At 43.5% G+C, this 576716-nt stretch overlaps 2 protein-coding genes and 1 long non-coding RNA gene across 11 annotated transcripts; all 3 read left to right on the top strand.

The window, feature by feature from the left end:
- Positions 1–16045: 16045 nt before the first annotated feature.
- Positions 16046–125513, top strand: XPO1 (exportin 1). 5 transcript variants are annotated; one of them, XM_077486079.1, is made up of 25 exons: positions 16046–16538; positions 65111–65242; positions 66820–66918; positions 75228–75300; positions 75470–75531; positions 75612–75656; positions 83985–84166; positions 86816–86864; positions 90801–90920; positions 91003–91131; positions 91437–91595; positions 93085–93282; positions 95323–95461; positions 95965–96146; positions 97124–97280; positions 98898–99061; positions 99275–99409; positions 105257–105440; positions 105555–105661; positions 107236–107430; positions 109161–109329; positions 116674–116808; positions 118392–118551; positions 120048–120144; positions 124428–125513. In XM_077486079.1, the coding sequence occupies exons 2-25, from the start codon at positions 65117–65119 to the stop codon at positions 124572–124574; spliced, it is 3213 nt and encodes a 1070-aa protein (XP_077342205.1). In that variant the 5' UTR covers positions 16046–16538; positions 65111–65116; the 3' UTR covers positions 124575–125513. The 5 variants fall into 5 exon arrangements, with proteins under 5 accessions (XP_077342205.1, XP_077342202.1, XP_077342203.1 ...); XM_077486076.1 differs by having other exon boundaries at positions 66817–66918; XM_077486077.1 differs by lacking the exon at positions 16046–16538 and adding an exon at positions 16897–16915 and having other exon boundaries at positions 66817–66918.
- Positions 125514–168424: 42911 nt separating this feature from the next.
- On the top strand, positions 168425–175806 carry LOC143987396 (uncharacterized). The gene is made up of 2 exons (XR_013276641.1): positions 168425–168908; positions 174071–175806. It is a non-coding gene; the product is annotated as an uncharacterized LOC143987396 (long non-coding RNA).
- Positions 175807–241721: 65915 nt separating this feature from the next.
- USP34 (ubiquitin specific peptidase 34) lies at positions 241722–546996 on the top strand. Of its 5 annotated transcripts, XM_077486075.1 has the most exons (80): positions 241723–242082; positions 293206–293293; positions 295480–295927; positions 305312–305362; positions 312164–312313; positions 312664–312731; positions 317748–317940; positions 318607–318668; positions 321824–321905; positions 321993–322085; positions 324354–324479; positions 326474–326603; positions 326753–326883; positions 336633–336924; positions 337024–337264; positions 339411–339625; positions 341458–341573; positions 341656–341783; positions 344832–344921; positions 349979–350074; positions 351145–351227; positions 351622–351776; positions 351885–351998; positions 352227–352326; positions 352414–352573; positions 356919–357045; positions 357122–357269; positions 370829–370929; positions 381879–382088; positions 392621–392746; positions 393350–393472; positions 400655–400738; positions 401761–401847; positions 405415–405615; positions 410362–410444; positions 416095–416135; positions 419814–419938; positions 429882–430034; positions 431466–431570; positions 432427–432482; positions 435094–435214; positions 435285–435468; positions 439773–439936; positions 447319–447384; positions 457489–457635; positions 457721–457777; positions 462493–462570; positions 463824–463918; positions 466033–466205; positions 466579–466732; positions 470123–470201; positions 473960–474013; positions 474106–474201; positions 478881–478945; positions 479072–479147; positions 480114–480161; positions 488203–488268; positions 489241–489321; positions 491606–491691; positions 495097–495265; positions 495350–495424; positions 496015–496166; positions 497956–498004; positions 498181–498285; positions 501169–501213; positions 504490–504594; positions 504686–504833; positions 507963–508597; positions 511755–511912; positions 514772–514850; positions 516611–516737; positions 517270–517377; positions 520601–520705; positions 524557–524681; positions 531759–531882; positions 532961–533040; positions 533736–533876; positions 533963–534106; positions 544161–544320; positions 545714–546996. In XM_077486075.1, exons 1-80 carry the CDS (start codon positions 242040–242042, stop codon positions 546322–546324), a joined length of 10560 nt encoding a protein of 3519 aa, XP_077342201.1. In that variant the 5' UTR covers positions 241723–242039; the 3' UTR covers positions 546325–546996. The 5 variants fall into 5 exon arrangements, with proteins under 5 accessions (XP_077342199.1, XP_077342198.1, XP_077342200.1 ...); XM_077486073.1 differs by having other exon boundaries at positions 241722–242082; positions 336633–337264; positions 357122–357257; XM_077486072.1 differs by having other exon boundaries at positions 241722–242082; positions 336633–337264; positions 435097–435214.
- The last annotated feature ends 29720 nt before the right edge of the window (positions 546997–576716 follow it).

Genomic DNA, 576716 nt, shown 5'->3' with positions numbered 1-576716 from the left:
CTTGATCTGTGAATGCTGCGCTGTATACTCCTGACCTGTAAGCGCTGCGCTATATACTCCTGACCTGTGAACGCTGCGCTGTATACTCCTGATCTGGATAAGTTCATATTTTTTTTTTTTATTTATTAAAAAAGTTTATTCAAAATATTTGAAAATACAAGCAGTGATCAGGCACATTAGGCAACAAGTTCGTAAATCAGGGATAACCAAACATGCGGAACCATATAAATATCAGGAGATTAAACCAAGCTAGGTCACATATTACAAATAAAATGGTTATTGATACTGGTGGATTGTGGCATAGAGATGAACATATCTTTAGCAGGATGGGGGAGGAAAAAAGGGGGGGAGAAAGTATATCCTGCGGGGGGAGAAGAGGAACAAATGATGGGATGGGGGGGGGGAACGAAAGGGGGCAGATGAAAATCAGAGTATAGCATCTTGATCAAGCTGAGGAGCCCCAGGTGTTTATCCAGCCCGCCCAGACCTTGTCAGATTTTTTGGGACAGTTCTGGTTAAGGTATGTGATCTTGTACAGAAGCAAAACAGAGTTCAGGACAGAGCGCCATGTATATATTGTGGGTGGTAGGGCATCCTTCCAATGAAAAACTTAGTTGGACTTACCGTTGACGGTATTTCCAAGAGCCTTTCAGGACAACCCTGGAGAGAGTGCAGCTCCGCCCCTTTTTACAGGAAACACTTGCAGACCTTTAAATCCCTCCTCTTCCACCATGGCTTCAGTTATTGTGGCCTCCGGCATACTGTAAAACAAAGCACAGAAAAAAAACACAAACCATGATAGATACTTATACCAATTCTAAGCTAGAAAAAGAAAAAAGGGAGGGAAACTAGTGGTTGTCCTGAAAGGCTCTTAGAAATACCGTCACCGGTAAGTCTAACTAAGTCTTTCTCAAATTGCCTTTCAGGACAACCATGAAGAGGATAACCGAGAAGCTTACCCTGGGGTGGGACTACTGCCTGCAGTACCTTCCTGCCGAAGGCCTGATCCGCAGCTGACAATAAGTCCAACCTGTAGTGTCGGAGAAAGGTCGAATAGCTTGACCACGTGGCCGCCTTGCAAATCTGATGAGACGTAGCACCAGCCCTTTCGGCCCAGGATACTGCTGTTGCTCTCTTGGAATGAGCCATGATCCCTGCGGGAGGTATTTCTCCTTTAGCTCCGTGGGCCTCTGTAATTGCCCCTCTGAGCCACCTACCCAGAGTGCTTTTAGAGGCTTTTTCTCCCTTACGAGGGCCTGAAAAGATTATGAAGAGGGCGTTTGACTTTCTGAATTCCTTAGTGACCGACAAGAATTGAAGAAGGCACCTCCTTATGTCCAAGATATGGAAAGCTTCCTCACCTGCATTAGCAGGAGCCGAGGAGAACATAGGCAACACTATTTGTTGAGAACAGTGAAAGTTTGAGGAGACTTTGGGAAGGAACACTGGGTCTGTTTGGAGAACTACCCGGTCTGGAAAGATTTTTAGAAAAGGCTGCGACTGCCAAGGCCTGAAGTTCACCGATTTGCCTTGCCGTCGTAATGGCCAGCAAAAAGATTGTCTTTAAAACTAAATTTTTCAAACAAGCATCTTGTAAGGGTTCAAACGGAACCCACTGTGAGACCAAAACTTTTGATGGACACTGGCCTATTTAGTGACAATGCCCTAAAAAAATCTTGAAATTAGAGTTTCTCTAGATAGAGTCTTTTCAAAGTAAGCTGAAAGAGCCGGCACCTGAGTTTTTAAGGTGCTGGCTGCCAGTGCTTTCTCCATTCCGTCATGAAGAAATTCGAGGACCGAAATTACAATAGGAACAATAGGAATTACGTTTCTTCCACACCTTCTGGTATATGGCCCTAGTCACCTCTTTTCTGCTGGATAGTAGGGTTTTTACTAACTTGTCGGATAAACCTTTAGCCTTTAGAATATCTTCCTCAGAAGCAAAGCAGATAGGTGTAGACGGTCTGCCTCTGGATGAACCACTGATCTTTGTGTTAGAAGGTCCTCCCTGAATGGTAGTTTCCATGGAGGCTCTGTGGCCAGGTTTAGTAGTGTTGCAAACCAAGGCCTTTTTGGCCAGAATGGCATGATTAGGATCAAACTGGTCCCCTCCTCCCTGAACTTTCTTAAGACCATCGGAATTAAAGGGAAGGGGGGGAAAGGCATAAAACAGGTGGTAGTGCCATGGATGCGCTAGAGCATCTATGCCTAAGGCCTGGTCTTCCCCGTGAAGACAAAAGAATCTGTGGACCTTGGCGTTCTGTTGACTGGCAAATAGGTCTACTTGAGGGAACCCCCACCTTCTGCTAACCATCTGAAAAACCTCCTGATTCAAGCACCACCCTGCTTCTGTCAGACTTCTGCTGAGCAGATCGGCTAACAGATTTTGGGAGCCCTTCAGGTGAATTGCCGACAGGGAGGCTACATTCTGTTCTGCCCAACAGAAAAGTTGATTGGCTAGATCCATAAGACCCCTGCTCCTGGTTCCCCCCTGCTTTAGGACATATGCCACCGCAGTCATATTGTCTGAGAGGATCTGGACATGATGTCCCTTCACTAAATAGTGAAAAGCTAGGAGGGCTAGGAAAATGGCCCTGAGCTCTCGCCAGTTTGACGATCTCTGGGACTCCACCTTGGACCACGTCCCCTGGGCTGTTAGTCCATCCAGATGGGCTCCCCAACCCCAGGCACTTGCATCTGTTGTTAGACGTTTGTCTACCGGAAACACCCAAGGGAGGCCTCTCGTTAGATTGGCTGAATCCCTCCACCACCACAGAGCTCGTCTCACCTTTGAGGTAAGCTTGATCTTTTTCTCCAACGAAACCTGATGAGACCAAGTTTGTAGGATCCACAACTGAAGTGGCCTGGAGTGGAACCTGGCCGACTGTACCACTGGGATCGAGGCCGTGAGAAGCCCTAACACTGCCATGGCTGAGCGGACTGAAACCGCATAATTCGTTTGAATCTGCTTTACCGCCGTCTGGACTTTTTCCAACTTTGCCTACAGTAAGAAGACCTTTTGCAGGACAGAATTGATAATATAGCCCAGAAAAGTCACTTCCTGACTCGGATCTAGGCTCGACTTCTCCAAGTTGAGGAGCCAACCTAAGTCTCTGAGGTGTACCTGAGCTACTTGCAGATTTGTTAACAGATGCTCCCTGGAGTCCGCAAAAAACAACAGGTCGTCTAAATACGGAATCACAGGAATCCCTCTCAACCTCAGAGGCTCCAGAGCTTCCGCCATGATCTTTGTAAAGATCCTGGGGGAAGACGAGAGCCCACAAGGCAGGGCCCTGAATTGAAGGTGCCAGATCGATGTCCCCAGGTTGACTGCCAACCGAAGGAAACGTTGGGAGGCCTGGGCAATCGGGACATGTAGATAAGCATCCCTCAGGTCTAGGGATGCCATGAAGCAGTTTGGGGTTAACAGCTTCGTTGTCGAATAGATTGTGTCCATGCGAAAATGTTTGTAGCGGATTGACCTGTTCAAGACCTTTTAGATTCAGAATCAACTGATATTTTCCTGAGGGTTTTTTCACCAGGAAGATGTGGGAGTAAAAACCTTGCTCTTCCTGATGTCTCAGGACCTGGACAACTACCTCCTGCTGGATCAGATACTGTAACAGGTTTGTCCTTGCTGAGGCTTTGTCCGGGTCTTTTGGAAGGGCTGTAACATAAAACCTGTTTGGAGGGGGCTCCAGGAACTCCAAACTGTAACCCTGGGCAATAATATTCCTCATAAACTGGCTCGAAGATGTTTTGCTCCACTGCAGGAGGAAGGCAGACAACCTCCCTTCTACTGGAACTGGACTGTCATTGCTTTTCGGTGGCGGATCTAAAAAGAACCCCTCCTCTACCCTTACCCTTTTGGGGGACCCAAAGGCTTTACTGTCCTCCCTACCCTTTCGGGCTGCTGAACAGCACAAACATTTTTCCTAGCTGCCTGCTTCTTTTTGGCAGGGAAAGCCTTCTTTTTGTCCGCTGTTCTATCCAGAATGGTTTCTAGATCTGGACCGAAAAGAAGATCCCCCGAGAAGGGTAAGCCACACAGCCTAATCTTAGAGGCTGTATCGCCCAACCAAGTTTTTAGCCAGACAGCCCGCCTAGCGGAATTTACTAGGGCTGAAGACCTGGCTGCCATCTTAATAGACTCGGCTGAATTGTCGGCCATGTACTTTACAGCCTTCAAGATCAACGGAAAAGACTCCAGAAGATCCTTCCAGGATGTTCCTGCCTCAATGTGACTTTTTAGCTTTTCCAACAAGCACTAAAGATTTCTTGCCACCACTGTGGATGCCATAGCTGGTTTGAGGCTAGCTGATGCGGAATCTCATGCCTTTTTCAAGAGGGATTCCGTCCTTTTGTCCATTGCATCCTTGAGAACCCCCATGTCCTCAAAGGCTAAATCTGTACAGCGTGCTACCTGCAAAAAAGCGGCATCGAGCCGTGGCTTTTTTGTTCCAAACTTCTGAATCTTTATCATCAAGGGGAAACAGTCTTTTCAAGGTTTTGGAAAGGAAAGGACCTCTTTCCGGATCCTTCCACTCCTTTTTGACTGTATCTGACAATACCCTATGGACTGGAAAAACCCTAGACTTGGTGTCATCCAGGCCCTGGTACATCTTGTCATGAATTGACAACTGGACCTTCTCTTCTTGGATATCAAACGTTGTGTAAATTGCTTTCAGAAGGTCGTCCACTTCCTCCAAGGACAACTTATACTTGGAACTACGGCTGCCATCTTCCTCTTCCACCTCATCTTCTGAATCCCTGAGGGAAGGAAGAGTGCTTGCCCCCTCGTCCCCCGAGTCTAAATCCTCCTCATATTTGGAGGTAGATGCCCTGGGACTTAGTGGTGGTTGCTGACTACTGCCTGGACCTGCTGGACTCTGGACCAGCAGTGTCTTAACGGAGCTCAGGGAACTTGCAAGCTCCCGAACAGAGGAAAAAATATCCCTGTACTGTTGGGAGGATTCCTCCTCACCCAGCTCCTTGATACATGATCTGCATAAGGCCTTTTGCCAAGATTCACGCAGTGGATTCTTGTATGAAGGGCATTTCTTCTGGCTTGGGGAGTTTGAACGTTTCGGTTTCCCCAAGACAGTTTCCTAAAAGACAGATGGATGATGGCTTACTACCACTGTAACAACCGAATAACGCCATCCATGGTGCTCCCCACAATCACCAGCACATAGAAGAAAACCAGCCCTCAAAGCCACCACCAATAGACTACAGATCCAAGAAAAGTTACCTTAGAGAACTGTAGTCGCAGGCTCCCCAAAGGGAGGTAGCATAAACAAGAATGAGGAAAAGAATAAAGAGCACCGCTGTGCCCCTCTTACCTGGGCCTGACCGGTGCCTGCCTCCACCGTCGCTGACGATCCCTCCATCATGCAGAGGGCAGCGGGGGACTGAAACCAAAAGCCAAATTTTTAAGCTTCCCGGGTCTGACATCACTACGCTACCTGGAAGCAGAAACACCGGCATAAGGACCCGCCCCTGCGTTCCAAACGACCGGAACCACTCGTCGTTCCGCCCGAACAGGAAGCCGTGTCACTGGCCACCGCGTCACCCACTCGCCAGGGAGAACGCCCGGAAGCCTACCAGCGCAAGCATGTGAAAAACAAAATCGGAGCTCCGGACGTTCGGACGCCTCGACCTCCTTACGGCCACTGCTCCCCTGAACTGGAAAAGGCTGGGGGCTCCGGAGCGCCCTCCGATCGTACTGGGAGAGAGCTATGATGGTCGTACGTTACAACACCTCACCAGAGTTAAGGCCTTTCAACTCGACCCTGGAGAGAACGCAGCCCTATGATTTCCGCAAGTCCTTCCACCATGGCGGAGGAAACACAATAACTGAAGCCATGGTGGAAGAGGAGGGATTTAAAGGTCTGCAAGTGTTTCCTGTAAAAAGGGGCGGAGCTGCGCTCTCTCCAGGGTTGTCATGAAAGGCGATTTGAGAAAATATCTCCCTCCGTGCATAGAAGGTTGCATACCTCAAAAATAACCTAGTATAGTGGCCTATAGTGTGCTCATCAAAGACATTTAGTAGCATGATTTTGGGATCCGACCCAAGGGTTAGATTAGTGATCCGATTTAGAGCAGCAAGGACTGCTGGCCAATATGCATCGAGCTGAGGACAGGACCAAACCATGTGTAAAAAAGAAGCAGCCTGTGTACCACATCTGGGGCAGGGGACTGGGACTCCAGTATTATACTGTTAATCTCTTCTGGGTAAAGTAGGCCCTATGCAGGAATTGAAGCTTTGTACTGCCATAGGCCTGACTAAACTTGTGCACCCCCTAATTTAAATATGACCAATCCCTTCCTGTCAAGGCCACGCCCCTTTCTGTTTAAAACCCACACAGTCATCTCTCAACCACGCCCCTTCCTCTTTTAGGCTCCACCTCTTCCTCTCTGTACATTAAAAGTGGGTACCAAGTGCCTACTTGTAAGCTCTTAGAGGGCAGGGACCAATGTGAATGTACAATGCAGGCCTCAAAATTTCAAGTTATGAGCCACTAGCCAGGACTTAAGAGTTACTCACCACCAGTTGCCCCACCCAACCCCTAAACATGCTCTCATAAATTATCTTGTGAGACGACACTGTAAGGCCCCTTTCACACAGGGTCGATACGTTTTGACGGAAACACCGCTAGCTGAGTGGGGATCGATTCATTGATCCCCACTGAGCAGGCAGATGACAGGTCTGTCTCCACTCACTGTGCTGGGACGGACCAGTCAGAACCCCGCTGTTTTCTATGGGGAGATCAGATGTCATCTGGTGTGGTATAACATGGTGTCACCCCACCCCAGTCTCCGGGATCAGTAATGCTGATCCAGACCCAGCGAAACAGCACCAGTGATCCCTCCGGCTGGATGTTCTCTCACCTTGTGTTGTGTAGTGCTCTCTCTGGTGGTGATGGGCGGCGGGGCGCTCTCTCTGGTGGTGATGGGCGGCGGGGCGCTCTCTCTGGTGGTGATGGGCGGCGGGGCGCTCTCTCTGGTGGTGATGGGCGGCGGGGCGCTCTCTCTGGTGGTGATGGGCGGCGGGACGCTCTCTCTGGTGGTGATGGGCGGCGGGACGCTCTCTCTGGTGGTGATGGGCGGCGGGACGCTCTCTCTGGTGGTGATGGGCGGCGGGACGCTCTCTCTGGTGGTGATGGACGGCGGGACGCTCTCTCTGGTGGTGATGGGCGGCGGGACGCTCTCTCTGGTGGTGATGGGCGGCGGGACGCTCTCTCTGGTGGTGATGGGCGGCGGGACGCTCTCTCTGGTGGTGATGGGCAGCGCGGTGCTCTCTCTGGTGGTGAGGGGCAGCGAGGCGTTCTCCAGTGGTGCTGGGCAGCGTGGCGTACTCTCTGGTGGTGCTGGGCAGTGTGGCATTCTCTCTGGCTTCCCCCAGCACAGTCCTCTATTTCGTTTTCCGGTCTACTGTAACTGGCTGCTACAGTGTAGCAATAACTCCCTCAGCTTGTTCCCGAGATCTCTCTCTCTCTTCCCCCAGCAGGGTGCATGCTGGGGGGGTGTAACTGCCCCCCCCTGAAGAACAATGGAGCTGCCAAACTTTTGGGACTACATGTCCTATGATGCTCCCCTAGTCTCTTTTTATTGGCCTCCATTGTGGGCAGGAAGCTGGGTGGGGAATCTGAAAAGAGCCCTCTCTCTTATCCTGTGCAGCTGACAGGAAAAGAGGGGGGTGAGGGGGAAACCAGGCAGCCTGCCCCCCCTGTCACAGTGCCAGTACCTGTCTTCAGCTGAGAAGCAGCACGCTGTCACCACTTCACAGGTGCACTCCCTCATAGCGACGCCACTGCCTGGGGTTCCCCATGTCCTCCTCGCTCTCCTCCTCTGGACACAGACTGACCCTGCCCCAGTAAGGAGTTTTTAAATGTCTAATTATGCCAGTGGAGGTTAGGCGGACAATTAAGCTCTGCCTTCGTCAGTTGCATAGCCAGTCACCGGCCACTCTATGGGGGGCACTAGTCCGTCCCCTCCACCTGGCCAAGTACACTCCATACACTCATACTGCCCATAACTGTCGTGCTACAGCAAAGTATATGTACAGGAGGCGACTGTGCGAGGCGGGAGAACGCCACTCGTTCACGTCCTTGGGGGCGCACAGTGCGGCGATCGGGTTGAGGCTTGTCCCTCGGACAAAGCCCAACACCGATCAGGGTAAAGAGCCAATGAAATGGCTCTTTACCAGTGACCGGCTGTGTCCAATCACAGCCGGTCACAAATGTAAACAAACCGTAGTGTAATAGCTGTTGCTGGGCTCTTCTCCTCACACACCGATCCAGTGTGAGGAGGAGAGTGAGCTAACAGTGAGTGGCCAGATTCCCCCCCCCCCCCCCAATAAAGAGTACCTGCCAGCAGTTCCCGTCAGAGTACCTGCCAGCAGTACCCGTCAGAGTACCTGCCATCAGTACCCGTCAGAGTACCTGCCATCAGTACCAGTCAGAGTACCTGCCAGCAGTACCAGTCAGAGTACCTGCCAGCAGTACCAGTCAGAGTACCTGCCAGCAGTACCAGTCAGAGTACCTGCCAGCAGTACCAGTCAGAGTACCTGCCAGCAGTACCCGTATGAGTACCTGCCAGCAGTACCTGCCATCAGTACCCATCAGAGTACCTGCCATCAGTACCTGTCTGAGCTCATCAGAGTACCTGTCCACCCATCCCATCAGAGTACCTGTCATCTCATATGAGTACCTGTCCCGTGAGCCCATCAGAGTACCTGTCTGTAGCCAATTACTACCAAGGTGCAGCCCATTAGTCCCCGACATTCAGCCCATTAGTCCCTGATGTGCAGCCCATCAGTGTCACCCGTCATACAGCCATGTCCAGAGAGGTATATATGCCAGAAGAGACATACCAAATACTGAGTCTGACTGATGAGAGCAACGGGGAGCTCTCAACGCCCAGTTACAGTTCTGATTCAAATTCTGGTTCAGAATATGAACCCGTCGAAAGAAGCACATTAGGATCTGACTCAGAGGAGGAAGTAGTCCATGCAAAAAGATGACGGTCTGAACACCAGGCAGCTATCAGCAGTGTCAACGGCGCTAGACCCCAGGAGGAAAGGCCCAGTACAAGCGCTGCTAGACCCCAGGAGGAAAGTCCCAGAATTGCATGCCAAAGAATTAGGGCCCAAACCCAGCTACCAGATGCCTTGGCAAACCCATTGTGGCTGTCTTCTAGCACAGGGTCAGCCACGATCCCCCCTTTCACAGCACACAGTCAGGTGTGCAGGGCCACACTGAAGGTTTTTCCCAAATTGATTTTTTTATATTTATTTTTCCCTGCCAAATTAGTTCAAGGCATTGTGGAGCAAACCAATCTTTTTTCCCCAACAATTTATTGAAAACATCCCCAGCTCAAGTTATGCTTGACCTTTTGAATGGAGACCCCTAACAGTGGCAGAGCTTAAATTGTTTTTAGGCCTAACGCTGAAATATGGGGCTTACAAAAAAAAAAATGAAGTGCATAAATATCGGACAACCAACCCTATCCACCATATACCAATTTTTTTCTCTGTTATGTCCAGGTCCCCATATGAAATTATAATGTGCTTCTTGCATTTCAGCGATAACTCACAATGTCCCCCTCGAAATACCCCAAACTTTGATAAATGATATAAAATTTGCCCCCTAATTGATTTTTTCAGCTCCTGCCACGAGTTTCTATCATACATGGGAATAAGTGGGAAAATTGTTTGGGAGTTGGCATTCCCACTCCTCCAAAAGGGGTATAACATTTATATGGACAACTACTATACCAGTTTGCCCCTTTTCTGCCACCTATACCTAAAAAAAACTTTGGCCTGCGGTACAGCAAGGAAAAACAGAAAGGGCTTCCCACAGAGTTTAGTCATCACAAGGCTACAAAGGGGTGAATTGGCAAGCTTGAGGAACGAGGACATGTTGGCTGTGAAGTGGAGGGATAGGAAAGATGTGTAGATCATGTCCAACATCCATGATGACACCTCGGTGGTACTTTGCAGAAGACGCTGTCCCGTTCGAAAGCCTTCCTGTATCTTTGAGTACAATAAATGTATGGGGGAGGGGTGGATTTAAATGATCAAATGTTGCAGCCCCATCTTTCAACACGATAATCCCTTCTGGTAGAAAAAAAATCACAATTTACTTTTTTCATTTGGCCATGTATAATTCTTTCATAATCTACCAAAAATGGACGGAAACACTCACCACCTTCATAAACTTTATTGAAGACATTGTCACTGCCCTGATCTATCAGCAAGTATCCCCCCCAGAAAGCATTCGCTCCGATTGTGTCAGCAGACTACATGAGCGCCATTTTCCTGACCATATTCCACCATAAGGATCTTGAAGACGGCAAAAAAATGTTGAGTGTGCACCAAAAGAGGAGTTAGGAAAGAAACCAGTTTCCATTGTCCCCAATGTTCCTCCCAACCTAGCCTTTGCATTGGAGAATGCTTCAAACACTATCACACGGATGTAAATTATTAGCCCATATTTCTAATAGACTGCCATTTCCCCCATTTACCATGTCCTGAATCTTTCCCTGGTGCCTCAACCAACCATATAATTTTCTTCCATGTAAACTGACCCTGGCCCGTTTCTCGACTATGTCTCTGCCTGCTGTCTGCATTGTTTATCCGTCACCATATTTCTGCCTTTCATGTGAACTGACCCTGGTCTGTATCGACTATGCCTCTGCCTGCCGTCTGCATTGTTTATCCGCCATGTTTCTGCCTTTCTCGTGAACTGACCCTGGACTGTATCGACTATGCCTCTGCCTACCGTCTGTTTCTGCCTTTTACCTGCACTGACCTTGGCCTGTTGACCATGTTTTTGCCTGCCCCTTGCACTGATCTTTCACCCTGCTACACAGGGGTCTCACATATGTGAGGGGCTCCAGAATAGCGTTCTAAGTTGAGAAAACCCCTGTCCCCATTCTTTCCTGACTGATGCCCTAAGTTTGATGGGTCCTGCCTGCTCCCTGGACAAATACTTTGGCTGTACTGACCAAATCTCTGCCTGCTGCATGTACTAACTACGGACAGTATTCCTGCCTGCTGCATGGGCAATCCTTTTGCTGCTGCTGACCACATCCCTGCCTGTTATCTGGACCAATGTTTTGGCTGTGCTGACAACATCTCAAACTGTACTGACTATGGACGGTATTCCTGCCTGTTGCATGTTTTGCTGTCACTGTCCACGTTCCTGCCTGCTGCCTGGACCGATGTTCTCCTCAGGACCACTGCACTACTAAAACCGCAGGTACTATTTTCTTTACCCTTTCCTCAGCAGAATGTATTTTGGTTTGTAATTGGTATGTACAGTACATGCTATGGGGGTTATTTACTAAAGGAAAATCCACTTTGCACTGCAAGTGCACTTGGTAGTAAAGTAGCTGTAGATCCGAGGGGGACATGCGAGGAATATAAAAAACAGCATTTTAGCTTGTACAGGATTGGATGATAAAATCAGCAGAGCTTCCACTGATTTCGGATCTACCCCTTAGATTTGCCTTTCTTAAATAACCCCCTATGTGTTAGAAATATGAAGGACCTTCAACAATGTGATAGGTTGGCAGGAATTTATGTGTGCAATATATGCTCCTAGAACAAATGTATTTTGGGGTGTCCTTTTTGCTATGTACATGATGTGTGTTGAAAAGATCTTATAAATGGACAACATTGTGTAAAAAAAAAAAAAAATGCGATTTCATTTTTTTCCCACATATTCCAAAAACTTCTGGAAAAAAATTAACCATTCAAAAGACTCATTATACCTCATAGATTATACGCTGGGGTATTAGCTTTCCAAAATGGGGTCATTTTGTGGGTGTCTCCATTGTCCTGGTGCTCCAGGGTCTTCAAAAGTGTAATAGGTGGTTGAGAAATTAGATGTGTCTTTTATGCTTGTAGAACGCCTGACAGTTCTACTCCAATGTTGGGCCTCTGTATGAGGCCAGGCTGTGTAAAAGTCTCATACATGTGGTATCGTCACACTTGGGAGGAGTAGCAGAATGTATTTTGGGGTGTCAGTTTTGCTATGTACATGCTATGTATTAGAAATAACTTATAAATGGACAACTTTGTATAAAACAAAAAAATGCGTTTTCATTTTTTTCCCCATATATTTCAAAAACTTCTGCAAAAAAATGAACCATTGAAAAAACTCATTATGCCTCAGATTATACGCTGGGGTGTTAGCTTTCCAAAATGGGGTCATTTTCTGGGCGTTACCATTGACCTGGTGCTCCAGGGCTTTCAAAAGCGTGATAGGTTGTAATCAAATGAGATGTGCAATTTATGCTTGTAGAACGCCTGACGGTGCTACTTGGATGTTGGACCTCTGTTTGTGGCCAGGCTGTGTAAAAGTCTCACACATGTGGTATCACTATACTCAGGAGGAGTAGCAGGATGTATTTTGGGGTGTCATTGTAAGTACGCATGTGCCGTGTGAGAGAAATCATTTGTTATTATGACAATTGTGTGTAAAAATAATAAATATTTCGAAGAATTGTGGGGAAAAAAAAAAGACAACTTCAAAAAACTCACCATGCCTCTCACTAAATACCTTGGAATGTCTGCTTCCCAAAAAGGGGTAATTTGGGGGGGGGGGGGTATTTGTACTTTACTGGCTTGTTAGGGTCTCAAGAAATGAGATAGGCCTTCAGTACATCAGGTGTGATAATTTTTCAGTGATTTGCACCATAGCTTGTAGACTAACTTTCACAGAGACCAAATAATATTCACTAATTTGGGTTATTTTTTTACTAAAGATTTGTAGCAGTATACATTTCGGCCCAAATTTATGAAGAACAATTACTTATTTGCAAAATTTTACAATAGAAACTTAAAAAAAAGTTTTTTTTTTTTTTCAAAAATGTCTCTTTTTTCGCTTTTATATTGCAAAAAATAAAAAACCCAACGGTGATTAAATACCACCATAAGAAAGCTTTGTTTGTCAAAAAAAAAAATGATACAAATTTTGTTTGGGTACAGTGTACTATGACTGAGTAACTGTCAAAGTGTGAGAGTACTGAAAGCTAAAAATTGGTCTGGGAAGGAAGGGTGTATAAAAGGCCTGTATTGAAGTGGTTAAAATGACCAGGCCATTTTATGCGATATGGCACTGCATCGATTTAACTGACAATTGGTGGTCGTGCGATGCTGTATCCAAACAAAATTGACGTCATTTTTTTCATCCAAAAATAGAGCTTTGTTTTGGTGGTATTTGATCACCTCTGCGTTTTTTATTTTTGGTACAAAAAATAAATAAAAAATTGCAATAAGTGTATATCGATTGGTTTGTGCAAAATGTATCGCGTCTACAAACTATGAGATAGATTTAGGGACTTTTTTTTATAGTTTTTTACTGGTAATAGCGGCAATCTGCAATTTTTAGCAAGACTGCGACGGATAAATCTGACCCCAAATGACACTTTTTGGGGACCAGTGGCATTGATCAGTGCTATAAAAATGCACAAGAATTTTAAAATTACACTGGCAGCGAAGGGGTTAAGACTAGGGGGTGATCAAGGGGTTAAGTGTGTTCCCTCAACGTGTTATAACTGTAGAGGGGATGGGCTGACAAACATGACAGAGATCACTGTTACCAATGACTGAGAACATAAGATTTCTGTCATGTCACTAGGGAGAACAGGGAAATGCCTTGTTTACATATGAATATTTGTGTCACTTTTATGGATTTTCTATCACGTTTTCAACTATCTTCTGCACTGTAGTACAGCATTTCCTCATGTTATTTGGTTTTGCTCATGTAGTGATTGATATATGCAAATTAATTGAAACATGGTTCTCTTAGTGATTGATATATTCTATTTGTTATTTTTGCACTTTATAGGTATTGCTAACACCTATATATAACCCATAGCACCAGTGCTGCACTTTATTTTTCTATTACAAGGGATGTTTACATCCCTTGTAATATGGATAAAAGTGATCAAAAAAATTAAGGTAAAGTGTAAAAATAAAAATATTTTAAAAGAAAAAAATTCCAATAACCAGTTGTCCCACCGGGAGCCAGTTCCTTCTACACTAGGCAGAAAAAAAACAGCTGCTGGATGCAGTGTTAGGGGGTTATAGGCAGTAGGACCGCCCCCTGGGTGGTACTGTGCAGTTTTGCTGTTTTTAACATGTTCTGCCTAGACCTCTCCTAAAGGGGCGATATAACCCTAAGGTCAAGATGAAGATGCTGTGTCCATCAATGAACGAAAGAGAAATATATATATATTTTTTTTAACGCTTCAGCCTCCGAAAATTTTACTCCCTTCCTAACCAGAGTACTTTTTACAATTTGGCACTGTGTCACTTTAACTGACAATTGTGTGGTCCTGCAAAGTTGTACCCAAACACAATTTGAATCCTTTTTTTCCAGAAATAGAGTTTTCTTTTGATGGTATTTGAACACTTCTGCAGTTTTTATTATTTGCGCTATAAACAAAAGAACAGCAACAATTTAGGAAGAAAAAAATAAAAATTAAAAAAATTAAAAAGTAATCAAAAAATTAAAGGGTGTCGCCACAAACGTTAGAACAATCATTTTAGGAAAAATTAGCCCGAGTCCAACTGCAGCTTCAGACAACTAAATTTGAAAAATAATAGCGTCTGCCCATTAGGAGCAGGGCGCTACACACATAATAATACAAATTATTAGACAACGTAATCAAAAACACAGAAATTTGCTCAGTTGCAGAATCGTCGCTGTCATTACTTTCAGTGTTTGATGACGAATTTCCCCACAAATCACTCTCTCAATTCTGCGAGTGATTCTAATTTATTATCGCTGTTTTCTAGCTGGTCTACCACTTTTGATGTAAAGGGAGTTTTGGTTGCTATGGACAATCTCCAGTTTCCAGGTAGAAAGAACAGTTTTTATAATATAAAACTGCATGCAGGACACTGGACAGACCACTAGGGACAAAAGGGATGTGAAATAATTTCATACAGCAATGTAATCTGTAAGATTACACTGTACTGTATGTATTGTGCGTTTCACTTTTTGAATTTGGCGCCGTTCTCAGTCCCCGTGCGTTGCAACGCTAGCAGGGAACGGAGCCTGGCTCTGTGACGAATCAAGCAGAGGATGAACCGCTCACACTGCGGGGGGGACATCGCAGGATGCAGGGGATAAGGCGAGTAAGCTTTTCCTGGATCCTGTGTCTGGCTCGGGGTTACCGCTAATGGTTTTAAAATTCTACTCCGAGCCAGACTCGAGAATACCGCGCTATGGGTTTGATTTAGCAAAGGCACAAAGAGGGTTATTTAGGAAAGGAAAATCCACTTTGCACTGAAATTGCACTTGGAAGTGCAGTCGCCTTAACCCAAAGGGGACTTGCAAGGAAAACATAAAACAGCATTTTAGCTTGCACATGATTGGATGATAAAAGCAGAGCTTCCCCTCATTTCAGACTTGCAGCAACTACACTTTCAAGCGCACTTGGAGTGCAAAGTGGATTTGCCTTTCGGAAATAACCCCCAAAAACTGTTCCCATTCATTTGTAATGCCTAAACTAACACAAAAAAAATACATTTGCTTTATGCTGCAATTACAACGCGAATGCACGTCTATATAATACACACTGAGGGTGTGTGTGAGCTCAGCTAGAAGTTCCTCTGAGCAGGAACCTACACCCACCACACCAGGTGCACAGGCCCACATGGCTGGGAGAAGAAGTCGCCTCACAGGTCTCAGGCTCCTCACTATCACAGGGCGCCAAAACCTTCAGTAACACAGAGCGAGCAAGTGGCGGGGAAAGGTTCTGTTTCCACGGCAATCAAACCTTGCCCCATGACTGGCATCTCCCTCCAGCCAATCAGCGCCCCGCAGCCCCATCCAGTACGTCATCCCTCTGCTTCTTCTGTAGTCGCTTCGCGGCAATGAGCTCAAATAAGAAAAAAAAAATTAGAAAAACAGGGGGAGAGTGGGCGTGAACCTTGAGCGCATTGACAAGCGTCCCCCGCGACCAACCATTTTAGAGTAGGACTAGGCGCCCGGCCAATGAGCGCCGGCGGGAGGCGGAGTTACACGGGTTTCCAAACGCTCGGCGGCGCCATGGGCTTGAGAACTAAACGGAGATGGAATGTCCCAGTCTGAACCGGTTTCAACCGGTTGCGAGTGTGTGGCAGTAGAGTAGAAGAAGCGCCTCTTTCAGCTTGCCCGCCCGCTCTGCCGCGCCTCCACCACGGCGAGTAACTTGAAAACATTGTCCGCCACCCGGGAAGCCTCCCCTACAATGTGCTGAGGGCCCCCGGAGACATCATTATTATTATTACTGGCCATTCATTACTATAGTGAGTGTGTGTGAGAGGCCGGCCTAGGCCCACAGACTGTCCCCTTCCCATTCATTGGAGTACCAGAGAGGACTTCATCCTTCTCCTCACCAATAAACCCGCCACACCATCATCGCCACCACTACACAGACCGAGGGGGCCCACACCCGCCCACCGGGATTTCTATGTGAAGCTCCGTGCTGGATTACTCTCATTGGATCGTTGTGAGGAAGAGGCAGCTCCGTTCTCGGTAAGTCACTGATTCCTGCCAGGCCTTGTCTGGACACACTGCGGCCTTCATGTCCCCGGGGCGGACATGTGCTCCCCTCCTCCACCCTCACGGCTGGACTGAGCAGAAGGCCCAGGCCTTGTTGTCCCTAGCAACCCCTCAGCGAGGAACCCTCCTGACTGGCAACCCCTTAGAAGGAGGAAAGGCCTTTTTGCCCCTGGCAACCCCTTAGAAGGTCTTGTTGCCCCTGGCAACCCCTCAGGAGGTGAAATCCACCTGATTGGATGGAGGGTGACGGGGCGGGCGCTGTTACCCAGGGCAACCCCTCAGAATGAGGAATCGTCTTGAGCGATTAGAGAGCGGCAGTTGGGGGTTCCCTAGAAGAGGACTGTTCCATGGTAAGGGGTGTAGCTCGCCCTTCTCGTGTGTACGTGACTGTGTATTGGAGGGGGTGTGTACCACACTTGGAAGGGGGGGGGGGTGTCTCCACGTGTGATCAGGACATGGAAGGGGGACAGTTATCAGGACATGTGCGCCTTCTATGTTCCTATACTGTGATGCTCTAAGGACGAGAAGCGCCCCTCTGCTTCTGTCTGGGCCCAGTAGGCCTCAGGCTTTTAGGGGACTTTCCTACAGCCCCGCCGAGCGGGCTCACACTCTGCGTAGAGCTTCGCCCGTGTTTTGGCGAGTGGCTGGCGGAGTGGAAATTTCCAGAAATGTTACAGCGTGTGTGAGGAGAGCTCCGCGAGAGGCGTCACGTGCTGGGGAGGGAGGGGCCGGGAGAGGCTGCTGCGTGACGGAGCCAGGCACACCGTGCTACCTGCGGGGATCGGGGAGATGCTCGCTTTACTAATGTTGCTGCCAATGTTTTGCTTCACCTAAAGTGACGACAAACCACAAAAAACACACTTCTTACGTTCAGCTCACCAAGTCATTTACACTAAGGCCTTAGTTTACCAGTAGCAGTGTACATGACGTTTAGGAACAGTGGGGCATTTTTCATTTCAACTACTCTGTTACCTGCCCATGTATCTGCCATTAATGCCTCGTTTCCACTGAGCGGTTTGGGTCAGTACAGTACGCTATTTTGAGCGTTTCCATTATGAAAGCGGCTCATACAACCAAAGCATACCGTACCATTCATGGTCCTGCTTCAGATGTGGGTCCATAGAAAATGGTACGGTTAGGGCGGAGCTACTGGCATCACATAATACATTCCACTGATTGGCGGACAGAAAAAACTTCAATGTTTATGTCAAAGGCATTTTTTTTTCTGTACCCCGTATGGTCCCTGGCGGTCCGACTTGCAGTGAAAATGCTCACCTGAATAGGCTGGACCATTCTAACCCTTGCGGACTGTACCGACCCGAACCATTCCGCTCAGTGCAAATGAGGCATTATAGTCATTTCTAGGCAGTTGCGTTTAGAGGCTTTTCTTGGAACCGAAAAAATACTGTGCAGCATTTCAGTCGCTAAAAGTGGTAACTCGTCTTTTAGCTGTGTTTTTGTTTACAGGAATTTTTAATTTTTTTGGCTATTTTGGGGGGTGGGGATTTATGTATTATTATTATTATTATTATTATTAATATTAATATATACTTTTTTTTTTTTTCCCCCCAAACGTGGCTGAACGGCCGTTTTTTGGATGCCCATTTCTAGCTGTCAAGTTAAATCGTTCAGGAGAGGTTGCACAACGTCTCGCGTACATGAAGCCTGAAACGTACCTGCGGTGAATTACGTCTTGGCGCGTTTTATGCGTGTTTATGCACTTTTTTTTATTCCTTTTTCAAAGGCATGTTTCCGCTGACTTGGTGTGGGAAGCCTTGTATTTTGACAGGTTTACATGCGTTCTGGTGAGATATTATTATGCAAACATATTGCTATGGAACGCAGAGAAACAGCGTTCTGAGGTGAATATGACACAGAAAACTTGTTTATCCCCTTCCCGCCGAGCGTACTCGGCTTTCGGGGGGTATACCGGGATGATGTCCGCACCTGCAGGCATCATCCCAGTATACCCCCCGCTCGATCGGGAGCACTGATTCACAATCTGATGCCTCCGGCTGCTGGGGAGGAACTGGAATGATGCCATAATCGGTGTCATTCCAGTCTCCTAATAGTAAACACGGAAATGACGTCACTTCCCGTTTACTCGGCTGCCAATGGCGCCGGTTTTTTAAAAAAAAATACAGTATTCAGAATCGCCGTTTTCCTGTTCGATTAATCGATTTTTTTTTAATCGATTAATCGACTAATTTCGATTAATTATAATGTACATACGGTTTTTACATTTTTTTTTTATTAAACTTTAAGAAAAACGTAGAAAGTTAGTTTAACTTTAACTGTAATGTCCACATCTCCCCCCATGCTGTACTGTCCACATCTCCCCCCATGCTGTATTGTCCACATCTCCCCCCATGCTGTATTGTCCACATCTCCCCCCCCCCATAAAGTACTGCCCACTTCTCCCCCCATAAAGTACTGCCCACTTCTCCCCCCATAAAGTACTGCCCACATCTCCTCACATCTCCCCCATACCTTAATATTCATGATTGTCTGCTCTGTCTGGAATAGACAGTAGGCAGACCCGTCCATCCTCAGAGTAGACACAAGCAGGCGGGCGATGATGACGTCAGCGCGCGCGTCTAGGCCGCCGCCGGGTGGACCAAGATGGCCGCGGCTTCGGAGCTAGGCCGAAGCCGCGGCCTTTCCTATGGGCGAGACCGCGGAACTGACTCCGCGGATCGTCCTCGATTAAAATTATTTTGATCGATCAAAGAAATTAACGATTAATCGAACAATTAATCGTTAATTTCCGCAGCCCTAATATATATATATATATATATATATATATATATATATATATATATATATATATATATATATATATATATATATATATATATATATATATATATATATATATATGCATGTGTGTGAATGGGCCCTTAAAGTGGTTGTAAACCCTTACACACTACCTTTACCTACAGGTAAGCCTATAATAAGACTTGCCTGTAGGTACCGTGAATGTCTCCTAAACATGCATCGTTTAGGAGATCTTCACTGTATCAGCACATGTGCACTGAAGAAATGGCTCACTCGTGCCACCTCTTCAGCTGCTGTGCCATTATTAGTGGCTCCTGTAACCTCGGTTCCGGCCAATCACAGGGCCGGAGCCCGTTATACCTGGAAATAACTCCAGGGGACAGGTCGCTTTATTAAGTTAGCCGCTCTGACTTTTAATAAACTAAAAAATATGTGGAACTCTGCTTTAAAGTGGTTCTTCTAAAGTTTGGACATCCCTGTAAATTTGTGTCCCCCCCCCCCCCCTCCATGCTTATCTGGGCCCCATTTGGATCCAGTGCTGTACCCGTCTACAGCAGCTCTCTCCACAGGTTACAGAGGCAGCAGGAGGTGTGCCTTCATAGGAAGCATCTTCCTTTGGCACATCCGGGAGAAGAGCCAGCAGGGGACCACAGAAGAGAAGGACCGAGGCTGCTCTGTGTAAAACCTTTGCACAGTGCAGGTAAGTGTAGCATTTAGGGGTGCAACGGATCGTCACCGATCCGTGATCCGAACAGGTCAACCCACTCGGATCGGCACATGCCGCGATCCGCAGAGCGCTTCGCGGTCTCGGCCTTAGGAAAGGCCGCAGCTTCGGCCTAGCTCCGAAGCGGCGGCCATCTTTCTACACCCAGGCTGTTTACACTGATCGCTCCGACGGAGCAATCACTTGTAAACAAACCGGTGTCATGTCATGATGCCGGTTCCTCTCTCCCCTCTCTGTACTAACCTGTATAGTGGAGGGGAGAGGTCCTGAGATGGAAGCAGCCATCCCTCCATACTCTGCAGTACCCAGCAATACCCTGCTAATGCTCTAGCGATACCCTGCCTGCCAATACTCTGCCATACTCAGCCGTGCCCAGCCATACTCAGCCAATATTACAGCGGGGGAGATTGTGGATATTACAGTGGGGGACTATATGGTGGTGGAATTTTCACAGGTTTTTGCAAATTAAATTATTTGCTGATCCGAAAAATGATCCGATCCGTGACTCTGATCCGAGGAATGATCCGATCTGTGAGTGTTTTGATCCGTTGCACCCCTAGTAGCGTTTATTATTTTATTAAAACAAAATTAAACCTTGCAGTCACTTTAAAGTCAGACAATTGGGTCCTGCTAGATCACTTTAGGCTGGCCCCTTTTGCAGGTAGAGTTATGTACAATATTAAAAATAAGCATCTATGCTGTTTAAAATCCAGTTATACACGGTCTCAACTTGATCTGCACATGCTCAGTTGAGCTCTATATTTAGGCATCGCTGAATTTGTAGAGGCCGATCTGGTGACAGCCATTTGTCCTTTTCACATGGGTGATTCCATCAGGTCCATCTGTCAGTTTTTCAGACGGACCTGAAAAACATAGGAAAACATTGTTCAAACCACACATGTGAGGTATCGCCGCGAACGTTAGAGCGAGAGCAATAATTCTAGTCCTAGACCTCTTCTGTAACCCAAAACATGTAACCAGTAAAAAAAATGTAAAGCATCGCCTATCGGGATTTTTAAATACCAACGTTTGGCGCCATTCCATGAGTGAGTGCAATTTTGAGGCATGACATGTTGGGTATCTATTTACTCGGCGTAGCTTCCTCTTTCACATTATGCAAAAAGAATTGGGCTAACTTTACTGTTGTGTGGTGTTTTTTTTTTTATTTATTTTTATTTTTTTTTTTAGCATGAAACTGTTTTTTTGCTGAGAAAAACGTGTTCGAAAAATTGCTCCGCAAGTACCGTGCGAGATAAAAAGTTGCAACGACCGCCATTGTATTCTCTAGGGCAGTGATGGCGAACCTTGGCACCCCAGATGTTTTGGAACTACATTTCCCATGATGCTCCACTACACTGCAGAGTACATGAGCATCATGGGAAATGTAGTTCCGAAACATCTGGGGTGCCAAGGTTCGCCATCACTGCTCTAGGGTCTTTGCTAAAAAAAACATATATAATGTTTGGGGGTTCTATGTAGTTTTCTAGCAAAAAAATTATGAATTTTACATGTAGGAGCGAAATGTCAGAATTGGCCTGGATGCGAAGTGGTTAATATCGGCTACAAATACTGTAGCTGCTGACTTTTAACCACTTGCTGACTGCCTAACATTCTTGTTCTGAAGGGATAAGATAGAGATTGGTGTTCCAATCTGTGTTTTTACCAAAAATATGTAGCGGAATACATATTGGCCTAAATTGAAGAAATTAGATTTTGCCGCCATTTTTAGCAGCGCTTTCAAGTCCTTAAAAGGGTTCAAGCTGCCTGTAAAACGCTCCTGCAGCTATGCTTTTCTGGTGGATCGGCGCTGGCAGGAGTTGTGTTCATCTCTCCTACAGCGCTGCAAAGAAGCTGCTTGCAGGACTTTTTGTGACGCCCTGCCAGCACAGTGCCCCAGTGTGAAAGCACTCTGGCTTTCACACTGGGATTGCAGCTGAGGCTTTTTTCAGGAGCTTTACAGGTGCTATTTTTAGTGCTAAAGCGCCTGGAAAAACTCCTCCAGTGTGAAAGGGGCCTTACAGGTTGAAGCGGATCTGATGTCTGCTATGGTGGCTGGTTGGAAGAGTGGCATTTTCTTATTTATGCTGTGTTTTGGATGGCCTCCTTGGCAGCCTTTACACCTCTACCCTAGTATCTCAGGAGCTCAGTTTCTGGCTTTGAGTGGCATTCCAATCTTGGTATTTCGGTCCCTGTGATTTCCTGGTGTTCTTCAGCTAGCTTCCCAAAGTGTATGTGCAAGACTTACTGGTGTTCCACGGTGCTCCCGCAGTCTCCTGGGACTTGTAATTTGTCCCAGGAGGTTGCTGGAGGGGGGGATACCAGTAGAAATGGGTACCTGCTCCCAGAGGGAAAAAAACTGATGAATTTCACTTTATAAAGAAAGCTAATGCAGCCATCACATCTTTAGGGCCTGTTTACACCTTGTGCTACAAGAGGTCTTCTGCACCTATCTCTGCAAGGGCAGAAAGAAAATGTGTTTTCTATGTGCCCTATTCAAACCACAACACTGAAACGTGAGGGTTCCCCCCCCCCCCCCCTATATTAAGGATTACCTGTAGCTACCCAGGTTCTCCTAAACCTGTCCCCTGCATGTGCCGATGTCATCGGCACTCGTGCACTGGAGAAAACTGAAGCAATGGCACCTATGTGCCGTTGCTGCAGTCTCCATGCCATTACTGGCGACTCCCATGCGCCGGAGTGATGTCATCGTGGCTCCGGCCAATCACAGCTGGAGCCGCGATACCCAGATGTAACTCCGGGACGACATGTTGACGACCGGAGGGGGAGATGAGGACCACTGCGAGGGCTTCGATCTGAGGTAAGTAATGCACAATGAGCTAGTGTGCTATGCATACTAGCTCGTTATGCCTTTTTCTTGCAGGGTTTATTTTTTTTTTTTATTTTTTTTGAAGAGGGCTTGCTTCCTCTTCAAACAAAACAACCTCCACATTTTGGTGTGAACAGGGCACATAGAAAACAATATTTTTTTTCTGTCTTGCAGAGACTCGTGTTGAAAAAAGGTTTTAGAAAAACACAAGTCTCTGCACGTGGTGTGAAAGCCCAAAATATGCAAGTCAAATTTGCACAGCTTGAGCTCAGTGAGGTTGGATGAAGAGCGTTTGTGAACAGCAGTTTTCAGCTCTTTCCACAGATTCTCAATTGGATTCAGGTCTGGACTTTGACTTGGCCATTCTAACACCTGGATACGTTTATTTGTGACCCATTCCTTTGTAGATTTTGCTGTATGTTTGGGATCATTGTCTTGTTGGAAGATAAATCTCCGTCCCAGTTTCAGGTCTTTTGCAGACTCCAACAGGTTTTCATCCAGAATGGTCCTGTATTTGGCTGCATCCATCTTCCCCTCAATTTTAACCATCTTCCCTGTCCCTGCTGAAGAAAAGCAGGCCCAAACCATGATGCTGCCACCACCATGTTTGACAGTGGGGATGGTGTGTTGAGGGTGATGAGCTGTGTTGCTTTTACGCCAAACATATCGTTTTACATTGTGGGCAAAAAGTTCGATTTTGGTTTCATCTGACCAGAGCACCTTCTTCCACATGTTTGGTGTGTCTCCCAGGTGGCTTGTGGCAAACTTTAGACGAGACTTTTTATGGATATCTTTGAGAAAGGGCTTTCTTCTTGCTACTCTTCCATTAAGGCCAGATTTGTGCAGTGTACGACTGATTGTTGTCCTATGGACAGACTCTCCTACCTCAGCTGTAGTTCTCTGCAGTTCATCCAGAGTGATCATGGGCCTCTTGGTTGCATCTCTGATCAGTCTTCTCCTTGTCTGAGCTGGAAGTTTAGAGGGACGGCCAGGTCTTGGTAGATTTGCAGTGGTCTGATACTCCTTCCATTTCAAAATGATCGCTTGCACAGTGCTCCTTGGGATGTTTAAAGCTTGGGAAATCTTTTTGTATCCAAATCCGGCTTTAAACTTTTCCGCAACAGTATTACGGACCTGCCTGGTGTGTTCCTTGGTCTTCATGATGCTCTCTGCGCTTTCAACAGAACCCTGAGACTATCACAGAGCAGGTGCATTTATACAGAGACTTGATTCTATTTATCACCATCAGTCATTTAGGACAACATTGGATCATTCAGAGATCCTCGCTGAACTTCTGGAGTGAGTTTGCTGCACTGAAAGTAAAGGGGCCGAATAATTTTGCACGCACCACTTTTCAGTTTATTTGCTAAAAGAGTTTAAATTATCCAATAGATTTCGTTCCACTTCACAATTGTGTCCCACTTGTTGGTGATTCTTCACAAAAAATTTAAATTTTATATCTTTGTTTTGAAGCCTGAAATGTGACAAAAGGTTGAAAAGTTTCATGGGGGCCGAATACTTTCGCAAGGAACTGTACACACACACACCCTCGTTCTGTCAGGAGCAGTTTTGGGTGCCTGGCAGACATCGTGCCTGCCGGGCACGCGCATTGGTTTCGCGGACACGTGGGCATACGTTCCTGCTATAGCGTCTTAACCACTTCAATACAGGGCACTTTCGCCCCCTTCCTTCCCAGCCCAATTTTCAGCTTTCATCGCTCTATCGCTTTCAGTGACAATAACGCGGTCATGCTACACTGTACTCAAATGAAATTTTTATCATTTTGTTCGCACAAATAGAGCTTTATTTTGGTGTTATTTATTCACGACTATTTTTTGCGATATAAGCGGAAATTTGGAAAAAAACAATGTTTTCTTTTTTCCATTTTAAAAGAAATCCAATAAAATCAAATTTTGTCATACATTTAAGCCAAAATGTATTCTGCTACATGCTTTTGGTAAAAAAAATTCCGTTAAGTGTATAATAATTGGTTTGTGTGATCACGGACATATGTACGCAAATGATCATGTGCAGGTGATCACCTACATATGTGTGCAGATAATCATTGGGACATGTGATTTTTAGTGGGACATATGTGGGGGACATGTTTTTATTATTAGGGACATGTGTTTTTTATCATTTGGGGACATGTGTGGGGACTGTGTTTACACTGTGTTGTGTTTACACTAGACTGATGATGAGTGAGTAAAAAGCTGTAAAAAACAGCTCATACTCACTGATCATCAGCCGGCTGCAGCGTTCTACTCTGCTCTCCTCAGCGATGACTTCCGTGTGAGGAGAGCCGATTGCCTAGCAACCAGCTGTTTGTTTACATCACGGCCGTGATTGGACACGGCCGTCATGTGATCAGGAGGGCCAATCACAGAGCCCTCCTGCCGATCTGAGATGTGCCGTGTCTGGGTGACACGAGCACATCGGGATCGCGCCGCTGCGCGGGCACGCGCAATCCCGCTCCTTCTTCTGAAGGACGTTCCTGAACGTCCTATCCGAAGTAGACGGCTCCCACCCGGCCGTATATATGCATTGGCCGGGTGGGAAGTGGTTAAAGAGCTGACTTGCAGCTATGGCGATTTGCGCAGCTGTGCCAACCTGCCGCAGTATAACAAAGACAAATTGGCAGTTACAGGGTTGAAACAAACCATTTAATACTGACGGGTGCTTGCAATGATTGGTGGAACAGTGGTATAGTGGTTAGCAGTAAGAAGGGTCGCTGGTTTGAATTCCAACCACGACACTACCTGCCTGGAGTTTGTGTGTTCTCCCTGTGCCTGCTTGCGTTTCCTCCCACACTCCAAAGACATGCAGGTAGGTTAATTGGCTTCTGTCCAAAATTGTCCCTAGTATGTGAATGGGGACCTTGGATTGTGGGCTCCTTGAGGATAGGGACTGATGTGAGTGTGTGCAATGTACATGGATAGGGACAATTGTAGACACTCGCTCAGGTTGAACTGGATGGACTGCTCTTTATTCAACCTTACGAACTAAGAAACTATGTAGCTTTTATTAATGTAAAATCTTTATCCCAAAAGGCGGGAAAAACTGTTTGCTGTAACTGCTTATAAAGTGTTAGCTGGAGTTCAGCTTCATTTTGTTAGTCAAGTCCAACTAAAGCACCCCCCTCCATTTTTCATTTTCATTCAAATCTGACACGATTCATACCCATACATTTGAGGTGGGTGAGGGAATCATCCTTGGGGAGCTATTGCAGTGGGAGACTTCCCTGCTGTCCGAATACACTGATCAGCCTTCAAGTTTATAGCCTGCGGCGCATGTTTACTGTGAATATCTGAGATGGTAGTTATAGGTTGTAAAGAGGTTGATCGGTAGAATGACTTCTGACTTCTTACAATCACAGATTGTAATTTGGCCAGTCCCTGCTCAACAGTCCGAATTTCAGTCCATTAGTGGCTGCCTTAAAATCTGCTAGCCTAAAGCCAGCCATAGACTTTGAATCTCGGCCGGTTCAGCAGGAACCGACTGAGATTCGAACCGTGTATAGGCAGGCTGAATGTATCCAGTCTGTCGGAATTTACATGCAATTTTTTTTTACTAGCAGCGGTTATAGCTAATAGCAATCACTGTGTTCTCTCAGCTGGGATGGCTTCCCCTGGCAAGAGATTCCACTGGCTCTGTGGGAGGGATTCCCCCATCAATGCACCCTTTGTGGTTGTCAGCTAGTTTTCAATAAACTACCATGGCGCTGTAGAGCACCGTGGTAGTTCATTCTCTCTTCCTGTCTCTGTATCAGCTTGCCTGTACGGGGAAGCAGATACTCTGGAGACCTGCATGGCACCAGCAATCTACTGATTGCTGGTGCAATGCTTTTAACCACTTCCCACCCGGCCAATGCATATATACGGCCGGGTGGGAGCCGTCTACTCCTGATAGGACGTTCCTGAACGTCATTCAGAAGTAGCGGGATCGCGCAGCGGCGCGATCCCGATGTGCTCGTGTCACCCGGACACGGCACATCTGAGATCGGCAGGAGGGCTCTGTGATTGGCCCTCCTGATCACATGACGGCCGTGTCCAATCACGGCCGTCATGTGATGTACACAAACAGCCGGTTGCTAGGCAATCGGCTCTCCTCTCCTCACACGGAAGTAACCGCTGAGGAGAGGAGAGCAGAACGCTGCAGCCGGCTGATGATCAGTGAGTATGAGCTGCTTTTTACAGCTTTTTACTCACTGATCATCAGTCTAGTGTCAACACACAACACACCACACAGTACAAACACAGTCCCCACATATGTCCCCAAACCACACATGTCCCCAAATAATAAAAACACATGTCCTTAATAATAAAAACATGTCCCCCACATATGTCCCACTAAAATCACATGTCCCAATGATTATCTGCACACATATGTACGTGATCACCTGCACACATATGTACATGATCATTTGCGTACATATGTCCGTGATCACACAAACCAATTATTATACAGTTAACGGATTTTTTTTTACCAAAAACATGTAGCAGAATACATTTTGGCTTAAATTTATGACAAAATTAGATTTTATTGGATTTCTTTTCACATAGAAAAAAGAAAATATTGTTTTTTTTCCAAATTTCCGCTTTTTTTGCGCTTATATCGCAAAAAATAAAAAACGGAGTCGTGAATAAATAACACCAAAATAAAACTATTTGTGCGAACAAAATGATAATTTCATTTGGGTACAGTGTAGCATGACCGCGCAATTGTCACTGAAAGCGCGAGAGCGATGAAAGCTGAAAATTGGGCTGGGAAGGAAGGGGGTGAAAGTGCCCTGTATTGTAGTGGTTAAAGACCCCAAAAAAATTTTTTTTTTTAACTTGCAAAAAAAGTGCATTTTTTTTTTTTTTTTTTCTAAGAAGTGAACTTATCCCTTTAAAGCGGAGCTCCACCCAACAGTGGAATAAAAATAAAAAGTAGTGATGCGCTATACTTTTAAGATAAAATAGAATTGTGTAATAACCAAAAAAATTTCACTCTAACTTCCAGTCAACAAATATCATCATAATGGTGAAAAATATAAAATGAAATAACTGTAAGAGAGCCAATATCTCAAAACCAGGTGTTGGTGAATAAACTCACAATCATAAGGAAAAGGAACAGCACTAAGTGATTCAAAAGGCAATATGCAAAATAAAAATAAAAAACATGAATATATATAAAATATTGCAATGCATATAATACACACAATAGTGGACTAAAATGCTTATAAATAAAATGAATATCAAATAGTGAAGGGTGTCCCCTTGACTTACTGCTGTAAGGTAACCGCATATAAGTGTGACTTTAAGGGGTCCTTGGCGACCGTCTTAATGCAGAATGGTTGCCCCAGGCTCTTGTTACGGATATCTTGCCTATAATCAGTATGAGCGTTCCCCTTTAAATGGTGGTCTTTGATAACTCCAGGATGGGAGGGTCTCATCAATAGGTCATATGTAGAGCTTTAAGCACAGGAAGAATGCCCCATAGTGTAGTATCTCAAAACAATGTTTATTCAATAAAAATGGCAAAAGGCAGGTACTCGCATAAAGATGTATAAGCAACAAGTATTGTAAAAACGAGTAGGGAGCTCGATGGCGTCACTTCCGGTATCACAGTGCCCGACGCGTGTTTGTCACGGTCGCGTGACTTCATCAGGAGCCTATGACCTCCTCCCCTGGATGTCAAAGCCACTTTGTTGCCCATTATATGTTTAGCCTTCTCTGCTCAGTTTGCTTTGCTGCAAAGTTTGTCACAACATTGCTTAGTGCTGAGAGAGAAAAAGAAACAATATGTATAATTTGGTTCTTTAGCGCAAAGGGATGAACTTCAAGAGGAACTGCAGTCTGCTCAGATATATTGTAATAAAAACATCTTTCCATTCTGAAGCTTGCCTCCAACACCTTTACATAATATTTTATATATACTGTTTCTCTACTTGCCAAATATGCTGCAGAAATCTCCCTCCACTGGGTCTGGCTGCAACCATTTTAATTTTGGGTTGCTGAAGCTGCTGCCTGTTTACTTCCTGGAATTGCACACTCGGAGGCACACCTCCAGCTCTGCAGCTCTCATTTGCCCTCTTCCTGGCAAACTCACGTGAGTGAGAGCTGTGCATTATGTCAAAAGCCAAGGCGCGCTCCCGATGGCAGGGCGGCATTGAATATTGGACGTACCTGTACGCCAATATGCCTGCCCGTGCCATTCTGTCGACGTACATCGTCGTGCGCTGGTCGGGAAGTGGTTAATGTTTTAGCTGAACCGTTATCTTTAGATGTTTCTTGTGGATTGCTAATATAACTACAAGATTATTCATAGTTTGTATACACTATTAGCACTACACTATTTTTATATCCGTCTATAGCTGATTTTGTACTTTATTTTTTATTTATTTCTTTTTTTTATGTGAAAGATGTTACACCGAGAATCGTGATCTTTATTCTAAGTATAAAAAAAAATTACCATTTTTATCTAGACAGTGTAGTGCTGTGTGTGTGTGTGTGTGTGTATCTAATTCACGTCAGTCCATGCCCTCAAGTAGCTTATAGTCGAAGGTCCCTAACTCACATTCATACATGTACATACTAGGGCCAATTGACCTACCAGGATGCCTTCTTTTTGAGTGTGGGGGGAAACTGAAGTGCCCACAGGAAACCCACGTAGGCACAGGGAGAATGTGGTTGGGATTTGAGGCGATGACCCTAGTGCTGCTAGGCGTAAGTGCTAACCACTTAGCAACTGTATGTGTAAACTGTTTGGTATGTAGTAATCTGTAGCAGCCATTCAGAAAATAAAAGCGGTTCATTTCGTTGTAAGTTTCTGAGGGTTTGTGTGTTTGTTTTTTTTTTTTTGGTTGCTATCTCTTATCATCATGGTAATTTCTTTATCAAGCCTATGTAATTTTAATGTATAAACACTGTCACTTGGAAGTCTATCAAAATTATTTTTAACCTTCAAGCCCTTCTCCTGTAATTTATTAGGATCAAGCACAAATTGGGTTTTCATGATATGCAGAATCTGTTAACAGCAACCAGTAAGCACCTCCCTGCATGTTTCTTTGTTTACATAATATAATGGCTAATCTCAGTGGTTGCCACAGGTGGCATCACTGTCAGTTCTTGCAGATATGGGTGCCATTGATGGTTTTTCACAGTGGCCAGGATAGATGGAGAGATAACTTGGAGCATGCATTTCACTATAATGTCCTAGACTGGAAACTTTTTTTACATGTCCTGTTAAGAAGTAGGGATGAGCTCGGGTGTGTTCGCGAGTCCACGTGCTTGTGCCTACCAGGAAGCTGACACTCCGCAGTGTTAATCACAGGCAGGTGAGACCTATCCCTATCTACAGCTGTACAGATCGGGAAAGGTCCCACTGCCTGTGATTAGCGTGCAGAGTGTTGGCTTCCTGGCGGGCATTGTGAGCACGCCTGAGCTCATCCTTTAAAGCGGGAGTCCACCGGGACTCCGCGTTTTTTTTTATTTTAAAAGCCAGCAGCTACAAATACTGCAGCTGCTGACTTTTAAAATAGTGACACTTACCCGCCCAGTGCGCCCGCGATGTCGGCACCCAAAGCCGATCGCTAGGTCGTCTGTCGGGTCCTGCCGCCGCCATCTTGGGTATGGGAATCAGGAAATTGAGCCTTTCGGCTTCATTTCCCGGTTCCCTACTGCGCATGCGCGAGCCGCGTGGCGCAATCCGGACGGTCCCCGCTGCCTCTGGGAACTGTGTGTTTCCCAGCAGGCAGCGGGGCAGTTGCGGAAAGGGGCGTAATCTACGCCCCTTTCCGCAGACAGCTATCCCGGAAGTGGGTGCAGTTACCTGGATTATCCAGGTAACTGCACCCCCCTCCCCCCTGAAAGGTGCCAATTGTGGCGCCGGAGGGGGGGGGGGATTCCGATGAGCGGAGGTCCATTTTAGGGTGGACCTCCGCTTTAAGGAGGAAAGGATTACTTGTGTACATTTAACTATGTAGGAACCGGAAGATTTTCACCCTTAATGACCAGGCCATTTTTTGTGATGCGACATTGCATCACTTTAACTGACAATTGAGCGAAGACATATCCAAACAAAATTGATACACAAATAGAGTTTTCTTTTGGTGGTATTTGATCACCTCTGCAGTTTATTTTTTGCGCTATAAATAAAACAATGTGACAATTTTGAAGAACAATATTTTTTGCTATAAAATCCCTCCCAAAAAATGTAACCAAATTTCTTCATCAGTTTAGGCAAATGTATTCTAGATATGTGGCGGACAGATCAGACGCCTAACTGACATTTTTGACACTTTTTTTTTTTTTTTGGAACCGGTGACCTTATTACAGTAATCAGTGATAAAAATATGCTCTGTTTGTTCTGACACTGGCCTCGAAGGGGTTAACACTAGGGGCGATCAAATGTTAAATGTGTTCCCTCAATGTGTTTACTAACTGTATGGGGGCTGTGTGACTGGGGAAATGCACAGGTCCATCTTCCTTCAAAGCAGAAAGACAGGATCTGTGTGATCTCTCCTGTCCAAATGGAGATTTGCTTTGTTTACACATGCAGAGCCCCGGTCTGTCACTGCAGGGAACGATCGTGGGTGGCTGGCGAACATAGAGTCCACCCCACCTGCTGATTGTGCACCCACTGGCCAGCGGCAGAGCCAATGTACAATGGCAGCGTTTCACGGGAAGCAGCCACTTTGCCGCACTACAGCGGCTGGCGCTTAAGTGGTTAAAGTCTACAGGAAAGTGTATTAATGGTGCAGGCTGTCCCCTCCTGCTGCGTAGTAGTAGCATCGGTTATTACAAGCAAGTTGACTTCTGCTCTAAAAAAAAAAAAAAAAAAAATCGATATCGGGGTGATGCCTGTAGCTGCAGGCATCACCTGGTACCACCCCTTCAGCAAAATTATGAACAGGTACGTAATTTTGCGTTAAGTGGTTAATGTTGGGAGTAGGTACCTGGATTTGACAGGTACCTACTGGCACTTCTGTGCAAATCACTTAGACGATCTGAGCAGAAATGTCCTGCCTCTTCCTTGCCTGCAGCCTCTAGGGGCATGTCACAGGTCCGGGAAGGTTTGGAACCACTCTCAAAGTGGGGCTTACACTTGTGATTGTTTGGCTGTACTTCTGTGGATCACAGGAGTACAGTTTGTTTTGTAGTTGTGTGACCAGTTTTCAGCTGATAGCGGGCTAAACCCAGCTGTCAGCTGACGTCCCAGACCCGGTCCAGGCTTGGGAAAGATCACGACCATATGGTCGGGAGCTGCCCACATTTCAGAACCGTCACCCGGATCAGCCTCCAGTGAGACATTGAGAGCCTGAGCTGGCCGCTCCCACCTGGCGCTCCAGTGAACCGGTCCTACATCCACCTAGGTAAGTATGAATCTGAAAAACCCAAATCCTATACTTCTCTTTTAAAAGTAAGCAGGTACGTTATTTGTATTTTTTTTTTTTTCCTCCTACAGCCTCAAGGTCGTTTTTAAATGCAATATAGATCAGCCTGCCTCAGCTTTCTGGTGGGGCACTACCTCTAGTTATGGTCAGTAGATAGGATCTGCGTGTGTTCAGGGCAATTAATTAGTGCCTATCACTTATAAATCTCACTAGCCGCAGCCATAACCGGGCAGTAGTTTCAGCCAGTATTTGTTGTACTGGTAACCATTCTGCCCATGTGTATGTTGGTCTGTCGAACGTGCATGCTGGAGAACCAGCAGCTGACCTTCTCACGATCAGTGCTTTCAGCCAATGGCAGAGAACACTGATGGGGGGATGTTTGGGGGGGGGGGGGGTGGTACCGTCCCAGGACACAACAACTCAGCAGGGGAGATAGCTGGACTAATCTTGCATGGTTAGTACAGCGTCTCCCGACTGGAGCTGTCATGTGGGGTGTTTATTTTTTTTATTTTTTTATTTTTTCCTCCTCTTCCAGGCAGTAGGAAAGTGGATAATAGGTGGTGGTTCTGGATAATGCAGTCCTGTGGCTCACCCTGCTTACTAAGACAGCAGTGGCGGTTGACCACACAGACTCCTATTGCCGTCACATGGAATTGGGGAGAGAGAGACCTCAGCCCTGTATAAATTCCATGTCAGGAACTTGCACAAAATTTCTGTCTATCTCTTCCAGTGATAATGTAGTGGGGGGGGGGGGGGGGGGAAGGTAAAGATTAACAGCTCCTAAAAAGGATGCTACTAAGGTAACTTGTTGCTTTTCCCTTTCAGGGCAGGGTACATGTTCACTCTATGTGGTGGACACACCCAAAGAATAACAAAAGGCAAACCTTTTCAGTTTGGAGAGACATTTAGTACCTGTCAGTTTTTATTGCTGTCTGTGCCCCTTTTTGTGAGATTCGCCCTCTTTGTCCTGTGTACTCTTATTGAACGTGAAAGTAAAAGAAAATCCCATGTTTTGGGTTGATGCTAGAACAGTACTAAAGTGGAAATCTTCCAACAGTGGGGAATGAACAATAAAAAACTTAAAGTGGAACGCCAGCCTAAAATTAGAATGATAAACATTATTTTGGTAATGTCACCAGTTCTTTAAAATCACCTGATCATTCTGCCCAATCTCAGTTAAGCAAGTAAATTCTGGTGTTAGGCTGAGAGTGTCATTCATACTGAGACTGCCTGAAAAATATCAGCACACAGCAGTTTTCCATTCTCACTTTCCCCCCTGCCCTCACTTCAGCTCCTTTGATGTTCTGCTTACCTCATGTAAAGAAGGGGCAGAAAACATAGATCAGTCCGTACAGCCCCCTCCCTTTAAAACAAGTCATCCTTAACCTCTATAGATGCTTTTAATGTAAAAATATTCTCGATATCCCAACAAATATTCCACAGTCTGGTCAGTAAATTCTAAGGGCCAGTTCACATCTGTGCAGTGCTCTTTTTGCTGCCTTGTGTTTTAGGTTGGTTACCATTGAATTCTGTAGAATGTGTGATTTGATAAAAGTAAATCAAAGATGCCAAATGCAGAGCTAACACATTGCACATAAAATGTACACATGTGAACAGGGCCTACACACAACATAAAGTAATAGGAAAAGAACTAAGATTTCAAAAACTGTGATGTGAAATCTAATTTCTGTCAATTGCTGACAAATACAGATAATGAAAATGTTATTGTGCTTTTACTGCTTGTTCAGAATATTTTAATACATTACCACTTGCCAACCGCCACACGCCGATGTACGTCCCTACTTTGGGAATGGATATCGTTATGTCTGCAGCTAGCCGCCATAACCCTAGTATCCCTGTGTTCGTCCGGTGGACAGCTATAGGATAAAAGTGGTCTCTGTGGCGGATTCACCGCAATATCACTTTTATCGGTGGCGGGACAGGGCCCTCCGCCGCTTACCAGAGCCGTAGGCAGCAGCGGAGGCGATTGCATCTGTTCTCCTGTCAGGTATGGCCCCTGCCCGTCTCCATACCATAGGAGGGCGGAAGCGACATCAAAATATCACTTCTGCCAATACTTCTTAAAGGCACATTCTTTTTTTTTTTTACTTTTTAAAATTACAAAATTTAGCATTTAAGTCCAAGTATAAGATCTAAGGTCTTTGACCCCAGATTTCATAATTAACCACTAGCTTACTGGGCACTTAAACCCCCCTCCTGCCCAAACCAATTTTCAGCTTTCAGCGCTGATGCACTTTGAATGACAATTGTGCGGCCATACAACACTGTACCCAAAGGAAATTTTTATCATTTTTTTTCCCCCCACAAATAGAGCTTTCTTTTGTTATTTAATTGCAGCTGGGTGTTTTATTTTTTGCTAAACAAAAAAAGATGCAAAAAAAAAAATAAAAAATAAATCATGTTTAATAGTTTGTTATAAGATTTTGCAAACAGGTAATTTTTCTCCTTCATTGAAATGCGCTGAAGATGGGCACTGGTGGGTGGCACTGGTGGGCAAAGATGGGCACTGGTGGGGGGCACTTTTATTAATAACTGGCAGGTGGGCACTGATAAGTTGGCCGTGATCGGGACTGATGTCCCGATCACGGCCGCCTGTGATCGGCTTTTTTTTCCTCTCCTTGCGCTGTCAGCGCGCGGAGTAAAAAAATTGCCGATTACCAGCTCTGCTTTGTCACATGATCAGCTGTCATCGGCTGACAGCTGATCACGTGGTAAGGGGTCGGGATCGGCCCCCCTTGCTCGGATCCGTGATCAGGCGAGTCTCATACTTGCCGATCACAGAGCACGCCGCACGCGCCCCTCAGGGGGCGTGCAGGCAGCTCGTGCACGGGACGACGTCTATAGACATAGTCCCGGCAAAGCAGGTCCGCGCTGTAGCCGTCATTTGGCTATAGCGCGGATCTCTAGTGGTTAAGAGGTCCTGTTATGCTTTTTTGTATTACAAGGGATGTTTACATTCCTTGTAATAGGAATAAAAGTGATGCTTTTTTTGTTAAAATTAAAGGTAAAATAAAAAAAATTCACATTCTTAACGCACCCGGTCCCACCGAGCTCACTTGCAGAAGCGAACACATACGTGAGTAGCACCCATGTATGAAAATGGTGAGGTATTGCCATGATCGATAGAGCGAGAGCAATAATTCTAGCCCTAGACCTCCTCTGTAACGCAAAACATGCAACTGGTAGAATTTTTTTTTTTTTTTAAGGATAAGTGTCTCCATTCCACGAGCGGGCACAATTTTAAAGCGTGACATGTTTGGTATCAATTTACTTGGCGTAACATTATTTTTCACAATATTAATAAAATTGGGCTAACTGTTGTTTTTTTTTTTTTTTTATTTTTTTTTTATTAAAAAAAGTGTGTTTTTTCAAAAGTTCATCTCAAAAGTTCCAACAAGCAAACTGTTAGAAAAGTTTTAAATGTTTATTGTGTGACTATTAGAAAAACGATAACACTGAGACTTATTTATTTATTTTTTTAAATGACCGCTGAGCACGTTTTAACTTGTATAGTTTTGTTTTAATTAACTCCATAGTAAGTTGTAGTATGATTACGTTTAACTATAGATAGTAGCATAAGATTGTAAAGGAAACCCTGATTAGCCAAAATAAAGTACCATTGTGTACCAGGCACGCTATCTGTTTCCTCAGACTATAGAAGTGTAGAGGCTGTATTATTGTAGGTATTAGAAGGGGGAATATACATTCCTTTGTATGAGTCTTGCTGGATTTTTGGCCTGTAAGCTTCATCCTCTTGTGTGTCACATCAGAAATAAATTTTCTGTTTCTCAATACATCTGGAGTTTGACTGATCACACGAGAGGATTCCTAACACAAACTCCCATTCATTTAAATGGCCCCTGTTCACATTTGAGCGTTTTGTTGCCCGAAGCTCAAAAAGGTACATGAGCTTCTTTTTAGGCGGATTACAGACGTTTTTCTGCTTTTTACATTGGTGACCTTTTTGACCTGTGCAAAATTGCGTGGCTTTCCACCTGAAAACGATGTGCTCAGGTGTGAATGCAGCCTAAGCCTTGGAAACACAGGCTGAAAATTGGCCGGTTCAGCAGGTAGAACCATCTGTTCAAACCATCCTGCTGAAAAGTCAGAATTCGATCAGTGCACGGTGGGGGGGGGGGGTCCACCTGTCAGAATACACAGCGGGAGTGATCCACTGGTTGGTTGAAAAATCTTTGTTCCCTGCCTTGATGTGCATGATCTAGGCACAGAGATACTTTTAAGGCCTTATGCACACTGGATGTTTTGGAAAAAGCGCATGTGTGCGAAAAATGTGAGCCATGGTAGTCACGGCAACCCAGAGTTTGTGGTCCACCATGACAGACTCGTATCCTGTTTACCTTTTACTTTCGATGCAACGCCTACATCATCCTGTGTGCCCGGCTCCAGCCAGCTCATATTGGCTCTCCTGGGTCCATCCCACAGCGGTGGAGGTCACACCATACCGCCTGCAGCATAGCAGGGTTTGTACCCGCGATCAGCTATAGAGCTGACAGCTGTCCACAAGGGTCCTCCACTATTTTGGTTCATCTTGGACTCCGGCTGAGTCTGACTACTGGCCAAAGATGGAAGCTGATTGGTTGATGTTAATCCCACTCCACCTGGATGTCACAGTACCGTTCCTATTCTTTTACATTAGTATCTACATTGACTCTATGCTTTTAAGATTGCCTCTGCAACCCCTGCAAGTTTTTATCATTGTTTATTCACCAGAAGTGCAACAAATAAATTAACTTATTACTTGGCTTAGGCTCGGTTCACACAGGGGCAACACGACTTTTGGACGCGACTTACAACACTACTTTAAGTCTCCCCAGGCCAGGCGACTTGCCGTGGCCAATCAGAGAATGAGCTCTCAGGCTCGGTTCATACAGGGGCGACTTGTCCAGACGACTTAGCCGCCTGACAAGTTGCGCTCCGTTCTGTACTATGGAACCATTCTAATAGGAGCGACTCAAGCCGCTCCGACTTGGAAAAAAGGTTCCTGTACTATTTTTGGGGGCGACTTCAGGCGACTTGCATTGACTTCTATACAGAAGTCGTTTTGCAAGTCGCCGCTGAAGTCGTGTGCAGGTCGCGTCTGAGTTGCGCTGCAAGTCGTGCCGCCCCTGTGTGAACTGAGCCTCAGGTGGGAACTCCTTTTGAGAGCTGATAATTCTCTGAGAGTCGCCTCCGTATAGACGGAGTTCCGACTTGGAGGCGACCTCCATGGAAATCAATGGGTACCAGTCGCCTACAAGTCGGATTGAAGTAGTACAGGAACCTTTTCTGAAGTTGGAGCGACTTCGGTAGTGTGCATTTAAGACAGCTCTCATTCACTTACATTGATTTCTACATGTTGTGCGACCTGAGGTGACTTGGGGCAACTTGAAGTCGGATCTGAGTCGCCCCTATGTGAACCAGCACTTAGACCCCTTTCACACTGGGGCGTTTTTCATGCGCTTTCGCGTTAAAAAATACGCCTGAAAGAAGCCGCAACTGCAATCCCAATGTAAAAGCCCGAGTGCTTTCACTCCGAGATCCCTTTCATACTGGGGCGTTTTTCAGGCGCTTCAGCGTTAAAAAAAAGCGCCTGAAAGAAGCTGCAACTGCAATCCCAATGTAAAAGCCCGAGTGCTTTCACACCAAGGCGCTGCGCTGGCAGGGCGTCAAAGTCCTGCAAGCAGCTTCTTTGCAGCGCTTTTGGAGCGGTGAATACAACGCTCCTAAAGCGCCCCTTCCCATTGAAATCAATGGGAAGCGCCTGAAAAACGCTATTGGCAGCAGCGTTTTGTGGGAGCTTTTAACCCTTTATTTGGCCACTAGCAGGAGTTAAAAGCGCCCCAATAACGCTCGAAAAACGCTGGTAAAGCGCTGCTAGTTTAAGCGGCGCTTTACGAGCGTTTTTCGGGCGCTGACATTGTGAAAGGGTTCTTAAAGCACTTGGGCTTTCACATTGGGACTGCAGATGAGGCTTCTTTCAAGCGCTTTACATGTGCTTTTTTTTAACGCTAAAACGCCTGAAAAACGCCCCAGTGTGAAAGGGGTCTTAAGGTTTGCAAGTTTTTATGCTTCACAAGTAGAGCGCTGCTTTTTTGTTTCTTGTTACCCATTCCTTCAAGTGGTTGGTGGCCGCACTGGGTCCTAGGTCATTTTATATTTTCCAGGATTTGTATATGCATGTACATGACTGACAGCTTTTAACGCTCAAGAAACTCGGTGTTTGCTATAAAGTGGTCGGAGGGAAGGTTCAGAATGGCAAATATTTTTTTATTTATTTATTTTTTATTACAAATTGTGAGCAGACTACAGTTCCTCTTTAAAGACTTATCCTTTTTTGACACTCGTGTACAAGTTAAAATCTTTATCCTTTTTTTTTTTCTTGCTAGAGAATTACTTAGAACCCCCAAATAGATAATTTAGCAGAGACCCTATAGAATAAAATGGCGGTCGTTGCAATATTTTATGTGACACTGTATTTGTGCAGCGGTCTTTCAAACGCAATTTTTTGGGAAAAATATACTTCAATGAATAAAAAATAGTAAATTTAGCCAAATTTTTTTGTATAGTGTGAAAGATGATGTTGCGCCACAAGAATTGTGAGAATCGGCCAGTAACATAATGAGGTTAAAAAAAACTAAAATGAGCCCTTTATAACATAAAAAGAGCAAATCGCTACTGTAAATAGTACTTTCACTGTTCTACAGTAAAAAATGAACCCCTTTATAGTAGTGATTATCTGCTTTTTTTTTTTTTTTTTTTTTTTTTTCTACTATAAAGGGCTAATTTTAGTGGTGTGTTTTTTTTTTTTTTTTTATTAACCCCATTATGTTACTAAACGTCTTATGCCTTGTACACACGGTCGGACATTCCGACAACAAAATCCGTCTGCTTTATTTTTTCCCCGATGGATTTTGTCCTAAACTGGTGTTTGCATACACACGGTCGGACAAAGTTGTCGGAAAATTTGATCGTTTGGAACGTGATGACGTTTGTTGCGACGGGACTTTTCCGTCTGAATTTCCGACTGTGTGTGCAGGACATTATACCTGGTTCACATCTATGTGTTTATTGGTGCTTTTTTTCAGAAATGCACTACAGTTCATTTACATGGTTTCCTATAGGACACGTTCACATGTAAAAGGGTCAGGGAATTTTAACGCAAAATGGTGCTTTATTTGGTTCAATATACTTCAATGGAGAAGCTGCAGAAAAGCATGTAATGCGTTTTTTGCACCAATTTGTGTGTTTATTTTTTTTAATTTTTTTTTTATCTGCCCAAAAAAATACAAATTGCAGTAAAATCACGTGTGCAAAAATCAAAACATACCGCAAAAATCACTGCAGAAACGGATCAAAAGCAAAATGCATAGGTGTGTACCGAGCCTTATGCTGGTCACACAGATCCATTTTCAGACGAGAATATTCAGACGAAAAATCTTTGTATATTCGCTGAATGAAAGAATTTTGTCTGTTTAAAAACAAGTGAAAATTTCATTCTGTTTTTAAAATGAATGTAATTTTATGAACGAAAACCACATCCACTGTCTGAAAAATCCTTTTGACTAAGAAGTTTTCTTTTATTTCAAAAATTTTCCCGTCGCTGTGGTTGAAAATGAACGTCCATTTGACCTACTTTATTGTTTTGATTTAACAACCTTTAAAAATAAAAAATTATGTATATATGTGTGTGTGTGTGTATATATATATATATATATATATATATATATATATATATATATATATATATAATGTATATTATATTAATATATTATTTTTTTTTTTAAGTGCAAAAAATAAGAAACCCACTGGTGATCAAATACTGTACCACCAGAAAGCTCTGCTGGAAAAAAATTGCATAAATGTTATTTTGGGTACAGCGTTGCAAAACATGTCCTGGTCATGAAGGGTGGGAATAAATCTTCCAGAGGTCAAGTGGTTCAATTTGTAAAGGTAGACATTGTAATAATAAAAAAAAAAATAATCATACTTTGCCTGCGCTGCGCAATGCTATTGCATAGAGCAGATCCAATCCTCCTCTATTTGGGTCCCCTGCCGGCACTCCTGGCTCCTCCCCCCTCAATTGAGTGCCCCGTAGCAAGCCACTTGCTATAAGGGCACTCGTGCAGGCTAGCTCCTGAGCCACACGCCCCACCCCCCTGCTCACTCACTCGCTGGCTGGGATTGAGAGCAGGCTCCCGCTGCTCTGACTGAGCCAGTGAGATGAGGGAGAGCAGCGATGCTGCTTTCTTGCACAGTGCTGGATCAACATCGGGGTCGGGTAAGTATGGGGGGGAGGGGCTGCACATAGATTATAATTTTTCTTAATTTTTTGCTTGATGCATAGACTGCCTTAAGATCAAAAAATATTTTACCTTTACATAGGGGTGCACTGAATGGGACATTTTGGTGCTGAAAATTAGTTTAAAAAAATATACTGTATTTATTGGCGTATAACACTCACTTTTTCACCAGGAAAATCAGATGCAAATAGTATGTGCGTGTTATACGCCAATACTTACATTTTAGCTGCCTCAGAGGGGACAGGGAGGGGGGCTGGACGAGTGACGTCAGATTACATACAGCGAGAATCTCCTGTTTACTTGGCGGCCTCTGTAATAGGAAGTCAATAGATGGCAATGGCAAGGCTGCTGCATTGATGGCAATGGCGAGGCTGCAGTGATGTGGACTAATGAGGCTGCATTGATGGCACTTGTGAGGCTGCAGGTGGGCATTGATCAGGCTGCATTGATGGCAATGATGAGGCTGCATATGGGCACTGACCCTTATTTTGCTTCAAAGTTCCTTATTTAAAATTTTATTTTTTTCCTCAAACTTCCCTCTTAAAATTAATGTGCGTGTTATATGCCGATAAATATGGTACATTTTTATATATAATTGTATTTTGACTCTTTAATGAATATCATCAATTTAAATTAATATGAATTTATTGTTGGCCATTATTGGCAACTTTTTAGTGTAAGAAAGATCAAGAAAAATGTAGTCTGCCGTCTCTAACCATCTCTTGTATCATGTCTGCGGTCTCTTAAATACACTGCTAATAGTATTAGCAAAATGTTATGTTCGGTGCACCTCTAGCAGACCTGATACAAAGGGAACAATGTAGCATGACACGGCAATCTCCTGCTGTGTCATGGAGCTCGATTTTGAATTTCCCAGCTGCAGTAACCATGTCCCACCTCCTGTGATCATGTGACACTGAGTCAATGTCCCGGCATTGAATCAGTGTGCCGTCTATCATGGGAGGCAGGACATTGTTACTACGGCCGTCTGGACAATTCAGGTCCATGACACCTGGAGATCTTGACTATGAGAGAAGGGAGGGGAGGACCGGGGCGTGCCAGGATGACGGCCCTGTCCCCTTTTCAGCTCCATTATCGGCACCTTTTCTTCTTTCGGCTGCATGCTGCACTGTTTTCAACCAATATGTTTGGGTGGCCGAAATTTCGGTGCACCACTACCTTTTTAGAACCTTTTTAACAATTTATTGCTCTTGCTCTAAAATGAGGAGCATGTTTCGGATATAGGTACACACTAGCCACTAAAGCACAAGGGTTTGGTTTAGTCAGCTTGCCTTGCTGCATGAATGCATGTTAACCACTTCAATACCAGGCACTTAAACACCTTCCTGCCCAGACCAATTTTGAGCTTTCAGCGCTGTCGCACTTTGAATGACAATTGTGCGGTCAAGCTACACTGTACCCAAATGAAATATTTTTTTTTTTATCATTTTTTTCCCCCACAAATAGAGCTTTCTTTTGGTGGTATTTGATCACCTCTACGTTATTTTTTGCTAAACAAATTAAAAAAAAATACTGAAAATTTTGAATTTTTATTTTTTTTGTTTTAGTTTCAAAACTTTGTAAATAAGTTGTCTCCTTCACTGATGGGGTTACACTGATGGGCAATGATAAGGCGGCACTGATGAAGTGGCACTGGGCGACACGGATGGGCACGGATAGATAGCACAAATTGGCACTGATAGCTGGTACGTATGGGCGGTACGAATAGGTGGCACATATTGGCACTGATAGCTGGCACGGATGGGCACTGATAGGCGGCATTGTATTATAATATACTGTACTAATGGATGCCAATCAGTGCCAAACAATAATGCATGCCAGTAATGCCCATTGTGGGCACTGACTGGAATCCTTGGTGGTCTAGGGTGGCATACCTTGTCCTGGGCATCCCTGGTGGCGTCCCTGGCGGTCCAGTGTGGGCATTCCCGGGGGGGGGTGCTGTGCTGATAATCGATCAGCACAGACCCCCCCCCCCTGTCAGAGGAGAAGCCGATCGGCTCTCCTCTACTTGCGTCTGCGCGAGTGAGGAAAGGCCAATCACCGGCTCTTCCTATTTACACTGTGATTGGACACGGCTGATCACGTGGAAAAGAGTCTCCGTTGGAGACTCTTTACCGAGATCATAATTGCAGGGTGTCAGACTGACACCCCGCAACAACGATCGCCGCGATGCGTGCCCCCGGGGGTGCGCAGCGGCTCAAAATCCTGATCACATCATGAGGTCCGGTCAGGATTTTGAAACCACTATGCCGCCATGTATCTGCTATAGGGCGGGCGGCAAGTGGTTAAACTGTTCCCTGTTTGTGCGGTAAAGCTGGACACACTGTTCAAATGTCAGACTCGCAGATCATTGCTGCCTGCGCTAAATGCGTGGAATTTTTTTTCCGACTGGGTGTTTGCACAGAAATCGGTCGACCGACTACATTGGCCTCATGTGGATTGAAATTTGACCAGGCTCTGCTGAACTGATCCACGTATGGCTAGGCCACCTTGGTTACATCCAAAATATGGGTGTAACATGGTAATAACTGAGCACACATCCCCATGCACCCTTTTGAGTCCCTGTCGTTAGTGGGCCAGGGATCTTCTCCCCGCTCCCGCTGTACAATTGAAGAAAAAAAATGGAGTCTTGTGAATGGGAGAACTACCATCAGCCACTTATTATTAGGGCACTGATGAGCAATCTAGGTAGTTCATTGATCCTTCCTGTCATTCAGTTAACTATCTTCCCTTACGCATTATGGGCAACTACACTGATAACCCCCTTCTGATTATGGGTGTATTGCTTTACAGGCTCCAAAAAAGAGATTTACTTTCATAACAAATTGCGTTTTTGTTTTTTTTTTTTTGTTTTTTTTTACCACCTCAATACAGGGCACTTGCACCCTTTCTAGCCCAGACCAAGTTCCAACTTTCAGCACGCTCACAGTTTGAAGGACAATTAGTCACAAATTGATCACATCTGATCAGATCTTCAGTACAACAGGTGTATCTCATTTCATGAGACACCAAGGCCCCTTTCACACTGGGGCGGTGCGGGTGTAGGTGGTAAAGCACCGCTATTTTACAGTCGTCTTAGCGGCGGTATGCGGCCGCTAGCAGGGCGGATTTAACCCCCGCTAGCGGCCGAAAAAGGGTTAAAACCACCGCTTTGCTGGCGGTATAGCCGCGCTGCCCCATTGATTGAATACACTGCTCCAAAGATGCGGCTAGCAGGACTTTTTTCACCGTCCCTGCCAGCGCACAGATCGGGCGACCAAAAGGGGCCGGTTTTTTCAGGCGCTATTTTTAGCGCTGTAGCGCCTGAAAACCGCCTCAGTGTGAAAGGGGCCTAACAAGTCAGCAAAGTACAAATAACCCCTTTTTCGAAAGTAGACCTTCCAAGGTATTAACTAAGTAGCATGGTGAGTTTTTTTAAGTTGGCATTACTTTTCCCACAATTCATTGCAAAATGAAGGTTATTTCTCACACACAGCATATGCATACAACAATTTATACCCCACAATACATTCTGCTACTTTTCCTGAGTATGGTGATACCACATGTGTGAGACTTTTTCACAGCCTGGCCACATACAAACAAGACCAACATTGAAGTAGATATCAATCTATATCTCCTTTTTAAGATTGCCACCATAGTGCAGTGAACTTGCTGCAAACCCTTTTCTTCTTCAGGCTGAGACCTATAAATGATGCTGTGAGTGCAAGGATGGCACTGTATTCATTTTTAAATTTAAATTGCACAACTCTCACACAAGGTCTGAAGTCCTCTGTATTAATAGTTACCAAAAGTTCAAATCAACACCCTGTCTTATGGACTACTACAGACCTTAGCAGTTATGATATATCCACATAATTTGCAAGGAGATATCTACTGTTACCCTCCACACTTTACACTTCGTGCCCCCAGGTACAATCATTACTTCCCTCTTTCGACTCTAGCACTATAGACGAGGTTGCTAAACTACTTACTGGATCCTGTTACCTTGCAAATGCTACGTTCACCCTCCGGCTCTATGCTACATTCTAACCCACATCTTCGATCTCTCTCTCTCTTCTGGCATCTTCCCCAACGCTATAAAACATGCACCTGTCAGACCCTTACTTAAAAAGCCCTCACTGGACCCATCCAATCCTAACAACCTACGCCCCATCTCCTTGCTCCCCTTCTTATCCAAACTCCTTGAACGTCTGGTCTACAATCGCCTGAGCGTCCACCTCGCTGATAATGACCTTGATCCCCTTCGGTCTGGATTTCGTCCTCCACAGGAACTGCTCTCCTAAAACGAACAATCGACACTATTCTGTACTCCTGGACCTCTCTGCTGCCTTTGATACGGTTGACCACCCTCTCCTCAAAAAAACGCCATGGCTTTGGTCTCAGTGACTGTACTCTTCCTCCTCTCCTCTTCCTTTCTCTGTCGGTGTCCCCCAAGGTTCTCTTCTTGGACCTTTTTCCTATTTTCAATCTACGCCTCCCATGGCTTCCAATGCCACCTCTATACCGAAGATACCCAAATCTGTTTCTCTACCCCTCAGCTAACTCCCTCTGTCGTCTCACGTATTGCTAATTTACTATCCGATATCAGTCATTTTCTCCATCAGCTCACCCCCCACAGTTATTACTTTTTTTTTTTTTCCCCACTGACCCTCCTTTCTAGATTGTAAGCTATAATGAGCAAGACCCTCTGATCCCTTCTGTATTGATTTGTATTGTAAGTGTACTGTCTGTCCTCGTGTTGTAAAGTGCTGTGCAAACTGTTAGCGCTATATGAATCCTGTGTAAATAATAATATGCTGGAGAAAATCGCCCATAAAGTCTGGTTTATTGAAACAACTTTTAAAATCACATAACATTGTATATTAAAACATTTTGGGTGGTTGGATGTCTGGTATCGGAGACAAGGTCTGACATATGCCTCTTGCATGCCAAGATTTGGCAACTAAACTCTTATCTACCATGGTTTGATGTTCAGCAGGGACCAGACAAATATTGATCCATATATGGACAGGCTAGTTGTACCGATCAGCCTGTTGCTATTTTTCTGCTCGATGAATGGCCTGGGCTATAGCTGGCATCTCTGATCAGTGTGTTCTGATAGCGGGCAAGCCTCGCTGCTGTCAGAATATGATGACTTGGCTGGGAGAACATGGTATGTGTGGATGGGGGATCTATTACCATAACACCCCCCCCCCCCCCCCTTTTTTTTTTTTTTTTTTTCCTTTTTCTTTCTTATTTATTTTTTTTTTTTTTCCCTTGTTCAACCCTTTGGTTGAATGGAGAAAAAGATGACTAATGTATGGGCTGCTTAAAGTGGTTGTAAACCCTTACCAACACACTTTGACCTACAGGTAAGCCTAGATTAAGGCTTACCTGTAGGTCTAAGAAATATCTCCTAAACCTACATGGTTTAGGAGATACTTGCCGAAAGACGGGCACTGCTGTCTACGGCACATGCGCCGTAGACAGAGGTGCACGGCAATATGCCGCAAATGCGCATGCGCGGGAGTGACGTCACCGCGGCTCCGAGGAATGACAGCGCCGGAGCAGCGAGACCCACCAAGAAGATGGGGGCTCCGGACTACAGGGGACAGCGGTGACTTCGCTGGCTCCTGTGTCAGGTAAGTGACACATAATGGACTACTATGCGATGCATAGTAGTCCATTATGCTTTACCTTTGCAGGGAATCCAAGAGGAAGTAAACCCATTAGGGTTTACTTCCTCTTTAAGCCCTGACTGTTCTTTCACTACCATTATCAATGATGTAATTTTGTACCTAATGGGTAATCAACAGAAAAAAAATTGATATTGGATCCATACACGGGGTATAACCAATTGAAATTGGCACTGGTTCCTTTTTTTTTTTTTTTTATATATTTTTTTTCAATACAACTCAGATCTGTGCATGTATTGCAGAAAACACACTGATTAGACCCTGTGCCTAGGGATATGCAACTAGTCTCCTACAGGTGTGGAAAAGGAAATAATATTGCATCGTCGAGCTGCATTTAGCAAGCACATTGATGCTCTGTACTTCTCGACCCCCCTCATGATTTACCCTAATTGTGGCCCAAGGGTACCGGAGGAGGTTTTGCTACTAGTCTATGGAGAAGCAGTAACCCATAATCTATGTCCAAAATGCCATAAACCATTCGGTGCTCCAGGAAAAAGCTCATGGGAATTAAAGGTCCAAAAGAACCCTAATATTAATGATGACCAGGTGAAGACCAAAGACAGCTGTAGATGCTACCAGCTGCAGTTTACTCTGGCAGGTCTGGCTCTACTGCATGCAAATTTACGGATTCAGTAATTCTGATGTCATTTGTTTCTAAGCGTGTTACCCTTTTGCTCTCTGGGCTGCCCACAGTCAACATAGATGTATGTGGTTGTAGTGAGGTCCCATTCACTTGCATGTGTTGCATTTGGCAGTAGTATTGGTTGCCAGATGTGACCTGTTATACATTTTGCCACCCCGCATTTGCGGAAGTGTGTAACATGACTATTGGACATGTTAACTTGCAGATTGTTGGTTAAACTGCAGCCCAACCGCCTATTATGGCCACCCATGTAAACAAGCTATAGAAGCAGCTATCAAAAACATATGTTTGACAGTGTTTTTTATAAACACTGTTTACTCGGTTCACACTACTGTATATTTTATTTTTTCCCCACGATTTTCAGTTTGATTATATAGTGGGACTTGCCTGCATTTTTTGCATATTCTGAGTGTCCTACTCATTCATCCACCTAGAGTTTCTTAAACTGTAGACTTAAACTGGGGTGTCTCTTGTTCCGGTATGCCTGTAAAGTAGCGCATTTTTCCTGTGTTTAGAACAGTACCGCAGCGAAATGACATTTCTAAAGGAAAAATTGTCATTCAAAACTGATCAGGCATGTAATGAATTGTCGGGTATCGGCAATATAGATGCACACCCCCTCTTTTAGGGTCTGGTATGAATATTAAGGGGAACACCTGTGGCATCAGAGGGGGCCGGTCATTCAGTGGCCCCACCCTCAGCTATAATATAACAGCTGTCATCCAGAAGAAGCGTCACTTGATGGGAGCATGAAGGTGGAACTGTTGGGGCTTTTTTATTTATTTTTTTTCTTGTCCCAAGCTGTCTCTTGTAGGACTCATGCCCTTTTTTTCAATGAGTTTTACCTATATTGCCGAGACCCAATAATTCATTACAGCTGCAATCCATTTTACATTCCTTTTTTTACTTTAGAGATGTCATTTTGCTGTGGTACTTTTCTAAACATGGGGGAAAATATGCCACTTTACAAGCATACTATAGACACCCCCCAGGCATAATATTTAACTGGTTGCCGCCCCCCCACCTTCAAATGACGGGGCGGTTTGGCTCTTGTTCTGGGACGCCGGCGTATGGCAACGCCCGCTCTCAATAGGGCGCGCGGTGATCGCGGCCACGCCCTGCTGACATGGCGTAACCCTGATCTGTGGAAAGAGCCGTGTCCGCGGCTCTTTAAATATGTGATCGGCTGTGTCCAATCAAGTTCTGGTAATCTGCGCTCCTCACCTCACACTGACAGTGTGTGGCATGGAGGGCCCATCAGTGGCGTCTCCACACAGGGGGGCATTTAGGAATGTAATCAGGGATCATCAGTGCCCTGGTTTCAATAGTAAAAAAATGGTGTCATAAATTGTTGCCCACCAGTGGCAGCAATCAGTGCCCACCAGTGCCACCAATGAGTGCCCATGAGTGATGCCAGTCAGTGCTGGCGATCACTGCTGTCATTCAATGCCTATGTGCTGCCTATCCGTGCCTCATTAGTGCCACCTAATCAATGCCCACCAATTCAGCATATTAGTGCTGCCTCATCAGCGCACATCAGTGAAGGCAAACAATTAGTTCCAAAATTTTTTTTGGGTACAGTGTAGCATGACTGCGCAATTGTCATTCAAAGTGTGACAGGGCTGAAAGCTGAAAATGGCTTAGGTAGGAAGGGGGTGTAAGTGCACGGTAGGCAAGTGGTTAAAGGAACATTTTCATTTTTGTTTCACTTTGAGCAATAGTCCCAGCACATACACACCATAGATGCATGCTGGAAGAGTGACACGGCCTGCGATTGGCAGAGCCTCTTTCAGCACTTATATCAGTATGAACAAAGTATAAGTTATTGTCTTTTAACCTAAACTCTACCTACACTTAGTTGCAAAAAATAAATATTTGCTCTGAAATATAGATTTGTATGAGGCTTTAATACACTTTCTTGTGATCTTAATTCTCTATTCTGAAAGCCTTTTTAATTTTCTGTATCTGGTGCAGCGCCAATCAATGCTGTGCAGAGTACTAGAAACTCCTTCCTCCAGAAAATTCCCTGAGAACTGGAGTGACCTGTAAAAAGCAATGATTAGATGGGTGATTTGTGAAAACTGGCAAGATCTTTATACATCAATAGAAGGGATGATGACCATTAAACATTGTACATTGCATAGAGCAGGTTATAACGTGTGTGTGTGTGTGTGTGTATTGGCACCTTCTTCCCGTCCCAACACGCACAGTGTAAATAGGAAGAGCCGGTGAACAGCTTTTCCTCACTCGCGTCTGTCAGACGTGAGTAGAGGAGAGCCGATTGGCTGCTCCTCTGACAGGGTGGGTCTGTGCTGATCGATTATCAGCACAGCCCCCCCCCCCCCCCCCCCAGGATGCCCACACTGGACCACCAGGAGATGCCCAGCACCAGGTATGCCCCCTAGACCACCAGGGATGCCAGCCAGTGCCCATAATGAATGCCAATCAGTGCCCATAATGGGCATCACTGGCTTGCATTATTGTTTGGCACTGATTGGCATCCATCCCTACAAAACTTTAATGCTGCCTATCAGTGCCACCTATCCATGACACACCGTGCCACCTATCAGTGTCTGTGTCACTTCATTGGTGCCACCTCATCAGTGCCCATCAGTGAAGGCGAAAACTTACTTATTTACAAAGTTTTGTAACTGAAACAAAAAAACATGTTTGTTTTTTTTTCAAGATTTTAGTTTTTTTTTATTTAGCAGAAAATGAAAATCCTACAGGCAATCAAATACCACCAAAAGAAAGCTCTATTTGTGGGAACAAAATTATAAAAATTTAGTTTGGGTACAGTGTAGCATGACCGCGCATTTGTCATTCAAAGTGCGACAGCTCTGAAAGTTCAAAATTGGTCTGGGCAGGAAGGTGTATAAGTGCCCTGTATTGAAGTGGTTAAAGTGGAGGGCCACCCTGAAAACCAGAAATGCCTGTTGCTAGGCACTTTATCCTAATCTTCCTCTTCCTCCTCCGTGGAGATCTTCTGTCTTCTGTCTTCGTCGCGGCGTCTTCTGGGTAATGGGTCGCGCTGTGTTCTGGGAACTGTGTGTTCCAGAACACAGCGCGTCCCATTCAGAAAGCGCTGCGGGACTCGCGCATGCGCAGTAGTTCCGGGACTCGCGCATGCGCAGTAGGAAACGGGCAGTGAAGCCGTAAGGCTCCGCTGCCTGTTTCCCTTACAGGGAATGGCGGCGCCGAGAGCCGAGGGACGGCTCGGCCTCGGGCGGCCGACATCGCGGGCGCCCTGGACAGGTAAGTGATTTTATTAAGTCAGCAGCTGCAGTGTTTGCAGCTGCTGCCTTTTTTTTTTTTTTTTTTTTTTTTTAAACTGACCCTCCTCTTTAAGTAAAAAATAAATAATTAAGCTTTACAGCCCCTAGTGGTATCATCATAGCTAGGCAATAATGCTGCTTTAAAATTTCCCCCCTAGTTTACATTACTTGGCCTTTATCCGTTTCTAATGTGAAAATTGCACTTGCTTGTATCCAGGCATAGAAATATATCTGTCAGTTACGCCTGGGTTCTAGTTATGGATGTATTCCATTCTCTGGCTTTTCTTTTCCAAGTGGCACCAGACTAGCAGGTCAGGATATTGTAGGCTAGAATGAGGAATTGAAGTAGTGAACTGTCAAGTTTTTGATTTCAAAGCTTAAAGAGGAGCTCTAGGCTCTGTCAGAAACAATTAAGTCAGCAGCTACAAATACTGGAGATTCTGACTGTTAACATTAGGATGCTCACCTTTCCACGAATCCAGCGATGTCTTCACCCGAACCATTTTTTTTCAATTGGCTCTTGGGCACTGCCTTTGCCATTTCGGGTAAGGGAAATTAGCAGGGAAGCTTTGCGACTTCACAGCTGGTTCTCTACTGCGCATGCGCAAAACTGGCTGCGCTTTCTGGATGGCCTGGAGGGGGCCAAAATTCCCGATGACTTTTCCATGGCGACGTCACCTGAAACTGGGAGCGGGTACCTGTCGAAACAAAGTACCTCCTCAGGAGGCAAATAACTATAAATTGTGAGTGTAAACTTTTTAAAGTGAACAGTAACTGCTAAATTAATTTTTCTATTTCAAATCTTGGTTTGAATTCTTTTAATCTCCATTGGTATTTGTTTTTGTTTTTTGTTTTTTTCTTTCTCTACTAACTTTTCAAAGCATTGATCTATATTGTATTGGAAGGCCACCTCAACCTGTAAAGTGAAAATCTGGAATTTAAACAGTAATTATTTTTTTGATCTGTAAATGCCGGTTGGTGTTTTTCTTTGCTTAAATTGTAAGCTCTACTGTAGTGACTGAGTTGTTTGTTTTAAGGTTATATTTAGCACATGAATATCTGAAAAGTATGCATGTATCATATCTTCCACTTAAAGTTACAGGCATCACTTTCAGCTTGTTTTTTGGCCTGCTGCATATGTTGCAAGATGTTAAAATGCAACCTAAGCTGTACCTCTCGGCTTCTAAAATATTTTTACAATATATTGCAGCAAAAGTTACCTGCTTATCAAAAAAAAATGGCTATATGTATGTAGACAAGCCTGCTTAAAATCTGTAGCCAGCAGCATTGGCTTGATATGGCAGTAAAGCCATTTGGAACATGTACAGTATTATATTTTATAAAAAGGATGCTGCTTGCAGAATGTTTAACAACTTAACACTCGAGGGCATCCGTGACCGCCGGGTCCACAGGTCCCGGCGCATCACGGTAAACGGCCGCTCATCGCGGCCGTTTTCCACGTGTTCGCTCCGTCAAATGACGGAGTGATCACTTGTAAACAAACCGGCGTCATGTTATGATGCCGGTTCCTCCCTCCCCCTCTCTGTACCGATCGGTACAGCGGAGGCGGAAGAGATCGGTGTCGGCAGCGCTGTGGGCTGCATCTGCAGTGCCCACATCGCTGCTCACCGAAATTTAACCCCTCAATTCCCTGTCATTACTCTGCAGTACCAGCAAATGCTCTGCAACACCCGCCAATGCTCTGCAACACCCTGCCATAAATTGCCATACTCGGAGATACCCTGCAATACCCAGCCATAGACATCCCTCCCGCCGCCCTCCGGTGCTTCTACCGATTTGCCAATACGATCAAAGCCAGAATCTTTTTTTTTTTTTTTTTTTTTTTTTTTTCAGGCTTTCCAGCCTAGAGGTGAGATGTGGGGTCTTATTGACCCCATATCTCACTGTAAAGAGGACCTGTCATGCCATATTATTAAAAGGGATGTTTACATTCCTTGTAATAGGAATAAAAGTGATCAAAAAATGTATTTTTGGGGAAAAAAAATGTCAAACTAAAATAAAGTAAAATGAACAATAAAAAAAAAAAGCGCCCCTGTCCCCATGTGCTCGCATGCAGAAGCGAACACATACGCAAGTCCCGCCCACATATGAAAACTGTTCAAACCACACATGTGAGGTATCGCTGCGAACGTTAGAGCAATAATTCTAGCCCTAGACCTTCTCTGTAACTCAAAACATAACCAGTAAAAAAAAATTTGTGTCGCCTATTAAGTAGCAACGTTTGGGCGCCATTCCACGAGCGTGTGCAATTTTGAAGAGTGACATGTTGGGTATCTATTTACTCAGTGTAACTTCATCTTTCACATTATGCAAAAATTGGGCTAACTTTACTGTGGGTTTTTTTTTTTTTTTTTTTTTTTTTTTTTAAGCACAAAACTATTTTCCCAAAAAAAAGCACTCGAAAAATCGCTGCTCAAATACCGTGCGAGATAAAAAGTTGCAACGACCACCATTGTATTCTCCAGGGTGTTTACTAAAAAAACATATATAATGTTTTGGGGTTCTATGTAATTTTCTAGCAAATAAATGATGATTTTTACATGTAGGAGAGAAATGTCAGAATTGTCCTGGGTGCTCCAGAACGCCTGATGGCGCTCCCTGCATGTTGGGCCTCTGTATGTGGCCACACTGTGTAAAAGTCTCACACATGTGGTATCGCCATACTCAGGAGTAATAGCAGAATGTGTTCTGGGGTGTAATTTGTGGTATGCATATGCTGTGTGTGAGAAATAAACTGATAATATGACAATTTTGTGAGAAAAAAAACAAGGAAAAAAAAATCTTGATTTTGCAAAGAATTGTGGGAAAAAATGACAACTTCAAAAAACCATCATGCCTCTTACTAAATACCTTGGAATGTCTTCTTTCCAAAAAGGGGTCATTTGGGGGGTATTTGTACTTTTCTGGCATGTTGGGGTCAAAAGAATTGAAATAGGCCTTCAGTACTTCAGGTGTGATCAATTTTCAGATATTGGCACCATAGCTTGTGGACTCTATAACTTTCACAAAGACCAAATAATATCCACCAATTTATACTTATTTTTACCAAAGATATGTAGTAGTATAAATTTTGACCAAAATTTATGAAGAAAAAATTACTAATCTGCTAAATTTTATAACAGAAACAAAAAATTTTTGCTGAATTTTCGGTATTTTTTCTTTTATAGCACAAAAAATAAAAAACTCAGCGGTGATTAAATACCACCAAAAGAAAGCTCTATTTGTGTGGAAAAAAAGACAAAAATTTCATAAAGGTCCAGTGTTGCATGACTGAGTAATTGTCATTCAAAATGTGAGAGCACCGAAAGCTGAAAATTGGTCTGGTTATTAAGGATGTTTAAGTGCCCAGTGGTTAATACTGTAGCAAATTATTAACATAATGCACAAATTGCTGGTACAGAGGAAAAGAATGGTATTGAACCTGGAAACCAATCAGATTTAAAATGTAGCTAAAGCCAAAACTTGTTTTGCATAAAGGAACATGTGGAAAGAGGTGGGTGACCCGTTATCCGAGAAGTTCTGGGTATGTACCCATGGGAATCAAAGAAATTGCCAACATTTAATGACTTCAGATGTTTTACAGGCCTGGCAGCATCAACTGGGTCCTGTTAGACAAATATACAAGCTTCTGTGTTATGGACTAAAGCCGTGTACACTGCAAGATTTTTGTTTAACCCAACAGGTTGAATGGAGAAAAAAACTGACATATCGCTGTACCAACACAAGCAATATTTGTGTGGTGATCTTCCTGCTGTGCTGTTGTATCCTGATAAGGGAATAAGGGAATCTCCCCCCACACTTTTTTTATTTTATTTTTTATTTTTTCACTTTTCCCACCAGAATACACTGATCAGCACTTAAAGCCAGTGGTTGCAAGCCCTGATTGATTTCAGACATGTCTCTTCGAGAAAATGCAGTCATTAGACTGGCTTCTGTCGGACAGACTGCAGTATGCACTGACCAAAAATAGGCCAGTTCATGACAGGGTGGATTTGGTTTAAGTCAGTGGTAAAAAGGCTTGATTTCAATCGCCTCACTTTAAATCATAATTTTTATCAACTGTCATCTGTCCCGCAGCAGCTCATCCTCTGACCTGCTATGACTCGCTGACAGTCCCATTCACATTAATGGGACGGCTGGGGATGTGGCAATGACGGAACAAGGGGAGGGAAGCGAAGGCAGCAGACAAGTGGATGCCCGCTAACAGGCGCTACCATGGTGGTTCTGAAATGACAAGTGCTTTTTACATGTAAGGACTCCTAGTTGGTAGTTAGAATCTTTATTTGCAAACAAATTGAAGGTTTCCTCTTTAGAATAAGCGACCAGTTTAGTAAACATCGGAACCGATTCAGTCATACGGTTTGCAGTGTACATAGACTTGCAAAACAATTGGGTAAAGGGTTATTCCTGAACTTTGTATTGTGTGAATGCATTAATGAAGTGCATGTTATCTCTGCTTGCAAAGCTTGGATTTATTGAGTGAGTTTACCAAAAAAAAGTAAATATATTGCAGGATATACAGCTTCATGCTACATAACTAAGCTCCATTTCATGCTGAAGAAACTAAATTATTAATGTAATAGAAAACTATCTTTTTTTTACTCCAAAAGCATTTTTATTCAAATTTGATATATAAAAAAAGTGGAGAACAGCCTAGCCGTCACTGCACAAGAGGGGACCTAAAAGATTATCCACATGGACCATACCTTATTAAATTTACCTGGGCATCGTTTGCTTTCATATGTAGTCTGTACAAGGGCAACACTGAGTTAAACCATTTCTGCTAAGAGCCGTGAGTGGAGGGCTCCACCAACTTCCATTTTAACAGTATTTTCCAATCTAGCGTAGTACAGGGAGAAGGACAAACACAGTTTGCTATATCTATCCCCTTCTACATCTTCCATATGGCTCAGTAATAGAACCTGAGGATCCAGCTTTACCCTTGTCCCACATATCACAAAATATGAAGGCTACAGCCGTCCAATACAGTCAGTGTTTGGGACAGGACCAAACCATATGCCAGAAAGTGCCTATATCTTGGTTGCATCTTTGGCAAGTCGGGTCATGTTGAGGGTAAATGTGGGCCAGTTTCTGTGGGGTATAATGAGCCCTGGGGAGGAACTTAAGTTGTACAAATCTGTCTTTATCTGCAATCATGGAAGGAATAAATGTGGAAAGGCATTCCTCCCATTCTTCCTCACCTAGAGACGGAATAACTGCCCTCCACTTATCCCATGATCTAGTCAGTTTGGTGGCGCAAGCAACCGTCGGGTATAAGTAGAGGGGCTTCCCCGTCCTGCTGGAGGTCAGGAGGCGCTCAATAGTGATAGTGTCAAACGTTCAGTAAATTGAGCCCCAAAAGCATGTCGCAACTGCCAGTGTATGAACTCAAGAGACGGGTATTGACTAGTGTCCACCCAACCAGCTAGCCCTAAGTAAGATGGACCCGCAGCTGTGAGCCTGTCTATCTCCGAGTCAGGAACTAGATTAGTCGCCTAGCGTGACAGCGTTATGTGAAGCAAACTCTGCCATTTTAGTCATTTGATTCAATGACAATAAGGAATTCTGTGGCAAATATAGACCAACAAAATGCCAGGATACATTCCTTAACCTGGACTAAATTATGACATATGTACCATCTGGGTCCAGAAGCCCGAAGGGGGAGTGTCTTCAGTAGGGGTACAACGGATCAAAAAACTCACGGATTGGATCGTTCCTCAGATCAGAGTCACGGATCGGATAATTTTTCGGATCAGCAAATAATAATTTAATTTGCAAAAGCCTGTGAAAATTCCTCCACCATATAGTCCCCACTGTAATATCCACAATCTCCCCCGCTGTAATATTGGCTGGGTATGGCTGGACATCGCAAAAGAGTTTTGGGGTATCGCAAGAGTATTAGTAGGGTATGGAGGGATGGCTGCTTCCATCTCAGGATCTATCCCCTTCACTGTACAAGTTAGTACAGAGAGGGGAGAGAGGAACCGGCGTCATGACATGACGCCGGTTTGTTTACAAGTGATCGCTCCGTCGGAGCGATCAGTGTAAACAGCCTGGGTGTAGAAAGATGGCCGCCGCTTCGGAGCTAGGCCGAAGCCGCGCCCTTTACTAAGGCCGAGACCGCGGAGCGCTCCGCGGATCGCGGCATGTGCCGATCCGAGCGGGTTGACCCGTTCGAATCACGGATCGGTGACGATCCATTGCACCCCTAGTCTTGAGCACCAGTACACTGACCCCCTCTGGCAATGCTGGAGTGGTAATGGTATCCCACCCAAGATTTTTTTGAGGGTGAGAATCTTGCTGCCCACCAGGTGTTTTCTGCAGTATACATATGTGCGGATTATAAGACTTAATAAATTGGAACACCCAAGGATTGTTTGGTGGGTGAGTTTGGACCCCTGGTGTTCCATGGTAGAATATTAACCACTTGCAGACCGGACCATTTTGCTGGTCAAAGACCAGACCACTTTTTGCGATTCGGCACTGCGTCGCTTTAACTGACAATTGCGCGGTCGTGCGACGTGGCTCCCAAACAAAATTGACGTCCTTTTTTTCCCACAAATAGAGCTTTCTTTTGGTCGTATTTGATCACCCCTGCGGTTTTTATTTTTTGCGCTATAAACAAAGATAGAGTGACAATTTTGAAAAAAACGCATTATTTTTTACTTTTTGTTATAATAAATATCCCCCAAAAATATATTAAAAAACATTTTTTTTCCCTCAGTTTAGGCCGATACGTATTCTTCTACATATTTTTGGTAAAAAAAATTGCAATAAGCGATTGATTGGTTTGCGTAAAAGTTATAGCGTTTACAAAATAGGGAAAGTTTTATAGCATTTTTATTAATTTTTTTTTTTTTACTAGTAATGGTAGCGATCAGCGATTTTTTTTTTTTTTTTTTTTTTTTTTTTTTTTTTTTATTGTGACTGCAACATTGTGGGGGACCCATCGGACACATTTTTGACACATTTTTGGGACCATTGTCATTTATACAGTAATCACTGCTATATAAATGCAGTGATTCCTGTGTAAATGACACTGGCAGTGAAGGGGTTAACCAGTGGGTGGCAGTGTAGGGGTTAAGTGTTCCTAGGGGCGTGTTTTAACTGTTGGGGGCTGGGCTTTCTTTTAGTGAACACTGATCTCTGCTCCAATCACATGGAGCAGAGATCAGCGTCACTAGTTGCTAGGCAGAATGGACAAATGCTGTTTACACGGCATTTCCTCCATTCGGCCGCTCCGTGAGACGATCGCGGGGATGCCCGCGACAAACGAGTCCGCGGGTCCCGCGACCGGACTCACGGGGGTCCCGACCAGCGCGGGAGCGCGGCATTGAATATTGGACGTACCTGTACGCCAATATGCCTGCCCGTGCCATTCTGTCGACGTACATCGTCGTGCGCTGGTCGGGAAGTGGTTAAGAGAAGACATGGAATCTATGAAAAACCCAAGGAGATTAGGAGTGATGTTATGGCCCCTGGACCAAGCCTCCGAACCCGGGAAGAACATAAAAGTCTGTGTAATGCTGAAACGTCATATGAGGGGGGAAAAAAAAAGAAAATTTTGAGTTGCACTAAACCAGTGAAACAAATAAATGAATTAGGGACCTCCCCAATAGAACCGAGCCACGCTGGCCAAGAATTAAGGGCAACGTGAGTCTAAATAAACACTGGAGAGGCACACATGGTAAATAATCAAAACGAAGTACCTAAGACCTACTACACACAGAAAATCATGTATACATAATCGTAACAACCAATGACAGGAATATACACAAATAAAATATACATATGTATATGAAATGTGAAAAAGTAATATCTCTTTAACTACAATCCAAAAGTGAATAATATGCACCCATGCGTGACAACGTGAAAGTTAAAGTCCATCCAAAGAAAATTCTTAAAAATGTGAGCCGTATCCAATCCACCACCACTGTGCAAAGATTCACTTCTTACTGGAAGTCTATGACCCCCCCCCGCCCCTTTACAGAGGATCACAGAGCATATGATGATATTGCAATCTCCCAGACCCTCAGACCATACCGCTGGTTAGCATAATCTCCACAACATGAGGAATTAACCGATGCTCTCTAAATTCTCACACCGATCAAGGCTCATAGATGGATGTAGATTTGCATGAAAGAATATAAAAGCTCCAATAGTGTAAAACCTTAGATGTATTGAGGTAAATAAAATAACATATTGCACTTAAGGCTTTTGACATCAATGTGTTTAAGTCCAGTGCGCCGGAGACACACAAACAGGCCCATCCTTCCTGGATCCTACAACCACAAATGCAAGGTGACGTCAGCGTGTCGCTCCACCCTTGCTTAATGTCCAAGTATAACCGTACATAACTAAAAGCAATCCTTAAACATAAACGGGTGAGCTCCTGTAGGGCCATAACTTGTCCCCCTTAAAGTGAGAGGAGGGTCTCCATCCCGAAACCAAAATCAGCACGGCGGCCTCAAAGGGGGGGTGCAAGCGGTGAGCTTAGCCCCTCCGGAAAGTATCTGGGGGAATTCAGACCAGCTGACCAGTTCTCGGCTCTGTGGCTTCAGCTGGGACATTAAATGAGCCGAGGGGGGCACGTATCAATCAGGGGAAAGGAGTAATCTCTGGAATCCTCCTCGGTGGACATTAAAGAATACGTGTTCTAAGGCGCGACATGCATCTTGGTGCTATCCAGCGCTTGGTAAGGAAGAGAGAGTCACAGTTCAACTCTCCTGATGTCAGGGGCACATTCTTATGTTGCTGCAATATGTGTAACTCCGCACAACAGGTGCAACATTTGCCCTCGGACACCCTTCCCTAGAGTCCCCTTAGGTTTGTTACTGTGTTCCCCTTGTTCAGGAGTGAGAAACGCAAAGCAGATTAAAGGGGAGGCCCAAGTGTTTAGGAGCAGATTGGTTACCCTGCCAGGGCGCCCGGGGGTGAGTCTCAGTAGACTAAGCATGGGCCTCCAGCCTCAACAGGTGGTAGTTGGTAAGGCCCCAGAGCCTGGATGCAACAGGAATCAAAAGGGCATCAAAGTGGCACATAACACATTGAAGTAGAACTTGGATCCACGGGTTAGGGACTCCAGCCCATACCGAGGCGTGTTAAAGAACCGGGTTGATTCCTAGTTTCATAGTTAGTAAGGTTGAATAAAGACACCAGTCCATCCAGTGAGTGTCTACAATTGTCCATATCCCTGTACATTGCACACTCACATTGGTCCCTACCCTCAAGGAGCCCACAATCCAAGGTCCTCATTCATATACTGGGGCCAATTTTGGACAGAAGTCAATTAACCTATCTGCATGTCTTTGGCGCGTGGGAGGAAACCGGAGTACCCGGAGGAAACCCACGCAGGCACAGGGAGAACATGCAAACTCCAGGCAGGTAGTGTCGTGGTTGGGATTCGAACCAGCGACCCTTTTTACTGCTAGGTGAGAGTGCTACCCACTACACTGTGCTGCCCGATTCCTCATCTTGAACTCTCAGGCGCACTGGAAACACGCTATAGCGGATACTTCGCGTTCTCAGTGCCGCCTTCATCTGTTCTAAAGGTTTCCGGAGCTTCTGTGTCTCCACAGAGTAGTTGGGGAATATCAATAGTTTATTCTGGTAGCTTAGGTCCCCAAGAGCCTGGGAGGCATGGAGGATTTCATCTCTATCCCGGAAATTCAGTACTCGAAGTATGAAGGTCCTTGGCGGGTTTCCTGGTGGCCCTGATTTAAGTGGGACACGGTGCGCTCTCTCCGCCGCGTAGTGGGGGAGCAGGCATGCGTCGAGTAGGAGGGAATGCAGCATGTCCTCCACAAAGTTGGATGGTTCCCCCTCCGCTCCTTCAGCCAGACCCATGATGCAAAGTTGTTCCTCCTATTCCTGTTCGAGGCTTCAGCCCTGTAGTCAAGGGCCTTGACTTTGGTTTGAGTACTGCAGAGTGTTCCCTCACCTCATCCTCCGTGGTACTGACCTTCTGCTCTGTCTTCGTCACTCTAGACCGTAGTTTGTTCATCTCCTCCTGTCGCAGGTGGCGTACGTCCAGCTGGACAGCCTTAATTTTAGTCGTTAGTGTGGACTGACGTGGCTATGGCCATTACTTCTGCCAGCCAGGGTGGCTAGAGTTCAGCTGACTCCATAGGGGCCATTTTGGGAGGCCTTCTGGGAGCTGTTTGGCGCGTTTTCACTTGGGCAGAGGAGAGAGACGACGGGGGGCTCCTTTGTAATCTTTAGGAAACTAAGCTTCTTTCCCCTACTGGCAGAGGCGCCCTGATGATCTGCGCCTCGTCCCGGTGTTGCAGGCATGATAATTAGGATATTGCACTCTCAGGATCCAGGCATTAGCCAGAAGCCCAGCGGAGCTCGAGCAGAAAGCAACCTCTCGCGTCGCCATCATGGACATGCCCCCCTAAAAGGTATGTTTACGTTCCTTGTAATAGGAATAAAAATGACTCTACTTTCAAAACATTCCCCCCACCCCCCTTATTTTTACACTTTTAAAAAAAAAAAAATTTAATTTTTTTATGTGCCCCGTCCCGCCGAGCTTGCGTGCGAAAGCTAACGCATACGTGAGTAGCGGCCGCAAAATGAAACTGAGGCAATACCTCACGTGTGGTTTGAACACCAATCTGAAGAGCAAGAGCAATCATTCTAGCCCTAGACCTCCCCTGTAACTCAAAACATGAAACCTGTAAACTTTTGCATATGGAGCTTTTTAAGGGTAAAAGTTTGTTGCCATTCTACGAGCAGGCGGAACTTTGAAGCTTGACATGTTGGGTATCAATTTACTCAACATAACATTGTCTTTCATGATATAAAACAAATTGGGCTAACTTTACTGTTGTCTTAATTTTTTATTTTTTTCAAAAAAGAGCACTGTGCAAATACGGTGTGACAAAGTATTGCAACGACTGCCATTTTATTCTCTAGGGCAGTGGTTCTCAACCTAGGGGTCGAATTATTATGATTTGCCAGGGGTCACCGAATCCTGGGCTTTTCCTGAAGCCCGCACTGCTCTCCCAGCCTTTTTGCGGCTGCCCATCAGGGCTGTCCCTGGAGCCTGTTGCCACCCAGGTGAGGAATGTGAAGTGGGAGGGGCTGGAGAAGACGTTATTTCCCGATTTCGGCATAGATGTCACTGCTGCGAAACACCACAAAGTCAGACACTGAGTAACACTACCTGTGATTATAGTTGCCATTAAAATTCCCCACTACATTTCTCAGATTAGCAGATTGCCTTAATCAAGAGCGCCTATGTTGACTGATCAGAACTCCCCCCGGCACTGCCACTGATCCCATTCCCCCCCCACCAAGGAGTAAGAGAAGGAATACAAATATAGAATACATGAAAGGAAAAGAGGGGAAGAAAAAAATGGAGAGAGAATAAGAGAACAAAGAAGGCTAGAGAGAGAGATTAGGGGGGGGGGGGGGCGGGGAGACAATAAATTAGGATAGAGAGATAAAAGGGAAAGAAAGGAGAACAAAGAGTGGTACATCCTAAAATGTACCATAATGGGTTTTAATATTGTAAGAGTGGAAGAGACTTAAGGAGCAAAAAATGTCCGTTGACTAGGGGTGCAAATTACTGGTCTTGCCTTGGGTGCAGACAACCCAGGCTATGAAAATAATTTTGCTATCAAGGGTCCCCACAACTTGGGGAAATTTATCAAGGGGTCATGGCACTAGAAAGGTTGAGAACCACTGCTCCTAAGGTGTTAAAAAAAAAAAAAAAAAAAAAAAAAGTGTGTGTTGGGGGTTCTAAGTAATTTTTCTAACAAAAAAATATTTTTTTAACTTGTCAACGAGTCTGAAAAATAGGCCCAGTCTTAAAGTGGTTAAAGAAAACATTGTTTTTTGTTTGTTTTTTTATCCATGCTGGTTCCTGATGATTTTTGGACAGTGTGTACCCGGCTCAACGGGACAAAGTTTTGCAGCATCTATCTTTCCTGCCTGCCTACCAATTAGTCCGTTTTGGCAGGACCGATGGTTACCAGAAGAACCTCAAGCTCTTGCTTAAACTCGCCTGAATGTATAAAGGCAGCAACTTATCCCCTCACTCCCTCTCCCTTTTTTAGATGCTTCAGAACGAGATTTTGTAATGGTGGTACATTTTTAAATGTCTAAAACCCCAGGCTTCTGTGTGTCTCCTAGTGAACATAAATCTAAAACCCAGGGTGTGAGCGAATGCTCGCAGAGTGTTAGACCTATGGCTCTTGACCAAGTGGCCTAGAGCCAAAAGTCCTATGTGGCACAGACGTGCATAGTTGATGATGTGTAATAATGTGATGGATTGCACAGTTGATGGGAAACTGGTAATTTGCATGTCTGCACAGATGTGGTGGCAGATTAATCTGCCCTACTCTGCTTGCGCAGGTTTGGTATTACCAGGACACTGCTAGGCCAATGCGACTAGTACTGCAATACTATAACTACGACTACTGGCCAATGCAACAGCACCCTTTACTGCTTACAATTGTACCATACAAAAACCAACCATTGACTGCTGTGATGAATAATCTCCAAAACAATCTTTGCCAAGTTGCTTGAATCTTAGGACCAGGCTATGAACGGGGCCTTGACTTCGCTGTAAACTGACATGAAATGGTATTTAATCCCTCACTATTAACTTTTTTTTTTTTATTAGGTCACCTTTTGGTCTCAAAGTATTTTCTTATAATAATGAAGTGTAAAATGAAAACCCTAATTCTGCCAAAAGTCTCAAAGGCAGGGTGTGAGGGTTTGTTTGTTTTTTTTTTTGTGTGTTTTTAGATATGGTTTAAAGTAGAGCTATAGGCAAAACACTTTTTTTTTTTATTTATTTTTTTTGTTTGTTTGTTTGGTCATCTGAGTATTATTGGGGATATTTTTTTTCCCCCTCCTGTCCCATAGCTTTAACAGGAAGTGGGTGGAAATTCCTGCAAATTAAGGCAATCTCTTGGGTGCTCAACCCCCAGGTCACCAGAACTGGTGTCCCCATTGGAAGATCTGTTCTGGGTACAACTCAAAATTTGGGATTTTCTTTTACTTTCAGCGATAACCTTACACAGGACAAAGAGAGGGTGACCCTCTTTAATGGGGACACAAAACGGCAATAAAATCCTGAACTTGAACCCGTGTTCTAATCCACGTATCCAAAACGAAAGTTTTGCCTTTGGGTATACTTTAAGCAGGAGTGGTCTGGGCACCTATATAGTAGAGCTGCACAATTGTTAAAAAAAAAATCGAGATATCGATTTAACCCCCCCACAATCTTAATCCGGCATTTCCACAATTCATGTAACAAGTGCAATTCTGTGCTCAGAACTGTCAAACTTTGCTGGCTTTTTTTATTTATTAATAAAAAGAAACCTTGTATCCTCTGGTTCTTTTAGATCAAAGGGATGAACTTCAGCCTGTAAATTAGGTCAGTGTAACCACTTAAAGCGGGAGTCCGCCGTGTTTTATTTATTTTTTTTTATTTTTTTTTAAAGCCAGCAGCTACAAATACTGCTGCTGACTTTTAAAATAATGACACTTACCCGCCCATCGCGCCCGTGATGTCGGCACCCGAAGCCGATCTCTCGATCGTCTCTCGGGTGCTGCCGCCGCCATCTTGGGTATGGGAATCAGGAAGTGGAGCCTTGCGGCTTCATTTCCCGGTTCCCTACTGCGCGAGTCGCGCTGCGCACTAAGGATGGTCCCCGCTGTCTCTGGGATCCGTGTGTTTCACAGGAGACAGCGGGGGACCTTCGGAAAGGGGCATAGCTTCTGCAGAATCTACGCCGGAAGTGGGTGCAGATGCCTGTACTGTACAGGTACCTGCACCCCCCTCCCCCCTGAAAGGTGCCAATTGTGGCGCCGGAGGGGGGGGGGGTTCCAATGATCGGAAGTTCCACTTTAGGGTGGAGCTCCGCTTTAAAGTGTAAATAAAGATGCCGACAAGCAGTGTATTAAGGGTAGAAGACCTTATTGGTCTCTAAGGCTGTAAATGCATAATTCTGTCTGTCGGCTGTCATTTTCATTGAGCCACACATGCTCAGTGAACATTTATGGCCCCAATACATGCCACGTTGATTTGACTCCCTTGACCTCATTGTGTCCTGGCCTAGTATGGCATAACCCACTTGGCCTAAAAAAAACAAATGTTATAGTGGACTTTACTTCCGCTTTAAAGACTAAGAGCACTTTCACACTGGAGTGGGTGTTGGCAGTAAAGCGCTGCTATTTTTCAGCGGTGCTTTTCGGCTGATAGTGGGGTGCTTTTAACCCTCGCTAACGGCCGGAAAAGGTGCTTCGATGGCACTGCCCATTGATTTCACTGGATATGGGCACTGCAGGAGTGGTGTATTTACTGCACCTACAGCGTCTCAAAGATGCTGCTTGCAGGACTTTTTTGAGCAACCTGCCAGTGCACCGCTCCAGTACAAAAAGCACTCGGGTTCTCACACTGGAGTGAGAGGAGAGGCGCTTTGCAGGCAATATTTTGCTTACAAGTAAAAATCAAGGTAAACTTGTTGCTTGCAAATTAAAATCCAGTATTTTTTGCTAGAACCCACCAACATACGAAAATATACACAAATATATTTATTTCCAAAACTGTTCTTTTTGGCTAAGTGCATCCTTAATTTTTTTTGTTTAGGTTTCGGCATCAAATGTACAAACACAAGGCGGTTAATTTATTGAAGGGGTGCTCTTTATTCATGTATCATAGGGTAATCGTACCATTTGTACAAATTTTGAACAGTGTAGATGTGTTCCTTTTGTTGTCATATCAAAAGTATTCTAAATGTAATGTGGCGCCGTCTGGCCTTATCTGTATTTGAGTGATTTTGTTTTGTTGCCTCAGTGTGAAACCTAAAATTTTAATCCTAATATTTTTGATTTTCTATAATTAAAAAATGTGTTGTATTTTCAGTAATCTATGCCAGCAATTATGACCATGTTAGCAGACCATGCAGCTCGACAGCTGCTGGATTTCAGCCAGAAGCTGGACATCAACCTTTTGGACAATGTTGTGAATTGCTTATACCACGGAGAAGGCGCTCAGGTAGTTATTCTTTGTTTATTCATTAGTCTGTTTTTATGTAACTTGTACAATGTATACTTTTTCTGCTTTTAGCTATAAACCAGTTATCAACATAGAGGCTGACTCTCTCGCAGATGTACTGTGGACATTGATGGAAACATTTACCTTCACTTGTCTTGTGTTAACTGCAGGGAGCAGTCTTGGCAACACTGCTCCTGTAATTTTGCATTGGCTGTGTCTGTAAACTTTAGAGAAGTGGGTGCAGTTTGTCTTAGGCTGGCCCAGAATTATATACTGTGCCTTGTCTACAGTGTGTGAACAGGGCCAGTAACAGGTTACAGAGCAGCTTTGCAAAAGGCTCTAAATGGTGTGTTTTTACCAAAGATACTGCTAGCCTGTCCTTGTTTGCAAGGTAGCATGCAGGTACTTGGCATAGACTTATTGTCTTCTTTTGTTTCTACAGATATCCTTTAACTCAATTTAACTTATTACCACTGCCATAAATATTAAGGCATGGGTTGAAAGAGGTTGTAAATAAGCACATGGCTTCGAGAACAACCATGAGATTATTTTTACATTTTAGAGCCCAATCCTCTCATAGTAAACATGATTCAGGCAGCTATGACGCCACTTGAAGTTAAAAAAATAAAAATAAAAAAATAGACCCTTATTAGGATTTAATTGAAAAGAAAAAAAAAACTCCAGGTCCGGTCCTTGCTCATTCATAGAACACTTTGTATTCCATGAACCATTCACCGAATAGATTACTAACCTAGGTGGTAGCACCGCCTTCATCATGACATGCAGGTGATGGAAAATGGTTAATGTAAAAGGTAACGCAGTTGAGCAAATATGTATGCACAATTTGTAACTTGCAATTTCAGAGTGTTTGCCTTAAATTCTTCAGATGGCCCTCTCTGTGGGGTTTCATTGATGTTTGCAGCCAGTGTTGATGGGAATTAATGTCATTAGAAGATAAGACTGTCCTAGTTGGCAGTCAAGATTTTAGTGTTTTTCCATGAACCAAAATCAAACTATTGGTTTTACAGTAATGTGCCCTATAATCTCAGATATCCAGACTCTAAGCACTGGTTTATAGCACACCAGTGCGATTTCTCATGCAGTTTGACAGTTCAAAACCGCATGACAAGCTGCACTCCATCTGCAGCAACTTTGAAAAAAGGTCCCTGTATGTTGTAATCTGTGACTAAATGTTTCAACACGTATTGTTGTTTTGTGGCTGTAACATGATTATCTTTTTTTCAAAATTAATAAAAATGTATTGAAAGTTAAAAAAAGGTCCCTGTACTATTCTGCAATTTCATTGGAACTTGTATTTGCTTTTGTTAAATGAAGCCACACATCAAGGCCACCCTGGGGTGAGCCAGGGCTAATTTCTGTATTAAGGGGTGTGTTTTGTTTTTTGTTTTTGTTTTTCCCCTCCATGGATTGGCCAACCCACATATTAATTTATACAATTTTTGAAGGGCCTTGAAAGGTAAAACAATTTAGCAGTTTATATTTTATAGTCCTGACAAATTTGTGTGTGACTTGTATATCTTTTTTTTTTTTTTTTCTTTTTCTTTTTCTTGCAGCAGAGAATGGCACAGGAAGTACTGACCCATTTAAAAGAGCATCCTGATGCCTGGACAAGAGTTGACACAATTCTTGAGTTCTCGCAGAATATGAACACCAAAGTAAGCACACATGTTCACCTCCACTCACCTCACACCTCTTGCCCCCACCCACCTTATTCTTGTTCTATAAACTTTGAGGAAAGTATCCCGTTTGCCCATTTTTGTGGTGTGTTTTTTATTTTTTTATTTTTTATTTTTCTTTATTTTTTTTTAATAAAGAATAGTTTCCCTTGCTGCGTCTATTGAAAAAAATTCAAACAGATCTATTTTTAATTTTAGGATAAATTGATAAAACAAAGTCGATTAAGTTGCATGTTGATATTTGTCACTCCTAGAACTTCAGATTCTTAATTGGTGTTTAGGTAAAGTGCAGAAAAGGGAAGTGTATTTTTAGTTACACTAAGCTAGAAGCTAGAAGTTTATCATACATGCTGAATGGGGTAGATGTTTGGAGCTTCCTCCTATAAAGATCTGTAAAGTGAGAGCTTTATAATCAAGCACTTTTCAGAAAGGCTGTGAGCTAGTGTATACCTTGTCTGCTGGGTAGAGACCCCAAATATTATACTATATTTATAAGAACAGAACTTTTTGTACTAAATATACGTTTTTACTGTTGAAAGTTCAATTTTCCTTTTTTAAATGTGTAATTTGGCTGTCCCTGTTGCTTTGTTAACATGTGAGTTTTTTACCTGTTAAAATTGTTAAATTGGAACCTAGGTATGCACTTTGAGTTTGCTTTGGCTAATTAGATATCTTGTTGACATCAATTACTCAATATGGAACTGTGAAACCTTTAATGCACAGGTGTCTGTCTCCCTTTTAGTCTTGTACAGATGTCTATTTAGCACTGATTTTGAGTTTTAGATAATGTCTCAGCTAATGTATAATTCGACTTGCTGTGACTGATAGATGCTTTAAGACTGGACACTTAGGAATTCTGGTCCCAGCTTTACCAAACTTCCTCAAAGTGCTCACATTAGTAACAGCATTTGCTTGCTTGGTCATTTATTTGCTTATAAATACTGACAGTTATTACTAATGTTTAAGTTGATTTATCATCAACAGTACTTTTAAAAACTCAGTATTGTCTTGTGAAAAATTGACATGATTAGCGGAACAGAAAGAGAAAGCAACAGGTAAAGAACTCTTCAATTTACATAATCTGCAAATGATTTGGTGCTAAAATTTCTGCACTATTACATTTGGCTTATATGCATTTTTAAATATTTTTTTTTTTTTTAAGCTGTTAACGCTTCCTGATATTAATCATAATGTTCCATTATGTTGATTGCTTGTAATAGGAAGAAAAGGGGTGTCTTCCTGTGCAACTGACACAGCTAGGCTTTGACGGCAGGCCTCCACAAGGTCTACCCTTTTCATTCCCTTTAACTGAATTCTGTTCATCAATTGTATTTGTTTCATGGGTGGGTGTTGGGTGGCTATGGGGTGGGCTTAAGTAAATATTTTTTTTTATTAATATTGAGGGTACATAGGCACTTCTGCCACAGGGATCATTGACAATGATTTTGTTTTTGTAAATATATTCCATATTTGTTGTTGCAAGAGTTCATAATTTGTATGCAATCCTAGATATTGAATAGTGCCATGTCTTATCTCTTGACGATTTTTGATATCTTTGACAAAAGTTAAGACCGTATTGGCAAGTCACATGCTTTTTGCTTCACGGTTTGTCAACACTACAAACATCATACAACAGCAGATTTAACTTTTTTTTTAAATCGCTTGACCAGCTGATGATCCCTTTGGTCGAAGCTATATTGATCGACTTTGTTATATAACAACTAACCTTTGTAGTAAAAACTTTTATTCTGGGTCAAACTGCATAAATATATAGTCTGTAAATTTTACCTTTCAGGTATTGGTGTAGTATAATATTATTTTTTTTTTGGTATCATGTAAGATGGGCAACTAACTTAGGTTGCCTAAATAGTCATATGAACACCAGTGTTCTGCAGGAATCAATTGTTATTGGAAGTAAGCATTTTTTTTTTTTTTTTTTTATATTATAAAAGTGTAATTAACTTGTTGCACATATACTTTTTTTTTTTTTTTTTTTTTTTTGTGTGTCCTCTCTAAACAATTAAGTGGACCTTGTTATTTTAATGCAAATGAAATGGCATATATATATATATATATATATATATATATATATATATATATATATATATATATATATATATATATATATATATATATATATATATATATATATATAAAATTTGTGGCTTATGAGCACAGTTTTATAAATACTGCTAGAGCTTTATTCTTCCAGTATTTTATAGTGCAGACTTTTCAACTGTGTTGGCAGAAAAAGGGGGGGGGGGTCAGAAATAATGGAACTTGAGGTGCATACTCCTGGCCTGTTAGGATCCTTAAAGTGAAACTTTTTTGTTTCCATATTAAAAAAAAAAAAAAAAAAAAACTAGCCCAGTATTCAAGTATGTGAAGCCTCTGTGTACTGATCTATACAGTGGAGGTGAGAGATCAGATGGCAGCAACGCTGTGGACTAGATCTGTAGTGCCACCAGCACTGCTCAGTGACAATTGCAGTCACAGCCATCCCTTTTGTCAGTAGGAGAAATACATGGATCTTCCCATTGATGAGCTGTGCAAGGATAAGTGTCAGCACAAGTCTTGCCCTTTGAGGACAGGCAGGCTGTGCTCCCAACACAGCTACAAACATGATCACATCTGGGATGGATGTGCTTCTGTGCCTAGTGTGGTCTGTTTGAAATGGATACGTAGGAAGACTGGCAGAATCGTCAGGTATTGCAATGAGATCAGGATACTTTTTAACCACTTCAGCCCAGGAATCTTTTACCCCTTTCTGACCAGAGCACTTTTTACAATTTGGCAGCCATGTGACGCTGTACCCAAAGTTTGCTTTTTTTCCTACAAATAGAGATTTCTTTTGGTGGTATTTGATCACCTCTGCAAGTTTTTTATTTTAACAAAAAAGTGGCAATTTTGAAAAAAAAAACGTATTTTTTTATTTACTTTTTGCTATAATCTCCCCCAAATTAAAAAATAAAATGTCTTCATTGATTTAGGCCAATATTTATTGTACATCTTATTAAAAATAGCAATAAGTGTATATTGATTGGTTTGTGCAAAAATTATAGCATCTACAAGCTATGGAAAGAATATTTATGGCATTTGTTTTACTTTTTTTTTTTTTTTACCAGTAATGATGATCTGTGATTTGTAGCGGTATTACGACGGACAGATAGGACACTTTTTTTTTTTTTTTTTTTTTTAACGCACATTTTTGGGACCAGTGACACTTTTTTTACAGCCATCCGTGCTATAAATATGCACTGATTACTGTGTAAATGTCACTGGCAGGGAAGGAGTTAACACTAGGGGGATTAAGTGGTTAGATGTGTTCTAACTGTATGGGGAGGAGACCTATCATTGTTTCTGCTTGGTAGGAACAAAACATCTCTTCTGTCAGAACAGGGATTTGTGTGTTTACACACACAATTCCCTGTGCTGGCTCTCGCGCATGCGATGGCCGGCGGCGATCGCTAGCCGCAGGCATCGGGTCTCCCACCGCGCAGGGAACCACATATGGGGTTTCACCTAGGAGGGCCATTTTGCCGCAGTATATCTGCGTGAGCCAGCTGGGAACCGGTTAACACAAGTACATTGTACAACATGCACATCAGGAACATGAGATGATGCAGTAACATACAAATTATAAAAAAAATAAAAAATAAATAAAAAGCTAGTATAATACTAGTCTCCCCCTAGCACTTTCTACCACAGGTAGTTTGCTTAGAGCAGTTGAATGACAGACCGCTTCTTTCAATACAGGCTATCAGACACAGCACTTGGGCCTGTGTCACCACGTCAGCCTGGAGTTGACAGTATAATACTGCAAAAAGCCATGCTGATGCCAGAACATCAGTGGAGTATAAGCAACGCCGGCCCCAGAAGATTTTTCCCCTTAAAGCGGAGGTCCACCCTAAAATGGACCTCCGCTCATCGGAATCCCCCCCCCCCCTCCGGCGCCACAATTGGCACCTTTCAGGGGGGAGGGGGGGGTGCAGTTACCTGGATAATCCAGGTAACTGCACCCACTTCCGGGATGGCTGTCTGCGGAAAGGGGTGTAGATTACGCCCCTTTCCGCAACTGCCCGCCCCTTTGCGCAAGTGCCCCGCTGCCTGCTGGGAAACATACAGTTCCCAGAGGCAGCGGGGACCGTCCGGATTGCGCTGCGCGGCTCACGCATGCGCAGTAGGGAACCGGGAAATGAAGCCGAAAGGCTCCATTTCCTGATTCCCATACCCAAGATGGCGGCGGCAGGACCCGACAGACGACCTAGCGATCGGCTTCGGGTGCCGACATCGCGGGCGCGCTGGACAGGTAAGTGTCACTATTTTAAAAGTCAGCAGCTGCAGTATTTGTAGCGGCAGGCTTTTAAAATAAAAAAAAAATGCGGAGTCCCGGTGGACTCCCGCTTTAATGACCAGGCCATTTTTTGCGATACGGCACTGCATCGCTTTAACTGACAATTGCACGTTCGTGTGACGCTGTACCCAAACACAATGTATTCCCTTCCCCCCTATTTTGTACTTTTTTGCTATAATAAATATCCCCTAAAAGAAAATGTCTTCATCAGTTTAGGCCGATATATATTCTACATATTTTTGGTAAGAAAAATCGCAATAAGCATTTTTACGTGTAATGGCGCAAATCTGAGGTTTTTCTCGTGACTGAGACATTGCATCAGACAAATCAGACACACTTGACAATTTTTGTTGGACTGTTGACATTTTATACAGTGATCAGTGCTATGAATAGCCACTGATTACTGTATAAATGTCACTGGCAAGGAAGGGGTTAACTGTATTCTCTAGGTGTTTTCTAACTGGGGGGAATGTGGCTGACTAGAAGGCGAGAGATTGTTTTTCCTACTTAGTAGGAACACACGATCTCTCTCCTCTCCCCTGACAGAACCGGGATTTGTGTGTTTACACACGCAGATCCCGGTTCTCGATCCACGCGAATCTGCTCCGGGGACACTGCAGGCGCAAGCCTGCTACAGTGTCTTAAAGAGCCGACGTACAGCTATGATGGCTCACACATGGGAGCCAACCTGAAACAGTATAGCGGCGGCTGGTCTGGAAGGGATTAAAGACTGCCTACTACTACCACCACAGAAAAGAATACCCTGGAATGTCATGTGGCTGGCCAGAAGAAGGCTAGCTTTAAAGTGGGAATAAAGGAAAAACCTACTCTCAGCCACATTCTAAGCCTGATCTATCTAGCCCTAAAAAAAAAAAATGGGTATATATACCTGTTCTGCAGCTTCTCCGGTCGTGTCTCCGGTGCCCTCTGTGTGCAGGAGAAACCAGACAACGGCTGTGAATTGACGTCACCCATAGTGTTGCTATGGGGCTTCCGTTGTCAGCTGCCTCTCCTACTCACACTTGCACGCATGACTTCCCCCCCCCCCCCAACACTGCGCCCCATATGACAGTACTGAATCATTCCCAAAAAAACAGTGCTGTCACATGAGTGCCTATCTACCTGTGTACACGGTGACTTGAAAGGCCCATAGTTGACATCTTGGCAATTGGATGGGCAAAGTACATGTTAACTTTTTTCAGTGATGAGTTTTCAGCATACACTCTTGCATAAGCCCACTGAGGTGACTAGCCTTGGGTGATATACAGTGATGAAGGAAATCCTCCTATACAAGGTGTACCTGTTTATTTGCAGTCTTCTCTCCTCCACAGCCTTCTACATACATAGTTTAGCTATGGCAGGGGTGTGGATCTGATATCACACATTTTACATACATAGCTGTGTATAATCTGGGACCCGAGTGAAGCAAAAGGATACACCCCCCTCTACAAAGTCTCATTGGGAAAGCAAGCACATCTGAGGCTGTTAATCACCCGCTGTCTGCTAGGGGTGCTCCAAGGATTAGCTGGTGTCTAAATATCTGTCTGAATTGACCCATGCAGATAGCCGAGGAAGGACTGCACAGACAGGATCCACACTAAGTGCTATGGACTGAAGCAAATAAATGCTACATTAGGATTTACAACCACTTTTAACACCTGTCCTGAGAGCCCAAGTCTGCCATTGCCTGTTATGCACAACCAGAGAAAACGTGAAGGCCCATATTTACTTACTGCAGTTTTGTTCCAATTTGATCATGTAAGTTCAGAGTGACTGCATGACAGCCAGGCAACTTGCACTTACAAATGGTCAGTAATTTCTCACAGCAGGTCTCCACTTGGCATTTGGTAGGTGTTTTATAACCCCATAAGTGTTTGTTTGTTTTTTTCCCTATTGTATAGCTGGTCGTGGTGCATATTTGAGTTTAGGGGGTCTAGTTATTTCACACAGCTTGCATTGCATTAAAACTTTACAGTGTGTGTTGCCCCAAATATTACATAAGCTCGCTTGTTTGGTTTTGACTTTTGTAAATGTAGCCTACTTGTTGGGTGTGTGTGTTTTTTTTTTTTTTCCCCAATTTGTTAGAAATAACAAGGAATACAGCTTTTCCCTTTCTGTCTTTTTTTTATTTTTTTGTTTTTGCATTCAGACCCCCACAAAACACAGAAGCAGCCTCATGCTGATGTGGTCAGGTTGTGTCTCTGCCTCCTCCTTTGGAGATGCAGGATGCTGTGTTAAAATGCAGTGTGTGTTTCTCATGCAGTCAGTTCATCTGTCGCATCCAGCCCTGTTTTATTATTATTTATTTTTTATTTTATTTGATAGGGGTACCCAGTAGGAGCCTCACTGTCAAAACAGGCAGTGGCAGTTTTTTGAGAAAACTAAAGATTTTGCTAAACAATGAAAACTTTTAGTGGGTTTCCCAAAGTATGGTAGTTCACTGTGATTTCTAAGCTTAATGTCATTTGGGATTGAAAGCTGCAGGGGTTGCCAAATGAACGGTTGCAGTGACCGTTTCAAGGTTTTTTCTACTAGGCCTAGTTCACACTGGCTTGTCGGCATAAAATGTGTAAAATTCGCTGCTTTTTCCTGCATCTGAGGTGCTGCGGGTGAGGGGTGTTCAGCCAGCCATAGAGGGGAACAGCTTTACACCCCTGTACTCCGGTGTTCATGCTTTGTGCATTGGTGTTTATGCCTGCATGTGTGGTATATTTTATGAACATAGACGTTTGAGAAATACTTCAGATGCGCAGAAACATTAGTGTTGCATGATTACAGGGGTGTAGAGCCCAGCTGTACATAGGGCATCTCATATTTAACATGAATAACCAATTTAAACCTCATTCACACAGACATAAACTCCATTTATTAGCATTTTTTATTTACTGAGCTGAATGCGGCAGCGTTTGACTGTAGACTTTCACAGGTGCTTAAACATCCACTGTGTTCAAATCTGTAACAAAAAATCTGCCTCTGAGAATATGCATTCTGATATTTGGGGGGGGGGGGGAGGCAATATTTAAAAAAAAAAAAAATGGCCTAAAAGCCGTTGTCACTTAACCCAGGAACTTTTGTTCCAGGAGGCATTGGTAACATTTTTACATCCATGTAAATGTAACCTTAGTTTAGGTTTACATTACTGTGGCTGCGAGAATGGTTGATTATATATCGCATGCGTGCACACCAAAAATTCTGCTTAAAGGAAAACGCACATGGCAGCAGCCCATTCAAATTAATAGACTGCTGTGCCTGCGTAAATTTAATGTGGTGCACAGAAACCACATTTAATGTGAACCTAAGACTAGGTCCAATATCTCCTTCTCTTTTTTTTTTTTTTTTTTTTTTTTTTTTTTTTTTTTAGATGTTTGTGTGCTTGTTCATATTAAAATACCTGAAAGGTAAATATTAAAGATAAAATGCAGTCTTTTGACAGAGTATAAAAGTTACTTTAAAGTTAGTTTAAATATTATGTATACTATGGGCTTGGTGAAGGGGAGGGTTGGAATTTTAGTTCTATGGGATACCTTGCTGAATTTGTAGATTCACACCAGAAATGTTGCCAATGGCAGCATTTGTTCTTGAGACAAATAGTTATATATTTTTTTTTATTTAGCTGATGCTACACTAGCACCTGTTTCTGCATTTATAAATACTCGTTTGTTGTATGTGACTCTCTCTCTCTCTTTCAATAGCATAGCTTATGCAATGCTTTCTTCCTGGTGTGAGCATGATCAAATGTCAGGGATACTAGTGTATAGTAAGAACAGTAATTGTGCATGAAAACTCACGGGATTGTAGCTGAATTATATGTTTAGTAAATCTGTCTTAAATGTATATGTGTGAATGAGCTGATTGTGTGAATATTGTGAGTGCTTTACTGATTGGTATATTTGTAACCCTAAAATACTTACTTGGTTCTCTTCTCCAATTTTAGTACTATGGTCTGCAGATATTGGAAAATGTAATAAAAACAAGATGGAAAATTCTTCCTCGGAATCAATGTGAAGGTAATTTCTTGTTTTCCGTTTGACGGTTTATGGGACTAGCAGATGTGTGTTCATTCAGAATGCATTAACAATTGTTTTTATATATTTATTTTTAATTTTTTTTTGTCATATTTTTTGTATTTTGTAACACTTTCTTGATCTCACATCTTTCATCTAATTTCAATTATAGGTATAAAGAAATATGTTGTTGGACTGATCATCAAGACTTCTTCAGATGCAACATGTGTAGAGGTAAGTACCACGTTTTAGTTTTCAATATTGCAGTGTAACGGTTACAAGTGTCAAAAGTAATATGATTGCTTCTCTTTCAGAAAGAAAACGTGTACATTGGGAAGCTAAACATGATTCTTGTCCAAGTATGTGAGATTTAATAAATTACAAATGTATGTTTATCACTTGTGTAGAAATACCGGTAGACCAATTTGCAATCTACTATTTTGAAGCTAACTAGTGTGTGTGTGTTTTTTTTGTTTTTTTGCACATTTTCAGTACTGATTTTTTTTTCATCAGATTACTTGTTCTAGAATATTTTTACGAGAATCTCCTATCTTCTATTGTACAGGACACAGACTTAATATTTATAGACCCTGGGTTATAGGCTGGTACCTTCAGGTGATTGGATACTGGCAAAGCTTTTGATGAGATGCTCTCTGGGTATCCTCCTTTTTATAACCCTTCAAACTACGTGATTCTTCAGGTTTTTGCTAGTATCCGAAGGTGATGAACCTCTTCTCCCTTACAGAGAAATCACTTTTGGCTTAATTATTAACTTCAGATTCTTAATTCAACCCTTCACTGTTTTCTAATACAGCAATAGAGGCAGCATGTTCTGATTGGCGTAACCTTAGTAAAACCTTGGCAGCTGTCTCTGGACCCAACACTGGGGAAAGGCCTGTAATGTTGCTTTAGGCCCTGGATACTGCTTGGGAGCTAACCTTGGCAATTAGTGCAAATTGGGTAGTTGGCCATAGGGTACTCTGCAGGGCTGTGGAGACCGTTTTGGGGACATGCGCACTGTTGGGCAAAGCCTGAACACTATATAGGAACCAGCGACATGAACAGAAGACAGGGTCACCCTGTTTTACTGGACCATTTCAGAAGTCCCATAAGTATATGACTTAATATCTGTTACTTGCCTTTACACTTACAGTATGTGTATCCTGAATAGCATATATTTTTATATTAAAGCAGGAAGCTGGGAATGTGTTTGAAACATTTTTACTTTTACAGTGTTAAACTCTTCAAACTTTGTGCTAAAATGCCACCATTCAGAGCTTAGTCTCAGATGGATGTCTAGGTGTTGTATAACACCACAGGTCTCAATTTACCACCACTTCATCATGAGCCTTTTTTATAAGGTACTTGGACCCTTCCTCCTGCCAATTTGCTAGGAGGATTTTGCTACAGGAGTGTAGACACCAAGGGTTCTGCATACTCCTTCAGGGATGATTCTCCCATTTACGTGCCATACTTTGTGTGTACCCCACATGGAATACCCTCATTAATATCAGCAGTGGAAACCAGGTGCAAGGGAACCACTTCAAAACTCAGTCAAAACGTCACTCTGCAATAGGCTTTCAAAACACTTTTTTAAAAAGGGGGAAATTTGCGCTAGTAGTAACAAACAGGTGCCAGCATCAGCAATAAGACTATTTGCAATAGAGTATAAAAAAAACAAGAAAGATGCAGCGCTAAATGAGTGAACCCCAGAAAACTATCCGGGGATAAAAAAAAAAAACAGACTATGAAGTGCTGTGTAAAATACTGAATGCATATACAATCCGTGAGTGATCTAAAAGTAAAACATTCAAAAAGACACAAATCTGTGTGCCGTGATCAATGCATATATATTCAAGGAGCAATCCTGGTGAAATATAAGCAATTAAAAATGGTGTGATACCCATAATGAAATGTGTGGACCTGTAACAGCCAAAGAATTTCCACAAATAATGACTTCTATGTGAAAAACAATCTAAAAAATGAATATATAGCAGCATGAAAGTCACTCAAATGGCATAAACGTGATCTCAGGGTATTAGAAATTCATGAGAAGCAGCAATGCAACTGGATCAAACAGGGTGATGTGCGCACACGACACCTGGGGATCTGCCTCCAACACCAGGGGAAAGGGTTGGGTACTCTTACCCGAAGCTGTGGACCCACATGCCAGCGGCAGAGAGTCAAACAGACATGGATGGTATTCAGGAACTCTTATCACCAACCTGGACTCCTTCTTTTTTTAGATGAACTGGCATGCGCATACACCTGCGTTCATCAAGCCGAAGAGGACATGAAGACCCGGACCTCAATGGCGATGTTCCTGGTATGTGTGGTACTCCTTACATCAGGAAAGCAGCATGGATCATATGAAAAAAGGCAGCCTCCACATAGTGCAGAGGAATGCAACATTTAAAAATTTATTGAAGTAAAAAAAAAAGTCACAAATGGTGGTCACGGAACAGCGCGGTGTGCAGAGTTTGAGTAGGCTATATACCAGACATGTTTTTGTAAAAAGGTACTAAAACTGGGGCATAAACCTGTTGATAGAGAGAGATATATATATATATATATATATATATATATATATATATATATATATATATATATATATATATATATATATATATATATATATATATATATATATATATATATATATATATATATATATATAATCTCTATCTATCTAATTTTTTATTTTTTTTCTTCTGTACATCAGAAAATCACATGTCTCATGATTGAAAGGGAAAATCTGTCTGCAACTCCCTCCTGGTCTATCTTGTCTATCAGGGCAGCTCAGCATGGAAATCGCGTTGCCATCTTATTGCGTCATCACGCAGTGTGTATACAAACCCCCACCTGCGTTCCAAGCCTCTTTGGTTCACCTATGCAGACCAATAGCGCACAGCTGACTGACGCTCGATGGCTAGCTAACTCCCGCCCATTAAAGAAGCTCAGTGGTGTTGTGATAGAATTTTGCGATCTGTAATTGGCTACAAGCATAACCTAGCCACTAGGGCCAACTCGATGGTAATCCAATCAGCGGCTGCTCCAAAGTCACATGGTCAGTCTCGTGACCGGGAAACATAATCTGCGCTGTTTCCCCATGTATCTAGGCAACAGAGGCCAGTGACTCGCACTAATACACAAACATGCCTAGCCGTTCACATGGCAAGCTTCACCGCTTGAGGAGCACAGACAACATGCTCATAATGGCAACTAATGTGCACAAAAAATTATGTACTTAAACTGCAGTATTTGGGTATTGGGGACTATCTATATGAACTGCTAAAATCACTATTTAACTATAAGACGTACACAATAATCGGAGACCCTTCTAAAATGTGCAGACACAAAAATGAACTGCTGATGACACAAAACGTAATTACTTAATGGACACAACCATGTTGGGTGAATAAAACCATGGAGAAAGTCTACTAGCAACGATCCTGAAACCTGAAGCTCCAATATAGTATGGCCATTGCTATTAATATGAGGTTGGAAAATAAGGAAACTGACCAGTAATATACCTCAAACTGCAGTATGATGCAGTTTAATACTGTTGGTCTACAAGATATAAAAAATATGTGAAAGACTAACCAAATAGAAAAACCATACCTAGGCTTTATTGATGGACATTGACATCCTGGTCAATATTCATCCCGTTAGGGAAGTAACATCTGAGTTGGTGTATCCAGAACATCTATAATTGTAAAACGCCCCTCACACAGGATTCACTTCTCCAATGAGGGACGAATTTGTCAATGACCTGCAATTTGGTGCCTGGAGGATAGATATTGTGATGGTGGAGGTAATGCCTGTACTGTGGTTAATGTAATCTTTCTTAATGCTAGCAATGTGCTCATTCACCCTAACGGAAAAGGATCTAATAGTCCGTCCTACATATTTCTTTTCGCATGGGCACGTGCTGTGGGTAGACAATGTATCGGGTGGTAAAGTGCTTCATCTGGTAAATCGCAGAAGTAGTAGTGGACTCAAAAGTCTCAGACTTTCTCATCCCGCAGAGATTATGTACACAGACATTACATTTACAACATGGTTAATACCCCTTGAGATTGTAGGAAAAGAGAGGTCGAGTTTGGGGGGGGGGGGGGGGCGGGGAGATCTATTGCATTCGGAGCAATCTGACTCCTTTAAAGATGGAGCTCCTCTATACACCACTCCTGCTCTATCTGGGAGAGCAGGACCCAGCAGTGGATCATTTTTTAAGTACTCTCCAATAATAACTGAAAAGTTTTTCGTTTGTTTGTACAGAGAATTCAGTGATAAAGGACATTTAAACTTGGTGTCGGGTGCACATTTGGGTGTTTTCAGTAGTCAACATGCACCTATCAATCAACTGGACCCTAAGAATAACTATCCGAAGGTGTCCCTTCTCGACAAATCTAGGCTTCAGGGTCCGGGCCTGTTGCTGGAAATCAGATTAGTGTAGTTGACTACACAGAACTGATTTTGGCCATGAACTGTGGTGTCAGCTGTCGACCGACATGTAACCATTCCCAGACAGTAGGTTTGAAAAAAGTCTTGGTGATGGTCTATAATGGAAATTTCCAAGTCGAAAGTAGATTGAAGTGTCACTGGTCTCGTAACTCAACATAATACCGCTCTTATTGTCATTAAGGGTGGCCAAAAAATCTGCAAGGACTATTCAGTTTAATCCTTCCAGTAAACTGATGGTGTCACCAGTATCTTTAAGGTAGGAATGAATCAAGCTCACCAATGGTTGTAAATGAAAATCGATATACAGCCCTATACGTGAAGTCACAGAGTTAATATAGCCGATGATGGGTTGGCCAGGCGGTTGGTTATCGTTCTTATGAACTTTAGGGAGGTAGTACATAATGGATATATGTGGAGCCAAAGGTACCAAGTAATCCCTGTCCTTTTTATCAAGGATCCCTAATTGAAATCTTCTATTAATGCTACCAGTATCTTTTTAAACTTTGGGTTCCTTGGACATCAATCTATAGGTATCCAAATCACTAAGGATTTTAGTCATTTCTGTATAATAATCGAGGTGACTAGGCCTCCGCCTTTATTGGCCAGCCGGGTAATCAAGTCTTTGCACTCGCATAAAGATTTAAGATCAATTTTAATATTAGGATTTTCATTTAGTCTTATTTGGTAATGAGCCCAAATCCTTCAAGGCTAAGTCTCGAAAGACCTTAATCGAAGGTGCTGTGGAACATGGAGGATTGAAAAGAGAGGGGTTTGATAGGCCGGAATGAACTACCCCATTACTCCTCGTCATTACACTTTGTGGTCTTGAAGGTTTAGCAATAAAATGTCCTTGTACATTTAATTTGCATGTCGTAAATGTAATGTCTGTGTACATAATCTCTGTGGGAGGAAAAAGTGTAACTTTTGAGTCCACTACTACTTCTGCGATTTACCAGATGAAGCACTTTACCACCTGTGTCACCCGTTACATTGTCTACCTCATCACGTGCCCATGCAAAAAGCAATATGTAGAACAGACTATCAGATCCTTTTCAGTAGGGGGGAATGAGCACATTGCTCGCATTAAAAAAGGTTGCATTAACCACAGTGTATCTAGGCATTACCTTCACCATCACAATAAAAAATCTTTTAGGCACCAAATTCCAGGGCAATGACAAATTCGTCCCTCATTGGAGAGATGAATGCTGTGTGAGTGACATGTCAAATGGACGTTCTGGATACACCAACTCAGATGTTACTCCCCTCATGGGATGAATATTGATTGGGATGTCAATGCCTTTTATCAATAAAACCTAGGTATGGTTTTTCTATTTGGTTAGTATTTCACATATTTTTATATCTTGTAGACCAACAGTTTTCAACTGTATCATATTGCAGTTTGAGGTATATTACTGGTCAGTTTCCTTATTTTCCTACCCTATATATTAAAAGCAATGACCATACTTGATTGGGGGTACAGGATCGTAGTAGAGTCCCATGGTTTTATTCACCTAACATTGTTGTTGTGTCCATTGAGTAATTACGTTTTAGGTCATCAGCAGGTCACATTTTTATTTGTGTCTGCACATTTAGACGGGTCTCTGATTATAGTGTACTTCTTATACTTTCCTTTTTAAAATGGTGTGGTGTTTTTTTTATTTTAGCAGTTCATTTAGTTAATACCTAATACTGCAGGTCAAGTACATATTTTATGTGCACACTAGTTGCCATTATGAGCATGTTGTCTGCGCTCCTCAAGCGCTGATGTTTTCCATGTGAACGGGTAGGCATGTTTGTCTATTAGTGGGAGTCGCTGGCCTCTGTTGCCTAGCTACATGGGGAACTAGCACAGATTAAGTTTCCTGGTCACATGACTGTGACTTTGGAGCAGCCGCTGATTGGATTACCATCGTGTTGGCCCTAGTGGCTAGGTTATGCTTGGGGCCAATTACGGACCACACAATTCTATCACATGACACCACTGAGGTTCCTTAATGGGTGGCGGCAATGTGATGTGGTTTTCATGCTGAGCTCCCCTGATAGGCCAGCTGGATCAGAGGGAGTTGTGTGTATTTTAATATATTATACCCCTCTCTCCCTCCCTGCTCAAACTCTGCACACCATGCTTATTTTTACGTGTTTTGTGATCACCAGTTGTATGCATCATAAGCGATGTTTGTACCTTATTTTTTATTTTTTTTTCCCTCCTTCAATAAATTTTTAAATGTTGGATTCATCCGCACCTTCATGTGGAGGCTGCCTTTTTTTCATATGATCCACGCTGTTTCTCTTATGTAAGGAGTACCGCACATGCCATGTCCATCGCTATTGAGGTCCGGGTCTTCATGTCATCTTCGGGTTGATGTACACAGGTGTATGCACATGCCAGTCCATCTAAAGATGTCTGGGTTGGTGATCGAGTTCCTGAATAACGTCCATGTCTGTTTGACTCTCCACCGCTGGGTCAGCTTCGGGTAAGAGTACCCAACCCTTTCCCTGGTGTCGTGTGCAAACATCTCCTCCAGTTTTATTGCTGCTCCTCCTGAATTTCTAATACCCTGAGTTCGTGTTTATTTAATTTGAGTGACTTTCGCGTTGCTATATATTTTTTTTAGATTTTTCACATAAACATTATTTGTGGAATTTCTTTGGCTGTTACCGGTCCACATATGTAGTTTTGGGTATCGCACAATTTTTAATTGCTTATATATCACCAGGGTCACGCCTTGAATATATATGCGTTTTTTTTTTTTTTTTTTCCATGTTTTACAACATCGTTGTTTTTACTTTCAGCACACTCACTGATTGTATATTCACTCAGCACTTTAGACAGCACTTCATATTCTGGTTTTTATCTCCGGATAGTTTTCTGGGGTTCACTCATATATTTAGCACTGCATCTTTCTTGTTTCAAAACACTCAAACCGTTCAGAATTACGATGCCTACCTTGCACTGTTCTCTGCAATCCATTCTCACAACAAGTGACCTACCCGACTAAAGTAGAGTTTTCACTAATGTCACAATTTCTCAAATAACTGATATCTTTAATACCTGGAGTCTGTTAGACGAGGCCTCTGAAGATTTCTTACCTCTCAGATGCCTATATGTTCACTTCTGCTGTGTGCAAAAACACTGGAATTGTTGCACTTGATTCTCCTCCATGCAACTTTTTCGATACGAAGAAGCCTGCTAAGTCTAAAAAGACCTTCCTCTGCAGTCTGTCTTAAACATCTTACTGTACCCATTGAAGATGTTCCTTCATTCAAAGATTCTGTGACATTCTCAAAGGCTCTTTACTCTTGCAGGCCCAGTCAGCTGCAATTTGTTTGTCAAACCACAGATAAATGACTAGGGCAATGAACAACAGGATCCTGTCTTACAAAGCTGTGCTTTGGCAGAGCACTTGGGGAAAAAAAAAATTATATATATATTTATATTTATATTTAATTTTTTTTTTTTTTTTTTTTTTTTTTTTTTTTTTTTTTGTGTGGATGTCCTAGAACAAGACATGACCCAAATTTTCCAAATGGCTTTGAGTTCTGTCCAAATGCACAAAGTATTAATATTGATGTTGGTCAGTGACGTTTTTTTTTTTTTTTTTTTTTTTTTTAACCTTGATGCATTAAGGTGAAAAAAAATTAGGGTTTACAACCCTTTTTAAACGTTTCAATTTGTATGCAATCAGGCAGACCATTGCACTACATGGTTTTGGTAAATCTGAAGACAGCAATCTGCAGAAAATCTAATCGTGTGTATGGGGTCTTGTTGTTTTGTGTTGTGTGTTTGTGTTTTATTATTTTTTATTTTTTGCCCATAAAAAAAATGCAGAGGTGATCCAATACCACCAAAGGAAAGCTCTATTTGTGGGGAAAAAGGGACATGCATTGTATTTTGGGTACAGTGTCAGGCAATTGTCAGTTAAAGCAACACAGTGCTGTATCGCAAATATTGGCCTGGTCAGGAAGTGGGTAAAAACTTCCGGAGCTAAAGTGGTTGACTGAACATGCTAAGGCTAGAAGCTGGTTATAATGCACAGATGCTACAGCTTTTGTCTGTTCCAGTTTCACAAAATCCCCCCCCCCCCCCCCCCCCCGATGCCCCATAGCTAATTATTTGGGTTAATTGACACTAACAACTGTTGGTTGATGCAAGAAAAAAATAAGTCCTGTTTCTCAAGGCAAACGTATAACTGTTTTTGGTACCAAATTATTTGTTTTTCCAGATACTGAAGCAAGAATGGCCCAAACACTGGCCTACATTCATCAGTGACATTGTAGGAGCCAGTAAAACTAGTGAGAGCCTTTGTCAGAATAACATGGTGATTCTAAAACTTTTAAGTGAAGAAGTTTTTGACTTTTCTACTGGACAAATCACACAAGTGAAAGCCAAACACCTGAAAGACAGGTATGCATATAATGAACATGTTGTCCCTATACTGGAATAAATGGCGTCTTTCTTGACAGGATTTATTTTTTACTTTTTCCTTCTAAATTCTTATTTTCGGTAAAGCCTACCCCAGGGACTATTCTAACCACGTGCCTTATCACACCTACTATTTCGTCATGGACAGAAAAGTTAGAACAAAAGCAAACGTGAAATTTTGTGTGACACTCACCCTTCAAGAGCAGAAGGACATCACTGGAAGACAAGAGCTCAGGAAGACCTTCAACAAGCTCAACCCCTGAAAATGTCGAAACCATTTGGAATCTTGTGCATGATTGTCTGAGAACAACCGTGTGTGCCACTCAACATGCCGAATCATGTCAAATGTCGCTGTGGCAGCTTTGCCCAGTTTTATGCAGGATGTCACTTTTGCTCTTTATGCTAACTTGCTGTCCATGATGAAATGGCTGATGTGGTAATGCACGTGGGCAGAATAGCACCAGTTGCACAGCTCCTGATGTACACAGGACAATGTCTTTTGGCTCCCTGTAACTGTGTGTGCAGCCTTGTTGCCATCTGTTGGCGTGTTACAAAACTAGTCTCCACTTTTTGATACCACCTTGTATTGTGCTCACAAAATGATACTGCTCAGGTCACAAACAAACAAAAACCAAGTTCCTAATATTTACCTTCGAGTGAATTTTGTGTGTAATAAAAATAAATAAAATAAACATACAATAAATCTTCTGTGTTCAAAATGTGATGTCAAAACACCCAGTGTTCTTCACCTCTTCAGTTAAATGACTTGCCGCTTTACAAAAAGACCAAACAAAAATTTGCTTTTAGAAAGTGTCCTACACTATACAATCCAATTTGAATTCTGTTGTATTACTATACAATCTTGAACATCCAAAGATGAATTAATGGATCCACTCCCTTCACTAATGGACTTTCAAACCAGTCATGGTTCTCACTTTGAGACCACTTGCCAACATGTCAAAGACAGGAAAGCTTCATTGTGTAAAACAATTCACTATTTTGATATAGAAAAAAAAAACGAAGTGCACTCACGTTGCCCTGTGTCATGCCGACACAAATTGGGTATGTACGTATACAAGTAAAGCTGCTGGCTCCAACCGCAAACACAGGCTGCAAGTAAAGGCGGAAACATCCCGGAGTGACTCTATTCAACATGTTTCGATGTGTCATCAGAGGCAGCTCAGTTTTTTTTTTTTAATTATTATTTATTTATTTATTTTTTTGACATTGTTACATAATGTAAATTTGTATAACTTTCTTGTTTTAACTATTTAACACTTAATATTTAAAGCATGGTCTCATGCACAATTATTTTGCACACTCCTGAGAAATCTTACCAATACAGTAAAAAGTGGTCAGTAGTCCAAAAATTTTTTTTTTATGGCGACCCCCTATCTGTGTAGTTATTTGCAATTGCGTGATGGCTGAAGGAGGTCATGGTCACAAACTTGAAGGACTTTCCCCACTCAAAAGCCTATCACTGACAAGTTGGAATGGAGCTAAACCTGCAGTACCCAGGCAGTTATTTCAAATGTTTTGTAACTTTGGTAGGACCCAACCAAAATGTACATGATTTTGCAGGTAAAAACAAATATATCATTTTTTTTTTCCTTTTTTTTTTTTTAAACCTTGGAGCCTGCGAAGCAGATTGCGGGTGCTATGATGGGCATCTGCAGACACTCCTGGCAGCTGTCTGCCCATGCCTCCATACTGGCAGATAGCTTTTCAGCTGCAGGAAGTGTCCACTATGAAGGCACTGTTGAGAATGACAGCAATGGGACCTGTAGATCATTCTCAGATCGTTGACTGACATGGCTGTGCTGGTGGAGCCCTGCATAGCTCTGCTGTTTTTAAATTGTAACAGTGGGTGCGAGGAGAGGGTTTCCCACCCGCTGTCACAATGGAGAATTGGGGGGGGGGGGGGGGGTGAGCAGGGCTGCTGAATTAGTAACATGTTACACAGTGTATATGGGTGTAACATCTTGCTAAAGGTGAACTTATCCTTTTAACTTTGATAAACTGTAGGTGTACTTTTTTTGATGTTGAATATTATGTACATTCATTAGAGAATAAATAACTGCTTATCAATTTTATTTGTTTTTGTTCAAGTATAGCCCCTTTTCTGGAGGCACTGTTCACATGCATCATATTGAAAAAGTCAACAATTTCTATGGGTTATACTCCTTTCACATGACCTGTTATCTTCCGCTACAATATACTGTATATATTTTTTTTAAAACTAATTGCCATCCATAGGTCCTGAGCATGGTCTAATTTTTTTTCAGTGGACTTTTACTTAGTGGTCTGGGCATCTGTTGAGCCAACCGATTGCTTTTACTACACTGTGAAGTGACCACGCTAGGCCCTGGTATTTGGCTACTCTGGCCTCCACAATGTTCTTCTGCAAGCCCAAGCAGAGACGGTTCCAGGAAGGGTTGTGTAGTTTGCTGCTTTTTTTTTTTTTATTTTATTTATTTTTTATTACTATGATTATTTCAGCAGGTATGGGACACTGCCTTTTTTTTTTTTTTTTTTTTTTTTTTTTTTATTCCACATGCTGAAGTTGACCTCTGTAAATGCTGTGTAAGTTTTGCCATACAAATGGTCTGTTTTTTTTTGTTTTTTTTGCAGCATGTGTAACGAGTTCTCAAAGATATTTCAGCTCTGTCAATTTGTCATGGTAAGTATACATATGAAGTGTGTGTGTGAGTATGTATATGTATATATATGTATATGTATATATATGTATATATATGTGTATATATATATATATATATATATATATATATATATATATATATATATATATATATATATATATATATATATATATATATATATATATATATATACATATACATATGTGTGTGTGTGTGTGTATGTATGACACAAAAACATTTTTCACTCATGGTTGGTGTTTGGCTGAAGCCATTTATTATTCAACTGTGTTTACTCTTTTTTTAAATCATGGCAGCAGAAACTATCCAAATGACCCTGATCAAAAGTTTATGTACCCCCTTTAACATCAATGACAACTTGAAGTCATTTGTGCATCAGGCTCTTTATCTTAGATGGTAAAGCTGCCCATTCCATGAGCTGCATGTTTTGCGCTCTCCCCAGAGTGGCTCAATGATATTGAGTCCAGGAGACTGAGATGGCCACTCCAGAACCTTTTCACTTTATTCTGCTGTAGCCATTGGCAAGTCAACTTGGCCTTGTGTTTTGTATCTTTGTCATGTTGGTATGTCCAAGTACGTCCCATGCGCAGCTTCCTGGCTGACTAATGCAAATGTTCCTCCAGTATTTTTTGATAACCTACTAAATTTATCTTGCCAATAATTTTGTCCAAATTTCCTGTGCCTTTTTGTAGCTCATACATCCCCCAAAACATCAGTAATCCACCCAAATGTAGCGTTTACGGTTGTGGCCAAAAAGCTTAATTTTGGTTCAGCAGGAACCCGCAGAGATTTCAACCATTAACAGGCAGGCTGAATGTACCAAGCTGATCAATTGTAACTTGGGGACAGCCAGCCTGCTCTATGCTGCTATAGCTGCTAGCGATAATCACGGTTTTCTCCCGCCGGGAGCAGACAATTGCTCGTCAGAAGGGATTCCCCTGTCAGCACTGTCTGTGTCCATGGAGGAATCTGAGTTTTACAAGGATGTACAGGACAAATGGCTGCAAATAAGCAAGGTACAAACTATATGTAGGAGGCTTGTGTATCGCCTGTGACTAGTCTCTCTTCACTGGATATATGTAAAGTTTACAACCACTTTAAGGGTCTCTCTCATATCTGTGATAAAACGTCTCTCGTGCAAATAAGAGATCTTCCAAGAGTGCATTTCCTTCTTATATAAACACTTTGTCCCTGTGGATGTGCTCTTGACTTGTATGATGAGCATACACACCTCCTCTGAGCAGCCTGTCAGCTGCTGCTCGCTAGATACAGAGCTCCTTATGCAAAATAAGAGTCTATAGTGTGCTCCATTTTGAAAATGTATTAACCCCCCTGACGGTATTCCCGAGTCTGGCTCGGGGTGGAATTTTTATACCAAGAGCGGTAACCCCGAGCCAGACTCGGGACTGCATCGCTGGATCCAGGAGGACGCTTACTTACCTTCTCCCTCGGATCCAGCGTTGTCTCCCCGCTGTAAGAGCGAGCCGTGTCTCGCTCGATCTATCACGGAGCTGATCTCCGTGCCCTGCGAATTTTGCGACGCACGGGGACGGAGATCGGCGCAAAATTCAAAAAGTGAAACAGACAGTATACATACAGTATAATGTAATCTTACAGATTACATTGCTGTATGTAATAATTTCACATCCCCTTTGTCCCTAGTGGTCTGCCCAGTGCTCTGCATGCAGTTTTATATAATAAAAACTGTTCTTTATGCCTGGAAACTGGAGATTGTCCATAGCAACCAAACTGTCATTTTACATCAAAAATGGTTTTAGACCAGCTAGAAAACAGCGATAATAAATTAGAATCACTCGCAGAATTGAGCGATAGCGATTTGTGGGGACATCCGTCATCAAATACTGAAAAGTAATGACAGCAACAATTCTGCAACTGAGCAAATTTCGGTGTTTTTGATTTGATTACATTATTGAATAATTTTTGTTATTGTTATTTTATTATTTGGTACAATTATTTATAGTTATTATATTATAATTTATGATTTCATTTTTTCAAACTTTATTATACCCGGGATGTCTGCTAGTAGACTCTGGTTTGGACAGATTTAAGAGAGTTATTCCTAAGAATTACAGGACTACAATATAAAACGCCAAATTTTCATGTAAAATAATGGTACCGCTTTTAGCACCTAAAATCCGAAATAATCGTACCGCCAGGGAGGTTAAAAGAATGCCAAAACACATAAACAGGGAATCGATAAGCTTTTTATATAAGTCTGCAGAATGGCGGTTTCCTCAGAACAGTGGACTTGTTGGGCCCCACCCAGCAGAATGACAGCGGACACCTTCATTGGACGGGAATTCCTCCGAGTTATGTTTTTGAATCGCTTATGAGACACTTTTACATAACGTGGAACATCCACTCATTTATCTCGTCCTCCAAACCTCTCCCGCCCCCACGAAAGTTGCCAAATGTATCCTGTTCCCACTTCCGAGAGCTGCAGCTATTGACATCACCACTCGGCTCCCTCTTCTCCCCTGTTGTTGGGCCAGTAGGAGAGAGGAGCGAAGCCTTGAGCATGCGCACTAGGGTTACTGGCGTGAAGCCGTAAGGCTACACTGCTGGGTTTTAACCCACAATGGTGATGGCGGCACCCATCAGCTGTGGTGCCAACATTGTGGACTCCAGGACAGTTAAAGCGGGAGTCCACCGGGACTCCGCGTGTTTTTTTTTTTTTTTAAAGCCAGCAGCTACAAATACTGCAGCTGCTGACTTTTAAAATAGTGACACTTGCCCGCGATGTCGGCACCCGAAGCCGATCTCTAGATCGACACTCGAGTGCTGCCACCGCCATCTTGGGTATGGGAATCAGGAAATGGAGCCTTTCGGCTTCATTTCCCGGTTCCCTACTGCGCATGCGCGAGCCGCGCTGCGCAATGAGGACGGTCCCCGCTGCCTCTGGGATCTGTGTGTTTCCCAGCAGGCAGCAGGGCACTTGCGGGAAGGGGCGGGCACTTGCGGAAAGGGGCGTAAGTTACGCCCCTTTCCGCAGAGAGCTATCCCGGAAGTGGGTGCAGTTACCTGGATTATCCAGGTAACTGCACCCCCCCTCCCCCCTGAAAGGTGCCGATTGTGGCACCGGAGGGGGGGAGGGTTCCGATGAGCAGAAGGTCCACTTTAGGGTGGACCTCCGCTTTAAGTGTCCTAATATTAAAAGCTAGCAGCTGCAGTATGTGTAGCTGCTGGCCTTTAATTTTTGCAGCAGTGGGCGGACCTCCGCTTTAAGGCGGATGGCACTGGGGGAAGTTTTACACAGTTAAGACTGTGGACAAGCACTTTTTTATTTTTTTTTTGTTTTCCTTCTGTATTGGATTGCACTAGATATTAACTTTTTTTTTTTTTTTTTTTTTATCTTTTTGTTTGCATAACTGTTCATAGATTTTTCACACACACAGTGGTATTGCACAGAGTGAGTTTTGTTGCACTTTGATATAGTGGTCTGTTTATTAAGAGTGCTGCACTAAAATATTTGAAATCTACGCACCTGCAAATGCATGTAAGCACACACATGTAATTGCACACTGAACGCTTGGGATGTGGTGTTTGCAAGCCCTTAGGCGTCACAGGCTTGATATCATTATGAGAACTGCAAAACCTACATTTTGTCTTTGCCTTTTAGTTACAATTTTTTATCTTTTGTAAACATTTCTTGAATAGTGCTGTGCTTGACTGTATTTACTTGTCTAGTTATGTCCTATGATGGATAAACGGACAGACAAATGCTAGAACATTTTGTTTCCTTATTTTAAGAAGTAACTGCTCATTAGTACTTGTTTTTTTTTTTTTTTTTTTTTGTTTTTTTTATATTTATTTTCATCTTCTGCACGTTTTCTATTTCGTTAGTTTGAATGACATTTACGAAATTAGAAATATTTTTATTCTTGAATTTTAAAATGTTTTTCGTAACCTTTACAAAGGAAAACTCCCAAAATGCTCCACTTGTCCATGCAACTTTGGAAACCCTTCTCAGATTTCTTAACTGGATTCCATTGGGATATATATTTGAGACCAAACTGATAAGCACATTAATTTATAAGGTATGTTGCTTTGCTGGAAGTGTGTGTTTTCACTATTGGTGGCAAAATAAATAAATTTAATGTGTTTTTCATTTCTTTCCAGTTCTTAAATGTTCCAATGTTCCGAAATGTGTCTTTAAAATGTCTCACTGAAATAGCTGGAGTTAGTGTCAGCCAGTACGAGGAGCAGTTTGTAACACTTTTCACTTTGACAATGATGCAACTAAAGCAGGTAAGCCACGAAATTATGTGTGTATGTAAAATAAATGGGGGGGAAAAAATATATACATTTACTCATCCCAAAAACACTCAAGTGATTAACTCTGACCTAGAAAATGGTCTGCAGAACTAGGTCTTTTTATTATTGACTATATTTATGTAATTGAAGTACAACATGGCTAAATATTCCAGATCCCAAAAAAATCCTGCCTACTTAGTGGTTCTAAAATGTTGGTAGCTGCCACTAGAAACTGACTTCAATGAATTGCCATTTCTGTTAGATATATAAACGCAATTGAGACTTTATTTTCTGTACAGATGCTGCCTCTGAACACAAATATTCGCCTTGCATATGCCAATGGAAAAGATGATGAGCAGAACTTTATTCAGAACCTCAGCTTGTTCCTATGTACTTTTCTTAAAGAACATGGACAACTTATAGAAAAGAGGCTGAACTTGAGAGAAACTCTTATGGAGGTGAGTTTGTTTAATCTAACAATAAAAGGTGTATATGCCATCAAAGCCAATGTATGTAGGGTATGTTGAATATGTTTGTATATGAAGATTGAACGCAAATTGTAAATTTAGTAGGAATGTTGGCATGAAGGTCCCAAAAATTGTAGTTATTTAGCGCTTTAAAAATATAATTGTGCAGTCTATATGCTTACCCTAGTGTTTCTGCAGTTGCTTGATTTATGCCATTTTACTCCCTATAGTCTACCTATCCAATATAAAATAACCCTTCAGTGGAGATGAATGTAATCAATGAGAGAGAGAGAGAGAGAGAGAGAGAGACTCTTATGATTTGGTGACGGTGTGTGCGCAGTTATCAGGATAGCAACTATTGGACTTTCAGTAATCCCTTAAATCCGTGGTTCTCAACTCCTATCCTCGACCCACTAACAGGCCAGATTTTAAGTATTACCTTGGGGAGATGCAGACAAGAATACTGCAATCACTGTGCAGCAAATGATATCGCATGTGATGTATTTCAGTTATCTTGCAAACCTGGCCTGTTGGGTCCTGAGGACAGGAGTTGAGAACCACTGCCTTAAAGCCTTTTAAGGGAAGCCTTTTAAGGGAAGCCTTTTCTCAATGAAAATGGAGGATATGCAGATAAGGAGGTCTGACTTTATTGGTTTTGTAAACTTGTCTCAGGTCAATTACTCAGTTTCAAAGCCAGAGGTCATTTTCAAATAGCCAGCAGTCCCCTTATTTCTGTCTGGATATGGTCACTTAAAGTAGACCTGGTACCAGGCTATGGACAATCAAATATTTTATATATTCTTAGAAATATACTGTAAAGCAAGTCCTTTTTGATGGTGCTAGCTGCAGGTACTGCAAAGTAATCAAAATTGACACAAAAAGCAGGAAAGTTGTTTTGATATGCTGCTCTCCCCACTGGATGTGATTAGAAGACTGTCCAGGTCAATGCTGGAAGCAGAGCACATTAAGCTAAGCTGATGAAATAAGAGTGTTTTCTGCTATTAACTTTCAGTCAAATGAATGCAGTGCCTTGAGCCCTTCTGTATATTAAGCATTGGTTAATATTTAGGGCCTGTTCATCTTTGTCTGTTTTGGTGAAGCAACATTTTACATGAAAATGCACATCAAGTGGAAATCCTATTCTTTCCCTTGTTGCTTGTTCACGTTCATGCACTGCAGTATCGTGTGACTGACAGAGAAATGTTAAGAAGCCAATTCACACCTATACATGCATGCAGTGCCATGCGCACTGCAAGCACAAGGAACAATGTAAATCCAGTAGAACACTGGCCAGGGTATGGGCATTCAAAATGTGTGACTTGGGTAAATAGATGTTGTTCTTAAGTTATGTCCTGCTATAATAAAAACCAAGTTGGGACTAGTCCTGTTCAAGGATAAATAGAAAGTTATTTGGTAGTTTTAGTTATCACTTTAAATGGCAAACCCTTTTCATCATTTTAATGCTTTACTTCCAATCCAGGCTCTACACTACATGTTGCTGGTATCTGAAGTAGAAGAAACAGAAATATTCAAAATCTGCCTTGAGTATTGGAATCATTTGGCGGCAGAGTTATACAGAGAGAGCCCCTTTTCCACATCGGCATCCCCACTTCTTTCTGGCAGTCAACATTTTGATGTTCCCCCCAGAAGGCAGCTCTATTTGCCAGTTCTCTCAAAGGTAGTGTTTTATATGTGATTGCAGTCTTTTGATATTTTAATTCTGTTAATTGCAACATTAATAAATGAGTGTCTCTTTGGTAAATGTGCAGCCCTGCTGTACTAAGCTCTTAACATTTCCATTGTTAATTGCCCAAATCCACTTTCTATTGTCCTTTTGAGGGGCGCAGCTTATCTTCGGGTTATACTGCCTACATTTTGTTAGCTTTTTTTTTCTATGATCTACGTTAGTTGAGATCCTTTACTATACTGCTGCTTTAAGTGGTTTCTACATAGCACGTATCCTGGTGCTACCACCAGTTTTCACCATGAAAAGCATTGAGGTCGATTGACCAGTCGCTGATGTCTTCTGGCTTGGGTTCTGCATTCTCATTTGCCATCCAGCGTAGCAGAAAATCCATCCTGCTGCTTATACTGCTTTACTAGGATCCTGTGCAAATCCAGTCCTTAGTCTGTTCCAACTGACCACCTACTGTGGCATGGTCCTGTTTGGTTGCCTGCCCCTAATTGGCACTGGATGCCCTGGATTACGAGTCCCTGACGTTTCGCCTTGCACTCTGCCTTGCACTCTGCCTTGCACTCTGCCTTGCACTCTGCCTTGCACTCTGCCTTGCACTCTGCCTTGCACTCTGCCTTGCACTCTGCCTTGCACTCTGCCTTGCACTCTGCCTTACCCTGGTCCTTTGGCTATGTTTACGCTAGTTTGAAAATCAAACTTTTCCATGAGTTTTATTTATTTATTTATTTTTTGAAGGTCCACAAACACCTTTCAAAATTGTGTGCATTGCAGCACCCAGTGTTATTCATATGATTGTGTTAGAGTTGTGTCAGGAAATTGACGCAACGTGTTGTCTGGCTTTGCCGCTCCCCTACTGCTGATGTCATTGTAAACCTGCCACCGATGACCCTATGGCAAGTACAACACGTTTTGGAGGTGCGTTTTAGAAAGCTTCGTTAGCTGAGGTGAAAATACAAAAATTCATACCATAAAAAAAGTCAGCGCAGACTGGGCGTCTGGCAAGCCTTTTTTTAATGTAATGCAAATGTTAGTGCAACTTATTGCATTAGGTGCACTAATGGGTGCTCAAATTTATTTGTAGATTTAAATGAGCCCTTAAATTGTAAAGCCTTGGGCATTTATTTCCATGTATAACGGAAGATTATTTATTCTCGTTGGACCTGTTTTGTCCTAGGTTGCCTCTTGGAACTTATTCTTTCTTGAAGTTACCCCCATTTTACTGTTAACATAGGGTTGTGTATAATTTTCTCCTTACATGGGGCTTTGTTCTGCCTGTTTTGTGATTTCCGGTAAAGCAGCTTCTTGCTGGTACAAGTTTGGGTTTCCCTTCCATGTTGTCATCTCCCCCCTCTGGCAGTGACATTTTCTATCCTTGTCTTGAGCATGAGGTTGATGCTCTGCGGCCTTCCTTTGGCTTGGCATCAACTGGTTGAGATTCAGGTATGGTCCTTCATGTGGTTTCAGGGCTGCATGCAGTCTCTAATTTATTTTGGCCCGAGATGCATCTAAAAGTTTAAATAGTGGTCCATTGGGTTATCTGTAAAATGGCCATTATGACCAACTGTCTCAAACTTAAAAGTACCCCTTCCTACTCTGCATTTCAAAATGTTGATTGTGCATAACCGTGCCTTGCGTTAATGCAACCCATAAGTCGTAGCTTAAATGCCTTTTGTCTTTCATATAATTTTGTATGCTATTAAAGTAAACCTAAATTGTCGCCTAGACTGCATTACTAACTTTGGTGAACTACAGACTGTTTTCTTGCAAATACCTGTAGTTTTCTTTAAATCAGATTGGGCATCCCACAATACCGGAATAACCTCCTTATTCTAGACAAGTCTTATCCCATCTCTGATCCCCACACCTGTCTTTTATCTGTCAACCCCTAAAGGCTGCGTTGGTCGTAATTTCTGCTACTTGAAAGTTACATTACTGGGAACAGGGCTTAGGGGAAAAGTGATCTTTAAAGAAAACTTGTTTAACTAGATTTTATATGAAGATGGGTAACATGTTCTTTTGCAGGTGCGTTTATTGATGGTTAGTCGAATGGCAAAACCAGAAGAAGTTTTGGTTGTAGAGAATGATCAGGGTGAAGTGGTTCGTGAATTTATGAAGGACACGGATTCCATCAATCTGTACAAAAACATGAGGGAAACTTTGGGTAAGGATTTCTTCTGCTTTGTATGTAAATTTTTGTTGGAAATTTGCTTGTTTTAAGTTCAGATTAAGCTTCATGGTATACTGTTGATCACAAATGTCTCAAAATCCTATGGCAGTTTTTGGTTGCTGGGGGCCACCTCCTAAAATATTGGTTGTCATGCTGATCCACACATTTTTTGTATGAGTTGCACAAGATTTCTGATACTTACTCTTCTGACCTGCATACTTGTGTAGCTTGGGGTGGGGGGGGGGGGGTATTGAAGCCATAACTGTAAAGCAGGTCAGCATAGTGTATATAGTGTTCTCATCATTTTTGTTATTTAATTTTTTGCATTTATAGTTATCTTTCAAAACCCCTATAATCAACTTAACCGATATTTATTTACCTACTCTCTCATGTACAATGCTTTTTGGACTTGGCTACCATGTGGTTCTAATTTTTTAATGTCCGGCAATTTTATTTTTCCTTACTGGTTAACATATTTTTTTTTTTTTTTTTTTTAGTTTACCTCACTCATTTGGATTATGCAGACACAGAAAGAATTATGACTGAGAAACTGCACAACCAAGTAAATGGGACAGAGTGGTCATGGAAAAATCTGAATACTTTATGTTGGGCTATTGGTTCAATCAGTGGAGCCATGCATGAAGAAGATGAGAAGAGGTTTCTGGTTACAGTTATCAAAGTGAGTGTGCTTGTTAAAATATTTAATTATGCTTGCTTTTTTTTTTCTTAGGTTTTTTTCTTTTATTAAGGTGATAATCACATGGAGTGTATAATACCCTGCTTGAGTTGATCATTTTGTGTTTTTTCCTTTAATTTTACAGTGGAAATTGGTGAATTTCAAATGTGAACCTAAAAGCTATGGTAATAGGTGGTTGGGATGGTTTAATTTGAAAAAGGGCTGAAAATGTGCTTGCCATGTGACTAGAATCATTGTCTGTCTTATGATCTCTGATGTTGAGGATCAGCCAATGTGTGCTTCTATTCCTCCATTTCAGTAGCAATCATATCATTAAATGCCTATATTTTTGGTCATGTGATTGGCAATGGCGAGCAGTCTAAATATATTTACAAGATCACATAAGAGTGAAAGTGATGTCCATTTTTGTGTTTCGATAACTTGTGCAGTTTGGCATCTGAAAACTGCATACCTAAATATATAGATAATGGGTATACAGAAAAAGTGGTATTTAAACAGCAGAGAATACTTCGGATGTACCGTAGCAGCAGAAACTAACTCACAAGTATAAGCAGAAGGCCCAGCAGGCATGATGGAGATGTTTCACAGCAGGAGAAGAATCTTGGTGTTAAGATTTACAAAAGCCCTACCTGGGTGAGGGCTGGGTAAAATAGCTTGAGGGGAGTATGTAAGGAGGATAAGAGCAATGCTTGGCTGTGGATATTGTAGATGAGTGCCAGGTTAAGACTAGAATGCAGTGTGGGCAAATGTGGGGACAATTGATCAGAAACACAGGAATGAGCCAAGGAAGGAATTGGAAAGGGAGAGGAAATATTGGGAGGGAATTGGAGGAGGGAATGTACAGGCAGCTGATGTCCTTGGATGTATTTCATTTTTTTTTCACTTTTAAATACTTCTTTACAAGGCTGTTGCTCCGTGTGGCACATTTAAATGTTGTTGGATTATAACTTTCATTTCAGGATCTTCTTGGTCTGTGTGAGCAAAAACGTGGCAAAGACAACAAAGCTATCATTGCATCCAACATCATGTACATTGTGGGGCAGTATCCAAGGTTTCTGAGAGCCCACTGGAAATTTCTGAAGACTGTTGTAAACAAACTATTTGAATTCATGCATGGTAATTTATTTATTTATATTTCTTCCATATTCTGAAATATTCATTTTTTTATTCAACTGTTGCAGTTGACTATTAAGTTGTATTCACACTCCTTGAATGCATGTTTGTCAGACAAGCTGATATTTGGCTTGCATATAGAAACTATATGGCAGCTTTAAAGCATCTGGATCGCTTCAATGCACCCCATCTAAAAGGGCTCCCCCCCCCAGCATGGCTAGTATCACCAGGTAGAAAGGAGGGAGACGTTCATTTGTCACTCTTTACTAGCTAGTAAGAACCTGGAAACTGTTTAATGCGATACATTTTCCAGGCCACAATAGCTGGGGAAGAAGCCAATGCAGCATGTGCTGTGCTCCATTAGCCTCAGTGGTGTATTTGGAAGACCTCAGGGGTCCCCCAAAGCCTCCATGTATCTGCTGATGTTTTGAGATGTCCCTGTTCCCACTGATTAGTGTCAAGTATATCTTGGTGATTCATAAGCCAACAGTTTGTTGTATCCTTGGTTTTTGTTTTTTTCTTTTGTGCGTGTTTTGTACAAATTATTTATAAACTTTCAATAAAAAGTAAAAAAAAAAAGGGCCCCCATGTATGCACATATATGTGCATTAACGCACACATCCTGGGTGCCTATATATAAAAAGTAGATGGTACTATACAAGTTGTATATCGCCATACATGCTGAAGCAAGAAATAGTTTGAGGGCTGTCATTTGTAATAAAAATTTAGATGACCTTTGAACGGTTGCCTATGGAAAATTTGAGGTACCAAAGTTTTGGCGCTGCTTCACGGCACAAGCAATTTTAAAGCTTGTTAAATTGGGTATTTTCAGTGGATATAAAAAATCTACACACTACTACTCGCTTTCGGTGAAAAAATAAAATAATCCGACAAAGGTAAAATATTTCAGAATTTTTTTTTTTTGCAGTTTTTTTTGAGTGCTGTCAAAATCAAAAGGTGCTTCAAAGTTTTAGTTTAAGGGTGTGCACACTTATGCAACCATTATTTATTTTATTTTTACTTCTCTTAAACCTAAAATATTTCAGTTTTTTGTTCAACTGAGTTGTACAGTTTATAGGTCACATTAAAGGGGGAAACATTTCTGAATTTTTTTTACAACACAGAAATCTGCCATTTTTAACAGGGTTGTGTATAATTATTTATTTTTAATACCCACTGTATTTACTCAACACAAACCTTTTTCTCTTCTTTTTAATACCACCACTTTATTCTCCAGGGACACCGCTTCTAGAAAATGTATATCGTTTATGCCTAATCCTCTGGCCTAAAGCAATTGTATCTTTGGCTGGCCATACACTGAAATTTGTCACGTTCAGCAAGAAAGGACTGGGCAAATTTTCAATGTGTGTGGCAGTCCCCGTTTTTATAAAAGTCAAAGGGATGTGTTTATTTTTATTGATCATTGGCTGGAGCGACTGATCAGTGTATTCTGCTAGCTGCAAAACCTGCTGTCAGAATACAAAGTATCTGTGGGCGCATTTTCCTCCACCTGTGGATAGAGAATACAGCTTTTTTTTTTTTTTTTTTTTAATACATGTGCAAAAACTGCCCTGGCAGCAAAATGGTTAAAAAGTGCTTTATAACTTTATGCAATTTCAGAGACCCACGATGGCGTGCAGGATATGGCATGCGATACATTTATTAAGATAGCTCAGAAATGCCGCAGACATTTTGTTCAAGTTCAAGTTGGGGAAGTAATGCCATTTATTGATGAGATCCTAAACAACATCAATACCATAATCTGTGATCTTCAGCCTCAGCAGGTAAACTGTTTTATTTCAAAATGCTGAAGTTTGGGCGCTGGTGGCGCAAATCAAGCATTGCTCTTTACTGTAGTATAATTGTCATTCAGTGAACTTGGGCTAGCCTTGATGTTTAAAACCTTTTTGGTGAGGTGATCATTGTATGTCTTTGTGGCATGTGCAGGTTTTTAGTGTAGAATGCTAACGCTACTTCCAACATGTGTTCTGGTTTAGGTTCATACATTCTATGAAGCTGTGGGTTATATGATTGGCGCTCAGACAGATCAACCTGTACAGGAGCATTTGATAGAAAAATATATGCTTCTTCCTAACCAAGTGTGGGACAGTATTATTCAGCAAGCCACCAAGGTGAGTGATAGCCAAGTTGTTTTCAGGGAGAGGGTGTAAATGTGAAAACGTTTGAGTGCTTTTTTTTTTTTTTCTTTCCAATTTTCATACAGAGAAAATAGCAAAGATTTCGGGACAATATAGAGTGATGACATTGCCCACACAATGACAATGCAAAGTAAAACAGAATGTAACATGGTAAAAAATTATCGACCCAGCAGAAGCCATGTACATTTGAACATTACATGGCAAACTATCACACTGTGTAACACAGAATAACTTTGTGTATAGAGTGTTCTAAGGGGAAAGTGGGAGTGGTGTAAATGTATACTGGTGCCCAGTCTGTATTGTTATCAATACATATTTCTTACCGTACATTACGTGGAACACAGAGCCATAGTAGTGGGCTTATAGGCCACCTTTAGGTGATGGACACTCTCTCGGGCCCTAAGAAAAAAAGTGCACTCCCTATAGAACCCCTCCCACTACTGGGAGTATCTCAGTTTTTTCGCCAGTGTCTAAGGTGTTGGTCACGAGTAAAGATGTGCTGTGCTTCACTGGAGAAATCCTTGCTGGGGCTAGCCATGCTGACCAGATCCATTCAAAGTGTCTCTTCTGGCCAAATTGAATGGTACCCGGGCCTAGTATCTATAGAAGCACATTTTTTGCCTGTGAATGCTCCTTTTTAGAGAGCTGGACCCTGGGATCCAGTACTTTTTTTGTAGTAAGGCAATAAAATTTTACTGGCAGGGTGCTGTTGCAGGTCCAGGATTGTGGGTTTCCTCTAGGATCCCCTGCTCCTGAAGGTTTAACGGAACCCACCTTGAAGGGTGGAGATTGGGTCTGCTTTTTTACTACAGAAAACCCTTGCAGCGGGAAAGGTAAGTGGAGTTTTCTAAGAATTTTTAATTTTCTTATGAATGTCTCCTTTAACATAAAATGTTGTCATGCCTATGTGTCCCCACTGGGGGCTGTATTGAGCACTCACCGCCTCATGCTGGAAACAGTGCTGTACCAGAGCGGAAATCCTTCCTCTTCCTCCAGCCGAACAGCAGGTCCTCAGGCAAGCTTGAGGGGGGGGGGGGGTTTCTCCCCGCTTATTGCCCCCCTATGCAAGACAGTACGCACGGTCAGCGGCTTGTAAACCCTGGGACGTTTGACCCTGGGGCTGCCCCTGAGGGCTTTCTCTTGAGCCTGACGGTGGAGGCTGTCAAGACTGTCTGATGCTCCTGGCACGGGAGGAGATGCATGTTTAAAGGAAAAACATTTAAACTTCTTCTGTACTGGTAAAATAACTTTTCTCATTAGAATTTTTTGTTTATTCCAGGGATAGAAAATTGGCAGATGGACTACTTGAGTTGCCAACAATTGTTTCTGGGAGAATGGTCCCTTCACCCCAACATCTTTCTGTCGATGTGTCAGATGGGGTGTTCCGGACATGGATCTGTTCTCGTCCAGATTAAATAACAAGGTCCACAACTTTGTGTCAAGGACAAGGGATCCGCTGGCATGCGGAACAGACGCCCTGGTCTTTCCATGGGATCAGTTTTCACTGATCCCATGGAAAGGGCTGTATCTGCCATATCCTCTGCCAGAAGGGTATCGGAATTGGCGGCTCTTTCTTGTAAAGAGCCATATTTGATCATGGATAAGGGGGTATTGCAGCTTCCTTCAGTTCTGCTGCTTCCGCGCCTTCTTCGCAGGAAGGAGTTGATTCTGGTGGCTCAGAAGATCTTTGTTTGCCGAGGTCCTAAAGATGGCAGTAGGGAATCCTTGGACCCTGCCGCTGTGGCCAGACCTTCTCGGGCAAAGTCCGGTATTCCATCCTACCTTACAAACGCTAAATTTAACAGTTTGGCTAGTGAAACCCACATTCTAAAGGACCGTGGGTTATCTCCTTCAGTAGCGTCTACTTTAATGCTAGGAAGCCGGCCTCCAGAGTCATATACTATAGAGTCTGGAAGGCATATGTCTCCTGGTGTGAATCCCGGGGTTGGCACCTCAGAAAGTATGTCATAGGTAGGATCCTTGAATTCCTGCAGATGGCACTGGAAATTAAGCTGGCACTGAGTACTATCAAGGGTCAGGTCTCCGCCTTATCAGTATTGTTTCAACAGCCTCCTGCTTCTCACTCTCTGGTTCGTAACTTTATTCAGGAGGTAACGCGCCTGTCGAGACTAAATTCAAATCCTAAGGGTTCAGGGGTGTCCTAATCAGTTTTACAGAAACAGCCTTTTGAGCCTATACAGGATATTCCCTTGGTTCTTTTGACAAGAAGGATAATCTTTTTGGTTGCCGTATCCTCTGCCAGAAGGGTATCAGAATTGGCGGCTCTTTCTTGTAAAGAGCCATATTTGATCATGGATAAGGTGGTATTGCAGCCTCATCCTAAATTCCTACCAAAGGTAGTGACAAGATTTCATTTAAACCAGGATATTCTGCCTTCTTTTCCCAGAACCTCGATCTAGGTAAGAGAAGTCACCAAATTCCTTTGATGTAGTGAGAACGGTCAAGGTATATTTAAAGGAGACCGCTCAGATTCACAAAACAAATGTTTTGTTTTGTATTGCGAGAAGGTCCTAAAAGAGGACGGGCAGCATCAACATCTGCTATTTCCAAATGGATTTGTCAAGTGATTGTTCAAGCTTATGGTCTAAAAAGGGAAATTTCCTTGTTTTCATGTTAAAGCGCACTCCACCAGGGCTGTTAGTGCTTCTTGGGCAGTGCATCACCAGGCCTCCATGGCTCAGATCTGCAAGGCCGCAACTTGGTCTTCAGTCCATACATTTACCAGATTCTATCAAATCGGTGTAAAATGTCATGAGGATATTATCTTTGGGCACAGTGTGCTGCAGTACGAATCCTCAAGTATCTCAATGTCCTACTTTTTGTTGCATTTCCCTCCCTTCAGTTGCCATTGGTATGGGACATCCCACATAGTAACTGCTATGGCTCTGTGTCCCTTGATGTGCAATAAGAAAATTGGATTTTTATAACCGCTTACCTGTAAAATCCTTTTCTTTGAAGTACATTATGGGACACAGAGGTCCCTCCCTTCTTTGGTATACACGTGTATTGCTTGGCTACAAAACTGAGGTACTCCCAGTAGTGGGAGGGGTTATATAGGGAGTGTACTTTTTGTCTTGGGGCATGCCAGTGTCCTGAAGGTGGCCTATAACCCAACATAGTAACTACTATGGCTCTGTGTCCCGTGATGTACTTCAAAGAAAAGGATTTTAAAGGTAAGCTGTTATAAAAATTCTATTTGTTATAACATTTTAATGTAATATTTAACCATGTGCCATCAAATAGGCCTGGACTTCAGGTTGTTAAATCTACTGCTGCCGGGGACTTGGAATCATTTTTTCAGCCTATCTGGAAAAGTCATCCAGGGGACTTGTGCTTGGTTGGCTACAGTGGAAGGCAGGGGAAACTTTAGAGGTCTAATAAACTGCTGATGTGTCCATAAAGAGAACATTGCATACCTGAGGAAGGTTTCCTGCGCACCTCTGAAATGTTGCTCTCCTTAAAAGAACGAGATCATTCTTCACTAAAACCTTTGTATGATATTAAAGATCGTAAAGTGCTAACAAATATGTACACAGACATGCATCTGACCCCAGACGTCTCTGCACTGAGAACCGAGCCATGGAACACTGCCAATAGCTCGGTTCTCTCGGCTCCCTGAGTAGAGAGCTGCTGACTGTCAATCAGCAGCTCCGCTCCACGCTCTGGGGAGGGAGAGGAGCAGCCGTCTCAGCGGCTCGCTGAGAGAGCCATCAGTCCAGGCATCTGGCGGATCCAGAATTCCAGAGTTGGGATGACACTGCCTGGACTGATCTGTGATCTCAGCAGAGAGCGGACTTCAGACCGCTCTCGGCTGAAAACTGGGTCACAGGAGTGGCAAACGAGTTTAGGCTGGACTTTTATAATTCCTAACTGCTGTGATTCTTATAGTTGGCCTATAGATAGCTCACAGCTAACGTATGATTTCTGGGCCAGTCACAGCACCCTGTACCATGTGAAAGCTGTGGGCCACTCACAGCACACAGCAGTAGTTATGCATGTAACCCATTCATGATGGTTCAAAACATTGCAGTTATAAAAAAAAAGTTTTAAAAATTATAGAAAAAGTGAGTTTTAATTTTCCAAAAAATTTACAATTTCAAAGAATGCCCCTCACTAAATATGTCAGACTGTCCACTTTCCAAAAAGGGGTCATTTGGGGGTTATTTGTACTGTCCTGGAATTTTAGGCTGTCAGTACATCAGGATCGATCAATTTTCAAATAGAACAAGGGGCTGTTTAGTTGTATATTAAAGCAGAGGTCCACCCTAAAGTGGACCTTCCGCTCATTGGAATCCTCCCCCCCTCCGTCGCCACAATTGCCACCTTTCAGGGGGGAGGGGGGTGCAGGTACCTGTACAGTACAGGTATCTGCACCCACTTCCGGCATAGCTATCTGCGTTTGGGGTTGTATGTAACTTTCTAGCAAAAAAATTATGATTTTACATGTAGGAGAGAAATGTCACAATTGGCCTGGGTGGTAAGTAGTTAAAGTTGTGCATGTCAATGGAATGGAAACAAACCACGGTACACTTAATTATCCATAGGTGACACTTTCAAATCTGTACAGGTTACCAGTGTAGAGTTACACAGGAGGGTCTGGTGCTAGAATTTCTCACTCTGACATTTACGGCAATGCCTCTCATTGGAGCGATTTTAATTTTTATCCACTTTATTGCTATCACAAGGGATAAACATTTCTGTAAGCAACATCCCCTGCCTGTAAAAGTCATCAAGCAACTGTGTAGCCATTTGGATCACGTTTCCTAGATGGGGAATCACTGGCAGAAAAGAATAGTACAAGGATCGTGGTTGTAGCTGCAACCATGATCCTGGTATACCCACTTCAATATTAGGCGCTGTGTGTGTGTGTGTGTATATATATGCGGAGGTGGTTAACAAGTACTGAGAAGAAACTCCTGTTTCTGATCAGTGTGGATATCGCAGCTTATAGCAGCTCTACTAGAAAAATCAGGCTATTAAACAGAAAGTGCCAGCTGTTCCATGCATGAGAGTACAGCGGGGAAGGAGTTTTGAAAGTACATGGTATATTCTAGTCCTAACTAGGTAAAGCTGGACTCCAGACATGACAATTTTTTCTTTAAAAATATATATTCCTTGAGTTGTAACCAAAGGCAAAACTTCTTTTTTTGGATAGGGTGGAGAGGGAATACAACACCTCTCGGTTTTTACTGCTGTCTATATCCTCGTTAGGGTGATTTACCTTCTATAATCTTCCTTTTTACCATCAACAAAAGTAAAAGAAAATTAAAATTTTTGGGTGACATCGGATAAGTAATAAAAGGCAAAGAAGCTTCCAATGGGGACACTAGTTCTGGTGACCTTGGTGTCACACTGCATTTCTTTCACTTTGGAGGGATTTCCTTTCACTTCCGGTCCCATTGCCAAAACAGGAAGTGAAAGGAAATCTCCTCAATGGGACACATGGTAAAAGAACAAACGGGTTTACAACCTTCCTTTTTTATTCTATCCAAAATGAAGCAAAAGTTTTTTTGCCTTTTTTAGTTACTGTTAACAGCCTCAAAAATATAAACCTACTTTGTATGCACCAAATACTTTTGCAAACCCGTTTATTACCTTGAAAAAGTAGTAGTGACACCATCACTGGACTGCACAATAGTCTGTGGGGAGCAGGACTGTGGGAGGTACCTAGCGGATCCACACACTACAGAGTGAACGCAGGCTCATGTTTAAGGCTGCTGCTTCAGTTTACATGGTCATTGTGAAAAATTTGGAAACTATTGTGTTGATGCTTTTGCCAACTTTTATTTTTTCCCCCAGAATGTTGACATATTGAAAGACCCAGAAACAGTCAAACAACTTGGAAGCATATTAAAAACAAATGTAAGAGCATGTAAAGCTGTTGGACACCCCTTTGTTATTCAGCTTGGAAGAATTTATTTAGATATGTTAAACGTGTACAAGTGCCTAAGTGAAAATATTTCTGCAGCTATTCAGGCAAATGGTAAGCGGTCACTGTGTGTTTTTTTTTTTTTTTTCCTCCCCTTTTAACTTCCCGTTATACAAATTTGCCATTATATTATCGTATATTAAAGGAGTACCTGTTTGATTCTTTCAGGGGAGATGGTTACAAAGCAACCTCTGATACGCAGCATGAGAACAGTTAAAAAGGAAACCTTAAAGCTAATATCAGGTTGGGTTAGCAGATCGAATGACCCACAGATGGTAAGTATTTATTTTTTATTGTGCCTGCATGTTTGCTGGCCGCATTAAAAGGGTTGTAACCCTTACATATGGGAAGTGACTAGCCTTGGGTGATACAGAGATGAAACGAGTCCTCCTACATAAGTTGTGCCTGTTTATCTGCGGTCTTTATACAACTTGCCTGAGTTTCCAGAGATCGGGGAGCTGAATTTACATTCTGCAGTGCTTAGTGAGAGCTGATTTGGGGGGGGGGGGGGGGGTGTACACACAGCTGAGGCTGTTAAATCATAGGCTGCGTACTGGAGCTTCCTCCTCTGTCAAAGTTTTTCTCTTGTCAGGAAAACTTGTCAGAAGGGACTAATCCTGATAGCAGAGGAACGGGGCAACTGACAGGAATGACACTTGGTGCTCTCGATTGAGACAGGTACACACTGTAGAGGGATATGCTTTGTTTATATTTCATGTCTGAGTTTTACAACCACTTTCATTTGTAATAGGCCCTTAAAGAGGAGCTGCACCTAAAAAAAAAATATTAAAAGCCAGCAGCTACTAATATTGCAGCTGCTGACTTTTAATAAAATCACACTTACCTGTCCCAGGTTCCAGCGATGTCGGCGGCAGATGACGAGCGATCGCTCGTCTCGCTGCTGCCACCGCCGCCATCCTCTGTCAGGGAATCGGGAAGTGAAACATGACGGCTTCACTGCCCGGTTCCCTACTGCGCATGCGCGAGTCGCGCTGCGCGTCTCTTATGGTCCCCCGCTGTGTCTCTGGGAACTGTGTGTTTCCCAGAACACAACGGGGGGGGGCGGAGCGTCTGCGGGGGTCTGCGGCGGTCTGGCCGGAAGTGGGTGCAGTTACCTGGATTATCCAGGTAACTGCACCCCCCTCCCCCCTGAAAGGTGCCGATTGTGGCACCGGAGGGGGGGAGGGATAAGATTAGCGGAACTTCCCCTTTAGGGTGAAGAACCGCTTTAAAGGATAAGTTGACCTTTAGTAACATGTTACGCCCATATTTAGGGAGTAACATGTTACTAACTGAGCAGCCCCTGCCTCCTCCGGTGTACCTATTGTGCCAGCAGACCAGGCAGCCACTGTCGCAATAAAAAAAAAAAAAAAAAAGTGGCCTAGTTCTTTAAATAGAACTTCAACTACCCACAGCCATTGGTGATGTCACCAGGGTGCTGATTAGCTCTCTTGATAGTTCATTGATCCCTCCTGTCATTCAGGAACTGCCTGCCATAAGAGGTATGGCAGACAGTTACACTAACGGTCTGCAGGAGCCTGGCATATATTTTTACCTGTAAAAATATGTGCATTTTATTTTTTTAAAAGAGTGAACTTCTCCTTTTAATGCACATCAACGCAGTTAACATACCTGCTTCTTTAATGTACCAGGACACTTAGGTGTAAAATCGTGTACGTGGTGGGAGTGTGGGAGGGGGGGGGTTGGGGGTTAGCTGGATTTGTAACATGCTTGGGAAAGTGTGAATGGGCTTTAAATGTCAGTTTCATGGTTAAACATTTTGCTGTTCATAAAAGATTATTCAAGTTGTCTGTTCTCTGACTTGGTCATTTGCTTGTTCTGTTTTTAGGTTGCAGAGAACTTTGTCCCTCCTTTGCTGGATGCAGTTCTGATTGATTATCAAAGAAATGTGCCAGCTGCCAGGGAGCCTGAAGTACTCAGCACAATGGCTACTATTGTAAACAAGCTAGGAGGCCATATTACAGCAGAAATACCTCAAATATTTGATGCTGTGTTTGAATGCACGTTAAACATGATAAATAAGGTATGTTCTGTTTCTTTAGGTAAACTAATGTACATAATGATCCATGTAGACACTTCACAATAAACAATTTTATGCATTTTCCACTCAACGTCAAAATGTTTTGTAATTTTACAGTGCATTGCAGCAGATAATCATGGTCCCCCCCAGTTATCATGTACCCTTCCACAAAAAGCTATTGACATTTGGTATTTACAATTTAAAATCCCATTTTTATATATATGTAATTGGAGAATAAAATGACGATTGTTGCAATATTTTGTGTCACACGGTATTTGTGCAGCGGTGTTTTAAATGCAACTGTTTGGGGAAAGCTGCACTTTCATGCATTTAAAAAAAAAAAAAAAGAAACGGTAAAGTTAGCCAAATTTTTTTTTTATATATATTTATATATAATGTGAAAGATGTTACGCCGAGTAAATATATACCAATGTCACGTTTTATAATTGCAAGCACTCATGGAATGGCGACAAACTACGGTACCTAAATATCTCCATCGCTTAAATTTTTTTTTTTACGGTTACCAGGTTGGAGTTAAAGGAGGTCTAGTGCTAGAATTATTGCTCTTGCTTTGACTATCGCGGCAATACCTCACATGTGTGATATGAACGCAGTTTACATAAGTGGACGCGACTTTCGTATGAATTTTCTTTGCTGCGTGAGCTCGCAGGAGAGCTTTAAAAAAAGTTATTTTTTATTTTTATATTTGTGTTTTAAAAACTAAAAACTGATCATTTTTATTGCTGTCACAAGGCATGTAAACATCCCTTGTGACAGTAATAGGTGGTGATAGATACTCTTTATAGAGGGGATCGGGGTCTAAAAGACCTCCCAATCCCTCCTTTGCACTTCAAAGTATTCATCGCCAAAAACTGTATAGAATATTGTATTTTTTTTTTTTTAATCCGGCGCCATTGGTGGCCAAGTAAACTGGAAGTGACATCTCTTCCATGTTTACTTTCAGGAGACAGGAACAAAGCCGTTTATGGCTTCGTTCCAGTCTGTGGCTAGACGCCGGATTGTGTATCGGATCTCCCGGTGGGACGAGAAGCCCAGTCAGAGTGGCGGGAGGGTGGGATGTCCCCTCCTGCTCCTCCGAGATAACAATCGAGTGGCTTTTAGCCGCATCAGTTATTCCTGGAAAGTCGATCGCCCACTCTCAAACGTTACCGGGATGATGCCTGCAGCTGCAGGCATCATCCTGGCATAACGCCCGAAAGCTCAGGCTGCAAATATGCATACGCTCTGCGCGAAGGGGTTAAATCATGCAGATTAACATAGATCAGCCTTCGCAAATGGCTATTACACACATGGTTTTTAAGTACACTGGCTTTGGTCTGCACTAATCGCTAGGTAAGGTGTATCTCTGCAATGCCAAATATGATTTCATGTTGTACCCTTTAAGTTGCACATATACCTGTACCCACAGGAAGAAACAAAGGAAAAACTAGACCATGGTGTTTTGAGCTTTTCTGTGCAATAGGATGAGCTTTGCTCTGACTGGCAAGCATTGGAACAACATATAAAGGCATAGCCATTAACACCTATGTCTGTTAACCCATGTGAAATATTTGGTAAACTAAAAGGTGCATGCTGCTGGCCGTGAAACTGGAAGCATGGATTAACACCTTGGCGATGGTTTTCATAGTGAGGAATTATGATCTACAACTTTACAGTTGAGGAGGAGGTAAAATTAAAGCTAATCTACAGCATCCTTATTTTATTTTGTACAGGACTTTGAAGAGTACCCAGACCACAGGACAAACTTCTTTTTGCTTTTACAAGCTGTAAATTCTCACTGCTTCCCTGCTTTCCTGGCCATACCTCCGGCACAGTTTAAGTTGGTTTTGGACTCTATAATTTGGGCTTTCAAACACACCATGCGAAATGTTGCAGATACAGGTAGGAAAATATACCAGTTGTCATATAATATGCCTACATGTTTATAATGCCTCACTAAGGGCAGTATATACAGTTGTGGTCATAAGTTTACATACCCTGGCAGAATTTATTTCTTGGCCATTTTTCAGAGAATATGAATAACACAAAAATCATTTTTCACTCATGGCTAGTGTTTGGCTGAAGCCATTTATTATCACCTGTGTTTCCTCCTTTTAAATAACAAACTACCCAAATGACCCTGTTCAAAAGTTTACATTCCCTGGTGATTTTGGCCTGATAACACGCACACAAGTTGGCACAAATGGGTTTGAATGGCTATTAAAGGTAACCGTCCTCGGCTGTGATATGTTTGCTTGTAATTGGTGTGTGTGTATAAAAGGTAAATGAGTTTCTGGACTCCTGACAGACCCTTGCATCTTTCATCCAGGGCTGTACTGACGTTTCTGGATTCTGAGTCATGGGGAAAGCAAAAGAATTGTCAAAGTATCTGCAAGAAAAGTTAGTTGAACTGTATAAAACAGGAAATGGATATAAATTGATATCCAAGAAATTGAGAATGCCAATCGGCAGTTTTCAAATGCTCATCAAGAAGCAGAAAACTAGGGATTCTGTTGAAACCAAACCACGGTCGGGTTGACCCACTAAAATTTCAGCCACAACTGCCAGGAAAACTGTTAGGGATGCAAAGAAAAACCACAAACTTCAGGTGAAATACAGGACTCTGAAAACGTGTGGTCTGGCTGTTTCAAGATGCACAATATGGAGGCACTTGATGGGCTGCATGGTTGAGTTGCCAGAAGAAAGCCATTACTACGCAAATGCCACAAAGTATCCCACTTACAATATGCCAAACAGCACAGACAAGCCTCAAACCTGGCACAAAGTCATTTAGAGTGATGAGACAAAAATGTAGCTTTTTGGCCATAACCATAAACTGTACATTTGGAGAGGAGTCAACAAGTCCTATGATGAAAGGTACACCATTCCTACTGTGAAACACTGAGGTGGATCGCTGATGTTTTGGGGATGTTTGAGCTACAAAGGCACAGGAAATTTTGGTCAAAATTGATGGCAAGATGAATGCAGAATGTTCTCAAAAAATACTGGAGGAACATTTACATTCATCAGCCAGGAAGTTGCACATGGGACATACTTGGACATTCCAACATGACAATGCTCCAAAACACAAGGCCAAGTCGACCTGTCATGGCTACAGCAGAATAAAGTGATGGTTCTGGAGTGGCCATCTCAGTCTCCTAACCTCAATATCATTGAGCCACTCTGGGGAGATCTCAAACGTGCAGTTCATGCAAGACAGCCCAAGAATTTACAGGAACTGGAGGCTTTTTGCCAGGAGTAATGAGCAGCTTTACCATCTGAGAAGATAGTCTCATCCACAAATACCACAAAATACTTCAAGCTGTCATTGATGTTAAAAGGGGCAATACACAGTATTAAGAACTGGGGTATGTAAACTTTTATTCAGGGTCATTTGGATAGTTTCTGTTGTCATTATTTAACCACTTAAGCCCCGGACCATTTTGCTGGCCAAAGACCAGAGCACTTTTTGCGATTCGGCACTGCGTCGCTTTAACTGACAAGTGCGACGTGGCTCCCAAACTAGATTTTTTTCCCCCCACAAGTAGAGCTTTCTTTTGGTGGTATTTTATCACCTCCTGCGGTTTGTTTTTTGCGCTATAAACAAAAATAGAGCAACAATTTTGAAAAAAAGCATTATTTGTTTACTTTTTGCTATAATAATCACCAAAAATATTCTGCAGTTAGGCCGATATGCATTCTTGTACATATTTTTGGTTTGAAAAAAAAAATCGCAATAAGCATTTGATTTGCGCAAAAGTTATAGCGTCTACAAAATAGGGGTTCGTTTTATGGCTTTTTTTTTTTAAACTAGTTATGGCAGTGATCTGCGTATTTATTTATTTTTTATCGAGACTGCGACATTGCAGCAGACACATCAGACAATTTTGGGACCATTGACATTAATACAGGGATCAATTTTAAAAAATCTGCATTGATTACTGTAAGAAATGTCACTGGCAGGGAAGGGGTTAACCACTAGGGGGAGGGGTTAGGTGTGTCCTGGGGAGTGTTTCTAACTGTTAGTGGGTTTGGCTACGAATGAGACTGATCGGGAGCTATGATCAGTGACAGTGTCACTAGGCAGAACGGAGAGATGCTTGTTTTCTATTCTTCAGCTCCGTGAGACAATCGCGGGTATCCCCGCGGTGATAGTCTGCGGGACCCGCGATCCTACTCACGAAGCTGCCGGCAGCGCCCACGTGACCACACTGCGGCAAATTCAAAGGGATGTACCTGTATGCCCATTTGCCCAGCCGTGCCATTCTGCCGATGTGTATATATACATGCGTACGTCGGCAAGTGGTTAAAAAGAGTAAACACAGTTGATAACAAATGGCTTCAGCCAAACACCAACCATGAGTGAAAAATGTTTGTGTTATTCATATTCTCTGAAAAATGGCCAAGAAATCATAAATTCTGCCAGGGTATGTAAACTTATGAGCACAACTGTATGTGGGATCAGCCTAGTCGCTCTTTTTATTTTTATTTTTTTTTCTGGAATAGAACTTAAAGTGAAGATTTGCATTGTTAGAAATATTGTGCCTATGCAGAATTCTGAAAATGTAACTTGCTTGTGAAAGTTTACGGGCATGCCTTTGCCTATTGTGATGGATGAGAACTATAAATTAGTTCTTGGTTATCTGCTGCTATTCCTAATTAAAAGTATAAATGTGCATGCACATTAGAAGTAAACACTCTGAGATATGTTCAGCTCAGGCTACTTCTAAATACTGATTTATTCGTGGGTGGTGTTAATATTTTATACAGAAATATACGTCATTACTATGTCAGTCTAATTGGTACATCTTATTGGTTACAATTCAAAAAAATGAAGAAACTTGATGCTTGAAGCTTGGTTGAAGCTGGTTCTGTTATCTCGAATGCATTCTTCTGCACGCGTGGGATGTAGGGTGTAGACGCCATCTTGGCTCCGCAGAACAGGGTCAATCTGTATACTATATAATAAGTAAGGAGCATAGGAACATGTATACACATAAGCAAATAGACATTTTCTGATTATCATTATGTACATTGGATTCCTCAACAGTCCCCCCTAAAATGGCTATTTTCTTCTGTCCCTCATCTAAAGGTCCTACTCACCTGGCCCATTCTCCTCAGCAACTCTTTTTAAGCTGTATATAGAGTTAGGCAGCAACTAGTTCACTACCCCCCTCGATACAGCTGGAGAAGGGCAATCAGGTGCTATCTATCCCTATAACCCCTAGAGGATTGTGAGATTATGGACAGGGAGTGACTGTAGAGGAGTGAAGGGTTTGTCATTCTCCATCATAAGAGGGTCCTCTTCTTGGTGGAGAAATGTAGGTGTGCTGTTGTCTACAGCCTTGCTCATTAACTTCTTTACGAAAGGTAGAATACAGCATACAATCGGGGCTAAAAGAACCAGGATTATTAGTACCGTTACCCCTATCTGGGCGAGCACCTTCTGCCACCCACTCATCCAGCTAAAATATTGATCCCATGGGTCTGTAATACCGGAGTTCTTCTTCAATTCCAATGACAGATCCTCTAATTTCTTAATAGCTAAAGTTACTTTACCATTTGGGCCGGTATTATCAGGAATGTAGGTGCAACAGGTTCCCGTTTTTTCTATCATTTTACAGACACCTCCTTTCTCAGCTAACACCATGTCTAAGGCCATCCGGTTCTGGAATGTCATGTAGGAAGTGGGGGCTAACTGGTCAGCAATTCCCTGGAGGGCATCTTTAGTGTAATTCACAAATCTTTGTTGGTTGTAGTATATGTAATTGATCCAATCTACATTCTTGTTCACAGTTATTATGGGGATCAAAGACTCAAAACCAGCTTTTACCTGATCCCTGGCTTTGAATTCATCAGGGACCCCCCTTGGAACTCCTATAGCATCTATGTACACATGAGGGTCAAAGCTTCCGGAGAGAGCTGCTCGCTTCCGCCTCTGACTGTGTGCTGGGTCAGTGTGTGTATCAGGAGTATCTTCTGCTAGGATATGAAGGGGCATAATGACCTTTGCAAGGGCACATTCACCTGTCCAGGTTCCCTCCAATCTGGTCCTGATTTTTAGGTCCCCACAAATCCAATACACATCACCAAGTGACTGGATTTGGTTCTGTGTTATCTTCCCCGGGACCTCACTGTAGGTAGAGCAGTATCCTTTGGTGAAATTACCCAAGAACCTTCCCTTACCCTGGTAATTAGAGTAACAGGTGTAATTCCCGGGATATATGGTGATGCCCTCTCCAGGCTTCGGGGTTTTGGTAACTATAGGATACTCCTTTTTCCACATTTCACACGCAGAGTGATTGGTGGAGGTATTGGTGAACAGGCTAAGGAAACATTCCTCACTGTCTTGTGGGATCTGGAGAGGGACTGTCCCCAAATGTGGCCTAGCACTACCACAAACATAGCAATTGCTTCTGTTATGTTGGTTTGCACTGAATCTCATCCACTCAAGCCACAGATTAGTGTCAGAGAACCCAGTTTCAGCTGCCATTGTCTCTTCAAAGGTTGGGTTTGCCATCGCTATCATGTCTTTTATAGCAATGGTGGAAGGTTTGAGGGGATTCGTTATTGATTTTGATACGTTATACATGTCTTTTAGGTAAAACTTTGCTATAGGAACACCTTTTGATGGGTACCTGCCCAACCAGTAAAGTCCTGCATCACCAGGGGTGGGATTCTCAATGTTTAAAACGAGTCTCTCTCCGTCATCACTACACCCTGACTTCCATATAGACATACGTTTAATGAGGGGTTTGCCCATGTGATCTTTCTTTTTTAAAGCGCTCTGTGGTTGATACCCCCAGCCTGCTCCAGTACTCCACCCCACTGATTCCCAATAATCACAGTTTTGCCCCCAAAAATCATCCGTTATACATATGTATATCTGATCTGAGCTGATCGCCATGCAAGCCCGCTTTGCCCAACCTGTTCCATACCTGTTGCAATATCTGGGTATTATACTACAGAAATCAAAAGTAAACGCAACCACTTGTGTGTTGGATGAATTGTACCAAAATGTGGTGATGCCATTCATTTTTGTGATGGCTGCCTGTTGAGTACCTGTTTTGGTTATAACTATCTGCTGAGCTTTAATTAAACTTATTAGGAAAAGGATATACAACACGGTCATTGTGGTGCAGGCAGAGTCTTATCTTCAGGAGATGGGGCTTTCTTGCAGTGAGAGGCGTGTATCCAGGTGCTTTTCCCTTCTAGCTTGACTGATGTAGCTGTGGTCAGCAGCACCTGAAATGGTCCATCATTTCTTGGATCAAGTGAGTTTTTCCTTGAGAATTTCTTTACTAACACCCAGTCTCCTGGCTGAAGACTGTGCGTCCCCGAGTCTGCCTCTGGATCTGGAATGGAGGAAAATACTCGAGAATGGATATTGGTTAATTCCCTGGACAAACGTGTGACATAGCTAGTTAACACATCAGATTGCAACTGTAACTGTTGTGGAAAATAACAACCAAGTCTAGGGGCTGATCCAAACAAAATTTCATAAGGGGATAGGGCATGTTTCCCCCGGGGTGTGTGTCTGACACTGAACAGGGCAATGGGCAAACTGTCTGGCCAACTCATGTTAGTCTCTTGGGCCATCTTTAACATCCTGTTTTTTAGTGTACCATTCATCCTTTCTACCTTCCCACTGCTTTGAGGGTGGTAAGGGGTATGTAGAGCCAACTGAACCCCCAGTGCTGCCCATATCTCTTTTGTAAGGGTTGCTGTGAAAGCTGGGCCCTGATCGCTCTCTATCACCTCTGGGACCCCAAATCGACATACTATCTCATTCAGCAGTTTCTTAGCCGTGGTCTTGGCTGTCATGTTTGTAACGGCATAGGCTTCTGGCCAGCAAGAGAACATGTCCACCACTACTAAAGCGTATTCATATCGACCACTTCTTGGCATCTGTATATGATCAATCTGTATCCTCTGGAATGGATAGAGGGGTTTTGCCAAATGCTTCTGTGGTGTCCTTTCCGTTCTCCCCGGATTGCATTTTGCACATACTGCACAGGAAGCACAGTAATTTCTGGCTAAGATGGTTATCCCTGGGGCCCAGTAATATTTACTAATCAGTGAATTCATTAAATTCTTAGAGAGATGCGCAGGTCCATGCGCCCATTGGACAACAAGTTTTCCCTCTCATCGAATACAGATCTCCATCGTGGGCCGCTCATTTGTTAATCCATCCCAACTTTTCTTCTGTGTGAGCAGCACCTTGCATAGAGGTTAGGTATTGTTTATCAGATGGCACATGCACTGCCAAAGGCATTTGGGCTGGCGATTCATTTTCCTCTTTGGCCACTTCAGCCGTTTTTTGTTGGCTTTTCGCTGCTTGTTTAGCAGTTATATCTGCCAAGTGATTCCCTCTGGCTTCTTGAGAATTCAGTTTGCCGTGCGCTTTAACCTTCAAGACAGCCACTTGGTCGGGCAGGAGTAGTGCATCCATTAACTCCTTGATGGCTGGACCGTGTTTCAACGGTGTTCCGGCCGCTGTCCGAAATCCTCTGGCCCTCCAGATGATACCGAAGTCATGAGCCACTCCAAGGGCGTACCTCGAGTCTGTATAGATGTAGGGCACATTAACTGCTAGTCTCAAAGCTTGACCATTACTGTTCTGCTCACTGTTGTTCCTGCCGGACGATCTGACATTAGGAAGCAGTTCTCTCTTTGTTAAGATGGCTGCTGCCACACAGGACACATTGTAAAGCAAGACCTGATAAGTAGTAAATCATGGAGAAAGATCAGCTGCAGGACTCCACAGGCTAGTTCTTTTGCCTCTTTTAGAGTCCAGTTCTTGTTATTTGGAGCCCTCCGTAAAATTTTATTTAATTTATAGGTATCTGTTCTTTCCATTGGAATAGCAATACAAACAGTAGTTTTTGGCAAACCAATATAAGCTTATTTGATAAATCTTTCATGTGTTGAGTGCTGCCTGTCTGGTGGCCATCTCTTTCCAACACCTTGTCTTTGTAGTTGTGAAGTCGGGCTCTGTGAATTCTGTGACACAGGAGTGCCTATCAACAGGGTATAATGAATGTGTCACAAATTTTCAGGAAGTAAATGTGTGGGGAGATTTACAAAGTAAGTTTACAGACTTCAAGGTTGTTCAGAGTTAGAGTAGGCTAGAAATAATTGAACAATAAATGTGGACATTAATCTGATTTTACTTTTTAATCGTAGATATACTTTAAATGTTGTGGCCAACTTCTTTCTTTTACAATGAATGTGTGTCTATTTCAGGATTACAGATTCTTTATACTTTATTACAAAACGTTGCTCAAGAAGAAGCTGCAGCGCAGAGTTTCTATCAAACCTACTTCTGTGACGTTCTTCAGCACATCTTTTCTGTAGTGACGGATACTTCACACACTGCTGGTATGTGAGGAATTGTAAACTTAAGTAATTACTATTCATGGACTTGGTTCAAAAAAACAGTTGTAAATAATAACTAAACAGAATATTAACCTCCCTGGCGGTATTAGTTCTGGTTTTAGGTGCTGAAAGCGGTACAATTATTTTTCATGGAAATTTGGTGTTTTATATTGTAGTCCTGTAATTCTTAGGAATAACTCTTAAATCTGTTCAAACCAGAGTCTAGCAGACATCCCGGGTATGATAAAGTTTATAATATAATAATAATAAAAATTATTCAATAATGTAATCAAATCCAAAAACACTGAAATTTGCTCATTTGCAGAATTGTCGCTGTCATTAGATTTAGTGTTTGACGAATTTCCCCACAAATCGCTATTGCTCAATTCTGCAAGTGATTCTAATTTATTATTGCTGTTTTCTAGTTGGTCTAAAATCACTTTTTGACATAAAGGGACACTTTTTGGTTGCTATGGGCAATCTCCAAATTCCAGGCACAAAAAAAACAGTATTTATAATATAAAAGTGCATGCAGGGCACTGCACAGACCACTAGGGACAAAGGGGGTGTGTAATTTTTTTATACAGTGCTGTAATCTGTAAGATTACAGTACTGTGTGTGTTTTTACTTTTTTGAATTTGGCATCGATCTCCGCTCCCGTGCGCCGTAACGTCGCAGGGAAAGGAGCTCGGCAGCACTCGGGCACTGTGTGAATCGAACGGAGGACAGCTCGATCACACAGCGTGGAGGACATCGCTGGATCCAGGGGATAAGGTAAGTAGCTTCTCCCTGTGTCCTCCCTGTATCCAGCGATGCGATTCCGAGTCTGGCTCTGAGTTACCGCTCGTGGTACTGAAATCCCAGCCCGAGCCAGACTCGGGATTATCGCTAGGGAGGTTAAGCTTGTTAAGGTTAAAGGTGCTACCACTAATGAACACCTCTCCATTGCATTGTTACTAAAAGAACATGTCTCAAACCTGGGCAACAGAAACGAAGTGTATTTTCTGCGAGGATCGAGTATAAGGTCGCTCTTCTTTCACACCAATGCATATATGGACATGCTACATTTTATGTTAAGGAACTTTTGAGATTACAAAGTCTATCTCGTTCCCTTCGTTCAACCCAATTAAATCTTCTCCAAATTCCAAAAACTAGATTGACAATGGGAGATGGGGCTTTTTGTGCTGCTGCCCCACGATTGTGGAATGCTCTGCCTGATGGTTTGAGGGTCCCTCAATCTACTGATTAGTTTTAAAAAGGGATTAAAGACTTTTCTTTTTAATGTTTTAATTGATGTTAGTTGTATATTTTAATAGTAACTATGTAGCACTTTGCGATCTTCTGATGGAAAGTGTATTATTATTTTGGGAAAATGCATAAGCAGAAGGTTGCCACAAGTCAAAATCCTCGGATCCAAGTGTTTAAGCAGCTGAAATTCTATATACACCTTGCCTTTCCCTGTAGTTGAGTTCAGTTCTTGATCCTGAGATTATCCTACTCTGGTTAGGTATATTTTGCCAGTAAAAAAAATGAATGCATTTGCACACTGAGCACTTTATTCTAATTCTTATTTTATTCCCCTGCAGGGTTAACAATGCATGCGTCAATTCTGGCTTACATGTTTAACTTGGTAGAAGAAGGAAAAATAAGCGTACCGCTGAATCCTGCTGTTCCACCCAATAATCAGATATTTATTCAAGACTATGTAGCTAATCTATTAAAGTCAGCGTTTCCTCATCTGCAGGAGTGAGTAAATGAGCCAATGTGATTTTGTCTGTATGTATGTATGTATGTATGTATGTATATGTGTATATATATATATATATATATATTATTTATTTTTATTTTTTGGTTTATTTGTAAAGAAGCAGTTGAAAATGAGCATCTTTGGGATCCTGAATATCCACTAGTTTCTATTATATAGTTGTCTTCCCCTATTTTAGTGTGTCGCTGTGTTAGGACCTAAAAGTCAGTTTAGTATCAGGCTTTTAAGACCCCCCCCCCCCCCCCCCCCCCCCATGAAGACTAACCTGTCCTCGGTCTGAGGTTAGCACTGATAAACATACTCTCTTGTCAAGTCTGCTGAGGGAGGGTAAAATGAAGACAATCTTTTTAGATTTTTTTTTTTAATGTAACCAATGGAATATTGCAGTGTTCACTCATAAGGCCCATACACACGATCAGACTTTTTGACAACAAACATGCAAATTAGCTGTTTTGGAGCAACATCCGACCGTGTGTACGCTCCATCGGACAAACTTTTTTGGTTTTCAACGGACTTTTGTTGGCTGTGCGAACAGACAAACTTTTTGACAACATAAGTCCGATGGAGCAAAATCTGATCGTGTGTACAGAAAACCATAGGACTTTTGTACAAAGTACAAACACGCATTCTCAGAACCAATGCAAAAGAGCAGACAATACAGAAGTTGACCAAAGGTGGCGGTAAAGAGCAGAAAAACCACGTGATTTGGTGAAAGTTGGCTGAAAAAGTCCTGCTGTGTGTATGCAATACAAGTTCAGGGCCGACGCCCTTTGTATAAACTTTCCCTTGGATTTTTGTACAAAGTCCTATCGTGTGTATGAGCCTTTAGAAGTGCGCTAAGGGAGAAGATGGGATGACCCCCAAATGTCAATAAGTGATGAATGGTGGCCATGAGTGCAATTTGAAATGCTTTACAACGTCCAATTAAACTTGCCTCTGTGAAAAGGTCTTCGCCATCCACAGTGCTGTGGAAGCAGTAAGCAACTGAAGGAATCTGTGTACTTTCATACTTGACGATTTCAGGCAAGGGATTCTGTAATAATGAAAGTAAAACATCACCATTGCTGGTAGGTCTCCTGATCTGAGGCTGTGAGTATACTGGGCAGAGTTAAATATTTTGGTGGCATTAAGGTTGCATAATTGTTAGGTTGAAGCCCCATGGAAAGTTAAATGTAATAAAAACAATACCCCTTAGTATTACTGCGGTGCCACTTACTAGATGAAGCTGATACTGGCAACTTGCACAGGTCCTATAGAAGAACCATTATTCATCATGGTTGGGCTTACACTCATGTAAGGTGGATGGCGAGTCTCACCTTTTGCTTATGAGGAGATATCTCCCAATACTGATATAGAAAACTTCAAAAACAAATGGGAAGTTTCCCATAAATGTTTCCTTTTTAAATGTATGTCTTAAAGTCTGTAATTATCTGTTATTTTGCTGTTCATAAACTTTTTTATTTTTTATTTTTTTCAGTGCCCAAGTTAAACTTTTTGTGACCGGTCTCTTCAGTTTAAATCAGGATATTCCTGCTTTTAAAGAACACCTTAGGGATTTCCTTGTACAGATTAAGGTAAATATATTGCCTGGTTTGATGCCCAGCCAAAAGTACATTCAGTTTCCATTACAATTTAAAGTCTACTCATACTATATGAAAAAACATTTAACTGAGCATATGAATTAAATAGCGTTATCCTGACCTGGTGTGTGTGTTTGTGGGATTATACAGAATCTGGAAGCTCCCTTTAACAATGATGCCCCCTATCTTACTGTCATTGGCTTTCAGAAGCAGTAGAGAGCTGTTAATTTTAGGCTTGGATGATCTCTTAACTTGGCACTGTCAGCTTCCTTCTGGATGGCCATGCATGTGTGCCATAGGAGTGTGTTCATTATGGACAGCAGCACAGGGCTGACAAAGTGGATTTAATGAGTTGATGTCAGTTGCTGCAAGAAATAGTTGGCAGCTAGAAACTGTCAGTTAAAGGCTAAATTTATGTTTAGCTAGTTGAGGACCAAGCCTATTTTTCAGACTTCGTGTTTACAAGTTAAAAAATTTTTTTGCTAGAAAATTACTTGGAAACCCTATATATATATATATATATATATATTATGATATGATTTTCTTTTTTCAGACACCCTAGAGAATAAAATGGCAGTTGTTGCAATATTTTGTCACACTGTTAATGCGCAGCGGTCTTGCAAGTGCAATTTGTTTTTGAACAAATACACTTTTTTGCATTAAATAATGCATAAGTAAAGTTAGCCCATTTTTTTAATTTTTTATTATTATGTGAAAGATGTTACGCTGATTAAATTGATGCCCAGCATGTCACACTTCAAAATTGCGCCCGTTTGTGGAATGGCAACTAACTTTGACCCTTAAAAAGCTCCATAGGCAACTTTAAAAAATTTCTACAGGTTACCAGTTTTGAGATGCATAGGTCTAGTGCCATAATTAGAGCAAGAGCAATAAAGAGCTCAGCAGGGCATGACACTTTTACTTTTTTTTTTTTTTTTTTCGTCTCACTTTTTAACCACTTACAGACCGGACCATTTTGCTGGTACCAGACCACTTTTTGCGGTTCGGCACTGCGTCGCTTTAACTGACAATTGCGCAGTCGTGCGACGTGGCTCCCAAACAAAATCAACGTCCTTTTTTTCCCACAAATAGAGCTTTCTTTTGGTGGTATTTGATCACCTCTGCGGTTTTTATTTTTTGCGCTATAAACAAAAATAGAGCGACAATTTTGAAAAAAAAAACATTATTTTTTACTTTTTGTTATAATAAATATCTCCCAAAAATATATAAAAAACATTTTTTCCCCTCAGTTTAGGCCGATACGTATTCTTCTACATATTTTTGGTAAAAATCGCAATAAGTGAATGGTTTGCGCAAAAGTTATAGCGTTTACAAAATAGGGATAGTTTTATGGCTTTTTTATTAATTTTTTATTTTTTTACTAGTAAAAAAATCGATCAGCGATTTTTTTTTTTTTTTTTTTTTTTTTTTATTTTTTTATTGTGACTGCGACATTATGGCGGACACATCGGACATTTTTGACAAATTTTTGGGACCATTGTCAGTTATACAGCAATCACTGCTATACAGTGGTGTGAAAAAGTGTTTGCCCCCTTCCTCATTTCCTGTTCCTTTGCATGTTTGTCACACTTAAGTGTTTCGGAACATCAAACCAATTTAAACAATAGTCAAGGACAACACAAGTAAACACAAAATGCAATTTGTAAATGAAGGTGTTTATTATTAAAGGTGAAAAAAAAATCCAAACCATCATGGCCCTGTGTGAAAAAGTGATTGCCCCCCTTGTTAAAACATACTATAACTGTGGTTGTCCACACCTGAGTTCAATTTCTCTACCCACACCCAGGCCTGATTATTGCCACACCTGTTCACAATCAAGGCATCACTTAAATAGGAGCTGCTTGGCACAGTAAGGTCCACCAGAAGATCCTTAAAAGCTACACATCATGCCGAGACCCAAAGAAATTCAGGAACAATTGAGAAAGAGAAAGTAATTGAGATCTATCAGTCTGGAAAGGGTTATAAAGCCATTTCCAAAGCTTTGGGAATCCAGCGAACCACAGTGAGAGCCATTATCCACAAATGGCGAAGACATGGAACAGTGGTGAACCTTCCCAGGAGTGGCCGGCCGCCCAAAATTACCCCAAGATCGCAGCGACGACTCATCCAAGAGGTCACAAAAGACCCCACAACAACGTCCAAGGAACTGCAGGCCTCACTTGCCTCAGTTAAGGTCAGCGTTCGTGCCTCCACCATCAGGAAAAGACTGGGCAAAAATGGCCTGCATGGCAGAGTTCCAAGGAGAAAACCACTGCTGAGCAAAAAGAACATCAAAGCTCGTCTCCATTTCTCCACAACACATCTTGATGATCCCCAAGACTTTTGGGACAACATTCTGTGGACCGATGAGACAAAAGTGGAACTCTTTGGAAGGTGTGTGTCCAAGTATATCTGGCGTAGAAGGAACACTGCATTTCATAAAAAGAACATTATACCAACAGTAAAATATGGTGGTGGTAGTGTGATGGTCTGGGGCTGTTTTGCTGCTTCAGGACCTGGAAGACTTGCCGTGATAAAAGGAACTATGAATTCTGCTGTCTACCAAGAGATCCTGAAGGAGAATGTCCGACCATCTGTTCGTGTACTCAAGCTGAAACGAACTTGTGTTCTGCAGCAGGACAATGATCCTAAACACACCAGCAAGTCCACCGAATGGCTGAAGAAAAACAAAATGAAGACTTTGGAGTGGCCTAGCCAAAGTCCTGACCTGAATCCTATTGAGATGTTGTGGTATGACCTTAAAAAGGCCGTTCATGCTCGAAAACCCTCTAATGTAACTGAATTAGGACAATTCTGCAAAGATGAGTGGGCCAAAATTCCTCCAGGACGCTGTAAAAGCCTCATTGCACGTTATCGCAAACGCTTGGTTGCAGTTGTTGCTGCTAAGGTTGGCCCAACCAGTTATTAGGTTTAGGGGGCAATCACTTTTTCACACAGGGCCATGATGGTTTGGATTTTTTTTCACCTTTAATAATAAACACCTTCATTTACAAATTGCATTTTGTGTTTACTTGTGTTGTCCTTGACTATTGTTTAAATTGGTTTGATGTTCCGAAACACTTAAGTGTGACAAACATGCAAAGGAACAGGAAATGAGGAAGGGGGCAAACACTTTTTCACACCACTGTATAAATGCAGTGATTCCTGTGTAAATGACACTGGCAGTGAAGGGGTTAACCAGTGGGTGGCAGTTTAGGGGTTAAGTGTTCCTAGGGGTGTGTTACTAACTGTGGGGGGTTGGGCTTTCATTTAGTGAACACTGATCTCTGCTCCAATCACATGGAGCAGAGATCAGGGTCACTAGTTGCTAGGCAGAATGGAGAAATGCTGTTTACAACGGCACTTCTCCATTTAGCCGTCCCGTGAGATGATCGCCGGTATGCCCGCGGCAATAGAGTCCGCAGGACCTGCGACCGGAGTCACGGGGGTCCCAACCGGCGCGATGGCAGGGCGGCATTGAAAATTGGACGTACCTGTACGCCAATATGCCTGCCCGTGCCATTCTGCCGACGTAAATCGGCGTGCGCTGGTCGGGAACCGGTTAAAATAAATAAATTTGGGTCACTTTTTTATTCCTTTTTACAAGGATTGTAAACATCCCTTGTAATTGAAAAAAAAGCATGACAGGACCTCTTAAGTGTGAGATCTGGGGGTCCAAAAGACCTCAGATTTACACTTAAATGCAATTTAAAAAACTTTTTTTTTTTTTTGCTAAAATAAAAAATATTCCCCTTTTAAGACCATTGAGCGAAAATGACGTTTGATGCCCCTGATAAAAGTAATCTAGTTGCAAATCCGCCATGGAGTCCCTTTTATCTGAAAGAAGACCATCCGCTGTTGAAGAGGGTACCGGGGTTATTTTGATGGCAGGTAGTCTGCAAATGGTTACAGAAAAAGAGATGATGCGTGCATTGATTCTTTTTTACCTACAGGAGCCTGAAAAGTATTGCGCCTGGATTGTGGGCGCAATGTCAGGCTCCTGCACCCTCCAGATTTCTGCCCATATCTCCATAAGGCTTTCAGTTAGAAAGCTGAAGGAAGAGCGAATAAAGTACAAGTGTGCTAATCAGTCAATGGTTCATTGATGTAAGTAGGGAAATGCTTAGAACTTCTCCCAACCTTTTTTGTCTGCTTTCTCTGGTTAAAGTTGTCCTCTAGTACAATTCTGACTAAAGATTGACTTTAAGATTTTAAAGATTTTACTTTAAGGTCATTTTCCATTATGGTTAATCTATTGCCTCTGCTTCCAATTGCAGGAGTTTGCTGGTGAAGACACTTCAGACTTGTTTCTGGAAGAAAGGGAAACAGCCCTTCGGCAAGCCCAGGAAGAAAAACACAAGCTTCAGATGTCCGTTCCTGGCATACTTAATCCACATGAGATTCCTGAAGAAATGTGTGATTAGTTTTTAGAAACCAAGTTAATGTTCCTTTCCCTCCTCCCACTGAACATCAACTTTGTTCAGGAAAACATCACTTTGATTATCGTTGACCAAAATGATGCCAATTTGTAAATTATAATGACACCTAGTGGCCCTTTTTTCTTATTATGCGTTTTTGTATAAGAAATTTTCTGTGAAATATCCTTCCATTGTTTAAAGCTTTTGGTCATCTTTAGGTTTGCATGACATTTAAAATTTAGTTTTTTTTTTTTTTTTTTTTTGGTTCCTCAGCCCCCCCCCCCCCCCAGTTAAATACGCCCACCATTTTGTTTTGTGGGGACAAGCAACTTCAAATTTACAATTTACATCATCAAATGTTTTGCCGCAAATTTCTTTCTCCCTATCTAGAAATGTCATATTTTCATTCTTTTATAAGTTTAGCCTTCCTTCTAGTGGATCTTGCAGACTAGAAGGAATTGGAATGACAAATTGACTAATGAAGACAAATCCGTCAGGGCTGCATTCTCTGAACAATGAGCAGGTTTATTTTGGGTTGAGGTGAGCTGAACAACATACAGACTGCAGGTTGGATAAACTTTTGCAGCAAGATCATGTGCATATCATCCCATTGTAAAGCAACTTCAGAAAGTATGGGAACACAGTACAGTTAGTTATTTTTACACTTTTTTGTTTTTGTTTTGTGTGTGTGCTGTCGCTTTGTCGACAACAGCTTTTTGTTTTCCTCAATGAGGAGCGTTGCTCATTTGTGAGCCTTCATTAACGAGAAGTGAAATGGTTAAAAATATTTATCCTGTTAGAATAGGCTTGCATCTTTTTAACAACTCATAAAATTCTGGCTTTTGAGATGACTTGTACTAATTTACATTGTTTACCATGCTGTAGTGCTTTAAGAACACTACTACTTAAAAGAAAAAAAAGCAAAATAAACTTGGTTTACATTTATTTTTGTCTGTTTTATGTCATTTATACCCATAGTCCCTACATACAGCGGGTAAAATAAGTATTGAACATGTCACCATTTTTCTAGGTGAATATATTTCTAAAGGTCTATTGACATAAATTTTTCACCATATGCCAGTAACAACACATGCAATCCATACATACAAAGAAACCAGTTCAGAAATGAAGGTCTGTGTCATAAAATGGAATGACACAGGGAAAAAGTATTGAATGAATGAAATGAAAGGGAGGTGCAAGAAGGCATGGAAAGCTTAGACACCAGCTGAAATCTATCATTAATTGGCACTCCTGCTCAGTGCAAATTAATATCCGCTGGTTCAGTCTTAACTGATGGCCTATAAAAAGGTGTCTCATTACCAAGGTGGCGCACAAACGTCTCATGATGGGTAAAAGCAAAAGGCCCTCTCAAAACTTTAATGTTGCAAAACATACTGATAGCATTGGTTACAGAAGGTTTTCTAAACTTCTGAATGTTCCATTGAGTACTGATGGGGCCCATAATCCAGAAGTGGAAAGAACATAATTTAACCAAAAAACGTCCACGACCAGGTGCTCCTCGTAATATTTCTGACAGGAGTGTAAAGAATTATCAAAAGAGTTGTCTAAGAGTCAAGGAACCTTGTGGAGAGCTTCAGAAAGACCTGGCATTAGCAGGTACAGTTGTTTCAAAGAAAGCAATAACTAATGCACTCAACTGCCATGGCCTTTATGCACATTTGCCACGCAAGACTCCACTGCTCAAGAAAACGCATGTTTAAGATCGCTTAAAGTTTGCTGCACAACATTTAGACAATACTGGGAGCATATAGTCTGCACAGATGAGACCAAAATTAAACTGTTTGGATGCCATAATACACAACATGTTTGGCGGTCAAATGGCAACGCACATCACCCCAAAAACGCCATACCAACAGTGAAGTTTGGAGGTGGGAACATCATGGTGTGGGTCTGTTTTTCTTAATACGGTACTGGCAAACTTCATGTCATTTGAAGGAAGGATGAATGGAATAATGTACCAAGACATTCTTGATAAATCTCCTGCTATCTAAGATGATGAAGATGAAACGAGGCTGGACATTTCAATAACACAATGATCCTAAACACAAAGCCATGGAAACTCTCAATTGGTTTCAAAGAGAAAATAAAGCTACTAGAATGGCCCAGCCAGTCACCTGACTTGAATCCAATAGAAAATGTATGGAAAGAACTAAAGATCAGAGGTCCATGGAATCTTCAAGATTTGACGATTGTAAGAATGCTCAAAATTCACACCTGAGCAATGCATGTGACTAGTCTTTCCATACAGGAGGTGTCTTGAAGCTGTCATTACCAACAAAAGATTTTGTACAAAGTATTACATTTCAGTTAGGGTGTTCAATTCCATTTTTTTCACAGAACTTAATTTCTGAATGTATTTTGGTTTCTTTGTATGGATTGCATGGCTTGTTATCGACATGTGAAAATTTCATGTCAATAGCACCCTTTTAGAAAAAGATTTACCTTGAAAAAAGGTGATGTGTTCATTACTTATTTTACTCGCTGTATTAGACATCAACCAGACACCTCAGGTTTTTACAAAGTAAAAACACCAGCTGCTATTTGCGATGAATATTACTTGGTCTTTACAGATGTTCACAAAATGGTTTCAGGTTGGTTTTCTATGAAGCGAGAGAGAAGAATGCGGACCAACTCAATCTATAGGGCCTATAATCCTCAGAATTCTGAGAAGTCTAGGCAAATATTCTTTAGGAAAATGCTTACGTTTGATGTATGCACTATTTTGGAAGCTTTAAAATAGTTTTCAATTCAGCTAGTATAGTTGGTGAATATCTGCCTTGATACATATTATGGCATATGCCCGATGAGATTTTGAAATCAAGTGTGCAGTACAATTTGAGCGCCAGCTCTGTCATCTGCTGGGCTGCAGAAATATGCATGTATTTTTACAGTTGTAAATGTAGACTTGCCGTTGTGATGGCTTGATGAGCATACCTTTACAGATCCTTCGGTAGCTTTCTGTGTCGGTTTGTCTGGGTAAAGCTGCTTTTTAACAATTTTCTGTATTTATTGACAGAATTTAAAGTGGAACCGTAGTCAGAAACTTAAGTCCTGCTAGATCACGTCAATCTGGCCCCTTTTTGCAGTTATCGCTGTTGTAAAATTTTTTAAAAAGTACCTAAAATGTTTAAAAGCCAGTAATGCACTCTCGCCCTGCTGTGCACATGCTCAGTTGTCTATTTTTAGGCACAGATGAATTTGTAGAGGCCGATCTGCTGATGACCCTCAAGCAGAATTGAACCCTCCAATCTTTACTGCCAAGGAACCTGCTTCAGTTTGATCTGCAACTGCCATGGTGCTGCGCATGTGATCAGTTATAACACCAGCCATTTGATGGTTTGATAGTTTGGTTGAGGACACAAGCAAATGGGACAAATCCTGTCATTTCAAGATTCTAATTTGTTTTTTAAAACTGTTAGCTTGTTGGGTTTAGTTTCACTTTGATTTATTGCTGTTCAGGGCCTCTGGGCTTCAGAAAAATAGCAGCCTCCGGCAAGAAGAAACAGGAGCAATGATGGAGGCAATTTACAGCACACACTAAATTTGATAGCTGCATGATTAATGTGAAATAACGTTTTTATTTTGTTTTTTTTTTTATCGAGTTGTTATGGATCAAGTTCCACTTTTTAGGTTTTTACCGCCAACTTAATTTTATTACATTTTGCACAGTGTGAGGAAAGGGTCACAACCTTTCTGGGGTTTTTATTGCTGTCATGTGTTGCAGAGGTTTGCTCAATTTTTTTTTTAGCCCAGACCTATTTTAACCCTTTCACTGCCAGAGCTGTTTTTGGTCCTTTGGTTTTTTTTTTGGTTTTTTTTTTGCGCTCATGCTTACAAGAATTTTAGGCCTGAAGATCACATAAACCCTCAAACATTTTATATATTTTCTGTAAGCAGACACACTAAAGAATAAAATATTGGTAGGTCAATTTATGTGTCACGATGTTGCCACAATTTCAGTAAAAAATATATTAAAGTTAATTTTTAGGGCACACAAATTGCCATGTTTTTTGATACGATCTAACATGAGGTTGCACCGAGTAAATGGATACCCAACATGTTGAACCTTAAATTCATGTGAGCCCATGAAGTGTCGACAAACTTCATTACCCTATTTTTTTCTCCATAGGCGACACTTTAAATGCCCCCTATAGGTCATCATTTTAGTGTTAAAGGAGGTCTGGTGCTAGAAATATTGCTCTCAGACAGACATGCACAGTGATATGCAACATGTGTATTAGGAGTTTTCCTGTGTAAGCGCTCCCCAATGCATGTGGATTCTATGTGCTTGTGTGTAAATTTTTTTCTGAATGGGATAAGTCCCCTGTGATGATTTTTTTTAGTAACCGTTTGTTCCTAATGGGACACCCCAGATGTCTCCAACTGTGCTCCACTGAATGTAATGCAATGCAGATCGCATTGCATTACATTCTTTCCCAGGTATGCTGGTCAGGGACAACGCGAAGTGGACCTGGAAAGTGATGTCAAACACGTCGCTTTCCGGGTCAGTAACCAGGAGGGGAGGAGAGTAGATGTGTGTCCGCTCTGCTCCCTCCCCTCCCCTCTACTCGGCGGCACCCGCTATGTTGGTCTCTGGCCAGCAGCTGGGGAAGCAGAGTCTGGGATACATGGCAGGGGTGCCGTTACCGCGGGGGCTTGTGGAAGTAATCGAGCTTCCATCTGACCGGCAGGAATCTGCTTGTCAGATTTACACATAGTCCTGTTGGCTATAGCCACCAAGAATGTGTGTAAAACCCCCTGCTGTCAGGTTTGTACGATGTACTGATCTGGCAGAGAAAAGCGTTAGTCAGAATCTGTCTTTTACTGTTTAAATCGGTTGTATGCCCAAAAAAAAACCTGTAAGGCAAAGGCATAATGAGCTAGTATGCACTGCGTACTAGCTCATTATGAAATACTTGCCTTAGAACAAAGCTCCCACAGGGCTGCCCAGTCACCGCTGAGGGAGGCGACATGTTCCCTCATAGTTTCTTCCAGATTCGCGACTCCAGCGATGTGAGTGGCCGGAGCCACGATGATGTCACTTGCACACGTGAGCAGGAGCCCTCCGTTCCAGCACCATATGTTGGACCTTCACTGCACATGGGCTGTTGACAACAGTGGCTGCATGCAAGGTGAATATCTCCTAAACCGTGCAGGTTTAGGAGATAATCATTTTACCTACAGGTAAGCCTTATTATATGCTTACCTGTAGGTAAAAATGACCAAGCAGACAATACAACCGCTTTAAGGGTCCCAGTGGGAAGACTTCCCCTTTTTTCCAGCCCTACTGACAATCTTGTTAAACCCAGACAGGTTGTAATGAAAATATAATTAAAACAATCTCGTGGCAGAACCCTGAATACTAGGTAATGAAAAAAATGGGCTATTCCTTTAAATATATTCTGCCCTCAGGATATGCATTTATCCACCATGAACAATAATTGCTAATTAACCAAAAGGATGCTATATGACCAATTAATCACAAAAAAAGTGCAAAATGAAAATGAAAGTTCAAACGGGTCACGTGCAAATCACAAAACGCAAACAAAAAGAATGCAATAATGCACTATTATCCACTTGACCTCTGGAAGGTTTACCCCCCCCCCCCCTTTTCATGGCCAGGCCATTTTTTGCTATACAGCACTGCTTTACTTTGACAATTGCACAATCATGCAACGCTGTAGCCAAATTTATTTTTTTTCCCCCGACAAAAAAAAAAAACACTTTTGTTTGGTGGTACATCCTAATTGCCATTTAATCCTGCCCAGTCACACCTACAGGAAGAATCCAAACCTCCCAAGTCCCACCTCACAGATCCCAGCATTGTTCAAGAAGGAACAATGTTCTGAAAGCTAGCTGTGCTGCTGCTGGGAAGGATTGAATGGATCACCATTGGATTTCAATCCTGCCCAGTTATATATGCCGATCAGTGTGAATAGGGAGAATCCTGCTCTCTGAAGTGATTCATTTTCAATGAAGGAAATGCCTTCATAATAACCTCCCATAGCCATTCCTCTGTGCTGCAGGACAGGAATGAGAAAGCAGGAGGTATGACACAATTACACCATTCACCACCCACATGAAGGCCCGGAAACACCCATAGTAACCCTAGGACCCACCTGCATCAACTCCCTGAATTGGTACAAGTGACTCCCATGGCCCACCCTGAAGCTACAGAGGCTCAAAGGATCATGGGACATAGTATCAGGACTGGAAAAGGAAGGAAACGGGACATCAGAGAGATGGGGCTGCGATTCATTCACATACAAAATGCATGTATTTAGTGGAGGAAAAGCTGGAGGAGTTCTTAAACTCTTATGCAGGCCATACATGGTCGAATTTCGAATGAATTTTCTTTTCAAAATCAGAAAATTCTTTTTTTTTGTGATCCGATGATGCCACCATTGATTTTCGAAATTCGGCCGACCAAGCCTTCAATTTCACCTCATGTTGCTACAGAAAAGAATTTTCTTGGCTGGGAATCTTCTTTTCTCTCCGTAAATTTTCTTTTATCTCCGTAAATGTTATTTTCTTACATTTCTCGCACGATCCCATCATTGATTAGAAAATTGTTCGTTTTTCAAAAAATTTCCAACATGTCCGATTCCTCAAATTTTATTTCCGCACGAAAATCGTCTGTTGCTGCAGCCCACTAATGGTGCGAAATTCATACCAAAATTCTTAGATACGATTTTCGAAAGAAAATTCTTTCGAAATTCGAACAGTGTATGGCTGGCATAAGGCAGTCACACCTGAGCAGAGTGACTTTCAGACGTTTTTTATTTGAGTGTTTTTAGAAGTGTATTTTCAAGTGTTTTAGAAGCTTATTACAGCATTTTACAGATTCATGTGTTTTTGTTTAGCCAATAGAAAGCACAATAGTGAGGAGATTAGGGGTAGAGAGCTGCTGTTTGAGTAGAAAACCATCAATAAAACACTCCTATCACACATTTTCAGGCATTCCCATTGAAGTCTATGGGATCCAATCATTTGCTTCAGGCAAAAGAAAGCTCAGACGTGAAAAGGGGCCAATGGGATATGGCTTGTTGACTGTCGCTCAGGTGTGTTAATTTAAAAAATAAAAATAAAGTTTCTAATAGGAGCTTTAAGTGTTTTTAAAAACTACTTGTAGACCCAGCTCTTGCTGCCTTCTGCCTTGCTCATTTGTGTGCATGGTCTAGAACAAGTTATGACAAATTTCCAGAATTGCTCTGATTTCCATTCACATGCACAGAATCTTGTAACTCGAGGCCTGGTCAGTTGCAGTTGCCTACAAAAGAGGCCTCACTTTGATGCCTTTTGAAGGGGAATGTCTGTCTGGTGAGGCACTTGACAAATTCGTCACAGGAGGTATAGTAGTTATTCTACAGCAGAAAGTTCCAAAACCTCCATTCTCAGGGGCTTTTATCTCCAGAAACATCATCTCAATGTTCTACCCATACTCCCCCAAAGTCCTGTTCCTAAGGAAGGAGTGCCATCACTGCTCAGTTGGGGATGTCTCTTAGAGTTTGCCTGTCTCTGGATTACAGACATCTGGGTTCAATTGGAGTTTCTAAGGGGTACAAAATGGTTAAAAACTCCACCCCCTTCACTGCTTCTCTCAAATCAATCAAAAGTCTGCCTAGGGACAGTCAGATTTACAGAATGCCCTGAACAAGCTCTTGTCCCACGGAGCAGCTTTTCCACTGTAACAGGGATCTCTAACTCCTAGGGTGCAGACCGGTGCCAGTCTGTGGGCAGAGCAAGGTGGCACAACCTGCATTGTCACGTTCTGAGCATCAGAGGGCACCTGCTCCCCTTCTCCTAGCACCATTACTCCCTTCTCTTAGCACCGCTACTCGCTTCCCTCTCTATGGTCACAAGGGGTGGGAGGTGAGCTGGTGACAGGATCTCATAGCACTGGTTAGACCCAGGCCAAGGTGACAGGCTACAAACACAAACCCCCCCACAGTTAATGAGCTGCATTTATTTGTTGAGGTACACTGGATTTAAATACTTTTCAGTTTTACAGCTGCATATAGGAGGCTTTGGACATTGGCTAAAAAAAAGGTGATCAGTCCAGTATAACCCCCTCCCACACCTAGCATGCTTCCATTTTTGCTGGTGAGTGTAGATGTCTTCTCTACCAGGGGAAGTTTAGCTTTCCATGTGGAAACTCTGGGGTCTTTCTGTGTAAAGCGCTCTTATTTGGGAATGAACTTTCTCCCGTGGGCCAGCGAGACTGTACCTCACTGGATATTCCACCAGTACATCTCTATACTGTGTGGTCTAGTTACAAGATGCATGAAAAGTATATAAATTGAAATCCCTGAAAAAGAATCCACTTGTGTGATCATGTACATTTAAGAGGTCCTTAAGAAGCGGTCATTTATGCAAAACACAATGTCCCTAGTTCCTCATCTTGACAAAACAGCTATACATGTTTGTAGTGGATAATGTTTTGCTGGTATGCAATCCATCACAATTTGACATGTGTTTTTAATATTTTGTTAAAAATAAAGATTTTGTACATATGTTTTCTTACATAAGTGTATTTTGTGTGATCACTGGAGTTTTTTTTTTTTTTTTTTTAATCCTACTACCTACCTTTTGTTGCAATATATTTACTATAGGGATGATACCCTCCACTGGCAAATCTTTCTAGCTGATCACTTCCCCTATATATACCCAACAAACACACAAAGAAAACCTCTTGGTCTTCTAAAGAAGCAGACCCCACCCACACTAGAATCTTGGCGTTTCCCGGCTTATTACAGAAGCTGGCAACAGTGGCCATGGTTGCCACAATATAAGCAAAGTCCCTGGGATCTTCTAGCCTTTTCTCCAGAGGATAAATGGGTAGCGCCAATTTGCATGGACTCGTCTTCCCGTAGAGGTTGAGAGGACCCAGAAAGCTCTGATGAAGAAATAGAAATACTAGGGGGCAAAGAAACAACCCTCCTTAGCACCTCTTTCCCGTAAAACACTTGTCTATGCAGATGGTCACTTGCGTGGCTTCATTTAACAACTTTGGTTCAGGGCAGTGTACTAAAGAGTCTTTGAAGTCTGATAAGCCTAACCTGAATTGGCTTCTTAGAACCGAGTCAGATGCCCAGTGGCAGAAATCAGAAGAGTATTGTTCAGAGGTGTGTTTACCCTGATGCAATGACCTAAGGTTAGCTTCTGCGTGAGCATGGTCAGGATCATCATAGAGTAAACCTAGGTCCTAGCTTCATCTGAGCCTCGGGCTGGGTCATCTGCAGGGAGACTAAAAGCCCAAGACTGCGGGTGGCCCAGCAACCATATAATCCGGTTAATCCACTGTCCTTCAGAACCAGAAGAGTGTGGCTTCAGCTTAAACTATAGGCAAAACGTTTTCTTTCTTTCATTGACGGACACAGCTCCTTTAATTCTTGACTTTAGGGTTATCATGCCACCTTCGGGAGAGGACTAGGCAGAACATGTAAAAGACTGCACAGCACCGCCCAGGGGGCTGTCCCTCTAGCTATAGTTTTTTCTGTCTAGTGTAGAAGGACCGGGCTCCCTGAGGGAATCATTGGTCCTGGGAATTTTTTCTGCAATTTTGATCCTGTGATCTAAAATCAACAGCCGGGCTGGGTGACAGGCTGGATAATATAGATCCTTGTAGTCTCCCCAGCCTAGCCATCATGCGTGAGCAGACCCTAGCTACGCGCTGGGTCGGCCACCACATGCCCCTACTGCTCCAGGCGTGGCCGGTGAGCTATATGCTCCGGGGCACACATATGACTGGGCTACTGCTGTCTGTCAGTGTGCCATGGCCAACAGCCACCCGTACTGCTCGGGGGAGGGGTCTGTGGTGGAATGCATCCAGCAATCCCGACGGGGGGGGGGGTAAATAGGGCTCTCCCTGTCTCGGCAGGATGGCGCAGCTGGGCATTCCCTGGGAGGTTGACTAGGTGGTCTCTCTCTCCCTATCCCTCATTCCCTCCTCCTGCTGGGGCCCCTATGTGACTGGGCATGAGGTGTGCTTGTATGTACCTGGCTGTGGGGCTGCGTTGCCTTCAGGGTCCGCTCTTTCCCTGCTTTTTTCCTTCACTGTGAGGTGCCATCGCATGGGCCACGACCATTTTCCTGTAGCCTTATGCAGTGTATATGCTGTCAGCCATTTTCTAGAAGGTTCAGTGGCCATTTTCTTGGTGATTTTTTTTTGCTGGGGTGGCCATTTTCTTGTAACCTCAGCGTGGTTTACCTCTAGTGCTGGTGTCTGTGTACCTCAGAACAGCGCGTTTTTTACACTGGGCACTTGTCTTGTGGTGGGGGCTCTCAGTCTGTGAGCAGCTAGGAGGGTGGGATATTGTGTACCTTGCCTTAAGTCCCTGAGTTGTGGCAGGCGAGTGAGGATCAGCATGGCGTCAGAAGATGCATCAGAAAATGTTACCGCATGAAGGTTTGCCCCCGCCCGACTTTTGGGTGGGGGGTCGCCTTCGGGAGTTTGCAGCTGGGTGGACATTCCTACTGTCCAACCAATGGGTTTGTGAACTGGTTTCAACGGGATACAAGAGTTTTTCTTGTCCACCAAACAGATTTTTATTTTATTACATCAGGGGACACAGAGCCATAGTACTTACTATGTGGGTTATAGGGCCACTGATAGGTGATGGGCACTGGCACGCCCTAAGGCAAGAAGTGTACTCCCTATATAACCCCTCACACTACTGGGAGGGGTTATATCGTTTTTTTTGCCACTGTCTAAGGTGTTGGTCACAAGCAAAGATGTGCTGCGCTCCACTGGATCAGTTCTGATGTCTTTTTATGGGCTAAATGAATGGTACCCGGGCCTCGTGTCCGAAGAAACAAGGTTTTGCATGCAAACGCTTCTCTTTTAAAGAGCTGGACCCTGGGATGCAGTACTTTTTGGTAGTAAGGCAATAAAGTTTTTACTGGCAGGATACTGTCGCAGGTCACCTGAGGTTCCCTTGTTCCTGAAGGTTTCGGAGCCCACGTGAAGGGTGAAGATTGGGTTTACCTCAGATAAAACTGCTGCGAGGAAAGGTAAGGGAGATTTTCTCAGGAATTTCTCCTATGTATAATGCTGTCATGCCTATGTGTCACCACTGGGGACTGTGTTGAGCACTCACCAACCTGATGCTGGAAACGGCGCAGAAGCCTTCATTTCTCCTCTCCGGCCACAAGCAGATCCTCCGGTATGAAAGGGGGGTCTGGTTCTCCTGTGCCCCCAATGTTGGTTTTTTCTCCCCTTCGGGGGATTGATATGCCAGAGCAGTTTACTTTTTTTTTAAATGGAGTCAAACCGTGCCAGCTGCTCAGCTGAGGATTTAGGAATTTGTTAAAGCAGTGTGTGTGTGTGAAGCTGCTGCCTGGCTGTGGAGGGACAGAGCAGGGGGATGGCTTGTTTCAGTTGGTGACACAGGCATTTCCCTTTGACACATTGTACTTTATCAGGCTAGGATTAATAGCATCTAATGGCGCTGGACTGTAGCCTAACAGTGTACATTCTTTTGCTGGTAGTGCCTCTGCTTTATGCTTCAGGCTATGAGTGGTAATGGGACCAGGAACTCCTCTAAGGGTTCTAAAAGGGGTCAATGGTTTCACAATAAACTAAATCCATTTCCAAAAGAATTTCATCCTTCTCTGAGAGGGATGCGGCTGATCAGATGGAGCCGTCAGGGGGAACTGTTGTTGCAGCTGTGCTAGACACTTCAGTCCCTGTATATATCACACAAGAGGTTTTTTTCTTCTACCATTTGTAATTTAGAAAGAAGATTGATGTTATGATATCTCCCCATAGTGGGGCTAAACATAGCAGATTCCCATCTAGTGTGCAGGACCCTCGTATTGAGGTGCAGAAGGCTGTGGATCAGGTAGATCTTCCCAAATATTTGTAAGATACTTATTTATCCTCTTCCGAGGATCCTAATATAGAAGGAGTAGCAATGCAAGACAGGTTGCTTGTGCACTCCCTTACTAAATTAGTTCAACCTTTTTGCTGCCTGCAGCGCTGGCTCTTGAGGAACCCACCACTAATTTGGGTTCATTATAACCTCCCCCATCTGGGGATATTTTTTCCTATTCATGCATGGCTTATATATTCTGAATGGGAACATCTGGATAAACAGTATTATCCACCTAAGAAATTCTCCACACTTTATCCTATGGAAAGGATTTCTATAAGAAATAGGGGGTTCCAGCAATTGATGCCGCAATCGCCTCAGTGAGCAAGAATCCATCATGTCCGGTGGATAATGCGCTGATGTTAAAGGATCCAACAGATAAAAAGTTGGAACTTCTTTCTAAAAGCAATACGTCTTTAGCAAGTTCAGTAGCGCAGCCGTTTCTTGCTGCAATTGGTGTATCTCAGTCCATCAAGGAACAGTTTACGGAGATACTTAAGATTCTGCCTGATCAGCAGGCCCAACAATGGGCCTGGCGTATTAGACGCACTATGTTTCACAGTAGATGCTATGAAAGATTCTACCATTTAAGTCTCACGGCTTATGCTTGGACTAGTGCATTCTTGCAGAGTTTTATATCTGAAAGATTGGTCAGCCGAAGCACCCTGTAAAAAGCTCCTAGCCAGTTTCCCCTTTTTTTTATGGTGAACGCCTATTTGAAGACGATCTGGATAAAATGCATCTAAAGGATCTCTAATGGGAAAGCTCTCTTTTACCAGTAAAGAAGAAGTTCAAATATTTATCCTTTAACCATTTCAGCCTCGGACCAATAAACACCTTAAGGACCAGGGGTCTTTTTACAATTTCGCACTGCGCTGCTTTAACTGGTAATTGCGCAGTCATGCAATATTGTACCCAAACAAAATTTGCGTCCTTTTCTTCCCACAAATAGAGCTTTCTTTTGATGGTATTTGATTGCCTCTGCGATTTTTATTTTTTGCGATATAAATGGAAAAAGAGCGAAAATTTTGAAAAAAAATGATATTTTCTTCTTTTTGTTATAAGAAAAATCGAATAAACTAAATTTTAGTCATACATTGAGGGCAAAATTTATTCAGCCACATGTCTTTAGTAAAAAAAATGTCAATAAGCGTATATTTTTTGGTTTGCGCAAAAGTTATAGCGTCTACAAACTAGAGTACATTTTCTGGAATTTACACAGCTTTTAATTTATGACTGCCTATCTCATTTCTTGAGGTGCTAAAATGGCAGGGCAGTACAAACCCCCCCCAAATGACCCCATTTTGGAAAGTAGACACCCCAAGGAAACTGCTGATGGGTATGTTGAGCCCATTGAATATTTATTTTTTTTGTCCTAAGGGATTGAATAATGACAAAAAAAAAAAAATGTACAAAAAGTTGTCACTAAATGATATATTGCTCACACATGCCATGGTTATATGTGGAATTGCACCCCAAAATATATTCCGCTACTTCTCCCGAGTACGGGGATACCACATGTGTGGGACTTTTTGGGAGTCTAGTCGCGCACGGCATCCCGAAAACCAATCACCACCTTCAGGATTTCTAAGGGTGCAAATTTTTGATTTCACCCCTCACTACCTATCACAGTTTCGAAGGCCATAAAAAGCCAAAATAGCACAAAACCCCCCAAAATGACCCCATTTTGGAAAGTAGACACCCCAAGCTATTTACTGAGAGGCATGTTGAGTCCATGGAATATTTTATATTTTGCCACAAGTTGCAGGAATATTACAAACTTTTTTTTTTTTTTTGCACAAAGTTGTCACTAAATGATATATTGCTCACACATGCTATGGGCATATGTGAAATGACACCCCAAAATACATTCTGCTGCTTCTCCTGAGTACAGGGATACCACATGTGTGGGACTTTTTGGGAGCCTAGCCGCGTACGGGACCCCGAAATCCAAGCACCGCCTTCAGGATTTCTAAGGGCATAATTTTTTTATTTTACTCCTCACTACCTATCACTACCTATCACAGTTTTGACGGCCATAAAATGCCAAGATGGCACAAAACCCCCCCAAATGACCCCATTTTGGAAAGTAGACACCCCAAGCTATTGGCCGAGGGCCATCTTGAGACTATTGAATATTTTTTTTTTGTCCCAAGGGATTGAATAATGACAAAAAAAAAAAAAAAAAATTTTTTTTACAAAAAGTTGTCACTAAATGATATATTGCTCACACATGCCATGGTTATATGTGGAATTGCACCCCAAAATATATTCAGCTACTTCTCCCGAGTATGGGGATACCAGATGTGTGGGACTTTTTGGGAGTCTAGTTGCGTACGGCACCCCGAAAACCAATCACCACCTTCAGGATTTCTAAGGGTGCAAATTTTTGATTTCACCCCTCACTACCTATCACAGTTTCGAAGGCCATAAAATGCCAAAATAGCACAAAACCCCCCCAAATTACCCCATTTTGGAAAGTAGACACCCCAAGCTATTTACTGAGAGTCATGTTGTCTGAACGAAAAAAAAGAGATTGATCGGTGGGTATGCCCACCATTAGATACCTCCCTTCATCCACCCACTTCTAATGATGGACATACATGCACCATTTATATATGCCGAAGCATGGGGGCATCCTCCCGCAAAAAAGAGTGTGCCGCGTACATACGTTCAAACTTTTCCATGGGCAAGCCCCCTGTCGGAATTTTGACCGTATGTACGCGGCATTAGGAGCAAAATCGCTCCTCCACCCCTTATGCCCCCATGCTTCGGCATATATGCTCTTTTTTAACTGTGGTGGTGAAATCACCTCCTACAGCACTGGAGTCACGGCTTTATGTATCGTGGGAGCAAACGCTGTTGCTGTCAAGATAAATAAATCCACGCTGCAGCTGAATGGCGTACCTGCTAAGCAAATTATGGTTAACGTTAAAACAAAGTAACATCACAGGAAAACCTGACCATACCATACCTGCAAAGCAAATGCCAAAAAAAACTGTAAAAAATAAAACATTTTTTAACACAACCTGTGCCTAAAATATATATATGCCGAAGCATGGGGGCATCCTCCCGCAAAAAAGTTATGCCGCGAACATACGTTCAAACTTTTCCACGGGCAAGCCCTCCGTCGGAATTTTGACCGTATGTACGCGGCATTAGGAGCAAAATCGCTCCTCCACCCCTTATGCCCCCATGCTTCGGCATATATGCTCTTTTTTTAACTGTGGTGGTGAAATCACCGCCTACAGCACTGGAGTCACGGCTTTATGTATCGTGGGAGCAAACGCTGTTGCTGTCAAGATAAATAAATCCGCGCTGCAGCTGAATGGCGTACCTGCTAAGCAAATTATGGTTAACGTTAAAACAAAGTAACATCCCAGTAAAACCTTACCATACCATACCTGCAAAGCAATTGCCAAAAAAAACAGTAAAAAATAAAACATTTTTTAACACAACCTGTGCCTAAAATATATATATGCCGAAGCATGGGGGCATCCTCCCGCAAAAAAGTTATGCTGCGTACATACGTTCAAACTTTTCCACGGGCAAGCCCTCCGTCGGAATTTTGACCGTATGTACGCGGCATTAGGAGCAAAATCGCTCCTCCACCCCTTATGCCCCCATGCTTCGGCATATATGCTCTTTTTTAACTGTGGTGGTGAAATCACCTCCTACAGCACTGGAGTCGCGGCTTTATGTATCGTGGGAGCAAACGCTGTTGCTGTCAAGATAAATAAATCCACGCTGCAGCTGAATGGCGTACCTGAAAACATGAAAAATGGTTAACAATAACACAGTAAACCGTAAAGTTTAAAAAATTTGAGAGAAGAGAGAGAGAGAACAATAAAACGACAACTATTTTTGGTTTTTATATTTTATATTTTTTTTGGTTTTTTTATTTTACTTTTTTTTTTTTTTTTATACACTTTTTTTTGAACTGTAAACTGTAACTGTAACGGTTCGGGTCTCTCAAAATGCGATGGCATCTTGGGAGACCCTGTGTAAGTGTGCCTAGCCTGTGAAATGCTGTACCCTACGCTAATACTTCACTAGTGTGTGGTAGCGTTCAAAACACTCACCCTGACAAAGACCAGGATTGCCAGGACAGCGTGGACAATAAGAACGGGTGTCACGCCTATATCCGCGCTTGCTACAGACACGACATCTTTTTTTGGGGGGCTCGTTGGGTAGGGGTACTCGGGAGGACATAAGAATAATGCCTCTCATGCAGCCGGCTTACTGCATTTGGTTGGGAATGGTGAGGTACAGGACCCTCTGGATACAGAAGCTCTGTGACAACCTCTCTTTGGAAGAAAAGAAAGGTTAATGTCCCGTCTGAAGTTTTGTATAGCACAAAAGCATTCAGCAAAGCCAATTGGAATAAGTAAGCAGACACTTTTTTGTACCAGCGTCTGGTCTTACGGGAAGTTAGATACGGCGCCAACATCTGGTCATTGAGGTCCACCCCTCCCATATTTTTGTTATATTCGTGGACACAGAGGGGTTTCTCCACAATACCAGTCACCGTAGAAATTTGGACCGTCGTGTCTGCATGAAGGGAGGTAAGAACGAAAACATTCTTATTATGCCTCCACTTCATAGCGAGCAAATTATTACACCGATAGCAGGCTCTCTCCCCCAGCCTAAGACGGGAATCTACAAGCCGCTGGGGAAAGCCCCGGCAATTAGGTCGCACGGTGCCACATGCTCCAATCTGATGATCAAATAAATGACTAAACAGTGGCACGCTGGTGTAATAGTTGTCCACGTACAAGTGGTACCCCTTTCCGAATAAGGGTGACACCAATTTCCACACTATCTTGCCAGCGCTTCCTATGTAATCAGGGCAGTTCTCCGGCTCTACGTAACTATCTTTACCCTCATAAACCATAAAGCTCCATGCATAGCCTGTGGCCCTGTCACAGCACTTATAGAGCTTGACCCCGTATCTGGTACGCTTGTTGGGAATGTACTGTTTGAATGACAAGCGACCAGTAAACTTAACCAGGGACTCATCAACGCAGACAACTTTTTGGGGAGTAAACAAGTCTGCAAAACGTTGGTTGAAGTGGTTTATGAGGGGCCGAATTTTGTAGAGCCGATCGTATTCAGGGTCTCCACGTGGACGACAAAGTTCATTGTCACTGAAGTGCAAGAACCGCAAGATCTGCTCGTATCGTTTCCTGGACATGGAGTTAGAGAACACGGGCATGTGGTCAGCCGGATGCGTGGACCAATAAGCCCGCATCCGCATGAATTTATGTGTGCCCATGTTGAGGGAAAGGCCCAGAAACGTCTTAAATTCGGAAACCGTAACTGGTTTCCAATCTCTGGCAAGAGACGGCAACTGGGGATTAGCGGCGATGTGTTGACCAGCATATAAATTGGTTTGGTCCACAATAGATCTATAGAGATCTTCCGTGAGATACAGAGAATAAAAATCGAGTGGCGTAAAATCATCTGTATCCACCTGAATACCGGGTTGGGCAGTGAATGGGGGAAGTACGGGTTCTGCAGAAGTGGTGGGCACCCAATTAGGATAGGCGAATTCTGCAGGAAGGGCACTATGGGTACGACGGGCCTGTCTTTGTCTTCTTTTTGGTGGCAGCGGGACACTACTTGTGCTTGCCACCTCGCCAGCTTGAACTGCACTTATGGGACTCGCCACGTCACCACGTGATACTGCAGTGCTGGATGTACGTCCAGGGTGTACTAGGCCGCTGGTGCTTGCCAGTTCACCAAAAGGATGAGCGGCGCTAGTACTGGCTCTATACTCCATACGAGGGACTTGCGGTTCCTGCACCTCAACAACATCCTGCAGCTGAATGGCGTACCTGCTAAGCAAATTATGGTTAACGTTAAAACAAAGTAACATCCCAGTAAAACCTTACCATACCATACCTGCAAAGCAATTGCCAAAAAAAACAGTAAAAAATAAAACATTTTTTAACACAACCTGTGCCTAAAATATATATATGCCGAAGCATGGGGGCATCCTCCCGCAAAAAAGTTATGCTGCGTACATACGTTCAAACTTTTCCACGGGCAAGCCCTCCGTCGGAATTTTGACCGTATGTACGCGGCATTAGGAGCAAAATCGCTCCTCCACCCCTTATGCCCCCATGCTTCGGCATATATGCTCTTTTTTAACTGTGGTGGTGAAATCACCTCCTACAGCACTGGAGTCGCGGCTTTATGTATCGTGGGAGCAAACGCTGTTGCTGTCAAGATAAATAAATCCACGCTGCAGCTGAATGGCGTACCTGAAAACATGAAAAATGGTTAACAATAACACAGTAAACCGTAAAGTTTAAAAAATTTGAGAGAAGAGAGAGAGAGAGAGAACAATAAAACGACAACTATTTTTGGTTTTTATATTTTATATTTTTTTTGGTTTTTTTATTTTACTTTTTTTTTTTTTTTTATACACTTTTTTTTGAACTGTAAACTGTAACTGTAACGGTTCGGGTCTCTCAAAATGCGATGGCATCTTGGGAGACCCTGTGTAAGTGTGCCTAGCCTGTGAAATGCTGTACCCTACGCTAATACTTCACTAGTGTGTGGTAGCGTTCAAAACACTCACCCTGACAAAGACCAGGATTGCCAGGACAGCGTGGACAATAAGAACGGGTGTCACGCCTATATCCGCGCTTGCTACAGACACGACATCTTTTTTTGGGGGGCTCGTTGGGTAGGGGTACTCGGGAGGACATAAGAATAATGCCTCTCATGCAGCCGGCTTACTGCATTTGGTTGGGAATGGTGAGGTACAGGACCCTCTGGATACAGAAGCTCTGTGACAACCTCTCTTTGGAAGAAAAGAAAGGTTAATGTCCCGTCTGAAGTTTTGTATAGCACAAAAGCATTCAGCAAAGCCAATTGAAATAAGTAAGCAGACACTTTTTTGTACCAGCGTCTGGTCTTACGGGAAGTTAGATACGGCGCCAACATCTGGTCATTGAGGTCCACCCCTCCCATATTTTTGTTATATTCGTGGACACAGAGGGGTTTCTCCACAATACCAGTCACCGTAGAAATTTGGACCGTCGTGTCTGCATGAAGGGAGGTAAGAACGAAAACATTCTTATTATGCCTCCACTTCATAGCGAGCAAATTATTACACCGATAGCAGGCTCTCTCCCCCAGCCTAAGACGGGAATCTACAAGCCGCTGGGGAAAGCCCCGGCGATTAGGTCGCACGGTGCCACATGCTCCAATCTGATGATCAAATAAATGACTAAACAGTGGCACGCTGGTGTAATAGTTGTCCACGTACAAGTGGTACCCCTTTCCGAATAAGGGTGACACCAATTTCCACACTATCTTGCCAGCGCTTCCTATGTAATCAGGGCAGTTCTCCGGCTCTACGTAACTATCTTTACCCTCATAAACCATAAAGCTCCATGCATAGCCTGTGGCCCTGTCACAGCACTTATAGAGCTTGACCCCGTATCTGGTACGCTTGTTGGGAATGTACTGTTTGAATGACAAGCGACCAGTAAACTTAACCAGGGACTCATCAACGCAGACAACTTTTTGGGGAGTAAACAAGTCTGCAAAACGTTGGTTGAAGTGGTTTATGAGGGGCCGAATTTTGTAGAGCCGATCGTATTCAGGGTCTCCACGTGGACGACAAAGTTCATTGTCACTGAAGTGCAAGAACCGCAAGATCTGCTCGTATCGTTTCCTGGACATGGAGTTAGAGAACACGGGCATGTGGTCAGCCGGATGCGTGGACCAATAAGCCCGCATCCGCATGAATTTATGTGTGCCCATGTTGAGGGAAAGGCCCAGAAACGTCTTAAATTCGGAAACCGTAACTGGTTTCCAATCTCTGGCAAGAGACGGCAACTGGGGATTAGCGGCGATGTGTTGACCAGCATATAAATTGGTTTGGTCCACAATAGATCTATAGAGATCTTCCGTGAGATACAGAGAATAAAAATCGAGTGGCGTAAAATCATCTGTATCCACCTGAATACCGAGTTGGGCAGTGAATGGGGGAAGTACGGGTTCTGCAGAAGTGGTGGGCACCCAATTAGGATAGGCGAATTCTGCAGGAAGGGCACTATGGGTACGACGGGCCTGTCTTTGTCTTCTTTTTGGTGGCAGCGGGACACTACTTGTGCTTGCCACCTCGCCAGCTTGAACTGCACTTATGGGACTCGCCACGTCACCACGTGATACTGCAGTGCTGGATGTACGTCCAGGGTGTACTAGGCCGCTGGTGCTTGCCAGTTCACCAAAAGGATGAGCGGCGCTAGTACTGGCTCTATACTCCATACGAGGGACTTGCGGTTCCTGCACCTCAACAACATCAGAAAATTGGGGTCGGGTACGCCTGACGTTAGCAGGGACCTCTTCTTCGTCGTCAGAGCTATCTGACATGGAGGCGCTGTCCTCTACAGGTTCGTATTCTGAGCCTGAATCTGACAGATCAGTGTCTTCCTCTTCACTATCTGTCATGCTCAGAAACGTGTAGGCCTCTTCACTAGTGTACCTTCGCTTTGCCATTTTGGGCTCTAAATTTAGGGGTACAGTAGTGAGACTCACAGGTAAAAAAAGCACCTAGCCTGTCAGCGACTGTATAAAAACGCTACAAAAAAAACTGTTAGCGATCGCAGGGATCAGGCCTGACTCTGCGAACGCTGCAGTTATGTGTGTTGTGTTTTGTAAGTGACAGTGATCGATCGATACTGCACTTGGGTGGGCTGGGCTGGGCTGGGCTGGGCTGGGCAGAGGGGCAAAACGCAGGTGCTAGCAGGTATCTGGATTGATCCTGCTAACAATGCGTTTTTTTAGAACCCTAAATTGCTGGGCACGCTAGTATAGATCTGATCAGATCAGATATTGATCTGTTCGGATACTATACCACTAAGGGAGGTGTATGCTTTGCGCGTGGGTGTTAGCGGTGCTGGCACTAACCTAGCACTGCCTGGGGCGACGCAGACCCTTTCTGACCCTAAAACCAAATTTATATCACCCGCCAGGTGATCAGGGGGTTAAACCTTTATTAGGTAATAAATGGCGGGTGCCCTGATGCTATAAAAAGCGAGCTACCTAACCAGCGTCACCCGTAACACTTATACGGTGATCACTGGTGAAAGGGTTAACTAAGGGCAATCAGGGGTTAAAACCTTTATTGGGTATTTATATGGGGGTACCTAAATAACTAACTGGCTAACCAGCGTCACCAGTGACACTTATGCAGCGATCGCTGGTGAAAGGGTTAACTCTAGGGGCAATCAACCTTTATTAGGTTATATATCGGGGTACCTAACGCTATAAAAACCTGGCGTTGAACCTAAAAAAAAACTAGCTTCCTAGCGGGACCAGTGACACTATTGCAGCGATCAGAAAAACGATCGCTTAGTGACACTGGTAAAAGAGGGTGAAAGGGTTAACTGGGAGGGCAATCAAGGGGTTAAACCTTTATTAGGGGGGGTAGGGGGCTACCCTGGACCTAAAGGGGCCTAACACTAGCTGCCCTGACACTTTTTACAGTCACAACTGACACTAAATGTAGTGATCAATAAATAAATGAACACTGCATTAGTGACACTGTGACTGGGGGGGGGGGCGGGGGGCCGATCGGGGGGTGACTGGGGTGAAATGTGTGCCTATGTGTACCTATGTGTCAGTGGACTGTTGGTGCACTTACTTGAACGTCTTCACTCCTCGCTGTCCGGTTCAAAAAGACCGCCACGAGGAGTGTGACATCACTTCCTCCTCCTGTGTTTACATTTTCACAGGGGAGGAAGTTCGTCACTGGCCAGGAGCGATCGAGAGGGGATGGCCAGAAACCAACGGCCATCCCCTCATCGCGGATCGCTCCGGCACCGAAAGGGACCGCCGTATCTAGCGGGAGGGGGTCTGATCGGACCCCCCACCCGCTAGAAGGCAGGCACGTACATCTACGTGATTGTGCCTGCCTGTGCCATTGTGTTGACGTACATTGGCAATACGGCGGTCCTGAAGTGGTTAAACTTGCTGCCTCTCCCGTGCCAGGGGCATCAGCCCTCTAGGCAGTCTCAACAGCCTCAACCGTCAGGTTCAAGGGAAAGACCCCAAGGGCAGCACCAGGGTCAGATAAGATCTTGGAGCAGAAAGTCCACAAAGCAGGATGCTAAAGCCTCCTCATGAAGGGGCGCTCCTGCTCGCTCGGGTGGGGGGAAAGGCTCCTGCATTTCTCAAAAGATCTGGCAGAAACAATGTCAAGACAGATGGGTGGCTTCTGCAGTTTTCTCTAGGTTACAGCTAGAGTTCCGAGTGTAATGCCCCGTACACACGAGAGGACTTATGTCCAACAGACTTCCAAAGGAGTTCCGCCAGAGTTCCGACAGAGTTCTGACAGACTTTTCGGCCGAACGGACTTGGCCACACACGATCACACTAAACTCCGACGGATTCGAACGTGATGACGTACGACTGGACTCGAATAAGGAAGTTCATAGCCAGTAGCCAATAGCTGCCCTAGCGTCGGTTTTAGTCCGTCGGAGTAGCATACACACGAGCGGAGTTTTCGAAGGGGACCGGGTCCGGCGGAGTTCCGTCGGGAAAATTTGAAGCATGCTTCATTTCTAAAGTCCGTCAGACTTTGGCGAATCAAAAGTCCGTTGCAGCCCACACACGATCAGATAGTCTGACGGACTCGGTCCTTCGGACTTTGGATGTTGAAAAGTCCGCTCGTGTGTACGGGGCATAAGAAGTCTTTCTGGCTCTGGATCATCTATTATCCCAGTCGGTGATATCGGAGGTTCCCTTAGTGGAACAGGGCACAGGTTTTGATTCAAACCTTTCACAGTTCCAGAACCAAACGGAGATGTAAGACCCATTCTAGATCTCAAAGATCTGAATCAGCACTTAAACATCCGATCCTTTCGCCTTGGAGTCAATCCGATCGGTTGTGTCCATCCTGCAAGGAGGGGGGTTTTTGGCTTCAATCGATATCAAAGATGCATATCTCCACGTGCCAATATTTCCCGCTCACCAGAAATTTCTGCGCTTTGAAATATAAAATCATTTTCACTTGTGCCATTCGGTTTAGCCACAGCACCACGGGTGTTCTGAAAGATTCTGGCACCTCCTTTAGCCAGATTAAAGAGGAGCTGCACCTAAAAAAAAAAATTACAAGCCAGCAGCTACTAATATTGCAGCTGCTGACTTTTAATAAAATCACACTTACCTGTCCCAGGTTCCAGCGATGTCGGCGGCAGATGGCGAGCGACCGCTCGTCTCGCTGCTGCCACCACCGCCATCCTCTGTCAGGGAATCGGGAAGTGAAGCATGACAGCTTCACTGCCCGGTTCCCTACTGCGCATGCGCGAGTCGCGCTGCGCGTCTCTTATGGTCCCCCGCTGTGTCTCTGGGAACTGTGTGTTTCCCAGAACACAACGGGGGGGCGGAGCGTCTGCGGGGGTCTGCGGCGGTCTGGCCGGAAGTGGGTGCAGTTACCTGGATTATCTAGGTAACCACCCCCCTCCCCCCTGAAAGGTGCCGATTGTGGCACCGGAGGGGGGGAGGGATAAGATTAGCGGAACTTCCCCTTTAGGGTGAAGAACCGCTTTAAGGGCTCAAGGCATAACAGTCCTAGCCTATTTAGACTATCTACCTTTAAATAGATTATTCAGTCTCGGGTCTAAACCAGAGTCTGATCACAGCTGTAAACTACCTGGAATCTCTGGGTTGGATACTCAACTTAGATAAATCCTCCTTGAAACATCAATGAGATTACAGTACTTGGGGCTGGTTATAGATACCGTATAGAAGAAGGTATTTTTACCCCAGACAAGAATCAGTTCCATTGTCGGACTAATTCAACTTATCAAAACAAAAAAAAATCCTTACATTCGGCTGTGCATGAGATTGTTAGGGGAAATGGTGGCCTCCTTCGAGGCTGTCCCTTACGCGCAGTTTTCACTCAAGACTGCTTCAAAACACCATCCTGTCGGTCTGGAATAAAAAGATTCAGGCCTTGTTTTTTTCCAATACGCTTAGCTCCCGACGTAAGTCAGAGCCTAATTTGGTTGTTCTCCAGCAAAAGGGAAAATCTTTTCTACCTGTATCCTGGAAAGTGTTAACGGATGCCAGCCTTCTAGGCTGGGGAGCAGCCCTGGAAGAAGATTCTGTCCAGGGGAGATAGGCAAGGTCCTCTTAACCTGGACCATCAACATTTTGGAAGATTCGGGCAGTACGTCTGGCCCTAGAATCTTGGACGGTCAAACTACTGGACTGTCCTGTCAGGGCCACGGCTGTGGCTTACATCAATCACCAGGGGGGCACGAGAAGTCGTGCAGCCCAATAAGAGGTGAATAATGTTCTAGCTTGGGCAGAACACAGCATTCCTTGCCTATTGGCAATTTCTTTCCAGGAATAGAGAATTGACCTATTTGAGTCGCCAGCAATTATTTCCGGGAGAATGGTCTCTTCACCCCATCTTCCTGATCTGAATCTTGATGGGGTATTCCGGACATGGACCTTTTCGCGTCCAGATTCAACAACAAAGTCGACAACTTTGTGTCGAGAACAAGGGATCCGCTAGCAGGCAGAACGGATGTATTAGTCTTCCCATGGGATCAGTTTTCACTGATCTATGTGTTTCCTCCAGTTCTGCTACTTTTGTGCCTTCTCCGCAGGATCAAGCAGGAATGAAGGAGGTTTTTTTTTTGGTGGGTCCCAGAAGATCTTGATTTATCAAGATCATAAAGATGGCAGTAGGACTCTGCCATTATAGCCAGACCTTCTCGCACAAGGTCTGGTATTTCATCCTACCTTACGGACGAAAAATTGAATAGGTTTGACTGTTGAATCTCACTTTATAAAGGATCATGGGTGATCTCCTTTGGTAGTGTCTACTTTGATTAATGCCAGGAAGCCAGCTTCCATAATCATTTACTATAGAGTCTGGAAGGCATATGTTTCTTGGTGTGGATCCATGGGTTGGCACCACATGAAGTATGTCATAGGCAGGATGCCTGACTTCCTGCAAATGGGAGCTGAAAAGAGGCTGGCCTCGACTATCAAAAGTCAGATCCCAGCTTTGTCAGTGTTTTTTTCAATGGCCTCTTGCTTTCCACTCTTGGTGTGTAGCTTATTCACGGGGTAACACTGATTAATCCCCCTATCAAGGCATCTCTAAATCCTTGGGATTTAAAATTGGTCTTATCGGCTTTGCAGAATCAGCCATTGAGCCTTTACGAGAAATTCCCTTGGTTCTTTTTGACAAGAAAGATAATCTTTCTGGTTGCCATTTCTGCTAGAAGAGTATCGGAACTAGCAGCTCTGTCTTGTAAAGAGCCATATTTGATCATGCATAAGGATGAGGTGGTTTTTGTCCTCACCCTGAATTTACAGGATTTTACAGGTAAGCTGTTTTAAAAATCCAGTTTTTTCTGTACAAACTCAAACATCTACAATATAAATCTAAAAATGCTTGAAGATTTAGCTCTCCTGTGATTCACTGAACTAATATTTAGTTGTATAACCACTGTTTCTGAGAATTGTTTCTTATCTGTGTTGCATGGAGTCGACCAACTTCTGGCACCTGTATTCCAGCCCAGGACGATTGCACTACATTCCACAATTTCTCAGCATTTCTTGGTTTCACCTAAGAAACAGCATTTTTTAATGTCACCCCACAAGTTTTCTATTAGATTAAGGTCTGGGAATTGGGCTGCCCACTCCATAACGTTATTTTTGCTGATTTGAAACCAAGATGCTGCTCGCTTAATAGCGTGTTTGGGGTTGTTGTCTTATTGAAACACCCATTTCAAGGGCATTTCCTCTTCGGCATAAGGCAACATGACCTCTTCAAGTATTTTGATGTGTTCAAACTGATCCATGATCACTTGTATACTATAAATTAACAGATTTATTTTTTATTTTTTTAGAACATAAGAAAAATTCTGCAGCACACCACAGTGAACAGTTGGCATGGCCAGATGTAGCCCAACAGTTAGAGGAAATTAAAAAGGGCCTGATAAACAGAATCTGTGCCTAGTTTCTATATTCACTGGACAGATATGCCACATTCCTTGTTGTCATAAAAGACCCCTTATTACCATTCAGTCTCACAGACACACATAGACCTTGAGACAAAAGAGTATTTTTTAAAAGTAAACGTTTCCATTACATATGCTTTTCTGCACACAAAAAATATCACTTCGTCTGACTGAGCTTACCTTAAAGAAAAACTTCATTAAAATCAACAACTGTTGAGACAATGATAACTTTGGTCAGAATGTAAAGTACAAAAACAAAATAATACTATATATAGTATTCAGCAGTCTCCTACTATCAAATCAGACTCCTCAAATTTTTCCTTACATCAAAGTAGCCCCTTAAATAAGAGTCCCCAGCATTCCCCATACAGCAAAGACCCCTTAAATAATAATGTCCAGTGTCCCCCATTGCATCAGAATCCCCCCTAACATCAGAGTCTTCTTACAACAAAGTACCTCCAATGTAGTTACATTAGAATCCCATTGTAAACAGGGCAGAAGGTGGGAGGCAGAGCAGGACTGAAGGAGGAAGTTCCATCCATCTTCTCTGAATGCTGAGACCTGGAGCAAGCATGCTATTGGTTGTAGTGGGGGAAGTGGAACCTGTGCTGGAGACTACAGGGAGGCAGCCAACGTATTTCCACAGATAGTTTCCCCTTCCATGGAATTAATGGATGGGAGAAATCAGGGTTTTTTTTTTACAAACTAAAGAAATATGTAAACTTGGCAATCCTGGTGACAGCTGACTAATGCCACGTACACACAATCGGAAATTCGGCCAGCAAAAGACCGATGAGAGCTTTTCATCAGAAAATGTGACCGTGTGTAGGCTCCATTGGACTTTTGCTGGCGGAATTTCAGCCAGCAAAAGATTGAGAGCGTGTTCTCAATTTTTCAGACGGAAAAAGCTTTGATCGAAAAATTCCAATCGTCTGTAGCAATTCTGATGTGCAAAATTCCTATGAATGCTCAGAAGCATTGAACTTCATTTTGTCGGCTTGTCATAGTGTTGTACGTCACCGCATTCTCGACTGTCAGAATTTGGTGTGACCGTGTGTAGGCAACGCCAGCTTTAGCGAAATTCCATCTGAAAAACCATCCAAGGCTTTTCCAACGAGAATTACGGTCGTGTGTACGCAGGTAGGTTGAATTTTCCCTTGCTTTGGAGATATTCTTTTACTTCCTGATGTGTCTACAGAAAAGAAAGTGAAGGGAAATCTCCCTGATCAGAGACATACAACAAAAGGAAAAAACAACTGACCATGGTCTTAACCTTTCCCTACTGTATTCAAAGCTTAAAAAAAATGTAGTCCACTCAGCGGGCATCACTTTTTTTGCGCCAGCAAGCTTGGTAACAAAACATAAATTTCCGGAAAAGGCATATCGAAACAAACAGTGAAAAAGGAAATTTAGTAGCTGTAGCTGTCCCGGTTGTCTGTTTGGCTCTACCTCCTAAATTAGGCATATCTATTTTTAAAAAATACCTGTTTTCCAGACTAGGAAAAATCTTTACCTGTATTGGTGGCCATGGAGCCCACCCACACTCTTACTGACTAGAGCTCAAAAGACAGGGAGGCAGATTCCTATCAACTCTGTGGTCCACAAAAGAGTCACAATTTTGGCTGTAAATACAGACTATCAAAGCTCACCCCTCAAGACAATTGCAGCTGTTTGTCACACCTGTATTTTATATCTAGATTTTTATAAGAACAATTTGATGGCAGTTTACATGCTGCACATTAAAATGCAGCTGTCATTTCATACCACGAAATAACTTTTCTGTACACTGAAACTTTTAACAGTAGTCAATGTACAAATGCTACATATGGCATACTTGCTCCCTTCCCACTTGCTTCCTGTTAAACTACTGTTTTCCATGTGGCCCTACCACAGATCAGCAGTTATAATAGAGTAGCTAAGCAGATCTAATATTATCACTGCTTGACACTGCATTGATTTTTTTAAGTCATGAATGGAAACCTGTTTCTTTTCAAAGGTTCCTAAAGAGAAACTGTGCCTGTACAACACAATCCACACTGGGAATCAATAGGTTTCTAAAGGACTTCGACTTCAAAAGCAAGTGAGCATTTTCCATGCACTGGTAACCTCAGCGTTACTAATAAGTGCCTGAATGTCATTAGAATGACAGCTGACATTTACTCTGTTTATACTTTCTTTTAACATAAAACATTTCTGGGATATACTGGTAAGGATGGACTATTTAATATTTATTAGAATCCCTTCCTCTTCTTAGTTCCAATCCCTCATTTCCATCCACCGTTCCTCTTTTTCTCTCTCTGGGTCTATATTTCTGATGTAGCTAGGTCTGGAGTATTGAAGTATGGAGATCAAGGTGCCTTATTATGCACTTCTTTTTGCTGAGAAACTGAAGCTAAGCTGCACCACTCCCTCCAGCCAGCAGGGGGAGAGCAAAAGCCAAGCAAGCCCATAGACCTTAATGCCACGCACTGGGAACCTTGGGAGGTGTAGTACACACTGATAGCGATGTAAAGGAGCAGCTGACTTTTGGGGCCACAAAGGAGTGCAAGAGGAATCTAAATGGAATCGCCCAGGAAAAGCTGCTCTCTTGGTGCCATCAGAGAGAGTACAACCAGCTACAATCCCATGGCAAAAAGACAGAAAGTCCTCTCCTATATAACCCCTCCCATACAGAATGTGTCTCCATTTTTTCACCAGTGTCTGAAGGTGATAATCACTCTCTGCACAATGTTGCCAAGTTCTCAACAGTTCAGACTGTACTGTTACCTAAGGGTCTTCTTTTTAATTAAATCATTTTTGTATTGTTTTTATATATATATATATATATATATATATATATATATATATATATAAACAAAATAAAAAAACACACAAAACATAACCATCGCATATTCCCACCCAATAACAACACATACAAAAATAGGAAAAACCTTCTATACTGTATCTGCGCTCGACGGACTATATTTCAATCATTATTCAGAACCCTACATCACATTATTACACCTAAATGGTACTTATATTTGTATGCAATTATTCCCCTCCAAAAATCAAACTCATTGTCAACTTTTCTCTGTATCGTAATAATACTCAACTGACTGTCCAGACAAGTTGGAGACTAACTACCAGTACCAGATTTTCACAAATTTTTGTAGGAGTTCTCCTATGTTTATATGTTTTATAATTCCCCTCATCTTAGATTAAGATGAATTACTTTACTCCATTGATATATTGTTGGTGAATAGTTTGATAACCATAAGTTTACTTTCCATATACATAGTTCTCAGCCACATGCATTTCAACTGGCAAAGTATCTTCCGTTATAATCCCTAGCAATGAAATTTTTGGATCAAACTAAACCCGTGTAGAGCAAGGTAATTTAAAGTATCAAATACACACTCCCAATAGCGATTAAGTTTGGGACATCGCCACAACATATGTATTAATGTACCTATGCCAGTAGTACTACTTGGGCAATTTGACATAGTTGCTTTACCCCAGGAATACAGCTTTAAAGGAGTATAATGGGCTCTATGAATGATAAATAACTGAGTCAAGCACTCTGAGGAGGATAAGGATAGCTCACATAAAATTTTCAGCGCTTGCCCCTACTCCTCATTGCTAAGCGTTTCTAAATCTCGACACCACCGCCCAAAACTGTCCTCTTGTGAATTGGGTTTAGATATTGTTTGTAACAAAGAATATATACTTCCTATGAGTCCCTGTTTAAAGGGTCTTATGCCGCGTACAAACTGACTTTTCGGCAGAGGTCCGATGGACTTTCTGAACGAGCTGACCTGCGTACACACGAACGGACTTTCAAAATGAACGGACTTGGCCCTCTGTTCATTTTGAACGTGACTCCAGGTACGACGGGACTAGAAAGGGAAGTCAATCTCGCAGCTTTCATCGGTAAGACTGACACTTTGCAAGCCCCGTCGCCTGGTATAGATTTTAAAGTGGAAGTAAACCCATTGATTTAAACAGTTTTAAAAAAAGTCATGCCGAGAATGCTAACTGCACATTGGCTGTGCTCTCAGCCAAACTATCAAACCATCCAATGGCTGGTGTCATAACGAATCACATGTGCAGCACCATAGCAGTTGAATATTAAACAGAGGCAAAGATGGCAGCTTCCTTGGCTGAAAACGACAGGGGAGTTTACTTCCACTTTAAGGGGAAACCCCTATGCTGAAAAAACGGTGTGGGGTCCCCCCCGAAATCCATACCAGATCCTTATCCGAGCACACAGCCCGGCCGGTCAGGAAAGGGAGTGGGGACAAGTGAGTGCCCCCCCTCCTGAACCATACCAGGCCGCATGCCATCAACATGGGGGAGAGTGCTTTGGGGAAGGGGGGGTGCCCTGCGGCCCCCCACCCCAAAGCACTTGTCCCATGTTAATGAGGACAAAGGCTTCTTCCCAACAACCCTGGCCGTTGGTTGTCGGGGTCTGCGGCCGGGGTCTTATCGGAATCCAGGAGCCCCCTTTAATAAGGGGGCCCCCCACCCTATGTGAATGAGTATGGGGTACAGCGTACCCCTACCCATTCACCTGGGGGATAAATTGTCAATTGTCTTCCGACTTCTCTGCACTTTCCAGTTCTTCTCGTCAGGCTCCTCCACTGTCTTCTGCTCTTTTGCCGCTCTTTTGCTAGCGGTGGCCCAGCTTTCTCCTTTGTCATCGCTGTCTTCTTCTGTTCTTCTGATGTTGACACAACGCTCTCTCCCGCTCTAATGGTGTGGACACTGTGCGCGGTGACTTATATAGGTCTTTCCTTGGCTCTGCAAAGCATGCCGTAGTTGTAAGCATTGAAAAAAAAATTTGTGATAGTGATATTTTTCTGCCAATTTATCAAATGATTGCAAAACATCATTATCAAAAAGTTGTGTGAGAAGCAGAATACCTGCCTTTTTCCATAAATCCAAATTCAGGTAATTGGGAATTAATGTCCTCTAACACCTTCCTGGATCTGGTGACAGAGGAGGTTTGCGTATTAAAAACCTTGACATCCGACGATTCGTTGGGGAGCTGTAGATAACTCCAGACGCACAGGGAGATCGGATAACCACTCTATCTTTTTCTACGGTGACCGAGAGGAGAAGTAGGACATACGACGGTTTCCGGGAACCTTTCGATCTAGGCTGGTTACCTTTGAACGATCCGCATATTTTAGTAGCACACCGGAACGGATTACACGCTAAAGAATCCTGCAGAGGGCTGTCTGCTCTCGCTAACGACTCCGCCGATTTGGAGTCCACCCATTGCGGTAAGAGTCAAACCTTTTTCAGTTTTGGATTTGATAGTGGCAAAGCCAGGAAGATCACACTGAATTCGCAAAAAGGATTGGCTTCCCTATTCATTGGTTTCTCTTTGGAATTAAGAGTCCCTGATTACAAAGACTCCTTTTTTCTTGATTGAACTTTATACAGGATGTTTTTTGATTTGTAATTTTTTTAGTGATTTGTATTAGGTTTCTCACTTTTATTTTCACGTATTCTTAGCGCAACTTTATATATAATTTTTTCTGAATTGATCCATATTTTGATATTAGATGGTTTTTAGTTGCAGCTTTTAGGTTTACCCCAAGCGCGATATTTTTGTTTTGTTTGTTTTCACAATAATTGGGAATTATTCCATATGGCCATATATTGTGTATATCCTTCATAACAAATATCTTGTTGAACAGTGGTCCAAATCCTATGTAGTAAATAAAATGTAGGATATCTACGTTTACTATAAAAATTATGAACTACTATTAACTGCACTGGTGGATCTATTGGCAGTTGAGAAAATATAATTTGATGTATAATATCCTCACAGTCTATAGCATTCCATCCATATAATTGCTGGAGTTGTGATGCCAGATAATTCAACCTGGCATCAGGAACAGCCAAGCCTCCTTCATCCTTAGGCAACTGCAACGTTTCCAGTCTAATTCGGGGTTCTTTATATCTCCAGATAAGGTCTCTAATAGGGATGAGCCGAACACCCCCCGGTTCGTTTCGCACCAGAACTTTCGAACGGACCCCAAATTCGTACGAACTTTAGAACCCCATTGAAGTCTATGGGACTCGAACGTTCGAAATTAAAAGTGCTCATTTTAATGGCTAATATGCAAGATACTGTCCTAAAAAGGGTTTGGGGACCTGGCTCCTGCCCCAGGGGACATGGGTCAATGCCTAAAATGTTTTTAAAAATGGCAGTTTTGGCGGGAGCACTGATTTTAATGACGATTAAAGTGAAAAAAAAGTGAAATATTCCTTTAAATATGGTGCCTGGGGGGTGCCCCTTTGGGTCTTGTACGCATATTAAGGGGAACCCAGTACCCATATTAAAAAAAGGAAATGCGTGTGGCCCCCAGGCCCTATATACTCAGAACAGCAGTATACAGGCGGTGCAAACAAGACAGGGACTGTGTAGGTTTGTTGTGTTAAGTTGAATCTGTTTGTAATTTTCAACTGGTATATTTTTAAAGTGTAGCTCCAGTCAAAAAAACAATTTTTAAGCTTTTTGGAAAACATAGGGAAGGGTTATCACCCCTGTATAATTTGTTTTGTCGTCCATCTTTTTTCATCTCACTTGCTGTTGTCTCCTTCCGTTTGCAAGTAGGAGATGTTTGTAAGTTGGATGTTTGAAAGTAGGGGCCTGCCCTATATGCTCTGCAGAAATGGCGGAACAAGGTGTTGGTTTTGCCACAACATTGTAAGCCCTCAAAGTGACTCTTGGGCGCTGGAGCGCCCTGCTGTGAACGATTATATCAAGAATTGTAATTACATGCCATTGTTGAACAGTGGTAGAAAAATTGACCTTTGGTGGTTGTGGTGCTGGTGCCACAACACTATAAGTCCTCACAGTTACTCTGGGTGGGCACAGGAACGGACCCTCCTGTGAAATATTATATCAAGAATTGTAATTACATGTCCCTGTTAAACAGGGGCAGACAAATTGGGCCTTAGGCACTGGTGCTGGTGCCAGGACACTGCAACCTCTCCCATATATTCTAGTTTTATTGCAGGAATTAGCCCTGCTGCAAAGCATTGCATCAAAAATTTTAATTAAACGCCCCTGTTAAACAGGGGCAGAAAAATTGGACCTTAGGCACTGGTGCTGGTGCCACAACACTGCAACCTCTCCCATATACTCTATTTTTATTGCAGGAATTAGCCATGTTGCAAAGCATTGCATCAAAAATTGTAATTAAACGCCCCTGTTAAACAGGGGCAGAAAAATTGGGCTGATGGCATCACCCAGAACCAGAAATGTTCTTCCAACATATCAGCGGAGGAGGAAGAGGATAGACAATCAACATAACAGGACAGTCACTCAGCATCAGCATAGGCAGTCTTGAAGGGATGTGATATTTCAAAAAAAATTATTCGGTTACATCAGCTTCAGGTGCTTGGTAGCTGTGGGTGATCCAAGACTGATTCATCTTGATGAAGGTCAGTCAATCAACTGATTCGGTGGACAGGTGCACCCTGTGATCGGTAACAAAGCCACCAGCAGCACTGAAGGTGCGTTCTGAAAGAACGCTGGATGCAGGACGGGCCAGTAGCTCAATTGCATACTGTGCAAGCTCTGGCCAGTGATCCATCCTCAAGACCCAGTAAGCCAGAGGATTTTCGGTGGGAAAGGTGTCCAAGTCTGACCTTGCCCCTAGGTGTTCCTGCACCATGTAAATCAGACGCTGGCGATGGTTGCTGGAACCGATCATACCTTGGGGCTGCGGACTAAAAAATTGTCTGAAAGCATCAGTCAGACGGCCACCTTCTCCACCGCTCCTTCTGACCGATGCCTCAGCAACACGTTGTCCAGGACCAGGAGTTTGTAACCTCCCAGTCTCTGGGAACGCGTTGCACAGACCTTTCTGCAAGGCCTCCCGGAGATGTCTCATCCTCTGCTGCCTCTGCGATTGCAAGATAAGGTCGGCAACCTTACCCTTGTACCGTGGATCAAGGAGAGTGGCCAACCAGTAATGGTCCCTCTCCTTGATCCGAAGAATACGAGGATCCTTCCGCAGGCTTTGCAGGATCAGGGAGGCCATGCAGCGTAGGTTAGCTGAGGCATTCGGTCCGGAGTCCTCTGGGTCACTAAGGACAACATGATCCGCAGCTACCTCCTCCCAGCCACGTACAAGTCCACGTGTTTCTTGGGACTGTAAATCATCCCTACAAGATTGCTGCTGCTGATGCTGAGTGCCAGCCTCCACCTCCATGCTGACACAATCATCCTCCTCTTCCTCCTCCTCATCCTCTTCCTGTGTGATGGGTGGCACAGCAGGAACACTGTCTGGATAAAGGGGGCCTTGAGAGGCAAGGAAGTCCTCCTCTTCCTGCCTCTGTTCTGCCTCAAGTGCCCTGTCCATTATTCCACGCAGCGTATGCTCCAAGAGGTGGACAAGGGGTAAAGTGTCACTGATGCATGCACTGTCACTGCTCACCATCCTTGTGGCCTCCTCAAACGGTGACAGGACAGTGCATGCATCCCTGATCATGCCCCACTGGCATGGTGAGAAAAAACTGAGCTCCCCTGACCCTGTCCCGGTGCCGTAGTCGCACAGGTACTCATTGATGGCCCTCTGATGCATGTGCAGCCGCTGCAGCATGGCCAACGTTGAGTTCCACCTGGTGGGCATGTCACATATAAGGCGGTTCTTGGGGCAGGTTCAACTCCTTTTGGAGCTCAGCCAGCCGTGCACATGCATTAAATGATCGGCGGAAATGCACACAGACTTTCCTGGCCTGCTTCAGGACATCCTGTAAGCCCGGGTACCTGCCCAAGAACCGCTGCACCACCAGGTTAAGGACGTGAGCTACACAGGGCACATGGGTCAGTTGTCCCTGTCGGAGGGCGGAGAGGAGGTTGGTGCCATTGTCGCAAACCACCATTCCTGGCTTAAGCTGGCGTGGCGTCAACCACCTCTCGGCTTGCCCCTGCAGAGCTGACAAAACATCCGCCCCAGTGTGGCTCCTGTCCCCCAAACAAACCAGCGCAAGCACGGCATGGCATCGTTTTGCCTGCATACTTGCGTAGCCCCTGGAACGCCTACGGAGCACCGCTGGTTCTGAGGACAGAGCACTGGAAGAGGCCATGGAGGAAGAAGAAGAGGAGGGGGTGGAGGAGAGAGGTGTGTCACAACCAATAGTAGCATTTTGGAGGCGTGGTGGCGGAACAACCTCCAACACTACTGCACCTTGTCCTTCCCAGCTGCCAGAAGAGTGACCCAATGGGCCGTGAAAGACAGGTAACGTCCCTGTCCATGCCTGCTGGACCATGAGTCAGCGGTAATATGCACCTTACCGCTGACCGCCCTGTCCAGCGAGGCAAGGACATTGTCTTCCACATGCCGGGAGAGAGCCGGAATCGCCTTCCGTGAGAAAAAGTGGCGTTTGGGGACCTGCCACTGAGGAACCGTACATTGTACAAACTCACGGAAGGGGGCCGAGTCTACCAACTGAAAAGACAGCAGTTGAAGTGCTAGCAATTTAGCCAAGCTAGCATTCAACCACTGGGCATGTGGATGGCTGGGAGTGAACTTCTTTCGCAGGTCCAGCAGCTGGGGCAGGGACATTTGCCTGCTATAATCGGACGTGGGTGTACTGCTAGCAGAGTGCCCGGAAGCACTTGGCTGTGACACACCTAATTCTACACCTTCATTCCTCTCAGAGCAGGTTTCAGAGAGGACTGAAGGTCTAGTGGGGTTGGAGATGCCAGCTGATGAGGAGCAAGGAGAGGTCCGCTTTTTTCTTTGGTGTGGGTCTTTGAGGTACGCTTGCCAACGAGCTGCATGGCAGGTCAACATATGTCTGGTCAAGCATGTGGTGCCCAAGCGGCTGATGTTTTGGCCACGGGAGATACGCTTGAGACATATGTTGCAAAAAGCAGCGGTGCGATCTGTTGCACTCGTCTCAAAAAAGGCCCACACCAAAGAACTTTTAGAATAACGTGCAGAGGCAGCGCCCTGCACAGGCGGAGCTCTGCGGTGTGATTCAGTCGGTGTGCTGCCCCTAAGCTGGCCCCCGGAGGGCATCCTGCCTCGTTGGATATGTGCCTCCTCCTCCTCCTCCTCCTTTCTCCTACCAGGCACCCACGTGGAGTCAGTGCCCTCATCATCCCCTCCCTCTTCATCGCTGTAGCAAACCTGGCAATATGCTGCAGCTTGTGGAACATGACTGCCAGATTGCTGTCCTTCTTGAGCATCCCCTCTCTCTGCATTCACGCTACTGCCTTCCTCTAGCTGAGTGTCATCATCAGAGCCTACAAAACACTGGGCATCCTCCTGGAGCATGTACCCAACACTGTGCTCAAAGAGTTCAGGAGACTCCTCAGGAGGACGTGGTGGGTCTAGGGAAGGAGTCACTGATGATGACATTGAGAGGAGGGAAGACGATGCGTTGGCAGCTGCTTTGCTAGTACCCTGAGACTGGGTGAGAGAGGATGAGGAGGATGAAGAGGGCTTGGTCATCCACTCTGCCAAGTCGTTGGCATGTTGCGGTTGAACATGTCCAGCTGCCGAAAAGAAGGACAAGCGTGTCCCATGGCCACGTGCTGATGACAATGCACCGCGTCCACAACCAGCACTGTTGTCTCTAGACACAGAGCCTGCTTGCCCTCTTTTATCGGCTCGCGCCTGTCTGCCTCTCCTTGCTGGCCTTCCAGACATGGTAATGGCCTGAAGGGAGTTGGGTAAAACAGCAGTTGGGTAGTGTATATTGTGCTGGAGGCACACAACACCCACTAACTCCTGCAGATGCCTTTATTATAGAACACCAGGGATAAAGGGGTATACTGTAATGGAGTCACACAACACCCACTAAGCCCTGCAGATGGCTCTATTAGAGAACAGCAATAAAGGGTAGATACAGGTGTATATTGTGCTGGAGGCACACAACACCCACTAACTCCTGCAGATGCCTTTATTATAGAACACCAGAGATAAAGGGGTATACTGTAATGGAGTCACACAACACCCACTAAGCCCTGCAGATGGCTCTATTAGAGAACAGCAATAAAGGGTAGATACAGGTGTATATTGTGCTGGAGGCACAAAACACCCACTAACTCCTGCAGATGCCTTTATTATAGAACACCAGAGTTAAAGGGGTATATACAGATGTATACTGTGCTGTGCTGGAGGCACACACAACTTCCAATAACTCCTGCAGATGGCTCAAATAGAGAAGAGCTATGTAGGTGGCTATAGCGGTGTGTACTGGGTACAGAGCACGCAGACAGCACGCACAAGCTCCTAACACTACTGACTGCAAGCTCTATTATAAAAGATAGATCACTAGCTATATAGGTGAGGTGAATATAGTGGTGTATACTGCGGTCAGGGCACACAGACAACAACCACTACAGAAGAGCAAGATCGAAAATCGGCCGATAACAATCTGTGTATACTGTGTTGAAGGTACACAGAACACCCACTAACTGCTTCAGACGCCAACACACTACACAAGGCCGCCGCGCTGGCGGCCTTATATAGTGTGGGACGTGTACTACACAGCCTGAGCTATGATTGGCCACAGGCATCCTGCCTTTGGCCAATCATGGCTCTCCTCGCTGCTGGCGCTGTGATTGGCCAAGCATGCGGGGTCACAGTGCATGCTTGGTCAATCATGAGCCAGCAATGCACTGCGATGACGCAGTGCATTGTGGGCCGTGAGCGCCACACGAATTTGGCGCGAACGGCCCATAATGTTTGGAATTCGCCGAACGGGCGAACAGCTGATGTTCGAGTCAAACGTATGTTCGACTCGAACACGAAGCTCATCCCTAGTCTCTAAACAAGTTATTTATTTGTTTAAAAAATTTCCGTGGAAGCCATACAGGACAATTATGTAAAAAATATAGTATTTGTGGCATCCATATCATCTTTATCAAATTATACCTATTATCGTTAAAGGCAACTTACCCACTTGCCCAAATTGCTTAAATAATGGGGCTAAATTCCTCTCCACATATGAAATCACTTGTCATGTGACTTGTACACATAGATATTTAAATGTACAAAGGTAAAATAACTGATTTACCTATTTATTTATTGTAAACTTGAAAAAGAGCCATATGCATTAATCAAGGTCATCACTGCCTCTAAAGATGACAAGGTATCTCCCAAAAATAACAGTGTATCGTCAGCATAAAAAACAATCTTATCCTCTCCTAAAGATCTACTCACCCAATAATATTCAATGATTGACAGATAGAAGCAGCCAAAGGTTCAAAGGCTAAAGCAAAAAGCAAAGGTAATTATGAACATTCCTGTCTTGTTCCTCGTTGCAGTGAAAAAGGTGCTGATATACCCATTTACTTGTACCCGTGCCACTGGGGCAGCGCAAAGGAGTTGTATCCATCTTTTAAACTAGGATCCAAAACCAAACTTTTCTAGACTATTTACTTTTGCCAATCTAGTGGCTAACACTTGCCAATAGCTTCACATCCAAAGTAAGTAATGAAATTGGGTGATGATTCAGGGTTATTAGGAGTTTTTTCAGGTTTTAACAAAAATATAATTGCTTCATTCGTAGAAGATGGGAGATAGCCACATTCCAATGCTGTATTAAATACCTCCAATAATTCAGGCAATAAATCAGTTCCATAAACCTTATAGACCTCCCACGGTAACCCATCTACACCTGGGGCTTTATTACCTAAGTGCCTAAACGTAAACAGTGGAAATAAAGTGGTCTTGCAGCTCTCTCACTGACTCCTGGGACTGGCAATCTGTTCTCAACTTTACTCTTATGTCCCCTCAACTGATGTATGGCATTCTGTAGCTATGAGCCTGGTGGAGGCTCAAGTCTTCCAGCGGCAATGAGTAAATTAGCTATGATCTGGGCTAGGCTGCTGCATTTCTTGCACTCCTGCTGAAGAATGGTGCTGAACCTGACTGGCTCATCCTCCCTGCAGAGCAGGACCTGTGGATGCATCTCCCAGAACTCCCAAGACTTACACTAAAACAAGCTGGTACTCACTGCCTATTCACTGTCTACAGGTTTTCAAAGGATATAGCACTTTCACCAAGTGAACCACTGTTACTATTACTACACCCCATTCTTTTCTTTTAGTATTCAGTTGTTTCTATATGGTCTGGGCCAATCCAGTCAGTCTAGCTTAGCCACCATCAGTATACAGTAGCAGTATAGCCTATTCATTAGTAGTTGAAATCTATCCTCTGCTCATGGCTGTACTCCTGGTGGCATTGTTATTGTTTTTTTAACATAAAGTTTATTTATTTTGAAGAAAAAACACGAAAGAAAAAAAAAAACAGCAGTACAATCTCAGCAATCTTCAGTTAGCAAAGTATAGCAGAGTAGATATACAGTTCAGGTTTCCATCTTACATACAGAGGGATTAATCGATTCGGTATATTGCAATACACCATAATAGCAGTGCAAAGGGACTTAACCACCACTACATCTGAGCCTGTGATTTTGCAGGTTAGTTAAGTACCATACCTCTCTATCGCTGTAGAGGGCACTTTGTAAAACCTTTGTAAGATAGCATAGTCATGGGCATAGTAATTACCTATAACGTTAGCAAGGGGGTATATCATGTGGTTGTAACCCCCTACCAGTCAGGATTGATATTCTTAGGTAGATGCCCATGAAGAGCGATCAGAGTGAGACCGGGAGTGTTCCATCCCTAGAGTCCAGTATCACGCCGAGTGGGCTCCTCTCTCATCAGGGCTCAGTCAACCTGGACCTGCCATTCTTTGACCCACATTGCCCAGATTTTCTCAAATTTCTTGGGACAGTTATGTCCTACGTAGGTTAGCTTGTACAGTGGCAGAGCTGCATCCACCAGGGCCCTCCATTGGTGCACTGTAGGCGGGGCAGGATCCTTCCATTTTAGAAGGATCGCTTTCCACACATAGAATGCTGTGTAGAATACAAATTGTTTTTTGGCTTGTGTAGTCTCTAAGTTGTCCACTATACCCAGTAGTAGTGGCAATGGGTCACAGGGGACCCGGAGTTTGCCAATGGCATTAATGTCAGCCACGACCCCCCTCCAAAATAGTTGGATATATTGACATACCATGTAACATGAAAACACCTAGGGCAGAGGGCACTCCTATGGGGATATATTCTAGTCAGGCGTTCTGGTGAATAGTAGACACTGTGGAGGAATCTGAGTCGGGTGTACCTATCCCTTGCCGAGATCATGAGGGGGAGGTACTGCTGGATGCCCTTCTCCCAATCATCACCCCCCAAGGCAGGTATGTCCGCCTGCCACTTGTCAAACAGCCGGGAGACAGCAGATGTATCCATGCTGACAAACTCCGCACACAGGGCAGAGAGAGGTTTCAGATCCCCAGCCCCAGCCAACATATGTTCAATCTTATTAGCTTCTAGGCTAATAGGCTGGGGAAACTGAGTACTGTAGGCATGGTGCAACTGTATGTACCTGAAGAACATAAAGATGGGCAAGTTTCGTTCCTCCTTTAAGTCGTTAAATGTCCGCAGTTTACTCGGGGAGACTATATCCGCCAACGTTACGATACCATACCGGGCCCAAATCACTGGGTCCGGGATGGATCCAAAATGTGGCAGTCTCAGGTGCCCCCAGAGTGGAGTGTGTGGTGACCAAGTGTAGGGTTACTCTATCTTAGCCCTCACCGTATCCCATACCTAACGTGGTTCGCATGGACGGAGTAATGTCATTGCTAGAGCGAGGTCCCCTATGGATCAAGTTCCTGAGTTCAGAATAGGAACCCAGCAGTGCCGCTTCCAATGTGGCTGCGGGGTTCACAGGTTCGTTAGAGAGCCACCATCGGACTGTCACAAGTACTGCAGCTCAGTAGTATTTAATAAAACATGGCATCGCCAGGCCACCCAGAGAGATGGGAAGTTGAAGCGTGGTTTGTGCTATTCTGGGTGTGCTCCCACTCCAAACAAAGGAAGTCAGTATGCTATTCAATTTTCGGGAGAACGAAAGTGGGATGGAGATCGGGGACTGCCTAAATAGTTTCATAGTTAGTTTCATAGTTTCATAGTTAGTAAGGTTGAATAAAGACACCAGTCCATCCAGTTCAACCTGAGTGAGTGTCTACAATTGTCCCTACCCCTGTACATTGCACACTCACATCGGTCTCTACCCTCAAGGAGCCCACTATCCTAGGTCCCAATTCCTATACTAGGGCCAATTTTTGGACAGAAGCCAATTAACCTACCTGCATGTCTTTGGATTGTGGGAAGAAACCGGAGCACCCGGAGGAAACCCACGCAGGCACAGGGAGAACAAGCAAACTCCAGGCAGGTAGTGTCGTGGTTGGGATTTGAACCAGCGACCCTTCTTACTGCTAGGTGAGAGTGCTAACCACTACACCACTGTGCTGCCCTAGGTATGGAAATTTGGGGAGTACCGTCATTTTAATAAGGTTAACCCTACCAACCGGGGTAAGGGGTAGGGGCCTCCAGACGGAGCATTTCCTAGTCAGGGAGGATAGCACAGGCTCAAGATTTAAAGGGGTGAATTGGGAAATTAACTACCCCCAGGTATTTAAATGTAGATACTATTTGTAACGGGGTGTCTACCGGTAGTTGGTCTCCAGAGGGGTGTAGCGCAAAGAGGACCGACTTCCCCCAATTAATACAGATGCCCGAGTACCTGCCAAAAGAAATTATAAGTGAAAGAGCCTCCTGAAGAGAAGAGTTGACATTTCTGAGATACAGGAGGGTATCGTCGGCATATAGGGAAACTTTTTCCTCCACCGATCCCATGGAAATCCTGCAGACCGCAGGAGCAGCTCATAGCAGGATCGCCATGGGCTCTATAGCCAGCGCAAAGAGCGCAGAGGAGAGTGGGCAGCCCTGTCTTGTTCCCCTCTGGAGACAAAAAGAGGACGAGAGAGTTGACCCTGTGCGTATTTTCGCTCTTGGGGACTTGTATAAAGCTTTTACCCAGGTAATGAATTTAGGACCAAATCCAAAACGGCGCAAGACCCCTCATAGATATTCCCACTCTACAGAGTCGAATGCTTTCTCTGCATCTAGGGAGGCCACTGCATCCGTCAGGGTCAAGTGTCTTGCAGAACCCAGAACTGTGTACAGCCTCCCCAGGTTTATGTCAGTGCTCTTCCCTGGCCTGAAGCCAGATTGGTCCTCGTGTACCAGGGTGAGTATGACCGTGTTCAATCTCCGCGCCAGTACCTTAGTGAGGACCTTTGCGTCGGCATTGAGCAGGGATATAGGCCGATAAGAGGTACACAGCTCGGGGTCCTTGCCTGGTTTGGGTATAACGACAATGACCGCTTCCGCTCACTGTCTTTCAGGGTTTGGACAATCATAGCTTGCACTTTGGGTGTCAGTTGTTCCGCATACTGCTTGTAGAATTTGGGGGGGATCCCATCTACACCTGGTGTCTTGCCCGCCTGCAAATCACTGAGGGCCTGCTGGACCTCCTCCACTGTTATAGAATCATCAAGAGCCTCACGAGCCTCATCTGAAAGGGTGGGGAAGGTAATCTAATCCAGGAATAAATTAAATTCTGCCCCAGAGTAATCCATTTTGGAGGAGTAGAGACATTTATAGTAGGAGGCAGATCGCGTATTTATGGTCAGGGGGTCAGTCAACACTGTGCCATCCGTATCATGGATTCGGGCTATAGACGAGGTCGGCTGCTGCTAACCATGCCAGGAGTCTGCCAGTCCTGCCCCCCTGTTCAAAAATCTGCTGCGTTTGTGCTAGATGCTGTTTGTTTGCCGTAGACACCCTAAGGAGCATTACCTCATAGTAGGCCGCCTGCATATCCAGGTATGTGATTGAGTTCTGGGTTATCACATATCTAGATTCTAGTTCTTGAGCCTTAGCCTCGGCCTCAGCCAACGTGACTGTGGCATTGTGTCTGGCTTTAGCGATAGAGGTCTGGTAAGCGCCCCTGACAGGCTTTAAATGCGTCCCATGTATGATGAGCAGCCGCCGTGCCTGTATTCGTTCGCCAAAAGTCATTAATGTGTGTAGACATTTCTGCCTCTACCAGTGGATCTGAGATCCAATAGCGGGACAGAAGCCACAGTCTGTCTGATGGGGGTGTCTGAGTTTGTAGACTACACAGCATGGGGGCATGATCTGAAATCCCCCTCTGTAAGACAGCCACTTCACGGACCCTGGAGAGCATCCCCCCACTCATATAGACTCATATAGACCAAGTCTATACGTGACATAGCATGATGTGAGCTCGAATGGCAATTGAAGACCCTGTCCGTCGGGTGTCTCCACCGCCAAACATCAGTCAAGCCATATAGAGACTGCGACAGAAGAGAGTCCACACCAGTCCCCATAGACAATCTGTCCAAAGAGGGGTTCGGGGTCATATTAAAGTCCCCTGCTATAACCAAATTATCCGTGAGGTACCTAGAAATAATGGGGATCAAACATTTCAAGAGAGCCACCGTAGCAGGTGGCGGTATATACAAACCAACAAGAACCATTTCTATAGTGTCAATTATCACACGCAGAACCACATACCTGCCCTCCGGGTCCAGTTTAAGGTCAAGTAATTCATATGCCAGAGATTTATGGATTAATATACTGACTCCACGGGTGTGGCAGGAGTGCGTGGCATGGTAATAGTGACCAACCCATGTTTTTTTTCAGGCCGAGCACCCTGCCCCCAACCAAATGTGTCTCCTGTAGGATGCACACATGTGGATTGAACTTCTTAAGGTATGTAAACACTAGGGAACGTTTTATTTTATCATTAAGTCCCCGGACATTCCACGAGAGCAACCTCATATGGGCCACCTGTGAAGCTGCATTAAGGGAACGCAGGGGGAGTGAGACATAAAGGAACCCGGAGAGAGGCACTTTTGTGGCGTATTGCATAGGCCAGTATTCCTAAGGCCTGGAGAACCGTTATCAAAATTTTTGACTGAACCTGATACGACTGCACAGAGAATCTACCACAACACAAATAATAAATCAAAAACAAAAAGGTAACAGCAAACCCCCCTGAAGGGATATTTAGCTTAACCGCTTTCATTCTTTAAGAAATTTAGTTTCCATTTTGTGTCTCTCTCTAACATCCACCTCACAAAATGTATGCTCAAGTTTTGCTAGTCTAGTTTCGTTTCCCATGTTACTGTTATCTTATTTAGTTGTTTCGTTTCTTGGAAAGCACATGATTTTGAGGAATTGCTAGTTTCACTTTTATTGTAGGCTGTACTTGTATATGATTGGATAATCTGTATGACACGTTCAAAGGGTGGTACTTTCTGAAAGCCCCCTTTAAATATTCACACCAAAGAATAAAGATTAGATTTGCTCGGAGAGACTTTGTTGTTTTGTGTCATTGTCTCAATGGGCTAATCTCCCAGGCCTGTGTGGGGATTGAACGTCACACTATGACAGACATGAAGGGGTTAAGAAATCACCTTTAGACAATCTACATTTCCTTCAGTTTGGGGGCTCGTCCGAGGTCGATTATAATATATGTCTATATGGTGAGTTGAATTGATATATGTATCTCTCACTGTGACATTATTCAGAAATCGTTCTTTGAACCTGTAATTTATGTAGAAGTTGTTTTCAGACCTCGTTGATAAGTTTAACTGCTCTGAGAAGCAGTAAAAAAAGCTGTTCTGAGTTAACAGTGATAAAGCCTTGGGTGGGCTTTAATGGACTCTGAGAAGTTCATTTAATAAGACTGCTTTAAGAAGCAGCACCTGTTCCCGTGTGAACAGGTAGAGAAGCCTTGGGTGGGCTTTAATGGACTCCGAGAAGTTAATTTAATAAGACTGCTTTAAGAAGCAGCACTTGTTCCCGTGTGAACAAGGAGAAAGCTCTGGGGGGGCTTTCACGGACTCTGAGAAGTTCGTAGGAAAATGATTTATACAGTACTGTAATTATAAGAAAAAGTCTGCTAAAGTGTGACGGACAAAACCCTTCTCTTTGCTTATCTTCCTATCGCCTGTAGAAGTTTATAAGATGATCTGTTAACTGTTTGTGTGGAATTTGTCAGCATTGTAAGGTAAGACGACGCTTTCCACTGCACTGTGTTATAAGGGTACGTAAATAAAAGGCGACAGACGCATCTTGCGGTGAACTCCCGGCTCCTTTTTGTGATTGATGGAAGTTCCCCAACCGAAACGTAGAGCTACAGTATCCGGTGATGTATTTATGTTTTCTCTTAATGATTTACATATGAATGCTTTGACTCTAATTTATAAGATAGTGAGCATAGTAGCAGTGTTAATAACACTCTCTTAAGGTAATACATGAATTGGCATAGTCGGTAGTATACTCTGAGGCTAACTGTTGATGAAAACATGCTATTTGAATAATTCTTTTTGCTACTGACATCTCTTGCACAGGGGAAGCCAGGTGCAAAATTTGAATATTTGGCTTTTTGCCAACAGGGTTCAAGTGCTAATATCTCACTGACCGTAATAGATAGTGAGGAATTGTTTGCGGCATTGGTACTACAGCAATTGAAAGTACCGTTTGAACCCATTGGCACGCTGCCAAAAATTTGAAATACAAATAAAAATTGTTTGGTTATAAAAATAAGAAAAGTAATAATGCACAAAGCTTGCTTGTGATCAGGGGAACCTCTGGCAATAAGGAGTGCTTGTTGGAATTTTGCCAAAAAATAAATAAATAAATAAATAAGAAAGTAAAGGAAATAAAAGTCAGAATGTTTAGAAAGAAAAATAAGGATGAAAATAAACATGCTGTGGAGATTCCCAGCTGGACCGACGCTCCCTATAGCATCCTAGCTAAACATTGTCCACGATGGGTTTAACCCTTTCATGACTAAGCCTATTTTTGGAATTTGGTGTTTACAAGTTAAAATCCATATTTTTTGCTAGAAAATTACTTGGAACCCCCAAACATTATATATATTTTTTTAGCAGAGACTCTAGAGAATAAAACGGCGATTGTTGCAATATTTTATGTCACACGGTATTTGCGCAGTGGTGTTTTAAACGCAACTTTTTGGGAAAAGGGACACTTTCATGAATAAATAAAAAAATAAAACAGTAAAATTAGCCCAATTTTTTTGCGTAATGTGAAAGATAATGTTACGCCGAGTAAATAGATACCAAACATGTCACACTTTATAATTGCGCGCACTTGTAGATTGACGACAAAGTACGGTACCTAAAAATCTCAATAGGCGACGCTTTAAAATTTTTTTACGGTTACCAGGTTAGCGTTACAGAGGAGGTCTAGTGCTAGAATTATTGCTCTCGCTCTGACGATCGCGGCGATACCTCACATGTGTGATTTGAACACCGTTTACATACGCGGGCGCGACTTCCGTATGCGTTTTCTTTGCTTTGCGAGCTCGCGTGGACGGCGGGCGCTGTAAAAAAATTTTTTAAATTTTTTTATTTCTTTTATTTATTTTAAAATGACTAAATTGTTTTAAAAAAAAAAAAAAATTGATCACTTTTATTGCTGTCACAAGGAATGTAAACATCCCTTGTGACAGTAATAGGTGGTGACAGGTCCTCTTTATGGAGGGATCGGGGGTCTAAAAGACCCCCCACCCCTCCTTTACACTTCAATGTATTCAGATCGCCGAAAACGGCGATTCTGAATACCGGATATTTTTTTTTTAAACCGGCGGCATTGGCAGCCGAGTAAACGGGAAGTGACGTCATGACGTCGCTTCTGTGTTTACGATGAGGAGACTGGAACGAAGCCGATTATGGCTTCGTTCCAGTTCCTCCGCAGCAGCCGGAGGCGTCAGATTGCGAATCGGTGCTCCCGATCGAGCGGGAGCACCGGTAACAGCGGCGAGAGGCGGCGGGAGGGGGGGACGTCCCCTCCCGCTCCTCCAGCATAACAGCCGAGCGGCTTTTAGCCGCATCGGTTGTTATGCCTGGATAGCCAATCGCCTGCTGCAAAAAACGGTACCAGGATGTTGCCTGCATATGCGGGCATCATCCCGGTATAACCCCCGGAAGCCGAGTACGCATATCTGCGTACGCTCGGCGGGAAAGGGTTAACAGAGACATGAGATGGTGGATTTAAGGGTTAAATCAATGTTTTCTATGCATGTACCATGCACCCCCCTCCTCCCCCTTACATTCCACAACCAGATAAGAGTTTCATGAAAGACTTCATTACATGAGGACACACAGTAAATATCAGAGTGGGCTACAAGCACAATAACTGATTTCTGACAGCGAAGGATGCTGCAGGATGTTTTGACATCCTTAAGCAAACACCAGTGCAGATACATTATCAAAATGGTTTCTCAGGAAATAAAAGGGGTAACTTTTATAAAAGGGAGGGGGCAAGGACAAAGAGGGGGTTACACACAGAGACAACCAAGAGGGAAATTGTCTCGCCCTACATTAACATTAACCCAGTAAGAAGGCAAATGGTGACTATAGGTTTGTACAAGACCTAAGGGCCATCAATAGCCTAATGGTACTGATTGCCCCAATAGTGCCTGATGTGTCATCAATACTGCCATACCACAGGATGCAGAGTATTTTACTGTGATTGATTTATTGAATGCTTTTTTTATTTCCGTCCCTATGGATGAGGAGACACAGCCAATCTTTGCTTTCTAACTAACATGGTGTAGAATGCCCCAGGACTATGTAGACTCCTCTGCAGTCTATTCCATTGTCCTCCAAACTACTCTCAGAGCTTGGATACCAGGACACTGTTCATCCCTGCTGCAGTATGTGACTCCTCATCTGCAGTTCTACTCGGTGGCCGCCCTGGAGGATGGGAGGGATCTTTTGAAATGTTTTTTTGAAAGTGGTCACAAAGTGTCAAAGAAATTATTGCAATGGTGTCAGGAAATGGTTGCATATCTTGGTTGTGTACTCTCAAAAGGAGAAAGGAAAGTCAATCACAAAAGAGCTATGGTTCTTGTGGGTCTGCCCTGCCCACTTACTAAGAAAGACATGCTTACCTTTCTTGGTATGATTGGTTACTGCCGCCAATGAATACCTGACTGTTCCTACTATGACAATCTCCTTAGACAAGCCATAGGTTCAGACATGCCAGACTGTATAAAATGGTCAGATGAAATGTGCAATGCTTTTGTGTATTCGAAAAATGCTATGTAATGGCTCCAGGGCTCGGCCTCCCTAATTATGGAAAAAAAATGTTTTATTTGTTTGCAAGGGAAAATTGTAAGACTTTGTCAGGTGTCCTCGCTCAGGAGCATGGAGGCAAGTTGCGCCCTATTGTTTTTTTTCCCTCAAAGATGGTTCCGGCGCAGGTTCAGGGCATGCCTGTGTGTCTCAGAGCTCTCGCGTCATGCGTGATGATGGTTCAGATGACCACTTCTTTCACTCTGGGGCACGACACCACACTTCACACCACCCACAATGTATCAATCCTATTGAAAAATGTACATACACTACATGTCTGCTCAGAGGTTGAGCGGCTATGAGGTGATCCTGGTGTCTAATCCAAAATTGCACATCAAATATGCTTCTCCCACTGCAGGACCAGCACCAATCTTAAATGCCCTTTAGAATTAAAAGGAGAGCAGGATGAGGTTGTGCCACAACATGATTGCATAAACCTCATTCACCAAGACACATCACCCAGGTCTGATTTATCTTTCACAGCACTGCAGAGCACACACAGGCCAACAAACAGATAGCCAAGGGAAATGCTCTGGCTGGTTTAGCTGCTAAACAAGCTGATATTTCACAAAATGCACAGATCTAAATGCCCATGCTAGCCCCAGAATTGCCCTTCTATGATCAGGTTCTTTCAGATTTGCAGGGATGTGCAGAAGAAGCTGATCTCAGGGATTGGGACAAAATAAGTGTGCAGAAAGATCCAAAGACTGGACTTCTCTGCAAAGAGGGGAAGCCATGTATACCGTATACCAGTAGCTAGTGCATCACTTTATTTCCCAGTACCATGGAATAGGTCACAGAGGCTGGAAGGCCACTTGTGAACTATTGGAGAAATATTTTTATTTTTCAGAACTTTCCTGAAGGATTAAAGATAATGTATCAAGATGCATCACATGTATCAGGAGCAACCCACACAAGGCCAAACACTCCTTTTACACATTTGCAGATTGACTTCACACACATGCCCAAACTAGGCAAAAGACAGAAATATCTTTTGGTAATTGTGAACATTTTCTCAAGATGAGTTGAACTTTTTGTAACCACAAAAGAAGATGCACAAACAGTAGTGAGGATCCTCATTCAGGAAATCATTCCTCGATGGGGATGCCCACTTCAAATAAACTCAGACAATGGACCTACATTTGTATCAAGGGTCTGCCAGGACTTGGTAAAAACTCTCAAGATAGAATGGAAGTTTCACATTCCCTACCACCCTCAAAGCTCAGGGATAATAGAAAGAATGAACAGAACAATTAAAAAAAGACAAAATAAGAAAGGCCACAGGAGGAACCTTTGCCAACTGGAAGAAGGTCCTCACAGCAGTCCTGGCAGAAATAAGAATGACCCCTTCCAAGACAATAGGGTATTCACCTTTTGAAGTTTTGATGGGTCTAACTTTCCCCACCCCATGGGCCAGAGCACCTTTAATGATGGAAAAGGTAGATTTAGATTTAATACAGGAAGAATATGTAAGGAAATTGGTTGAAACATTTGATACAGTTGAGAGAAATGTTGCTCGCACCTCTCCTTTTTCTTCACAGGAAGCTACTCACCTCTTTAAGGTGGGACACACCGTGGTGGCCCAACAGCTGAACAGAAGTAAGAAGCAAGAGTATCCCTTTGGACCTCCTACCACAGTGGTTGCAGTGACCAGAACAGCCATCCCAGTGGAAAATTGCCAGTCCTCGATCCATGCCAACAGAGTGAAAAAGGTTGCCAAAAGCCCCAAGAGCTGGAAGGAGATCTTGGATACAGGAGACCCTCAAGCCGAAGTCCAAGCAGAGGAAGGAGGAGTTCCTGGGAAAGCAGGTCCGGCCAGAGAAGATGACCTCGCTTATTTCACCACAGACTTCTGGCAAGGCATTTTGCCTCCTGATTCTGATCTCTCTGACAGTGTTCCTACCCACCTGAAGATTTGGGTGCAATTAAAAGTATCTGTGGGAACACACACACATACACACAAGAGAACATTACAGTGACACAAGTTAGAATCAAGAGAGAGACTGGAGATAGTTTTACTGATAAGATGCTTTTGCTAAAATTTAAGTATGCTTATGCTCGGGAAAAAAATCAGGGTATGAAGAATGTAGGATATGTAACAAATTACATCCTAGCACTGCCTGAATTCCCCTTTTGTCTGTACCTTTAAATATTTCCTCCTTTCTCAACGAGACTCCTACTGTCCTATATTCCTGACTAACATATCCACTCTGTACATAAACAACTTTGTTACCTTTCCAATAGCAGGTAGAAGTCATTCCCCGGATTGGTGTTTTATTTTAGGGAATGAGACACAGACTAGCCCTTCTTTCTGCAGCAGGTCAATATTTAACATCAAGATGTGGGAATGCCTGCTCACTGTTTCAAGTATCTGACCCAGGGCTAAACTGTACTTTGCATAACTTTTCTTCTTTCCCTAAAAATGTAGGTCAAATATTGCAACAATTTATCGCAACACAGGACAAGTACACTCATGAGATTGTCGTTAAGAGACCTTTTGCACTAGGACAAAGTATTTATGTATGTTGTGGGAAAGTGTGTTATCCCTGGGTGCCCCTTCATGTTGAGGGATGGTGTTACCTTGCATACTTGGTACTTGTCATGGGAGTGGTAGGGGATGATAAAAGGGGACATCCCTTAGAGGTCAGCTCCAGCAGGAAGCTAGGGACATTGCTAAAACATGGAGCCCATTTGCCAATGCAGGATTTGGGCTTGGAGGTATATTTTAATGGTTAAAACACATTGTCCTTGTTATTGTTATGATATTTATCCTTGCTCTGATTCTTTACCTCTGCTTTAAGTGTTGCACTTGCATAGTTGCACGCCTTCAATCTCCCGATAAGGTTCTATCCTACATGACATACATGAAGAGTCATCAGGCAATCAATGCCACAATCCCAAAGTAGTATTAAGACACAACATAGAATGTAGAGATCATCGTATATGATCTAAGAGGGGATTGAAGGGATATTTAGCTTAACCGCTTTCATTCTTTAAGAAATTTAGTTTCCATTTTGTGTCTCTCTCTAACATCCACCTCACAAAATGTATGCTCAAGTTTTGCTAGTCTAGTTTTGTTTCCCATGTTACTGTTATCTTATTTAGTTGTTTCGTTTCTTGGAAAGCACATGATTTTGAGGAATTGCTAGTTTCACTTTTATTGTAGGCTGTACTTGTATATGATTGGATAATCTGTATGACACGTTCAAAGGGTGGTACTTTCTGAAAGCCCCCTTTAAATATTCACACCAAAGAATAAAGATTAGATTTGCTCGGAGAGACTTTGTTGTTTTGTGTCATTGTCTCAATGGGCTAATCTCCCAGGCCTGTGTGGGGATTGAACGTCACACTATGACAGACATGAAGGGGTTAAGAAATCACCTTTAGACAATCTACATTTCCTTCACCCCCCACCCCGCACTACCATCGGGGAACTAGGAGTGCTCATTCCCTTAATCAAAAAAACAGAAAGAAAAACTCAGCTCAATCAGAGCACTTAAGGCAGATCTCCTTCAGAAGCTAGGAGAAGCAGGTGGCGACCCAGGGGGGAGCACCGAGGCAGTTCTCGTTCAGTCAGTATGGGCCTCAGGCTACCGCCCCTTACCCAGGCAGAAAAACAGGAACCGGCTATAATGTATAGCTGAAAATGTAAGAAGACAGTTTGCTTGGCATAACGCCAAGGGCACGGACTTAAGGAGTTTCAAGTTGATAATCAAGGGCGGGGTAATCATGTCATTCTACCCTCCTCGTGGTGTACCTATGCTCCATACCTCCCGCCATCACTCCCCCAGTCCCCCTCAACACACCCCCAGACCCCAACAGTCTCCGGCACCTATCCCAAGGATCCTAGTCCCTTAGCCCGTGTGGTAATTGTGCCAAAGAGGGAAGGGAGAGGAAGGGGCCATGTCTCCTACCAGTCCAGCAGAGCAGGCAAGATACTGCAGTAGTTCATGGCTCAGTCCGTTAACGTAGTGGGGATAGGGGCTTCATGTGGGAAGAGGGTTTGTGGAGGCCAGGGTGTCCGGCCCAAAGCATGGGGCCCGCATGATGGCAAGGAGGAGTGTGGTGAGTATTATCTTCGGTAGTTCTGAGGGGGGGGAAGAGGAAGTCAAAACACAGGCCAGAAAAATAAGGGGTGAAATGGAAGAGAGGAAAGTCCCCCAAATCAGCAGCATCCAGCCACTGAGATGCTTCCTCCATTGAGGTAAAGTAGAGTGTGGATTTTCCGTTGATCACTCTGAGGCGGGCAGGGAATAACATACTGTACTTGATAGTTTTCGAGCGAAGCTGCGCCTTGATCTGGTCGAACGTTCTGCGGAGCCGCTGGGTTTCGTTCGAATAGTCAGGAAAGATCATAATTCGCGTGATGTCAATCCGGAGTTCATTCAACTTCCTGGCCTCCTGCAGTACAAAGTCCCGGTCCCCGAAAGTTGAGCAGGCGGAGGATAAACGTGCGAGGGGGAACTTCCGGTGGACCCTGCATCGGAGGCATCCTGTGGGCCCTCTCCACCGTGAAGTGGGGGGAGAACATGGCGTCGGGCAGAAGGGTGCAAAGCGTGTGTTCTATGAAGGCCACCGGGTCCTGACCCTCCGCTCCCTCCGGCAGGCCAACCACCCTCGGGTTGTTCTTTCTACTCCTATTTTCGCCGTCCTCTGCCCTTGATTCCAGCGCCTTCACTCGTACCTGTAGGGTATGCAGGGAGGCACAATGGTCTCGACGGGATCTACAGTGTCCCCCATGCGGTGTTCGGCCTCGTGGAGGTGGTCCCAGACCTTGTCCATGTCGCAGCACAGCAAGCCGAAATCTGACTGGAGGGAGTCTATTTTTGCAGTAAGGGTGGTTTTACACCCAGAGGTGGCCTGCATTAGGGCCTGGAAATGATCCTCTTCCACCGTGGCAGGGTCCGATGCCAGAGTCTGAGTCGCCATGTGCGAGCCGGCGGGAGCGGCTTTCTGCCGTTGCTGCTGTGGCAGGGAGGCCCTCGGGATGGAGGAAGTCTTCCGTCCATTCCCCGTTTTTCCCCTGCACATACCCGGTGAGTGTACAGCGATACCAGGGAGCTAGTTGTGGAAATAGGTTGGGATTAAACGGGTAAAAGTCTCCGGTAGGAGCGGAGCTCTGGCAGCACGCGTCTGCCTAGGTCGCCAGCTTAACCATGCCCCCGGCATTGTTATTGTTTATGCTGATATGGAAGTCAACTCCAAATGCTGGTTATATTTTGCTATTGATCTTCTGCATGTCCATTAATGCTACTACTATGTGCAATCTATTTTGTGTTCACCCAGCTATCTATTGACATAAGTTACAACAGGAGGACCCATTCTAATCAGCGGCTCCTACTAGGATAGTGCTAAACTGAGATATCTGTGCTTGAGTTCTTGTGTCTACCTACATACCTGTTCTGGCCATTATTACATTTTTTTTATTTTTAATATATTATTTTATATATTTTACTGAATACAACAGGGGTTTCTGGAAACATGAAAAGGTGGGCAGAAACCCAGAAACTGCAGGTGGATAGGATTAGATAGGCAGGAGGAGCACAAAGATCATTCAAAAATGCTCTAAGCCCCAGGGGCTGATATAGCCTACCAAGCATTTCTTTTGTTAAATATCACTTGGGTGACCAGAAGCTGTAATATGGTTAGAACTAGCATCAACAATTGTCAACAAATAATATAGCAACGGGAAGCAGATAATTTGATGTTCAATAAAAATAATTGTATTGTTGTGTGGTTTATGCTAATTTTCTTATTAAATTAAAATTCCCAACTATTTAGGATTGTAGCTTGTTGTACTCTCTCTGTGCCACAGAGTGGCTCTATAGCACAGCCTGTGCAAGATGCTCCTAACATTATAGACATTTTAAAAATATTGTAGCGCAGACTCATTACATTGAAAGAAAAGCAGACACTATCAGAAAAAAACACACTCGTGCGGTGTTGAATTCACAAACTTAATTTTACCCGGTTTGGCTTACTCATGAAAAACTGATATGAAAAATATAATTTCAATGAAAACTATGGTTTACTTTTACAGTATATTGCATTGTATGCAACTTGCAGGTTCTCTTCCCTGAGCCTACCATCAATATCCACCTATGCCACCATATGCAGGGCCATCTTTTCGCATGGGCATGCTGGGCAGTTGCCCGGGGGCCCCACTTGCCTGGGGGGGGCCCACCTGCCCAGCGACCCCAGCCAAGCATCATTCAGATGCAGTGGCGTACTAACTGGGGGTGGGGGGGTGGTCCGCCCTGGTGCCACACACTGGGGGGTATAATGCAGGGCCCCCGTCCTCCCCTGTAAGATACAGTGACAATGGGCAGACTTGGTAGCGTAGCGGCGATGTTACAGCCTACAGCGCAGGGAGATCCCAGCTCAGGTGAACTGATCCATGGGGAATAAATATAGGGATGTCGGCTAGGCTGCACTTCTCACAATGCTGTGCATTCTACATTACATTCTAATGGGCCAGCAAGTACAACTCCCCCCCCCCTCCACAGAAATATAAGAGGCTGCATCGGCTCTGCCCCCTCCTTCCCCTCTGTTCCTGTGTCCGTCCATGCTCTGTGCAGCCTGTGTGCTGCTTCCAAAAGGAATTTGGGGGGAACATTTAAACAAGTAGCTACAGAAGCCACCGACTGAATCAGTATGAGTATCCTGGAAAAATCCAGGTGAGTTAGCAGCACTGTCACTGTGTCCAGACTCTGCCCTCTCTCTCTCTCCCAAATCTCTTTCACTCCTCCTCTTTCCTCTGTTGTCCTCCTGCAGAATCTTTCATTAACTCTATCCAAAGTGTTTTCTTTTAACCAGCCCATGCTAATAGTTGGCCTCATCATGTTCCTTTAGCCAGAGTTTTCACTACTGCGATCATAGACATTGCCTGAGATTCGCACCGCATTGCTGTGCAAATCAAATGCGATGTCTGGGAGATGCAAATTCAGCCATACAAAGTGTATGGCTGAAATCGTATTTGCACCAAAACAGTGCAGGACCCTTTTTTTGGTCCGCACTGGAATCGGATCGGATGGGTTTTCACACCTATGCAATCCAATTCCTGCACCATTTGACAGTTTGCACTGCGATCTGCAAACCAACCTGGGGGTGTCATTAACTTTACATTGACCCCCGTAGCAGTTTGCAAAGGGCAGTGTGAACCGCCAGCAAGCGACATGCAATGCAGGAATCCACACTAGAATCGCGCTGATTTCTGCATCGCATATATGTGAACCAGGACTCAAATGGATTCACACTGATGCACTGTGGTTCAGTTGCAGTGCTGGTGTATACACAGTTTTCCTGCATTTACCTCTATTTCACTACAGTCCCGCAGAATTCTATTCAAAGTAGTGACAAAGAGATATTGGAGATGCAGAGGTATTCAGGGGGCACAGTGGGGGGTTTTTACATTTTAAAGTTGGGGGGGTGTCAAATATAGGATCCGCCCGGGTACCAAATGCTGTAGGTACGCCCCTGTTCAGATGTCACAAAGTTTGCTGCCACATTGTGCCAGTGCTGTGCAGGCGGTGTCCTATCATATAAGGTCCTCCATCCGATAGTGTCCGCTGCGTACTGCGCATGCGCAGTACACAGCAACACAGATTCCGAAAATTGCAGAGGATGAACGGCGCCTGCGCCGTGAGTCCAGGTTCTATCCCCCCGATCCAAGTGGACATAGAGTAGGAATATAAAAGAGCCGAGCGCAAGGAGGCCGAGCCCGAAGCGTAGCGAGCGAGGGGCCCTCTAATATTCACAACCCTGTGTCCGCTTGGATGGTGGGGCTACCACCTCCACTCACGGCGCAGGCGCCGTTCAGCTTTGGTGATTTTCCGAAGCTTCGTCTGCTCCGTACTGCGCATGCACAGTACGGCGCGGACTCTATATGATGGCCGGACACTATATGGCAGAACAGCGGCTCCCTCACAGAGACAGAGTGCCGCACGATCAGTCCTGATATCAGTCAGCGTAGCGAGCGAGCGAGGGGCCCTCTAATATTCACAACCCTGTGTCCGCTTGGATGGTGGGGCTACCACCTCCACTCACGGCGCAGGCGCCGTTCAGCTTTGGTGATTTTCCGAAGCTTCGTCTGCTCCGTACTGCGCATGCACAGTACGGCGCGGACTCTATATGATGGCCGGACACTATATGGCAGAACAGCGGCTCCCTCACAGAGACAGAGTGCCGCACGACCAGTCCTGATATCAGTCAGCGACTCAGCGGCGGGCAGTGTGAGTCAACTGTCACTGTGAAGAAAGGAGCCGATGCTTTCTTTCTGTGTAGTTCCAGCTCTTCACAGGCGGAGTGATATGAAATGCACTCTGCATGTGACAGATACAGGAAGCATCGGCTCTGCTCTCTACTGCAGCCGCATGCTTCCTGTCACACTTCAGCATCTCAGAGGAGCCAGGCAGCAGTACCCACGCCAGCATTAATACCCACCAGGCAGCACCAGAGTGTATACATTTATATATATTTATTTATTTATTTTTTTAGTCGCATGATTTAGTGGTGAAAGTTACTAGTGCCCGGGCCCCCCCAAAGTTTTGACAGTAATATCTTATGTGTCTCCCTTATATATCAAACTTAGAGTAGTTTGAGGAAGTGTAAGAAAGGTGAGGAAAAATAAACTTTATTACGTGTTGGTGAAAATAACTTTTAGTGCAGAAATTAAACGTAATGTTTTGAGTGGAGCACAGAAGAGCAAAAAGGCTGCAGAGGAGAAAGAGAAAATGTGCAAACTTCCAAAACTAACATCTTGGCTCAATCCAGATGTTTGAAGTACCAATAAATATAGCCTTATTGATAATTTGCATTTTTATTCCCATGCGTGATTGTGTAGGCAGGGCCCCGGTGCACTGTATTGCCCGGGGGCCTTTAACTGGTTGCCGACCGCCGGCTGTCAAATGACGGCCAGGCGGTGCAGCTCTTGTGGCAGGAGGGCGTTATATGACGTCCTCCCATTTAAACAGGGAATGCGCGCGATCGTGCGCGCGCATCCCTGTTCCTTTGGTGGCGGCGTGTCACGGAGACACCGCTCACCACCAAGGGGGGTGAACAACCATTGGGTATGGCTGTTTACCAAGTGTATGGCCGTGATGAAGTCACGGCGCATCAGAGACGGTTCCACTCCACTGTACACGGTGCGCTGCGCATGCACGTCGGTGGCTGCATGTTCCCGGGAGCACTGCTCGTCAACGATGCTGGCAAACAGGCATTGGCCGGCTGTTTACCCACGTGATCGGCTGTGATCCTTTCACAGCCGATCACTAAGCCCTTGTACACACGGTCGGAGATTCCGACAACCAAATCCGTCGGATTCTGTCCAACGGATCTTGTCCGAAACTGTTGCATACACACAGTCGGACAAAGTTGTCGGAAAATCCGATCTTTCAGAACATGATGACGTAATTTCGTTACGATGGGACTACGTTCAGGCTAGTAGCCAATAGCTTTGATATAGGAATTTGATCTGAGCATGCGTGGCACTTTGTCCGATCGGAAATTCTCTACACATGATCGGAGTATGTCCGATCGGAGCATTTTGTCGGAAAATATTTCCGGCAAGTTGGAAAATTTGGTCCGACGAATATTCTGACGGAAACAGTCCGATGCAGACCACACACAGTCGGAATATCCGACAAAATGCTCCGATCGGACACATTCCGTCGGAATCTCCGATCGTGTGTACAAGGGCTAAATGTAAACAAACCGCGTTAATGAGATGTTATCGGGTTCTCCTCCTCACACACCGATCGTGTGTGAGAAGGAGATTGCGGTAACATCTCGTTACTGCTTAAAGTACACACCAATCACACTGATTGCCCCTCCCCAATAAAGAGTACCTGTCACCACCCATCATAGTACCTGTCACAGTCCATCAGAGCACCAGTCACAGTCTATCTCTGTACCCGAGTACCTGTCACAGTCCATCTGAGTACCTGTCACAATCCATATGAGTACCTGAGTACCTGTCACAGTCCATATGAGTTCCTGATTACCTATCACTGCCCTTCAGCGTACCCGAATACCAGTCACCAGGCCATCTGAGTACCCGAGTACCTGTCACAGTTCATCTGAGTACCTGTCAAAGTCCGTATAAGTAGCTGAATACCTGTCGCAGTTCATCTGAGTACCCGATTACCTGTCACAGTACATATGAGTACCTGAGTACCTATCACTGCCCTTCAGCGTACCCGAATACCAGTCACCAGGCCATCAGAGTACCTGTCACTAGGCCATCACAGTACCCGAGTACCTGTCACCAGGCCATCAGAGTACCCGAGTACCTGTCACCAAGCCATCAGAGTACCTGAGTACCTGTCACCAGCCCATCAGAGTACCCGAGTACCTATCTGCAGCCCATCAGAGTACCCAAGTACCTATTTGCAGCCCATGCCTCATAGAATATACGTTGGGGTGTTTTCTTTCCAAAATGGGGTAATTTTTTGGGTAACTCCACTGTCCTGGTGCTCCAGGACCTTCAAAAGTGTGATAGGTAGGAATGAAATGAGATGTGTAATTTATGCTCGTAGAACACCTGAAGGTACTACTTCAATGCTGGGCCTCTCTATGTGACCAGGCTGTGTAAAAGTCTAACACATGTGGTATCGCCATACTTGAGAAGAGTAGCAGAATGTGTTTTGGGGTGTAATTTTTGCTATAGACATGTTATGTGTTAGAAATATCTTATAAATGGACAACTTTGTGTAAAAAAAAAAGCGTTTTCATTTTTTCCACATTTTCCAAAAACTTTGAAAGACTCATTATGCCTCATAGATTATACTTTGGAGTTTTTGCTTTCCAAAATGGGGTAATTTTGTGGGCAATTCCATTGTCCTTGTGCTCCAGGGCCTTCAAAATTGTAATAGGTGGTTGTGAAATGAGATGTGTAATTTATGCTCGTAGAACGCCTGAAGGTGCTACTTCAATGTTGGTTCTCTGTATGTGGCCAGGCTGTGTAAAAGTCTCACACATGTGGTATCGCCATACTCGGTAAGAGTAGCAGAATGTATTTTGGGGTGTAATTTGTTGTAGCATATGCTGTGTGTGAGAAATAACCTGATAATATGACAACTTTGTAAAAAAAAAAAAAAAAAAAATCTTCATTTTGAAAAGAAATGTGGGAAAAAATTATAACTTAAAAAAACTCACCATGCTACTTACTTAATACCTTGGAATGTCTACTTTCTAAAAAAGGGTCATTTGGGGGGTATTTGTACTTTCCTGACTTGTTAGTGCCGGTTCACACAGGAGCTACTTGTCAGGCGACTTAGCCGCCTGACAAGTCGCACTCCGTTCTGTACTATGGAACCGTTCTAATAGGAGCGACTCAAGTCGCTCCGACTTAGAAAAAGGTTCCTGTACTATTTTTGGGGCGACTTGCATTGACTTCTATACAGAAGTCGTTTTGCAAGTCGCTGCTGAAGTCGTGTGCAGGTCGCGTCTGTGAGTCGCGCTGCAAGTCGTGTCGCCCCTGTGTGAACCGGCACTAGGTGTCTCAAGAAATGAGATACACCTGATGTACTGAAGGCCTGATCAGATGTGATACATTTTCAGTGATTGGCTCCATAGTTTGTAGACTCTATAACTTTCACAAAGACCAAATAATATACACTAAGGCCACGTACACACGCGCGGACTGTTCGCCCAACTTTGTCCGCTGAACAGTGTTTGGGCGGACAGTCCGCTCGTGTGTGGGCTTTCAGCGGACAGTTTCAGCGGACAGTTTGACGAACAAGGTTTTTCGGAAATTCCGTAAAACTGTCCGCTGAAACCTTGTTTGAGCGAACAGTCCGCCCGTGTGTAGGCTTGTTCGTCAAACTAAGTTCCGCGCATGCTCAGAAAGGATTTACACGCCGAAAGTTATAATGCAGTGTATAGGACGTCGTATTTTTCGTCCCGTCGTACGTGCCGTTCACGTCATCGCGCACGGTTTCAGCAAACTGTTCGTTCGTCGTGTGTGGCCATGTCCGTCCATGCTAATTTTGAGCGGACTGTTTGCCGAAACTGTTTGACGGACAAAGTTGGGCGAACAGTCCCCGCGTGTGTACGCGGCCTTAGGCTGGATTCACGCATATGGCATTTTTAGTGCTTTTTGCATTTTGCAGATTTGCACTACAGAACATGTTGCATAGGAAACCATGTTAAATGGACTGTAGTGCAAATCTGCAAAATGAAAAAAGCACTAAAAATGCATAGGTGTGAATCCAGCCTAATTTGGGTTATTTTTACCAAAGATATGTAGCAGTATAAATTTTGGCCAAAATTTATGAAGAGAAATTACTAATTAGCAAATTTTTATGACAGAAACAAAGAAAAAGGCATTTTTTTCACAAAATGTAAGATTTTTTAATTATAGCATAAAAAATAAAAAAAACACTAGTGATTAACCACTTCAGGACCGCCGTATTGCCAATGTACGTCAGCACAATGGCACAGGCAGGCACAATCACGTAGATGTACGTGATTGCCTTCCAGCGGGTGGGGGGTCCCATCGGACCCCCTCCCGTTGGATACGACGGTCCGGCTCGCTCCAGGAGCGCTCCGTGATGAGGGGATGGCCGTTGGTTTTCGGCCACCCCCTCTGGATCGCTCCTGGCCAATGAGAAGCTTCCTCCCACTGTGTATTGTTTACACAGGAAGGAGGAAGTGATGTCATTCTCCTCGGGGCGGTCTTTTTGACCGGACTACGAGGAGAAGACTAATAGTAAGTGTGCACCAACACTACACTGACATGTAGGTACACACAGGCACACAAACCCCCCCCCGATCCCCCCCCCGATCGCCCCCCGATCCCCCCCCGCCCCCCCTCCCCCCCCAGTCACAGTGTCACTGATTGCATTGATCATTTCTTTACTGATCAATGCATTCAGTGTCAGTTGTGACAGTAAAAACTGTCAGGACAGTTAGTGTTAGGTCCAGGGTAGCCCCCTATCACCCCCCAATAAAGATTTAACCCCCTGATTGCCCCTGATTGCCCCTGTCGCTAGGTAGCTAGTTATTTTTTTAGGTTCACCGCCAGGTTTTTATAGCGCTAGGTACCCCGATATACTACCCAATAATGGTTTTAACCCCCTGATTGCCGCTAGTTAACCCTTTCACCCCCTTTTGCCAGTGTCACTAAGCGATCATTTTTCTGATCGCTGCATGTGTCGCTAGGTAGCTAGTTATTTTTTTAGGTTCACCGCCAGGTTTTTATATCGCTAGGTACCCCGATATACTACCCAATAATGTTTTTAACCCCCTGATTGCCGCTAGTTAACCCTTTCACCCCCTTTTGCCAGTGTCACTAAGCGATCATTTTTCTGATCGCTGCATGTGTCGCTAGGTAGCTAGTTATTTTTTTAGGTTCACCGCCAGGTTTTTATAGCGCTAGGTACCCCGATATACTACCCAATAATGGTTTTAACCCCCTGATTGCCGCTAGTTAACCCTTTCACCCCCTTTTGCCAGTGTCACTAAGCGATCATTTTTCTGATCGCTGCATCAGTGTCGCTAGTGTCGCTAGGTAGCTAGTTATTTTTTTAGGTTCACCGCCAGGTTTTTATAGCGCTAGGTACCCCGATATACTACCCAATAATGGTTTTAACCCCCTGATTGCCGCTAGTTAACCCTTTCACCCCCTTTTGCCAGTGTCACTAAGCAATCATTTTTCTGATCGCTGCATCAGTGTCGCTAGTGTCGCTAGGTAGCTAGTTATTTTTTTAGGTTCACCGCCAGGTTTTTATAGCGCTAGGTACCCCGATATACTACCCAATAATGGTTTTAACCCCCTGATTGCTGCTAGTTAACCCTTTCACCCCCTTTCACCAGCGATCACAGTATAAGTGTCACTGGTGACGCTGGTTAGCCAGTTAGTTATTTAGGTTCCCCGTCAGGTTTTTATATAGCGCCAGGGACCCCCATATACTACCTAATAAAAATTTGAACCCCCTGATTGCTCCTAGTTAACCCTTTCACCACTGATCACCGTATAAGTGTTACGGGTGACTCTGGTTAGTTTGTTTTTTATAGCATCAGGGCACCCACCATTTATTACCCAATAAAGGTTTAACCCCCTGATCACCCGGCGGGTGATATCAATTAGGTTTTAGGGTCAGGGTCTGCGTCGCCCCAGGCAGCGCTAGGTTAGTGCCAGTACCGCTAACATCCACACGCAAAGCATAAACCTCCCGTAGTGGTATAGAATCTGAACAGATCAATATCTGATCTGATCAGATCTATACTAGCGTCCCCAGCAGTTTAGGGTTCCAAAAAAATGCATTGTTAGCGGGATCAGCCCAGATACCTGCTAGCACCTGCGTTTTTCCCCTCTACCCAGCCCACCCAAGTGCAGTATCGATCGATCACTGTCACTTACAAAACACTAAACACATAACTGCAGCGATCGCAGAGTCAGGCCTGATCCCTGCGATCGCTAACAGTTTTTTTGGAAGCATTTTATATTTAAATCCGGAAGGCAGTGCTTGGTTTTCGGGGTCCCGTACGTGGCTAGGCTCCCAAAAAGTCCCCCACATGTGGTATCCCCGTACTCGGGACAAGCAGCAGAATTTATTTTGGGGTGCAATTTGACTTATGCCCATAGCATGTGTGAGCAATATATCATTTAGTGACAACTTTGTGCAAAAAAAAAAAGTTTGTAATATTCCCGCAACTTGTGGCAAAATATAAAATATTCCATGGACTCAACATGCCTCTCAGTAAATAGCTTGAGGTGTCTACTTTCCAAAATTGGGTCATTTTGGGGGGTTTTGTGCTATTTTGGCATTTTATGGCCTTCGAAATTGTGATAGGTAGTGAGGAGTGAAATCAAAAATTTGCACCCTTAGAAATCCTGAAGGTGGTGATTGGTTTTCGGGGTGCCATGCTCGACTAGACTCCCAAAAAGTCCCACACATGTGGTATCCCCATACTCGGGAGAAGTAGCGGAATATATTTTGGGGTGCAATTCCACATATAACCATGGCATGTGTGAGCAATATATCATTTAGTGACAACTTTTTGTAAACATTTTTTATTTTTTTTATTTTTGTCATTATTCAATTCCTTAGGACAAAAAAAATAAATATTCAATGGGCTCAACATACCCATCAGCAATTTCCTTGGGGTGTCTACTTTCCAAAATGGGGTCATTTGGGGGGAGTTTGCTCTGCCCTGCCCTGCCCTGCCATTTTAGCACCTCAAGAAATGAGATAGGCAGTCATAAATTAAAAGCTGTGTAAATTCCAGAAAATGTACTCTATTGTAGACGCTATAACTTTTGCGCAAACCAAAAAATATACGCTTATTGACATTTTTTTTACTAAAGACATGTGGCTGAATACATTTTGCCCTCAATGTATGACTAAAATTTAGTTTATTCGATTTTTCTTATAACAAAAAGAAGAAAATATCTTTTTTTTTTTAAATTTTCGCTCTTTTTCCATTTATATCGCAAAAAATAAAAATCGCAGAGGCAATCAAATACCATCAAAAGAAAGCTCTATTTGTGGGAAGAAAAGGACGCAAATTTCTTTTGGGTGCAATATTGCATGACCGCGCAATTACCAGTTAAAGCAGCACAGTGCGAAATTGGAAAAAGACCTCTGGTCCTTAAGGTGTTTATTGGTCCGGGGCTGAAGTGGTTAAATTTACCACAGAGGATATAATGGTCAGATTTGCTAAGATAAGAGGATTTGCAGAATAACTCTGGGGGGAGAATTGTATATAAATGATCAAGTACCTCATATTTGTAGAATTCAATATCATTAATGAGATCCATAATAGTAATAGTAATGCAAAAAAAAAAAAAGAGGCGGGGGGGGGGGGGGGTGATGTTCACCAAAAATCACTGTATAACATAAATGAATTAATACATTAAGAAATCAATAAATTGATAAATCACTATAATTAACATTAGTAGTAGATGAAACTGAAGGAGTTAATCAATAAAAACAATAAAAATAAAAATGAAAGTAAAAAACACCAGTACAATCAGCTGCCAGTACAGACTTCAATAAAAGCCTATGATAAGAAACAACACAAAATACTAGCGCTTGAAAGCCTCTGGTGTGCATTTATCAGTTCAGTCTGTATAGTTCATTAGAAGTAATTAAAAAGAAGTTTTTATCAAAGAAAGATTATTTAGAAACAGTACTTGGGCTTTGGCGGGGATCAAGATGTGAAGCGGCGGGGAGGCCTAGTGAGCCATGGAATAGAATGTTATGGATAGGGTCTGTCATATCAACTCCTCCCCAGCCCCCAAGATGCTGAAGCTGTGAGGCCAGGAAATAGAGTCTCATGTTAGGTGCTGCCAGCCCACCCTGGTCCTTGCTATACTGCAGTGTGGATAGTTTACTTCTGGCGATCTTTTTTTTTTTTCCAAAGGAGGCTTCTAAATATGGTGTTGATGCGTGTGAATCATCTGCGTGGGATCCATTGTGGGGAGTTATGCAATAATAGCTGAGGCACCCACAGCATCTTTATAAGATTGGCTCTACTGGTGATAGAAATGGGTAGCTTACACCAGGTGCTGCATTTGATTTGCATCTTAGCGATAATACAGAGCAAGTTCAGGGTTAGGTATTTGGAGGCATCCAGAGTAACCTGTACGTATTTAAAGGAGGAGACAACCTGGAGAAACTGGGCGCACTCTGGCAATGATGCTGGGAGCTCATCCAAGGGTAGGAGGGCTGACTTGCTCCAATTCATGGAGAAGCCAGAAAAGGTGCCAAACTGTGTGATTAGAGACATCACGTTCTGTAGTGAGATGGAAATGTCTCCCAAATATAAGAGAGTATCGTCCGCATATATTGATATTTTATCTACTACAGGGCCTCTCACGAATCCGGATATCAATGGTGATGCTCTCACCGTCTCCACCAACGGTTCCAGGGCTAAAGCGAACAACAGGGGCAACAATGGGCACCCCTGCCTCATGCCTCTATAAAGGTACAAAGGGACAGAGAGATCACCATTAATTCGCAGGCTGGCGGTAGGGTTTGTGTAGAGTAACTGAACCCATCTAATGACGTTTTTCCCCAGACCAAACTTCTCCAGGACTTCCCATAAATATGGCCACTCGACGCTGTCAAAAGCCTTGGCAGCGTTGAGGGATATCACTGCCCTATTATGCAGGTTGTCCACTGAGATTTGCAGATTGAGAAACAAACCTCTTATGTTTAGTGCCTTGATCTGGAGGGAATAAACCCTGATTGATCACGGTGAATGAGCTTTTGAATAACAAATGCTAGAAGAATGGCCAGCACTCTGGTCAGAAGTTTCACGTCTGTCGTTAGCAGGGAGATGGGCCTATATGAGTCCGGGAGGAGGGGATCTTTGCCTGGCTTAAGTATCAAAATTATAGTGGCCTCCGACATGGATGGGGGCAATTGACCTAGTTCTAGGGCCTCTGTTAAAGTCTGCTTTAGTTGTGGTAGCATAGTGTCAGCATATTTTTTGTATACCTCCGTCGGCAGCCCATCCACTCCCGAGGACTTACCAGGAGGCAGAAAAGCCAGGTCCTCTGATATTTCATTGGTTGTAAGAGGGGCATTTAACATGTCCCTGTCAGACCGCTCAAGGCATGGCAAATTGCAACCCGACAGGAAGTCCCAGATATCAGTGGGAGCAGAGGAGACCTTTTTAATTTTTTTTTATTTGAAAAAAAAGAAAACATATAAAAACAACAGGAACAGTGGTACATTCTCATCGAATCACAGATGCAGTACAAGCAGAAGCACAAGTAGCATGATATTACAGTCAAGAGCATTATTCCCATTTCTACGGGCCCCACCTCCCTGGGACCTGAGCAAGTGAGACTAGCAGTCAGGGGTTGTCACTGGTTTAATGTGCCGGTCTCATGGAAACATACATACTTTATCTGCAGAGGGCGAGGGGAGGGGGGCTCCCCACCCTCATTACCATCTTCCAGTATAGCTGGTCATTCATTGCCTGACTGCAAACCTATTCTAATGACAACTTCCTCCCCTCAACCCACACACACAACCAGTCCATATTTTCTCAAATTTTTTAGGGCAGTTGCGGCCAGCGTAGGTCAGTTTATATAGTGGTAGAGCTGCATCCACCAGAGAACGCCATTGCTGCACAGATGGGGGGGCTGGGTCCTTCCACTTCATAAGTATCGCCTTTCTGGCATAAAAGGCTGTGTAAAACACAAATTATTTTTTGGTCTGTGTGGTGTCAAGTATGTCCACTATGCCCAAGAGCAGAGGTATTGGGTTGCACTGGATCTGTAGCCTGCCGATCGAGTTAATATCTTTAAGCACCCCTCTCCAAAAGGACTGGATGTGCCGGCAGGACCAGGTCACATGTATGAATGAGCCTACCTCCATATTGCACTTGGGACATAGCAGGTTACTGGTGGGGTAGATCTTAGCTAGACGTTCTGGGGTGTAGTATGCCCGGTGTAGGAACTTAAGTTGGATAAACCTGTCCCTCGCCGAGATCATGAGTGGAAGGCATTGCTGAATCCCCTCCTCCCAATCATCACCAGTGAGGGCCGGGACATCTGCCTGCCACCTAGAGAACAACTGGGTCACTCTTGAGGTGTCCAGCCCAGCCAAGTCAGAGTATAGAGCCGACACCCGTCATCCTCAGGGCGGAGCGCGAAGAGGACTGATTTCCCCCAATTGATTTGGATACCCGAGTAGTTAGCAAAGACATTTGTAATCGAGAGGGCCTCTTTTAGTAAAATCGTTGTGTCTGTAAGGTACACTAGGGTGTCGTCCGCATATAGTGAAATTTTTTCTTCCACAGGGCCAATGGAGATGCCTCGGACCAATGAGGATGAACATAATAAAATTGCCATCGGTTCTATCGCCAGCGCAAAGAGGGCCAGCGAAAGCGGGCATCCCTGTCTGGTACCTCTATGAAGGGTAAATGCCGATGACAGGACCAAACCCGTGCGCACCCTCGCCCTGGGGGATGTATAGAGGGTCTGGACCCAGGAGACAAATCTAGGGCCAAAGCCAAAACGCAGCAGGACCTCGCAAAGATATAACCATTCAACTGAATCAAATGCTTTTTCAGCATCGAGGGAGGCCACTGCGTCAGACCCGGCCAGACAGTACCCAGAACTGTGAACAACCTCCGAAGATTAATATCCGTACCCTTGCCCGGCATGAACCCCATTTGGTCTTCATGTACCAGGGTTTGTATGACCATATTTAGCCATTTGGCCAACATTTTAGTGAGGATCTTGGCATCAGCGTTGAGCAGGGAGATAGGGCGGTAGGAAGCACACAGCTCGGGGTCCTTCCCCGGTTTTGGTATAACAACAATGACCGCCTCCGCCATCGAGGCCGGTAGGGTTTTTTCTTTAAGGGACTTAACTATTGTTTGATGCAATTTGGGCGTAAACTGGTCACTATATTTTTTATAGAATTCTAGTGGGATACCATCTACCCCCGGGGTTTTCCCAGCCTGCATGTCACCCACAGCCTGTTGGACTTCTTCAAGCGTTATATTACCGTCAAGTTGATCACATGCAATGTCCGTGAGGGTAGGAAAGGTGACCTTGTCTAAAAAGGAGGTAAGCTCGTCTGATGTGTATCCGGCCCTGAATGTGTACAGTTCCCTATAATAGAAGGCGAAACGGGCATTAATAGCCGAGGGTTCCACAAGGGGTCCACAAGAACGGTCCCGTCTGCGTCCCTTATCCTAGCAATGGAAGTAGTCAGTTGTTGCTCCTTGGCCAACCAGGCCAGAAGCCTCCCGTTCTTCTCCCCCTGCTCAACAATATGCTGGGTTTGTGCTAGCTGTCGTTTCTTTGCCTTCGTCACTCTAAGGAGCATCACCTCTCGGTATGCAGATTGCATATCCAGGTAGGTGATCGGGTTACGAGAAAGAACATATTGTGCCTCCAGAGTTTGCGCTTTAGCCTCAGCCTCCTCCATAGTGATTGAAGCATCCCTCCTAGCTCGGGAGATAGAGGACTGGTAGCACCCCTGATGTAGGTCTTAAATGCGTCCCATGCGTTCCCCACAGAAGCAGTCCCCCCGTTGGTCAGCCAGAATTCAGTAGTATGTTTAGGTATTTCCATTTCAATCACGGGGTCAGCGATCCAGTAGCGTGAGAGTCGCCACAGTCTCTTGGAGGGAGGTGTCTGGGTCCTAAAACTACTCATCACCGGAGCGTGGCCTGATATGCCCCTAGGTAGTACATTCACTTCTTGCACCCGTGAAAGCAGACCCCTGCTGACATAGATCAAGTCTATGCGTGACATGGCACTGTATGATGAAGAATGGCAGGTGTAGACCCTATCCGTCGGGTGTTTCCACCGCCAGACGTCTGTCAGGCCATAGAGGGATGCCCATTGTGACAGGGGAGAATCTACGGCGGTTCCCTGGGACAGTCTGTTCAAAGATGGGTTCGGCGTCATGTTGAAATCCCCTGCGATAACAAGATTATTGGTGGGATAAGTCGATAGGAGTGGAGTCAGGCATTTTAAAAGAGCTACCGTTGCCGGTGGCGGTATATAATAACCATTTCAATAGTATCGATAACCACATGTAGTAGTACGTACCTACCCTCCGGTTCCACCTTAACCTCCAGCAGCTCGTATGCAAGAGTTTTATGTATCAAGACACTCACTCCCCTGGCATAACAGGAGTGGGTTGCATGGTAATAATGTCCCACCCACGGTTTTTTTATGCCCTGTACTTTGCCGCCCACCAGATGGGTTTCTTGTAGTATGCAAACGTGGGAAGAGTGTAGGTATGCACTAACGAGCGTTTCACCCTATCGTTGAGTCCCCGGACGTTCCAGGAGAGCAACCTCACTTGCGCCATACAAAGTACCACATATCTTGAACGTCAGGGGAACCCAACCTCGGGAAGGACCCCAGCAGACCCGGAGAGAGGCACCGTAAAGGTGTCATGTACATTTCCGCTATAGCACTATTAAATGTCCACAATCTGGGATCAACCAGAAGCAGAGTAAACCATCTGAGAAAGCCACTGTAAAAAAAACAATCAAAAGACAGAAAAAAAAAAAAAGAGAAAAAACAAGAACATTATATTAACAGTACCTGTATAGAGCCCCCACCCTGCACAACCATTGAGGAACTCGGAGTGCCCATTCCCTTAACCATAGTTTGTAGGAGATTCTCCTATGGGGACAAGTAGAAGAACCTAGTGACCATGGGGCGCCGCAACCGGGCGAAGTAGTCAGTTCAATCCCCGTGCAACCGCCCATAACCTGAATGTTCATAAACAAAAACTGTAATTGGGGATGCAATGAGGAGGATTCTCTTAGCCTGAGCTAAGGGCACATACTTGTTAAGTTCAACGTTGCAACAGAAGAACCATATAACCTAAATCAGTACCAGCTCTGTTCCCTCTGAGGAGACCCCCCTCAGAGGACTCAACTATTCCTCCGGCTCCCCGTGTCTCGGTGGTACACAGCTGGGTGTCATCGTCTCCGATAGCAAAGGGGTTGTCCCAGGATCTCAGGGACATTCTGAACAATGAGGATATCCAAACCATACACGGCGGGGCTAGTGCATCAGAGGCTCGAGTTCGCTGGGTCCCAATTCCGGGGGAGCTGCACACTAAAAGGGAGGAGGTGCCCCCTATCCTCCGGGAGGGGGGGAAAGATATGTCACACAACCGGGTAGGGTTTCATTTCCCTGTATATCCATCGGGGGGGGGGGAGGAGCAGGTGGGGGCCCTGGCAGAGTTCCGTGTTCCTCAGAAATTCCTTCAGTAAATCATGAATAGTATAGTCTACCCGGGTGCAATGTCATAAGAGGGAGAGAGGGACAGGGTAAGAGATCATGGCCCTGTAGGCTCCCCCTGGCTGAACACCAACATGAGGTCCCCAAGTGTGTGTAGGTCATAAACAGGGTGCTGGCTGGTAATAAATTGATAGCATGTCAGTAGAAGGTGTACATCAAGAAGGCGTCTTTACCTGGCTCCAGGAAGGGTGTCTAGCCAATTCGAGGCATCCTCCAGAGATGTAAAATAGCGGGTGGTTTCTCCATCCACCACCCGAAGGTGGGCAAGGAACAGCATGCTGTATTTCAGCCCCTTGGCGCGGAGCTGGGCCTTAACGTGGTCGAAGGTTCTGCAGAGCCTCTGCGTATCAATTGAGTAATCCGGGAATAGCATAATCTTTGCGTTCTCGTAGTGGAGTTCGGCCACCTTCCTCGCCTCGCGGAGCGCCAGGTCTCGGTCCCCGAAATTTAGCAGGCATAAGATAAATGTTCGGGGGCGGGGCTCCCGACTGGCCACATACTGGGGGCATCCTGTGGGCCCGCTCCACTGCATAGTGGGGGGAGAAGACAGTGCCTGGGAGCAGGGTACGCAGGAGATGTTCAGTAAAAGCTACAGTGTCCTGACCCTCAGCCCCTTCTGGCAGGCCTACCACTCTCAGATTGTTCCTCCAGCTCCTATTTTCACTGTCCTCTGCTCGGGACTCCAGAGCTTTCACACGCACCTGTAGAGTGTGTAGTGTGGTGCAATGGTCTCTAATGGAGTCTTCCGTGTCCCCCACATGCCGCTCTGCTTCACCCAGTCTGTCCCGGATCTTGTCCATATCACGGCGCATCAGGCCGAAGTCCATTTGCAACAGGTCTATTTTCGCTGTTAGGGCAGTCTTGCATCCCAAAATTGCCTGCATTAGCACCTGGAAGCAGTCCTCCTCCACCGTGGCTGGTTCTGGCGGTGGCGTCTGGGTCGCCATGTGCGCGCCGGCAGGAGGGGCCCTCGTCTGCTGTATTGGAGAGACCTTAGAAGCGGAGGTACTCTTCCGTCCGGAGCCGGACTTGCCTCTTCTCATGCCCGGTGGTTCCGGGAGATCCGTTGCCAGTGATGGTAGGTTCTACACCTCCGAATACCCTCTTATTTCAGAGAAATTGTACAGGCAGGAGCGGAGCTCTGGTTACTCGCGTCTGCTCAGGCCGCCAGCTTGACCACGCCCCCAGCAGAGGAGACCTTAGAGCAGTATACAGCTACATAGAACACTTGAAATGTCTTGATAACCTCCGTATGAGCAGTCACCACCTGGCTGGAGGCCTCTTAGACTGCCGCTATGAAGGAGGGCCCTCAAGAGGACTTTGCCATCATGCTCAACATATATCTGGTGTTCTCCCCTTCCTCATAGTATTTTTGTTGCAAGAAAAAACGCTTGTTTTCTGCTTTTGACGTTGTCATATGATTAGCCAACTTTTGTGCCTCCAACCATCTCCTTTCAGTATGTTCAGTCAGGTTTGCAATGAACCCTGACTCCGTCTCTCTTAGTTCCTGCAGGACAGAAATCTCCCAGGTCTTGGTCTTTATGGAGGAGATTAGGCCTTAAGAGTGTCCCAGCACATGCCCGAGGACGCTGTATTTTTATTAATGGAAACTTACTAAAGTTACTGGGTCTGGTGTGGGAAACAAGGAGAGCCAAAATGGATTTACTTTCCAGTGATTCTTTTTGTTGGGGCCAGTGGTATTTATCTTGGCCCAGTATGAAGAGTAGTCAGAGCCCCTCCTCAGTTCATACTGAGCATCAGCAATATACGATAACATTTCCTTTACAAAGACCAAGGTTGATTCTGGAGAGGCCCCTGTGTAATGCAGAGTGGGAGGAAGAAGTCTTAGTTTGGTTTTTTTTTTTAGGCGCCAGACATCATGCAGTCCCATCTCCTCTAGTAGATGAGTGAATCGTGTCGGGCTGCCCATCTTTGATTGATCGGGGCGGCTAGCATAAGTTTGTCTTGCTGGGAGTTTAAGTAATTATTAAAATTGCCCACAATAAGAGCTGGGACAGGGTGGTGGGCCAAAAAGTCTGCCAAAATGTTAAGGACTTCTGCGGAGAAGGTAGGAGGTATGTACACATTCGCTAATATACATTCCAAGCCCTCCAAGTTGCACCTGAGAAAAATATAGCTACCTTTGTCATCTATCACTGAAAGTGTTCAAGTAAAGGGGATCCCCTGGGGCATTAGTATACTCACTCCTTGGGAAAACGAGGAATATGCAGAGTGAAACTGTTGGCTGAACATACGAGCCGAGAATTGTATGGATTGTCAGTATGCATATGCGTTTCTTGTAGACAAAGTATGGAGGACCATAGGCGCTTAGCCACATGCATCACAGACAACCGTTTCATTTCGCTACCCAGACCCCTCACATTCCAGCTAAGCACTACATGAAAACTAGCCATGTCAGATTATTGTAAAATGTCCGAGCGACAAGTAAAAGTTGGAGGAGGGTGTAGTCTCCACCACATGAGTTTTATGTGCGTCATACCAATTTATGCACAAAGGGAAAAGAAAAAATATCCTTTGAGCATGTTGGAGCTCAGTTTTTGTTGCGGGATCACCAAGGAACAGTGGGATCACCCCTCTGGGGTTCTGTGTGGGGTCTTTGTCCATGGAGAGAAGCATCAAATAGGTCAACAGGACCTTTGCAAAAAACATTGAGAAGAATTTTCATCCCCGAGGGACTTTCAAGGAATCATGAGTGTGGGGGAACATGTCTCTTGGCGTGTCTTTTGTGCGCCCCATGGGCCTAAGTGGCACACCGGGCTAGGTGAGGTTGATGGCATCATCTTCTGTCATCTTTTAGGACATCCACCTTGCCAAGAATGAAGCAACGGTGGGGAACGGTATATGGTGTCGGGGTTTGCGTTCGATGTACCATGATCTTATGTTCCTCATACAGCCCGTCTGCGATTTGCTGCCCCTCCCAGATGAAGTGTTCCTCTCTGTCCAGCCACTGCGCCACCAATTGTGGCCTGTCTCAAAGAATTGTACCTGGTCTCTGGTCACTACGCAGAGGCGGGAGGGGTACAGCATAGAATACTGTACGTTGAGGGTCCTTAATTGTTTCTTTACATCATTGAATTGGCCCTCTGCTTCTGCCCTTCTGTGGAGAAGTCAGGAAAGAGTGAGATTTTGGAGTTGGCCATTTTTAGGGTATCTCCCAGATTCCTGGCTTTTGAGAGTATAACATCTCTGTCTTTGTAATTGAGTAGCTTGAATAAGAAAGTGCGAGGCAGGTTGCCCTGTGGTAATGGTCTCATGGGTACTCTATGGGCTCTTTCACCACAAAACATGGGAGAAAAGCATCTTTCCCATATATCTGGAGAAGCCACTGTAAATTGTACCGGGTTTTTTCCTTCGGTCTTTTCAGGAATGCCATTGTTTCTCCTCATCCTGTTTTCCATGTCATCTATGCGGGCAGCCTGCTTGTCTACCCGCCATTGTATTGTAGTGCATTTCCCATTGTACAGGGACCCACTCATCCTCCAGTGTGCTCAATCTGCCCTCTAATGCTGTGGTGCGCTCCCGCAATTTTTGCATATCTTGCCTAACAAAGGACAGCTCAGTTTTGACTCCCTTAGTTTATGATGTCAGGGCTGCTATAGAGGTGTTGCAGGAAAGCACTGTGGCCATAATGTCTCTGAGAGTGGGCTCTGGACTATCCTGGTCAGTGGCATGGGCTGATAGTTCATCTCGCACACATACTGGGGTACTTAAACTGTCCCACGAAAGGGTCCTCCAGTGGTACGGTATCATCTGCCTCATTGCTGGTGTCACCTGAGGGTGGTCCCTGGGTGCCGTTGTGGCAAACAGCTTCATGGCTGCAGCCTTATAAGTCTCCTTTGCTGCACGAGGCGGCCCGCCACCATCTTGGCCAGCTTGGTCAGAAGCGGAGCAGGACGCTGATCCCCGCTTGGACATGGTGCCCAGTGGAACTGAGGATACCGCCGTGTAGCCGGGAACGACGGCTATCTATTCCGGTAACCGGGGAGGCGGAACGAGCAGGATCGAGCACCATTTGCATGATAAATGTTAGGATGTTCAGCGGAGCAGCACGTCCTTGCTGCCTGTTACATCCACTGCTAAGCCACGCCCCCTAATGCAGCCTGATTAATGTCCTCAATGGAGCCTAAATAATGTCCTCAATGCAGCCTGATTAATGTCCTAAATGCAGCCTGATCAATGTCCTCAATGCAGACTGATCAATGTCCTCAATGCAGACTGATCAATGTCCATCTACAACCCATCAATGCCATTTTTTTAGCCTCATTTGCAGCCTCACCATCTCTCATAAAAGCAGCCTGAACATCCGAAAATCACTGAGCCATCATCTCTTCTACACTAGGCTCTCCCGTCTCACGCACACACAGTCCCGCCTCCGCCATCGGCATTGGACCAGCTCCTGTGATAGGCAGAGCACTGGTCCAATGCCAGTGGTGGAGGCAGGACTCTGTGTGTGTGATGTGAGAGCCGAGTGGAGAGGAGATGACGGCTTGGTGAATTTCGGTGGTGCTCATTCCCCTCTGAGGTACGCTGTTGGCGTATAACACGCACCCCTGATTTGCCTCCTATTTTCAGGGGGGAAAAGAAAAAAAATGCGTGTTATATGCTGATTAATACGGTATGTTGTTGGACCATCTGCAGGGAGAGGGAAGGGTTGCCCAGTCCAACTTCATAGCTACAGTACATTTAAAGTGGAAGTTCAGCCAAAAACAAACCAACTCTAAATCTACTGGTAGCCACATTCTAACACTAATCTATCTAACCCTGTAAAGCAAACATCACTATACATACTTTTTCTGCAGCCTATCCGGTTCCGGTCTCCAGCGGTGGATGCTGTATAGAAGAGACAGCCCACAGGTGGGAAATGCCTGGGAAGTGACATCACCCATAGACTTACTATGGGGCTTCCATTGTCGGATGCCTCTCCTGCACACGCCTACACAGAGAACCCGCCGTTGATAGCCCAGCGCCAGCTGCAGAAAAGGTATATATATATATATATATATATATATATATATATATATATATATATATATATAGCGATTTTTACTTTACAGGGTTAGATAGATTCACTTAATCTATGTTCCACTATCACAGGAGCTTCCACAAAGCTCTTATTTACAATGCTTGCATATCAGAAAACATAAAGAAAAAAAAACACACATTCTTCCCCATTAACCTTGTGTCATGGTGTGGTTTGTTGTACCCCTTTGCTTTCTTTACCCACATTTTGTTACTTTCTTTCTACATTTCTTTATCTTTCTTTTTTCCATATTCCGGTTATTTAATCCTTCGATAACTCACAGACCATTGTAGGTTCTTCTATCCAACTTGACCAGACTCTTTCATATTTTTCTTGCTATTCTCTATTGCAGTATGTTTCTCTATACAAAGGCAGGTTATCATTTACTAAATGCTTCCAAAAAGCTATTGAGGGAGCCTCTGTTTTTTTCCAGTTCAATATTATTGCTTTTCTTGCATAGAAAAGCAATAGACTTATGCCCCCGTACACACGTTCGGAAATAACTCCAGCAAAAGTCCGATGTGAGCTTCTGGTCAGAAATTCTGACCGTGGCTCCATCGACTTTTTGCCAGCAAAAGATTGAGAGAAGGTTCTCTATTTTTCCAACGGAAAAAGTTCCGATCAGAAATTCAGATCTTCTGTAGCAATTCCGACGTGCAAGATTCCTACGCATGCTTGGAAACGTAATTTTCTTGGCTCGTCGTAGTACATTATCGCGTTCTTGACCGTCGAAAGTTCAGAGAGCTTTTGTGTGACCGTGTCTATGCAAGCCAAGCTTGAGCGGAATTCCGTCAGAAAAACCATCCAAGATTTTTTTCGACAGAAATTCCGATTGTGTGTACGGGGAATTATTTGTGTTCTCTTTGCTATAGTAGCAGCAATTATATTCCCCATCAAACCCAAAAGGCAGGTTCCTGCATCCTGTTCCAAAACAACTGACGTCACTATAGCAGTTACATTTATGACCCTTGTCCAAAATGTAACAATATTGGGGAAGGACCAGAATATATGGATAAAATCTTCTGGAATATTCCCACATCTCCAACAATTCTGAGAATTCAATGAGCTTATTCTATGTAATTGATATGGTTTATAGTACGTTCTGTGTGTTATTCTAAATTGTACGAGTTTATCTCAACGAGAGACCAATGTCTGAAAGGGGAATCCCCATATCTCCTCCCAATTCTCCTTCTTTAGTTCCGGAAATCTCTTGCCCAACATGTTCGAAGTTTACTCATACAGTATCTGTCAGTGATACTCCTATTAAATGGGTGTATAGTACTGAAATAGGTTTCTCTTCCATTGTCCTTCAAATTATCTGCTCCATCCCAGATTCCTCTAATTGTGGAAAACCTTGAGGAAACTGGGCAGAAAGAGCATGTGCAAGTTGCATATATCTGAAGTAGATTCCTGGAATATTCCAGTATTCTCTCTATCCTGCTAAGGGTATCACTCTTTCTCCCTGCACTACCTGAGATAGCTTTTTAACCTTAAATCTGGTCCAGGCTCCTGGATCTTGGATGGAGTTTAGATGAGGCAGCTGAGGATTCCTCTAGAGCGGGGTATTTGGAGCTAGAATTACCTTGTACTGTTTTTCCCACACTAAACTTGCTCTCCATGCTTTTATAATTGTTGCCATTGAGGGCATCAGATCATATGGAGATTTCAAGCCTCGAAACAGCAATGCCTGCAATGCTTCCGTGGAATGTAACACCGCTGCCTCCAACATTATAGCAGGATTATATATCTGAATTTAACCATCCACCTGCCGTTACCAGCTGTGCTGCCAGATAATATTTATGAAAATCTGGGAAGACCAGTCCCCCTTGTGCCAACGGTCGCATAAGTGTAGTTAATTTGGTTCTAGGTAGCTTATTTCTCCATGACGATGAAGAAAAAGTAAATGAAAAGTGTGGTCCCTTGCACTACCAAGTGAATAAAAAAAAAAAAAAAAAAAAAAAAAAAAATATATATATATATATATATATATATATATATATATATAAAATAAATTTAATGAAACTGCTGCTAGACCTGTAGTGTACACAGTGCACATAGATAAATGTAAGTATAAAGTGATCAGCGCAACTTCTATAATAAATGTTCAAAATTTGCAAAACCTATAAACAGTGACTTGCTAATTGTCACAAACAAAATTGCATAATAATCTAAAGTCCATAAACTCTTCCAAGTGTTGATAAAAACAATCACTCCAATTGTATTTCCTTGCAAACAAAATTCCCGTGACTTCACACAATTGCTTAGTGCTCTCAGAACTCTCACCTTTATGTGGTGTTAAATCAGCCTTAACCAGTTACGGACTGCTCGCTGCAGTTTTACGTCGGCTGTTTGAAGGAGGATATCATTGTTATGGCTGTCGCTAGCTGCCATAACCCCTGTAATCCTCTTCTTCAGCGGGAGGTCCGCTACAAGATAAAAGTGGTCTCTGTGGCGGATTCGCCATGAGATCACTTTTATCGGTGGCCCCCCTCCCACTGCGATCTGGTGCCCTCCGCCACTTACCGGAGCCATCGACAATGATGGAAGCGGCCGCGTGTTGTCTCCTGTCAGGTATGGAGACGAGCGAGGGGAAGATGGCCATCTCCGTACAATTGCTGGGCGGAAGCAACGTTAAATGGCACTTCTGCCCACAGCTCTTTAGTGCCGGTTCACACTTGTGCGATGCGATTGTGATGCACATTTTTCATTCCGTGTTTGGTTATTACCAGCACGATTGTATTGCGAATTCAATGTGAATTTAATGCACTTAGAATGTCAATTAGGCACAGGTGCATTTTGTGCTCAGGCCAATCGAAAAGACATGATAAAAATGGGTGTGAACATCCTGTGCTCTTCCCTCTTTTCTTTTGTGAGGAGAGTATTGTCGTTGAGAAGTGTGGTTTCTTTGTGAATAGTGTGAGGATTTAGATTTTTGGTCATTATGTTTCATCATATGCCGCTGATCATGGCAGCAGTTGTTAGTGCTACTGCTGCAGTCCTGATGGACAAAGCCAGGAGGAAAAGGAGCAGGAGGAGGAAGAGACTGATGAGTACAAGAAAATATTGGGTCCATCCAATTATTCAAAATAGGGAAGAGAGAGGCCAGTTCAGGATCCTCTACAATGATCTCAGGCAGCATGAGGAGAAGTTCTTCAACTATTCCTGGATGTCAGTAAATAAGTTAGTACCTGTACCCCTCTTCCTTCTCCTCCTCCCATCTATCACTGACATGTATTCCACTGACCACCAAATAAGGGCATGCATCCCACTGACCACCAATGTAAGGACATGCATCGCACTGACCACCGATCCCACTGACCACCAATGTAAGGGCATGCATCCCACTGACCACCAATCCCACTAACCAACAATTAAGGGCATGCATCCCACTGACCACCAATGTAAGGGTATGCATACCACTGACCACCAATGTAAGGGCATGCATCCCACTGACCACCGATCCCACTTTCTATCTTTTTTCTCCTTTTACTAGAACTCTTGCCTCTTACCATTCAATTAGATTTTGTGTATGGGCTTTAGCCTGTCACTTACATTTTTGTGGTTTTATTTCTTTCGGAATAGTGTGGAGGCAGCGGAAAGGTTGCTTATTACATTATGATAAATATCATAGATATACTTTGTGAAATGTTATGCTGTGCACCATAGTAAGCTATAGTAAGGAATGCAAATAATGCAGACAGATAGCACAACAAATTTGTCTTCCAAAAACGTATTTTTTATTTTTTTTAACTTGTAATTAGTTTGTGATTACATACTTTGCATGAAATATTGTGAAAACAATCTAACTTCCTCTGACTCTAACTCCCTCTGACTTTACAACTCCCTCTGACTCTCCAACTCCCTCTGACTCTCTAACTCCCTCTGACTTTCCAACTTCCTCTGACTGTCTAGCTTTAACTTAACTGAACATTAATTCTAACTTACAAAACTTTAGTAACTGAAACTCTACCTCTCCACCTCATCCTCCCTATCATCTCCCACTTTCTCACCCTCCCTCCCTTGCATCTTCATCTTCACTTTCCCCCAATCTTTTTCTCTACATCTCTATTTCCCTGAGCCATTAAAAATATGATAGAATTTTTCAATAAAATGCTATTCAAAATGACAAAAAATTATTTAACAAAAATATAACGCAAACAAAGAAAGTATGGATTTTCAACATGAAGTTGGTAGCGGCATTATCAGGTAGTCCTCTACAAATTAAAAAAACTTGGTGAACTGTGTTCATCAGGCTTGTTGTAGTGTTGCTGTTGAACAGCTCGGTGGCGTTAGCTGCAAGGCTTCACCTTGTGTTGAGGGATATTACTTCAATGGCAGAGGTGGGGATATCTCGGTATCTGTAGGTACACTTGGGGGCCCATATTGTCGATAGGGTGTAGACATGTTTGAGGCAACTTTTAGCAATTGATTCCGATATGGATAATGACTTGGCATTATCAGTTTGTGCTGTTCCATTGGTCTTGCTACAGGTGGAATTTGATTAGGCATGGACGGTATTTGCTCGTAGAGCTGTGGTGGTCTGTTTTGTGTTGGGACATGGTAAGATGAGTCAAGTGGTCTCATATCCATTTGTCTGGTAATATCCGTGGTTCTACTTGGGTGTGAAATTACTGAGGCAACTGGTGAAGAAATGGGATATGGGATTCGTGATCTGGGGGTCTCATACATGTTAGAGGATTCTGCAAAACTAGAGGGATAAGGGTTTGGTGCAGTATTTGAGGCAGAAGAAATGTGAGTAAATATTTGGTTTCTAGGACTCTCGTGCATTGGCACAAAAACATGGCGTGGCACAGTGAAGGAATGGATGCAATTTTGCACTGCAATCCGTATATTAAAGTAATGGTCTGGCAAGACCTCTTTGAGAAGAGGCTCCAAACTAATGGCAAACATAGTGTGAGGGCATCGCTGGGCATTGATTTGTTCAGTGATCCCTGACACTATGTGTAGTAATTTATTGGTTTGGTCTTCAACCTGTTCTGTTGCCCTGCTGCTTTCCTTCCTGTGGGAAGTAGATGCTTGCCTTTGCCTTCTGCTGGAAGGTGTAGAAAAGTCAGTATCCTCATTATCCGGCTCCTGAGCAGAGGACTCATGTACCTCGATCAGCTCACCCTGGATCTCCATTGATTAATTCTCCTGATTTATGCAAGCAAATGATACTCCTTCATCATAGTCAACACTATCATATAAATGTACTCACCGAGGCCAAGATGCCGAGAGTGGTCGCTGTTGCGACTCGGCGCAGACCACCCCTGAAGGTGGCACAGAGGGTGGTTGCACCAAGAGGCACAAGCTACCAGTAGGACAGTCACTTGCTAGTAGATCAGCAGGTAGCTTGAGCAGAGCTGAAAGGTGATGTCCCGTGAGAAGGTCCAGAAGCAATGGTGGCAAGTCCATAAGGCAAAGGCAGAATCCAGGAGGCAGACCAGGGGTCAAACACAGTCCAGATCAGAAGACAACAAGTACCAGGATGCTGAGATAGAAGGGTAATCCAAAGACAAGCCAGGGGTCGAACACAGGAGATACCAGGTAAGTCCTGATGCAGGCTGAGGGTCAAACACGTTCAGAAAGCAGGAGTCCAAGGTCAAGCCAGAGGTCGGGTCAGGGGAAGATCAGCGAGGTCGATGAGGCAATCCGGGTCACAACGGGTAATACAGATCACAAGAGCAGACATGGTAATCACAGGAAGCTGAAGACGAACCAGCAGTGCGTTTGGATGACCTCACTTCCTTTATAGGTCAGCGAGGGGTCACACCCTGTGTGTGTGCTCGCGCGCTTTAGTGCATTCCTATTGCGCACAACTGTGTGCCAGAGCACCTTACCCGTGCACATATTATGATAAGAGCATGCTCCTCCTCCCCCCTCCTCCCAACTTGCTTCTGTACTGCAAAACCAAAAATTTAAATTGGAACTCAGTTATGAAATAAAAAGTAAAGCTGATAGGGGGAGAAGTAAAGGTTAGGGGTAGTACAGGTTCATTAGATAGAGATGGTAGAGTGATCAATTCATGTATGATAACTTATTTCCTCAATTCTAGAACTGGCTTAAAAAAATCCATCTGTCAAAGGCATAGGGACGCTTTGGGGGGGGGGGGGGGGGACCAGACCCACTCCTTGCTTCACGCTGCAGTCTCTGGTGTGTCCTTCTGTAATAAAAAAAAACATAACTAATTAATTTTCTTTTTTTTCAGGTACCTATAAACTGGAAATGCATTTGCCAGCTTACACTAAGAAATCAAATTGGGAAAATCTACGGTGAGCACAATTGTGCGGGACACCTGTATCGTCACCTGGGAAGACCTAAGAGATGTGGTCATGAGAAAACCAAATAAAGAGGAATGGAACACGAAAGCTGAGTTGTTTTGGGAGCGCTGCAGCTTCCCTGTGTCGGTGCCATAGACGGCAAGCACATCAGAATTGTGAGGCCAGTCAGTAGTGGGACAACATTTTTTAATTATAAAAAATATTTTTCTTTCGTTCTTCTGGCAGTGGCTGATGCAAACTGTTCTTTCACCTACATAGACATTGGTTCTTATGGGAGCAGTTCTGACTCCAGGATTTAACTAACGACCACTCCCTGGAACATATGAACCCTCTCTCAATTTAAGATTTGTCTGTGATGAGGCTTTCGCTCTTTCAGAAAAAATTCTCAGGCCATGTGCTAACCAGTCCCTGTCTGTGGAGAAAAGGGTCTTTAATTAATCGGCTAGCAAGAGCAAGAAGAGCTGTGGAGTGTACTTTCGGAATCCTGGCAAACAAGTGCGATTACGTAGATTATTATTATTATTATACACGATTTATATACAGTTTACGCAGCGCTTTACAATGTATAGGGGGGGACAACACAATTACAGTACAATACAAAAGGTACAGGAAGGCCCTGCTCGTAGAGCTTACATTCTAAAGGGAGGGGATGGTGGTACAAAAGGTAATAGCTGCAGAGAATGATTTGATGGGGGTGGCTCAGGGACAGTTAGGCGGGTGTTTGATAGGCTTCCTTGAATAAATGAGTTTTCAGTGGTGATATTATTACCACATTGCTGCCTGACCACTTTTGTTTGTTTTGTGTTTACAAGATGGACTTGACATATTACTGTCTTTTTCCAAACCAACAAAATGGCCACTTGGTTATTGTGGACACTGTCTTCAACAAAATAGCCGCCAATCAACTTCCTGTTACCGCATATAAATATGATCATTTTCAATGATCAATCCGGTTCCCTGATGAAGTCACGTGACGTAACGCGTGGGGCATGGCCGGAAATACAGAGGGGACCGGAAGTGACGTAAGAGGTGTCTGAAACACTGTTGTTGCACTTTAAATGCACTTTTATAACTTTGTCTATGTAAGAATCCTTTTGGATTTTGAATAAATCTTTAGTTGTTTTACATTTTGCACTATGGGAGGCATTTATTTTATTCTCACATGACATCTGGAACTCTGAATGACCTGGAAATTGGGAGTTTGGAAGTGAAAGCCGCCACCACCACAAGATACCTTAAGGCTGATTTAACATCACATAGAGGTGAGAGTTCTGTGAACACTAAGCAATTGTGTGAAGTCACAGGAATTTTGTTTGCAAGGAAATACAATTGGAGTCACAATGTCACGAGGATCCTGCCAGCAGTGGTCAGTCCGGACCTTCCGCCGCGCATCCGCGGGTGCGCGCCTGCGGGTGCGCGCCTGCGGGTGCGCGCGTGTGTGCACCTGTTGGCGCCAGGCGGGCTATTTAACTCAGTTGGTAACATCCAGTTCTTGCTGTCTGATCTACAGTGTGCGAGTACCCTGATTCTGAGAACCTGCCTTCTGTGACCTGTTGACCCGGCTTGTTTACCTACTACTTCTGATATCTGCCTGCATCTGACCCCGGCCTGTCTGACTTCCCCTCTGCTTGATCCTTTGGTACTTCTGCTGCCTGCCCGTTTACCGACCCGGCTCGTCCGACCATTCACCTGCTTGATCCTTGGTACCTCCGCTGACTGCCTGACCTCCGACCCGGCTTGTCTGACTGCTCTGCTTCCAGTCTCCTGTTCCGGTACCGTCTGCTGCTCTACCTCCAGTAGTGGTTCCAGCACCTACCTGAAGTCCTGCCTCTGCCAGAGTTCCTGCATTGGTGTCCTGGTTCAGCCTCTCCGCCTGCCGCTCTGCTTCAGCTTCCTGCACCTGCCTGCTGATCCTGTCCCTTTCCGGTTCCAGCCATCCCCTGATCCAGCTGTTGATCCTGCCAGGCACTCGTGCCACTCTCGACTCTTGTGTTACCTGTATACACTACCAGGGCCCTTGAGTCAGAGCCACAAGAGAGGTCTCCTCCTGCAAGTCGGGCTCTACCACCAGGTACGTGACAGTATCAGACAGCCATGACCGAGCCCGCGCAGGGAGCCTCTCCCATGCACAAACTTTGTTTACATCTGGCTGGCCTCACCCAGGCTGTTAAGAGTCTCCAGGAGGGATACACTCGTTTGGAGGAAAAGGTCCAAGCTCTCACTTCACCCACAACCACTCAGGGGCCTCTTCCATCCGCTTCCGCCTCCAGCACCTCTTCTCCGACAGTGGTAATGTTGCCTCCCGAAACCAGGGTTCCCACGCCTGAAAAGTTTTCTGGAGAACGAAGTAAATTCAGAGCATTCCGGAACTCTTGTGAACTGTACTTTGCCCTACAACCTCGCACCTTCTCACTTGAGGCCACCAAGGTGGGATTTGTGGTGTCCTTGCTCCTGGGAGATCCTCAAGCTTGGGCTCATCGTTTGCTTGAACAGAAAGCAGAGGTCCTAACTACCCTGACCACCTTCTTTGATACGATGGCACAGCTCTATGAGGACCCTCAACTCTCCGCCACGGCCAAAGCCGCCCTGCATACCCTTCAACAGGGGCGCAGGGCCGTAGAGGACTATGTCGCTGAGTTCCGCCGTTGGAGTACAGATACGGACTGGAATGATGCGGCCCTTCATTACCAGTTTCGTATGGGGCTCTCAGACCCACTGAAAGATGAACTGGCTCGTGTGGGAGTCCCACAAACCCTGGATGCCCTGATTAATCTGGCCATTCAAATTGATCGACGGCTGAGGGAGCGAAGAGCTGAAAGAGGTGCTGGGTCTACTCATCCCTCCTGGATGCTGCCTCGGGTACCTAACTATTCTCATCCGGCTCCCACTCTTAGTCCTGTTCCGGCACCTGATACTTCCGAACCTAGGCAGCTCGGAGTCCTTCGCCCTACTCCCACGATGGAGGAACGCCAACGTCGTCGGGTCAACAACTTGTGCCTTTACTGCGGGGAACCTGGGCACTATGTCAGAAACTGTCCTGCCAAGCTCCGTAAGTGCATGTCTGTCTCGTTTGGCTCTACTACTGCTTGGCTTAAGACCTCTTCTCACCTCGCCCTTTCTGTCTCGTTGCAGCTCCCAGGAAGGACTTTTTTTTTTTGCAAATATAAGTTTTATTCAGAATTTTCACACATATAGGGTAGAGTCCCCAAACAAGAAAGTACAACATAGACAGTGAAGGACGCAGCCTCCCGAGTGTGCATCTCAATAACAGAAAGTACAATTACCAGCCTTGCATTACATTGTAAATAGTGAGTGGACCCCACATGTATCACTCCCTCGGCCGATTTCGGTGGGAGGGCCAAAGACATACCAAGGCCGATTAACATCTCCAGGCCCGGGCCCCCAGACAGAGGTCAAGGCCATTGTGAGCAGGCAATAGGTTGCAATCATAGGAAAAGGTATAAAGTGAGCGCACAAACAGGAGAAAGAGGGGGGGACAAGAGATGTGGGAAGAGGAGTGGGATAGGATAGGGAAGCAGCGAGGAGAGAGGAGGGGGGGTTTGAGGAAAGAGGGGAGTAAGGGAAGGAGGGACAGGGAATAGATTAGGAAAGAGGAACGGAGGCGATTTAGAGTTCCCCCCATGGACGCCTGTTGACTGGCACATCTCCACTTAACGCTCAAAAAGGTTTCTGCCTTCTGTCGAGTACACAAACGCATTCCAAAGAGACCAGGTCTTTCGGTAAACTTCCTGCCTATCTTGGGCAGTCATGATCAAATCCTCCATTTTGTTAATATCTTCCACCCTCCGTAGCCACATTGCCACGGAGGGGGGAGTTTGTTGCTTCCAGAGCAGAGGGATACAAGATTTGGCCGCATTGGTGAGATGGCGCAGTATTGACCGCGTATATATCTTAGAGGGCAGATCCGATACATGTAAGAGGAAGAACGCTGGGTCATTCGGGATCTGCCACTCCGTGAATTTTTGGGCTATGTTTCGGACAGCTGTCCAAAAGTCAGAGAGCTTGGGGCAGGACCAAAAAACATGCAGGATCGTACCTCCTGTCTCCCCACAGCGCCAGCAACATGCAGACGCGTCCGGGAAGATACGGTGAAGGCGGCTGGGAGTCAGGTACCATCTCGTGAGGATTTTATAATTCAGCTCCTGTGTTTTGGTGCATATTGAGGATTTCAGGGCGAACCTCAGAACCCTTGCAATTTGCGCGGGTGTGAAGGTGCGATCCAGATCCCCCTCCCATTTCGCGAGACTAGAGATACGGTGCGTTTGTGGTGGGGTATTCAATAATACATACATTTTAGAGAGAAGTTGGGAGATGGGTTCCGTGCCAGATAAGTATTCCTCAAACACGGTCAGCGGTCTGGAATAAGCCGTAGGATTCGGGATGGACTGTAGAAAGTGATGTAGACGCGTGGCGTTCCAGAAATCCAGACCATAGAGACCCCTGTGGTCCATAAGGTCACCAATAGAGACCCAGCCGTCACGTGCTACAAACTGAGGGGCCCTAGTAAGGTTGGAGTCCCGTAGCCGCCTAAACTGCGTGGTCGGTAGACCCGGCAGGAAGCTAGGGTTACCAAGGATCGGTGTCAGTGGCGACGCCGCGGTCGTCAGGGAGTACCGCAACGCCACCTTCTCACTCTGGTAAAGAGTGTTGCCTATAAGGGGGTGAGCTTTCACCTCCCTCGGCAACGCGGCCCTGCACCAGAGAGCAGACTGCAATGGAGCCGGACATTGGTGTTGCTCAATTTGGACCCATAATTTGGTGGTGAGGTTGCGACCCCAATCAATCACTCTACTCAAATGGGAGGCGCTGTAATACTGCCCGACGTCCGGTAACGCCACACCTCCGCATCGTTTCGGGAGGGACAGTTGGGAACGCGGTATCCGAGGCTGCTTCTGTGCCCAGACAAAACGGGTAAACAGGGCCTGTACCTGTCTAAAATATGCAGGGGGGATTTTGATCGGTAAAGTCTGAAACAGATATAAAAATTTAGGCAAAATGCACATTTTCAGTAAATTACATCTACCGAACCAGGAATGTGTCCCCTTGTGCCAAGAGTCCAAAAGCAGCCGCGTCTTAGTAAGTAAGGGGGGGAAATTGCATGCGTACAGGTCCGAAAGGTCTGGAGGAATGCTAGTGCCTAGGTAAGTCAGGGCGGTCGTCGTCCACTTGAAATGGAAGCTGGATCGCAAAGTGGGAAGTAATCGTGGCGGTACCAGTATCCCCATGGCTTCTGATTTGGTGAAGTTAATCTTTAGGTTAGACAACGTCCTGTACACCTCAAACTCCTTGAACAGATTTGGTAAGGAAATGCTGGGGTTAGTCAATGTGAAAAGCATATCGTCGGCATAAGCCGAAAGTTTATGTTGCGCGTCTCCCACAACTACCCCCTGTATGTCTGGGTTCAGTCTCACCGTGGCTAAAAAGGGTTCTAAAGATAATGCGAACAGGAGAGGAGATAGTGGGCAACCTTGGCGCATCCCATTGGTTATCGGTAAGGGAGTTGACAGTGTCCCATTGATTTTAACCTGCGCTGTCGGCCTGGAATAAACCCCAGATATACGTGCAATCATCCGGTCCCCCAAGCCCACGTGTCGGAGTACAGCAAACAGGAATGGCCAGCTCACGCGGTCAAAGGCCTTTTCAGCATCTGTGTTCAACAGGACACACGGTGATCCAGCTGTTCTCACCACATGAATCAGATTAAGCACCTTCGTGGTACTGTCTCGGGCCTCACGGGAGGGAATGAAGCCGACCTGATCCAAATGGACCAATTGCTGGAGATGGCTTGCCAGCCTAGTGGCCAAGATCTTGGTGTAAATTTTTAGATCTACATTTAGGAGAGAAAACTACCGCAGGATGCCGGGTCCTTCCCTTCTTTATGAATCACTGAGATGTGAGCAGCTAAGGAATCTCTAGTGAACTCCCCTCCCACCCCTATGGTGTTGAAGAGCGCAAGCATGGGCTGCCCCAGTAGGTCTAATAGTCGTTTATAGTATTGCAGCGTATAGCCGTCCTGTCACGGAGCCTTCCCCGGCTTCATCGTCCCTATAGCGTTATGGATTTCCGTCATGGTAATGGGGGATTCCAGTTCCTCCCTCACCGCCAGGGACAAAGAGGGCATTTGGGACCTCTCTAGATAGTCGGTCAAGGCCGTCGAAGGTGGGGGGTGTGTCTGTAGATTGTACAGGCCCGAGTAAAAATTCCTGAACTCACGGGTAATATGCATGGGTAAGTGGACCTTCCGTCCCCCCGGCGCCACGATATGGGGAATATAAGTCAGAAGTCTGCGTTCCCTAACCAGTCTCACCAGTCGCTTCCCACACTTGTCGCCCGCCTCGTAAGTCATCCTGCGGCAAGATTGTATGGCAGCTTTAGCTCTATAATGAAGTATATCCGTAATCTGCTTCCTGATGGTCAGTAGGTCATTTTCAGAGGATTGTGAGGGGGCGTGTTTGTGTCTGGCCTCTATAACGTGTAGCTGTGCTAAAAGCTGGTCCAACTGTTTGGTGCGTTCTCGTTTTATCCGTGTCCCGTGTTTTATGAGAACCCCGTGCACTACTGTTTTGTGGGCCTCCCACAAAACACCCGGAGCACAGTCTGGGAGGTCATTTTCCTGAAAATAACAACGCAATGTTTTGGTGACATCCTCCAAAACTTCCGGGGTTTGTAAGAGACTTTTGTTCAATCGCCAAAATCTAGTCATCAGGGAGGAAGCGTCAGACAGTCTGTAAGTAAGGAAAATCGGCGCATGGTCCGACCATGTCCTGTCACCTATGCAAGAGCATTCAACCGCATGCAATTGGGAGTGGGGTATCAGAAAGTAATCAATTCTGGTATAAAGCTTGTGCATGGGGGAGTAAAACGTGTAATCTCGTTCGCCCGAATGTTGGAGCCTCCAGATATCTATGAGTTGTGAGTTATGTAGCGTCTTTGCAATGTGTTTAAGCTGTGCAACCGGCATGGAGGTCTGACCAGACGAAGTGTCTACAGACGGGACCAGTGGGGTATTAAAGTCACCCCCTAGCAACAACTGCCCAACTTTAAATTCCTGCAATTTTTCCATGGTCCTCTCTAGAAAAGTGGCTTGGAGTTCGTTAGGGGCGTATACAGCCGCCAAGGTTACCTGTACGTGGCCAAGAAGCCCCTTGAGGAACACATATTGGCCTGAGGGGTCTAACAGGGACCCCTGGCACCGCCACGGGAGTTTACCAGAGAGGAGTATGGAGACCCCTTTGGATTTAGCTAGCGGGTTGGTCGAATGATACGTCCACGGGTAGTGTCTATTGCGTAGGTATGGCAGTGCAGTCGGTTTAAAATGTGTCTCTTGGATAAAGGCAATATCAGCATGTAATCTTCTTAGATCAGCTAAAAGAATGTAACGCTTTTCAGGCGAATTAAGGCCCTTTGCGTTAAGTGATAGAACTTTCACATGTGATACCGACATGATCAAATCGGGGGGATCACCAAATCGGAGAGAAGGGGAGTAAGGAGAAAAAAAAAAGTCGGGGGGGGAACACCGGGGCGGGCAGACGGGGTCGATAGGAAGGGAGGGAGGGTTCAGGAGGGATCAGAGCGGGGTGAGGGTGGGGATGGGGGAGGGGCAGGGAGGGGGGGGAGGGGGAAGGTATCAGAAGAAGGGGTGTGGTGAGAAAAAGCAGATAGAGAGAAAGGAGAGATGGAGACAAGAAAATCTGAAGACAGATGCTGGTAGAGAAAGAGAGAGGAAAAAAGAGGGGAGAATTGAGAGGAGGAGGGAAAAAGAAGAACATATAATTTCCCCGGGGGAACAAACCGTACCCCCCCCCGGTGAAATATGCCAGCCTAATGGTGGGGACGAGACTGACAGGGAACCAGGTAGCCAGCTCCACAGGCCCGCCTCCCACCTCTGGTAGATCACAAATGCACTATGCAGAACACCTCAAAACTTTAAGACAGAAATATAGAAAATAAATAACCAAACCAAAAATCAACAGTGCAAGTAAATCTCACAGATAGAGCAGAAGAACATAATACTGAGCAGCAACCCAGGGAAGGCGGTCAGCAGGTCGTACCGTAGCTGGGTAGGGCAACCAGAGGCCCACCCGGGCACATACAACATGCCGCACCCCCGAGTTCCGCCACCCCCCGTCCCCGGACACCCCCCACCCACCAAGAACAGCGTGTGCCGCCCGCCGTGATATCCAACCCGATGCGTCCTCCCCAAGCCATGGAGAATTTCCAAAAAACAACCCACCTCCCTCCTCACGGAGAACATTGCAAGCAGGTCCCATAGCCAGTCAGCAGACATAAGGGCTAGCATACATCCGATCGCCTGAGCCCCGAGTACCGGTCGTGCGAAGACAGTTCCCGTCCGGTCGGGTCACATGGGCGGCCTGGTCGGCGTAACACCCCAGCAGCGTTCGTTTACAAAGTTTAGGCCTTCCCGCCATAGGGCATAGAAGAACCTTTGGACATCACAGTGGGGAGCTAGTCCGCACGTAGAGGAGTGCTGTCAGAGCAGTGGAGTCCAGCAAGCAGTCCTACCCTGTACCAACCCAGAGCCAGTTAAAAGTAATGTTCCCTAACGAAGGGTCGTTAGTAAGAGGGATCAGCACATCGTAGGTGGCACAGAAGTGGCGACTCATGACCCAACTTGCGACCCGGTGTGGAAAGACGAGCCGTCGCACGAAGAACATCCTCCCAGGTAGGTAGTCAATGGGGCGGCTCCACCAACGGCTCCACGGTGAGGAGGGGAGGCCAGGGAAGCAGCTGAAAGGGAGCTAGGGTGGGGGGGTCATCCGCAAAGGCCATAACCGCAACGTAGAACAGCGGTATACCGCACAGGACAGAAGCGGCGGCGATGACAACGGTGTTGGCCAGAGAAGGGGGGGGGCAGCGGACCAGGGATCAAAAAGAAAAAGATACCTTAGAGCTCGCGGGAGTCCTCCCCCGAGGGTGCCCTGGGTCTGCGGCGTTGTCGCTGTTGTCTGGGCGGCAAGTCACTCCGTCGCCCCCGGGTCGGGTCTTGTCCTTGCGGACGAGGCAGAGACGCTAGCCAGTTCGGGACAACGATGGGCTCCACGTCCAGGAAACCGAACAAAGCAGGTAGTGAGTCCATAGCACGAAGAGTGAAGGCCCTCTGGTCCTTGCGGAACGTAACCGAGAGCGGGTAGCCCCAGCGATATGTAGCACCACAACGGCGTGCAAGGTCCAGCAGGGGCTTCAGTAAAGCACGCCGCTGGAGGGTGGCACGGGAGATGTCCGGGAGGATCTTCACCTCTGCGCCGTCAAATTCCAAGGCAGGGGCCTCCCAGGACTTCCGCAGAACCTCCTCTTTGAGGCCATAATGATGCAGCCGACAAACTACGTCCCGGGGCCTAGTCAAATCTGCGGACCTGGGGCCCAGAGCGCGGTGCACTCGGTCAAACTCCAGTCGAGATGGCAGTTCCACTCCCGGGATACTGCGGAAGATTGCAGCAACAGTGTCCGCCAGATCCTCTGCTCCCGTCGCTTCAGGCAGCCCCCGCAGCCGCAGATTGTTTCTGCGGCTGCGGTCTTCCATCTCTTCCAACCTTAATTGCTGCGTGAGGAGCATGTCCATATGAGCTTCTTGTGAGGCCTCCATTGCTTCCATCCGTAGCTCCAGGGCCGATAGAGAATGCTCGCCGCCAGCAACCCTATTCGCCAGGTCTTTCACTTCCCCCCTGACGTGAGCCAACTCCTTGCGGTGAGTCTCTTCCACCCTATCTATCAAGGCGGTAATGTCTGCTCTCGTGGGGAGAGCCTGTAGCAGCAGGCGGAGGTCCGCATCAACCAGCTGCGCCGAACGGGGGGTCTCCATAGTGTCCCGGGCCACACCGTGGGTCGCCAGGGGTGTCCCCATTTGCGGAGCAGGCAGGGAAGCCTGAGAGGTCTCCGAGTCAAGGTCCGGCGAGGAGCAGGTAGCCCGGTCAGCGTCCGCGTGGGCGCGCTCCACCGCCATATTGGGGCCTGAGGAGCGGTGCTGAGAGGTATGAAAAAGTCTCCCAATATCACCCGAAAGCGATGCAGGAGTCGGTGGTCAGGTAGATCTGCCGTGTTTTTGTGAGGTCTTCTTCTTTGAGGTGGGCATAGTGCGGTTCAGCTGTATTATTATCCGTTAAGGTGAGAGACGGCCGGGAGCTCAGGCGTTGCACGTCTCTACCCTTCCATGCCCAGGCCACGCCCCCCTCCCCAGGAAGGACTTTGCAGGTCCCCGCTATCATTGACTCGGGGGCTTGTAGCTGTTTCATGGACTCTTCTTTTGCCAGTAAACACCAAATCCCTTTGCTGTACAAGGCTCAAGGACTCTATCCACCTGGCCGATGGCTCAACAATAAAATCTGGACCAGTTACGCAAGAGACTACCCCCCTTTCAGTTTCTGTCTCTAATGTAATTCTCTCTCCTTATTGCCAGCAGTACTGTCTTCTGAAGAACCCTGGCGAATCATCTGCTTTACTATGTCTGGACTCTGATTCTGAACTTCGCCAAGCAGTTCCTGAAGTATATCATGACTACCTAGATGTCTTCAGTAAGAAGGGGGCGGAAACTCTGCCTCCCCATCGGGCATATGACTGCCCCATTGAACTCCTTCCCAGAGCCGAGGTTCCCTTTGGTGTGATCTTTCCACTGACCGAACTGGAACAGGAGACTCTGAAAATTTACATAGACGAAAACCTTAAGAAAGGCTTCATTCGACCCTCCACTTCCCCAGCGGGTGTGGGCATCTTCTTTGTGGAAAAGAAAGACCATACCCTCCGGCCCTGCGTTGACTACAGAGAGTTAAATAAAATAACAGTAAAGAATCGATACCCGCTTCCTCTGGTACCAGAATTGTTTCAGAGACTGGGAACTGCCTCTACCTTCACTAAGCTGGATCTCAGAGGGGCCTACAATCTGGTTGGTATCAGAAGTGGGGATGAGTGGAAGACAGCCTTTTGTACCCGCTTTGGGCATTTTGAATACCTGGTGATGCCCTTTGGATTGTGCAATGCTCCCGCTACCTTCAGTATTTCATTAATGATGTCTTCCGGGACTATTTAGACTTGTTTGTCATTTTCTACCTAGACGATATCCTCATTTTTTCCCCTTCTCTGGACTCTCACCGCAAACATGTTAAATGTGTCCTGGACCGGCTCCGACAACAGGGGCTGTACGCCAAGGCTGAAAAATGTGCTTTTGAACAAGAAAGTATCTAATTTCTGGGCCTAGTTATTTCTGTAGAAGGAATAAGGATGGATCCACAAAAGATTTCTGCAATTATTGACTGGCCAGCTCCCATTGACAAGAAAGGGGTCCAACGTTTTGTTGGCTTCACCAATTTTTACAGGAAATTTATCAAGGGGTTCTCCGCTATCATCTGCCCAATCACGCAACTAACCAAGCAAGGGGTGCATTTTCATTGGTCCTCAGAAGCTCAAGCCTCCTTCGAGTCCCTCAAGAGACTGTTTACCTCCGCGGATGTCTTAAAACATCCCGATTCTTCTCTACCATTTGTCCTGGAGGTAGACGCCTCAGAAATCGCCGTTGGAGCTGTCCTCTCCCAACGACAAGGTACCAAAGCTTCTTCCAGTTGCCTTCTTTTCCCGAAAGCTGTCCCCCGCAGAGAGGAATTATGACGTAGGTGATCGGGAATTACTGGCCATAAAATCTGCCCTGGAAGAATGGCGATACCTGTTAGAAGGAGCCGCTCATCCTATCCTGATCTACACAGATCACAAGAACCTGGAATACCTGAAGTCTGCAAAGAGGCTGAGACCGTGACAAGCCAGGTGGGCCCTGTTTTTTTCCAGGTTCTCATTCCATGTTACTTACCGGGCCGGCTCCAAGAACACGAAACCCGATGACATCTCTAGGATGTTTCACAAATCCGAAGAAACTTCGCCCCCTGACACTATCCTGGCCCCAGGGAACTTCCTCCTACTACAGGAAGATCTGCTCTCGCGGTTGAAACAAGCTTCCATGGGGTCAGCACCCACCGTTGGAACAGAGTTACAGGTCAGGGATGGACTGTTTTGGTACGGAGGCAAAATCTTTGTACCTGAAGGCTTACGGGTGGCCATTCTCGAACTTTGCCATGACCATGCACTAGCAGGGCACTTTGGTGTCTACAAGACTGCTGATCTTGTCCAGCGTACTTTCTGGTGGCCCCAAGTACTTAAGGACTGTAGGAGTTACGTGGAGTCCTGCACCACCTGTGCTCGGAACAAAACCCGTAGGTCCAGAGCCTGGGGATTACTGAAACCTCTGCCCATTCCAGATAGGCCTTGGAAGATGTTGTCTATGGACTTCATTGTCGACCTACCCCCTGCAGCTGGGCATACTGCCATCTTTGTGGTGGTAGATCGGCTGTCTAAAATGGCCCATTTCATTCCAATGAAGGGTACCCCCTCTGCTTCCGAGACTGCCCAGATGTTTATCGGGGAAATAATTTGACTTCATGGAATCCCGACGAATATAGTTTCTGACCGTGGAGTGCAATTTACCTCACGGTTTTGGAAAGCGCTGTGTAAAGTCCTGGGAATTACGCTATCATTCTCCACCGCTTACCATCCTCAGACGAATGGTCAGACCAAGAGGATCAATCAGACCCTCGAGCAATACCTGCGTTGTTTTTCATCCTTTTCTCAAGATGACTGGGTTCACTGCTTCCTTTGGCCGAATTTGCTTATAACAATTCCATGCATTCTGCTACCAAGCAAAGTCAGTTTTTTGCTAATTATGGTTTTCATCCAGCTTTCCTTCCTAATTCCATTCCTGAATGTTCTGTGCCAGCAGTCTTGGAAACCATAAATTTTTTCTCCTCGAACAACCAATTATTACAGAAGACCATGGCAAGATCCCAGGAGCAGAATAAGGAAGTGTTCGACAGGAAGAAGCGGGGTGAATTGTTGCTCGAACCGGGTGACCGTGTATGGTTGTCCTCTGCAAACCTTAGATTGTCTTGTCCTTCCAGGAAATTGGGCCCCAAATTCCTGGGCCCTTTCCCTGTAAAGAGAATTAACGAGGTGGCTTATGAGCTGGAGCTCCCGGATTCACTCAAAATCCATCCTATTTTTCATGTCTCCCTGTTGAAACCCTTTGTCCCCAATCCTTTTCCTGACTGGAATGTGAATCCTCCGGACCCTGTAATAGTGGATGGGGAGGAAGAATTTGAAGTTGAAGCTGGATTGTAGGAAAAGGAATAATCATGGCCCGGAGGAGAATTCTTGGGAGCCTGTGGAGAATATCCATGCAAAGACTTTAATCCAAGCTTTCAGGAGATTGCACCCTGAAAGATGGGCCCGGTTGGGCATCCGGAGGCTGCCCCTTGAGGGGGGCAATGCCACGCGGATCCTGCCAGCAGTAGTCAGTCCGGACCTTCCGCCACGCGTCCGCGACTGCGTGCACCTGTTGGCGCCAGGCGGGCTATTTAACTCAGTTGGTCACATCCAGTTCTTGCTGTCTGATCTACAGCGTGCGAGTACCCTGATTCTGAGAACCTGCCTTCTGTGACCTGTTGACCCGGCTTGTTTACCTACTACTCCTGCTATCCGCCTGCATCTGACCCCGGCCTGTCTGACTTCCCCTCTGCTTGATCCTTCGGTACTTCTGCTGCCTGCCCGTTTACCGACCCGGCTCGTCCGACCATCCACCTGCTTGATCCTTGGTACCTCCGCTGACTGCCTGACCTCCGACCTGGCTTGTCTGACTGCTCTGCTTCCAGCCTCCTGTTCCGGTGCCGTCTGCTGCTCTACCTCCAGTAGTGGTTCCAGCACCTACCTGAAGTCCTGCTTCTGCCAGAGTTCCTGCATTGGTGTCCTGGTCCAGCCTCTCCGCCTGCCGCTCTGCTTCAGCTTCCTGCACCTGCCTGCTGATCCTGTCCCTTTCCGGTTCCAGCCATCCCCTGATCCAGCTGTTGATCCTGCCAAGCACTCGTGCCACTCTTAACGCTTGTGTTACCTGTATACACTACCAGGGCCCTTGAGTCGGAGCCGCAAGAGAGGTCTCCTCCTGCAAGTCGGGCTCTACCACCAGGTACGTGACACACTGTTTCATGGACACTTTGAAGAATTTTATGGACTTTAGACATCACTGTTTATAGGTTTTGCAAATTTTGAACATTCTTATAGAAGTTGCATTGATCACTTTATACTTATGACCACCTCGCGCCCGCCCTATAGCCGAATGACGTGCGCGCATCGCGGAAGTTCTGTGTTCGCCGTGTCCCCCGGGGACAGGCAAACACAGATCGCTGTAAACGGCCAATCACAGCGGCCGTTTACAGCGTGATCAGTGTGTCCAATGGGAGATGATCTCATATGTAAACATATGAGATCATCTCTCAGCACCGCTCTCCCTCCTCACACAGACAGTGTGAGAGGGGAGAGATGAACGGCTGCAGCGGCCTGCCTCGAGTAAAAAAAAAATAAAAAAAAGTAAAAAATAAATAAAAAGCAAAAAAAAAAAAAGTAAAAAAAAAAAAAGTGCCATCCTCCCCCAGCAGTGCCATCCTCCCCCAGCAGTGCCATCCGCCCCAGTGCTACCTGCCCCCAGTGCCATCCACCCCAGTGCTACCTGCCCCCAGTGCTACCTGCCCCCAGTGCCACCTGCCCCCAGTGCCACCTGTTGTCAGTGCCATCTGTCCCCAGTGCCATCTGTCATCAGTGACACGTATAAGTGCCATCTGTCATCAGTGCCACGTGTCATCAGTGCCACATAGTGCCATCTGTCATCAGTGCCACGTATTAGTGCCATCTGTCATCAGTGCCACGTATCAGTGCAATTTGTCATCAGTGCCACCTGTCAGTGTCACGTGCCATCTGTTGTCAGTGTCACGTGTCATCAATGCCACTTATCAGTGCCATCTGTCATCAGTGTCACACGTCATCGGTGCCATGTATTAGTGCCATCTGTCATCGGTGGCACGTATTAGTGCCATCTGTCATCAGTGCCACGTATTTTTAGTGCCACATATTAGTGCCATCTGTCATCAGTGCCACGTGTCATCAGTGCCACGTATAAGTGTCATCATTGCCACGTATCCGTGCCATCTGTCATCAGTGTCACGTGTCATTGTCCTGGTGCTTCAAAAGTGTAATAAATAGTCAACAAGTTAGATGTGTAATTTATGTTCCTAGAACACATGATGGCGCTACCTGCATGTTGGGCCTCTCTATGTGGCCAGGCTGTGAAAAAGTCCCACACATGTGGTATTGTAATACTCAGGAGGAGTAGCAGAATTTTTTGGGGGGTGTCATTTGTGGTATACACATGCCACGTGAGAGAAATAACCTATTACAGTGACAATTTTGTGGAGAAAAAAAAATGAAAAATCTTAATTTTGCAAAGAATTGTGGGAAAAAAATGACAACATCAAAAAGCTCACTATGCCTCTTACTAAATACCTTGGAATGTCTACTTTCCAAAAAGGGGTCATTTGGGGGGTATTTGTACTTTCCTGACTTGTTCGGGTCACAAGAAGCGAGATAGTCCACCAGTACATCAGATGTGATCAATTTTGTGCGATTCGCACCACACCTTGTAGACTCTCTAACTTTCACAAAGACTTAATAATATCCACTAATTTGGGTTATTTTTACCAAAGATATGTAGCAGTATAAATTGTGGCCAAAATTTATGAAGAAAAATTAATAATTTGCATAATTCTGTCACAGAAACAAAGAAATATGCATTTTTTTTCAAAATTTTCGGCCTTTTTTCATTTATAGCGCAAAAAATAAAAACCCCAGAGGTGATCAAATACCACCAAAAGAAAGCTCTATTTGTGGGAAAAAAAGGACAAAAAATTTATTTGGGTACAGTGTTGAATGACTGAGTAATTGTCATTCAAATTGTGAGAGCACCGAAAGCTGAAAATTGGTCTGGGCAGGAAGGGTGTTTAAGTGCCCAGTAAGCAAGTGGATAATGAAGAAAAAATGCTATTTAATTGTGTTAAAAAACTATTTTGGTTTCCACTGTGGTGAATTTCTGACTAAATATAGAAATTTAGGAAGAATCTTCATCTTTATTACATTTATATAACACGACAGAGATAGGGGTAACGTCTCCCATATTTTTAGCTTTTTCTTCACTTCCTGTACTGCTGGGTTTAGGTTAAACATAAAAAATCCCTAACATGTCATGTAATCTCTATACCAAGACATTTAAATACTGTTATCCACCGGAGTGGCATAGTGGGCGAGGCCTTATCTATTGCACCTTGATTGACGGCAAACAGTAGGGATTTACCTCAGTTTACCTTAAGCCCTGTATATCACGAATATGTGTTTAGCAAATCTAAGGCCCCTGCAACGATGGCCCAGCGTCACCCAAAAAGAGCAACATATCGCCCGCATATAGGGATACCCTCTCCTCCAGCCCCCCCTATTTGTAATCCCCAAATATCTGGGGAGGTCCAAAGGGCCTCTGCCACTGGCTTGATTGCTATAGCAAAAAGGGCCGCAGAAAGGGGGTAGCCCTGCCACGTTCCACTATATAGCTGGAAAAAGGTTGACAATCTTCCCCCCCAGACTAACCACTGACATAGGATTGTAGTATAATGTTTGAATCCAATTAATAAACACAAATGGAAATGCCATTCTTCTGAGTATTTCCTATAAAAAAGGCCATTCAATAGTATCGAAGGCATTTTCTATATCCAGAGAGGACACCGTTCTAGACCCCTCATTAATCACTTGCTGACTGCCGAACGTAGATATACGTCGGCACAATGGCAGCGGTGGGCAAATGGGCATACCTGTATGTCCCCTTTAAATGGAGGGGCTAATGGGCGCACACCTGCCACTTACAGTGTGACCGTGCAAACTCGTTGTCCGCCGGTCTCCCGGCGATCGTGTCACGGAGCCGCAGAACGGGGAAGTGCCTATGTAAACAAGCCATTTCCCCTGCCTTGTGAGATAACAGAGATCACTGCTCCCTGTCATCGGAAGCAGTGATCGCTGTCATTTGAGTGGAAGCCCATCCCCCCAGTTAGAATCACACCCTAGGACACACTTAACCCCTTCATCGCCCCTAGTGGTTAACTCCATTCCCTGCCAGTGTCACTTACACAGTAATCAGTGCATTTTTATAGCACTGATCGTTGTATAAATGACAACGGTCCCAAAATAGTGTCAAAAGTGTCCAATGTGTCCACATTATGTCGCAGTCCCGATAAAAAAAAAAAGAAGCAGATTGCCGCCATTAGTAATAATACATTTATAATAAAAATGCCATAAAACTATCCCCTATTTTGTAGACACTATAACCTTTGTGCAAACCAATCAATATATGCTTATTGCGATTTTTGTTTACCGAAATATGTAGAAGAATTCATAATCGGCCTAAACTGAGGAAAAAAAATTAGCTTTTTTATATATTTTTGGGGGATATTTATCATAGCAAAAAGTAAAAAATATTGCGATTTTTTTCAAAATTTTTGCTCTTTTTTTGTTTATAGCACAAAAAATAAAAACTGCAGAGGTGATCAAATACCACCAAAAGAAAGCTCTATTTGTGGGAAAAAAGGATGTTAATTTTGATAAAGGTTGTACTCTCAATGTCAGTATTTTAAAGTACATATTCAATAATGCTATTGGCCTGTATGAAGCACATAATTTTGGAACTTTAATTTCCTTAGGTATAAGAGCTATATGTGCCTGTCTCATTGACTTGGGAAGAGCCCCTTTCAGTAACCCATTAGTAAATACTTCCGCTAATTTTAGGGCTAAAAAAAAAAATCCCATACTTTATATAGAATTTGATAGGAATTCCATCATGGCCTGGAGCCTTTCCCTTCGGAACGGTATGTATAATCTACTGGATCTCCTCCTTTATGATGGGTCCAACCAAACCTCTCTCTCCCTATCCGACAGCCACCCGAGGGCTATCAGATCTAAAAGGTCAGACATCTCCCTCGGGTGGAGGTCGGAGGAGAGAGAGAGAGAAAGCATACAGGGAGCCGTAGTACCTCCTAAAATTCTCCAGAATGTCTTCTGAATTAGATTCTGTTACTCCTTCTGGGGTCCTAATTTCAGATATGAGTGTAGCTGAATGTTCCTGTTGTGCCAACATTGCCAAGAATCTCCCACTTCTATCCCCTTGTTCAAAAAAAATCTGTCTATTTTTATACAAATCTAACCTAGTTATTTCTACCATATGTAGATGCAGGTCCCTTTGAGCAGCCATCATTGTATCAAAGTTTGTCATATTGGAGTCCAGACTATACTTTTTCTTTTGTAGTTCTATCTGCATTTGTGATACCTGTATGGTGACCTTCTGTTTCTTTTTAACTGCCACAATAGCTGAAATATATTGCTCCTGCACATATGCTTAAAAGCATCCCATACCATATCTGAAGAAGATGATTGAGCATTATTTTCCCAGCATTCAGCTTAATAATATTAATGGCATTTTTCTGCTATTTCCAGATAAAGGACCCACGGGAGGGCCAATCTCCATAATGATGCATTTTTCAAAGAAGGAGTACGTATTGATAAGAATAAAGGAGAGTGATCTGAAAGACTACTTGGTAAATATGTAGCTTACACAATGTCTGCTAACAATGCCAGATCTGCAAAGGCTAAATCTATTCAAGATGACGTTTTGTAGGAAGAGGAATAACAAGAATATACAATTTTTTCCGGATTTCTCCATCTCCAGATTTCTATTACTTATGTCACCTGTGCCCAATTATATAACTCTGCTGAATATTGCTTTGGGGGGGAGAGAGGTCTTGGTCTATCTAGATTTGGAGATTGAATAGAATTCAAATCTCCAATAAACAGAAATTTTGCTGGATAATGTTGGATGTTTTTCTCTAATATTACATTTAATATTCTGGAAAATGTAATAGGAAAAAGGGGGTGGAATATAAATTGCTGCTATAACTTACCTTTGTTGTCCTAGCGTATATACTATAACATTTACCCTGTACATCCATAAATACCTTCTCAACTAAACCAGGAAAAGATTTATTTATTGAAAACTGACACCCCTCTCGTGTAGGAGTAGTAAGTGGCATGGTATGCCTTATAGATCCTCGCTATGTGGACGGGCTGTGGAAAAGTCCCACACATGTGGTATCGCCATACTCAGGAGGAGTAGCAGAATATATTTTGGGGTGTAATTGCAAGTTTATCTATGCCATATGTGAGAAATAATTTGTTAATATGATAATTTTGTGGGAAAAAAAAAATCTAAAATAATCTTAATTTTCCAAACTATTGTGGGAAAAAAATGGTAACTTCAAAAAAACTCACTATGTCTTTTACTAAATACCTTGGTTTGTCATCTTTACAAAAAGGGGTCATTTGGGGGGCATTTTAGGGCCTCAAGAATTGAGATCGTCATTACATCAGGATTGATAAATTTTAGTTGATATGTATCCTAGCTTGTTGACTCTATAAAACTTTCACACAAACGTATCATACACTTATCAGATTTTTATTTTTTTTACCAAAGTAGCAGAATACATTCTGGTCTAAATTTATGAAAAAATTGGATTTCTTTTAAAACAGAAAGCATAAAATGTTTTTTTTTTCTCAAAATGTTCACTCGCATAAAAAAAAAGAAGAAAAAGACTGGTGAATAAATACCACCAAAGAAAAGCTCTATTTGTGTGAACAAAATGATAAAAATGTCATTTGGGTACAGTGTAGAATGACTGATCAATTCTCATTGAAAGTGCAAGAGGTGTTTTAGGTAGGATAAAAAAAAAAGCAAAATGGGCAGGATTGATTTTGGGCCTCTTGTACAACATTGCTGGATCGAGATGTGCTCAGATAAGTGTTAGGGGGGCTGCTGCTCACATAAGGTTTTTTGTCCTAATGCATTAAGATAAAAAAAAAAAACACAACTCCTGCCTTTACAAAACCACTTTAAATAGGCTCTGTAAGAAAAGAAAAGAATGCAAGCACCTCTGAGTGCAGACTGTTAAAATTTATATTGGTAAAATCACATAGTAAACTCACATTTGAGATTTAAATGACAAACACATCTGCGGTGATTCTCCCAGTGAAGCATCCACAGCACTAGTCGGCAAAGGGAGCCGTCCTGGCCACTCTGTGTGCTCTTGTGGCCGGCAAGATGGGGGTGTAATGGAGGAGAGCTGGAACAGAGAGCTGGAACTCTCCTTGAACCGCAGCGCTGGTCAGGGTGACGTCACTGGTTTGCTCGCGACTAAGGATGAGCTCCGGCGTGTTTGTACATCCCACGTGCAGAGCCCGCCAGGAAATCGGCACTGCGCTGTGCTAATCACAGGCAGTGAGACATTTTCCGATCTCTGCAGCCGTGCATGGGGAAAATGTCTCACTGCCTGTGATTAGCGCAAAACTGCCAATATTTATTTAAAACGTGCACTGTCCGCAAACACACAGCTGATCCCACAGCAAACTGCACAGTCTGATGTCACATGCAGTCTACACTAGCCCCGTTCCGATCGTATGGTCTATCAGATCAATCCGATTAACAGGCATGTACCGGAGTCGGTTCTCCGTTCATACGTGGGCTCCTCCTATTCCTCTGCTGTATTATTTGGTGAGTTTAACCCCTTAGGGGGACGTGTGGAAGCACTGTGTGGAGGATTTTGGTGTGGAGTGCACTTATTATCTATTAATATCCATATAACTCACCTTCTATTGCCTTCTCACGGACTTATTCGATCTATCAGCACATGCGTTATAAGCATATTAATGTTGTAGCAGCTGAAAGGTTATGTTAAGCATCCATCTTAATATTCACAAACTTCCATTTTACAATATGTACAGTTTGAACACCCCTTTAACTTCTCAGATAACTGTCTCAACATGAGATTCTTCTAACTCCTTTGTTCTCACACACTTATCTAAAACTTTCACACATTTTCTCAGCATTCCTTTAGCTACTGAAGAAATCATGTACTGTCTCTTATCTTTTTCTTTTATTAATTTAGCTAGCTTATAACAAAGAACAATAGCATTTTGTCTTGACCAGCTGTAATCGTCTTGATGTCTACTGCGCATGTCTTATTCTGTGTGACGCGAAATTTACTATATCAATCGCTTTGTAATAACTCAATACAATTAGTTCTTGAAGGACGTCATGGTGTGTGTGTGGTTTTATTTGTCCTTCGAGAATTGATTCCAGAGTGCTCTGAATTTATACAATACATTGGATCTAAGGTCTGAGAGGTTGAAGGGACCACCCTAGACACAGGATTAACCCTTTCAGCACTGGGGGCTCGTCCGGGATGGATGTTTATTTACCCTTAACGGACTTGGAAAGCTACTTTTAACGGCTCGGTAAGTGAATTCTATTCTTATTGAGTGAAATTGACTTGCCAGGGTCCAGGTGTGTGACTTGGCTACCATCCCACAGAGATTGCTGTTGGGTTATAGAACCTCTCATAAGTATAGATAAGTTGACCGGTCATGACCTTAGGGGTCATATAGTGTTTTGGGGACACTTGAAAAGGTCTTGGTGACCTTAGAAGAAAAGGTTTTGGTGACCTTAGAAAAATTTACAGAGTACTCTAGAGTTTTAGTTCTGTTCGGGACAGAACTGGTGACTGATGATCAATGTATTGTGTAAACTTTGTGTATGATTGTATAACTGCTTTTGCTTTAAAAGTATCATGCCAAATGAATTGCGCTGAGTGTGTATATGTGAACTGCTATTTTGTTTCAAGAACCAAAAGGCATACTTGGTGAGTAGTATTCCTGGAGGTTATAAAGTTACAATTTGGGTAAAGCTATTTTGTGAAAGGTAAACAGATTAATGTACATTGCAAAGTAAATTTTTATAGAAGATTTAAATTTGTCTGAAACAAAACAGCAGCTCCATGAGCAAGATTGTGCGTTTATTGTATCTGAAATACTCTTGAACTTGTTCCAAATTTATTCTGTTACAGACTTGAAGTGATAGTAGCTGTATTAGTATAAAAAAGTATCACGGACAGTACTGATATTTTTTTGTTAAAGGAATCGAAGTTGAGTTATTGTCTGATTCACACCGTTGTCTGATTGTCTGCACCACTAGGTGGCAGTCAAGCACAGTAAATTGTTTTGCTTTCATGGGAAAATGGAATGTACATCGCTGCCTAGTTAACCCTTGGGTGGATCATATGGCAGGATGGACAGAAAGCCGGTTTGGGCATTGTGCCAATTTTGGATCCTTTATTGATCCAGACTTTCCTGAGTAATCTCAAACCTCATTTAGTGGTCCCAGTCAAACAAATGATTACTGAATGGTCAACACTTTCTAGAACTAACTTTGGTAAAGCTCTTTCACAGAAAGATGCAGCAGGTTGTTTTGATATACCAAAGCCGTCGCCTGTCTCCACACAACATTTCCAAGGGAATATGAAGGGGAACTTTAGAGGCAGAGGAAATTTTGGAGGCAGAGGAAGTTTTAGAAGCAGATTTAAAGGCAGAAATGGAAGAGGGATGAGTCGCTCTAGAAACAATGGATGTTTCAATTGCGGTGCTGAGGATCACTGGGTGAGTCAGTGTCCTCACCCCACCGCTATTCAGACTCCCGATTCCAGCTCTGTCCCTAACCAGACAACAACCACAGGCATCCATCCAACAATGTCCAACATTTCCAATCAAATGGGGAAATCAACAATGATGGGGCCCGGAGGGTAGTGTCCCAGCTTTTCCTTTTGTCTCAGATGATTTCACTGACAGTCCAATGGTTGCTATTTCAATAAATGGGAGACTCCTCTCCTATCTCGTCGATAGCGGGGCCACTAGGAGTACTATTTGTGAAGATCATTTCAGAGGCAAGTGGGAACCAGCAGAACCCTCTTTGGGAATTAATGGGATACTGACAAAAACATATAGGACCCCACCCCTACCAATAGAAGATGATGAAGGGTACACCATATGCACACATTCTTTTAGGATAATACCAAGGTGTCCTGTAAAGTTGTTGGGAAGAGACTTGTTTGGGACACTAGGAATCACAATTAGAACCAACTCAGTAGGAGGTCTAGACATTTCCTCAGATAAAATCACTATAGTAGCATGCAAACCAGGTTTATTGATGCTGTCACAACAAAATAGTGAAGAAGATTTTGAGGATATAGACCCCCAGGTCTGGTCTACATCAGATCTGGATTTCATGCACATCATACAAGGCCACTCTCAAAGAAGGTGCATTTCCTATCTATCACAAACAGTATCCACTCTCTAAAGAAAAGATGGATGGCATAGTGCCAATGGTGAAAAAGTTTCTGCAGGATGGAATCCTGGAGGAAATTATTTCTCCATACAACATACCTGTTAACCCTGTAAAGAAGCCGGATGGCTCCTTCAGATTTGTACAGGACTTGAGGGCCATAAATGACCTCATAGTCCCAATAGCACCCATTGTACCTGATGTTCCATCTCTACTGTCCTCCATTCCAGCAACAGCCAAATGTTTTAACACAATGTTCACGAAATAATTCAATTATCTACCTAATATATATCGCAATAGTAGGTAAAGTGCAAAATAGGCAAAAAAATTAAGCAAAAAAATTCATTAACGGATATGTTGAGAAGACATAGTGGTTTAAACACTTGTGCAAATAACAAAATAAATTAACCACTTCCCGACCAGCGCACGACGATGTACGTCGACAGAATGGCACGGGCAGGCATATTGGCGTACAGGTACGTCCAATATTCGATGCCGCCCTGCCATCGGGAGCGCGCCGCCGGCGGCGCGCTCCTGCGCTGGTCGGGACCCCCGTGAGTCCGGTCGCGGGACCCGCGGACTCGATCGCCGCGGGCATCCCCGCGATCGTCTCACGGAGAGGCCGAATGGAGGAAATGCTGTATAAACAACATTTTTCCATTCTGCCTAGCAACTAGTGACGCTGATCTCTGCTCCATGTGATTGGAGCAGAGATCAGTGTAAACTAAATGAAAGCCCAACCCCCCCACAGTTAGTAACACACCCCTAGGAACACTTAACCCCTACACTGCCACCCACTGGTTAACCCTTTCACTGCCAGTGTCATTTACACAGGAATCACTGCATTTATATAGCAGTGATTACTGTATAAATGACAATGGTCCCAAAAATGTGTCAAAAATGTCCGATGGGTCCCCGACAATGTCGCAGTCACAATAAAAATCGCAGATCGCCGCCATTACTAGTAAAAAAAAAAATAATAAAAAATTATTAATAAAAATGCTATAAAACTATCCCTATTTTGTAAACGCTATAACTTTTGCGCAAACCAATCAATAATCGCTTATTGCGATTTTTTTTACCAAAAATATGTAGAAGAATACGTATCGGCCTAAATTGAGGGAAAAAAATGTTTTTTTATATATTTTTGGGGGAAATTTATTATAACAAAAAGTAAAAAATAATGCGTTTTTTTCAAAATTGTCGCTCTATTTTTGTTTATAGCGCAAAAAATAAAAACCGCAGGGGTGATCAAATACCACCAAAAGAAAGCTCTATTTATGGGAAAAAAAGGACGTCAATTTTGTTTGGGAGCCACGTCGCACGACCGCGCAATTGTCAGTTAAAGCGACGCAGCGCCGAATCGCAAAAAGTGGTCTGGTCTTTGACCAGCAAATTGGTCCGGTCTGAAAGTGGTTAAGCAATTTCTAGGTGATATAAATATTATCAAAAAACTTTTTTGATAATATTTATATCACCTAGAAATTGCTTAATTTATTTTGTTATTTGCACAAGTGTTTAAACCACTATGTCTTCTCAACATATCCGTTAATGAATTTTTTTGCTTAATTTTTTTGCCTATTTTGCACTTTACCTACTATTGCGATATATATTAGGTAGATAATTGAATTATTTCGTGAACATTGTATTAACATATCACAAAAACACATTATATAGGAGCGCAACACCACCCCCCTTCTTCACACTCTGCACAAATTTGGACACGAGTTTGGTCCATACGGTATATGCAGCACCTGTTATTCAAATACATTACAAATCCATTTTAGCACAGGAGTACCCACTTTGCACAGCCAAATGTTTTACTGTAATTGATTTAAAGAATGCTTTTTTCTCTGTCCTTGTAGACAAGGAGACAAGGCCACTCTTTGCTTTTACTGTGTCGATTGACCAACACAATCGCCAGTTTACCTGGTGTAGAATGCCCCAGGGATATATAGACTCACCTGTGGTCTATTCTATAGTACTCCAAGCCACCCTCAGGCCTTGGACTGCCCCTCATGGTTCTGTACTGTTGCAATATGTTGATGATCTTTTGATTTGTAGTTCTTCAGAGGAGGACTGCCGAGCTGATAGCCTATCCTTATTGAAATGGTTACATACGTGTGGTCACAAAGTGTCCAAGAAAAAATTACAATGGTGTAAACAGGAGGTTGAGTACCTAGGGTTTGTGCTGTCTCTGGGAGTTAGGAAAGTCAGTCACAAAAGAACTGTTGCTATAGTGGGTCTGCCCCGCCCACTTACCAAGAAAGACCTGCTAACCTTTCTTGGAATGATTGGTTACTGCCGCCAATGGATACCTAAATGTTCTATGACCATATATTGAGACAAGCAACCCTCTCTGAAATGTCTGACATTGTAAAATGGTCTGATGAAATGTTAAATGCTTTTACCATGTTGAAAAGTGCAATGGTTACCAGCCCGAGCCTCGGCCTCCCTGATTTTAGCAAAATGTTTCACTTGTTTGCTAGGGAAAATTGCAGAACCATAGCAGGAGTACTGGCCCAGGAACATGGTGGGAGACTGCGCCCTGTAGCTTTTTTCTCAAAGGTGGTTCCAGTACAGGTGCAAGGCATGGCTGCTTGTCTCAGAGTGTTGGCTTCTTGTTCTATGGTTGTAGAGTTGGCAGCACCATTTACCTTGGGCCATAACACTACTTTACACACCTCACACAACGTTACCACACTCCTCAAAACTTTACATACTCAGCATATGTCAGCACAAAGATTGAGTGGGTATGAAGTCATCCTCCTGTCCAATCCAAACCTGAAAATAAAAAGTTCAAACATAAACTCTGGCCCAGCTCCAATTTTGAATGCCTTATTAGGTCTTAAAGGAGAACAGGATGACTTACCACCACCTCATGACTGTACACAATCAATACATCAGGACACTTCACCTAGAGCAGATATGCTTTCAGTACCAATTCCTACTGCACAAACAGTTTTTGTTGATGGCTCTTGCAGCAGACCAAGTGATAATGTCTATCATGCAGGATATGCTGTTGTCCAACTGCCGGATACTGTCCTCGAGGCCAATCCAATACCCTATCAGTCTGCACAAGCTGCTGATATGATAGCATTAACCCGTGCATGCCAGCTGTTTGCAGGAAAAGAGGTAAACATTTATACCGATTCCAGGTATGCTCAAGGTGTGGTCTGGGACCATGGTGTAATATGGCTTCGCAGAGGATATGTGGCAGCAGATGGAAGGAGCATCTCACACTCTGACCTAGTCACAGCATTACTAGATGCAATTCAGTTGCCTTCAAAACTAGCTATCATGCACTGTAAGGCACATACAGGCCAAATGACTGATATAGCCAAAGGTAATGCACTAGCTGACAGAATAGCTAAAGAAGCTGCATCTACACAAAAGGCAGACATTCAAATGCCCATGCTAACACCTCAGCCATGTTCCCTGAAAGAGACACATTGGCTCACGGAACTGCAGGCTTTTGCCACCCCTGATGATATTGCGCAGTGGAACTGTGATGGGATGGTACATAAGGATCCTAAAACAGGATTAATCTGTAAAGCCGTGTATTCCTGTTGCTAGCGCCCCCCCCTGTTCATTGCACAATACCATGGACTGGGTCACAAGGGATGGCAGGCCACATGTGAACTTCTAGATGCAGATTTTTTCATTGCAGGATTACCTAATCTAGTCAAAGCTTTTGTAAGGAGATGTGTCACTTGCATTAGGAACAATCCAACCATCCCAAAGAAATCAAAGCATGAACATCTTGAGTACCCAACAACACCGTTTACCCATTTACAGATAGACTTTACACATATGCCCAAAGAAGGAAAGAAACAACAATATCTTTTGGCTATAGTGGACATGATGTCGCAGTGGCCAGAAATTTTTGTCACCAACAATTAAAACGCACAAACTGTAGTGAAGATCCTCACACAGGAAATTATTCCTAGATGGGGATGTCCATTGCAAATAAATTCAGACAATGGCCCAGCTTTCACAGCTAAAATCTGCCAAGATCTTGTAAAAGTACTAAAAATAGACTGGAAATTTCACCTCCCCTACCATCCACAGAGTTCAGGAATTGTAGAGAGAATGAATAGAACAATTAAAGACAGGATAAGGAAAGCTACGGGTGGGAATTTTGGCAAGTGGAAAAAAGTTCTCCCAGCTGTATTAGCTGACATCAGAATGACCCCTCACAGTGTGACGGGTTATTCCCCCTTTGAGGTACTCATGGGTAGGCCATTCCCCACACCGTGGGCTAATCATCCCTTGATGGTAGAGAAAGGTGATTTGGAACAAATCCAGGAGGAATATGTAAAAAAACTGATTGAAACTCTTGATATTGTTGAAAGAAGAGTTACTCGCACCTCTCCTTCTTCTTCACAGGTACCAACCGACCCGTTCCAGGTCGGTGATCAAGTTGTGGTCCAGAGGCTTCAGAAAGGTCGAAAGCCGCAAGAGGTTCCATTCGGACCAGTGACCAAAGTGGTAGCCGTCACCAGGACCACCATCCTTACAGAGGAAAGTCCTACTTGGATCCATGCCAGCAGAGTAAAGAAGGTTGATCTAAGCCCAGGAATTGAAGAAAGGCTGAAAAGAGGTGAAGCAGGTGTTTTATGTCCACAGACATAAAGGACAGTGATGTCACTCATTTCACCACAGACTTCTGGGAAGGCCTTTTGCCTTCTGGTGATGTTTCTACTTCTGATCTTTGTCCCAGTGTGGATAATAACTAACTGTATCTTTCATCCTGAAGACTTAGGTGCCTTGAAACTCATATGTGGTAAAAGCGAAATACACACCAACCATACTGATTTTCACCTCAGAAATCGCAGTAAAAGAGATGTCTCTAATGAATTGATCAAAGAAACAAGTTTTTTCTGGAAAAATGTTACTGTTAAAATTTAAATATGCTTATGCTAGAAAGTCAGGATATGAAAAATGCTGGATTTGTAGTAAGTTGCACCCAGAAACTGCTAAGATCCCACTTTTAGCTGTCCCTCTAAACCTCAAGTCATTATTGGAAAATACTCTAATCTTAAGTATTAAGAATGTCTCAGAAGGGTACCACAATCAGAGTATTATGTTTTACACTTTAGGAAGGACCCTTGAACCCGAGTGGTGTGTTCAGTTAGGCAATACATCCAACGGAATAGGTATGTGTTCCAAGTCTGTATTTAACATTTCAAAGGGTATTCCCTTCCACACCAGTAAAATTATCATAGGTCATATGTGTAGTTACAAAAATCAATCCCTTAACACCACCATTAGTGAACTTACTACATACAGGAACACAACCTCTGGGATACTTGTGAGTAAACTTGTTAGTGCTGCATTTGAGGCTGGAACTGAGCCCCAACGTAGTTCTCTAAGAAGTTTTTCATTGGGAAACAATACATAGGTATGCTGTGCTAAAATTTGTTACCCATGTTACCCACTCGCAGGAGTGAAAGGATGGTGTTATTTAGCACAGTTGGTACTAGTCATGTCAGCCCTAGGCCAGAATCAGGAACATCGCATACAAGTGACTTCAAGTCCAGTACATAGGTTAACTTATAAATACAAGAGAGAAAACCCACCTATGTTTTCTACTTCAGATAAGTCATGGACATGGTTTCCATCCTGGACAGGATGGGGCATAACCATGATGGACAAATTAAATAACTACACTAGTCTAATAAATGGTGTTATGGAAAAAAACTCCCAAGACATAGGACTACTCAATGTCGAGCTCAAAGCAATTAGAAGACAACTAGAGTTACACGAATTGGCTATTGAAAGCATGAGTGCAGCTCTGACAGGTTTATGCGAAATGACCCAAGATTATGAATGTTGTACATGGTTTCACAATACCAGCCTGGAAATCCCAGACTACTATGATGTTATTAATCAACACCGAACACAGGTAAATGAATTAATGAAACAAGCAAGGGACATAGGTAATTATGGATGGAACCCCTTTTCTAGTTTGGGTTTAGGTGGAATGTTTTCATGGTTAAGGGACATAGTGATTATGATTATCAAAGTACTATTGATAGGATTGATAGGCTACCTGATTTTCAAGCTTATTCTACTTTGTATTAGCAAATGTACTACACCAGACCAACCTTCTCACGCATATACACAATATCTGCAGCTTTATGTAAATAAATATAACAAACGTAGCAAGAACCGTAGATTTCAGGAGGCTGCAGATATGTAGAAAGTCATTCCATGACTTAAGAGGGGGTTGAAAGGTTATGTTAAGCATCCATCTTGTTTCTGTCAGCCATCTTAATATTCACAAACTTCCATTTTACAATATGTACACCCCTTTAACTTCTCAGATAACTGTCTCAACATGAGATTCTTCTAACTCATTTGTTCTCACACACTTATCTAAAACTTTCACACATTTTCTCAGCATTCCTTTAGCTACTGAAGAAATCATGTACTGTCTCTATTATTTCTCTTTTATTAATTTAGATAGCTTAGAACAAAGAACAATAGCATTTTGTCTTGACCAGCTGTAATCGTCTTGATGTCTACTGCGCATGTCTTATTCTGTGTGACGCGAAATTTACTATATCAATCGCTTTGTAATAACTCAATACAATTAGTTCTTGAAGGACGCCATGGTGTGTGTGTGGTTTTATTTGTCCTTCGAGAATTGATTCCAGAGTACTCTGAATTTATACAATACATTGGATCTAAGGTCTGAGAGGTTGAAGGGACCACCCTAGACACAGGATTAACCTTTTCAGCAGCATTATTTGGAGTATATGGGAATATATACAGTTTTACTATGTATATGTATGTCAATGTGTTATGTTGACTGAAGCGCTGCTTAGATTATTGAAATTTGATTATCTTTTTATAAGTTAAAAACGTTTTTAGAATCATTTACATGTACTTACTATAAAACTTCATCCACCATGGCAAATGGCAACTAGTGAAACTATACCCACACAACAAAACAGCAGTGCGTGAAAAAAACAACAAGAGTGATCCCCAAGACCGCAGCGAATGCGTAAGTAATGCAAACAGTGCACTAACGTAATAGTACTGCGTTTTTATCCAAAACCAGGAAAAAGCATGGATTGCATAGTCAATTGCAACTACAGGGCTGCCTGCAAAACTTTGCGGCCAAAACAGGCATCAGCCGATGCACTGACATCTACCTTGTAGAACTTGGTAAATGTATGGACAGACGACCAAGTCGCCGATTTACACACCTGAGCGACAGATGCTTGGTGTCGGAAAGCCCAAGACGTTCCTATTGCCCTTGTGGAGTGGGCAGTGACCAGAAAGGGGGGCACCTGCCCCTTCAAGGCGTAGGCTTGTACTACAATCTGTCTGATCCACATGGAAATGGTGGCCGACGAGACCGCCAAGCCTTTCTTTGGACTGGCCACCGAAACAAACAGTGAGTGTGACTTCCGAAAGGGAGCCGTGGCAGACAAATACACCTTCAGAGCACTAATCACATCTAGAGTGTGAAGGGCCACCTCCTTAGGGTGCTTCGGCTTAGGACACAGAGAAGGTAATATAATATCCTCATTGATATGAAAAGCCAAGACCACTTTCGGTAGAAAGGACGGTTGCGGACGCAATACCACCTTATCCCTGTGGATAACCAGATAGGGTGACTTGCAGGACAAGGCCACCAGTTCTAAACCCTCCTGGCCAATGTGATGGCCACTAGGAAGACCACTTTCTGGGAAAGAGTCAACAAGGGAATGTCCCTGATATTTTCAAACAGCGGTCTTTGAATCGCCAACACCAGGTTTAAATCCCAGGGGGGTAACGGTGGACACACCGGAGGGACTACGCTTCGTACCCACTGGACAAAGGTACTCACTAAGGAGTGCGATGCCAGGGGTCATTGAAAAAAGACAGCTAAGGCTGAAATTTGTCCTTTGATGGTGCTTAATGCCAATCTCTGGTCAACTCCTTGCTGGAAAAACAGCAGGATCCTGGATATGGCATAGGAGCATGGATGCCATCCTTTCTCCTCACACATGGAGATGTAGGCCTTCCAGGTACGATGGTATATCTTCAGAGAAGAAGATTTCCGTGCCCTCAACATAGTTGGAATCACCGAGTCTGACAGACCCCTCAACACCTGGCTCTCAATAGCCATGCCGATAAAGCCAGCGATGGTAAAGCAGGATAGAGAATTGAACCTTGAGATAGGAGGTCCTCTCGTACCGGTAGTTGCCAGGAAGCATCTGCCACCAGACGCACCAGGTCTGCATACCAAGGACGCTGAGACCAATCTGGGGCAACCAGTATTACTGGGATCCCCTTGGCTTCCACTCTGCGAAGCAGACATGGCAACAATTTCAGTGGAGGAAAGGTGTAGATCAGCTGGTACTGATCCCACGGAGCCACCAGCGCGTCTGCCCACGGATCTCTTGTCCTGGACACGAATCTTGGCACCTTCCGATTGAGACGGGAGGCCAGTAGATCCACATCTGGTGTGCCCCACTTCAGGCTCAGCAGCCTGAACATCTCCGGATGCAATGGCCATTCTCCTGGGTCCAGCATCTGTAGACTCAAATAGTCCGCCTGCCAGTTCTCCACTCCCGGGATGTAAATGGCAGACAGGGCCGGTATGTGTCGCTCTGCCCACCGAAGTATGTGAGCGACCTCACGTGCAGCGGCTGAGCTTCTTGTTCCCCCTTGGTGATTTACGTACGCCACAGCCATGGCTTGTCTGACTGTATCCTGATCGGATGCCCTTGAAGTCTCATCGACCATGTGTGGAGACACAGCCTGATCGCTCTCCATTCGAGCAGATTGATCGGCAACTTGGTTTCTTCCGTCCACCAGAGGCCCTGAGCCGACTGAACCCCCATCACTCCACCCCAGCCGGATAGACTGGCGTCTGTTGTGATCACTGTCCATTTCTGAGGAAGGAATGATTTTCCAGCCTGAATCACCAGGGAACTCAACCACCAGATCAGTGAGTCCCTGACTGCCTGGCTCAGTCTATCTAGGGACAACTGAGATTTGTCCCATTTTGACAAGATCTCCTTCTGCAGAACTCTGGTGTGGAACTGGGCGTAAGGTACCGCCTTAAAGGAGGCCACCATGAGTCCCAGTACTCGCATGCAAAACCGGAGCGACGACCACTTGCGGTTCATCAGCAGTTTGACCGCGGATCTGAGAGTCTGCAATTTGTCTGAAGGGAGAAAAACTCTCGCTTCCCTGGAGTCCAACAGCAAACCTAGGTACTCCAGACGCTGGGTCGGCACAAGCACCGACTTCTTTAGGTTCAACAGCCACCCAAATTCTTGCAGAGTCTGCATGGTGATCGCCACATCCTCCTCTAATTCTGAGGCGGAAGATGCTCTCAGGAGGAGATCGTCTAGGTATGCCACGATCGCGATCCCACGTTGTCGCTGTAACACCAAAACTGGAGCCAGTGTCTTGGGAAAGACTTGGGGGGCTGATGCCAGACCAAAGGGATGAGCCACAAATTGGTAATGGGCTTCCCTGACTGCAAAATGCAGAAACTTTTGATGCCAAAGGCATATGGGTATGTGCAGGTACGCATCCTGGACGTCTAAGGATGCCAGGGAGTCCCCTTGATGGAGCGCAGCAACTACTGAGCGAACTGATTCCATTCTGAACCTCTGCACTTTTACAAAGTGATTGAGGGCTTTTAAGTCCAAGATTGGACGTACCCCTTCCTTCTTGGGAACCACAAACAGATTTGAGTAGAATCCCTGGAAGCGTTCGCAGGCTTATTAGGCTTGCGGTTCAAGGGACGTTTTTGACCGTCCCTGGGCGTCCTGTCGGGCTGGGGACGTTTTGTCCAACCCACGGTTGGACGAAAAAAACGTTTGTGAGCGGAAAAAGAGGGTCCTTGCATACGGAGTGGCTCCTTAGCTTTCCTGGCCTGTGTGAGCAGTGTACTCTTACCACCTGTGGCATTTTTAATAATGTCATCTAGCGAGGCTCCAAAGAGCCGGGTGCCAAGGAAAGGAAGATCCGTCAGGGCTTTTTTAGATGCCTGGTCAGCCGACAAGCATTTTAGCCAAATTAGGTACCTCAGCACCACAGCTGACACCGAAGCCCTGGATAACAGGGGGAGAGTATCCAGGGCCGAATCACAGACATACTTAAGGCCTTGCACTAGTTGGTCTGCTAGTTCCAAGCCTGTTGCTCTCTTAATTCGTAATGCAAAAGTTTTCCCACTCATTCAGTATCTGTGACACAAGTGCGGATGCCAGTACAGGTCGCATGGCTGACCCCACAACCATAAACAAGGAACGAGCCACCGCCTCGGCCTTCCTGTCCGTGGGATCCTTGAATGCAGTCCCCTCAACCGGGATCGTGGTTACTTTATTTAACCTGGATACTGGGGGGTCCATGACCGGATGAGCAGACCATTTCTTGAGAAGGCTTTCCTCAAAGGCGTAATGCACCGCCATATATTTGGGGACCGGAAAGGTCCGTTGCGGGCGACCCCATTCCTTGTAAATGAACTTGTCAAAATAAGTCAGATACGGGAATACCTTAGGTGACCGTGCTGGCTTGCGGGACCCAAAAGGGACTGGTATATCAGCAGAGGGATCTGCTGGCTCCTGAATCTTCAGGGTATCACACACAGCTGTGATAAGTGCTCCAACAAGTGCTTTATTGTGCGCGGACTTGGACTCATCCTCACTGTCCAAACGGTCCTGGTCAGCGTCATCTGACAAGACAGAGCAGGGGTCACCGGCTTCAGCAGGACCCGAGTCTGCGCCAGAGCTCTCCCCAGAGGACGGGGGGGGGGGGGGGGGGGGCAGGGGGCCGCTTTTTAGCACCTTCCTTCCCACGCACCACCTCCATCTTGGCAACAAACGAATTGAGGACCACCGTCAGGGTGTCCATGGGGACTGCGCCATCTGCAGGTGACCCGGTTGCAATTGCATGGATTTCAGGGGAAGAAACACCAATTTCTGAAGCCATACTGACCCTACCCTGTCTGCCACCCAAAGGGGACTTAGGACAGTAACAGTCCCACCCTCCTTGCTACCGCTGACTGAGGGGTTCTAACCCACGGACTCACCGCCCTGAGGAGTTCCGCGCTGTATACAGCAGTGCCTGTAGACCCCTAGCGCTCCCAGATGCAGAGGAACCAAAACTGTGTTGGTGGCAGTCTGACAGAACGATCGGTGAATGATCGCTGAGCTATCTGAAAAACGTGTTCATACTACACAGAGGGCTGTCTCAGTGCTCAGTAATGACAAACAGGAAGCTGAGGGCACATGAAGCTGCTGCTAGAGCACAAAAATGTGGTCCGGCTTTAAGAAAATGGCCACCAGTGTCTTGAATAGGGAATCACCAGGAAAATGGCCACTTGAAGTCCAGAAGCATGCTGTCCTTTGCCCACACTGAAAATGGCTGCCAGCCAGCACTATGAGAGACAGAAACAAACATGTGGCCTAGACACAGCGCTACACCGACACACAGACAAACCTCACAGGCACCTCCCGGGAGTTTAAGCACTTAGGATCCAGGCACCACCAGTCAGCCAGAACCCAGGTGAGAGCCCAGGGGCACACACACACCGCTCAGTTTCAATGCACAGCCCCCCCCCCCCCGTGAAGGGGTGAAGGAGGGGAGATAGGGACAGGGGGAGAGAAGAGAGGGGGCGAGGGGGCCCCCAAATCGACCTCCCAGGGAATGCCCAGCTGCTCAACCCTGCCGAGACAGGGAGAGCTGTACTTACTAGTCCTGAAGAGCTGGAAGACATTCCATTGTAACTTTCCAACTCCTGATCAGTACAGGGAAGGTTACTGGCCCAGCATACTGTGACGCAGACATCAGTAGCCCGGTCATATGTATGCCCCGAAGCATAAAATCTCACCAACCACCTCTGGAGCAGAGGTATGTCATGGCCTGCCGAGCTGTAGCTGCGACCTGCACACGCTCGATGGCTGGACTGGGGAGACTACAAGGATAAGTGAACCAGCCTGTCACCCAGCCGGCTGTTGATAGATCACAGGGTCGTTCATCTTGCGCAAAAAGCCAGGCTTCTGCATCAAAAAAACATGGACCTTTGGGCCCGCAGGGTTCCTAGGTCTATCTCCTTCACTAGGCAAAATAAAACTGAGGCTGCTGGTGCAGAGTGTGGGGGATTGTAGCCTAATGGACCGCCCCCTGGGTGGAACTAAGAGTTCTGAAGTGTTGTATTACAACTTTGCCTAGTATCTCCTAGTGATAGGGCTAACAACCCATTTTGTTACAGAGAGGAGCCGTGTGGTCGTTGAATACAAGAGAAAAAACGATCACCGAGCTTTTGTTTTGATCATGTGATCAGTTGTCATTGGCTGACAACTGATCACATGGTAAGGGGCCAGGACCGACCCCTTACTCGGATCAGTGATCACCCAAGTCTCATTGACTCTGTGATCACAGGGCACACGCAGAGAGCGTGCACAGGGTTATGACAGCCTCCTGGGAATTCAGGTACGCGCTGTGGCCATCATTTCACCATAGCGCGTATGTCAAATGGTTAAATAGGCTCTGCCTGACCCAATATGGCTGCCAGAACCACATGGGACAACAGCACCCAACTGGATAGCTTTCCAGTGACCCAGGAAACCATAGAGATACCAGGTTCCTCCTGACTTCCTCTCCAACTGCAGAGCGCTACTTACAGCGGGAAAAATAAACTGCACCTGCAGTTTGTCCCTTTAGTTGCACTTGTTGAGAATAATTTGCAGTCCTCTATATAATTCTGCTCCAAACAAAGGTCAGAAATGTTCTACAAATAGATATTTAACCTCCAGCATATACAGGGAGCAGTTTGCCATGTCCCAGCTGCTCTTCAAGGGATATACAAGCCAAGAGAACTCCTCTCATCCCTGCTGCTCTCTGTTGCCAGGGTCACGTCATGGAAGAGCCACTCCCACCTTCAGAACCGCCAGTCAGCCCTCGTCATGTGACACGTCAGATGAGCGGAGGGGGCGTGACCACACCGCCGAGCACCCGAAGCGCTCCCGGAAACAGCCGAGGCGAAGCGAGCATCCCCAACCAAAATGGCGGCGGCTGTGGTGATGAAGATGGTTCGGTGGAGGCAGTGAAGGAATCTGAGTGTGGCCGCCACAGTCTCTTCGGGGGGAATAGTCACCTCTGTCGGTCGCACTGTCTCCTTGCTTCGTCCGGCCGCCTCCGGAGCGCCCCCGTCTTCTCTCCTCCTTCCCATACACGTCTCCGGGCCTTGTAGGCTGCACAGGCACCGCATTCACCAGCTGACGGGGCCGTGGGGCAGCGCCATCTCCATGCTCAGGACGCGGCTCCTTCCTGAACGATGTGTGAGATCTGCGCCGACCTGGTGGAGGTGTTAAATGAGAGTAAGTGTGGGGGAGGGGAAGGGGGCAGAGGGCTGGGATGGGGAGGCCTGTCCGCTCTGCTGATGATGATGGAAGGATGAAGGGGGGGGGTGGGGGGACCCGAGACCGGCCTCTGCAGGCCTCAGCTGTCATGTGACCTCCACATGTCCTGAATGACAGGTCCTCTTCACTACTCATCCTGGGTGGACTGCTGATCTCCTGACACTGGTGGGATCTGTGGATTTCTGGTTGGAATTTTAATGTGGATTTCTCCTCCTGCTTGGTGTCTCTTCAGCCTGGCAGCCATTCCTTGGCAGTTTTTTGGTCATACTTCTCTTCTGGGTGACGGCAATGCATTTGCTCCGCTGTGACCCAGAATCCGCTGACAGTTGGCTGTAGGCCGCTGTCATCTGATGTCACACAGCTGCTCCGGACTCTGAAAGGATTTGTCGGGATTCTCCCAGCTGCCTGACAGCTGGCACCGCCTCTTAGTGCGTGGCTGAGAACCAGCTGTGCCCACTCCCTCTATTGCTTGGCACCCCAGTGAGTGCTGGAGGGGCAGAGCAAGAGCACTGATTAACAAGCCAGCTGACCGAGAACTGAGTGATCAGCGGTCATGTGATTGTTCAGTTGTCATTGTTAGAGCCAACGTGGGACAGTTGCAGCTTTGAAGAAGTCCACCCTAAGGCCCCTGTCACATTGGGGTGGGAGGTGCGTTGGCGGTAAAGCACCGCTATTTTTAGCGTCGCTTTACCATTGGATTTGCAGTACTGTTCGGCCACTACCATCCTGCTAGCGCGCCAGCTCCAGTGTGAAAGCACACAGGGCTTTCACACTGGAGAGACAGCAATGGCCGTTATAGGCCGGTTTGCAGGTGCTGTTTTTAGCGCAATAGCGACTGCAAAACGACCCAGTGTGAAAGGGGTCTTAGGGCTAGTTTACACTTGCTTCAGACAGGCTTTGTTAAAGCTCTCCGAATGCCAGGCGAAGCTCCTGCCGCTAAATAAAATGGTTAGCTTACAGTCCTGTTTACACCTTGCTTTTGCTTGGGGCTTCAAGCAAGTTTTGTCATAGAATTCTATGGAGGCTTTGAAGCACCACTAAAGCTACATGTGGTATCATTTTTGAAGCAAAGCAAGGTGTAAACAAGACTGTAAGCTAACCATTTTATTTCTTGATGGGGCTTTGAGTAGCATTCAGAGACCTTTGACCGATGCACGCAGATATACACCTGCACAATGGCAGCGGTGGGCAAATGGGCGTACCAGTACGTCACCTTAAATTGGTGGGCACGTGCCCGGGACTCGATGTCCACTGGGGAGATGCCTATGCAAACAAGCCATTTCCCCATTCTGCCTAGTCACATGACAGGATCTACTGCTCCCAGTGATCGCTGTCATGTCAGTGGTAGCCCCCCCCCCCCCCACAGTTAGAATCACTCCCTAGGAGACACTTAACCCCTTCATCGCCACCTAGTGTTTAACCCCTTCCCTGCCGGTGTCATTTACACAGTAATCAGTGCATGTTTATAGCACTGATCGCTGTATAAATGACACCGGTCCCAAAATAATGTCAAGTTTCCGATGTGTCTGCTATAATGTCACAGTCCTGATAAAAATCGCAGATCGCCGCCATTACTAATAATAATATAAAAAAATAAATAATAAAAATGCTATAAAACTATCCCCTATTTTGTAGACGCTATCTTTTTTGCGCAAACCAATCAATATACGCTTATTGCGATATTTTTTTTCCAATAATATGTAGATGTATACATATCAGCCTAAGCCGAGGAAGAAAATGTGTGTTTTTTTTTTTTTTTTTTTTTTTTAAACATATTTTTGGTGGATATTTATTATAGCAAAAAGTAAAAGAAATCACTTTTTTTTTTTTTTTTTGTTTATAGCACAAAAATGTTAAAACCACAGAGGTGATCAAATACCACCAAAAGAGCTCTATTTGTGGGGGGAAAAAAGACGTCAATTTTGTTTTGGCGTAACATCGCACGGCCACTCAATTGTCAGTTAAAGCAACGCAGTGCCGAATCATAAAGTGCTCTGGTCAGGAAGGGGGTAAAATCTTCCAGGCTGAAGTGGTTAACGAACAGTGTCTGAAGCAAGTTTTGAAACAAGTGTAAGCAAGCCGTTAATGTGTGTTCAAGCCGACGCAAGTGTAATTGAGCCCTAACACTAATATCTATAAATCTACAGACATGCACGATCTAATGCTAACCTAACACCGTATAGAAGAAATCGGTATATATATCTTTTTTTGAAACCTATCCGACCCAATCCCATGCTGAGCTTTCAGCTGCGGCTTCACTGTGTAGGCGAGTGCAGAGGATGCAGCCGACAATGGAAGCTCCATATTAAGTCTATGGGTGATGTCACTCCATATTCATTTCACGGCCGTTGTCAGCTGTGTCCTTTGCAGAGCTTCCATCACTGGAGACCGGCCCGGATCGGCTTCAAAAAAATCTGTGTATACTGATTTTTTTTACAAGGCTAGAAAGGTTAGTGTTAGATCGTGGATGTCTGTAGACATAGAGATTTTAGTGTTAAGGTGGACTTTAAAGCGGCTGGTGGAAAAAACAAACCCTTCTAATGCAATGGCATCACATACTAGCACATTTAAGCTTACCTTAGAATGAAGCCCTCCAGCGGCGCACTGACATCTTCACCCATTGTTTCTTTTGGGTTTGCATGCTCCAGACACACACACGTGTGTGTGTGTGTGTGTGTGTGTGTGTGTGTGTGTGTGTGGACCCCTTGGTTCAGGCACGAAGCTCTGAAGGTCCAGCAAGGTATCCAGGACCTTCAGAGCTCATAGGCAGTTGATGCCACTGGCTGCATGCAGGTTGAATGTTTCTTAAACGGTGCATGTAGGTAAAAATCACACAGCGGGCTTTACTACAGCTTTAAAGGAGAAGTGTTAGAATCAAATCTATAAATGCCTCCCTGCTGTAGCATCAGCCTGGTTCTAACACCTAGAACTGAATAGTCACATGACCACTGATCGCTAAGTTATTGGTTAACTTGGAGAGGAGAGCGATGACTTAGTCGCTGCTCCCTGGTCTGTCCCTTCAGCGCTCACTGGAGCCCGCCCCTTCTCCTGCTTGGTGCCCCAGTGAGTGCTGGAGGGGCAGAGCGAGAGCAGTGAATAACAAGTCCTCACTCTCCAAGCTGACCAAGAACTGCGTGATTAGTTGTCATTAGCACCAATGTCAGACAGCTGCACCTTTTTAAAGGACAAGTGTGGGGAATTGAAAGAGAACAAAAATCTATACTTGCCTCAGCTGCAGCATCGGCCTGATTATGGAACTTTCTCCCGCTGGCTCTATCGCCGAGAACTGAACATTCTCGTGACCACTGATCACTCAGTTGTTGGTTAAAGTGGTAGTAAAGTTTCACACACATAAAATTATCAGTGAGTACAGTACAAATAGATGTCACTATACCTCTTCGATTTGCTTGTAATCTGTGCCGTTCTATTTATTGACGCCGCCCATGCATGCACATATTCTCCCAGATGTACGGCATTCTCTTTTGTGCCGGGAGTCCATTTATTAAGTATGCTGTTTCCATCATTTCCTCTCTGCTGCGCTGCACCAAGATACCCCGAGAATATAGTCCCATTAGAAGTTCTTCATACCCCATGTGACCTTAAATGTCAAACAGGTCTGCTATGATAGGTGTGACATGGTTGCCATAGTAATCCCAGAGCTAGAACGCGGCTTGGCTAAGAAAGCATTGTTCATGCACCAGATTACAGCTAGGAATAGAGGAAAGGGCGGTAATAAATTACAATGCGGACTCATCATACTTAAAATGGAGCTGGCTTATCCTGGGAAGCATGGATTTTAAAACTGCTGGAAAAAGTACGAAACATGTAAATGGAGGTTATTATAATGCAGAATATGTTGTAATAATAATCATTTTTTTTTTTTTAATCGTGTATGAGGGGCAGAGTTTACTACTCATTTAGCTTGAAGAGGAGAGTGACGAGTGTCAGTCACTGTTCTCTGGTCTGTACCTCCAGCGCTCACTGGAGCACAAGGTAGAAGAGGGGGCTGACTGAGCCAGCTCAGTCGATAGCTTGCTGTCCGCTGACTCTGGATCACTGGAGAGCACAAGTAAGTGCACTCTTGTGACCCACAAGAGAAGTTGTATGGCCTAAAAAGCTCTCGCCATAGTTCTCTTGTAAGTATACTTAAACCTTAAAGGGGAACTTTATCCAGAACAACTTAATCAAAAAATGTTCTTTAGCCAGGAACATACATTCCACATTAATAATTATGCTCCCAAAATGAGTGCATGCTATAAATTGCCTCCAGCATTGCGGCTGTTTTCTTTTTGCTAGAGGATGCCATTTTGCTGAAGCCCAGAGCCCCTGAACAGCAGTAAATCTCAAAGGGGAAGTAAACCCATCAATTTAACAGTTTAAAAAGTGACATTCCTGGAATACTGGAGTTGCCAACTGTCACATTTGTCTGTGTCTTCAACCAAACTGTCAAATGGCTGGTGTCCTAACTGATCAAACATGCGCACTATGGCAGTTGCATTTCAAACAAAAGCAGCTTCCTTGGATGTAAAGGATTGGAGGGTTTAATTCCACTTTAAGGCAGTCAGCAGATCGGCCTCTACAAATTCGCCCTTGCTTAAAAATAGAGAGCAACTAAGCATGTGCAGAGACGGGTGAAACAGTGTATTACTGGATTTTAAACTATATAGACACTTATTTAGAATTTTTTACATAGCTATAAATACTATTTGTTCCAGAAACAAACATGCTTGTAATCCAAAGCACATGTATATCAAAGCAAATCTCCCCATAAGAAATAACGGAAACCCAAATTATTTGTTCCACAGCCATTTATGGGTCCTTCAGTTTATAGTCCATATAAAAAGATTATAGCAATGTGTTGTGTAACTGTAAAATGTCCATCCACAAAATTAGTTTTAGAAGCAAAATCTAGCAGGAGCTACAGAGTATAAAAGAGCAGAGAGTCCTCCGCACCGCTGGCTTGCACCGCTGTCAGTCTGCAATCATGACCAGGCAGACTACCATGCACTAGAGCGATTTGAAAATGTGGCTTGAACCACTGATGGAGCACAGCATGGCATCGATGCTGAGGGCGGTCTATATGGACAGCTTAATCCCGGATGCCTGCATACTTGGATGTGCCTGTTTTTAATCATCAACCATGTGAGTTGTAGTACTTTAAATGTAACAATATTGCTACACTTGGAGGCGCCTCTTTTCTTTTATACACAGTTGTGATATGACGTTACTGGTATATTAAGTCAAAATGTATTAAATTTATCTGGTCTTGCAAAACGCTCTCAAACCAAGGTTTTACTGTACTTGCAAGTGGGCTGAAGTCATCTAGCAGGACTTAATTTTCGGACTAAACTTCCACTTTAAAGAGGAACTCCACTTTCCATGTTGGCCTTCCTTACTCCTTACCTGCTCAGCAATGTTCAGCTCAATCTGCTGTTTAGATGACATAGCTCACATCCTGGGCCGCCATCTTGGCCTTCCTAACCAATGGGAGATGGCTGCCTTTTCCGAGCTTAGGCAGCCAGCTCCCAAACGATGGGCCTGCTCTATGACTGTGTTTTTATGTGTTCTCCGAGCAGTTTGCTGGACCAGAGTCGTTCTCATCTAAGGAGGGTGGGGACGGAAGGGAAAAAAGTGAAAAAAAAAATAACTTCCCCCCCCCCCCCCCCGCTTCTGATTTTTGAAAGAGAACAACCTCCTTTTTGGGAGTAATGGTCCGCATTAAACGAGAAGTTTTGGGTTCCAAATAAAACAAACATGTCCTCACCCCCTACTGTAGCATTGATCTGTTACTGTCCCCCTCCAGCTCTAAGCCCTTCCAGTGCTCTCTGAAGTGTTGGGTTTGAGAGGGGGCTTATGCATCTGGCTCCGACTTTCAGCTGCTCACTGAGAGCCTTAGGCAGCTGGGTGGATCCCGATAATATGGTTGGGATCCTTCCAGAACCTCTGTGGCATTAGACTGGCCATACATCTATAGATTATCTGCAGATTTTCTATAGCCAGATGGAAAAAGCGGAACAGATTCCTCAATCTACGCTGAACTGTGTGGATGGAAGAATCTCACACTTTTTCCATCTGACCATAGAAAATCTGCAGATAATCTATAGGTGTGTGGCCAGTTTTAGACCTCTGACTCTGGGTACCAGGAGAGCAAAAAAGTAATTGCACTTCTGTGACCCAGAAGAGAAGTATGGCCAAAAAAAGCTTTCCCCTTATTTCTTTCTCACAATAGGCCTCTATGATTTGCCTCCTTTTTTGATCTGTTTAACCACTTGAGATCCGCGCTATAGCCAAATGACGGCTACAGCGCGGATCTATTGACGTAGTCCCGTGCACGAGCGGCCTGCGCGCCCCCTGAGGGGCGCGCGCGGCGCGCTCCTGTGATCGGTAAATCGACGAGACTCGCCTGATCACCGATCCTTGCAAGGGGTCGATCCCGACCCCTTATCACGTGATCAGCTGTCAGCCAATGACAGCTGATCATGTGATATAACGGAGCCGATAATCGGCTATTATTCCTCCTCGCGCTGACAGCGCGAGGAGAAAAAAAAAGCCGATCACCGGCGGCCGTGATCGGGACATCAGTCCCGATCACGGCCAGCCCTGCCAGTGCCCACCTGCCCCCTGCTTTGCCTGCCTGAATAAAAAATGTGTCCCCCCCCCCCCCAGCAGTGCCACCCAGCAGTGCCCACAGTGCCACTCAGCAGTGCCCACAGTCTGCCCACAGTGCCACTCAGCAGTGCCCACAGTCTGCCTCAACAAAGGTGCTGCACCCCAGTGCCACATATCAGTGCCCAGCAGTGCCACCTATCAGTGCCCATCAGTCCCATCTATCAGTGGTACTTATCAGTGCCCCTTAGTGCCAGCCATCCGTGCCACCTTATCTGTGCCCGTCTTTGCCCATCAGTGCCCACCAGTGCAGCCTATCAGTGCCCACCAGTGCAGCCTATCAGTGCCGCCTTATCAGTGCACTTCAATGAAGGAGAAAAATGACCTGTTTGCAAAATTTTATAACAAACTATTAAACGTGATTTTTTTATTTATTTTTTGCATCTTTTTTTGTTTGTTTAGCAAAAAATAAAACTCCCAGCTGTGATTAAATAACACCAAAAGAAAGCTCTATTTGTGGGAAAAAAATGATAAAAATTTCATTTGGGTACAGTGTTGTATGCCCGCGCAATTGTCATTCAAAGTGCATCAGCATTGAAAGCTGAAAATTGGTCTGGGACTGAGGGGGGTTTAAGTGCCCAGTAAGCAAGTGGTTAAAGGATAAGTTCACTTTTGGAACATGCTGCACATTCCACCCGTTTTTTAGGGTACAACATGTTCCAGCACCCCTGCAGATATCGCCTCCCAATTCTCCTCGTGACAGCAGGTCAGGGGTCTTGAAAACCCTGTGGCCATACGGGGCCCACAAATATTGTCAGCCATTGCGATGGCCTGTAGTTTCCAATGAGCTGCAAGGGTACTGGTGATCGCCCTCATAGTTTGTTGATTCTGCCTGCTCTCAGGTAACTGCCTGTATGAGGTAAGTGCAGACAGCTATGGAGAGTTTGTAGGAGCTGGACATTGCAGTTAATAGATGTGATACTCTGCAGGCTCCTAGGAATTTTTTTTTAATAAATATACTTTATTTAATTTTTTCCTGCAAAAAAAGTGCATTTATTTATTTAATTTTTTTTAAAGTGGCCATACAGTCTGATTGTACAATAGGACACTAACATACCAAAACTATATAACATGAGGACACACCTAATTTATCTAATCAGACAGGCCCTTGGACTGCTTGACTAAAGGAGATTGTATAGTGTGTGGTGTGCTTAGAGTGGTACTAAACCCATCAATTTATAGGTTTCCCAAAACCGTTAAACTCAAAGCATGCCTTGAAATTAACTGTTAGAGCTACTAGTGTGCTTATGTTAGCTCTTGACCAAACTATCAAACCATCGAATGACTGGTGTTACAGCTGGTCACATGAACAGCGCCAAAATGACCGGTTCCTTTAACCACTTCCCGCCCAGCCTATAACAAAATGATGGCAGGGCAGGGGTTTAATTGTTCTGACTGGACGTCATATGATGTCCTTCAGAACAAAGCATGCAGCATGGCGATCAGTGGTGCTGGACATACCACATCTCCGAACACGGTAAAGAGCCTATGACGTAGGCTCTTTACCATATGATCAGCTGTGTCTGATCACCGTGTAAATAGGAAGTGCTGTTTATTGTCATTCCTCACACTGATGGGGTGTGATCAGAGGAGAGCCGATAAGCAGCTTTCCTCACAGAGATCTGCACCTATAATCAGAGCAATAATTATCAGTGTAGCCCCACTAGTGATGCCTATCAGTGCTGCATAGTAATGCCTCAAATGAAGTAGAAAAATTACTTATTTACAAAATTTTCTAAGAAGAACTTTTTTTAAACTTTGTCTTTTTTTACGTTTTTAGCAAAAAATAAAGAAAAACAGTGGTGAATAAATACCACCAAAAGAAAGCTGTATTTGTCTTACAAAAATATTTACATATTTTGTTTGGGTACAGCATTGCATGACCGCGCAATTGACATTCAAAGTATGATGGTGCTGAAAATTGGCCTGCGCAGGAAGGGGGTAAAAGGGCCGGTTGTTAAAGTGGAACTTTAGTCAGAAAATTGGGTCCTGCTAGATGACTTCGGGCTGGCCCCTTTTGCAGGTATAGCTATGTAAAACATTAAAAATAAGTGTCTTTACTGTGTAAAATCCAGTAATGCACTATTTCACCCTGCTCTGCACATGCTCAGTTGCTCTCTATTTTAAGGGCATTGTGCTGAATTTGTGTGTGATCGATTTGATGACAGCCTTAAGACCCCTTTCACACCACACCGCCCATAGCATGGGCGGTAAAACGCCACTATTTTTAATGGCGTTTTACTGCCAGGTTTGCGGCGCATTACCCCTGCTAGCGGTCGAGAGGGTTAAAACCGCCGGCAATACGCCGCAATAGCGGCGTTTTGCCAACAGTATTACAGCGCTGCCCCATTGATTTCAATGGGGAGCAGCGCTGGAGGAGTGGTAAACACACTACACACTTTCACACTACAATGGTGCAGCTTTTTTAGGGCGGATTGCAGGCGCTATTTCTAACGCTATAGCGCCTGCAAAACGCCCTGCTGTGAAAGGGGTCTACAGTGGAATTAAACCCTCCTATCCTTTACAGCCAAGGAAGCTGATTCTCTTTGATCTGTAACTGCCATGGTGCTGCACTTGTGATCAGTTATGATACCAGCCATTTGACAGTTTGGTTGAAGACACAAGAAAATGTGACAGTTGGCAATCCTGGCATTCCAGGAATTTGAAGCTGTTAAATCGATGGGTTTAGTTCTGCTTTATGATTCACTGCTATTCAGGGGCTCTGAACTCAGAACAAAATGGCAGCCTCCAGCAAGAAGAAATGGGAGCAATGCTGGATGCAATTTACAGCACACAAGTTGTTTTGAGTAAAGTTCCGCTTTACCTTCAAACGTTTGGAGGGTTTACTTTACTTCCTCTTTGCTTACCTTGTTTGTTGCTTCATCTTCTTCAAAACATTGCATATCTCCTAATTAAAGCGAAACTAAACCCTCCTATTTTTTACAGCCAAGAAGGCTGCCACCTTAGGCTCTACAGGCAGTCCCAAGTTGCATGCATCCGACATACATGTGACTCGCACAAATGGAGGGAGACAACAGGAAGTGAGAGGAAATCTACTCCTAGGAAGGGAAATTCACTCCTGTAAGGAGATATCATGGGGAAAAAGGTGTCTACAGTGAAGCTTTATCCCCAATCCTTGTTTCTACGACAACCTAGCATGGAAAAGGACTTGGGGGTCCTAGTAGATGATTGGCTCAGAAGTGGCATGCAATGCCAAGCTGCTGCTAACAAAGCAAACAGAATATTGGCATGCATTAAAAAGGAATTAACTCCAGAGATAAAGTAATAATTCTCCCACGCTCCAAGACTCTGGTCCGGCCTCACCTGGAGTATGCTGTCCATTTCTGGGCACCAGTCTTCAGGAAGGATGTACTGGAAATGGAGCGAGTACAAAGAAGGGCAGTAAAGCTAATAAGGGGTCTGCAGGATATTGGTTATAAAAAAAAAAAAAGGTTGCGAGCACTGAAATTATTCTCTCTGGAGAAGAGACACTTGAGAGGGGATATGATTTCAATTTACAAATACCATACTGGTGACCCCACAATCTGGATAAAACTTTTCCACGGAAGGGAGTTTAACAAGACTCGTGGCCACTCATTAAAATTAGAAGAAAAGAGGTTTAACCTTAAACCAAGTAGAGCAGGGGTCTTCAAACTATGGCCCTCCAGATGTTCAGGAACTACAATTCCCATCATGCCTAGTCATGTCTGTGAATGTCAGAGTCTTACAATGCCTCATGGGATGTGTAGTTCCACAACAGCTGGAGGGCCGTAGTTTGAGGATCCTTGAAGTAGAGGGTTCTTTACTGTAAGAGCGGCAAGGATGTGGATTCAGCGAGGAGCATCGATTAGTTTTTTTTAACTAATTACATAAGCACCTAAACGACCACAACATACAGGGATACACACATAATCACACACATAGGTTGGACATGATGGACTTCAACCTCACCTATTATATAACCCAAAATGTTCAAAATCCAGTTGTCGCAGGGACAGAAAGTGAGGTGAAATCTTCTGAACAGAGACACAGACAGCAAAACAAACGTTACAGGGGTGTTAACCCAGGGCTTGACAAATTTGCTTATAGGAGCCAGCTAAAAAGGTTAGGAGACCGTTTTTTAATCAGCTGCCCAGCACCCAGAACTGCATGTCCGGGACATCGGGCAATAAGAATTGCTCACGCCTGGTGCCAGATAAAAGACAGAAAAATAAAAACCTTTTATTTTTTTGTTATTTTGTACATTTTTTTTTTTTTTTTTTTTTTCTCCTTCACTTGTGTGATCTGGCTGCACTGATGGGCATTGATGAGGTGATACTAATAGGCAGTACTGATGGGCACTCATAGATGCCCATATTTTACTTTTTGCTATAAAACACATCCAATAAATTAAATAATAAAAAAAAAAATCTAATTTCTTCATCAGTTTGGGCCAATATGTATTCTGCTACATATTTTTGGTAAACAAAAAAAAAAAATCCCAGTAAGGTTATTTTTGATTGGTTTGCATAACAGTAATGGTGTCTACAAAATATGGGCTATATTTATGGCATTTTTACTTGTAATGGCAGCCATTGGCTCGCACTGCTGTCAATCAAATCCAGTGATGCGGCGCCAGGGGCCGGGTTCAACAAAGCTACATAAAGACTGGAAGACACTGGAGCAGAATCAGAAATATAGGTGCTCCAGGCCGCCCAGGTGGAGTCAAATTTTTTTTTTTCAAGTACCCTCACAGATAACCAGCCACTTCCCCTGCCTCCGTAATCTCCTGCACCTTCTCAACCCATTCGTGTGAGGCTCTTTGCAGCACTGAGAAGGTGAGGGAGAGCACTACGTTTATAGCAAGAAATAGGGGCAACATGAAGCAGGAAGTGGTTTGGTGAAGTGGTAGTTGATTACTATAGTTAGATGATTACTTTTAAGAATTCCACTCCCCTGTCCCAGGATCCAGCGCTGTCCTCACTCTGCCAGTTTCTTCACCTGGCTTCAGGTGTGGGCAGCTGACTGTGACCACTTGCAGCTCCACAGCTGACTGCTCAATGCGCAAGCCGAATGGTATAGCAACTAGCGATGCACCGAAATTTCGGCCTCCGAAACATATCTGCCGAAAATGCCCTTTTCGGCAATTTGCCGAAAGAGAAAAACGGCCGATAATGGAGCCGAAAATGGGGCGTGGCCTGGGTGGGGGCGCGGCTCCGCCCCCGGTGACGCCCATCATGGGGGGGTGCATAGTGCAGGAGAGCCGCCTCTGCCGCCTGTTTGATAACAGCACCGGGAACATCACAGCTTTCATTTCAATAGCTGTGTGTTCCCGGCCGCGCGCCGTCACACACGGCCCCTCCCCCTTGTCCGGGCACTTAGATAGACAGATCATCCGCAGGATTGGATGTTCCCGGCGCTGTGATCAAACAGGCGGCGGAGGCGGCTCTCTTCCCTGCCCAGGCTGTCTGCAAAATGGCACACAGGCTGGCTGCAAAATGGCACACACTGGCTGCAATGGGGCACAGGCACACTGGCTGCAATGGGGGATGCCTCCTGTACCACGTCCTCTGTCTCTGACCATCTTCTGTACCATGTCCCCAGTCTGACCATCTCCTGTACCATGTCCCCAGTCTGACCATCTCCTGTACCACGTCCCCAGTCTCTGACCATCTCCTGTACCACGTCCCCAGTCTCTGACCATCTCCTGTACCACGTCCCCAGTCTCTGACCATCTCCTGTACCACGTCCCCAGTCTCTGACCATCTCCTGTACCACGTCCCCAGTCTCTGACCATCTCCTGTACCACGTCCCCAGTCTCTGACCATCTCCTGTACCACGTCCCCAGTCTCTGACCATCTCCTGTACCACGTCCCCAGTCTCTGACCATCTCCTGTACCACGTCCCCAGTCTCTGACCATCTCCTGTACCACGTCCCCAGTCTCTGACCATCTCCTGTACCACGTCCCCAGTCTCTGACCATCTCCTGTACCACGTCCCCAGTCTCTGACCATCTCCTGTACCACGTCCCCAGTCTCTGACCATCTCCTGTACCACGTCCCCAGTCTCTGACCATCTCCTGTACCACGTCCCCAGTCTCTGACCATCTCCTGTACCACGTCCCCAGTCTCTGACCATCTCCTGTACCACGTCCCCAGTCTCTGACCATCTCCTGTACCACGTCCCCAGTCTCTGACCATCTCCTGTACCACGTCCCCAGTCTCTGACCATCTCCTGTACCACGTCCCCAGTCTCTGACCATCTCCTGTACCACGTCCCCAGTCTCTGACCATCTCCTGTACCACGTCCCCAGTCTCTGACCATCTCCTGTACCACGTCCCCAGTCTCTGACCATCTCCTGTACCACGTCCCCAGTCTCTGACCATCTCCTGTACCACGTCCCCAGTCTCTGACCATCTCCTGTACCACGTCCCCAGTCTCTGACCATCTCCTGTACCACGTCCCCAGTCTCTGACCATCTCCTGTACCACGTCCCCAGTCTCTGACCATCTCCTGTACCACGTCCCCAGTCTCTGACCATCTCCTGTACCACGTCCCCAGTCTCTGACCATCTCCTGTACCACGTCCGCAGTCTCTGACCATCTCCTGTACCACGTCCGCAGTCTCTGACCATCTCCTGTACCACGTCCGCAGTCTCTGACCATCTCCTGTACCACGTCCGCAGTCTCTGACCATCTCCTGTACCACGTCCGCAGTCTCTGACCACCTCCTGTACCACGTCCCCAGTCTCTGACCACCTCCTGTATAAAAATATTTTTTAAAAACAGTCATTTTCGGTATCGGTGCTGTTTCGGTATCGGTTTCGGTTTTCGGCCTAGTGTATTTTTCATTTTCGGTATCGGTTTCGGCACCAAAAAACCCATTCGGTGCATCCCTAATAGCAACTGTCTGGGACCTGTGGCGTGCCCCTGAAGGCTGTGGGGGAAGGAGGGGGGAATCAAGTAGGCACCCCCAACCCCCCCCAAAAAAAGTGCTCAATGTGAAGGGGGAGGGGGGGGGGTTTAGAGAAGGAAGAGCCAAACTTCCCCTTTTGAGTAAAATTCCGCTTAAGTCTGCCGACAAGACTTGTAGTTTATTCATTCACAGCTCCCTCCCAATTACCACACTTGTGCACAGTGTAGATGACTGTACTCCTGTTCCATTGCAGTGGTGGCAGATGGGACTTGTCTCATTCACAGATCTGGTGTGAATGGGCACTTAATACAGGTTCTTTTGATATTTAATTTTCAAGATTCAGGCTTTATGTTTTAATAATAATATTATTTGTCTTTTTATTTTATTTTTATTTTTATTTTTTTTTTAAAGCGGATGTAAACCCTCTCCTATACCCAGTGAACTGAATAGCCTCAGATGATGCAGAAATACAACTCATCTCCCTACATACATTTTACTTGTATATCTGCTGTCTTTCCCTTTCTACACTCTTTCAAAAGTGCAGATCCTGTTACAAATCTTATTTCTTCATTCAGCAGTGGGTGTGGAGTCTGGGCATACGCTGTATGAAAGCTGATTGGAGGGAAGGCACCCCCCCTCCCCCCCCCCCCCACATAGGCAAAGGAAGAAACACGCAGAGCTGTACTATTAATAGGCCATCTATCTGCTTATCTATCTCTAAGCTTGCTCCCTGACACAAATTTTCAGCTACTGTTATCTCCTGTGTCGGTGAACTTGTCAGACGCGACTCTGCTGATACCAGAGGAACAGAGCAGCAGAAAGACATTTGACTTAGAGCTTAGGAGAGAGATGAGTAAACATTACACATATATGTACCTAGGTCAGATTACACGAATGGGGTTTACAGCCACTTAAGCCCCGGACCAATTGTCAGCCTAAGGACCAGAGGTCTTTTTACAATTTGGCACTGCACTGCTTTAACTGGTAATTGCGCGGTCATGCAATGTTGTACCCAAACGAAATTTGCGTCCTTTTCTTCTCACAAATAGAGCTTTCTTTTGACGGTATTTTATTGCCTCTGCGATTTTTATTTTTTACGATATAAATGGAGAAAAAGACTGAAAATTTTGAAAAAAAAAAAGATTTTCTACTTTTTGTTATAAGAAAAATCGAATAAACTCAATTTTAGTCATACATTTAGGCCAAAATGTATTCAGCCACATGTCTTTTAGTAAAAAAAAGTCAATAAGCGTATATTTATTGGTTTGCGCAAAAGTTATAGCGTCTACAAACTAGAGTACATTTTCTGGAATTTACACAGCTTTTAATTTATGACTGCCTATCTCATTTCTTGAGGTGCTAAAATAGCAGGGAAGTACAAAACCCCCCCAAATGACCCCATTTTGGAAAGTAGACACCCCAAGGAAATTGCTAAGAGGCATGTTGAGCCTATTGAATATTTTTTTTTTTTGTCCCAAGTGATTGAATAATGCCAAAAAAAAAGTTTACAAAAAGTTGTCACTAAATGATATATTGCTCACACATGCCATAGTTATAAGTGGATTTGCACCCCAAAATATATTCTGCTTCTCCTGAGTACGGGGATACCACATGTGTGGGACTTTTTGGGAGTCTAGCTGCGTACGGCACCCCGAAAACCAATCACTGCCTTCAGGATTTCTAAGGGTGCAAATTTTTTATTTCACTCCTCACTACCTGTAAGTTTCGAAGGCCATAAAGTACCAAAATAACACAACCCCCCCCCCCCAAATGACCCCATTTTGGAAAGTAGACACCCCAAGCTATTTACTGAGAGGCATGTTAAGTCCATGGAATATTTTATATTTTGCCACAAGTTGCGGGAATATTACAAACTTATTTTTTTGCAAAGTTGTCACTAAATTATATATTGCTCACACATGCTATGGGCATATGTGAAATTATACCCCAAAATACATTCTGCTGCTTCTCCTGAGTACGGGAATATCACATGTGGGGGACTTTTTGGGAGCCTAGCCACGTACGGGACACCGAAAACCAAGCATCGCCTTCAGGATTTAAATATAAAACGCTACCAAAAAAAACTGTTAGGATCAGGCCTGACTCTGTGAACGCTGCAGTTATGTGTTTAGTGTTTTGTAAGTGGCAGTGATCGATCTATACTGCACTCGGGTGGGCCAGGCGGAGGGGCAAAACGCAGGTGCTAGCAGGTATCTGGGCTGATCCCGCTAACGATGCGTTTTTTTTGGAACCCTAAACTGCTGGGGACGCTAGTATAGATCTGATCAGATATTGATCTGTTTAGATACTATACCACTGCGGGAGGTGTATGCTTTGCGCGTAGGTGTTAGCGGTACTGGCACTACCCTAGCGCTGCCTGGGGCGACGCAGACCCTGACCCTAAAACCTAATTGATATCACCTGCCGGACCAGCGTCAGCCGTAACACTTATACGGTGATCACTGGTGAAAGGGTTAACTCTAGGGGCAGTCGGGGTTAAAACCTTTATTAGGTAGTATATGGGGTACCTAACGCTATAAAAACCTGGCGGTGAACCTAAAGAATAACTAGCTACCTAGCGGCACTAGTGACACTAATGCAGTGATCAGAAAAACGATTGCTTAGTGATATTGGCAAAAGGGGGGTGAAAGGGTTACCTGGGGGGCAATCGGGGGGGGGGGGGGGGTAGGGGGCTACCCTGGACCTAACACTAATTGCCCTGACAGTTTTTACAGTTACAACTGACACTAAATGCAGTGATCAGTAAATAAATGATCACTGCAATCAGTGACACTGACTGAGAGGGGGGGGGCACAGGGGGGATTGGGGGGGTGATCAGGGGGTGACTGGGGGTTAAAGTGTGCCTATATGTACCTACATGTCAGTGTAGTGTTGGTGCACTTACTACGATGTCTTCTCTCCTCGCGGTCCAGCGGTCAAAAGACCGCCCCGAGGAGAGTGACATCACTTCCTCCTGCCTGTGTTTACACTACACAGGCAGGGGAAGCTTCTCATTCGCCAGGAGCGATTGAGAGGGGATGGCCAGAAACCAACGGCCATCCCCTCATCCCGGATCGCTCCTGAAGCGAAACGGACCGCGGCAGCCATCGGGAGGGGGTCCGATCGGACCCCCACCCGCTGGAAGGCAGGCACGTACGGGTACGTGATTGTGCCTGTCCGTGCCATTGTGCCGACGTATAATTACATGCGGCGGTCCTTAAGTGGTTAAGAAAACTCTTTATTAATTTTTAACTATGGCAGAGTACAAGCCCGTCTTTAATATTGATTGGGCCCTAGGCAAACACTTTTTTTGGGGCCCCCCCAAAGCCCCGCACTCTGAGACATACAATAAATAGCAGCTAGACTCAAAATCAATTCACTGCAGCAGATCAGGCAGCAATTGGTTGCTAGAGGTTACAGCACACATTATGACTCGGTGATTAGTTGCTAGAGCTTACAGCACATAATTTCTGCTTGCTGATTGGTTGCTAGAGGTTACTGCACATTAATAGTGCTCACTGGTTGCTAGAGGTTACTGCACATCCTTACCGCTCACAAATTGGTTGCTAGAGGCTACTGCACAGCATTACCCCTCACCTATTGGCTGCTAGAGGTTACTGCACATCATTATTATTGCTCACTACTTGGTTGCTAGAAATTACAAGAGATCATAACTGTTCACTGATTTGTTGCTGAAGTTTACTTGCGCATCATTACCACTCACTGGTGCTAGAGGTTACTGCACATCATTACAGCTCACTGCTTGGTTGCTAGAGGTCACAGTGATGAGGGGTGTGCTATGTACAAAGTGCAGGGTTGTGGGCTGAGGGGTGCTCTGTGCTCAAAATGTAGGGCAGAGGGGTGCGCGTAGTGCCGGGCTGAGGGGTGCACTGTGACCGAGTGCAGGGGTGCGTGGAGTGCACTGTCTACATCCCCCCCCCCCCACAGTACAAAGCTCTCTTCCCCCAGTTCCTTTCCCACCACTTGGAAAATATCACAGAGCTGCAGAGTACTCACGGTGTGCCCATGCAGACTGCCAGTCAGGAGGACGCTGTGCAGCTTCCCCGCCCCTCACTCCTCTGCTCTCTATACATATTGATCTCTGAGGGGTTTGAGCGGCCGCGGGGAGAGGAGTGCTGTCACTTGTAAATATAGACATCGCTTTTGTATTTACAAGTGACGGAACTGAGCAGCGCCGGAGGTGGCTGAACTCCGGCTAAAACAAAACCCTGGCGGACACCGCAGGATTGGGGCTACTTGGGGCGGGGGGGGGGCCTAGGCAGCTGCCCCTTTTGCCCCGCAGTAGAGACGGCCCTGGCAGAGTAAACAAGCAGGCTTTTTAGTTTAGTTGTAATTGGTGTTTTTAAACAATTATTGTTGTTTTTTTTTTTTTTTTTTTTAAATAACGAACATGTTCTACTTACCTGCTCTGTGCAGTTGTTTTCCATAAGACACAGAGAGCATGCTCGGCTCCGCCCCCCATTCTCGCCTCCCTGGCTGTGATTAACGGAAGACAATTGCTGCTGCATCTCAGCCAATGAGGGAGAGACCTGGGAATGCTGCTGCTCTTGTGCACATTGCTGAATTGAAATTGGACTCGGGTAAGTATGGGGGGAGGGGGGGACTGAGGGGTGAGCTGCACATTCTATGTATGTAGGTAAAACATCTTCAACCTTTTAGAGCCACTTTAGCGGTTGCACCTATGTATATAAACAGTCTATTGTTTAAAGATTCTATTCCATACTTCATCTGTTGTCCCTTTGATAAAGGGGAGTAAAAATTACAGTGCACCTGTCTGGCTAAACACCTTTACCTTTGGAGGTAACATTGTAAGTGTATTGTTTCCAGCTATCCTATTGCTTATATATATATATATATATATATATATATATATATATATATATATATATATATATATATATATATATATATATATATATATATATTATAAGAATTTTTTGCAAATACCCAAAAGTTTGAATAAAGTGGGACAGGTGTTGCATATACAGTAAACATCTTGAATAGTTGGGTGTTTGACCTTTTTGTTAATTTGTAGAAAATGTGTTTTACAGATGCATCCCATCTGGTTTGATCACTGTACTAGTTCCAGAAATGTTTAAAGGGGACCTTATACTAAAATTCAAGGGTGATTTAAACTGGAACTGAACTCAAAATTTGCTGAGTTTATAAAGCACCTCCTAGAAATGTTAATTTTGCCTAAGCAGTATTTTGAACATGTACCCCTTCTTTTTTTTTTTTTTTTTTTTTTTTTTATGTCTTGCGTTCCTCTTGAAAGATAACACTATAGTACTCTGCCTCATAGCTATATATCTACAATTTGACATCAAGTGACTTCAGGAGATTTGGTGTTGTCACTACTGTGCTTCTTGCCTGAGGATCTAACCTAAGGAAGTGAAGCCCTGTCTCCACCAAACTGGCTGCCTCCACACAGTAATAAGTAAGTCAGTAATGTGGAAAGGCAAATGCAAAAAAACGTGTACATATACTTGCCTTGCACTCAGCTTCTGCATAGCAGAGCATGAGGTCAGGATCGCTTCTACGAGATCCCAAGGGTTGCTGAATATTCCCCATTTTGTGCAAAAACACCCAACACAGCATAGTATTTCCCTTTGGGATACTCTGCATTCACCAGGCTCTCGCATGAAGGATCGATATGCCACAAACCTCTAAGCGCTGTGAGTGAAAGCTGACCGTAAAATTGGTAAATGTATTTACCTTACTAAGGTTTTTTTTTCCACTTCAACCACTTGCAGACCGCAATAGATATATATGTTGCAGTTTTGCAAGTGGTTTACCGGAATTACGGCTGAAGATATCTGCTATAACCCCAATATCATCTTTTGCAGCCGGTGGCCAGCTTTCTCAAACCAGTGTCCTAGCGGCTCATGGTTTCCGAAGCGTTGGGAGAAGACATCCCACTCCCCCCCCCCAAAATACTCTCTGATCTTGGAGGACCAGAGTGATGTCATGATGTCACATCCAGTGTAGGATATATAGATTATGGATGGAGTGTGTGTGTGTGTGTGTGTGTGTGTGTGTATATGTGTATATATAATATTTTACACACACTCCTAGACTGGATGTCTATCTCTATCTGAAATAAAAAAAAAAAAAAAAAAAAAAAATTATATATATTCTATATCTATCTCTGAAAGAGCTAAACATGCTTTTTCAAAAATGTATTATTATGCTTTTTTTCATGGGGTGGTCATAATGTTTTATGACCACAACATGATCAGCCAAATAATTTATGACCACCCCATGATCAGCCAAATTATTTGCCTGATTATGGCGTGGTCATAATGTTTTGCCTGATTATGGCGTGGTCATAATGTTTTTCCTGATTATGGCGTGGTCATAATGTTTTTCCTGATTATGGCGTGGTCATAATGTTTTGCCTGATTATGGCGTGGTCATAATGTTTTGCCTGATTATGGCGTGGTCATAATGTTTTGCCTGATTATGGCGTGGTCATAATGTTTTGCCTGATTATGGCGTGGTCATAATGTTTTGCCTGATTATGGCGTGGTCATAATGTTTTGCCTGATTATGGCGTGGTCATAATGTTTTGCCTGATTATGGCGTGGTCATAATGTTTTTCCTGATTATGGCGTGGTCATAATGTTTTTCCTGATTATGGCGTGGTCTTAATGTTTTGCCTGATTATGGCGTGGTCTTAATGTTTTGCCTGATTATGGCGTGGTCTTAATGTTTTGCCTGATTATGGCGTGGTCTTAATGTTTTGCCTGATTATGGCGTGGTCTTAATGTTTTGCCTGACTATGGCGTGGTCTTAATGTTTTGCCTGACTATGGCGTGGTCTTAATGTTTTGCCTGACTATGGCGTGGTCTTAATGTTTTGCCTGACTATGGCGTGGTCTTAATGTTTTGCCTGACTATGGCGTGGTCTTAATGTTTTGCCTGACTATGGCGTGGTCTTAATGTTTTGCCTGACTATGGCGTGGTCTTAATGTTTTGCCTGACTATGGCGTGGTCTTAATGTTTTGCCTGACTATGGCGTGGTCTTAATGTTTTGCCTGACTATGGCGTGGTCTTAATGTTTTGCCTGACTATGGCGTGGTCTTAATGTTTTGCCTCACTATGGCGTGGTCTTAATGTTTTGCCTCACTATGGCGTGGTCTTAATGTTTTGCCTCACTATGGCGTGGTCTTAATGTTTTGCCTCACTATGGCGTGGTCTTAATGTTTTGCCTCACTATGGCGTGGTCTTAATGTTTTGCCTGATTATGGCGTGGTCTTAATGTTTTGCCTGATTATGGCGTGGTCTTAATGTTTTGCCTGATTATGGCGTGGTCTTAATGTTTTGCCTGATTATGGCGTGGTCTTAATGTTTTGCCTGATTATGGCGTGGTCTTAATGTTTTGCCTGATTATGGCGTGGTCTTAATGTTTTGCCTGATTATGGCGTGGTCTTAATGTTTTGCCTGATTATGGCGTGGTCTTAATGTTTTGCCTGATTATGGCGTGGTCTTAATGTTTTGCCTGATCATGATGTTGTCGGCTTTTGTCACCTCCCACTCTAGTTTTGAATATTTTGCCATTCATTGGGATCAATTTTGCCACAGAAACGACTATTTCGCGAACAATCTGCACGTTTTGGTATATTACTGTCTATGTAGTGTAAAAGCTGTGGAGGAGTTGCGGTGGTAAATTTGGCTATAATAAGAAAATTATATATATATATAACGGTAAGTATTTTTGCTATGCAAGAATACTTAAGAAAAAAAAAGCCAATACTAGTAATCATGTTTCATTGATCTGACTGTGATAAATAAGGATAAAATTTGATAATTTTTACAAGGGCGTGTTTAGGGGCAGAATTAAGGGTGGGCAGGGTAGGGGTTGGGTGGGGCAACTGGTGAATAATTTTTAAGGCTTGGCTAGTAGCTCAAAAACACACTCAAAAGTAGTTTTTGAGTAGACCAGTCAGTTTCACAACTCTTTAAGTAGTGAGTCGCTTTGCTTCGTGAATAACCAGTTTTCCTCTTGAGTTCCATGATTTGTGGCCATTGTGTAAGCTAAAGAGCGAAAGCATATATATATAGTACTTGTAGGCTTTATGTGTGGGGGAGATTTTTTTTTTTTTTTTTTTTTTTTTTTTTTTTTTCTTTGACCTATTGGTAGTGTTGTAATACAAGGAAAAAAGCTTTGGCTGTTAATGTCAATTGTTTAGGCCGGGACTTGACAAACTTTGAATTTAGAAGCCAGCTAAAAAAGTTAAAGAGCCATTATTTTATTTTTATTTTTTTTAACCAACAAAGCTTACGGGTAGAATGTGTAACATGTTCCTGAAGGTGAACTTCTCCTTTTAACCCTTTCACAGCCAGAGCCCCCCCCCCCCCCTTTTTTTTTTTTTTTGTAACAAGTTCTCTTTTTTTGAGACCTGCCGGGTCTCCCCTGTGCTTCACTGAATGTAATGCAATGCAGATCGCTTTTGCATTTGGCTGGGGAAACTGTCAACACAGACTCGGAAGTGATGTCACACATCACTGCTTGGTCAGCAACAAGAAGGGGGGAGAGCGGACATGTGTCCGTCTACTCTGTGGCACCCACTGTCCCGGGCTCGCAGATGGGCAAGCAAAGCTCAGGATGCATAGCGGAGGGGGGATGGGGGGGCATGGGGGGTGTGTGTCTGGGGGAGGGCAGCCCAGGTGCCAGGATGCTGCCTTGGTGACCTGGAGTTTGCCCTGGTTTAGGTTGAATTATGGTTTTGGACAGTAAGACTTGTATCCACTCTGACTTTATTTAATTTATTTTTTTTCTCCTTTTTCGGTCTACCTCTCTTATAAGCGTTACTATTTTTTGTTTATTTAGGGTCATATTTTAGTGACACTTCATTTACCTTTTACTATTGTGTCTTGATGGTATCATTATTGCCCATATTTTTAATCCTTTTTCTAAGTGATTGCCCGATCACCTCTTTATAATTGCTAAAATCTTCGTCCTGTGACATGGTTATTGTCACGTTATACTTGCAATTTCAATGTGAATTTCCATTTTTTTTCTTCTGTATTCTCCTCTGAAAATGTCAATAAATATATATTCAACCTAAAATGTGAGTGGTTGTTTAGGTAATGTACTGTTTACTCACCAGAGGACTTTAGAGCCCCAAACTTGCTGACTTATTTTCCAGCTGAAGAAACAAAGCTTAGCAGGTTGCTTTGGGGGCTTTAGGTCATTGTTTGCATGAAGTGATTATATAATGCAGCGTGTGGGAGATTGATTTGGTTAAGGAATGCAAACTTTGAAGCTAAGTAGTCTGATTATATTCTTCATGCTGAATTAGTGAACCAAAGGAAAAGCTGTTTAATAACTGCAAGAACGCTAGCAATCAAAGGCAAACATAAGTGTAGGTAGTTGTAGAAACTCTTCCAGGAGCTGAAGAGTGCTTTTTTGATGTTGGGGGTCTTCTGCATACTTTGCTTTTATCTAGGCGACAGATGCCTTATGCAGACCTTTTAGATCTGCTGTAAAGGCTTAAAGTTTCACTAAATGAACATCCTAAAAAAAATGCATGCTTTTCATAATCACTCAGTTACTATGGGATTTATTCTCTGCGCTCTGCAAAAAAAGCTGGTTGATCCTGCTGCTCTCTATCTCCACCTTCTGCCCATGTCCCCAATACAGCTAGGGATTTTGCAGAACAGTGTTGGCATCTAGTGCACATGCTCAGTTTTCAGTAAGTTTCTTTACTGTGCATTTCCTCCCTATCTAAGCATCTTATGTGACTATAAAGCCACATGTGTGGGCGTATAGGCAGTGGTAAATGACAGCCCACTCTCTCCTGCCTTCCTTCTCCATGCCCACTAACTAGCAAAACACAATGGGGGTGGGATATTACATGTAGATTGACGGAGGCATCACCTCCCTCTTATTCTTAGACACAGGCTGGAGGGGTGTGACACAGCCTGTGACTGGCAGAAATCTGCTCACATCATGTTATTACCAAAAAAAAAATAGATTTGATTTCAAATTATATTGGTATGACCATTTTAAAATGGTTATATTGATCTTTATTATTTTTTACTTTGTATACCAAATGCTGTGGCGTGTGTGTGGTTTTTGTTTTATTTTTTATCATGTGACCAGCAGCAGAGGACTAGAAGAACCTCCTGCTTATGTTTCCCTGCAGACAGGTGGAAAAGATCTGAGTCCTGTGACCGCTGTTTATCTGTTAGGAAGAAGGTACTTGATGTGTGTGGGTTTGTTATTTTTTTATTTATTTATTTTTAATTAAAATTGCAGTGCAATCATCCACATACAGAAGTAGAAGGGACTGTGTGTGTGTGTGTTTTTAGTATCACTTTTTTAAGGTGGCCATATGTGGATTGAAATTTGGCAGTTCACCAGGGACCGGCCAAACGTTGATCCATGTTTGGGCACTGAACAAAAGTTATTTACCGGTTTACTTCTATTTAGTCAACATTTTGGAACATTTCTGTTCGTTCAGTGCTGCAGGCTATAGCACTGATCAGTGTATTCTGACAGCCTGTGCGAATTGGAGCCTCAGTTTCACGTTCTTAGCTGACAGGAGTGGCACCCGGTGTGGTCTTCTGCTGCTGTAGCCCATATGCTTCAAGGTTCGATGTGTTGTGCATTCAGAGATGGTATTCTGCATACCTTGGTTGTAACACGTGGTTATTTAAATTACTGTTGCCTTTCTGTCATCTCAAACCAGTCTGACCATTCAACTGACATCAACATGGCATTTTCGTTCTCGCACAACTGCCACTCACAGGTTATTTTTCTCTTTTTCGGACCATTCTTTGTAAACCCTAGAGATGGTTTTGCGTGAAAATCCCAGTAGATCAGCAGTTTCTGAAATGCTCAGATCAGCCCGTCTGGCACCAAAAATCATGCCACGTTCAAAGTCTTTTAAAGTGGAGCTCCACCCCTTTGGCACCTTTTTCGAGGGGGAGCGGATACCTGTCAAACCCCAGGTACCCGCTCCCAATTCCAGGTAAGATTGCAGCGATCTACAAAACTTCCGGCCCCTCCTCCCCCTGCTGCCTTCTGGGACGCACAGGTCCCAGAAGATAGCTGGACCACTCAAAGTGCAGCGCCACTTGTGCATGCACACTAGAAAATGGGCTGCGAAGCTGCAAGGCTTCACTTCTTGTTTTGCATTGTGAAGGTGCCTGCACCCGGAGCCGAGGGATAGGTCGGCTTGGGGTGCCAACATCGCGGGCTCCCTGGACAGGCAGGTGTCCTTTAGAGCTGCAACTAACGATTAGTTTGTCTGTCGACTAATCTATTGATTTTTTTTTTCGATCAGTCATCGACTATACGATTATTTATTTTTTTTTTTTATTAATCTAGTGTTTTTTATTTATTTTTTTGATTAGCTAATTAATCCTTTGGATAACCTTACAAAAAATAAGTACATAAAAAAAAAAGTAAGATAAAAGAATATAACTAGTACATACATATATAGAGTATATATAAGTATGTACTTGTACTTTATATTCTTTTATTTTTTTTTTTAAGTGTGTGTGTGTGTGTGTATATGTATGTATATGTGTGTGTGTATGTATATATATATATATATATATATATATATATAACATTTTTTAATCTTAGCTTTATATTTTCTGTTCAGAAGTTCATGAATGTTTGTTTTTTACAATGTTTTCTTTTTTTTTTTTAAGGGGGAGTGTGTGTGTGTGTTTTATTTTTTTTTATCCGCCCTGTTGGGTGGGCTATGGGGAGATATCAGGTAGGGATGCACCGAAATTTCGGCCACCGAAACATATCGGCCGTAATTGCCCTTTTCGGCAATTTGCCGAAAGAGAAAAACGGCTGATAATGGAGCCGAAATGGGGCGTGGCCTGGATGGTGGGTGTGGTTCCGCCCCTGGTGATGGGGGTGTTCTATAGGGCAGGAGAGCCACCTCCGCCGCTTGTTTGATCACAGCGCCAGGAACATCACAGCTTTCATTTCAATAGCTGTGTGTTCCCGGCCGCGCCGTCACACACAGCCCCTCCCCATTGTCTGGGCACTTTGATAGACAGATCACCCGCAGGATTGGACGGATGATCTGTCTATCAAAGTACCCGGACAAGGGGGAGGGGCTGTGTGTGACGGCGCGGCCGGGAACACACAGCTATTGAAATGAAAGCTGTGATGTTCCCGGCGCTGTGATCAAACAAGCGGCGGAGGTGGCTCTCCTCTCTTCCCTGCACAGGCTGGCTGCAATATGGGGGACACTCTGGCTGCAATGGGGGACACCTCCTGTACCACGTCCTCTGTCTCTGACCATCTCCTGTACCACGTCCCCAGTCTCTGACCATCTCCTGTACCACGTCCCCAGTCTCTGACCATCTCCTGTATAAAAAAATTTTTTTTTTTAAATGTGTTTCGATATCGGTTTTGGTTTTCGGCCTAGTGTATTTTTCATTTCGGTATCGGTTTCGGCACCAAAAAACCCATTCGGTGCACCACTAATAGCAGGGGTCTTAACAGACCTCTGACATCTCCCATTTGAGACAGGGAAAGGGACTGGGGACAGAGATTCCCCAGTCCTTTTCTCTGCAGCCTCTGCTGCACTGATAATGAATGGAGAGAAGACATCTGCTTCTCTCCATTCATTAACTGAGACATCGTAATCGCAGGCGGTTACAATGTTTCAGTTATGTGAATGGACAGTCTGTGGTCACTGACTCTGTCCATTCTGAAAAACGAAGGAGCCGGGTTTACCGGCTAAGACCTCCGCTCTCCATCTTGAGATACCGAAGGGGATGGCAGCACGGAGGGGGAGAAGAGGGGGACGGCAGCACAGAGGGGGACAGATGCACGGAGGGGGAGAAGAGAGTGGGAGATACGGAGCACTGTGACGCATGAACGCCCTGCACGCACGTCGCTGTATTTTTGTAGTCAACGTAATCGATTACGTCAACTCGTTGTGGCAGCTCTATTGTCCTTTTTATAATACAAGTCAGCAGCTACAGTATTTCTAGCTGCTGCCTGACAACCCTATGCCTAAATGCATTTAGGTGCTGCCATGTGCTTGGCTGATTAGCAATTTGTGTTACCAAGCAATTGAACAGTGTATCTAAAGTGGGCGTTGAGTGTATAGTTATAATTTGATAGGGATGCTTTTAAGGTGGATGCTTCTAGGTTCACCGTTTTTGTTCACGTTCTCACTTTCTGGACAAACTTTAGGTCATGACACGGAAGGGGTTGACCAGCTGAGGGTAGATGATGCAAGGTGTGTGCTGATGAGATCAGCTGGTCAACTCCTTCCAGGGTCATGACCTAAAGTTTGTCCAGAAAGTAAGGCAAAAGTAGTGGATACGTTTTTGAACTTCCATGAAGGAAGTGAGGTAAGCGCGTGTAGAATAAATGGAAAGCTGTTTTATTTTTGCAAAAGCAGTACATTAATACTATATTGATACATAGGGGAGGTGGAACTTGGAAAAAAAAGGTGAACTTGGTCTTTAAGGTTTTTTTTTATTGGGTTTATTAACACTTTAAGAACAATAATGAATTTGCTAGGCGTCACCCGAAGCTATTAGTAGGCCTGTTTTATACATTGTCGTGGTACCTGGTCTGTTTCCTGTGACATCGGCAGAGAGTGGACTTCAGCCCGTTCTCTGCTGAAAATGGGTCACAGGAGTGCAAAATGAATTGCACTCCTGTGACCTATAGGAGAAGCCCAGACAAATGAGCTTTGGCTGGACTTCTCCTTTAAAGATAAACTGTTAAATGTATTGCATTCTAAAATCGATATCATCTGTGGGAAAAGCTACACATGATATTTCAGAACAAAGTCTGTGGACAGAGTAGCTAAGAGACAATACATTTGAGATAAACAGTTAAAGCCGCTTCCATTGTGTTTTATGTTCAGTTGGTTCCTATGAATTGTGTTGTGATTTATTGCTATTATTATTAGAGTCCACTCTGAAGTGATTTTTAGATGAATGTGAAGTCATGTGAGGTAAGTCACTGATGGGGTTCTTAAATCTCTTGAGGGCTTTACCTACTATGGAACTCCTGGTTCTGTTCCCGCTGGTGTGTGTGTGTGTGTGTGTGTGCGTGTGTTTGTTTTTTTTGTTTTTCCTCTCTCTAGTTTCAAACCGATTAAATATCCCTAAAGGAGAGATTTCCTCATTGTTTCCATAGCAACTGATCATGTCTGGGAGTGCAAGGATGAAGAACTTGCCGCTGGAGTCCCTGATAGTCATAGGAAACTGGTGATTTAAGGTCTGGTTCAACACTGATGCAATTTCAGATGCGACTTGGGTCGCACTGACTCACATGACAATGGAAGTAACATTGCTTCCAATGATGCAGTGCATCTGCATTGCAAGTTTGGGGAAGGGTCCTTTAATACTCTACAATTTTGTTGTCTATAGCCTTCAATGGAAACGCATCAAAAGCTCATCTAGATGTGTTTTTGTGTACAATTTATGCTGATTGTTAGGATGTCAGAGGATGCTGGTTCATAACGAAGTTGACAGCAGGGAAAGGGAATGGCAGGAAAGCGGAAGGACAAGCAAAAAATTCCAAATCCTTCTTCTTCTTTTTTTTTTTTTTTTTTTTTTTTTTTAAATCTTGGCTCTTTTATTTACATTTCTGCTTTTAGCCTCTCCATGTACAAGAACTTGAATTATGAGGTTTAGTTGTGCTGACCTTGTAGACCTGTAGGATGTCTACAGTATTGCTGGTGTTCACAAACTACCTGCTGAGGGACGACAGCAAGCAACAAACAGCATCAAATGAGACGTGGTTGATCTTCACAGTTCACCAAAACACTACTAGCATTTATTTGGATAGAGCAAACCTGTAAGTTATTCCTCTGTAGACATGTAAGGTTTACCTGAGCCTCTAAAACAGTAGAGGATCTGTTTTTTTGGGAACGAATATTTAAAATACATAATCCTCTCTATGTATTAATGTAATGTGCCCTGTGTCTACGCCTTATAAAAAATAATGCTGCAATATACCTGTTTCAGAGCTCTTATCGGCAGTCACGTGATCCGTCCTCTCTCGGCCTAACAGCTGCAGTGGGCAGGACCAAGGATCCTCTGCTGACGTCAGCCAGAAGGGGAGGAGGAGAGAGGCGGCCCCGCCTGCTGCAGCTGTCATGCGATAGAGGAAAGATGGTGGATCAAGTGACAGCTGATCAGCGGTTTGGAAAGGAAAGATAGCTGCATTATTTTTATAAGGCATAGTCGCAAGGCACATTACATATCCTCTCTATGTATTAGTTATTTTAACCATAATTTGAGCAGCAGGAAGGAGGGGCTGGGGAGCAGAGCAGCAAGGACGCAGAGATGACAGGAAGTTGGAAGGAAGACAGAGGAGAAAGATGGCAGGCTGCGGATGACGGAGGCTCAGCAGCCATTATTCACCATGGTTAGTTTACAGGGGGGAGGGTATAGGTGATAGAGGGGCCCCAATGACGCGGCACAAGCACTGTGCTGTATAACATGCTTTAAGGGAACAGGATTGATTTATCTCCAAGGGGCTTCCAGGACAGCCCATGAGACCTAGGGCTCTTCCTACCAGGACGGTCAATGCGTTACCCCCACCGGATAAAAGGGCGGTCCTCCAGGCCCCATGTCAGTTATTAGTGTTTCCTCTGGATGGAGGGTAACATGTTCCTGGAACCTGGTCCCCTAGGTCTCATGAGCAGGGGCTCTAATGGCTATTTGGGGTATATCACTAACCTTTCACCTCTGCCAGAAGCAGCATCTCTGCTGGGGAAGTTGGCAGTGCTGCTATCCCCTGCTCTCAGTGCCTGGAGAGGGCCAAGACCAGGGTGATGTTAAGTCCCATAGCGGGTGGTATCCTCTCCCCGCTGATAGCGTGGCTTGTATATGCAGGGAAAAGAGGAAGCCGCAGCGCTCAAGGGGGCGGATTTACTGCGCTTCAAGCTGGCCCACAGAAAGTATCCAGTGAGGGTCGCTTCCGGGGCATATAACCTCATCAGGTACCGGGGAAGCCGGTTCCAGTCTCCATAAATGGCGCGAACAGGGGACGCTGGCTGCTGGTGTTTGGTCGTTTACAGCCTCTGCTGCTTCTCACTATTCAGAGGGGCAGGATGGATCCTTCTGCAGTACCTGCACAGGCAGTGGATGTGGTCTCCAACACCATCACCTCACAGGTAAGCCTGGAGTGTTTTGTCACCCTCTTGCTATACTTGTGAGTGTCCCTGCCCTCCCCCCTGTAGAAATGGCTGTAAGGGGACGCATTTTCCTCCCTCCTGCTTGAGGTGTTACAGAGTGTTGGGCGGCTTAATGTTACATTATGGGTCACTTATTTTGTCTTGCAGACCATGACCCAGGACAGGGCCCAAGCGTAGCCACCAAAAAGGAAATGTGCGTTTTGCAGAAGCAAATTGAACTCCTCATGGAGCAAAGCACTTTGCCACACCTGTATAGGCTCCTGTCAGAAAATTCTGACTTCTGTTAGAGATGAACTTAAGTCTACCTTCAGTCGGTAGCTCTCCACAGCAGAGTGCAAAGAGTGAAGACTCTTAGGCTGAAGCCAGATCTACCCGTTCTTCTCTTGAAGAATCAGGGTCAGATACAGGGCCCAGAGATAGAGAATCCACAAGGGGCGTGAGGTTTAAGTTATCGTTAGAAGATGTTGATTACTTATTAAAGGCTATCTATACAATACCTGAGATGGAAGAGGTACAATTATCTAAACATGATCTTATGTACAAAGGTTTGCATAAAAAAAAAAAAAAGTATAGTTTATTTTTCCAGTGCATAGTTTCCTTCTTGCTACTATCAAACTGGAGTGGGAAAATCCAGAGAAAACCTTTCTTTTCTGGTAATCTAAAAAGATTTCCATTTGAGGACACAGTGCAGTCGTGGAACAAAAATCCTAAGTTAGGTGCATCTCTTTCAAAAGTCTCAAAAAAACTCAGACCTAGCATTCGACGATATGGGCATGCTTAGGGACCCGTTGGACAAATGAGGGGATATCCTTCCCCACAGAGCCTGGGATTCAGCAGCTGGGAATCTTTAACCAGCTCTAGCCTCCACATGTGTAGCCAGAAATTCGGAGGTATGGTTAACACGAATACAAACACATTTGTTTGCAGGTACCTCTAGAGACCAGATTGTGAAATCCTTCCCTCTCCTCTTTTGTGCAGTGGGATTTTTAGCTGACTCTTCCGCAGAATCTGTAAGAATGTCATCCAGGACTTTGGCCTTCGTGAATTCAGCCAGATGAAGCCTATGGCTTAAAACCAGGGCAGGTGATGCAGCCTCAAAGTTGCGCCTATGTGGGCTTCCTTTAACAGGTGACCATCTTTTTGGCCCAGGTCTGTAAGAGGTACTGTAACACACGGGCGATAGAAAAAAAGGCCTTTCCAGAAAAAAAAAAAAAAAAGCTGACAGGTGTTTTCTTGTGTGTGTTTTTTTTTTTTTTCATTGCCAAAGTAGGCAGCAAGGTCCTAGAGAAACGGACAATAGGCCCAAAAAACATTACAGGGCAGAGGTAGAGGGGGCCTCTTCTTTAATCCTCCAACAACCTGCCAAGCCACAGTGATTCGTGTCTCCCAGTGGGAGGAAGACTTGAGGGCCTTTCTCCCACATTGGGCAACAGTCACCAAGTCCATTCATCCTGGGCCTAGTGGCCAATGGGTACAGGCCGGAATTTCCTTGCCAACCACCAGAGCGATTATTGGTCACCTCTCACCAAAATTGGCAAAAAGAGTGGGCTTGGGTCTTTTGGGTCTGTTATATCAAAAAGTCCTGATTCCTGTTCCCCGGTCAGATCAGGGCAAGGGGTTTTATGCTCATATATTTGTCATCAGAAAGCTGTCAGGAAAGGATCGGCTTATCCTGAACCTTCGGTCTCGAAACCGTTCAATCAGATACAACCACTTTCGTATGGAGACAGTAATCAAAAACCTGTTTTAACCAAACATGGCAACTTTGGATTTGAGGGATGCTTATCTGCACATCCCTATCCATCCTGCATTCCAAAGATTTTTGACACTAGCCGTTCAGTCTGCCCTCGGCCCCACGCATTTTTACAAAAGTGTTCGGGGGAGGCACTGGCTCTGCTAAGGTTAAAGTCGATAGCTATTATCCCTTACCTGGCTGACCTAGTGGTGGCAGAGTCATATCAAAAGTTATTAGTGGATCTCCAGACTGTCCAGGACTTCCTTCAGTCCCTAGGCTGGTTAATAAACAAAGAGAAGTCCTCCTTAATTCCGGCCCAGAAGGTGACACATCTGGGGTACGGCTTTTGCTCAGTAGAGCAAAAAGTTTTTCTCCCACAGGAGAAGGTCTCAAAAATGATGCAAACAATCAGTTGGTCTCGCTGAGAGAGGTTTCAAGAGCAGTGGGTCTGATGACCTTGTATTTTCCTGCAGTGCCATGGGCAAGATTTCAACGCCCACTACAGCTGTTTCTACTAAGGAACTGGGATGGAGACACAAGTTCCCTGGAATCAAGGGTCTTATTACCTGCCAGGGTAAAAAGAAGCTTGTGGTGGTGGAGGACAAAGCTGCACCTAACGAGGTTTACCATGGTCCATTCCTATATGCCAAAGGATCACTTTAGATGCGAGTTCCTGGGGATGGGATGCCCACCTCAGCAACACAGTGGCACAGAAACAATGGTCCTTGAGGGAAGCAAGAGCTTCACCGAATCAGAGAGAGCTTCTAGAGGTTCAGAGAGCCTTGCAGACATTTCAGACGGAAATCAGGGGTCACAATCTCCAGATACTATCGGACAATATTGAGACGGTTGCATACCTCAACAAACCGTGAGGTACGAGGAGTCGGATACTTCAATCTATTGCCCAGGAGATTTTATCATGAGCAGAAGGGAATCAAATCTCAATTACAGGGGTGCACCTAAAGGGGACACAAAACTGTGTGGCATATTATCTCAGCTGCTACCGGGTAGATTGAGACAATTGGTCCCTTCATCCCGAAGTCTTTGCGGATCACACTGACAGATGGAGATGTCCAGAAGGGGACCTGTTCGCAAATCAGATCAATCACAAGACAGAAGTTCTTTTCTCTGAACGCAGGAGATCAATTATTGGGGATCGATGCTCTGGAGAGTCCGTGGCCATTCGGTCTCTGTTACGCCTTCCTGCCGATCAGACTTATTCCAGAAGTCCTCCGGAAGTTTCTTCTAGAAGAAACGGATCTTGTCCTAATTGCCCCTTTCTCGCCCAAGAGGCTATGGTTTTCCCTGCTACAGACTCTGGTCTTGGAGCCTCCACTGAGTCTTCCGAAGAGAGAAGACTAAAGGCCCATACACACGATCAGACTTTTTGACAACAAACATGCAAATGAGCTGTTTTGGAGCAACATCCGACCGTGTGTACGCTCCATCGGACAAACTTTTTTGGTTTTCATCGGACTTTTGTTGGCTGTGCGAACGGACAAACTTTCTGGCAACAAAAGTCCGATGGAGCAAAGTCTGATCGTGTGTACAGAAAACCATAGGACTTTTGTACAAAGTACAAACAGGCATGCTCAGAACCAATGCAAAAGATCACACAACAATACAGAAGTTGACCAAAGGTGGTGGTAAAGAGCAGAAAAACCACGTGATTTGGTGAAAGTTGGCTGAAAAAGTCCTGCCGTGTGTATGCAATACAAGTTCAGGGATCCAAGGGAAAGTTTGTACAAAGTCCTATCGTGTGTATGAGGCTTTACTATCGCAGGGTCCAGTGTCACACCCACAGGTGGTTTCCTTAAGCTTGATGGCTTGGTATCTGAAGAAAAGATACTAAGCGCCCAGGGGTTCTCTGACAAAGTAGTCAAATTGTAAAAAAAACAGTCACATATTCCAAGGTTTGGAAAACCTTTAACTCACGGTTATCTGAAAATCAAAGATTAACTCATGATGTTCCTTCAATTTTGGAATTTTTTTCAAGAGGGTGTCGACAAAGGTCTTTCAGTTAGTACCTTAAAGGTACAGGCGGCAGCTATCAGTGTTTTCCTCCAGTTTAATCTCCTGGAAAATCCCACTATAGCTAGATTTTTCAAATCAATTTCTAGGGTCAGGCCAGTAATGGTGTGAAGTTGCCCAACCCTGGGACCTGTCCCTGGTTCTTCAGACTCTGGTAGAATTTCCTTTTGAGCCCCTAGAGGATATTTCAGTTAAGTTGCAATTTTTTCTTGGTGCTATTACCTCAGCTCGTAGGGTAAGTGTGTTACAGGCCCTATCAGTGTGGGAACCTTTCCTCATGATTTTTGAGGATCAAGTTGTTTTGAGAACTGGCCAGTACAATCCACAGATTTCAGGACATTGTACTGCCAATCTTTTGTACCTTGCCACAGGGCGACCAAGAAAGAAAGTTTAGTTTTTTTTAGACATGAGAAGGATTCTCCTCGTGTATCTTGAGGTCACCAAGACCTTTAGAAAAACGGATGCCTTTTTTGTCCTCTTTTTGGGAACACACAAGGGGAAAAAGTGCATCTAAAGCCGTATTGGCTAGATGGATAAAGCAAGCTATCTCTGAAACTGAAATTGGGGAAGTTCCTCCACCTTTTTGTTACTGCGCAGACAACAAGAGCCTTGTCTGTCTTGTGGCTGAGGGCTGGCGCCTCACCGGAACATTTGTAAGGCTGTCACTGTCCAGTTAGTCGACCTTCATTAAACATTATCGCCTGAATCTCCTATCTGCTCAGCAGGCGTTTGGTCGTAAGGTCCTTCAGGCAGTTGTCCCTCCCTAGACTGGTAAGTTCTGGCTCACTGTTCTGGAAGACGCTTGGAGAAAAGCTGAGTTAGACTTGCCGGTTTACTCCTTTTCTTGAGTCTTCAAGCTGGATTCCCACCCATTTTTTGTCTGGTAGTTATGTGTACTATGCATATGTTTTACAGGGACATGCTACAGTTCTCGAAGACTGACATGGGGCCTGGAGGTCCTCCCTTTTTATCCGGTGGGGGTAACGTGTTTCCTGTCCTGGTAGGAGGAGCCATAGGTTTCATGGGCTGTCCTGGAAGACTCTCAGAAAAGGCGTTGCCGGCAAGTCTAACTCTGCTTTTTTTTCTTTAACCAGGCAAGGCAAAACTTTGGATAGAGGATGGCAGTGCTATCGCTCCTGTCACAAAGCCATTAAAGGAAGTGAGGAAATCTCTCTAAAGTGAGGGAAATCCCTGGTAGTCACCAGAGCTAGTATTATGGAAAGTTCCCCCCTCTATTTACTGTTCTGGTGACCACACCGTTTTGGCTTTACTTTTACTTTTGATAATGGTCACCAGAATGGAAAGGGGGATCATTTCTGAGGACACAGACGGCAATACAAACCTATGTTCTAATCCCTCTCAACCCTAATTACATTTGGTTATACTTAAATCTGTGTACAATTAAACGTGCATTCATTATTTTGTCTCTATTGTTGAGATTGTATTCGTTTTGTGTCCCTGTCCCTGCGACTATTTAGGAAGTGAGGAAAATCTCTGCACTGGGGTGATGAATAGGTCTTTAATGGCATATAGGCATGTAAAACACTATTACATGTTGTATTTTATTATTCCTTTATATTGGCAACTCCTGACTTTCTTTAAAAGAGAAATAAGGGTCTATTTGTTTTTTTGTTTGTTTGTTTTTAGAAATCATACTTGCCTAGGTGTATACAACATCGGACCCCTGCTGGCTCTAAGACTGCTGATCGCTCGGTTCTCAGAGAGCTGGTAACTGTCAGTCACAGGTTTTCTGTGCTGCCCCCCTCCCCATGTGTTTATTGGAGCACTGGGTGGGAGGGGCTGGCTCTGGCTCTTAGAGACTCACTGAGAAGCTGAGCCGGATGCTGGTCCAGGCATTTGGAGGAATCCCGACCATATGGTCACCATGTTTCCCCTGCCTTGACCTGCTCTGCGACACCTGCTGTCTGCTGAATATGGGTCACAGAAGTGCGGAACGAACTGCGCTCCTATGATCCAGCTTTGGCTGTACTTCTCCTTTTAAGTGTTGAGAGTATTTGGCGTAAAAGGGGACACGCTTTGCAACTGTTTACTCTTGAGGGCAACTCTAAATCTATATAAATCTATATAATCCAAAATAACGTTGTATCCTGGTAACCAAATTGCATAGATGGCTGCACATATAAGGAAGCAACATTACTGCTTTAAAAATGTGTATATTCCATCAAACATGCATATTTGGAATACTGTTGTGGGATGCTAAAGACATGCTTGGTTTTGGTCGCATAAATTCGGGCATTTAGCAGGCGTTCCTGACTTTAGGTAACAAAAGGCGCTGGTGTCATGCTATCCCTAACCACTTTCAGACCGGACCAATTTGCTGGTCAAAGACCAGACCACTTTTTGCGATTCGGCACTGCGTCGCTTTAATTGACAATTGCGCGGTCGTGCGACGTGGCTCCCAAACAAAATTGACGTCCTTTTTTTCCCACAAATAGAGCTTTCTTTTGGTGGTATTTGATCACCCCTGTGGTTTTTATTTTTTGCGCTATAAACAAAAATAGAGCGACAATTTTGAAAAAAACACATTATTTTTTACTTTTTGTTATAATAAATATCCCCCAAAAATATATAAAAAAACATTTTTTTCCCTCAGTTTAGGCCGATACGTATTCTTCTACATATTTTTGGTAAAAAAAATCGCAATAAGCGATTATTGATTGGTTTGCGCAAAAGTTATAGCGTTTACAAAATAGGGATAGTTTTATAGCATTTTTATTAATAATTTTTTTTTTTTCTACTAATGGCGGCGATCTGCGATTTTTATTGTGACTGCGACATTGTCGGGGACCCATCGGACATTTTTGACACATTTTTGGGACCATTGTCATTTATACAGTAATCACTGCTATATAAATGCAGTGATTCCTGTGTAAATGACAGTGGCAGTGAAAGGGTTAACCAGTGGGTGGCAGTGTAGGGGTTAAGTGTTCCTAGGGGTGTGTTACTAACTGTGGGGGGGTTGGGCTTTCATTTAGTGTACACTGATCTCTGCTCCAATCACATGGAGCAGAGATCAGCGTCACTAGTTGCTAGGCAGAATGGAAAAATGTTGTTTACACAGCATTTCCTCCATTCGGCCGCTCCGTGAGACGATCGCGGGGATGCCCGCGGCGATCGAGTCCGCGAGTCCCGCGACCGGACTCACGGGGGTCCCGACCAGCGCGGGAGAGCGCCGCCGGCGGTACGCTCCCGATGGCAGGGCGGCATCGAATATTGGACGTACCTGTACGCCAATATGCCTGCCCGTGCCATTCTGTCGACGTACATCGTCTTGCGCTGGTCGAGAAGTGGTTAATTGTCATCTAGCTGGTCTCTGTTTCAGGGCTGCATTTGAAAAGTCGCAGGTACCAGATGTGCTTCTGAAACTAGCACCTCTGTGAACGCGGCTCTGGGACACTCGGCGCCAAAAGGTCTTTGTTCAATCTAAAACACGTACATAAATTTGCCCCTATCCAGGAAGTGTGCATTTGAGGTTAATTAGAAGGCACACTTTGCTACTCTTACTTTTGCATAGCAACCAGCCTCCTTTACTATGACTCTGCCATGAAGATGTTATTACTGTATGCTGTGCCCGTCAATAGATTGATAAAAGTGTTAATAACATGCAACTCTGTACATTTAATTTTTTGACAAATTTTATAAGAAGGATGGGTAAGATGATCTGTTTTACAATTTTCATTGCCACTCCGTTCTTCCTGTACAGGCTTTTCTATTGGAAAATATTGAAATGGCTACATGGCTTCCTCTAATTTTCTAAGATCAGTGAGAATTCACTTTGCCAAGTTAATGATTTCTAAGAATGTATGCACTTTTAAAAATGTGCTAACTTAGAAGTTTAAAGAGGTGTAAGTCACCTTATGGACTTATCTCTTTTATTTACAATTTACACCTTTTACAGAGTGCTAGGAGTATAGCTATTGAAAACCAAGGTGTGTGTGTGTGTGCTGCTCAGGCTGTATGGGAATTAAGTCCTGTGCACACCGCTTTAAGTGCTGGTCGGGAAGGGAGCTTGTCTCGGGTCCAGGCAATGGTAGGGTGTGATGGGTGACCCGGGAGCCTCAAGTCGAAGCCTCCTGTGTGATAGTGAATGGCAGGCCACACTTCCAACGCATTTCACTGCGCTCCAGGCTTCTATAAGCTCATTATAGACTCATTACACACTGAGTGATATATTTCAAGCATTTATTTCTTTTAATTTAATAATTATGGCTTACAGCTAGTGAAAACCCCAAATTCAGGATCTCAGAAAATTATTACATAAGACCATTAAAAAAAAAAGGGATTTTTCATACAGAAATGTTGGCATACTGAAAAGTATCTCCATGTACACTATAGTATGCACTCAATGCTTGGTCGGGGCTCCTTTTTGCAGGAATTTCTGTATGAATGCAGTGTGGCATGGAGGCCATCGGCCTGTGGCACTGCTGAGGTGTTATGGAAGCCCAGGTTGCTTTGATAGCAGCCTTCAGCTCGTCTGCATTGTTGGGTCTGGTGTCCTCTTCCTCTTGACAGTACCCCACAGATTCTTAGGTCAGGCGAGTGTGCTGGCCAATCGAGTACAGCGATATCATGATCATTAAACCAGGTATTGGCACTTTTCGCAGTGTGGGCAGGTGCCAAGTCCTGCTGGAAAATTAAATCAGCTGGTCAGCGGAGGGAAGCATGAAGAGCTCTAGAATTTCCTGGTAGAGGGCTGCACTTTAGGACTTGATAAAACAGTGGACCAACGCCAGCAGGTGACATGGCGCAACAAATCGACTGTGGAAACTTCACACAGGACCTCATGCAACTTGGATTCTGTGCCTCAACACTCTTCTTCCATACTCTGGGACCTTGATTTCAAAATGAAATGCAAAATTTACTTTCATCTGAAAAGGACTTCGGACCACGGAGCAACAGTCCAATCCTTTTTGGCTAGACACAAGGAAAGCAACAGTTATAGCCCACGTCTTGGATATGTCTGTGTGTGGTGGCCCTCAAAGCACTAACACTAGCCGTAGTCCACGTCTTGTGAATCTCCCAAATTCTTGAATGGCCTTTGCTTCACAATCCTCAAGGCTGCGGTTCTCCCTGTTGCTTGTGCACCTTTTAACATTACTGTGATGCACAGCTTTGTGGCCATGGCACATGTAAAGACCCTTCCAGCTGTAGGTTAGGTTTTAGGTAGTCAGTCAGGACTGGTAAAACAGAAGAAAAGATTGATCGCACACTTCAAGCATAAAGATGCTGTAGAGATTTCTTTATGGTCATGAGCCAGACAAGATTGCAATGATGATCAGTTGACCTGTTTCACACAAAGAACCATGCTTGTTCACATCTTCTGTCTTTTTGCAGTGGTAACAAAACCAGCAATAAACAGGACGCAAACTCTAATGCGGTAATAAACTGATATTAGCACCCAGGGTTTTGCCAAAATGTACAAATGTGCACAGCATACACAAAGTACTGATACTTTGGATCATCATAGCACTATAACCACTTCAAGATCACATTATGAGAATATATGTTGTGGCTTTGAAGTGATTTACCAGGGCAGAAGCCATCAGCCATAACCCCATATTTTTTATATATTTTTTCAGCTGGCAAGCCTCTTTCTCATAAAAGCGTTTCGAGACACTGATTAGTGGCTTTTAGAAGCAGAGGGAGGGGTCGCCCATACAACGACCCACCCACCACACATCAGTGTTTCTCAAGCTTATAGTTCTTACTGGTGGGCCTAGAAAATGATACGATTGTTCACGTGGCTGGCCACATAGGTGAGACCAGATCTTCTCTACCCACCTCTGATCTAGGAGGGCTGGAGAGACATCATGGAATCGCTTCTGGTCTACGGCAGAATTTATTTATTTTTGTGTCTGATACTTTTTAAATGTAGAGAAGAGATTCTGGGTCTCCCGAGATCTCTTTATAAAGAGGACCAGTCATCACTTATTTCTGTCGCAAGGGATGTTTACATTCCTTGTGAGAGGAATAAAAGTAATTAAAAAAAAATTAAAGGGAGAACATAAGAATATAAAAAAAAAAATGCTTTACATGCCCCCTATCCCTCTGCTCGCATGCAGAAGCGAATGCATACATAAATCGCGCACGCGTATGTAAATGATGTTCGCACCACAGAAATGAGCCATCGCTGTGAACGTTCTACTGCTAGACCTCCTCTGTAACTCAAAACTGGCAACCTGTAAAAAAAATGTACTGCATCGCCTATAGAGATTAAGTACTGTAGTTTGTTGTCATTCTATGAGCCTGCACAATTTTAAAGCGTGACATATTTGATATCTATTTACTTGGTGTAACATTTTATATTTTACCAATAAATTTTATTTACATATTTTTTTTTTTTTTTTTGCATTAACTGCTTGCTGACCAGCGCGCACCGATGTACGGTGGCAGAATGGAGCTGGTAGGCAAAATCGAGTACAGCTACATCCCCTTTAAGAAGCGGTGTCTCCATAACCGTGACGGTGGGTCCCGCGGACCCGATGTCCACAAGGTGCCCGCAAACATGTCACAGAGAGTAAGAACGGGGAGATGCTTTTGGAAACTAAGCATTTCCCCATTCTGCATAGTGACAGGACAGAGATCACAGCTCTCTGTCATCAAGAGCAGTGATCACTGTCCTGTGTGTGAAAGCCCAGCCCCCTAACGGTAAGAATCACTCCCTAGAACACCCTTAACCCCTTTACTGCCCCCTAGTGGTTAACCCCTTCACTGCCAGTGTCAATTACACAGTAATCAATGCATTTTTATAGCATCGATCACTGTATAAATGACAATGGCCCCAAATGGTGTCTAAAATGTCCGATGTGTCTGTGATAAGGCAGTCCCGATAAAAATCGCAGATCACCGCATTACTAAAAAAATAAAATAAAAAATGCCGTAAAACTATCCCCTATTTTGTGCAAACCAATCAATATACGCTTATTTCGTGTGTTTTTTATTTATTTACTTATGTATTCTGCATATTTTTGAAAAAACAAAATAGGCCTAAACGGAGGAAAAATATATATATTTTATATATTTTTGGTGGATATTTTATTATAGCAAAAATTAAAACATATTGCGTTATTTTTCAAAATTTACGCTTTTTTTTTTTTTTTTTGCTGGCACACAAAATAAAAACCGCAGCGGCGATCAAATACCACCAAAAGAAAGCTCTATTTGTGGGGGGAAAAAGGACATAATTTTTGTTTGTTTTGGGTACAACGTTGCATGACCGCGCAGTTGTCAGTTAAAGCGACGCAGTGCCGAATCGCAAAAAGTGCTCTGCTCTGGAAGGGGGTAAAATCTTCCAGGGCTAAGTGGTTAAGATTCATTTAACCACTTCAGCCCCGGAAGATTTGGCTACTCAATGACCAGGCCATTTTTTTGAGATACGGCACTGTGTTGCTTTAACTGACAGTTACATGGTCGTGCGATGTTGTACCCAAACAAAATTGATGTCCTTTTTTTATTTTTTTTCAATCCCCCACAAATAGAGCTTTCTTTTGGTGGAATTTGATAATCCTCTGCATTTTTTTTTTTTTTGTTTATAGCAAAAAACAAAACAATATTTTGAACTTTTTGCTGTAATAAATATCCCCAATTATTATTTTTATATTTATTTATTTTTTCCTCAGCTTAGGTCGATTATGTGTTCTTCTACATATTTTTGATAATAAAAATCACAATAGGCGTATATTGATTGGTTTGTGCAAAAGTTTTATAGGGGAAAGGGATAAGAGATATAAATATAGTAGGGCTAAAAGGTATTTAGTCACCCACCAATTGTGCAAGTTCTCCCACTTAAAAAGATGAGGCCTGTAATTTGTCATCATAGGTAGATCTATCGGCCGATATTTGGAGTTTTTTCATTAATCGGCATCGGCCGATTGTGCTGATAAAAAGGCCAATTATATCTTCAGCGCGACTTGCATTGACTATTACAGAAGTCATTTGTAAGTTGCCTGAGTCTTCAGAGAAGCGACTTATTTCCTTACTGGGCAGTCTGCCAAGAAAAGAGCAAAGAGCTACAATGTTTACACTTATGAATGAACTAAACTGTGTGTAGAGTTCTCAGTTTAACCATTTAAAGACTAAATCTTTTCTGACACTTGTTGCTTACAAGTAAAAATCCTGTTTTTTCTGCTCGAAAATCACTTAGAACCCCCAAAAATGATATAATATATATTTTTTAGAAGAGACCGTAGGGAATAAAATGGCGGTTGTTGCAATATTTTATGTAACACGGTATTTGCGCAGCGGTCTTTCAAATGCAATTTTTTTTGGAAAAAAGAAACTAATTTTTTTTTTTTTTTTAAACAGTAGTTAGCCCTTTTTTTTTTTTCATCCTAAAGTTTTGATTACCTGTTTTTGTGTATTTAATATATAGTTTGTTTTTTGTGTTTTTTTTTATCTAAATTATACATACAAGTGAACTGATTGGAGGTTTGTTTTGTTTAATGTTTAAATGTAAGAAATTTTCTGTATCACTTAATACTTAAGGCTGCTTTCACACTGGAGCGGGCAGGCATTGACGGTAAAACGCTGCTAGTTTTAGCGGCGCTTTACCGTCATTTTAGCTGTGGTATTCGGTTGCTAGCAGGGCACTTATAATCCAGCTAGTGGCCGAGGAAGGGGTTAAATGTGCCCGAGAAGCGCCGCTGCCAAATCGCATTGCAGGCGCTTCGGCAGCGGAGCCCATTCATTTCAATTGGCAGGAGTGGTGGAGGAGCGGTATACACCACTCCAAAGATGCTGCTTGCAGGACTTTTTTTTTTTTTTTTTTTTTAAGGTCCTGCCAGCGCATCTCCTCAGTGTGAAAGCACTCGGGGCTTCCACACAGACTGCAGGGGAGCCGTTTTGCAGGCACTTTACAGGTGCTATTTTTAGCCCAAAAGCGCCCGAAAAACGCCCCAGTGTGAAAGGTGTCTAACTGTTAGATTTTATGAGAGGGGGGGGGGGGGGGCGGCCTAACATATCGGCATTGTCCAGAGAAAAACCCATATCGGTGGACCTCCTCCTACTTAGGAGGGTCTAAGTGAAAGTAGATGGGATAGGGTGAGGGGGGTGTTAGGGTGGGTAGATAGAGGGGAGAATATAGAAGAAAAGAGAGCAAAGGTGGTGAATGTAAGATCAGTCCAAGAAAGAGGATATTGGACAGTGTAAACTTTCTCTCCAATTAATAAGTGCAAATCTGCAAAAAAAGCACACCCTGGTTCTCACCAGGGGAGATGCTTTGACCTTATGCGGTAGAGGTTAGAGTAGACCGAGAGAGGCCCTCCCAGCCCAATCCAGCACCCCCAGTTTGATAACATGAATTCGATGTCTGCTCTAAAACATATGAGTATAGAACATGAGGGAAAACAAAAAGGTGGCATTATACCTGTAATAAAATTTCCGTGATGCGCATACCCCTAGACAGTTCTGTGAGCATTGAAAAAGGTGGTGGTATTGTTGCCCATCCATATAATTCTGAGTCTGTGTCCTCACCACTGGATGCCCAGGGACCGCAGCAACCGGTGTCCCCCCGGCATTCAGTAAAGAGCGAAGGAGAAACCTCAGTGGGTCGAATACCCGCCTGTTCCGCTGCTGGATGTGTATGGTCTCCGGTCACAGTCCCCGAGGTTTGGCCCAACATCAGCTCGAGGATTGTATCAATCTCTATGTTCTCCTAATGGGTGGGACCACAGAACAATAGTCACTCCCTCCCAGACAAACATACTCCCCCCTGCAATCCCGATGAGTCTAGTAAAGGGTTGAGAGGATCTGCAGTACCCACAAGTGTGCCCCCGGGGTGTATACAGCATAGCAGCCGTGTGGTTAGTGCCTCTGTAGACCCTAGTATGCCAATTGCTATTCACCTAAAGTGTTTAGAAGTGTTTCTAAAAATGGCCAAAAACGAAAAACACCTATTACTGAAATGCGGCTAAACGCGGTTTACTGCCTTTACATGTGTTTGGCGTCTAAACTTATTTTTTTTTGCCTTTAAAAAAAATAAATAAAAGCCTATAAACGCAACTGCCTTAAACCACAGTAAACAAACCTGTGTACATGTACACGTAAGATAACATTGAATGAGTTCAGGTTGAAAAAAGTGTCCAACTGCCTCTGAACGTCCGTTTAGCAGCAGCAGTGTACATAGGGCCTTAAGAGAAAGTCAGTAGTTGCACCTTGCATGATTTTCTCACAAAAAGTTTTCTTTTAAATTGTGCTTATGCATGACTGCTGCACAATGAATAAATTGAATGTTTTAGGTTTCTGCATTCATTTTCCATTTCAATCTCTTGCCATTGTGGCTTTCTACACGGCTCGTGGAAAAAAAAAAAAAATCAAATGTTGCTTTTCTGCTTTATGGCAAATGGGGCATTCCGAAATCTGTATGTTGTGTTTTGTATTTCCACAGTAGAGAGTTGGAGCTTAGCATTGCATTCAAGGCAAAAAAGTAGTACGAACACATTATATAGTCTAATGCCGCGTACACACGAGCGGACTGTATGGCATACTTCGTCATACAATCCGATGGACAGTCTGTCGTACTTTCGACTGAACGAACTTGACCACACACGGATGCACAAACAGTCCGTCGAAAGCTTGCGCGATGACGTGTACAGCACGTACGACGGGACTAGAAATAGGAAGTCCAAGACACAGCAAAGTACCCTTCCGCCGTGTAAATCCTTTCTGGGCATGCACCATTCTTAGTCCGAACTAGCCTACTCACGAGCGGATTGTCCGCTGAAACCAAAGTACGACGGACAGAATTTCGAAAAATCCGAAATTCTTAGTACGCCGGACTGCACGCTGAAAAAGCCAGCTGAAGCCCACACACGAGCGGATTGTCCGCTGAAATGTGTTTCGACGGACTAAGTACGCCATACAGTCCGCTCGTGTGTACGCGGCATAAGGCAGGGCTTGACAAATTTGCTTGGAATCTAGGAGCCAGCTAAAAAAGTTAGCCAGGTCCGTAATGGCGATCCGGACCTGTCTCTGGCCTGATATGGAGACGAGTGAGGGGAAGATAGCCAGCCGACCCCCCCCCACCTGTCTCCAAGTCATTGCCCATAGCTCTTAGATAGACATTTTATTAATTTTTATTTCTTTTTTCAAATGACAATTTTTTTATTTTATTTTTTTATTGCATTTTAGTGTAAATATGAGATCTGAGGTCTCTCTGACCCCAGATCTCATATTTAAGAGGACCTATCATGCTTTTTTCTATTACAAGGGATTTTTACATTCCTTGTAATAGGAATAAAAGTGACACTTTTTTTTTTTTTTTTTTAAAGAACAGTGAAAAAATAAAAGTTAAAATAAGAAAATGTTTTTTTTTTTATTTAAACGCGGCCTGTCCCGCCAAGCTTGCGTGCAGAAGCAAACGCATACGTGAGTAGCGCCCGCATATGAAAGCGGTGTTCAAACCACACATGCGAGGTATCGCCATGATCAGTAGAGCGAGAGCAATAATTCTAGCCCTAGACCTCCTCTGTAACTCAAAACATGCAACCTGTAGAATTTTTTTTTTTTAAACGTCGCCTATGGAGATTTTAAAGGGTAAAAGTTTGTCGCCATTCCATGAGCGGGCGCAATTTTGAAGCGTGACATGTTGGGTATCAATTTACTTGGCGTAACATTACTGTTACGCCGAGTAAATTGATACTGTTACTAACTTTACTGTTGTCTTATTTTTTCATTATTTTTCCCCAAAAAAGTGTGCTTGTAAGTCCGCTGCGCATATACGGTGTGACAGACAGTATTGCAACGACCACCATTTTATTCTCAAGGGTGTTAGAATAAAAAATATAAAGTTTAGGGGTTCTAAGTAAAGGGAAGGAGATGGGCGGGCAGTGAAAACAGGCAGGGGAAGCTCCATTAGCATTGTTGTCATACTAACGGCCACCACAAGAGGGTGCCAGATTCCAGAAGGAAGCATAAGACCGCATAAGACCGCAGAAGCCCTCAAAGCCGTGGCCTCAATCACTGGACGGCGGCGGCGCGGCCCGACGTGATCAGGCTTGTGCACGGAGATGGGATACCACAACTATGTTGCCCCAGGTCGCTAATTCTAGTCGCAAATGCATCCTGGCACCCGGGATTTGTCGAGCCCTGGTCTAAGGCCCCATTCACACCTCAGTGTTTTGTAGATTGAAGCTCCAAATTGTATTGGAGAAAAAAAATCTATTTCTCTAATGGAATTGGTTCACATCTCCACTCAAAATCTCTTGAGGCTCAAAGTTCTGGAGCCTTTTTTTTTTTTTTTTCCCCCTAGTGCAGATTTGCGTTATTTATTTATATATTTTTTTCCTTTTAGAAGTAGAAACATGTTTGTGTGATTTTCTGCTCAAATGTAACAAAAAATCTAATGAATAAATTGTAAAATACACAAACAAGCCAAAATCATTTATAAATAAAATTAAATATGTAATAAAAATCACCCCTAACCATAAATATATTAAGTAGTTATAATAATAAACACACAAACCCGAGCAAAAAAAAAAAAATAATAAAAAATGTATAGTGGAAGGCTTCTAAAAAGCCTGATTGGCATAAAGTTTATGCTCATGCGTGTAGTTCCTTAGCTTTGTAGCAGGTGGCCTTTATTGTTCGCAAAAGGTAGACATTCAGAAAAACATAAGACAGCTGCTTTAGCTGGCCCATTATAGAGACGGCCCGTTGGTCCACTTTCATTCTTCATGCAGTCACTCTGTGGCAGCTGCATACAGCCTCATAAATCAGCAGGAACAGTTGTACAGTGGAAATCAATCACAGGCCTGTTATCTTGTGGCATATTTATGGAGCTGCTTGTGCCATTTAGGACAGGAGATCAGCAGTCTTCAGTAATGTTTCGGGCAATGCAAACCTTGTTCCCTTAGGTGAAATGGATGTAATGTTTTTGTTCCATTTTTTTTTTTTTTTTTTTTTTTTTTTTTTTTATGGAAAGTACCGTACATGATGTAAATGAATTTGCAGCTTAAAAAATATGCACAATCATTTTGTGTTTTTTAGAAAACCATTCTGAAAGTAGAATGTTGTAGTGAATGATTATAACAGGTTAAAGCATTGTGAGATCTGTTTAGTACCAACTACTGATTCTAAAAGGAAAATGGGTTTTGGCTATAGCATGCAAGTACTGTAAGGTCTCCTTTTTACATTAGTTTGCAAAAATTGAATTTGCATACATTTTAATATAAATGGGGAAGAAGGATTTGATGCAGATAAAATTAAATAATATTAAAATACTGTCACGCTATGGCTGATCTGTATACCGCGGTCACATGATAACCTGCAGAGTTTGTCCAGAGCTGTGTCTTCAAGTAGAAGGAGATTTCCACTATAGCCTGTATACATGCCCACTTGTGTGATGTCAATATCATGTGACCTGGCTAGCTCTGAGAACAAAGAAATGTTATCTCCAGCAATAGACTAAACTGAGCATGTGAAGAACTACCCTCGCTACCCTTGCCAAGAGAGACAGTGCAGGAGGGAAGGATCTGTCCATATAGGATCAAAGAGCCCTTTTACACAATGCAGAGGATTAAAGAGGAAGTAAACCCTGATGGATTTACTTCCTCTTTCATTCCCTGCAAAGGTAAAGCATAATGGACTACTATGCATCGCATAGTAGTCCATTATGTGTCACTTACCTGACACAGGAGCCAGCGATGTCACCGCTGTCCCCTGTAGTCCGGCGCATCCATCTTCTCGGTGGGGTCTCGCAGCTCCGCCACTGTCATACGGCGAAGCCACGATGACGTCACTCCCGCGCATGCGCACGGGAGCCGACGCGCGGCAACTTCGTCATTGACAATGCCGCGCTCAGTGCGACTGCGCGCCGCTGTCTACGGCGCATGCACCCTAGACAGCGGTGCCTGTCTTCGGGCAAATATCTCCTAAACCGTATAGGTTTAGGAGATATTTCTTGGACCTACAGGTAAGCCTTAATCTAGACTTACCTGTAGGCCAAAGTGGTTTATAAGGGTTTACAACCACTTTAACCCCTCCACAGTAGAACAAGCATGCTTTTCTGCATATACAGACAGATTTTACTGTTGTGGGTTTAGTAGCACTTGAAAGAGTAACCAGTCTCTGCTCTGAAAATATAGTTCTGTTGTGTGCAGAGTAAATTATAAGTGGGAGTGACTTTGTTAAAGTGTTACTTAATCCAGGACCCTGCATTTGCTATATCTGGTCTTCTACAGTACGTAGAACATGGAAATGCAATTATTTTAGTAAATATAGACTACTAAATACTTTTTTTCTCATCAGCAGTATATAGCAGTCTTGTGACTTCTATCAGTGTCTGGTTAAAGCTTGTAGGAGGAGTTTTTACTTTTTATTTTTTTATTTTTTTCCTGCATATCCGTACTGGAACTTTAAGGGCAACTCCTTCTCCTGTTTTCTCTTTATATCTGGAAAAGGTTAAAATACCATTCGGATCATTGTCTGTGTAATTGCTGGAAATACTGCCAGTAAGGGCCCTGGATAGAAGGTGGTTGAAATGTGGGGTGGTAAAAACTTAGATTTTCCAAAGAAAATAGATTGAGTAAGCAAAAATTGAAGATTATGCAGAAGAATTACACTATGCTCATTTAGAATAGATCTAACGGTGTGCCTTTTTCATGATAAATGTTTACATATAAAGATTCCGCATCCAAAGAAACCAAAATAGTCTCAGGAGGGATAAAAATCATATAGCATCTGAAGTAAATGTATCGCAAATATATGAAGGCAACAGGCATGAAGATGGTAATAAAAGCCTAATGAAGGTTGTAACTCCTTACCAACTTCACCCCTGATCTAAATGAAGTATAGCCAAAAAAAAATGTTGGCTGTCCTTCTATGGATCATGGGAGTGCAATTTGTTCTGCACTCCCGTGGCCTATTTTCAGCTGACAGCGGGCTGACCTCACAGAGCCGGTCCAGGCTCTGAAAAGATCCAGACTATAAGGCCAGAATCCTCCCAGATGTCTGGACCAACAGCTGGATCAGCCTCTCAGCCACTGAATGCCTAAGCCAGCTACATCCACCCTCTTCACAGCCCAGCATTCCAATTGGCTCTAGAGTTGCCAGCTCTCTGCAGACAGTGAACTGAATGATCAACGTTTCATTGCTCAGTTCCTGATCTTCTAGACCTCCTCTGCCATAGCTTTATTTCTGCCTGCCTTCATCACAGATAGCTTCCACCTCTACCGTCTTCTCAAATCCAAACCATGGACACACCTTACTATGCTTCCAGTCACAATTGCCTCTAGATCTGTCTGGTTATCCAGCTAAGATCAGCTGCCACAGATTAGAGCTGCACAACTAATCATTAAAAAATCATGATCTCGATTCAACCCCCCTGCCAAATTTTTTAAATTAAACCATTGTAACCAACTCTTCCATCTTGGATCAAAGGGATAAACTTCTGTGTGAAAAAAAAACAAAACAGGCAGTCTACCAAGTTTTTAAACAATGTGTAAATGCAGGAAGTTTAACCACTTAAAGCGGGAGTCCACCGGGACTCCGCGTTTTTTTTTTTTTTTTTTAAAAGCCAGCAGCTACAAATACTGAAGCTGCTGACTTTTAAATAGTGACACTTACCTGTCCAGCGCGCCCGCGATGTCGGCACCCGAAGCCGATCGCTCGCTCGTCTGGCGGGTCCTGCCGCCGCCATCTTGGGTATGGGAATCAGGAAATGGAGCCTTTCGGCTTCATTTCCCGGTTCCCTACTGCGCATGCGCGAGCCGCGCGGCGCAATCCGGACGGTCCCCGCTGCCTCTGGGAGCTGTGTGTTTCCCAGCAGGCAGCGGGGCACTCGCTGAAGGGGACGGGCGCTTGCGGAAAGGGGCGTAACGTACGCCCCTTTCCGCAGAGAGCTAGCCCGGAAGTGGGTGCAGTTACCTGGATTATCCGGGTAACTGCACCCCCCTCCCCCCTGAAAGGTGCCGATTGTGGCGCCGGAGGGGGGGGGGGATTCCGATGAGCGGAGGTCCATTTTAGGGTGGACCTCCGCTTTAAAGTCTAAATCTTTTTCTGACACTTGTTTCTTGAGTTGAAATCAATATTTTTTGCTAGAAAATTACTTGTAACCCCCAAATGTGTGTGTGTGTGTGTGTGTGTGTGTGTATATATATATATATATATATATATATATATATATATATATATATATATATATATATATATTATATGTGTGTGTGTGTGTGTGTGTGTGTGTGTGTGTGTGTGTGTGTGTGTGTGTGTGTGTGTACACGTACATCTTCTCCCCTCCATGACCAGCCCATATTGAGCTACCTTTGTCTCCTTTCTCAGTGGTATGCAGTCAGCTGCCACTCCTGGTTCTTTTCAAAGTCAGCTCTAAGGCCCCTTTCACACTGGGGCGCTTCGTAGGCGATACAGCGCTAAAAATAGTGCCTGCAAAGTGCCCTGAAACAGCCGCAGCTGTTTCTCCGGTGTGCTTGCAGGACGGTCAAAAAAGTCCTGCAAGCCGCATCTTCGGAGCGGTGTATTTACCGCTCCTAAAGTGCCCTTTCCGATAGAAAACAATGGGGCAGCGCTGCAAAGCGCCGCTGCAGTGGCGCTTTGCGGGTGGTTTTAACCCTTTTTGTACCTCAAGCGGGGGTTAAAACTGCCCTGCTAAGGGCCACATAGTGCCGCTTTACCGCCAGCAACGCCCCAGTGTGAAACTAGCTGAACTCTGCCTCCAATGTTTTCCCCAAGATGGGCTTCTTTCCTGCCAGGTTAAGAAAAATCCTTTGTTACTTTTTTTTCTTTTGCTTCCTCCACAATCAAAAGCCGCATTGCTTTCTACTTAAAGGCATTATAATCCACCTTACCTGCACCTTGTGTTTACCTGCATATAAGGTGCATTGATTGGATAGTTTCATGATGTCATTTGTTGCTCTGTATGGACAGCCTATAGTAGAATTTATCTTCACATTCCTTTGTCAGCAATTTGTGTTCAAACATGAGGCATGCATCATGCCACTGCACATCATCATAATGCATGACCTCTATAATCTAAGAACTGACAATTCTTTTTAACAGTATAAACTGTTTAGTTTTCTGTTATATTTTTTATTAATAAAAAAAAAAAAAAAAAAAAAAAAAAAGTTTGTACCACATATGTATAGTATACAACTGAGTCATATGGAAATTACCTAGTTCTCATCCTGGCCTGGGCTCAGCTGCTGTTCAGCACTCTACCCCACCAGTCTGATCAGCTGCCCTTCTTCTTTTCTCATGGTCTATAATCGCCTCCCAGTCTGCCTCTCCTCCCAGTTGTTCATGGTCTGCTTGAGACTCCAGGCCTCAATAAGCTTATTTGCATTACCCCCCAAAGTGCCAACCATCCCATTGCTTTACAGCAAGAGGTGTTTAGGAACTATTCATGCTGCAAAAAAATCTATATACTTGTTTTACAACTGTAGGATACAGGGCAAGTCTATCTGATTTCTAGATCTTTCTATTTATTTTTTAGTCTGTGTTAAAGATTCATTCATTCATAGCTGAATATTGTTGCTGTAGTTTGTTAATGCATAATATGCAAGATTATTTGAATAATGTGCCTTTCTCCCCCCCCCCCCTTCTCTTTTCTTCTTTGTAGTATCTGACACTGACAACAGCGATGAATTGCAGCTCAGAAAAGAACATGCACTTAAGATATTCGCTTATATTAATTCCTGGACACAAAGGTAAGTATTTTTCATATTTCAGTTAATTTAATTTTGTCTTTTATTTTATTTTTTTTGCTTGAATTTTCTACTTTCACCAATACCCTATCAGAAAACTGTTAAAGCAGAGTTCTGCCAGAATTTATTTTTAAGTCAGCAGCTACAAATACTGCAGCTGCTGACTTTTAAAATAAAGACACTTACCTGTCCTGGATACCCGCAAAGTCGTCACCTGAAGCCAACCTGTCCCTCGGCTCCGGGTGCTGGCGCCAGCATCTTTAGTAAGGAAATCGGGAAGTGAAGCCTTGCGGCTTCACAGCCTGTTTCCTTACTGGGCATGTGCGAATCACTCTGCACATTCTGAATGGTCCCTGCTGTCTTCTGGGACCTTTGTCTCCCAGAAGACATGGAGGGGACGGAGGAGGGGTCGGACATGGCGTAGTTTGCCACGGATTCTGCATCACTCTTTTGCTGGAAGTGGGAGCAAAATACCTGTATTAGACAGGTATTTGCCCCCCCCCCCCCCCCCCACAGGGGCTAGATGTGACATTAGATGGTTGGTTTGTTATGTTTTAATTCAGCCAGGCTGGGCAAGGGGGGGGGTAATACTGAGGTGGATGGAGGAATCCACCCCACCAGGACATAGTATTCTGACAGCAGAGGGTCCCACTGTCAGAATACACTGATCAGCATCTGCAGCTCCTAGTCAACAAGTTTTCCAGCTTTCCATTCTACAGAAGTCTATCTAGTGGTCGGCTTCTGTTGAATTGGGATGGCTACACCTGGATCGAAATTCAATTGGTCCTTTCTGAACAGGCTGAATTTTAATCCATCCATGACCAGTTTTACTGGTGCATGTATAAGCAACCCTGCGGCTGCAAGGGAAGTATAGAGCTGCTTGTGCCTTTTCAGTGCAGGGTAGCTTAATATGTTTACATATAATAGAAAGATTTTTGAATCGGACAGGTATTATGGCGCAAAATTTTCAAAAGCCACTTCATCAGTATTTCCTGGAAAACTAAAAATGACATGGGTACACAGTGTCATGTGTCCTAGTTTCTGTGTTCATTATCAACTTGCATATACATACTAAATGATGGTATTGCTTGCTTTTTTTTACTTGTAATTTTTCCTGTAGATAAATGTTTCTTAACTCCAATCCTCAAGTACCCCTAGCAGGTCATGCTTTCAGGATTTCCCTCAGATGAAATGGCTCTGGTAATTACTAAAGGCCCGTACACACGATACGAAAATCTGAAGTAAAATTTCGTCCAACCGATCTGCCGATTTTTCTGATCATTAGTATGATGCTTTCAACAGCCTATTCCAAATTTTCAGACGACAAAAACTGCATGTGCAGGCTATAAAATTTTTGTCGTACATGAATACAATGTCCGATTTATTTTTTTATTTTAATTAGTACAGTTTTTGTCTGAAAATAATCATAAGAGCAAGACTACACATGCTCAGAAACGAAAGAACACCTAATAATTCAACACATTGCATCACTTCTGAAGTCGTATGATTTTTATGTTGAGTAACCTCTTCACTTTCGATATGAGACTAGCATGCAACAAAAATCGGAGGAAAATTTGTCCGATAATCTGATCGTGAGTTTAGGGCTTTAGGCAGTGAAACTGATCAAACTGACCCGTGCAAAATAATAGAAGGCCTACATGACCTGTTGGGGGTACTTGAGGACAGGATTTGAGAAACCTTGCTGTAGATACTCTTATATGCACAGTTTTTGTACCTGTGTTTGTCGCTTTTCACATCTTTTTCCAACCAGATATCTCCCTGAGCTTTCCCAGGAATTAGGTGTACCTTCCTCCCAATTTGGTGGCGCTAGTCTTGTATAAGCTCATCCAGTATTTATCCTATCAGCTAGGATCATCATGTTATTAGTGTCATTGGTGCATAGTGATGGCATAGTCTAAACCAGGGATATGCAATTAGCGGACCTCCAGCTCTTGTAAAACTACAAGTCCCATCATGCCTCTGCCTCTGGGTGTGATGCTTATGGCTGTCAGTCTTGCTATGCCTCATGGGACTTGTAGTTCTGCTGGAGGTCCGCTAATTGCATATCCCTGGTCTAAACATTTGGTTTAGTGCCTTCGTCGTGTAAGAAGATGCTTTTTCTTGCAGGTGGTGTTTGATTATTATTTTTTGCTTGTATTTATGTTGACTTCTCTTTTTCTGTCCTACAGACAGTGTCTATGCTGCTTTAAGGAGTATAAACATTTGGAGATCTTTAACCAAGTGGTATGTTCCCTTATTAATGTGGTGATTGGCCAAGTCCAAGCCCTGAGGGACCAGCTTTTAAAAATTTGCACTACTAGCCCTGATTCAAACTGGCAGGATGAGGCCAACCCATCCGATGAGCTGCTGAATGTGGAGAAAGAGACTCAGGAGGAGGAGGGAGAAGAGGAAGAAGGGGAGGAGAGGCGTTCGGAACCATGTAAAGCCCCTGACAAACAGTTAGAGAGTGGAAGAACTTGCAATGTAACCGAAGAAGACTCTCTAAAAAGCACTGATCTGTATAGTTTATGGAGTACTGAAGAAAAAGAAAAACTGTTGTTGTGTGTTGCAAAAATCTTTCAAATACAATTCCCTCTTTACACGGCCTACAAGCATAACACGCATCCAACGATAGAGGTATTTCCAATTACTGTTTCTCATTGCTGATATTTAAGAGTGGGTGGTCCAAATAAATACTTGTTTTGGCTTCTTGCTTATCCTGGTACTTGCTTTGTATATCCATTGATTAAGCCTAGAGTGTATTAATGTCAATAGGGCAGACTTCACCTCCAGAGTGATTTATTTATTTATTTTTTGTGTATGTCTCGTTACACTAGATGTGAATAAACATTTGTCTTCTGTGATATTCCAACATACAACCCCAATTCAAAAAAGTTGGTGCGCTGTATAAAATCTACATAAAAACAGAATACAATGATTTGCAAATCTCAAACTTCTACTTATTTCACAGTGGAAAATAGAAAATGTATCAAATGTTTAAACTGAGAAAATGTATAATTTTAAGGGAACAAAAAGGTTATTTTGCAATTGATGGCAGAAATACATTTTAAAATCAAGTTGAGGCAGGATGACAAAAAGCGGGCAAAGTGGTACTAACAAGGACGAGCTGGAAGAACATTTTACAACTAATTAGGTTAATTGGAAACAGGTCAGTAACCTATAATTGGGTATTAAAAGAGCTTCTTAGAGTCCAAGTGTCTTAGAAGTAAAAATGGGCTTGTTATCGGCACTCTTTTCTAAAGTCTGCATCTCTGATGTTATGGTGGGGTGCAATCATGGAATGGGCAGCTTGCACATCTGAAAAGGCAACATCGATGCTGAAAGATATATATTCAGGTTTTAGAGCAGCATAGGCTCCCATCCAGATGCCTTTTTCAGGGAAGGCCTTACTTATTTCAGCAGGACAATGCTAAACTGCATCTATGACAACAGCAATGCTTCATAGTAAAGGAGTCCTATATCAGGAAGAACGGTACAACATTCCTCCCCCAAAACGCCAGTAACTGGTCTTTTTTTGAGACATGTTGCTACCATCATCAATCTCCCAATAAGCTTTCTTAATAAAGAGAAAAAAAAACTGTTCATTTTCTCAGTTTAAACATTTAGATTTTTTTCTATTATAAACTATGGGGTTTATTTACTAAAGGCAAATTCACTTTGCACTGCAAGTGCACTTGGAAGTAAAGTTACTATAGATCCGAAGGGAATATGCAAGGAAAATAAACAGCATTTTAGCTTGCACATGATTGGATGATAAAATCAGCAGAGCTTCCACTCATTTCAGATCTACCCCTTAGATTTAGAGCTACTGCACTTTCAAGTGCACTTGCAGTGCAAAGTGGATTTACCATTCGTAAATAACCCCCTATGGGTTAATGAGATTTACAAAGCTTTGCATTCTGTTTTTATGTAGATTTTGCAGTGTCCCACCTTTTTTGGAATTTGGGTTGTACTTCCATCTGGGTCATGACTAGTTTGTTAGATAGTTTATAGTTTGTAGTACTCTATTCTATGTTTGCTGAATGTAGCTATCATTTTAAAGTGCTTCTCTGGTCAAGATTATTTTTCTTAGTTTTGTAAAGAACATGGAACAGTTAAAACCCCAGTATAGTAAGGCCTCTTTAACACGAACGATCTGTTCAGGTCCGCTTGTGTGGTTTTTTTTTTTTTTTTTTGGCGGACCTGAACGGATGCTCCATAGACCTCTCATGTCACCGATGTGAGCGGTGACATGTCCGCAGACATCCGCTCCGATCCGAAAAAGTGTGACGGAGGAATAACCTACTTTTCCATCTGTGATCGGGTGACGACGGACTCTGTGGTCCGTCGTCATCCGATCTCCCATAGGGGAGAGCAGAGTTCTGACAGGTCCGTCCCTGCGCAGTGTGCAGAGACAGACCTGTCATCTTCCTGCTCAGTGGGTATCGATGGATCGATCCCCACTGAGCAAGCGGATGTCCACTGGGCGGATCATCACGGATCTGTCCCGTGTGAAAGAGGCCTAAGGTTTATACCATGTATGTCCAAACTGTGTAGCTGTGCCTTTTTGTTTTGTCCTAGTGATTTTCATTGGACAGTAAGTAGTTTGAAATTTATAATTTTTCAGTTGTCACCAAAACAGATGAAAGGAAATCTTTCAATGTGGAGTGTGTTCCATTTACAACTAGGAGGGGGAAGGTCCCTTATTTTTATAAGATTTCTGCTTTACTGTTGTATTTCAGGGACAGGAAGTCACACCAGCAAACATAAAATGGCATAGGGTTTTACTATGCCTTACTCTATCCTAAACTAAAGAACAAACATATTTTCAGGTAAAGATAGATGCTTAAACATGCTCCCTTCCCCAACCAATTTCTAATTACCATACCCTGTAAAATGAAGATGCATATATACTTACCTCTTCTCCCAGTGCTCCACTCATGTCACTAGCTCTCTCCAGCAGCCGGCTTCAGAGGAAAGGAGAGATCTGACAATGGCTATAATGCCTGGGTGGTGCTGTCTCCCATAGGCTTACTTTGGGGTATCTTTTGGTGGCTGTCCCTCCTCACCCCTGAAGCTGCTGCTGGTAGCCAATTACGTGATTGAAATGGAGCACCCTGAGAATAGGTTAGTAGAAGCATCTTTCTTTCACAAGTTAGAATAGCATTGTTGGTTATAGCCTGCAATTCCACTTAAATGAGAATGACACTAAGGATCTATTTAGAAATCATTTGCCCAGCTTTCATCTAGGGTTTTACACACTTACAGTAATGGGGGAGGGGGGGGGGAGTGAATTTCGAAACCGATCCCTCATTTTTTGGCAGAATTAATATATCAAGGCAACCCTAGTCATCCAAAAAAAAGTGCTAAAAGCAGAAAAATGCATAATGATTTGAGCTATGACAAGGGCCAAATTGTAATGGCTAGACTGGGTTAGACTCCAAAATTGCAGCTCTTTTTTTCGACTTTATATTCTTTATTGAGTATTATAGAGTTACAGGTACAATTAACATAGTACGTCGAACAGCGACGTCAATACATAACATATACAGTGGTTTCAATGTTTAGCACTGTTACACGTATACATCAGTAGGTAGTGTAATTCAAAAATTTATATAAAAAAGAAAAAAAAGGAAGAAAGTGAAAAAAGAAAAACAAGGTAAGTAGTATGTCCCGAGAAATCGTAAACTGAATTCCCACCGGTGTAGCACCCCGTGGGGGGTCATTAGTGCCACACCGATGGGAGACCCGCCCTAGACGTCATTAGACTTAAGTGCCATTGCATTGGAGAGATATTAGTAAGGGGGGTAATCCAAGGAACAAGTAGAGGATAGTATCTAGTACTGCTCGGTCAAGAATTCAAGACTAGGTCTAAAAGTTAACATCATGGAGTACTGGTCACAGCTGAGTTCCACTTCACCCAGGTTTGCCAATTAGCAGCGGTTTTAGAAGACCGACCACTGCCCATTGACAACCCAGACTCGTAGCTATAATGTAGAGCCACTATATCTGACACTTGCGCTACAGTGAGAGGAGTGTCCAATCTCCAGTGTCTGGTGATATTGAGCCTGGCAGCAAGTAGTACATGCGCGGTGACACATCTCATGTTGTGAGGAAGTTGATCAATGGTCAAATTGAGTATAGCCAATGCAGGGGTCTGGGGCACAGTGCAATTAGAAATTGAGTAAATGAGATGGAAAACATCATCCCAATATTGTTTTAGATGAGGGCAAGCCCATAGGATGTGGAATAGGTTTCCGGTTTCCGATTTGCATCGCCAACAGATATTGGTGGATTGGGGATCGAAGGACGCTAATCTAGTTGGGGTAAGGTAATACCTTAATGAAATTTTTTGCATGAGTTCCCATAATGCTGCGCACTTTGTATACTTGTAGGTAACATTTATTGCCAACTGCCACTGGTCGTCTGTATACGAGTGTGCTAAGTCTGTCTCCCATTTATGATGGGGAGCCAGTTTAAGGAAGGTGTTTTTGTGCTGTAGTAGGTTATAAAAGTGAGTTATGCCCTTAATATTTGAAGTCGTATTATTGAGAAACTTCCAAGTCTTGGGGGGGAATTGTATACAGCGGGGAGGGCGTATTAGATAAGCAGTGACCGATGCGCAGGTAAGTAAAGTATTTTGAGCTGGGAAGATTATATTCAGTTTGTAGTTGGGAGAAGGGTTTGAGATGATGGTTTTGGTACAAGTGTTGGAGAGGATGAATACCTTTTGAAGGACCAGAGTGAAGTCGGTAAGTCAGGTGTTAAATGAGTAAGCGTTTCTAAAGGAATACTAAAGTTGGGGGAAGGTGCTTCGGGAAGTCTGTTAACTAGTCTACGCCATGCCAGGGCCGACGCCTTCATAGTCGGGGATATGTAGGTCGGGATGCTAGTACCTAGAGGTATACTGAGCAGCCAGTATTTTAAATCAGCGCTGAACGTTTGTCGTTCTATCTGGGCCCAAGGAGTGAATGGTTGTGGGCAGATCCAGTGAGGAAGTTGGGCTAATATGGCTGCTGAGTGGTAGTCTTTGAAGTCTATGGAGCCTATTCCGCCCACTGTTTTGTGTTTGATGAGATGTGAGTGTGCACACCACGGTTTTTTTTCCCCTTCCAGAGGTATTTATTGTATATTGTTTGTAAGGAACGGAAGAATGTAATAGGGAGCGGGATAGGAAGTGTGCGGAAGAAATAGAGGATTTGGGGGAGGCAGATCATTTTGAATGCGGCGAGTTTTCCAGTCCATGAAAGTTCATGATTTGCTCATTTCTGTGATGTCTGTTGGATGTTGTGTAAGAGTGTGGGGAAATTGACCGCGTAGAGATGTTTTAGGGATCTCGGTAATTGGATGCCAAGATATGGGATGTGAGTAGTTGCCCATTGAAAGGGATATTGTATTTGCAGGAGATTTTTCGTGGTGGCGTCAATATTGATATCAAGTATAAGGGATTTGGACTCATTTACTTTGTAAAGTGAGACCGAACTAAACCATTTAAGTAGTCTTTGAACCTCAGCCAGGGAAGAAGTCGGGTTTGTAAGACTCAGGATGACATCATCTGCGAACAAGCAAATTTTATGGGAGATTGGGCCAATTGTTGTTCCAGTTATAGTAGATAGAGATCTTACATGCTCAGCCAGGGGTTCCATAACTAAGTTGAAAATAAGGGATGAAAGGGGGCAGCCCTGGCGGGTACCATTGGTGATGGGAAATGGACAGGATGGCATTCCTACCGTGAAGACTTGTGCTTCCGGATTGGTGTATAGTGCCATGATGGCATTCAATATATGTCCTGTAAAACCAAATTTTTTTCAAGACTGAGGTGAGGTAGGGCCAGTGAACTCTATCGAACGCCTTCTCTGCATCCAAAGAGAGAAGCAGAGAAGGCGTTCCTGTTGATTGTGCTTGGTGGATTAAGTTGAGCATTCTTCTGGTGGCATCGGGGGCTTGTCTCCCTTTGGTGAAACCTGTCTGATCCTGGTGAATGAGTTTGGGCATGATGTGAATTAATCTGCGGGCTATAGTTTTGGCGTATATTTTCAGATCTTGATTTAGTAGTGAGATTGGACGGAAGTTTTGGGGGACATTCGGTTCTTTCCCTGGCTTAGGTATAGTTATCACAAATGCTTTTAAGTATTCTTTATTAAAAGTAGAAGAGGAGGCAACGTTAAAAAGTTCAGTCAAATGGGGGACTAGAATTGGAGCAAATTGTTTAAAGTATTCTCCAGTGAGTCCGTCTGGGCCTGGAGATTTGCCATTTGGCAGTGTTTTAATAGTATCCAAAATTTCTTGTTCGGAGAACGGGGCGTTGAGTTCGGTTAATTGTTCGGCAGTCAATGTGGGGAGGTCTAGATTTTGAAGGAAATTGTCGATATTGGTTTGCGAAGGTTGTGGGGTAGAGGGGTCTCGTGCAAGGTTATACAGGTCGCTATAGTAGGAACTAAAGGCATCAGCAATGTCCTGGGGGTCGCTAAGGTTAGTTTTGGTATGGGGGTGAGTCAGATGGGTAATTTTGGTCTTAAGACGTCTTCCCTTTATGCGTTGCGCTAGTTTCTTGCCTGCCTTATTAGAGGTTGAGTACGTGGTTGCTTTCACTTTCCTCAGGAGGTGTTCATAAGAGTGGAGCAAAAAGGTCCTAAGTTCCTGACGTAGGGACAATAATTGGTCTGTCAATATGTAGCTAGGGTCGGATTTATGTTTCAGTTCTAATGCAGAAATTTGGGCTGTTAATTCGTCAAAACGTTGCGTCCTCTTTTTTTTGTGTGGAGAGAACCCAATTTTATGAGTACCCCTCTCACGTATGCTTTATGGGCACTCCACACCACACCTGGGTCAGACACGGTGCCCTTGTTGAACTGGAAGTAATCAGTGATATGGGTCAAGATTTCTGCTGTGTATTGATCGTTTTGGAGGAGGTAGTTGTTGGCTCTCCATAGATGAGCAGTGGGGGTGGAATGGGAAGTAGCAATAGAAATAGAGGTGGTGTGGATTGCGGAATCTACAATTTTTTGCAAGGTCCACTTATCAGATAGGAATAGATCTATTCTCGAGTAAGAACGGTGTCTAGCGGAGAAAAATGTAAAGTCCCGTTCAGAGCCATGATGGCAACGCCAGATATCGTAAAGGTCTTGGTTGGAAATTAAGTCTCTTAGAGGTGATCCGAGCCTAGTAGCAGTAGACGTGGAATCCATCAGTGGATCTGGAGTCAAGTTGAAGTCACCGCACATTATGAATTGATGTTTTTGGGCAGGTTTTGCGATTCGGAGTACCTTGTGGAGGAATCTCAGTTGGAGGGAATTAGGGGCGTAAACATTAAGGAACGTATAGGTTGTTCGATTGATGTTACAGGTGAGGATGAGGTATCTGCCCTCTGGGTCCGATGTGGCATTTAGAAGTTGGAAGTCAACAGTGTGTTTGACAGCAATCATAACTCCTCTAGATTTGGTGGTATGAGTGGCATGGAAGACATGGGGGAATAAGTGGTTTTTGCAGAGTGGGGTATCCACTGGCAGTAGGTGGGTCTCTTGTACGCAAATGATGTCACTACGGAGGTCAGAGGCAGTTCTCCACAGTGAGTGGCGTTTGGCCGGATGGTTTAAACCGTTGGCGTTTAGAGACACAATGGTGAGTGACATCATGTGTAGGAGATGGTGAACAATTAGTGGAATAGTGTAGTGGGATCACTCACGGTTAGGTGAACTCTGTATTGATCGAAAGCTGTAGGGATCCAGGCACAAAATTGCAGCTCTTGTGAGCTGTTCCTGGTCTGCAGTGGTCAGGACCTACAAAGAATGGTCCAAGGAAGGGAAACTGGCAATGGAGTCTAAAGCGGCAGGGCTCATTGACGTATGTAGGGAACAAAGGCTGGCATGTGTGATCTGATCCAATAGAAGGGGCTATTGTAGCTCGAGTTGCTGAAAAAGTTATTGCTGGTTCTGATCTATTTCTATTGTGTCAACACAGTGCATTGCAGTTTATGTATGGACCGTGCATAGCTGTAGACCGGTCAGGGTGCCCATGCTGATGTGTGTAAGACAGCAAAAAGTGCCTACAGTAGGCATATGAGTATCATAACTGGAACACTGAGCAGTGGGAGAAGGTATAGCGCCAATCCTATTTCCCCCCCCCCTCCCTACTTCATTTTATTCCTTCCCTTACTGGGTAGGAATTTAAATAGGGGCTGCTCTTACCCAAACCACTATCCATAGCGCGACCTACAAACCCCCTTACTTTTAGTGGGAGAAGGTAACATGGTGTGATGAGTTTAATTTTCATTTGCATCATGTGAATGGTTGGGTGTCTATGCGTTTAGCTGGGATTAGATTGCACCAGGGGAAGAAAACCAAGCTAGTGGAGGCCTAAAGGATCTGCTACTGATGGCTTGATACCATATACCAAAGTAAACCTTCAGCGATCTAGTGGAGTCCATGCCTCGACGGGTCAGGGCTGTTTTGATCTTTTATTCTATAGCAATATGGTTCAATCCTCAGAAATATCCTCCATCCAAAGAAAGGCCAATTCTTTTTAAAGCGGAGGTCCACCCTAAAATGGACCTCCGCTCATCGGAATCCCCCCCCCCTCCGGCGCCACAATTGGCACCTTTCAGGGGGGAGGGGGGTGCAGTTACCTGGATAATCCAGGTAACTGCACCCACTTCCGGGATAGCTGTCTGCGGAAAGGGGCGTAGATTACGCCCCTTTCCGCAACTGCCCGCCCCTTTGCGCAAGTGCCCCGCTGCCTGCTGGGAAACACACAGTTCCCAGAGGCAGCGGGGACCGTCCGGATTGCGCCACGCGGCTCGCGCATGCGCAGTAGAAGCCGAAAGGCTCCATTTCCTGATTCCCATACCCAAGATGGCGGCGGCAGCACCCGAGTGTCGATCTAGAGATCGGCTTCGGGTGCCGACATCGCGGGCGCGCTGGACAGGTAAGTGTCACCATTTTAAAAGTCAGCAGCTGCAGTATTTGTAGCTGCTGACTTTAAAAAAAAAAAAAAAACGCGGAGTCCCGGCGGACTCCCGCTTTAACATGCATTTTTTTTTTGGAAACATGAGTGCCTCCATCAATGTATTAAAGCTTTTCTGTCAGCATGATGTGGTAAGAAGGGTTGAACATAGACAAAATATTTTTTGATAATCTGGCTCAGGGCTGCATGTCTCTTACGCTGTGAGGAAATTGGTGAAAGTTTTTTGATCGTTAATGTTGGGTAATTTTAATGCCTCATTTCATCCTGCTTTTCCCAGAATAATTCTTTAAGGGCTTTGTTATGGTACTTTTTTTGGCATCTGAACAGCCTTTTTTTTTTTTTCCCCTCATACAAGCCAATCTGAAATGTACCTGAAATTGTACTGCATTTGGCCCACTTGTGAGTTTAAAACATGTACATAATCCCTAAAGTTGGCCTTTAGAGATAAATAAAATGTTATATGACAGATTTTCAACAGTCATATGGTGTACTTTAGTAAAAGCTGTGTGAGATATGGGCATTGTGTTTATTTTTGTCTCTCCAATTTTCTTTATAAAAGTTGTGCTTTTAGGGCCCCCACTGGTACGATGTCTGACATCGGATGTGATTTGCACTGCACAGCAAATCGCATGCGATCTCTGTTCGATGCGATTTCAGCCATACGGATAGTATGTCTGAATTCGCATTGCATTTGGACCAAACTCGCCCAGGACCCATTTTTTGGTCCGCAGCAGAATCGGATCGCATGGGTGTTCACCCATGTGGTCGGATTCCTGTCCAAATTTGCAGTTTGCAAATTGATACGGGGGTGTGCTAAACTTTTAATTAATACTCCCAGCAGTTTGCATAGGGCAGTGTGAACTGCTGCCGGGAGACATGTGATGTGGGAACCCACAGGGGATTTGCAGGGTTTCAGCATCGCTGCAGTGTGAACCGAGGCTTAGGTCTTTTAAATTATGAAATATAAAATGTCTTCCAATCATGTCAGTAAAAGTAGTATTAACAAACATGTTTTTCACATCACTTCTGACGTGTTTTTTTTTTCTCTTGCTCTCCCAGGATATTTCAGCTCAAGAAAGCAATCTCTTAGGAGCCTTTTGTGACATGAATGTAAGTGAAAAGCTGAAGACCTTTTTATAGATGTATGAAGTCTGTGTTTAAGTGATTTTCAATACTACAGATTTGTTTTAAAAAATTCTCTATCCATATGTCATATTAAACTTTTTGTTTTTTTCACCTTAGCATGTTCAACATGGAAATCTAAACATCACACCACATGCAGTCCAGTTTTTTTCTGCATCAAAAAACACATGGATAGTAGGTTATATGGTTTTCAATGGCCTATTTCACACCAGTGCAGTCAGTTTCAGTGCATTACAGTTCTTGAGAAAGACCTTATAATTCGTTTTAGAAAGCACTTGGCAGCATGGGTCAAAGAACCACATGTCTTTTGTTCCATAGGAGACAGAACAGTAAATTAAAAAAATGTGATGATGGAACTTCTTTTAGTCACTGTGAAGCTAGAGAGGGACAGAGTTTGTCATTTGATTATATAAAAGAGACCTGAAATTATGAAAATTTAAATTAAGACTTTTGGTATGCATTCTTTAGGTGTTATGTATAAACATTTAGGTGCAGCAGGGTAGCATGAAGAGGGAAACTGCGGTTGAACTTTATGAAAATTACCAGGGCTTTGTTGATTTTTCTGTTTTTTCCTTCTTTACGTTTTTTTTTTTGAGTGACAGATACACTTTTTTTAAATATTTTCATTCTCTGCTTTGCATCCTTTACCTGTCTGATCTTGGCCTATTGTTTTTTTGTTTGCTTTTTATAATATGAAATTGATAAAGCTATATTTTATATTTATATCCCCTCTCTACTGATCCCTCCACTGGCTTCCACTCAACCAATGAATTAACCACTTATCCTTAGGTGGACGTCATATGAAGTCCTGGACTTTGAGTGGTGTTATCTGAATGATGCCTGTAGCACCCATTTACATGTTTTAAAAACGTTTTTTTTGCTAGAAAATTACTTGGAACCCCACAAACATTATATATACACCCTAGAGAATAAAATGGCGGTCATTGCAATACTTTTTTTCACACCGTACTTGCACAGCGGTCTTACAAGTGCACTTTTTTTTTTACCACCACCTCTGCCTCTTACTGATCCCATCCCCCACCACCACTAATCTCATCCCTACCCTATCCCCCCCATCACCTCTGTTGTAGAAGTGATGGTGGGTGGGTAGGGATGGGATCAGTAAGCAGCAGAGGTGGTGGAAGACTTGGGATGGATCGATTGCACTGCAATTCAAATCATCAGTCACTTACTTGAATGCCTCCAGGGATACCTTTCTTCATGGGGAGAGAGAGAGACCCTCCCCTTCACTCTGTGTCAGCTGACTTCATTTTTCAGTGTCCGACCCACCTTCCTACATTCTCTCTCTGGATAGATGGGATGGGGTGGTCCAGACAGTCTCTCTGTCTCAGCCTCTTCTCAGCTCAGCGGGCGAAAGCCCCCCTCACCGCTGCGGAACGAACGGCCAGACAGCGCGGCCACAGCGGGGCTTCCAGGGCGGTATTTGTAATTGAGGTAACGCTGTCCAAGTAATGGGAACTGAGTTACCATGAGGGGAAGAGTAATCAGATTACTCGTTACCCTCTAAAGTAACTGCATTACGTAACTCCATTTATTTTAACTCAGTTACTCACATCACTGCCTATGGGCGCTTTGTCTGCGGTCCTGTAGACATTTGTTGCCAGGGTGGAAGCTGAGTGCGGTCGCAAGGGGGGGTAAAAAATGCCCCCTGTTCCCTTCTAGGGAGAGCTCTGATTCAGACTCTGGTCCCACGGTGACTGGCGGCCCCTGTTCTGACGTGTTAGAGGATGCGGACCAGGACTGTTCGGACAGTGCGGATGACTTTGGGTCTGGGTTAGCGCAGGAAAAAGCGCTAGTAGGAGCACTTATCACTGCGGTGCAGGATACCCTGAAGATACAGGATGCAGCAGGAACCTCTGCTGAGGTGGCGGTCCGTTTTGGGTCCCGCAAACCGGTCCGTATTCCTAAGGTGTTTCCATATTTGACTTATTTTTATAAGTTCATCTACAAGGAATGGGTAAGTCCGCAGCGGGTATTTTCAGTCCCAAGAAGAATGGCACTGCGTTACCCCTTTGAGGAGAGTCTCCTAAAAAAAAAAAAAAAAAAAAAAATGGACATCTCCTCCGGTCGTTGACCCCCGGTAGCCAGGTTAAATAAAGTAACCACAATTCCGGTAGAAGGGACTCCTTCCTTTAAGGACCCTGCCAATAAGCGGGCCGAGTCAGTGGTCCGGTCCATGTTTACAGTAGTGGGGGTCAGCGTTACGACCTGTGCTGGCCACGGCCTTGGTGTCGCAGATGCTTACTGAATGGGCAAAGTTGTTGCACCGTGAATTGGAGAAGCAACAGTCGTCCCCCCGTCCCCCCGGGTCTGCGTAGAGCTGGCAGACCAGTTGGTGCATGGCCTTAACTATGTCTGTGATGTGGCCCTGGATATGGTCCCCCTGCTCTCTAGAGCATCAGTATCAGCAGTGGTGCTACGGCGCCTGATTTAACTGAAATGCTGGTCTGCAGACCAGGCATCTAAAAAAGCACTGGCGGATTTGCCCTTCCAAGGTGAGAGGCTTTTTGAAGCTTAGCTGGATGACATTTATTAAAAATGTTACCGGTGGGAAGAGCACATTGCTCCCCACAGTCTAGGCCTGGAAGGGTAAAGAGCCATGCCTCTTTTTCTGCTCAAATGGCTTTTTCACCCGCCCGGGCCGGCAGGTAAGCATTCCCAGTCCGACAAGGCGCCTACTGAAGGACAAAAGCGTCCCTGGTTTCGCAAGCCAAACAAGTCTGCAAGCAAAAATGTTAGTGCATGAAGGTTTGCCCTCGCCCAACTTCTCGGGTGGGGGGTCGCCTTCGGGAGTTTGCAGCTCGGTGGACCGCTCTACTGTCCGACCAATGGGTCTGCGAACTGGTTTCATCAGGATCCAAGATAGTTTCTTTCTCGTCTACCAAACAGATTTTTCCCTTCCACCTACCTCCGTACCTACTTTTGGCTCGTCGGGAAGCCCTGTTCGGGGCAGTACAGGACCTGCTACTGCATGGGGTGATAGTACCTGTACCAACGCTGGAAAGGTTTCAGCTCCAATCTGTTTGTAGTCCCCAAAAAGGAAGAGGTACGTCCAATCCTGGACTTGAAGCCCCTCAACAGCTTTGTGAAAGTGCAAAGATTCAGGATGGAATTAATTCACTCCGTGGTCGCTGCACTCTATCAGGGGGAATTCCTAGCATCCCTGGATATCCAAGATGCGTACTTGCATGTACCCATATGCCTCAGGCATCGAGGTTTCTGCGATTTGCATTTGGAGAAGAGCACTAACAGCTTGTGGCTCTCCCTTTTGGTCTGGCGTTCTGAGTCTTTACCAAAGTGTTGGCTCCAATTCTGGCGCTGTTAAGGCAACGTGGGATCACAATCGTGGGTTACCTAGATGACCTCCTTCTGAGAGCAGCTTCCGCCTCAGAATCAAGGGAGGATGTAGAGATCACCATGCAGACTCTCTGGGAGTTTGGTTGGGTGCTGAACCTAAAGAAGTCGGTGTTAGTGCCAACTCAACGCCTGGAGTACCTGGGCTTACTGGACCCCTCCAGAAGCAAGCGTTTTTGCTCCCTTCAGACAAGCTGCAGACTCTTCAAGCTGCGGTGAAGTTGTTGGTGTACCGCAGGTGGTCGTTGATACGCTTCTGCATGCGAGTTCTGGGCCTCATGTTAGCCACTTTCGAGGCGGTACCGTATGCTCAGTTTCACACAGGAGTCTTGCAGAAGGAGATTTTGTCAAAATGGAACAAATCTTCATTAACCCTGGATTGTCAAATTTGGGTGAGCCAGTTAGTCAGGGATTCCCTTCTCTGGTGGCTGAGGTCTCCGGCCCTTCGGTCTGGGAGATCGTTCCTTCCTCTCCATTGGATGGTGGTCACAATGGACGCCAGCCTGACCGGTTGGGGGGAGTTTTGGGCGTACAGTCAGCCCAGGGCCTCTGGTCGCGGGAAGAATCCCAACTGCCGATCAATGTGCTCGAGCTTCGGGCGGTGCCTATCCACATGGTCGAGGAGGCGACATGGTGTCTGGTCAGGATCCAGCCGAGCAGTGGCATATGTCAACCATCAAGGAGGAATGAGGAGCACGGCCGCAGCACAGGAGGTTGCTTACATCCTCCAGTGGCCAGAGCGGCATGTGCTGGGCGTAGAAAACTGGCAGGCAGACTACCTATGTCATCAGATGCTGGACCCAGGGGAATGGTCCTTGCATCCAGATGTCTTCCGGCTCCTTTGCCTAAGATGGGGCATACCAGATGTGGACCCCTTGGCCTCTCAGTTCAGTCGGAAGGTGCAGAGGTTTGTGTCCAGGACAAGAGACCCCTGGGCGGACGCGTCAGATGTTAGTGTCTCCATGGGGGTATCATCGGCTGATTTATGCTCCCCTTCACTCAAACTTCTACCATGTCTGCTGCAAGGAGGCTGAGGGGATTCCGGTGATTCTGATTGCCCCAGATTGGCCTTGACGTCCTTGTTACACCGACCTAGTACGACTGGTGGCGGATGGCAATGCGGGAAGACCTTCTATCACAAAGTCCGATACTTTATCCTTCTTTACCGTCGCTGGTTTTAACGGCATGGCTGTTGAAAACCAGGTACTAATGGACCAAGGTCTGACAGGCTCGGTAATTTCCACTATGCTGAGGGCACGGAAGTCATCTTCTCAAAGCATTTACCATTGTACGTGGAAGGCTTACATCTCCATATGTGAGGAGATGGGGTGGCGCCCGCACATACTCAGTTTCCAGGACACTGCTGTTTTTGCAGCGAGGAGTGGCTCAGAAACTTGCCTTAAGCCACATCAATAGGTAGATGTCAGCTTTTGGCTGTCTTTTTCCAACGTCCCTTGGTGACTCACTCATTGGTGAGTACTTTGGTGCTAGGGGTTCGAAGCGTAGTCCCTCCGGTTCGACCACTGCTACCTCCATGAGATATGAATCTGGTGCTACTAGCGCTCCAGAAACCACCCTTTGAAAACATTAGGGAGATTCCCTTGTTAACTCTCTCAGAAAGTTGTCTTTCTAGTGGCTATTACATCTGCCAGGAGGGTTTCTGAGTTGGGGGCCTTATCATGCAAGTCTCTCTACCTGGTCAGTCACAAGGATAAGGCAGTGCTACGTCCGCAGCCCTCTTTCCTTCCGAAGGTGGTTTCAGCATTCCATATAAATGAGGGCATCGTGTAACCATCCTTTGTCCTAAGCCGACACACCCAAAAGAGGTTGCCTTACATTGCCTGGACGTGGTCCTGGCTCTATGGGTATATTTGTTTGCTATGGCTCCCTTCCGGAAGTCAGACTCTGTTTGTCTTGGTGGCTGGTCCGAAAAAAGGTCTGGCGGTCTCGTCATCCACCATTTCTCGGCGGTTCAGACAGATTGGGGTTCAAGCCTATGCCTTAAAGGGGCGGGTGCCCCTTTTTTCCTGTCACGTCTCCACCAGGGCAATTGGAACCTCCTGGGCTTTCTAACATCAAGCGTCTGTCTCCCAGGTGTGTAAGGCAGTGACTTGGTCATCAGGTCAACTTTCTAGAATTTACTAAGTGTGAACTAAGTGCCTCTTCGGATGCTTTCTTTGGCCGCAGGGCTTTGCAGCTGGCTGTGTAAGGTTGCAATTTATACTTTCTTTAAGTTACAAGTTTGTTGTAAACGCATCTTTTGATGCATAAGTTGGCCGCTGGTTTTTTATGGCGACCGTTTAAGTTGGCAACTCCTCTGTTGAGGTGTTCCTTTTGTTGTGGGTGAAGTTATGTTTTGCTCTTTCCACCCCTCGTTTTTTTGACACTGCTTGGGGACATCCCTAAGGTCAAGAATTAAAGGAGCTTTGTCTGTCAATGAACGAAAGAAAATTAGATTTTTGTATTCACCGTAAAATTATTTTCTCTGAAGTTCATTGAAGGTCACAGCACCCACTACTACTGCATTATTGCTCCGTTTTCCAATGCATTTCCACAGGGAGGTGTGTGTTCTTGTCCCTTTTTTTTTTTTTCTGACCAAAAGTGCAGCCAGCAAGCTTTTTAACACCACAACGGAAGGGCAATTGACCATTGTGAAGACCTGCATAGAATTTTTAAAGGGATGCATTTTTCTCAAGCTCGTCTTGCACTAAAGGTGCTGATAATGGGCGGAAACTCGTGTTCATTTAAATTCATGATATGAATTCAAAAATTTACTATAATAAAATTTTTATATATAAAAATATATATTTTTTGAAGAAGCCATAGGTTTTGGCCAAGTGCATCTTAAGTTTTTAGTTTCAGCAGCTAAATTTTCATTCGGTGCACCTACTTTATAGTGTGTGTGTGTATATGTGTGTGTGTGTGTGTGTGTGTGTGTGTGTGTGTGTGTGTGTGTGTGTGTGTGTGTGTGTATGTATGTATGTATGTATATGTATGTGTATATATATATATATATATATATATATATATATATATATATATATATATATATATATATATATATATATATATATATATATATATATATATATATATATATATATATATATATATATATATATTCTCACTAAAAGTGGGCTTGGCCTTTAAGTTGTTACATTCGGTAACAGACTTGTCTCGGCATGTGGGATTTATTTTTAAATAGAAAAAAAATAAAAATGACTATCCATACAAATGAGTGAAGTTTTAATTTTATTAGTAACTACTGGGGTGTGATTAACAGACTGCATTTTTCTCTAAAATGGATACTGCTGCATTGAGCACATAAACACAACATGTGTTTTATGTTTTCTATTTTTTATTTTTTATGAATTTATGCCTTTGTCCTTGTAGGATGTGGAAGTCCCCTTGCACCTTCTCCGTTACGTGTGTCTATTCTGTGGGAAAAACGGCCTTTCTCTTATGAAGGATTGTTTTGAGTATGGAACCCCCGAGACCCTGCCCTTTCTGATAGCTCATGCATTCATCACTGTTGTGTCCAACGTAAGTTACCCTTCTAATGTGTTTGAAACATTGGAAATCAAAGTTGCCCATGTATTGCAGAATGAGTTTTGTGACTGCTTGTATTTCGCAGAGTTCTTACTCTTACTGAGTGCTAAACGTTTTCTTTGTAATAAAGCAAAATTGTTGTGCCCAAGCTTACATTAAATGCAACATTTTATCATTATTGTAGGCTGAGGGTTTCATGGTTTTGTAACTGGATATGTAGGCTTTTGTGTGTATGCCATGTGCTAGACATTAGTCAGCTTGGGAAAATATACGCGCACATGAAAAGGGAAACTACATGGTAATTATGTGTTTTTTTATTTTATTTTTTCCCCCCCCCTTTGTAGATCAGAATATGGCTGCACATCCCTGCTGTTATGCAGCATATTATACCATTTAGAACCTATGTTATAAGGTAAGATTATGTTATGCATATCTCAATTTATTTTTAAAAGTCTCACTGTATTGTTCTAGTGAATGGCAAACCCTTCCAGTCTCCGCTCTAATTTGCAACAGGTTAAGGCCCCTTTCCCACGGGGTGGATTCCACTCCAATCAGCAGTGGATCTTTGAGCTGATCCCCTGCTGATAGGCGCAGAGTGGGACGGATGTCACATCTCTTCCCACTCAGTTTCTGCGTATGCGGACTGATCCTGCTATGCTCTGTGGGCCCTGTGTGTAAACAGACTCCGCTGTCCCTTTTTACATCAGGCTGATCTGCTCCGCTAGAACCAAAAAGTAAGCTTCTCTCTTTGCCTTTTTAAAAAAATTTTTCTTTATAGCTGACCTCAGTAGACATGAAGGTAGGCATTTTTAAATGGACACTAGCTAATTTACACCTGTCTGTCCATAGAGCTGCATGGACCTTTCCGAGCAGGTCTGCCTGAACAATGACGGGGGGCCTGATCCACTTTCACACAGAAGTGACGGCCGCACTACCAGTAAAACGCCGCTTTTCGGCTGCTAGTGGGGTGCTTTTAACCCCTGCCAGTGGCCAATAAAGGGTTAAAAGTGCCCGCAAAGCGCCGCTACCAAAGCGTTGGGCATTGATTTCAATGGCAGGGGCGATTTAGGAGCCGTGTATGCACTGCTTCCGCACCGCCCCAAAGATGCTGCTTGCAGGACTTTCTCATTGGTTCATTGACACACAGCCTTCTTTATTCATAATGATAGGGCAGAACAAAAAAACACTTGGCCACTTCCATGGGCCGTCCTCAGTCAGTATATAACCCCCTCCCTGCGCTAGGTATTCAGTTTTTTTTTTCTGCCTAGTCAGGACTTAGTTCCCTGCTGGGATCGCTAGTCCTTTGGAATTTGTCTTATTTTTTTTTTCTTTTACTGGATATTTTTCCGGTGAGATCTCCAATCAGCTGCTGGGCGATCTCCTGGACACTTGGTCCAGGGTCACCCCAGTCTGGCCAGCGAGCGCGTGCAGACCACAGCTACGCGCTAGGGCGTCCGCAGCATAGTCCCACTGGGCAGGGGCTGACCCTGCGAGTTAGACATCTTGCGACGTCTCATAAGACCGGGTCTCGGCCTGTGTTGCAGCATTCCTCATGGCCAACAGCCCCCCCCAATTTTGTGGCGAGGGGATCTGTCCAAGACCATTACCTACGCATTTCACTGGAGAGGTAAGTAGTCCCCTCCTCTCCTTCCCTGGAGAGATGTGTGATGTGGGTACTCCTTGGGGTGATCGATCTTCTCCACCCCACTCTTTCCCGAGTGAAGCCCAGGCTTCCGGCCTAGGGAATTTTTGGGACACACCCCCCCCCCCCTTTTTTTTTTTCACCCTCAGGTTTGCATTGTGGGGGCTTCTGGTGTTTAGGCCTGGGAGGTGGGTGATCCAGGGATCCTGTTGACTAATTTAGGCTGGTTGTCGAACTTGTTACATCTGTGCAAGAACCTTTCAAGATGGGGGATGCAGCAGTGGCTGCAGGGGAGGGACAGTACCCTCTTTGATAAACCATCTTGCATGACAGTCGTTCCCTTCTCTCTCTTACTTTGACAAAATTTGTTCATGTAGACTGGAAATGTCCAATGTGCCTTTTGCGTTTCCAAAAATGCTGGCTGTAAGGTACCCCTTTGTTCAGAGGGCGACCCCCTTTGTCTCTAGGCTGCTAGACGAATCTCTGGCCTCTAAGGGCCCAGCTGGCATACCTTAAGGGGGAGCAGAATTCCCCTGCCGTTGCTGCTTGGGGACCTATTGGGTAGGCGTTGCTGTTTGTCCGCTATGCCTCTTGGCCGCAGTTCCCCTGGTTGCTGAGTCTGTTGCTTCAGTGGTGCTTGGACATGTATTTTGGGGGGGCTACTTCTGAATGGCTTGATGTCGTGCCTTGAGTTTGTCTGGTTATAAGATAGTTTTCCGGCTGTGTTCCTCCAAACAGTTTGTTGCTTCCAATGGACGTCTGTCACCAGACTGCTTGCTGTTCTCCGCGAGGGGCTGCTGCAGAGTGTGATTGTCCCGGTTCCCGTGCTGGGAACAGTGTCAGAGGTTTTATTTAAACCTGTGCACAGTCTAAAAGATGGAGGACATGGTACATCTAATTCTGGACCTCAAGGCCCTGTCCTGCCTTGTGTGGGTACAGGAGTTCAGGATGGAGTCCATCCCCACATCGGCGGCACTCCATCATCGGGTGTCTCTGACTTCTACGACATCATGAATGCTTAAGCATTCTTTTATGTACCTGACTCCAGCACTGCCTTTGTCTGCTGGGGGTGCAGAGCATTATCTGTGTGTGGTGTGGTCCTTTGATCTGGCCACCACTCCTTGGGTGTTCATGAGGTGTTGGGCCTGGATCTGGCATGGTTAATTCAGTGGGGGTTGACGGTCCTGGGCTGCCTGGGCAATTTTCTGTGCCGAATTCTCTATTACCCCAAGGGTCAACGTAGTTCCTATACAGACTTTCTCTGATTTCAGTTAGATCTGAGCCTGACCGGGTTTTAGCTCTGGCCATTGTGTTTCTCCCCCTGGACAGACTCCAGAAGTGGCATGCAGAATTTTTTCATTTACTATCCGGCAGGTGGGCTCTTCTGCAGATTTACATGTGGGTGTTGGGTCTGATGGTATCTACCCTTTTTTTGAGGCAAGGTCATTTGCACAGTTCCATGTAGGCTCCCTTTGGGGAGATCCTGCAATAATGGGACAAATCATCCAGGTCTCTGAACAATTCAGAGGTTCCCTAGTCTGAGGCTTTGTTCTCTGGTTCTTCAGTGGGGAAGATCCTTTCTCCCCTTGTATTGAACAGGGTGACCACCAATACCAGTCTGTCCAGGTGAGGAGACGTAATGGGACTGAGCTCAGCTGGGAGTCATTGGACATTGGCGGAATCCGGACTACTGTGTAATATCCCAGAACTTCAATTGATCAGACTAGGTCTGGATCACAGACGGGCCAAAAAGGTTATGGCGACCCTGGCTGTTGCCAGTATTCTCCGGTGGGCAGAATGTCTAGTTCCCGCCCTTTACGACAAACGCATTCCAGGAGTGTGAAACAACAATTGAATATCAATTGCAAAAACAGGAGTGGAATGCTGTCAGGCGGATACCTCAGTTGGCTAGGGTTGGGCCATGGGGTGGGCCATGTTTCATCAGATTTGTCTTTGTTTTTTAGGTGGCTCCATTTCTGACCTCGGTTTACAGAGGGATGAGCAGGAATAGGCCTTTAGTACCATAGAGGGCCAGGTGTCGGCCTGAGCGGTCGTCTTCAACGTTGCCTGGTCTCACACTCTCTGGTGCGTGCCCTTTTGTTCAAGGGGTCAGACGTCTGTTTCCACCGGGGCGGTTTCTTCCACCGCCGTGGGATCTGAACTTTGTATTTTTGGTTCTCCAAAGGCCTCTATCTTTCTCTCAATATTCGGGAGGTTCCACTGCTTACTCTGGCTCAGAAGGTGGCCTATTGGTGGCTATCACCTCTACTCGCAGGGTGTCGTGAATGGTGGCGTTATCTTGCCAATCACCTTACCCAGGTTAAGGTGGTGCTTCGTCCTTTTTTACGTAGTTCAGTCCTTGGATTTCCATTTGAATAAGGACATTGGGTTGGCTTCTTGTGTCCCTGTTCAGCACATCCCAAGGAATTGGCTTTTTCTGGCCTGAATGTGTTTTGGGGGATTCGGATGTATTTGCCAGCCACTGATTCTGTTGGTCTGGATGGATCGGACAGGTGATGTCTCTGGGCTATCCTGTCAGGGATAAGTTTCCTCCTTTCCCGATTATGGCGCATTCTTCTCGGGCACTTGGTCGTCATTTCACAAGTTCTACGAAGTGGCTGGTTTGGCATCTGCGGATGCCTCTTTTGACCAAGTTTTTTTGCAGGCTGCTGTTTAGAGGGACTATTCCCTCTTCAAGGGGTATCGTCCAGGTTGGGTTCACCCAGCTTGTCCTGGGTGAAGTTCCTGTTACCATGTTGGCCCTTGTATTAGCCTTGGGATTTTTGTTTTCCCACCCCTCATGTTGGCACTGCTTTGGGACGTCCCTATCGTTATGAATAAAGAAGGCTGTGTCAATGAACGAATAAGAAAATAGTATTTTTTACTTACCATGAAATCTGTTTCTCTGAGTTCATTGACAGACACAGCACCCACCCCTCTATGGAGTTGTTTTTTTATACGTCTATTACTGCTTGCTACTAAACTGAATACCTAGAGCAGGGAGGGGGTTATATACTGACTGAGGTTGGCCCATGGGAGTAGCCAAGTGTTTTGTTTTTTTGTTCAGCCTAGTCCTACTCCTGCGGAGGCGATATAACCCTATCGCTATGAATAAAGAAGGCTGTGTCTGTCAATGAACTCAGAGAAATGGACTTTACAGTAAGTAAATACATTTTTTTTTTTTCCTGTCCTGCAAGCGCACCACCCCAGTGTGAAAGCACTTGGGCTTTCACACTGGGGCTGCAGAAGAAACAGTTTACAGTCGCTTTTCAGGTGCAGTGTGAAAGTGGCCTGAGTTTGTCTTTTGACACTATAGCTAGATCCAGTTCAAATCGGTACGTAGGGCTAAAACATGCTAACTATAGAAATGTAGGCTAGCACTTCGTGTCCGTTCCTCTGATACAGCTACTTTGTGACTGCCTTTGACTTTGGATTTAAGGAGCAAGATAAAAAATTGTTGGCTGTACATTGACTGCATCCATCGAGATGTAGTCACTGCTCGAATATGTAGCAGCTGTGGGTCCTGTTGGCAGGGGGTGAACAAGAGAAATTTGTAGGTGTATTGCTGACATAAGGAATAAACTCTCAAATGGAGACTAGGAAAGCAATAAAAGTTCCACTACTTTTAGGAATGAGTTTAGAACCTCCCTTATTTTCATTGGCCATGTGCTACATCAGAGTATATTGACACAAGTGGCAGTCAAGCCACAGGATGAAGGGCCTTTCCTAGACTGATATGGTGTTTTAGTTTACAGATGCTATCTAATTCTATTTGCTATTTTCCAGGTATTTGTGTAAGCTGTCTGACCAGGAGCTGCGTCAGAGTGCGGCTAGGAACATGGCTGACCTCATGTGGAGCACTGTGAAAGAGCCTCTGGACACAGCTTTGTGCTTTGACAAAGAGAGCCTTGACTTGGCTTTCAAATATTTTATGTCACCCACACTAACAATGAGGCTTGCTGGCCTGAGTCAGATAACGGTAGGTGTTTGCCATATCGCTATGGTAACCTCTTAGTAAAAACAGATCTGGTGTTTATTTTTATTGATTAGACAGGATTAAAAAAAAAAAATACTTTTAAAATCCTTTTAAAGTTCAGTTAAGAGGCCTATGTACGTTCTGTGTGTTTTTTATTTTTTATTTTTTTTTAAGTTTCCCCCACCCCAGATTTATAAAATATACATACTATAGAAATGGATTCTAATATGGCAAGGCTCAGGTGCCCATGACACCTCATCGGAGGAAATCTGTGATTTCAGACTGGTTACCTTAAGACATTGAACTTGCTTTTTCCTTTTTTGCATATAGTTCAAGTAATTTATTTTTTATTTAGACCTGATCTCTAGAGAACTGCCTGTATTTTCTGTAGCAATTTATCAGCTTTTCACTTATATGCATCTTGGGAACCTTGGCAACCAATCTGATAGCTTCCTCTTACCTTTTATGTATGATATAGATAGATCTTCTTTCTGATACTTCATGATCCAGTTTTAACATCTAGGTTTTGTTAAGTTAATATGCTGTGTACTCTTGCAAATAATTTTCATCTCTTTCTTTAGATAGTGTGTAAGCTGCTTCTTTTTGTTTTCCTTTTCTTTTAATTTAATGGTGTGTTTTTTTTTTTTTTTTTGTTTTTTCTTTATATAGAACCAACTTCATACTTTTAATGATGTCTGCAACAACGAGTCCTTGGTATCTGACACAGAGACGTGAGTCCATTTCTTTTTCAGTACTTTGGACTATGTGCTTTGAGTTTTTAAGAATTGCAAGGTTATCTAATATGCATTTGTTTCCTAATTACAGAAATAATTAAAGTTTTTTTTTAATATCAAGTTTCTTCTTCCAAAAAGTTTATTAAACGTTTTCTGTCATGCTATTTACCTTACTCCCCAGTAAACTTAAAGTGATTAAAACCTCAGATATGAAATATGAACAAAGCATATCTTAGTGTACTTGTCTCAATTAAGAGCAAGTGTCATTCCTGTCTGTTGCTTCATTTCTCTGTCAGCATGAATCGCTTCCAATGAGGTTTCCTGATGCCAAAAGAAAAATTGTGACAGGAAGAACATCCCAGCTGATTGACAGCCTCAGCTCTGTTCCTGTGTGCTGTGTGAAAGGGGGGTGGGGGGGGGGGGGGGGTGGGTGGTTGTCTTTCTTCCAATCAGCGGTCAGAACTCTCCTCACTGAGCTCTGCAGAATGTAGTTTCAGCTCTCTGCCCCCCTCTTATTTTATTTTTTTCTTTAACACTCCAGACTAGTTTAAAATCCAGCACTTTGAACATACAGTATGTAAAGAATGAGGGCTGCTGATAGGTACAACTTTATGTAGGAGTATTGGTTTCATCTGTGTATTACCTGAGGCCGGTCGCTTTACCGGGTATATGTAAGGGTTTGCATCCACTTTAACCACTTCCCGCCCGCCTTATAGAAAAATGACCAGGAACCAGTGCAGCTGTTCTGGGACACGGCATGACCCCGATCTCGACAAAGAGCCGCGGCTTTTTATCCATGTGATCGGCTGTGTTCAATCATAGCCAATCGCATATAAACCAAGAAGTGCTGTTTATCGGCTCTCCTCGCCTCATACTGACAGTGTTGGGTGAGGAGAGCCTGTCAGCGACGACATCTCACAGATAAGATGTGTAAAGGTAATCAGAGCACTGATCATCAGTGCCCTCATTACAGTACACCATCAACAGTGCCCATCAGTGATGCCACTTAGTGATGCCACTTTATGCTCATCAATTACACAGGTCTGTGCCTGTCAGTGACACCAGTCTGTGTCCATCCATTATGCCAATCAGTGCCTGCACATTCATGCCTCCTAATCGAGAAAAACATATTTTTTGGGGGATTTTTTTATTTTTGGTCTTTTTTTTAAATTTTATAGCAAAAACAAAACAACCCTGCGGTGATTAAATACCACCAAAATAAAGCTCTATTTGTGTGAATAAAATGATATTTATTTGGGTACAGTGTTGCATGACTGCGCAATTGTCATTCAAAGTGCGAAAGCGCTAAAAATTTGCCTGGCAGGAAGGGGGTGAAAGCTTCATGTATTGAAGTGTTTAAGGTACATAAATTTTTTCTTTGTTAATGTTTTAAAAATCTTGTCTTTAGTGTTGATCACGAGACTCGGAGCACCTTCATATACATGACAATAGGGTTATGCTGCCACCTTCAGGTGATTGGACATTGGCAAAAAAAGACAAAAAAACTCCTAGGCTTGGCTCCTCCCAGCTAGGCAAAGTTACTACTAATGTACTAGTGTCTTAGGGGATGGTTATGTCAGTGCAGTCTCAACACAAAAAAGTAGCTAACTTATTGGTTCCATCTGGGTTAGGAGACCAGCTTTTTCTTAGATCTTATCTATGCTCAGAGGAATGGTACCCAGACCCCGTTCTGGACACGCGAGAATGGCCTGTTACATTGCTGGTCAGCACTGAACGCTGCAGAACAACAGTAGCTTGGGCAATGATATATTGCCTTTCATACCGGTAGGGTGCAATACAGGTTCAAGGCAATGATCCTTAGCTGAAGAGTCAGTTGCCTTAAGGCCCTTGTGACATTACCCACTGTGGTGGCTGAGGATTACACCCACTAAGGGGTTCTGCAGCAGGCCTGATTGGTGCTCTTGAGTGGGCCCTGCTAATACCCTCTTATGGTGACTCCCTTACTCCACCCCTACCTGGGTGGAAAAGGAATTTTCTGGCCATTTTCATTTTACTATTACCATACTGATACATTTTTTTTTTTTTATATATTTTTTTTTCAGTGTCGTGTTTTTATTTTTTTGTTTTTGTTTTTTGCTAACTGTTAACCCTCCTGGGCCACCTCAAGCACTACATAGTTGTGGCAGATTTCAGAAGGCTCTGGGTGCCAAAGCAGGAGGCAGAGTGTTAATTTCTGCCCCATGCATTCACTCAGGATGGATTAGGTTGCCAGCACAGTGTGATTGGTGATGTCACGGTTGGGGGTTGCCATTTTGGACCACCGCATCCTAATGGTAGTACGGGCTCTCGTGGGACTACTAGTGGCTTCAGCAATGTGCTTTCAGTGGCACTACAGGTTGCAGCAGTAGCGGTGCCTTTTGGGTTAGAGGTGGCAGCAGAGCGATTGCTGGTGAGACTACAGCTTGCAGCAGAGTCTTCCTTGTGTGACTTCGGGTTGCAGCAGACCAATTGCTGGTGGGGCTACAGGTTGCAACAGAGCTTTCCTTGTGGGGCTACAGGTCGCAGCAGAGCATTTCTTGTGGGACTACAGGACACAGCAGTGCCTTCCTTGTGGTCTCATTTATGGCAGGATGTGGGAGGTGAGGGATCCCAAATAACTTCAGGTAGTGAGGAACCTGGATGCACCCTTTCCTGTAAATGTATCCCCTCAGGATCAATATTTTTGATGCGTATCTGACTCCCTTTACCTGTTTGGTATCACTGCTACTTCTGGGACACCTGCCACCAGTTCCTTGATAAGTGGGGAATTCTCATCTATTATCGCTGGGGTACAGTAGTACTTTTCAGGATACGGTAGTTGTCAGCTTGGACTGCTTTGTATGCAGGCTGGGCTCACCCTGGCAAAGTATTTGCAAGTGTTCATTCACCTGATATATATATATAAAAAATAAAACTGACTCCTGACTCTTCAAGGATGATTGTATCCCTCATTTTGGAAAATTGGTATTAGTTTAGTTAATTCATTTCTCTTGGACTGATTTATGAAGCTAGGAGCAAAAGCCGAATGCAGCAAGGGGATTCGGCTGTGTATGACAGCTGCAGTTATATGTTTGCTTTATTTGTCTTAAATCGGCCCCTTGTTTGCCTGAGACAATGCCAGGAACAATTATTAATCTGTTGTCTTGTTTCAGTTCTATAGCAAAGGAGCTGGCAGATTGGCTCATCAGCAATAATGTGGTGGAGCATATTTTTGGACCAAACCTACACATTGAGGTTGGCATATTGATTTGTTGTATTGCATTTATTTTCACTCGTACTTCAAATTAATATATAAGCACTTTTTGTTTTTTTGTTTTCTAGATCATCAAACAGTGCCAAGTTATCCTAAACTTTCTGGCTGCAGAAGGCCGGCTGAGCACTCAGCACATTGACTGTATTTGGGTAGCTGCACAGGTATGTTTTTCCTCTTTTCGCTTTTTTTTTTGTCCTTTTAAGGGACACAGATGATGCTTGAACACCTGGGTTATTTCTGCCTACAGGAGGTTTGCACACTGGAAACATTTAAACCAGCCTCTGAAGCATATCGGACAAACAGTTTTTATTGCTATCCTGTGTTTGGACTAATTTTCCTCACCTCTGCTTAATGTTTTTTTAATACCGCAGTGAAGTTACTTGATATGCCATGGATGTTTTTTTCCTTAAGTAATTTCGATCAACACTTAAAGAGGTTGTAAACCTCCTGAGGAAAAAAAACAACAACCTGCAAGACAAAGGCATAATAAGCTAGTATGCATCGAATACCAACTCATTATAAAATGCTTACCTTGGAATGAAGCCCTGCTGAGTTAGTCTAACAGCAACTATCCAGATCTGTGTTTCCTCAGGTTTGGAGGAGTTGTAGATTTCAGTCTAACTTTGAATGGGATTTTTGAGCACTGGACCCTGCAATGAGCTTTCTGGGACCAGAGCAACAGCACAGATTCTGGTATTAACCAGTCCCTGAAGACTCCCACTGTGAGTAAGGTCTACGGCTGAAGTATGTTGGTATTTACTAGCCTAGGAGGGGGCAATCAAAAAAGGTGGAATAAATCAATGCAACACAACCACCAGATAGCACAGAACAAGTGGGGTAAAACAAATGAGTTGCACACGAACATCTCCAACAGCACACCCCCGTGCTCTCATCTGAAGCAACCAACGCGTAACAACCTATATCACATGTCTACATGCCCCACTACATATAAATCAAAGTAGAGGCACTAGACATAAAGGTTTCTTCTGGGGTGAACTACAGGGGATTGGTACTAGTAAATGCGCCCTCTCCCGCCCTTCCTGTCCAGGTTCCTCTTCTGCTACCAGGGCCCCTTGTGTGCCCCAACACCACAGCACTGCCGACTACCCCCTCCTCTTCCTCACGCTGGCTGCTGCATTGGATTGTTTCAGGATGAAGAGTGGCGAATGAACACAGTGAATAATGGGTACTGATCACTGACTGTGTTCACAACTGAAGGATATTAAATTGTTTGCTATGCTTCAGTTTGTGAATGAACATGAAGCACTGTACAGAGCTATTCCTTTTCATTTATTCTGTGCAGCTGAGGCTGCAGAAATAAAGATTGAGGATTGTATCTGCAATCACTTTCTCTGTCTCAAGTGAGACACCTGGAGTCTGTGCAGGGACCTGTGATTTATAGCAGCGGCCCTGTCCACAGCCACTCCTTTTGGTTACCTTATGACAAGAAATTCGACTTGTTTGACAGCTTTAGTATTTTGTAAATCCTAAATATTAGTCTTTGCCTAAATATTAGTTTTTGCTAGGAAAAAAAAAAAAAAAAAAAAAAAAAAAAAATATATATATATATATATATATATATATATATATATATATATATATATATATATATATATATATATATATATATATATATATATATCTCCTCCCAGTAAAGCTGTTGCCAGTGTCCAGCCAATTGAAAGTAGTGGCCTATAACCTAGGGTCTATGAATATTCAGTCGGTGTCCTGTACTGTACTTCAACATAGGAAAGGCAACTTTTTATACTTGCCATAAAATCATCTTCCCAAAGTTCATTGAGGGGCACAGGTCTTGCCCCTGCATTTTTAGACCTTGTAACCTGCTTTCTCACAAAACTGTGGCTTGACTGTTGGAGGTGGGGTTATACAGGGGCTGGCTTAGGCTACTTTCGCACTGGGGCGCTCAGCGCGCTGGCGGTAAAGCAGCGCTATACCATCGTTTTGGCATCGCTTTACAGGCGGGTTTGGAGCGATGCCCCCTTGTGTTCAATGGGAAGGGGCGCTTTAGGAGCGGTAAATACACCGCTCCTACAGTGCTCCAAAGATGCGGCTTGCAGGACTTTTTTGACCGTCCTGCAAGCGCACCGCTCCAGTGTGAAAGCCCTCAGGGCTTTCACATTGGAGTGCACTGAGCAGCGCTTTGCAGGTGCTATTTTTAGTGTGAAAGGGGCCTTAATGTTTTTGTTTGCCAGAGTCAAAACCTCCTGTAGGCAGCAGTATAACCCACATGGTCCAAGAATTACTACATTCCGCTATCCATCGATGGACTTTATAAAATTTTACACTAAGTAAAAAAAAAAGTTTTATTTTATAGAATATTAAAAGATGTACATGTGTTTTATGCATATTTGAAATATTCTATCATCTGCCTGTCTTAAAATGCTGACACTGTCTTTCCCGTATTACAGTTAAAACATTGTAGTCGCTATATCCATGATCTGTTTCCCTCACTGATTAAAAACTTGGATCCTGTGCCTCTGAGACATCTTCTAAATTTAGTATCAGGCCTACATCCCAGTGCACATACAGAACAGGTAAGTGGAGATGGAAAGCGGGTTTTATTCCCAAGCGGGTCCTGGCTTATGCCCATGGAGGCCAACTCCTCCAAAACATTGTTTCTTTTAGATCCTATGACACTTGTAATTGCTGATTTAGTTGGGCACGTCTAGTGAAATTGGGCATTTCTGGTGAATTTTTTTGCTGCAGTCCCTGGGGATATAGGAGTCCAGAAATCTTGGGGAAAAATGTGACTACGCCAGTTATGAGTATGGGTCAATTTCATTTATTTTTTTAAAGCGCAAGTTTCACTGAAATGGTTATTTTGGTTTGATTTTTGTAATTCAGCTTTTAATCTTCACTTTTAAACTTGTTTGTGGTTTTATTTATTTTTTTGTTTACATTAATAAAAAGATTTGGGGTCTGTTTTAAAAGAACATTGGACAAGGGTAACAAGCATTTGCCCATCAACTAATATGACCAAGTATTCTCAGATCACTGTGCATTGCCTAAAGAGATTTTAAAACGTATTTCGTTCTGGAAGTATTGGAGAGAAAATGCATATAGAATACTATTTATTCTGTTTACGTGGCATGAACGTTAAGGCATATAAACTAAATTATTTTTTTTTTCCTTTTAAGATTTGGATAAATTGGGGGATGGTTGGAACCCCTGATGTTGTGACTTTGTATCTTTTGCAGTTTTTTTTTTTGTTTAGAGCTAGAGGAAGCAAATTTTACTAGACGAGATGAAGCAGTGTTCATTTTACTCAATCAATACGGTTACTTTTCTAGTATATGATAGGGTAAAACTTTTGTCCACATTGAATACCCAATTTATAATAGTTTTCCAAGTGATTTGTTAAGGCTCTATTCACACCTGAGTGTATTGCTTTACTGGCGTGTTTTGAGCATTTTTTTTTTAAACGCTTTTTACAAGCGTTTTAAAGCTTCAGGGGTTTTCATTTAGCCAATAGAGAACACTAGGGGGAGGAGAGGGAGAGGAAATTAGGGTCGTAGAGCTGCTATTTGAGCAGCAAACGCTCAAGTCAGGCATTTTTATTATGGGGCCAAAAGAGCTTTGTACACTACCAAAAAAGCTCATGTACTTTTTTGAGCTTCCGGCATTTTTGCTTCAGACGAAAGAATATTTAGATGTGAACAGGGGCCATTGAAATGAATGGGATTGGCTTGTTGAGAGTTTTAGAGCTACAAACTTGAGGTCTGGTTCACACTGGTACGACTGTCGATCCAGCTTTGCCCTGCTACTTCGGGCCATCATCAATCAGACTTCCATCCGACTTTAATGAACAGGATCTGATTTTGGGATGGTTTAACCAATCAAAACAATCCCGGCGTGACATAAATTCCTTTTCCTGCTGCTGTAATCCATGTTGGATGTTACAAGTTGGATAGTTAAGATGGTGATCCAAGTTGGATACGACTTCAATTATATTCAATTAGCTAAACTCAGACCAAAGTGGTGCATGAACCTTTTCCAAAGTCAGACCGAAACAAATCGGTATGACACATATGTCATACCTGTGTGAACCGGGCCTCAAGCAGAAAATCACACCGGTATGAATGGGGCCTAAGTGAACAGCCCCTCTGCTTTATTATATCAGTTTTAGCTTCTGTTAAAATTTTTTACCTTGGCCTTCTTGGTTTACACTGGTGTCAGGCAGTGCTTTCTAGACCATGGTTCAACCTGTTTTCCTCTGTACTCTGAAAGTTTCTCCTTGCTTGCGGTCTTCCTGTGTAAAGTATTGGACCCACAGCCTTTTTGTAATTCAAGGCTGGAGTATGGAGAGGGACTGTCTGTCTATCTTTTTGTTCTGTGTTCCAATTGCATTTTCAAATGCAATTGAAAAGGCTTAGTTAGATTGCCTAGTGAATTGCTTCCTTTTTAATACTAGTTCAGGTCTTTGGCATGCATAGAACTGGAATCCTCCGTGTAGTTTGGGCAGTGCTTAAGTGTTTTTTGATCATGAGCCACTAGTATTGTGCTAAAAGGAAGTTGTTTCTTTTTATAGACCTTGTATTTGGCTTCAATGTTGATTAAAGCCCTGTGGAACAATGCACTAGCAGCCAAGGCCCAGCTTTCTAAACAGAGCTCCTTTGCATCATTACTGAATACTAATCTACCAATGGGCAACAAGAAAGGTGAGTCCATAGAAACTGCCCCAATTTCTTTCTTTATTTTTGCAAGCTTTTAGTCCGTAGATAATGATATTATATGCATGATTGTATCAGTTGAGTAACGTTCAGATATCTACAAATAAAATAATGAACCTTGACAAAAATGTTTTTAGGTTCACCAGCAGGTAGCCCTCAGAGCAGCGACAACAGTGACACTCACCACAGTGGCGGAAGTGACATAGAAATGGATGAACAAATGTTAAACCGATCTAAGCATGTACAACAGCGACTCTCAGATACAGAGGTACTAGATCATTTTAATATTGCTTTTATTTACATTTGAATGGACTTTCATATCAGTTTCCATTTCGCTATTATATTTGCACATAATGTCAGCCATTCTTGATCACTACATATGCTAGCTCAGCATTCTGCTTAGTAGTGATGCATAGTGAAGGTGATTCTCTGCTACACACTCTTTATTTTACCAGACTGGTTCTGTCTGGTTGAAAATAATACACTCTGAAGACTTCAAAAACATGGTACACACCCACATTGTTCCTGGTAGCCATAGACCATTTGATCTAGGCTGCCCTGGCATTGGGTCACATAAGGAAGTCTTTCACCTTCAGGGTATACTGCTGCCTTCAGGAGAATTAGACACTAGCAAATTGTCAGTCCAGGATAATCCCTCCTGCTAACATGCCTCATATTTCAAGGAGGATGGATGTCTTTCCTTCCGCTTTGCTTTTCTTCAATCGCAGAGCCGTCTGTGTCTTACCCAGTTTATCTCTGGTGACTCGATGAGATCAAAATTTTGGTTCCCGTTCTAAGGAACCACTTTGGCTCCTTGGAGGAAATACCATTCTCATTCACAGTTTTATACAACTATAATTGTGCTGCACTGCTAACATGTACGTAAAATAACTTTGTACAATGAGCAATACGCCCATAGTGCAGTGGCTTCTTTAGTGTTCAGACACTTGATATAATGTATACATTCATAATTTCCACAAAAATATCAAAAAGTCCCAACAAAAAGTTGCATCGCTCTCCCACGTCTCGTCCTCATGGATAGGGAGGAATAGGAAATCACGTGGGACAGTGATGCAACACGTTGGATGGAAGCCGGGTGACATAATTTCTGGTCCAGGACTGGAAGTAGCGTTGTTTACACTGTGTGTGTGTGTGTGTGTTGTAAAGGACTACAAGACTTAAAGCGGGGTTCCACCCTAAAGTGGAACAACTTCTCATCAGAACCCTCCCCTCATCCGGTGTCACATTTGACACCTTTCAGGGGGGAGGGGGGTGCAGATACCTGTCTAAGACAGGTATTTGCACCCACTTCCAGGCATAGACTCTCACGGGAGTCTATGCCTCTTCCTGTCATGGCGTGCTGTCTGCTGGAACACACACGGGTCCCAGAGACAGCGCGGACCATTCCTATTGCGCTGTGTGACTCGCACAAAGCACAGTAGGAAACCGGGAAGTGAAGCCGCAATGCTTCACTTCCTGATTCCCTCACCTAGAATGGCAGCAGCTGAGCGGCTGCCGACATCGCTGGATCCTGGGACAGGTGAGTGTCCATTTATTAAAAGTCAGCAGCTGCAGTATTTGTAGCTGCTGGCTTTTAATTTTTTTTTTTACAGTGAAATCCCTCTTCAATGTGAGTGCGCTTTTTGATAATTTTTATCTTTTAGTAAATATATTGCATTATGGATCGATGTGGTGTTTTTTTTTTTTTTTTGAGTATTGGTTACCATTTATTTAAAGAGACCAGTGGCACAGCATACAGGAGCCTAGTGTACTGAGGAGAGGTGGAGGGAACATTTATTCAAACAAACAAGTTATTACCTGTATGTTGTGTATCGGTCCATCTCCTAAAGTGAGTGAGCAATCTGTGGTATTGGTAGCACTGGTATGTATGAGAAGTAATCCACGGGCAACTTTATACCAATTTTGGGACTTTTTGATAATTTTAGTGGCACTTATGAATGTTTGTTATATTAAGAGTCTGAACACTAAATATTTTGCATTATTATTTGGCAATATTGCTTATTATACGCAGTTTGCTGACTTGTAGGTCAACAGTGCAAGCACTATTTGCATTACTTACCATTGTGATTTATATGTGGAAACACATACTGGTGTTTACAGCAGCTTGTCACTTATTTATGATTTAATTTACATATTTGAATCTTCATCTAAAGTTAATTTGTGACAGCACATCGGAGTTATTTTTGACTTCCATAGTCTTCAAGAATACTATACTGGCTATATAATGGTTTCTTGAACATTTGTTATCAGACATTAGTTTCCCTACGCTAGGCTACCATCTGGACTTTTTTTTTAGAGGAAGTTGTGGCCTCATTTGGTACCAGTTTCGGGTGTACCTTCCTTCAGACAACACTTTAGCAATTCTTCATGTTGCAGTTGTTTGCAGTGTTGTCCGTTCTTCAGTTGGCTTGCATTTAGACATCTTAAAGGTGAAGAATTGTGTCCCTCAGCGGATGAGAAAGACAATAGGATTTTTGTACTCTCTGTAAAATTCTTCATTTGGAGTCCATTGAGGGTCCACAGGTCCCACCCCTCTCTGTTTGTTCATGGTTTTGGTACTACTTTGCTACAAAACTGAGAAATGCTGGTAGTATTTTCTTTTGTTTGTGTCCGGGCAGTGTAACCCAAAGGTGAGAGACTTTCTACATCCCTCAATGGGCTCCAAGAAAGGGTATTTTATAGTGAGGACAAAAATCCTATATTCTAATCACAGGCAAAGTATTCATAGACACTGGGTTATAGGCTTGTACCTTCAGGTGATTGGGCACTGGCAAAGCTTTCAAAGACATGCCTTTCTGGGTGTCTCCCCTATTATGCTATCCAATCTGTAAATCCTTTATTTTACTTTTAAAATTTTTAGTGTCTTATTGTAATGGACCTCTCATTCTTGGCTTAAATCATTCTTGGATTAAAAGTAGTTGAAAACATCAGATATGAAAAGTGTGGAAATCATATCCCACTATAGTGTCTACTAACCTGAATCCAAAGTGCCAAGTATGGCTCCTCTCTGCTCTCTTTTATCTGCATGAGTAATTTCTTACCATTTTCTCTTGACCTAACAGCCTTCCCAGAGGCAGCCCACCTCCCTCCAGCCCACAGCAGGTGATTTATAGCCTTAGCTGTGTGTATTTTTGGGGGTGTGTCTCTTGCCTTCAATTGCCTGTCCAATATTAGGGAGCACTGTACTCTGCGCTGAGAGGAAAAAATAATTTGATATGTGTGTGTGTTTTTTTTTATATTGAGCTACAGAGCAAATGGCGGCAGATAAACAGGTGCAACTTGTATAGGAGGATTTGTTTCATCTTTGTATTTCTCTATCTCTTGCGGCTAGTCACTTCGAAGGGGGGTTTATGTAAGGATTTACAACCACTTTAACCATTTGTATACTTTTATTTTATTTATCACTGATATTAAATTTTTTCAATCAACTCCTCACTGCCTTCTAATACCACAAATAGAAGCAGTGCAGCTGAATCGGCACTACCTCGGTTAACCTTGGGAGCTGAACCCATGCCTCTCATCACACTGCGTGGACAGTTAATGTTGCTTCAGGCACTGGATCTTACATGGGTGCTTACCTTGGTACTTGGTGCAACTCGTATTTAGCCGCAGGGTGCTATACAGTTCTAGGGTCATGGTCCATTGCTATAAATTCCAGACCCTTAAGACCCTTTTGGAGATATGCTCACTATGATATCCGAACCCTGGACTTTACATACAGTCCAACAATGTGGACTGATTTCGCAGGGTTACCATCTGGGCAGTCGAAACAATATCATGCACTCCATAGCTCTGGTGCCCTAACGCCTCTGTAGTCTAGATGGCGGATAGGAGTAGGAGGCCTGGCGCAAAAAAAAAAAATTGCCATGGCCTTTACTGTTCAGCCAGAGCCTACTGGAGCTCAAAAAAATGGGGAGAGAGCACATGGAGACAAGAAAGGAAGAGGAAAGGAGGGAATTGGGGACCCCAGGGGTTTTAGACGGAACCACTTAAAACCACACAGTTCTATAAATCGGGAGGTCATTTGAGAAGGTGGGAACTAGTCTATCCAGGGTTGCCAAGTCCATTGGAATTTGTCATACTTGTCCTAGAGGATTGCCGTCAATCTTTCGTTAATGGGCATGCCATGAGCCTAGTTTTTAACCTCTTTGCAGCGAAGAAGTGGCGTTTTCCAGGACTGCGCTATGGTATGCTTCATCGCCTATATCGCCAAAAGCAGTGATTGAACTGTAGGTCAAACGTTCCTTGTTTTGTTTTGCCTTCTGTATCTCTGAGTAAAAATATGCCCCTTCTGACACAGAAACACTTTACCACATCTCACACGTCGGAAACTGGGTTTCCATACAAATCTGAGGGCTGAGACATCCTCTTCAACTTGGCACGTGTCTTGCAGCAGCAGAGGCTGTGATTTTCTGCCTTTGCCATCAACTTAAAGGTTGACAGAAATCCAATTCCAGAATTCCTGCCTATAGGGTTACAGTGCACAGGTACTTGAGGACGTCTCATCGCTCCGGTTTCTATGGAAACCTAATTGCAGAGTTGCTAGGCTGTGTACAGCAGCTTCTGCTTCGGAATTGAAAGTGTTTTTTGTTTTTATAAAAATAGACTGGAGGGAGAATTTTCCATGATTTAAATATGCAGGTTTCCTTTTAACTGCTAGTATACTAGAGTTTGGTATCAGGCCTTTCAAAAGCATTCACCCCCTTGGCTTTTTACCTATTTTGTTTCATTACAGCCTTTAGTTCAATGTTTTATCTGAATTATGTATGATGGATCAGAACACAATAGTCTAAGTTGGAGAAGTAAAATTAGAAAAAATCTATAAAACTATTTTTTAGAAATAAAAAAAAAAACGGATAATTGGCATGTGTGTATGTATTCTCCCCCTTTGTTATGAAGCCCATAAAAAGCTCTGATGCAACCAATTACCTTCAGAAGTCACATAACTAGTGAAATGATGTCCACCTGTGTGTAATCTAAGTGTCACATGATCTGTCATTACATATACACCTTTTTAAAAGGCATGTGGGAGACTCCCAAAATGTATGGCAGCAGGTACTCTGGTCTCATGAGACTTAAATTCAACTTTTGGCCATCAAAGAAAACGCTATGTCTGGTGCAACCCATCACCTCACCCAAAGAACACAATCCCCACAGGGAAACATGGTGGTGGCAGCAGCATGCTGTGGGGATATTTCTTGTTCAGCAGTTGGGACTGGGAAACTGGTCAGAGTTGAGGGAACGATGGCTGGTGCTAAATACAGGGATAATCTTGAGCAAAACCTGTACCACTCTGTGTGAGATTTGAGGCTATGACGGAGGTTCACCTTCCAGCAGGACAATGACCCCAAACATGCTGCTAAAGCAACACTTGAATGGTTTATGGTAGTCAAAGCCCAGACCTCCATCCAATAGAAAATCTGTGGTCAGACTTAATGATTGCTGTTCACAAACGCAAACCATCCAACTTGAAGGAGCTGGAGCAGTTTTACAAGGAGGAATGGGCAGAAATCCCAGTGGTAAGATGTGGCAAACTCATAGAGACTTATGCAAAGCGACTTGGAATAGCTGCAAAAGGTGGCTCTACAAAGTATTGACTTTAGTGGGGTGAATAGTTATGCACTTTGACTTTTTCTGTTATTTTGTCCTATTTATTGTTTGCTTCACAATAAAAAAAAAAATTCTTCCAAGTTGTGGGCATGTTCTGTAAATTATGCAAATCCTCAAACAATCCATGTTAATTCCAGGTTGTGAGGCAACAAAACGCGAAAAAATGACAAGGGGGGGTTGAATACTTTTGCAAGGCACTGTATATTTTAGCATCCTGTGCCCAATAGTGGCCTGTGTTTTTTTTGAAGCAAATCCTAAACATACCCCCTTCGTATTAACCACATGCTGACCGGGGCAAAGCCAAAAGACTGCTACAGCGCGGTCTGCTTATTCTGGGTGGACGTCCTCACAGAATCTTGCTCCCGCGCACCCGGGAACATCCGTGACATGTAACAGCCATTTACCAAGTGATCGCTCCATCAAATGACGCCGGTTCCTCCCTCCCCTCTGCGTACCGATCTGTAAAGTGTGAGGGTAGAGGGGGAGAGAGCGGATGGCATCAGTGCTGTGGGCTGGATGTGTAGTGCCCACAGCACTGCTCTGTGACAATTGCAGTCACATACATGCTCAGCCATCCCTCCATACTCTTCCGTACTCTTCCGTACTCTTCCGTACTCTTCCGTACTCTTCCGTACCCAGCCGTGCTCTGCCCTACTCTGCCTCTGTATGTGGCCAGGCTGTGGAAGTCTCACATGTGGTATCGCCATACTCAGGAGTAGGAGAATCTATTTTGGGGTGTCATTTTTGGTATGTAGATGCTGTATGTTAGAAATATTGTATAAATGAACAACTTTGTGTTAAATACGTTTTAACCACTTCCTGCCCGCCGGCCGTCATATGACGTCCTTGACTTTGTGCGGGGATAGCCTGTAGCTGCCGACATCATTCAGATATCCTCTTTTTCAGCTGGCGATTCCCTACACCAGGCATGTCCAAAGTCCGGCCCGCGGGCCAATCGCGGTCCGGTTTTGAACGGCCCGCCTGATTATTTAAACATATATATCTTTTGTGGCCCCCGGCGATCTCCTAGCGCCGGGGCCACAAAAGATATATAGTCCGACTGCCTCGGAGGGAGGAGGCGGGACGAGTGCCGTGCACACAGGAGGAGAATTTCCTGTTTACACGGCAGCTGGTGGTTGCATTCCTGGCAATGGTGGCAGCATTCCTGGCAATGGTGGCTGCATTCCTGGCAATGGTGGCTGCATTCCTGGCAATGGCGGGTGAATCCCTGGCAATGGTGGGTGAATCCCTGGCAATGGTGGCTGCATTCCTGGCAATGGTGGGTGAAATTCCCGGCAATGGTGGCAGCATTCCTGGCAATGGTGGGTGAAATTCCCGGCAATGGTGGGTGAATCCCTGGCAATGGTGGCAGCATTCCTGGCAATGGTGGCAGCATTCCTGGCAATGGTGGCAGCATTCCTGGCAATGGTGGCAGCATTCCTGGTAATGGTGGCTGCATTCCCGGTAATGGTGGCTGCATTCCCGGCAATGGTGAGTGAATTCCCGGCAATGGTGAGTGAATTCCCGGCAATGGTGAGTGAATTCCCGGCAATGGTGAGTGAATTCCCGGCAATGGTGAGTGAATTCCCGGCAATGGTGAGTGAATTCCCGGCAATGGTGGGTGCATTCCCGGCAATGGTGGCAGCGTTCCCGGCAATGGCGAGTGAATTCCTGGCAATGGTGGCAGCATTCCCGGCAATGGCGAGTGAATTCCCGGCAATGGCGAGTGAATTCCCGGCAATGTTGGCAGCATTCCTGGCAATGGTGGCTGCATTCCTGGCAATGGTGGCTGCATTCCTGGCAATGGTGGCTGAATCCCTGGCAATGGTGGCTGAATCCCTGGCAATGGTGGCTGCATTCCTGGCAATGGTGGCTGCATTCCTGGCAATGGTGGCTGCATTCCTGGCAATGGTGGCTGAATCCCTGGCAATGGTGGTTGCATTCCTGGCAATGGTGGTTGCATTCCTGGCAATGGTGGCTGCATTCCTGGCAATGGCGGGTGAATCCCTGGCAATGGTGGCTGCATTCCTGGCAATGGTGGCTGCATTCCTGGCAATGGTGGCTGCATTCCTGGCAATGGTGGCTGCATTCCTGGCAATGGTGGCTGCATTCCTGGCAATGGCGGGTGAATCCCTGGCAATGGTGGGAGCATTCCCGGCAATGTTGGCAGCATTCCCGGCAATGTTGGCAGCATTCCCGGCAATGTTGGCAGCATTCCCGGCAATGTTGGCAGCATTCCCGGCAATGTTGGCAGCATTCCCGGCAATGTTGGCAGCATTCCCGGCAATGTTGGCAGCATTCCCGGCAATGTTGGCAGCATTCCCGGCAATGTTGGCAGCATTCCCGGCAATGGTGGGTGCATTCCTGGCAATGGTGGGTGCATTCCTGGCAATGGTGGCAGCATTCCTGGTAATGGTGAGTGCATCCCTGGCAATGGTGGGTGCAACCCTGGCAATGGTGGGCACTGCATTCCTAGCAATGGTGGGTCTGCAGATGGACACTGACCCTTATTTTGCTTCACAGTTCTTTATTTAAAATTGTAAGTTTTTTTTTCCCTGAAGCTTCCCTGAAGTGATGGTGCGTGTTATACGCCAATAAATATGCTGTATCCAAATAATACACTTGAGTTCAAACATTCACCACACGCAGCCACAAAGGCAAGAGAATTCTTGTGGGGAAGTGTATTAGTGCTCAGACGAACACACTTAGAGCGAATTTTAATGGTTCAAAGAATGTCAGGCAAAATGGTCGGCCCTCGTGCATGTTCACTTCATCAAATCTGGCCCTCTTTGTAAAAAGTTTGGACATTCCTGCCCTACACCATAAGAATGATAATATCGGCTGTTCCACCGGTTGATCGTTCTTACGGGAGGCGAGAGGAGACGTCCCTCCTGCCGCCTTCCGGTGCTTCTACAGACTCACCGCTATGATCGAAGCCATGATAATTTATTTTTTTTTTTTTTAAGCGCAAAATGTCCCCCCCCCCCCCCCCCAAAAAAAAAAATGAGTTCGAAAAATTGCTACGCAAATACTGTGAGAGATAAAGTTGCAACCACCTCCATTGTATTCTCTAGGGTCTTTGCTATAAAATATATATAATGTTTTGGGTTTCTATGTAGTTTTCTAGCAAATGATTATTTTTACATGGAGAGAAGTGTCAGAGTTGGCCTGGGTGCTCCCTGCATGTTGGCCACGCTGTGTAAAAGTCTCACACATGTGGTAGCGCCATACTTGTGAGGTATAGCAGAATGTGTTTTGGGGTGTAATGGTGGTATGCATATGCTTTGTGAAAAATAATCTGCTAATATGACAATTATGTGAAAAAAATCTTGATTTTTGCAAAGTATTGTGGGAAAAAATGACAACTTCAAAAAAGGTATGCCTTTTTCTAAATACCTTGGAATGTCTTCTTTCCAAAAAGGGGTCATTTGGGGGGTATTTGTACTTTTCTGGGATGTTAGGGTCTCAAGAAATGAGATAGGCCTTCAATTGTGATCAATTTTCAGATATTGTCACCATAGCTTGTGGACTCTCTTAACTTTCACAAAGACCAAATAATATCCACCAATTTGTACTTCTTTTTCCCAAAGATATGTAGCAGTATACATTTTGGCCAAATTGTATGAAAAATTACTAATTTGCTTAATTTTATAACAGAAACTAAGAAAAAAATCTTTTTTTTTTTTTTTTTTTTTTTTTTACAGAATTTTCAGTCTTTTTTTTTTCTTTTATAGCGCAAAAAATAAACCCAACGGTGATTAAATACCACCAAAAGAACGCTCTATTTGTGTGAGAAAAAGGACAAAAATTTCATATGGGTACAGTGTTTTATGACTGAGTAATTGTCATTCAAAATGTGAGAGCACCGAAAGCTGAAAATTGGTCTGGTTAAGAAGGGGGTTTAAGTGCCCAGTGGTCAAGTGGTTAAAGGAAAATTTACTCTTACAATAAAATGTTACCCTGCTAGCCAGTTAACAAAACAAATGTATCATAGATTTATGATATTCTGATTGTGTTTGTGTATTTATAATATAGTCATTCTTGTATTTGAAGTGCTTCTGGGGTTACTAAAAGTCTGAAGTAAGCTTTCTACATCACCATTCTTGGTATTACCTAGGACAATGATGGCGAACCTTGGCACCCCAGATGTTTTGGAACTACATTTCCCATGATGCTCTGGCACTCTGCAGTATAGTGGCACATAATGGGCAATGTAGTTCCAAAACATCAGGGTTGCCAAGGTTAGCCATCAATGACCTAGGAGTTTTCCCTATTAGAACTTCCCACCCTACCCTTGTAGGGTCCCCAGAGCCACCTAAGGCCACATTCTGAAATGTCTCCCGTTTTTGGCACAGTTCCTGACACATTTGTTTCTTATCTATTCAGGAATCTATGCAAGGGAGTTCAGATGAAACCGCAAACAGTGGTGAAGATGCCAGCAGTGGACCAGGGAGTAGCAGTGGGCACAGTGATGGCTCAAGCAATGAGGTCAATTCCAGTCATGCCAGTCAGTCTGCAGGCAGCCCGGGCAGCGAGGTTCACTCAGAGGACATAGCAGATATGGAAGCCTTAAAAGAGGAGGAGGAAGAGGAGGAGGAAGAGGAGGAGCATTCTCACAACCCTTCAAAAAGCAGCAGAGCAGTTGACCTACAGAAGAGAAAATTGGAGTCTCAAGCGGGTATTTGTTTGGGGGATCCCCAGGGGACAGCGGATATAGGTGCAACAAGCAATGGCACATGCAAGGACCTGGTTTTTAATTCAGAGTCTGTTCAACCAGGTGATAGCCGCATTCGAATCTTGGATGCCTGCTCCCATTCCGAAGAGCCTGAGCACGACATGACTGGGGAGATGAGTGGTGGCCACATGCAAAGCTCGCACGACACCTGCATCACCCGTAGTGGAGACTTCTTGGGAGAGGCTATCGGGAATGAGCTGTTCAACTGCAGACGGTTTATTGGTCCTCAGCATCACCATCACCACCACCACCATCACCACCATCACCACCACCACCATGAAGGGTATGTAGTTCTATGATTTTTCTAATAATTAAAACTTCTTTCTGTGCAATCCAAATCAGGCAGATCTTTGAGGCACATAATTTGCAATTTAATTTGTATCTTAGTTATGGTTATTGGTTACTGTTTACATAAGTATCTGTTTTATTATGACAATTATATTGGATTGACAGGCAGATTTATCGTTAACTGCATTATTATTTATTTTATTTTTTTATCTAACTTTTGCTTTGATAGTTTCAAACATATTACCAAGACAGGCATACACAAATCTCTCCTGAAAAAAATGTGATTTTTCAAATTAAGCTTGCAAAGATTATAATGCTGAATTTTGTGATCATTTAACAGAACATTTCTCTCAGTTCTTTCACAAGCATTGTAATAAATGGGGCCAGTTCAGACTTTCAGGATTCATTCAAATAGACATATAGACCCATATACCCATTAAGAGAGCTGTATTTACTTCTCAAAGAGGTACAGGTGGTCCATATAGCCAGGCTATTAAAATCAATGGTAGGTGGACAGCTGTTCAGATCTTTAAACAATACATAGATATACGTTGCAGTTTGCAAGTGATTTACCAGAATTATGGCTGAGATCAGCCATAACCCCGGTATTGTTTTTCTCAGCCGACGGCTGATCGCCATTTTATTCCCTGGGGTCTCTGTAAAAAAAAAAAAAAAAAAAAATCTATCTGTATATTATGGGGGCTATAAGTAATTTTCTAGCAAGATACTGTTTTAACCACTACAGCCCCAGAAGGATTTGCCCCCTTAATGACCAGTCCTTTTTGTGATACGGCACTGTGCCGCTTTACCTGACATATGCGACGTTTGTACCCATCACCTTTTGATCGCCTCTGCAGCTTTTATTTTTTGCACTATAAACAAAAGAAGACCAACAACAATTTAAAAAAAAAAAAAAAAAAAAAAAAAACCTTTTTTACTTTTTTTTTTCTATAATACATATCCCCCCCCCCCCCCCCCCCCCACCGCCAAAAAAATATATATTTTATTAGTTTAGGCCAATATGTATTCTTCTACTTTGTTAAAAAAAAAAAAAATCACAATAAGCCTATATTGATTGGTTTGCGCAAAAGTTATAGTGGCTACAAAATGGGGAATAGATTTATGGTACTTTTATACAAGTATATAATATATAGTCATAGCTGCAATCTGCAATTTTTAGCAGGATTGCCCCTAAAAAAAAAAAAAAACAGATTTGATGCTTTTTTGGGACCAATGACATTTATACTTATCAGAGCTAAAAAATAGCCACTGATTACTAAATATCATTGGCAAGGAAGGGGTTGAACTGTTTCCTGGGTGTGTTCTAACTGTAGGGGGATGGGCTACCTAGCACATGACACGGATCGCTGTTCCCAATGACTGGTAACAGAAGATCTCTGACATGTCACTGGGCAGAACTGGGACTTAAATTGGGGTTTAAATTTCCATATTCTGCTCTGTACACCGCAATCACTGGGCACGCTCCTGCGATGTGTGCCTGCTAGCCTCCTTGCACAGAGTGACGTACACCGGCGGTTTGAGCCGACCTGATGCAGTATAGTGACGGCGACGACTAGGAGAGCACTCACTAGTGCCTTTGCAGCCAATTCAGGATTCAAGCCAATAGATGTAGTTCATTCATTCACAGAACTCTGTGAATAAATGACTTGGCCGTTTGGGAGCAGAGCCTGTTTTTAAATTCGGATAGCTCATGCGGGAAAATGATCCTGTTGCCACAGGGAGGAGGGGAGCAGGAGGAGAGGAGACAGGAGTTGGAATATATTGCATGTGCCATCCGAACTACAGGTGGAACACCTAGCTTGTTCCAAAGGTGTTCCTTTTAAATGTATCCCTGAATGTTGGGCATCGGTCCAGCATGGATATATACTAAGGGGTGCAAGTGAAAATCCACTCTGTTTTTGATTTGCGTAGTGGCATGTAGCTGTGCAAAGCACCTGTGCTCCTTGGGTGGATAAACATGGCCTTCTGTAAATATGTAGGGTTCCATACACCCATGTGAATGAAGCCTTCTACTTGGTTATGTACTTATTGGCTTGCTTGAACAGAGCATTGTTATTACTGTTAGAGCTGCCCAAATGACCTTATCAAGTAATCATTATGCCCTCTCTCATTTTTTCCAGGCACATGGTAGATGACATGTTGAGTGCGGATGATGTGAGTTGTAGTAGCTCACAAGTAAGTGCAAAGTCTGAGAAAAACATGGCAGACTTTGATGGTGAGGAGTCTGGTTGTGAGGAAGAACTTGTACAGATTAATTCCCATGCTGAGCTGACCTCACACCTTCAGCAGCACCTACCCAATTTGGCTTCTATTTACCATGAGCATCTGAGTCAAGGTAAGAGTTCTGTACTGCATCACTAGTGTAGTGTTTATATTGTATCATTACACATGCATGCAATGTTTAAAGCAGAAAAGCTGCTAAATACAGAGATGAAATACATGTATGGTAGCTGTTTTATGTGCCGAAAGATATGTATTTCTATCCAACTTTTCCTTAGCTTTTCACAGCCCAATCACACATCACAATCAGGTGGTTGAGAAAGTGTTCTCCCCTCCTCCATTGGCAGCCTTCTGACTGGACAGTGAAGGAGCAGCAACAAACTGATAAGGGTTATACCTTTGCTTGTTCTTCTCTCACCTCCTATCTGCATGCTGATTGTCACACACTTGCATGAAGCACCCCTGATTGGTTTCCAGTCCCCCTCCACCAAATTCCTGTGCGAGTGGTGTAGTATAGGGAACTGCTAGTTAAATTTGTTATTTACAGTTTTATGCAAGTTTAAAGGGTCACTAAACGCAATTGAATTTTTTTTTTTTTAAATAAACATTGTATATCCCCAAACCTTCTCTTCTTGAATTCCCTTGTCAGCAATCTTGGCTAGAGATGCACTGAAATTTCGGCAGTTGAAACAGATCGGGTGGAAATGTTTTTGGCACTTTGCTGATCGTGGTACCTAAAACGCGCAATTTTGTGTTGATTTGGGTTTTTCATGGGTCATGTGAATATATATATATATATATATATATATATATATATATATATATATATATATATATATATATATAATTTTTGTTTTTTTTTAAACTGTCATTTTCAATTTTGGTTTTTCGCAAAGTGCATCCTACATTTTCAGTACCAAAATTTCCATTCGGTGCACCTCCTGGCTCTTCCCCTTCTGTGTTCCCCCTAGCAAGCCGCTTGCTTTTGGGGCACATGAGTGCTTGTTTCCCAGCTGTGTGTATCTGTGGAGCTGTGCTCCACAGACACGCACAGTGGGGCTTGGCCCTGCCCCCCCCCCTTTCTTCATTACAGCATTTGATTGACTGTAGAGATGTGCTCAGGCGTGTTTTGAGATCCTAGTCCCAACCCACCTGCCCAATCCCGCTAGGAAGCCGACACGGCACACCGCTAATCGCAGGCAGCGAGACCTTTCCTGGTCCGCAGCTGCACAGATCGGGGAAATGTCTCGTTGCCTATGATTAGCAGTGTTGGCTTCCTGGCTAGAACCTGGCAGGTGGGTTGGGACTAGGATCCTAAAGGCATGAGCCCATCTCTAATTCACAGAAGGCAGTAGCCCAAATCCCTGCGAGAAGAGATGCAGCCATGCACAGTGCTGGATTTGAGAAAATATTTTTTTTTTTTTTTTTTTTTTTTTAAATGTTGCATGGTATTTGTGCAACCAAATATCTATAATCAATTTTAGAGCACACAGACACTATATAATGCTCTTAATTTTATGATAAAATATAAAATGGGGTGGCATTGAGTATATACAGGGCTAGATATGTGCTTTAGTTGGTATACATCTTTTGAAAGGCTCAAATTTTTATATATTTTTTATATATATATATATATATATATATATATATATATATATATATATATAAAAAAAATGTAAACTGCTGCACCATCTTTAATGTGCTTCCCTTATATTAACTTTAGTTTCCTATTAATATGTTTAAAAATCCTCAGGTAATAAACTATTTTTCATAATGCCTGCTGCAGTTTTGCAGGGAAAGTAACTGTACACAACATTCTCCAATTTTAAAGTAAAATGTAGTAATGCTGTGCTGTTTGTATAGATTTTTTTTTTTTTTTTTTCTTTTTAATTTGGTATTTTCTGACAACATATTTTTATTTTATTTTTTCTCCTATTGGTTGTTCAGGCCCCTCTGTGCATAAACACCAGTACAACAGTAATGCGGTGATGGACATCAACTTGGACAATGTTTGCAAGAAGGGAAATACTCTCCTTTGGGATCTTGTTCAAGATGAGGATGCTGTGAGTTCATGTGATAGAAGCAGTCAGGGAGCCCTGAACGCTCAAACATGGCATGTAACCAGCATCTCTTTGTATTCTGTAGGTTCACCTGTCTGAGGGTTTAATTAATGAAGCAGAAAAGCTTCTTTGTTCCTTGGTTTGCTGGTTTACGGACAGGCAGATTAGAATGCGTTTCATTGAAGGCTGCTTGGAAAACCTTGCTAATAACAGGTAGGTGAAACGTAAATATTTCACATTCATGGAGGTTACCCTAAATTTAAACGCGAAAATAAAGGCATAATTGATCTCTGTGGAATAAGTTGTACAATGTATCTACAACATAAACTTATGCTACTCTGATTTTAAGTAAAATGCTTGACCTTTGATTTCATTTTCTTTGAGGCTAGGTGAAAGATGTACACCTTTAGGAGTGCACTGCAAGGTAGTGGACCCTATGGCTGACTGCTGCGGATGGGAGTCAAGGTGGTAAGGAAGGCAGGGCCTCTGGAACACCAAGACGGATCCCACCGGGGGTTAGAGCGTAACATTCCCTAGGGCGCGGAGTCTAAGAGCCAGCAGGTGTTCACCAGAGCCTCTAGTGGTGAGGATGGACTGGGCTGCAACTGGCTCCAGGTCGTGACCCCCAGGGTCCCCCAGCTCACGCCCACAGTAGGCAACAGGAGGATAGGGATAGTAAGGGAATAAGCCAAGGTCAGGGCCACAAGCAGAAAAGGACAACAGAGTTCACGCCAAAGGTTCAAGGTCGCAGGCAAACATGGATAGTCGGGGACACGCCAAAAGGTCAGAGTCACGAGCAGTAAAGAATAGTTGAGAACACGCCAAGGTCGGTAACAGAAACAAATGTAGAGCACATGGCAGGCAGGTAACAGGAAGCCAAACACACAAAGGTTGATCAGCAGGGTTGGCCTGCAGTGCAAAAGTTAATATAGAGTTCTCTGATAGGAGCTAGGGTGGAGCCATGCTAGAGGAGGGATTATAAAAGCAGTCAGGTGAGAGTCGGCTGGTCTCTAGAGATGAACACATGGAGACAGGTAAGTTGCATAACCATGACATGTCTTATTGGAAGATTTCCCCTCCATTCCTGTTCTGGGGACTACCTCAAATTTAGGGTTTGGTTTTTTTCTTTCACTTTCGGTGATTATGGTAAACACGACCGAGAGAGTGAATCTACCTAACTGGGACACAGCAATGAAAACCTGACAGGCATTCTAATCACAAACTCAAATCAAAAAAGAAATCTTGCCTTTTTAGTTCTACTTTAACCTTGGTTTAAGTCGATGCCTGCAGGAGGATTGAACAGGGGCATGTATAAAAGTTGCAGGACAGCTCAAGATTATTCCATCCTACCACCAGCATGCTGAAATGGGGTCCATACCTTAAGAAATTTGGTGTGGGAGTAATACATTTTTTTATCTTGAATCAAAGTTCTCAACATTGCTGGTCTCTGAGTTGCAACTGTCCAACATGGCCTATCCTCAGATTGGCCTTTAGAGTGCCGCTACCTGACCCTGCTGCACTGGGCATTGTGGCACCAGCCTGGATATGACATTTGGGCATAACATGCTCTCCAAGACCCCAGGTACTTACCTAATTTACTGCAGAGCGGTTTGCATTGCCTCATAGCTTGCCTGGTCTCCTAAGGCTTGTTCTTGGAGTAGATGCAGATGTTGTACTCTGACATGATAGACTCCTGGCAGATGTGCTGTTGGCTCTGTGAGATTGTTTGGATCATCTTTTTCAAGGACGGATTTACCGTCCTATAAAGAAAGTTAGCTGCTCTGACCGTGACACCCCTATTATTAAATCAGATGTAAATAATAAGTAAATTAATGTACAATCAATCAAATGTGAAATACCACCAACAGTGTACAAATAAAGGTTATATCATGAGCGATAATAAATGCAATAAATCAAATATAAGTCCAAGTGATAAAATAAGTGGTTGTGATAGATTCATGCAATCTTCCGTCACCAATATGTGTTGACCACCATAAAGAATGCATGCTTACCAGAGGCAAACATCAACCAGCTTGCAATCAAAACACAACCCGATAGGGTCCCAATTGAAGATCCCGTATGGTAATTCACGTATGTTATTTCAAAAGGCAGCAGGTCAGGAACACAGTGTAAACCTGGTAAATTATTTTAATAAATATGGATAAAAGCACTTACAAAACACAAGAAAACTACATATATGCCGGCTGGCAAGCGATCGCCCGTTCCCTCAGGATTCCAACGTGATCACATCAGCATGTCCTAGCCACCCGATGCGTGTTTTGTCATAGGATGACGTCTGGGGATTTACCATCCTGCCTCAGTCTCTGTCTAATCACCACTCATTACCCGCCACTAATCATTAGTGGGTCATATCCATATTAGTTTTTAACCCCAATGACAAGAAAATTTGAAGGAGCAGGGTGGACATTTTTTCCTAAAACGACTGAAAACCACACTGGTAGAAATTAAAGTCATTCATTCTGATATCAAATGTTAAAAGTACAGAAAATCTTTCGACGACATTCGAATGTTCTGAGAATTTTTGTACAAATTTTCCTAAGACTTTTACGAACAGTTTTTGCATTCAAAATTTTACCCATCTATGTCCCGCTTAATATGTTCTAAGCAGACCGTAGATGCAGTACGTGAGTAAGTGCCTTCATACAAGGATAGGGAGTTTGTTTACTAGCCACATCACCAGGTGAAAATTCAAGGCAAAAACCTGAAAGAAAAAAAACAAACAAATGTAGCTACTACATCCAAGGACTGGTAAGCTGCAATAGTTTTGGTCTTGGGTCCAGAAGTATGTTTTAATGGTCATCCTGCCACAACTGATATTTTAGTAATGGGTGATTGCTGGGAGAGTCCTATACTGGCTGTGCTTAAGTCCCAGTGACTCCGGCTGCAAAATCCTCACTGCTGAGTTCTTGAGCCTGCCTCCTCTCATAATGTATTCTTCGTCTTGATTTTTTAGTCCTCCAGAATGTAAAGTGACTGAGACTACCTATAATTGTCTGGGTACGCAATGCTAGAAACTCAACTGATCAAATACACAGGGTCCCCAAAACCATTTATGAAACTGGTGCTCAGCTAATAATAAAATTCAGTTTTCATTGAACTGGCTGGCTGTTTTAATTGACCTTTTAAGTAGCGTAACAATTTGAGTTATGTCTGTCCTGCATATCTTAATACTTCATACATAGATATGTGAGCTACGAATCCACCAGTAAATTATTTTTTTCTCCTTTTTGTCATTTTTAGGTCTGTTGTTGTGTCTCTAAGACTTTTACCTAAATTATTTGGCACCTTTCAGCAGTTCGGGAGCAGTTATGACACCCACTGGATCACAATGTAGGTTTATTTAAAAAAAATAAAATAAAAATGCTATTTTAGTAGATCTGTAGTGTATATGAACTACACATTTTATCAGTTCATTAAAGTGGTAGTCAAAACCTTAATGTGATTTTTTACCTGCAGGAAAGCTTATAATAAAACTTACACTGTTTAGAAGATATTCCTGTGAGCTGTAGCTAATGACATCACTGGCGCATTCGCTCTGAAGGAATGGCATACCCGTGCCATTCCTTCAGAGTGGCGTGCCACGGACAGGACTCCGGCACCCATGACTGGGAGGGAACGTCATCGTGGCATGGCCATTCAATTGGCCACAGCCCACCAACCTGGAAGCAAGACCAGGTGAAAGCCTCTGCAGCGGTGACATAGAGCTGCTGGAGGGCTTAATTTTAATTTAAGTATTTCATAATGTGCTGGTATGCCATGCAGACTATCACATTATGCTCTTAACTTGCAGGAGAATGTTTTTTTTTTTTTTTTTTGTCACCCAGACTTTACTACCCCTATTTACATTTTTTTTAAAACTTGTATGGTTAAGGCCCAAATCCAGGTTGAAAAATATTTTTCTCGTTCGTTCATTAATAGACACAGCGCTCTGTTATTCAGAACCATAGGGTTATATCTCCCCCTAAGGAAGTAGGACACTAGGCAGAAAAAAGACTTGGCTACGCCTATGGGCAGTCCTAGGTGGTATACACACCCCTCTCTGTTATAGTCCTTCAGTTTTGTTTTTTCCTGCCTAGTCAGGAGTAAGGACCTATTTCCCTGTCGGGATCTCTGGTCCTGGCAATTTTTTGTTTGCTTTTTAAACTTTTTTTTTTTTTATCTTCGAATTTTTTTTTTTCTCTTTTTCCTGAGATCTGCAATCAATTTCCAAACTTGGTGACGGGCTGGATAATCTAGATACAGTAGTCCCCCCCCCCCCCCCCCCCCCAGTCTGGCCAGCGAACGGATTGTGCAGACTGCAGCTACGCCCTAGGTTTGCTGTGACATAGCCTGGATGGGGGCTGGCCCTACAAGTTGAATTTCTCGCGAGGTTGCATACGCCCGGGTCTCGGCCTGTATCGCAGTGTTTCTCCACCCCACTTCGGTGGGAAGGAGGATCTGTCTGGGAGCGTTACCTATGTGCTTCTCTGGATCGGTGAGTAAAGGGCCCCCTCCTCTCCTTCCCTGGAGTGGTGTGGGGCACGGGTACTGGTCGGTCCCTCTGGGGTTCTCCTCCGCCCCCCCTTCCTCAGGTGAGGCCCAGGTCTCTGGCCTAGGGGATTCGGACACTCTGTCCACACCCAGCCCCCCCCCCCCCCTCCAGGGTTGACACCATGGGGGAGGGGGGTACACTGTGGCACCTGCTGGATGGTTGGGCCTGGGAGTGTGTGACCCTTGCGGCGGCCCTCCACTAATTTAGGCCGTGGCTTTGCGGTCTACCAGACGGGCTACATGTTGGGCGGCCCTACAGTGGGCGGCGGAGGCCACTGCTTTCTGTTGCGGGCATCTGCCCTCCATTCCTCAGCTTCATCCCTGGCCAGTGTTTCTTCTTTTGTATAAACTCCAGAAGTTGCATGCTGCGCTTCAGGTACTGTTGTCTCGCAGGTGGGCCTCCCTGCGGTCCTGCATGTGGGTGTTGGGCCTGATGGTATCTACCTTCAAGGCGGTTCTATTTGCACAGTTCCATACAAGCTCCCTTCGCAGGAGACCCTGGCGTAATGGGACAAGTGCCCGAGGTCTCTGGGCTATCAGATTTGGCTGAGCCAGGAAACCAGGGGGTCTCTGGTCTGGTGGCTTCGCTCTCTGGTATTTTGGCATCCTTTCTCCCCTTGTATTGGACAGTGGTCACCACCACTGCCAGTCTGTCTGGGTGGGGAACTGTCCTGGGTTCTGCTCAGGGTTGTTGGGCACTGGAGGTCCAGACTGCTGATCAATATCCTGGGACTTCAAGCGATCAAACTATGTATGGATGATGAACGGATCAACTTCGGGGGCTCCTGGTACGAATCTAGTCGGACAATGCCATGGTGGTGACCTGCTCTAGTCGCTGGTTTTTGAAGGCCTGGCTGTTCTGAGCCAGGTGCTGAATTTACGATGCTGCTGAGGGCTAGGAAGTCTTCCTCTAGGAAGATTTACCACCGGACGTGGATAGCATACATACAGTTCCTGGTGTGAGGTGCTTGGCATTTACCTTCGCTCTTTCTCCGTGGCTCAGATTTTGACCTTCCCTCACGGGGTGTTTGAACAGGCCTTAAGTACAATAAAGGGCCAGGTGTCGGCCTTGGAGGTTTTCTTCGGTGTCCCCTGGCCTCGCACTCCCTAGCGTTTACTCTTAATCAAGGGGTTCAACATCTGCCTCCACCAGCGTGGTCTCTTTACCGCCGTGGGATCTGCTCTTGGTGCGTTCGGTTCTACAGAAGTCTGTCTTTGAAAATATTCATAAGGTTCTTCTGCTTACTCTGTCCCAGAAGGTGTTTTTTTTTTTTTTTGGTGGCCATTGCCTCTGCTTGCGTTTTGGAACTGTAGGAGTTATCTTGTCATACATCTTACCTGGTGATCCACAAAGATGTGGTTCTTCACCCTTGTCTATGGTTCCCTCCTGATTTCCTTTTGACTAGGATATTGTGTTATCTTCCCTGTGTCCCAGGTCAAACTATCCTAACGGATATTTACCTTGCAGGTCCTGGATTTGTTTGAGCGATTTGGGTGTATTTGGCAGCCACAGGGTCTTTTCAGAGATCAGACTCACTGTTTGTGATCACAGACAGGCCAAAAAAGGGGCTGTCTGCTTCTTCTGCAAACTTTTGTAGATGGACCAGACAGACGATGACTCTGGCCTATTCTATCAGGGGTTGGGTTCCTTCTTTCCCTGTTGAGGCATATTCTGCTTGGCCACTTACTGTTTCTTGGGCCTTCCATCATTAGGCGTTGGCTGTGCAAGTTTGCAAGGCGGCCACTTGGTCGTCTGTGTACATTTTCACTAAATTCTACAAAGTGGATGTACTGGCATCTGAGAATGCTTCTTTTGGCTGCAAGGTTTTGCGGGCTGCTGTTAGAAGGTCTCTTTCCTCTTGAGGGTGTATTGTTCAGGTTGGGCTTCGGTTGCTTTGTGTTGAGCTCCTGTTACCTGGTTGATTCTTGTTAGCCCTGGGATTCTTATTGCCCACCCCTCATGTTTGGCACTGCTTTGGGACGTCCTTAGGTTTCTGAATAATGAAGCGCTGTATCTGTCAATGAACTAGAGAAAATTTACATCCTTTTTTTCCCACAAATAGAGCTTTCATTTGGGGGTATTTGATCACCTCTGCAGTTTTTATTTTTTGTGCTATAAATATATTATGGATAATTTGGGAAAAAAAACGCATTATTTTTTACTTTTTGCTATAATAAATATGCCCAAAAAATAAATAAAAAACAGTTTGTTTTATGGTGTTTTTATTTTTTATTTTATGAGTAATGGCGGTGATCAGCGATTTTTATCATGACTGCTACATTTTGGCGGACACGTCAGACAATTTTGACACGTTTTTGGGACCATTGGCATTAATACAGCGATCAGTGTGATTAAAATTGCATTGATTACTGTAAAAATGTCACTGGCAGTGAAGGGGTTAACACTAGGGGGCAATGAAGGGGTTAATGTGTGTCCTGGTACATGTTCTAACTGAAGTGGGAGGCGACTGTGCAGGGAAACTAACAGATCGCTGTTCATATTCTGTATGAACAGACAATCTGTCGGATCACTCCTCAGAGAATCGGAAACTGTGTGTTTACACGCACAGCTCCCGGTTCTCCATGTGCCCCGAGTGATCGCAGGAGACCGCCGGGCACTCACATCAGCTCGGGCGCGCGTGCAAGCGCCCCCCTAGTGACCGTTTGTTACTGACTTAACATAAAAGCGATTCGTGCAGTCGAGCTATGATGCTGCAGTAAAACTGTGACGGCTGGTCCGCTAGCGGTTAGTTATTGTATGTCTGCATCATTGTATATTTTACGGAACTCCAGCTACATAATATTCATCTGCTTATGATATGGCTAGTACCACTTCAAGAGTTTGTCAGTGCAGATCAACTCTGGAAGAAGTGGTTTTTGGATGTTGCACTTTCCATAAGAAAATAAATTCCCTTGAGGCGGAAAGCATTGCCAGTAGTGTCCAATGTTTTTAGCTGCTAAAGTTTTCAAAGGTAATTCTGGATAGCATTCGTTGACTAAATTTCCAGTGCTGACCCTTTTCACTTGCTTATCCGATAAGGGCAGTTGCAAGAGTAAATTGTAATTCATGCTTCACTTTTTTTTTTTTTTTTTTTTTTTTTTTTATTTGCACGATTGTGTACTTAGATACCCATGTCATTTCACAGAGCGATCCCCAGTTTAGAAATCTGCAGATGCAGTTTTCTCAGGAGTTTTAAGAGGTGGGGGGTTGCGACACTGCTCTCATGCCTCCTACATGGGATTTTTTTTTTTTTTTTTTTGTACAGTTTGTCCCGTTTCCTCATCCTGGGTTACTGCAGCTGTGGCCAGGTTCTTTCAATTGTGGTTATGCTACAGCTTATGGCTGTGTAGTCCTTCAGTTGAATGTTAACAGAATAGAATAATATGTTATTGCACAAAATACTGAAATTATAGGGTTTGGGCCAATAAATAATTTTCTTCTAAAATGATTACTAAAGAAATGGGGAAAACACGATAGTGCTACTTTAAAGTGATTCTGAAGGTTAATCCTCTTTGCTGCGCTGTGAGTCAATGAGGGGAGAGAGACTCGGGAGAGCCGCTGCTCTCCTGCACATCGCTGGATAGAGATGGGGGGCTGGGAGAGGGGTAGCTGCACCCTGAAGGTTTTTTTTTTTTTTTTTTCCTTTTTGTGCTTTGTCTTTATTCTATAATGCATGAAGGTAAAAAACCTGCCTTTAGAACCACTTGAAAGTTGATCAAACAAAGACATACACATAAGTTGCTAACAAATACACTACTAAATATTTTCATTTTTGTTTTTTAATGTTTCCATGGAAATGTTTCCTTTTTTTTACAGTGTAATGTTTTATGTATAAACCTTATAACTCTCTCTTTAGGTGGGCAGAGAAGGAACTCAACATGATGAAGCTTTTTTTTGATAATCTGGTGCACTATATCCAATCCATTCGTGATGGGAGGCACAAACATGTTTTGTAAGTGTATATAGAAAATTTGCTGATCTGATAATATACTGTGCAAAATGCAGTTTAAAGTTACACTAAAAAATACAATTTTCAAAAGTATTCCATGCTCATCCTTTGCTTAATGGGACCTGTAATCTATTTTTCATAAAATAGTTTTTCTGCCTCCTTATAACATCCTCCTGTGAGTTCCTGAACCTCTCCTCTCCCCTCACTTCCATTTATTTGGAACAAGTAGTGCATTGTCCTTGTAGTCATGTGCACTGCTCTACACATTACAAGTCCCATAGTCTTTAGACCATCTTGGGAGAGGGTAAGAGAGGTGGCTACTTTCCTACATACAGTGGGACTGTTAAGACCAAATGTCACCACCCTCTGACAGGAAGTCAGATCACAGCAACAAAAATGGAACTTGGAGGGGGCTGAGAGCATTATATGGTACTTTTAAGAATCCATACTTGAATGTTACACTTTTTATTTTTATTTTTTTAAGTAGAGTTTTCTTTTAAGTTGCCGTCATGCTTTTTTTGTGGATTTATTGTTTTACAGTCCTTTTCTATATGCTGTTTAATGCCTAGCTCAAATTTGGTTGGGAAAACTTTTTTTTATTCTTGCCTTACATGACAAGGATTTTGGTTAAATGTAGCCTGCATTCACACTTGGGCAGGGCATAATCCCAGTATTTTGAAGCTTTTTTTTTTATTTTATTTTTTTCTCCCAGGTGTTTTTGCATATGTACTAAGCTTCGGGAGTTTATCCCTGGCAAGGGGAAGGAGAGCAGTTCTGTAGGAGGAGAGGCATGCTTCTGGTGTAAAAACACGCCAAGATGTTCACATTAAAGTTTAATGGACCTAAAAAAACAAAAAAATAACTGTTTTCTTTTTTTTTTTTTTTTGTTGATCGTAGGGAGACTTAAAATACAAATGGGATCAGGGACAATTAGAATAGGATTCTGGGTAGTCAAGCATAGGCAGACCAGCTGAAAATTCAAGTATAAATGAAAGCCTATTGCATGTTCTTACCTTACATAGCAAATAGGCCCAAACTATTTTTTTACTATTCTATTTGTCATACTGTTACAGGTACAGCCACAGTGCTGAGGTTCAAGTACGGCTTCAGTTTTTGACGTGCGTTTTCTCAACACTGGGATCACCAGACCATTTCCGTATGTATTTTAAATTACAATGTTTATATTGGATTCTATAGCTTGTGTATGCCCAATAATTGTCATAACTATTGACGTCAGGACAGACGGTAGGGGTAGACTCAAATTTTGCGGTTGTCACTGAAACAGTTATGGGGGATGTCTTCAAATAGGGACACCTGATCCAGGGCAACTGTTAAGGTGAATTACCCCTTCCTTTATGGAAATATCTACCACCCTTTGTGACATTTGTAGCTCAGGAAGAGGGGGAGGGGGAAGGAATCTCCACACTGTGGGCACACTTGAAAAGCTTGGCTAAGGTTCTAATTCTTCCCTGTGCTGAAGTTCTAATTTAATGTAACTGTTAGCCAATTAGAGATTGTGTTTGCTTGCTTCACATTTTTTTTCTTTATAGGGTTAAGTTTGGAGCAGGTAGACATCTTGTGGCACTGCCTTGTAGAAGACCTGGAGTGCTATGATGATGCATTACACTGGTTTTTAAATCAGGTGCGCAGCAAGGACCAGCACGCTATGGGAATGGAGACCTATAAACATCTATTTCTGGAAAAGGTAATTCAACTGTAGATGGGTCGTTTCCTTTGTGTAAAACAATGCTAGTGTTGTCTTGAAATATATAATGTGTATGTAATTATTTTTTTTTTTTTTTATTATATGTAGATGCCCCAGCTAAAACCTGAAACAATCAGCATGACAGGACTGAACCTTTTTCAACACCTTTGTAATCTTGCTCGCCTAGCAACCAGCGCTTATGATGGGGGCTCAAATTCTGAGGTGAGATTTGATTACAATTTATGGTAAGGCTGGGCAAATCCAAGAGATTGGGCCAGAACACCAAGAAAAATGATACCAAGAAAAAAGGTTCTCTAGAAACTTCTGAATTCTATGCTATATTGGCTATTGTACATTTATGGAAGTACTGCACTGCTATTCTGTTCACTCTGAGCTAGTTGACGCACTATCCATTAATAAACGTGTTTTTTTTTTTTTTTTATCATTCAGTTGTGTGGCATGGATCAGTTTTGGGGCATTGCACTGAGAGCCCACAGTGGAGATGTAAGCCGTGCTGCTATCCAGTATATCAACTCCTATTATATCAATGGTGAGAATTATATTTTAATTGTTGCAAGAGATCGTTTTCAGATTGTATCTAGTAAGTGTTTGTTTTACATTTAAGTTTATTTTTCAGGAAAAACTGGGCTAGAAAAAGAGAACGAGTTCATTAGTAAGTGCATGGAAAGCCTTATGATTGCTTCTAGTAACCTTGAACAGGATGCACAGTCAAGCCTCACCATCATTGAAAGAGGCCTGTTGATGCTAAAAACACATCTTGAAGCTTTCAGGAGACGGTAAGCTATAGTTTTTATTTTGCTTTACAGTTCATATACATTTACATATGTGGTAGTTTATTCTATCTTGTATCTGCTTAGAGAATAATCCAACCTACTTTGTTTTCATATATACTGTATATACTAATGCTAAATCACTTAAATCAATTTTTTCAGCATTTTTTTCTTCATTGTGCATGTGAAAAAGATGAGATAAAGGGAAACTATGCTTTAAACATTTATGTATGTACCTTAAGTATTCGTTTTAGATACTTTGTATATATTTCAATTGTACAGGACACAGGCTTGATATTCATAGACCCAGGGTTACAAGCTGATACTTTCGGGTGATGATTTGAACAGTGGCAAAGCTTTTGAGGGCACGCCTCCTGGGCATCCCTCAATAACCCTACATGGGTTGCTTCTCAGTTTTTTTTGCCCTAAGGTGATGGACTTCTCCCTTACAGAATAATATATTTTGCTTCACTAGTTTCTTATTTTACTTCAGCTTTTCACTGTCTTCTAACACAATGATGGTGCGCATCGGGATCAGTGCAAGCTTTGTAAAACCTTGGGAGCCATACCTGGACTCCACACCTTGAGGACAGCCTGTAATGGTGTTTTTGGGCACTTACCTTGGTGCAATGCATGGAGTTGGCTGCAGGGTGCTATACAGGTCCAATGCCGTGGTCCATCGCTATAGAACAGAGACCCTAAAGGACCCCTTTGTGTGAGAAGGGGTGAAAGGGTTCACCCACCATGACAAGAAAAACTTAGACTCTATATAGGGATCAGCAACATTGACAGGTAAGACAGGAGCATGATGTTTCTTTAAGGTGACTTTCACACTAAGGTGCTTTACAGGCGTTTTAGTGCTAAAAATAGTGCCTGTAAAGCGCCTCTCCTTTCACTCCAGTTTAAAAATCTGAGTGCTTTTACACTGGAGTGGTGGTTGCAAGCAGCATCTTTGGGGCGCTTTAGGAGTGGCATATACACCACTCCTAAAGCACCCCCCGGCCCGTTGAAATCAACGGGCAGCGCCGCCGAAGCACTTCAGCACGGGCACTATTAACCCCTTCATCGGTCGCTAGTGGGGGTTAAAAGCAACTTATCAGCTGAAACACGCCGCTAAGACGACCATAAAGCAGCGCTAAAAATAGCAGTGCTTTACTGCCACCACCCCCACCACCTCAGTGTGAAAGTGCCCTTACTGTTGTTATAGTCCCACAGCAAGTATAAAACATAATATCCCCATTAACTGAAGTACACTATGTATCCAAAATAGTATCCGTTTTATATGTAAAACTGTCAGGAAATGTTTGGAAATTATTCACTTATTCAGTGGTAAACTTTTCAGATTGTGAAGCCACAAGTACCTCATCACCGGGTTACAGCGTACTCCCTTCACAGACTGCTTTTACCCCTTTTCCGCATCCCACCCTGCGAGTACCCCACAAGGGAATATCCTCGCAACACCTGGTTTATGCCATTGTTACAAGTTTCTGCAGCATGCACATGTTGGTGAAGGAAATAGTTTGTTTTGGCCAGCTGGGCCCAGTCAAACTATTTAAAGTGTAGTAAAAATTCAAACTCAGGTAGTCTACCGTCTATACAAACGCTTCACACCAAATATGCACCAGCCACCTTATACAAATCCGTTTACTAAACATTTAGGCCCCATGTTTCAAGAGGTCTAACGGCACTTTAGAATGATAGATCCTGCCAGGATGGAGGGATAGATGGCTTCCGTCTCCCTCTCTCCCAGTTGGATGTGCCTCCAAGCCTGCCACACTTCAGAATGGCATGCCCCACATAGTGACTGGATCACTTCACATAAACTTGTCTCAGCGCCATTACGCCCCAGTTCACACTGGAGTGATTTCTCATGCGATTTGACAGGTCAAATCGCATGACAAGTAGCATCCTATTGCCAGCAATGGCAATGTTCAAATTGATGCAACGCCGACTTTGCAGTGCCGTATCAATTTGAAAAAGCACATGCAGTACTTTTGGCAATTTCGGGTGCAACTTCAATAGATATCTGTGCATGAAGCTGCACAGATGTCTTCAGTGTCGCACCCGAAGGCACACTGAGATGCAGCTTTTGAAATCGCACGATTTCAAAGAAAGAAGCAACTAAATCCCATAGTGCAGTACAGTTAATAACTAATTTATTAAAATGTATGGATACTCACAAGCAAAACAATATCAAAGAACTCTGCCCTTCATCTGACGGGAGATCTTCCAGGGGCAACAGAATAGCAGTGATTTACCACAATGACATCCTGTAGCTAGAGAACCAAACCTCCCTTTTTCCCATCTCTTCTTGGGCCACCCCAGCCCCTTACCCTGTTGTGGATTTAGTTCCTCAACAGACCTGTGTGTCTGCCTGTAAGGATCCTGGCCTGATCATTCTACATCCCCATCAGATGCCTGAGAAGAATGTTTCTACCCTTCCTAGGTAGGGGGGTACATTCATTGGCAGATTTTCTCCAGAGCAGCATTCTGAATTCCCAGATCAGGTGGTTCCTTCTACATTGGGTCAGCTCTCCTTGTTCTGGCACTGCTGAACACCATCTAGATACTGCTGTGTCTTTAACATCTAGAAGCAATAGGAGTATTCGATGCATCAGGAGAAGTAGTCTGGATTCAATTGTCCATACTGATTCCCTTCAATTGTCCATGCTAGCTAGCTGGACATGAGAAGTTCGGAAACCAAAGTGCATCTCAGATGAAGCATGTTGAAGGATGGTCCACAGTTAAGTACAGGGAATGCCTTCAGGACTCGATGAGACCTGTCCACCTGGGGTTAAGTCCCTCTTCTTGGCTGCTCTGCAGATTCATGAAGAAAACATTCCTGGCACTGGAGTCTGGACTCTGCTTCGGATTTACAAATACAGACAAAGATTCTTAGCTGTTCTAAGACGAGACTTATTTCCATTGTTCCACACATACAAGTACTTGGTTCTGGGGAGTCTGAAGAATTCTTAGCTCTGTGATGCCTATATCTAGGATAGACAGGATTCTTCCTCTATACTCTCTAGCCTATCTTTGCTGAGGTATTCCCATGCACATTACCTCTTTAGTTATGTCAACTTTGTTGAATCTAATCCTGGTTTCTCTGCTGGACTGCTGGTCATTTTAACACCCTTCACAGGTGAATCTGGCCTTGGTGAGGCGGTTGTCTGTTCCAATATATCTTGAGGTATGGAGTTCTAGTGTCTTTAAAGTAGGGGGTCAGATAAATAGAGGGTACACGACCTTTAAACTAATAGGAGGAAAGTTCAAAACTAATCTTAGAAAATATTGCTTTACTGAAAGGTTGATTCATGGAATAGACTTCCAGTAGAGGTAATGAGTCAGTCAACACAGTAAGTTGCTTCAAACATGCTTGTGACAAACACAGATCTATGTTAACAAAAAAAATAAAAATAAATGTTTCTATGTAATATATTTATCTAGTGTTGACCGAGTTTGCCCACCTCTTAATCTGGATTAGTATTGATAGTTGTAATGCATTATTTATATATATATATATATATATATATATATATATATATATATATATATATATATATATATATATATATATATATATATATATATATATATATATATATCTCTATATCCACTAAATATGGAACGGTTTCCTTTGGCTGTTTGCAAATCATATCCGTATAACTCATATGCATTATTTATCTTGATGCAGAATATATTCAAGTTATTGGAAGCACAAGCATATGGATATGGTACAGATGTGTGTCCTCTTATACATAGTCTGCTTTTTCTGTGTGCATATACCTATATATTTCATATGGATAAATTATATTTTATTTCAAGCACCTAATTATACAATGTCAGTTGGAAGCGAGTGGTTTATTGAGGCATGTTGGGATATGTAAGGACACTATATAAAGATAGTCTATATACCCATATACCCAGTGTGGGAGACTTGGCTCTGTTAAAGAGGGTGTTCTCTTGAAACATTTAACGCGGCATACTAGACTGAGGCTAAGCTCTTGTCTGCATTGAAGCACAGACTGGTGTACTGGGTAGAGGAGAGATCCTGGGCTGGCCTAATTTTGTTTTCTTTTTGGTTTGTCAGTATTCTATCCTCCTGTAGGCAACCATATACTGAATACAGAAAATTACTTCCTGTGTCACTCAATGTATTCCAAGAAAAAGATTTTACATTGAGTACAAAAATCCTATTTTTACAGTGCTCTTGGATTTTATTGTAAACGGAAGGGATGTTGGTCACTAGAAAGCTGGACAAAAAGAAACTTGCTTTCCCTTTGTTTGCTGTTACCTTGGGTTGGCATTTCCAGTATGTTATTGTAACCACCCCATTTTGTTTCTCACCTAGGTTTGCCTACCATCTAAGGCAATGGCAGATTGAAGGAACTGGTATCAGCAGCCACCTGAAAGCACTGAATGACAAGCAGTCATTGCCTCTTAGAATTGTTTGCCAACCTGCGGGACTTCCTGATAAGGTCCGAGTACTACCACCTCTATTATACAGAATGTATTTGTGTTTTTGCATAGCTAATTTTTTTTGTCCCTTGTTAGATGACCATAGAAATGTATCCAAGTGACCAGGTAGCTGACCTGCGGGCAGAAGTCACTCACTGGTATGAAAATTTACAGAAAGATCAGCTAAATCAGCAGCCTCAGCTTCAAGAGTTTGGACAGAGCAGCCGTAAAGGTGATTTTCCTGGTGAGGAATGATAATGCTATTCTTTCTGTGTTTTAGTGTAGGTTGCTGTTTGAGATATTGAGCTTGCACTATGAAAAACTACCGCAAAAATTCACATTTGATTCAAGCCAATGATATTTTGAGACAAAATTTCTACTGTTTTGTTACTGGACATATTTAATTAATAGCATGCTATACAAACTGCATACTGAAGTGCTGTGACACATTGCACTTTTTAGAAAATAAAAACTTGTGCTTGTTAGAAGCTTATCAGAATTTTGCCCTGTATGCTCAAAAACAGTTGCCCCAGAGTCTGCCACTACTGTCATATTCTAGTTACTATAGGTATAGGGAAACGTGGCACACTTCATACCCTCAATAATGCAGTGCTCAGTCAAATGGTGGATGCGCCAAAGATGCTAAAGTGATTTTAAATGATCATTGTTAAACAACATTCAGTTTAAAATGGAAATGAAAGGCAAAACATTTGTGTACAGATATAAAATATATAGATAACCTTTTCCTTTTTTTGATCACATTCCCTATGTTCTCAGCTACATAAGAACTGGGGGAGAAGCAAGGATATACACAGAGCTTCCCAGTGAAAGGTGTGGGGGGAGGGGTTTGAGAATGTGTCAGGACAGGACTGATCATTGGAGGAGAGCAGGCGGAGTCCCCAGCGTAGCTAGAGAACTGACCACGCTGTGTTCTCCTGCTTAGTGTGGTCTGTTTTTAATAGAAAACCAGAGTGACTGGAAGGAACACCAGGAAGCAATACAAAGAACAGGCTACTTTTTCATACAAGTACATGGTACAGCAGGCATATATCAGGAATATTGGTAGTAGTTGCCAGCAACCTTTTAGGGGCAGCTGCAGGGAACAGAAGGAAAAAAATGTATTTTAAAATTTATATTTGGTGTTGTTGCTAGTCTAACCTATTTATGTACATTGTTACTTTGTGTCACTGACAGCTGTGTATCTATTTAATTGTTTAGTGCCTGCTTTGCAGTAAAGCTACTATATGTTCCACATCGTTATTTAATGTAAACAGTATATTGATAAAACTGATTACCGTGAGTGAGCAACTTTTGGCTTAAAGTGATTCTCAAGGCAGAAGGTTTTCTCCAAGCGTCTTCCAGGACAGCCAATGAGACCTTGGGCTCCTCCTACCAGGAAAGGAAACGCATTACCCCCACCAGATAAAAGGGCGGTTCTCCAGGCCCCATATCAATTATTAGTGTTTCCTCCGGACAGAGGGTAACATGTTCCTGGAACCTGGACCCCTAGGTCTCATGAGCAGGGGCTCTAATGGCTGTTTGGGGTGTATCACTGACCTTTCTCCTCTGCCAGAAGCAGCATCTCCACTAGGGAAGTTGGTTGTGTGGCTGTCCCCTGTTCTCAGTGCCTGGAGAGGACCAGGACCATGCTGATGTTGGGCCCCATAGCGCTGGCTTGTATGTTCAGGGGAAAGAGGAAGCCGTGGCGTTCGAGGGGGGCTACTGCGCTACAAGCTGGCCCACAGGAAGTATCCAGCGAGGGGCACTTCTGGGGCATATGAAGTCATCCTCGGGCGCCAAAGTTGCTGGTTCCGGTCTCCATAAACTGCGTGAACAGGGGATGCTGGCTGCTGGCGTTTGAATGGTGAAGAAGCAGCAGAGGCTGTGGACTACCAGAGGGGCAGGATGGATCCTTCTGCAGTACCCGCACAGGCAGTGGATGCGCAAACAAATTGAGCTACTCATGCAGCAAAGCAGTTTGCCGCACCTGTAAAGAAGGGCTGGTAAAGGATGACCTGGTAGCCTCCTGTCAGAAAATGCTGACTTCTGTTAGGGATGAGATTGCGTCTACCTTTAGCTCATTTAAAACTCTCTTAATTGAAAAGCTTCAGGCTCCCACAGAGGGTCCGTCTCCAATTAGGGCCTCAGTCGGTAGTGCTCCACAACAGATTGTGGCGAAGGAAGACTCTGAGGCTGAAGCCAGTTTTACCCGTTCTTCTCTGGAAGAATCAGGGTCGGATATAGGGCCCAGGGATAGAGAATCCACAAGGGGCTCAGTTACCTTCAGAAGATATTGATGACTTAATAAAAGGCTATCTATACAACACTTGAGTTGGAAGAGGAGAGGGTACAATTGTCTAAACATGATCTTATGTACAAGGGTTTGCATAAGAAAAAGTCTAGAGTTTTTCCAGTGCATAGTTCCCTTGGAGCGGGAAAATCCAGAGAGAGAACCTTTTCTTTTCTAGTAACCTAAAAAGGAGGTTTCCATTTGAAACCGCGCAGCCGTGGAACAAAAATCCTAAGTTAAGACGCATGTCTTTCAAAGGTTTAAAAAAAAAAAAAACTCAGACCTAGCGTTTGACGATATGGGCATGCTTGGGGACCGATGGATAAAAGAGGGGATATCCTTAGTGAATTTCGGCCAGAACCTGGTCAGGTGATGCTGCCTCAAAGTTGCGCCTATGTGGGCTTCCCTTAACAGGTGATTATTTTTTTGGCCCAGGACTGCAGGAGGCTCTGGAACGCACAGCCGATAGAAACAAGGATTTTCCAGAGAAAAAGAAAAAGCTGACAGCTAGAAGTTTTTTTTTTTTTTTTTTTTTTTTTTGTGGCCAAAGTAGGCAGCAGAGTCCTAGAGAAAAGGACAATGGGCCTAAAAAACATTGGACAGGGCACAAAGGCAGGGGTAGAGGGGGCGTCTTCTTTAATCCTCCTCAACAACCCGCCAAGCCACAGTGACTCGTGTCTCCCAGTGGGAGGAAGATTGAAGGCCTTTCTCCCACAATGGGCAGCAGTCACCTAAAATCCTTTCATCCTAGACATAGGGATCAATGGGTACAGGCTGGAATTTTCTCGCCAACCACCAGAGCGATTATTGGTCACCTTCCCTCCCCAAGATTGGGGAAACAGCGAGGGCTCTGGGTCTCCAAATTGGAGACTTGTTAGATCAAAAAGTACTGATCCCTGGTCAGATCAGGGCAAGGTTTTATTCCTATTTGTCATCCGAAAGCCACCAGGAAAGTATCGGCTTACCCTGAACCTTCGGTCTCTAAACCGTTCAATCAGATACAAGCACTTTCGTATGGAGATGATCACAATCAAAAACCTGCTTTACCCAAACTGCTTCATGGCCACTTTGGATTTGAGGGATGCTTATCTGCACATCCCTATCCATCCTTACAAAGATTGAGGCTAGCAGTCAAGATGGGAACAGAGATTCAGCACTTTCATTTTCGAGCCCATTTGGTCTGTCCTCAACCACATGCATTTTTACAAAAGTGTTGGGAGAGGCGCTGGCTCCACTAAGGTTAAAGGCGATAACTATTATCCCTTACCTGGACGACCTCCTAATAGTGGTAGTCATGCCAGAAGTTATTAGTGGATCTCCAGACTGTACCAGTCTTCCTTCATTCCCTAGACTGGTTAATAAACAAAGAAAAGTCTTCCTTAATTTCAGCCCAGAAAGTGACATATCTGTGGTACGACGTTTGCTCAGTAGACCAAACAGTTTTTCTCCCGCTGGAGAAGGTCTCAAAAATGATGCAAACAATGTCAGCCTTACAGACTAATCAGCTGGTCCAGCTTAGAGAGGTTTCAAGAGCAGTGGGTCTGATGACCTTGTGCTTTCCCACAGTGCCATGGGCAAGATTTCATCAATGCCCATTACAGCCTTTGCTACTAAGGATCTTGGACGGAGACGTAAGTTTCCTGGAATCGAGGGTCTTTTTACCCTGGTGGGTAAAAAGAAGCTTTTGGTGGTGGAGGACAAAGCTGCACCTAAAAGAGGTCTTTCATTGTCCATTCCTATATCCCAAAGGATCACTACAGATGCGAGTTCCTGGGGATGGGGAGCCCACCTCAGCAGCACAGTAGCACAGGGAGAATGGTCCTCGAGGGAAACAAGAGCTTCATTGAATCAGAGCTAGCAGTTCAGAGAGCCTTGCAGACATTACAGACGGAAATAATTATTCTGACTGTTGCCTACCTCAACAAATAGGGAGGTACGAGGAGTTGGATACTTTTCCAAATCTATTGCCTAGGAGATTTTATCATGGGCAGAAGGGGGGAATCTAGCCTCAATTACAGCAGTGCACCTGAAGGGGACACAAAACTGTCTCGCAGATTATCTCAGCTGCTACCGGGTAGAGCGAGACAATTGGTCCCTTCATTCCGAAGTCTTTGCGGATCTCACCAACAGATGGGGTTGTCCAGAAGTGGACCTGTTTGCAAATCGGAACAATCACAAGACAGAGAAGTTTTTATCTGAACCCAGCAGATCAATCATTGGGGATTGATGCTCTGGTGAATCCGTAGCCATTCGGCCTCGGTTGCGCCTTCCCGCCGATCAAACTTATTCCGGAAGTCCTCAAAGTTTCTTCTAGAAGAAACAGATCTTATCCTAATTGCCCCTTTCTGGCCCAAGAGGCCATGGTTTTCCCTGCTACAGACTCTGGTCTTGGAGTCTCCACTGAGTCTTCTGAAGAAAGAAGACTTCCTATCACAAGGTCCAGTGTCACGCCCACAGGTGGTTTCCTTAAGCTTGACGGCTTGGTATCTGAAGAAAAGATACTGAGTGCCCAAGGGTTCTCTGACAAAGTAGTCAATACTCTGGTAAATTGCAGAAAACCAATCACTAGATCCATATATTCCAAGGTTTGCAAAAAAACCTTGGAAAAAATGTAACTTGCGGTTATCTGAAAATCAAAGATTAACTCATGATGTTCCTTCAATTTTGGATTTTTTTCAAGAGGGTGTCGACAAAGGTCTTTCAGTTAATACCTTAAAGGTACAGGCGGCAGCTATCCGTGTTTTCCTCCAGTTTAATCTGGAAAATCCCACTATAGCTAGATTTTTCAAATCAATTTCTAGGGCTAGGCCAGTATTGATGAGAACTTGTCCAACTTGGGACCTGTTCCTGGTGCTTCAAGCTCTGGTTGAATTTCCTTTTGAGCCCCTAGAGCAGTGATGGCAAACCTTGGCACTCCAGATGTTTTGGAACTACATTTCCCATGATGCTCTACTACACTGCAGAGTGCATAAGCATCATGGGAAATGTAGTTCCAAAACATCTGGGGTGCCACGGTTCGCCATCACTGCCCTAGAGGATATTTCAGTTAAGTTACTTAGATTAAAAACAATTTTTCTTGTAGCAATCACCTCAGCTCGTAGGGTAAGTGAGTTACAGGCCCTATCAGTGAGGGAACCTTTCCTCACGGTTTTTGAGGATCGAGTTGTTTTGAGAACTGATCCAGGTTTTTTGCCTAAGGTGGCTAGTACATTCCACAGATCTCAGGACAAACCTTTTGTAGGTTCGCCACAGAGCAACCAAGAAAGGAAAGTTTCGTTTTTAGACGTGAGAAGCATTCTCCTTGTCTATCTTGAGGTCACAAAGACCTTTAGAAAAACATGCCTTGTTTGTTCAGGAACACACAAGGGAAAACGTGCATCTAAAGCCACATTGGCTAGATGGATAAAGCAAGCTATCTCTGAAACTTACAAAATTAGAGAAGTACCTCCACCTTTTGTTGCTACACACTCAACAAGAGCCTTGTCTGCGTCTTGTGCTGCCACATGGAACTAATTTTCAGGGCTGCCACATGGTCCAGTTATTCGACCTTCATTAACCACTTGCTTACTGGGCACTTAAACCCCCCTCAGTCCCAGACCAATTTTCAGCTTTCAGCGCTGATGCACTTTGAATGACAATTGCGCGGGCATACAACACTGTACCCAAATGAAATTTTTATCATTTTTTTTCCCACAAATAGAGCTTTCTTTTGGTGGTATTTAGTTACAGCTCGGAGTTTTATTTTTTGCTAAACAAACAAAAAAAGATGCAAAAAAAAAAAAAAAAAATCATGTTTTAATAGTTTGTTATACAATTTTGCAAACGGGTCATTTTTCTCCTTCATTGAAGTGCGCTGATTAGGCGGCACTGATGGCTGCATTGGTGGGCACTGATGGGCTGCATTGGTGGGCACTGATGGGCTGCATTGGTGGGCACTGATGGGCTGCATTGGTGGGCACTGATGGGCTGCATTGGTGGGCACTGATGGGCTGCATTGGTGGGCACTGATAGGCTGCACTGGTGGGCACTGATAGGCATAGTTAAGGTGGCACTAATAGGCACAGATAAGGCGGCACTGATGGGCAAAGATGGGCACAGATAAGATGGCATGTATGGGTGGCACAGATAAGTGGCACGGATGGGCACTGATAGGTACCACTGATAGATGGGACTGATGGGCACTGATAGGTGGCTCTGATAGGTGGCACTGCTGGGCACTGATGGGCGGCACTGATGGGCGGCACTGCTGGGCGGCACTGGGGTGCAGCACCTTTAAGGAAGATTGTGGCACTGCTGGGTGGCACTGTGGGTGGCGCTGTGGGCACTATGGGCACTGCTGGGTGGCACTGATGGGGGGCACTTACTTTCATTCAGGATGGCACTGCGGTGGGCAGGTGGGCACTGGCAGGAGGCACGTGGTCAGCTGTATTGCTGGCCGTGATCGGCTTTTTTTTTCTCTCCTCGCGCTGTCAGCGCGAGGAGGAATAATAACCGATTACCGGCTCCGTTCTGTCACATGATCAGCTGTCATTGGCTGACAGCTGATCACGTGATAAGGGGTCGGGATCGACCCCTTGCACGGATCGATGATCAGGCGAGTCTCGTTGACTCGCCGATCACAGAGCGCGCCACGCGCGCCCCTCGGGGCGCGCAGGCCGCTCGTAACCGGGACGACGTCAATAGACGTAGTCCCGGAAAAGTAGATCCGCGCTAATGCCGTCATTTGGCAATAGCGCGGATCTCAAGTGGTTAAACATTGTCGCCTGGATCTCCTATCTGCTCTGGAGCAGGCATTTGGTCATAAGGTCCTTCAGGCAATTGTCCCTCCCTAGACTGGTAAGTTCTGGCTCATCGTCTCATGGGCTGCACTGGAAGACGCTTGGAGAAAAGCTGAGTTCTATGCATGAAGATAAGAAAAATCTTCATTGTGCAGCAGTCCCCTAATGCCTAACTGAGCTCCATCTCGATCCAGCGATGTGCAAGAGTGGCTCGGCCATCCAGAACTCTCCCCTCAATTGGCTGAGACACAGTAGTGACGTTATTGGCTACCACTGCTGTCGATCAAAGTCAGTTAGCCAATCTGGGGAGAGAGGAGGTGGGTCTGAATAGAGGCTCCATGTCTGAATGGACACGCAGAGCTGCGGCTCAGCTTGGGATGCTTGCTGTGGGGGCACTCGACAAGAGGGAGGGGCCTGGAGGGGCCCGAGAAGGATCTAGGCTGCTCTGTGCAAATCCGCTGCACAGAGCTCCCTTCCTGCGCAGGCCAGTTTTCAGCGCTCTTACTTTGAGTGTCAATTGCGTGGTTATGCAACACTGTACCCATATGACATTTTTTTCACACAAATAGAGCTTTCTTTTGGTGGTATTTAATCCCCACTGGATTTTTTTTTTTTTTGCTAAACCAACAAAAAATTCAGAATATTTTGAAAACATTTTTCATATTTTGTTATAAAATTTTTCAAACGGGTACATTTTCTCCTTCACTGATGGGCGGCACTGATAGGTGACATGGAGAGCTAGCACTGATGGGAACGATAAGATGGCACTGGTGGGCAGCACTGATAATTGACACTGATGAGGCACTCCCGGCATTTTAAGCCAGTGCTGTAGCTGTCTTTTGGCCACAACTTTGCTAGGCTCTGACACCCCACCCCCTCCTCAGAGGATTTGACTGACAGTAGCAGGAGTGAAGTAGAATAGTAAAGTATCGAACCAGGCAGAACTTCAGCAATGCAGGTTTATTAACAGCTGATAACGTACGGGTTTATGTTCAAAGTAGTACAACATACAGGTCTAATTTATACAGTTTCTTACAATGGAGGCATATTGGATATAGGTATTCTTATTCCCTAACCAAATTGAAACAATTATGAATTGTTCTCACCTTGAACCAGAATGCGTCTTTTCTGCCAATTTTTTGGGGATCAGTCGATCGACCAGTGGTCCGGCCCCCCTCACAGAGTTCTGGGTTCCAGGTTGACCAAGTTTGTGAGGGAAATTCACCTGAGACCACACTCTGGAACAAGTTAAGAAGTCTTCTCTGACTCGTACGAGGAGACAAGTTAAGGACAGATATTTGCTCATTGGTTCTGACCTCTATGACCCTTGCAATAGGGCAGCATACACAGAGTTTAGCCTTATGAGCTCCTATCTGACTTGTCTAACAATTGTAGAGCTTGCATTTATATACACTTTTGCAAGCCTATTATTATTTTACAGGATTTATATAGCGCCAACAGTTTACACAGCACTTTACAACATTAGGGCACACATTACAATACAATTCAAGACAGGGGGAATCAGAGGGCCCTGCTCGTTAGAGCTTACAATCTAGGAGGGAGGGTCAAGTTATACAGAAGGGTAATAGCTGTGGGAGATGCGCTAATGAAGAAAATAGTGCAGTTGTTAGCTGGAGGCAGTACACAGCGCACACAGATTCCGAAAATAGCCGAAGATGAACAGCGCCTGCGCCGTGAGTCCAGGTTCTAGCCCCACCATCCAAGTGGACATAGAGTAGGAATATAAAAGAGCCGAGCCCGAAGCGCGGCAAGCCCGTGAGGGGGCCCTCTAATTTTCACAGCCCTATGTCCGCTTGGATGGTGGGGCTACCACCTCGACTCACGGCGTAGGCGGTGTTCATCTTCTGAGATTTTCCGAAGCTTCTTCTGCTCCGTACTGCGCTAGCGCTGCGCAGTACGGGGCGGACACTAAATGATGGCCAGACTGAATATGCCAGAACACCTGCTCCCAAGATTTCAAAGCAGCATCTCAGTATTTTTAACATGGAGGAACCCTTGAAACAAATTTCAGATCTTAGGGAACCTCTGCCACTTGTTACTATACCCCCAGCTTACAGCACATTAGCATGGTGGTCAGAAGGAAGAACATGCCCCTTACTGATCACTTGGTAACTTACCTGAGAAGCAGAAATTTACAGGGAACACTTAGAAACCTCAGGAGGAAACCTAGTTGGGGAAACCCTAATCCAAAGGAAGCCTAATGGTACTGCTTCAATTAGACAGATTTCCTGTTTGTTCTTTCCATTGGACCTCTTATGGGGCTTTTTGTTTCAAAACCCAGTGTATAAGGGATTTGATTACAAGAGTTCAAAAACAAATACCCCCTACTGCGCGGTTTAGTGCCTACTTCACCAGATCAGTTGGAGTATCCTGTGCCTTTAAGCGCCAAGCCTCTGTCTCCCAACAGGCCACCCGGCCTTCTGTTCCTACCTTTTCAAATATTTTACCAGGTGAATGTCTACTGTTCTGAGGATGCAGCTTTTGACTTCAAGGTGGCACTTTATTACCCCTTTTTTTTTTTCAGTCAAGGCACCCTTTGAAACATATGTTCAGTCTCAAGAGCTCATTCACACGTGAGGTTAGGGGGCAGTAAAGCAATGTAGTTGATGTGTGGTTTTTTTTTTTACAACTCCCAAACTATTCTCCCTTTACCTGCAAAGGCAGAAGCCAGGGTTGTACACTTGCTGCGATGCTTTGCAGCTGTGGCAGGAATTATACCAAAGTCAAATCTTCTGTTTTCTAGTACCTTAACCACTTCCCGACCGCCGCACGACGATGTACGTCGACAGAATGGCACGGGCAGGCATATGGGCGTACATGTACGTCCCTGCCTTCCCGCGGGTCGGGGGCCCGATCGGGCCCCCGCCCGGTGCCCGCGGCGGTCGGTATTCGTTCGGGAGCGATCCCGGACGAGGGGACGGCCATTCATTCATGGCCACCCCCTCGCGATCGCACGATCGACGAATAGAAAGTTTTCGTGACATCACTTCCTCTCCTGTAATGTAAACACAGGAGAGGAAGTGATGTAATCTCTCCTCCGTGTCAGTATTTTTCGTTCCGACACCGAGGAGAGAGGATCGGTGAGTTGCACCAACACGACACTACACAGTAGAACATGCCAGGCACACTCACACCCCCCCGATCACCCCCCCAATTACCCCTGCCCCCCAGTCACAGTGACACCAATGTCCATTTTTTTTTTTTTTTTTGCATTGGTGTCATTTGTGACTGTAATAACTGTTAGGGCAGTTAGGGTTAGCCCCCTTTAGTTCTAATGTACCCCCCTAACCCCCCAATAAAGGTTTAACCCCGTGATCACCCCCCATCGCCAGTGTCACTAAGGCTGGGTTCACATTGCAGCGGTTTATGAGAACGAATGTGATTTGCACCGCACTGCAGTGCAAATCACATCCGATCTCTGTGCGATTCGAGTTCAGCCATTCGCCGCACCCGCCGCAAATTCGCACGGGACCCTTTTTTTGGTCCGCAATAGAATCGGATCGCATGGGTGTTCACACCATGCGATCCGAGTTTGCAGATCGCACTGCGATATGCGAACTGATCTGGGGGTGTCATTAACATTTCACTGACACTCCCAGCAGTTCGCATAGGGCAGTGTGAACTGCCGCCGGGAGGCATGCGATGCGGGAACCCGCCGCGGATTCGTGGCGTTCCCGCATCACTCCAGTGTGAACCCAGCCTAATAAGCGATCATTTTTCTGATCGCTGTATTAGTGTCACAGGTGACGCTAGTTAGGCAGGTAGGTATTTAGGTTCGCCGCAGCTTTTTATAGTGCCAGGGACCCCCATATACTACCGCATAAAGCCCCCTGATTGCCCCCTAGTTAACCCTTTCACCAGTGATCACCATATAACTGTTACAGGTGACGCTGGTTGGTTAGTTATTTTTTTATAGTTTCAGGGCACCCGCCATTTATTACCTAATAAAGGTTTAACCCCCTGATCACCCAGCGGGTGTCATTTGTGACTGTAATAACTGTTAGGGCAGTTAGGGTTAGCCCCCTTTAGTTCTAAGGTACCCCCCTAACCCCCCCAATAAAGGTTTAACCCCGTGATCACCCCCCGTCGCCAGTGTCACTAAGGCTGGGTTCACATTGCAGCAGTTTATGAGAACGGATGTGATTCGCACCGCACTGCAGTGCAAATCACATCCAATCTCTGTGCGATTCGAGTTCAGCCATACAGATAGTATGGCTGAATTCGTGTCGCACCCGCCGCAAACTCGCACGGGACCCTTTTTTTGGTCCGCAGCAGAATCGGATCGCATGGGTGTTCACACCATGCGATCTGAGTTTGCAGATCGCACTGCGATATGCGAACTGATCTGGGGGTGTCATTAACATTTCACTGACACTCCCAGCAGTTCGCATAGGGCAGTGTGAACTGCCGCCGGGAGGCATGTGATGCGGGAACCCGCCGCGCATTCGTGGCGTTCCCACATCGCTCCAGTGTGAACCCAGCCTAATAAGCGATCATTTTTCTGATCGCTGTATTAGTGTCACAGGTGACGCTAGTTAGGCAGGTAGGTATTTAGGTTCGCCGCAGCTTTTTATAGCGCCAGGGACCCCCATATACTACCGCATAAAGCCCCCTGATTGCCCCCTAGTTAACCCTTTCACCAGTGATCACCATATAACTGTTACAGGTGACGCTGGTTGGTTAGTTATTTTTTTATAGTTTCAGGGCACCCGCCATTTATTACCTAGTCTCACTAGTGTACCCCTAAATTTAGGGGTGTCTACTTTCCAAAATGGGGTCATTTGGGGGGGGGGGGTTTGTGCCATCTTGGCATTTTATGGCCTTCAAAACTGTAACGCCCTTAGAAAGCCTGAAGGCGGTGCTTGGTTTTCGGGGCCCCGTACGCGGCTAGGCTCCCAAAAAGTCCCACATATGTGGTATCCCCGTACTCAGGAGAAGCAGCAGAATTTATTTTGGGGTGTAATTTCACATATGCCCATAGCATGCGTGAGCAATATATCATTTAGTGACAACTTTGTGAAAAAAAAAAAAAAAAGTTTGTAATTTTCCCGCAACTTGTGGCAAAATATAAAATATTCCATGGACTCAACATGCCTCTCAGCAAATAGCTTGGGGTGTCTACTTTCTAAAATGGGGTCATTTGTGGGGGTTTTGTGCCATCTTGGCATTTTATGGCCTTCCAAACTGTAATAGGTAGTGAGGAGTGAAGTCAAATATTTACGCCCTTAGAAAACCTGAAGGCGGTTCTTGGTTTTCGGGGCCCCGTACGCGGCTAGGCTCCCAAAAAATCCCACATATGTGGTATCCCCGTACTCAGGAGAAGCAGCAGAATTTATTTTGGGGTGTCATTTCACATATGCCCATAGCATGTGTGAGCAATATATCATTTAGTGACAACTTTGTGTAAAAAAAAAAAAAAAAAAAAAAAAAAAAATTTCTTGTCATTATTCAATCGCTTGAGGCAAAAAAATAAAATATTCAATGGGCTCAACATGCCACTTATCAATTTCCTTAGGGGGTCTACTTTCCAAAATGGGGTCATTTGGGGGGGTTTTGTACTGCCCTGCCATTTTAGCACCTCAAGAAATGAGATAGGCAGTCGTAAACTAAAAGCTGCGTAAATTCCAGAAAACGTACCTTAGTTTGTAGATGTGACAACTTTTGCGCAAACCAATAAATATACAATTATTGACTTTTTTTTTACCAAAGACATGTGGCTGAATACATTTTGGCCTAAATGTATGACTAAAATTGAGTTTATTGGATTTTTCTAATAACAAAAAGTAGAAAATATCATTTTTTTCAAAATTTGCGGTCTTTTTACGTTTATATCGCAAAAAATAAAAATCGCAGAGGCAATCAAATACCATCAAAAGAAAGCTCTATTTGTGGGAAGAAAAGGACGCAAATTTTGTTTGGGTACAACATTGCATGACCGCGCAATTACCAGTTAAAGCAGCGCAGTGCCAAATTGTAAAAAGACCTCTGGTCATTTACCAGCAAAATGGTCCGGTCTGAAAGTGGTTAAAGGGAGCATATAGTAATTGTAATAAACAAAAATATGTATGACTGTCTAAATATAAATACATTTGTATGGTGTTTATTCATTTTTAAGTTTGTTTCAATTGAAAAGCATTGCTACAGTGGACTTTAAAGGTGCCCATTCACACTATTGCTCTGCAGTAGCATACATTTAATATGTATAGGTACTATGCAGGGCTTTTTATTCTAAAGGCACCCCAACACAACTTGCCAATGCATGCATGTTTCGATTCCCTGCCAAAAATGTTACATGCATCTATTTTCTAAGGCAGCCCAGTTACATAAATCAATTCAAGTTAACACCAAATGGGCCCTTAATGTTTGCATTCAATAACAAAAGGAAGTGCAAAATCGTAAAAAGCAAGTCCCATCACCTCAAGTGGTTAATCATTATTACAGGTTTGGTAATTAACATTGCACTTGTGCCTGAGGACCATTCTGTTTGAGGACTAGATATTTTTATATTCTGAAAGAAGTCATTCAATATACAGTAGGTAGGACAGAAAATGAGGCCCCCTGTCCCTATAATAGCAGACCGTATGGTTCTATCCAATTACTGCAGGTTTTGCATCACCAAATGTTGATTTATTTATGTATGTATTACATGCTGTGAAAACTTTGATAAATGGCTTGCTAGTGCAGAAAGTTAGATGGATTTGTTTTTCCCCAAAGGTGGTCTTATGGGTCCTGTTCGAATGATTTCATCTGGTCATGAGTTGACAACGGATTACGATGAAAAAACTCTTCATGAACTCGGATTTAAGGACATGCAGGTATTATTATGTAATTGACTTGACTTGCTATTTTCAGGGCCGTCTTTAAGGCAGGGCAAAAGGGGCAACTGCCCTGGGCCCTGTCATTGTTGTGGGGCCCAAAGCAGCTGCCTCATACTTGCCAACTATCCCAGTTTACATTCCCTTTAAGTTTTACTCCTGTGCTGCTACTAATGCTGCCCAGCTCTGCCCTATTGTTGTGTACAGATGACTCACCTGCAGACCTGTGTTTACATGTAAATACTGGCATTCATATGTAAATAGCAGTGACATGCATATGTAAATAGCTGAGGCCAACTACATTGATATGTAAATAAAGGCAGCATTCATAGGTATATCATGCCCCCCCGCAGTGAGGAGAAGATGTACTGTAACCTATAGCAACCAGTGAGCAGTATTACTGTACAGCAATCTTTAGCAGCCAATCAACAAGCAGAAATGTGCTGTAACTTCTAACAACTAATCAGTGAGCCCTAAGGAGTGCTGTAACCTCTAGCAACCAGTCAGTGAGCAGTAATGATATGCTGTAACCTCTGGCAACCAATCACAATCGCTGCCTGATCTGATACAGTAAACTGATTTTAAGTCTAGCTGATATTTATTGTATGTCTCAGAGAAGGTGGAGAGCGAAATTGCATGGGGGGAGGGGGGCCCTAAGAAAATTTTTGCCCAGGGTCCAATCAATATTAAAGACGGCCCTGGCTATTTTTCTTTATTTGATTCAATTTTTCTAACCGTTTAAACTTCTGTCTCTTATTCCTTATGAATAGCTGTTGGCATCATACTTGCTAAATAAATTTATTCCTTTGTTCAGAGTTGTAACTACAAAGTTACAGGCAGGTTTCAGATATTTTTTCTTCCAGGTTCTAGGATAACAGAACGGTTTTGTGCCAATATCTTTAGTCTTTAAGCCCACTACAGTTGCAAATGATTTTTCAAAATAAAACCAACTTCACTGCCATTGTCACCAACACATTCAGGAAACAAAACCTGAACTTAGTTGCAATACATTTTTGACTGTCGTCCTCAACCCTTGCAGGTGTCCTCCTTTTTTTTTTTTTTTTCTTCAGTGGTTAAAGTGGAGCTCCAGTCTCCTGTGCAATCATTAGGCCAGCAGCTACACAAATTGTAGCTGCTGACTTTTAATAGCCACTCATCTGTCCATTGATCCAGCTGTTCTCCCCTCCTGTCGTCTGTCCCTGGCATGTTAACTGTGGGCACCCAGCTGTGACAGCAGCTCCACAGCTGGGTGCCACTGCGCATGCGTGAGTGGCACTGCGCCTTGTGTATGGTTCCGTAGCCTTCTGGGACCTGTCACTTGTCCCAGAAGACTGCAGAAGGAGGAGAACTTCCGGGTTTGATCGCCTAGGCGATCGGAGCGCAAGTAGGAGCCTGGGTACCTGTGAAGATCGGGTACCGCTCCCCAAAAGTGCAATTTCTTCACCAGGAGCAGAGAAGGAAGCCTCAGAGCAGAACTTCTCCTTTTGGGTGCAGCTCTGCTTTTAAAAGCTTACCAGACTTTTAGTTGTAACTGAAGGGAAATGGAATAGAGGAAAATGAAAAAGCTGATTTATTGTATCTAGAGCAGTTCTCAAACTTTGTACGAATTTATGTTAATATAGATATATATTATATATATTTCACAAAAGTGAGTACACCCCTCACATTTTTGTATGTCTAAACCTTTGGCAACAAAAGTGAGTACACCCCTAAGTGAAAATGTCCAAATTGGGCCCAAAGTGTCAATATTTTGTTTGGCCATCATTATTTTCCAGCACTGCCTTAACCCTCCTGGGCATGGAGTTCACCAACGCTTCACAGGTTGCCACTGGAGTCCTTTTCCACTCCTCCACGATAACGTTGTGGAGCTGGTGGATGTTGGAGATCTTGCGCTCCTCCACCTTCCGCTTGAGGATGCCCCACAGATGCTATAGGGTTTAGGTCTGGAGACATGCTTGGCCAGTCCATGACCTTTACCCTCATCTTCTTTAGCAAGGCAGTGGTCATCTTGGAGGTGTGTTTGGGGTTGTTACCATGTTGGAATACTGCCCTGCGGCCCAGTCTCTGAAGGGAGGGGATCATGCTCTGCTTCAGTATGTCACAGGACATGTTGGCATTCATGGTTCCCTCAATGAACTGTAGCGCCCCAGACCATGACACTCCCACCACCATGCTTAACTGTAGGCAAGACGCACTTGTCTTTGTACTCCTCACCTGGTAGCGGCCACACACGCTTGACATCTGAACCAAATAAGTTTATCTTGGTCTTATCAGATCACAGGACATGGTTCCAGTAATCCATGTTCTTAGTCTGCTTGTCTTCAGCAAGCTGTTTGCAGGCTTTCTTGTGCATTATCTTTAGAAGAGGCTTCCTTCTGGGATGACAGCCATGCAGACCAGTTTGATGCAGTGTGCGGTGTATGGTCTGAGCACTGACAGGATGACCCCTTCAACCTCTGCAGCAATGCTGGCAGCACTCATATGTCTGCTTCCCAAAGACAACCTCTGGATATGATGCTGAACAAGTGCACTCCACTTCTTTGGTCGACCATGACGGGTCCTGTTGAACCGCTGTATGGTCTTGGCCACCATGCCGCAGCTTAGTTTCAGGGTCTTGGCAGTCTTCTTTAGCCTAGGCCATCTTTATGTAGAGCAACAATTCTTTTTTCAGAGCCTTAGTTCTTTGCCATGAGGTGTCATGTTGAACTTCCAGTGACCGTTATGAGAGAGTAAGAGCGATAACTCCACATTTAAGACACCTGCTCCCCATTCACACCTGAGACCTTTTAACACTAACAAGTCACATGACACCAGGGCCACAGGGCATTTTCACTTAGTGGTGTACTCACTTTTGTTGCCAGTGGTTTAGACATGGCTATGTGTTGAGTTATTTTGAGGGGACAGCAAATTTACACTGTTATACAAGCTGTACACTCACTACTTTATATTGTGGCAAAGTGTCATATGTGTGTGTGTGTATGTATGCATGTGTGTGTATATTTTATATATAATATGTGTGTGTTGTAATTTGCCTCCACCATTGTTTCTTCTTGCTGGAGGTCATCATTTTGCTGAAGCTCAGAGCCCCTGAACAACAGTAAATCATAAAGCGTAATGAAACCCATCGATTTTAACCACTTGCTTACTGGGCACTTAAACCCCCCCTCAGTCCCAGACCAATTTTCAGCTTTCAGCGCTGATGCTCTTTGAATGACAATTGCGCGGACATACAACACTGTACCCAAATGAAATTTTTATCATTTTTTTTCCCACAAATAGAGCTTTCTTTTGGTGGTATTTAGTTACAGCTCGGAGTTTTATTTTTTGCTAAACAAACAAAAAAAATGCAAAAAAATAAAAAAAATAAATCATGTTTTAATAGTTTGTTCTAAAATTTTGCAAACGGGTCATTTTTCTCCTTCATTGAAGTGCGCTGATTAGGTGGCACTGATAGGCTGCATTGGTGGGCACTGATGGGGGCTGCATTGGTGGGCACTGATGGGGGCTGCATTGGTGGGCACTGATGGGGGCTGCATTGGTGGGCACTGATGGGCTGCATTGGTGGGCACTGATGGGCTGCATTGGTGGGCACTGATGGGCTGCATTGGTGGGCACTGATGGGCTGCATTGGTGGGCACTGATGGGCTGCATTGGTGGGCACTGATGGGCTGCATTGGTGGGCACTGATGGGCTGCACTGGTGGGCACTGATGGGCTGCACTGGTGGGCACTGATGGGCTGCACTGGTGGGCACTGATGGGCTGCACTGGTGGGCACTGATGGGCTGCACTGGTGGGCACTGATGGGCTGCACTGGTGGGCACTGATGGGCTGCACTGGTGGGCACTGATGGGCTGCACTGGTGGGCACTGATGGGCTGCACTGGTGGGCACTGATGGGCATAGTTAAGGCGGCACCGATGGGTGGCACCGATGGGTGGCACGGATGGGTACCAATGATAGATGGGACTGATAGGTGGCTCTGATGGGCGGCACTGCTGGGCACTGATGGGCGGCACTGGGGTGCAGCACCTTTGAGGCAGATTGTGGGCACTGTGGGTGGCACTGTGGGTGGCACTGTGGGTGGCACTGTGGGTGGCACTGTGGGTGGCACTGTGGGCGCCACTGACGGGGGGCACTAACTTTTATTAAATTGGCACTGCAGGGGGCAGGTGAGCGCTTGCATTTCTGGCCGTGATCGGGACTAATGTCCCGATCACGGCCGCCGGTGATCGGCTTTTTTTTTTTCTCCTCGCGCTGTCAGCGCGAGGAGGAATAATAGCCGATTGCCGGCTCCGTTCTATCACATGATCAGCTGTCATTGACTGACAGCTGATCACGTGATAAGGGGTCGGGATCGACCCCTTGCACGGATCTGTGATCAGGCGAGTCTCATGGACTCGCCGATCACAGGGCGCGCGCAGGCCGCTCGTACACGGGACGACGTCAATAGACGTAGTCCCGGAAATGTAGGTCCGCGCTAATGCCGTCATTTGGCAATAGCGCGGTACCGAAGTGGTTAAAGTGGAACTTTAGTCAGAGAATTAAGTCCTGCTAGATCACTTCTTCAGGCTGGCCTCTTCTGAAAGTATAGCTATGTGCACATTTAAAAAAAAATGCCTATACTGTTTATAATCCAGTAATACACTATCTCACCCTGCTCTGCATGTTCTCAGTAGCTCTCCAGTTTTAGGCATTGCTGAATTTGTAGAGGCCGATCTGCTGACAGCCTTAAAGCAGAATTAAAACTACCAAGGAATATTCAGTACAACAAATACTCTTGCACATAAATGTGTTAGCCCCACAGTTCAAAGTTCAGGATGCTGCCCTCAAGGATAGGGCTATCCTAGCAATCAAACAAAAAAACAGAAAAGAGAGGGCGCACCGGCCTTGTGCATTATACTTTAACAAGTTTATTTAAAAGAACACACAAAACTACTCACAAAGGTAGATGAAAAACGCTTAAAATAGTCTTTGACTTGTGACAGTCTGTCTGCTGATAGCAGTCTCCAGATCCTACAAAGAGGACATCAAACCGTTGCTGGCTGACGTGTTTCAAAAGTTACACCTTCTTCAGGGCCGTGGTGCTGCACATGTGATCAGTTATGACACCAGCCTTTTGATGGTTTGACAGTTTGGTTTAGGAAACAAGCAAATATGACCGTCATTAATCCCGCTATTACAGGAATGTAACTTTTTTTGAAACCGATGGGTTTAGTTTTGCAGTATGATTTACTTCAGCTCAGGGGCTCTGGACTTGAGCAACATGGCATCTACCAGGAAGGAAGAAATCGGAGCAATGCTAGAGGCAATTTGTAGGACACCCTCATTTTTGGTAGCCTAATTATTAATGTGGAGTGTATGTTCTTTGCTAAAGAACATTGTTTTTTTTATCAGGTTGTTATGGGTAAAGTTCCACTTTAACGGTTTCAAATAACAGTTACATTCCTAGAATACTAGTGTCCTGAACCAAACTGTGAAACCATCAAATGGCTGCTGTCATAATTGATCACATGTGCAGCACCATGACAGTTTCAGATCAAACAGTAGCTAAGATGGCAGCTTCCTTGGCTGTTAAGGACAGGAGGATTTAGTTCTGCTTTAACCACTTAAGGACTAGAGGATTTCCCCCTTAATGACCAGGCCATTTTTTGTGATACGGCACGGTCGTGCGATGCTGTATCCAAACAAAATTGGCGTCTTTTTTTTTTTTTTTTTTTTTTTTAACCACAAATAGAGCTTTCTTTTGGTGGTATTTGATCACCTCCGCATTTAATTTTTTGCGCTATAAACAAAAAAGTCAATTGTTTGAAGAAAAAAAATACATTTTTATGTAGCACTAACCCCCGAAGGAGCTGCTGGTTTGATTGGGCTTACCGTTACCTTCACCTCAATTTGCGTGTTTCGGGATTTCCATGGTAGATGGCCCAGAAACTTTAGAGATTGACAACAGATCTGCTTAAAGGGATTTTTATTTACAAAAACGTAGTTAACCAACAGTCTCTCAGTATAGGATCAGAGGGTTAGGAGAAAAAAGTCCAGGTACTTTTAGTGTCGGTCAATAATAAAGAACTTGCTTACTTTGGCTGAATCCAGAGAATTGTCATTCACAGCTGGATGTTCACGCTAGTTGGAGAGTCCCTCTCTCCCAAGGCCTAGCAGCCAACAGGGTGCTTAAATCAGGAACAAGTCTCTGCCACAGACTGTTGTAGAGCATGAACAAGGAAACCTGAATACTTGTAGAACACTTGTGTGGTACCTGTATCTTTGAGCCAGTTCGGCGGTACCTCAGCCTCACCAGGCTCTTGCTTAGAAGCCAGCCCGTGCCTGGCCTTCTTCTGAAGAGTCCTCCCATGGATAGCTACGAAGTTGCTGGGCCTCTCCACAACCGGAGACGGCACCGGATCACCTCCGAATCCTTTCCTTAGTTTCCTTGCCTCGGGCTAGCCAGCCCCGAGACATAAAATCAGGTGGATCCACACCCCAGGCCATAGCCTTCCTGAGGGCTGGTCAGGAGGACCAGGACCATGGAGTAAGAACATACTTCTCGACCGTACTGGGCTGGCTCAGAGAGAAAGTAACATTAAAGCACCCAACCAGACTGTGTTTCCATGCCTGCCAGAAGAGACCGTGCCCCCTATGGCCAGGCTGAACACCCTATAGTCCAGTCAGACTGATGCTGAGGTCAAAATTTTAGAATTATACCCAAACTAAACTGCAGTTCAGGTGTAACATTAAGTTTCAAAAACCTAGCGCGTGCTCTTCAGGAGCCGGCGCTACATTTACTTTTTGCTATAATAAATATCCCAAAGAAAAAATTAATTTCTTCATCAGTTTAGGCCAATGCGTACTCTTCTACATCTTTTTTGGTTTAAAAAAAAAAAAAAAATTGCAATAAGCGTATATTGATTGGTTTCTGCAAAAGTTATAGCTACAAAATGTATGGCTTTTTTTTTTTTTCTACTAGTAATGACGGGGATCAGTGATGTATATATATTTTTGGACTGCGACATTCCGGCGGACAGATCTTACACTTGACGCCTTTTTGGGACCATTGATATTTATACAGCTATCGGAGCTAAAAATAGCCACTGATTACTGTATAAATGTCACTGCCAGGGAATGGGTGAACACTAGGGGCCAATCAAGGGGTTAAGTGTGTTCCCTGGGATTTGTTGCTAACTGTATGTGGGCTGGGCTAACTGGAGGAGGAAAGAGATCGCTTTTTCCTACTAAATAGAAACAGATCTGGCTCTCCTTCCCTGACAGAATGATCTGTTTACACCGACAGATCCCTGTTCTGCTGGTCTCTGGAGCGATCGTGGGTGGCCGGCGGACACGGAGTCCGCCGGACCTGCTGGTTGGCTCCCCCCATTCGTGAATCCACAGCAGGCGGTCCATACCTAGGTAAAGTCAGCAGTTCAACCTCTACAAATTTGGCTGTGCCTAAAAATGGAGAGCAACTGAGGATGTGCAGAGCCGGATGAAACTGTGTATTGCTGGGTTTTTCACAGCATAGGCACTTATTTCTAATGTTTTACATAGCTATACCTGCAAAAGCAGTCAGCTTAACCCTTTTCATGACTAAGCCTATTTTTGACATTGGTGTCCATATTTTTTGCCAGAAAATTACTTAGAACCCCCAAACATCATACATATTTTTCTAGCAGAGAATCTAGAGAATAAAATGGAGATTGTTGCAATATTTTGTGCAGCGGTGTTTTAAACGCAACTTTTTGGGAAAAGGGACACTTTCATGAATTAAAAAAAATCAAATAAACGGTAAAGTTAGCCCAATTTTTTTGTGATGTTACGCCAAGTAAATAGATACCAAACATGTCACGCTTTATAATTGCACGCACTCGTGGAATGACGACAAACTAGTACCTAAAAATCTCCATAGGCGAAGCTTTTAAATTTTTTTTTTTTTTTTTTTTACGGTTGCCAGGTTAGAGTTACAGAGGAGGTCTAGTGTTCGAATTATTGCTCTCGCTCTGACGATCGCGGCGATACCTCACGTGTGATTTGAACACAGTTTACATATGCGGGCGCGATTTCCGTATGCCTTTTTGTTTGCTGCGCGAGCTCGCAGCGACGGGGGCGCTTTAAAAAAAAAATTCTGATTTATTTTAAAATTAAGAAAAAAAAAATGTGATCACTTTTATTGCTGTCACAAGGAATGTAAACATCCCTTGTGACAGTAATAGGTGGTGACAGGTACTCCTTTATGGAGGGATCGGGGGTCTAAAAGACCTGCAATCCCTCCTTTGCACTTCAAAGTATTCAGATCGCCATTTTCGGCGATTCTGAATACTGTATATTTTTTTAAAACCGGCGCCATTGGCAGCCGAGTAAATGGGAAGTGACGCCATGATGTCGCTTCCGTGTTTACGATCAGGACCCTGGGCGCCGGAGGCATCGGACTGTCGATCGAGGCTCCTGATGGAACAGGAGCCCCGGTAAGCTGGAAAGCCGATCACCAGCTCTAAAAAACGGTACCGGGATGATGCCTGCAGCTGCAGGCATCATCCCGGTATAACCCCCGAAAGCCGAGTACGCACATCTGCGTTCACTTGGCGGCAAAGGGTTAAAGTGATCTAGCAGAACTTAATTTTCTGACTAAAGTTCAACTTTAACCACTTTCCGACCACTGCATGCTGATATACGTCAGCACAATGGCAGCGGTGGGCAAATAGGCGTATCTGTACGCCCCCTTTAAGAGGCGGGCATAGCAGGCTGATGCGCCCGCCACGTATGGTGTGACTGTGCCCGCGGAACCAGCGAACTCTGTCTGCCGGTCTCCCGGCGATCGTGTCACTGAGCCTCAGAACAGGGAAAAGTAAATTTAAACAAGGCATTGCCCCGTTCTGCCTTGTGATATGACAAAGATCACTGCTCCCTGTCTCCCCCCCAGTTAGAATCACTCTCCTTAGACACACTTAACCCCTTCATTGACCCCTAGTGGTTAACCCCCTCACTGATCGCTGTATAAATGACAATGGTCCCAAAATGGGGTCAAAAGTGTCCGATGTGCCTGCCATTATGTCGCAGTCCCAATAAAAAATCAGATTGCCGCCATTACTAATAAAAAATAAAAATGCAATAAAACTATCCCATATTTTGTAGACGCTATAACTTTTTCGCAAACCAATCAATATACACTTATTGTGACTTTTTTTTTTTTTCTCCAAAAAATACGCAGAATACATATCAGACTAAACTAAGGAAAACATTTTTTTTATGTTTTTGAGGGATATTTATTATAGCAAAAAGTAAAAAAATATTGCGTTTTTCAAAATTGTCGCTTTTTTTTATTTTTTTATAGCACAAAAAATAAAAACCGCAGAGGTGATCAAATGCCACCAAAATAAATCTCTATTTGTGGGGGGGGGGGGGAAATAGATACATTTTGTTTGGGTGCAACATCGCATGACCGCGCAATTGTCAGTTAAAACTACGCAGTCCCGAATCGCAAAAAGTGCTCTAGTCAGGAAGGGGGTAAAATCTTCCGGGGCTGAAGCGGTTAAAGTGGTTCTAAACACTAAAGGTTTTTTTACCTTCATCACTTGCTCAACCGCCCCATGTACATATATGTCGGCAGAATGGCACAGCTGGGCAAATGGGCATACCTGTACGTCCCTTTGAATTTGCCGCCGTGTGGTCACGTGCGTGCCGCCAACTGCGAGCTCCATGAGTAGGATCGCGGCAATAAAAATGCCAGAAAACAAATCCCTTTTTTGTAGACGCTATAACTTGCGCAAACCAATCAGTAACCACTTATTGCAATTTTTTTTTCTAAAAATATGTTTAATAGGTATTGGCCTAAACTGAGGAAAGCGTTTTATTTTTTATTTTAATTTTTTATGTTTTTTGGGGATATTATAGCAAAAAGTAAATAATAATGCGTCTTGTCAAAATTGTCGCTCTATTTTTGTTTATAGCGCAAAAAATAACCGCAGAGGCGATCAAATACCAAAATAATTCTCTATTTTTGGGGGTGGGGAAAAAAGGACGTCAATTTTGTTTGGGAGCCACTCCGCACGACCACACAATTGTTAAAGCGATGCAGTGCCGAATTGCAAAAGGTGCTCTGGTCTTTGGCCAGCCAAATGGTCCAGGGCTGAAGTGGTTAATGAGTTCTCTGCATTAAAGTAATAAAAAAAAATTCACTGCCTGTTACCCCCACAACCCCTTACCAACACACTTACCTGAGACCTCTATCGATCCAGTGCTGTGTCCAGCTACAGACCTTCTGCCCCTCTTCCTAATCTCACAAATTTTGCTGACAGCAGTGGTAGCCATTGGTTCCTGCTGCTGTCAATCAAATCCAGTAAGGAGGGAATGAGGGTAGGGCTGAGCCATGCTGTGTCTCTCGGAGTGTGCCCCCATAGCAAGCAGGCTGCTATGGTGTCGTGCGCAAAAGACATGGAGTGGAGAGCGCCGGGGGGACTTCAGAAGAGGAGGTAAGGGGCTGCTTACCATTAAGAGCTGGTAAGTATAAACCTCCTTTTTGTAGTAAAAAGGTTTTTGTCTTTACAATCCCTTTAGTAAAGAGAGAAATTTCTCGTATCCCGATTGGCTTGATTGATAGCAGCACAGCCATTGGCTTCCGCTGCTGTCAAATTAAATCCAATGACGCAGTGTCTGGGGGGCTGGGCCGAGTCCTGCATTCTGTGTGAATGGACACAGATGTAGGACTTGGGAGCGTGCTTCTGCAACGTGGACACTCGATGCAGGGAGGAGCCAGGAGTGCTGCTGAGGCACCCCAGAAGCGGTAGATTGGGTCCACTCTGTTCAAAACTAACTGCAGAGTGAAGGTAGGCATGATGTTTAAAAAAAACTAAAAATAAAAAAAGGTTTAAAACACCTTTAAATTGTACACAATCATTTATCATTTTTTCTAAATCATAAATTGTAATTCAAATTAACTGATACTTGTATGTTATGTTCAGATGGTGTTTGTATCATTGGGTGCCCCACGGCGGGAAAGAAAAGGGGAAGGAGTGCAGCTTCCAGCATCGTGTCTGCCTCCCCCACAGAAAGAAAACATTCCCATGCTGCTTCTTCTACAAGAACCTCACCTCACCACTCTCTTCGACTTGCTGGAAATGTTAGCTTCATTTAAGCCTCCATCAGGAGAAATGAACTTAGAAGATGTTGAGGTAATTTTTTATTTTTATTTTTTTTTTTTTTTTATCTGCATAGTGAAACTTAAGGCCTCTTGCATATTCCAGCTTGAAAAAGCTCAGTACAGCTTTTGTTTTTTTACTGAGCTAAAATAAGGGCCATTAATTGTAATGTGCCTATGCACACAGGCGTGTAAACAATCGCATGTGTGAATTTGCGTGAAAATTGCACAAACGCATATGCGGGAAAAGGTGTGAAAATGTGTGCAAATATATATATAAAAGTGTAAAAAAGTAGATGCTCAAACAGGAATATCGTGTGCAAGAATGCCTTAAGCTGGGTAGACTTGTTAGGTTTTTTTTTTTTTTTTTTTTTCTCTTGCTGATTGAAGGAAAAAAAATGGATTCCTGCATCCACACAAGCCTACTGTGGGGACTCGCCATTGTCAGTATACACTGATTGGTGTTGGAAGCTTCCCAGCAGGCCAGTTGACTGAAAATCCTTTAAAACCACTTGCATTCCTTTCCTACATGTAAAAATCATAATTTTTTTGCTACAAAATTACTCAGAACCCCCAAACATTGTATATATTTTCTCTTTCGTTCATTGACGCACACAGCATCTTTAAGCTTGACCTTAGGTATATAAATTAATAAGAATGCGGCGCTACCTAAAAGTACTAAAACTTATAAATGAATAATAATCCCAAAATCAATATAAATCAAATAATATCGACTAAATGAAACATGGATATAATAAGAAATGAATCCATATAGATAATCCAAATAAAGATACGTGTGCACGCAATAAATGTGCAACAATTAGTGAATAAAAGTCTGTGAAAAATTATCAATCCAGTGATTAAATAGAAATAATTTGCATAAGTAATCCAAATATAAACAAGCGTATAAAAAATATATATATATATATATATAAAAATATATAAAGTGAAAAATCCGTGAAAAAACAAATGTAGTGACTATTTAGATAATCAATATACACACGTGATTGTCCATAAATAAAGTGCACTGATGACTGATGAATTGCAAAAAATATACAAATAAAGTTCATGCAAAAAAGTGTGAAGAATCAATTCCCAAGAGTGGCAAATCACTGCAAACTTCAGTGCTTAATGGGTGCACCAACTATTTTCCCCAGCCTCTCACCTCCAATAGCTGGTAAACAGGCACTGTGTAAAAGGATAACTGCTGGCTTCTTAATCTTTCAGTCACACTGCTCCACCGCTGTTTGTATTTCACTGTAAGGTTATATATTATATGCCCTCCTAATAGCTCCAGGAAATCCAAGCCATATAAAGTGGAAAAACACAGAGGGCTTTCATGTGTAGTATCTTCGCTTTTTTATTGAAATAAACAGGTAAAATCCACACTTACATTCACAAATACAGCAGAGTGTGCAGCAATCGCGGACTTCCGGTTTCGGCCGTAAACCGGAAGTGATAGGTCCGACACCAAATTCCTTCCCTGACGCGTTGCGTTACAGAACGTAACTTTTTCAAAGGGCCTTGACCCTTTGAAAAAGTTACGTTCTGTAACGCAACGCGTCAGGGAAGGAATTTGGTGTCGGACCTATCACTTCCGGTTTACGGCCGAAACCGGAAGTCCGCGATTGCTGCACACTCTGCTGTATTTGTGAATGTAAGTGTGGATTTTACCTGTTTATTTCAATAAAAAAGCGAAGATACTACACATGAAAGCCCTCTGTGTTTTTCCACTTTATATGGCTTGGATTTCCTGGAGCTATTAGGAGGGCATATAATATATAACCTTACAGTGAAATACAAACAGCGGTGGAGCAGTGTGACTGAAAGATTAAGAAGCCAGCAGTTATCCTTTTACACAGTGCCTGTTTACCAGCTATTGGAGGTGAGAGGCTGGGGAAAATAGTTGGTGCACCCATTAAGCACTGAAGTTTGCAGTGATTTGCCACTCTTGGGAATTGATTCTTCACACTTTTTTGCATGAACTTTATTTGTATATTTTTTGCAATTCATCAGTCATCAGTGCACTTTATTTATGGACAATCACGTGTGTATATTGATTATCTAAATAGTCACTACATTTGTTTTTTCACGGATTTTTCACTTTATATATTTTTATATATTTTTATATATATATATATATATTTTTTATACGCTTGTTTATATTTGGATTACTTATGCAAATTATTTCTATTTAATCACTGGATTGATAATTTTTCACAGACTTTTATTCACTAATTGTTGCACATTTATTGCGTGCACACGTATCTTTATTTGGATTATCTATATGGATTCATTTCTTATTATATCCATGTTTCATTTAGTCGATATTATTTGATTTATATTGATTTTGGGATTATTATTCATTTATAAGTTTTAGTACTTTTAGGTAGCGCCGCATTCTTATTAATTTATATACCTATTTTTTAGTGCAGAGATCACTGTTTTTATGCTGGCTGCTTCCTATGCGCATCAATTTTGTATTTATTTAAATATTTTAAAAAATTTTTAAAAAAATTTTTTATGACATATTAGGTGGAGCGCACTAGTTTACTCTTTACAAGCTTGACCTTAGGGTTATATCGCCACCTTCATGAAGACTAGGCAGAACATCTAAAAACAGCGGTCCTACTGGCTATAACCCCTCACTCTGCTTCCAGCAGCTCAGTTTTTTTCTGCCTAGTGTAGAAGGACCTGGCTCCCAGTGGGGACCATTGGTCCTGGGAATTTTTTTTTTTTTTTTTTTTCTGCTTTGATTCCTGTGATCTACAATCAACAGCTGGCTGGGTGACAGGCTGCATAATATAGATCCTGATGGTCTCCCCAGCCATCAAGCGTGAGCAAACCTTAGCTATGCGCTGGGTTGGCCACGACATGCCCCGTCTGATCCAGGGGCGGCCGCTGAGTTATATGCTCCAGGGTACACATAACCGGGCTACTGCTGTCCGTGTCAGTGTGCCGTAGCTGACAGCCAACCCCTACTGCTCGGGTGATGGGTCTGTCCGTGGAATGCGGCCAGCAGTCCCTGCAGGGGGGGTAAGGTATGGTTCCACCCATCTTGGCAGGATGGTGCAGCTGGGCATTCCCTGGGATGTCGATTAGGGGGTATCTCCCTCTCTTCTCTCCCTCTCTTCTCTCCCTCTCTTCTCTCCCTCTCTTCTCTCCCTCTCTTCTCTCCCTCTCTTCTCTCCCTCTCTTCTCTCCCTCTCTCCTCTCCCTCTCTCCTCTCCCTCTCTCCTCTCCCTCTCTCCTCTCCCTCTCTCCTCTCCCTCTCTCCTCTCCCTCTCTCCTCTCCCTCTCTCCTCTCCCTCTCTCCTCTCCCTCTCTCCTCTCCCTCTCTTCTCTCCCTCCTCCCCATGCTATGGGCCAAAGTTTTTTACTCGGCATAAAGGTGCGGTGCATTTCCCTTTTTGGGGGTCCTCTGGGGGGAGCTCGGGGTCCTGGCAAGGGGCTGTGCTGGACGGTTGGTGCTCCGCTCTTCTTTTTCCCTGTTTTTTAGGCAATGGTGGGGTATATGTGTGTATGCCATGTGGGCTGGCTGCCGCGTGAACTGTGTCCATTTTTCTGTAGCCACAGCCAGTTTTTCTTAATCGCCCATTGCACAGAACGCCTCGTGGCTGGCACAGGGGAGAGCAGACGACGGCATCACCTGATTCCGGTGGAATGTGCCCGGTCCATGTTTACAGTGGTGGGGTCAGCATTGCGGCCAGTGTTAGCCAAGGCCCTGGTGTCACAGATGCTTTTTGAATGGGCTAAATTGTTACACTATGAGTTGGAGAAGCAAAAGGTTACCCCGGTCTGCGTGGAACTGTCAGACCAGTTGGTGCATGGCCTGAAGTATGTCTGTGATGCGGTCTTAGATATGGCCCCTTTGCTTTCTAGAGAGTGATAGTACCTGTGCCGACGCTGGAAAGGTTTCATGGATTCTACTCTAATCTGTTTGTAGTCCCAAAGGAGGAAGGGGTCCATCCGGTCCTGGATCTAAAGGCCCTCAACGGCTTTGTGAAAGTACAAAGGTTCAGGATGGAATCATTGCACTCCAGGGGGATTTCCTGGCATCCTTGGACATCAAGGACGCATACTTGCATGTCCCCATATGCATCAGGCATCAGAGGTTTCTGTGATTTGCAGTCGGGGACAAGTACCACCAATTTGTAGCTCTTCCTTTTGGCCTAGCATCGGGACCTAGGGTCTTCACCAAGGTGCTATCCCTGATTCTGGCATTGCGAAGAGAATGAGGGATCTAAATCGTGGGTTACCTGGACGACCGCCTTCTGAGAGCAGCTTCCGCCTCAGAATTAATTAAGGTTGCGGCGATCACCATACAGACTCTGAGAGTTTGGTTGGGTACTGAACCTCCAGAAGTCTGTGTTGGTGCCGACTCAACGTCTGGAGTACCTGGGCTTGAATCTGGACTCCTCAGAGGCGCGAGTCTTTCTCCTTTCAGATAAGCTGCAGACGCTTCAAGCTGCGGTGAAGTTGTTGGTGTCCTGCAGGGGGTCATCGCTGTGTTTTTGCATGCGAATCCTGGGTCTCATCGTAGCCACTTTTGAGGCGGTACCGTATGCTCAATTCCACACTCGAGTCTTGCAGAAAGAGATCCTGTCCAAATGTCTGTCGTCTCTGGATTGTCAAATTTGGGTGAGCCAGCTAGTCGGGGATTTCCTCCGGGAAAGTCATTCCTTCCTCCTTATTGGACGGTGATCACAACGATGCCAACCTGACTGCCTGGGGGGGAGTTTGGGGCATACAGTCGGCCCAGGATTGCTGGGCACAAGAAGAATCCCGCCTGCCGATCAATGTGCTGGATCTTCGGGCTATCAGGCAGTGCCTCTCCACATGGTCACAGAGGTTCCCGAGGCATCCGGTCAGGATCCAGTCGGACAATGCCACAGCGGGGGTGTATATCAACCATCAAGGAGGGACAAGGAACTCGGTTGTAGCATTGGAGGTCATTCAGATCCTGCAGTCGGTATAGCGGCGCTGTTGGCCGTATACATTCTGGGCATAGAAAACTGGCAGGCAGACTACCCAACTCTTCAGATGCTGGACCAGGGGGAATGGTCACTGCATCCGGATGTATTTTGGCTCCTTTGCCTATGGTGGGGCACACCAGATGTGGATCTCTTGGCCTCTCGACTCAATCTGAAGGTACAGAGGTTTGTGGCCAGGTCAAAAGATCCCTGGGCGGACGCGGCAGACACGTTGGCTCCATGGGGGCATTATCGGCTGATTTATGCCCCCCCCCCCCCCCCCCCCACTCGAACTTCTACCACAGAGTGGAGGCCCAGGGGATCCTGGTGGTTCTGATTACATTAAGCACCATTAAGGGGCAGGTATCCGTTTTGGCTGTCTTTTTTTCAGCGACCTTTGGCGACTCCTTCATTGGTGAGTATGTTTGTTCAGGGGGTTAGACATGTGGCCCCTCCAACTTGACCACCGATGCCTGCGTGGAATTTGAATCTGGTGCTCTCTGTGCTTCAGAAACCGTCGTTTGAAAACATTAGGGAGATCCCCTTATTGACACTCTCTCAGAAAGTAGTCTTTCTAGTGGTTATTACATCTGCCAGAAGGGTTTCTGAGTTGGTGGCTTTGTTATGCAAGCCCTGCTTACTTGATCCTCCACAAGGATAAGGCAGGGCTGCGTCCGCAGCCTTAATTTCTTCCGAAGGTTGTTTCGGCCTTTCATCTAAATGAGGACATTGCACTTCCATCCCTATGTCCTCAGCTGTCACATCCCAAAGAGGTTGCTTTGCATTCCTTGGACGTGGTCCGGGCTCGGTGGGTGTATGTCTGCTACGGCTCCTTTCCGGAGGTCAGACTCGCTGTTTATATCAGTGGCTGGTCCGAAGAAGGGCCTGGTGGTCTTGTCGGCCACCATTTCTTGGTGGATCAGACAGATCGTGGTTCAGGCTTATGCCTTAAGGGGGTGGGTGCCCTCCTTTCCTGTCACGACACATTCAACCAGGGCAATCTGTGCCTCCTGGACTTTCCAATATCAAGCGTCCGTTTTTCCAGGTGTGTAACGCAGCAACCTGGTCGTCCGTTCACACTTTCACTAAGTTTTACAATTTTTTTGTGAGCGCATCTTCAGGTGCTTGCTTCGGCCGCAGGATTTTGCAGGTTTTAAGGTTGCAACTCCTCCACTGAGGAGTTCTGGTTGTTATGGGTGGAGTTTTTATTTTCTTGCTGTTTCCACCCCTCCTCTTTGTTTAAAAAAAAAACTGTTTGGGGACGTCCCTAAGGTCAGGATTAAAGGTGCTGTGTCCGTCAATGAACGAAAGAGAAAATAGGATTTTTGTACTCGCCGTAAAATCCTTTTCTCTGAAGTTCGTTGACGGACACAGCACCCACCTCTCCTATCAATTGTTTGTGCTGCTTTTTGACGAAACTGTGAGTGAGGGGTTATAGCCAGTAGGCTATAGTAGGTTGTAGCCAATAGCCAGTTATTGCCAGTAGGACCACCCCTGTGCAGTTTTTCTGTTCTGCCTTGTCCTCTCCTGAAGGTGGCAATATAACCCTAAGGTCAAGATTAAAGCGGTAGTAAACCCGCACATTTTTTTTTTTTTTTTTTTTTTTTTTTTAAACCTGCAAAGCAAAAGGCATAATGAGCTAGTATGCACCGCATACTAGCTCATTATGAAATACTTACCTTAGAACGAGGCCCCGACATCTGGCCCGATCCACGCCGAGGGAGCTGACATGCTCCCTCTGCGTTTCTTCCGGGTATCGCGGCTCCGGCGCTGTGAGTGGCCGGAGCCGCAATATCGTCACTCCCGCGCGCATGCGCGCGGGAGATTTCATTCCGGCCGGCCGGCCACTGCCGGATTTTCAGGCCGAGAAGCCCCTTGTGCGCATGCGCCGCTGCAGTCAGCGGCGCATACCGAGGGGAATATCTCCTAAACCGTACAGGTTTAGGAGATATTTTTTTTACCTACAGGTAAGCCTTATTATAGGCTTTCCTGTAGGTAAAAGTTAAAAAACTGAGTATACAACCACTTTAAAGGTTCTGTGTCTGTCAATGAACTTCAGAGAATAGGATTTTACGGTCAATACAAAAATCCTTTTTTTTTTATCCTAGTTTTTTTTTTTTGGGGGGGGGAAACTAAAAACATTTTCATGAATAAGGTAAAGTTAGCACGGTTTTTAATAATGTGATAGATGATACACCGAGTAAATACCTCACATGTCACGTTTTAAAATTGCGCACACTTGTGGTATGGCACCAAACTTCAGTACTTAATCTCCATAGGCGACGCTTAAAATTTTTTTTATAAGTTACATGTTTAGTGTTAGAGGGGGTCTAACACTCGCGGTCATACCTCATGTGTGTAGTTTGAACGATGTTTACATATGGGGGCACGACTTGTGTATGCGTTTCCTTCTGCATGCGGGGATGGGGGTGCTTTCATTTCTTTTTGTTTACTTTATTTAAATGTTTTTATTTTAACACTTTCCTTTTAAAAAATAAAAATAAAAATTTTAATCACTTTTGCTCCTATTACAAGGAATGTAAATATTCCTTGTATTAGGAATAGTCCTCCTTACGGAGAGACTTGGGTTTAGAAGACCTCGCATCTCTCGTTCAGGCAGGGAAGGCTGAGATGAAAAAATAAAATAAAAACTAAGGCTCTTGGGCTTTCCTGCCAAGTCTTCTAGCTTCGTTTACTTCCACCAGCCTGGATGTGATGTCCTAACGTCGCGCCCGGGCCTCAGAGTCCTAAAGATTGGCGGTGACCATCTTTCCCTCAGAAATCTCTATGGCTAACTTCTGCCAGTGGTGGATTCCTTCTCCAGCTCACCGATCAAACGGAGACCTGGGAGTGGCACCGGAGGGCGGCGGCCTGTAAGAAAGATCAAGGGGCTGAACAGCCGCTATGATTGTCCTTATGGTGAAGGGAATCGCTGGCTGAAAAATACAATGGAAGGAGAGTCAATTGCATATGCCGCTATGCTTGAAATTTCTGTATATTTTTCTAAATTTCTGACAGTAAATAGGGCTAAAAGGATGGCTGACTATAAACTGCTCCAGGGACTGGCATTAAAGTAGACCTGCGTATGCACTGGGACTATAGTCTATTTCTAAAGCCAAACTTTATTCACCCTACCTGTCTTTGTAATCGTATTCCAATCCTAACACATTTTGAACAGGCTTATGGTGTGCTATGTCAAAAGCCATATAGAAACAAAATATCTAGGGGTGCACCGAATGGGTTTTTTGGTGCCGAAACCGATACCGAAAATGAAAAATACACTAGGCCGAAAACCGAAACCGATACCGAAACAGCACCGATACCGAAAATGACTGTTTTTAAAAAATATTTTCATACATCAGATGGTCAGAGACTGAGGACATATTACAGGAGATGGTCAGAGACTGCGGGCATGGTACAGGAGCTGGTCAGAGACTGCAGGCATGGTACAGGAGATGGTCAGAGACTGCAGGCATGGTACAGGAGATGGTCAGAGACTGCAGGCATGATACAGGAGCTGGTCAGAGACTGCAGACATGGTACAGGAGATGGTCATAGACTGCAGGCATGGTACAGGAGCTGGTCAGAGACTGCAGGCATGGTACAGGAGCTGGTCAGAGACTGCAGGCATGGTACAGGGGGTGATCAGAGACTGCGGACATGGTACAGGAGATGGTCAGAGACTGCAGACATGGTACAGGAGATGGTCAGAGACTGCAGACATGGTACAGGAGATGGTCAGAGACTGCAGACATGGTACAGGAGATGGTCAGAGACTGCAGACATGGTACAGGAGCTGGTCAGAGACTGCAGACCTGGTACAGGAGCTGGTCAGAGACTGCAGACCTGGTACAGGAGCTGGTCAGAGACTGCAGACCTGGTACAGGAGCTGGTCAGAGACTGCAGACCTGGTACAGGAGCTGGTCAGAGACTGCAGACCTGGTACAGGAGCTGGTCAGAGACTGCAGACCTGGTACAGGAGCTGGTCAGAGACTGCAGACCTGGTACAGGAGCTGGTCAGAGACTGCAGACCTGGTACAGGAGCTGGTCAGAGACTGCAGACCTGGTACAGGAGCTGGTCAGAGACTGCAGGCATGGTACAGGAGCTAGTCAGAGACTGCAGGCATGGTACAGGAGATGGTCAGAGATTGCGGACATGCTACAGGAGATCAATGCAGCCTCACTGTGCCAGCAGCCTACCAGTGCCCGCCATGTAGCCTGCCTGTGCCTCACCAGTGCATATAAACATACACATATAAAAACGCGTGCACACACACACACACACATATAAAACATACAACACACATATAACACATACATGCGCACATACACACTTAACACACATACATATAAACATGCACACACAACACACATACATATAAACATGCACACACAACATACATACATATAAACATGCACATACATACATACATATAAACATACATACATGCATACATATAAACATGCACATACATACATACATATAAACATGCACATACATACATACATATAAACATGCACATACATACATATAAACATGCACATACATACATATAAACGTGCACATACATATACATATATATATATATATATATATATAATATATATATATATATATATATATATATATATATATATATATATATATACATACATACATACATACATACATACATACATACATACATACATACATACATACATACATATAACACACACACATATAACACACACAACACACAGGCATACAAACATATATAGACAGTCTTTTTTTTAAATTGGCAGCTGCAGCTCTTCATTAATCTCCATGCTGGGTACTGCACTCTAGGGGGAGGCAGAGAGCACAGCACACGCTGCTAGACGCCTCTGCTTTGGTTTCACTTTCACAGTGAACATCGTGCCCAGCTCCTGCACAGCCGATTTACACATCGGCTGAGGAGACATATGCAGCCACCGCTGTGGAGAGGGGGACTTTAGAGCGAGACCCCACAGGCTGACTGCAGCATAGGTGAGGAGGGAGGGGAGCAGGAGAGCTAAAGATAGGACACCCCCGTGATGGGCGGCACCGGGGGCGGGGCCAAGCCCCGCAAGCCCCGCCCCATTTTCGGCACCAGTATCGGCGGAAATTCTCTTTCGGCTTTTTGCCGAAAGGGCCATTTTCGGCCGATATGTTTCGGCGGCCGAAATTTCGGTGCATCCCTAAAAATATCCATGGCAAATTTCAAAGATTGTCTAATGTTTTGAGAAATGTTTTTGCTTAAATCAATGGCAAGGGGAATGCAGAGGCCAACATGTCCTCCCTCACTCTGCTTTCCTTTTGCCATTGCTTGTCTTAGGAAAGTGCTCATAGTTGAGACTAGCTGCAGCTATGAATCGGCCATCTCCTTCATAGCTATTAGATCAGCTGTGTCAGGGGAGGAGAGGGCAGGTTGGACCTCGATATTGGAGTTAGTAAAACCATGAGACGAAGTTCTACATGTACTTTGTTGCATAGGGGAAAGAACTGTGAAAAGATATATCTTTACCTATGTTAAGTTGAATATTTATATTATTGCCAAATGTTTTGATAGAATCAATGGTCTTTTGATTACAGAGCGCTAGGTGTGAGGAGCTGCATCTTCATGCAGAGAACCTATCTAGACGTGTATGGGAGCTCTTGATGTTACTGCCCACGTGTCCCAATATGCTGCAGGCATTCCAGAATGTGTCTGAGGAGCAGGTGAGTAGAGTGGCACTCGGCAAGTTCAATTCTTATTTCTGCGGCTGTGCACTGCAAAGTAACAAGTGTTTGCCCACAAGCTGGATGTACAAGTTCTAAGTATGAACTTCAAACAGATATTCTAAAAACAGCTTATGCAGTATCTAAATTTTTTTTTTTGTCTAGATTTTGGCATCTAGTATTCCCCTGCCCACTCAGACTGGGTGAGGAAAACACTTTGACCCAATCTGGGCCATTCTGACAAGTAATCGGCTGGCAGTAGGAGGGAGTCGTGGTATAATCTAAGGACTGTGCTGCCTGTTCTTCATTGCCTAGTCATCAGACAGGGTGTGATTTTTGACCAAGATGTACTGATAAGGTCAAGGACCTGGCAGTGTTTGAACCTTGACAGCCAGGATCATGAAACTGGCTGAACAGTATTACAATGAAAATGGCTGAATAGTAATACAAGTTCTTTCGAAGTAAGAACAGAGTCTATATGCATTTTCAAAGGTGTATGCAACTGCTTTGTTCTAGGGTTCAGCTTCAAAGTTTTTAATTTTGGGTATCACGATTTCTTTTTTTCTATTTCCCTTATTTTAATCACATTTCTTCTCTGTAAAGGGAAATGATGGACCATGTTGGAAGGACTTGCTTCGCATAAAAAGTGCCCACAAACTTCTCTACGCTCTTGAAATTATTGAAGCTTTAGGCAAGCCTAACAGAAGGATAAGAAGAGAGTCTACTGTAAGTTATTTTGTTGTTTTTTTGTGTGTGTAAATTTTGCCTATTAAAATTGAAAGGAATTATGTTAATCTTAAAGAACACATGGGCAGAGCGTTCATACAACATGGTTTATAGGTATGTACCTTCAGGTGAAGGACACTGGCAAAGCTTTAGAAGTCACTCCGAGTGCCTTCACTATAATCCTAATTCATTACAGGACAGTCTACACCTGGGTTACCACGTACTCTTTACAGACACGCTTCCCCAATATTCTGCATTCTATTCCGTGAGTACCCTACAGAGGAGTAGCCTCCCTTTTAGCTATGATGGAGACCAGGAGAAAAGGGTGTCGGTGCAGAAGAACATTCACTTTGCCCAAGTCTTTGACAGCATTCAACCTCAGAGTAACAATGCGTCCCTTGCACTGGAGAAAGAACTGGCTTAAACACCCGTTTCTTCATCTGGTTTTAGCTGTATTTAACACACAAAAGGGTCTATTTGACCAAAGCAAAATTCTCTGCATCTTTGTCCATCAAACACTTCTGCACTGGAAGACCCTCCGGTCCAGGGCACGTCCCTGGTTTCATCAGCTTTAATGCTAGTTAAATTCCTCTAAAGAGATTTGGGACCCCCCAAATAAGTGGAGACACATCAGGGTTATTATTAGTTTTAAGGTTTTTGTTTGGATATCTTTTTTTGGGGAAAACCATGGTGAGGGTTAGCAGACGATTGGAAAGAAACAATACTCTTGCAGTCTATATGAATGCAAGGTTGTGTTATAAAAGAATTTTAAAAGGATTTTAATTAGATTTTATGTTTTGTTTTTTTAGGAAGGGGCTGTAAATGTATACCATGTGTATGTAACAATTTTTTTTTTTCTTCAATAAGGTTTGGATTTAAAGGGGTACAGGTGTTTGGTTTGTTCTTAAGTTGAATCTGGTTGTTTAACCACTTGCTTACTGGGCACTTAAACCCCTCTCCTTCCTGTCCAGACCAATTTTCAGCTCTGTCGCAATTTGAATGACAATTGCGCAGTCATACAACACTGTACCCAAATGAAATTTTTATCTTCTTTTTTTCCCACAAATAGAGCTTTATTTTGGTGGTATTTGATCACCTCTGCGGTTTTTATTTTTTGTTAAAAAAAAATGTAAAAAGACTGAATATAAAAAAAAAAAAATATATATATATATATATATATATATATAATTTTTTTTTGTTACACATTTTTCTCCTTCATTTATGTATGCTGATGAGGCGGCAGTGATAGGTAGCAGTGATGGGTGGCAATAGTGGGCACTGATAGGCAGCACTGCTAGGTGTCATTGATTGTCATCACTGGTGGGCATTTATGGGGGGCACTGGCAGGGGGTAGTAGTGTGCACAGAAAAGGCATAATTGCCTCTTCCTCTTCGGAACCGATGTCCCTTGCAGAGGAGCCGGTGATCGGCTTTTTTTTTTCTCACGCTGTTGATTACTGAGCTTTTGTTTACATCATGTGATCAGCTGACAGCTGATCACATGGTAAGGGGCCGGGACCGGCCCCTTACTCGGATCGGTGATCACCCAAGTCTCAGTGATCATAGCACACTCCGCGAAGGGAGAGTGCATAGGGGAGGCTGTCATATGATGGCCTTCCGGAAATTCAGGTCCGCGATGTGGCCATCATTTGGCTATAGCTTGGACGTCAAATGGTTAAGTTGTTTTTATTCATTTTTAGAATAGACAAACATTTATTACATAATCAAAAATCTCAACATACAAAAATACATAACTAGAATAGAATTGGGGAAGGAAAGAGGGATGGGAAAGGGTGTACGGAATTGGGGTGGACCTAGGGTGGGAGCCTTTGTGCAGCCACTCCCAAATGAAATATTTTATAACACGTGGCTAAAAGGATTGGGATGTGTGTGGGGTTTTTTTTTTTTTTTTTATAAGACAACACAAAACTATAAGGTTGAAATGGGGTATGGGAGATTTTTATATAATGTTTCGCCCCTAGCAATCACCCCTTAAATAAAGTAATTAAACACACAAGTAGGGGGAGAAGGAAGGGAAGAAAGGGAAAAGTTTACCCCCTCTTGCTCTCAAAAATTGACTAGATGGAAGGGTGAACCCCAGAATTGTATGTCCACACTTGGGAGAGGGACTTACCTTAGGAAAGTCATGTATCATATTTGTGATTTGTGAATGTTATGTAACTAGTGGAATCTGTTTGTCGGAACAGATACATTTTTTTTTTTTTAAGTGTAGCTCCAGCCAAAAAAAAAAATTAAGCTTTTTGGATAGCATAGGGAAGGGTTAACACCCCTGTAATGTTTGTTTTGCTGTCTGTGCCCCTGTGCAGAAGATTTCACCTCCCTTTCTGTCCCAATTAAAATTTGGGTTGTTGTGGAAACAAGGCTTGGTTATAAAGCCTCAGTGAAGACACCTTTTTCTCGTAATAACTCTTATGCCTTGTATACACGACCGGACTTTTCACCGGACTAGGTCCGACAGTCTTCCTGATGGACTTTCGGCGGAGTTCCGGTGGACTTTCTGAATGAACGGGCTTGGACACACAATCACACCAAAGTCCGACGGATTTGAGCATGTTGATGTATGACCGAACTAGAATAAGAAAGTTCATAGCCAATAGCTGCCCTAGCATCTGTTTTTGTCCGTCGGATTAGCATACACACGAACTGATTTCTCGGTCCGCCGGGAAAATTTAAAACATGTTCTATTTCTAAAGTCCCCCTGATTTTTGGCAAGCAAAGGTCCGATGGAGCCCACACACGATCAAATTGTCCGACGGACTCGTTCAGTCGGACCTTTGCTGTCAAAAAGTCCAGTCGTGTGTACGCGGCATTACAGGAGTAAATTTCCCTTCCTAGGGGTAGATTTCCTCTCACTTCCTGTTGTCTCCCTCAGTTTTGTAAGTAGGAGTAGTTTGTCAGATGTTTGTAACTAGGGGATCGCTTGTAATCCAACTGGGAATATGCTTTAGCGCTCTGTAGGGGAGAGTAGAGGTCCCTGTGGAGTTGTTTAGGATTAGGGTTTAGGGGGACATTGAAATCACCCCCTAGTCTAGAACGACCAAACCTGATTGGAAACAAGACGAGAGACAACACCTTTTAGAAAAGGGGGACCTGCTTCACATTTGGCCAATAAATGTTGGCTAACATGATTGGTCTACCTCTTGGCATACCTTTCTGGTCTGCAAGTTAATCGGAAAGGACAAATGAGGTCTATTTAGAGAACAAAATGGAAGCTCCTCGAGTTTTTGAGGTTGCAAACTTGCGCAAATCTTATTAGAGAAGTTTTCCCTCCTGGGAAAAAAAAAGAAATCTGACAAAGCAGACCTAAGGGTACAAATCTAGCCTTGAATGCCTTGATTATTCCCTGGTCTCCATTCAGACTAATTTAGGTCTTCCCTACAGTGCGAATCCTACTTCGTCTGAGCACAAACCTCATTGGGAATTTAGCTGCATAAATTTTGACCTACAACCTACATTTATGAAGACATTTTTGATTTTATTGGCTATGTTTATAATTAAGTAGACAATATAGTGGTTTTGTTTTCAAATGATATAAAATATACATTTAAAAAAACAGTGGTGATCAAATACCACACAAAGAAAGCTCTATTTGTTTGAAAAAAATGTATATAAATTTTATTTGGGTACAGTGTTGCATGACCGCACAATTGCCAGTAAAGTAGCACAGTGCTGAATAGGAAAAAAATGCCCTGTTCATGAAGCGTATAAAACCTTCCAGAGGAAAACTGACTAGAATTGCATCAAACTGGCCCAGAGGAACCTGGTATACAGACATATTCTAACTTCTTGTAGACATCCCCTGGTCTCTTTACCAGCAGGTCAAATCTACTATCTCAAGGCCCTCTATTGCATCCTGCTTCTCAGTCTGACTTTAACAGCATAGTTGTTGAAACCCAGGTGGTAAAGGATAGGTTTTAGAGCCTGTGATTCCTACCTTGCTAAAAGCAAGAAAAGCTTCCTTCCAGGGACATATCGCACCTGGAAATCTTTTTTGCCTGGTATAAACGCAGGCACTTCAAGCCCAAAAATTACTCTGTACCTCACATTCTGGCCTTCCTACAAGCAGGTCTTGACCAGAAATTGGCCTCAAGTACTCATAAATGTCAGATATCAGCCTTATCCATTCTTTTTTTTTTTTTTTTAAGGCTTCTGGCTTCACTGTCCATTGCAACAACCTCTCTTAACCACTTTCAGACCGGACCAATTTGCTGGTCAAAGACCAGACCACTTTTTGCGATTCGGCACTGCGTCGCTTTAACTGACAATTGCGCGGTCGTGCGATGTGGCTCCCAAACAAAATTGACGTCCTTTTTTTCCCACAAATAGAGCTTTCTTTTGGTGGTATTTGATCACCCCTGCGGTTTTTATTTTTTGCGCTATAAACAAAAATAGAGCGACAATTTTGAAAAAAACGCATTATTTTTTACTTTTTGTTATAATAAATATCCCCCAAAAATATATAAAAAAACATTTTTTTCCCTCCGTTTAGGCCGATGCGTATTCTTCTACATATTTTTGGTAAAAAAAATCGCAATAAGCGATTATTGATTGGTTTGCGCAAAAGTTATAGCGTTTACAAAATAGGGATAGTTTTATAGCATTTTTATTAATAATTTTTTATTATTATTTTTTTTACTAGTAATGGCGGCGATCTGCGATTTTTATTGTGACTGCGACATTGTGGGGGACCCATCGGACATTTTTGACACATTTTTGGGACCATTGTCATTTATACAGTAATCACTGCTATATAAATGCAGTGATTCCTGTGTAAATGACACTGGCAGTGAAAGGGTTAACCAGTGGGTGGCAGTGTAGGGGTTAAGTGTTCCTAGAGGTGTGTTACTAACTGTGGGGGGGGTTGGGCTTTCATTTAGTGTACACTGATCTCTGCTCCAATCACATGGAGCAGAGATCAGCGTCACTAGTTGCTAGGCAGAATGGAAAAATGTTGTTTACACAGCATTTCCTCCATTTGGCCGCTCTGTGAGACGATCGCGGGGATGCCCGCGGCGATCGAGTCCGCGGGTCCCGCGACCGGACTCACGGGGGACCCGACCAGCGCGGGAGCGCGCCGCCAGCGGCGCGCTCCCGACGGCAGGGCGGCATCGAATATTGGACGTACCTGTACGCCAATATGCCTGCCCGTGCCATTCTGTCGACGTACATCGTCGTGCGCTGGTCGGGAAGTGGTTAAAGGTGTATCTTGTATTAAGCCCCTCTTCCCAGCACTCTGTGCTCCCTTGGGATCGTAATTTGTTTCTCTTTGCCCTGCTAAACCAGCCTTTGATCAGATATATCTGCCTAGAGCAAGGGTCTCCAAACTTGCTAAACACAGGGCCGGTTTATGATCTTTAGATTTTAGAGGGACCAGAGTGGCCAGTGGAAATAAAAAATGGGCCAGTGGGAGTAAAAAAAATACATTGTGCCTGTAGTCAGTAGGAGGAATAGTGCCCCCACCGTTGGTATCAGTGTGAGGACTAGTGCCCCCATCATTGGTATCGGTGGAAGGAATAGTGCCCCAATCATTGGTATCAATGGGAGATATAGTGCCCCCATCATTGGTATCTGTGGGAGGAATAGTGCCCCATCATTGGTATCAATGGGAGGAATTATGCCCCATTGCTCGTGTCGGTGGGAGGAATAGTGTCTCATCATTGGTGTCTGTGAAAAGTTTGGAGACCACTGGCCTAGAGAATCTCTTATGCAAAGTAGCTTTTTTTTGTCACTATGGCATCTTCTAGACTAGTTTAATAATGTCAGCCCATTTCCTGTAAAGAGCCTTTCCTCATTCTTCACAGTGAAAAGACAGTCTTGCGCACAAGGCCCTCCTTTCTCCTTAAATTTTTCTCAGCATTACACCTCTATAAGGACATTCTCACCCATTCTTATGTTCTGTTTCTAAGCATCCTAAGGAATTATCTCTCTAGTGCGTGGACAAAGCCATAGAGTATACCTCAAGGCTACTGCTCTAATCAGATGGACAGATTTCCTATTTGTCCAGTTCTCTGGACCCCTCAAGAGACTCCCTGCTTCGTGTCACATGAAGAATATGAAATCTGTTTGTAAGAGCTACTTTCTGAATGAGAAATTGCCTCCTGTGCTTTTTCCACCTCAGTGCTTTTTCCACCAGATGCTATTCATAGCTTAGGGAAGTCCCATGGTGTATGAATACCCTGCCTGTGTCCTGTACTGTACAATTAAAATTAACGGAATTTTGGCTTCCCTGTAAACTTTGTATCTTGGAGGACAGTACAGGCCGCAGCCCTCTATCCCTTGGTTTACTCTCTATTGCTTGCTGCAAAACTGAGAACTCATGGAGTGGGGGAGTGTTCTCTAAAGCTTTGCCAGTGTCCCTTCAACTGAAAGAATATTCCTTTAACCCATTAGGTATGAATACTCTGCCTGTGTCCTGTACTTTACTACCAAGATATGGACTTTTTCCTTTTATTTTTTACTTGGTGATCCCGCAAGTAACAGAAGGGGCGGGGGGGGGGGGGGGGGTCTCTACTTCATTGTAGGAGCATAGGTGACACCTTTGAACAACATTGTCAATTTAGGGAGAGGGTAATGTTAGATGCACTAGCAAATTAAGCGCTGGCTCACACTAATGTGATGTAGGAAACGCACAAGATTTGCTGCATTTTATCGCATTGCACTGCTTAGTAATCGCACGGCATCCATGCAATCTGCTCCGAGTGTCCATGTCAGATTAAGGACACCTGAAACAGATTGCAAAATGCCATGCGATTGCCAGAATTGCATTGCATAGGTGTGAACATCCATGCAATGCAATTTAAGTGCAGAAAAAAAAGGGTCCTGCACCATTTTGGTGTGGATGCAATGCGGTTTGAGCGATACAAAGTTTGAAAGCAAGTCTGCTTGGGGCTCCCCTGCAGTAAACAGTTTGCTCTGGGGGGACACTCGGCAGGAAGATGAAGCCGGGAGCATCTACAGGGGACCCATGAAGAGGAGGATCAGGGCTGCTCTGTGCAAAACCACAGCACAGAACAAGTATAACATGTTTGTTATTTAAAAATAAAAACTTGACTTTAATATCACTTTAAGCTGGGAAGTTCTGCAAACATATATAAAAAAAAGATTAAAGATTGATTTCTTCAGCTCAAAGGTAAAATACATGTTAATGTATATCTTCTTACAGGGTAGTTACAGTGATTTGTATCCAGATTCTGATGATTCCAGTGAAGATCAGATTGAAAACAGTAAAAACACATGGAGCTGCAAGGTATTATATTTATATTCTTTTGGATACACAGTGACTGCGGGTGGGATGTAAGCCCGGCATCTAATAAGCTGGACACCCAAAAATAACAGCTGCTTCTTTGTGTTGCATTTACCATGGCACCCAGTATATGCTCTACAGTTTAAGCTTTGTCTCAGGTGTTAAATTACAGTGTTTATTGGCGTATAACACTCGCTTTTTTACCCTGAATCTAGAGGGTAAACCGTGCCTGTGTGTTATACGCCGATGTCTGTTTTTTTATTTGTTTGTTTTTTTAGCAATGGGGTGGGGATGTTTTGGTCTGCCCCCGGGTGCCACCCATTGAGAGGGTGTCAGGCTCGCAGCCCCGCCTCTCCTGGCCGTGGGATAGCGCTGCCAGTATACTTTAAAGTTCAGAAAATATTACTGACATGGCTTTGTTATATACCACTCCTGCTTCTGTTTAACTATCAATGTAAATCTAAGCCTCTAAATCCCCCAATTAACGCCGCTGTCCTCCTCCTGCTCCGTCTCCTCCTCGAGTGTAGCTTTTGATTGGAGGAGAACATTTACGTGACTGTCAATGAAAGAGAGCAGAGCAGTCACATGACCTGGTCCGGGATTAATGGAGCTATTTAGAAGCTTCGATTTACAATGAGTGACACAGGAGTAGCACATGAGAAAGGGCTGACAGTGATGTTTCCTCAATTTTAGAGTATGCGGGCAGCGCTTTTTTTTTTTTTTTTATTTATTTTTTTATAACTTCCTCTTAAAGTTAGGGTGCATGTTATACGCTGATTAAATACGGTGGCATTATATTAACTGTTTACTTTTTCACATCTGTGAATTGCTTACAACTTTTGGAAGTCTCTTCAGTCCATGTTGTAAATGCCATTTGTCTGTTATCCTTGACATGAATCCATAAGTCATTGAAAAACAGGATGCATTCTGTGTTGCTCAGTATTACAGTAGAGAAATTACCTGCATAGTAGAGCCTTTATCCTTGACATGTTGGTCTGATCAGTTAATATGGCATTTATTTTTAGTTCGTAGCTTCTGGCGGTCTTCAGCAACTGATTGAAATCTTTAACTCTGGAATTTTGGAGCCCAAAGAGCATGAATCTTGGACTGTGGTGAGTTGATGTTGTTTTCGGTATTTCCATTAGATAGTGATGTAATTTGCAATTTCTGCAATGCAAACAAGATAGTACTCTCTGAATCTTAATTTGTATTTAAACCTGAGAACAAATATTTATTACCGGTCATTGGATGTGGTGTCTACATTAGTTTTCTTTTTTTCTTTCCTAGCTTTATTTTCCCATCATTTTTTTGGGTGATCGCCCACAAACTCTAGGTCCCAGATGTCTGGATCTGCCTTAATGAATGGCAGCTGCAGAATTTTCTAAAAACAAGATACAGGCGCCTCTCAGTGTAGACTGTTAAGCATTTAATAATAGAGTAAAGGAATAAAACTCACATGGAGGACATCCGTAATTTGCATGTATAGTAACCTGGTGCAGGGCAACTCCATTGGTCCACACTGAGAGCCGTTTCACGCCACTCGTGGACCGGTCCAGCCATGAGTACATTGACGGTGTATCGTCTACCTAATACAAAGACACTGCAACTTAAAAGGACTATATGATGGAGCCTGCATTGTTATAAAGGCATCTCTGCTTGCTACTATCTACATGTTTGTTACAAGATTTTATAAGGCTAGGATGATCAGGGCCAAAGAGCAGCCATGCCTGGACCTAAGGCATATTGGATTTCAATTTTGCATATTTTACTGTTGTTGACAGGGCATAAAGGGCCTTGACCTATGAAGTCCTCTTCTAAAGCCCATTTGCAAATAGCAGAGCGCTTCTATTTTCCTTGGAAAGGGTATCAACGCTTTGAGCTTGTCAAATGAAAGCAATATAGACTCAAATGACCAAATTCTGGCAAGATGGATGAGCTGTATTCCCTGGCGGACATTGTTTCAATTGCACAGAGCCTGCCTGGTCTTTGTGGATGAGATGACCCAGAAAGAATTTTATTCTAACATCCAGAACCTTCACCATGATCTTTACATCTGTAATCAGGAGTGAAATTGTACGGTTAGACTAATGCCAGCCATAAACGGATTGAAATTCAGTATGTTAAGCAGGAACCAGATACATTTCAATCTGTCTGTGGGCAGGCTGGTTGCAGTATAGCTGCCAGTAGTGATCATTGTGTTCTGTTGGTGGAGAATGCTCTGCACCTGCAGAACACAGCGCTAATTGAGGGGTTTCTCCAACACTAACTGTATTGATGTTGGAATCAAGTAATTTTTCTTTCCTTTAACCTGTGGAAATCATGACAATGTTGGCTTGGAAAGAGTCCAGAGTGGTAGTAGTCGCCTTTCTTGAGATGATTAAAGCTGTAAAGTGTGGCATAAGAATTTCTTGTAAAATCAGGCAGTATAGCCATCAGGGCCTGGACTTTTGCCAGATTCGAGATTTTTTTTTTTTTACTGGAGTTCCTTCACTGTAATATCAGCATTCAGGGAGAGGTTTTTGTTTTGAGATAGTGGGCTGTCAGATATTTCAAATGGACTCTTCCACTTCTTCTGTGGGGAAGGGGCCAGGGAATGAACAAAGCTTGGAGAGGTGGTATTTGAATTCGGCTAGGGTGTTGATTCAGTTACTGGTAAATACGTGATGTCTGGTTCTAAAGGCTGTGGAATTTGGTTGTGGTGTGCTGTAGCGCAAATGTTTAACTTGCATGGTGCCAGGCTTCTTACTATAAAGCATTTTTTTTTCGCTTGGTGTAACTGCCTCCCTCTGAAAGACACAAGTTTAGCCCATTTTTAAGTTGGTCAAGATGAGGACACATGCATGAAGTGGAGTCGGCCTTCTGGTTTTGAGCGATCTGTTCAAGCTCCGATTCTGGTTCCTTCTTTCATTGGTCCCTCTGGCATTGTCGGCAGGAAGCAATCTGTATCACGTGGCCTCTCTCGACTGTTATGTATGTGTCCCAGACTGTGGTGTGGGAGGAAACTTGTCTTCAGTTGAAAATATTCCACCGTAACCATCTGAAGCTTATCCAAAGCTTCCATGTGGGAAAGTATGGAAGAGGAGTTCAAGGTTCAGAAGGAAGGTTTAGATCTTTATAAGAGGGAACGACAGTGAAGTATGACTGGGTCATAATCTGCCCAGGGTACTGAAGGGATAGCTCTGGTATTAAACTGTGATGGAGGATGGATCCATATGTGATTGATAGAGGTATAGAGGTTGCTCCCTCCAAACATCCACCAAGCCAGCCTGAGTGAACAAATAATTGTAGCATATGAAATCAGGGTTAGCAAAGGTAGGGATCCAGAGGATTTATCCATCTTGGGATGTGTAGAGTTAGAGCCTCCACATAGAAATACTGTGCCTCAACCATGTGAGACAAGTAGTTCCAGGAGATGTGAGATAATAATCAAATAGTTTTAATGCCACTTTAGGAAACAAATGTAGCCACCACTTCTAAAGACTGGTAATATGCAATATATTCTGCCTTTGGTTCTTCGGTTTAGTTGTACTTTAACCACTTCAATACCATGCACTCATCCCCCCCTTCCTGCCCAAGCCAATTTTCAGCTTTAAGACCCCTTTCACACCACAATGCTCATAGCGTCAGCGGTAAAATGCCGCTATTTTTAGCGGCGTTTTACCGCCGAGAAAGGGTTAAAACCGCCAGCAATATGCCGAAATAGCGGCGTTTTGCGTGCGGTATTACAGCGCTGCCCCATTGATTTCAATGGGGAGCAGTGGTGGAGGTGCGGTAAACGCACCGCTCCTTCACCGCTCCAAAGAAGCTGCTGGCAGGACTTTTCCCTGATGTCCTGCCAGCGCTGTGAAAGCCCTCGGGCTTTCACACTACAGACAATGGTACAGCTTTTTTAGGGCGGATTGCAGGCGCTATTTCTAATGCTATAGCGCCTGCAAAACGCCCTGGTGTGAAAGGGGTCTAAGAGCTGTCGCTTTTTAAATGACAATTGCGCGGTCATGCTACACTGTACCCGAACTATAATTTTGTTCCCACAAATAGCGCTTACTTTTGGTGGTATTTGATCACTAATGGGGTTTTTATTTTTTGGTAAACAAAAAAAAGTCAGAAAACTTGGAAAAAAAGTATTTGTTTCAGTTATAAAATTTTGTAAATAAGTACGTTTTCTCCTTCACTGATGGGCACTCATAGGTGACACTGATGGGCATTCATAGGTGGCACTAGCAAGCATTACTGATGGGCACCGTGTGGCATCATATATGGGCACTGATTAGCATACTTTTTGGGCACAGCTTGGCACCTCTGGTAGTCATCAGTGGTGGCCATCCCTGGTGGTCCTGGGTGGGTATCCTGGGGGGGCGGCGCTTCCTGTTAACACTGTGATCAGCTGTGATTGGATACAGCTGATCATGTGGTAAAGAGTCTCTATCAGATACTCTTCCTAAAATCTGTGTTGCGCTGTCATTTGATGTCCAGTCCCGATAATGGAACCACCGACCCGGCCGTCATTTTGCTATAGGCTGGGCGGGAATTGGTTAAAAATAGCTCTGGTTTTAATGTAAGCATCGTGTCATTTCAAAATTGAGAGCTGTTAAAAGGAATGAAGAAAGCTTATCATATGTTGATAAAGTAAAAAAAACAACCTGTTTAGTCTAATCAAATTTTGCTGTTTGCCTCCACAGTGGCAGCTGGACTGCTTAGCATGTTTATTAAAGTTGATCTGTCAGTTTGCTGTGGACCCGGCTGATCTGGATCTGGCATATCACGATGTCTTTGCTTGGTCGGGATTAGCAGAGAGCCACAGGAAAAGAGCTTGGCCTGGAAAATCAAGAAAGTCTGGTGCAGATCATTCAAAAGGCCTCCATATACCTCGTTTAACAGAGGTAAATTTACATGCATTCTGTTCTTGATTTAGGAAGATTTTAGTCAGGGTGATTGCATGATTTCTGAAGAACAGATACAGTGCCTTAAAGTATTCATACCCCTCGTAATTTTCCACATTTTGTCATGTTACAACCAGAAACGTAAATGTATCTTATTGGGATTTTATGTGATAGACCAACACAAAGTGGCACATACTTGTGAAGTGGAAGAAAAATGCAAAATTGTTTTAAAATTTTTTTTTTTTTACAAATCTGTGAAAAGTGTGGCGTGCATTTGTATTCAGCCCCCCTGAGTCAATACTTTCTAGAACCACCTTTCCCTGCAATTACAGCTGCAAGTCTTTTTGGGGATGTCTCTACCAGCTTTGCACAACTAGAGAGTGAAATTTTTGTCCATTCTTCTTTGCAAAATGGCTCAAGTTCTGCAGATTGGAAGGAGAGTGTCTGTGAACAGCAAGTCTTGTCACAGATTCTCAATTGGATTTAGGTCTGGACTTTGACTGGGCCATTCTTACACATGGATATGCTTTGATCTAAACTATTTCCTTGTAGCTCTGGCTGTATGTTTAGGGTCGTTGTCCTGCTGCTGGAAGGTGAGCCTCTGCCCCAGTCTCAAGTCTTTTGCAGAGGTTTTCTTCTAAGATTGCCCTGTATTTGACGCCATGCATCTTACCATCAACTCCGACCAGCTTCTCTGCCGAAGCAAGGCATCCCCACAACATGATCCTGCCACCACCATGTTTCATGGTGGAGATGGTGTGTTCAGGGTGATGTGCAGTGTTAGTTTTTTTTTTTTACCACACATAGTGTTTTTCTTTTAGACCAAAAAGTTAAAATTTTTGGTCTCATCTGACCAGAGCACCTTCTTCCACATGTTTGTGTCCCTCACATGGCTTCTCACAAACTGCAAATGGAGCTAGTTATGGCTTTCTTTCAACAATGGCTTTCTTCTTGCCACTCTTCCATAAAGGCCAGATCTGTGAAGTGTTTGACTAATAGTTGTCCTGTGGATCTCTGCAGCTCCTCCAGAGTTACTATGGGCCTCTTGGCTGCTCCTCGGATTATGCTCTCCTTGCTGGACCTGTCCGTTTAGGTGGATGGCCACGTCTTGGTAGGTTTGCATTTATGCCATACTCATTCCTTTTTCGAATGATTGATTGAACAGTGCTCCGTGAGATGTTCAAAGCTTGGGATATTTTTCTATAACCTAACCCTGCTTTAAGCTTCTCCGCAACTTTATCTCTGACCTGTCTGGTGTATTCCTTGACCTTCATGATGCTGTTTGTTCACTAATGATCTCTAACAAACCTGAGGGCTTCACAGAACAGCTGTATTTATACTAAGAATAAATTACACCTAGGTGGACTCTATTTACTAATTTGGTGACTTCTGAAGGAAATTCGTTCCACTAGATTTTAGTTAGGGATATCGGAGTAAAGGAGGCTGAATACAAATGCATGCCACACGTTTCACAGAATTAGTTGTAAAAAAAAAAAAAAAAAAAATTGAAAGCCATTTATCATTTTCTTTCCACTTTACAACTGTGTGCCACTTTGGGTTGGTCTATCACGTAGCATCCCAATAAAATACATTTGTTTTTGGTTGTAACATGCAAAATGTTGAAAATTTCCAGGTGTATAAATACTTCAAGACACTGTATATGTAGCTAATGGCAACGCCATACAGTGTAATGTAAAGCAACGTACACACTATAAGAAAATTTGGTGAACATTTTCGTCAGAGGAACAATCGTATGATTTTCTGATAGTGTGCACACAACTTTCGACAGCCGATTCTGACCTTCCAAACAAATTTCCAAAGGGAGAAACTCCAAAAATGTTCTCATATGGGAACCAAAAGAACAATTTTTTTATTTTTAATGTGTACCGTTTTCATACGATTTTGGGATGAGAAAAATCAGAAACCAAAGACTGCGCATGATCAGAAACCACAAAAAAACTTGCTGTGAAACAACAAGGAAAATTGGTTGAACGTTCGGCTGATTTTATTAGTGTTTACCCCATTTAACAGAACTGCAGTTGGCATTTCTGATCTTACCAGGTTCATGACCGACTGCTCTGAACACTTATGGTGCTAAAAGCAAGATAGAAATGCGGCATTAAGATCCAGAATTTTTTGTGTGGGGGTGTAGGCTAAAACCGAAGATGGGTATTTTACACAAGAGATGCTTTTTTTTTTTTTTCCCTTTCAATGTGATAATATTATTACATCGTTACCAAAGCATCTTCTGTTTTACAGTGCCATGCAATGCTTGTGCCCTACTCCCTCTGGCAACTATAGGTTCTATTTTGGATAGAGCAAGTGAGGGTTATAACCCCTCTGATATCTTTTTTTTCCATCTGTGTCCTATTGTGGAGCTTTCCCTTCGCTTCCTGTCCCATAGCCAAACAGGAAGTGTGAGGAAATCCCTGCAAATTGCACACTTGGAGACCCCCAGGTCACCATTGGAAGACTTCCACTATATTACTTTTCTGGGAACAACCCAAAATTTGGTATTTTCTTTTACTTTCACTTTCAATGATAATGGTAAACAAAACAAATAGAGGATGAATCTCCTTAACAGAAGAACAGACAGCAATAAAAACTGACAGGCGTTCTAATGCCTCTCTGCTCTATCCAAATTTCTTAGTTGTACCTTTTTAGTTATACTTTAATTGCATTCTATGCAATAAGAAAAAAAACAGCTGGGTGCAGCTCCACCCCAGCCCCCTCTTATACTCAACTGAGCCCCATCTAGATCCAGCAATGTGCATGAGAGCAGCGGCTGTCCCGGGTCTCTCTCTGGTCATTGGCTGACACAGCATTGGGAGCCATTGGCTCCTGCTGCTGTCAATCAAATCCAGTGAGCCAATGGGGAGAGAACAGGGGACAGGGCCAAGCCACGCTATAAGTATGAATGGAAAATGTCCATTCACAGGAGTGCAGCCTAGGTGCAAACCTGCTCGAGTGCCCCTATATGCTATTGGGGACATTTGGCGAGGGGGGGAGCTGGTGGGGGGGGGATGCAAAACTAAGAGGATCGGGGCTGCTCTGTGCAAAACCATTGAACAGAGCAGTTAGTATAACCTGTTGTGTTTTTTTTTTTTTTTTGTTCAATTAATACCTTTTTAGAATCCCTTTAACCTAAAAATGAACACAATACCAAAAAATTGGATGAGCAAGTATGTAAAATGTGACACATGGTAGCACATATTACTTTAAAGCAGGGTTCCCATTTAAAAAAATAAATAAAAAATACTGCAGCTGCTGACTTTTAATAATCGGACACTTGCCTGTCCCAGGGTCCAGCGATGCGGGGGATCGAAGCCCCACTCGTCTCCCCCTCCGTTCGGCGGTGCCGTGATTGGCCGCGCCATCATCTGGGACCTGTCACGTGTCCCAGATGATTGACAAGAGGGAGAGGGCAGAGCTGAGCCCTTCCTTGCTCCGAGGGGAAGTGACGTCAAGATCCCAGGCACTGAAGGAGGCAGACTATGAGCAATAGCAACTACTAGCAACAGCCATTTAGAGGTGAATAAAAAAAAAAAAAAAAAAAATGTTTTTAAGGCACATTCATGATTTTTTTTTTTTTTTTTTTTTTGGGGGCGGGGTAGAACACCACTTTAAAAAGCCTATTCAGTGCAAAGTAACACTGTGTCCTGGGAGTCCACCAATAGAGTCCAATATATGACTGATCGTGTGGTTGTGCCTGAGCATTGTCCTAACGATCGATTGCCTAGTTATCCATACAACCAGTCCTGATCTGTACCTAATGTGTTGCAGGTTGTTGACCCACTAAAGCCTAGTACACCTGATCAGAATATTGTATAAAAAATGCTTTCGAAGTGATCGTACGATAATCTGATCATTCGTGATAATTCACCTTTTGTCCAAAATTATCCAAAGGAACAAATGTGAAAATGTTTCTCGTACGATACCAGATTGTACAATTTCTGTTAAATTCAGTACCGTTTTCGCCCAAAAATACAATACAAATACATTTTCAAACTTTTATTCTGTCGTACGAGAATTTTCGTACTTTAGTAACTTCTTCGATATGTACACTAGCATGCATTAGAAAAAACGATAATCTCATTGTGTGTACTAGGCTTTAGTGAATAATTGTTGCTATCCATTGTACTCCAGTCATTGACCTTGCAATCCTTCAGGCCTTCTTTTTTTTTTCTCTCAGAGCTTTTAATCTGTCGGTTTTGATGGAGGAGTGTAGGGCACATTAAAGCACATCATTGTTCATGGTCTCCACTTTTTTGAGAAACATATTAATTTCCTCTGGGAGCCTACATGTTTCAGCTCCACACAAAGAGCTGTCTGTTGCCTGCAGAGTGAATCTGGATGTGGGGGTTTTTCGTTCACCAATGATGTACAGAACACCTCCAGGTTGCTATATTACATTGAAGTTTCCAGTGTGTACAGCACTGCAGATTGAAAAGAAAAGTCAATTTTAAGAACACCTAAAATATGGCTTTTTTTATCAATTATATATGCTATATTTTCTTATTTGATGTTTATTTTCCCACAAAAGTGGAATTGGCCTTTAAAGCTAGAGGACTAATACAAACTTAGCAGCTTCTAAAGGAAGTTGGCAAAAGCAGCACAGGTACTTTTGGTTCCCATTTAGTCAGCTGTTCAATTTTGATTTCCCCTTTTAAGTTTAGTGTTTTTATTTATTTTTTACATTAATTAGCATCTTATCTTATTTTATTTTTTTTGTTGTCTCTCTAATAGGTTTTTTTAGTTCTGGTACAAGGAACATGTATGATTCAGAGGTTGATGTCTGTTGCTTATACCTATGACAATTTAGCCCAAAGGTGAGTTATCAGTTTGCACCCTACATTCACTGTGGGATATAGCATACACCTGTGTGGGTAAAAGTCTTGCTGTATATGTTATACTGAGCAATTAGATCCATACCCCATCCCTTTTTTCTGTGTCTTTGCTGTCTTTGCTCTTGCAGCAAACCCCTGATGAAGGATGCCAAGTCCACCCACTGGCAACTTTTACTGCTCCTACACCCTCATGGGACAAGCAACTTGATATCCCAGGAAGCTGTGGGAGCAGGAACAGGTCAATTTCGCTTAGGTGAGAATAGCAGCCCAGGGGCAAGTCTAGATTAAAACATATGTTTTTAAAAAGTTAAACATGGGGGGGAAAAAAGAAAACCTCTTATGTATGGACACACAGGTTAACGTGGAGGGAGATTTAGAAAAAAAGCTCAAACGCCTGTAAAAGCAGCTTTTTTAGATCAAGTGTGTACGAGTCCTTAACCAGTTCTGGACCGCCGCACGCCGATATATACGTCCTGACTATGAAGGGGGATATCGTTGTTATGGCAGCAATGCTCTCTGCTGCTTACCCGAGCCGTCGGCAGCTGCGATCGGATGCTTTCACTAGCTGGGCATGGAGATGAGTGAGGAGAAGATGGCCCCCACCCGTCTCCATGACATTGCAGGGCGGAAGCGTCATCAAAACGTCACTTCCGCCCATAGCTCTTAAAGGGCCATTTAAAAAAAAAATAATTTAAATGACAATTTGTGAGTTTTTTTTTTTTTGACCCCAGATCTCATATTTAAGAGGTTCTGTAATGCTTTTTTTCTATTACAAGGTATGGTTACATTCCTTGTAATAGGAATAAAAGTGAATATTTTTTTTTAAAACAGTGTAAAAGTGAAGCGTGCAGAAGCGAATGCATACGTGAGTTGCGCCTGCATATGAAAATTCAAAAACCGCACATGTGTGGCTTCGCTGCGATCGGTAGAGCGAGTGCAATAATTCTATCCCTAGATCTCTGTATTTCAAAACGCACATCCTGTAAAAAAAATGTAAACGCTGCCTATTGAGATTTTTAAGTGTAAAAGTTTGTCTCCATTCCACGAGCGGGCGCGATTTTAAAGCGTGACATGTTGGGTATCAATTTACTCGGCCTAATATTATCTTTTGCAATATAAAAAAAAAATTGGACTAACTTTACTGCTGCCTTATTTTTTTTATTTCATAAAAGTGTATTTTTTCCAAACAAAGTATTGCAATAAACGCAATTTTATTCTAGGGTGTTAGAAATAATGATAATGTTTGGGGGTTCCTAGTAATTTTCTAGCAAAATAAACTGTTTTTAACTTGTAAACAACACATCTAAAAAAGAGGTTCGGTCCTTAAGTGATTAAAGCAACAAAAACAAAAATAATTGGGTTTAACTTGAAGCTTAACTAAAGACAAAACTATTTTATTGGTTTTAAATAGCGTGGAGAGGGTACAGAACACCTGTCTGTATTTTTATTGTGGTCTGTGTTCCCATTTGGAGAATTACCTATTTTTTCTTTTCACCTTTCTCACTGATAATGAAAGAAAATCCCATTAGAACAAGAATAAAGAGGACATTTTCCAATGGGGGCAAGGTATTTTGGATATGGGACAGGAAGTGAAAGGAATACTCCCTAATGAGACACAGAGGACAACAAAAAACAGGAGTTATAACCATCCCATAAGTTATCCAAAATGGGGGGGGCGAAATTGGCCTTTTTTAAATTCTACTTTAAAAAGGAAAACAATTTTTTTTGTCTTTGTTGCTTTAAGGACTCATACACAGGGCCACTGATAGGGCAGTACAATTTCATGGGCCCCATCAGGTTACCAGAGGGGCCCAGGAGGTGAAAGCAGAAGAGGGACTTTTTTTTCAATTTTTGGGTGCAGGGATACAATTGCATGCTGTTCTCAGTATACCTGCACAAACTAAAGTTCTTCCTGCTCACTGTGTGCCTCTCCGGCGGATGGATATTACTGTTATATGGCTCCCTTCATCCAGTAAGTGCTGCAGCCTGAGGGACTTATCACTGAGGGCTGAGACAGACAGCAGCAGGAGTAATCTGGACAATGGCAGTGGTGCACAGGCAAGCAGTCCCCTGCACATATACAGACACTAACAGGTCACACTATTGTAGAATGTGCAGTCCCCAGACTCTGTGTGCTCATGGTTATTATCATTGTGATGATCAGGGCACAGCAGGTACTGTATGGCTCTGTCAGTGTAACATGCTGTTGGGTGCTGACTTTCCTGATATATGGCTGTACTGTGTGTTAGACTAACTCAGCACAGCCATAACAACGTCAGCACCACACAGTCATGTTACACTGACAGAGCCATACATCATGAGCACATAGTGAGATACTACTTTTACACATGTGATGGGGGAAGGGACAGTAAAAACACACAGCCAAGCTGCATTTTTACCACCCCCAAACCGCACCCCTTTGATAACCTTTCACCCAAGCTTTGCAATTAGGTCCTTTTTCATGCAGACCTGATTGAAAGCTCCATGTAGGTTTACAGGTATGAACTGACTTGTGTGCATTTAGATCCACCTTCCTCCGTGTCCATTCAGGTAGGAAAAAAAAAAAATTGGAAAAGAATATCCTTTTCTATTTTTCCAGACCTAAATGTGACAGATCAGAGGTAGCCTGATGTAAATGGATACAAGTCGGTGGTGTATGGGGACACAAACTGAAAGGGCACAGATGTCAAAACACTGACATCTCTCCCATTCAGATGCAGTTATGAATGGTGAGGCGCTATAAATGTTACATGTTCCAGCTCCTGCCTCCAGACACCCCCCCCCCCCCCCACCCACCCTGACAGCGTGGAGGCAGGGGCGGAACGAGGGGTGGGGTTGTGGGAGGAGCCAGGGTGGGTTGTGGGCGGGGTCAAGGGGGCCCCGTCAGGTAGGCTGTATGGGGCCCCATGATTTCTAACAGCGGCCCTGCTCATACACACTTGATCTAAAAATGCTGCGTTTGAGGTTTTTTTTTTTTTTTGCCTCTAAACCTCCCTCCATGTTTTTCTGTGTGTCCATACATACTATAGGCTTTTAGAATGCCTTGAAAAAGTATTTATACCCCATGAAATTTTCCATATTTTGTCATGTTACAACCCAAAACGTTAATTTATTTTATTGGGATTTTATGTGATAGACCAACACAAAGTGGCACATAATTGTGAAGTGAAAGAAAAATGATAAATGGTTTTTGTATTTGTATTCAGTCCCTCAGTCAGTCTACAATGTAGAACCATCTTTCGCTGCAATTACAGCTGCAAGTCTCCTTCTCCCTGCTGAATAAGAGCATCCCCACATGATGCTGCCACCACCATGTTTCACAGTGGGGATGGTTTTATTTTCCTTCCACTTGACAATTATGTGCCACTTTGTTGGTCTATCACAAAAAATCACAATAAAATATATTTACGTTTTTGGTTGTAACATGACACAATGTGTAAAATTTCAAGGGGTATGAAATACTGTTTCAAGGCACTGTATAGGATTTTAGAGGTTGAAAAAAGATATCACTTGTACATTCAAGAGAGGAGTTTTTGAGCATAGAAAATGACTGATGCATCTAAACGTGGGAAAACATGCATAACACTAGCTGCTTATAGCGTTTTTTCATTTTAATGACCAGAATAAATGAATATTCTGACCAATGAAATCAATGAATGCCCAAGCACTCAACATGCCTAAATGTGGTTAGAAAAAAACACAGTTTAGGAGTGTTTGCTTTTCAGATGAAAAGTAGCTGAAAAAAAATAAGAGCCCCAGTGTGCACGAGGCCCTTAGAGAGATTTCCTTTAACTTTCTGTCCCAGGAACAACCTTTTTTTCAGACTGAAAATAGAGGAGTCTCCCCAGCTGCCGTAAAACCTGATGGGAGTTCTAATTTTTCCCCACTCCAACCCAAAAAATCCAAAAATGTTTTGGTGATAGATTAACTTTAATAGATAACAGCAGCAATGTATTTTTAATAGGACAGGATCCTGCTTTCTTTTGTTTCTCATTATAGTTGGTGATAGTTGTCTAGGACTATTGCAGATCAGAGGTGCATCACATTTAAAACTTGGTATACAAACGCTTCATTCAGACAAAGTGACTTTTATAGTTTAGAGCATTTTGAAAATTCTAATTTCCTCCTTCTACTTTCCTGATCTGCTCTACATGGCCACCTGCTCTGCCAGCTCAGCATAAACAGCAATTCCCTTTTTAATAAGTTATTACTCTTCTGTAAACAATAGCTTTATTACAGATAGAAGCTAATCTGTATTATTTAATTCAGGGGTCAGCATCCAGTAGATCGCGGCAAGATGACTGGTAGCTCACGGTCTCTGCATGATGACCCACCAATCCAGAACATAAAACAGTGCAAGGCAGAGGGACTACTTGTAAAGTTGGAGCTGTAGTAAGGAGCAAGAGCCGCATAAGTCGATGCTGCCTCTATAATCCTGGCTTCTGCCCCATGTGGAGTGATGCCAACTACACTGCATCTCTTTTCCTGGCTAATGGTCTCCAGATTGGTGCCAGCAGCAGGAAAGAAGAGATCTTTAGGTCAGTGTGAAATAATAGAAAAATAATGGAAGAGAGGGCGCACCAGCCATTATCCCAAGTAAATTTATTTTGTATAAAAAAGATAAAAACTATCTAACAAGCATGTGGAAATCGATACGCATAAACTGGCTTCCATCCCTTGGCTATACAGTCCTGGAACCAGCACTCTCCAGATCATGGGGGAGAACATGTAGGGGTCCCTACTGTTTAACATGTTTTCAACCAGCTTGAGGCTCTGAGGAAGGTGTTTTATCTTCAAAACGCATTAGCCAGCAGGGACACCTTAGCTGCAGTGGCCAGGGTGTACACATTTTGCAGCAAAAGTTATATGCCCCGTCATGGTTGGTGAGTGTAGCACCAGCCAAGCATGACCCATTTAAGTAAATGAGGCCGCTCTGCAGATGCCATGCAACCTTGTGCAGTACAGCAGACAAGGGGTTAAAGCAGGCAGCCTTTTGTTGCTTCCTTGCCACCTGTTTAACCCCTTAAAGTGGGGTGCTTGCAGAGTGGCCCTGTTTATTTGTATCACCCACCAAAAGCAACAGGGGGTTTAATTCCTGTTGCAGCATGTTGTACACCTTTTGACTGCTGCTTCAGCAGCTAAAGGGGTTGGGGATTAGGGGCGGTAAATCCATAAATCAACCCCAGGGTTTTACAACCCCCCAAACTTTGTGTGAATGAACCCTAAGGGTACCACTGCCGAATGCAACTAAAGGCTCATTCACAAGTGCAGCAGGCACAGCTGCTCCTCTGAAAAGTGATCCAAGTGTGTTTGACAGGTGGTGAAGAGGCAATATGTTGCCTCCTCACCACCTGATTTAAACCGATGATTGCCATGCAATGCAGATGATTGTGAAGAGGTAGGACGAAAATTAGAGGTTTAAATTGGATGTGAGGAGGCAACACTGTGCCCGGTGATCTTTGACTTCTCCCATGTTCAGGTAGCTCTCCACCTCTTTAAGATTGCCTACCCCTGATCTAATGTCATTTGCAGCTAGCCACTTCATGCCTTCAGTATTTTGTTTATGCCCTAAATGCTAAATTTTAACATAAAAATGTACCTTGCATGTTAAGATGTTGTGTCATTATTACAGGGTACTGAAAGCTCAATCTGATCATAGGTCAAGGGATGAAGGTAAATGTTTTCTCTGATAAATATTTATCCCTTTTTGTTTTATTGCTTCTGCTTACATCATGATTTGTGCTGAACTGCTAGCATTCTTAGTTTTGCATTTGTGGCATTATATTTTCTAAAAGGTTTTAAACAGATTTAATTCTGATTAAAGCTGTTCTTCACCCTCCAAAACTTCCCTCCTTTGGACCTCTTCGTGAATAGAAAGATTTTTATTCGTCTTATCATCTTTATATTAAAAAAGTAATCTGGACCCACCCTCTTTGCACGTCAGTTTGGAGGAAAAATGGGCTATGGACTTTTTAGGCACAGATTACAACAACTGAATAATTAAAAAATTATTTTATTTATAAAAATATTTTACAAAACAAAGCAATAATCAGTACATAAAAAAATCATCAGATATCCACACCAATTATTCCTCAATTGTGTTTACCACTAAAATAATATAATATAGATCCTCTGTATTAGTGGAGCAGCCACATAATTATCCAATATATGGAATAAAAAAATGATCCAAGCATAGTGGAACATCAATGAGGGTTGAGTGGTGATGTTATGCTCGACATGTTTCGCATCTCTCAACAGACGCTTCTTCTGGAGCTTAATGTAACTAAGAAATAAAATAAAAAATATTATTAAATATTCTAAAAAGATTCATCAGTAAATATGTGCAGTAACGCATTAAAAAGATATGTAGAGACATTGGTTAGGCGACAGACAAGCATCGGTGTACAGCAGGGCACGAAAAGGGAAGGAACACCATGGGGGCGTGTGTAACATAATACAAAGAGTCTTATACCAAGGTTAGAGGGGTTAGATGAGGTCTCTCCCAATGGACCAAAAAGTACCCAAAAGTCACTTACTGAATCACGTAGGAATTCACAAAATGGATGTCCCATAAAACAAAAGGCAAAATGGGACACACACTAGACTGTATATACTATGTATAAGAGCCAAACCCAAAAGGGTAGAATCTAGATAAATTAGAAGGTCCCACAAGGTGAATACTCCTAAAATACTAGATGAGACCAACTCTCCATAAATCGCGGGAAAAGAGGGCCAATGGAGATCGTATTAGACCAAATTAGTACCATAGCGAAGCAATTTTAGGTAAAGATGTCAGCACAACCCAGTGCCAGCCACTAGTACCAAAAGTACAGAGTCTGCAATCCAAAACGACAGATTAAAAAAAAAAGAGGCCAAGATTATTACATAATATCCCCCTTGAAAAGGGTGGAGAAAAAATAGACAAATAAGTCCAAAAACAATACCTCCCGAGAGTCCTGAACAGCCTAGCGTGTAAGCCACCAAAGACCGCAATATGTGTCCTGCAAAGAAAGACGCCGGCGGGGTGTCTTTTGTACACACGTCCTGCCCGTCGTCAACCAATCAGCCATTACGCCGACGTGACGTCATCCGGGCCGGCCACAGGTGTAAAGGCGCATGCGCCCGCAACAGCTACCCGCACCTGCGCATCACAACAATGTGGGTGAACAGTACGCAGGGAGCGAACGGGGCAAGCACCGATACACAGCACTGACCGTCAGGAGTGGGAATACCCATCTACCTGTTCAGACAGGCCCAGTGTCATAGGCTTAACCAAGGCCAATGACTCTGGGTGACCGCATGATGCTCCCAAATACAATGGAAATGGCATGTCGTCCACCAATGCGATTACAAAACATGTGTTAACATATATAATAAAAAAAAAAATCATATAATCTTAATACCTCTTAAATATCAGAGGACAACAAAAAATAAATAACGAAAAAAAGGGAAACGCCACGCTTTTTACAAAAATATGTATACCACTATCTAAAAAAAAACAACACGTATAACATTTTCGGAAAAACGCCCATCTATACTAAGCCAAATAAAAATATATTTAAGTAAATTCATAGAAAAGGCTTGTAGGAATGAGCCTCATTAATACCTAGGGCATTAAGTCGCTCAATCCACACAGTCTCCTTTCTAAGGACCTGTTTGTCCCAATCACCCCCCCCCCCCCTCCCCCCCAATGAATTAGAGGGGACTACTGTAAGCATTGAAGGAGACCATGAGGTGTCGAATTTGAGGTATAAATCTAGGTGTCTACTAACTGATGTAATCATCTCCCCCCGAGGAATAGTAGACATGATCCTTTATGCGGGCACGGAATTGTCTGATGGTTTTGCCCACATAGAAGGCCGAGCATTTGCATAACATTAAATAGACCACTCACAATCAGCATATAAATTGGGAGTAAAGTGTTCACCATTAGGTAATGTGAAATGCTCGCCTGTCTGGACCCATGGGCAAAATGCACACCTGCCATACCTGTGAATCCCCCTTGATGGGCGTCTCTGAGGTGTTGTGGAAAAATGACTGGATGTCAGTTTGTCACGTAAAGAAATTGATCTGCAGAAAGTAATGTTGGGAGACAGGTTAACATATTTAGCCAGAACAGGATCCTCGGTGTGGATGGGCCAATGAGCTGTAAGGATTTTACGGATTTCTGCATGATGACTAGAGAATCTGGTTATAAACCTCACCGTAGAACTCTGTTTAGTGTTTTTTTTGTTTTTATACAGCAAGGAATGTCATGATTGATGCGAGGCTTTATTGTATACTCTGCGTAAAATGGATTTGCTATAACCTCTAGCTTTAAGATGATCTTTGCACGTTATTCGCAGGAAAAAAACGTATTTCAGAAAAGGCAGTTATTTTTACTACTAAACTCCTGTTTGTTATGCAGTTTTAGATTCATTACATTAAATGTGAATATCTGAATCTGATTTGATGTCAGCCTTTTGCAGTCCATTGTAAAGCAGATTTTAAATTGGGAATGGAAGAAGCAGCAGAAAGATTGTCAGTTGGTCTACATGCTGATGGGAAGAAATATCAGTGACAGATGAACTTCAGTCAGATGTACCTCCTTTACACTGTCCAATGGACATTTGCCCAAGTTTTATCCCTGCACAGACCTTGCAAGTACAGAAAAATACCCATTGATCTTCCAGTAATACATTCAGGTTGTAAGCCCTTTTGTTGACCAACACACAGCATTTGACTGCGTGGTGTCAGCTGTGCCCAATGTCTTCCGCTAGACTGCTCATCAACCCACGTTCCCATATCTCTCTCTGTAGCTCAAGATAAAGACTAGGAGGGCTAAATAGACTTTTTGAGAATGCAGGAAGTGTGTAAGGGGACCCACGACAACCCTGAATTTGAGAAGGTTTTTCCTGCACTTGCCAGATATAACAAAAAAACTTCCAAAGCTATATTTAACAGATCAAAAAAAGACTGTTGGCGTAGCTATATAAATCCAAGAAGTAAATGGATACATAAAAAATCTTTTTTGGTAGCTTAAATAACTCCCTTACTGTATTTCATCTGTTTATTTAGCTGTTTTCTTGGGGTTCATCTTTAATGGCTATAAAGCAAACAGCAGGAGTGTGCAGTTCTCGTTGGCAGGCAATCCTAATTCCGGTACCTTTGCTTTCTGACACTAAAGAAATCAAATATTGTCTGTATTCCTTTGCCCTGTACTGTGAGCCATTTTCCTGCAAGTATGAATCCAATTTGTGACACTGTACTTCAGTACCTTAACTTTGTTGTTTTTGTGCTAACAGTAGTCATTTTTAAAGTAAAATTTTTAACTATTTAATATTTCCTGTGTTTTTTTTTTTCATTCTCCAGTTACACATTATTCAATGTGGCTCCTTGTTAGTTGGGCTCATTGTTGTTCTATGGTGAAATCTAGTCTTGCAGACAGTGATAATTTACAAGATTGGCTCAAAAAATTAACTCTCCTTATTCCTGAGGTAAGATTTCAATACACACCATGCCTATCATTGTAGGGGAAACATTTTTTGTGAGATTCAGTAAAGCAATGTAACATTTACTTTTCTTTTTCCTTAAAAATGTCAAGTTTAAAGCGGTAATGAAGTCTTCTTTTTAGGGGCCCCCAGGTGGGTTTTTCCATAATGTTCTAGTAGGTACAGCATATTAGAACATTATGGCAAACGAACCTGTCAAACTGAACCCTCCAACTCCGTGCTGTGATGGATTTGGTGGGTCCCGGGTGATTCAATTTTTTTCCTTCCCAGTTCGATGACTTCGCCAGTTGACTGGCCGGGCCCCTATGTCGTCAGTCCTACTCATGCGCACAGCGGTACAAATCGGGGCTTTAAATGTTCACTGCTCTGCACATTGCGTGGCTCAGTGTACATGACAGCTGACAGGAGGAAGCATTTATGACAGAAAAGACCAATATATCATAAATATCCTATCTGTTGGCATTTTGTTTCAAAACAATGTTTACCACGGCTTTAACATTGTTGAAGATTAGCTTAAAGCAGGTTGTGAACCTTTGCTATATCTTTATTCAGGGGTTCAATCCTTACACACCTCCCAGCTTTTAGCTGAACCCCGAGTTGCAGTGCCTTGAAAGTATTTCATACCCCTTAAAATTTTCCATGTTTTATCATGTTACAACCAAAAACGTAAATGTATTTTATGTGATAGGCCAACACAAAGTGGTACGTAATTGTGAAGTGTTTTGAAATTGATAAATGGTTTTCAATTTTTTGTTGTTACAAGTGTGGCGTTCATTTGTATTCAGCCCCTTTTACTCTGATAACCCTAACTAAAATCAAGTGGAACCAATTGCCTTCAGACGTCACCAGATTAGTACATAGTCTACCTGTGTGTGATTTAATCTCAGTATAAATACCTCTGTTCTGTGGAGCCCTCAGGTTTGTTGGAAAACCTTGGTGAGCAAACCGCTTCATGAAGGCCAAAGAACACACCAGACAGGTTGGGGATAAAATTGTGGAGAAGTTTAAAGTGGGGTTAGGTTATAAAAAAATATCACAAGCTTTGAACATCTCACAGAGCACTCTTCAATACATCATCCAAAAAGGGAAAGCATGTGGCACAACTACAAACCTACCAAGACATGGCCATCCACCTAAGCTGACAGGCCGAGCAAGGAAAAGCAGCCAAGGGACCCATGGTAACTCTGGTGGAACTGCAGAGATCCACAGCTTAGGTGGGAGAATCTGTCCACAGGACAACTATTAGTCGTGCATTCCACAAATCTGGCCTTTATGGAAGAGTGGCAAGAAAGACATTTTTGAAAGAAAGCCATAAGAAGTCCCATTTTACAGTTTGCGGGAAGCCAAGTGGGGGGGGCAGCAGACATGTGGAAGAAGGTGCTCTGGTCAGATGAGACTAAAAGGTAACTTTGGTCTAAAAGCAAAACACTATTTGTGGTGGAAAACTAACACTGCACATCACCCTAAACACACCATCCCCACTAAGAAACATGATGGTGGCAGGATCATGTTGAGGGGATGCTTTTCTTCAGCGGGGACAGTCAAGCTGCTCAGAGTTGATGGGAAGATGGATGGAGCCAAATACAGGGCAATCTTAGAAGAAAACCTGTTAGTCTGCAAAAGACTTGAGACTGGGGCAGAGGTTCACCTTCCAGCAGGACAGTGACCCTAAATATACAGCCAGAGCTACAATGGAATGGTTTAGATCAAAGCATATCCATGTGTTAGAATGGCCCAGTCAAATTCCATACTTAAATCCAATTCTGAATCTGTGGCAAGACTTGAAAATTGCTGTTCAGACTCTCCATCCAGTCTGACAGAGTTTGAGCTATTTTGCAAAGAAGAATGGGCAAAAAATTCACTCTTTTTAGATATGAAAAACTGGTAGAGACATCTCCAAAAAGACTTGCAGCTGTAATTGTAATCTAGAAAGTATTTACTATATATCTAGATCTCTCTCATATTTTATGTCACACTATTTTCAGTGCAATTTTTTTTGAAAAAAAACTCACATTAACCAATAAAGTTAGCCCTTTTTTTTGTATAATGTGAAAGATTTTACATTGCGAGAATCATGATCTTTTTATTCTAAGCAAAATAATCATGTTTCTCATTTTGGCCAGAATCGTGCGGCTCTAAAATATATATATAATATTTATTTATTTTTTACGCTTTTGGTTGTAACGTGACAAAATGTGGAAAATGTCAATGGGTATGAATGCATTTTCAAGGCACTGTATCATTTTCACATGATGTCAGAATCTACTTTTTGAATATTTCTCTTTGCAGGTTACTGCTGACTGTTTTTAGGAAATTTGATGGAGTATTTATGGGATATTGAAGAAGAAAGTACTTTAAATTTCACAGGAGACTTCACAGTATCCTAGGGACATGGGAGAACTTTCAGGCCTTTCTCCCTAGATATATTTTATTGCCTCTTAACTTCCACACCTTGCAGGATGGGGAAGGGATAATATGTTGCAATTTCCTTTTGTGGAGCATGGCCTGTTGTATGCATTTGAGACCAGAAGACACCATAAGTTGCTTAAAGGCATTCATAAATTGGATGCATGTGGAATGCCGTAAAACATTTATTGGAACCTAATAATCTTAATAAATATACTCCAATGAGTATCTTATAGAAGTGGCCAAGATCCATCTTTTTTTTTTTTTCTCTGGACTTTTTTTTTCCAATATTTACAAATTCAGGTCTGGTTGATAGAAATGAGAAACTTGTATATCAACATAGAGTGTGGAAAATATACTGAGAATTGGACCTGTTGGTTAAAGTGGGAGTCCGCCGGGACTCCGCGTTTTTTTTTTTTTTTTTTTTTTAAAAGCCAGCAGCTACAAATACTACAGCTGCTGACTTTTAAAATAGTGACACTTACCTGTCCAGCGCGCCCGCGATGTCGGCACCCGAAGCCAATCTCTCGATCGTCTCTCGGGGACTGCCGCCGCCGCCATCTTGGGTATGGGAATCAGGAAGTGGAGCCTTTCGGCTTCATTTCCCGGTTCCCTACTGCGCATGCGCGAGCCGCGCTGCGCAATAAGGATGGACCCGCTGCCTCTGGGATCTGTGTGCTTCCCAGCAGGCAGCGGGGGACTTTCGGAAAGGGGCGTAATCTACGCCCCTTTCCGCAGAGAGATATCCCGGAAGTGGGTGCAGATACCTGTACTGTACAGGTACCTGCACCCCCCCTTCCCCCTGAAAGGTGCCATTTGTGGCGCCGGAGGGGGGGAGGGTTCCGATGAGCGGAAGGTCCACTTTAGGGTGGACCTCCGCTTTAAAGTATAATCTTGGCCATTGATGGGTTAAAATGAGTGTTGTATACAGTATTGGGATTAGTGAAATGTGTCTATAGTTATACCACTTTGTGCTAGAGCATAGAATTTGCTAGCTGCAGTGGAAGAGTGTCTAGGTGGGTTTTAATGTGTAATGTGTGGTAAAGCCTCGGAAGCAAAATTAAAATAAATGGTCCCCCTGCAGGTTTAAATCATAATGTACTAGTATGCACTGCATGTTAGGATATTGTGACAGACTTACCGACACAGAGCCTTCCAGGGATATGCTGTCAGGGCTCTCCCGGTCCCCAGCGCTTCCATCTTCACCCTGTCTTCCTTCCAGGTTTCGTGTTTTCTTCCGCTTAATTGTCCAGGCTGATGTGACATCACTCACATGCATGCGCGTGGGAGTCCCATCACCACAGCACACAGAGCAAGCCTTTACTGTGGTTGGAGCTGCGCGTTTGTGGCTCAGATCACATTACCTGCTGACAGGCAGGGGGGACATTTATGACAGAAAAGACCTCTAGGGTCTCTTCCGTTATAAAAACCCTGCCTGTCAGCGGATTTCCAAATGTACGACTTTACTACGACTTTAAATACTGTTTTTATATATCCTGATTTTAATTTTTATTTTTTTTTATTGGATTTTATAGTTTATCAGAAAACAAAGATACAATAATGTCCATTAAAAAAACTGCAAAAAGCAGGCAAAAATAATTTTCACATACCTGTAAATTCCATGCCTTGGAGTACAGTACAAGACACAGGAGTTGATTTCTTGGACTGTGGGTTAAATGCTGCTACTTTCAGATGGACTCTGGCAAAAAGCTCTAATGGGACCTGCCCGCCAGGGTACCCATTTATTACAAGTACTTCTATATTATTTTTTTACTTCATTATTTTTTATTTCTTCAATTGACAGGTCTATTAAGATCTGACTGCTTATCACCTTCTGGCTCACTAGCAGATTTTTTATCCTCAATGTACATCTCGTGAACCATACCTGGACCCCATAATAATGGGGCCAGCCTATAATGTTTGTGCACTGGAGCCTGCATTCTGCGCTCACCTTGATACAATTTACAAAGAGTTAGTCAGCTGCAATTTTTTATACAGGTTCAGGGCTGTGATCCATTTCTAGGTACCCAGATCCTGTACCCTTCAGAGGGGTATGCCCATCGTGATAACATCAGCCCTAACCCTGGTATATTGTTTTGGTGGTTGACTTTCTCATGAAAGCAGTCTGAGTGGCTCGTGAGCTCCTCCCACCCCTCACCAGTGTTTCCCGGGCTTACCATTTCTGCTAGTTTGCCCGAGAAACGACTGCCCACACAGGCAATCAGAGTAAATCTGCTTTGATTGCCTCTATGGCCTTTGACCAGAGCGATGTCATGACATCACTTCCGGTCCAGGCTGGAAGCAAACAAGTTTGTTTTATTTTTTAAGCAAAAATCAAAAAAATATGTAATTATTTCTTTATTTTTGATCCTTTGCTTTTAAAGGTAAAAAAGATTTGGGGTCTTTTTGAAAAGTGCTAAAATTAAAGGGATAGTGTAAAAATAAAAGCAAAATAAGGGGGAAAAAAAATTAAAGCGTACCCATCCCTTTGTGCTTGCACGCAGGAGCGAACACATACATAAGACATGCACGCATATGTAAAGGGGATTGGCACCACACATATAAGGTATTGCCACTAGGGCAAAAGCAATAATTTTAGCACTGGACCACCACCTCTGTAACACTAAACTGGTAACCTGTAAAGGCCTTTAAAGCATCGCCTATGGAGGTTTTATGTCTAAATTTTTCGACCGTATGCAATTTTTAAAGCGTGACATGTTGGGTATCTATTTACTAGGCGTAACATCATCTTTCACATTTCACAAACTTGGGGTTAATTGTTTATTTTTATTTTTAATTTTAAATTTTTATTTTTTAATTCGTTAAAGTGTATTTTTTTCCCAAAAAATTGCTTTTACAAAACCGCTGCACAAATACCGTGTAACATAAAAAATTGCAACAATCGTCATTTTATTCCCTTGGGTCTCTGCTAAAAAACAAAACATGATTCTAAGTAATTTTCTTAAAAAATACTGATTTAAACTTGTGAACAAAGTGCTAGAAAAATTCTTGTCTGCAAGTGGGTTTACTCTGTTCTTCCAAGAGGTACACACAGAACCTCTGTTGCTTTCTTCTCTGTGCTGTTTTGTTCCATGTTTTGTTCTTATTTGCTAGCTTGAGGCAGCAGTTTTTCCTACATCTCCTTGCAGCTTACACTCACAAGGGGCAATCTTTTTCTAGGACTTTCAAAATCCTTCTTGTGGACTCCCCTCTATTCAACACTGCATGCACCATCATGCTCTTAAGAACGTCTATTCATTAGTATAGTAACCAACAACCTTCTGTAGACTTGTTGCTGATTTTATAACAGAGTGGCTTCTGCCTGCTTTTCTATAGATCTACCACTATATAGTTAGGTCCATATATATTTGGACACGGGCACAATTTTCGTTTTTTTTTTTTTTTTGGTATTTACCAAAACTTTTTCAAGCTATAGTTATATAATGGATATGGGCTGAAAGTGCACACTCAAGTTTAATTTGAAGGTATGTACATCCAAATGGGAGGAAGGGTTTAGGAATTACAGCTTTTAAGAATAGCCACCCCCCTTTTTCAAGGGACCAAAAGCAATTGGACAATTGAATCAAAAGCTGTTTCATGGCTAGGTGTGGCCTACTCCTTTTTATGTCTTCATCAATTAAGCAGGTAAAAGGTTGATTCTAAGTGTGGTATTTGCATTTGGAATCTATTGCTGTGAATCTACATCGTGTGTTCAAAGGAGCTGTCCATGCAGGTGAAACGGGCCATTGTAAAACTTCAAAAATGATAGAAAGATAGCAGCAACATTATAAGTGGCCAAATCAACAGTTTGGTACATTCTTAAGAAAGAACAACGCCCTGGTGAACTTGGCAACATAAAAGGCCTGGATGTCCATGGAAGACAACAGTGGTGGATGATCACAGGCTCCTCTCTATGGTAATGAAAAAGCCATTCACAACATTCAGACAAGTGAAAGACACTCTCCAGGAGGTGGGGGGAGTATCCTTGTCAGTCTACAATCCAGAAGTCTTCAGGAGAGCAAATACAGAGGATTTACTACAAGGTGCAAACCATTCATAAGCCTGAAGAATACAAAAGCCAGATTAGCCTTTGCCAAAAAAACATCTAAAAAAAACAGACCAGTTCTGGAAAAGCATTCTTTGGACGGATGAAACCAATATTAATCTGTACCAGAATGACAGGAAGAAAAAGTGTGGAGAAGGCTTGGAACAGCTCATGATCCAAAACGCGCAACATCTGTAAAACATGGTGGAGGCGGTGTGATGGCATGGGCATGCATAGCTTCCAGTGGCACTGGGTCATTGATGTTTATTGATGATGTGACAGAAGACAAAAGCAGCCGGATGAATTTTACAGTGTTTAGAGAGATACTGTCAGCCCAGATTCAGCCAAATGCGGCAAAGTTGATTGGATGGCTCTTCACAGTACAGATAATCAATGATCCAAAACGCACTGCAAAAGCAACCCAGCAGCTTTTGAAGGAAAAGTATATAGGAATATTCTGCAATGGCAGTCAGTCACCTGATCTCAACCCATTTGAGCATGCATTTCACTTGCTGAAGGCAAAACTAAAGGCAGAAAGACCCACAAAGAACTGAAGACAGTTGCAGTTAGAGCCCGGCAAAGTATCAGGAGGAAATGCAGTCTTTGGTAATGTCCATGGGTTCCAGGCTTCAGGCAGTCATTGCTAGTAAAGGCTTTGAAACAAAATAATAAAAACAAACATTTTATTTATTTTTGGATTCATTTGTCCAATTACGTTTGAGCCCTTGAAAATGGGGTGGGGGGCCTGTGTATAAAAATGGTTGTAGTTCCTAAAATTTGTACTTGATATTTTATGTTCAACCCCTTGAATTAAAGCTGAAAGTCTGCACTTAAAATTAATTTGAATTGTTTCATTTTAACTTTATTCTGGTGGCATACAGAGCCAAAAGTATGAAAATGTTGTGCCTGTGTCCAAATATATATATATATATATATATATATATATATATATAGTATATGGACCTAACTGTATCTCTCATTTGAGGAATCCTCTAACTTCAACAGCAACCACAATGTGATGAGGTTTTATTCCCCTCTTCTTTAAACTGCCATGTAGCTTTTAAACTTGCCACATCTTGTGGTGTTATATCATTAGACTCCTAAACCCTTAGCCATTATGTACCAGGTTGGCTTGGAGACTTTTTTTTTTCTTTATTGAATCAAATCTGACCATGGGATTTCTTTCAGTTTATCCTTCGATTGACACCGCATCTTTAGACTTCTCCCCAACTTTGTTCTGCTTAGAACATCTGGGTGTAACCCTCGCTTGATTTTATAGAGACTTATATATTACCTCGTTGGCACAAAATTTTGTCCATCACTGACAACAAGTTAATTAATGTGTTGCCATTGGCACCTTCAGTTGCATTCCCATGAAACTTTCAGTTCTGCTGGCAGACTTCTTTAGGGAAGCCAGTGGCTGGTTGGTCCACTCCAGGTCACCGGCACTATACCTGTTACTACGTGTGGAAGCTAGCTCCATTAAATGTAGACTGATTCTTAATATATGCCCTCTCTCCAAATCAAGGTCAAGAATCGCTGAGTTGCCAGTTTTACAAGCTAAGCAGTCTTTCTGCTCTGGCAGCCTTAAAATAAATGGCCTTGACACCACAAGACTTTTAAATTGACCTAGTACTGGAGCATCACATCTATCCTCTGTGCCCCATGTATGTGCTTCTTTCCCTCCATGTGCTGTCTGTAGATACCTTAGCATTTGTCTGCCCATCTCATCAAACATATGTAATTCTGTGACTGCTGTACAAATTCTCACTCTGAGATCTCCCAGCATCTCTGGTGCCCTGATTAGGTATCCTCCAAGTTGGGTGCTCTTCCTTCATCTGTAATTATGTGAGGTAGTTCCTAATTAGTGTGATAATAAACCCTTTCCTAGAAATTGTTCCTATTTCATATCTTTCCATTCTGCTCACAAGACACTTGGCTCTTGGTGCCTGGTAGGTCTTGGTTAGACCTTTTATGTCATCTTCAAGACTTTTTGGCCCCACACTCCTTGTGCACTCCTCTTTGCAAGGAGTTTCTCTACTATGATGTCTTTGCAACTTTCTGTACCTTTCTAGGGCCTTCAGGTGTCTCCCTCTTCTTCCACCTGGTTGTGTGGTTAATCACCTTTCCCTAAGGCTTCTGCCCAGAGGGAACAAGTCTTTCCCATCCTGCACCCATTTCCCCTAGAGATTTGTGCTTTTTCAATTCATCGTGGCATCTAGCATTAGTCCTTCTCTAAGGGTTGCCGAACTACTGCCTGTTCTGTTCACATATTAAAGTTTCTTAACAGTTTGTAGTTTGAGCCACTGATGATCTTGGTTTTATCTACAAGGTGCTTCTGCCTGTTTGGTGTGTTGACCCTTCTTGATCTTCCTGTGGGCCTATTGCTGTAAATTTAGCTGTTTTTTGCCTACCCCTCAACTTATTGCTTTTGATGGTCTACGAATCAACTCCTGAATACTGTATGATTATGATAATATAAATGATGTACCTGTAAATTAAACTTCTGACAGTACAGTACAATAGTGGTTCTCAACCCTGTCCTCAAGTACCCCCCAACAGGCCACGTTTGCAGGTTTTCCTTTATCTTGCACAGGTGCTTTAACCGCTTGCCGACCGCGCATAAACATTTACGTCGGCAGAAGGGCACGGACAGGCAAATGGACTGCTGCGAGATCCGTGAGTGTGCTCGCGTGATCGTCCGGAGCGGTGATCAGTGTCGTGTCACACGTAGCCCCCCCCCCGTTAGAATCACTCCCTGCTGGGAGCCGTTCTCCCAGCAATCGCCCTGGGGAGGAAGAGGAGAGCCGCGGGATAGCACGCTGTTATCGGTGCTTACATTATAATTGTCACTGCTCTGCTCGACACATCCCCTGCCTCCTCCTGACCTGTGCTTGTGATAGAACGCCGGTTCAATGCTGTGATGCGTTCTATCTATTACAGGCACAGGTCAGGAGGAGGCAGGGTAGGGATTGATTGAGGCACTGGTGGCGAGTAACATTTGAGGCCTGACTTGTAGCTCAGGACTTGAAATTTTGAGCCCTGTTATAGGCATTTTGCAATGGAATTAATGCAGAAATAGGCAAATAGCGCTAAATCTGATTGAAAGACCATTTTATAACCTGTTTAAACATACCCTGTCAGTATAGGAATTTGGAAGCTGTAAGGGCTTACCTCTTTTATCATTGTTTTACTGCTTGATGATTTACTAGAACAAAAATGCAGGTCAGGAAGTATGACTTCTCTGACTACTTTTCGTTTAGTGACATATGACTCACTAGATGGTAAACAAAGAATGAAGATGAAAGCCCTTGGAGTTTATACTGTTTGGCTTGGGCAGTTTCCATATTCCTATCATCACACGATCATTTCAGAGTAACACATTGGAACGTTTAAAAATATTCAAAATGATCTTAACTTGTTTAATATATACATAATTTGGATTGAAATGTAAAATTAAGTTTCTTTCTCTGAAAGACTGCAGTTCGGCACGAATCATGCAATGGTCTATACAAGCTGTCCCTTTCTGGTCTGGATGGCGGTGACTCAATAAATCGATCATTCTTGCTTCTGGCTGCATCAACATTATTAAAGTTTCTTCCTGATGCTCAAGCACTAAAACCCATTCGGGTAAGTGGAAATATTTTCAGCACACCATGTGTATGTACTATTATCTCGCTTCATTTCTAACCCCTACATCAGTGGTGCCCTAGAAGTGGCACACAAATCATAAATGTCTCGCCTCCCACAAATATTTCTTTATAACATCTTTTGTTCCCTCCTCCTGTCTCAAATACATTTGGTGGAACCTAAAGGTGAATGCAGACAGCAGTACACAGCTGAGATAGCCAAACATCCGGTGTTCATGAGGCCTTAATCTTAGAGTAACATGGCAAATGAATTGGTGGATATCTGTACATAAGCATCCAACTAGTCAGCTCACAAGTCATTAGGTAGACTACAGGCATCAAGTAGCTCCATACGTCTCTTTAGAGATCAAATTAAATAAAATCTGATAGTAGTGGGGGAAGCAAAACAAAAACTCTGAAAAGCTAAAAATCCAATTTTTATTAGTATAGTTAAAGGACAAGTTCACCTTTTTGAACATGTTACACCCATATTTAGGATGTAACATTGTAATATGTTCAGCATCTGCCTGCTCTCCCCCTGAACCCCCCCCCCCCCCCCTCATGATAGCAGACAGGGGATCTTCTCCCGCTGTCACTATTCTGAAAGAGCGCCAACATGTGGGGCTCCACCCACTTGGCTGCATCATTCATTCACTGAGTTCTGTGAATGATTGAGCTACAAGAAATTTCAGCCTTTGAGGCTAGTTCTCGGTTAACTACCAGGGTGATGAGCACTCTAAGTAGTTCATTGATCCTCCTGTTAGTGACTGCCCATATTGGAGATACTGGCAGACAACTACACAGAGGGTCTGCAGGAGCCTGGCATTGCACCCACAAACTGCCTGGAGTTGCATTTAAAACAACGTTGGGATATCTTGACCTATTTGATGCAAGTTATGACATTTATTGATGTCCCTTATTTGTCAAAATGGTTATCTTCAGAGTATTTCTAGATTCCTTCTACATACCCTGCTATATGTTGTTTTTATTTTTAACCTCCTCTATCCCAACATGATCAAATCCCCACCCCCCTTAAGCCCTGTACACAAGATCCGAAAATCGTTCGAAAAATGCCGCTTTCTAATTGGCCATAAGGTAATCGGATCGTTAGTAGCCGGTCAGGACAGTTTTTCCGATATTCTATTGGACGTGCACGGAATTTTTTTTCGTACGATACCAGATCATACGATTTTCGTTTAATCAGTACAGCTGTCGTACGAGAATTTTTCGTGACTTTAGTAAACTCATCAGATTCAGCGTGAGATTAGCATGCAAAAAAAGGACGATCATTCGTCCGATAATCGGATGGTGTGTACTGGGCATTAAGCATTTACAGATTGTGTGTGTGTGTGTGTGTGTGTGTGTGTGTGTGTGTGTATATATAAATATTATAAACACACACATTTATATACATATTATGTTTTATTTACAGGTAGAGGACTATGAGGAAGAAACCATTCTGCGACCTGGATGTAAAGAATATTTTTGGTTACTGTGTAAACTGATAGATAACATTCATGTCAAGGATGCTAGCCAGGTATAGTTGGAATAAAATGTACTCTATTGTAACAGAAAAATGTCTTTACGAAGTGTTGCACACAAATGAGAAAGTAGTGTTTTTTTAGAACTTGGAAATACAAAACTTTAGAAGTTGCTGTTATTTTATTGATGGCCGTTTTCTAATTGGGAAGGATGTATATCATGCAGTTCAATTTGCAGGATCTATTCAGAAGATGAAGCCATACTGTCATTCTTATTTATTATTTGTATCTCATATCTTTGTATCTCATAGAAAAACATTGTAGTGTCTCAGTTTGAGAATATTTGTTACAGGCATTGTTGCTTAAATATGTCAATATTTAAACTAAAATATTTAATCCTCCTTTTACTAAACTGCCATCATACTCTGCTTGCCAGCTGAATTTTAAATCTGACCCAGAATGTCTTAGAGCAATTGTTAAGTGTGCCTCTCTGGGCTTTGCTCATCATTTTCTTGAATTAACAGTCCTTTTCGGCAATACCTAGGGCAGTGATGGCGAATCTTGGCACCCCAGATGTTTTGGAACTATATTTCCCATGAATACTCTACTACGCTGCAGAGTGCATGAGCATCATCGGAAATGTAGTTCCAAAACATCTGGGGTGCCAAGGTTCGCCATCACTGACCTAGGGCATATTTAAAAGCAGTGAGTGTGACCTTCACTAAACATTCACTGGTGGTGACTCATTCACTGTCATTTAAAACAAATGCTTCAGGAAGATTTACCTGGAGAGAATCTCCCTTTTCACTGCTTTATAAATGTACCCCATAGTGTAGATCTGAAATATGTTGCACCTGTCTGGATGTTTAGATCAAGTACTAGATATTAAGTGTGTTTTTTTTTTTTTCTTAGACAACATTGCTTGATTTGGATGCGTTAGCAAGACATTTAGCCGACTGCATTCGCAGGTATGCCTCTTGTTGTAATTACAGGTTCAACCCATTTTGTCTCGCCTTCTCCTGTGATCTTTTTCAACATTGTTTTGTTAATCTTGTCCATATCGTTTAGGGTGATTATCCATTAATGTAATCTCTGAGCCTTTAGAAGCTAACCTGCTTTGCAGCCCTAATGTCCTGAAGCTGTAACAAATGCTAAAAGCTGTATAATACTTAAAATATATAAACCCAAGAATAAAAATGCTAATGATTGCAGATTGGAGCTTGCCTGTCCATAGATGTCATGGTTGCATTACTTTTCTCAGGCTAAGTACAATTCTTAAATGACGAAATATTTGTATCCTTGCAACTTCCCAGCTGCCGTGTGATCACACGCAGTAGTAGAAAATTATGTAATGAATGCTTTCTATTCATGACTATTGTTTACTATGTGCCATGTGATCGCACTGCGATCAAGTGGCATCTGGGAAACTCACATCGGCCCAGTACCAAGCCCCGCTATCCTGTGTCTGGTGGACACGGCAGTTGCAGATTGCGTTGGTCTGTGCCCCATGGAGCGCTCACAGTGCCCATGTGCACCATGTTGCGTGGGGGAGCCAGCATTTGGCAAGTGGATTAAAAATAAAACTAAGCAGCCACCTCCTTTACAGACTTGCAAGCTTAAATATACTATATTCTTGCTTTTTGACATACTTTAATAATCCTCATGTCTGGACTCTGGTTGCCAAACAAATCCACAGCTGCAGCTTCTACATTGTAAAAATAATGCACATGTGCTACTCCGTTTAATAGGGAGCATAGAGTTGCGTAGACAGTATTTATTTGTTTTCAACCTTTCTTTACGTCCACTTTGTCCAATAAGCAGAAAGTGTTCATCTTTTTATTCCTGCTGAATATGTTTTATACTCACTATTGTGTTTAACCACTTCCCACCTAGGCCAATTCTGACATTTCTTTCCTACATGTAAAAATCTTAAATTTTTCTTTTGCTAGAAAATCACACACAGACACTTTTATTTTTTTTCTTTTTTTTTTTAACAGAGGCCATAGAGCAGGCATATGCAATAAGACTCTGACAGCCACAAGCAGACACCCAGAGGCAGAGACACGATGGGACTTGTAGTTTTGCAGTCCGCTAATTGCATATCCCTGCCCTAGAGAATAAAGTAGCGTGTGTAGCAAATTATGTCACACAATATTTGCGCAGAGATTTTTCAAATGCAATTTATGGGGGAAAAATACAGTTTGATTAATTTTAATGCAAAAAGCACAATATATAAATAAAAGATATTACTGCAAGTAAATTGATACCTAAAATGTCACGTTTTAACCACTTGACCTCTGGAAGATACCCCCCTTCCTGACAAGGCAATTTTTTGCAATATGGCACTGTGTTACTTTAACTGACAATTGCATGCTCCTGCAATGCTGTACCCAAATAAAATTTGGGGAAAAAATGCTCAAACTGCCGTAAAGGCAATCCAGTGGCTAGTCAGCCGCTAGGATGGCTTTTACATTGTAAAGAGTCGACGGCTGAAAAAGATACTCTGTAGATGCCTGTAGCTGTAGGCATCATCCGATATCTCCACTTCAGGTTCATGACTACTCCAGTTCAGGGCGTCATAAGACATCCTACGGGTGGGAAATGGCTAAAAAGGCCCATTCACTAAAACGTAGAGTTTCTGTCCAGGTTCAGTTTACTTTTCCTTTGAATTTTCTACCATTTTTAATATGAAGTTTGTTTACTTTTAGTACAAAGAATTAATTCATTCAGCTATGCCTAACCTAGATGATCTGAATGTGCTTAATCATTTTTATACTTTTGAGAGAGAGAGAGAGAAACGAAACAAGATGGAGATCAAGCAAATATGCAGTATATACATGCAATTTCCTCTTCTATCTTTCTCTATATTTACTTCTCTCCCTCTATGCCTCCATCTTCCCCTTACTCTGTATCTCAATGTGGGGTCAATTCGGTAATTCTCATCACATTTAGATATTTGTTTTTTATTACAAAATATCTCATGCAACAAGTAAATATTGCAAATCCTGCTGTAAATATCGCAAAGAGGGTAATATTAAAATGTTGAGTCATTAAAAATAAAAAAAATTGAATGATCTTAGGCCCTATGTGAATAAGTTCTTGTTCACAAGAAAAATGTAAAGCCTAGACAAAAATCCAAACGTTTGACAAGTCCTTGAATAAAATTCCCTGGCCATGTAAGTCAGTGGGGCCAGTGACTTTTATGGCTGTTAATAAGACAAAGCTGTAGAGCGAGGCAACAGAAGCTCACTGTCCAAAATTAAATTGGAATGGAGACCGGGAATGTCAGTGTAGCTTTTGAATTTCTGCAAAGCAGAAGTTGTTTCACTGCAAGTGAGTCAAATGAAGGGGAAACATATTTTTTTTTTTTTTTTCTTTTTAGATACTGCAGTTCTTTAAGTCCCATTTTCCCCTGAAAATGTTTTTTTTTTTTTTTTTTTTTTTAAAGGTGGACTAACCCTTTAAACTCAAAACAATGGGTTCTAGGCCATAGGATGTATATGTATTTTATAAAATGAGCCCTTTATAAAGCTATGTACAATTATATACTTTTTTTTTCTTTGTTTTGTTATATTTTAGCAGAGAAATTCTTGACTACCAAGATGGTAATGTAGAAGATGATGGTATGACAGGACTCCTCAGACTTGCAACCAGTGTCATCAAACACAAGCCCCCTTTCAAATTTTCAAGGGAAGGGCAGGTAGGATTACAAATTAATTGTGTCTAAATCTTTTCACTTGTCAAAGTCTAACAGGATTTTTGTTTTTCAGGAATTCCTTAGAGATGTTTTCAATCTCCTCTTCATGCTACCCAGTCTTAAGGACAGACGGCAGCCCAAATGTAAATCGCATTCTTCCAGAGCTGCAGCATATGACCTATTGGTGGAGATGGTGAAAGGCTCAGTGGAGAACTACAGACTATTACACAATTGGGTTATGGCACAGCACATGCAGTGTAAGAGCCAGTTTATTAGCTTTTCAATTCTGTGCTACTGCTTTCTGGGCAAATTAAGTTAAAGTAGAACTATAGGAAAAATTCTTTTTTTTTTTATTTGGATAGAGTAAAATGGTGGTTTAACCCCTGCCAGATTCTTTTCACCATCTGTGTCCCATTGCTGGGATTTCCCTGTACTTCCTGTCCCATAGCCAAGCAGGAAGTGCAAATTAATGGAATACCTTGGGGACCCAAGAACTAGTGTCCCCATTTGAAATAGAATGGATGAATCTCCTTAACAAGGACGCAGACAACGTAAATAACTGGCAGATGTTCTAATCACTTTACACTCTGTCCAAAACTAAAAAAATTAAGTTTTGCCTTTAGTTCTACTTTAAAGACCTCATGTGCTGTTATAAGAAAGATGCAGGAAGAGGGTTAGGAGAGGTGTTCTGGTATCCCTAATTTGTGAGCCATTTAAAAAAATTGATTTTAAAGCTTCTCTTCCTGCTTCCTTCTGGCAATGTCATCTGAAACTGTAGCTCACTGAGATTGTTCTAACAAAGGCAGTGGTTTTATTTTGATGCTTAACCATTTCAAACACAGGCCAATTCTATCATTTATTGCATACATACATCTGCATTTTTTATTTATTTTTGCTAGAAAACACTTAGACCCCTCTCACACTCGGGCATTTTGCAGATGCTTTTGGGCTAAAAATAGCACCTGTAAAGCTCCTGAAAAACACCACCCCAGTGTGAGAGCCCGAGTGCTTTCACACTGGGGTGGTGCACTTGCAGGACTTAAAAAAAAAAAAAAAAAAAGTCCCACAAGCAGTATCTTTCAGGCGGTGCGGGAGCAGTGTATACACACCGCTCCTTGACCGCCCCTGCCATTGGAATCAGTGGGCGCTGCTGCCAAAGCGTCTGCAAAGCACTTGGCAGCAGTGTTTTGTGGGTGATTTTAACCCTTTATTTGGCTGCTAGCAGGAGTTAAAAGCAGCTAGTGCCCCAGTGGGGAGATGGGCCTAGACACCCCCCCCAAACATACATTTTCTAAAAATATGGGCTTTGGAGAATAAAATGATTGCTATTGCAAATTTTTATGTCGCACAATATTTGCGCAATGGTTTATCAAACACAAATTTTCAGGAAAAAATACACAATGAATTTTTTTGTACACAAACACAACGCAATACCCATTTTTTTAATGCTACGGTAAGAAAATGGATACCTAACCTGTCAAGCCTGTATCCACCCCTGTGAAATGGCATCAAACTATGGTACATTAAATTATCCATAGGCAATGCTTTAAAAGCCTTTATGAGTTACACACGCAGCTAGATTTATTGCTCTCACTCTGACGATACCTCACATGTGGTCAAATTACTGTTCACATGGACCTACATATGCATTTACATTTGTGCAAGAGGTAAGGGGTGCCTTCAATTTTTTTTTTTTTTTTTTTTAAGATCATTTTTTTTTTCTATCGCAAGTAGGGTTGCACCGATACCAGTATCTGTGCCAATAGCGAGCATTTGCATGAGTACTTGTACTCATGCAAATGCTCCGATGCCTAATCCATTACCTGGGCAGTCAGGGGTGATTGGTGCGGTGGTGAGGGAGTTACAAGCACCAGTCTCCCTGTATAGATTTCAATAAAGCAGCTGACAGACGCTCCTCCTCCTCCCACAGCCTTCAGCTGCTTTATTGAAATCTATATAGGGAGATCGGTGCCTGTAACGGGCCCCACCGTTCATCCCCGACTGTCCCGTGTCCCCCTCCATGTCCTCTGCTCCCCCAGATCTGTCAGGATGGAGAGCGGAGGAAGGAGCCGGTAAATCAGTCATTTACCGGCTCCTTCCTTTTCCGAATGCAGTCAATAATCACTGACTCTGTTCTTAACTAAAACATTGTCAACTGTGTTTACGATGCTTCAGTTTATGAATGGAGAGGAGCCGCTGTCTCATGACCATTCATCTTTAGTGCAGCTGAGGCTGCAGTGAAAGGGACTGGGGAATCTCTGTCCTCAGTCCCTTTCTCTGTCTCAAAGGGGGGATGTCAGGGGTGATATCTAACCAAACCCCCCCCCCCCCCATGAAAAATTTTAATATTTAAAAGTAAAATTATAAAAATAAAAAAAGCATGTCTTTGTCCACCCAAGAAAGCATTGCAACAAAAAAATATATTGTAAAAAAAAAAAAAAATGGTAAAAAAACATTAATAAAAATAAACTGCTAAAAATCTACGCCTCATCGGTGCTACTGTCGCATGACATTAAAAAAAAGTATCGGTACTTGTACTCTGTCTTAAAAAAGTTGTATCGTTGCAACCCTAAATGCAAGGGATGAAAAACATCTATGATATCATGGGCAGTGATCAGGTGCTCTTTTTACTATTAGACACCATATCTCTCCTCCGCCCTCAAAAGCATCTGATCAAACCGAGTTAGGTTTTATCAGATGCTTCCAGTTTCTTACATCATGGGAGGGTGTTGGGTACCTTCCTTCCCTCTGTGTTTACCAGACCTGACTGGTCACAGAGGTCCCAGGCTCCCCGAATGCACAGGAGAGCTTTAAATCAGCGGTTGGAGGAGAGGCCCCTTTATGCTCCCCGTTAAATTGATCGGGTCGCTGTAGAGCCACTCGGATCACTACTACATGAAAGCTCGTCGCCAGCTGAGAAAAATGAAACCAGGATCATGACTGTAGCTGCACCCCTAATCCTGATTATGGCGGGCAGGAAGCAGTTAAATCCTGTTCTGATACTTTGGGCTAGTTACCTCAGCACTCACAAGTATCCATTTAGAATAGTTTGGTTGGACAGTTATTTGGCACCTTAAACATCACTGATATCATAAATTTTGAAAAAACAGGTTGGTGTGGTTTGGTTGTAAGGAGGGTAGCTTTGTTTAATATAAGAACATTGCAGAATTAAAGTAGTTGTAAAGGCAGACTTTTTTTTTTAACTTAATGCATGAAGGTAAAAACGCCTTCTGTGTGTAGCAAGCCCCCCTTATACTTACCTGAACCCCATCTCTATCCAGCGATGTGTACGAGGGCCTCGGCAGTCCGGGACTCTGCCTTCTTATTGTCTGAGACACAGCAGGGGTGCCATTGGCTCCCGCTGTTGTCAATCAGTTGATTAACCTTGAAGGACAGAGGTGGCGGAGCCGAACCATGGCTCCGTGTCTGAATAGACACGCGGAGCTGCGTCTCTGGTGCCCCCATAGCAAGATCGTTTTGACTGAGACCGAGTGGCTTGGTTGCTAGGCACCATCCCACCGTAATTGGCCAGTCAGATTGTTTGTAAGAGGGAGGCTTACTAGCAGATAGTGACTATCTGATAATCCTATATTCATAAGGGCAGGCTAAAAAAGATGCACTACTGGTGCATCTTTCTATTGTCTGCTGCCCTACAGAGTTAATAAGCTTTCCATCCTATAAGTGTTCACATACTTTTTTGCTTTCTCTTTCTCCTTTGATATACTTTTCTATCAACAAAGGATGATTTTTTTTCTTTCTTTTGTCTCTCTCATTGGCCATTGGACATGGGCATGCGAACCTCCATTTCTAGTTCTTTCAGTACAGTTATTTGCCAGTTTTAGAGAGTTTATATATTATTGTAGGCAATTTGTTTACTAGCGCAGTTGACAGACCATGTAGCAAGTCCGTTGTTTTGCCTCAAGTGAGATGAATCTTGTGTGTAACTCATTTTCTCTAGTTTCTGCAGTTTGCCAGTTGGAAAGCCTTGCCTCCTTACTCAGGCAAAAATGTCAGGCTGGAAATCAGAGAATTGTATTAAACTTCTGCAAGCCATTGTTTTCCATAAAATGTTAAAAATGTTTTCTAGAAAAGCATAGAAATATCAATTGTGCACACGGCAGCAATAAAAACTTGGTTTCAAACTTTACCGGCTAAAAAAAAAGCAAAAGATTTGCCTGGTTTTTAGAAATGCTTACTCATATCTTAAACTACACCTGTATCACCTGAAGATATGTATGCCAAAGCTTGAAACAGGTGTTCTCATCTGGAAATATTTGTGCAGCGAGTTATCCAAAATGCTGTATCTTAGCTCCTGTTCCCACTTTGTGTAAAGGGTTGGATGACAGGATACTTCCTGTAAAATACAGTATACTAAATGTACATTTTATATGCTTTCTAGACATGCATTCTTCATTGGTCAAACATTATTGTATATTTATGCTATTGAATGATGTGTTTGATTAATGTACATGGACAATGATGTCCGTAGCATAGCTCTTTTTGTGCAGTAGGTGAACAGCTGTCTGTTCTACAATGTCTTATTGTTCATATTACACTACAGCTTCCCATGCTCCTTACAAGTGGGACTACTGGCCACATGATGATGTGCGAGCGGAGTGCAGGTTTGTTGGACTCACAAATCTTGGAGCTACCTGTTATCTCGCATCTACCATTCAGCAATTGTACATGATACCAGCGGCCAGGCAAGCCATCTTTACTGCTAAGGTATATTAATATAGTAATATTCCTAGGTATAATACAGAATTGTTAATAAGCATCACTAAGTGCAATAATAAACAGTGGATGGACATGAGACAGAGGTGTTTCATATCCATAAGGATCTACTGCCACCTTTTAGGTAATTTGGCATTGGCTAAAAAAACAGCCCCCTCCTAGGTATAACCCCCTCCTCAACAGGAAAGGATTCAGTTAGTAATGGCCTTCCTGTGCAGCTCTCTGCACAAATATAGCTAACTTCTCAATGATTCCATCTGAGATTAGGAGACTGGCATTATCCGGATCCATTTTCCTACGACTTTTTAATGCTCAGGGGAGTGGTACCTGGCCCCAGCTCAGATAAGCGGGATGCCTGTAATGTTGCTGTTTGGCACTGGACCCTGCACAATTAGATTTTGTGCCTCAGACTGATAGGGTGCTGTGCAGGTCCAGGGCAGCAATCCCAGGTGGAGGGAATCTCTCCACTCCCTTCATTCCCTCAAGACTGCTGAGCTGTAGGCATATGCAAGCATATGGCCGGTGATGTCACAAGGGGACAGGGAGCTAGATGCTGGCAGCCATCTTGCTATTCTATTTTTCGTGTGGAGTAAAGCAGGGCTCCCAGTACACTGTCGTATGAACATTATGAACAGTTTCTTTGGGACTACAGGTCACAGAGCAGAGGACCGCTGGGCAGCAGGCTCTTTAAAAGGAGCCCATTTGAGCATTCCTGGAGAGGACCACAGGTCACAGCAGCTCCGTTGTGTCTACTGTGGGACTACTGATCACAGCAAGGTTTTAAGGGCTACGCCAATTCCCTGTGGGGTCAGGGTGCTGACAAAAAGATCATAGGAATTTCTCAGTGTGGAAACCAACACACTGGTGCTTACTGGCACAGTGCCCTCTTAGCTATTCCAGGTTCAGAGTTTATCCCGGGCTCAAAAAGCCTTTGAATCTTCTTGAGGAAGTAGTTATTACTAATTTGAAGTTACTACTTCCAAAGTCCTTTTCTCCAAAGGTTTAAGGATTGGTGTTATGGCATTGCGTGAAATGTTTTGTATGTAAAACTCATGACAAGGCGTTTGATCAAAAAGGTCTGCTTAATAATACCCCATGCATGAAGAGTGAGTTCTCGAAAAGATGGAGTTTGCCTTTGGTAGGTTTTTATCTAAAGACCCTCACATACTCAGTAAATGACTTACCAGTGTTTACGGATGCATCGGGCAAACACCTGGAGGTGCAAATCAAAGTCTCCTTTTACTCTGGTAGCAGTTCTACAACCAGCTATTGCACCAGCAGGCGTGTCCCAGAACCTCAAGGTCTGGGCTCGTCAGGTGATGTGAAAGACGAATCCTAACTTATGCATAAGACTCCGATTGTGCCAACTCGGAGATTCCATATGTGTAAATAACACCAACACATAAAAGCAACATATATTACTTTTATTTAAACATATCCTTAATAAAAAATGTGTCTCATGAATGGATCAGTCACAATGTACACGTTAAAGAAAATTACTCTCAAGATTGTGGCAGGTGAGGTCAAGTGCGTCTTAGATTAACATAAGTTCTAAGCGTTTCCTGGAGATACTGCTTTTTCAGGACCAAGGATGCCAATGCAGTAGACTTGATTGTCACAATGTACGTGCTGTAAAATGAAAATACTATATAATAAAGTATACAATTGCATAAATCAAGACTTTTACAAGTTGAAGAAATAATTGTCATCAAGTGAATCTGCAGATTCAGTGACCACAGCACCAAAGGCAGGTGATATGCATACCAGACCCACACCCTCTTATAAAGGGATCACGTGTGTGACTGATCCCAGGATCTCAACAAGTCAGTCCTTCTATATCAGAGACCCAACACTTCTTTGCTTAACCCATCCATCCAATTCAGATCGTGCTCTTCACAGACAGCTCGATCATAAAGCAGATAGTGGAAACAGGGAGAAGGCTCTCATAGTGCAGCATATATAACTTTATTTGTCAAGTATGGAATGTAAACTTTTACAAGTTTAAGAAATTTTAGCTGTGAAGTGAATCAACTGATAGATTTATTTGATTATGTATTGATATAAGTATTGATTGTATTATTTTTTGGTGCCACAATTTATATATTTTTGTCTATAACATGTTGATTTATATGATTTGTCTGTATACTTGGATTTTATTGCATTACTTTAGTTTTGGAGTGCATACATTTGTGATGATCAAGCCTGATTTGGCATCCTTGATCCTAAAGAAGCGGCAGTGTCCACGAAATGCATAGACCAATATGTTGTTCTAGGCCGGACTTGACCTTGCCTGCATGAATCTTAAGACTGTTTTCAATGTATACCTTGTGACTGATCCGTTGATGAGTGACAATTTTTATGAACTCTGTTTAAAAGTAATATTTTTTTTATATGCTTACACATGTCACACGTGTTACTTACACATATGCAATCTCCCAGTTGGCACAAAGTCCCACGTATATTTATTTGGAGTTTTCCTTTACATGTTTTAGATGGGATGGTGCCTCTGGGTCATTGATATGGTATTGCATATAAGTTCCACCACACCATTCAAACATAAAAAAAAAAAAAAAAAAAAACTCAATCGAGCAGAAATCTGGAGGATTTTCCACATGCTCTTGGGTTTTCAGTGGATGTCTTGAAGTACATGCAGCAACTTCCTTCTCGCCTGGGATTCCTGTTGGTGCACATATGCATGATCTTATGACTGAAGTGTGGGTCAGCGGTTTTACCTTGCCAGAAGTGCGTAGGATGTTTGCCCTTTCAAGCGGAATGATGAATTGGTCTGACTTTGGATAATTATGTCCAGGACGTGACTCTGGGTAAGAATACTCTACTAGCGCTTACAAAGAAGGCCATGCTTGCAATTAAGAAACCCTCTAAACCAGGGGACAAGTCCTCATAACAATGAAAGGGGACCACACTCTCTTCTGTTAGGGGGAGGTTTACAGGCCTTCATGGAGTTAAGGCTGGGGGGACAATGCTGGCAAATGGGTCTGCAAAATTGTGACTTATGGTTACAAGGTGGCTTTTCGGAGCCTTCCCCATCCACACTTCATGCTTTCAAATGTTTCTCATCTTATCTCGAGGAGTGATTAATCTGCCTTGAGGACGAGAAGCTTCACAGTTTCTACTCAAACCTCTTTACTGTTCCAGAACCAAACTGATATGTTGGTCCTATATTGGATCTCAAGAGACTCTAGAAGTGTCTAATGGTACAGAAAATTACGGATGGAATGTGTACAGTCTGTAGTGGCTTCTCTACATCAATTAAACTTTCTGGTGCCAGTGAATATCAATTATGCTTATTTACATGTTCCAATTTTTCAACCTCACCAAGGGGTTCTGAGGTTGGTGGTGGAGGGACTTTCCTTTCCAGTCGGTGGCCCTGCCATTCGGCCTGTCCCAGAGGGACAAAGGCCCTGGCTCTAGTTTTGGGACCCTTGCGCTCAAAGGGGATTCCTACCAATAGGGTACATGGATGACCACCTTCTGCAGGAGAAATCCACTTTGAGTCCCATGTGACTCACACAATACACACTCTGTAAAGCAAGGTTTCTCAACCTTACTAGTGCCGTGACCCCCTTCATAAAATTTCCCAAGTTGCAGGGACCCCTAACAGTAAAATAATTTTCGTAGCTTGGGTTGTCAGCACCCCAGGCAAGACAAGTAATTTGCGCCCCTAAACCACGCACATTTAATGCTCCCTAAGTCCCTTCCACACATACAGTATTAAAAGTCCTTATAGTACATTTTAGGATGTACCACTCTTTGTTCTCCTTTCTTTCCCTTTTATCGCTTTCTTCCCTAACATGTTTTTTTGTTTTATTCCCCCACCCCTCTCTCTAGCCGACGTTCTTGTTCTTTCTATTATTCTTTCTCTCTTTTTCATCCTCCCCCTCTTTTGGCAGTGCTGGTGGGGAGTTGGGATGAGTGGCAGTGCTGGTGGGGAGTTGGGCTGAGCCAACTTAGGTGCTCTTGATCAAGGTCATCTGCTGATCTGAGAACTGTAGTGGGGACTTTTAATGGCAACTATAATCACAGGTAGTGTTGCTCACTGTGTCTTGGGTCTTACTGTGTCTCCGACTTTGTGGTATCTTGCAGCAGTGACACCTATGATGAAATCAAGAGAGGGGGCCTTCTTCAGCCCCTTCCACTTCACATTCCTCACTAGTTAGCTGACCTCTAGTCTCTGCCCTCCAGCCAGGCCATGAACTGAATGGGCAGCTGCAAAGACTGAGTGGGCGTCTGTGGTCTTCAGGAGCAGACCAGCTGGGTGGCCGCGAAAAGGCTGGGTGAGCGGTGCGGGCTTCAGGAAAAGCCCAGGATTCTGTGACCCCTGGCAAAACGTCATTCGACGCCCGACGGGGGTCCCGATTCCCCCCCCCCCCGGTTGAGAACCACTTCTGTAAGGTTCACAGTGGTTCTTAGTTCTAGATTTTCAGATGTCTGCCTTGATCCCAGCCCAGAGACTGGAAAAACTAATCATAATCCCAGACACTGTCCAGGCAAAAGTGATCCTCCTTCCGAACAAATGTCTTACTCAGGACACAGGTAGGCTTGCTCAAAATAGTTATTCCTGGTTTCATTTTGCATGGTTTCTGGGAAAGATGGTAGCCTTATTGAAGGCTGTGTCCTTTGCCTAGTTTCATTCCAGGAAGGGGAGGGAATCCTAGACCAACTTTTGGTCTAGGGGACTTGGTCTCTACAGGAGAGGTTGTTGCCCATCAACATCTTGGAACTGAGGGTGATTGCCTCACCCTGAACCCTTGGTAAAGTTACGTATAGGTTTCCCTGTGTGAGTGTTTAATCAGTGTCACAGCAGTGGCATATGTAAATCATCACAGTCCATGCAGTAGAGCTCATACTGATTTGGGCAGAACTCTTATGTTTCAGTGTTTGCCATACACATTCCAGGTGTGTAAAATTAGTAGGCAAACTTTCCTAGCCGATGACCACTATCTTTGGGGGAGTAGGCTCTTCACCCAGAGGTATTTGAGGAACAATTTCAGTGAAGGGGAACCCCAGATATGGATTTTCTTGCATACGGGTTCCGTCTAAAACGGCTTTGTCTCCAGAACCAGGGATCCTCAAGCATTCGCATTGGATGCTCTGGTGGCACCATGAGACCAGTTTTCTTTAAAAAAAAAAAAAAAAAAAAATATATATATATATATATATATATATATATAATTATTATTATTATACCTTCCACCGTGCAACTTTTGCTTCTACTTTACAGGATTAGAGTGGAAGGAATTTGGTAATCTTGATAGTCCCAGCTTGACACAGGAGAAGCTTATATACCGATATTGTGAACATATCAATGGAGACCCCCCTGGACTCTTCCAGTCTGACCTGACCCGTTACAAAGTCCATTCTCCCCTCTTTCTTTACAGTTGCTGGCTTTATCGCCATGGCTGTTAAAGCCGGGGTCCTAGGACCGAGATGTCTCTGATTTAGTCTTTCCTACCCTGCTGACAGCTAGGAAAGCGAGTTCCAGAGGTTTTACAAGAAGTTGGAAGACTTATTTTTCCTGGTGTGAGGCTTGGGATTTTCATACACTCATACATGTATGTGGTTGGCTATATGCTGGCTTTTGTCAAGTCTGGAGTGGATTAAAATTTCAGCATTGGCGGCCCTTTTTTCTGAGAATGCTTCACGATCTTTGGTGCATGCCTTTGTTCAAGGTGTTAGGCTTTGTCCCATTGCTTAGGAGACTTTTGATTCCATGTGTCCCTAATCTAGTATCTGTATTGCGAAAATCTCCATTTGACCCTATCCAGGATATTTGTTTGGTCTTTACGTGAAAGGTTATTGTCTTGTTTCCATTACTTCACCTCTGAGTGTCGGAAACTGTTCCTCGGCTGTCCTTTTTTTTTTTTCTTTCCCCAAGGTGGTTTCTTCTTTTCAACTCGACCAGGACTTTGTAACCGTCCATCTATTCTAGGCCTCAGTCATAGGCAGACAAGCCTCTTGATGTGGTTCATGGTGTCAGGTGTTGCCTGAAGTTGACAGCTGCTATTGGTCAGTCTGATTCCCTCTTTGTGCCTCCTTTGGGCCCAAAGAAGGGTCAAACAGCCTTCAAATCTACCATATCCAGATGAATCCCCCAGCTTGTTTTTCAAACGTACTGTACTGTTTAAAAGGAAAAGTCCCACCTTTTTTAGTAAGGGCTCTTTCTACCAGGAGTGTCACTGCCTCCTGAGCTATTCTTCATCAGGCTTTGGTAGCTCACGTTTGTAAAGCTGCTACCTGGTCTTCGGTTCATACTTTGATCAAGTTTTACCAAGTGGATGTTAGAGCCACTGTGGAGGAGGCTACCTTTGGGCATTGTGTTTTGCAGGCTGCTGCATAAGGTTCTAACTGATTTATTCTGTTTTGGTTATTTGGGGCCTTTTGGCTTGGTGCTATGGTACACGTTCAGTCCTTGGAGAAATCCCTATCGATCCGAAAATCCTCTTTGTCCTATGATGTATGATGAAGAAAATTAGTTTATTTTTTAACCTGTAAAATCATTTTCTTGGAGTACATCACAGGACACGGAGATCCCATCCCTTTTTCTTTTCTTTTGTGGCTTATGGCTTGCTAATAAAACAAATGTTTTCTGTTGGGGAGTGGTATTACCTAGGAGGGGACCTGTCCAGTCACCTGAAATTGGCAGCCTAAACGCTATTGTTAATAATTTTTTGTAATTTTTATTAAAACATTTTTTTTAATTTGTAGAAACACGCTCATGCTAAAATGGTAATGGAAGGGTGTTTGCAATTTCTTAGCAGCAGTATTAAAGCATTCTTTCACACACTAAGCTTTACAGACTCAGTGAGCATGCTTTATTATCTGTTCAATGTGTGGCTGTCCATGTAACGTGATGATAGCTATATGCTGAACAAAATTTGGCCAGTCCCTGCTGACCATTTTAGTTCAGCTTTAGTCAGAACTACAGGTCTACATCAGCACACTCTTGGGCAGGAAAGTGAATGGGACACATTACAGACTTTTTAGTTCTATCTGAGGTAGGGGGGCTTGTTGAACCATTGTAGATAGACTGCTAATTTTACACAAAGTAAGAGTGTGTGTTTCTGCAGCCATCAGCAGAGGCATTTCTACTGGCACTGCAGCTGCATAAGAAAGACAAGACACAGAAGTCAGTGCTTTGCAGCACCATGAATTTCTCTATAAACTTTTCACGTAAATTTCAATTGAGCTTTCTGCTCAATAATTGGAAAAAAACATTAAGAATGCCTATTTCCCCTTATTAAATTGTAAATTTTGACTTGCTTACTGTTTACATTTACTTGAATGTGTCCTAAAGTAGGGTTAAAGCATCTGGTTGTTCAACTGTTTAAACATATTTCAAACCTTTCTTGCAGTATTCAGATGATATTAAACATAAAACCACCCTGCTGGAACTCCAGAAAATGTTTACTTATTTAATGGTAAGTCTCCTTGTTGTACTCTAGTATATTGTTTATTAACTTCTTTTAAAGCTGAACTCCAGGTATATATTTATTTATTTATTACAGATTTCATACCTGAGGACTAGCTAGGGAAGCTGATAATCATTGTAGGTAGTATTTGGCATTATCACAGTAATAGCTGTAATCTTCTGGGTCCTGTACAAAATGGCACTGCCACCAGTAATAGAATGCCTGTATTTTTTTTTTTCTATGAATACAAGGCATTCTCTGGATGAGGTGGAGGGGATAACGTCATGATCTTCACCTTGTCCAAAGAACTATTTGTATTCATATACTATGGTCAGTGTGCAGAGTGGAAGCCACTAAGCGCAGGACCTGGAAAATTGCTGCTGTTACTATAGTAGTGCAGTCTATTTAAGTGATTGGTTTAGCTTGGACTGCTGAGGAGGCTGACCATGTAAGTGTGCAATAAAAATCATACCTGGACTTCAGCTTTAAAGTTCAGTCACTGTTGCTCCTGTTTTTGGAAAGCTCCACCTTATTGCGGATATGAGGATATCCATTACTTTTTTTAATAGAATCTTTGCCTATGACTGATGCAAATCTCCAAAAAACAGGACTCTTATGTTATCCAAGAGATCGTATTAGTATGCACTAGAGCTGCACGATTCTGGCTAATGAGAATCACAATTTTTTTTGCTTAGAAGATAGATCAAGATTCTCGTGGCTTAACATCATCTTTCACATTAAAACAAAAAAAAATTGGCCGAACTTTACTGTTTTTTTTAAATTTTTTTAAATTTTTTTTTATTCATTGAAGTGTATTTTTCCCCCCAAGAATTGTGTTTCAAAGACTGCTGAGCAAATACAGTATAACATAAATTATAGCAGCAATTGGCGTTTTATTTCCTAGGGTTTCTGCTAAAATTATATATAACGTTTGGGGGTTCCAAGTAATTTCTAGCAAAAAATATTGATTTTAACTTAAACAAGTGTCAGAAAAAGATTTTAGACTTTAAGTGTTTAAACTTCCTGCATTTACACATTGTTAAAAACTTGGTAGACTGCCTGTTTTTTTTTTTTTTTTTTTTTTTTTTTTTTTTACACACACACAGAGGTTTCCCTTTGATTTGAGAAGGAAGAATTAGTTAAGTTTCATATTAAAACTTAGCAGACTGCCTGGATGTTTTCTTTTGACAGCTGAGTGAGCAAATAAGACTCTCCACTTATATGAAAGAATCGGCAAACTCTGCAATAGAGATTGTCAGGGAAGTTGAATCGAGATCGCGATTTTTTAACAATTGTGCAGCTCTAGTATGCACATTTAAAGAACTATACAAAATGAGTTAACCAGATTATTGGGATAAAACCTTATTCCCTACCTATTACTACAAAGGCAACAATAAATGGCCATGATAGATTCCATTCAATTGCAATAATTAAAATAGCAGTTTAAAGGACATGGCTATTTCAGCAATAAGCCACTTTTAGCAGACTGAGATTGAATCCTGTACATCCAATCAGAGCTGTGCTCTCATTGCTTCTAGCTTACACTCTACTAACCGCTTCAGTGCTGCTTGCAGTGCTCCCACTGGTACAGCTGATGTCTGCAGCCTGGACTCATCGGGCCCTTTGAGCCTAGGGTCTATCCCATCTCAGGAGGAAATCTTCCCTAGCTCTGTGGGGTGTAGCCAGCTCCTTTTCCCTCTTGGCTGAGATCTTTATTATATACATGCATATCTTTATCTTCCAAATCACTCAGTTATTTGCTGACTCCTGTATATGCTCCTGTACCTTCCCCTGCAGTTTCTGTATCTGACCTGCTGAGGCTTCTGAGATCGTTCTTTCTGAACACACTTTCCTATGAAGTGCTGCAGTCTTTAGCTATTCCTCTGAAAATAAAATGGACTGCTTCAGCTTCTATTAATGCACTGTTCACCATGCTAAAACAAGAGGAACAGCCTGTTGCTTTTACAAGTGCTGTTCTCAGTTATGGGTCCTTTAGAGCCCCTAAGACAACAAAGCGTTTCCCAAAGCACCAGCTTTTCTGGTCTTGCGCTACAGAGATTAGAAACACCCTAACAATGTGTTTGCTTCCCTCAAGTGCCTATTAGCCTTATACGTGTTGTCTAACCCCACTGTGGATCCCACAGTTTCCTGTCTTAGTAAACCAACTGCCATTCTGGTGGAGGATGCACCTGTCTTTAAGGACCCAACTAATGGTTTTAAGCTCTCTCTAGAGCTCTGTTTTTCGCTGGCTGTCCCGCTCTCCATCCTGACTACTTTAAGCTATAGTTGTAATGGGCTGCTGGCGGTTTCTCATCTCCTGCATGGGTCTACTGTTAGCCCTGGCTTCTGTGGATATCAAGGACATGTAAATGCATGCACCCATTTTTCCAGCGCACCAGTGTTTAAGCTTTGCTGTAGTCCCCTGCACTTTCAGATCATGGCCATGCCATTTGGCCTCTTGGGTGTTCACCACAGTGCAGGTCCCAGGTGCTATACTTTTGTGTGCATTATTCCTTTAATTGTGATACAGTTAATTGACCATCTAATGAGAAAAATACTCGGCTCAAGCCAGAATATTTCAGGCTCTTAAATCCCAGAATGATGCTCTGCAGCTCAGGAGTTAACTGACTCTTAGCTTTTGCAAGAGAGTCCTGGATGAAGTAAGTCTCTCCTTTTTGAGGAAATCCCATTTTTACTCCAGACCCCTCAAATACTCTATTCTGTTGTGGGAAAATGTAGGCCTGCACTTGGCTGTAAAAAAAAATTTAAAAAATTAAAAAAATTCTTGGAAGATCGTTACGACAGATGCTAGCCCGTTGAGTCTTTGGCACCCTGTCAATGCCAATTGTAAGTATCTAACTTAAAAACAAACTATGCAGGTTTGTCTCAAGGAACGGGGTTCCTGCCATGGAAGTGCTTGTAGCTTCATGGGATCATTAGTCAGATTTTTTGCCTGTCCACCCCTGAAACTACATTTGTATGTTTTGCAGATTAGCTAAAATGAGCTAATCTGCCAGAGGTCGCCCTCCTGGAGTGGCAACCCCTTATGCAAGTGTGAGTAGCGACATCGATATTTGTATTAGCTTTGTATTTTATTTTTAAGAATGTTTTTTTTAATGTTTATGCATGCTTGAGTCACCATTAAAACCCTGCACTATCTTGTTGCTGGTGGTTCCTTTTGGATGTGAGTGCTGGTCTTAACCCTTGATGGAACTGAGCAATGCACCTTTGGGGGGGGGGGGGGGGAGAGAGTTCTCCATTTACAAGCATTATTAAAGGATTGGAGAGATGCACCCTTGGAGGGAGAGATATTGTGAGTAACGAGTGCTTTTTGCTGTTCTGTCCATAAACCACATTACTTTCTGGTGTGTGTGTGTGTGTGTGTGTGTGTGCGTGCGTGCGTGCGTGCGCGCGCGTGCGCGCAATCTTCCTAGATGGAGAAGGCACATCACAGCGGGCAGTTTTTACTTTTATGGTGAAGGTTTAACAAGCTACGCTTGGATTATTCATTGATTCACTGGATTTTGCACTGGCAATGTGGCTATACATCCATTGAACCATTAACATTTAGAATTTTTTAGTACTTCCTTTTTATTTAAGGACACTAATATTTGCATTGGTGTTTTGTGTGAAGTATACACGTATTACAACTACAGAGAGCTGCAATTATTGTTATATTGCTTTATGGGTGTATTGTATACAGTGCCTTGCGAAAGTATTCGGCCCCCTTGAACTTTTCGACCTTTTCCCACATTTCAGGCTTCAAACCTAAAGATATAATAATTTCATTTTTTGTGAAGAATCACCAACAAGTGGGACACAATTGTGAAGTGGAACGAAATCTATTGGATTTTTGAAACTTTTTTAACTAATAAAAATGAAAAGTGGGTCGGGCAAAATTATTCGGCCCCCTTGCGTTAATACTTTGTAGAGCCACCTTTTGCTGCGATTACAGCTGCAAGTCGCTTGGGGTATGTCTATCAGTTTTACAAATCGAGAGACTGAAATTCTTGCCCATTCTTCCTTGCAAAACAGCTCGAGCTCAGTGAGGTTGGATGGAGACCGTTTGTGAACACCAGTTTTCAGCTCTTTCCACAGATTCTCGATTGGATTCAGGTCTGTACTTTGACTTGGCCATTCTAACACCTGGATACATTTATTTGTGAACCATTCCTTTGTAGATTTTGCTGTATGTTTGGGATCATTGTCTTGTTGGAAGATAAATCTCTGTCCCAGTTTCAGGTCTTTTGCAGACTCCAACAGGTTTTCATCCAGAATGGTCCTGTATTTGGCTGCATCCATCTTCCCCTCAATTTTAACCATCTTCCCTGTCCCTGCTGAAGAAAAGCAGGCCCAAACCATGATGCTGCCACCACCATGTTTGACAGTGGGGATGGTGTGTTGAGGGTAATGAGCTCTGTTGCTTTTACGCCAAACATATCGTTTTGCATTGTGGGCAAAAAGTTGGATTTTGGTTTCATCTGACCAGAGCACCTTCTTCCACATGTTTGGTGTGTCTCCCAGGTGGCTTGTGGCAAACTTTAGACGAGACTTTTTATGGATATCTTTGAGAAATGGCTTTCTTCTTGCCACTCTTCCATAAAGGCCAGATTTGTGCAGTGTACGACTGATTGTTGTCCTATGGACAGACTCTCCCACCTCAGCTGTAGTTCTCTACAGTTCATCCAGAGTGATCATGGGCCTCTTGGCTGCATCTCTGATCAGTCTTCTCCTTGTCTGAGCTGAAAGTTTAGAGGGACGGCCAGGTCTTGGTAGATTTGCAGTGGTCTGATACTCCTTCCATTTCAAAATGATCGCTTGCACAGTGCTCCTTGGGATGTTTAAAGCTTGGGAAATCTTTTTGTATCCAAATCCGGCTTTAAACTTCTCCACAACAGTATTACGGACCTGCCTGGTGTGTTCCTTGGTCTTCATGATGCTCTCTGCGCTTTCAACAGAACCCTGAGACTATCACAGAGCAGGTGCATTTATGCAGAGACTTGATTACACAGAGGTGGATTCTATTTATCACCATCAGTCATTTAGGACAACATTGGATCATTCAGAGATCCTTGCTGAACTTCTGGATTGAGTTTGCTGTACTGAAAGTAAAGGGGTCGAATAATTTTGCACGCACCACTTTTCAGTTTTTTATTTGCTAAAAAAGTTTAAATTATCCAATAGAGTTCGTTCCACTTCACAATTGTGTCCCACTTGTTGGTGATTCTTCACAAAAAAATTTTATTTTATATCTTTGTTTGAAGCCTGAAATGTGGCAAAAGGTTGAAAAGTTCAAGGGGGCCGAATACTTTCGCAAGGCACTGTATCTATGCCTATTGCACGCAGTTGGTTTTCTTACATTGTTGGCACTGACTTGTTCTGTTTTCGATTTGCTTTGGGAGAGGAATGTTGTCCCATTCCTGCCTGATATAGGAATCGAATTGCTCAACTGTCCTGGGTCGGTTATTTCAAGATGCGCCAAACGTTTAAAATTTATGAAAAGGTCTCGACTACAGATACCATCAGAGATGCATGCTTTTGAACTGAGCATTAATAGGAAACCAGAAGGTCCCTCTCCTTTTTAACCTTAAAAATGTCAAATTTTGATTTGTCCACAGAACAGTTTTTCACTTTGCAATAGACCACTTTATGGCAGTCTTTCTGGGTCATGTTCAGAGGTGGCTTCTTCTTTGCTTGTTAGAGCTTTAACTTGCATTTTTGGATGGCACAGTGAACGGCGTTCACAAACCAGTGATTTTTGTAAGGATTTTGGAGCCCATGCAAGGATGTCCATCACAGAATCATGCCTAATTTTTAATGTAGTGCTGTCTGAGGGCCCAAAGATCACAGGCATCCAGTGTTGCATTTCCATTTTGTCCCTTGCACACAGAGGGTTCTCCATATTTTCTGAATATTTTGAGAATATTATGCACTGTAGATGAATATATTTTTAAAGTAGGGTTGCACCGATACCATTTTTTTAAGACTGATAGTACCCAATGGAAAAAAAAAAGTTGAATTCTTTATTTTTATTTTTATCAGCCCTCTTTTGGGGTAGGGTGGCCTTGGTTAGTTATCAGCGGTCTAAATGAACCCTTGATGTCTCCCCTTTGAGACAGGGAAGGGGACTGAGCACACAGATTCCCTAGTTCCTTTCTCTGTAGCCTCAAGATGAATGGACAGGAGACGGACGCTCCTGTTCATTCATAAACGGAGCCATCGTAAACGCCATACTCAATTATGAATGGACAGTCAGTGATCGCTGACTGCTCATTCAGAAAAGGAAGGAGCCGGTAAATTACATATTTACCGGCTCCTTCCTCCACTCTCCATCCTGACAGATTGCGACAGGGAGGATGCAGAAGGGGACCCAGAGGAGGATACAGGGGACATCAGAGTTGATCAGTGTGGCGGTGGGGGCAGTTACAATCGCTGAGAAGAAGTTGCTGTCAGCTGCTTTATTGAAAGCCACAAAGGGAAATCGGTGCTTGTAATTGTAACTCCCCTACCACCACACCGATAACATTTGAGGCTGCCCAGGTATCGGATTAGACTCGCGCAAATGCTCGGCGCCAATACTAGTATCAGTGCAACCCTAATTTAAACTCTGCAATTTTACGTTGAACATTTAACCTGGAATAATTCGACAATTTTTAGACACAGCTGTCCAGTTTGGTGAATCTCTGTCCATCTTTACTTCTGAGACACTCGGCATCACAGCTGCCTAGTGTTCATCTTTAAAGCGGAACTTCAGTCATTTTTTCAACCCTGATGAGTTTACTTCCTCTTTTTGGTTCCCTGCAAAGGTAAAGCATAATGGACTACTATGCATCGCATAGTAGTCCATTATGTGTCACTTACCTGACACAGGAGCCAGCGAAGTCACAGTTGTCCCCTGTAGTCCGGAACCTCCATTTTCTTGGTTGGTCTCGCTGCTCCGCCGCTGTCATTCGACGAAGCCGCGATTACGTCACTCCCGCGCATGCGCACGGGAGCCGCCATTTGCGGTATATCGCCGCTCAGTGTGCCTGCACGCAGCTGTCTACGGCGCCTGTGTTTTGGCAAATATCTCCTAAACCATGTAAGGGTTTACAACCACTTTAACATCTTAAATCGTCTGCCCTTTTTTAACTTTGGATAGTAAAACTTTTTTTTTCTGCCAGAAAATACCTTATAAGGCCCACTTCCTTTTTCTTGTCTGGAACAAAGCCTAGGCATTTGACATGCATCACTCTCTCTCACTCTTGTGAGAGTTTTCTCAGAAGGATGGGAGGGATGAGTCATAAGAGGGCCAATAAAAACTGCAGAGCTGGAGGTGTGCCTCTGTGTGTAAATTCAGGAAGTGAACAAGCAGCAGCTTCAGCTGCCCACAGTAAAAATAGTTGCGGCCAGACTCGGTTGAGGGAGATTTCAGCAGCATTATGGGCAAGTACAGAATCGCAGTAAATATAAAATATGCAAAGTGGTTGGAGGGAAGCTTAACCACTTCAGCCTCGGACCAATAAATACCTTAAGGACCAGAGGTCTTTTTGCAATTTCGCACTGCGCTGCTTTAACTGGTAATTGCGCGGTCATGCAATATTGCACCCAAACGAAATTTGCGTCCTTTTCTTCCCACAAATAGAGCTTTCTTTTGATGGTATTTGATTGCCTCTGCGATTTTTTTTTTTTGCGATATAAATGGAAAAAGAGCGAAAATTTTGAAAAAAAAAGATATTTTCTTCTTTTTGTTATAAGAAAAATCGAATAAACTAAATTTTAGTCATACATTGAGGGCAAAATTTATTCAGCCACATGTCTTTAGTAAAAAAAATGTCAATAAGCGAATATTTTTTGGTTTGCGCAAAAGTTATAGCGTCTACAAACTAGAGTACATTTTCTGGAATTTACACAGCTTTTAATTTATGACTGCCGATCTCATTTCTTGAGGTGCTAAAATGGCAGGGCAGTACAAATCCCCCCCAAATGACCCCATTTTGGAAAGTAGACACCCCAAGGAAATTGCTGATGGGTATGTTGAGCCCATTGAATATTTATTTTTTTTGTCCTAAGGGATTGAATAATGACAAAAAAAAAAAAAAAAAATTTTTTACAAAAAGTTGTCACTAAATGATATATTGCTCACACATGCTATGGGCAGAAGTCAAATTACACCCCAAAATAAATTCTGCTGCTTCTCCCGAGTACGGGGATACCACATGTGGGGGACTTTTTGGGAGCCTAGCCACGTACGGGACCCCGAAAACGAAGCACTGCCTTCCGGATTTGAATATAAAATGCTATAAAAAACAAACTAACCAGAGTCACCCGTAACACTTATACGGTGATCAGTGGTGAAAGGGTTAACTAGGGGCAATCAGGTGGTTCAAATTTTTATTAGGTAGTATATGGGGGTCCCTGGCGCTATATAAAAACCTGACGGGGAACCTAAATAACTGGCTAACCAGCGTCACCAGTGACACTTATACTGTGATCGCTGGTGAAAGGGGGTGAAAGGGTTAACTAGCAGCAATCAGGGGGTTAAAACCATTATTGGGTAGTATATCGGGGTACCTAGCGCTATAAAAACCTGGCGGTAAACCTAAAAAAATAACTAGCTACCTAGCGACACTGATGCAGCGTTCAGAAAAATTATCGCTTAGTGACACTGGCAAAAGGGGGTGAAAGGGTTAACTAGCGGAAATCAGGGGGTTAAAACCATTATTGGGTAGTATATCGGGGTACCTAGCGCTATAAAAACCTGGCGGTGAACCTAAAAAAATAACTAGCTACCTAGCGACTGTAGCGACACTAATGCAGCGATCAGAAAAACGATCGCTTAGTGACACTGGCAAAAGGGGGTGAAAGGGTTAACTAGCGGCAATCAGGGGGTTAAAAACATTATTGGGTAGTATATCGGGGTACCTAGCGATATAAAAACCTGGCGGTGAACCTAAAAAAATAACTAGCTACCTAGCGACACATGCAGCGATCAGAAAAATGATCGCTTAGTGACACTGGCAAAAGGGGGTGAAAGGGTTAACTAGCGGCAATCAGGGGGTTAAAAACATTATTGGGTAGTATATCGGGGTACCTAGCGCTATAAAAACCTGGCGGTGAACCTAAAAAAATAACTAGCTACCTAGCGACTGTAGCGACACTAATGCAGCGATCAGAAAAACGATCGCTTAGTGACACTGGCAAAAGGGGGTGAAAGGGTTAACTAGCGGCAATCAGGGGGTTAAAAACATTATTGGGTAGTATATCGGGGTACCTAGCGATATAAAAACCTGGCGGTGAACCTAAAAAAATAACTAGCTACCTAGCGACACTAGCGACACATGCAGCGATCAGAAAAATGATCGCTTAGTGACACTGGCAAAAGGGGGTGAAAGGGTTAACTCTAGGGGCAATCAGGGGGTTAAATCTTTATTGGGGGGTGATAGGGGGCTACCCTGGACCTAACACTAACTGTCCTGACAGTTTTTACTGTCACAACTGACACTGAATGCATTGATCAGTAAAGAAATGATCAATGCAATCAGTGACACTGTGACTGGGGGGGGAGGGGGGGCGGGGGGGGATCGGGGGGGGTTTGTGTGCCTGTGTGTACCTACATGTCAGTGTAGTGTTGGTGCACACTTACTTTTACTGTTCTCCTCGTAGTCCGGTCAAAAAGACCGCCCCGAGGAGAATGACATCACTTCCTCCTTCCTGTGTAAACAATACACAGGGGAGGAAGCTTCTCATTGGCCAGGAGCGATCCAGAGGGGGTGGCCGAAAACCAACGGCCATCCCCTCATCACGGAGCGCTCCTGGACCGAATCGGACCGCCGTAACCAGCGGGAGGGGGTCCGATCGGACCCCCCACCCGCTGGAAGGCAATCACGTAGATGTACGTGATTATGCCTGCCTGTGCCATTGTGCTGACGTACAATGGCAATACGGCGGTCCTCAAGTGGTTAAGAATGGCAAAGATGTTTTTATTACATATTTATGTAAGCAGACTGCAGTTCCTCGTTAAGCATCAGAAGACCATTGTCTTGATTTGTTTTATGGTTTTTGTAAAAGACGGAAACACTCAATCCCATATTTGTGTGCTACCATTGAAGTGTTGTAATGTGTTTACTCCAGGAAAGTGAATGTAAAGCTTATAACCCAAGGCCGTTCTGTAAGACCTACACCATGGACAAGCAGCCACTCAACACAGGAGAACAGAAAGATATGACAGAGTTCTTCACAGACCTTATTACAAAGATTGAAGAAATGTCTCCTGAGCTGGTAAGTTCTCCTTGCCTATTATCACCTGAGTTTTTCCAGTATAATTTGTCCTTTTAACATAATCCTTTTTCTTATTTTTCAACAGAAAAACACAGTAAAGAGTTTATTTGGAGGGGTCATTACAAATAATGTTGTGTCTTTGGTAAGATTTATTTAAACTTTTCTGAAATCTATAACAAGAGTAGGAAAATGTTTAAAATCATAAAACATAAATGTTTGATCTGAACTAAAGTGAACTATTTTCCATAGAGTACTTTGTAAAAGTTTTAGGCAGGTGTGTAGAAATGCTATATAAAGTAAGAATGCTTTAAAACATTTTTTTGTTTATTTTTATCAATTTAAAAAATGCAAAGTGAGCGTACAGAAGAAACCTTTAAATCAAAACAATATTTGGTGTGACCACCCTTTGGCTTCAGACCATAATTTCTTACATTATGTGCACTTGCAGAAAGTCAGGGTGTTTGGCTTAGAGTAAGCTGTATGATTAACCAATTATACCAATATAAAGCAGGTGCTAAAGATCATCAATTTTATATGTTGGTTGAAATACATTCATAAACAGAAATGGCTGTGTAGAAGGCTTACAACTGGGTGAAGAGCAGCCAAACTGTTGCTAAGGTGAGGTTATGGGAGACAACTTCATGTCACAAGTCATACATCATGGCAAGACTGAGCACAGCGGCAAGACTGAGCACAGCAACAAGACACAAGCTAGTTATCCTGCATCAGCAAAGATTTTTAATCACACTGGCGTTTCAAAATGTGCTGTTCAAGCTCTTTTTAGAAACGCAAAGAAATAGGCAACATTGAGGACCGGAGACGGTTGTCAGATGTATGCAGCAGATGAAAGACACATTTATGCTTACTTCTCTTTGACATTGAAAGATCTCCAGCAGTGCCCCCAACACAGAACTTCTGGAAACCAGCGGGATCCATCTACTTAACACTGAAGAAATGGCTGCACTCCAAGATCCATTCAAAATTCTTGTTTAATAAATGAACATCCCAAGTGCTACAAACAGTTCAAATGGTAGATGAGTTTCACACACTAACAGTTGCACTTATTCATTACAAAGGTAAGTCAGCAGCATTCTACTTATATAAACCTATCCAATATAGCAACAGGTGATACAGATCATTCAATTTCTAGCCACATGTGATTCACATAAACATTGAGAAAGAAAAAGACCTAGACATATAAACTTGCATATATTTGGATATCCACTCATAAATAAGGTTAGTGGTAGTGATGAGTATATATCAATATATACAAATAGTGTGCTATGAAAAAACAGGAAAAAGTGTGTACATATGTGTAAAAAATATAAATGCATATAGAAAAGAAGAAAACATCCAAATTGAAAAGCAATATAACCCATTCATATCCCAATGGTTAAAATGAATATATGTTTGCTATACTCCATTACACCTGAGTAAATATATATGTAAATACATATATATTTGGCTAGCCCCACAATAAAAACATTAATCAAAACCATGGGGACGCTATCAAGGTATCTCTCTCTCTCTCTTATATATAATCTATGGAACAATATGGGCGGTAACAACACGGCCCTAATTTTAAATTGTCCTTCTGTAATCTATAGGAGGGACTTGATTCAATAAATTAATTAGATGACCAGCTATTTTGGGTGTGCATGTTATCAGAAACAAAGCTATCATAATTAAACTCATATTTGCGCTGAAAGTTAGAGACACTAAATACAAAAGGACCATATTGACAGACACATCACAAGGCAAAGAATAGTAGTATATAGCTTGGAATGGATGTGACAAAAAGGGGGGGGGGGGGCGCGCGATATGGGCCTGATAATATACTGCCGGAAAAGATGTATATTTGGCTAGTCAGAAAAATGAGTAACACCCATGTGGGGAGCAGCGAGTCTAGAGGTGAAATTTTCCAGGAAACGTCTCTCTGGCACAGCAACCGAAACACATCACCCACCCCCTCACTGGCGACCTGATCTTGTCAATTACTTGTATACACATAGCTGAAGTATTGCCATTATGGCATGAATTTAAATGCTTAGCTACATTTGTATTCAAATTTTTTGTCACACTATATAGATGTTCATTGAAAAGATCACGAAGATGCCTGGTTGTTCTACCCACATATTGAATGCGACAAATGTTGCATGTCAGTAGGTATATAACATAATTAGTGTTGCAGTTGTAGAAATCGGTTATTTCATAGTGCTTTTGTGTGACTGTTGAACAAAACTGATTTCCATTGACTACATGGCTGCAGCAAGGATACCCATTCATGCCACACTTGAAGTTTCCCTTGAAATGCAGCAATGTTAAAGATTGATAGTTCTTATTTTAAAGAAACTAGGGGACAGCGATTGACCCAGGTTGGGTGCTCTGCGTGGCGCTACATTGATTCCTCCCTGTAGAATACTGGCACAAGTCTCATCTGCATATAGAACAGGAAGATGTCTATTCACAATCTCTTATCTCTTTGAATTCCATACTGTAAGTCATTCTTTTTTGATGATTTTGAGCATGCATCCTTTTTCTACGGATAAGGTCTGTTCTGTTTTTATTCTTGGCAATAATCCAAGCCCTATTGATCATCCATCTTGGATATCCTCTTTCCAAGAACCATCGGGGAATAAAGATGCTGCCTCATGCTCAAAATCAACCCTACCACAGATTCTCCTGATTCGTAAAAACTGTCCCACAGGGATCCCCTTAATGGTGTGTCTAGGGCGTCCTGATTGAGCTAAAAGGGAATTTCCTGACAAAGGTTTTCTATAGAGAGTAGTGATACCCTCCTTGTTCACTCCCTTAAGGAGTACATCCAAGTAGTGTATCTCATAATTTTCAGCCTCTCCAGTGTTCCAATTATGGTACTCAAAAAATTAACCTAATCTAGATGTACCATCCTCCAGGAGGCCATCTATAAATCTCAAATAAAGTCTAATGGAGGACCTCCCCATCAAATGTAGAACTCCCCATCAGATGAAAAATAATTGTAAGATAACAGTAAAGATAACTTCCACAATAAATTCTCTCTGTTCAATTGGTAGGTCTGTGGGTGTCTCCAGATCTACTGTCTGGAGAAGTCTGGCCAGAAGTGGTCTTCATGGGGGAATTGCAGCCTAAAGTCATTCCTTCAACATGGAAACAAGGTTTACGAGACTCGGATATGCATGAAAACATAGGAACTGGGGTGAAGAGGGCGCAGAAAAATGGCAGCAGGAGCGCTAGACTGGAGTCAAAACTGGCTGTAGCAGGAGGCAGTTTGTTTGTGAAGGGTTGGAGAGAGGTTTAGAAATGAGCGTCTGCGGGCAACCGTGAAACATGATGGGGAGGTTCCTTGCAAGTTTGGTCCTGTATTACTGCAAAATTCAGTTGGAGGTTTGGTCAGGATCAGTGGTGTCCTCAACGCTGAGAAATACAGGCAGATAGTTATCCATCATGCCATACCATCAGGGAGGCATGTGATTGGCCCCAAATTTATTCTGCAGCGGGAAAACGACCCCAAACATACAGCCAATGTCATTAAGAATTATCTTCAGTGTGAATAAGAACAAGGAGTCCTGGAAGTGATGGTTTGACCCCCACAGAACCCTGATCTCTACAACATCGTCTGTCTGGGATTAAAGGAAGAGACAGAAGGATTTGAGGCAGCCTACATCCGCAGAAGATCTGTGCTTAGTTCTCCAAGATGACTGGAACAACCTACCGATTATTTCAAAAATTGCGTGCAAGTGTACCTAGAAGAATTGATGCTGTTTTGAAGGCAAAATGTGGTCACGCCAAATACTGATTTTGATTTGGATTCCTCTTCTGTTCATTTATTTTCCAATTTGTAAGGTTTAACTGTTCTATTTCTGAAAACATTCCTAATTTACAGTATTTTTTTTCAGCATTGATCACACCACATGCAGTCCAGAAAGTAGGTTATGCGATTTTTATTGGCATAGTTCACACCAGTACTTGCAGTTCCAGTTCCTGGAAAAAAAAGTAGAACATGCTGCATTTTTCCTGCACTGGACTGTACCGTGAACGCTGTAAAAAGCACTAAGAACACACCAAAACCGCACTGGAACACGCATGTCCTTATTCAAAGTAAAGAAGGAAAAAAATGCACTGCAACGCATCAAAAACGCGCATACAGAAAAGCACCTACAATGTATCCGGTCTGCGTTTCTATGGTGTGAACTTGCCCTAAAACCTTAACACAGTTCTGTAGTTTAAATTTTATTTTTATTTTTTTACAAATTAAAACAAAAGGGGATATTCAGTTAGCAAATTTGCAGTTACCATACACATCAAGTTATACATCAAGTTATTTTTCTTGAGGCATTTTAAATGCTGGTTACTCCATATCTTTGTTATATTAAAGATGGAGGCTACTAGATCAGGCACTAGAGGGACCCCAAGTAGCTAATTGCAAATATTTCCTCTAACTTGGCAAAAAGATTATTTACACCAAGCTGATTTATTTATTGTTTTGAGTATGCTCCCTTTAATAAAAAATATATTTTTAGGCCCCTTTCAGACGAGAGTAATCCGTTGCCCACTGGGCAGGCGAATGACCGGTCTGTGTCCACTCTGCTATGCAGAACAGACACAGCATGCTGTTCTCTGTGGGTAGTCTGATGTAAACAAACTAGCTGTCCATTTCCATCTGACTGTCGCCCAATCCGCCAGACAAATGGGAAGCCGATCCCCATTTTTTTTTTTTGATATCTGGAAACAATGCTCATTTGCCAAGTAATACTGTAGATTATGTTTTTAGTAAATCTTTCTAAAAAAAATGCCTTTGTTACACAGATTAGTATTATTGCTTGTGCTGATATATTTGCTAACTTTGTTTTCCTCTAGGATTGTGAACATGTAAGTCAGACCGCTGAAGAATTCTATACTGTGAGATGTCAGGTAGCTGATATGAAAAACATATATGTGAGTATCCTGTGTTCCCAAGCCAAACACAAGTGTCAGATTTGCTTGGCGGTTCCACTTGTGTATGCTAATAAAATCCAATATTGTGGTATGAAGATTGAAAACCATGTTTCTCATTAAAGTGATTGTAAAGGCAGAAGATTTTTTATCTTCATGCATTCTATGCATGAAGATAAAAAGCCTTTTGTGTGCAGCAGCCCCCCTAATACTTACCTGAGCCCATTTCTATCCAGCGATGTCCACGAGTGCCTCTGCCATCCAGGATATTCTTCTCCTGATTGACTGAGACAAAGCAGTGACGCCATTAGCTCCCACTGCTGTTAATTAAACACAGCCAGTTGGGAGAGAAAGGGGGCGGGGCTGAACTGCAGTGCCGTGTCTGAATGGATACACGGAGCTTCAGCTTGACTCGGGTGCCCTCATAGCAAGCTGCTTGCTGTGGGGCCACTCAACATGAGGGAGGGGCCAGGAGCTCCAGCCAGGGACCCAAGAAGAGGAGGATTCGAGCTGTTCTGTGCAAAACCACTGCACATGGCAGGTAAGTATAATGTGTTTTTTAATGACAAACTAGACTTTACAATCACTTTAAGGACCAGTTTATCTCAGTAGTAAGTAAAGGGCTCACCTAACTCTTTAAGGGCATCATGGTTTACATGGATCAGGTGGGGGAATGGGTCCTTGCCATGCTTCATACATAGAGGTTACAAATGGATTTTCATGTAAAGTAGAAATTTAATTATGGTGAAATATGATTACACTGCACTGGTGTACACAACATGGGGAAACAATTATAACCATGTATCTGATACTTCATTTTTACAAGTGCATTTATCCTGGTTATTAAATGCATTGATTCGGGTGCTACACCTGCTTGTTAGTGCATTTTTAAATCTAGTATGGGCAAAGGACGAGCTTTTAGAAAGTTATATCCTATATTGATGACAAGTTTGTTCATTCGCTTTTGGCTAAAGTATATCTGACCCCAGAACTTTTTTTTTTTCTATTTTGGATAGTGGTGAGGGTTTAAAACCACTGCAAGGTTTTTTTTCTGCTGCTTGTGTCACCTATTAGGAACATTCATTGATTTGATTTGTTGTTGTGACTGTTGGTAGAGGGACTTGACAATACGGAAAAATCCAACATTTATTATTGTGAAAAATACATAGAAAGGGTAGGGCTTTAGACCATAAAATTGTGTGCGTTTGATTTTGGAATAAGGTGCATTATCTAAACCCTATTTGTTTTTACTTTAGGAGTCACTAGATGAAGTCACCATCAAGGACACATTGGAAGGTGACAATATGTACACATGCTCCCAATGTGGAAAGAAGGTGCGAGCGGAGAAAAGGTCTGTGTGAAACAAGCGATTTCTTTCAGGATGTTTTTACAAAAAAGCACTTGAAAATATTAGATGTGCAAGGCAACAAGTGCTTTAAAGTGGTTCTAAAGGCTAGACATTTTTTATACCTTAAAGGGTTTGTTAACCCATCCATATAAAACTATGCCAGCCCCTCTATTAGAGACTGGCATAGCACACTGTGTCTGTAGTTTTAAAAAAAATAGTGTTGTAAATGCCTAATTTCAGCTCCGATCTATTGCTTCTGAGAGAGGGGTCATGATCACCCTCTGATGCCAGCCAGGGAGATCACATGGCCGCTCGTCTACTCCGCAGAAGCCGTGTCTAATAGCTTTAAAGCTGTAAACTGGCCTGAAGACATCGAAAATTAGGTATTTACACAGCTCAAAAAAAACTTCACTGCCAGCATCTCATTTTATTCTACAAGATTGGGGGGGGGCGGACACAGATGACAGGGGGGAGTGAGAAGAGCAGAGGGGACAGTGTATGATGGAGGGACATACTTTGACCACGGTGATAAGGTCGTAGCTACCCTGGTTATTGTGGTCTATTTAACAAGGGCATACAGGAAGTGGCAAGATCAATGTTTTTTGTTTTTTTTTTTGTTACAGTTTAGAGGGGCAGATTGCACAAGATTGCTGTATAATCTGCTTTAAGGGACCAGGATCTGCATTTTTTTATTTTTTGGGTTAACAAACACTTTAATGCATTCCCTACGTTAAGTTAAAAAAATGTCCCTGTAATAGTATCGCCCCCCTTACCCCCATAAATACTTACTCAATCCAGAACTGTGCCTCTCTGTAGCAGCTTTCTTGGTTGTCCCCGCTCTGGCCGTTGGCTCCTGCCTCTGTCAATCAAATTCTATGCAGGGAGCAGGGCTGAGCCGCACTGTGCGTCAATGGATGCACATAGCCTGGCTTGGGAGCAAGCCTGCAAGTGCACCACCATAGGAAGTGGCTTCCTATGGGGGTAAATCAAGAAGAGGAGAAGCCTACAGGACCCCAGAAGAGGAGGTTGTGGGGCCACTCTGTGCAATATTGTTGTACAGAGAAGGTAAGTAGAACATGTTTGTTTTACAAAAAAATAAATAAAACTGAACCTTTACAACAGCTTTAACTTCTGCCTTATGCATATAGATTGTGCTCGATTATGTTCTGTAGAATCTGTTATCTGGAAGAAAGATCCTTTTTTTTTTTTCTGTTTTCTGACACATGCGGCCTCTCCTGCAGTGTAGTCTCATTACCACAATCAAATTGTGGATTTTACAACAGAAAATTACCGTAATCTGACACTGCATGGGTGTAAAGTATGATCTATGAATAGCCTAGAATGTGTAAAAAAATAAAACGCAAACGTTAAATAACAGTCAACTGCATGTGCAAGAATTAATGTGTTCAAACTTTTGTGTTGGTACTCCTCCTATCATAGCAAAGAGCCATAAAAAAATAAAAATGAAACTTCCATAGGATTCTGCTCCTACTGTGGATCAACAACATTTATTGGGGACAAAGGGGAGGGGAAGGAAGGCACAGACTCAAGTATTTGAGATATTTTACCAAACTGCATTTTTTTTATACATTCCAAGGAAAACAAAAATGTTTGCCTTTCATTTTTTTAATAGTTGTAAATTATCATGGGCCACAGTTTTGGAGGAGAGCAGTCAATATTCTAAGCACTACAACCTACTGCTGAAATACTGCCTGTATTTATATAAAAGAAAATACTCATATATATATATATATATATATATATATATATATATATATATATATATATATATATATATATATATATAATTTTTTTTTTTTTTTTGCACTATATTTACTTTTTACTGAAAATATGCAGTTGTGCCAGTATCATGCGACATAAAAAAAAATTGCAGCTTCCATCATTTTATGATGAGTCCCTGCTTTCAGAAATATTATAAATATTTATTTTACCATTTGTGCAAAAAAAACAAACAAAAAAAAACTTAGATCCAACTCTGCCAGTGAAAGTTTTAAAAAAAAATTTAGTTTTTTTTTCCCTACCCCACATTTGCTATTCTTCATATCTATGCTAGAATATTATCTTTATATTACCTCTCTTGTCCTTTTTTTTTTTAGAGCTTGTTTTAAGAAATTGCCAAGGATACTAAGCTTTAATACAATGCGGTACACTTTTAATATGGTCACCATGATGAAGGAAAAGGTCAACACACACTTTTCTTTTCCTCTTCGACTGGATATGACTCCCTACACAGAAGATTTTTTAATGGGAAAAAATGACAGAATAGAAGGTATGGTGTGATTATCTGTTTGCCAGGTCCTGACACTTTTGAGCTGGCCTTAAAGTTTCCCTTTTATGTCCTTTCCTAAACACAACAGTGAATAAAATCTCTCCAAAGGGAGAAGAAATCTCAGCTTAACTGATTTTCACCAGAACAGCTGTCCCCATTGATGGCTTTAGCTTTAAAATTGTATTTATGTAGTGTATTCAACACTGTGTTTTGTATACATTTTTTTTTAAAACTGCTTGTAATAAAGATTGTCATAGTAGCCTTTTAAATATATACTGTGGGGTTGGTTTACTAAGACTGAAGACTGCAAAATTTGGTGCAGCTCTGCATAGAAACCAATCATCTTCCAGGTTTTTTGTTATTTTTTTTTTAGGTTTCAAAGAGGAGGGGGAGGAAGCGAGAGAGACTGAGAGCTATGAGTATGATTTAATAGGGGTCACTGTTCATACCGGTACTGCTGACGGTGGCCACTACTACAGCTTCATCAGGGACATTGTGAATCCACATGCTTATAAAAATAATAAATGGTATGTCCTAGCTTTTTAATTTTTTATGCAATCATGCCCTCATGTGGCAATCACCTATGTCAGTGATGGCGAACCTTGGCACCCCAGATGTTTTGGAACTACATTTCCCATGATTCACGGCTACACTGCAGAGTACATGAGCATCATGGGAAATGTAGTTCCAAAACAGCTGGAGTGCCAAGGTTCGCCATCACTGACCTATAGTGGACAATGTGTTGTATAAATCATGTATTGGAGTGAGTGCCCTGTGTTAGGATAGATAACTTGGGTGTCTGATTTTATGTCTTCTCTGAGTTGTGTACATCTGAACCAGAATATCCTCTTAGGCAGGCCATACACAGAGTGAATTTCTTTCCTGCAACCATGGGTGACAGTGTTGACAGGGGAATCCCTTTTGCCAAGCCGCTGTACTCTCCGGGTGGGGAAGCCATCCATGCTGAGAGAAGACCATGATTATTTCTAGTAGCTATATACCAGTTATAATCATATGCAAAATCCGGCAGGCTGGTTTTACCCAAATTGATTGATCAACTTGGGTATGTTCAGCCTGCCCATACATGGTTTGAACCTTGCCGCTTCCTACTGAACCGTCTGAGATTCAAACAGTCAATGGCTGGCCTTGGGTTTCACCACATTTCCTTTCTAGCAAAAGTTGATTGAATGGGATCCAGGAACTATCTTGCTAATCTAATTGGGTGAACTGAACGTTTTCCAAAAATAAAATCCCTTATTGTCTTGTCATTTTTGACGAAAAGGCCAGACTTTGAAGTTACTTTTCCTTAGATCTTTCTGGTTAATTTTTAGAGCTTTGATTGCATTTATGTTACTGTCTGTTTAGTTCTGGAGACCTAATTTACAAAAAGATATTGAAAAGAGAAGGAAGTGTAAATAGGTGAAAAAGGACAATGGGGTACAGGATTTAAACCTTTAAATACATTATGGGTATGAAAAAGATTTTAGGAAGTCTGTATAATCAATATGATATTAAAGTGTTACTAAACTCACAACAGTAAAATCGGTCTGTAAACATGCTTGTTCTACACACCGTGGAACATAAGAGGCTAATCCTATGCATTGTGTCAAAAGGCTGTTTGATTCTGTCTTTTCTGTTCATCCCCTTCTTCTACAGTCCTAAATCTATCTGATAGTACAGAACCTTGAGGGCACTCTGCACATGCTCAGTTTTGTGTGTATTGCTAGAGATTTTTTTTTCCTCTCCTTGGGCGTGGGGCATGTGATCAGTACAGGGCCAAGCAACACTGTCCAGACAGAGGGTCAGGGATCCTGCAGCCTATAGGACAGTCAGAGTAGAATGAAAACTCCTCCTGCAAGCTTTAACCAGGCACTGACAGAAGTCATAAGACTGTTATAGACTGCTGATGAGCAAAGGTATTTAGCAGTTCATATTTACTATAATAATGTGGAAGATCAGATATAGTGAATGCAAGGTACTGGGTTTGATGACACTTAACGATTACGAGTTCAGAACTGTCCCAAAATAGTAGTTGGTGCTTTAAGCAAACTGCAGAGGGTAGTGAGAGTCCGTCAGCACTAAGTGTGTTTAAAAATGATTGGGATAAGCATAGATCTGATAACAAAGTAAAAAAAACAAAGGTGGGGGCAGACGGCCCAAATGGTATATTTGTGGCATCGCTCTTCTGTGTTTCGAAGAACTGATGTGAAAGTTTGGCTACGCAAAACCATATGATGCCTATAGAAATATGGTGTTAAACTTCCCAACTGGTTCCCCATAATGTAGATTGAATAATCCCATTAGCGCATGCCACTTTTATCCATTTCTGGAAGACGAGAGATGCAACCTACTACTACTTTGTTTTTGACATGCCATAAATAAGCTGGAGGGTGATGCAATTTACATTACTTTTGATGTATAGTGTACACCAATGGTCTCCAAACTGCAGCCAGGTGGCCTTATGCAGTCCCATCCTTTGGAACTCCCTACCCCAATCTGTCCGACTACTGTCCCCTAATCTATCCATCTTTAGACGATACCTGAAAACCCTTCTCTTCAAAGAAGCCTATCCTGCTTCTAACAAACACTGTTTTACTTCCTCCATCAGCTCATCCCCCCACAGCTATTGCCTTTTGTATCAATTGACCCTCCCTCCTAGATTGTAAGCTCTAACGAGCAGGGCCCTCTGATTCCTCATGTACCAAATTGTAATGTAACTAATGTCTGCCCTCATGTTGTAAAGCACTGAGCAAACTGTTGGCGCTATATAAAACCCGTATAATAATAATGCAGTCCTTTTACTTTCATCTGGCCCTTGGGGCTCTAGTTCATTCACTGAAGCCAGCGATAAGGGAACAGTTCCTCCCAATGACACAAACAATGGAGCATAATTCTTCTAACTGACACCAATAATGTGCCATTGTTTACTGCCACTGATGCTGGGACATTTTCTATTCCCACTGGTCAGTCTGCCCCCTCTGAAGGATAGCAAACTGGCCCTTTGTTTATAAAGTTTGGAGACTCCTGGTGTAGACAGTAGCAAACCGTTAATGTTAGTTGTATATTAAAGCGGAGGTCTACCCTAAAGTGGACCTTCCGCTCATCGGAACCCTCCCCCCCTCTGGTGCCACAATCGGCACCTTTCAGGGGGGAGGGGAGTGCAGTTACCTGGATAATCCAGGTAACTGCACCCACTTCCGGGATAGCGCTCTGCGGAAAGGGGCGTAACGTACGCCCCTTTCCGCAAGTGCCCGCCCCTTCCCGCAAGTGCCCCGCTGCCTGCTGGGAAACACACAGATCCCAGAGGCAGCGGGGAGCGTCCTTATTGCGCAGTAGGGAACCGGGAAATGAAGCCGAAACGCTCCATTTCCTGATTCCCATACCCAAGATGGGGGCGGCAGGACCCGACAGGCGACCTAGAGATCGGCTTCGGGTGCCGACATCGCGGGCGCGCTGGACAGGTAAGTGTCACTATTTTAAAAGTCAGCAGCTGCAGTATTTGTAGCCGCTGGCTTTTAAAAAAAAAAAAAAACGCGGAGTCCCGGTGGACTCCCGCTTTAACTCCTTTTAAAATGGCACTGTCATTAAAAATGCAGTGCCCTCATATGACTGTATGCCCTATATACTTTTTTGTTCTTAGAAGAGGAGTAATCCTATTTGCAGCAATCCTTATTATGCAGTCTGCTGACTCTGGCCAAGAGATAAGAAACGCTAGATAGCGCAGGTCCAGGGAGGTACTTGGCCCCCATTCAGCATTGATTGGGGCCCACCCACTTCCCCAGGCCTGATGTTACAGACCAAGGAGGCAGCTCATGTGTGGTGGGGATAGTTGATGGAAGTACTAGTGTAGATATTTTACAAAAATTAACTGTTATACTTCATATGATATTGTGGTAGTAACGCATTTCATTTCTCAGGTATCTTTTCAATGATGCTGAAGTGAAGCCATTTGATTCAGCTCAACTTGCTTCTGAATGTTTTGGGGGTGAAATGACCGTAAGTTAATTTAATATCCATAAAGTAGAAATGTAGTATTTAGCCAAGCACTGTAACTAACTCGGCTATCAAGCTCTATTCAGACTGTACAAGGATGGTGTAGTAACACAGCAAGCATCATTTTAGAACTATGGGGAGATTGAAAGATGACTGGTTTATAGGTTACTGCACATTGTTAGAGGAAAAAAAATCTGCACTGCATGAAATATGTAGGCCGACATCTGTGACAACTTTCTGAAAAAGCTATTTGGCTGGCTGTTTGAATCCTATAAGTTAAACAATTCAATGTGGATAAAGTATTGTATATGTTCTAATCTACCCTTGTTGCTGGAATGTGAAAAACTAGGTACAATACAATCGTACACTTCTTATTTTATAGCCCTCTTAAAGGAAACCTTTGGAAAATGTCTGTTTTCTCTAACTGAGCACATCCATGCTGTAAGTAAAGATGGAGGATTAACCATCTGCTGCCAGTATAACTTAATTGTACCGTGGAAAGGTGGCACTACTGCACCAGATTACATACTAGGTACTTGATTCAACACTACCGTGTCTAGGGAGTGCATGCACGACCCGCTCCCTCTGTGTCTGTAGCTGATTTGTGGGTACCGTGGGCTCTGTCCGCTGGCACCTGGCGATCATTAGGCAGAGCGCAAGAGCAGGGATTTGCCTATGTAAACAAGGATGATTGCCTTTCTGTCAGTACAGCAAACATGGATCCTGTGTAACTAAAGCAGGAACATGGACCCATGCCTTCCCCTAGTAAAGGCACCTCCCACACAGTGCACAAACACTGGCTAGGCACACAGTTAACCCTTTGCCTGTGATGTTTAACTTCTTCCCAGCCAGTGTCATTAGTACAGTGACGGTGCATATTTTTAGTATTGATCTCTGTATTGGTGTCACTGGCCCCCAAAATGTCAGTTAGCGTTCCGACTGTCCGCCGCAGTATCGCAATCCCACTATAAGTCACTGATCACTGCCATTACTAGTAAAAAAATTTAATATAACATAGTTTGGTTTGAGCAAAAGTGATAGCGTCTTCAAACAATATACGCTTATTGGGATTTTTGTTTACCAAAAAATATGTAGCAGAATACATATTGTCCTAAATTGATGAAGAAATTCCATTTTTTTTTCATTTATTGATTATATTTTATAGCAGAAAGTAAAAAAAAAATATATTTTAAATTGCCTGCTTTTTTTTTTGCTTATAGTGCAAAAAATAAAAACCGCGGTGGTGATCAAATACCACGAAAAGAAAGCTCTATTTATGGGGGGGGGGACATGAATTTTGTTTGGGTACAGCAATTGTCAGTTAAAGTAAAGCAGTGCCGTATTGCGATTACCTGGTCATAAAGAGAAGGGGGGGGGGGGGGGTTAAATCTTCCAGCGGTCAAGTGGTTAAGCAAATTAGCAACACAGTTGGACTCAAATGAGCATGCCTCTCACTTAGCAAAGCGTCTGACAGATGATTTACCTTATATTTGTCACATTAACACACAATTAATAAATGGTCAGAGCCAGATTTTGTTTTGTCACAGTGCTACTTTAGAGCAGTTAAGGGAGGGATTTAGGACCGCAGCTATAAATACTACAACTGCTGACTTTTAAAATATGGTCACTTACCTGTTCAAGGCGCACACGATGTCCTTACCCAAAGCCGATCTGTCCCTTGGCTCCCGGGTGGAAACGCCGGCATCTTCAGTAATGGAATCGGTTATTTAAGTCCTTGCGGCTTCACAGCTTGATTCCCTACTGCGCATGCGTGAGTTGCGCTGTGCATCCTGACTGAAGGAGGGGCTGGACATGGTGTAGATCACCGTGGAATCTGCGGCGATCTGTCGCCAGAAGTGGGAGCAAATACCTGTGTTGGGTATCTGCTCCCCCTAAAAGGTGCCAAATGTTACACCGGACGGGGAGGAACCTAATCGCATATAACGGAATTTGGCGCTGTGATTGGCCGGAGTCGCATTGACGTCACTCCCGTGTATGCACACAGGAGCCGCCGGTAATGGGACAGCAGCTGAAAAAACATCATGAGCGGGCCGTTTCTTCAGTGCGCATTTGCCGACGTCATCGGCACATGCGGATGCATTGAATATCTCCTAAACTGTGCAAGTTTAGAAGAAATTCTTGTTGCCTACAAAAAGCTGCTGTTATACAAGGTAGCCACTTTAAGCTGTAGTCTTGTATTAAATGCCACAAAATCTTTCTCACTGACCCTGTTTAGCATTGCTGTGCTGCAGAATTGATAGATCCCCCTCAGAGAATTCAGAACTCCTGTTCTGCACGTACGTCTTGGCAAAGTCACTCACAAAGTATTAAAAACGCTGGATAAGGCTAGGCAGCCATAATGTCACATACTGAGGTCAGCAAATATTTCACTTGCTACAGAACTGTATACTTAAAATATATCTAAATCCAATCCAAAACTTGATTTTTGTTTTGGATATAGGAGGGAAGATTTTTTTTTATTTATTTTTTTGGATCCTTTGTTCAAGGGTGGAGATATTCCTTCACTTTGTCATACAGACACAACAGGAAGAGGAACTCTCTTCTAAACAAGGAAAAACCCTTATAAAGTCTTCCCATAGAAGGGTATTTATTTTATTTTTTCCAGGCAGCTGACAAATTTCTTCATCCACAAAAATGGCCTGCAGTCCGCCACCCCAACCCCCCACTGGCCAGGACATTGTATTCTGACAGAGGGACCCACCCCTGTTGGAATACACTGATCATCATTTGCAAACCCTGATGGACAAAAGTTTTCCAGGGTGTCTCTTCAATAGATCAACTTGTCAAGCAGGGCCATTTACACTGATGAATCTATGGCCGGCTTTAGTTACAAAGCAGCACGTCTTCCTTTTGCAAGTTTTCGTCTCTATTCCTTTTCTAACCCCAGTTAAACATTTTTTTTTTACTATGACAGTAACAAGAGAAATGAAGAAAGTGAAACTTCCCAATGATGACAATAAAAAAAATAAAAATGTAGAGAAAAGCCAGCACTCTGAATGATGAATGATGTTCCAGAATGATTAGGACTAAGTCCCGTATTGGGAAGTAAACACTATTTGACGGTATACAGACCCTCTTTGTTACAGACAGAGCTGAAAGCCCACAGTTCTAAATAAGTGTGGTGAGCCAAGGGTCACCATGCACAAACCAGGGTCATGGTAACATGCAGCCAAAGCAGTATTTATGAGTAACTAAAATGCAAAAAATAAGTATGTTCCTTATAACTGTCCAGTGTTCGGGATGGAAAACAAAAGATGCAACACACCCTGCATGTGGCATTCCCCAGTAAACCAAAAATGGTAAAGTAATTCTTATTTCCCTGTCCCATAGGGACCTGTAAAAAATGTGGCTGCAATTCTAAATCTGGACACTAAAGAACACCAATAAAAGACATCAATATAAAAATAGAAAAGTACAAAATGGTCTTTCTACAGCGAATGATGGCTTTTTTTTCTACCTTTTGGATTTGTGCATCGTCACTGGTTAGCCAAGCACCCACGCCTTAAAATTGGTTAAAATGGGTTACATGAGAGCAGTGCAGTGTGGTTTAATGTATTACAAATCCGTAAAAAACAAAACAAAAGCTTTGATACACTTTAAGTTATGAGTATGGCAAGTGTTGGGTAGTCACCTAAATTAAGAGTGCTATATGTTAAATTAAATATCAAGCGGTCTTCTATATTTCACATTGTCACGTTGTACATTGTTTGTTTTATTTATTTTTTCTCTTCTCCCTTCAGACAAAAACCTATGACTCTGTAACTGATAAGTTTATGGACTTCTCTTTTGAAAAGGTACATGCTCATAAAAACCATTAACATATTAAATACATAGAAATGGTGCCTAAAATTGGAACTGGTAATACAGAATTGTCTTGTCTCCATAGACTCATAGTGCTTACATGCTATTTTATAAACGTGTGGAGCCAGAGGAGGAGACCAGCAAGGAGGTGAAGTTCGATGTCTCTTCAGAACTCCTAGAGGTATATATCTCATAACTGTGGAAATGTTGTACCATTGTGTTCAAGCAACATAAGATTGGATGCCTGCGTATATTCTATGCAGTAAAGTAAAAAACCTTTTGCATGCAGCTCCAACCGCAGCCCTCCCTAAATACATACAAGAGCCAAATCCTCAATCCAGTTATGTGCATAATAGCTGACTGGCTCAGACACAGCAGTGGGAGCCAATGTCTCCTGCTGCTGTCAATTACAGCCAGTGGGAGAGCAGTGCCCTTTGTCTCTTATAGACACAGAAGTGGGGCTCAGGAGCAAGCACACACAAGTGCCTGTGGGAGGCATTCAGCAGGGGGGATGAGCCAGGAGCGCCAAGCAGAGGAGGATCGGGGCTGCTCTGCAAAACCATTCCACAGAGCAGGTAAGTATGACATGTTTGTTATTTTAACAAAAAAAAAAAAAAAACTTTACAAACACTTTATATGTATGTACAGTGAAGGGGAAAAAAAGTATTTGATCCCCTGCTGATTTTGTACGTTTGCCCACTGACAAAGAAATGATCGGTGTATCATTTTATTGGTAGGTTTATTTTCATTTTGCATTTTAATGAGTAAAATAAGTATTTGACCCCCTCACAAAGCCCTTGTTGGCAATCAGAGGTTTATTGTAGTTGGCCACCAGGTTTGGTAACTCGAACCTTCAGCTCCCTCCACATATTTTCTATATTTTGTCCTGTCCCCTTAGCAGAACCCCCCCCCCCCCCCCAAGAATGTTTCCACCTCCCGTGTTTGACAGTGAGGATGGTGTTCTTGGGGGTCATAGGCAGCATTCCTCCTCCTCCAAAAATAGCCGAGTTGAGTTGATGCCAATGAGCTTGATTTTGGTCTCCTATGACAAGAACACTTTCACCCAGTTCTCCTTTGAATTAATCAGATGTTCATTAGCAAACTTCAGATGGGCCTATACATGTGCTTTCTTGAGCAGGGGGACCTTGCAGGCACTGCAGATTTTCAGTCATTCACGGCATAGTGTGTAACCAATTGTTTTCTTGGTGACTATTGTCTCGGCTGCCTTGATCATTGACAAGAGTCCACTATGTAGTTCTGAGCTGATTCCTCACCGTTCTCATGATCATTGAAATAGGGCTGCAACTAAAGATTATTTTCGTAATCAATTAGTTGGCCGATTTTATTGTTTTGATTAATCGGATAATAACCTTTAAAAAAAAAAATGCGGCGTATAATTTAATATGTAAAGTTTAAAAAAAATAATGTATTCTTAAAAATCGATATGCAGTGGTAAATATAAATAACCAACTATATGGTTAGGGAGCAAAATCTCTAATCCACTTTGAGAATAACAGACAGAAGAGATATACTGTATACTATTGGAGGTTGAATCTGGTGAATCTCATGAGACTCGGATCACATTTTTTATTTAAAACCCTTTCACACTGGGGCGCATGTAATGTTCTCTGCCTCCATGAAATATGCCCTGCCCTCATGTAATGTGCCATGCTCCCACATAACGTGGCTTTCCTCCATGTGAAAGTTTGCTTTAAATGTAATTGTATGCCTGCTATTGCCTCCAGTCTATCGGCTTCCACCTTTGCTGGGTTCAGATGCTAATGTTCGCTGAACAGTCTTTAAAGTAATTTTTTTTTTTTTTAAACAACAAACATGTTATACTTACCTGCTCTGTGTAATGGTTTTGCACAGAGCAGCCCCAATTCTTCTCTTCTGCGGTCCCTTACTGATACTACTGGTTCCTCCTGCCTTCAGAGTGCCCCAATAGCAAGCTGCAAATTATAGTATAGCGTGCCCCTATAGCAAGGTAAAAAAACTTATTCTGCCTTTTGTACCCACTCACTTCCTGCCCAGGACTTTATGCCCCATGAGGCATTGCTCCTCTCACATTCACAAGTTCTCAGGCACTTAAGCTGGCCATACACCATACAATTTTCTTCAATTTTCTTTTTTAGATTTACCTTCAACTATGTAGTATAAGGGCCTGTCTGATTGCACACAAATGGAAAGTGTTTAGGTTTGACCTAGTATTATACGGTTTTGGTAAATGAAAAGGAAAGTTGTACAAGAAAATTGTATAATGTATGGCCAGTCTTACTGACCTGTATGTAGGATGTACTGAGCTGTATGTGTGCTGCACTGTATTAACTGATATGTAAACAAACAATGCATTCTATAGGCAGGTCAACGAATTGGCTGGCCAATTAATCAATTATGAAAATAGTTGACAACTATTTTCATAATCGATTAGGTGTCGATTAATCGATTAGTTGTTTCAGCCTTGCATTGAAACTCCACAAGGTGATATCTTGCATGGAGCCCCAGACCGAGGGAGAGAGACATTTATTTTGTGTTTTTTCCAATTGCGAATAATCACAACAACTGTTGTCACCCTCTTGCCAAGCTGCTTGGCGATGATCTTGTAACCCATCCAGCCTTGTGTAGGATTACAATCTTGTCCCTGACATTCTTGAACAGCTCTTGGCCATGGTGGAGAGATTGGAATCTGATTGCTTCTGTGGACAGGTGTCTTTTTATACAGGTAACAAACTGAGATTAGAAGTGCTCCCTTAAGGAGTGTGCTCCTAATCTCAGCTTGTTACCTGTGTAGAAGACACCTGGGAGCCAGAAATCGTGCTGATTGATAGGGGATCAAATACTTTTTTCTCATTAAAATGCAAATAGATTTTATAACTTTTTTTAAATGTGTTTTTCTGGATATTTTTTTTTTTTTGTTGTTCTGTCTCTCAGGGGAGATCCGGATGTGATTCGCACCGCAAATCACATCCGATCTCCGTAGCGATGCGAGTACAGCCATACAGATAGTATGGCTGAATTCGCATCGCTCCCGCAGCAAACTCGCACGGGACCCTTTTTTTGGTCCGCAACAGAATCGGATCGCATGGGTGTTCACACCATGCGATCCGATTCCTGTGCGAGTCGGTAGATCGCACTGCGATATGCGGACGGATCTGGGGGTGTCATTAACATAACATTGACACTCCCAGCCGTCCGCATAGGGCGGTGTGAACTGCCGGCGGGAGTATTGCGATGCGGGAAAACGCCGCGGATTCGCGGCGTTCCCGCATCGCAGTGGTGTGAACCCGGCCTCACTGTTAAAATAAACCATTAGAAATATAGACTGATCATTTCTTTGTCAGTGGGCAAATGTACAAAATCAGCAGGTGATCGAATGCTTTTTTTATTTTTTTCCCCTCACTGTTGTATGTACTTTTATTTTTTGTATAATTTATCACTGGCAAAAATGTACCCATTCTAGACAGGAGAAATTGTGATGATAAACACAATCAATATGTTTTATTAAAGGAGCAGAGAATGTTCACTTAAGTTGTGTTCACTTTAATTATCCAATCATTTAAAAATATATATTTTTTTAATCTGCACATGATTTGGCTATTTAAAGTGAACACAGCTGCAATTTATTGATTGGAAATTGCCAAACGCTATAGTAAATTACCCCTGTATAGTGATTCAAAGAAGTATTGAGCTTACTGACCTGCACAACACATACTTTGTTGAATAAATGGGAGATAGGAGTACATGCCCTACTGATGGGGCCGTTGCTATAAAATATGAGCTGTCTCCCCTGGAAATGTGCTCCTGGATCAACACTATCTTATCTAAAGCTTAAGGTGTCCTTACAAGGGCAGATTATGTTCAAAGTTGTTTAAAGCTGGGTGTGCATTTTTAAGCCCTGTACACAGGCCGAATGTCAGACAACAGCCAGTTAAAAAAAAAAAAAAAAAAAAAGCTGACATTCGTCCTGTGTGCGCGCGCGCTGTTCTGTCCAACAGAAGCCGTCCCCCTGTCAGAACAGCTCAGTGGGGGAAATCACTGAATCAACCTTGCATGGTTAGTACAGCGGCTCCAAATGGAGCTGTCAGCTTCTTGTTTTTTTTTTCGTGCAACCTGCTGAGCTGCACGAAAAACTGTTAGTGTTGTACACGGCTTTACTGAAAACTGGCCAGTTCAGCACTAATTAACTGACTTTCAGTATGTGTGTAGCACTGTCTCACAGTGTATGCTGTAATTTTCTAAGGCCATCAGATATTGAATTAAACTGGAACTGTTCCAGTGTATGCCCTACATTCTTTTTTTTACTTGATTTCTGAGTCTGAAAATAAACTCAGTGTGTTTCTACTAAACAAACATCATTATTCCCTAGCAGTCATCAGTTTTAATTATTTTGCCTGGACTTCATCTACAAGCTCATTTTTCTTGCTGGTAGTGTATGATTTCCATGGCTTCTTCATAGCAATGTTAGACAATTTGTTCATTCCATCTCATTCCAGTCATATTGGCTAGAATTCCCCTTTAGGAACATCAAGACCAGCTATACGTCTGTTCCCCTTTTGGTACACTTTTCTGTTGTCAACATTATTAGTTCTGCACTTCTCTTGTTTCACTGAATGACAACAGTAGCTGTGTGTGTTATGTTAGTGGTAGGGTTTTGTACTATGATAGCCATTGGCTAATGCAGAAAGATTGACGTTTAGGTTTATGCACTTTGTTGGCTTAGTTATTAGGCTCTTAAAGATGCCCATTGGACGGGTATTACACTCCAATCTTTCTGCATAACCTCTTCTTTCAAATTAACAGCGCCATCATTTTACATAAACTGATTGCAACATCCGTAATGCATACATTTTGTTTTAACAGTGGATCTGGCACGACAACATGCAATTTCTACAGGACAAAAACATTTTTGAACACACTTATTTTGGGTAAGGGTGTGTTTTTATATTTAAAAACATGTTTAATATATATATGTGTGTTTAAAATATATATATATTTTCAGATGCCCTGTGTTAAAGGAGTGAAATTATAAAATATCGCCTTGTGTTTCATAGGTTTATGTGGCAGCTGTGCAGCAGTATTCCCAGCACCTTACCAGATCCTAAAGCGGTGTCCCTAATGACAGCCAAGGTAAAAGGCAATGTCTGCAAATTTACTTGTACCAGATTCTTCACCCTTAAAATAAAGATGAGCCAATCTTAATATTGCATGATTTTGTCAGTCAGCCCTACTGATATCAGAGAGAAGATCTGCCTGCAAAAATCGCATGATCCAAACAGTATATCAGTGCTTTCAAGAAGAACCTTTTTTTTAAAAGAAGCATAAAAAAATAGACAAAGATCATTTTAGTGTACATAAACACAAAACGTGAACCTTTTTTGTAAAAAATAAATATATATATAATATTATATTTTAGTCACAGCAAGTAAATAGCTACTAAACATGTTATGCCTTAAAATTATTGGTACTCCATATTGTTACATACAGTAGTTGCATAGTAGGTGAGGTTGAAAAAAAGACAGAAGTCCAACCTATGTGTGTGATTATATGTTGTCAATGTTGTATTACATTGTATATCTCTGTATGTTGTGGTCGTTCAGGTGCTTATCAATGCTCCCTGCTGCTGCTTTAAAAACCTTTTTATAAGTTATCAGTTAATTGTGAATGATGATTCTAGAATGATTGCTCTCTAATGTTTGGGGTGATGTGTAGCACAATTGTGTTTTTTGCAGATAGGCAGACCCACCTCATGTATAAATGTTCATGTGGACAGGGGACTTGAAAAAGGTGTTGTGTGTGTTGTGTTTTTTTTTTTTTTTTTTTTTTTTTTTTTTTACAATTAACAGTCCCCTACGTGATGGCATACTGAGACATCAGGGGGTCTGTTTTTATGGTGGGCTAAGGGAGTGATCAGATGGCTTAACAGTTGGCTCTACAAAAAAAAATACCTGTCTACTACATGCTATTAATGGCACAGGTAGACAAGTGGTTAACAAAAGTGTGGGGTCCTTTACCTAGCACAGGATAAAATCACACGTTGCCTGTTGGACCATTGTCTTATTAATTTTCTGTTTATTCTTGTGTTATTTCTTTCAGCTGAGCACATCGTTTGTTTTGGAGACTTTTATCCATTCAAAAGAAAAGGTATGTGACAAATACCTTGGTTTATTCTTTGTACATTGACAGATTATTGGAAACATTTAGAAACTGTAAAACCTTAGGGTTAAACTGCGGCCTTCAGGACCATTGGACATGTATACACAAAGAAATCGTAGGCCAGTCCAGTCTAGCTCCTCCTACTACCAACATACCTCAGTATTTTGCTAGTGTCATAGGTGGATGGGCATCTTTTATTAGATGAGCTGTTAAGACTGACCTATTAAGGCGTGGCCTGGTCTGGTCGGAGTCCAGGCTGAGGTTGCCACTCCATTCATTGCAGTAGGACACCATAGATGTGTGACTCAGCGACTGAAAGAGCGCTTGTGGACGCACTTGTTACTGCGGTGCAGGAGACTCTAAAATGGGGGATGTGGCTGACAGGGCCACAGCATGGCTGTGTCCTTTGGTACACAAAAATCACCTCGCACACCAAGGGTGTTTCCTTATCGGTCTTATTTTGATAGGTTTACCTATAAGGAATGGGAACAACCAAAATCACCTTTTGTGGTCCCCAAAAGTTTCCAGGTTTAATAGAGCAACCATGATCCCAGTAGAGGAATCCCCATCCTTTAAGGACTTGGCTGACAGGAAAGCGGAGGCTGGGGAATGCAGCATGTTTACTATGGCTGGGTCGGCATTGTGTCCAGCATTGGCCTCGGCCCTGGTGTCGCAAACCCTAACTGAATGGGCCAAGCTTTTGCGCCAGGGTCTGGGTAGTGAGCGGGTTCTCGCTGCTTATATTGGCTGCAGTATATTTGTGATGCAGCTCCTGTGCTGTCCAAGCTTTCTGTTTCAGCAGATGTGTGCTGTGGCTTAAGAATTGGTCGGCAGACCAAGCCTCTAAAAAAAGCTCTCATTGATCTGCCATTTCGAGGCGACCGTCTGTTTGGGGCTACCCTGGATGACATCATTAAGGTTGTCACAGGGGGAAAGAGTACCTTCCTGCCTCAATCTAGGAAAGGGAAGGAGCCTCGTCACAGACAGGGGCCTTCCTTCTTGGCCCATTAGAAATTCTTCCGGGCTCCTGGGATGGCAGATAAAGGAAACGGATCTCTCAAGTCTTCCCAGGGAAGTTCCAAGCAATCTTGGTCTGGTAAGCCTAGAGCAGGCTTCTCCGGATCCACTGACAAGATTCCTTCAGCATGAAGGTCTGCCCTCACCCATTGCTGGGGTGGGGGGACATTTTCGCTGCTTTTCAGATTCATGGACCTCCTTCGTGAGCGACCTGGGTCTGACTCTGGGGTGAATGCTGGCCAGGTCAGTAGTTTTTCTTCTCAAATATCGGCCCCTTCAGCAGGTTCAGTTCAACAGGAAGCAACTGAGGCTCATGGCAATCTTGCGAGTTCCTCTGGTAGACGCAGCAGTCGTCCTAGTGTCACTGCGTGGCCAACGCCTTCCTTTTCTGCGATGCCTACGAAGAATCAAGGGTGAAAGTCTTCCGGTGCCTGTAATTATCCCTTGGAAACTACCTCTAAAAGAAGACCAATTGTACGGAGGCCTGAGCTTCCATCCTGCTTTACAGAAACTGGTTTTAATGGCCTAGCCATTGAAAGCCTGGTACTGAAAGATAGAGGTCTGTCGGGATCAGTGATCCCTACTATGGTGAAGACGAGGAAGTCGACTCCTAGTGAGATATACCATTGTACTTGGAAAGCGTACATTTCTTGGTGTTAGTCGATTAGCGTTCATCCGCGATCCTTTTCTGGGGCTCAGATCTTAGCTTTTCTTCAACAGGGCATTAAGCAGAAGTTGGCTTTGAGCACCATCAAGGGCCAGGTGTCTGCCTTAGCAGTCTTCTTTCAGCGACCAATAGCAACTCACTCTTTAGTTCGTACCTTCATTCAAGGAGTCCGGCATGTGGCTCCGCCTGTACTGTCTTTTACCGACATGGGATTTAAACTTGTTGCTATCGGTTCTCCAGAAACCGCCATTCGAGAATATTCGGGAGACTCCCTTACCTACATTGTCCCAGAAGGTGGCATTCCTGGTGGCTATTACCTCGGCCCACAGGGTTTTCGGAGTTGCCAGCATTATCCTGTCGTAATCCCTATTTAGTACTCCATAGGGATAAAGTGTTTTTTTTTTTTTTTTTTATCCCTGTCCGTCATTTTTGCCCAAGGTTGTTTCTGACTTCCATTTGAATGAGGACATTGCATTGCTGTCCTTGTGTCCCTAGCCGGGTGATCCCAAGGAATTTGCTTTGCATACCTTGGATGTGATTCATGCGATTCCGGTGTATCTGGAATCCACCGAGTCCTTCCTAACTAAGGTCAGACGCACTTTTTTTGGTTACACAAGGACCAAGGAAAGGGCTGGCCGCTTCTTCGGCTACCATCTCCAGATGGTTCAGACAGACTGTGACTTAGGCCTATTCTATTAAGGGTCAGATTCCTCCATTCCCTGTCACGGTGCATTCTACTCGTGCTCTTAGTACTACTTGGGCCTTCCATCATCAAGCATTAATATCACAGGTTTGCCAAGCAGCCACTTGATCATCCGTGCATACCCATCAGTGCATTCCTTCATTACATTCTGTAAAGTAGATATTTTGGCATCTGTTGATGCATCTTTTGGTGGCAGGGTTTTGCAGGCTGCTGTTTAGGTGGTGTTCCCTCATAAGGGGTGTTTTTTCTTTAAATATTTTTTATTTCAGATGGGGCTCCTGTACATAGTACTGGTTAGGGCTCTTGTGGTTAGGCTTGGGTTATTTTGCCCACCCCTCATTTTTCTTTGGCACTGCTTTTGGACGTCCCAATGGTCAAGATTAAGGAAGTGCTGTCCATCGATGAACTCGGAGAAATTGATTTTATGGCCAGTACAAAAATCCAATTTTTTGGGCCTTTGCCTGTCGCATTGGACTGCCTTGCTGGAGGGCCATCCAGTCTAGATTCAATAGGACAATGCCGTAGCAGTGCATACATCAACAATAAGGCAGGAATCAGAAGTCGCACTACGGCAAGTAGAGCAGATCCTGTTCTGATGAGAACTTCACATACCATCATTCTTAAGCTGGCCATACATTATACAATTTTCTTCTATTTCCATTAGATTTACCTTCAACTATGTAGTACAAGCAAGGTCCTGTCTGATTACATACAAATTGAAAGTGTTTAGGGTTGACCTCGTGTTAAATGGTTTTGGTAAATCCTAAAGGAAAGTTGTAGAAGAAAATTTGTATAATGTATAGCCAGCCTTAACCATGTACATTCCAACAGTAGACAGTTGGCAAACTGATTTCCTCGGCCAGCGGCACCTTGGCACAGGGGAGTAGTCTCTTCACCAGGGGGTGTTCCAGCCCCTGTTTTACAGATGGGGGGATTCTGAATAACTCTTTGCCTCCAGGTTCCGCAGAGAATTGGAGATGATTATTTCAAGGTATAAGGTTCCCCTAGTGGAAACCGTGGATGCTCTGGTGGCTCTGTGGGATCATTACACTCTGATCTATGCCTGTCCTTCAATGACACTTGTTTCTCGACTACACCACAAGATTGAGATTGAGCACATTCCAGGGATCTGTAATGCTCTGGATTGGCCCATCGAGTGACCTGCTAAGGCTTTTGGCAAACCCATCATGGGCCCTGCCAGACTGCCCACATCTACATTTCCAAGGGTAAATTTGTAATCCTGTTTCATGGACACTGGAAAGGCTATCGATGACCAAGTTCTAAGGGACATCTCGGAGCCTGTGATTCCTGCAAGGTCTATCACTGGATGTGAAATTATTACTTTGCTTTGTGTGAGTCTTGGAACTTTTATCCTGAGAGCTTTTCCATTGGACAAATTCTCTTCTTTCTAAAACTGGGTCTGGACCAACATTTGGCTGTAAGCAACATCAAGATTTTGGTTTCTGCACTTTCAGCTTGCCCAAGGTAGTTTCTGACTTTCACCTCATTCAAGATATAATTCTTCACTCCCTCATTCCTGCTTTAATATAGCAAATGGAAATGTACTACTTGTTTTCTGGATGTAGCTTAGGCTATGAGTCTATTAGCCACTGATTATCTTTGTCATTCTTGAAGGTCCCTGTAAGATTGCACCATCTTCTTGCTTTAGTATCTGTAGGTTGTTCAGACAGACCATATTCCTAACTTGTGGTCTCAAGTGTCAGGTTCCACCTATTTTTGTCCAGGTGCCCTTTACTAATACTACTACTGGGACGTTGTCTCATCTAACACCAGCTTTATGAGAAAGGTCTTTAAGACTGCTCTTTTGAGCTGCAGGCAGTTCCAGGTTTTGATGTTTTCTTGGATCTGTTTGTGTACATTTGCTGTGTTAAAGTGGACATACCAAAGGTAAAAGAATTCCTGAGTCCCTCAATAAACTGAAATAAAATGGGATTTTTATACTCACTGTAAAATCAATTGAGGGGTGCAGGTCTTACCCTATATGATAATAAATAAAAATAAACTGCGCTCAGGAAAAAGGTGCAGCTATTAAAAAGGAGTATAAAGAATATTAAAAAATAAGATAATTAAAAAATAAGAAAAATAAAGCCTGCAGCTCTAAGTGGGATACACACACTAGAATGAATATGAGAAAATTTGGAAAGTTGCGCCAATGGTCCTATTCAATATTTTAAAAAACCACACAGAAAAATATAAATAGGGAATTGATAGCCCACACAGAAGATGAATATATATTACCTACAAAATAATATGTTACCTAAAAAATATTTTTACATTAACATTACACAAATACTGCTGCAAGAAATTGTGAAAGATGTAGAAATAACATGTAGCAGCTTGCAAAAAGCTGGGACTGGAAAATAAAGTCCAGGTTATCCGTGCTTATCACGTCACCGCAGTGAATCCAAACACAACTGTAAACGAGTGCCCGTCACCAGAATTTTGATGCGCTTACCAGATGCAGGTTAAATAATAGCCTCAGTACAATTTAGCCAAGATAGATTATGATCTCATCACGATTCCACTATCGCCGGTATATGGCAGCATCACAGCACTAAAAGACTGACAGTCAGCAATCGGGTGTATCCCCAGCGTCAACCCCAGAAAGAAAAAAATGCCTCCATAGCGTAAAATCGTTCACATAATTTATTTAAAGATTTAAATATTGCACTTGCATACAAACTTCTTAAAACTGCATCGAATCATAAAAGCCGGCCGGCATTCAAAAAAGCGTCCCGTCCTCCCCTCGTAGAGCGTGGTGGCGTCACTGCGTACCTTCCCAGACGCGTTTCATCATAGGTGACGTTATCAATCCCCATTGATAACGCTTTATCCCCATTAATGCTCTGCTTTAATACTGCTTTACTACTAAACTAAGGCATGCTGGCCTACAATTTTTTATTTACCAGTGTCCCATCCTGCTGTAGGTGGCAGTATAACCCAGAAGGTGAATAATTTCTTATGTCTCTCAATGGGCTGTTACAGCGAGTAAAAATCCTATTATTGCTGGTCCTTTTTATATTACTTTTAAAAAATAAACATGACTTATTCCTTATGGGACTGTACACAATTAAATGCTTAAGTGAATAATTACTGAATATTTATCAAACCATCCAGTTTAAATGCACACTGCAATTCATGATACATATTGAACAAAGAGGTAGCAGGGTTGGCTTTTGACATATGGTGGACAGGTGTTGAAGTCCCAAAAAGATCTAATAAGTTGGTAAATAATTGAAATGACTGGTATCTATCCAAAATGATTACCATCATTTTGTTGGGTACTAACCCTTAATTACTTGTAGGCACTATTGCTGAGCGTTGGCAACATCCACTTCAGGCTTTGCGCTACTCAAATTCTTAGAGTTTCGTACCTTAGCTGCTTTAGCTGTATTTCATTACTCCTGATTTGATAGTTGTTGGATTTACACAATGTTAGATTATATTTTTCTTAGAAAAAAATAAATGAAAAAATAGAGGGTATTTATTAGAGACCAACAGAGCAGTAGAATACCATTCATGTATTTCCAAATGGGATAATCTAGAGCAGGGGTTTCAAGCTGGTGGCCTTCCAGCTGTTGCAAAACTACAAGTCCCATGAGGCATTGCAAGGCTGACAGATACAAGCACAAGCAGAGGCATGATGGGACTTGTAGTTTTGCAACAACTGGAGGGCTGCTGAAGAGTTTAGTGCCATTGCTGGTTATTTCAGGAGATCCCCAAGACATGATCCCTTTCGAGTATTGCTGGGAGCTTGTCTGTTATTGTTCATATGGAGGCATAGATCACGGAGATCCCTCTCTGATTTGGTTTGACCGACATATATCAAAAGTAGAGCGTTTAAGTGGATCGTCTTCAAGCAGTAAAGATCAGTGGTTCTCAACCCTGTCCTCTAATACCCCCAACAGGCCATGTTTTTGGAATTTCTCTCAGTTTGGTTGCCCTTCTCTGCACTTTCTCCAGTTCCCCGATATCCTTTTTGAGAACTGGTGCTTAGATAAAATAGCTGTCCAAAATACCAAGCCATTGACTCAAATTTAAAGCACCTGTGCAAGATAAAGGAAAATGTGCAAACATAGCCTGTTGGGGGGGGGGTACTTGAGGACAGGGTTGAGAACCACTGGTAGAGATAATAGCAGATGTCAAATCTGAGATATTTATAAAAATATTTATTGGTGCTGCATTAACTATAGATTATGTCTTCAAAAGATCAGCGTTGTTCTTGAATATAGCTGAGATATCAAGCGAATCCCTGCCATATTCCAAGTCAGCAGATCCAAATCCTGGTCTGACCACTGCTAAGGAAATCACAGGAATAAAGTTACTAATTGTAGGGCGCCTATCGGGGAAGACGAGGAGAGATACCCATGTACTTATTGGAGCATGAGCAGTGTCCAAATTATATCTCTGTGGGTCAACTATATGACTCCTAGTAAGGCCTGTAGGTTTATGTAGGGGGCTTGCTTTTTGATTTTGAAGCCAGTGTTTATCCAAGAAAGGAGAACCATCACTGTTGCATTTGGTCTAAAGCAAAGCTTTGTAATATCTGTTCAAATCTAGAGCACCCATTCCTGATTGAAATTTAGCAATTTATCAGTTTATAGGGACAGTTTGTGTACTCATGCTTTTTTTTTTCCCCCCCCTAATGAAGTCCTCAGTACATTTTTGAAGGTTATTGATGTAAGATGAGAGGACAGGGATAGGTAGTGTGAGGAACAAAAAGAGTATGTGAGGCAAGATGAGCATTTTAGTGAACTCTTCTTTTAGCCCAGGATGTTGTAGAATTTAATAAGTTTTTACTTCGTTCCAAAATTTCAGTAAGTAGGTCAAGGCTATTAACCTTGGAGATTTATGCTGTGATCTTTCCCTGTCATATTTTAATTCAACCTCTGTATTTTTCCTGTTTACCCTTATCACAGAGAGTGAATGTGGCTGTAACCCTAAAAAAAAAAAAATATTGACCCTGTTGCTTTAAAGCATAGTAAATAGCATAGTGCTTCTGCACTGTCATTTGTCCAATTCTATGCTGTAAAATACCTGGTTGATCCTGCCTGTTCATGTGTCCCCCTGTGTGTGTGTGCTGACTACAGTAATCATGGCTGCTGATCCATGATATCATGGTTCCGGCTTTGTATTGGCTCCTGGAAGATGTGTATCATCAATCCCAGGAGGCAATGGGCATCGCTGGCTCGTGGCATTGCGTTATTTCCAAACCAGAAATGACTAGATGCCAGGCGGCCGCTCAGCGGCATTTTTAAAAAGTGGGAGAAGGGGTAGCAACTTCCTCTGATGCCGCTGTTGCTATGGAAACCCAAGTTATAAGCTATTGTCCTTGCTTGTGCTGCACTGTGCATGCACGAGATCGGCAGATGCATAATGGGTAACCAGCATGCACAGAATCTATGAAGGACATTGGCTTTGGATGCCCACACTGGAGATGGCTGCATTGTGCAGGAACTTTACAAAGTAAAACTATGCTGCACAAATAGAAAACTGGCTATAGTTTACAGCATGCCTTTATTACACTGCACGAGACATGAGTATTCTAGAGGTACTTTTATGTTAAAAGTCACATTTCACCTGGAACACCGTTTGAAACCTTTTTTTCTGTCTCTGTTTAGCCCACCATGCTTCAGTGGATTGAACTGCTGACAAAGCAGTTTAACAACAGCCAGGCAGCCTGCGAGGTAAGATATGTATAACCTGTTTTGTGAATTATACTTGTGACAACCTTAGGCACACCATAACTTTAGCTGAATTTGCCAGTAATTTTGGAACGAGTACTTTCTTTTTTGCTAACCTTCATGCAGATATAAAAAATAACCTCATTGGTTCTAGTTTCTGCAATCCCCATGTGCAGCAGACATGAGATTTAAGAGAATGAAAAGCAGCAGCTGTTGTGTTAGCTAATCAGGGCTGTACTGCATTGCACAATATTGTCCATCTTATACTAAAAGCTGACAGCAGAGCGAGAGAAGAGCATAAGTGTTGAACTGATCAGTGTACTGCTACCCACTCGATGTCCAGCCACAGGCTAGTCCTAGACCTGGCTGTATTGCTCAACTCGCGTGTAGTATGCAGAGAGGTTTTAGGGCACGTTCACACCACATGCAGTCCAGTGTTTTGTTTTTTTTTTCTGCATCAAAACACATGGAAAGTAGGTTATATGGTTTTCAGTGGCATAGTTCACACCAGTGCTTGCAGTTCCAGTGCGTTCCAGTTCCAGAAAAAAGTAGAACATGCTGCATTTTTCCTGCACTGGACTGTACTGGACTGCTGTAAAAAGCATAAACACATTGGAAGGCACATGTCCTTAAGGTTAAGAAAAAGGGGAAAATAATGCACTGGACTGTATTAAAAATGCTCTAAAAGCGTATCAAAAATGCACTGGAACGCATCAAAAACGTGCATGCAGAAAAGCATCTGGAAGGCATCCAGACTGCGTTTCTATGGTGTGAACTGGCCCTTAAGGGATGCAGAAGCTATTTGTGCTGTCTGGCAGTAGTACCTAGGTCAAATAACTGGCTGCAAAGAATTATAAATTCATTTGCATATAGTACTCTTAACACATTTGTGTAGATCATTTGTGTATTTGCTTGGAGTTTAACTTTAAACAGCTTTGTTTTACCTCTTCTAAAATTTTTGCTTCATTTTTTAAGTGGTTTTTGGACAGGATGGCTGATGATGACTGGTGGCCTATGCAGATCCTTATCAAGTGTCCCAATCAGATTGTGAGACAGGTTTGTGCATGTGCTATAACAGTATGTTATTAAAACTGTTCACAATTCGAAAATTGCACTTTCTTTTGTGTTAAGTTATTTTACTGTTTAAGCTGCCACTACTCCATTAATATTCTGTATGAATCTTCCTTTTCTTAAAAGATCTCTGAAATAATTAAAGCATAATCCCCAGCCTTGCTTTCAGTTGTGTGCAGTTGTAAAGGTTCCTCTCTTATACTGAAATTGCTTGCTTTGATTTCACTGTAAACTGTGAGCTCCTCACAATGTCCATTAGAAGCTACATTAAATTCAATAAAAGCTGTCTTGTTACATGCCTGAAGAAGGTCCAATATCAACTTCATTGCTTTCCAGTCTGACTGTCCCCACTTCACCTCTTTCATTGAATTTGAATTTTTATAATTCCTTTCAAGCTCAAATCTACTGCTTGTATCAAGGCTGAGGGCTCTTGGGAGGAATATTAAGGCATGGTGCTGTGAAGTTTTCAGAAATGTTTGTACAGCACCATGTTGGCCCCTCCCAGCTCCAGCCAAAACTGCAGTCATTGAGGGGCACAGGAATTCAGCAGCAGTCATTTTATACTGCTGCCTAGCGAAATTGGGATGCTGGTAAACAGAAATGTTGCAAGTTTTTCAGGTCCCCCATGGTCCAAGAAACATTGTCACCTGTGGAAGCTAAACTCCCCGTCAATATCCTGGAGCTCAGCCGTTCACATGGCTCTGCGGCTCTTAAACCCCCCTTCTGCAGGGACACCTAATCAAGGTGCTGCCAGACCATGTCTTAAATGTGCCTTAGCACAGACATCAAGAATACCAGGAGTCTTGCAGGAAGTAATCCCGATGCTCTCATTGACATAAACTTACTGTCCAGCAATCAGCTGCTTATGCCTACATCAAGTGACCCAGACCTCTTCTACATCAAGTAACCCAGACCTCTTCAATCTGATGTCAGTAATGGGGAATTTTCAGACTCAACAACAAACTACCTCTCTAGCCAGGATCCTCTAGCTTTAGCCTTGAATGCCATGATAATTTCCTGGTCACGGTTCAGCTTAATCTATACCTTCCCTCCCATGTGAATTCTTCTTAACAAGATAGAACTGAAGTGAAAAACGTTGATTCTCATTGCACTAAACTGGCCCAGAAGGTACACAGACATACTCAGACTTCAGCAGATAACCCCTGGCCTGCTTCTCAGTCTCTGGCTTTAGGGCAGGTTCACACCACAACTTTTGCGTTCCATATGCGTTTCTGCACATGTTTTTACTTGTGTTTTTTATGTGTTCTGCTGCATTTTCCCCTCCGTTTTTTTTTTATGTGTTTTGGTTCGTTTACATGTGTTCCAGTGCTTTTTTCATGTTTTGTCACGTTCCACGTCCAATCTATATAGAAAAATTGCAGCATGTTCTTTTGTTGAGTGCACTTGAACGCACTGCACTGGTGTGAACTAGGGCCGTTGGAGTACATTGAAAGCACTGTGTGTGTGTTTTTGATGCAGATTAAAAAAGTACTGGATTGCACCTGGTATAAACCAGCCCTTAACCTCATGGCTGTTGAAGCCCAGGTCTTAAAAGATAGAGAGGTGTCTGAGTTTGTGATTACTACAATGCTAAAAGCAAGAAAAGTCATTTTTCTGGCTTTGAACAGAGACATTTTAATCCTAGAGATTATTCTGTGCCGTACATTCTGGCCTTCCCGCTGCACTTGCCTCCTTTTGGTGATTATATTCTGTTGCCTATACCAGCCAGTGTAGCGGTCTGTGCATCTGTAAAATGTACACAGCCCAGAGGCTGTGTAGCATCATAATGCTCACAATGGTGAGCGGGCATTGGTCAGCACCGATACATTACTGTGCTGACCAGTGAGAATCTCTGAGCGGCCTCGGCATGCCAAAAGAAGGAAGGGTGTTGAAGATCCTGGCTTTCAAATGCTCAGACTGCTGCATCAGTAATTGGCATTGTAAGATCATTTAAGGAGGTAAGTGCAGTTAGGGACTGGCAGTGTGAGGAGGGTGTAGCACTTTTTCGTTTTTTGGGAAAAGGTAAACTGACCCTTTAATATTGATTTTAATACCACTTGATCATTAGTATAATTTGTTGTACAGGCTTTAAAAGGATGTATAATTAGAATTTCAACTTTTAACAGTACATTTGCATTAATGCTATTGTAATACCATAAAAAGTCCCTTTTGTAGCAACCCTTTAATTTGTCCTTTTTTACATTAAGTGCAAGATGTTTAATTTTTCCAAACATTTATTCTATTTCTCATATTTCTGTGTTTGTAACAGATGTTTCAGCGTCTTTGCATACATGTTATTCAAAGGTTGCGATCTGCACATGCGCACCTCTATCTTCAACCGGGCATGGAGGATGGGTATGTTTCCACTGTAATCTGTATTGTCCCAAAACAAATCTGGACCTACAGCTCTATGATTTCACTCTATTTTCCAGCATCTCCCTCTTTATCCTGTTGCGTTTTTGTGGATATAATTCAAGTATACAGCTTGGCATAATTTATAGGAGCATCATTCGATTTAAAAATGGGGTGCAGATTTTACAAATAGTTTTTTGTACATGAAGTCTCTATGTATTAAAGTCCATAAAAAAAATGGGGGCAGAGCCTACGTATTGACATCCCAGCGTGGCGATCTCAGGAAACTGATGCTTGTATGCCTATCCAGCTAGCACGACTTTAGTGCCATTCTTGTGTATTCTCAATTTTATATGAGAATAAATTATCTTTTATACGGAGAGCACTAGCTTTTGCCCTTCTCTTTCCTCATACATATCCTATTGGATGAGAGTTACCGGGGTTCTTCTGAACCTAGAGAAGGGGGTGTGAAAGACTGAGCATTGCAAGTGTTGCACCATGCCAGATATTTCCATTATTCCCAGAGGGGAAACTGATTTTGACGCTCTGGTCAAACAGGGGTCAAAATGTGAGGTGAGCAGCGTAATGATACTGGTGGAGGGGAGCACAAGCACTTTTTAGAGCATTACCACCTTTGCACTTGTTGGTGAATTGTTATATTTTGGATCCACTATAATCAGTCACTCGTGACCTGTTTTCATTTTTAACGGACTTTGATACATAGATATTTCTTATGGACTTTTAAAGATTTATGGATTGTGTGTGCATGGTGATGATGATGATTTATGGTTAAGCACTGGATCACATATATATTGGTTTATTATAATATACCTAGTGGAACAGCACTATATTTTTTATTTTATTATTTTCCCTAAGTAGAGTGAATGCACTTTTTAGTGATAGCGGCTACTTATATCATTTTTTCACATTCACACTATTTGATTGTGCTGATATTTGGTTCACTGTACATGAAGTCTGTTTGATCTGTGTACCTGCAGTGTTGCATAATGAGTTTATTCTCCTTTATACTTTAATGACAAGTTACTATGGTCTAGTGCAGGAGCCCCCAAACTTTCCAAACAAAAACCCAGTGGTTGAAGAAAATGCCTTGGTCCAAGTGGGAGTAAACCATGCCCCAACCTTGGTCTCATTTGAAGCGTCACTGTCGCCTCATTGATGTCAGTTTAAAAGAGTAATGCCCCATCATTGGAGTCATTTATAGAAGTAGTGCCCCATGTTGGCAATGAAAGGAATAGTACCCCATTGTGTTATTGGGAGGTATCGTGCCCATCATTGGTGTCCATTGAAGAAATAGTGCTCCATCAGTGTTGTCAATGGGAGTTATGGCGCCCTAATATTGGTGTCAGAGGTAGGAATAGCGCTCATCATTGGTGTCTGAAATGAACTAAAGACGACATTGAATCTTTACCTCTGTGGTTCCTGCTTAACTCTACACAACTTCAGGATACAAAAGTGATGTAGGGAACAGCAGATTGAACCACTGAGTGCAGAACTGTGAGATTCTACAAATGTTCAGCCATTTTTCTTCACTGCAGTGATCAGGGGAGGTGTCATTGTCTTTGCAGGAATCCCTTTTTAATGTACATGTTTATTGTGTCAACAAAGTCGCTTTAATGCATAATCTTTATTTTTTTCAAAATAAACCTGTAAGGGAGTAGCTTTATGTAGATCATCTTAACTTTTAGGATTGAAGAATTTGGAGTTTTACACAGACCAAGTGGAAGCCAGCCGTGCTCATGCGCGGGATAAATGATTGTTTTTGTTCAAACTGCATTTTAACACCCCGATCTGCTGCAGATGCAGCAGACTGGGGGTGTACACATGCCACAGCCATGGTGGCAGAAGCAAAAAGTAGCCCCCCCCCCGTCATGCTCGAGTGCCAGTATTCCCTTGAGTGATGCCCATCCACGTGAAAGAGGAACACAAATTTGACATGGTGGAGTGGCTTTTATGGGTTAACATAGTAAGTCACCACTGCCTATCAAATGCCCTCTGAAAAGTGATCAACTGTGGGTCACTCTTCTTTCTTGCACTACTTCGGTGTGAACCCAGACTGAAGTCACTATACCAAGCCTAGGTTCACACAGGAGCAGTGAGCGAAACTGCATGTAATTTGGACAGGAATTATACCGCATTCCTGTTTAAACTACATGCAATTCTTTGCGGTGCCAATTAAAACCATTAATTTTCTATGGCCTGAAATTGCACCGCATGCTATCGGTAAATGGTATCGGCAAGTACTTAAGCACAAGTATCGCAACTCGCACTCTTTAAAAACGGTTATCGGTGCATCCCTAACACACACCCATTTACAGTCTGAAGACGTCTGTTTAAAAGTGGTCTTAATGGAAGAGCTACAGTTAAAAATCCATACCTTAATGTGGAACTGAGGCCAAGTGATTCATTTGGCATAAAATATGTGAAATATTTGTCAATAACACAAGGCCGTTCACCAAAAGTCTCAGGCCTGGTTCACACCTATGCATTTTCAGTTTTGCAGAAACACACTACAGTCCATTTAACATGGTTTCGTATGGGTCATGTTTACATCTGTGCATTTTTTGGAAAGGGCCAGGGACCATCAAGTTGTGTTTTTGGTTCCATAGGCTTCAATGGATCAAAAACATGTACTGGAAACTGCAAAATGCAACTGGAATATGTACCAACTGCAACTTGCATAGGCGTGAAACAGGCCATAGGGTGTAGTACAGGGATGAGTGTCTGCAGGTAACAGTGAAGGTCCTTACAGGTTTGGGGCTACATTTCTCCATATGAAGTTGTGGATTTGATCAGAATTATTGGTCTCCTCAATTGCAAAGAGGTACAGGTAGATCTCACATTTGTTCTTTAGAAGCGCAGTGACGCCAACGTACAACCAAAATCATGAACTACCTTTAGCAAAAAGTAGAACAAGATGTTGGCTCTGACCTTAACATCATAAAGTCTGTCTGGAAATACAATAGCAGAAAAAAGAAACCGACTGCACATATCCACAGAACTGTGATTAGTTCTCCTAGATGTTTGGAACAACCCACCTGCCAAGTTCTTAAAAAAAAAAAAAAACTGTATACGTGTATATATACATTTGTTGTACCTAGGAAAATTGATGCCGTTTAAAAAGGCAAAGGGTGGACAAACCAAATATTTAATTTTGTTTTGTTATTTGTGTTTTTATGTTTTCTTTCAGTGTGCGCTTTGTGGGTCATTTGATGAATTAAAATTATTCATGACATTCATTATAAAAAAAAGCATCCTCACTGTACAGCATTTTTCACGTGCAATTACTGTACTTTGTAGAAAATGTTACATGTAGAAAACCTATTAAGGTTCATTGGTAGTATATCTTATAATTTAAAACATACCAATGTTTTCACATTTTAATTCCAGCTCTGATGACATGGATGGGCCTGTGGAGGACATAGGCAGCCGCTCTTGTGTTACTCGCTTTGTGAAAACATTGCTTTCTATCATGGAGCACGGTGTGAAGCCTCACAGTAAACATCTGACTGAGTACTTTGCCTTCCTTTATGAGTTTGTCAAGATGGGAGAGGAAGAGGTATTATTCATCTCTGTATACACCTTTTGGTAATATATTTATTTACAATGTGTTAAATGTTTAACTAAATGTTTTCTCTTTCAGAGCCAGTTTTTGTTGTCCCTACAAGCCATATCAACCATGGTACACTTTTACATGGGTACCAAAGGGCCTGAAAATGTAGGTAGACAAACTACAGTGATATATGTATTTAGTCCTGTATATTTTTGATCTATACTAGTAAATTGTGTGTTCTTTGAATGGCTAGTTTAGAATGGTGTGGTTAAGGCTGCTTTCACACTGGGGCGGTATTCAGGCGTTACAGCGCTAAAAATAGCGCCTGTGTAGCGCCTGAAAAAAAACGGCTTCTTTCACTCCAGTGTGAAAGCCGGAGGGCTTTCACACTGGAGCGGTGCGCTGGCAGGACAGTGAAAAAAGTCCTGCTAGCCGCATCTTTGGAGCGGTGAAGGAGCGGTGTATTCACCGCTCCTAAACCGCTCCTACCCATTGAAATCAATGGGACAGCGCGGCAATACCGCCGGCAAAGCGCCGCTGCAGCGGCGCTTTGCGGGCGGTTTTAACCCTTTTTCGGCTGCTAGCGGGGGTTAAAACCACCCCGCTAGCGCCCGCAGACCGCCGCTAAAATGACGGTAAAGCGCCGCTAAAAATGGCGGCACTTTACCGCCGACGCCCGCACCTCCCCAGTGTGAAAGGGGCCTTAGTCATTTGTCATATATTGATTATATATACATATATACTTTTATTTTTAGCCACAGGTTGAAGTATTGTCTGAGGAAGAAGAAGGAGAAGAGGAGGAGGAAGAAGACATTCTATCACTTGCTGAAGAAAAATACAGGCCAGCAGCTCTAGAGAAGATGATCGCTCTCATTGCATTTCTGGTGGAACAGTCTCGTTCAGAAAGGTAGGCTGATGACCTGTTATAGACTATGGTACTTCAGCATTTGACTAGCATCACCCTTGCAGAATAGGTGTGGCTTGATGGGCAGTTTGGACATTGTATTTTCAAATTATGCAATTGAGACTTTGTTATTGATTATTATTTATAATTTAAATATGAGTTGCATCAGTGCCAGCCAGTGAAAGTGACCCCAGTGGCCTACTGGCATCCGCATAAGACATTGAAAGAGTAGAGATTTCTTTAATGGATTTTTTTTTTAATTAGCCCACCCAAGACAGACTAAGGCCCCTTTCACACTACCGTGTCTACGCTGCGGCCTTACAAAGTGGGCTTACAACCACTTTTAAGTTGTTGTTAATAATTATTTCTGGAACTTAATTCTGCTTAAAAAATGTTTTACAGTGTAATTTCATGAGATCATTTACAACAATGTGCGTAGGGGCAGGGGAGGCGTTGGGTGGGTCAACTGATGGTGAAAAAACTCTTAAGGTCTGGCCAGTGGCTCAGTATGTGAAATTTTGAGGTTGTGTGTGTGTGTGTGTGTATGTATATATATGTGTATATATATATATATATATATATATATATATATATATATATAATATTTTTAGCAATTTGTGTTACCGAGCAGTTGAACAGGTGTACCTAATAAAGTGGCTGGTGTGTGTATGTATGTATGTGTGTGTGTGTGTATATATATATATATATATATATATATATATATTCCCTATAAACAACCCTCAGGTGGCAACAGTGACCTTGACTTATCTGTATTGTGTGCATTCATCATGCAAGCATCAAATGCGCACGTATGTGAACACAATGTTGTTCAGTTTAATTTTTTATTGTTCACAGACCTGTGAATAAGTCATCTTTGCTAATTTGTGCTCTAGTTAAGCCGACTTCTCTTTGTGACGCTAACATTTTACGCAAACTTTTTTTATTTTTATTTTCCATTCCACTACATTACACAAAAGTCACACTAATGTGATCATTTTAATAGGCAGACTTTTATATTTTGGGGTAAATGTATAGGTGTGCACATATTATGTAAAGACTGTATTGAGGAAAATTAGAGCAAAACTTTTTTTTTTCCTATTCATTTTCTGTAAAATTGTGGCAATGTATATGTATCCAAATTTACTACCAAATTAAAGCCCTAATAGCCGGTTCACACAGGGGTGACTTGGGATCCGACTTAGTCGCCCCAAGTCGCGCAACATGTTAAATTCCATGTTAGTCAATGAGACCCGTCTTAATGCACACTACTGAAGTCGCTCCGACTTAAGAAAAGGTTCCTGTACTACTTCAATCCTACTTCTAGGTGACTTGTACCCATTGAGTTCACTGGAAGTCGCCTCCAAAGTCAGATTGTGTCTTAACTGAAGCAACAATACAGGAAGAGAAAATTGTTTTTTTCAGGCAAACCCCTCCCTCCCACAGAGCTGATTGTTATTTAATTGGCCACTGGAAAGTCGCCTGTCCTGGAGGCGACTTGAAGTTGCCTTGTAAGTCGCGCTGTGGTGCGCACTCAGGTCTTGTCAAGGTCGCCTCGCAAGGTCGCGGGCAGTCGTGTTGCCAATGTGTGAACCGGCTCTAACTGTGCCCTCCAAATTTTTTTATTACTTTTCAGGAAAATTACAAAATTTAAACTATATCATGTGCAGAACGGAGACCAATGCCAGAGCATTTTTTTCAGTTTTGGTAGTAGTTAAAGAAGATACACAATCATGTTAGAACATTTGTCCTTTTTTATGCTCATTTTAATTACCATTTCCCCTCCACTTTCTAGGCATCTCACATTGTCCCAGAATGACATGGCAGCTTTAACAGGTGGAAAGGTAATTGTGTGTCCTGTATTTGATTTATATTTATATTTTATCTTGGATGAGATAGTTGTTAGCATTTTGCTTAATACTAAATCTTCTTGCACAATTTATATTGCATACTTTACTCCATTGCATGTGCAAATCTGTGTTTCAATAATGTATATATATTTTTTTTTTTTTTTTTTTAGGGTTTTCCATTCTTGTTCCAGCATATACGAGATGGAATTAATATCCGACAAACTTGCAACCTCATTTTCAGCCTTTGCCGGTACAACAACCGTCTTGCTGAACATGTAAGTGTCAGACTGTCATGTAATAAATGTAATTGAATGTTGATCGTCACCTTCCCCTGAAAGCAGTTCTAACAATCCTAAGAGTGTAGCAGGATTTTTTTAACCACTTTCTGCTCGTGCTATAGCCGAAAGACGTCTACACCGCAGGCTTCCTTTGCTGGAAGGGTGTACATGGACACCCTCCAGTAATCGTGCTCTCCGTGTACCCCCTGCGGCTCGGCTGATCACAGATGGTGGTAAAGGGCCAATCACAACGGCCCTTTACCACATGATCAGCTGTCAGCCAATGACAGCTGAACACAGGATGTAAGCACAAGCCAGTTATCAGATTTTTTTTTTTTCCTCCTCAAACTGACTGTGAGGAGAGATTAAAGCAGATAACTGGCTTATGTTAAAGGGACATAGGCACTGATTATCAATGTTTTGATTATTTGTGCAGTCCCATCAGTGCCCATTAGTGGAGCCTCATCAGTGAAGGAGAAAAATTACCTGTTTACCCAATTTTTCATAGTTATAAAATTTAGCAAATTTTTTTTTCTCAAAATTTCGTTTTTTTTTTGTGTTTTGTTTTTTTGTTTAGCAAAAAAAAATTAAAAATGTAATCATTAAATAGCACTTAAAAAAAAGCTCTATTTGTGTGAGAAATATTATAAAAATGAAAACTGGCCTGGACAGGAAGGGGGTAAAGTGGCTAGTAGTGGTTAATGCAAATCAGCCATATGCTATCATATTGTAAAAAATGGTAAGGAGGGGCATGTCTATTTCTAGATTGTTTACAAATGTCACTCCAGAAATATCCCTGGGGCAACCATTCCAACTGGTCATCCTCGGAGGGTCTGTTCACAGGCACTGTGCACAAAGCCATTTCAAGCAGCTCTGCACCTTCTGATCACTGTAATTGGCCAGAGTGAGTGAGTGCTCAACAGTGGAGGAATAAAAAAAAATGGACTTCTCCAGCTGTTTCTTACTTAAGACCCTGAGGATTCCAGGGGATGAGGTCCTGGTCTTTAAAGATGCCACGGATAAGAACTTAGGGGCCCGCTTTAAAGCGGGATTCCACTGCCGTTTTGTTTTGTTTTTTTACCTGTGTCACTGTTGGGCGATTCCTACTGTGTCTTTGCAGCCACGATCGGCGTCTTTTTAACCTCCGGCGTGACGATTTCATTGCTAAGGAAAACTTTTAAAAAAGCAGTCCGGCGGTTTCCATTTTCACTGTGGGCGTTTGAAGCCCACAGGCATTTACTTCCTGGATGCGATGACACTGAGCTCCCAGCATCCACTGCTCCATCTCGCACATGCTCATTGAGTGTCCTCTTTGTTTCCCTTCCTTTTGCCTCGTGCTATAGTGGTAATGGCTGATAGAGCTGCCTGCCCACTTTCAAAATGGCAATTTCGGCTTGACTGTGTCCCCCACTGATTCCTGGGAAATAGCTAAAAAAGTTCCCAGGGACCATTGCGAAGCCGATAAACACGCCTACTCCCACGGGAGGAGAGCCCGGAAGTCGGCATAAACATTAAAAATAAAAGGTAAATACTGCATATTATTTTATTTCAATGGTCATAACTGCATCTATGTTCCAAAGCCATTTGAATAAGATGAACTTGCAATTTTCTGTACAAAACCGCTTTAAGGCAACCTTTCTGGTAGGAGTGGCTCTACAGCCGTCAGTGACTACAGTTGTAGATTGCTTAGCTCTTAAAGTCTGGTTAAAGCACGGGCTTCGTTCAAGAAAATAAGACCCCACCATTTGGCAGCTCCTGGAAGACTTTCCAAGAGCATTGAGTTTCTTGGTGGATGCCTTCAAGACTCCATACGGCCGTTTTCCCCAGTGGGCACTGTCTGTCAACATCAGAATGATCCTTTGGCTCAAGTGTTGGTCGGTGGAATCTCTTTGCAGGTAGTAAAGCCTTTCAGGGTGAACACTTGTTTGGTCCATCTTTGAATGCCTTCCCCAAAAAGATAACTGGGAAAGAGCACATTCTTACCTCTTAAGAAGAAGGTGACAAGTGAGTTTGACCAACCAGCCCCTATCCAATCCTGCTGTGTTAAGAGCAGCTCCCAGCAGGGGCAAAGTGTAGCGTACACAGATGGGAATAGTGCTTCCCCACTGTGTGGAAGGTCATCCTCTGCCCACCCACTATACAGACACACCCTCTGCTATATGAAAGAACAAAACAAAGGAGGCTGTGTGGTCACATGACCTTCTAAAGGTACTAAATATTACTGCTAGAAAGTAGCCCTTCAGAAAAGTGTACCGTTATGCATGTAATGCCGCGTACACATTACCGGACTTTCCAGCAGACTAGGTCCAACGGAATCAGTCCTTCTGGACAATCCAATCGTGTGTGGGCTAATCCGATAGTTTTTCATAAAAAAAAAAAAAACAGACGGACCTAGAAATAAAACATGTTTCAAATCTGTCTGACTAACTAAATTCCTATCTGGAAATCCGTTCGTCTGTATGCTGGTCCGACAGACCAAATACGATGCAAGGGAAGCTATTGGTTACTGACTATTGAACTTCCTTTTTTAGTCCCGTCTTGCGTCATCACGTTAAAAACTAATGGACTTTCGAACTGACTTAGTCCGTTTGTTCGGAAGTCCGTCGGAACTCTGCCGAAAAGTCAGTCGGGAAGATCGTCGGACCTAGTCTGCCGGAAAGTCCGGTCGTGTGTTCGCGGCATGAGGATTATTTTAACTTGACGTTAAGCTCCCATGTTTCATCCCCAACAGTTTGTCGTGGGGTTTGAAATCTTATGAATTGTTATCTGGTAGGTAATTTCATGAACATTCAGGAATGCCAAGTTTTAAATAAAGATGTTTGAACAAGTGCAAAATCTGGTTTGCTTATTTAACAGTTGTACCTTTACTCTGTCTTTTAGATTGCATCAATGCTATTCACATCTATAGCGAAGCTGACCCCAGAGGTATGCAACACATTTTTTTTTTTTTTTTTTTTTTTTTTTTTTTTTTAAGCGAATCCACTAAATTAATTTAGGGCGTTAGATTTAAAGAGAACCAGTCACAACTGGGCTTATGCAAGAGTAAATCTTCAGTCTTCAATTTTTATTATTATACAGGTTTACTTAGGAAAGACTTATATTCTCTGTTGTAGCATTATTTACTTTGAGCCTGACACTTCATCTGCTATGTTGAGGGTTACTTGCCATTTGCTGGCTGTCTGCTTTGTAACCTCAAGCGCTGCAAACTCAGCAGACCAGTGACTAAAGCCTAGTACACATGGGCAGAATTTTGGGCGACATCGACCGGTCCTTTAAAAACTGTGTGTAGCAGCTGGTCCGACAGAACCCAGCTGAGCATGCTGGAAAACCAGCGGCCAATGGCTAAGAGCAGTGACTGGAGGGTTCCTGGGGGGCGGGGGTGTTGAAAAAAATAGAAAAGGGGGCGATTACTGTACTAACATTGGATTGTTAGCACAGCGGCTTGAACAGAAAAAAACTTGTGGTGTGTACTAGGCTTAAGTGTGAGGTCAGGCTGTAGGCAGTCAAGCAACTGTAAGATTTCAGGTAGCTTCTGATCTTCCGAATTTCCCCAGTAAAGGCAACACCTATATTTCTCATCTGATAGGTACTTTTCAGGCCTCAGTCACACAATATGCAGTGACCTGCGGTTTTCTGTGCAAGAACAATATAGGTCAGCGCTAGGTCACATAGAAAACAATTTGCTGTGTCTTGTTCAGCAGCGCAGCGCACAGCACTGTTTGCCACTGCATTGCAGCTTAGCCTATTTAGTGACCTTTCAAAAATGTTAAAGGCTAAGATGGCTGGTGCTAGATACTGGGATAGTCTTGAGAAAAACCTGTACCACTCTGTGTGTGATTTGAGGCTAGGCTAGAGGTTCACTTTCCAGCAGGACAATGACCCCAAACACGCTGCTAAAGTAACACTTGAGTGGTTTAAGGGGAAACATGTAAATGAGTTGGAATGGCCTAGTCAAAGCCCAGACCTCAATCCAATAGAAAATCTGGCCAGAGCTAAAGATTGCTGTTCACAAGTGCAAACCATCCAACTTGAAGGAGCTGGAGCAGTTTTCAAAGGAGGAATGGTCAAAAATCCCATAGAGACTTATCCAAAGCGACTTGTAGCTGTGATGGCTGCAAAAGGTGGCTCTACAAAGTATTGACTTTATTTTGTCCTATTTATTGTTTGCTTCACAATAAAAAACAAAACAAAAAAAAACATCTTTAGCCCCCTTTCACACTTATACAACTTGTCCCATGATTTTGGACTGCAAAAGCGCATGACAAGTCATTCTCCATGATTTTGAATGACTACCATTCCTATTGGCATGACTTTAAGTCACGCCGACTTCAAAGTAGTTCCTGAACTACTTTTTATTTCTGAAGTCAGATCAAAGTCGGATTCCGTATTAACTGATCCGACTTTGGCATGCTACTTGTGCATAAAGGGGAACTCCATGCCAATTTTTTTATTTTTATTTTAAAAACAGACTTGGGTCCCCCCTTCATGAGCATACCCGGCCCTTGGGTCTGGTATGGATTTTTAAAGGGAACCCCCATGCCAAAATCCATACCAGACCCTTATCCGAGCACCAGCCTGACCAGTCAGGAAAGAGGGTGGGGGACGAGCGAGCATCCCCCCTCCCCTCCTGAGTCCTACCAGGCCAACATGGGGGGGGTGCTTTGGGACACGGGGGGGGCCCTGCCCCGCCAAAGCACCTTGCCCCCATGTTGATGAGGACAAGGGCCCCTTCCCGACAACCCTGGCCGTTGGTTGTCGGGGTGGGGGGCTTATCGGAATCTGGGAGCCCCCGGTAATAAGGGAAGCCCCCAGATCCCGCCCCCCCAATGTGGATGAGTATGGGGGACCATTCACCTGGGGTGGAAAAATGTGTCAAAAGAACACACTAGACAGGTTTTTAAAGTAATTTATTAGGCAGCTCCGGGGGGTCTTTTCCGACTTCTCTGCTCTCTTCTCCCGCTCTCCGGTGTCTTCTTCCGCTCTCCGTGCCTTCTGCCGGGCTCCTCCTCTATCTTCTTCCAGCTCTTTTACTAGCGTTGGCCCGGTCGTCTTCCCTCTTCTCTCTCCCGCTGTAATGCCATATGCGCAACGATTTATGTAGGTATGGGGCGTGGTCACCGGGTGATGTCACACCCCTTATAACGCCACAGCCCGGGGGATGATGGGACTCTGAAATCATAAGGGGGCGGGGTCACTGGTTACTGCATTAAGTCGTTATCTGCTTTATATGATAATCCTTCAGGTTACATAGCAGTTTTTAAGCAGAGATTCTTAAACATTGGAGAATTCGCTAAGCTTTAACATAGGGATAATGAGATTTTTCTTTCTTCTTCTTTTTTTTTTTTTTTTAAAGTGTTACTAAACCCAGGATCCTGCATTCACTATATCTGGTCTCCCACAGTACACAGAACATGGAAATATATTGTTTTAGTAAATTTAAACTGCTAAATACCCTTTCTCATCAGCAGTTGGCAGTCTTGTGACTTCTGTTAACAATATTTTGTAGAAGTGCTCCTGACACGTTTACAGATGCATTTTTTATTTTTTTTGCTGGTGTCCAGTGCCTTTTCAAAGTGTTCCAGTGCATTTTGCATGCGTTTTTACTGTATTCCAGTGCAAGCAAAATGCAGCATGTTCTACACTTTTTTTTTTTTTTTTTTTTTTTTTTTTGCTCGAACCAGACTGCTTGGAACTTGCCGCACTGGTGTGAACTATGCCATTGGGAAGCATATATCCTACTTTCCATGCATTTTTGATTCACAAATAAAATGCACTGGACTACATGTGGTGTGAACTGGCCCTAAATGTGCGTCTCATATAAATGCTTCAAAGAATTGTAACTTATACAGTGCAGCGCTGTAAACTCCTAACTTAAATCGTACAGTGCCTTTATATATAGCCAGGTTTTACATATATAAGGTCACTGTGTGAGTTGAAAGTTTGAGTTGCGCCTATGGTATCTAATTCCCAGAAAAATCACTATTGTTACATTTTAAAATGCACAGTATACTGTGGACCATTAACTTTGCAGAATGTCAGATTTCATGTTGCATATTCACTTTTTCTAACGGTGATAGTAATTTTGAAACTGATGGTGTTTTGGCAGTACTGTAATCATTGTATGTATGCAGGAAGCAAAGGCAATGTAAACAGTCATTTAAATAAGCAGTTTGGCTATTAATGTGATATTGTCTTTTGCAGGCTGCTAATCCTTTCTTCAAACTGCTGACCATGATCATGGAGTTTTCTGGTGGGCCTCCAGGAATGCCTCCTTTTGCCTCCTACATTTTGCAAAGGATATGGGAGGTAAATAAGTTTATGCTATGAATCATTTCCATTCGTGGCATATATAATTGAAGCAGTTGCCCCCTTACTTATTTCTGTACCATTCTTTCAGGTAATTGAGTACAATCCGTCTCAGTGTTTAGACTGGCTGGCAGTGCAAACTCCTCGAAACAAGCTAGCACACAGCTGGGTACTGCAGAATATGGAAAACTGGGTGGAGCGTTTTCTGTTGGCACACAATTACCCCAGAGTGAGAACATGTAAGTGCACCGATTCCAATCCAGTGTCTTTAATGTAACCTTATTTAAATCCCAATTGAACTTTCATTTTAAATTCTGCTAAACGCAAAAGGTGTGTCTTAACCTGGTGACTACTCACAGTAAATATACTGCAAGTGGGCTGAGGGTTCAGGCACAATCACATACTTGTATGTCAGCCCATTCTTCCGGGTATGGCGGCATGCATGTGCGTGCCTCTTGCTGACTCGTGCTGTGATTGGACACCGCATGTGTTTGGCAGAAGATTTCAGCCTATGATTTTGGCTTAAATCCGCTGATCTGCTGTGTTCAATTAAACAAAACGGTTGTCCCTCGAAAGCAGGGAGATAAAGAGCCAAATCAGAAAGTTAAAGTAGCACACATTACACATTATTAGGCTTTCAGTTAACCCCTTGCTTGCCCTTAGATATTAATCTCTTCCTGTCAGTGTACAGTATAATCACTGTATTAGTGACATTAATGACAAGTGTCCGGTATTGACCCTCCCAGATAGCCATTCCATATCATAGTCCCACTGTAAGTCACTCGTCACTGCCATTACAAATATAGCGTCTCCTAGGTGTGTAAATTCCAGTATATATACCACAGTTGGTGGACACTAGAACTTTTTCACAAACTAATTACTATACACGTATTGGTAAAACATAGTGCAACGTAATCTTTCACTATGATCAATACATAATGTGCAAACAAACGTTAGCGAAATTGTGGATATTGCAGTGATATGGACCTCATATGAAGTTTAAGCAGTAACTACAAACAATACATCCGAAATTTAAATATGACAATCAATTCTAATAAAAGTCCATGTGTATATTTGTGGAAAAAGTGCTTGATGTGCAGTATGCTCTCAAAGGTGCTCCTTTTAAAGAAGTTGGCCGCTTAACAATGTGTATCCCAAATTACAGGGATCATAAAGGCATAATATCCATCCACCGATTAGTAATTCTCATATCAAAACCACATCTTAGTAATATGCTCCATGATGGATTAAATCAGATCATACAGGGTCTGCTCTCATAGCCTCCTTAAATAGCTCACCAGTGGGATCATATGTGGGAAGCAAGAAGGGAGAGACTTGTAGTGTAATATAGCAGGATATGTTTTTATTAAAAATGTTAATTACACTTACATTTCAGCAGTGAATATCAGGCTTCAAATATAAAAAATCCACCAGTACGCAGTGACATCACACACACTCTCTGCCCGACGCTCTTGGCCAAAACTGACATCTTCTGGGATTGGAAGTTTTGCGCTATACTGCGGCTGGTGTGTTTTTATATTTTGAAGTCTGGTATTCACTGCTTAAATTTTAAGTGGAACTAACCTTTTTAATAAAAACCCTGCTGTATTACACTCTTAAGTCTCTCCCTGCTTGCTTTCCACATATGATCCCATTGGTGAGCAATTTAAGGAGGGTATGAGAGCAGACCCTGTATTTAAACTCATGCTAACAATACTGGTTGGACTGTGACTTCTGGTTCGACCTGGTGGACCCCTCTTTTTATTTATTTTACCTTTTCCACTCTTCACTCTTTACCTTATTCTTCCTCTCTCTACTCTGTCTCTCTTTGCACCTGATGATGATTTAGCTATACCTTCGGTTACAAAAAAATCATTAGTAATGTAACATATTTCATTATATCAAGATTATTCAGGAAATCTTTAGTTTTTTCATACTCTTAATAATAACTCTTACATAAATATATTTGTTACATAAATTATGTTTATTATTACATAAAATTTATATGCCTTCATCAATATTGGTTTAGTTCATAATTGTGAACAAATTACTTCACAATGCTTTACCTCACGATCAGTTCTATAATTGTAACCACATATGATTACTACATAAGTATTCTGAATTGTACAATACTCAATATTTATTGTACTCAATTTCATTGAATTTAATAAAGTATTTTTGACAAGAGAACAGACCCTGTATGATTCAACTCAATCCATCATGGAGCATATTACTATATGTTGTTTTGATATGAGAATTACTAATCGGTCGATGGATATTATGCCTTTTATGATCCCTGTAATTTGGAATCCAAATTGTTTGGTAAGCTACCAACTTCTTTAAAGAAGCACCTTTGCACACGTCAGCACTTTTGAGAGCATAATACGAAGAATAGCGACGTGAAATTGGCGTTTTACCGCTGACCCCGTCCCAGTGTGAAAGGGGTCTTAGTGCTACAATCAGAAAAGCTCATATTTCCCTGCTGATTGGAGAGCTCTGCTTCTGACTGAGCAGAGGTTGTGTTGGACCACTACAGAGCCACGGCTTCCACACACAGATCAAGGGGTCGCTGCAGCAGAGGAAGGATTTTCTGCTCAGTCGGCTGCTTTCTAAAGAAACGTAGGGGTAAAACTTTGCACGACATTTGTTTTAATGCATCTGAAATCTACATAGTTGATTCAACTGAAAGTTTACTTGGGTTTTAAGAAAATCACAGCACGCTTTATGTTGAATGACTTTTTAAGTATCTTAATATGAAGCTGTTTTTTTTTAATTTTCAAAATGCAATTTAGTGTGGTTGTTAAATGGAAATTGAGTTGCTTAAATGCATTATTAGGGTTGCACAGGTACCGAGTATTTGCACTTGTACATGTGCAAATACTCTGATACTCAAAACTGATAACTTTTCAGTGCGATTTTGAGGCCATACAAAATGAATGGGCTCAAATCGCATTTGAACAGCAATGTGATGCAATTCCTGTCTGAATTGCATGCGGTTTCCCGCACCGCTCCTGTGTGAACCCAGGAATCTGCATGCTCTTCAGACAGGAATCGCATCACATTCCTGTTCACAGCGCATCCAGTTCTTTGCAGTGCGATTTGAGCCCATTCATTTTGCGTGGGCTCAAATCGCACTCCAAAGGTATTGGTACTTGACGAGTGCTTGACCGAAAGGATTCTCGTCATACTCGCCATTAAAAATCTGATATCACTACAGCCCTAGTTATTCTAACAGAAGTTCTCATTATTACTTATGCTTTCCTATGCCTTAAAGTTGTGCTGTCAGTAGGGTTGTATTTATGAGCAATCTTTTTGGTTTTCAGCTTTGAAACCTTTGAAGATAATTAACACTTTTTATTATGTTACAGCTGCAGCCTACCTGCTGGTGTCACTAATTCCAAGCAACTCCTTTCGTCAGATGTTTAGATCCACGCGTTCTCTTCACATTCCCACACGTGACCTGCCCCTCAGCCCAGAAACCACAGTGGTACTACACCAGGTGTACAATGTCCTCTTGGGCCTTCTTTCTAGAGCAAAACTCTATGTTGATGCTGCTGTTCATGGTACCACCAAGCTGGTGCCCTATTTTAGCTTCATGACTTATTGTTTGATTTCCAAAACTGAAAAACTTATGTTCTCCACATATTTCATGGACCTGTGGAACCTCTTCCAGCCCAAGTTGTCTGAGCCAGCCATAGCCACAAACCACAACAAGCAAGCGCTGCTTTCCTTTTGGTACAATGTCTGTGTTGACTGTCCGGAGAATGTGCGCCTTATTGTTCAGAATCCTGTGGTGACCAAGAATATTGCCTTTAACTATATCTTGGCTGATCATGATGACCAAGACGTGGTGCTTTTTAATCGTGGCATGCTGCCAGCTTATTACGGCATTCTTCGGATGTGTTGTGAACAGTCTCCTGCCTTCACCCGTCAACTTGCCTCACATCAGAACATTCAGTGGGCCTTTAAAAACCTAACGCCGCATGCCAGTCAGTACCCTGCGGTAAGAGAGAAAAGCTTGATGTTTGATTATTGTGAAAGGACAGTATTTAGAACAGAAGGGATCTTTTCATGCAAACATATTCCACAAGCTAATTGACCTTAATTGAAAACCACTTAGGACCTCAGAGCACAGTGAACCTTTTTAAAGAAATTGTGTTTGGGGTTAATGTGTATTTAAAGTGCCATTGTTTTCTTTAATATCTGTAGCAATCCTTACTCCTTAATTAACCAATTTCTCTGCAGCTAGCATAATGTATCACAAAATTAAATCTCGGTCTTAAAGCGGTGTTCCACCCAAAAAGTGGAACTTCCACTCATTTGTCTCCTCCCCTCCTCCGGTGTCACATTTGGCAGGGGGAGCGGATACCACTGGTCCAGGAGGAGAGTGCAGCAGTGCCTCGCACATGCGCAGTAGGGACCCGGCGTGAAGCCGTAATGCTTCACTATGGGGTTCCCTGACCGGAAATGGCGGCTGCAGCACCAAAAAGCTGATGGAAACATCAGCTGTGGTACCGACATTGCTGGACTCCAGGACAGGTATATGTCCTAATATTAAGTCAGCAGCTGCAGTCATTCTAGCTGCTGGATTTTAATTTTTGCAGGGGTGGTGTACCTCCACTTTAAACTGGACATCGATCGGTCAAATTTGTCTGGTTGAGCAGAAACCCGCTGAATTTCGATCTACCTATGGATGGACTGCTTGTAGTGAAGTCAACCTATTGTTCCACTTCAGAAAAACCAGCCTTCAGGGTTTTTTTTTTTTGTTTTTCTTTATGGTGCGATTACTGCCGCCAACAGTAATCATTGTATTCTGACGATGACAAGCGATTCTCTTTATTTTAACCCTTGGTTGCAGGAAAGAAAATGGCTTAATGTACATTCAGCCTAACCATTTCTATGGGCTATACTGTTCTCTCTATAAGAAAAATCAAGCTATTCTGAAACTTCCTAATTAATCTCTGCTCAGTGTGTGCATGAAAAGGGAAACGGTCTGATTTACCTCTGTGTCTTACTTATTGAGTCTATGCAGAGCACAACTTCTGTGTGTTGCTAACTTGACCATCTGCAGCAAATATTTTTTTCTAATCTGTATCTTTTGAAGTTGATGTTTTGCTTTAAAGTAGAACTATAGGCAAAACTTTTTCTTTTTTTTTTCGTTTTTGGATAGAGTAATGGAGGGTTAAAACCCATGTCAGTTTATTTTTTTGCCATCTGTGTCCAAATGGGGAGGTTTACCTAAGCTTCCTGTCCCATAACCAAAACTGGAAGTGAGGGGAAATTCCTTGGGGACTCCCAGGTCACCAGAACTAGTGTCCCCATTGGAAAATTTCCCTTCTATTACTTTTCTGGGGACGACCCAAAATGTGGGGTTTTTGCTTTTACTTTCAAGGATAAAACGGGACAAAATGGGGTAATTCTCCGGGGGAAAAGACGGCAATTAAATCTGACAGGTGTTCTAATCCATTTCTACTCTATCCAAAACAAACAAAAAAATGCCTTAGTTGTACTATAATAATGTTTGACTGCTGTCCCAGGACTGGTATAGAGAGATGTTGTTCTGACACTAATATACATAATGCTTGTTCTGGGACTTTGACTTTGTTCTGGGACTTGGCAGACACAACCCGGCAACTAGAATTTTCAAAAGGTGATCAACAGTGTCTGCCCCTACACTTTCCTGGTGACAGAGGCACTTAAATGAGAAGCTCCAATCATTTTTCTATTCATGAAAAGTCAGCCGCTTCAAAAACTGAAGCTGATACCAGATACCTTCACCCCTTGCATTTAAGGCTTCATGCACACTAGCGTTTTTTTAAGCTATTATGAACTTTTTCTTTTTTTTTTTTGCTCCTAGAAGCCAATAGTATTTATATATGTCTCCATGCACACTATTTTATGCTAGAAGCATTTCTCAAGCTTCAGTGTTTAGGAGCTGAAAGGTTGCTTTTGTGGAGTTTTTGGGAGCATTTTTCCCAACAGAAACTGCTGGCAAATGGCAATAAAGTGAGTATACCCTCAAATAAAATTTAATCACACGATAGATAAAAGTACCATCATCCAGATCAATAGTTTTTAGAGACAAGAGGTTATAGGAATACTGGGACAGTTGCTAATGCTGTACCCCTTATATACAAACCTACAAGGTTTGTTTGGAATATATGGACTATCTCGGTACTAGGTAGTAGATATCAATCAAACGTAGTAAAGAAAAATATACAAAAGTATAATAACGCCAAGAAATATACATACACATATACATTAAAAAAATGTAAAACATATCCCTAGCAACTAAACAATTTCGATCAGGTTTCCCCGTAGGATTTATGTTGAGAAGCGGTGTGACGAAATTCCTCTACTGGTTTGACGGTAACCTGCTTCTTTAGGAGGGGGATCTACGAAGTAGATAGTATAATGGTATACAATAAAATAAGAACAAAAAACAAAGCAAAATATAGAATGTTAACAATGTAAATTTACACTCAATTATAAAAAAGGGGACCGACTCACCAATTGATAATTGAGTGTAAATTTACATCGTTAACATATTATATATTTTGCTTTGTTTTTTGTTCTTATTTTATTGTATACTATTATACGATCTACTTCGTTGATCCCCCTCCTGAAGAAGTGGTTTACCACAAAACCGGTAGAGGAATTTCGTCACACCGCTTCTCAACATAAATCCTACGGGGAAACCCGATAGAAATTGTTTAGTTGCGGTGGATATGTTTTAAATATTTTGTATGTATATTTCTTGGTGGTTGTTAAACTTTTGTATATTTTTCTTTGCTACGTTTGATATCTACTACCTAGTACCGAGAGAGTCCATATATTCCAAACAAACCTTGTAGGTTTTGATATATAGGGGTACAGCACTAGCAACTGTATTCCTATAACCTCTTGTCTCTAACAAAAAATTCATGTACTGTAAAGATGGTAATAAAATGCTAATACTCCTCAAAGCTTCTAAAATGCTACTACAAGCCGGCACAAAATTGCTATTATCAGCATTTTTTTTATCCAGCCTGTTTTTTATTTTTTTTATTTGAGCTTATAAAAATACGCTACTGTGCAAGGAGTCTAAGAGTTAATTTTCTGCAATCATAGACAAAATGTAAAGGAAAGTTTGCAATTGAATATTGTGTTTGCTTGTGCAGGCTGTAGAAGAGCTGTTTAATCTCATGCAGCTCTTTGTAGCTCAGAGACCAGACATGAGAGAGGAGGAGCTGGAAGATATCAAACAGTTTAAGAAAACTACAATAAGCTGTTACTTGCGTTGTTTGGATGGCCGCTCCTGCTGGACAACTTTAATAAGGTAAGAGACAGTGAACAATATTATCAGTGTTATTGGAGGCACAATAACATTGCTGATATCCTAATATTTTCCAGTTGCAATGTGAGTGGCTCTTGCTGTGGTTTTTTTATGTGACAGTTTTACAGTTTTTTTTGTATTTTTGGTGTTGATTAGATTATTTAAAGTCAACCTGAGCTTTGGTAATATAGGGTAAACCAACAAGTTCACTTTAACCTTCTAACCTTCTCCTCCTCCCCAGCAGCACACAGCGTACCCCTTTTTTTTTTTTTTTTTGCCCCTCCACAGTTTTTCGTAAAAATCTGTTACTTTGCCCTGCATACTCCAAGTGTGCTTTAAAGTGGTTATAAAGGCAGAAGGTTTTTTATGTTTTTTATCTTGATGCATTCTATGCCTGAGCCCCATGTTGATCCAGCAATGTGCATGAGTGCCTTGGCCGTCAAGAACTCTCCCTCCTGATTGGCTGAAACAGAGCGGCTCCATGTGCAAATGGACGCACGGCCTCGGCTTGGGTGCCCCCATATCAGGCTGCTTGCTGTGGGGGCACTCGACAGGAGGGAAGGGACCCAAGAAGAGGAGGATCTGGGCTTTCCTGTGCAAATTCACTGCACAGAGCAGTAGTGTGAGACATGTTTGTCGTCGTCAAAGAAAAAAAAAAAGACTTTAACAACTTGACAACTGGGCACTTAAACCCCCCTTGTGACCAGATTTTGACAAATTTTCATCTTTTGGTGCTCACATTTTGAATGACAATTACTCAGTCATGTAATACTGTACCCAAATAAAATGTTTGTCCTTTTTTTCATTCAAATATAGCTTTCTTTGGTGGCATTTGATCACCTCTGGGTTTTTTTGTTTGTTTTGTTTTTTGTTTTGTTTTTTTGCTCTATAAATGAAAAAGACCGAACATTTTGAAAAAATTGATCACACCTGATGTACTGGTGGCCTATCTCATTTTTTGCGACCCGAACAGACCAGGAAAGTACAAATACCCCCTAAATGACCCCCTTTTTGGAAAGTAGACATTCCAAGGTATTTAGTAAGAGGCATAGTGAGGTTTTTGGTGTTGTATTTTTTTCCCACAATTCTTTGCAATATGAAGATTTTTTTTTTTTCCACAAAATTGACATTGTAACAGGTGATTTCTCTCACTCGACATGTGTATACCATAAATAATGTCCCAAAATACATTCTTCTGTGCCTCCTGAGTATTACGATACCACAAGTGTGGGACTTTTTCACAGCCTAGCCACTTGGAGAGGCCCAAAATGCAGGGAGCACCATCACGTGTTCTAGGAGCATAAATTACACATCTAACTTGTTGACTACCTATTACTCTTTTGATGGCCCTGGAGCACCAGGACAGTGACACGTGGCACTGATGGCACGTGACACTGATGACCGATGGCACTAATACGTGGCACTGATGACACGTGACACCGATGACAGATGGAACTAATATGTGGCACTGATGACTTGTGACACTGATGTGGCACTGGGGACAGGTGGCACTAATATGTGGCACTGGGGACAGGTGGCCTCGACAGGTGGCACTGGGGACAGGTGTGTGTGTGTGTGTGTGTGTGTGTGTGTGTGTGTGTGTGTGTGTTTCACTTCTCACTGCAGCTGCAGCACGGAAGCTCTCCCTCCTCACACGCTGTCTCTGTGTGAGGAGGGAGAGCCGGCGATGAGAGATTATCTCATGTGTTTACATATGAGATCACCTCCCATTGGACACGCCGATCGAGTGCTAAATGGCCGCTGTGATTGGCCATTTAGCATGATCTGTGATTGGATGGGCCCAAGGGACACGGCCAACACAGAACTTCCCCCGATGCGTGCCTGCGGCGGCGTGCAGAGAGATAGTAAACAGGATGACGTCCAGGGACGCCCTCCCGGCAGTTATCGTCCGCGCTGTAGCCGTCTTGCCACAGAGAGTTAATCCAGCTGTGAGCAATTCTTTTTTTATTGTTCAGTGAGATAAATCTTGACAGAGAAATACTTTGTCAAATCCTCCCCCTTGCTGTGAGTGACAGGTGATTTACATATCTTGTGCACTAGCCTAAGAGACATGCATTATTTTTTAATTCCCTCCCACTCCTTTCTTCTGCTGCTCTCCAAGGATTGACTGTTCCGCACCTCAGCATGTTTGGGCATGCTGAAGTCATGTGGTTACTTTTCTGGGTTTTGACTGGATGTTAGTGATCAGCAGAAGTTCAGTGTAAGAAATGCACAGGAGAATGCATGATGATAAGGGGAGTATAGAGGTGGGCGGGGAGTCTACTGACATCACGACTCCACCCACCGAGCCCTTGAAAACAGACCCACCCACAAAATCTGAAGTTTTTCGGGTCTCAGACAGAGGGGAGACATTTGACAGATAAGTATACATGCAGAAGGCATGTATATCCTCCTAGATGACCAATATTGCAGTAGTTTAGAAAGGATGGGAGTGGGTTTACATCCACTTTAATGTGAGGAATACATGGGTAAATGCGGTCTGGAAGAAACCTATTTGTAAAGCCCAGTACCACGACCAGAAAATCGCACGAAAAATACTGCTTTCTAAGCGACCTTATCATAATCTGATTTTGTACACAGCTTTCGAGAGCCAATTACAACAGTTCATCTAAAATAAGTAGGCAAAAAACATTTTTTTCCATTTTCTTTTAATCGGAACAGTTTATGTCCGAAAATACATCACTTCCGAAGTTGTATTCTGTCATATGAGAATTTTCGTAAATTTTAATAACCTCATTTTTGATATGAGACTAGCATGCAAAAACGAACGATCATTTGTCTGATAATCTTCTTGTGTGTACGACCCTTAAGTGATCTGCCATGGCTTTACCTGTCTTGCAGTGCCTTTAGAATATTGTTGGAATCCGATGAAGACAGACTTCTTGTTGTATTCAACAGAGGATTGATCTTAATGACTGAGGTGAGTCATAATTTGTTTTCCTAGAAATGCAAATGCAATGTTTTTGGTGGTTATTATATTTTATATATTTTGCATTTAATAAATGTTAACATTTGTATTGTGTACATTTAGGACCCATTTCCTCTACAGGAAAGTGCACCAACACCTATTACGCGCTATGCCGCAACTCAGTGGTGGGAATGGGCTTTTAGTGCGGAAACTGTAAAACGAAGTATAGACTTAGTGGTTGTAAAGGCACAAGTTTTTTTTCTTTTTTTTTTTCTTTACCTTCATGCATAAACCTGTGTGCAGCAGCCCCCCCCCCCCCCCCCCTTATACTTATCTGAGTCCCCTCTTGATCCACCGATGTCCACGAGAGCCTTGCATCTCAGGGGACTTGCACTCCTGATTGGCTTCTGGCAGGAGCCATTGACTCCCACGGTTGGCACTCACAGCCAGTGAGCCAGTTGGGAGATGGAGGGGGCGTGGCTGAGCCACAGCTCCATGTGTGAATGGACACACGGAGCCATGGGTTGAAAGCGTGCCTCTTTGGCCCTCCTAGCCCTTCCCTCCTGTCAGGTTCCCCCACAGCAAGCAGTTTGCTGTGGGGGAACCTGACAGGAGGGAAGGGCTAGGAGGGCCAACGGTGGACCCAAGAAGAGGAAGACTCAGGCTGCTCTGTGCAAAACCACTGCACAGAGCAAGTAGGTACAAACTTTTGTTAAAATAAAAAAACTTAATGTCGCTTTAAAATAGCCAGCCATCCAACAATTTTAATTATATTTGTATATAAATATGTGCATGGATGTCGCTTTGCTTAAAGCGGAGCCCAAGACACCTTCAGAAAAAATTATAAGTCAGCAGTTACAAATACTGTAGCTGCTGACATCTAATAGGACAGTTACCTGTCCATGATCCCTGCTGTGTCTTCACCCGAGCCGATTTTTCTGTTAGCTCTTGGGTGCTGTCATTACCATCTCTGCTAAGGGAATCTGACAGTAAAGCCATGCAGCTTCACAGCTGATTCCCTACTGCACATGCGTGAAGCATGCTGCGCTTTGTGAATGGCCTGACAGTGGGGAAAGGAGGAGAGGGGCTGAACTTCCAGCTGAGTTTGCCATGGCAAACTCAGCCAGATGTGGGAGCGGGTACATGTCAAAACCAGGTACCCGCTCCCCCTGAAAGTTGCCAAATGTAGCAGAGTAAGAGGGGATGGCAAACAAGCGGTGCTTCCCCTTTTGAGTGAATCTTTTTCTTTAAAGCAATCGTGGCACCAGTTTGTTTTTGAACAAAAGAAATAGACTATATGGATTTTACTAAGCATTTCTAGTGTGTAGTGGTGGGAGCTTGGCTAGAGTAGGGAGGAATTTAACTCTTGCAAAGTTTTTATTGTGGTCTCTGCTAGGTAGATTTACCCTTTGTAGTAGGAGGGGTAGTTCATTGCAAATTAATTATAAGATTAGCTAAAAGAGTAGTTTATGCTATGGCTTCCAGCAGAAAAAGCAAGTAATCAGTAGGTTGATTCAAATATACTTGGCACAATCTTAACTTCTATACTTAAACAAAAAAACGAAAAAATAAAAATAACTGATTGAGCCACTTGGTCTTTTTTTCCCATCACTCCTGGTGGCGGTGCCACTGTCACCAAAACAAAAGCTGATGGGAAATGATAACCTTTTACATTTGTCACCAGAACAATAAACACTCCATACATTGTTTTCCTTCTGTAAATGTTACCATTTGTAATGAAGTATTTGACTAGAAATATTTTGTATTCACAGTCTTTTAACACTTTGCATATGATGTACCATGAAGCTACAGCCTGCCACGTGACTGGAGACTTAGTGGAGCTTTTGTCCATATTCCTGTCTGTCCTCAAGTCCACACGTCCTTATCTACAGAGAAAAGGTGGGACGGGACTCTTATGAACTTTATATACTATGTGTGGGAGGGTTTTGTTCCAAATAGAATATGTATAGTGTATGTCAGTGGTTCTCAACTCCTGTCCTCAGAACTAAGGATGAGCCCACCAGGAAGTCAGCACTGCACAGCGCTGATCACAGGCAGTTAGACGTTTCCCGATCTCTGCAGCCACGTATAAGGAAAATATCTCACTGCTGCTTGTGATGAGCTCTGTACAATGCCAACTTCCTGGCGCGCTCTGCACGTGCGGTTGCGAACGTGCCTGAGCTCATCCTTACTCAAGACCCACTAACAGGCCAGGTTTGCAAGATAACTGAAATACATCACAGATGATATCATTAGCTGCTCAGTGATTGCAGTATTCTAGTTTGCATCTCCACAAGGTAATACTTAAAATCTGGCCTGTTAGGACAGGAGTTGAGAACCACTGGTGTATGTGAAGCTGCATATATCATGGTGAGCACATCCAGCTTGTTTGTATTTCATTCACAGATTCTGATTTCTTTTGTTTTCACAGATGTAAAGCAGGCCCTGATTCAGTGGCAGGAACGCATTGAATTTGCTCACAAACTCTTAACCTTGTTAAATTCCTACAGTCCTCCAGAACTGCGAAATGCCTGCATAGGTAAACCATTTCTATATGCCGTTTAGTTACAAAATGTAAACGAATCACAAGGTTGGATCCAGAGGGAAGGGGCATTTAACAGTAGATAACGAAACTGAAGACTTCCTTAAAGTGGATGTAAACCCTCACATATACTCTGAAGTGAACGGCCTCAGATGATACACAGAGATTAAACAAATACTCCTACATAAGTTTTACAAGTATATCTGCAGTCTTCAACTTTATATACTGTTTACAAAGTGCATGTCCTGATTCACCTGTGGGTTTAGATTCTTGCCATACACTAAGACAGCTGCCTAGAGGAAAGGTACACTCTCTCCACATTGGCAGAAAAAGCAAGAAACAATGCAGCGCTATGTTGTGAATAGATCTGCTAATATATTGATAGCACCAACCCCGACACAAAATTCAGTCAGAGAACTTGTCAGAAGTTATGCTGATAACAGAAGAATGGAGCAGGAGAAAGCCACCGGACCTAGGGCTTTGAAGAGAGATCGAAAACCCGGCAGATATGTGCCCAGCTCAAATTTTTATGAATGGGGTTTCATCCACTTTAATCCCAGAAATGTATACATTTGTCTCATTTTGTATCTTTCAAGGTTCACCAGACATTTTTTAAAGTGATTGTAAGGGTAATATTTTTAAAAATAACAAACCTATCATACTTGCCTCCACAGTGCAACTCATTTTGCACAGAGTGGCCCTGAACTTACTCTTCTGGTGTCCCCCAGTGGCTCTCGCGCCTCCTTCCCGAATCAGATAACCCCGTGGGAGAAGTGCTCTCCTGGGGGATTACCTTGCAAGCGTGCTCCCAATTCCAGCATTCCGTGTCCGCAGAGGCTGAATGCAGGACTTGGCCCCAGCACCCGCAACATTGGATTTGATTGACAGAAGCGGGGGCCAATGTTTGCACTGCTATCAATCTATCCAATCAAGAGTCGGGAGCCCGTGGAGAGAGAGAGTGCGTCCCCACCGACTGAATGAAGAGGTTCAGGTAAGTAAAACTGGGAGCTAGGGGGCCGGTGACTGCCAGGTGTTTTTTCACCTTAATGCATAGGATGCATTAAGGTGAAAAAACGCAAGCCTCTACATCCCCTTTTAAGTTTATAGTCTATACGTTTTATTTTTAATAGTTTAAAAAAAGAAAAGAAAAGGGATTGATGTCCAAAACACATGGCCCCTGTTGAAGCTACCTGTCAGCTGGGAATAAATGTTTCATCATAGGAAATGTAAGAGTCTTGTGGCTTTGGCTGGTTTGGCTTATCTATCTAATATATCAGTGTTTGCATAGTCTGTAATAACTTGGAAGATGGGTCAGATGTTTAGGGGATTTTTCTGCTTTAACATATTGCTCATGTTACTGGTAACTTTCTGATTCAAAACAGTGTGTTCAGTAAAATGATAGTGATCAGTGGTTAGGGGCCAGTACTGCTCACTGCAGTTTAGTAGTTGTTTGTAGCCCTGTTTATTAGGGGTGCACCAAATGGGTTTTTTGGCGCCGATACCGAAAATTAAAAATGCACTAGGCCGAAAACCGATACTGAAACTTATTTAAAAAAATATATTTTTATACAGAAGATGCTCAGCAACTGGGGACATAATACAGGAGATGGTCAGAGACTGGAGAGATGGTACTGGAGATGGTCAGAGACTGGGGACATGATACGGGAGATGGTCAGAGACTGGGGACATGATACGGGAGATGGTCAGAGACTGGGGACATGATACGGGAGATGGTCAGAGACTGGGGACATGGTACGGGAGATGGTCAGAGACTGGGGACATGGTACGGGAGATGGTCAGAGACTGGGGACATGGTACGGGAGATGGTCAGAGACTGGGGACATGGTACGGGAGATGGTCAGAGACTGGGGACATGGTACGGGAGATGGTCAGAGACTGGGGACATGGTACGGGAGATGGTCAGAGACTGGGGACATGGTACGGGAGATGGTCAGAGACTGGGGACATGGTACGGGAGATGGTCAGAGACTGGGGACATGGTACGGGAGATGGTCAGAGACTGGGGACATGGTACGGGAGATGGTCAGAGACTGGGGACATGGTACGGGAGATGGTCAGAGACTGGGGACATGGTTCGGGAGATGGTCAGAGACTGGGGACATGGTTCGGGAGATGGTCAGAGACTGGGGACATGGTTCGGGAGATGGTCAGAGACTGGGGACATGGTTCGGGAGATGGTCAGAGACTGGGGACATGGTACGGGAGATGGTCAGAGACTGGGGACATGGTACGGGAGATGGTCAGAGACTGGGGACGTGGTACGGGAGATGGTCAGAGACTGGGGACGTGGTACGGGAGATGGTCAGAGACTGGGGACATGGTACGGGAGATGGTCAGAGACTGGGGACATGGTACGGGAGATGGTCAGAGACTGGGGACATGGTACGGGAGATGGTCAGAGACTGGGGACATGGTACGGGAGATGGTCAGAGACTGGGGACATGGTACGGGAGATGGTCAGAGACTGGGGACATGCTACGGGAGATGGTCAGAGACTGGGGACATGCTACGGGAGATGGTCAGAGACTGGGGACATGGAAAGGAGATGGTCAGAGACTGGGGACATGGAAAGGAGATGGTCAGAGACTGGGGACATGGCACGGGAGATAAATGCAACCAGCCAGCGTCCCCAGTGCGTGCAGCCAGCGTTCCCAGTATTGCAGCTTGTGTCCTCATTGCACCGGGAAAATCACAGCTTTAATTTCAATAGCTGTGTGTTCCCCGCTGTGAGTCATCGCATGCAGCCCCTCCCCCTTGTCCGGGCACTTTGATAGACAGACAGCCATTTCATCTAAGGGAAATCCTGAAAACATGACCTGTTTGGGCGTCTTGAGGACTATTGTTGAGAAACACTGGTTTATATACTCGTATGTATGTTCATGCGCAAGCTCCTATGTGCTTTTAAGCGGGCAGTAGTTACTTGCTTGTATGGGCATTCACCCAGGCATTTAATGGTATAATGTTGTTGTGTTTAATCACTTATCATTTGAAATGTTAACCGCATTTAGATGTGGACTATGTGGACTATGTTTTTTGTTTTTGTTTTTTCTATTAGGGGTCTTCAAAGACTTTCCAAAAAGAGTTTAAAAAAAAAAAAAAGTGTGGAAACTTTTTTGACGAACCCTGGTATTTTGACATTGACTGTAATTGTGTGCAATTTTCACAGAATTGTAACAAGTTACTTCTGTATCATTTTTAGATGTCCTAAAAGAACTTGTGCTGCTGAGTCCTCATGATTTTTTGCACACGCTTGTTCCGTTTTTACAGCACAACCATTGTACATACCATCATAGCAACATCCCAAGTAAGTGTTTTTTAGTAAATGATTTAAACAGGAAAGAGGCATTCAGCGTAAAAATGTTAAATCTTTTAAAGATGATCCTCAGCTTTATTAACATCTGTTAATGATCTATATTTATTTTGTATTCTTCCCAGTGCCTTGAAACATAGTTAGTACTATGTTTCAAGGTGCTAGATTATATATAGAGATGTGGCATTTGTTATATGTTTATATCATATAATTTGTATTGTGCAATTTAAGAACATTTTGTTCCTCCTAGGATTATTATTTTTCAACCTCACTGCAAACTATTCTTCCAGACACATCCACTCTGTTAAAAAAAAAAATAAAAAAAAAATGTAAAGGCTTTTTAATTTTTTTTATGAAACCACCTCAATACAGGGCACTTTCACTATCTTCCTGCCCAGGCCAGTTTTCAGCTTTCAGCGCTGTTGCACTTTGAATAACAAATATGCCATCATGCAACACTGCACCCATGTGAATTTTTTTTATCTTTTTTTTTTTTTACCGCTTTCTACTGGTTTTTAATCACCAGATTTTTTTTTTTGATTTTTTTTCTTGCTTAAAAGAAAAAAACACCCACATTTTTGAACAAAAAAAAAACAAATTTAGCAATTAAGTATTTTTCTGATGTGCGCTGATGAGGCTTTGATGAGGTGGCACTGATGGGCGCTAATGGGACTGCGCTGATGAGGGGGCGCTAATGGGACTGCGCTGATGAGGGGGCGCTAATGGGACTGCGCTGATGAGGGGGCGCTAATGGGACTGCGCTGATGAGGGGGCGCTAATGGGACTGCGCTGATGAGGGGGCGCTAATGGGACTGCGCTGATGAGGGGGCGCTAATGGGACTGCGCTGATGAGGGGGCGCTAATGGGACTGCGCTGATGAGGGGGCGCTAATGGGACTGCGCTGATGAGGGGGCGCTAATGGGACTGCGCTGATGAGGGGGCGCTAATGGGACTGCGCTGATGAGGGGGCGCTAATGGGACTGCGCTGATGAGGGGGCGCTAATGGGACTGCGCTGATGAGGGGGCGCTAATGGGACTGCGCTGATGAGGGGGCGCTAATGGGACTGCGCTGATGAGGGGGCGCTAATGGGACTGCGCTGATGAGGGGGCGCTAATGGGACTGCGCTGATGAGGGGGCGCTAATGGGACTGCGCTGATGAGGGGGCGCTTATGGGACTGCGCTGATGAGGGGGCGCTTATGGGAGTGTGCTGATGAGGGGGCGCTTATGGGAGTGTGCTGATGAGGGGGCGCTTATGGGAGTGTGCTGATGAGGGGGCGCTTATGGGAGTGTGCTGATGAGGGGGCGCTTATGGGAGTGTGCTGATGAGGGGGCGCTTATGGGAGTGCGCTGATGAGGGGGCGCTTATGGGAGTGCGCTGATGAGGGGGCGCTTATGGGAGTGCGCTGATGAGGGGGCGCTTATGGGAGTGCGCTGATGAGGGGGCGCTTATGGGAGTGCGCTGATGAGGGGGCGCTTATGGGAGTGCGCTGATGAGGGGGCGCTTATGGGAGTGCGCTGATGAGGGGGCGCTTATGGGAGTGCGCTGATGAGGGGGGGGGGCGCTGATGGGGGGAGCGCTTATGGGAGTGCGCTGATGGAGGGGGGGCGCTTATGGGAGTGCGCTGATGGGGGGGGGGGGCGCTTATGGGAGTGCGCTGATGAGGGGGGGGGGCGCTTATGGGAGTGCGCGGCGCTGATGGGACTGCTCTGTTGAGGGGACGCTGATGATCAGGGCCTTGATTATCTATGCAAGTGTCCCCTGTCAAACCTGCCGGTTACCAACTCTCCTCAAGCTGTGACAGCGTGTGAAGAAAGGAATGCCGATAACCATGGGACTGCGCTGGTGGGACTGCGCTGGTGGGACTGCGCTGGTGGGACTGCGCTGGTGGGACGGGGCGCTGGTGGGACGGGGCGCTGGTGGGACGGGGCGCTGGTGGGACGGGGCGCTGGTGGGACGGGGCGCTGGTGGGACGGGGCGCTGGTGGGACGGGGCGCTGGTGGGACGGGGTGCTGATGGGGGGGGGCGCTGGTGGGGGGGCGCTGATGGGACTGCATAGTGATGCATAGTGGTCCATTATGCTTAGCCTTTGCAGGGAATGAAAGAAGAAGTAAACTCATCAGGGTTTACTTCCTCTTTAACCAACCTCAAGAATGTAACCACACAGAAGATTAGTATGAATATTTGTTTTGCTCTAGTCGTGACGTAAGGTTTTGCAAATTGGTCACTCGCACGTAAAATTTGTAAATAAATCTCCCACGATGTGTTGTAGTAAATAAAAGTGCTTCCATGTCCACTTGGCATGCACAGGTTTTTACTCTATTACCAAATATATATTCGGTTACCTGTAGAGGTCGACCGATATGGGTTTTTCTCTGGCCGATGCCGATACCGATATTTAGAAATTGCCACGGCTGATGGCCGATATATGATGCCGATTTTTTTGGCCCGATATGTTAGGCCGATTATTTTTTATTTTTTTTTTCCCCTTCATCTCATAAAATCTAACAGTTAAACACCTTTCCCACTGGGGCGTTTTTCAAGTTGCTTCACTGCTGTCTTCAGGCAACTTGCATTGACTTTACTGAAGTCATTTGCAAGTCGCACTGAATATATCGTCGGCCTTTTTTAATGGCACAATCGGCCGATGCCGATTAATTAAAAAACGCCAAATATCGGCCGATATATCGGTCGTCCTCTAGTAACATGTGAGTCCTAGGCCAAGGGTGCTCAACCTGTGGCCCACAGAGCCCTCTGATGTGGCCTGCGACCTTAAACCAGGGAAGTACATGCCCATGCTCTGGGACGGCGGATCAGCAAGCCTAGATCGCCATTAATGGTTTGCCGACCTGCCATCAGAGTACATGGAGCACCAACCCCTGTCGCAAGCGAAGTCATACCAAGTGCGCTTCACCTGGGACCTTTATAGCAGCCTGTAGAGCGATGCCAGCAGAAGCTGGAATAGGAAAAGGTCAATGTATTAAACATCACATACACTGCACTTTTGCAATGGGTATATTTGCAAAAAAAAAGGGGGGGATTATCAGTCTGCTTTCACACTGATCGACAGGGGCAGTGCACATTCGGCTTTCCTGTGGATTAGCTGCACTTAGCCATAGGCTTTTATTATATCCTGCAGGTATGGTGCACTTTCTGAAAGTGCACCACACCTGCAAAATGTAATAGAAGTCTATGTCAAAGCACAGGAAAGTTGCAGGTGCACTGCGTTGTACCCGCTGTGTGGGTAAACTGCAGTGTGAAAGTAGCCTTATAGGGGACTCAGGACAGTAAGGGCTCATTTAAATTTGTAGTTTGAGGGGTGGTAAAACCCCATAGTTTATTGTGGTCCCTAACTGGTTACCAAATCACTTCCAAAAGATTGAGCTCCCCTGTCCTGGGCTGATCAGATTATCTGCATATCTCTACCTCTTTCTGTAGGAATAAACATTGGTCCCACATGCTTAATAGGGATGAGCTAAGGTGTGTTTGCTTGGACCACGTGCAGAGCCCGCCAGGAAGTCGGCACAACGCTGCGCTAATTACAGGCAGTGAGACATTGCCCAGTCTCTGCAACCGCACATCGGGGCAATGTCTCACTGCCTGTGATTAGCACAGCGCTGCGCCGACTTCCTGGCGGGCTCTGCACGTGGTCCATGCGAACATGCCTGAGCTCATCCTTTTCTACTTTAATATAATGGGTGGTCTTACCAGTAGGGGGATTCAGTTGATGGTAGATGGTGGCTGTTTTGAAATGCAGAACACTATTCTTTGCTTTCCATATGCCTAGATTGAATTGCCCTGGTTTGTTACCCGTTTATTTTAATTGTTTTTTTTTTCCCCCCCAGTGTCTCTTGGTCCATACTTTCCATGCCGTGAAAACATGAAACTCATCGGAGGAAAAAGCAATATTCGCCCCCCTCGTCCAGAACTTAACATGTGCCTCTTGCCTACAATGGTCGAATCCAGCAAGGTGAGTATAATATAGATGAGCTCAAAAATGCAAAAATGTCCCCCACACTGTCCTGGCCGCCAAGAAACACAAAACCATGTAATGGTATCCTGTCTGTCATATAGTGATGTACTGTGAAATCTTTAGGGGGACAAAACGTAGTCCTATTATTTACAATTCCCCATTGCGATGCATCAATTTAGGCAGTAAGGTTGCCAACTGTCAATTTACAGTTTGTAAAAATCAGCACTGATATCACTATAGGCACTTGGGGATGCTGAGGAATGCTAGGTATAGTTACTATTAGGCATTCTTTCAGCTTTTTTTCCCTAGTCCTAAAGGAAAATAACACTGAACCTGTACCTTTCAGCCCTCATTTTGGGACTGAGAGGTGTGCTAGAATGTGAGCTTTTATTATATCCGAATTAGGAAACATTTGTTGTGCACACCAAGAGATGCAAATCTCTACATAATACTAGTGATGAACAAAGGTGCCTTACAGTGGTGTGCACCAACTTCTGGAGTTTTAATTTAAACTCCATTTTCAGAGAAATGTACTTTATATGACATGTAAATAAAAAATAAATAAAAAACTTTATAAAATAGTCATTCATATTTGAATTTCATGTTGCCAGATATTTAATAAATTACAGATAAGATGTGAAAAAAAAACTTGTGAGGCTATAAAACCTAGATATATTAAAGCTTTTGCAGCTACTGGTACCTAGCCACACTCTCATATAAGCGTGGCTCAAACTATTTTAATTCATAAAAAGCATGTGAAAACTCAACTCCTTTCATAAAATCATGCAATACAGTATTTTAACCAAAACAATCAAAGACTCTTGAAATCAAATTCTGTGTGTTTTTTTTAAACAAATGCCCTGATTTCTTAAAGACTCAATCAGTCCAATGGGCCTTTATGTGAAATGATTTAATCACCAGCAGTTGTGCTTATAATGGTTATCTTCATACATGTACAGCCACCACCGTCAGATGTGCCCTCACCTGAAATGCAGGACCTTATATGTTATGTATGGCCAAATACACTTGTGTCCTATACAGGATGAATAATGGGACTTTGTGTGGAAAAAAAAAAGCGCTGAAAGCTAAAAATTGGCCTTGGCAGGAAGGGGGTAAAAGTGCCCAGTGGGGGAAGCAGAGTTCCACCCAAAAGGGGAAGCTCTTCTTTGCTACTTTTCCACCTCCACTGCCACATTTGGCACCTTTTAGGGGGAGTGGGTATTTGGTTTTGACAGGTCGGCCCAGTCTTCTTTCCCCCGCCGCCAGGCCATTCACAAAGCGCAGCACACTTTGCACATGCGCAGTAGAGAACTAGCTGTGAAGCCTTGAGGCTTCACTGCCAGTTTATCTTTAGAAGGAATGGCGGTGGCAGCACCCGAGAGCCGAATGAAAAATCGTCTGGGGTGCCGAAATCATGGGATCCCTAGGCAGGCAAGTGTCCCCATATTAAAAGTCATCAGCTACAGTATTTGTAGCTGCTGACTTATACATTTTTCCATGGGGGGGGGGGGGGGCTGAAGCTCCGCTTTAAGGTAACCTTCACCTCTCTTCCTCAACCCGACTATATAAGAAATGTCTCTAAATAGTTTTAACGTTTAAAACGGATGATTTGTCACATTCGTTCAACAATCACAGTGACATTTACTATAAATATAAACAAGGCATTCAAAACATTTCCCATATATTATAATTCCTTCAAAGCTTTTAACCACCTTGACCTTTTCCACCACTTGTGGTGCTGCACCTTTTACAGATGTGTTCTCACCTGGAATTAATGACCAAGCCCTCGCTGCATGGCCATTATGAACATGAGTCCCCTTTAAATATACATGCATGTACCATTCGGCTTTTTCTTCGCTCATATCCTTCCACCTTCTGGTTTCAATCGGTATACGGGATACCAACACAGTGTTCTTTGATATACCAGGTCACATGCCCTTTAAGGCTGCTATTTCCATTCCCTCCTCCACTCGGCCACCTGGAATTTCTGTAGAATTCTGCTGTAAAATCTCTGTACATACATTGGTCTGGCTTGGTCTCCTGCATCTTGGTTGTCTGATCCCTCTCAGATGTCCCGAACCAATGTGTGTCTTCCATTAAAGGAATTCTAATATTTGGGAAATGTTTTGAATGCCTTGTTTATAATAAATGTGCGTAGTAGCCTGTTGGATTTATGTGATGAATTATCAGTTTTAAATTGTAAGCCCTTGTTTACATTGCCACGGCTGCGAATCCGACATCCCTGTGTGACTTCATCATGGCTTGCATATAACTTTAACAGAAGTCAATGCAAGTTGTGTTGAAGTTGCACCAAAATAGTGCAGGAACCTTTTTCTGAGTCGGAGCATCTTGAGTCTCACCGGTTCCATTGCCGTTAATGGGGCGCCACTTGTCATGCGACTTTAAACTCTCAAGTTGCATAACAAGTCGCGGCAGTGTGAACCGGGGGTTAAAACCCTTTTTTTTTCCTTTTAAAGTAAAAGTACTATAAAACGAGGATTATTCCATTTGAGGTCTGAATAAGCTGGATGTCTATTATTCATCCTGTATAGCATGTAGCACATGGCGTTGATGGCTGCTGGATCTCTATTGGCGGTCGCTTGTATGGCTGCCCAGGCTCTGCCTTTTGTTGGTTGGCAGCGGGAGACCTGTATGTGTGTGTTGTGTCCCGGGGCGGTGGTTCTCCTCCTGATGCCCCGGGGCACAACAAACACAGGATTTGGAAAAACCCACTTTCTCCCAGGTGCAAGGTGAGGAGAGATGAATGGATGCAGGAGCCTGGTGATCTATTGTGCTCTGTGCAGTGATAGTCTTACTGATGGCTTTTCCATAGGAGTCTCTGTGCGCTCAAACCTCGTTGCAAATGATCTGTAAATACAGATTATTAGCAATGAGGTTTGACTGCACAGAAATTTCTGTTAAAATCATATCAGTGAGTGGCAACAATATCACCTAGCCACCAACCACAACCTTCCCCCATCCACGACACAAACTCTGCTGCCCCCCCATGTCCCTGGAAGAATTGGCCACACAATACCGGTCCCTGGCACCAAAAAAGGTTGGGGACCGCTGCTGTATAGGGCACAAGCGTATTTGATCATAAATAATAAATAAGGTCCTGAACTTCAGGTGAGGGCCCATTTGATGGTGGTGCCTGCACATGTATGAAGATGACCATTATAAGCATAATTGCTGATGGTGAACTCATTTTGCAAGAAAGCAGGTTGGATTGAGTCTTTGGGAAATGAGGACATTTGTTTAAAGAAACCACGCAGAGTTTGAGTTCAGGAAACTGTTTTAGTTACTGTATTGTATGATTTTATGAAAGGAGTTGAGTTTTCACATGCGTTTAAGTTGTAAGGGAAATCAGCGCTGCACTTTTTATGATTAACTGCGATAAAATGCTTGTAAAGTTGAATTCACTGTACACTGTTCTTTGTGACCCATATCGCTTGGTCCTAATCGCAGCTACCAAATTTCACCTGGAGTTCAGTTTAAGAATCTTTTTAGAAATGAAATCTGAAACTGCAATGTGGCAATAGTCCTAATATGCCATGCGGGTCATTTCTAATACTTATACTTAAATAGCCAAACCTCTACCTCCCCTTAATAGCGCCCAGTTTTTGGTATACCCCTTGTTTAATTATAAAGTAAAAATCAAGGCTGTTTGCTTGTTCTGGGTATTGTTTATATTCTTTAACCACTTGACCTTTGGAAGATTTGCCTCATCTTCCTGACCAGGCCATTTTTTGCTAAAGTCCACTGTGTTACTTTGACAATTGTGCAGTCATGCGACACTTTACCCAAATAAAATGTGTCCTTTTTTCACCCACAAATAGAGCTTTCTTTGGTATTTGATTACCCTGCATTTTTTATTTTTTTGCGTTGTAAACAAAAGAAGACTATTTTTTTTTATTATTTTTTTTTATTTTTATTTTTAAACCCAAAACTATTTTTTACTTTCTGCTATAAAACATATCCAATAAAATTTTTTAAAAAAAATTTCTTGATACATTTAGTGCAAAAAGTATTCTGCTACATATTTTTGGTGGTTTGCGCAAAAGTTAGTGTCTACAAACTATGGCATATATACTGGAATTTTTTTTTTTATAGCAAGACTGCGATATTGTGTCAGACAGTTGGACACTGACGCTTTTTGTGAACCAGTGACACAAATGCAGTGGTCAGTGCTAAAAATATGCACTGTCACTGTACTAATGACACTTGCTGGGAAGGGGTTACATGTGTGCCTAGCCAGTGTTTGCGTATTGTGTAGGGCTTTCACTAGGGAAAGTAATAGTATAAAAATAGAATAATTCCTAGTAATATAGATTTTACTATTCCTTACTTCCCTGTTGACAGGACAGGGCTCTGCCTTGTTTACATAGGCAGAGCCCTGTCCTGTGTAAATTCATGATGATCCCGGGGTGCTGGCAGTAATCCATTGGCCGGTGAGTGATATTTGCTGTGTTTAATTACAGAAGGGCTGGGTTGCTGGAGGCGCATAAGCAAACTTCCCCTACCCAGAAGTGTCAGATCAGGTATTAGGTATGTGATCTGTCGCAGCCAAGCTGCTGTATATCTAGGTTATACGGTTGGCAAGCGGTAAATATTGAGGACTGGTTCACACCAGAGAGCGCACTGTGCGTTTTTGGCAACCTATTTATTTAAATTGGTTGCCGGACATGCAAAAAGTACAGCAGGCGCAACTATTAAAAACACGCTGCGCCAAACCGCTTGGCACTGCACTTTGGTGGCTTCAATGCGAGCATGTTCTCTACATGACCAGGCCGTTTTTTTGCTATTTCACACTGTGCTATTTTAACTGGTAATTGTGTGGTTCTGCAACGCTGTATTCAAACAAAATTGATATCCTTTTTTCCCCACAATTAGAGCTTTCATTTGGTGGTATTTGATCACCGTTGGGTTTTACATTTTTTGTGCTATGAACTAAAGTGTATACATTTTGAAAACCCCAATTTTCTATTTACTGCTATAAAACGTGTCCAATAAAAAAAATCAAATTTTTTCATACGTATAGAGTTTTTTCACACTTAAAAATAATGCAATTTCCATTGTAACTTTGCATGAGTGTGACTTTGGCTTTGATCAGTATGATAGTTTTGTTTGTGCTCCATAAAGTCGTTAGAAAACAATTTAAGCCAAACTAATTTTTTTTATTTTCTAACGAATTACACATTTTCAGATCCAATCGAATTGGTTGAAAATTAATTGACCGATTTGAATTATGTGCTGGTTGTTAATGAGTGGGTCAGGAAGCTGGCCTTCACATCCTTAACCAATGGGTCCACACCAACATTTTGGGTCCACACCAACATTTTTAGAAAATGGCGTGGGGTCCTCCCAAAATCCCATACCAGACCCTCATCTGAGCATGCTGCCCCGCACGCCATGGGGGGAGGGGGGTAAATCAGCCACCCCGTCCTGAACCACCCGTTTGACAGCTCCTAAATAGCTAAAGGGCTCCTTGTGACATCACCGACCCAGCATGCTCTCGGTCAGTGACGTCACCCTTTAGCCATTTAAGAGCTGTCATGCAATGGAGCAGGCAAACGGCGGGAGCGTTCGTCTAAAATTAAGGTTTTTGGTCCTTCTTTTTTTTTCCTTTTTTTTGGGGGGGGTGGGGGTGTGACAGTGTGATTAACGATAAATTTAATTTACTTTTGTGGAGTTTACATTGAGGTCTGTGCATCTCAGGTCGCATGAAAGTCAGACCAAAACAGTGCATGAACTACTTTGAAGTCACTGTGATTTGAAGTCACACCGATATGAATAGTTATCATTGGGAAACATGTGGTGTGACTTGTATCACTTTGGGGTACAAGTGTGAATGGGACCTTAGGCCAAAATGTATTCTGCTACATGTTTTTGGTGAAATTAAATCCCAATAAGTGTATATTGATTGGTTTGTGTGAAAGTTATAGCTTTGCACAGTTATGCACCAAATTTTAAGTGATACATCAATCTAACTGGATGAAAAGAGGAATAAACCAGGGACACAGAACTATAAATAAGATGAAAAAGGTTTTCACGACAAGACCACCCGCACGGATACACGCCACAACCCCTCCACCCCCACTTAGACCACCAGCTGACACCCACACCACTCTATATTCCTCTGATTCCCCCTTTCTTGTCTAGCCCCCCTTTTTTTCCTACATCTTCCCCTAGATTAAACATCCCTCCCCCCAGCATAACACCTTATGTATCGTCGAACGATTGATGACACATGAGCTCCATTTTCTTGACAGAAGCCCCCAAAGTGTCTCTACACACAGACTCCCACGAGACAATATCACACCACTCCAGCAAGTGAACCACTACTTAACACAGTGAACTAACCCATGTTAACCCCGCACCTGAATATTACATCCTGATAAACACCCCGGAACACCCTAGAAAGACCACCCAAGCCATATACTCTAGGATAACCTGAGTAGGTTACATTCCGCCACAACATAAGAGATCCACCCATGTGCGGTAAGGACTGTGCAAGGTTATTTGATGCAAGATCTAGCTGGATTCGCATAAGAAAAACTCAGTTGTCAAGTTATGTAAAGTTGATGCAACATGTACAATATATTATGTAACGTCACTTTGGAAAAATGGTTTTTAGTAACAGTAATATAAAATAATGCATCCTTTTCTTTGACTAAAGATATGAATTTAGGCTGTAGAAAATATATAGAATTAGAGGCTGACCAATACTGACTACATTGAGGACATAGTAGAAGCTAAAGATAAAATAGTTCCCATTATTTTAAACTGGTTCCCAGGTTTATCCTAGATGACTATTTCCTTTCTTTCACCATCTAACAATACTCGCAATCTCTTCTGCCAGCCTCTCAGAAACCCAACTGTCCTTTCTGCGTTTGTCACCAGCTGATCTCAGTAGATGATGTGGGGCTTGGAAGATGTTAGGAGAAATCTAACTTCTTACAAGTTGCATCTTTCTTTCTAAGCATGAAGAATTCCCAGAATTATCATCTATTTGTGGTTCTAACCATAAACCTGTTTTAATTGTTGCTCCTTACTTTTTTTTTTTTTTTTTAGGGTAAAGATGATGTGTATGACCGCATGCTGCTAGATTACTTGTCTTCATATCACCAGTTTATTCATCTCCTTTGCCGTGTAGCAATCAATTGTGAAAAGTTTACAGAAGCTCTGATAAAGCTGAGTAAGTAAATCTTATAAAATAGACATGTAGTAGTTTAAGTAGGTCATCAGTACAGACGTGAGGTCCTTCATGTAATATGTATTTCTTGTCTGTGGGCATGACTCTTATGATGTTCAGTTCATTTCTTGGACAAATATAATTTAAAGTGGTTGTAAACTCTGTACAACCACTTTTGCCTACAGGTAAGCTTAGCCTGTAGGTACTGGAAATATCTCCTAAACCTGCACGGTTTAGGAGATAGTTACCATATATGCTTGTGCCCATATAATCGGCTCTTACGCACTGAAGAAAGGGCATGATTTCTATAAGGCCGCTGCCGTGGCCACTGGCTCCCGTACGCATGCGCAAGAAGGACATTGCGTGAATCCAGCCAATCAGACCCGGTTGTCCTTTACTGGGCACGTTGCACTCAAAAGGATGGGGGGGATTAATTTAATACAAATGTACAGTTGTCCTTTAGGAGTGGAGGCTCTACTGTTTTAAATGCAACTATTGTATCTGATGGAGCAGCACAAAACCCCGGACAAAAGTACATAGGATAAAAGGCACAGTGTACTTGGCTCACAGCATAACAAGTACATACCATATAAATGAAATCCAGAATACTGGGTTCAGTTTTAAGTGTAGAACAAGAGTATGTAGAGGGTATCCAAACAAGCCTTGAGCCTATAACTGATGCAAAAAAGCTACTATTCTAAGCTACTATCCTAAGCGTCAGTGGCAGCCTAGAGGGGCAAATTTTAGGTGTTGTATTTCCAATATAGAGAAAATTAGCATTTCTAAAAAAAAAACAGAGGCTAAGGCAAGGAACAGTAAAATGGAAGAGGGAAGTGGAGGAAAAAGGCGTAAAGAGGAGGACAGTGGACCAGGCTGCAACCAGAGTTCCTGGGTAACACAAGGGCAACTGTAGGGTAGCAATGCATGATCCATAATTGTGAGTTTGTAGGCATGCCAAGTGGCCCAGACCTTGAGAAATTTGTCATGGGTACCCAAGAGGCTGATATAGTTTTTGATCAATCATGAAAGCATGCATATTGTTATCTTCAAGTTCAGGCTCACTTCTTTACTTTCTTTGCAGGTATCCTAATTGCATATGAAGGGCTCTCATTACATCTGGCATTATTTCCTAAACTCTGGACAGAATTATGCCAAACACAGGTATGATAATGTGGTGCATGAACAAGTCAGTCTTAAAATGCACATTTTTGAAGACACATTTTGTTATATGGGGAAAACAGTAGCCTGAAGAAGCTCCTCCCCATCACCATTTACATTTCCCATCAAATATTTAGATGGCAGCTGTGAAAACTCAGACAGGAAATCAGATTTTAGAGGTAATGTCAGCTTTTACACAATTTGTCTTGATACAGTGCCTTTCCAGAATGGCTGGAATTATACTGTTTGACTCTGCAGTCAGTCAATAGGAAAAAAACTAATGGTCCTACCGAATAGGGAAAGGAAGGATGAAGAAGTTGATAGTAAGTGGATGTTTGTACACAGTTTTCACAGCTGCCAGCTAGATACTGCTAGAGATCTGCAGGCATAGGAAATCAGCACTTGTATGTAGTGATCTTTTATCTCACTTTGAGCTACACAGACAGGTTTATGGGGTTATACGCTCTGCCTACTATAGCAAGGTGATGGCACAAAGATAGTTTGTAGAGAGAACCATTTTATAGTCCCTTGGGGGGACACCACTAACACTGCATATGACTTTTAAGTCCTTGTCTATATGTGCACCCCAGATTTCTTTTAGTTTGGGGCTTTCTTTCTTTCTCCTGAAATCAGTCACTGAGCTAAGGCTCTGAAACCATTTTTTTTGTTTCCTAATCTTTGGATCTCTTATCCTGCAGACTCCACTGGCAAAAAACTGCATCAAGTTGCTGTGTGAGGATCCTGTTTTTGCAGAATATATTAAAAGTATTCTAGTGGATGAGCGTGTTTTCATCAACAACAATGTGGTATACACATTCCTCACCCATTTCTTGGTAAAGGTACGTATGATCAGTGTTTTTTGTAGGATGAGATGTCGCCACCTTATAATATTTGTATACAATAATTTTTTTTCCTTACCTCACAGGTTCAAAATCAGGTCTTCTCAGAAACAAACTGTGCAAGCCTCATTAACACCATTGTTACACATGTCATTAATCAGTATCAAAATGTGGAGTCCGACTTTATCAGCAGGATTGAAATTTCCAAAGCAAGCAGCACTTTAAATGGGGTAAGGCAGTAACATGGTTTCATTTGTGTTTTTTTCCCCCTTATAATAAACTGCAACCAAAACAATTTTTTTTTTTTTAACTAAAGATTAGGCTGGGGAAGGGAGAAAACTTCTATCCGAGGAGGACACAGCATTAAAAAATTTGAGAGTTTTCTCATCACATCGTCTATAGGAAAATTTCCCTTTTTATGTTCTCTCCTGCATCAACTAGAATTTCAAGATTTCTGTTCAACTGCTGTCCAGATGTCAGTCTTTAGGACTGGAAGTAAAGGTTTTTACCCAAAGGAGACCTAAACCGCGCTAGAAAGCTGAATTTCTAACATGTTAACCGCCCAAAACTAGAAGAAAAATATACATATATATTTTTTTTTTCTCAAATTTTTTTAATACATTTTACACAATTACTATACGGCAGGCAAAATATATATTTGGTTTTAATGATTTAGATTGTTTTGTTTTTTGTGGCTTCGCTGTCTAAGGTGCAAAATGAGGGACAACCTCAGGTACCATAGGGATAAGGGCTTGGGTTGATAGGCTTTTGTTTGCTCACCGAATGATCTCCGGAAGACTTACCCCCCCCCCCCCCCCCCCCCCTCTCCATGACCAGGCCATTTTTTGTGATGTGGCACTGCGTTAATTTAACTGACAATTGTGTAATCTTGCACCACTGTCCCCAAATAAAATTGATGTACCTTTTTTTGTTTTCCACAAATGGAGCTTTCTTTTGGTGGTATTTGATCAACACTTGAGTCTATTTTTTGTGCTATAAACAAAACAAAAAAAAGGCAGACGTTTTTGAAAATAAGAACAATATTTTTTACTTTCTGCTATAAAACACATCCAATAAAATAATGAAAAATCAAATTTCTTCATCAGTTTAGGCAAATATGTATTCTGCTACATGATTTTGGTTAAAAAAAAAAAAAAAAATAGGTAGGGGGGAAAACACTGCGCTAATATTAGAATAAAAGTGAAAAAACAGCTGCTAACACTTAAAACAAACAAAGCCCAAAATTATAAACAAAATAATAGTGTAGCGCTAATTAAGTAGTGATATCCGTGTATAAGCAATCATAAATGCTAAAAAAGTTAGGAATAGAACCCTCTATCATGTACCGTATATACTCGAGTATAAGCCGAGATTTTCAGCCTCTTTTTTGAGGCTGAAAGTGCCCCCCTCGGCTTATACTCGAGTCATCGCTGTCTGCCCGCTCGATCAGCGTGTCGAGCAGACAGACAGCGGCCATTCTATTCAAAAGCCGCGCCTCCGGCTCCGCCTTCGCCTGTGATAGGCGGAACACTGAATTTCCCAGCAGCCTGTGTTCCGCCTATCACGGACATCGTATCATCCTCGTACTACGGACGAGGATAATACGACGTCTGTGATAGGCGGAACACAGGCTGCTGGGAAATTCAGTGTTCCGCCTATCACAGGCGAAGGCGGCGGCGCAGCTTTTGAACTTTACAATGGCCGCCGACGAAGAGGGCACGGGACGGAGGCAAGGGAAGGCACGGCACGGGACGGGACGGCGGCGGCAAGGCACGGCACGACACGGGACGGATGCAAGGAGGCAAGTCACGGCACGGGACGGAGGCAAGGAGGCAAGGCACGGGACGGAGGCTCGGGACAAAGGTAGGCTGGACACACACACACACACACACACACACACACACACACACACACACACACACACACACACACACACACACACACACACATGGAGACACACACAGGGATGGATGGATGGATGGAGACACACACAGGGATGGATGGATGGATGGAGACACACACACACACAGGGATGGATGGATGGATGGATGGAGACACACACACACAGGGATGGATGGATGGATGGATGGAGACACACACACACAGGGATGGATGGATGGATGGACACACACACACACAGGGATGGATGGACGGACACACAGGGATGGACGGACACACAGGGATGGACGGACACACAGGGATGGACGGACACACACACAGGGATGGACAGGCATGTCTCACCCTCGGCTTATACACGAGTCAATAAGTTTGCCAGTTTTTTTGGGGGTAAATTGGGGGCCTCGGCTTATATTCGGGTCGGCCTATACTCGAGTATATACGGTAATTGATGCATATAAAAATGTTCTACTTGAAATGAGATATATAGGTAAAAACAATCATATATAAAACACAAAATATAAAGTCCTCTATCATGTGACTAGTACAAGTAAAGTGAGATGAGAGGCATTCTTCAGATGAAATAGACGTTTCACTGATCAGGTGTAGCAAGGTGTGTCAGCTTGTCTGGAGTAATCAAGAAAGTAGATGGAATACTCTTACCAGATACGGTGGACTCCCCAGTCTTATGACAGTTGAGTCAGGAATGCTTAGGGTCTGAAGAATGCCTCTCATCTCACTTTACGTGTACTAGTCACATGATAGAGGACTTTATATTTTGTGTTTTTATATATGATTGTTTTCACCTATATATCTCATTTCAAGTAGAACATTTTTATATGTATCAATTACATGATAGAGGGTTCTATTCCTAACTTTTTTAGCATTTATGATTGCTTATACACGGATATTTCCTTTTGTGAATATATCACTACTTAGCGCTACACTATTATTTTGTTTTAAAAAAAAAAATAATTCCAATAAGGGTGTATTGATTGGTTTGTGTAAAAGTTCTAGTGTCTACAAACTTTGGAATATATACTGTTTTTTTTGGGGGGGGTTTTTTTGGTTAATACAGCGATCAGGGACTTATAGCGGCGCTGCGATATTGTGGAGGGCATTTGGACACTGACACTTTTTGGGAACCAGTGACTGGATGGACTTGTGTCTTTTTTCAACCTGACTAACTGTAACTATGTAATACGATGATCAGTGCTAAAAATATGCACTATCATTGTACTAATGACACTGACTGGGGACGGGTTAAACAGCTGGGGCAGTCAAAGGGTTAAATGTTTGCCTAGCCAGTGTTTGTGTACTTTGTGCGGTGCTTTCACTAGGGGAAGTAATAGCTTTTATCCCCTGGTTTGCGGGGAAAGAAATTCTATTGCTTCCCCACTGACAAGACAGGGCTCTGCCTTGTTTACATAGGCAGAGCGGCACTGTCCTATGTGAATCCATGACGATTGCTGGGTGGTGGCGGTAATCCATCGGCCGGTAACTGGTGATCCATATCTGTGTTTATCACAGCATGACCAGGTCGCCAGCAGCGCACACCCCCTACCCGAAAGTGTCAGATCACCTACTAGTGATCTGGCGCAACTGAGCCGCCCTGCCGCCGTATATCTAGGTTATACAGCCGGCAAGCGGTTAAAGAAGTATTTGTATTTTCTCCAGTCATCTTCCAGGACGGCACACCTGAGAGATGACTGGTCCACCTGACAGGAAACACAATCAACAACGAATTTAAAAGTCCCCACCCTTCCCTCAGACCCTCAGTTCTTGATTGTGTTTCCCACAGGATGACAGCGAAACCAAGTTTCTTTCTAAAAAGTTTTTTCCTTGGGGTCTGGGACCCTGTGTTTTTTTTTTTTTTTTTTCTCGTGAGGTTCTTTTTTCCTTTTAGGGACTTAAACAGACAGGGTCTGTGGTGCTCCCTTGTATACCCCCAAGAGAAATCTTGGGGGGGTATGCCTCACTCAAGGTCTCCTTAGGGAGCCTTGTATGAGCCTCGTGGGACAGGGGAGTTGTCCCAGTAGGCTATTCCCCTGTTGTATTGGCCTACCTGCACATTCGTTGGTGGAGTGGTGAGGTGATGCCTTTCCTTATGCGGACGCGGATGGCGTGCGTTCCAACGCCACAGCGCATGTCCGGAAGTCCAAGGGCGTCACTTCCGGGTATCGAGTTCCGGAAGTTGAGATGGCTGGACGCACCGATGTGCGTTCCAGCCTCAGTGCGCAGGACCGGAAGAGGCCGTGCGTCATTTCCGGGCGACGGACCTCCTTAAAGATGGCGCCGAGCGGCGCGGTTTTTCAAACAGAACGGGTGTGCTGTAATACACCCAGTCTCCTCGTCCTGCAAGACGCTTTCCTGGCACTTGGAAAAGACAACAAGGGGATGCTCGAGACCTGATCCAGCGATCCTGCAGGGCAGCAAATCGCCATGGAAGAGGAAGGTCCGTCTGAGCAGACAGTCGTTGAGGTCGCCACTGGGGGTGAGTGATCCAACTTTATTTAGGGGCAGGGTTCTCGGGGTAGAGCTCCTGTGCCCCTTTTAGGACTTGTGTAGCTAAAATTGTCTATTTTTTGACTATTCCCAGGGACCGAAAGCTCTGCCCAGGGGTCAGCTGCTAGGTCTAAGGGGAAGGTTACTTCAAAGTCCAGGCGTTGTGGTTACTGTAACGCTAAGTTAGCACAAGACCACTCCAAGCCTTTCTGCGATCGATGTATCATCAAGCTCGCAGGCAGGGAGACCGCTCAGGTCGTGAAGGAATGTAGGGCCTTACAAGCAGAAATGTTGGCTACCCTTCAAACTTTTCAGTCCACCCTTGTGAAGGGTTTGCAGGAAGTACCGTCAGAGAGTGAGACTCCTCAGTTACAGGAAAATCTTTCCACATCTTATGCGGAAAGTTCCCAGGGCCAAGTCTCCCTATTATCTGAAGTGGAGGAAGGCCAAGTACCAGATTGTAGTTCTGGAGAGGAAGATTCAGACCAAGATAGCCAGGGGGAGGCTAAGCTTGGGGGATTTTTGTTCCCGAGTGAGGACATGGAGGGTTTATTAAAAGCCATTTACGCCTCAGAAGATATTCAGGTTCCCTCTGCTCAAGTCTCAGCTCAAGATAGAGTATATAGAGGTCTAGGAAGGTTACAGACCAGAACCTTTCCCATCCACCAGTCTCTGAAGGAGATAATCCTTAGAGAATGGAAGGAACCTGAACGCAAGCTTCTCAAACTGAAAGCTTGGAAAAGGAGGTGTCCCTTTAAAGATGAGGAGGAGGAAAAAATTTTTAAGGCTCCTCGCTTGGATGCAGCCTTAGCACAAGTATCTAAGAGGTCTGACTTATCCTTTGAGGATTCCGGAAATATCCAGGATCAGATGGATAGAAAGTCGGAAACTTTACTCAAAAGAGCCTGGGAGGCGAATGCGGCAGCAATGGCGCCTGCCCTAGCTTCCGCCTGTGTAGCCAGAAATGCTGACACCTGGCTGGGCAAATTAATGGATCATGTTTCCCGCAGTAAGGAGGCTAAAGAGATTGTAGACTCGCTGGAAGTAATCAGTCGAGCAGTAGCATATGTGGCAGATGCAGCTGTAGAAACTGTTAGGACCACAGCTAAAGCAGCAGCACTTTTGAACTCTTCCAGGAGAGCTCTATGGGTCAAGACTTGGGATGGGGATTTTACTTCCAAGTCTCGCCTATGCGGTATCCCCTTTGAGGGTTCCTTGCTGTTTGGTTCAGGCCTAGATCAGGTTTTGTCCCGATCTACGGAGAAGGGCAAGAAATTTCCTGTAAGGCCCAAGAAAGAAAGGGGTAAGAAATTTTTTCGAGGCCCCTATTCAAAGTCTCATCATAAGGGGAAAACTGAACCAAGGAGAAAATGGAACTTGGGGAAAGGAAAAGAAAAAAGTACAATTCTTTTCTCCAGCTCCGGAGCCTCTCAGAAAGAAGGCAAATGACGCCACCGTAAAGGTAGGCGCAAGACTCCGCGATTTCCTTCCACAGTGGGAAAGGATCACGCAGAGTCCATACATTCTAAACCTTTTAGAAGTGGGGTACAGACTAGAATTTCAGACCCATCCCCCACAGGAATTTCTGGTTACTTTTCCTCCCAGGGACCCAACCAAGGCAGAAGGGTTACTGAAAAATCTAAAGGAGCTAGCAGAGCAAAGGGTTATTACTCCAGTACCAACCAATCAGCTTACCCAGGGTTTTTACTCACACGTATTTGTGGTTCCAAAACCCTCAGGAAAATTTCGGTTGATAATAAACTTGAGAAGACTCAACCGTTACCTGCTTCACAAGAAGTTCAGGATGGAGAGTATCTACTCAGTAAGAAAGCATCTGCAGAGAGGAGTCTTTATGGTCACCCTGGACCTAAAAGACGCTTATCTACACGTACCCATTGCTCCCGAACACCAGAAGTACCTACGCTTCGCAGTTTGTATACAGCAGAGGATACAACACTGGCAGTTCAGGGCTCTCCCCTTTGGGCTGGCGGCAAGTCCGAGGATATTCACAAAGGTGTTAGCCGAAGTAGTGGCATACCTACACCTGCAGGGGATAAGGTTAATACCCTACCTGGACGACTTGCTGATCTACAGTGTCGATCAGAGGCAAGCAGTAATAGACAGAGACATCGTGTTGGAAACTCTGGAGACCTTGGGCTGGATGGTCAGTCAGGAGAAGTCCTCACTGACTCCATCTCAGTCCAAGTTATACCTAGGCTACCTGTTAGACTCGCAGGCACAGAAGGTATTCTTACCAACAGAAAAGGTAACGAAGGTCCAGAATGCGGTTGTCACCCTTCTCGAAAGAGGAGAAGCCTCTCTGAGATATATAATGAGATTGCTGGGCCTCATGACGGCCTGCATTCCGGCAGCGACCCACAGAATTTGTTGAATGGTCGCCCCTGGTCTCAGGTAAACCCTTTGGTCGTAACCACGGACGCCAGCGCCTGGGGTTGGGGGGCTCATCTGGGAAACCGATATTCCCAGGGGTCCTGGAACCACAGCCAAGCCAGGGAGTCTTCCAATTTCAGGGAGCTTCTGGCAGTAGGAAAAGCCCTAGACTATTTCCGAGAGGAACTGCAGGACAGGGAGGTTCAGGTCCTCTCGGACAACCTGGTCACGGTGGCATACCTAAACCACCAAGGAGGGACAAGGTCGGACAAACTAAGACGGTTAGCGCAACAGATCCTTGTGAAGGCAGAAAAGAGGGTCCTTTCATTGTCAGCGATTCACATAAAGGGCTCACTCAATCTGCAAGCAGATTTTCTAAGCAGACAGCCCATCCTTCAGGGGGAATGGGGATTGAGCAAAGAAATCTTCTTCCTGGTGTGCAAACATTTTGGCAAGCCAGAAATAGATTTGTTCGCTTCCCGGGAGAATGCGAAGGTTCTCAGGTTTTTCTCCCTTTACAAGGATCAAGAAGCAGAAGGGATAGACGCTCTTGTACAAGTATGGGATTTCAGACTGGCTTATGCCTTTCCCCCATTGGTGCTCCTTCCCAGAGTCCTGCAAAAATTAACCTACTCAAGGTCAGTCCTGATACTGATAGCACCCTGGTGGCCCAAGAGAGTTTGGTTTCCCACCATTCAGAGTCTCGCGATAGCTCCCCCACTGCATCTGCCGGTGCAACGAGACCTACTCAGTCAGGGTCCAGTCTTTCACCCCGACCCGGGTCGTCTCTCTCTGACAGCATGGCTATTGAAAGGGAAATACTCCGAGACAGGGGCTGTTCGGAAAAAGTGATAGATACTCTTCTCCTCAGTAGGAAAGGCGTCACCAGAAAGATTTATGCAAAGGTCTGGAAAGTCTTCTCCCACTGGTTACAGTCTAAGGAGGGGGCTCTCCAGATGATACCCACCATCCTAGACTTTCTTCAGGAGGGGGTGGACCAGGGTTTGGCAGTTAGCACCCTAAAGGTCCAGGTGGCAGCCCTGTCCGTGTTTTTTGATAGGAAGCTAGGACAGGAGCCGCTAATAAAAAGATTTTTATCGGCCAGGGAAAGGGTAGTTCCAGTTAGGTCGGTCAGTTGCCCTCCATGGGATCTGTCCCTGGTATTAGATGCCCTAACAAGGGGGCCTTTTGAGCCGGTGGCTCAAATTTCGGTTAAGCTTTTATCATTTAAGTTGGCCTTCCTCCTGGCTATCACTACGGCCAGGAGGGTGAGTGATATACAGGCTCTGTCGATTAAAGAGCCGTTTTTGCGCATCCTAGAGGATAGGGTAATCCTCACTCAGGATCCTCTTTATTTGCCAAAGGTTGCTTCATTATTTCACAGAACACAGGAGATTATTCTCCCGTCCTTTTGCCAGAATCCTAAGAATAAGGAAGAAGAAAGATTTCATTTCTTAGATGTCAGGCGTTGTCTCCTAGTCTATTTAGAAAGGGTGAAAGACTTTAGGAGATCCAGTCATTTATTGGTCACTTTTTCAGGGAAGAAAAAGGGTCTTCAAGCATCTAAATCTACGATAGCTAGATGGGTTAGACAGACCATATCCATAGCTTATAGACAGGCAGGTAAACCAGTACCAACCCGCCTTAAGGCGCATTCAGCTAGATCCCTAGCGACCTCCTGGGCAGAGAGGGCAGGCGCCTCAATTGACCAGATCTGCAGAGCAGCAACATGGACGAGCCATAGAACATTTCTGAGGCACTACAGAGTGGAGCTGTTGTCCCCTCAGGATTTGGCATTTGGCAGGAAGGTCCTACAAGCGGTTGTCCCGCCCTAAAGGTAGGCCTGAACTTCTTGCTTATCCTCTCAGGTGTGCCGTCCTGGAAGATGACTGGAGAAAATGACCAGTTACACTTACCGGTAACGTCTTTTCTAGGAAATCTTCCAGGACGGCAGGCCTACTCCCTACCCTTGTTTTATTGGTGTGATATATTGATTCTTCACAGAATGTTCCCTCTGACACTGGTGTGGGATTTTCTTTACCATAACTGAGGGTCTGAGGGAAGGGTGGGGACTTTTAAATTCGTTGTTGATTGTGTTTCCTGTCAGGTGGACCAGTCATCTCTCAGGTGTGCCGTCCTGGAAGATTTCCTAGAAAAGACGTTACTGGTAAGTGTAACTGGTCATTTTCACACAAGTCTGTGAGTGAAAACCATCTTAAAGCATGTCAAATGCAGATCAAGAGGTCGTCGACTGCATCTTAAATGCACCTGTCAATTTGTAAATGATCTCAGAAGCATATCAAACTGATGTAAGTTTGATGCCATAAGGCCAACAAACCTAAATTATAGTTTACACTTGCAGTTGGGGTGGGCGGTTAGCGATAAAAATATTCAATGAAGCCAAATTACTAGCATCCACCTGCTCCCACTAAGCTGCAAAGGCAGCCATATGGGGTTATACACATACAAAAAATTATCCATGCCATCTTGCTTGATAGGCAGTTCTGGACATAACCTATTTAAGAGAATGGGGCCATGTTGCAAAGGCATGCAATGCAGACAGTTGTGAAGGCTTTTAGGGTTTAAAAGACTGTAAACAGAAGATATAGCCACTCTTCAGAGGTCCAACACGTGTAAACGAGCTCCAATACAGCCATCTGGCTGCAAGTTCATACAGTTTGCTTTACCTACTGGTGCCTTTTTCTCCAACAGAGGAGTAGCAGAAGACTAATCACCTGAGCACAATGATATGGAACAATGCCACCTGGATCACTTTGCTTTTGAACCTCTCTGCAGTTGGTTTTGCACAGGGCAGCCTGGATCCTCTTCTCAGGTCCCTCTTCTTCACTGCTCCTAGCTCCCCCCTCCTTTGAGTGCCCCTCAGCCAGCCAGCAGCTTGCTACAGGGGGCACCCAAGCCGAGTCAGAGCTCCATGTATCCATTCAGATGCGGAACCCCCGACCTGGCCCCCCTGCCCCCTCTCTCCCTGATGACTGACTTTGATAGCTGTGGGAGCCAATGGTGCCACTGCTCTCTCTCAGCCAATCAGGAGGAGTATCGTGGACATTGCTGGAGAGAAAATGGGCTCGGGTAGGTATTTAGAGGGGTGCTGGGGAAGCTGCTACACACAAGGTTTTTTATCTTAATGCATAGAATGCACTAAGATAAAAAATCTTCTGCCTTTACAACCCCTTTTTATTTGAGACAAGTACACATTATAGAGTTATATTCTTTGTTCATATTTCATGTCTGGTTTACATCCACTTGTGTGTTTTGTTTTTTAACAAAGAGTTTGCTATATGACCATTTGATAATACAATAGCTTTTACCTTGCTATCAGTTATGTGAAGAAATTCAATTAGTAATTGAATGTTTATTACATCAGCACTTGCATTGCCAGTAAAAATTGAGCCCTTTCTTCTGCACATCCATATATATTTTTAATGGTTTTATTTTTATAATAGCTTTTTCCCTTCACCTTTTGCCCTTTAGGATCTCAGAGCATTGACTCTGCTCCTCTCGGTTCACACTCCAAAACAACTCAACCCAGCCTTAATACCAACGTTACAAGATCTCCTAAGCAAATGTAGAGCCTGCCAGCAGCAAAGAACCTCATTACAAGAGCAAGAATCCAAAGAAGGTAAAACAAAAGGTCAGTAATAAATAGTGTTTTCCTCCTGGTATCTGGAGGCTGTAACCTTAATAGATTAACATCAGTTGTATAATCACTTTCCAGTTTACCAGCGGAAAAAAAACATCTCCCTAAATCTTTTCTTTTTATAGGAATGCAGCTCTTCCAGGTATGACTATATAAGTCTTCATCAGGGGGGCAAACTTGAGAATGTTTAACTAGTTGAAGACACTGGGCATGCTATAGACATCCTAAAATCTTCAAAGTATAGGGCACGTGTAGCATGTCCAGTCTTTCTGCCCTGCTGGCTTGTTTGTCCTTAAAAAAATAAATAAATAAATAAAAAATAGGTGTATATATATATATATATATATATATATATATATATATATATATTTGGCAATAACTTTGTCAATGCCTAAGAACAGGTGCAGAAATGTAAAAAATGCTGTGTGGAGATGGGGGTTGGGGTTGTCGCTGTAGCCATAACTGCTAGTAGTAATCACTGTGTGTTCTCTCAGCTCCCTGCGCAGGGCCACACTAGGAGTCCTTCAGATTTGCTGGTTGTTCATGTGCAACATGAAACATGAGGAGTGATCAGAGGGATAACTTCATCTGTTTACTGCTCCTATATTGTCCAGTCACAAGATAGGATGGAGAGATAAACCATGCTTTGCTGCTTAACTGTAGCAGAGAATATCAGCTTACCAATTTGACTCAATCAGAGTTGTGCACATTGGAGGACTAGATGGGCAGAAATACAAAAAACACTTAAAGATATATATATATATATATAATATTTATTTATCTATCGAGCTTTAGCCCTGTTCACACTGAATGCGGCTTTGAAATCGCACTACTTCAGTGCGATTTCAAAGCCATCGGCCACTGTGATTTACGTTGCTGCTTGTTGACATCTGTGTGACGTCATGCACCGATGTCTATGCAAGTCGCACATGAAATTGCCAGACCTTTTCAGCATCTGTGCAAAGTGGAAGGCGCACTGATTTGAACGGTTCCATAGGCACAAATAGGGTGCAACTTGTCGTGCAATTTTTAAATGTCAAATCTCATGTGTTGCTTCGGTGTAAATGGGGGCTTACACATGTATCTGTCAGACCCCTGATGGCTTCCCTGCTCTGAGGCCAAAGTGTTGACCTGATGCTCTCCTGGCCATAGGTCAGGATTTGACAGTTGTGAACCCAGAAGTGCTCAGAGTTCTTATAGGGTCAATGCAGAGAGGAAGAGGTGCTACCATAATCATTGTTCTATAATCGTTCTCACTGCTGAGGGCAGAGATGCCCTATAACGTATTGGTGTCACCATTTTTCATATACTTGATAGGAAATTAATAAGTGACTGTTCCACACTACTGAAGACATTTTAAGTTGGACATTTTTTTATATTTTTTTAGATGATGAAGGTGCTACTCCAGTAAAACGGCGGCGAGTTAGCAGTGATGAAGAACACATGGTTGACAGCTGTATGACTGATCTGAAAACAGAGCGTGAAGCATCTACCCCCACAAGCACATCTGACAATGAGACAAGAGACTCTTCAATTATTGATCCAGGAACAGAGCAAGATCCACCTTCACCATCGCCGCTTTCTGCTAAAGAATACAGAATAGAAGTGCCGCCATCTCTCCCAGAAGACATACTGCCTGCGAGGCCACAGTCAACAGACGAGCAGCCTGGCTGCAGCGTGAAGTTCGAAGAGAGCAAAGAAGAGAAACCGCTCCAGAGCCCAAAGGAGACAAATGTAACAGAAGAGGACAGCGAGCTCCCTTCCACTTCCATTTCTGCAGTACTCGCTGACTTGGCAGACTTGAGGAGCTGTGATGGGCAGCCATCACCCACGCAGGACAGCCAGGAGCTCAGCCTGTCATTAAACTGCGAGCATTCCAGGGGACTTTTTAGTCATGTACAACAAAATGACATTTTAGATACCCTGTGCAGGACCATTGAGTCCACCATTCTTGTGGTCTCAAGGATATCAGGAAAAGAAAACAAAGCTGCTTCTTGACATTAGTTGTAGCACATCTGCTTTTAAATCTTTTTTTTGTTTTTTTGTTTTTTTTAAGCTGTTTGTATACAAGTTTTGCAGTTCCTTTTCTTTTTGTTTCGATTTTGTGCTTCAGTTTGTCAAGTGCTTTCTGCTTGAATGGCAAGCTAGAATTTATATGCTTCATTCTTGTTCAGGCAGAAGTTAAGAAACAAAAGTTGCATCTGCAATTCACTTTGTTAAGGCCAATCATAATGGTTATGTTTTATGTAATTCAGGTTCGCTGTAGTGGCAATTCATTTAAATGGCCGCTTGGAAAAATAGGGGTGCATTTACCCCTTCTTGCCCAATATAATGTAATTTAAACTTGTCATTTTTACCGTGTATAATATGGTGTCCTCTGTGCCAGTTTTGTACCTTATAATAGAGGCAGTTGCCTCAATTCGCTGTGGTTCTTATTATCAAAATTAAGTTTACTTGTACTAAACCACAAGAAATTTGATTCTGTAAAGAATCCTCTCTAGCTGTGGCCTGGCAGTATATATGGTGCTTTATTTAACAGAATACCTGTGGAGGAAATAAAGCACACTTGATGTAAAAAAGAAAAAGACAAAAAAAGTAATTGTTTTATTTTATTGACATGATTGATCGCTATTCTGTGCACTTCATTAAACTAATTGTGACAACTTTTCATTTTTGTGTATATTGGCCTCCTTTTGGAATTTCTGTAGACACACCACACTATACTGACCTAGAACATTAAGGTTTTGTTCCACATGTCTTTGTTTCCCAGGAAACACAAGCCCAACCCTGTTCAGGTTGTCAGAGATTTTTTGTTGAAGCGAAAAGTAAAAGAAATTGCATTTTGTTTTAAATAAATATATATATATATATATATATATATATATATATATATATATATATATATATATATATATATATATATATATATATATATATATATATATATATATATTATTTTTTTTTTTTTTTTTTTTTTTTAGTTTAAAGAGATATGAAAACTTTAGTGATATGAATAAGAGAGATGAAAACTTTAGTTTTTTTTTTTACAAAACAACCTATTTTAAATCTGTTCTGCCATGATTCGTCGTGAAGAATATAAATATATATTAAAAAAATCTCTTGTTTAGTGACTCTTATTGAGTCCACAAAATAGTCTTGTTTAGTAACCTGGTTGCCATAAGACTTATTTTTTTTTTTGTGTGTGCGCGCGTTAAGACGTTTCCATAAGTTGGGTATATTTAGTTAACATCTACAAGCACTAATCTTGTTAACCCAGCAGGTTCTTTGTTTCATCTTCCAAACAGAAAGGATTGAATCTAATTTGTTACTACTGACAAGTAGTGTGTCATGGAGATCAACAGTTTTCCGGTATTTCCCAGACCTGCCCACAGGGACCATTTAGAGCTCATTCAGCTGCGTGGTGTATTGTCTTACAGAGGAACACGTCCACTGTCCCATCCCGTCCCTTCCCTTGCCCTAGCTGCATCATTTCTATGGATTTTTGGAGCAGTCATTTATACTTGGTCTTTATGAGCACAGACATAGACCATGCCAAGTAGAAAATGCATGGGTCTTTGCCAGTTTCCATTCTTGTGCTTTGATTGAATGAGAATTTCATTAGTTTGTTGTTTTTTTAGGTTTTTTTTTCACTGGTACACCCAGGTGCAGAGGAATGGCAAAGTGTGGAACTCCATCTTCAAAATGTAGTTCAGAGCTCATCTAGAGATGAATCCTAGAGCTTAATTCAGATGTATTTCTCTTATATTCACTGACTGACAGCTCCTCTCTTAGCCATTGGGTTGTTACGCCACCTTTAGGAGAAGACAGAAGACTAGGCATAACATGTTATGAAAAACACAACTTTTAGTTCTGCCCAAGGGGCTGTCCTTTAGGTAACAACCCCCCCAGCCTGCCATGCAGCCTCAGTTTTATTTTGCCTAGTGAAGGAGAAGTATCTAGGAACCCTGTGGGCCCATCAGTCCATGTTTTTTTTTTTTTTTTGCAGAAGCTTTTCTTTTAGCGCAAGACTAAAGATCCTGTGATCTGCTATCAACAGCTGGCTGGGGGGCAGGCTGGATACCCTTATACTTGTAGTCTCCCCAGCCTGGCCAGCGAGCATGTGCAGACCAGAGCTACGCGCTGGGTCGGCCACGACGTACCTCAGCTCCAGAGGCGGTCGTGAGCGTTAATGCTCCGGGGCATACATGTGACCGGGCTACTGATGTCTGCATCAGTGTTCCAGGCCAACAGCTATCCCGTACTGATCGGAGAGGGGGTCTGTGATGGAATGTCTCCCAACTGCAGGACTGAAGTATAGCTCTCCCTGCCTTGGTGGGGCTGAGCAACTGGGCATTCCCTGGGAGGTCTATTCGGGGTCCCTCACCTCCCTCTCTTCTCTCCCTGTCCCTATCTTCCCTCCCCTCCCTCTTTGTGGGGGATGCTGCATGAGGCTACTGAGCAGTGTGTGTGCCATATTCAGGGGCTCTTTCCGGGTGTGGCTCTCACCTGAGGGAGACTGCACTGGCTGTGCCCTGATGTGTGTGATTCTCTCCCTGGGTGGTGTCTGGTTGTTGTGCCTGTCGATCGCTGCAGCGCTGTTAACCGCCATGTTTTCTTTCACAGTCTCTCATGGTATACAGTGTTCGGTGGCCATCTTAGGTGAGGGCAAGGAGCAGCATGCTCTCCTGTAGCTTGGTGGCCATTTTCCCTGTGTTTTTGTCCTTCATATTGGATGCTCGGCGGCCATTTTCTTGAAGCCTGAGCATGTTTTTTGGTCAGTCTCAAGGAGCAGCATGCTTTCCTGTAGCTCGGCAGCCATTTTCCCTGTGTTTATGTCCTTTATACTGGACGCTCGGTGGGCATTTTCTTTTGAGCCTGAACACGTGGATCGGTTTCAGCACCATGAGTAGCAGCTCTGGATGACAGTGTGATCTCCTATGCACCTGGAAGCTGACAAGGGACACAGGCATTACTAGCTGGGCAGCGCAGAACCAGTCAGGGTGGCGAGTCCTGCGGGAAAGAGCCCCTCAGCCAGCAGCAGTTAGGAGGGTGGGACCATCACTATCCAAAGTCCCCATCAGGTAGCAGACAGGGTAGGGTCAGCATGGCTTTAGAAACTGGTGTTTCTTCCCCCGAAATCCAGGCAATTGCAACCAGTGCCTCTGGACACTTTGTCGGCGTCCTTAATTTGTTCGTTGCCAAGGTGGAGGCGGTGCGTGGGTGCAAAGGTGCTAAAAAGCAGCCCCTGTCCTCTGGGGAGACCTCTGATGCAGATTCGGACCCTGCTGAAGCTGGTGACCCCTGCTCTGTCGTTTCAGATGACACTGACCAGGACCGATCGGATAGTGAGGATGAGTCCCTGTCCGGGTCCGTGCACGACAAATTGCTTGTTGGAGCACTTATCACAGCTGTGCGTGATACCCTGAAGTTTCAGGAGCCAGTGGATCCCTCTGCTGATGTAGCGGTCCCTTTTGGGTCCCGTAAGACAGCCCGTTCACCTAAGGTGTTCCCGTATCTGACTTATTTTGATAAGTTCATTTACAAGGAATGGGGTCGACCGCAACGGACCTTTTCAGTCCCCAAATACATGGCGGTGCGTTACCCCTTTGAGGAGAGCCTTCTCAAAAAATGGTCGGCTCCTCCGGTCGTGGACCCCCCCCCCCCCCCCAGTATCCAGGTTAAACAAAGTAACCATGGTCCCGGTAGAGGAGACTCCTGCATTCAAGGGCCCCACGGACAGAAAGGCAGAGGCAGTGGCTCATTCCTAGTTTACGGTTGTGGGGTCAACCATGAGACCTGTACTGGCATCTACACTTGTGTCGCAGACACTGAGTGGGCAAAACTGTTGCACCGCAAATTGGGAGAACAGGCTTCTCCTGTCTGCATGGAACTAGCAGACCAACTAGTGCAAGGCCTGAAGTATGTTTGTGACGCGGCCCTGGATACTCTCCCTCTGTTATCCAGGGCTTCAGTATCAGCAGTGGTGCTGAGGCGCCTGATTTGGTTAAAATGCTGGTCTTCCGACCAGGCATCCAAAAAAGCCCTGACTGATCTTCCCTTCCTTGAAAACCGGCTCTTTGGAGCCTCTTTGGATGACATTATTAAAAATGCCACAGGTGGTAATACTAAACTCCCACAGGCCAGGAAGGCTAAGGAGCCACGCCGTAGGAAAAGGCCCTCATTTTCCGCTCACAATCGGCTTTTTTGTCTGCCCCAGGATGACTGCTGAAGGACCAAAGCATCCCTGGAACCGCAAGCCTGCGTGCAAAAGTGCTACCGCATAAAGGTTTGCCCCCCACCTGCAACTCGGGTGGGGGGGTCGTCTTCAGGAGTTTGCAGTCCGGTGGACCTCCCGGCTGTCCGACCAATGGGTCTGCGATCTGATTTCCTCCAGCTACAAGATAGAGTTCCTCTCTTGGCCGCAAAATGGTTTATTCCCCTCCAGCATGCCCGTACTCCCGGCTCGCCGGTAGGCCCTTTTGGGGGCGGTAAGGGACCTTCTGAGTCATGGGGTGGTAGTACCTGTTCCGGACTCAGAACATTTCCAGGGTTTCTACTCAAACCTGTTTGTAGTTCCCAAGAAGGAACGGGTACGTCCAATCTTTGATCTAAAAGCCCTCAATTACTTTGTGAAACTACAGAGGTTTAGAATGGAATCAGTTCGCTCAGTATTCCCTGCACTCCATCAAGGGGACTCCCTGATGTCCTTAGACATCCAGGATGCGTACCTGCACATACCCATATTCCTCCAGCATCAGTAGTTTCTGCGATTTGCAGTCTGGGAAGCCCACTACCAGTTTGTGGCTCTCCCTTTTGGTTTGGCATCAGCCCCCTGAGTCTTTACCAAGGTGTTGGCTCCTGTTGTGGCGTTGCTGTGGCAACGCAGGATCACTATCGTGGGATACCTAGACGATCTCCTCCTGACAGCATCTTCTGCCTCAGAGTTAGAGGCGGATGTGGTGATCACCATGCAGACCCTGCAGGAATTTGGGTGGCTGTTGAACCTAAAGAAGTTGGTGATCGTACAGACTCGGTGTCTGGAGTACCTAGGCTTACTGTTGGACTCCATGGAAGCGAGACTGTTTCTCCCTTCAGACAAGCTGCAGACTCTCAGAGCCACGGTAAAACTTTATGAACCGCAAGTGGTCGTCGCTACGCTTCTGAATGCGAGTCCTGGGACTCGTGGCCTCCTTCGAGACAGTACCGTATGCCCAGTTCCATACCAGAGTCCTGCAGTAGGAGATTTTGACAAAATGGGACAAATCTCTGTTCCTGGATCGGCAGATTCAGGTGAGTCAGGCAGGGATTCCCTGCTCTGGTGGCTGAGGTCCCCGGCACTTTGGTCCGGGAAGTCGTTCCACTCTGAAATGGACAGTGATCATAACGGACATCAGGCTGGGGTGGAGTAATGGGAGTTCATTCGACCCAGGGCCTCTGGTCGGTGGAGGAATCCAAGTTGCTGATCAATCTGTTCGAACTGAGAGCGATCAGGCTATGCCTCTCCACATGGTCGATAAGACTGCAAGGGCATCCGAATCAGGATCCAGTCAGACAACACCACAGCTGCGGCATACGTCAATCACCAAGGAGGAACAAGAAGCTCTGCCACCGCACAGGAGGTCGCTCACATACTTTGGTGGGCAGAGTGACATGTACCGGCCTTGTCGGCCATTTACATTCCGGGAGTGGAGAACTGGCAGGCGGACTATCTAAGTCACCAGATACTGGACCCAGGAGAATGGGCGTTGCATCCGGAGGTGTTCAGGCTACTGTGCCTGCGGTAGGGCACACCAGACATGGATCTTCTGGCCTCCCGTCTCAATCGGAAGGTGGCGAGGTATCTAGGACAAGAGATCCGTGGGTAGATGTCAGACGCGCTGGTGGCTCCATGAGATCAGTACCAGCTGATCTATGCCTTTCCTCCACTAAAGCTGTTGCCACGTCTGCTCCGCAGAGTGGAGGCCAAAGGGATCCCAGTAATACTGATTGCCCCAGATTGGCCTCAGCATCCATGGTACACAGACCCAGTGCGCCTGGTGGCAGACACTCCTTGGCGACTGCCGTTACGAGAAGACCTTCTGTCTGAAGGCCCGATTCTCCATCCTGCTTTATCATCGCTGTTTTTAACGGCATGGCTATTGAGAGCCAGGTGTTGAGGAACTGGGGTCTTTCGGACTCAGTTATCCCAACTATGTGAGGGCATGGAAATCTTCTCGGAAGATATATCATCGTACCTGGAAGGCCTACATCTCCATGTGTGAGGAGAAAGCATGGCATCCTTTTCTATATCCAGGGTCCTGCTGTTTCTTCAGCAAGGAGTAGACCAGAAGTTGGCTTTGAGCATCATCAAAGGATAAATATCAGCTTTGGCTGTCTTTTTTTTCAGCTACCCCTGACATCTTACTCTCTAGTGAGCACTTTTGTCCAAAGGGTGCGACATGTAGTTCCTCTCGGTGCGTCCACCATTACCCCCGTGGGATCTGAATCTGGTATTATTGGCGCTGCAAAGACCACCATTTGAAAATATCAGAGAGATCCATTTGTTGACTCTTTCCCAGAAAGTGGTCTTTCTAGTGGCCATTACATCGGCCAGGAGGGTTTTGGAACTGGCGGCCTTGTCCTGCAAGTGGCCTTACCTGGTTATCTACAAGGATAAGGCTGTGTTTCGTCCGCAACCTTCTTTTCTGCCAAAGGTGGTTTCCGCGTTTCACATCAATGAAGACATTGTTACCATCTGTGTCCTAAGCTGGTGTTCTGGCATATAACGTCCGGCCATCGGATAGTGTCTGCCCCGTACTGCGCAGGCGCATCGCTTGCGCAGTACGGAGCAGGAGAAGATTCTGAAAACCTCCAAAGATGAACGGCGCCTGCGCCGTGAGTCGAGGTGCTAGCCCCACCATCCAAGTGGACATAGGGCTGCACATATTAGAGGGCCCTTAGCTGCGCTCGGCTCTTTTTATTCTAACTCTGTCAACTTGGATGGTGGGGCTAGAACCTGGACTCACGGCACAGGTGCCATTCATCTTCGGCTATTTTCGGAATCTGTGTGCATGCGCAGTACACAGCGGACACTATCTGATGGGGGACATTATGTGATAGCACACTGGCACATCCTAAGGAGGTGGCCCTCCATTCCCTGGGCATGGTTCGGGCACTGAGGGTGTATTTTTCTGCCACGGCTCCCTTCCGGAAGTCAGACTCCTTGTTTGTTTCAGTGGCTGGTCCGAAAAGGATTTTACGGTGAGTAGAAAAAAAAAAATCCTATTTTTTCATATTAGTAGGTTTGGGGACCAACAATGCTCCATACATGAGCATTTTACACAACTGTCATATACACAAAAACCATTCTGTTTCAGATCATTGTGGAACATTTATAATTCTTACAGTGGAGTTCCAGTTGTTTTTGAGGGAAGTCAGCATGTATGAAAAGTGTATCTGCTGAGTTTTTTAATAAACACACATACACACGTCCCATGACCCAGTGATACAGCCACCTGAACCCTCGGTTCTCTCCCCGGCATCACAAGTGTGGCACCCGGCTGTGACCGCTTGCTGCTTCACAGCCTGGTGCACACTGCGCATGCGCCGGGCAATCTTCTGGGACCTGTGACATGTCGCATAAGATTGCAGAGAGGAAGGGGGATAGCAGAACTTCTGCTCGAGTCGCCTAGGTGACCGGAGCGGATGTGGGAGCTGGGAACCTTCACACATACAAATTAAGCATTTGCAGAGACACCATGTAGTGATAAAAAGGCTGAGGATAAATTATGTAAAGATATATCAAATGAGCTATACCTGAGTTAATGCTACATGCCTTCAATAAGGATTTTAAAGGCATCTGCCCTTCCATTGGTATCTTGCAGTGGGTTACATTGTCATAGAACATGTAAAACCAAAGTACCTATCCAATGAGTAGTCTTTCCATCACCAGTTCCAGTGGGCTCAACCCTGGGGCGTCCAACCAAGGACCCCATCAGGTATCAAATTTAGAGGGGCATCCCCTGTGCTGATAAACATATTTCTCTAATCAAAGGGGTTCCCCCCATACATTGTACCCATTCCTTATGTGAAGGAGAATCTGTGGACTTCCAGTTTAAAAAAAAAAAAATTACCCCCCGGGCCTGAAAGAGAGCTCTGGCCACTTCCTCTCTCGTGTGGACTGGTAATTGAAAATCATCTAAGATAATACCTAGAAGACATGGTTTGGGATCAGGTGGAATCGGGGTCTGAAACAGAGTTTATAGTATTCAACACTCCCACCCAGTATAGGTGCAATTTGGGGCAATGCCAGGTCAAGTGAATCAGATCCTCATGGTCTTTAGAACATTTATCACATAAGGGGGAATCTAAAATGCCTATTGCGAATAATCTAGCTGGTGTGAAATTTACACTTAAAAGTAGATATAGTGGCATAAGCCTTTGTATTACATTAAGGGAGCATTGGGGTACTGCCTGTAATGCCTCCTCCCATTGACCTTCTATAAAAGGACTGAGATCTCTTTCCTATCTGTCGCCGACCTTCAGGGGAAAGGAAGTCAACAACTCAGTAACATCTGGAAATAAAACCGTTTGTGGATAGTTTCAGCCATCATGTTAAATAGCGGTGTAGGGGATTGCTCCACTCCATCTCAGAGCTCTGTGCCAGCACTGCATGTTCAGGTTGAATGTAGTAAAAATGCATAGTTTTAAGTATACAAAATTTTCATGCTTACAGTGCCTTGCAAAAGTATTCGGCCCCCTTGAACTTTTCAACCTTTTGCCACATTTCAGGCTTCAAACATAAAGATATAAAATTTTTAATTTTTTGTGAAGAATCACCAACAAGTGGGACACAATTGTGAAGTGGAATGAAATCTATTGGATATTTTAAACTTTTTTAGCAAATAAAAAACTGAAAAGTGGTGCATGCAAAATTATTTGGCCCCTTTACTTTCAGTGCAGCAAACTCACTCCAGAAGTTCAGCGAGGATCTCTGAATGATCCAATGTTGTCCTAAATGACTGATGGTGATAAATAGAATCCACCTGTGTGTAATCAAGTCTAAAGTATTACACATGCACCTGCTCTGTGATAGTCTCAGGGTTCTGTTGAAAGCGCAGAGAGCATCATGAAGACCAAGGAACACACCAGGCAGGTCCGTAATACTGTTGTGGAGAAGTTTAAAGCCGGATTTGGATACAAAAAGATTTCCCAAGCTTTAAACATCCCAAGGAGCACTGTGCAATCGATCATTTTGAAATGGAAGGAGTATCGGACCACTTCAAATCTACCAAGACCTGTCCGTCCCTCTAAACTTTCAGCTCAGACAAGGAGAAGACTGATCAGAGATGCAGCCAAGAGGCCCATAATGAATGAGTGCATGAAATACTTGTATAGCGCACAATGCGAACTGAATTGCCTCTAGGCGATGATCACTCTAGGTGAACTGCAGAGAACTACAGCTGAGGTGGGAGAGTCTGTCCATAGGACAACAATCAGTCTTAAGGCCCATGCACACGGTCTGACTTTTTGACAACAAACATGCAAATTAGCTGTTTTGGAGCAACATCCGACTGTGTGTACGCTCCATCGGACAAATTTTTTCTGTTTTCATCGAACTTTTGTTGGCTGTGCGAACGGACAAACTTTCTGGCAACAAAAGTCCGATGGAGCAAAGTCCGATCGTGTGTATGCAAAAGCATCGTACTTTTGTACAAGGTACAAACACGCATGCTCAGAACCAATGCAAAAGATCAGACTACAATACAGAAGTTGACCAAAGGTGGCGCTGGAGTCATTGAACGTCCTCTTTTGAAGTGGCGTCAGTACGTTGTGACGTCACTACGTTCGTGTTTGTTGTCAAAAAGTCCGACCGTGTGTATGCAATACAAACTTGTGGACCACGCCCTTTGTACAAAGTCCACGGAAAAGTTTGTACAAAGTCCGACCGTGTGTATGAGGCTTTACACTGCACAAATCTGGCCTTTATGGAAGAGTGGCAAGAAGAAAGACATTTCTCAAAGCTATCCATAAAAAGTCTTGTCTAAAGTTTGCCACAAGCCACCTGGGAGACGCACCAAACATGTGGAAGAAGGTGCTCTGGTCAGATGAAACCAAAATCCAACTTTTTGCCCACAATGCAAAACGATATGTTTGGCGTAAAAGCAACACAGCTCATCACCCTCAACACACCATCCCCACTGTCAAACATGGTGGTGGCAGCATCATGGTTTGGGCCTGCTTTTCTTCAGCAGGGACAGGGAAGATGGTTAAAATTGAGGGGAAGATGGATGCAGCCAAATACAGGACCATTCTGGATGAAAACCTGTTGGAGTCTGCAAAAGACCTGAAACTGGGACGGAGATTTATCTTCCAACAAGACAATGATCCCAAACATACAGCAAAATCTACAAAGGAATGGTTCACAAATAAACGTATCCAGGTGTTAGAATGGCCAAGTCAAAGTCCAGACCTGAATCCAATCGAGAATCTGTGGAAAGAGCTGAAAAATGCTGTTCACAAACGCTCTCCATCCAACCTCACTGAGCTCGAGCTGTTTTGCAAGGAAGAATGGGCAAGAATTTCAGTCTCTCGATGTGCAAAACTGATAGAGACATATCCCAAGCCACTTGCAGCTGTAATCGCAGCAAAAGGTGGCTCTACAAAGTATTAACGCAAGGGGGCCAAATAATTTTGCACGCCCCACTTTTCATTTTTTTATTAGTTAAAAAAGTTTCAAAAATCCAATAGAATTCGTTCCACTTCACAATTGTGTCCCACTTGTTGGTGATTCTTCACAAAAAATAAAAATGTTATATCTTTATGTTTGAAGCCTGAAATGTGGCAAAAGGTTGAAAAGTTCAAGGGGGCCGAATACTTTCGCAAGGCACTGTAATTCCTCAAATGAACATAGGGATCCGTTCCTAAAGATATGAAGGTGAGTGACACCCCACTTATGCACCTAGAAGCCTGTTGTAGTTTAGTTGAGCTCCGGATAATAATTATTGTATTATATGAGCAGGAAACGAGTGAAACCATTAACCTGCTGGTGCTGTTTAGCCTTATCCCAGATCTTTTGGCTAAGGGCATATGTAGGCATAGACGATTTGTCTGAACCAGGTCCCTACAGAGGTGTTGCAATTGTGCCACTACATAGTACTGTCAGGGTTTTGGCAAACCTCCAGCATTCTTGTATCTTTGAAGGTGTTCCAGTCATACTCCAGGTGTCTTATTATGCCATAGCAAGCTTCTAAAGATGGAGTTCACCTCATGAAACATACTTAACTGTATCACTATAGGTGTATTGTGTAAAAAATACAATAGTTGGGGCATGAAGATAATTTTCACTAGATTTACTTTCTCCACTAAGGATAGCCAGAGTTTGCTCCATATTTTATTATCTTGTCCTTAAAATGGCCTAGTAATGTTACCATGTTTAAGCTACAAAAGTCCCCCAGTTGCGGGTTGATCTCGATGCCTCATTTTTTTAAAGTAGATGTGACAGGCACTGAACAAGTATGGGTAATTACTCTTAAGGTGTGTCGTCTAGGGGCATCAATGCAAATTTATCCCAATTTATAAGGAGACCTGAAAGTCCACAAATTTAGCAATGGTACTCATTGCCGCCTCCAGTGAGCGCCGGCTGTCTCCCAATAGCAACATAGTATCGTCTGCATAAAGCATGACTTTTTCCTGCAGCTTACCAAATTGGAACGCCTATATTAGGGTTTTGCCTGATGGATGCATCCAGGGGTTCAATTGCTAACGTGAATAATAATGGCGACAGCAGGCATCCCTGATAAGTACCTCTACCCAGGGAGAATGTGGGGGAGATCCTGCCAGTCTCGCTAATGACAGCCACCCGTTCACTATGTAATAATTGAACCCAGGACGTGAAGATCGGGCCAAAGCCAAATTTAGATAGGACAGCCCAAAGAAAGGGTCATTCAACACTATCAAAGACCTTGGCCGCATCTTGGGATAATAGTGCTCTGCTGCCCATATTTGCACTGGCCTGCATATTGAGGAACAGTCTGTGCAGATTAACAGTCATTGACTTTTGTGACATGAAGCCAGATTTGTCTGGGTGGTCAGTCGTAGAGTTGGCTTTATTGAAGAGTAGCGCTAGCACCTTTGCAATGATTTTTATGTCGTTCTTAAGTAAGGAGATCGGCCTATAAGTAGCAGGATGCGTGGGGTCCTTGCCCTGTTTCATTAGAAGTATTATATTAGCTTTGGTCAGAGTATGGTAAAGTGTTGCCTTGCAGCATCGAACACCTTCAGCATAAATGGCAAGATCTGTTCCCCATACAGTTTGTATGTCTCCATTGGCAGACCGTAATCTCCTGTAGCCTTACAATTGGGGAATGCAGCAGTCACCTGCTGTAACTCCTCCAAGGTAAGCAGAGAGTCGAGCATTTCCCTGTTAGCGACAGAGTTCTGGTAAGCAGATATTGTTTAGATATTTCACAATATCTTAATTTGTACAGCCCTGTTTTGATTGATATATGTTAGTGTAGAATAAGACTAATACTGTCATTATAGAGTCTGGTATTTACCAGCCTACCATTCTCATCTCTAAGTGCACCAATAGAATTCCCCGAGTGCTGGAATCTAGCAATTTTAGAAAGCGACCTCCCAGTTTGTTCCCCTTCTTCATAGAAAGCCAGCTTGGTAAAAAAAAGTGTTTATCTGCTGAGGAAGAGACCACACGGGTAAGTGCATCCTGGGTCGATAACCAAGACCCCTTAGTTGAGTCTGTAGGGTCATCAAAAAAAGGGTTGTTCCAATTGGTTTGTGTACCTGTTACTCGAGATCTGCACGTAACCCGTGCGTATTTCTTTTAACTGCACTGACTTGGCTGGTAAATACTCCCTGCAGGACTGCTTTAAAAGCATCCCAACTGTGCAAGTCCCCCTGATCTTGGGTTGTTGCTAAAAATTGGGTGTACAGGATCATGTGGAGGGAAAAGGTTAAACCGGAAGGCATTTAACTTCCATGGGGCTGGCAATAAAGAGGTCTTTGGATTCACTGCTAGATGAATTACCAGTAGGGAATCGTTTGATATCCCTCTAGGGTGGTAGGAGATTTTCTAGATGTAAGAGAGCACGGAAGGGGTAACCAAGCCCAATCAATGTGGGATAGGGACATATGGGACTTGGAAAAACAGGAAAAAATTTTTCCTGGGGATACTTAGTGCGTCAAAAGTCAATCCAACCCGCCTCTTGTATAAATTTATATAGGACCATGCCCCTGTCCAAATTCCCCAACCGGGTGGGTGTTTATCTAGCAAAGGGTGGAGTTAACAATTGAGGTCTCCCGGGGGGCGGAGCGTCATGACGTAGGTGGCCGAGGAGCGTCTTCCCGCACGCTCGACCTCCCGCAACCCCGTAGCCCCGTCGGAAGCTCTCACGGGACTCCTGGATCGACGCGGCTTCCCCGTCGGAAGCCGAACCGCTGTCTTGCCGCCCCACCATTTGCTGTTCCGCCGCCGGCGAATCTGGGTCTTGTCGGCCTGTGACCTCCGGTGGGAGAGGAGTATGTGCGAGGGCTCAACTTGCTGCTTTGGTGGACAACGAGGGAGATAGCGGAGGGAGCCCGTAGCTGCATCCCTTCCAGGCAGATCTCAGCGCAGTCCCCTGCTCCATTGGAACTATAAAACAACGTGCCCAGGTAATGTAATTCTCTCGAGGAGCGGCTGGAAAAGAAAAAGGATATGCCTAGGACATTCCTGTGAAGTAAGTGATGTAATGAAGAGAGGTAACAGGAAGGAGGTAGGAGAAATTTTCACATGTCTCCCACATCCCCGCAACATCCCTGCTATATTCTTTACTTTAAAAGGTTGCCATCATAAGCTATCATAAGCTATTTGTGTTATCTCTGTTATCTTCACAACTTTTCAGCGCCTCCCAGTGTCAGTGAAAGGCTGGACTATAATATGGCTCTTCCCTGTATGTCAATTTTTAAATGATGTTGACCTCTTCGGATTGTCCCCGCTGTATCCTCCATATTTCTGTTACATTTCCAAAAACCAGCGTTGATAATCTGTATCTGCTACTGACTTCTCTGCACTTTTTTCGCTATATCTGAAACATCCTGCGATACCCGTTTTGCCCCCGGTCTGAGTGGACTAATAAAGGGTGGTCTCTTACGTGACATCTGAAGGAGGTAGGAGAAAATCCCTACATGCTGCTGATCTTTTTTATATTATCTCTGATAAATCGCTGATCCGCTATCTCTTAACGCCGATTATTACAAAAGGCTTGGTTTGGTTGGACTATTATATGGCTGCCTATTATGTGGTAACGGGTGGATGACTGCCGGGCTACGGACAAGTGTACATGGTCCAGCTCCGCGGGCTGGTAAAAATCAAAAGTGAACCAGTTGTTGATATGCTAAAGGAGATATTATAGGGGGGGAAGCGAATTCAAAATAAGTGGGAAGATAAGCCATATGAAAGAAGTGGAGGACTGTCCCCCCACATCTATATGCCCCCGGTTCTGCTCACCGGTTAAATTCCGGTAAAGTTCTCCGTCCCTCTTCTCTTTTTTTTTTTTTTTTTTGCCTTGCACTCCACCTAACATCTAGAAAACACCCCTTGAGCCACGACAAGGTGTTTATGGTTAAAGTGTCCAGAAAAGAACATATAAGTACGAGAGAGCTCTAATTGTATGGAAACTGGGCTGGCAGAGTTTGAGCTTGAAGAATATAGTTGGGCCCAATAACATCTCCCGGGACTGGGACTCTTTGGGTGGGAAGAGGGAGATCTAGATTTGAGTCCCATCTGTAGAAGAGGTTAAAGAGTATAAGGGATATAAAAAAGATCACAAATACAACAGACATACAAGGCCAAGAACAAATAAGGACCTAAAGTAAAAGAAGGGAGAGATTAAACAATATAGTGAAAACCATATACCCAGAGGGAAGAAAAAAGAGAAAAAAAAAAAAACAGGTACACCCGCAAAGTAAGCTGCTTTAGTAACATAGAAGGGGGAATTTTGGGGGTATAACAAGGGGTAACAATAGTACGGAGTGATATAGTTGTCTCTTTGTATTTCCTCCAGTCTCTCACTGCCTCCGTGGCTCTGGGGAACAGAGTCCCGGGAGCGGGGGAGAGAAGAGGGGGGGAAGACAAACGAAGGAGAAAGGGGTGGGCGGAAAGAGGATAGGTAGGAAAAGGAAAATGAGAGGCAAAGCAAAAGCAGGAAAAAATATACCGCCGGTGGCCAGTCCAGGAGGTATCCAGCGGTATATGGCAAATATGGCTAATACACTAGAGGAAGGACAAGGCAGTCCAAAAATAGGATCATTGCGTAGATCAGGGCCAAATAGACAGAAGGGTCCGGAAGAAGGTAAATCTGGTAGATTAACAAGGACGCAACAAGAGAGAGAGGAAATAAGAGAGGTAGAAACGGGGACAAGCGGGATAGGAGGGGTCACCTCTGCACCCCAGGAAGTGGAGGTGGAAGCATCCACAATTAAGGAGATGCTAACGGAAATGTTTTGTAAAATGGAGGAATCAATAAGAACAGAGATAGCTGGAGTAAGGGCAGATATAGGACAGGTATTAGGAAGGGTAGAGGAATTGGAAGATAGGCTGGATAAACAAGATGTAAGGTTGGATGAGATAGCAGAACAAGTGGTAAACTTGCAGAGAACAAATATAAATCTCCAGTACAGAATTGAAGATCAGGAAAAATAGGGGGAGGAGAAAGAATGTGCGTATCAAAGGACTCCCGGAGAAATATAGCTCCGGGGCTCTGGGTGACACATTACAAAAACTTTTTAATCCTCTGTTAGAGAGGGACCCCTCCGATCCGTTAAAATTGGAGAGAGTTCATAGGATTCCCAGGGGGAGGAGGGCAGGAGAAGAGGCCCCAAGAGATGTGATAGCAAGATTCCACTACCCAGAGGAAAAGGTCCAAATAATGGGGAGGCTGAGGACGCATCCAGACTTGTCCCTAGATGGGGCAGACCTGCAGGTGTTCTCAGACCTAGCCCCAGAAACATTAAGGAGAAGGAGATTATTAAAACCTCTAACTCAACAGATGTCTGCCCTGGGAATTGAGTACCAATGGGGTTTCCCAGCCTGTCTAAAAGGGAAAAAGGATGGTCGCTCTGCAGTATTGCGTTTCCCGGAAGACCTTAGAGCCTTCTGCGATAGGCTGGATATGCCCCAGCCCCTATTACCGGGATGGGGAATAGAAGTTATAGAGGAAGGACCAATACAAAGGAGAGCAAGATGGAAGAGGGGGCGAGGCGCAGACCCTAATGAGGGGGAGACAGTTAGAAGTTAAGTTAAGTTAAATAATAAGAGAAGGTAGGACGGGGGGAGGACGGGGGGATGGTGGGGAGGGGGGGAGGGAGAGAGGTGGGCTTCTTGTAGGCCTACTGACGTGAGCCACCAAGGTAAATATGGGAAGGAAAAAGACACCTCGAGGAGACGTGTCGATCCCATATGATCATCGCAGAAAGGGGGGTTCTCCGAATAGCGATGCGGAGAGGGAGGGAAGGGAGGGGGGGAGGTATGGGGAAATGTATTTTTATTTTTTTATTTTTTTACGCCAATCCCGATCTGTCCTCTCGAAAAATGTCTCTGGGTCGGTGGAACTCTTTTAAAGAAATTAATATCTAATGACATTAATTAATGTGATAACATACAATGTGAGGGGGTTAAATACAAAAGAAAAAGGATTTAAAATCAATGAGGAATTGCAGTTCCTGAGGGGGAATGTAATATGTCTACAGGAGACATACATAACCAGTTCCTCAGGAATAAAAATGGCATCGGTACAATTCCCATTATGGTATTACGGGGATTCACCATCGGCCCACTCAAGAGGAGTAGCCATTGGTTTTGATAGACAAGTGAGATTTGATATTCAAGACCGTTTAACCGACCCAGATGGCAGATTTCTGTTCATAAAGGGAAAAATAGGGGTTACGCAATATACAATAGCAAATATTTATGCTCCAAACAGAAACCCAGACAGATTTCTAAAGAAAACCTTAATAAAACTAGAGGAATTTAGAGAGGGCAAAGTAGTATTAGCAGGGGATTTAAACTGGTGTCTAGATCCAAGGATGGATTCCTCGGGGGAGGGCTTAAGAGCCTCGCAACAGAGATATAGGGGGGTAATCAAAGCATTCTCAAAGGCTCAGCTAGTGGATGCTTGGAGGATTAGCCATCAAAAAGAGCGAGACTACACTCATTTTTCAGCGGTCCATAAAACTTTTGCGAGATTAGACTATGTTTTCATAGAACACCGACTTGTGACCAACTTGAAAAAAGTTGAGATCAAGCCTATTACACTATCAGATCATGCCCCGATAGTCGCCCAAATAGAAACGCAGGAAGGAACAAAGAGGGAGATGATTTGGAGAATAAATGACTCCCTTTTACAGGAACAGAGGGTGAGTCGACAAATCGAAAAAGAGTTGAACGATTTTTTTGAATTAAATGACACGAAGGAAATATCTAGAGCGACCCTATGGGAAACACACAAGGTACTAATGAGGGTTAGGTTAATAGGGATCGGAGCAGGAATAAAACAGGAAAAACAGAAAAGGAAGTCCCAACTATACAACGAGATAGAACAATTGGAACAGAAAACTAGACCGAGAGGAATGCAGGAGAGTCAGGATCTACAAAAAAGAAAAAGAGAGTTAGAAGAGTACCTGGACCAAGATAGGAGAACAAGGTTCCACGAGATAAACAAGAAAAGATACCAATGGGGGAATATGCCAGGTAAATGGCTTGCAAGGAGGGTCAAGGAACAAAAAAATAGGACTTTCATCCCCAAAATAAGAAATAAGGAGGGGGAGTTAAAATTTGCGACTCCAGAAATTGCTGAGAATTTCCACGCATTCTATAGCACCCTTTATAAACTGGGAACAATTAGTAGTAAAGGAGAAAAAAGGAAGGAAGCGATTAGGGAATACCTCAGGAAGCTTGAGTTCCCAAGAGAAGAGAGAGAGGAGATGGAGGCTCTAGAGGCCCCCATTTCAACTGGGGAAGTAGAGAGAGCAATAAAGGAAATGCCACTAGGGAGTAGCCCCGGCCCAGATGGGTTCTCTAGTAGGTACTATAGGAGATATAAGACTCTGTTGGTACCTAAACTATGTGAGTATTTTAATGCAGTAGGAGAGGGTCTACCGTTCCGTAAAGAAGCACTTCTGGCCTACATCTCCTTAATTTTGAAGGAGGGTAAGGATCCAGTTGCGATGGAGAGCTATCGCCCAATATCGCTATTGAATGTAGACATAAAAATATACGCAAAAATAATAGCTGACAGGCTAAAGGTTCTTCTACTTACATGGGTCCACGCCGATCAGGCGGGATTCATGCAGGGACGGGAGGGAAGGGATAACTCCAGTGAAATCCATCATTCTGATCCAAGAGGTGAATAAAGAAAAGACCCCAACAGTGCTCATGTCAATTGACGCCGAAAAGGCCTTTGACAGGCTTGATTGGGACTTTATGTACGAAACCCTAACCTATAAGGGGGTAGGGGACAGAATGATGAGATGGATTAAGGCATTATATACTCATCCAACGGCCAGAATAAGAGTCAACGGATCCCTGTCTCGCCCACTGGAGTTGTTCAACGGGACGAGACAGGGATGCCCGCTCTGGTGGCAATACGCAGGAATCAGGATATCCAAGGTATTAGGGTGGGCGGGATAGAGTATAAATTATCGGCATTTGCAGATGATGTATTACTGTATATAACTAACCCAAGAGCATCGATTCCCCCGATCTTGAAGGAATTGGAGTATTATGGAAGGTTATCAAACTTTAAAATAAATCTTACGAAGACAGAGATTTTGTATTTGAATATATCCGAGGTAGAACAGAGTATCCTCAGATCAAGCTTGCCTTTCAGATGGTGTAAGGGAGAATTGAACTATTTAGGGATAAAATTGACCCCACAGAGGCAAGGCCTTTACGAGGCAAACTATATCCCGCTTCTAAATAAAATAAAATAAATAATGAATAACATGAGGTATAAAGCAGTATCCTGGATGGGTAGAGTAAATGTAAAAAAAAATGATTATTCTCCCTATTATTAATTATACATTTCAAATGATTCCTGTTCCGGTCCCAATGTGTTTCTTTAGGAAATTAAAAACATTAATGATGATTTTCATATGGCCCCTGAAACGAGCACGTATACCATATAAAGTTTTAGTAAAGGGAAAAGACAGGGGGGGAGTATCTCTACCAGATAAGTTAAGAAATACTATGATGCAATAATAATAGCTAGAGTAGCAGACTGGATATATAATCAGAAGGATAAAGGTTGGGTAAATCTGGAAATGAGACTGAGTGGAGTACCGTTAGAAAAAATGGTATGGATACCATCGGAACAGCGGAACTTAGGAGAAAACACAAGTAATTTAACGAGACATACGTTAAGAGTATGGGATAGCATTAATAGGGCACATAATTGGACTCACAATTCACCTTTAATATCACTTTTGGACACGGATTATTTTATGCCAGGGAAAGAGGAACGATTGTATTTTAGTAGATGGGCAGGTAAAGAGGAAATAAAATTAGGAGAAATTATTAAAGGGAATAGGTTATATACATATAGGGAACTCACACAAGAATGGGGACAGAATGGGGACATAAACCGTTAGATAAATGGAGGCACACTCAAATTTTACACTTTCACAAAGTTTACCACGTCCACTTCAGGGACTAGAATGTCTTAGACCTTTGGAGAATTTACTGAAGGACAACAAGTGTTTAGCTCGAAAAGTATCAAAAATTTATAAAATATTAAGACAAGAAATGGATTTAGAGTTTCCGAGATTTTTAGGGAAGTGGGAAGAAGATTTAGGTGCACTAGGGGAGGAGGAACACAGGATAAAAATATGTAAACTTACTCACTCAGCGTCAAGAGAAGTCCGTATGATAGAGATGTCATATAAATTACTATCAAGATGGTATATGACCCCCCAAAGTATGCAGCAGTTTACAGGTGCACAGCAGGCACTGTGTTGGAGGGAGTGTTCGGAGGAGGGCTCCCTCTTACATATCTGGTGGAGTTGCTCTAAAATATCTCCGTTTTGGGATAAAATTGTAGAAATCATAAACTTGGTGACACAAAAGAAAATTAAGAAAAACCCCTGGACATGCCTGTTTCACGACTCTGAACTAGGAATAACACAATATAGAAACACGATAGTCCCCCTTCTCCTGAATGCTGCTAAAGTTCTGATTCCTCGCTATTGGAAATCCAAACAAATTCCAAGAATTACGGAATGGATACAGAGGGTGGAGCAAAGGAGGATAATGGAAGAATCATATATAAATTAAAAGATATAGAGGAAGAAGATCATGGGGAGTGGCAACAGTGGCTGGCATTGTTGGAGAGGGAGGACTGTCATGAAACAATTGAGAGATAAGGGGACAGAGAGGGAGAGGACATTGGGTAGGATAATTAAAAAAAAAAAATTTGGGGGGGAGGGGGAGGGTTAACGAAAGTAGGAAGTAATGTATTTATATGTGATTGATTGTAAAACTATTTATTAAAGGTAATGAAAAAAAAAAAAAATTTGCCACAATGATGTCAAAGTTTGCGGAGATATGAACAGTGAGTTGATTAAACTCTGCGAGATAAAGTAACCGACTGAGATGGCATTAAAAAAAAACAAAAAAAAAAACAATTGAGGTCTCCCATCAAAAAGAGAGGTAAATCAGGTTTATACAGGAGGTAATATCTGCAGTATCTCCCTGGAAAAGGGAGGTGGAATGTAGACTAGAGCTATGATACAACGTAGCTCATACAGTTGACAATACAACAATATAAATTTCCCCTCCTGATTCACCAGCGCATCCAATTCCTGGAATATAATAGAGCGGTGTATCAGTACATCCAGTCCCCTCGAATATGAGGAGTAAGTGGAGTGACAGGACCAACCAGATCTGTTCTGAATGAATGGTACCCGTGCCCAAACAAACAAAGTTTTTCTTGCAAACGCTTCTCTCTTTAGAGAGCTGGACCCTGGGATCCAGTACTTTTTGGTAGTAAGGCCATAAAGTTTTTACTGGCAGTGTGCTGTCACAGGTACAGGATTGTGGGTAACCTGAGGTTCCCCTGTATCTGAAGGTTTCCTAAAGGTCTTGGAGCCCAGCGTGAAGGGTGAAGATTGTTTTGTTTTTTATCTCAGATAACCTTGCTGCGAGGAAAAGGTAAGGGAAATTTTCTCAGAAATTTCTCCTTCTACGTATAATGTTGTCATGCCTATGTGTCACCACTGGGGGCTGTATTGAGCACTCACCGACCTGACGCTGGAAACAGCACAGAAGCCTTAATTTCTCCTCTGATTCTCCTCCTGTGCCCCCAATATTGTTTTTTCTCCCCTTCGAGGGATAGGATGCCAAAGTAGTTTGCTTTTTTTTGCAAAAAAAAAAAAAAAAGGTACAGACCGCAGCCGCTCAGCAGAGGATTTACCCCCCCCCCCCACCAGGTTCCACAGGACGCCACTCGCGCAGAAAGCACTTTCCTTTGAAAGGAAAGGGGGGCCCGTAATTCGCACGGGGGCATGGCTAATTGCGTCAGACGCCGGCCACATGTGCAGGAAGTGATTTAAGCGCTGTGGAGGGACAGAGCAGGAGGTTGGCTGGATCAGGTTTGGTGACACAGGCATTTCCCTTTGACACATTGTACATTAACAGGTTAGGATTAATAGCGGCTATTGCGCTGGACTATAGCCTAGCAGTGTACATTCTTTTGCTGGTAGTGCCTCTGCTTTGGCAAAGGGACCAAGAACTCCTCTAAGTGTCCTAAAGCGTCAAAGGTTACACAACAAACTAAAATAATTTCCAAAAGAATGTCATCCTCCTCTGAGAGTGATCCGGCTGGTCATATTAAGCCTTCGGGGGAATCTGTGGTTGCAGCTGCACAAGATGCTTCAGCCCCTGAGTATATCACACGAGAGCTTTTGTCTTCACCATTTCTGGCTTGGAAAAGAAGATTGATGCTATTTTATCCCTCCATAGTGGGGTCAAACGTAGTGGATCCCCATCTAGTGCTCAGGACCCTCTTATTGAGGTTCAGGAGGCTGGGGATCAAGTGGATCTTCCCAAAGATTTGGAAGATACTTGTTTATCCTCTTCTGAGGATCCAAATATAGAGGGAGTAACATCACAAGACAAGTTGCTTGTGCACTCTCTTACTAAATTGGTTTGTTCAACCTTTTTGCTGCCAACGCAGGCTCTTGATGAACCCACCTCTAATTTGGGATCATTAAAGAGGAAGTAAACCCTGATGGGTTTACTTCCTCTTTTTTTCCCTGCAAAGGTAAAGCATAATGGACTACTATGCATCGCATAGTAGCTCATTATGTGTCACTTACCTGACACAGGAGCCAGCGAAGTCGCCGCTGATCCCTGTAGTCCGCCGCATCCATCTTGCTGGTGGCGTCTCGCAGCTCCGACCAATGACAGCGGCGAAGCCGCGATGACGTCACTCCCGCGCATGCGCACGGGAGTCGCGTCTCGCAGCTCCGCCTCTGCCATTCGGCGAAGCCGCGATGACGTCACTCCCGCGCATGCGCACGGGAGTCGACAAATTAGGCAAATCCATTCTTGGATTTGCCGCATTTAGTGCGCCTGCACGCCGCTGTCTACGGCGCATGCGCTGTAGACAGCGGTGCCCATTTTCGGGCAAATATCTCCTAAACCATATAGGTTTAGGAGATATTGCTTGGACCTACAGGTAAGCCTTAATCTAGGCTTACCTGTAGGTCAAAGTGGTTTGAAGGGGTTTACTTCCTCTTTAAAACCTCCTCCATCTGGGGATGCCTTTCCTATTCATGCATGGCTAAGGAAGCTTATGTATGCTGAATGGGAACATCCGGATACACAAGATGCTGTGAACAAGGCTTATCACCTAAACTAGTCTGCTGCTAACTGTACTCACTGTGAAGGCTTGAAAATAAATACACTTGATGGTATGGAGTTGCCGGCTGCTTTTATTTGATGACCGTTTGTCTATTGGTGTATGGGAGAACACCTCAGCTTGGACACCCTGACTGCAAACTTCCAAAGTAAGACTTTGTTTCCCACTGCTCTGAGCCATACAATCTTTGATCAAATCCGGATAAACAATATTATCCTCCTAAGAGATTCTCCATACTTTATCCTATGGAAGTGGACTTCTATAAAAAATGTGGGGTTCCAGCGATTGATGCTGCGATTGCCTCAGGGAACAAGAATCTTACATGTCCGGTGGATAATGCACTAATGTTAAAGCATCCAACAGATAAAAAGTTGAAGCTTCTTTCTAAAAGCCATATTTCTTTAGCAAGTTCAGTAGCGCAGCCAGTTCTTGCCGCAATTGGTGTATCCCAGCCCATTAAGGAACAGTTTGAGGAGATACTTAAAATTCTGCCTGATGAACAGGCCCAGCAATGTGCAGGTTTATCAGACACACTGTGTTTCACAGTAGATGCTATGAAAGATTCTATCATTCAAGCCCCACGGCTTATGCTTGGACTAGTGCATTCTCGCAGAGTTCTATGGCTGAAAAGTTGGTCAGCCGAATGCACCGCGTAAAAAGCTCTTAGCCAGTTTCCCTTTTCATGGGGAATGGCTATTTAGAGAAGATTTGGATAAATACCTACAAAAGATCTCTAATGGCAAAAGCTCTCTTTTACCAGTAAAGAAGAAATAAAAACATTTCTCGCAACTCTTCTCACTCTATTATTGTTTTATGCTAAAAAAAGAATTGTCTTATCGTGGAAGAGTTCGTCTGCCCCGACCTTGGAGAGCTGGAAATCTCTCGTCAACAAAGCTGTCCCATTTTATAAAGCTACCTACTTGAGCAGAGGAGCTCTTGCCAAGTTTGATAAGGTTTGGGGAGGATGGGTGGCTTCTGTGGACACGGCTTCGGACTAACTGCATGATCAGCCACACTAAATGACCCTGGGGTTCCCTGTAGAGTCCTGAAAGAGTGGAGTGCGGGTGGGCTGGAACCAAATGCAAAGATCTCCCCAATAGATGGCCTTTTCACGTACCTGAGGTACCTTTTCTTTAGGCGGGGAGTGGGGGAGGGAGGGACCACACGAGTAGACATTCTCCTGTACGATGGAACGAAGAGTTACCGCACGGAATCGCTATCAGTTGTACCTCCAGCTGGAGGGTAATGTAGTGGGTGTATCTCTCTAGATAATACCGTACCAGGGCTGGGCTAACACCTTTTTGTTTTTGTTTTGTTTTTTGTGGGAGTTGTCCACTCCCCCCTTTTTTTGGGGGGGGTGGGGGTTGGAGAATGGTCCTCGTTTTTGTTTATACTGGGAGGTTTTTTTTTTGTTTTTTTTTATGCTGTAACCAGTGTCTGTTTCTGCCTTTTGCGGGTTAATGTTTGTTTGTATGTCAAAAAACTCAATAAAAGGTAATTTACAAAAAAAAAAACATTTCTCGCGTTAACCATGCTTCCTTGCCTGTGCCAGGGGCATCAACCGTCAGGTTCAAGAGGAAGAGATTTTCCGTCTCCTCGATTTCTAAGGTCAAATGTTCCCAAGGACCCAGAGAAAAAGAAGGATCTCCTTCTAGCGCTGGATCATTTATTTTCCCAGTCGATGATAACAGAGGTCCCCTTAGTGAAACAGGGCACAGGTTTCTATTCAAACCTTTTCGATGCTCCAAAACCAAGCGGAGAAGTAAGACCTATTCTAGATCTCAAAGATCTGAATCACCACTTGAACATCCGATCCTTTCGCTTGAAGTCAATCAGATTGATTGTTGCCATCCTGCAAGGAGGGGAGTTTTTGGCTTCTATCGATACCAAAGATATCTCCATGTGCCAATATTTCCCGCTCACCATAAATCTCTGCGCTTCGAAATAGAAAATCAGCATTTTCAGTTTGTTGCCCTGCCATTTGGTCTAGCCAGAGCACCATGGGTGTTCTCAAAAATTCTAGCACCTCCTTTAGCCAGATTAAGGGCTCAAGGCATAACGGTCCTAGCCTACTTTTTATAGATCATTCAGTTTCAGGTCTAAACCCGAGTCTGGTCACAACTGTAAACTACGAATCTCTAGGTTGGATTCTCAACCTAGAAAAATCCTCCTTAAAACCATCAAGGAGATTGCAGTACTTGGGTCTGGTCATAGATACCATACAGAAAAAGGTATTCCTACCCTAGACAAGAATCAGTTCCATTATAGAACTAATTCAAATCATCAAAGCAAAGAAAAATCCTTCCATTCGGTTGTGCATGAGATTGTTGGGAAAAATGGTGGCCTCCTTTGAGGCCATCCCTTACGTACAGTTTCATTCAAGATTTCTACAAAACACAACCCTGTCGACCTGGAACAAAAAGGTTCAGGCCTTGGATTTTCCAATACGCCTGGTTCCTGACGTGCGTCAGAGCCTAAATCCAGCAACCTTCAAAAGGAAAAATCGTTTCTACCAGTCTCCTGGAAAGTGGTGACAACAGATGCCAGCCTTCTAGGCTGGGGAGCAATGCTGGAAGAAGATTCTGTCCAGGGGAGATGGTCCAAGTTGGAGAGGACCTTGCCTATCAACATTTTAGAGATTCGGGCAGTTCGTCTGGCTCTAGAGTCCTGGTCGATCAGACTGAGGGATTGTCCTGTCAGGATTCAGTCCGACAATGCCATGGCTGTGGCTTACATCAATCACCAGGGGGGCACGAGGAGTTGAGCAGCCCAAAAATAAGTGAATCATGTTCTAGCTTGGGCAGAACACAACATTCCTTCTCTATGGGCAATATTCATTCCGGGAATAGAAAATTGGCAGGCGGACTACTTGAGTCGCCAACTATTATTTCCGGGGAATGGTCTCTTCATCCCAACATCTTCCTAGCAATATGTCAGGTGTACTCCGTGGTGGTGGTGTACTCCGAATGTGGATCTGTACGCATCCAGATTCAACAACAAGGTTGACAACTTTGTGTCAAGAACAAGGGATCCGCTAGCTTCCAGAACAGACGCATTAATCTTCCCATGGGATCAGTTTTCTCTGATCTATGCATTTCCTCCAGTTCTGCTACTTCCGCGTCTTCTTCGCAGGATCAAGCAGGAACAAAAAGAGGTGATTCTGGTGGCCCCAGTGTGGCCCAGAAGATCTTGGTTTGCCGAGATCATAAAGATGGCAGTAGGAGTCCCTTGGACTCTGCCGTTATGGCCAGACCTTTTCACACAAGGTCCGGTATTCCACCCTACCTTACAGATGCTAAATTTAACGGTTTGGCTATTGAGACCCACATTCTAAGGGATCGTGGGTTGTCTCCTTCGGTAGTGTCTACCTTGATTAATGCTAGGAAACCGGCTTCCAGAATCATTTACTATAGAGTCTGGAAAGCATATGTTTCTTGGTGTGGATCCAGGGGTTGGCACCCCAGGAAATATGTCTCAGGTAGGATCCTTGATTTCCTGCAAATGGGATTGTAAATGAAGCTGGTCTTGAGTACTATCAAGGCCCAGATCTCAGCCTTGTCAATATTTTTTCAGCAGCCTCTGGCTTCTCACTCTGTGGTGCGTAGCTTTGTTCAGGGGGTAACACGAATCAATCCCCCTATCAAGGCACCTTTAAATCCTTGGGATTTAAACTTGGTCTTATCGGCTTTGCAGAATCAGCCTTTTGAGCCTTTACGTGAAACTCCCTTGGTTCTTTTGACTAGAAAGATAGTCTTTCTGGTTGCCATTTCTTCTGCTAGAACAGTATCAGAACTAGCGGCTCTGTCTTGTAAAGAGCTATATTTGATCATGCATAAGGATAAGGTGGTGTTACATCCTCATCCTGATTTCCTACCAAAGGTGGTGACAGGTTTTCACTTAAACCAAGATATTGTTCTTCCTTCTTTCTTCCCAGAGCCTAAATCTAGGGAAGAGAAGGCACTACATTCCCTTGATGTAGTAAGAGCGGTCAGAGTGTATTTAAAGTAGACCGCTCAGGTTCGCAAAACAGATGTTTTTTGGACTGCCAGAAGGTCCAAAAAGGGGACAGGCAGCATCAAAAACTACTATTTACAAATGGATTTGTCAAGTCATTATTCAGGCTTATGGTTTAAAGAAGAGAATTCCTCCTTTTCATGTTAAGCACACTCAACCAGGACGATTAGTGCCTCTTGGGCAGTGCATTATCAGGCCTCTATGGCTCAGATCTGTAAGGCCGCAACTTGGTCTTCAGTTCATATGTTTACCAGATTTTATCAAATCAATGTTAAAGGTCATGAGGATATTGCCTTCGGGTGCAGTGTACTGCAGACTGCAGTATGAGTCCTCTGGCCTCCTTTTTTGTTGTGTCTCCCTCCCTTCAGTTGCCATTGCTATGGAACATCCCACATAGTAACTACTATGGCTCTGTGTCCCCTGATGTAAGAAAATAAAACAGGATTTTTAAAACAGCTTACTTGTAAAATCCTTTTCTTTGATGTACATCAGGGGACACAGAGGTCCCTCCCTTCTTGGTATACACTTGTATTGCTTGGCTACAAAACTGAGGATTCCCAGTAGTGGGAGGGGTTATATAGAGAGTACACGTCTTGCCTTAGGTGTGTGCCAGTTTCTGTCACCTATCAGTGGTCCATGTAACCCACATAATAACTACTATGGTTCTGTGTCCCCTGATGTACATCAAAGAAAATAATTTTTCAGGTAAGTTGTTTTAAAAATCCTGTTTTTAAAAGCAGAGGCTATGGAGAATAAAGTGGTGGTAGCTCAGATTTTTCCCAAATCCTCCTCCTGTACAGCCTACATTATAGAGAGGCTCCTCTCACCAGAAAACATATCCATTTTTTCTTTAAAAGCCCCCAGTTTGCTCCCAAATCAGTTTAATTTGTTTCCTCCTGCCAGATAGGACACATCCCTATTTTTTCTGCTATCAGGCCAGCATGCAAGGTGGGTGCAGGGGCCTCCTTAGTATGATCCAAGGCAGGGGTTTTGGGGGAATGACTCAGAATTACCAGAACCTCTTATGGCTTCCATTGTTTAACGGTGATTGGTTGCTGAGGGATCTCTCCGCAAGCTATACCAAGCAACCCACTCAGAGGAGAGGGGATTCCTGCCTGATGGTTATCAGTAACCAAAGGGTTACTCTAAGGAGTGGAGCCTTGACCTTTGCATACCTGTTGCAGGCTGGAACACAGTAGTGGTCTTCATAAAGGTGTCCCTGGTCCAGGGAGGTCATTAGGGCTGTCTCTGGCATCCCCATGGCCTTGTGATGACATCATTTTCAGTGGAACAGGAAGTCGGCCGGGGGTCTTATTGCTTATGGGTAGGTACATCCATTGAGGCATGGGTTCCTCCCTCCTTGATGCAGCTGATAGGATTCACATTGGCTGCAAGGGGGCCACAGGTGGAGGTAGTTGAGCAGCTCCATCTACCTCATATTCACACACGGCAGACCGGCTCTCAAACAGGTGTGCAAGGACAGCCATGCAGGAGCCAGATCGGTCAGAGTTGGGAAGGCCAGCACAAAGGTAGGACCTATGCGGCTGTCTTTTTTTACTCCTTATACCTCTATGTGACTGGGCTCAGGAGCATGTGTGCAGTGGCTGGCGAGCTTTGCTTTGTTTAGCAGTCTCTGGATTGTGGTGCATAACCCTCTGCATATGGTGTGGTTTGGGGGTTTTCGCTCTCTCTGTTAGGCTCCATGCACACTATAAACTATATAAATCCCAGATAAGTGCTGGATGAAAAACACTAATAATAATGATTTCTGTGCCAGCTTTTACAGTGAGGGGAAAAAAATAGGATTTTTATAACAGCTTACCTGTAAAATCCTTTTCTTTTGAGGTACATCACAGGACACAGACTCCGTAATTACTGGTGGGTTATAGGGTATCACTAGGTGATTGGACACTGGCACACCCTAGACAGGAAGTTCAATCCCTGATATAACCCCTCCCCCTACTGGAGGTAGGGGAAGGCGAAGTCCTCATGCCTTCTCACATCCACCTGCTAAAATTTGGTGAATGTATGGATTGATGACCAGGTTGCGGCCTTGCAGATTTGAGCCATGGAGCCCTGGTGATGCACCGCCCACGAAGCACTAATAGCCTTAGTGTAGTGCGCCTTGATCTGAAAAGGCGGAGTCTTTTGCTTCAAACCATAAGCTTGAACAATTACTTGTCGAATCCATTTAGCAATGGTAGATTTTGATGCTGCCTGTCCTCTCTTAGGACCCTCTGGCAATAAGAACAAAACATCCGCTTTGCAAACCTGAGCCGTCACTTCCAGATAGGCTTTGACTGCTCTCACTACATCCAAAGAATGTAGTGACTTCTCTTCCGTAGTACAGGGATTTGGAAAAAAGAAAGGCAGAACAATATCTTGGTTTAGATGAAAACCTGAGACCACCTTCGGTAGAAAACTAGGATGAGGGCGTAACACCACTCTATCCTTGTGCATTAGCGGCCCTCTCTTGTAAAGAACAGTATCTGATAATGCAATCGGATACGGTTCTTTACAAGAGAGGGCCGCTAATTCTGATACTCTTCTGGCAGAAGAAATGGCCACCAGAAAAATAAATTTCCTTGTCAACAGAACTAAGGGAATCTGATGTATGGGTTCAAAAGGCTGCTTCTGTAAAGCTTACAGAACCAAATTCAAATCCCAGGGGTTCAGAGGCTCCCTAACTGGAGGATTAAGGCGCGTTACACCTTGTATAAAGCTTCGGACCAAAGAATGTGACGCAAGTGGACATTGAAACAGAACCGATAAGGCCGAGACTTGGACCTTGATGTTACTCAAAGCCAGTTTCATCTCTAACCCATTTTGCAGGAATTTGAGGATTCTGCCTATGACATATTTTCTGGGGTGCCAACCCCTGGATTCACACCAGGAGATATATGGTTTCCAGACTCTATGATAAATCATTCTGGAAGCTGGCTTTCTTGCATTAATCAAGGCAGATATCACAGGGCCCGAAAGCCCACAATTCTTCAGAATGTGGGTTTCAATAGCCAAACCATTAAATTTAGCGTTTGTAAGGTAGGATGGAATACCAGTCCCTGGGATAGCAGGTCTGGACAGGACGGTAGGGTCCAGGGAGAGCCTACCGCCATCTTCACTATTTCTGCATACCAAGCTCTTCTGGGCCATGCTGGGGCCACCAGAAGCACCGACTTCTTTTCCTGCCTGATCCTGCAAAGCAGTCTTGGCAGTAGCAGAACAGGAGGGAACGCATAAATCAGAGAACTGATGCCATGGAGTAACCAACACATCTGTCCCGCATGCAAGAGGATCCCTCATTCTTGACACAAAGTTGTCGACCTTGTTGTTGAACCTGGACGGAAAGAGATCTACATCCGGAACCTCCCCATCTCTGGCATATGTTCAAACAGATATCAGGGTGGAGAGACCATTCCCCTGGCACTAACTGCTGGCGGCTCAAGTAGTCCACCTGCCAGTTCTCTACCCCCAGAATGAAGA

The sequence above is a fragment of the Lithobates pipiens genome, unplaced genomic scaffold, assembly GCF_037356315.1.
Source record: "Lithobates pipiens isolate NorthernLeopardFrog02 unplaced genomic scaffold, aLitPip1_a1.2 Scaffold_18, whole genome shotgun sequence".
NCBI lineage: Eukaryota > Metazoa > Chordata > Amphibia > Anura > Ranidae > Lithobates > Lithobates pipiens.
This window is presented reverse-complemented; position numbering and strand designations above follow the sequence as displayed.

Coding starts and splice junctions, on each gene's coding strand:
- XPO1 (XM_077486076.1), top strand. CDS start 65,117: ATGCCAGCAATTATGACCATGTTAGCAGACCATGCAGCTCGACAGCTG. Junction 75,532..75,611: donor CAGATGCAACATGTGTAGAG/GTAAGTACCACG, acceptor CTTCTCTTTCAG/AAAGAAAACGTGTACATTGG. Junction 97,281..98,897: donor ACTATTTGAATTCATGCATG/GTAATTTATTTA, acceptor ATGCAATTTCAG/AGACCCACGATGGCGTGCAG.
- USP34 (XM_077486071.1), top strand. CDS start 242,040: ATGTGTGAGATCTGCGCCGACCTGGTGGAGGTGTTAAATGAGA. Junction 382,089..392,620: donor TGAACTTAGAAGATGTTGAG/GTAATTTTTTAT, acceptor TTTTGATTACAG/AGCGCTAGGTGTGAGGAGCT. Junction 511,913..514,771: donor TGCTGGACAACTTTAATAAG/GTAAGAGACAGT, acceptor CCTGTCTTGCAG/TGCCTTTAGAATATTGTTGG.